Source organism: Drosophila mojavensis, unplaced genomic scaffold, assembly GCF_018153725.1.
Source record: "Drosophila mojavensis isolate 15081-1352.22 unplaced genomic scaffold, ASM1815372v1 contig_136, whole genome shotgun sequence".
NCBI classification, from domain to species: domain Eukaryota; kingdom Metazoa; phylum Arthropoda; class Insecta; order Diptera; family Drosophilidae; genus Drosophila; species Drosophila mojavensis.
In genome coordinates, this window is record NW_025318667.1 from 25,017,951 (window position 1) to 25,465,000 (window position 447,050).

At 40.7% G+C, this 447,050-nt stretch overlaps 25 protein-coding genes and 3 long non-coding RNA genes across 45 annotated transcripts in view; 10 read left to right on the forward strand and 18 right to left on the reverse strand.

The window, feature by feature from the left end:
* Window positions 1-1,122: 1,122 nt before the first annotated feature.
* On the reverse strand, window positions 1,123-3,824 carry LOC6584652 (titin). The gene is made up of 6 exons (XM_002010260.4): window positions 3,578-3,824; window positions 3,409-3,512; window positions 3,272-3,343; window positions 2,568-3,207; window positions 1,719-2,497; window positions 1,123-1,638 (listed from the first exon to the last, which is right to left on the reverse strand). The coding sequence occupies exons 1-6, from the start codon at window positions 3,666-3,668 to the stop codon at window positions 1,240-1,242; spliced, it is 2,085 nt and encodes a 694-aa protein (XP_002010296.1). The 5' UTR covers window positions 3,669-3,824; the 3' UTR covers window positions 1,123-1,239.
* A 3,128-nt stretch (window positions 3,825-6,952) lies between these two features.
* On the reverse strand, window positions 6,953-20,340 carry LOC6584653 (sushi, von Willebrand factor type A, EGF and pentraxin domain-containing protein 1). The gene is made up of 14 exons (XM_002010261.4): window positions 19,961-20,340; window positions 12,803-13,065; window positions 12,249-12,723; window positions 12,022-12,174; window positions 11,800-11,949; window positions 11,563-11,739; window positions 11,198-11,493; window positions 10,562-10,970; window positions 10,316-10,495; window positions 10,116-10,242; window positions 8,941-9,053; window positions 8,509-8,862; window positions 7,910-8,425; window positions 6,953-7,854 (listed from the first exon to the last, which is right to left on the reverse strand). Exons 1-14 carry the CDS (start codon window positions 20,097-20,099, stop codon window positions 7,721-7,723), a joined length of 3,486 nt encoding a protein of 1,161 aa, XP_002010297.2. The 5' UTR covers window positions 20,100-20,340; the 3' UTR covers window positions 6,953-7,720.
* A 10,816-nt stretch (window positions 20,341-31,156) lies between these two features.
* LOC6584654 (E1A-binding protein p400) lies at window positions 31,157-34,729 on the forward strand. 2 transcript variants are annotated; one of them, XM_002010262.4, is made up of 6 exons: window positions 31,157-31,232; window positions 32,334-32,959; window positions 33,031-33,154; window positions 33,836-34,002; window positions 34,088-34,407; window positions 34,475-34,729. In XM_002010262.4, exons 2-6 carry the CDS (start codon window positions 32,429-32,431, stop codon window positions 34,635-34,637), a joined length of 1,305 nt encoding a protein of 434 aa, XP_002010298.2. In that variant the 5' UTR covers window positions 31,157-31,232; window positions 32,334-32,428; the 3' UTR covers window positions 34,638-34,729. The 2 variants fall into 2 exon arrangements, with proteins under 2 accessions (XP_002010298.2, XP_043863705.1); XM_044007770.1 differs by lacking the exons at window positions 31,157-31,232; window positions 34,475-34,729 and having other exon boundaries at window positions 32,071-32,959; window positions 34,074-34,213.
* A 1,146-nt stretch (window positions 34,730-35,875) lies between these two features.
* On the reverse strand, window positions 35,876-47,172 carry LOC6584655 (rapamycin-insensitive companion of mTOR). 2 transcript variants are annotated; one of them, XM_002010263.4, is made up of 12 exons: window positions 46,685-47,172; window positions 45,126-45,336; window positions 44,515-45,060; window positions 44,303-44,456; window positions 42,305-43,189; window positions 42,053-42,241; window positions 41,779-41,987; window positions 40,916-41,707; window positions 40,729-40,853; window positions 40,411-40,649; window positions 39,716-40,353; window positions 35,876-39,064 (listed from the first exon to the last, which is right to left on the reverse strand). In XM_002010263.4, the coding sequence occupies exons 1-12, from the start codon at window positions 46,749-46,751 to the stop codon at window positions 36,934-36,936; spliced, it is 6,186 nt and encodes a 2,061-aa protein (XP_002010299.1). In that variant the 5' UTR covers window positions 46,752-47,172; the 3' UTR covers window positions 35,876-36,933. The 2 variants fall into 2 exon arrangements, with proteins under 2 accessions (XP_002010299.1, XP_015016745.1); XM_015161259.3 differs by having other exon boundaries at window positions 39,716-40,359.
* A 962-nt stretch (window positions 47,173-48,134) lies between these two features.
* On the reverse strand, window positions 48,135-50,080 carry LOC6584656 (pickpocket protein 28). Its single transcript, XM_015161258.3, has one exon. The coding sequence runs from the start codon at window positions 49,965-49,967 to the stop codon at window positions 48,213-48,215; it is 1,755 nt and encodes a 584-aa protein (XP_015016744.1). The 5' UTR covers window positions 49,968-50,080; the 3' UTR covers window positions 48,135-48,212.
* Window positions 50,081-50,598: 518 nt separating this feature from the next.
* Window positions 50,599-71,545, forward strand: LOC6584660 (E3 ubiquitin-protein ligase HECW2). Of its 3 annotated transcripts, XM_032732232.2 has the most exons (5): window positions 50,599-51,316; window positions 51,380-54,177; window positions 54,671-54,837; window positions 68,856-69,044; window positions 69,114-71,545. In XM_032732232.2, the coding sequence occupies exons 1-5, from the start codon at window positions 50,869-50,871 to the stop codon at window positions 70,186-70,188; spliced, it is 4,677 nt and encodes a 1,558-aa protein (XP_032588123.2). In that variant the 5' UTR covers window positions 50,599-50,868; the 3' UTR covers window positions 70,189-71,545. The 3 variants fall into 3 exon arrangements, with proteins under 3 accessions (XP_032588123.2, XP_002010304.1, XP_043865089.1); XM_002010268.4 differs by lacking the exons at window positions 50,599-51,316; window positions 51,380-54,177; window positions 54,671-54,837 and adding an exon at window positions 61,203-61,340; XM_044009154.1 differs by lacking the exons at window positions 50,599-51,316; window positions 51,380-54,177; window positions 54,671-54,837 and adding an exon at window positions 64,054-64,171.
* A 2,227-nt stretch (window positions 71,546-73,772) lies between these two features.
* LOC6584661 (tyrosine-protein phosphatase non-receptor type 9) lies at window positions 73,773-123,344 on the reverse strand. Of its 3 annotated transcripts, none has more exons than XM_015161257.3 (8): window positions 123,243-123,344; window positions 95,613-96,107; window positions 95,303-95,533; window positions 78,304-79,259; window positions 78,056-78,216; window positions 77,686-77,915; window positions 77,409-77,616; window positions 73,773-77,326 (listed from the first exon to the last, which is right to left on the reverse strand). In XM_015161257.3, the coding sequence occupies exons 1-8, from the start codon at window positions 123,282-123,284 to the stop codon at window positions 77,100-77,102; spliced, it is 2,550 nt and encodes an 849-aa protein (XP_015016743.1). In that variant the 5' UTR covers window positions 123,285-123,344; the 3' UTR covers window positions 73,773-77,099. The 3 variants fall into 3 exon arrangements, with proteins under 3 accessions (XP_015016743.1, XP_043862917.1, XP_002010305.2); XM_044006982.1 differs by lacking the exon at window positions 123,243-123,344 and adding an exon at window positions 109,033-109,152; XM_002010269.4 differs by lacking the exon at window positions 123,243-123,344 and adding an exon at window positions 99,350-99,436.
* LOC6584663 (pre-mRNA-splicing factor RBM22) lies at window positions 106,164-109,015 on the reverse strand. The gene has a single exon (XM_002010271.4). The coding sequence runs from the start codon at window positions 107,247-107,249 to the stop codon at window positions 106,272-106,274; it is 978 nt and encodes a 325-aa protein (XP_002010307.1). The 5' UTR covers window positions 107,250-109,015; the 3' UTR covers window positions 106,164-106,271.
* Window positions 116,555-117,186, forward strand: LOC122756721. Its single transcript, XM_044006988.1, has 2 exons — window positions 116,555-116,665; window positions 116,747-117,186. Exon 2 carries the CDS (start codon window positions 116,751-116,753, stop codon window positions 117,078-117,080), a length of 330 nt encoding a protein of 109 aa, XP_043862923.1. The 5' UTR covers window positions 116,555-116,665; window positions 116,747-116,750; the 3' UTR covers window positions 117,081-117,186.
* Window positions 123,345-123,820: 476 nt separating the features above from the next.
* Window positions 123,821-133,584, forward strand: LOC6584666 (inositol polyphosphate-4-phosphatase type I A). 2 transcript variants are annotated; one of them, XM_015161582.3, is made up of 9 exons: window positions 123,821-124,279; window positions 124,760-124,951; window positions 125,324-125,482; window positions 125,547-125,822; window positions 126,926-127,462; window positions 127,531-128,080; window positions 129,824-131,162; window positions 132,070-132,818; window positions 132,884-133,584. In XM_015161582.3, the coding sequence occupies exons 2-9, from the start codon at window positions 124,837-124,839 to the stop codon at window positions 133,014-133,016; spliced, it is 3,858 nt and encodes a 1,285-aa protein (XP_015017068.1). In that variant the 5' UTR covers window positions 123,821-124,279; window positions 124,760-124,836; the 3' UTR covers window positions 133,017-133,584. The 2 variants fall into 2 exon arrangements, with proteins under 2 accessions (XP_015017068.1, XP_002010310.2); XM_002010274.4 differs by lacking the exon at window positions 123,821-124,279 and adding an exon at window positions 124,516-124,614.
* On the reverse strand, window positions 133,581-135,334 carry LOC6584667 (39S ribosomal protein L38, mitochondrial). Its single transcript, XM_032732039.1, has 5 exons — window positions 134,983-135,334; window positions 134,757-134,912; window positions 134,329-134,686; window positions 133,971-134,269; window positions 133,581-133,907 (listed from the first exon to the last, which is right to left on the reverse strand). Exons 1-5 carry the CDS (start codon window positions 135,140-135,142, stop codon window positions 133,621-133,623), a joined length of 1,260 nt encoding a protein of 419 aa, XP_032587930.1. The 5' UTR covers window positions 135,143-135,334; the 3' UTR covers window positions 133,581-133,620.
* Window positions 135,335-153,082: 17,748 nt separating this feature from the next.
* On the reverse strand, window positions 153,083-155,692 carry LOC6584668 (hexokinase type 2). Its single transcript, XM_002010276.4, has one exon. The coding sequence runs from the start codon at window positions 155,233-155,235 to the stop codon at window positions 153,592-153,594; it is 1,644 nt and encodes a 547-aa protein (XP_002010312.1). The 5' UTR covers window positions 155,236-155,692; the 3' UTR covers window positions 153,083-153,591.
* Window positions 155,693-160,273: 4,581 nt separating this feature from the next.
* Window positions 160,274-167,737, forward strand: LOC6584669 (lysophosphatidylcholine acyltransferase). The gene is made up of 8 exons (XM_002010277.4): window positions 160,274-160,704; window positions 164,712-164,857; window positions 164,928-165,413; window positions 165,484-165,621; window positions 165,698-165,974; window positions 166,157-166,258; window positions 166,331-166,472; window positions 166,540-167,737. Exons 1-8 carry the CDS (start codon window positions 160,441-160,443, stop codon window positions 166,647-166,649), a joined length of 1,665 nt encoding a protein of 554 aa, XP_002010313.1. The 5' UTR covers window positions 160,274-160,440; the 3' UTR covers window positions 166,650-167,737.
* A 730-nt stretch (window positions 167,738-168,467) lies between these two features.
* On the forward strand, window positions 168,468-183,353 carry LOC6584670 (cubilin homolog). The gene is made up of 11 exons (XM_002010278.4): window positions 168,468-168,632; window positions 168,709-169,008; window positions 169,635-169,818; window positions 169,919-170,704; window positions 171,544-172,311; window positions 172,376-174,865; window positions 174,937-175,099; window positions 175,771-176,865; window positions 176,937-181,546; window positions 182,314-182,992; window positions 183,052-183,353. The coding sequence occupies exons 1-11, from the start codon at window positions 168,550-168,552 to the stop codon at window positions 183,297-183,299; spliced, it is 11,406 nt and encodes a 3,801-aa protein (XP_002010314.4). The 5' UTR covers window positions 168,468-168,549; the 3' UTR covers window positions 183,300-183,353.
* Window positions 183,354-184,964: 1,611 nt separating this feature from the next.
* Window positions 184,965-260,010, reverse strand: LOC6584673 (death-associated protein kinase related). 5 transcript variants are annotated; one of them, XM_032732075.2, is made up of 6 exons: window positions 259,912-260,010; window positions 258,473-258,862; window positions 189,739-189,951; window positions 187,516-187,691; window positions 187,125-187,443; window positions 184,965-187,041 (listed from the first exon to the last, which is right to left on the reverse strand). In XM_032732075.2, exons 2-6 carry the CDS (start codon window positions 258,601-258,603, stop codon window positions 185,754-185,756), a joined length of 2,127 nt encoding a protein of 708 aa, XP_032587966.1. In that variant the 5' UTR covers window positions 258,604-258,862; window positions 259,912-260,010; the 3' UTR covers window positions 184,965-185,753. The 5 variants fall into 5 exon arrangements, with proteins under 5 accessions (XP_032587966.1, XP_032587968.1, XP_043862877.1 ...); XM_032732077.2 differs by having other exon boundaries at window positions 259,965-260,005; XM_044006942.1 differs by having other exon boundaries at window positions 259,642-260,005.
* An 802-nt stretch (window positions 260,011-260,812) lies between these two features.
* LOC6584674 (probable tubulin beta chain CG32396) lies at window positions 260,813-263,214 on the reverse strand. Its single transcript, XM_002010282.4, has 2 exons — window positions 262,786-263,214; window positions 260,813-262,708 (listed from the first exon to the last, which is right to left on the reverse strand). The coding sequence occupies exons 1-2, from the start codon at window positions 262,840-262,842 to the stop codon at window positions 261,383-261,385; spliced, it is 1,383 nt and encodes a 460-aa protein (XP_002010318.1). The 5' UTR covers window positions 262,843-263,214; the 3' UTR covers window positions 260,813-261,382.
* A 5,614-nt stretch (window positions 263,215-268,828) lies between these two features.
* LOC6584676 (signal peptidase complex subunit 2) lies at window positions 268,829-269,743 on the reverse strand. The gene is made up of 2 exons (XM_002010284.4): window positions 269,563-269,743; window positions 268,829-269,462 (listed from the first exon to the last, which is right to left on the reverse strand). The coding sequence occupies exons 1-2, from the start codon at window positions 269,599-269,601 to the stop codon at window positions 268,920-268,922; spliced, it is 582 nt and encodes a 193-aa protein (XP_002010320.1). The 5' UTR covers window positions 269,602-269,743; the 3' UTR covers window positions 268,829-268,919.
* Window positions 269,744-270,005: 262 nt separating this feature from the next.
* On the reverse strand, window positions 270,006-271,374 carry LOC6584677 (ubiquitin-like modifier-activating enzyme 5). Its single transcript, XM_002010285.4, has 2 exons — window positions 271,115-271,374; window positions 270,006-271,053 (listed from the first exon to the last, which is right to left on the reverse strand). Exons 1-2 carry the CDS (start codon window positions 271,372-271,374, stop codon window positions 270,114-270,116), a joined length of 1,200 nt encoding a protein of 399 aa, XP_002010321.1. The 3' UTR covers window positions 270,006-270,113.
* On the forward strand, window positions 270,596-271,657 carry LOC122756821. Its single transcript, XR_006356669.1, has 2 exons — window positions 270,596-270,685; window positions 270,754-271,657. It is a non-coding gene; the product is annotated as an uncharacterized LOC122756821 (long non-coding RNA).
* A 568-nt stretch (window positions 271,658-272,225) lies between these two features.
* On the reverse strand, window positions 272,226-280,525 carry LOC6584678 (cytochrome P450 4g15). Its single transcript, XM_002010286.4, has 5 exons — window positions 279,853-280,525; window positions 279,577-279,774; window positions 278,687-278,869; window positions 272,604-273,569; window positions 272,226-272,531 (listed from the first exon to the last, which is right to left on the reverse strand). The coding sequence occupies exons 1-5, from the start codon at window positions 280,049-280,051 to the stop codon at window positions 272,332-272,334; spliced, it is 1,746 nt and encodes a 581-aa protein (XP_002010322.1). The 5' UTR covers window positions 280,052-280,525; the 3' UTR covers window positions 272,226-272,331.
* A 1,339-nt stretch (window positions 280,526-281,864) lies between these two features.
* On the reverse strand, window positions 281,865-319,150 carry LOC6584679 (TWiK family of potassium channels protein 9). Of its 2 annotated transcripts, none has more exons than XM_002010287.4 (8): window positions 318,614-319,150; window positions 286,664-286,825; window positions 285,649-285,772; window positions 283,930-284,079; window positions 283,679-283,870; window positions 283,462-283,577; window positions 283,310-283,402; window positions 281,865-283,231 (listed from the first exon to the last, which is right to left on the reverse strand). In XM_002010287.4, exons 1-8 carry the CDS (start codon window positions 318,839-318,841, stop codon window positions 283,070-283,072), a joined length of 1,227 nt encoding a protein of 408 aa, XP_002010323.2. In that variant the 5' UTR covers window positions 318,842-319,150; the 3' UTR covers window positions 281,865-283,069. The 2 variants fall into 2 exon arrangements, with proteins under 2 accessions (XP_002010323.2, XP_015016742.1); XM_015161256.3 differs by having other exon boundaries at window positions 281,866-283,228.
* Window positions 319,151-319,504: 354 nt separating this feature from the next.
* LOC6584684 (AT-rich interactive domain-containing protein 4B) lies at window positions 319,505-324,247 on the reverse strand. 4 transcript variants are annotated; one of them, XM_044007279.1, is made up of 7 exons: window positions 324,139-324,247; window positions 323,672-323,980; window positions 323,527-323,610; window positions 322,168-323,466; window positions 321,362-322,102; window positions 321,140-321,252; window positions 319,505-320,331 (listed from the first exon to the last, which is right to left on the reverse strand). In XM_044007279.1, exons 2-6 carry the CDS (start codon window positions 323,820-323,822, stop codon window positions 321,170-321,172), a joined length of 2,358 nt encoding a protein of 785 aa, XP_043863214.1. In that variant the 5' UTR covers window positions 323,823-323,980; window positions 324,139-324,247; the 3' UTR covers window positions 319,505-320,331; window positions 321,140-321,169. The 4 variants fall into 4 exon arrangements, with proteins under 4 accessions (XP_043863214.1, XP_002010328.4, XP_043863212.1 ...); XM_002010292.4 differs by having other exon boundaries at window positions 323,527-323,613; XM_044007277.1 differs by having other exon boundaries at window positions 321,136-321,252; window positions 323,527-323,613.
* A 417-nt stretch (window positions 324,248-324,664) lies between these two features.
* On the reverse strand, window positions 324,665-329,716 carry LOC6584685 (protein flightless-1). Its single transcript, XM_002010293.4, has 4 exons — window positions 329,502-329,716; window positions 325,965-329,110; window positions 325,720-325,870; window positions 324,665-325,643 (listed from the first exon to the last, which is right to left on the reverse strand). Exons 1-4 carry the CDS (start codon window positions 329,553-329,555, stop codon window positions 325,233-325,235), a joined length of 3,762 nt encoding a protein of 1,253 aa, XP_002010329.1. The 5' UTR covers window positions 329,556-329,716; the 3' UTR covers window positions 324,665-325,232.
* A 938-nt stretch (window positions 329,717-330,654) lies between these two features.
* Window positions 330,655-339,358, forward strand: LOC6584686 (protein tweety). 2 transcript variants are annotated; one of them, XM_015161586.3, is made up of 8 exons: window positions 330,655-331,016; window positions 333,167-333,534; window positions 334,393-334,878; window positions 334,997-335,760; window positions 335,824-335,993; window positions 337,075-337,086; window positions 337,159-338,110; window positions 338,181-339,358. In XM_015161586.3, the coding sequence occupies exons 2-8, from the start codon at window positions 333,397-333,399 to the stop codon at window positions 338,644-338,646; spliced, it is 2,988 nt and encodes a 995-aa protein (XP_015017072.1). In that variant the 5' UTR covers window positions 330,655-331,016; window positions 333,167-333,396; the 3' UTR covers window positions 338,647-339,358. The 2 variants fall into 2 exon arrangements, with proteins under 2 accessions (XP_015017072.1, XP_043864557.1); XM_044008622.1 differs by lacking the exon at window positions 337,075-337,086.
* Window positions 339,359-349,593: 10,235 nt separating this feature from the next.
* On the reverse strand, window positions 349,594-354,911 carry LOC6584687 (pyridoxal-dependent decarboxylase domain-containing protein 1). The gene is made up of 6 exons (XM_002010295.4): window positions 354,540-354,911; window positions 353,179-354,357; window positions 351,397-351,660; window positions 350,805-351,320; window positions 350,549-350,742; window positions 349,594-350,484 (listed from the first exon to the last, which is right to left on the reverse strand). The coding sequence occupies exons 1-6, from the start codon at window positions 354,777-354,779 to the stop codon at window positions 350,115-350,117; spliced, it is 2,763 nt and encodes a 920-aa protein (XP_002010331.3). The 5' UTR covers window positions 354,780-354,911; the 3' UTR covers window positions 349,594-350,114.
* Window positions 354,912-365,822: 10,911 nt separating this feature from the next.
* Window positions 365,823-371,858, reverse strand: LOC6584689 (putative uncharacterized protein DDB_G0271606). Its single transcript, XM_002010297.4, has 3 exons — window positions 371,284-371,858; window positions 367,531-370,084; window positions 365,823-366,012 (listed from the first exon to the last, which is right to left on the reverse strand). Exons 1-3 carry the CDS (start codon window positions 371,423-371,425, stop codon window positions 365,823-365,825), a joined length of 2,886 nt encoding a protein of 961 aa, XP_002010333.3. The 5' UTR covers window positions 371,426-371,858.
* Window positions 371,859-395,526: 23,668 nt separating this feature from the next.
* LOC122757657 lies at window positions 395,527-395,793 on the forward strand. The gene is made up of 2 exons (XR_006357763.1): window positions 395,527-395,567; window positions 395,732-395,793. It is a non-coding gene; the product is annotated as an uncharacterized LOC122757657 (long non-coding RNA).
* Window positions 395,794-402,231: 6,438 nt separating this feature from the next.
* Window positions 402,232-447,050, forward strand: part of LOC122757833 — a 62,546-nt gene continuing 17,727 nt past the window's right edge. Inside the window, exons 1-2 of one of the 2 annotated variants that reach the window (XR_006358007.1) lie at window positions 402,232-402,341; window positions 403,630-403,910. This is a non-coding gene — a long non-coding RNA (uncharacterized LOC122757833). The remainder of the gene's footprint in view (window positions 402,342-403,629; window positions 403,911-447,050) is intronic. The other variant, XR_006358006.1, reaches the window with a different exon arrangement.

Consider the following 447,050-nt stretch of genomic DNA (forward strand, 5'->3'; position numbering starts at 1 on the left):
AATAAGCTTGGAGTAGTAGTAGTAATAGTAGTAATAGCAGAGTAAGAGCTATGGTAGAGGCAGGAGTAACTACAGTAACAGTAAGAGTAAGAGTTGTGTAGAAGAGGAGTAGCAGAAGAGTAGCAATAAGACCACAAGTAGTAAAACAAAAGAAATGAAGTAACATTAATAGCAGAGAACAAAAATAGTAGCAAGGGAAGGGTAAAAAAGGAACAGAAATAGTAGTAGAATAAGAGAAGTGTTAAAAGAACAAAAGCTAGAAATAGAGTAAATCTTACGTAGAACGAAATCATGACAAAAGTAGTACAGCTCACTGCTCTAGTTTCTGCTCAGAAATAGTAGTAGAATTCGAGCAACAGTATAAAGAGGGCAGATGTGGACTAGAGTAGTAGTATATGTAGATGTAGAGTATGAATAGCAGTAGATTAATAATAGTAGTAACAGTAACAGTAGTAACAGTAGAGACCGAATAGTAATACACAGTAATGAATAATGGAGTAAGAAGAGTACATAGAGTAAAGCATGAATAGTAGGAGAGTACTAACAGCAATATAATTCTATAGAACGTATACAATAGAAAGTAATATAGTACTATAGAAAGAGTAGCAACTGAGTAGATGTTGAATAAGGGCAGAAGTAGTAAAATGAGAATAGTAGCAGATTACGAACAAGAGTAGTAATAGAGTAATAGCAGTAGAACATTCGAACGACATGAATAGTACTAGCAAAGTAGAGTCCGTTATGAAAAAGAGAAACACTAGTAGTAGAATAGAAAAGTAGAAATATAGTAGAGAGTACGAGAAGTATAGTAGAATATGTACTATAGAAAGAGTAGTAGTCGAGTAAGAGTCTTAGGCACGAGAGAGAGCCTTTAGTAGAATAAATGTAGTAGCTAAACGCACTAGTAGTAGACTAAAAGTAGCAGCAGTATAGAGAGTACGAGCAGTAGTGGAATTTCTAAGACAATGTAGAGAGTAGTAGTCGAGTAAGACTCCTAGGTAAGAGTCTGAGTCTTTCGTATAATAAGTGTAGTAGACTCTGCTGCTTCAAGTCTACTACTAATACGAGTAGCAGCGGAGTAGAAACGTGTCACCCGAATGGTGGAATAAAAGTAATAGCGTGTTCGTATATACACGGACTGAGTGCCCTGTAGTGTGTATTTAGCAGGGATTGCGAGACGAACGGCATGGTACAGCACTACAATATATATACATACATATATATGTATGACTTGGGGAACTATTCGGCTGGCGCAGGCTCCGGCGCTGCCTCTGCTGGTGGCGCCTCGGCGGGCGGTGCCTCGGCGGCTTCAGCAGGCGCAGCGGCTTCTTCCTTGGGCGGCTCTGGAGCGGGCGCAGCTTCGGCGGCCTCGGCGGGCTGTGGCGCCTCCTCTGCTGGTGGTGCAGCCGGTGGTGCGTCCGCGGCTGGTGGTGCCTCAGCTGGGGCGCCTTCGCCCGCCGGGGCCGCTGCCTCGCCGGCCGGAGCCTCGCCCTCTGGCGGCGCGGGTGCACCTTCTGCGGGAGCGGCAGCCGCAGCTTCCGCAGGCTCAGCGGGCTTAATTTTGGACGGGTCACGCGACTTGCGCGATTCACGCGGCTTGGTTGTTGTCTCTGGGGCCGCAGCGGTCTTCTTCTTTTGCTGCACGAGGAGAAGAGACACAGAGAGGGGTTAGTCGAGAGCCTAAGAGGGGAAGGGAACAAAATCAGAGTGAACTCTACCTTCTTCGGCTTGGGCTCCACGTCAGGCGGTATCTCCTCGTCGGTCTTGTAGTCCTCCGGGAAGAACTTGAGTGCGTCCAGGCGACCATTTTCCACATTGCTACTGCAATAGGTCGGCTCGAACTGCACCAGCGAGAGCATCGTGTAGGATTGCACTTTGTTGACCTTGAGCACGAAGCGATCGGTCTTCGCCGTCTCCTTCATGTCATCATAGCGGAATATCGAGTTCGAGATGAGCTTCGCTTCGCCGGGCGTGTCGCTGGTGAAGAAGCCGTAGAGTGGAACATCGTCTTTAATGGACTCCATCACCTCCAGAATGTCATCGCGCTTGGATGCCTCGAACGCCATGATGACGTGCGGCGGCTCTGGTGGCGGATCGGGTGGCAGGAATCCGGTCGTCTGGTTGCGGAAGAACACATAGATCAGGGCGGCGTGGGTGCGGCGATTGTTGGCCACCCATATGGGCGGTATTTTGACTCGCTTGGTGCGCGTTAGTGGCTTCGGTGCCTCCTCCTCTTCTTCCTCGGCCTCCTCTTCGGTGGCAACGATGTCGTCCAGTCCCAAGTCCAGGTCCAGCTGCATGCCCGGGAAGGCCGGCTGAATGGCTTGCACAACCTCCTCTTCCTCGCTGCCCTCTTCCTCGCCATCGTCTTCCACTTCCTCCTTGTGGGCGTCATCCGGCTGGGCGCCGGCCTTTGCCTTCTCGGCCGCCTTCTTCTCGGCCGCCTTCTGCCTGGCCTCTTCGGATGAGCTGATTTCCTCCACCCAAACTTCGCCCTCTGCAAAAGCAAACAAATATGAATAATCGAATGTCTCACCCCAATACCCCAATCCCAACATCCCACTTACCTTCCACTTCAACCTCGAACTTGACCTTCATCGGCGAGATGATCGGCGGAATTGGATGCGGCGCAGGATGGTCGTCGTCGGGCGGTGCAACACGTTCCTTGGTCAGCTCATGCGCGTAGGTCGCCAGCACGTGCGGTATGGGTCCAGAGGACTCGTCGATCTTCCAGAAGCATATGAGCAGCTCCTTGCCATCCAGTTGCTCGATGATGTCGGTCGACAGCGGATTCTTGCAGGCAAAGTTAACGACCTCAAAGTCCGCTGCGGACACTTCAAGGTACTTTCGATCCTTGCACTGCATTTTCAGATGATCGGCTGGCTCGGCGAGCTTCTTGAACATATCGCGCGAGACTTGTGGGCCAAATACTGTCACGCCAATATCTGGCAAGTTCTCCATGATAACGTCCGTGCAATGGGTGAGGTAGTCTATGCGCTTCTTGTGCTGCTTCTCCCGCTCGATGCGTTCCGCCTTCTCGATTGCATCTGTCTTGATTCTAAGCGCCTCCGCTTCGATGGGCTGCAGCGCGTCAATTGCGTAAGTCGGCCGCGGGGCTGAGGACTGCGACCTCTCGAACTCCTTCACAATGAGGGACACCAGTTTGGGTGCATCCGACCCATAGAACAGGTTCACAGCTCGGCCATTCTAGGGGCAACGGAAAAGCAGGGTGCTCAACGGACGGTAGCGAATGCCAGCTGCACGGACTTACCACGACAAACAGCCAGGTGGGCTCGCTCTTCTTGTAAAAGCGCCTCAGAGCTGTCACGGTGTCTGCTTTGCACTAGGTGGGGAAATTAGATCCAATCAGCTATCTTAGAGCGTCGACTGAGGAATGCAGCTACTCACAATTGCCAAGCTCATGGCCTCGCCACCCACTTCCAACTTGACTTTACGCAATGCGCCAAGCATTCCCAGGCATGGCCCACACCACTCGGTGTAAACTTCCAGAACTGCAAATCAATATAGATCATGATCAGAGAGATATATGTATATATACATATATATGTATGCATACTGAGCAATCCTGGACGGGCTATGAACTTCTCTAGATCCTCGTCCGTATTGATCTCGGCCTGCAACTGCTGTGCTCCTCCACGTCTTGCCATTGTCTGCGCAGCTCACTTCCAAAGTGATACATATGCAATTTTAGATCCAAGTAATTTCGAAGAATTTTGATAAAAGATCCAAATTGTTGTGCAAATCTAGCATAGTGTTAGTTGATGTGTGTGTTCTGAACAACTGCTCAATATTACGGACTCGTCTCTCCCAGCTCAACAACTCATTTTCCAATGAAATATTGATCAAACAATTTTGTTTAAAGTCCCAGCACCAGCCAGACGCAACAATTTACTAAATTGGGTCTGCCCATCGGCACGATGCTCGCTCGTGTATAAATTTCTCATTTGATGGGCCACAATGGAGGTGTATTTGTAGAGGAGCTCAACGAGAGATCCATCTCTGTCAAAAGTGGAAATGATTTCTATACAAATGCGTGCCCTTGTACTGCTGCTTACAAAGTCTGAAGTTGGAATACATACATAGGTTATACTACAGACATTCACAGTTACCAGACGAGCCGGAGCATAGCCCAACACTGGCAGACCATTCTCCCTACTCACTTTTCTGAGCTTAAGTGAAACCCTCCTCAGGTCCTCCACGTCAGCTCTACGCTTAAGCAAATGCAGTTGTCTCGTATTATCTCAGAACCGTAACTTGTCCAGGAGCTCCTTAGTCGCTTTCATGTCCATCTGGAGTTCTAGCCACAGAACTGAGAAAGAAAAATCATCTTTCGGCTTAACTCGTCCCCAGTATTACTAAGGGTAGGTCTATAGCAAGGACAATACCAACCCGAGCATGCGGGAATACCAGGTACTTACCCGAATTACTGTTCCTCAAATAGACGAGTATAAGAATTAAATTATTATTATTAATTTAAACAAGTAAGAAGGCTCCAGTCGAGACTGCTCGACTAGGAGATACCCTGAACCCTCCAAACTGATATTCTAATCATTCTGGACTTCTTTTATGCACACATACATACACATGCACGTATAAGCACGCGCTCTGCAAACTGCGCAGCTAGCAGCGGCTGCGCTTGGGCTGCACTGCAGTGTGGGCAATATTATGAGAATTTATTTGTTGAATAATTTCTTTTGTAGACTTACGATCCTAATGAAACTTTTAGAGCGTAATCATAAGGCTAAAATGTGTGTACATTCCAAAGCACAAGTCTCTAGTACTTAAAATTGGCGGCGAAGGGGGCGTGGTATCCAAAATCTGTAAATTACAAAATCTTTGTATCTATTAACTTTATATACAACGCAAATTTGAAGTCTCCAGGTCTAAAAGTGTTCAAATTAAGCTGAAAAAACAATGTCGATTTTTCGATTATTCTCGATAAAAAGTTATCGGACGAGTTATCGAAAAAATAAAGCAAACTTGTACTGCCTATGGTATACACGAGTATGCATGCCAAATTTCAGCTCTCTAGCTCTTATATCTTCTGAGATCCTTTTGCTCATACGGACGGACGGACGGACGGATGGACGGACGGACGGACGGACGGACGGACGAACAGACGGACAGGGCTATATCGACTCAGCTCGTCGCCCTGATCAAGAATATATACACTTTATGGGGTCTGAGATGATTCCTTCTGCCTGTTACATACTTTTCACAAAACCATTATACCCTGATTTCCCATTTTCAATGGGTTCAGGGTATAAAAATATTAAAAAACAAGTAGTATAGCAAGAACGGGAACTACCAACTGCAGAATACTCATAAACACTGACAGCATCAAAACAATGCAGGATATGGATTGATCCGGCTCTGCGCCGCTGATTTATATACATGGGTATATTGTATATATCTATATATATGTTTTTTGAATACTCAATAGAGCAAGCAAATAGTGATTTATTAGATGTTTTGGCTCTTTTGATCTCCGACGAGCAGATGATGTTGGGCAACCACCAATATACTCACTTGCAGTTCCATAATGAGATTGCATAAAATCAATATACTGAATAATAATAAATATCATATTAATATCTCTAGTCAAGACTCATAAAGATGAACAGTGAGACGGAGGGCCAGACGAATAATAGACATTTTAAAACAAGTAAGAAAGCTCTAGTCGAGACTGTTCGACTACGAGATCCCCTGAACCCTTCGAGCTGATATGTCAATAATAATACGGACAAGCGGACGGACGGACAGACAGTTGGACTGAGCCAAAAATCGTCGCCCTGATCAAGAATATATATACTTTGTGGGGTCTGCCACGCCTCCTTCTGCCTGTTACATATATTTCAATTGAACCATTATACCCTGATTTCCAATTTTTAATGGGTTCGGGGTATAAAAACTAATATACTCACTTTCAGTTTTGTGAATGACTTCAAATCTAATATCTCTAGTCAGGATTCGTACGGGTGAACAGAAAGTCGAACGGTTGACGTACATGCCACAAAAACCAATATACTCACATTCGCTTACGTGAATGAGCATAAATATATGTAATATGCCAACAAATAAGAATGCTCTCTCATTCACTGTCCATTAGCGACTTCTGGACCTTGGACCAATTCCTCGTCCATATCGATGTCATTAGACCGTTGGGTAATCCATGGAATAGAATGATGTTATTCTCCTTGGGGTACCCAGGGCAGGAAACGTTGCGGACGCAAAGTCAGCAAGTGGATGCAGCTCCTATGATCCAATGCTCTCAACGATACCATTTGAGTTTGTTTATCTTTATTTATCACTTAATCGGCCTTAATTCATACTCTTTATACAAAAAGCGCAGCTCAACCACCGACTGCCTAATACTGCCAAAAAGAGTTTTACTTGTTTTTTGTAATCCTCAAGAGAAGCTCAAAAGTTATGTAAAACAATGTATTTATATTGCAAGACTCTCTAAAGAATTCATAGAAAGTAATCTAAATTTGTATCGTAAATATCTTGAACTGAACGATTGTACTTTACAAATTTCAGCTCTCTAGGTAATAGCATTTCTATCAACTAAATATTACTATTTTCCGAACTGACACACCTCTTGTGGGCGTAATGGCAAATCTTGTTAATGCCTATGATTACAGTGTCCAAATTTCAAGTCTCCAGTTTCAGAATAGAGAGTAGCTGGAATACGGATAACAAGGCGAGAATTGCACAAAGCCAATATACCCGATTCATCTCGTAAATGAGCATAAGAATATATTCCATGATATTGAAAACGATGATCATTGCCAAACCAAACTAATACGATCGACTCAAGAAGGCTTCAAATGGTGAATACCAACATTGAGTATATACATATGTAAATGTGTATATAATAGAAACATAAATGATTGCTTACATACATCTGTTAGTTTATATGTACATTCGATTTCAATGATAATACATTAGTTAACCACATATTTATTTAAGTACAACATAGTTTCTTCTTCTTCTTCTTCTTCTCTTTCACTTAAGCTTTAGCGAGTACTTACACATTGCATAACAAAGTTGTACATTCCGATTATACATATTTTTACTTTATATATAGGTATATATATATATATGTATATAATACGTAATAATTTAAAAAAAAAAACAATTAAGAGTGCTCTAGTCGAGGGCGACCGACTAGCAGATACCCTGTACCCAGCCAGCGAGGAGCATTCTTGTTACACACATCCACACAATCAGAGTCTCTCGCATTCTGCTCTCAGTTTTCGTTTCAGTCCAGGCGAAATGAAGTTTTCAGGGCTTAAATATGGCACCCAGTGGTATAGAAAAGTATATGAAATGAGTCTCGATCTAATCAATTACTGGATATTGATACATCTCAAATGAATTAGCTAATGTTCCAGAGTCAGACAGACAGACAGAGAGACGGACTGGGCAGTCAGTGCTGATGTTACAGTCATGGGCCAGAGGAGCATTTTACTCACGATTGTGTTCTGGTCTTTAATTACAAAAGTTAAAACAGTATTTCGTGTTCAGTGTGTCTAGCGTGGGTAGTAGGCGTTGAATGGTCATTTGAATACTTCGATCTACTTTCACGTTCTCTCTCTAAAATTACTATATACATATATAAACACAAGTTAACATTAATGACGCAGGCGTGCGCATATTGGGGCTCGTTGGGAGCGAGCCAGCAGCCACATGCTCCTTATCGCACTGAAATGCCATTGATGGTGATCACATTGTTGGACACTGGCTCCGGCTCGTATACCTCATCGTTGGTGCGCATCTCGTAGGGCGCATCGTAGAACTGTTCATTTGGTATCTGGTCGTAGATGTTCTCTGCAAATGGATTTCAATTAGTTCATGATTATGCAATAATTATCTCAATGGGCACCTGAGCGATTGTTCACCCGTTCGCCGCCCACAGCGCTGTCATTATTGCGGGCTCCCCGATGCGCGGCTCCGCCTTGGAATGTGTTGAACGTCGCCGATGGATTGTTGTCCATGTGCATGCGGTTGTTTGCCTCCAGCGTGGAGTAGGACATGACCGCAGCGTTGCGTTCATCTTTCGTTTCGGCCGCCTGAATATTCTCCGTGTTCTTGACGGGCCGCGCCTTGTTGCGATACAGGAATATGAGCCCAAAGATGACCAGCAAGGCGACAATTACTGTGGCGCCGATTGCCACGCCCGTGCCCAGCTCCGAGCTCTCTTGGCCCTCGACGGTCGCCAGCTCGCAGCGCGGCTGCTTGCCGCTCCAAGCGCCCTCCTCGGTGCACTTTCGCAAGTACTGCCCGATGCGCTGGTAGTTGGGTATGCAGTGATACTCGGCGGAGCCGCCGTATAGCGTCGAGTCGTTGACCACAATCACGCGGCCGTTGTCAATGGCTAACGGTCGTCCACAGTCCACAGCTGTTGCAGTTCAAGCGTAGAGCACATTAATACAAATCAGAGATGCATGACATATATACATATATATATATAATGATACTTACGTCGGCACGTCGGATTCTTGCCCGACCACTTGCCATTCTTCTGGCAGATGCGCGTATCGTTGCCCATCAGAATGCGTCCCTTGGCGCACTTGAAGAGCGCCACCGAGCCGACAGCTCGCACCTCCGCCTCGACAATCAGGCCGTCGCTCACATTTGGCAAATCGCAGACAACCTCAACGCACTTGGGCGCCTCGTGGCTCCAGTTGCCATGCTCCGTGCACAATCGCCGCGAGACGCCGTTCAGCTTGTAGTTGACATTGCACTCGTACAGCACAGCGGCGCCATAGTAGGTGGCATTCGTGGCCAAGGTCACCTTGCCGTTCGTTATGTTCTCCGGTGCTCCACACTCCACATCTGCAAGAGTTCAATATTGTATTCCATACATGCACACACATACATACATATACTATGGTCTCTGATCGGTTTACTCACAGACACACTCTGGTATAATGCCGCTCCACTGGCCGTTATCCGTGCAGGTAGCCAGTGCCTCGCCCACCATTTTATACCCACGCTCACAACGGTATTTCGCCAACGCTCCAATTCTGAAATGCCAACAACTCGATTACATTTCAACAAACTGGTTTCCATGCAAGATTTCGTGCAAGATTCCATATTCAAAGTGAGCTAAATACTTGAATTTAACTAAGTGAAATACTCAAGTATAAACAAATAAATGTATATTATATTATAGATGATCTTTTTAAACAAATACTATTGCTCTCGCTGGCCCAACATTCGCTATACGCAGACACATGATGAGTAAGAAAGTCCAACATTTCTTCATAAGGCAGATAATTCGACTCTTGACTAAAACAAACTTTCTATTCATAAGAAATGGGTGAGCGGGACAGAGAGAGATGGAGAGAGAGAGAGAGAGAGACACTCAAGGCAATACATGTAAGTTTTTATCAAGACATCGAGCTAAGCCAAGCTAAGCCAGGTCCGTCTGTACGCCCATCTGTTGCTCCATATTCGTATCCCATCTTCTGAGCTATAGCTGAAGCTAAAGAGCTTAAGTCTTCACACACAAATTCTTACATTCCTCATTCAATCAACCTTTATATTATCGATAAGAATCGATATTTAGATATAAAGTTTTTCTATTCGACTTTAAATAATATATATGTATATTAACTAATTTCAAATAATTATATTTATATTTATATCCGGGTAATCTTCATTTGTCGATAAGAATCGATATCAAGAGATATCAAACTCAATATGCGAGTTTCTGTGATGAATGTGAATATTTAGTCAAAAATTAATATATGGACTTTGTATAAGCAGATAAGCACATACTAATTTAAAATACCTATATCTATATATAATTGCTTTATATTTCTATATTTCTCATTTAAATTCCTCATTATAGGAGAATCGATATTCAAATCTAAACCTAGAAGTTAGATATGTGAAAGCTACTCTACACAATCTCATGATAATCCTACTTCGTTTTTAGATACCAGATATAATATTTCACAATGAAACTCTGAGCTTTGCTCGTTCCATCTGGAGCCAGAGTTTTTTTGCTTATTTACTTGCTAACAGTGCATCTGGCAGTCGAGAGCACCCGACTGGAGCACTCTTGCTTTAGCACAACTCACTTGTATGTCTGCGCCGTGTTCTGTGTGGAATCGGCTGTCCGTATGAGAGTACGGCCGTACATGCGATCATTGCCGGTGACGGACAACAGGCTATGCGTGGGCAACAAAGGTTCGTGACAGCGGATTTCTAGAGTACAACAACAAATACAACATTAAATGGTAGATTACTTTCAAGTGAGTTCTTAGCGGAGTAGCTCTACCTTCGCATTTGGGCGAGGCATCGCTCCAGATGCCCGTCTCCAGGCATTTGCGCTTGAGCGGGCCGCTCAGCTTGTGGGACGGCGCGCAGCTGAAGATCACCTCGGAGCCGACGTGCGTGGTGTTGGACACATACTTGATGGTGCCATAGGGTATGGGCAATATGGTGCCACAGTCGATATCTGGGGAGGTTGACATGAAGTTAAATTAGATGGGATTCGCCTCAGGTTTTCATACAGACTGCTTACATTCACAGTAGGGCGCGTCGGAGCTCCAATCGCCTGTGTCCAGGCATTCGAGCACCGGATTTCCGTGCATTATGTAGCCCGGATCACAGTTGTACTGTATCTTGGAGTGGACGTTGTAGTCGTAGCCGATGACAAAGGCACCGGCTGGCACTTGCGGCGTCTCGCACGTGACCAGCTCGCAGACCGGCGCCTCGCCGGACCACTTGCCATCCCTGGTGCAATAGAGCTCCGACGGCCCGTCCAGCCAGTGATCCTCGTCGCACTCGTACCTCACCACCGAGTCGACGGTCGTGGTGCCGTTCACCAGTATCGATATGCCACGATCTGGACGCGCGGGTGCGCCGCAATCCACAAATCGGCACGAAGGCGTCTTGCTCGACCACTCGCCACCCAAGCCACAGGAAATAATCTGGAATGACATGAGGAATAAGTAAAAGATACTCAATATTGACATAGATATAGGATAGATAGATAAATGTGTGGCCAAGAGCTTTGATGAAAATGGCCTAGGCCGAGGCACAATTTCAGTCTCCCGACGAAGCGGACGAGCATTGCGCAATGCGACTATACGCGTCTTCACGTCGGGAACGTGCATAGCTGTGACTTGATATGATATGATATCTGAGTTTGACTTACGGCCTCGCCGACGAGCACGTAGCCCGGCTCACACACATATGTGGCCGTGGAGCCGGCTCGCTTGTCATTGAACTTCACATGGCCGCCGGTTATCTGCTGGGGATCTGGACACCAGTCGACGAGGCACTCCGGCTGCTTGCCATTCCAGCCGTCCTGCAGGCAGGTGCGATTCTCGTTGCCAATCAGCGTGTAGTTCTCGTGGCAGCTGTATGTGGCCACCACGCCGTAGCTGGTGCGGTCCTCGGACAGGTGTATCGAGCCGAATTTCAGCTCTGGCAGTGGGCCGCAATCCACATCTGTCAATTGAGAGATATTTGTAGGAATTAATCGCATATATATATAGTTAGCTGAGTCCTTCTACGCACATTTGCAGCTGGGCGCTGAATGGCTCCAGGTGCCATCGGACTTGCACTCGCGCTCGGCGTGGCCCAGCAGCGAGTGGCCCTTGGGGCAATCGTATTGAATCTTTTCGCCCAGTGTGAACTTCTTGCCCGAGACCGTCGTGTTTTGCTGCGCATCCGGTGAGCCGCAGGACAAAGGCGCTAAATGGACAAGAGATTCATATAGACAGGTGTTGGCACTAGAGATGCAGCTGAACTCACTGTGTTGGCATATGAAATGCAAGTAGTCCAGATTGCACCCAACATCGTTCCAGAGCCAATTGCGCCCGCCGTCGAAGACAACGCAGTTTTGCTCGCCATTGTAGTTATTCGGCTGATCCTTGCCCCATGCCGGCTTCTGCACCACTTCGCCTGCAATCAGCATAGCCATTTGCCGTTGTATATATTGCATAGACAAGAGTTGGCGATTATCGAAGGTCTTACCATTCACCCATTTCCAGGTGCGTGACGTTATGCCCGGCTCCTTTTGTGCGCCGATCCAGACCAATTGCGGTTTCAGCTCTGACTTTCGGCGCTCCAATTCCGATAAAATGTATTGACTGGTCGCGCCGCGAAACTCGTGCACGAGGTTGCCACCTGGTTGAGGGCAGAAAGGATGGCGCTATCGTTTAAATGTGTCATCGATAGTTTGACGTGAGCTGTGTACTTGCCTGTTTGCTTGCAGATGGCTTGAGCTTTTTCGAAGCTTTCTCCTTTCGTTATATGAAAGTCGTAGCATGTCTTGGAGAATGTCGTCACAACGGTATCAACGCCAATTTTGGGACTGAGACAGCGATCGACCGAAAATTCATCATTTGTAAAAGTCTCCACCTCACACAAACTCAAACTGCCCTCGACACCGACCAGCTGTATGGCCACATATTGGCCAACGAGCGGCCGGGCGCAAGTGAAAGTCTTCACAATGCCCTCGTCGAGTGTGCCCGGATACCAGGCGCACAGTGGATTCCGTTGCAAGTCCGCACTGCTATTGCCCACACGTATCTCCAGGTCCTGCAGCGGCTGGTGGCCGCAGCAGCCGCGCGTCGTAATCCGCACCACATGCACCGCCTGCGGTGCCAAGAGATCAACACGCCACCATGGCGATGGCTCCTTTTGCGTTTCGGAGCACTCCTGCCCATCTGGGTTCTATGAGAGACAACATTGTAGATGATGCCTCGACATATCGTATATGTATACTATATGTATGTATGTATGTATATGTTACCTTGTTGCCTGGCTTGCCATCGTTTGCATAGCTGGCCGGTCCACTGCGCGTATAGGAGCTCTGATTAACTGGCTTCCGGTAGGCGACATTGACACCACAGAAGGGCAGCTCTCGCTCCCAACCGGTCCGCGCATCACATTTCACTGTTGGCGATCCAAATAGCTCGTAGCCGGCATCGCATGTGTAATGCGCCTCCGATATGCCCGTCTCACCGGACACTGTGCGAACTTTGGCATTTAGCGGCACTGCCGGCGGACCACATACTGGAAAGAAACACGAAAAGGGCTTTATTTACTGTTATGTACATACATGCATATGTACATGTGTGTATGTAGGTATGTGTGTTCAAGCTTGGATGTGACAACTAGAACGCGCTTTTTTTTAAACATAACTGAAGTTTGTATTTTCTGACCCCTTACACTCCTGCGCTCTCATCTAAACTGGCTCACTCATAAGGTGTAGTGTGATCGAGCGAGAGATCCGATGTTCTCATTTGGTCGCCTTACAATGCACCATTTTCTTTTTCATACTCTCACTTCTTTCTCAACTGTATGTTTGTGTACATACACACATACTTATACACAAGCAGCTGTGCACAAATACATACATATGTCTTCTTCCCATTTCTTCCCTTTGGGGAGAGCAGTATTGCCACGCTCTAAATTAGCGTCAGCTTTTGCATAGTTGTTTTTGGAAAAGAGTATCGAAACGTTGACGCGTTTAATAAACCGTTTCGAGTCAGGGAGCATGCACATGTATGCACATGTGTATCCATTTACAACGGTATATAATGTATGTATAAGTAAGCGTAAGCCTTGCCCTGCTGCCTGATAAAATTGCAAGAACAACATTGGTGTTCTTGTTTTACTCATTTCAATAATATTGTTAAAAGTGAATGGAAACGTCTTGAGGCTAGGGCTGGGTGTAAGTGCTATAGATGTACATATGTGTATATACAACATACATATGTATGTACATATGTATATCAATAAATACTTATGCATGTATGTAGGTCCTGTTAATATGAATGACTTCAAGTTGATTTCAATATACAGTGACGAACTAAATTATTGGCACAGCAAGCTTTTTAAACTTTAAAGCAATTTTTATACCCTGAACCCATTTTCAATGGGAAATCAGGGTATAATGGTTTTGTTGAAATGTATGTAACAGGGAGAAGGAGGCGTGGCAGACCCCACAAAGTATATATATTCTTGATCAGGGTGACGAGCTGAGTTGATTTGGCCCTGTCCGTCTGTCTGTCCGTCTGTCCGTCTGTCCGTCTGTCCGTATGTATGAACGCGTCGATTTCAGAAGATATAAGAGCTAGAGACTTCAAATTTTTTTTTAAATGTCCGTAATTACAGCGCGCATATCAAGTTTATCATTAAAAATCGATAACTCATCTCGATCTTTTTTTATCGATAAAAAACCTTATCGAAACCCAGTTATAAAATTATATCTTCTACACCTTTATTGCTAGAGTCTCCAAATTTTTAATGTATGCTTATATGCAATTTATACAATTTCGGTTTTTGTTAAAATTTACCCCCCACCTCTAAATTCACCCCCTCACCCTCACTTTTGTAAAAAGCGTATTTCAAATACTAGAGACTTGTGCTTTGGCAATTACATGCATATTCATGTTATAATCATAATCTAAAAGTTTCATGAAGATCGTACGTCCATAAAAAAAGTTATTAAACAATTAAGTTCTCATAGTAAGCGCACACTGCAGCCCATGCGTGTTTATGCGTGGGTGCTTGTGTGTGTATGTGTGTGTGTATGTGTGTGTGTGTATGCGTTTGTGTCTGTATGCGTGTGTGTGTGTATATGTGTCTGTATGCGTGTGTGTATGTATACCTGTGTGTGCGTACGTGCGTGTGTGTGTGTGTGTGTGCGTGTTTCTTGTGTAAGCTGAAAGTCGCGAAAAAGTATTGAAATATCTATTGCTCCAAGGGTTCAGGGGATCTCGTAGTCGAGCAGTCTCGACTAGAGCTTTCTTACTTGTTTTTTACTGTTTTTTGACTATTTTTTAGTAAAAGAAAACATTTACTAAATAGAATAGGGTATTTATTAAATTATACTACAAAAATATTGCGAAAAACTTCAAGTAAATTTTTGTAGTTCAATAATCAAAAATAAATGTACGTATTGAAATATTTTTTATTGATATAAGTTAAATAATCCATAGATAAATTAAAATACTTTGTAAAAAAGAAATGAAGAGAAAGAAAAGTTATTTTTTAAGCACTTTACTACATCCATATACATACATACTTTAATATATGGCAAATGGCTAATTTATGCAAAAACGAATGTCTAGAAATTTATTAAGTTGTCTACTTAATTTTCTTCTTCTTGACTTTCCTTTGTTAGAACTCAAGATCCCAATTAATTTGCATATAATATATAATCGTTTATGTTTTAGGCTTTTTTCCCAGAGACCATAATTTGTAAACGAACAATTTAAAATCTGTTTTTTTTTTTTTTTTTTTTTTGCTGTTTCTTTTTTCGTTTTACAATTTTCCCATAATGCTGAAATATTCACATGTTTATGCCTAGAAATTCCAACCGAAAATTTGTTATTCAAATTTTGTAACAATTTTAGAATAAAAACTCTCATTATTGTTATCTGCCTATCTATGTACATCATACATCTATATATATAATATATACTATATACTATGTGAGCTTTACTTTACTATTGGCATAGATATTATTATTATTACATTACGCAGGCAATTGCAGTCAACTGTAACATGATTTTCGCCTCTTCTTTAGCTTTAGACTTTAGTGTTGTTTGTATGCCCATTAAGACATTAAAACATTCCCATACCATCTGGAATCGGCACTTACGCACACACTCACACACATTTCATGTTGCGATCGACATTTTCCTAAAAGAGCTGAAAACAAGTTTTGAATTGGATTTGATTGAAAACAAATTGAAATTTCTCCCACACAGACAAAACGAGTTGGACTCTAGCAAATATTCGCAAATATATAAATATATATTGTATGTATGTATATAAAAATGGATATCTATATACATATGTATAGATAAGAATCAGCGATGTTCTCCATTCAAGCTCTTCTCTGACTATTCAATTTGGGCCATCTTTGTCTGCCTTTGACAGTATAGAAACCCTACAGCAAGTCGAAGATCAAACTCTAGATTGAGATGATAAGATTGTAATGTTAAGCAAATTAATCTAGGAAGAGATATCACTAGATTTTCTCAAATATCTTTCAGCTATTCTAAGCCCCTGAGCGACAAGTTTTGAAACAGGCCGAGATGAAAAGGTCAAGAGTTAAGGCCAATTTGAACCATGCGCTCGCTCGGCCCAGAATAGAGTATTTGATCATCAATTGCTAGACGTATTTAAATTTGATATGCATATGCTCCTTGCTTGGGTTTGGCATCGTTTCATTTCGTTTGCTGCTGCAGCTGTTGATGTCAGGTTTCTCCCTTCTCGGCGTTGCAATTGTGCAAAGTGTTGCTAACTTCAATGATTTTGTTATTTTGTTTCTCTCTTATGCCCAAGAGCCGTATAAAAAGCAGTTATTGTTATGAGACAACAATCGCCTTTATCCGGTTTTACCAGTGCTTATGATATCCACACTTGTACGAGGGTTGCCATTTGCATTGTGCGGCCAATCGAAATGAAAAACATGATATATATCAAACGAAATTAACTCTGTTTCCACCTCAAGCAATTATTCATTGAGCTGAGCGGATCTACCATGAGACCTGAGCAACTTAGAAATAGAGCGATTCGTGTTTTGTAATTAATGTATGATATATATTGATCTTACTTTTTATATAAATAAATACTTCTTTCCCAAGCTTTATAGATTTACAATAGTCATTTAAGATCTTGATCAAGCCGGAATTCTATATGGCCATATTGTACTAGAAATTTTGGAAAACATTTCTCAACATCTAAGGAAGACCTCGCTTAAATCTAGATTAAACCATTATGCATGCACATACGTAATAACTTCAATGGATCTTTCGGCTTTGTGTGGGTATATGCTAGATGTACATACATACATAGATTCATGTATATAATATGATATGATAGTAATAAAAGTTATTTCCTTGTCTGATTAATTTCCTACTTATGACTGGAACAAAGTGTTAAGTTTATATCATTAACTTGGCCTAAGAATAATATGTTCAAACCAGCAATTCAAGCAATTCTCTATTTATAAATTGAATTCCAAGCAAGCATTAATGTTTTTACCATTTTCTTTTTTCATAAGGTAATAGACCGCAACTTCCATTTCAAACAATATTTCCAAGTAATTCTACTAATGAAATCCGAATTTTTTCAGATTAATAAAACGATTGCAAATTTATGAAAGTAAAGAAAAATATTATGCAAAATACTATCTTATGAAAGATTTACATATTCGTCGACATATGGCAGAGTCAGAGCGCAACAGAGATCAGATCGTGTAATAATAATTACTATAATTATTCGTATTCAGTCCACAGTCTTGAGATATACTACGCGCAGACATCAAAAATTGTCGGCACATTCAACCATTTTTATTGGCTTCAGCTGTTTTCTTTTGATACTCATTCACGAAATTAAACTGAGCATATTGGTTGCGTGCAATGTTGGTCTTGCTGTCCATCCGTCCGCAGATGCGCCTGTTCGTATGAATGGAAACCGAAATGGCTATTGAAGCTAAGGGACTGAAATTTGGTACATATAATCTTGTATATCCTTAATCCTAATCTTATATTTCTGCTGATTTCCACATATAATATTATATTGGGAGACTGGCAAATCGGAAAATCAAAATTGTTTTCGGATAGAGCAATACTAGAGTAATACTCGCTCAGATACAACATGTTGATCAAAAGAAAAAACAAATTTTCCTCACTTTTGGTTCAAGCAACTTCCTATAACATGACGTGATAGATCTTATCTGGTTGCAAATTGCGATTCAAGTGATCGAGAGCCATAAAAAATTACAAGTTTTAATTACCAATTCCTGTTGGCATGTGTTATTGGTCAATAAGTTTGTGGCTATGCCAATATGGCTATGAGTTGAAGCTAAAGTTTTTTTTTTTTCATATGAAATGTGTGGGGAGTTTTGCGTATATGCATACAAAGGTCGCTATACCTATAAATAGCTATGCAAATATACAACATTTGGAATGATCTGTTGAGCAAGTTGTTAATTATCTATAATTATCAAACTCTCTCAGAGACTTTGGTGGATTTCCGAATGCGCATGATGCGAAGTGTTTGAAGAGTCAAGCAGCTGATATACTCATTTTGCACATTTCTGATGAGCGAGTGTGAAAGAAAGAAAGACAGATGAACTACCTTCACATTTGCGCTAACTGGGCCAGCCAGCTCAGGTAGAGTTAGGTAGTTGGGTAGCTTGAATCTAAATTCCGTTACGACGCAAAAGCGACATTTATAAACATATCACATACATAGGTGTATGCAATGTTTGAAAGTCGTTAACAAAATTCGAAATGCGTTTGCCTCCGGCAATTATAAGCGTTAAATAAAAATTATTTAAATAATGTCGACCAATTGGAAAAAGTCGAACACCCAAATGGGTCAAGAAAAATCCAATTTGTATTTGAAGCTGAATAGCGATTATTATGCCAATTTGAATGTGGATGGATGAAGCAGGTGTATTTGAGTCTAGCTATAAGATCTAAATGGGTTGCATATAAAGTGGATCTTCTAGGCCTTCTGGCTGTAAGCCAACAACTGCAGACAATTCTTCGTCTTCCTTTCTTTCATTTCTTCTGTTGGCTTTCAAAATGTATACTAATTCGAATGATATATCTATATAGATGTACATGTATTCATTTTATAGTAATTCTTTTTGAAATTAATAGACACAAAAGTTTGACCAAAGAGAATGAAAATGTTTACATACTATGGAAATATACCAACTGTTTGTTTAGCATAGAATGCAAAGAGCTATGTGATCTGTAAATATGATATTAGCCCTTAGCATTAATCTGCGGTCTGCGGTTTGAGAACTGGATTCGATCAGTTTCATATTGAGTGAAAAAGTTTTTTAGTCCAAATGTTGCTAGAAGTATGCAAATGTAATTTAAACTATCACATATGTATATCAAATACGTCTACATGATCTGCTCTAGACTTGATTTTAGGTCAAACTTCTGCCAAAATTATTTGAAACTAAAAATAGCTCGACTAATAACTAGACGAGACTGCTTGATTAAGAGATTCCCTGAGGGGCTCAGAGGCAAAGAACTAATAATCCAATTGGGATTGCACTCGGGGTGTTCTATGAAAACTAATTCGTTGAATGAATCTTCTTGTAGATGGACTAGCTACATAAATAAATCTTTCAAAATATCACAACATGAAATATATGCCAAAGAATAAATCTTTAGTATTTGAAATACGTTTTATTCATATTTTGGACAAATGGGACGTGGTATCGAAAATTTAAACAATTAAGAAAGCTATTGTAGGGATTGCTCCACTGAACCTTTCGAAAATCTATAAAATACACAATCATCTATATTTTAAATATTGAGATTCTAGTTATAAAGATGTAGGAGACATAATTTGACAACCGACTTTTGATAAGGTGTTTAATCGATAACAAAAAATTGTGAGTAGTTATCGATTTTAGAAATATGTAACTCGATCTGCGCGTGCAGTAGACGGATCTACAAACATTTTTAAATTTCAAGTCTCTAGCTAGCTCTTATATCTTCAGAAATCGATAATCACACACACGGAGAGACAGCTAGACAGACGGACAGTATTCAATCGACTCAACTCTTCGCTCTGATCACAAATATATGGTTAATTTATGGGGTCTGCCACGCCTCCTTCTGCCTACTACATACATTTAAAAAAAAAAAGCATTACACCCTGATTTCGCACATTCAATGGATTCAGGGTATAAAAATTACGAAAACTTTATATGCATTACAGCTGCACTGTAGATCTGAAATCTCTTAAAATAATTGTATCTATGGTATAACTATAAATTACTTTTCAATATCTATAAGTAATTCGCTGCAATCTGCACTTTGCATTTCTTATAAAAGCATTTTCCCAAATCAACATTATCATCATCATCATCATCATCATCATCGACATCATCAACATAATATGGTGATAAGGAACTCACCGTGACAATTTCCGTGTGCTATTAGCGACATCATCATCATCATTACCAGGAGTGAGTGTTTCGTAAAGGCCATGGCTCTATGGAAAACGTTTTCCACCGATTCGAACAATAACCCCTGGCTCTGGCCAAAGCAAAACATGGCTGTTTGCTTTTCGCTGCTGCTGCTGCTGCTGCTGCTGCTGCTGCTGCTGGTGGTGGTATTAGCTGTTGATTAGCTTGGCGTCGCACTATGTACGGTTAGTTTTTAAGTAATTTATGTATTTAATTGCATGTGCCGCATGTATGTTTTAAGTGCACACAATATTCAATTAATATTCACAACAAACTAGCTGAGCCGGAGTCGTTGAGTTTTGATTGCTCTCACAAGATTTTCATTTTGCACACTGAAATTTTCACTTGATAGTCATGAATATGAATAATGTGTATGTGTGTGTGTGTGTGTGTGTATGTAATGGTGCATAAAAAATACAAAAAATAAAAACAACAACAGATGCATTTAAACATGAAGTAGAAGAAGAAAATCACAATAACCGGGCAATGACTTTGAAGCTCAAAACTATTTGAAACCGAAAATTCATTCAACATGTAAGACACTCACACACACACACACACATATATATACATATACATGTTGGCTTCCCAGTTGGTAGTAGATTGGCTTGGGAAGCACTTACATAGATAGAGTATTATGCATTATGCGATTGTTGTTGGGGTCGAAAAACCACTTTACTGGATTTACTTTATGCAGCGTCTGTGGTTTTGATTTCTGTATTTTTTTTTTTTTTTTTTTTTTTTTTGCCATGGGAATCACATTCTTGGATAAGTTGGCTGCTTATGGCCCGAACTGTTTGGTGTCTGTTTTGAAATCTTAACCTACGGCCTTCAAATGTTTCTTTGTATATATGGCCGAGCGGCAAGGCTATGCAAGCGAAATATTATTATTGTCTAACGGTCTATTCAAAAGAAATATTCATATATATATATATATATATATATATACTATATCTATACAGATATATGTATATTTAGAAATAGGTCAAAAGGTAATAAACAAAAGGAAATGCCCTGTCATATGCTGTCATAACTCAAATGCAATAGAGTTACAGGCTATTTAAATATATGTAGATATATGTATATATATTTATGTTTATGCATTTATATAAATGACTATTGAGTGGAGGATTTCGTTGACCGGTTTCTCCGACTTTCGTTACATCTGGCTAGTATCTTTCACTAATTATCAACGATGTGGCTTTTGTTGTGCGTCGATCGCTACTGGGCAAGAAACGAAAAGGAAAGAAAAAAGCCCCACAAAACTCCGTGGTTCATTAGTTTTTTGGTTAGTGTTTCATTAATTCGATATACGATGTGTTAATTGAATCCATATGAGAAAGTACAATGCGCTCAAACCGAATCCAAATCCGACTCGGAGTCCGACTCGGTATCGGAATCGTAGTCCAAATCCGAGCCAGGCAAACGCACACACTCACTAGTCGCAATTCACAATTCACTTCGAAACGTAATCCACATTTCAGTTGTTGATTTTTTTTTTTTATGTCACACACACACACTTATTTATGTATATGTATGCAGATATATTTATGATTATATACCATCTACAAACACGGCTATATTATTTATTGATTTCGCTTTCGTGAAATGTTCTACTTTTACTATTCACCAAGATATTGAGTGTGGGAGATCAACTCGTTTCAATTTAACAACAACAACAAATAACGAAAAAAAAAAAACAACATAAATAAATAAATAATAAGATACTTTTTGGACTGGCGAGCACCTTTTGAAATGAATGGTTATCTATGAGCGTGAATTTATTAAACATGTATGCATATACACATGCATGTGCATATTTACATATATATTTAAATATAAATATATATGTATATCTATATACATATATATATATATGTATATGTTTTTATTAACGGAGCTCGCTGTTGCCAAACACAACACACTGAAACGCGCACCGATCCGTACGCCTGGCACGTCCGCTTGGAATGAAAGTTGACTTATAACTGGTTTTCCATTCGCGCTTGCCTTACAGAAGCTCGCAGCAATGCGCGTGTGCAGCGGCCGAACGAGCGCCCGAACTGGCGACCGAACGAACGAACGAGCGAACGAGCGACCGAACGAGCGACCACCGTCACCATAAGGTTGATTGGTTTGCTGCTGGGCTGCTCGGTTTGATGGTTTGTTTGTTGGTTGGCCGACTGGTCGGTGGGTCGAGCGTTCGGTTGGCTGTTCGGACGGCCGTTCATGGGGTAGGGCGGGCGGTCGGGTGGTCGGTAGCTAGTTTGCTCGGTTGGTCGGTTAGCTGTTTGTCATTGTTGTGGCATTGTTGCAGACGTGAAATACAAGCAAGCTGCGCAATCGCAGAGCTTTACACAATTTGTTCGAGGGTGGATCGTAACGTCGTTTATTGCCAATTTGGGCCTAGATATGTATGTGGAACATGTGCATTGTTGTTGTTGTAATGCAATGCATTGCAATATTCAGAAAAGGACAACAAATGTCCTTCAATATTTATTTTTATCTATTTTAATATTTGCAATATGCTTACTTCAATTTAATTAAGCATTCACATTTATAGCGGCTTATCAATATTATTATTTTTATTTATTTTTTTATTATTATTATTCATTGATCCTATTTCGAAACAATGTCTTTAAAGTTTAGATTTGTGTATTTTTGCCATATTATTAAATTAAATTTTTTATTTTTACTAAATAAAAACTTAAAAATATTTTATTTTTATATTCTTCTTCTTCTTCCTAAATAAATTTCAATTTATACTTTTTCCAAATTGCCTTCAGTTCCATTCTTTGTCAACAACAAGAATTAAATCATCCAAAACTCGTTCTGATAATTATTGTTATTATTTAATTCATACATATGACGTTAGCCCACAAAATTTTTAAAAATATTATATTATATATTGCTCTTCTTGCAGCTCGCAATCAAATGTTAAATTTGGTATTTATGATTTGAGATTGAAAACGTCTATCGAGAGTTGTTGTAACTTCTGAAGCAACCGGTGCGTAAAAGTGCCGGCATTGCTGCCCCATTGTTAACGACGTAAAGTTGTATATACCCTGCGGAAATTGTATATGGGGTAGGAGTAAGTATAACGAGTACACAGATCAGATTATATATGTATAACAGATAGAGAACACTGCAAATTGTAGAATTTATACAATAAACTCTATGTAATGGATATCTTTACCGCATACTTAACAGATTTAATATTATATATTATATATGTATATCAGATTGAACTCAACAGTTAAAAAACATGTTAAATATAACAGATTGTGTATAACAGATTATAAATGAAAGATTGTACTGAACTCGTTTTATTCAAGAAATTGTATAAAAAAGATTATATATATTTGACTGAATACAACAGATTTAGTAAAAAATATATTTAATACCACACTGCATTTAACAGATTGTTTATAACATATTTGATATGTCACATTGAATACACAAATTTTCGCATTAAACATATTACATTTACATATATAATATAACAGATTATACAAATCAAATTGTATTCTACTATATTTATATTAACAAATTCTATATAAAAGAGATACAAGTTTTTATATGTCAGCCCTTTATAGCATGTTGTCTATAAAATGCGCCAAATTATTTATATACGAGATATTAGATGAAAAATTTTTCCTAACAATAATAATGCAATAATGCGAATACAGGGTATCTTTCGATCGAATACCAAATGTTTCTCTAATACCCTTTTATCATTTAAATGGGTCAGAATGGCTATATAGGTCGAATGTAAAGAATGCTAATTGGCAGAAGAGAAAAGTTTTTTACGTTGATAGAATATATCTTCCTACTCATATAAAATAACCCAGGGGATTCAATTTGATGATTAGCTTAACTATCCTTAACTCACTTTTTGTCGTTATCGATGCTTGTTCTTTATGATTTATTTTTAGTTCAAGTAAAGTTAATATACCGACTAATTCTTTCTACAGCGCATTGGCGGGTCGGTCACTTCATATATCCCAAAATTTATTAGTGGTTCTGTGCTAATACTCTGTACCCATTGAAAATGCGTGCAGCCGGGTGTATTAAAACTTTTGCAAATGTGCTAATTTGCACGAAGCCAAATGTGGAAGCTTCTCCTGACCTATTTAAATGATATATGAATGTAAGTATATATGTATGTATCTCTAAATTTTAGAAAATGTTGGTTCTACTATGACTAAAAAAAAAAAGAAATATAGGCCTCAAGACGTTCGATGAATACTTGACTGCAATAAAAAAAAATCGACGAATTAATTTATTCGTAATCCGTACTATCGTATCGTACGTATCGTAACTCTAGCATCTCTGCTTTTCTATGTTAAGTTATATCTTAAATGTCTCTAGCCTCTGCCCTAGAAAAGAGGAGTGATAATTTTCCATTTGCTACGGCTCAACCTTAATAAGAGAAATATATGTATTCATACATAGATAGATACTCCATACTTTCTTCATTCGTTGCAAAGCATCATATGCTATAAGAATTTTTTTAACCAATTATTAACCATTATACCATTATAATAATAAGGTAATAGGGAATCTCTTAGTCGCGCACGCCCGTTTCCCGTTCAGAGCCTACTTGGCGTCTTATGTTGCTGCCGTTCAGTTCACAGAGCAACTTGAAATAAGCTAAAGAAAATAAAACCGTACGGTGTATAGGAACTGGAGTACAGTAAGAGCCGTGTTCTGTTTAATTCTATTAATTGGCATGGTCAATAAAGGTAACCGCAGTCAACTGTGGCCAATACATTGTCACCCATATGTGTGTGTGTGTGTGTCTGTGTGTGTGTGTGTGTGTGTGTGTGTGTGTGTACTCACCTATAAGTAGTCCGCGCGTGAGCCCAAATGGCCAACGACTGTCCCCCAGTATTTACGGCGGAATGATGCAACCAACACCGCGCCAGCCCGAGAATGGACGGACAACAGATGTCAAAGACTCTAGCTCTAGCTCTAGTTTTGTATTTTTGTTGCTTTTGGTTTTTTTGTGCTTTTCATTTGGGTCGCTTTTTTATTTGGCTTATTTCTAACGGCGAGCACTAGAAATAACTCTTTTTTTATAGATTCGTCACTCCGTCTTGACCGCTTGCGAACCGCAGATACTTTGCACTCTAGTGTTATTAGAACGAATTAGGAAATGTTAAATAGACTAATTAAAAACTACACGTAGTGTACTTATGTTGTATTATAAACATGTGTTTTGATATGTCTTATTCAAGTATTTCGGACCACTTTAAAGTACTGTAGATACTTAACTATATAGAGTTATATATATACTCAGATAGTCATATACTAACTTGTTGTTGATGCAGATATTTACTTTAACAATTGGTCATGCTCACGCTTTAAACTCAACTTTAGTTCTCAGTAACACAATCTGTGCATGTTCAACAATTAACTTTGCATATTTACGGTGCTCAGAAGTTTCACAATGATCGGATATAGTATAAACACCAAAGAATGCATGTCCCATAGTTTGGGGCATAGGAAAGAGAAAGTACAATCGCTGCATAAAGTGGCGCAGCTTGTGTCGTGCGTGCCTTTGTGTGTGTGTGTGTGTGTGTGTGTGTGTGTGTGTGTGTGTGTGTGTGTGTGTGTGTGTGTGTGTGTGTGTGTTTGAGAAAGAATGTATGTACAGATGTCAGCGTGAGTGTGTAAAAGAAAGTTCGATTGTATGTTACGACAGCGCTGGGTGCAACTGGGTGCAGGGTATTATCGAGTCATAAACACTTAGCCTTAAAAATATTATGTAGTATATAAGTGGTGATGATATTAAATACATATAGATGATATTATGTACATATGTCCAAATCTATATCATCCAAATATCAATGTGACTTTCAAAGAGAGTCGATTCAACTATATAATACTATAACATTAGAATCCAAGATATATACACATATACATATATATATAGATATACATAATATGATATATGTATATGATGATGGATATGAATCCAACAGATGCCTGTATCATATACATCTTTTGGATATGTAAAATGTATGAAAGATACATAATATATATGTATCTTTCTCACATAATAAATGTGTATCTCTTGGATTCAAGTACATACATATATAAGAGGGTTCACCATATTTCTCTTTCGTTTTATATTGGTGAATCCAATCATAAATCATATACAAGAGATATACGTATATATATGATATATGATACATGTATCTTTCATGCATGATTCACATATGTAATACTATAATGCTATAACATTAGAATGAGATACATACATATATATCCTATATCTTTCATATCCATATCCAAGAGATATCTGATACATTAGCATCTTTTATGCATATAGATAATCAATGTGACAATCAATGAGATGCGTTTCGCCTATATAATACTATAATACTATAACACTAGAATCCAAGAGATACATATATATTCTAAATCTTTCATATCCACATCCAAGAGATACAATCAAAGAGATTCGATTTGCCTAAATAAAACAAAAGACCTGCAAGAAGTTATAGAGCTATGTGGCTAGTCAGTAGATCAATCATATATAAAATTGATACATACATACATATATGTCTATGCACAATCTTCATGTAGTTCGTGTCGATCGGCAGTCGTGCGTGAGCTCTGCTGGCTATTATGATGATGATGCAATGTATTAACAGCAAATGCAAAAAAACTAATACTACAATAAAACAAAAGAAATATAATAAATATATAAAGTAATAGTAATAAATACATATAAGAGCGTTCTAGGCGGGAGTGCGCAACTAATAGATACTCTTAGTCTTAATCTAAGGTCCCTGAGTATATTAGTTGAGAAATGATATTCAATGGTGCATCCTTGACTAAACTCTTCTAGTTATATTCACAGTTATCATCATCATCATTATTATTCTGATGATTATCGTAACGAAGCAAATTATCGTAATATACTATATCATTTTCATAATTGAAAAAATATCATTATCATTATCATCGTTCACATGGAAATCATTATCATCTGCATTATCGGCATCATAAATCTACTGACTGCTCTACTGTGTGCTCTCCCACTTTCTTCTACAGCGGAAGATGGCTAAAAGAGGAGACTGACCTGCTCGAAGCTCTGCTTGACGTCAAAGTGGAGGCAATAATAGAGCAAAAGATGAAGATGCTTGGGGAAGACTCTGCGACTTTGCTCAAAATGATTTGTGGCGAAAACAAGAGGAAACTGAAGGAAAATGAAAAACTGTGGACAGTGCGCCGTTGTTAAGACCCATAGAGGCGCTACACCTCGAAGACTAATGCGATTCGAAGATGGCAAGCAGCTCAAGACCAAGAAGATTTTTCGCGTGCTCATTTTGGCGTGTTCATTTTACCACACCTGTAAATATCTTACATACTGAGCATTATTATTATTATAGCTCGATACAAATAAGGCATCATCAGCTTATAATGGCAATTAACCTGTGCAAAGTATAAATATTATTTATTATTTCAATTCGGTAACTATTATTATCCTTTGACAGCTGCACATTAGCATTATTATGATTCATAACTAGCATGATCTTAACTGATTATCATTATTATTTTCGATGTTGCATTCTCATTATCCTTTTATAATTGTTAAAATCAATATGATTTCATATTATTATCATTATAAATTTGTAATCAGCAAATAATTTGTTGACTATTAATTCAGTTAATAATAATTACCAAAAAAAAAAAAAAAAAAAAATGAATAGATCAATCATAAAAGGTGAGCTAAGGATAGTAAAGGTAATAAGCTAAAATTGAATTCACTGGGTTATTGCATAAAAGCTGCAAATTACAATATACAATATATTCCTTGAACCTAAAAACCATCTCTCCTCTGCTACTCATCATTGTTTACATACGACTCTTATAGCCCTTGTGACCCATTTGAATGATAAGTGGGTATTAGCGAAACATACATCATCAATAAGCTGGTGTTAATGCTAATTGTGTAATGATAAATATTCATTAAGAGCATTAATTTTATATCATTTATCTTATCTTATCGTTACAGTAATTATTATAATTTATAATAAAGCAATTATGTCAACTTTTCGAACTTGGAGTATCAGAATAGTGTATGTATGTAATATATATTTGATAACTTGCAATATACATACATGTAATACACCAGAAGATCGAGTTGGTCACTGAAGAATTTTTATAGACTCCCTGCTGCTCTACACTTCAGATCTAGCTTAACTTTGGAGTTCTTCCCTGAGCTTGATCAAATTCTAGCTTACTTTTCTGTTTCAATATAAATATACCAAAAATATACTGATCTAAGCACACATAATTTTCTTCTTAAGCTTCTCTTCTCGCTCTTCTTCGCCAAATGTTTAATGCTTGGCTTAACTGTTATGTTAGAGTCTCGTTAGATTGTTTTAGATCAAATTGGTCTGCTTGTTACATACATTTGCACATAGCCAATATACCCTGTTGAGCCACTTCGAGTGGACCGAGGGTATAAAGCGAAAGACAGGTCGAGGTTTGTTTTTACTTTTCGTTTGTTCTTTGTTTGGCTTATTGCTAACGGCACGCATTAAGTCAAATTTTACTTTTTCTTTTATGCAAATTCTTTCATTCTCTTTTGACCACTTCCGATTTCATAAACATATCCACACAAATATAGAAAGACATATACATACATACACACATAATTATGCATATGAGTAGGTTTGATTTGTGGGCCAAGCTCAGATTTGATGATTATTAAATATGATGATTAGAAGGAAACTTTTAATTGATATTTGATAACCTAAGCTGCGATTGCCTCTGGTTGTATTTTTTGTATTTTGTAGTTCGAGCTATTCCCACGTTGCCGATCAGTAGATCTTATCTCTTATATTATAATTCCTCATGAAAGTTTGCACCCATCTAAAACTTTTTACTCTTCGAACCTATGCGATTCCTCAACTCTTCCAAAGTTGCGATGCCTATAAAAGTACTTGGGAATTTGAGGTAATGCGAAGATATAAGGGGATTAAAAAAAAAAACAACTATCAATCCCTGATTTTTCATTAACAAAGATGTAGATATACAACTGAAGTTGATGGAGGAAAAAAGTAAACATCGATGTACTATATAAGAACTTACTCGGATGTCTATATGTATATCATTAATCAAAAATGTCAGTCACCAGATTCTGCAAACAATGACCAAGAACCTAAACACCAGGAAGTCAAATCTATTATTGGCATAATTCATACAATCTTCAAACTCCTGTTTCCGAAACTCTAACCAGACTCAATGTACATAATACAAGTGTTTCTAAGTTCATAGAATGAAATGAAGCACTATTTACATACTGAAAACTATAAAATTTTATTTAAAAATGATTTATTTAAAAAAATTATTTTAGTCGCTTTAGCAGAAATATTTGGACGGCTCTACATCCCTAGAGAAGTGATTTTTCTTTTTGACGAAAACACATTCTTGCATCGATGTTTTCGCCTCTTGGGAAATGTTTTGAGCATGATCATGGAATTTGCGACATCGTACAAAATCAAGAAGCAAAAGGCACAAATGGTCTTCTTAGGTTTTATATTTGATCGTATCATGCATTGAGATTGGTGGTAAATTTAAGGATCATTCATTTTATATATCTATTACACACAATTTTGTATATTTATATATACTCTGGTAGGGGAGAACAGAGTGAAATTTGTATATATTTACATAGATCCATAGGGTTTTTTTTAGTAATTTAAAATCTCTATTGGCATATACTACCATACTTATGTATGTCCTAATGCTCGATAGCTATGGACGATAGAGATGGTCGTAGATTCATGTTCATGCTTGAATATATGCTCGTCATGTTGACAACTCACACTAAATGCATACAGAGAAAAAGTTTTGCAACGTTTCCAGCTCATGCGAAGAGTGCAATGGTCTGTGACTTCGTAATATCATATGCATCGTTAACGAAATAATTGATTATCTACCTAAAATACAAATAATAGATGAACGTATACTGGAGTATTTGGAGTATGAGACTCTTACAAATGATATCGAGCTTGAAAGTCTAAAACTTTACAGAACATGTTATACTATAGTGATACATATAATATACATATAGAGCGCATATATCTTGTTTACTGTCCAAAATTCGGTACGCCCCAATTAACTTTTATCCTGTAAATGAACTGTTTATCCTGGCTGTAAAACTGAGAAAGCTATAGGGCTTTCCATTTGAAATGTATCAGATTATATCTATGTATATAGTCGAGTCTATGTAAATATATCATGTGATTTTCTCAACCATTTTCCAGTCGTAGAAATTGAGATTTAGATTGTCCCAGCTCTTGCGCTTTTAACTCTGCGTTGATCAGCAATCAGTCATTCCTTACAAACACTATATATATACAGATGTATATATGTAGATGTAGATGTAAAAGATCTACTATTAAGATTTGGCCAAGTTGGTTTTCATTGTCAAAGAATTTGGTGAGAAAATGTAAAGGTAGAAAAAGTGAAAATTGACTATGCTGGCTTGGACATTAGCCGTTGCTCTGTGGCTCTCGCGCACTCTCTTTTGTGTTAATACCCTGTAAAATAATTAACAAAAGTTAGGGTATGCTCGGCGTTAGTAAATATTATAAAATTGATAAACTATATTAATAGGCCAGAAGTAGTAGAAGAAGAAGAAAAGTGAACTCTAAAACAACGTCAAGCCAGTTGTCATTTCGTATAGAATTACACGGTGTCCAACTGGCCTGGCATACTCTGTAACTGTTATTGTGCTCTCTTGCTGGTTCTGACTTGTTGTTTGTTAAGAAAATGCTGCTTAGCCTTGCCACGTCAACACAACAGCAACAAAAGTTGGCGCAACAGGCCTCAACGCGGCTCAAGCTGTGCAGAGAGCGAGTGAGAGCGAGAGAGGGCGAGAGCGAGCGTGGAAGTGGGGAGGAGAGAAGAGCGTAAAGCGTAAAGCGCATGAGTAGCTGTAGCTGTACTCTTGCTGCCAGTGCTGGCCGCTAAGAGAGCGGATTCCGTTGCGCTAGCTGCGCTCCCAACTGTTTTTTTTTTTTTTTTTTTTTTTTCGGTTAGGCCAAGCGGCGAGCGCACAAATGGAAATTTGGCTTGTTTAAAGCGCTCGATCGCAGTGAATTCGAGAGAATTATTTTTAGTTTGTTTTCACCTTTTGGTGCGTACAGTTGCAGGCGACTCTCTCTCTCTCCCACCACTCGCGTCTCTATATATATATGTATATATTCTTGTTGTGCTATTTTTTTTTTGCCGTTTCTGTTGTTGTTGTATGCGTGTGTCTTTTTTTTTTTTTTTTGTTCTTTAATATTGACTGTTGTTTTGTGTGGCTCAGTAGAAACTACAAACATTCATACACACACACACACTCTCACACACCTACCTGTACACATATCTAGAGTATATAACGTGTTTTTTTTTTTTACTGTCGTTACGTTAATTTTGTATGCATATTTTTTAATTTTTTTTCACTATTTTGTTTACTGTGACTTGAAATGAACTTAAAGTTGGCAAAGTTTCTGCATGCATATCTCTCTTTCTCTCTCTCTCTCTATCTCTTTCACTCTGCATGTCATTTACTTGAATCAGTTTATAAGACACAGATACATATCTATATATACCTGTATATATGTTAATTTGTTTGTAATGCGGAAGACACCTTTAAATAGATCGAACAAAACAAAACGTTTTGTAATCAATGAAAACTCCAATTGTTTTGTTTGTTTTGGCCTGAAAGCAACACCAAAATACATCTAGCAAACATTTAACAAGAGCAAACCCAACGGTCCATAACATTTCCCCCTTCAGTATAGAGACATATACACATGTGTATGTATGTATGTATGTATGTAGCTAGGCCAATTACACTGAATGTGCTGGCTGTTGCATGTCATGTGAATAGCCTACAAAAAAACCTATAAATTGAGACTGAAGCTGGAACTAAATTTACCTCACATAATAAATATATTTACATATATAAAGTATGTTAATATATATATATGAAAATACTGGGAAATTGGGATTTGAAATATTTAAAAGTTTCAAAGGTTCTTAAAGACTATGAATACCTCAGAAGTTGAATCAAATATACTACCTCATTATATATGTATATACATATGTACATACACATATGTTCTGTGAAATCGAGCTTTAAGCTTAATTTATGCCACATTAAAGCAGTCAAAAACCTAATCTCAGATATTTCCTAAAATTTTGAAACAGTTTCGTAACAAAAGCTCTTAAATGTTTCTTAAGGGCTCAAGAATGATCAAAGCGCAATTGGCCTAAAAGATGTTTGACCGTCTGATAAACAATATTTCAGCAATATATTTAACGATTCATGCTGAGGATACGCTATGCGTCTGGAGGCTCTAGCACTATTGGAACAACGCCCACAGCTCAAGGAAGCACACAACAATGCAATCACAAGCCGTACGTCCAATAAGCACCTATGACAACCTGACAGCAACAGCAGCGAGCACAGCCAAACCGAAGATGAAACAACAAGAACAACAACAACAACAGCAACAACAACAACAGCAGCAGCATCCACAGTTGCGAGATAGCCCAAGCATTGCCGTGAACGGCAACAGGAAGGCGTGGCCCGCCAATGGCCAGGAGCAGGCCCCAGAGCTGAATGAGACCAGCCACAGCATAGCCGCAGTCAAAGCCGCTTTGAGTGATGCCAAGTCCAAATTCTTTGGCATCCACAACTGTGACACGGCAGCGACTGCGGCAGCCTCGCCAGCCGGTGCGCGTGACTCACCTGCCGCAGCGATGCCGTCAGTGGTTATCAAGCCGGAGCCCAAATACCAAAATGTGCCACAGCCCACGCGAATTCCCGCTCAGCCGGAAGCCAGCAGCTCGCCCACAGTCGTCTCGCAGCGCTTCGGTGCCACATACGAGCAAATTCCGCTGAGCGATCTGGATGCGCTGCAGCCAACGCAGGTGCGTATCAGCTGTTCCGCATGATAGTCTCATCTACTTACTCTGCCCATTCCAATATGTGTTTCGCACAGGCTGTCTACATGAGCACCACGGTCCCCCAGAACATGAAGGGCATGAAGATCGCCGGACGACACACGCCGACTCGGAACAGTCTCAGGCACAGTCGGATGATAGTGGTCAACAAGAACCATGACAGTAAGTGATCAAAACAGAGAATGGGTAGATCCATAACAGGCGCAACTACCCTTTGCCCCTCTCATTCTCGGCTCTATTTATCGCTTCTCTTCTCATTTCTAGCCGAATCTCTTCTTCTTTTATATAAGTTCTTTGCACCTCTGATGGCTTCTCTTGTCTTGTTTCTTTCAACCCTTCGCCTTTTTGCATCTCCTCTCTTCTCTTATCTTGTCTCTTCAATTCTCATCTCCTTCCTACTCTCTTGTTCTTCTTTTTTATTTTCTATCCTCATCCTTTATCATCCCATCTATTGCGTTTTTCTGCTCCTGCCTCTCGCCCTGTATTTTCTCTCTCTACTTCAACATCCTCTTCTATTATTTACTTATCACTTATTGCTTCATCTTATTGTCCTTAATATTTTAATGCATATATTTGATTTCGCTTTTCTTTCGTTTCTTCTGTATTCTTCTCCTTTAACTTTTTGTTTCCTTTCGTAAATTTTTCCCTTGTTTTTGTTGCCTCTTTTCTCATCTTTCCTTTATCAATGCTTTTCATCGTCTGTCTTCAATTACTTTCACCCTTGTTTTTGTCTCCTCCTTTCTCTTCTTATCGTCCTCGTCATTCACTCACCTTTCCTTATAATTGCTTTTCCTCGTTGTTCTTCTCTTCTATCTAATCTTGTATTTTCCTACTTTATCCCAGGCATCCAGGAGACATATACTTCACACATTCGCAACTCGAACTTCTCACGCCAACTGTTGATCCTGCAACTGGCCGTCGGCCTCCTGATCGTGGGCTTGGCCATCTCGATACTTGTTTGGACACCGAGTGCATCCATATTGATAAACCCGTACCTAAGTGGCCTTTCAGTGAGTAGCAACTAGCCACCACCATGTCCTCCATGTTGGTGTGCCCAAGTGTTACTCATCCAGTAGTAAAGGAGCAATATTTTAGCTTTTACTTGCCAGTATTGCGGGCCTAATACTGCTTGGGAGGGATCGCGAGTCCGACTACAAGAGGTCGCACAACAGCTGCTACAAAGTGCTGCTGGTGGAGTCGTATGTCTTTTCCGCCCTGGCCCTGATCTTCTGCTGCCTGGCGCTGGTCTGTGCCGCCATCGAGTTCGCCGAGCTGCAGACCACGTCGACGCTGACCGATGGCAACTGTGGCCCGGCGACCAGCTCCCTGCTCAACTACAGCAACTGCACCTGCCTGACGGAGGAGCAGCAAGCTACGACCACTGCGGCGTTATCAGACGCTGACTCTGATGATAAGTGAGTATATCCGGAACGAACTTGACCCAACTTGTGGGACTAACCATTTCCGTTTACCCCATCCCAGCGACATTGGCGAGACTTGCGAAGCCATTCGAGGCAAGTGGAAATACTTTCTTGGCTTCTCGATGGCTCTCAACGCCTTGGGCATCTTCGCCACGTTCTTATATATTACGATATTTATTTGCTGCTACCATAGCAGTCGAACACATTTCAATATCTCTGTCTAAGCAACTTTGTACCTACTACGGATAGCACTAATTTGTAATACAAATCTAAATGTAACTATCACTAAATCAAATTAAAGTTAACATGAGCATTAGCTGAAAGAACCCGCATGAATTTAGGAACTCGTTTCGCACTTAAGTTTTCATATAAGACTAGAATACGCTAACACTTCTATAGAGGATGATTTCTTATAATATCTAGGAAGCATACACAATAAAGTCCATTTTGGGTCCAATCTAATGCATTATTCGGTCTATGAGCAACGACTGAGTATTTTCTATGTGTCAGATCAATTATCGATTGCGTAATACTCTTTAAAAAGTCACTTAAAAAAGTCTGATTTGGACTCAAGAATCTGATGACAGAAGAACCATTTTATAGAATGATTTTCTGTATTATCTAGCAAATAGAATGCAGGCCTGTTTGGGACTAATCCATGTTCTATAAGCAACGAACGACTATTTCCTATATGTAAGACCAATTACAGACCAACAATCAAACTTTCGATGGGAAAAATTAGTCCAGTATATTATTGATTCTAATAGAGATTTTATCCGAGGAAGAGAATAAAAATGTTTTTAAATAGATACAAATAAAGTAAGTATGGGCATTCAAAGTTGAGTAAATCGTCATTGTACCCTTATTTCTCGTTTTCAATGAGTTCAAAGAAATTGGGAAAATGTTTAGTTAACATTTTGTTATCGATGAGGTAGATATTCTTACTTTCAAGGAGTCTATTAAGACTTTTACTAAAATAATTTGGGTTGCATTCCACCAAAAATAAAACCCTTAAAATTGACAATGATATTATAAAAGATGTGTGTGTCGCCTGATTTGAGCTAGATAACAAAATGGATATGAACTGAGAACCATGAATTATGGAACAGTGCGAGGATTTTGCATTGGCAGATGTTCAATTTGGGATATTTAATATAAACTCAAAAAAATTAAACTCGATTATCCTCAAATTAATTTGGAACTCTTGAGGAATACATTCTCTATTGAGTGTGTATTTTGTCTATTCGCTTTAGCTGGCCGTATTTATCCAAATTCCAAAATTTAGACTCCGTCGATTTTACCAATTATATGAAGCTATCAGCAATTGCGATCAGCTTACAAGAAGATGCCTTTACAGATGAAGGCGCAAAGAACTCATCTCGACATTGAAATAAACCCATCCTTGTCTAAAAGTCTCGCCCTACATCAGTGTTTTAATGATCGTGAATTAATAAAAGCAGGGTTTACGTTTTAATTATTGTCTAAAAATATTTTAATTTCATTGAGGATGTATTTATTAGATTTAGGAGCTTTTCTTTGAATACAGTTCAGAATCATTGCATACAGTTTTGCAGTTGACGCAGTTGTTGGTGAACCTTTAATTTATATGGTTTTTCTTTTCTTTTTTTTGTTTTTAAGTACAATTGAATAAATAAATTGCGGTGGTTTTGCTGTTTCTTTTTTGGGTAACCTTTCTTTTGCGATATCCTTGCAGAGGACGATACAATCTCACTTACGAAATATATCTCTACATGTAGAACGTACTAGAAGTAGGCGAGTCCAAGAACCCATTTTATTTAATCATCGATCAGTCAGTCAGTTGTTGTTATTGTTTTTTATTAATATTATTATTAAAATTAAGTCTCTCAGTCAGGCAGGATCTGACGCAGAAACGGATCAGGAAATTACACGAGAATTATTATTAAAAAAAAGGAAGCAATAAAATATTATTTATCTGCAAGGATATTTCTCTTCGGCGAGCCGAAAACCTTTTGCTAGTTTTGTTTCGTGTTTTCTCTTTTAATTAATTACAAATAAAAATTATATATATAATGTATATATATATGTGTGTGTGTGTGTGTGTGTTTTTTTTTTTTTTTTTGGATTATTTGTGTCGCTTAACGGTAATGAATTTTATTTAAAGAAAATATTTATCAATAATATTAATTGTAATTGTAAAATCTACAGAAAATAGTTATTTTTCGTATAATATTAATATTAATTAATTATTATAATGGGTTTATGTATATTTAGATGTGTGTGTATTCTCTTCCTCTTCCTCTTCCTCTTCCTCTTTCTCGTCTCCTTGTGATCGTAACATATATATGTATATATTATATATGCACAACTTACATAAATCGCTCAGCGAATATTAAAAAAAAAAAATCGAATATAAACCATGGACAACTTATCGCGTTAAGCTAAAAGAACTTAATCCATTAGAGAAAAGTCTAGTTACTTGCAGGGCGGGCGTTGATGCTGTATGCTTGATCTGGATATGGATCGGGATCACTTTGTCTTCTAGCTCCGTTTGGGTGGCGTCCAATTGATAGTATCATTGGAAACATTCCCAACACCGTCACCGTCTCCGTCTCCACCACCGCCATCGCCACTGCCACCGCCCTTATCCAGCAGCGCCTCCGACTTGGAGCTCTGCAGGCGCTTCTCGCAGTAGAGACTGCCCAAGGGGTTCGCTGCGGACGCAGTCAGGCTCTTGGTCATTCTGGTGTAGTAGAGCTTATCCCGGCTTATTTGTCGAGCAATCATTGAGCCCAGCATCGATCCCTGGTCCGACTTTGTGGCCGTCGTTCGATTCCGATTCGTGATCGGGAATTTATTCTTCGTGCAGCTCAAATCCAGCTCCAGCGTACAGGAACGTCCGCGTATATACTGACGATTCTCGTTCTGAAGATTAGCACACGCCGTGCTCTCTATCGGAGTTGTTGCGGCTGATGATGATAAAGTCGCCGTCGTCGTTGTCGTCGCAGTTGCAGTTGCAGTTGCAGTTGCAGTCGCAGTCGCAGTCGCCGTTGTCATTGTCAGCGTCGGCGGTGGTGATTCCTGCATTTGACTAATCGCACCGCCGCTGCAGCGCTTGTTATTCTGGAGGGCAGGGAGGGCGGGATTTGCAGCGCTCACACTGCTGGCCTGTGTTTGGTCAAGGCTGCCATCACAGACATCTTCGCCAGCATCCTCGTCGCTGTTCATTGCATCCTCAGTCGCATCGTCAATGTGCAGCTCATTGCGGTTGGCCGGAGTCTGCACTGGAGTCTTGTTGGCACCGATGCGCGGCGATCGACTCCGAACTAACTTCATTAAATCATTAATTCTCGCCTCGTCGATGGGCGGCTCACTGTGGGTGTCCGCCGCAGTCTTCCGACGTGGCAGTCCAGAATATGCCTGCACCGTAGACTCGTTGGCGCCGATGTGCTCGCCAACGCGCGGCGACTGATCCATGAGTAGGTTCTCCCAGCTGGTCTCGTACACGCTCGCTAGTTGCGCCGTCTGCTTTGGCTTCAGCTGTGCCTTATGAGATAATAGTGTTGGATTCGAAGGACTTCCTGCTACCTGTGCTGCTCCTGCTGCTGCTGCTGCTGATGATGATGATGATGTTGGCGTTGTGGCTGTTGCTGCTGCCGTTGGGGTCGCTGCTGCTGATGCTGACGTTGGCGTTGCCGCTGTTGAATTCGTTGATGTTGAAGCCCCAGCAGAGCTTAGGGATCCAGCTGACTCATCGGCTGGCTGCCTGCGGGCATTGATAATCAGCTGCGGCTCCACGTAGAACGCGTCAAAGTTTAGGTCCAGGAAGAGCTCCTGCAGGAAGCGTCGCGCACTCATGCGATAGCTACTGCGGCCGAGCGTCTTGCAGGACTCCGAATACAGGCAAATGTCCTGAAAGGCATGCGGATGCTTCTGCTTCAGCTCGAGCAGGGACATCTTCGACTGCTTCGCACTGACCGGATTGGCCATGCGTTGCACATTGTAGAGTATGGAAGCGGTCACCTTGCCCGGCAGACCCTCTTCGCTCAGTATGCTCTCGGGCGAGTGAAAGCTCATGTCCGCTAGCTGTATCGCAGCCCCGCTCGACTTTCCCGTGCTCTTGCGGGCCAGCGCCGGGCCAGCCTGCATGCCAGCGGCGACGAGCGTTGCCGATGCACTGCTGTACAGTTCGCAGGGCGCGACTGCGCTATTGCTGTTGCTATTACTACTACTATTGATGTTGCTGTTGCCATCCTGTGCCGGCACCTGGGCCTGCACGCGTTGACGACGCGAGCGCGTGCAGTAGAGGCATTGACTGCGCGCATGCTTCGAGCCCTGTTGCCACTTGCATGGCCGGCGACTGGCCGATGATGAGACATCGGAGAGCGAGGATATGACCGAGGATTCATCGCCGCCCTCATTGTTGATCGAGTCGTTGAGGAACGTCAGAAACTGCGGCCGCACGCTCAGCAGATTCACGCCCGTCAGATCCTGATCAATGATATCACATGAGACATACGTACGGCTCAGATTGCGCGACGGAAACAAATCGAGCGCGTTCTTCGGTAAACAGATTCCCGTGTAGCACGGTCCTTGTAGATCGTTCTGCGGCAGAAACTTCGGCGTGTTCAGTGTGGGCAATGGCACCTGCAGTTCCTCCGACGAGAGACGTCTGCCAAAGGATAATACAAAGTTATAATAACGATCAAAACAATCTGAACAAACAGACCGTAACTATATCGAGATTCTCTCAATCTATATAAATATACATATAATACAAATCGCACAAAACTAATTGCATATAACAGGCTTGACAATTTGCGAACGCTTTACCCTCTCCCTTCTGAGTGAATAGCAAATTTTGAAAATAATTAAAGGCTCCGACGCATTAATTATCTAATTTTGGATCTGAAATATTTATAGCTTGGAGCAGCTAAACGTTAGACGTTTCTATATTTACCATATTCATAATTTCTATGCTAGCGAACCAATTTTATAATGGCTGAATCTATCCAACTCGCTCTGTTGCATCAAACATGTAGCTTTCTCGCTCTCTCTCTCAAGCGTTGCCCGCAAACACTTGCACATGTATATGGGCCATAGAGAGAGAATGAGAGAGAGAGAGAGAGAGAGAGAGAAAGAGACAAGACAGCAGGCAGATAAACAAACTAATGTTTGTTCTATATACATTGTGACCTCAAATATATACATATATGCATATATATGTATATGTATATATTTTGTTTTTATGAGCAAGCTATATAACTATAATTTTAATATTTAATAATATGTATTGAGTAATAAACTTGTTAACACTACTTACGTGAATACATTCAGCATCGTCTGACGATCCAAGCTGCGCACCTTCATCCGGCGATGGGATTCGCCCCAGGAGTACTTGCGCGGCTGCACCTCGCCCCTATCCACAATGTCGATAAAGTCGTAGAGCTCCGCCGCCGATTCTGAGAACACCGGACGGCTGCGAGCGCGCAGCGAGCGCAGTTTCGCATAGCCTTCCATAGCCAGCGGACTGAGCACTGGCTGCATAAAAGTGGTGCCCAGCAGGGAAATGCGGCGCCGCAGCTTGTCGGCGTGATGCGGCGGCATCTCTTGCAGATTGGACATGCTCTGGATGGGACTGAGCGGAAACTGCTGAAAGTCACTGACGTTGATAACACCAGCAGCAGCGGCTGCGGCCGCCGTTCGCCCCGTCACCGACTCACAGCTGCTGACGCCCGACGTATTCGAGTCTGTGCAGGAATTGTAGCGTATTCGATGCTGATAGTGCATGGGACAGAAGCCAACGCCTGGCGCACTGGAGACACCGCCTATCAGACTAAATACGTCCGTTGTCTTTGATTCGGACAGCGAGCGTTGGTGTTTGCCCTGGCGCACATTGCTTCCCTCCGGCAGAGTCTTCGATTTGGCGGCGACTCCGCTAATGTTGAGCGATCGACCGAACTGCAACTGAAGGCATATTAGGCTATTAGAGATTAGGATTGTTCAGTCATAGCACACCTCCTCAGCCGTGGTCCGGGCGCTGTCTGTGGTCGTTGTAGTTGTGGTATTGGCATCCTGCAGATTCCAACAGCTGCCAGCATCGTAGGAAGCATCGATTTGATCCTCAATACCCATATAGTTGTACGGCGGCATGTCCTCATAGTGATGACGCACCGGTGTGAACTGGCTGGACATCCAGTCCTCCGGCTGATGAACGGGCCACATCGTGTTCCGATCGTGTCGCACGCTGAGCCAATCTATAGACATCAAATATCCATTAGCAATCTTCCAGTGATTAAACGGACTTTCCTATGCTGACACAGTTAAATAACTTACTTAGCTTGAATAGCAAATTGGCGCCCGCCTGTGTTCCAGCGATTAGACCCAATGCGCTAAAGCAAGTCGCCCGCACCGAGTACACCTCACACTGGGTTACCAGCAGTATGAGCTTCTCATAGAGCCTGCAGATGTAAGATATTGGTATTATTGCTAGTTGGACAGTTGGAGCTGTCGCTTGACCCACCTGGCGCCTATTTCCACAAAGTAATCGATGCCATTCGAATGCGTTGAGGCATGACTTAGAGCCCAAATGGCCGCCTTCAGCTCCAGGCATTCGGCATCGTCGTTGCACTTGCCTCGCGTCAGCACCTCGAGCACTTGGGGCAAGTCGGCGTACTTGCGCAGCGCTGTCATGCCCTGGGTGGTCTGCACCATCTGGCCATAGAGATGCGGCGCTATATTGGGCGGGACTAGCTGCGCTCTCTGGTTGCAGTTGCGCCTGGAGTAGTAGCCATCCTCGTTGCGCACATGCAGCGTGAGACAAGAGTGGGTCTCGGCCTCGACGATCAGGACGTAGCGCTTGTTGTAGCCAGTGCGCCAATACTTGATCTCCTCCTCGATGTGAGCCTTGCTGCTGTTCAGGCCGCGCGATAGCGAATAGAAGCGGGCCATCAGCAGGCGGCCCACGTCGCCCAATTTCTTTAGATTGGGCCAGAGACTGACGATCTCCTCCAGATAGTATTTGTCATGGCATGCCTCCTCGAGCACATCCATTGCGGCCAGCATAACACTGCCATCCGCATCCTTGGTTTGCTGTATGATCAGTGGTAAGCCCCAAACTTCAAAGTTGGGCAAGCGTGCGCGCAGCAGCACGGCCAGAAACTGCGTGGCATACAATCGTCCACTGCGCGTCTTGGCCTGCGTCAGCGCCTTTTCCAGCACCTGTCGCGGCAGCTTCTCATGGCTGTAGTTTAGCCCCGAGACAATCAGCTTCACATAGCAGACATGATCTGTTTGCTGAACCAGTATAAACAGACTAATGAAGAGAACGAGAGAGCAATTAGATAGACGAAGACCACAAAACGGGAGCCATGATATAGCACTCACTATTCGAATACGGTTGTGTTCTTAAGCACTTCAATTCCCTTGGCGGAGCGACACATGCGCCCAATGTACAGAAAGTATTGCTGGCACATGGTGTTGTTCATATGCTGCGGACTGAACAGACAGTCGTGGGCCCGACTGGAGGTGGTCACTGCCAGCAGATGTTGGCTGACGTCTGAGAAGTAGTCCGTTATGTAGCGCATGCACTCCAGCTGATGGACATAATTGAAGATTGTAGATTAGAAGAGGAGCGCTTATTGCGATGGGGAATAATTACCTCACTGCTGTCGAGCAGCACATCAATTAGGTCGAGGCCGGCACTCACGTACGACGGCATTGAGTAGCCTGGCACCAGATCTTGATGTGAGAAGCGATTGTTGCTCGGCTTGTAAAAGTCCACCAAGCGCTTCAGGAATTTATTTAGGAATTTGCCCGGCGTGTAGTCCAGCTTGCGTATAAAACTCGACTGGGACAAGAAGAGGAAAGTTAGGCGGCGGCACATGCGCATTATTATATAGGGAATGCTTACTCTCAGTATGGTGATGATCACCTCCCAGTCCCAGGCATTCGCATCCGCCTGGACGAGCACATGGGACTCGTGCAAAAGTCGATTTAAGGCACGCAAATTGTCGAGGTTGAACACCTGCGGCAGAAACTTACGCTTCAGTCTAAAGCTCGAGCGCAGGGAGCTCGATGCCTGCGAATTGGACTCGTCGCTGGACGACACCGAGTCCAGTCGCTGTCGGTCCAGCGTTGCCGTGCCTCTGTAGCCAGGTGAAAAGGACGAGGATGCCATGGCCACGGCCGCTGCCGCCGCCCCAGCCGTATCCTGCAGCTGCAAGGCACTGCCTTGGTCCTGTGCACTGATATTGCGCCGGAAGAGACGCGTCTGTATGAGCGCACCGCCCTGTATAATGCTATCAAGGAACAGGCTGCACGACGCCGGCCTTTGCCGCAGAATCTTCTGATAATTTTGCAACGCAGCGACAGCTGCATTCGCCTGCTGATTGCCTTGCGTGGCGTGCCCAACCAGCGTGGGCAGCGCCGGACTTGTGCTGAATATATCCGCCGGCAAATGCGTGTGCATCAGCTGCAGGATCTTCGCGATTAGCACCGTGGCGCGCACCGATACAAATTGATCGGGCGCGACGGCCACCTCGACCAGCGCATTGAGCAGTCCCGTCTCCAGGAAGCAGTAGAGCAACAGCGCCAAGTGCTGCTCAACCACATTGGGCGCACGCGCTGCCAAGCTGGGCAATATCGAACGCCCCTCAGCGGACACAAAGCCGTTGCTCAACAGCCAAGAGTCCTGGAAGTCGGACGGATCCACCGTCTGCAGCGCAACGTCATAGTCATCCGTCCAGCCGGGCTGCGGCACCGACAGCAGCTCGTAAAGCAAATCCAATATTGCTTTCTGTTGACATACAAATGGAATTCATAGTAATTAGTATATCGTACTTAGTGTTATCTAATGTACCTCTATGTATTGCTAACAAGTTTATGTTTAAGTGCGAATGCATATATAATCTACAAGGTAAGAATTCCTTATATAGACAAATATGTGTAACCATCACCAGCTGAGTCAATCTGAGACTCTGGACAACAAAATCCCATCCATCATGCCTTCTGCTTTAAACCACGAATTAAACCCTTTGACTATGAGCTAATAGATAACAAATATCTTACTTTTTATCATTATACTATATACATCATTATATTGTTTACTAAAGCTTTTAAAGAAAATTATTGGTTAACAGTGAATTTCAACCCAATATTTATATTAAAATAAAATTGATATGCTAGCTGGTTCCGGAATTGACGTTTAAATTTATATTAAATTTTCTAGATTTAACATGTGATCATGATCATCATGTTATTACGTAATATGTATATTCAGAGAAGAAATAATTTTTATACATATATATATATATATATATATATATATATATATATATATATATATATATATATTGAAATTATTGTTATATATACAATTCGGCATTGGTTTTTGACATATATATGAAAGTCTCAGCTAATTAATAAACATGAACTGCAAATGATCTATCCCTAGGAGTTTAGCTTCGAATCTACAAGACCATTATGCAACCAATGTGGACCTCTAAGATTCCAATCTGGGTCACTGCCAGCCATGTCAAGTCTGACATCATATAGAAATTGCATATCAAAGTTTTGAGCACGATCGCTTACATCTACTTCACTCGAGCAAACGAATTCACGAAGAGCTGGAAGTTCCTTGGATCAATCAGAAGATTTCTAGATAAACCAAAGCCCATATGGACCATATAGTTACACAGACCCACTAAATTTCTTGCCAACAACTTAATTACCACGATGGCGGTTGATGACCCGCCACCTAAACAGATACCACCCACTAGATCTACTACATTGAACCTTTAACCCCCAAAGCTAACATAATTGGCTGATTAACCTATACGACATATATCAATGACCGAATTTACATAAAGAAACTCTTCCTAATAAACTGGAAAATCTGTTGCATACTTACTCGAACTTCAATTTGATTTAAATATAAAGCATCAACTATTGCTTTCAAGCCTGAAGGTTTGCTTGGATCACAGAATTCGAGCGTGCCCGTCCAGCTGCGTAACACAGAAAGTAACGCCAGTCGACAGCTGGTATAGCGCAGCTCGCGCGCATCTCTGCAAGATTGTTACATTAATATCGTAGTTAGGGAGCTGTAATCGCTGGGCAACCAACTTGTTTTTATCCATGATGCCTAGTCCATAGGTGAAATCACAATAAGGTGCCGCCAGGCAGTCGAGTCGAACGCCGCAAATGTTGCGCGTCTGCGGCCATTCGAGCAGATAGAGCAGCACACCGCACAGGCTTTCGGCGATGCGTGGATTGTGGCACTCCAGCACATTCCGCGTTATGGATGAGACTCCACCGCAAACGATCAGCAGGGCCGGGTTGAGCACGGCGAACTCCGCTAGGGTCGCCAGGCAGGCACGCAGCAGATTGTCGCTCTCCTCGATGCCGCTGTCGGCCAAGGAAACCAGGCATCTGACCACCACCGGGCTAATGTCTTCTGGTGCTATCGCCAGCATTTTGCGCACCAGCTTCAGTGCCTGGACACGCTCATCGTCGTTCTTTAGCATCAGATCGATGGAGCGGCATAGCAGATGCTGCAACTGCAGCGAATTGAACGTCTTGATGTCCTTTGGTGTGCTCAGCGTATATCGTATGGTGCGCAGCGCTGCCGCACGCACCTGCGTAAAGGTGTGCACCAGCGAGGCGCTTAGACTGCAAATACCAATAAATTAGCATGGATTTGATTCTCAATTCCCAAAGTTGCAAACGCCACTCACCAATAGAGAAGCTCCTCCGTGCTAAAGCGTATGTTGTTGTGCGGCGATCCTGAGGTGGCCGCCAGGCATAGGGAGGCCAGAGCATTGAGCAGAAACAGACGCTTCGTATCCCGCGTCTCCTCCACGCAGAGCATGGCATAGATGTCATACGCATTTTCAGCTGCCGATTTCGTGGGATCCAACCGGTAAAAGTCCTCGGGATCTTGTGAGACTGAAATGAGAATAAATGTGCACTAAATATGAATACAATGGTCTTCAGCTTAAAGAGTTCTCATTTACAATTCTAATTCTGGTATATAAGTACTATATATATGAAGGAATGTGGAATATAAAATCATGAGAAACAGTTTTAATAGATTGGATCTATCAATAATAGTCATAAGAGCAGAGCTGTCTTCTTGAAATTAAATATATCCATTAAAATAAATCATTGCTTGAAGAAGATAGCATTTATGGCTGTCTATTCTTATTATTTGGGAATTTCAAACAGAATTATGTTCTAGTAAAATATGATATGATATTCCTATATCAATAAGTTTGCTAATAAATACTAATTATATAATACACAAAAACATAATGTACATATGTCGTTATATGGTGTAAATAATTCTGTAGAAAATGTTTACATTACAGTAAAGGGTTCTTCGATTTCAATTAGCTTCCGGCATGTATATTATTTATGTTAGTTATCAATAATTAGCTTTATTGACAAGAATTGTTTATAATATATATATGTATATATTTATATATGGGTGGTGAATATGTGTGTCAGGCATACAGTGACAGCTGTTAAATGCCAAGACTGGCTATTTATCAGAGTGAAATTGTTTCACGAGCGCAGCTAATCAGAGACCAATGCTGCCGGTGCACGTGAAATTCAAGTGAGTGTCATAGCACATAACCGTTGTTGTTGTTGTTGTTTTTTTTTCTCTCCAAGTTGCAGCGAGGCAACGGCACAGAACCAACTGTACTTGGGAAGCAAATTAACAACAAATGTATATTGTTACTGTTAGTTGTTGTTTTTGTTGCTGCCGTTGGTCTTTTTTTTATTAGCTTGCTGCGTCATCGTTGGGGCTATATGTTAGCGACGTGACGTCTATTAATAGAAATCAAACATGTAGTAAAAATTTGGTCAAACAAAACATAAATATATATGTTTATTTATATATATAATACAATATATATGCATATGTATTTATATAAACATCCACATATATTTTTATAAATAACAGGCCATTTTTGGCCGCAACACTATCATCGAGAAAGTTATGAAAATCGAAAAGAATATTGCCAAGCGACTGTTGTTGCTGCTGCAACATTCTTCCCGTTATGCGCAATCAAATTTGCCTGCATATTTATTGGGTAAGGCCTGTTGGAATCTATTGTGTCAGACAGAGCCAAGCAATGGCTAGAAATAACAACAATAACAGAATCTAGATCTATGTGTGTGCGTGTGTGTGTCTGTGTGTGCAGCTGTATGATTGTTATGCATGTAATAAAAGTTGTGGCATATGTTGATTAACGGTTATCATTTGCCACACACATAACAACCAACGTACCATTAATGCGTAATTGTAGTTTGCTTCTTTTTTTGCCAAAACGCCAACTGGAATGTAGAGAGGCCATATCTCAGTGCAACGGCGAAGATGGCGGCGGCGGCGGCGACGGTGGCAGCGACGGCGGTGACGGCGCCCATTCACCAACACAAAACCAAAATAATAAGTGCACGCGATTAAATGAAAAAATATATTGCTTTTAATGTTAGTTGCGTTGCCTCTGTTTACTTTCTACATTTTATGGCACTCTTGTTTGCACTGTTGTTGATATTGATAGCGATGTTAACCTACAGCTGGTCAACATTAGCATTTTATTGCGTTAAATCACGTTTCAATCACTTATATTTGTTTTGTTTTTGGCATGCACACTTTTATTTTGTTGTTAAGCACTTCGGTTATATTGTTTATATCAATATTATATTTGCACAGAAACCAAACGCGAAATTGACTAGCGAATGCGTTTTTTTTTTTTTTTTTTTTTTTTTTTTTGTTGAAATAAGCAGGACAATCGATAGCTATCAGGGCTACCGGAAATATCGAAGCGCTGGGCAACTTAAGCAGCATGATACGATTTATTAATTAATTGACAAAAGTTATAATGTTAAATAAATAAATAATAAACAAAAATTGGAAAATCATATTTTTTAATAATTTATATTACTTCTATTCAGTTGAATTGTATGAATAATAAATATATATGTCTTTTAAAAATTATTTAATTCAGCCAAACTATCGATATATTTTTTGTTAGGGATGTTATTGTACTGTAAATTCATGTGTGGCATTTGGGACGCTCATGCGAACAAATCGTTATTGACCAAATAACATTTCATCAGTCAAACCACAAGCCCTACAGACCATAAATGGGACATCTTAAGTTCCCAAAATCTTAGTCGGGCCATTACTTTTCAGTTTGGGCGATAAAAATTCCGCGATGAGATTCCTCTCTTAAGAGGGTCTGCATAGCTTCCTTCGGCCTGTTAAATTTTCACAAAACCATCAATAGGTGCAGTGAATACGAAATAAATGTGCATATTATGTATAGTTGAAGTTAGCATAATATATCCATTAATTAATTCACTACTTTCCAGATAATTATTTGAAAAGACAAGAGCATTAATACTAAGTCCGCCAAAGAATTGCAAACAATTTAAATAGTTTTTATCGATTGTGCTCAATGAGTGAGCTAAATTGCTCATCTCTCAATAAAGAGTAAGCAATAGTTCCGATTCATTTAGCCAAGGGGCAAATGAAGAAAAGCTGATGCTTATCGATATTTGATCGGCGCGAAAAATATATATGGAAATCGTATTTATTTAAAAATTTATTTACAAATTGATATATAATATAAACAAATTTTAAGATATTACAAATATTTAAAAAAAAAAAAAAAACAAACAAAAGATTCTTACATGAGATAGATTAACAAATAACATAAAAAACCTAAAACGAAAAATAAAATAAACAGTTTTCAATATACAGAAATTTGGATCTGTTTGCATGCGCAGCATAAAATCTGCGAATGAAAAGGTCAAATTTTACATTCGGCTGTTGCTTTTGAATCCACTTTGTACATTTGTTTCAGATTGACACCGAAACGCAATGTAAAGTAGTATACCACCTCAACGAGGCTTAGGATTGAGAAGCCCATGAAAAGACCAAAGATGCCACCGCAATTGGCCAAAAAGTCGGTTACGCCGTACAGTTCGGAACGCTTCGATGTGATGAATTGATTCTGCTTGAAGTAAATGGATAGCCTAGACATCTGAGAGCCGGGATAGTCGCGCAAGAAATCGGTGTCTCCTTCGGCCGCCAGCATTTCATGCAAATCGAAGTTGGCCTGCGAAGTCTCCGCATTATAGACGAGCGAAGTGCAGGCGGGCATGCAGTTGCATGCCGTCTCCATGGGTCTGCCGTCCGATGACGCGCCTTTTGCATTCAGCTTGCGAACGCGGTGGAACTCGCGCACCAACAGCTCGCGCTCGGCCATGTGGTAGCAATGGATCTTGTTCTCGCTGCAGACCGGCATGTCCAGGCTGCGGGGCATCGAGAACTTGACACAGCCGCACTTGGCCAGCGTAAAGTTGGCCAGGCACTCCAGTTCGCAGTTGGACTCGGAATAGACCTTGAAGAAGCGCAGCGGACGCTCGTGGCCGAGGAAGCACTGTCGCCGCTGCGGATCATACTCGGCAATGCCCTCGGACATGGTTATCATGTTTGGCTTCACGGCTATCAACACTTCTCGACCCATGGGGATGCGGACGAACTGCTTGGACACTTGCGGCACGTCGTCCGGTGCGTGCAGCAGCACCTTGAAGCCCTGCACGGGTCCGCGGCAGGCGTAGTCCACCTCCTGCTCAAAGCTCTGCAATGTCATAAAGATGCCCGAGCGTGCGCCAGCGCTGAGCACACGAGCTGGATATGTCTCCACGTCGCATGATGCATCGTAGCCCTTGTCCAGACTCCACTTCGACTTAGACACGTTCTCGGCGGATTGGTGATACTGGTAAGTGCCCTTCCGATAGATATCCGTGGGTCGCAGGCCATTGAATGTGTAGCAGATTCCCTCCTCGGTAAGCGTTGGCCGGAAGTACTTGTCGCACTCGTTGAAGCGGCTCAGCCAGCGGCAGTAGAAGAAGTAACGGTCGAACGGCGGCAACATGCGCTCCAGCACTTTGGGGTAGTCCAGATTGTCACCGGGAATCAGTGGCATGTCCTGCTGGATGCTGTGCGTGTTGCACACGTGGAGCATCGTACGAAACTCTTCCAATTCTTTGGACGTGACATTTGGTGGCTGGAAAACGTGTGAGTTATGCCTCTCCGCCGTATACTGACTGTAGAGATTCGCAAACGTATTGTTGCTCTGCGATTGAAGCACGCGCTTCGTCTCCGAGCAAATGGTGACGGCGGGGAAGGGTATATTCCACACGGGTGTCGATCTCTCTGCAAAGCTCACGATCACCGGCGTCTCGTTCCACTTGTTGTAGGCGCTCAGGATCAGCGTGGCACAGCAGCAGATGGACAGCAGGAATGCGAATAGCCAAAAAATACGATCTTTCTTCGGCCGCGTCTCCTCCCCCAGGTACTGCACGCCGTGCAACGAGCTGTGCTGGAAGTAATCTTTGTACGTCAGCATAAAACATTGGCAGATCGTTCTCCCAGCTGCTCGCTTCGGCGTTTTCTTAGTTTTGTTTCTTGTATTCACGTCGAAGTCGTTGCCTTCCATGTCGCATTCAAATAAAGTTGCGGGTGATTTGGTTTCAAAGCCTTTAGTCCGTACAAACATTGTTTAAACAAAAATTAACGCAACTAATCTTGTTCAACAAAACTATACACTTGTACGTACATACATAAATTTAGGCGAATGCCGTTACGAGCCAAGTGCCGTTACTTTTAACTAACATGTGCTCTTTCCCATTATTCGTCGCTTTAGGACCAGTACGTTGATCGTAAAAACGATATAAAGACATATTGATTAAGAGAGAGAGAGAGAGAGAGAGAGAGAAAGAAAGAGAGAGAGAGAGAGAGTGAAAGCAGAAGGCGAACTTCATGTGGCTAATTCATAAATTTATATTTATTATTCTCGTTTTGCGAAATAAATGAACGTTTTACATTGATTTAAGAGTTTGCATTTTTTTTATTATAATATAATCGTTTCGAGTATTACACTCGAATTATACTAACGATAGCAATTAATATCTGTATAAATATTAAGCACATTTAGTTTGTAAATCTGTTGGCGGCAAAAGTAATATAAGTTTAAATTAAAACCCTTTCTTTGTTATTATTAAGTATATTTCCAACAGGCACAATAATACCAGCATGCCAGCATAGGCAGCAGCGAAAATACTAAAACAAGCTGGCCACTCTTGTTTGCATGCGGTCATACTTTTGTTTACGTTTTGTTATCTTATTTCTGTTACAGTGTTGTTACAATTGAGGGCAATGTTGTTGTAGTCTGCGCGCATACAGTGGTGGTAAGATGAAGGTCCACTGAACAGCTGATTTGCAAGCATTTAAAATTATCGATAGCAAGAACACAACGACGCAGCAGCAGCACGAACCAGCAGCGCAGCGCAGTGACTGTAGCAGCAAATATTATGCGAAACAAGAAATCTATAAAAAAGTAGAGCAGCAGCAGCAGGAGCAGCAGCCGTTGGGGCGGGGTAAGCAGCGGGAACAGCAGCATGGAACCTCCAGCGCACGTTACCGCAGCGGCGGGCATTGCAACTGGCGAAATCTCGGCGGATGCTGAGCAAGACAGCCAAGTGACAACGGCGCATAATAATGATGAGCAAGCGGATAATGGGGAAGGCGATGATGATGACGATGACGATGATGATGATGATGACAATGACAATGACAATGATGTCGACGATGACGATGATGATGATGATGCCAAGGATGCTTATTATGAGGCGCGCAATGGCAATGAAAGCGACGAACTTGAAACGGCATTCGAAAGTGCATTGACTCTGGCCAGTGACGTCAGAGTGAGCGTCAGTGACGCAGATGCCGAAATCATAGACGAGAGCAATGGACCGAGCACGGATCAACAGCCGGACACTGAGCAAGTGCAGCAGCTGGAACAAGATGCGGGCGGCGATGTTGTGATGCGCAAAAAGCTCAACCAGAGTAAGCAAATCACTCAATCTATCTCACTTTTGGCTAAGTTCTTTGGTTTCTCTCTCTAAACAGCTCCAGAGATTAACAACGAAAACAACGATCCACCAGTGGAAGCAGCGACAGCCTCAACGGCTGCTGCCAACGATGAATTGGCCAGGCCACGTAACCAACACCAGGCGCTGCTCTCGACCAAATCCTGTGAAACGCCTGGCAGCACTGCATTGGGATCGGCATCGGCAACTGGAGCGGCGCTGTCGCCCAGCAGCTCTTGCAACGGCAGCATCGGCAGCGATGGCAGCTGCAGCGTGGGCGGCGGTGCCCGTCGCAAATCCTGGACGCTCTCGCCCCAGAACGGTGTCTGCAAGAAGAAGAGCAAGCCGATTGCCATGTCCACCGCGACGACAGCGAATGGGGACAGCTTCAACTTGTGGGTGGCGCGCGAGTGCTTCGAAACGGTGCCCGCCGAGATGGTGGACACGTTGAGTGTGGCGGAGCTGCGCGAGCAGCAGAACGAAGAGTCGCTCGGGCAGGAGGAGGACGAGGATGACGACGATGTGGACGAAGAAGCAGCCGCTGTCGAGAGCCTACTAGGCGCCGCAGCAGCGCTGCAGGCCAGCGCCTACTTGGGCAGCGGAGCGCACAGCCGGCAGAAGCATTTGCGACAGCCGCCGGCGCAGCATCGTCCGCTGGAGCGCTCGTGGCCGCCACGTGCCGTTGGGCGGGAGCTGAAGCTGCAGGGCGATGTCTTCAAGTTCGACATACTGGACACGGATGAGCGCATGCCTGGCGAGGATGTGCCCAGCTACAGTGGTGCCAGCAACTCGCCGCTGCGCCTCCTCGGCCAGCCGGAGGCCAGTCCGCCGCCGATGCGCTTCAAGCCGCTGATCCAGAAGAAGATCGGGCCCGACAGCTACATCAACACGATCAGCACGCAGAAGGTGCCCGCCCACATGACCTACGAGTTTCCCACATTCCCCCTGCAGGAGCAGCACAGCAGCAGCGCCAGTGGCAGCGCCAGCTGCAGCTCGAATTCCAATTCCAACTCGAACTCGAATGGCCTCGGCGCTCATCACTTTCCCTATCTGCGTCAGCACCGTCCCTTGACCCGCGCCCTGTCCAATGGTAAGGCTGCCGGCTCAGGATCAGCGGCGGGCAGCGATGAGTCGTACCACTTGGCCAGCAGCAGCAGCAACAACTCGCCTCGACTGCTGCTCTCGCCCAAGCGGCAGCGCAGCCCGCCCTCGGGCTGCTCCACGCGCAGCGTTTCGCCGCTGGATCTCAGCCTCAGTCCCGAGTCGCAGCATTCGCCCACGCGCGGGCGGGGCGTGGGCGGCCTGGAGGCCATCTTACCACTGCCTTTGGCGCCGCCGCCGCCCCTCGGCACGCCCACTTTCCATGCACAACGGCCGCAGCAGCGGTTGCTGAAGCGTGTGGGCGGCGGCGGAGGAGCGGCTGCAGCCTCTGGTGCTTCTGGTGGATTGGTCTGCCCGCCCACGCCCACACATCATGCGCGCCGGCATGCGCGTCTGCAGGCCGTCACTGCCAACTCCGCTTCAGCCGCAGCATCGGGAGCAGCGGAGCCCAACTCTAGTCAATTGCAGACGCCGCCCGGGTCGCCGGCCGGCGCTGGCGGAGCACACGGAGCAGATGTGGACGACACCTCTGAGGTGCTGCACATTAGCAGCACTCGCCTGCCCTCCATACCGGAGCGCAGTGCGGCAGCAGCGGCGGCGGCGGCAGCAGCAGCGGCTGCCGCTGGCGCCGGCATCATGGAGAGCGCGGGCGGCGGTGGCTGTGGCGCCATGGCGGAGGCACCGCTGCCGCCTGCCTGGGAGGCACGCATGGACAGCCACGGGCGCATATTCTACATTGACCACACGACACGGACCACATCCTGGCAGCGGCCAGGTCCGAGCACGGGCCCCGGCGGCCGCGAGCAGCACCACCGGCAGCAGCTGGACAGACGCTATCAGTCCATACGGCGCACTATCACCAATGAGAATCGCCTGTCCATGCACTCGGCCGATCCGTCAACGATCCACGCGGCTCCCAATCAGCTCTACGGTCTTCCACATGGCAGTGGCCAGACTGCTGGGTCAACGGCATCTGCCGCCGCCGGGGCAGCGGTGCCGCCCGCCTCGCTCAACCTGGCCATACATCCGGCGGTGCTGATGCTGTGCCGTCCGGACTTCTACTCGCTGCTGCACACCAACGAGGCGGCGCTGGCCATTTACAACCGGAACGCGGCGTTGAAGCACATGGTTATGCGCATTCGCCGCGATCCACAGTGCTTCCAGCGCTACCAGTACAACAAGGATCTGGTGGCGCTGGTCAACACCTTTGCGCAGCTCAGCCGCGACCTGCCGTCCTGCTGGGAGACCAAGATCGATCAGTCCGGCAAACAGTTCTTCATCGACCACCAGCACCGCAAGACCTCCTTCATGGATCCTCGCCTGCCAGTCGAGTGTCCGCGCGTTGTCCGTCATCGCCAGCAGCAGCAGCAACAGCAGCATCCGCATCCGCATCCACATCCGCACCAATATATGCAGCGAGAAGGGCAACCGGATCTCGTTGATGGCAATTGCCTGTCGGCCACCGCCGGCCACATCAACTCGAGCAGCTCCAGCAGCGCGTCGGCTTCGGTGTCGGGCGCGCCGCCGCTGCCGCCACCTCGTCCATGTCGTGGCAGCGGCAATCAAGCAGCCGGCGCCAGCCAGCACAACTGCACCACGGCGGCGGCCATTGCCTGCGCACTGAGCCTCAGCGGCGCCGTCGGCGGCCCCAGCACCAGCGCCAGCGCCAGCTCCAGCTCCACCGGCATCCCTGCAGCCGCGGGCCACGAAGATGTGCCCATAGCCTACAACGAAAAGGCAAGTTATATCGACTTGATTGAACTGAATAGACTTCACCTTGTAGTTATCCAGTTTCCCCATAACTCCATCCCCAATCTAGCTATATGATCCATATATCTCGCTCGTAGTAATCCAAGTTAGAAATTACGCTCAGAGAGTTCTATTGGTATAGATCTATTTACAATTTTAGTCTCATTCCCATTCCATTCCATTTAATCAGAGCTTCAGTTGAGACAAATTTCCATTTGTCGTATATCCAGATAGATCTAACTATCAAATCCCACTCTTTGCATAAGTCTTAGTGCTATATGGATATATGTATATGGTATATGTATACTCATCATCTAAGTTCATTCTTATCTATCAATGAAATCTAATTTTTCATCAGTTTCAATTCGAGTTAAGATATACATATTCAGATAAATTATATTTATAGAGTTAAGATATATATAGATTTACTCGTCGTTGAAATATTTGCAATTTACCTAACGATATTCCTTTTCAATTGCAGGTTATTGCCTTTTTGCGACAGCCCAATATTTTGGAAATACTACGCGAACGCCAAGGCCAACACACAGTATCTCGATCGCTGCGCGAAAAAATAAACATCTTGAGAGTTGAGGGCGTGCCCGCTCTGGAGCGTCTGGGCCACGATCTACAATTGACCATATTGCTGAGGTAAGTAACCGTTATAAGAGTATATTGAATAATACGGCGTACTGACAATACGGAGCTAAGAAAAACGTCATCTAATACCTACAATACAACAAACTAAAGAGAACTATTTTATTGAGTGTCCTCTTTCGCTCTCCATTTCAAAATCTTTAATATATGTTCTCTACTCTAAAATCGCCCGCTTTTTACTCTCCCATATTTCTCTACACTTGACTCACCACATTTCATTCTTCACATTTCACATTCCACTCTTCACTCTCCAGAGTTTCCTTTTCACTCTTCGGCTATCTAATATCTAATATTTAGTTGTTACTCGTACGCTGATCACTCTAACTCTGAGTTCTCTATGCTGCATTCTTCATTGTCCCCAGTCCACTCTACTCTTTAAACTCTTTTCACTCCACATTCTCTACTCTCCAATCCCAATTCGGGTGTCTTCAATTCCTTACTTTTATGAAACTTAGTTGGGTACACTTTCATATTGTAAGTACATATATAACATATATACAAATATTTATATGCTTGAACAATCTATATAAATGTTTAACACAATGAGATAGTGTTTAGAGAACCGATGCTCTAAAAACTCTTTTAAGATGTGTTCGGCACGTGTCTGTAGATCCCTTTCGACAATACTTTACGACATTCTCTTTTATTATCTCATTCCTTTCTATCGTTCGTTAATTATTAGATCGTAGATATAATTGACTTGATTGAATTGATGTTGGATCTATCTATGATACGCAGATCACAACTAATTCATAGGTGTATGACTTCAGCTACAGTTAATGGATTAATTGATGGGAACTTGTGCATCTGGTTCCACTGTGCAGCAGTTGGAGTCGCAGTCAGTGGCCGAGTCAAAGAGCCAACGGCTGCACTTGGCAAAGGCTTTGGCACCAATTCCATGGCTGCGTCATAGGCTGCATTGATCGCTGCTGCACTGGTGGTCAATGCTGATGGTGGTGTTGGTGGTGTCGGTGGTGTTGGTCGTCCTGCTTCAGTGCGTTTGCCATCATCATCATCGTCGTCGTCGTCGTCGTCGTCGTCGATGTAGACGACTGCATGTGTGTTAATTGCATTTGAAAATCGCCGCGAAGGTTATTCACTCATTTTCCAAAACACTTTTAATAGCAATTACAACAACAACAACAACAATAACAATAACTTTAGTATTAACAACAAGGTTAACAAACTATTTCCAAAGCAACAAATTGAGCGTATTTCCCTCGACAGCACCGACTCCTTAGGCATTAGCCAGCAGTTCACATTTATTGACTAATTGCCAATATTTCTTTCTTCAAATTGTTGAGTCAACCACAAGTATTGAGGAACTATTCACATGCATTTCGCATGACCTTAATATTAACAACTTGTTAAGAGATTAAGCCACAGATTATCCGGCATTAGCCACGACAGCTTCAAGCGGCTGTCCCACTAATCGGAGCTGTGCGAGAGATAATTGCATTCAATTAGACAAATTAACCCGCTCCATTGCATCCAAATAACTAGGTGACCGAATCCATGCTGGCATTGCCATGGCGTGGGAGGGGGTAGGCCAACAACTCACTCGACTATATATCTGTATATATATGCTATATGATAAGCTGATCTGTCATCCCACATGGGACGGCTCTACACACTCAGAAAATGATTCGCAGCGACTGTGATCGCGTAATAAATAAATTCAGGAAACCAACTCTAACAAGATCTAACCTAGCTGAATTAGTTATCGATTAATTTTGGAAGTACCAGGGTGTTTCATAGTCTATAATACAAATTACCTTTCACTGAAGCATTTCAGAGCTATAAACTCTGTATTTACAATTCTAAAGAGTAGTTATCCCATCTGAATAAATGACTCTGACAGAAGATGAGTTCGTTTGTGAAAAAGAGACAGAAATAAAGATAGAGAGAGAGATAGTTTATAAACATTTTTCTCATCTATTGGCATTGATTCTATCAAAGTATTATCGAAATTTCTTTCATTTCTTATACAATATCAAGTCTCTTTCAAAGAAATACTCATATATGGTATATTTAGAAAATCATTATTCATACTTTATATACATGTTTTGGATTTCAAAACCAAGCTAAATTGAAATGAGTAACAGAAAGAAAGAAGAGACAAACTAAAGTGCTCAACTTACTCTGATTCCATATATATGTATACTCCTCGAGAATCTCAACTGAAAATATTTCATATTATTGGAGTAACAAATAAACAATTTTAAATTGTTTTGCATCCGGCATTGTTAATAGAAATTTTAGAAAATTCGACTCTTGATATTTGGTTACTGTCAAGATCGATGCGCTTATTCAGGCGAATCTTGGACATTTAGCTATTTCAATTAGTGGTTGAATTTGAAGCCTCAGCTAATTCTTAAAAATTGTTTATAGTCCACTCAGGCTCCCTCCGTCTCTCTCTTTATCTTTTTATCTGCCCATGTGAGTTTCTATTTCTATTTCTCTAGGTCTACTGTTATTTCTCACTTTGTATTTCAATCTCTTTCTATTTCAATTTCTCTACTTTCTCTTTTTCATTTCTCTTTATATTCATTCTTTTTATCATTTTTTCTGACTCTGTGTCTTTCTCTCTCTCTCTCTCATAGGAGTCTGTCGTTTTCTCTCCTATCCATATAAGTTTATATTTCTCCTTCTTTATCTTCCTCTATGTCTTTGTGCATATAACTTTTTCACCATTTTTATACCCTGAACCCATTTTCAATGGGAAATCAGGGTATAATGGTTTTGTTAAATGTATGTAACAGGCAGAAGGAGGCGTGGCAGATCCCATAAAGTATATATATTCTTGATCAGGGCGACGAGCTGAGTTGATTTAGCCCTGTCCGTCTGTCCGTCCGTCCGTATGTTTGAACGCGTCGATCTCAAAAGATATAAGAGCTAGAGACTTGAAACTTTTTTCCTAAGTCCGTGTATAGCACGCGCATAACGAGTTTTGCTTTAAATATCGATAAATTGCCCCGTTATTTTGTTATCGATTAAAAACGTTATCGAAAACCAGTAAAAAATTTATATCTCCTACATCTTTTAAGCTAGAGTCTCCAAATTTTTTATGTATACTTATATGCATTTTATACAATTTCGATTTTTGTCAAAATTCACCCCCTCACCCTTACATTTGTAAAAAGCGTATTTCAAATACTAGAAACTTTGTGCTTTGGCAATTACATGCATATTCATGTTATAATCATAATATAAAAGTTTCATGAAGAAACTACATCCACAAGAAAAGTTATTGAACAATTAAGTTCCCTTAGTAAGCCATCACTGCAGCCAATGCGTGTTTATGCGTGCCTCCGTATCTCTGTGTGTGTGCGTGTGTGTGTGTGTGTGTGTGCGTATGATGTGTGTGTATATGCCTGTGTGTGTAAGCGTGTGTGTGTGTGTGTGTGTGTGTGTGTGTGTGTCTTGTGTAAGCAGAAAGACGCGAAAAATTATTGAAACAGCTATTGCTCGAAGGGTTCAGGGGATCTCCTAGTCGGGCACTCTCGACTAGAGCTTTCTTACTTGTTATTTATTCACCATTTATTTCTCTACTCACTCCTGCGATCTTTCTCTATGGGTATGTGCGTCTTCATCTCTCTCTCTCTCTCTCTCTCTCTTTCACTATTCCTCTCTCTCTCTCTCTCTTTCCCACTATTTCTCTCTCTCTCTCTGTCACTTTTTTTCTCTCTCTCTCACACTTTTTTTGTCTCTCTCTCTCTCTCTCTCTCTCTCTCTTTCGCTCTGTCTCTTTGTCTCTTTTATGGTATCACTCCCTATCTCCATCCTAATCTTTCGCTTTATCTCTCTTGATCTGCTACACATTTCTGACGCTAGAGTCACCCTGTCCGGGAATCTTACTAGATCCATAGCGGTGCTCCATTAGATATCAGTTATATATTTATTTATAGTTTGTTAAATTTTGAACCGCTCCCTTTTAAGAGAGAGAGAGATGCGCTTAATTTCCAACTTTTAGCATCCACATTGATACTCGTGCTAATCCCTTGACGAGGAGACGCGCCGCGACGCAGTTTAACCCAGTTTCGATTTTTGTTTGTGCTTTTTTTTTTGGTGTTGCGACAAATGAGCGTTGCCAATAAACCATAATTTATTGGCTAGGCAGGGTTTCGGTGTCGGCGACGGCGACGGCGACATCGACGGCTCCAGCTGCAACTCTCTGGCTCTCGGATATTAAGTTTTGACCGGGGGGTGTGGCAGCAGCGTCATCTTCATTAGTGGCAACGATCATCATGATCATGTTCATGATCGTCATGATGATCATTGGGGCAGCGTTGAAGCGTTGACAAGCTTTCAGTTCCCGGTTGTTGTTGCTGCACGAGGGTCTATTCATATACCCTTGCCTATAGCAAATGTATAAAAAGGGTATGATGACGTTATTCACAAATTTGTTTTTATACCCATTGAAAGTGGGAGATTAGGGTATAATAATTTTGTTAAATGTATGTAAGAGGCAGAAGGAGGCGTGGCAGACCACATAAATGATCAGGGCGACGAGTTGAGTCCATTTAGTCGTGTTCGTCTGTCCATATGTGGGAACATTGGATCTCGAAAGAAATGAGATTTCGACAATTGAAACAACAACGAGTAGATCCAGTTTCTTTGCTATATTCAATATCTACCCATTTTTTATCGGTTAAGAACCTTATCGAAAATTATTTATAAAATTATATATCCTACAATTTTAGAACTTAAAAATTTTATATATAGATTCATGTTTCGATTTTTGTTATAATTCTCCTCCCACCCTCAAAACAACACTTCCTCTCCCTCTTTTTTTTTTTTTTTTTTTTTTTGTTCTTTGCCTTTTGATTTATAAGAAATAGTGTTTATTGATAATGAGCTTTGCTGTATGTGTGAAATGATATACAAAAAGTGAAGAGTGTGATGACAAGCTTACGCAGTTCGCTTCGAATCCAATTCTATATGGATATACATATGTTTATATGAAGCTCTAGAATAAATTTGGAAAATAAAACTTGAGAATGTTTCAGAGCGGAGTATGCGACTTGAAGCCAATTCTATTCATTCCTTTGTTATGAATGTTGCTTTAGGTGAGGGTATTCACTAGTCGAGTCTGCCCTGCTATATCACTCCCACTTGTGTGTGTGTGTGTGTGTTTTTTTTTTTTTATTTGACCCATTAAAGGCGAATCTTGCCAGTTAGTCGTTGTAGTTGTCGTCGTGCCGCACGCTTTACAGTTCATTGGGTTTGTTGGGCTTTGAGCGCACACAGTTGCAGCCATTATGAGGCGTGCTAAAAGCATGACGCGCCTTTTGGCTGAATCTACCCAGCCCCCACTGCCAGCCAGTCAGCCAGTCAGCTAGACCCGGCCCAATAACAGCCGGCGATCGGCTGATCAGCCACAGCAATAACCATGACCAATGCCACAGTCGTCATCAATGCACACATGCTTAGCCCCAGCCCCAGCCCCAGCTCAGCCCCCAACCCTTGTCCCTGTCCCTGTGCCTATGCCAACCCCAACTGTAGCGTAATCAAAGTGCACCAGCAGCAACTCGGGCGCAGCCCTTCGCAAGTCAAAGCCAAAGCCAAAGCCGCAGTCGCAGCTGACAGCGCGGTCGGCGTTGGCGTCGACGGCGGCGGCCTCTATTGGGGCTTCTTGAAGCGGCTGTTGACGCCGGCGCAGCAGAATTTAAAGTTCGGCAATTGCTCGGCTGCGCTTCGGTTGCACTTCGGCACACACAAAAAAAAAATATATATATATATCAATTAAATAATTTTCTTTGCTGTTGGTTTATAGAGTTGTGTGCTGTTGCTGTTGTTGTTGTTCTTATTCTCGTTGCTGTTGTTGTTGTTGTTGTTGTATATTTTGTGCGCTCGCTTAATTCCATTTTCAATTTCATATTTATGAGTTGGGCGCTAGACAAACACGTCCATTCTGCGTTTGCTATTCGACATTACAAATACGCCGGGCACTCAGAACAGAACAGCTCTGATTCTCTGACTCCGATTCCGACTCCAACTCCAACTCCGACTCCGACTCCGACTCCGACACCGATTACGATTCTAATTTCCCAGTTTGTGTTCGCTTAATTTCGCGCGCCTCTTTCAACTGTGAAAAAAGCACAAAATAAACAGAAGCATTTCAACTGTCAGCGCGTGCAAAAGTCGCGGCGGTGTCAGAGGCAAAACTTAAATAACTGAAATAACATATACATAAATAAATAAATACATAAATAAATAAATAAAATCATAAATAAATCATTCATAAAAACGTAAAAAAAACTAGCTAAATTCAAAATTCAAAATTGAAAATTGCGTGTGCTTGTTTCTTTGTTTTTGTTGTTGTTGTTGTTTTTTTTTTTTTTTAATATTATATGCTGTCATTTTAATTGGCGCTGCGATCAGTGCTGAAAGAATCCCAAGCATCCAACGGCATGTTCAGCCACTCCGTGCTCAAGGCTCTGGGCGCACTACAAAATGGGCTTTCTATCAAAGGCCGCCTACATCGTGTGGGCCGTGTAAGTAGCTAAACCTGGAAGCTGGAGATGTTTCCTATAGATCTCTTCTTCTTCCGACCTGGCTAACGCCTCAACAATGGCTGTGTGTCAATAAATTATATTAAATCATGACTACAAAAAAAAAGAAAGAAAAAATTAATGAGAATTACTTGCAATTTGTAAAATATGTTCGAGTGGAGAGTAAAGATGAATAGTTAATGCATTACTCATAGACTTGTCCCATTTGAATATCTAACTGAAAGCCGATTCCAATTATTAGATTTCTCTGGAACAAAGTTGACGGAGCCTCTAATCTTACTTTATATATATATATATAGATGTATTAACAAATGTTAGTGCTACACTCTACAAAGCTTCAAATGAATCGGTATTTGTTTTCTTGGAAAATAAAAAGATGTCAACATTTTGTTAGAATGCAATAAAGAGACTTGCGAGAAAAATGCAGTCAGAATTGATGAGTTTTTCGCCATTTTAGAGAAATGCATGGAGAATCGGGTGTGCACAAAATTTGAAAACTTCAAATGAAAATGTAATTTATAATGTTATATGTATTTTAGTCATTAATATTGATTGCATTGTCAGGGTATAATGTTTGTGGCATTTTCAGAGCGACCTGATGAGTTGTATGTAGGACATAGCTCCGTCTGTCTGAACGTCTTACCGTCCGTCCGTACAATGTACAGCCTGAGTAAGAACAGAAAGCTGTTTCAATAATATCTTGACCATATATGATATATGATAGAATTCGTATAGTAACTGCTATATAAGCAATGAAGTTTATAAAAAGAATAAAATTAATAAGAGAAAGCTGAATATAGTTAACAACAACAAAAATAGAATAAGAAATAGAGAGAGAGAGAGAGACAGAGGGCGAGAGGGTCAGAGAGAGGTAGAGGTAAAGAAAGGGAGATAGACGCTTAAACAGAGGTAGAGAGGGAGACAGAGAGATAGAGGATCAGAGAGAAGTTGAGGTAGGGAGATAGAGATAGAGAGTAAGAGTCAGAGAAAGAGCGACAAAGAGACAGATAGAGAGAGAGAGAGAGAGAGAGAGAGATAGGAAAGAAAAGAATTTATGTCCGAATCCCAAACTACAAAAGGTTATTCAAGTGATCATAATATTATGCTCCTGCTCCATTGGGAATTGTGTCTAATTTTCCTAAGACGACCTAAAAGCAAGGATTTACTAACGGAATAATTAACGCAGACATAAAGACGCATATAGACATGATAGAAGTAATTAATGAATGGCAGAAGAGACTTTGTTAGATGTATATCTCATAATGATAAAAGACTTACCGAAGGGACAAAGAAGGTCTTAGAGTACATCTTATAGAGTACATCTTGTAGACTCTTCGTCTTTTACTTTGTATCGCGTTTGAGAGAGATTAAATTTTGTATATATTTCTTTGCTATGCTGGAATTCGGAAACTGGCTGAACGAAAAAACAATAAAAGCACGCGAAAACCATGCAGTGTCCGTCGTGTTCGAGCGGTACGGACGAGTACGTCAACATCCTGAGTTCTCATATTACATGGCCGCATTCCATTTGTTTACTATATATGAGTATCGCATGAATCATATCCCATTGAGTGAATAGCCACGAATTGCGCGTGCAAAGCAGTTTTCAGTCCGCGGCAGACACTGCGTCATTAGCCACTGTGCAGAAGATCGTCAGATCGACTTGCACGCTTCCTTGCCACATGTTGCAGTTCCCACGGTTCGGCTGCAGATTTGCCACCCAATGCAGATCCGAACCTGACATAGTCCATCTATCAAGTGACTCTCTCAGTTTCTAGCTAAAGGAATGCAACGCAGGCAAATCGGGCGATTCCTTATCAACGCGATCGTCTTCTGCGCAAGCACTGAGCGGTCCGGCTGCGGGATACCCTGTAAGCATAACTGAATATATACATATGTATGTGTGGAGATTCTCTTCTAGTTGAGTTGAGTTGTTCATTGGATATGGCGAGGTCAAGTGTTTGCCTGTGCAGCCAATATACCCCTGCTGCGACGATTACAGGGTATGTGTCGCTAAGAATGTAGTCTTGTTTATGCCCCTCATGTTGATCTTGATCTTATCTTAGCTCCGATTACTTAGACTAATTGAGACCTGGAATGGGCTTAGTCTGAAGTGCCTTCGCCTTCTTTCGCTCGTATTTCACGCAGGCCAACGCAATTCAATTGAGAAACAATACGAAATATGTTGAGCGCTTATCGTGTCGCTCTTCGAATGCGAGTTCGAGTTCCAATTGGGGCTGCCCAGTTGTAAATTGATGAGAATCGTTTAGCTGTTGCAACTGCCAGTGGTCGCATCGTGTTGCTCGTCTGGATTACCAGCCCAAACAAACGCACTACCAACCCAACCAACCCAACCCACCCAAATACCCCCCTCTTCCCTCTCTCTCTCCCTGCTCCGCTCTCAGCAAGTGCCCACGATTCTGCCTATTGATGTTGGGGCTTAGTTGCGACATCGTTTTGTTATTAAATTCGTAATACTCGTGCAGCCGACAATGGTTTTATCGTACCGTATGCTTATCAGCACAGCTATCGGGCCTCGCTCCCTCCCACTGCGTCTGGCCTCTCGCTCTAGCTGCACGGCGCTAGCTGCAACGCCTACGCACCTCCAGAACCTGCGCCGTCCAGTCCAGTTACCAAAAAACACTCGCATCGTCTTCGTTAAGAGGTTTTTGTTTTGGTTTCGTCGGGCGTTGAAAAGTCGGTTAACCCAGTTTCTGTGACTATATTAAATATTGTTCATTTACCTATCCACTGGGGCATCAAATGGGAATATTTTCCAAGTTCAACTTCACCTATAATACCATGTGGGCCAAGTAAGTTGTTGCTGTTGTTGTTGTTGTTGTTGCGGAAATGAGACCAGCATAAGATATCTCATATTTATACATATGTATGTACATATATATGATATACTCTCTGTGTACATCGGATATATGTTTACAAATTTATGGAATTTCCTTTTGTTGCGATATCAGAATGTGTTTGCGTCCCTGAAAAGCTGAAACTGAAGCTGATGGCATGGGAATATATTTGAATAGTGTCAAAGTATAGCTATAGAGAAAGAGAGGGAGAGAGAGAAAGGGAGATGGGGAGAGGGATAAGTTGTTAAGGAATTTGAAAAACTTGATCTGCAATTAGAGAATTGAAACAACTTAAAAACTTACAATAAATATTTGATATATGCACACATTTCTCTCTAGATGTGGTACATATATGTCCATAAAAATATGGTCAGTCGGTAAAGCCCTAGACTTACCAACATTTAGTATAGCAGTTACAAGACATACTAAATAGTTGTTATACAATTTTTTTTTAGCGCGATATGATTACATCTTATCAATTTATATACGAAATGAAAATAATATTTACATAAATAAATTATAAGAAATGGTTGAATTACAAATTTGTTAGATTGAAAAGGTTTTCTTTGATTTGTGTGTTTTTTTTAATAATTAGTTTATATACTTATATATCAATATATTTATATACTGATCAGAAACCAAGCAGAAAGAACACTTCATTCTAGCAAAGTGGTTTATTGTTTATATTGCATGTTGTATTCAAATACAATTATTTTGATATCGAACAATAATAATAACAGTTATTCGAAATCAGAACTCAAGAGTGATGAGCAGTGATAAGGGTGCAGCTAGCTAGAGCTTTACTTTCATATGACACTCGTATCTGAAGTGATGTTTATCGTATTTATGTATGTGTGAGTGTGCGCAGCCATCATCTAGTGGGTGCTTAGTCAAGTAGTTCACTAGCCCTTCGAGTTGATCAAAAGTATTATAGATGATATTACACTATGTTATACTATAAGTAGGTACATCTCAAGAGCTTTTCAGCAGTTGCTCTGCATGTGTGTGTTCGTGTTTCTATACGGGCTGTCTGCATGTATGTTTTGGTCGGAGCTCTGCATGTTCGAAGAACGGAAGCTCGTAAAGCTCGTAATTCAATTAAAATGGACCGCACCCAACATTTTCGGTTGACCCATTGTGTCATCAGTTCGCAATGCACTTCGAGCTGCCGCTAACCGGAATTCTCGATTCTCAACTGCGCACTGCGAACTGCGATGGCTGCGTGGCTGATAGCTGATGGCTGGTGGCAAACCCAACGCAACGCGAGGCACGCACGCGCATCATTGTGGGCGATGGCCGACGCACCCGCATCTGTTACAAGCGGTGAAAAACGCGAGCGCGTTTAAAGTCGCGCGCGCGCGTTTTGCGCCGCATTTAATTTAAGTTAATTGCAAATTTCCTGGGTTGCTTTTTTGTTTTTTTTTTTTTTCGTTAATAATTTGTTAAGTTCAGTCAATTTTGAAAGTAATTTGACACGGCTCAAATTATATTTGCCGATCAGTTACCATTTCAAAAACAAGACAGAAAACAAAACTGTTTTGTTGTTTTTTTTTTATGCCCTGAACCAATTTAGGGAACTTGGGGGATATTGCTTATGTTAAAGTGTGTGCTACAGGTACAATAAGGCGTGGCAAAAGGACATTTATCTGTAAGAGTTTGCTCTATAAATTCAATAGAATCGATAAATAGAATCATGATAAGCAGAATCGATATATAGAATCATGATTGGAATTGAAGTCTCAGCTGCTGCTTAGCTGGGAAGCTGGAGGTGCGATGCATGTGAGATGATGCGCGCAGAGAGATTCAGTTTGGGGTTTGGCTTAAGTCTATTTACTAGAACGAAAGGGAAGGAGATCCTGGTTCGAATCCAGGCGTAGACGAATTTTTAACAGTTTGGCCTAAGTGCACTTACTGGAAGCGCAGAGTAGAGGCAATGCATGTGAAATGAGATGGTGCGCGCGTAGATCCAGTTTCAAACCTTTGGGGTAGATGAATTTCTAGAGTAGAGGCGATGCATGTGAGCATCGCACGGTAATCCAGGTTCGAACTCAGGCGTTGACGAATTCCAAATAGTTTTGCTTAGGTCAATCCTACATACTATATGTGAGCCTATATATAAATATACATATAACTGAGCAATCAGTGTTATCTATATTAATAGATACACACATTAGGTATACTAAGCTATGCAGCGTATGATTGATTGACCCGGGGCTCAGGGTATCTGCTAGTCGAACATTTCCATCAGTCTAAAACTTTCTTACATGATTATTTCTGTTTTATTTATTTTTATTTTGCTCTTTATTATTAATTTTTTGTTGTTGCTGGAAATTAGTCATTTCCGTGCCACGCAAAAGAGGCGTTAATTGCATTCAAACTGTTGTCACTAGTGCACGGCCACGCCTACCCCTGTGCCCTCGGCCCCCCTCGCTGTCGAACTATTGATCGCTGGCAGTCACCGATCGTCATAATTTGTATTATTAATTGGCCAATTTTCGAAATTCAAGTTGAAGGTCAGAAGTAAGCGAAACAAAAAACATAAATAAAATAAAAGAAACACAAAAAAAAAAAGTAAAACGCAACACAAATTATGAATCAGCAATTAGAATATTCGTATTTCCCGATATTATTGAAGCCTACGATTGCCGACCAAACACCGTCATCGCCCATTGGAAAAAGCTTCGACAAGGTCTGCGCTGCGGTTACTTTTCATTCTTCCGGCTGCGTTTAACCCCCTTTTTTGTGCTTTTAGTTTTTCGCAATCATTGATACAAATGTTTGAACAAAATAGAACTTCAAGTGGAAATTCTTGAACAGGTTTTATGCTGACTTCCAATTTATTGCTTGTGCCAATGGCATCGAATGGCAATAGATCTTTTCAGCTGCGACAGATGCACCATAGCACGATAGCAGCAAAAAGACGTCTAGTAAGAGTGCATCAGTCGGACATGCTCGACTATGTAGATATCCTAAACACTGCTCAGAGTTACGCAGGTTTCTGTACATGAAAGTTTCTATATGATTAACTCACACCGGCTCTAAATTTACAATCTGAGTGAAATTATGACATCTAAATAGGAGTATACCAATGCCCAATGAAATCCCAGATGTTTCAAATAGTTTTATTTGGGATATATAACATCGAATGGTTTATGTATTTACTACAAGAAAGCAAACATCCTCTATCCTCTAGTCTAAAGTCTCAAATCTCTATCATCTATACACTCTTCTGTATCCTTCTAGCACCTAGTGTATGCCTGTGCTTTATCCTCTATTCTCTATTCTCTACTCTAGTCTCAATTCTTTAATCTCCTCCTCCTCCTCCTCCTCTATTCTCTAGTCTCTAGTCTCTAGTCTCTAGTCTCTAGTCTCTAGTCTCTAGTCTCTACTCTCGAGTCTCTAGTCTCTAGTCTCTAGTCTCTAGTCTCTAGTCTCTAGTCTCTAGTCTCTAGTCTCTAGTCTCTAGTCTCTAGTCTCTAGTCTCTAGTCTCTAGTCTCTATTCTATATTCTTTAGTCTCTAGATCCTAGTCTCTAGTCTCTATTCTCCAGTCTTTAGTCTCTAGTCTTTACTCTTTAGTTCCCAGTCCCTAGTTATACATAAAGTTAACGTCTATTTTTGAAATGTCTATTTTAACTAGAAACTGACATTCATGGCCAAAATTATCAAGCTGTATAGTACAGTGGAGTCTCTAGACTTTCACCATAAATGTTTCCTCTTTGATCTCTCGTGAATTATTTGATTCGACGTTGTATCCGTGTTTCCATCTTTGTGATCGCTTTGCGGCTTACAACACGCTCTCTGACGAGCTAATCTAATCGGAGGTGTTTGGGCAATTCATTAAAAATGAAATTTCTTATCAATAAAATAAAATTTGTGCAATAATTGAAAATTATTATCATTATGAACTCTATTCGCCTTTCGATATGTATTCACAATCGATGAGAGTTCTTATTCTTAGTTCAATTATTTCATAACTTTTATTAATGCCAAAACATTCCTTTCGAACATGTTTTTGATAAACGATAAATGCTTAACGATCCAAAAATTATTTGACTATATAAATTATGAAACATAATATTATTTATATTAATCATGTTAATTTTTAAGATTAAAAATCTATTTAAAAGGAAAAAGGAAGTCGATTAAAATAATCGATCACTAATTTGCATTTCGATATATTGATGCGCTTTCAGGAATATTTCAACTACGATTAAAATTATTTTCGATTTCTTGATATACCCTACTCTTAAGTAAACTGAAAGCGAGTATATTGGCTTCATATGCATTTTATTATATACTTTTATATAAATACTCTTACATAGATTATATGGAAGACTATATAATCTTTAGCGGTAAACGCTTTTGATCAAGTTGACTCAAATCGAGCGAGTATGCGACAGTCGATAGCACCCGATCGCTGCGGAGTTGTTTGTTAATGCGTCTCATTACGAAAGTGTCAGCTTAGCCACATGGCTTAGAAAACTTGGGGCCAATCGATTACGGGCAAGTGAATAATTTGTCTGACGTAACGCCATCAGCTCCGATTCGCCTCACTTAATAAATTTATTAACTATGCCTGTATACATAAGTAACTAACAATCTCTCTCTCTCTCTCTCTCTCTCTTTGTCTCTCGCAGCCTGTTCGAGCAGGAGATCATGAGCTATGTTCCTATTGAAGAGCGGAGTCCGCAGGGCTCGCCGGTGCTCAGCACGCGTATGCCGCAACGTGCTCCGCCGCCATTCCGCCGTGACTTTGAGGCCAAGCTGCGCAGCTTCTATCGCAAGCTGGAGTCCAAGGGCTACGGCCAGGGTCCGCATAAGCTGAAGTACGTGAACAGCCAGAGAGCAACTGAAGGCGAATGATTCGATCTGATTGACTTGTTTTCCTTTCACAGATTGCACATCCGACGCAGTCACCTGCTGGAGGATGCGTTCCGCCGCATCATGTCGGCCAACAAGAAGGACCTGCAGCGCGGCCGCCTCGCCGTGCTGTGGGACACCGAGGAGGGCCTGGACTACGGCGGGCCATCGCGCGAGTTCTTCTTTCTGCTGTCGCGCGAGCTGTTCAATCCCTACTACGGCCTGTTCGAGTACTCCGCCAACGACACGTACACTGTGCAGGTGTCGCCGCTGTCGGCCTTCGTGGACAACTGCCACGACTGGTTTCGGTTCAGCGGGCGCGTGCTGGGCCTGGCGCTGGTCCATCAATACCTGCTGGACGCGTTCTTTACGCGGCCCTTCTACAAGGCGCTGCTGCGCCTGCCGGTGGCCCTCAGCGATCTGGAGTCGCTGGACAATGAGTTCCACCAGTCGCTGCAGTGGATACGCGACAACGACATTGGCACTGGCGTCGACCTGGGCCTGACCTTCTGTGTGACCGAGGAGCTGCTGGGGCGTGTGGTCGAGCGCGAACTGAAGCCGGGCGGCAAGAATCTGATTGTGAATGAGAAGAACAAGAAGGAGTATCTGGAGCGCATGATCAAGTGGCGCCTGGAGCGCGGCGTGCAGGAGCAAACGGAGTCGCTGGTGCGCGGCTTCTATGAGGTGGTCGACTCGCGGCTCGTCTCCGTCTTCGATGCACGCGAGCTGGAGCTGGTCATAGCGGGCACGGCCGAGATCGATACGAACGACTGGCGCCTGAACACCGAATATCGGTCCGGCTACCATGACAACCACCAGGTGATCATCTGGTTCTGGCAAGTGATCGAGCGCTTCAGCAACGAGCAGCGCCTGCGTCTGCTGCAGTTCGTCACCGGCACCTCGAGCATCCCCTACGAGGGCTTCTCAGCGCTGCGCGGCTCCACCGGACCGCGACGCTTCTGCATCGAGAAGTGGGGCAAGCCGAATGCGCTGCCTCGCGCCCACACCTGCTTCAATCGGCTCGACCTGCCGCCCTACCCCACGCCCGAGTTGCTCTACGAGAAGCTGCTGCTGGCCGTCGAGGAGACGAACACCTTTGGCATCGAGTGAGGTCCATCCCCAGTCTGGATGCGGATGATGTGGCTATGACTTGCACTTTGCTGCTGATGCGTGATATTTGCAGAGGAGTTTCTCTTTCTTTTTTTTTTTTTTTTTTTTGTAATATAATTATTATTAGTTTTTTTTTTTTTTCATTATATTTATTGTATGTATTTAGTGGCTTCGCGGGCTGGCGACATATTGTTGTTGCCGGCGCATTCGATTAGCTGAACAGACTGTATTTTTTCTTTCTCTCTCTCTCTCTCGCTCTGCTTACCCGACAGCAAATCGTGGCTTACATAACATATATACTAATATATAGAGAATGTGGTTAGCTGGCGAATCTTGTTGCTTGCGAATTTGAAACTTAATTTGAATTGCCGCTATAATTTTTGCCGTTTACCGTTACTGTTACCGTTACCTCAAAAACTTTTTGCCAGCGCCCTGAAAAAAAGGTGCCGCACATTGCAGTCATTAGAGTTAAGATTAAACTAAATAGTACATATACATACATATATAACTATACACACACACACACATATACACACCTCTGGAACCAATGACAAACTGCAGTCCCTAGACTTGGAACGAATGAACTGCAAATGCAACTAGTTCGTTCAATTGAACCTGTTTACTTAAAGCTGCCTAAAGGAACTTTTGCAACTTAAGCAAAACTTAAAGCTCTCGTCCCGAAAGCTAAACGAGAAAGCAACTCTCTTAGCACTTGAAAAAATGAAACCAAAAAAAAAAAAAAAAAAAAAAAAAAAAATATTAAGAAAATGAAGAAAAATAAGAAACAACTAATGTAGGTCCATGAAGAAGGCCTATGAACAAATTCTACGCCAATACTTAAATAGCTTGTAATTTTTTAGCCTTAACAAGAAGCAAATCTCTTTAGATGTGTGCGTTATTAGCTATGCATTCCATTTAGGAATTGAAAGATTGAAGATTAAAGATTGAAGATACATACGTATGTTAGTTATATGATAATATTTCAAACTACAACTTATACTAAATTCATATTTAAGTAAAACTGTTTTTAAATTTACAAAAACAAACAAGACCGATCGAGATATACGTATATGTATTTACATTGAGCCAGGCACACATATACCTAGATATACATATATGTACATATATGGGTATATGAATACCGGTTGACCCCGAATACAAATTGGTCCAATGCGTTGCTTTGGCTTTATTGGTTTACTCGGCGCATAATATGTAATATGTAATATTAACTATTAACTATTAACAACAAATCAAAATATTAACAATTTATTAGCTAACATTTATTGCGAAAGGTGACAAATTTTGATGAATCGTATTGAAAACTGAATAAACTGATATGAGAATACGAGAAACACAATTAATGAATCGTGATTTGTTTACATGTATTTATTGGCATTAGTTAAACACTTTAAGACGCCAGACAGACAGAGACAGAGACAGACATAGACACAGACTCTGATAGAATGAGATAGAGAACGGATGAGTATTAAACAAAGATAGAAACGCTTTTTTGAACTATCTACGAGTATATTGATAAATTGAGAACGTTTTATTGTATTATTAATGTGCGTGTATTTATTAAATAAATTAACTATATTTAACGAATTAATAAATGTGTGAGCCTTTTACTTCAAAAGCTAAATGTTGTCTTTCAATTGAGACCTACGAACTCAAAATTCTGTTGTAAAATTATATCTCGTACAGCTTAAGAGCTTAGCGAATTTTCGAGTCTTAGAGATAATACCTTAACATTTGATACTGTTATGGTCCTTGAATGAATACACTTGACTGTGACGGTCTTCATTTTAGAATTATCGCTATGCATGTTCACATATTTATCTCTGTTTCTACGTTCATGCATCTCCAGAAACAGTGGATAATTTATACGTAAACTTTTAGCTTTTAAGATTTTAATATTTGATTTCATATATTCTAGAATTTTTCATTTAATATCAATAATAATAATTCAGAAGCTGTAAGCAACTGTTATGCAGTCTGTAGCCCCGCATTTATTCTTATCAGTGCTGCCAACTTTTCCGGGCAGCAATTGACAGTTGAAAAAGGGCAGATCTGGCCGGTAAAAGGCTAAGTTGGCAGCCCTGATTCTTATCTTCATTTTTGGACCCGATTGTTTCTAGTTCATCCTGAAAATATGCAGCATATAAATTGAGGACGCGGATCTGTTCCCATAAAAGTATGCACTGTATTTGTATACCCTGTAAAAATTGTTAATATTGGAACTAAAACAGCAACGGAAATTCTTTCGTTTTCTATATATTTTTTTGTTTTATTTAATTTTTTTTTACAATTTCAGTTTTGGTTTTTGATAATTTTTTTTTCTTCATCTTCAGTATTCAGCAAATGAAATTCACTTTACAAATACCGAAATTATTTTTCAATTTTTTATTTATTCTATTTTTTTTATTCAATGAAAATGATAGCGTATGTACTTAATATATATATTTATATATATATTATATTTTTAAATATTTCGATCGTTTTTTGTAGGCTTCGGTTTTAGTCATTTTTGGATTAATTTTTAAGCAGTTGGACTTGGGCTCGGTTCGTTCTTATTTTATGTACAGAGTTTTCTTATTCTTCTTCTTTTATTTTTTGAGCTGAACAATGGAAGTACTTATGTAAATGTCTAGGATAATGAAAGGAGAGTGATTACGATATCCACTTAGGCGATAAGAGAACAAGAGACGCATTCCTCGGATATTCTTTTATTAATTTAAAGCTAAAGTTTAGTTAGGTTTGGGTTAATGTTATGGGTTAAAGGTTAAAGGTTAAGATGCGCTGAATTGGGTGGGCTGGATAACGATCTCTGTTCGCTATTATGTGAGTGTGTGTGTGTGTGTGTGTGTGTCGGTGTTTTTATAGAGCCAAAGACTGAATGCAGCATCAAATGCAGAGCTTCTCAAACAGTCTGGCCATCATGTGTATGTGTGTATGTGTATGTATGTGTGTAACACTAACTAATTGTACATTAGATTAGAAGAAATTTCGCTAAATCATTTAGTTACATACATATAATATACATTCATATCTTTAGCCAAATATTTGCTATACAATTAAATAAATTCTCTTTGTTCAGACTAAGAAAAAAATATGAAAAATAATACGGAATATTTTTGACACAGACTGTACATACATTATAATTATATATGTGTGAGTGTGTGTATGGATATATATAGTGTGTATTACTTTGTATTCGATTTTAAGCATTACAAAAATAGAGCCATTTTTTTGAATTTTGAAATAGAGTATTACTTCCAGATCATTTTTTTGTTTTTATTTTTGCTTTTATTTAATTTTTGTTTCGCGTTTTCGAAAAGGCCTTTGACAGAATTGAAAATCGTTATATTCGCATGTGTGTGTGTGTATGTGTGTGTATGCATCTCTATATATAGTTGGTGCACTAGTTTGTGTTTTCCTCTTCTTTAATTTCGTATGATATTTATAAGCATTGACCAGCATTTGTCATTGAGCTATGCAATTGCCATGGGATTATCTAACTTCTTTCTATATATTTTCAAAAAATTTCCTTTAATGTTTGTTGTAAATCTGGGCTAGTGTATGTGGGTGTGTCGTAAGCAGGATGTGATTAGATTAGCTTTTTTTTTTTTAAACTTGTTTACGTTTTTCTTTTCTACATCTTTGTTTCCAACATGTTGATCACAGCTTTTACAATTCTAATGATATACAAATGCGAGTGTGTGTGTGTGTGAGTGTGTGTGAGTGACTGTCCGGCTGTGTGTGTGTATCTGAGCGTGTGTTTGTGGCCAACAAAGTGTTCTCTTTTGACATCTTCAATTTGATTCTCCTACTAAATTCGCACCAGAAATACTGTTAACTATATATGCGCAGGTGTGGGTATGTTTGCATGTGTGTGTGTGTGTGTGTGTTTTTGTATGCATAATATACTCGAAAGCCCCGCCTATAATTTGCATATACAGCTGTGTTCATAAAAATAGAAGAGCTGCACGGCATAAAAATTAAATGAAATTCAGAACCGAATTCAAAGCAGAGAATTTGCGAATAGAATTCATTTTTTATAGAAATAGTAGTGAGACGTTTATAGTATTATTATGTGATTTATCACTAAGTGTTGTTGTCCAACACCCAGCACTTGATTGCGCAACTTTTCTCATGAACACATCTGTATCTGCACATAGCTATTCCATACATACTTAGAATTAGTAATACTTTTTTAGTTCTATTTGCTTTTACAAATTTTACACAAAATTTTCAGTTTTTTATTTTATGTTTTTATTGTTGTTTTTTTTTTTTTAATAATCTATTTGTATGTAAAAAGCTGCCCGATTAGTTCAAATTTCGTCTTCTTTTTTCACGCACAACTACATATACCTAAATATTATTTCATTTTAAATTTCCTCATCTGCAATTTTTGTCTTTTTGTTTTGGTTTCTTAGCATTTAAAAAGGTAATACAAAATATGTTGATTTTAGTTGCTTTCACTTTATCTTCGCTTTCGCTGACTGTCTGAATGTATCTAGAAAAGAAGGCGTTGCATACACATGCATATATATCTACATATATGCATGGGTGTATGTGTTTTTGTTTTTTATCTTCTTTGTTTCTTCTCCCTCGCATAGCTCCATCTTTTACTTCGTAAAATTGTTTATTAAAAATTCCACTACAAATACAATAAATTTACTGCTACACGTTGATAAAGCAAAGAAAAAGAATTGAAAAAAATTTTTTAAAAATAAAAATAAAAAAAAACACATTTTATGTTATAACAATTAAACAGCTAGTAAGACGGTTTTCTTTTTCCATTTCTCTATTTTAATATATATGTATGTATATATATAATTTATTATAATTTATTTTGCATCCTTATATTTAACGTGTTTCTTACAAAGCGCTTGAAATTTTGGTACAGACGAGTTTACTTCTTCCTCTTCTTCACGACGTGGCCTGGTGGGTTCAACAGTTCAGACAGTTTTGTGTGGGGGAGGGAGGGAGCGGGGTGGTTCAGATAATGCTGTTGCGTAACTGTTAATCAGTGTGTATGGGAAACAAGGTTGAACAATTCTTAGAAATTTCAGATATCTCCAAGATATATATATCTAGGTATATATATATATATATGTATGCTTGCCTATGTAACTAGGTTTATTTATTTATTTATATTTATTTTTAGTTGATTGTAGGAAATTTTGCAGCAATCTGCTTAGACATTCTATTTGTTGTTTTATAAAATTAAAAAATGATTTATTTGAATTACATTATAAACAAAAATTACACAAAAACAAAAAAAAAACAAAAAAAACATTCGTGGTCAATCCAGCTGCACTTTCTAATTATTCTTATATAATGCAATATTTTAACATTTATTGACTTTGATATTTTACTCCGATTTACCGCCGGACGGTATCAACTTGTTATTCGTTTCTGTGAATTTGTTTTTGTTTCGGATTGGGGCTCCATTTCCGTTTCCGCATCCATTACCCTTATCATTTGCGGTTCCGTTTCCGTTTCCCTTCCACTTCCGCTTCCGTTTCCGTTCGTATGTTGCGCCCTGCCCGCGCTCCGTTCCTTTCGTTGTACTTTGCCACATTTCTATCTAAGCGTCATTTGAATGAATTATCTTAATTATCTTTCATGCAGCTTTTGCTTATAGTTAACTTTAGTCGGCCTGTTAAATAAATGTTTGTTGTTGCTCTTTTGTTTTGTTGTTGTTTCTCTTTTGTTTGTTTGTTTTTCATGTTATTAGCAATGTTAAATTTTATTTGATTTTTCTCGTTTTAGTTTTTTTTTTATTTTTTAGTTTTTTATCCTTTTAATTTTATTTTTATCTAGTTTTTGCGTATTTTGTTTAAGTTTTGTTGTTGTTTTCAGTTTTTAATTTAATTTAATTTAAGTAAATGTACATTACAATTAGAATTCATGTTTATTAGAGGCGTTGCCAAGGCTAGGGAAGGGGCGGGGCGTTGTTAGAGTGGGCTAGGGCAGGGCAATTGTTAGGTTTCTGTTTGTGTTTGTTGCTTTAAAAAAAAAAATAATAATAATAATAATAATAATGTAAGCTTCATTTTCACGAATCATGTAATGATGCTATCAAATAATGCATTTTAAATATTAATTACGTACATTACATAAAACTTGGTATAAATACAAATACATATACATATACATACTACGTAGGTATGCCAGTGTCTCTGTGTGTGTTTGGGTGTGTATATCAATATATGCCTTCAAGTAGTATGCACTAAGCATTTACGATTATATGATATACGCATATATATATATATAGAGCTTTCGATAAATTACAGCTACAACACACAAATGTACAGAATGTATGCGTGTGTGTGTGTGTGTGTCATAAATGGTTTAGCACTAAGTTTGTTTGCACAGTTGCAGCTACACATTCATTTTCCTTTGCATTTTCATTTTTACAATTCACATTTCACATTTAAATTTAAACAATATTATATAATTATCAGAAACACACACAGAAATAGTCTCAATTTTACAATTATCAATGAACTCGCATCATTCGATCTCGCTCTTGCTCTTGCTCTATCCTTTTCATATACATCAACTCGATCTCTCTATCTCTCTCTCTCTTTCTCTCTATATATATATTGTGTATAATAGGTATGTTAAAAAAAAAAAGATTATTATTACAAAATAAACATAGATCGTTTGTCTAATGTAGCAGCTAATACAAAATTACATTTGCAATTTATCATAATAATAATAATAATAATAATAATATAATATTATATATTTATAAAATAATAGTTATCAAAAAAAAAAAAGCTGATCATAATATATAAGTAATCTGTATACAATATGTATTCCTTGTGGCTACAATTTGGATTGTGTCTGTGTGTCTATATATACGTATGTGTGTGTGTGTGTGTGTGTGTGTTAAAGCCCTACTCGGAATCCTGTTCCCGCTCATCGAATCCCGCCAGATCGACCGTCTGCAGCATGCCCCGCGAATAGGCGTACTCGATCAGCGCCAGATGGCAGAACACATATTGATCCGGCATTTGTATGGAGTAGGCGCGCTGCGAACGGATCTTCTCCACTGTGCCGCGTATGTCCGCCGTGCCCACATCCTCCAGACGTGATATGCAGATGTCCAGCGTAATGAAGGTGCCTGCGATTGAGGACAATGCGAATTAGCGATTGCAAATTGAATTTGATTTATCGATATAAATAATATCGGCTATGGCACTCACCGGTGCGTCCAATGCCAGCGCTGCAGTGCACCACAATGGGCGGGCCGCGCGGATGACCGGCCCAGGTATCGCCGAGGGCGCGCACCAGCTGCGCCTGCTTGTCCCGCACCTTCTGCAGGAAGTTCAGCATCGCCATCGCAGAGCTGGGCACACCATAGTCCGGCCAGCTGGTGAACTGCCAATGTGACACATTGCGAATTTCGTCAGTCTAGACAGGGACAGAGACAGAGATAGAGAGTGTGTGAGTGAGTTGTAATAGGCCATCGACTTGACTTACCTTTAGGTTTCTCAATTCTAGGGATGCAACGGTATAGTCCTCATTGCTCTCGACGCTAATGGTTCGCACATGGTAATTGCCAAAGTCCAAGGAACTATCTTCAGTCGGCTCCCAGTATTGGCCGCACTTAACACGTCCGCGCTCCATCACGCGCGTTGTCATAACTATAACTAAGCAATGTTGTTCCCAGATCATGCGCCAAAAGTCCTGGGATGTCTTTGGTAATGGACCTACAAATGCGAAGCAGAACAATATATTAGTGCACTGTGTGTGGTTGTGGGCGTGGGTGTGGGCGTGGGTGTGGGCGTGGGTGTGGGATTATCTCTGCCCGGGAAGCCATAGCGGGCGCATCGATTCGTTCTTGCCTTACCTTGAGTTGAAATATAGGCATTCTTCTGCTTGTAGCCATCAACGAAATTGGCATTGATGTAATCGGACAGGTCGTCCTCATCCTCGTGCGCCAGCACCACGCGACTGTGATCGTAGCAGAGGACGTCTGTGTAACGGTTTTTGGTCAGATTGTTGCGCATGCTGCAAATGAAGAAATTAATTAATTTGGATTCGAATTCGAAATAGGATTCGGTTTCGGTTTCGGTTTCGGTTTCACTTGAGACTTACCGCGCATGCAGGAAGGTGCCCTCGGGCGCCCGATTCCTTATTTCCGTATACTCCTTGATCAGGCCCTGGCGTCCTCGCTCCCGCACCATTTGCACGATCTGTTCGATCGTCTTCGGATCACCCTCCTGTCCGGCCAGGCTGTCATCGTCGCTGAAGCCGGATGAGGCGCTGCTCGGCGGATTTTCCGACCAGAATTCGCCGTTGCTGGCAACGCCAGCGGCGCTGCCATTGACAGCGCTGTCAGCTGCCGTTGCTGCTGCTGCTGCTGCCGTTGTTGTTGTGGTTCCTCCTGCTGCCGCTGCTGCTGCTGCTGCTGCTGTCGGAGCAATGTTACCTGCAGCAGTACCGTTACTCTGCTGAATGCCGCTAGTATTTAGCTTGAGCAGAGAGCCGGCCGCCGTCCGATGGCTGGGACTCAGTCCGTTGATTGTGATGTTCTCGTTGGGCTCCGATTCCTCGCTGCTGCCGCTGCCGGCGCCCGTTCTGCCGTGCTCCCCGCTGACGGTGACAACGGTTGTGTTGCTTTCGGCCAACTGGTGCACGGCGCTGATGATTGTGGCTGCTACGGCGCTGGCAGCGCTGCTGCCGTTCGTTAACGGCGACGCTGTGGCCGAAGCTGTCGTTGCTGTTGCTGTTGTTGCTGTTGTTGCTGGTGCCACGCCCACGCCCACGCCCACGCCCACGCCGACAATATTGGCAAGCAGTTCGTCTTCACGATTCGTCATCGATTTGCGGCAATTCAGCAACCATGTGGCGTGATCGATTTCCAGCGTGCCGCCAAGATGCACAGGCAGCGCCTTGCGCGGCACGTGCAGGCTCAGCTGCGGCACCGATACAGTGAACACCCGCTCGCGCAGCTTCTCGCGCACAAACAGGCGAAGTATCTTGAATGGCGCCTTGAACCACAGCGGCGCCGTCACAATCAACACTTTCTTCAGCCGTGCCGGATAGCCGCCCTAAAGCGAGACAGATAGAGCGAGCGAGAGAGAGAGAGAGAGAGAGACAGAAAGTGAGCAAAGAAATTGCAAATAATTCCATTAAAAATATTGTTTTTTATTATTATAAAATCTTAATTAGAAGAGTTTTATTTCCAAATTTATATGTTACATATATAAGTTTATATATAGTCCGTGTGTGTGTGTCTGTGTGTGTGTGTGTGCTTATTAAATTTGTATTGCCTCGGCACACAAAAAGGTCATTCTAGTCGACATTCGAATCGGTCCGCATACACCCGCATAAATAATGAATATGACAGGGTATATACACTATATATATATAGATATAGATATACATACATACATACACTCATACACATACATACATATATCAACGATTGCAACGTTTTCACTTGTATTTGGCTAAATCTAACTTTTATATATATATATAAATTTAGAATTTCTTCTCTGATTTTATTTATCGATTTTTTTATATCGATTTTCATTTAAATTTGGAATAGAATTGAATCAAAGACATTCAAATGAGCATATAGCAGAGCTTACACGAAATTTAAACTTCGGTATTATATGAATTGCTGGCTTACTGGAATCTAAAGTTTTTGCCCATCAAGGATTTGCTTTCTTCCGTCTTTGGAGTTTGCTCTCTGATTTATGAGAGTTTTTTGAAAACGAAATGATTCAATTGGAACTTCGTATAATATCGTTGGGAAGTAGAAAATTTTCGAATGGCTTAGTTTGCTAGGCTTGTTGAGATTACATAAAACAACTAAGAAGGCTCCAGTCGAGACTGCTCGACTACGAGATTCCCTGAACCCTTCGAACAACTTATAATTTATCGCATCTTTTCTGCATTTACGCACACACACATGCACGCATAAACACGCATGGGCTTACTATGGGAATTTAATTGCTTAATAACTTTTCCTGAGGATTGACTTTCTTCATGAAACTTTTAGATTGTCATAATAACATTTAAATGCGTCTAGTCTCTAGTACTTGAAATACGCCTTTTACAAATTTAGACTTGTAAAGATTTCATCTGATACCTTGATATGAATTATATGGAAATTGAAGCACCGTTAGAATAGTGTCAAAAATTAAAACTTGCATCAGATCTCTGGCAAATAAATCTTATTTTTATATTTCTATAGAGCTTTGATCTGGTTGTGCATCAGAATTGTTTAGGCAATTCATTTGCATTTAAATATATATGCAAGAAGCAAGAAATGAGCAAATGAAATTTACCTGCAGAGGTATATATGTATATTACACATATACATACATGCATACATACATACACATATGCATATTATGATTATGATTTCTTCAGATATATAGATATATATAATATGTACAGGTAAATTTCAATTGCTCGTTTTCTTCTTCATCTTCTTCTTCTCCTTCATCTTTATTTTCGTCTTTCATCTCGCTTTTTTCCTAGTTATTAGCGCGTTGGCGTTCGCGCGACTTTGACGCACCCACGCACAATGCGTATAACGTGTGTGTGTGTGTGTGTTCGTGTTCGTGTGTGTGTGGGCCTTTTTTCTGCTCTTTAATTAAATGTGCTGTTAACTGAAGCAAAATCATCCAGTCGAGCAATTTTTAAATGAAATTGCTGCTGCTGCTACTATTTTTTGTTGCTGTTGTTGTTGTTGTTGTTGTTGTTGTTGCTGCTGCTGCTGATGCTGTCTACTGCGGCACAACCTTCACCCAGTTGGAAATCTCATTGCGGCCATTTCTCAATTGCCACAAATACATAAAAGAAACAAGTAAAAGTGCTCGAACCGGGCATGTTCGACGCGCAGATACCCAGTTAAGTGCAGCTGAGTAAAGTCTGAATAGCTTGGCTAATGCAGCTACTTTAGCCACAAGCCCATTCGACCTTGTCTGCTGCTCTTGCAGGGTATTTAGAGCAGTGCCAGCCAGCCAAGCACCACCCCAAATGACGCCCAGTTGGCCGAGCCATTTCCAGTTTGCGTCGGCTTTTATCCGTGTCAACACCATTTATACGTAGCTTATTGGCCAAACTCTCTCTCTCTCTCTCTCTCTCTCTCTCACACTCACACTCACACTCACACTCGCACTCGCACTCACTCTCACTTTCTCTCTCCCTTCCTCGTTGCATACACAAAGTTATATAGCATTTATTTGCGGTTGCATAGGTAAAGCGCAAGCAGCAAAGATATTAAGGTCAGCTGCAGCAGCAGCAGCAGCAGCAGGAGCAGCAACAGCAATTGAAACACCTACAGCAAGTGCATTGAAACATTTATGAACAGCAACAACAACAGCAACATCAGCAACAGATTCAACTTTCAATTTAATTGAAATAACTGTGGAGCTCGGCCATTGCATTGGCGGGTGCCGTGCGCTTCTTTGGAAACCTCGTGTAATTGCATTTTGATTGCATTTCCCATATTGGAAAACTGAATTCAAATTAAGAATTCTTATCGGAACGGCGCTGCCAGGAATGGCCAACAGGCAACACAAATGCTGCCGCATTTTCTATTTTCTATTTTCAATGCTAATTGCCAGTAATTTGAGCAGGGCGCAGCGACAAAAAGGTTTCCAGCTTTTTCTTTTTTTTTTTTTTTACTGCTTTTCAGCTTTCCACTGACATTTCGAATTCCACGCATGATTTCCAGCATTTTACGACTGCTTGCCGGAGGTTTCTTAGCATTGCATCATCAGCAGCAGATAGCAACAGCAGCAACAACAACAGCAACAGATGCAAGACCAACTGCAACTGCAACATTCTTGCAATCCCCCTTTCATGTGACATGTTTATGCTTGTTCATGAGTTGAAAAAGGGTGTATTGTTTTTATGATTAATTATGAGAGACTAAGAGGGACTTGAAATAACGAAAGATATACAGTCCAGTCTCGAGAATTTGTACCCAGCTAAATCGAAAGTCGAGATAAATCGAAAAGAAAAATATACCCCCTTGAACAAATTTGTTCTCGATAATTTGAATTTTTGTGTAAATCGAAAAAGAACTGATCCCCTTGCCATTTCGAACTATCGGGATTCGATTGTATATATTTAGAGGGAGAAAGGGAAGAATGAGAAATAGAGAGAAAAAGAGGAAGAAAGCAATGAAATTGAATAAGCGAGACACAGACAGAGAGAGGAGAGAGAGAGAGAGAGAGAGAGAGAGAGAGAAAGAGAGAAAGAAAAAAAGGATATGATAGAAAGAATTTGGAGGAGAGAGAGAGAGAGTGAAAGGGAAAGACAGATAGAGAAAGAGTGAGTGATACAGGGAGCGAAAGTGAAAGAGATAAGGAGAATGAGAGGGACAAAGAGAGAATGAGAGATAGAGAGAGTGAAAGCAGAAAAGGATAAGTATTTTTGTTCTATTAGTCATTTAGTTTTAGCTCTATTCGAATTACCTTGCCCCAAACAATAGGCGTAGCTATTATAAACTCTATATAATTTTACTTCAAAATTCTTGATTTGAATCATCAGAGGTATAACAAAGCATATACCTCATATTAATATAATTATATGTATCTATTTACCATAAATCCCATATTCACTACATAGTCTAACCAAATTTATCAGTTAGGAACGTGGTCAATCCGAATGTCAAATGAATAGTTTGATGGAATCCGGCTATAACGAATTCGCCCATATGGTTATTGCGACGAAAATTCTGGTCCCCCGATAAACTTATATGAGCTACATTATACGGTTATAGCATCTTCCGGGTATAATTATGGTCCCTTGAGCGTCGCTATAACCGGATTCTGCTGTATATCTAGCACAGCTTTACAGTTACAGTTGATTTTCTTTGTTCTAGCTACTGGAACTTATCAAGTCGATGTCGAGAATACCTATAGCTCTGTCGATCACTCCCGACTACTTCTCTTTGCAGTTACAATGTGTTGCAGTAGCAGTTGCAGTTGCAGTTGGCGCGCTAAAGTAGGCAACACATTTGGCTAAGTCCCCCCTCCTCTCTCGCCTTACCCTAGAAAAGCGCTCGAGTGGAATACGAGTGTGTGTGTGTGTGTGTGTGTTGCTCGTGCTCTCAATGTCACAACTGTTGCAGCTGTTTGACCCACACGGAAACCGTGTAAAATCGAAGCCAATTTGCATAGCAACAAGAAAAGCCAACAGAAATGCTACAAATGCTACAAATGCTTGTTGCCTTTTGCTAACGAATCAAAACAGAACAACAACAACAACAACAACAGCAACAAAAGGAAAGCAGGAGGAGGGCAAAGAAGTGCTTGCGGTATTTTTGTATAATTTGTGGTCCTTGCTGCTATGATTAATATTATTTATTATTATTAGTATTATTATTATTATTTCTATTGCGTGCGCCGTACAATAAATGTCGGAATTTATTACGGCTTTGATTGTACATACGTTTTATAATATACATTTATGTATATATAAGTTGCGCATTGTGTTGTTGTTTACCTTTAAGGTGACCCAGAGTGCTATGGCTCTACTTTTTCTCTATACAGAATAAGCAAGACGGAATGCAATGAGAAAATTCTTGAATAACTTTGAATAGAACTGAAAAGCAGCTTCATTACTATTTGGGACTATTTGCAGAGAGTGAGAGAGGAAGAGAGAGCTAGAGAAGGAAGTTAGAGGAAGACAGCGAGAGAGAGAGAGATAATAGGATAGGGGCAAGAGGGAATGAGAGATAGCGCGAGGGACAGAAAGAGAGAGAGAGAGAGAGAGAGGCACAGAAACAGAAAAAGAGAAAGGAGACAGAAAAGGAGAGAGGGAGAGGGAGAGAGAGAGACCGACAGGGAGAGAAGGACAGACAGAGAAAAAGAGAGAGAGAAAGGAATAGAGGGAGAATGAGGACAGAGAGAGGAACAGAAAAAAGAGACACATAGAGAGAAAGAGAAGAGGGACCGAAATGGAGAGAGAAACAAGAAATGATAGAACGAGAGAAAGGAAGAATGAAAACAAAAGAGTGAGAGAGAGAGAGAGGGCTGTGATGTCCGGCTAATTTATAATATTCGCTTTTGGAAACATCGTTTATTTCCTTCATAAGTTTGTTAAAAGCATATGTGAAAATATACCGATATGCAAAATCAATCAATTTCAGCTTTAACTATGCAATATTGTGGGTCATATATACATACATACATACATACATATAAGTATAGCCTAACACACGTATATATACGGACTTATTATGGGCTATTTATGAAAATCGAAATCGAACGCAAGGCCAATAATTCTAATTAAAGCGACTTATTAGCCTGTTATGCGAGCTGTGTGTGTGTGTGTGTTGGTGTGTGAGTGTGCCTATGTGTGTGGGCGCATAATCAGACAAAATTAAACACGTAATAAGATACAAATATTGTTGTGATAGCGGCATAATGGCACACCTGTCCCTAATAAACAGCAACAGCAACAATGCCATCAAATAAACCTGAAAATAATAGGCACACAGACACACGCACGCACACACATACATACACACACGTGCGCAACTTGTGAAGCTGTTGGCCAATTGCAATTGAAATTGAAAAAGAAAGCCAAGTGAAGCCACAGTTTACCCTTGAGCGTACGGCCACGCCCACACGCCTTCACCTGCCGTGTGGCAGGCAATCGAGGGAGCCAAATGGAGACAGATGGAGACAAAGAGAGAGTGGGAGTGGGAGTGGGAGTGGGAGAGAGAATGCCTCAAAGTTGAAGTGGCCACGTTATGCACTCAATGCCCAACATCACTCGCTCATTACGTGCCCCGGCATGCGACTCGACTTATGATTCTTGTTGCCACACTGGCACGGGGCACGCCGAGGCAAGAAGCAAGTGCTCAAAGGCCACTAGAAATAGAAACAACAACAACAACAGCCGCAGCAGCAGCAGCAGCAACAACACCACCACCACCAGCAGCTCTATTTGAAACCCCCTCTCATCCATGAGCCACTTTCCCATTAAAGCAAGCCACAAGAAGCTCTGCTTGACGCAAACAACTCAAGTTTCGATTACTGCGAAAATATGAATATACTTATATAGAAATCTAAATTTATACATGTATTCCCAATTAGAATCGCCCAAACAACAATACAACTTTTTTTTTCTATGAATCTTTTTCAAGGCATTTTGACTTACTTCAGTCTTTGAGTACTAGCAAAGATTAAGCTAGAATTTATATATTTATATGTAGTATTAAATTACATATATATTACACTTCTTTGGTGTTAAATATAACAAAAATTGTAAAATGATTTTCTATAAGGCCGATAACACTAAAACAAAAGCAGTTATCAATTTTTCGGAAAAACACTCGATCTGCGCAAGGTACTTCTGGATCAACAACAAATTTTCAGATCTCTAGCTCTTATAGGTTCTGAGATTGACACATTCAAAACATACGGGCAGACAGACTGACAGAGCTAAACCCACTCAGCTTGTCATCCGGATCAAGCATACATATACTTTATAGCGTCTGCTATGCCTCCTGCTGAATTTCCATTATCAATGGGTGTAAATGTAATGCCTATACATATTATAAATAAATTAATGATTATATCGTTAATAGAATTTTCAACAATTGAATATTATACTATACTCATATAAAAACACTTTTGATACACAGATCTCATTTTGTCATTATATCCATTCGACAGGTAAGCTTTGACTTGCAGTTCATGATGCAGCCAACTTAATGCTCTACTGAACTCTGGCAACGTCGCATTCTTATAGCCTTTAATGCATTTGCTATAAAATTCAGAATCCTATTTTCTGTATTGAAATCAATCTATTATTGAGTAATACCCGCAAAGTTAGTAATATGTATGCATATATAAAGCATATATAGAGCTAGCTGATTCTTTATAAACCATAGCTGATTAGCTTCTATCTATAAGTCAACCACAATCAGATATACTAAAATTAATATTAATTTTTCTTTTCTTAAGTATCTTTTATCGCATATACCCGCTCTGCCAACCGGCGACATCATTTACAGGGTATTCAAAAGCTAATGTCTAATGTGAGAGAATTTGTCGTTTGGCCACGAGCTAAGCTACGGATGTCTCTGCAGTTTTCAACTGACAATCGCGGCTTTTGCATGCTGTCAATATTGTAGATGGCCCGAAACATGGGCCAAAACAATGAGCTGGCCAAATGGCACATGGGCGTGCTATATAAAAAAGTAAAAAAAAAATAAAAATAAAAATAAAAAAAAACGAAAATTGTAAAGAAAAAATTTTAGCTAGGCAAAAATACATACAGAAAACATATGTATGTATATGTTAAATATATATTTATAAATATTTATGTGTGCATGTACGTAGCCATGGCCAAAATTGGTAATGCGGTTTAAGCTTGTCGCCGGCTTTGGGCATGAAACGAATTTTGTTGTCGTCGGCGTTTCGTAGGCCCCCCAAAAGGCAAACGCAACACGCAGCGAAACAGCAACAGCAACAGCGACAGCGAACAGATGACCAGAAAGACAGACAGACAGTTAACCAGATGGATAAATAGATGAGATATGACAGATAGTACGAGCAAATGGAGAGAGCGAACAGTAGAATCGAAGAATACAAAATAAAAATTTGCTAGCGCACGCCGGATATCGGCAAATTGACGCCAAGATATATATAAATATATAAATGTAAATTATAAACAAGTTATAGAGCTCATAGCAAGGACTATCCGACTTGTGGATGCGCTGAAACTGACAAAAAGTTCAATGTTCATAGTTCACACAGAAGGAAACTCAATGTGTCAGTATATCTATATCAATCATGGTGTAGTTGAATCTATACTAATCTATATATCATTTGATGATAGTTTTATGAAAGTTCAATATCGATATTGATCGATTTTTATCGATTTCACGGCGATAAAAAAATTATTGTTGGGGCTTGAATAAGGGATTGCCTCAAGTTCTTAAAAGAATTGCCAACAAATGGACGCACCGAGCTAGATCGACTCGCTTCTATATGTGTATAACACATTAGGTTCCCAGAATTTGCACTTTCATTGCGCTCGTCTAGCTAGACTATATCCCAGTTCGCAGTTTCTTCATTATTCACTCAACACAACTGTTTATTCATTTAATTGATTGCTTAATTATAATTATTTTTGAATGCTGGAAAATGTTATGTGGTTTTCCGAGTAAGTTCAAAAAGAGAATCAAAGTCGAGGCCAAGTGAATCACTGAATTTGCGTAGTAAATCCAAATTTAAAGGGAACTAAGGCTCGCGCATAGAATCTTTTTCAAGTCTCGAACTCTACTATATTTTATTTTGAAGAAAACAAAAGCAAACAAATGTTACAAATTGCTTATGAATGCAAAGCACGCACATCCTGCTTATCAGTTCAACTGTGGAACTTAGATAAAGCACGCATAGATATCTCATATTTCAGCTGAGTGTGTCTCATATTTTACTAAAGCTTTGGCGATTGCCGAGCTTGCGGGCTCTTGCTGACCAATTATGAATGAAACACAACAGCCGTCAGTCAATCAATCACTCAATCGGATTGCTCTTTAGCAGAAACTCTTTTGCATACATGTGTCTAGGTACAGGGTATTTGCTAAAGTCTATTTATTTGCCAGTTAATCAATTATCTCATTACTTCGTCAATCAGTCGTCTTTCAATCAGTCAATTAATCCGTTCATCATTCATCAAATATTTTTGGCATTTTGAGATAAAGCTTTCGCATATATTTCAATTTTAGTACAGGTTAACAGCACGTAAAACCATATTCACTGCATAACGTCAATAAATCAATCAGTCAATCAATTGAATAGACCATCAATCACTTGGTTGGTTAGAGATAAAGCGCATATATGAGTTTTTATACAGGCTATATGTTAGTTAGTCAAAGACTCTTAAAGAAGATCTTTCACTAATCAATCAATCAACAATACATCATTCTCGCAATCATTTATTTAGTATGCGTACATATTTTATTTAGTATATATATATTTATAATTGTACAGGTTATGTGCTAACTATGCATTCTTGAATTCATCTCTGGCCAGTCAATCAATCAGCTCGTCAGTCTATCAATCAGTTAGATCGTTTTTGATTAAAATCATAAGCTTATCAATGTATTTATACAAGGTATGTACTACCAATACATTCTTAGATTTATCTCAATCAGCTCATCAATCTAACCATCATCATCTAGTTAGTATTTCATTAAACTCATAACTATTCATATCTTTGAATTTGTACAGGGTATGTATTTCTCTGCCAGTCAATAACTCAAACCTCATTATTTTTATAGGGCATTTATCTAGCCGAGCACTTTTAATTCAGTTCACAGTAAGTTTGAACACATTTCAATTGCCCACCTACAGGGTATCTGGCAGTTAAGCTTTCTTGTTTGAACTGAATCATTCTATTGTTGGTCTGTCCATTTACTAAAGCTCCCACATAAGCACATGTGTATGTGTGTGTGTGTGTGTGTGTGTGTGTGTCTGTATGAGTTAGCAACCGAAGCGAATGGCCAAGAACGCAAGAGCAACGTGCGGACAGACATAAATCAAAAGCGTCAAAATGTACGCGCCAAAGCGCAAACAGCTGTGATTTCATTGACTCTTTCATCAACGGCTTCTTTTAGCCGTTTAGTAGTCGTTGCTGTGCAGCCATTTGGCTTTATCATACTCATACTTTGGCCAACTGGCAGCTGCTTTTGCTCTTGCCTTGGCTAAATACCAATAAAAGCCATAGAACAATTAGAGAACGACTGGCCAAATATCCATTATGGGCAAGGAATCGATTATTTTAACATACCATATGAATATTTATACTATCTAAATAGGCTTCATAAGCATTTGTATAAATAATATTGTCATGTATAGAAATGTTTTCTTTAAGTTATTCTCGAAAAAGTCAACAAAAAGCTCATTAAAAAACTATTCACAAAAGTATGTTGATAAAACTGAAGTATATAAATTTTGAATGTAATTTTACTACATATAATAACTATGTGCCAGAAATAGATCAGTTCATTTCTAAACTCAATGTGAATTAGCACTGTTCAAGATTGTATATGTATATTTTATATTTTTATGTATATATTTTACTTGAGTGCTCAAATATATTTTGGAAAATATATACAAATTTTCATTTCATTTTCATTTTGTTTATTTATGTTTGCTCATCATATATAATTTATATACATATATCATTTTTTAATGATTCAACTTGCTTTTAGTACGTTTCAAGCCCTACTAAACTCAATGATTAATTAGTTTGTGTTGACTGAGTCAACGAAATATATTTATATATATATATTTATATACCCATTGGGGCCGTGAATGAGTATTCAGCAGTCGGCAAGGCCTGATTGCAACGTTCTTACTTGCTTAACAACAAATGAATAGCCTCTTTGAAGACATTCAATAAGATAAGAATGTTAAAAAAAAAACTCGAATTATATTCTGCTTGAGTTTTGGTCGAAATTTATGCTGGCACCTGCTTTTAGCTAGTTTTATGTGTTCCATATTTCCATTATAGACTATAGTATATATGTTTATATCTAACTCTTTCTATTAAGTCAATAAAGTTTCTTAAACAAAATCTGGTTCGATTACTTTACTTTTAAATCATAAATAAAGATCTTTAGAGGATATACGGAAAACTGACTAGATATAAAAGTAGTATTTGATTTCCATTCCTGTAGATGGAACATAGGTAAAACACGTTAAACAAACGTCTAACGTCTGGCTATAAAAACAATAAATTAAAACTGACTTAAAAATTTGCAAATGCAATCAAAAATCAATTAACAATATCTAAACGCAATAAATAGAAATGAATATATATATATATATATATATATATATATATATATATATAACATGTATTTTGTTTGAATGTTTCTGCTTTGGGTACCTGAGCATCCGCTTTGCCGTGTGTTTTCTATCTTTTAGACACTCGGTTTAATTACAGTTGTCTATTTCTATATATGTATATTATAATTCATATATATATATATATTCACGCTGTTGTTGTTGTTGTATTGTATTTTGCGTGCGTGTGTGTGTGATTTGGAATATATTAACACAATTAAATGAGTTGACCGAGCAGCTGAAATGCACGACGCGAAATTTAATTTTTATACAATTTCAATTGGCAATTTGATTTGTTAGTTTTTCAGATTTGATTATTGTTGTTGTTCATTTTTACTTTTTTATTATTTATATAATGCGCTTCAATGTTGTTTATTTATTGTTGTTGTTGTTGTTTTTTTCGGTTACACAATTGCTGCATCCAAAATAATGTAAAAAATAATGAAAACATTTGCAAATTGTAGCAAAAAAATTGCAAAAAAAAAAGGAAAAAATACAAAAACACAAACAAAACAAAACAATTCACAATGCACACGCTGCTCACAGTTACAATTACAGTTAGACAGCAGCCGATGGGGGAGGGAGGCACACGAGAGAAAGAGAGGGAGAGAGTGCGAGTGGGAGGGCAGGCGTCTGTCTTCCCTTTTGCACTTGTAGATACTTTTCTCGCTTATCAAATGTTGTTGTTGCAGCTCTTATTGGATTTGGAACGTATATTTAAGCAACAAATCGTGGCACTTGCAGCAGTATATAGATACACACACACACACACACACACTAACACACAGACAGAGGCAGAGACACAGAGACAGAGTGACGGACGCACACAAGTGCGTTTCGTTTATGCTTACAATTTTCTTTAGGCCGTTGCTCACTTTTTGCAGTCACAGTAAAATATTATTGAAAAAAAATAAAGAAAGCACAAAAGTCTTCGATTTATATAAATATTTGAATTCAGTTGAACACAAATATCAAGTGCCGTTTCTAGTGAATAGTATTTATGCTTGTTTTTCTTTTTATTGAATGCATTAACTGTTTAACGCTCAGCTTTTGCTTCCTGCGCGTCGCCGTGGAGAGCTGAACTACGTCTATTTGCCTGCTGCTGGCGCTGTCGACGTCGTTGCTGCTGCTGCTGCTGCTGTTGGCGGCAGCGGTTAACATTATAACGGCAACACGCGACGCCAACGTCAACGTTTGGTTCTTGACGCAGGCGCGCTCTCCCACCACCGTCAACAAACAACAACAGCAAAGGAAAGTGACGCGAGCGAGCGAAAGAGTGTGAGAGCGAGAGCGCGTCACCAAAGGTACATGTGTGTGTGTTTGCGGGAGAGCACTTGCTAAGAGAGAGAGCACGCTTTGCCAATGCTTTGCGCTCACCACCCTGCTCGAAAATAAACCGCTAACAGCTTTCGATACTAGGGTTGCTTTCGACACAGGCCGTGCCACCTGAGGGTTGTTTTCGTTGCTCGCTTCTTATTTTTGCACGCTGCACGGTTGCATTTCTTGCAGCTGTCCCGTTGGTTGTTTTCATTTGTCTTGTGGGTGGTTATTCCAGGCCAGGGCTGCAAGCACAATCTGCGCATACTAGCTCCAGGGATAAATGCAAGGAATACGAGAACCGTTTGTAAGGGCTGCACACACATGATCTTGAGGCAGTGTGACCACAACTTTGGCCAATTTGATTTATGTAAATTGTGTACAGTTATTTTAGCCTTGGCAGCCAGCTTTGAACGCCCACATGGTTAACGTTTGTCTTCGAGACTGTCAAGGCGGAAGCGTCAAAAGCCAAAAATTGTTTGGATTCAATTAAGCTGCACGGAATACGTACACACAGGCACATGCACACATACACAGGTGTGTATATGCATGTATTTATGTAAGTAATACAACAATTTGAGGCAGATTATAGCGTTGACTTTGAATTTGCATTTTAAGTTCACAAGCAAATCACACGCTCACTCTCACACACACACACGTACATTTGTAGACGTGCACATATAACTTGAACATTTGCGTCAATGTCAGACAGTAAAAGCAACAACAGCATCAACAAACAACAACAAAAGAGCACGTTGTAAAAATAACACAAAATATCGACGCAATATGCTTATTTAAGCCAACTGAGCAATGAATGAACACAACACGTCTGTATGTGCATGCATATATCTTTATATGTAGGTATGTATGTATGCACGTAAGTGTGAGAGCCTAAAAATTATAATATCAGTTCTATATAAGTAGTAGATAATTAAGTTGAGTTGAGTTGAGTGCAGCTAACTAATGGCATATGTACATAGATATACGTACGACAAAAGCTTTTCTCTGCTTTTTGTTTTTGTTTTTGTAATCTCGTTTGTGTTTAAAAAATTGAAGTTGAACACGAACAACACTGAAGACAACAAACACAAAGCTTTTGCTACCGAGCTACGCGCGCTGCTTTCAATTGCCGTTAACGACAACGACAAATACGTAAGAATAAGAATGAGAGGGTGTAACGGAAACGGTGGTTGACGAGCCGGCACGACGCACTCACTTAATTCTTTCGTCAATTTCGTAACTTTCTTTGCCTTACGTCGCGACGGCAGCGTCAGTAGTTGCTGTTGCTTATAATCAATCTATTACGTTCGAATAGAACTCGTCAACTGAATTAGTTAATCAAGCGAAAGATAGCCACAAGCGTCGGCGCGCGCTAACCACGAGAGCAGCGCCGAGAGACGAGCTGAGAGTGCGAGTGCGAGTGTATTGGAATGCGATTGCGAGTGGGAGTGCGCGAGTGAATGAATGTGTGTGTGTGTGTGTGTGTGCGTGTGAGTATGCGCAAGCAAAACTTTTGCTGAGAGAAGCCGCGCGGCGCGCTAAAAACGAGAGTGAAAATGTGTCAATGCGACTAGGCGTGCGTGAGTGTGTCTCTGCGTGTGCGTGTGCGTGTCTGTCTGTGTGAATGTTTACTGTTTAGCAGCTGTTGCAATGTGCCACGCATCAAGCTCTTTACGATCGCTTTCCAATATGCAAGCAATCTTTACGTATCTACCTTTCAACACACACGCACACACATATATTGATATTTGTCTTTAGTTTATGGCATAAACAAGCGCTTTTACTTAGCATTGACCACATGCCCATAAATTCGAGCCACATGCTGCGTATGCGTAATGTGAGAGACGGCAAGTGTTGCGCATACGCAACTGCTACAAAGTTGTACGATGAGTGTGCGAGAGTCTCAGAGGTTAGCTCTAAGCCATAGGTACACTGGTCAGTAATTGATCTAATTTAAGATAAACAATAATATAAATATAATTAAAATACTTTTTAATTGTCTAAAAATCCGACAAACACATATTTAACATTTTTCATGACTCTTCTTCTTGTTCTCCTTTTTTGTTTTTGCTCCACTGTGCAGTGGCTACTAATGCACTTCAACATTAAGTATAATTAATTGTCAACTACTGTGGCATAAATACACTTGCCATCTTTAATGACTCTTCTTGTTCTTCTCCTTTTTCTGTTTTTGTCTCACTGTACAGTTAATTAACTACAATTTAATTGTCAACAAATATTCTTCATCTTTGTGTTTTTGTCCCACTGTGTGGCTACTAATGAATAGTACGGCAACAATGGACATTTCACACGCATTGCTTTACCTTCCAATCTGACACTCTGTCCCTCTCTCGCACGCGCTCTCTCACGCAAACACATTAAGCACAAGCACGCACCTATGAGAGAGAGCAAAGCGTTGCGTGCTCTCAATTTGTTTAGGCTCTCTCGGCCGCTACCGCTGTCGCTGCTGCGGTCGTCGCGACAACGCGTCGCTGCTTGTTGCCCACGCAAATTATTTGATTGCTGAGCTTTTTATTTTCTGTTGTTTTTCTTTTTTTCTCTCTCGTTTTTAACACATTTGTGGGATGTTCGCATATACAAGCGGTTTTATACAGACATGTAAATTTTTTTTTTTTAATTTTCTGTTTTTTTTTTTCGGATATTATCCTGAATGAATTCACCTGCTCCTGGCTGGAGCCAACGTCTTGATTGACAACCAGCCGGCATTTGTAACAGTTTAGTTTGGGTACTTAATTTTAGCATATGTTAAGCTGCATATCTTTGTCACATTTACATAAACATTTACATTTATATTTACATGTGTGTGAGTGTGTGTGTATATCTTTTTATCTACGTCCGTTTTGTCTCTATCCCATTGTCTGCATAATAATCCCGCGAATTCTCCAAAGTTTAAGTGCCACTAAAACGCGCACAGCGTGTCTCTACTTTACATACATAGTTTATGAGTGTGCGTGTGTGTCTCTCTGTCTCTGTGTGTGTGTGTGCGTGTGTGTGCTGTCTTTGTCATAGCTGGCTCAGCTCAGCCTCGTATATGCAAATAGCAAATAAAACTGAATGAAATGGAAAACAGGCAAACGTGCTGCATTACGAGCTACCTGTTGTTGTTGTTGTTGCTTGTTTTGTTGTTGTAGGTATAGCCACAGCAGCTGCCCGGCCATGCCTGTCCTCCCTCCCCCCTCTCTTAGCTGTTCCATTCATGGTTTGCCCTTACCCACAGCTACGTTACAAGAAAGAATGTGACGTCTTATTTGCGGATTCCAGCATTTGGCGTAGGCGCACAAAAGGCAACGTTATGACCGACACATTGTTGTCTAATATATATATATATATATACATATACATGTGTATTCATATATGATATACGTATATACACATTGGTATATAGAAATGTCGAGCTGACATTTTTGTTACGCTGATTATGAGGCTCGACTACTTCCGTTGTTCATGCTGCTTGGCAAGAGAGCAAAAAGGATTTCCGAGCTATTCTTTTGTTAGCTCATCCAGCAAGGCAACCGAATACCTGAAGCAGTTGGCAACTGGAATTGCAGCAACAATGGAGCACACAAAAACAAACTTTTTGTGCTCTCAAACTCCGACTCGATTACAATCAGATGTAAGAGAAATAACTGCAAATTTTCTACTCAACTTTTGTGAGCTACGGACCCAGTTCAGTTAGCTTGGCACAAAATGCCCCAAACGAAACTTTGACATCAATAGGCATATGAATTATATAGGTGCATATGCATATGTATATGTGTGTATATCTAACAAGCTACAGCACATTTCGACCCACTGACCCACATTGACGAGCGCCAAAAAGTGTGTCGAGCCGAGCCAAACAAAGCAAACATTAGCTCAGGGCGCAGGGGAATTTCCCGTGCAGCCGCAAAGTATGCAACGAAATACAAAAGAAAACTCACCTTGAGCAGCGTGAGAATCTTCTGGGATAGATCATAATCGAAATTCGAGTATTTGGAGCCGCTCATATCGTAGATGAAAACAAGCCCCGCACGCTGCGTTTCCGTGTCCTGCAGCGCACAGTCCAGCTGATAGACGATACCCTGTAATGTGGTCGTATGCGAGGCATTCAACGGGCTGTGCCGATTGGCCGTGAAGAGCGCAATGGCCGCGCCACTCGATGTGCGGGCGGGCTAGAGGGGAGAGAGAGAGAGAAAGAGATAAAGAGATAAAGAGAGAATGGGCTAGTGAGTTAGAGTCTTTGATGCTTACCAATATTGTGAATTTGCCCGTTTGCAGCTCGGAGCGCAACGGCTCCACATTGGCATCAATGTTGTAAAGGTATTCCCGCTGGCGTATCTGCTCGTGCTGCTCGTAGAGAGATACGGCTCGTGGTATATCAAATTTACGGGCATACAGAAACTTGACGGCTGTCGTGTGCGAAATGTGACGCCTAATGGGCAATGATGACGACGACGATGATGATGATGATGCTGCTGCTGCTGCTGCTGCTGCTTCTGATGATGATGATGATGTGGCTGAAGTTGCTGTTGGTATTGTTGTTGTTGTTGTTGGCTGCTGTGTATTGATGTTCACATGAAAATTTGATTTGCTGGCATTCGAGGAGTGATTGGAGTTGGAGTTGGAGTTGGCTGCTGCTGAAGCTGTTGTTGTTGCTGCTGTTGTTGTTGGTCCTGCTGCTGCTGCGGCTGTGTTGTTGCAGTTGATGCTTAAATTGTTGCAGAGATCAATGAATTGTTTGATAGCCTGCGAAACAGATTTCGACAATTAAGCATTGAAATGTCACGTTTGTATGTATGTATGTAGGTATGTATGTATGCATGGTATGTAGTATATCTCTAATGGATCGATCGATGTTTGTATGCAAAAGCAATGTGCGGCACGAGAATTGTAAGAGAAACATTTAAGAGACAAATACTTCTTAATAGAGAGAGAAAAGACACTTATATAAAATAGATAATATAGAATTTTATTCTTTGAGAGATCCATTCATATTAGATTCAGTGTTTAGCTCTATAAAGGTGATACATATATGTATGTATGTATGTGATTAAAGAGATTAGATTAAGTTATGAACGCTTTGAAGACTCCATTCATAATACACAGGGTCATAATTCAGACTTTTGCGCTATAAACAATTTTTGTTTGTTATATGTGTAGATATGAAAGAGTTTTTTTCTATTATACATATTATAAATGTTGTTTCCTATGAGACTCAAATTTCGGCAGAGCTTTTCTCATTTCAACCCATTGAAAATTTTACATTGTTTAAATGTATGTATGGCGGGAGGCGTGGCCGAGCCCATACGGCATACATATTCTTGATCAACACGGCAACTGTCCATTTGCCTGTTTACTCGTCCCTTTGTATGTATAAACGCCTCGCTCTCAGAGCATCTCAGAGCTAGAGGCCTAATGTTTTTGTATAGGTCGCTAAATAACAGGCGCAAATTACGTGTGATTTACAAAAAATCGATAACCAATTCCATTTAAATAATATCGATCAATAATATGATGGAAATTCAGTTCTTAAATTGAATCCAGAGCTAGAGTCTCTAAATTATAAAGGAACTTTTCCCATTCTTTTATCAAATTTAGGGCACACCCCGACTAGAGTTTTCTTACTCATTTGAGCTAAACTCTTAAGCTGCATATCACTAAAGTTATTTCAGTTCAGGTAAATGTAATTTAAGTCAGTTATCAGTTAACAGTTCATTGATCAGCCACAGACTATAATTTAAGGATTCTCAGCTAGCTATAGCTAGGCAATTACAGCAGAGCAAATACGAAATCAACAGATGACAGATAGAGTCGAAAGTCTGTATACAGACAAACCTTCCACTTGTTGACTAGATCAGCACTGCTAATAGCTAAACTTATATCAAATGGGATTTCCATTAATAGATATATGTACATATGTGATATATAGAACAATATAACAGTCCTACATCTCTGTTCGGTAATTCATTATCTTTGTAGACATTTCCCAACATTAGTCGTTACAATTTACTTAAATTAATTGAGACATTCACATTAAATATGACTAATTGATTTTAGACAGTCTCCAATTGACGTTAATGGCGACATTACTTTCTCAATGAATAGCTTTGGATGATTGACTGATTGATGACTCTGGCTGAGAAATGATGCCATTATTCACAATTAGCATTAAAAATACATTTGCCTAATGAGTCTTTAGCCAGATAGGCAAAAGCCCCACAACAAACATATGTTGCCTAGTTACTCGGCATTGTGAAGCCGTTCAAAGAGGTCAATGGAGCTGCGATAACGTCTGAGTTCCAAAGTTTACAGATGTTGAGGTTAGAGAAATCTCAATTGGCTGTCAATTCCAGAGAGGAATTATTAAACTAGTAAGAGTCTGCTCTTGTGGGACTCTTGACTACGGAATACCCGAAAAACTGACACGTACATACAAAGGATCCAGGGATCAAGTTTACGTATCGATTTTTATCGATATTTCAAAAGGACATACTATCGACATATTAAAGGAATATTAATATATTGCAAATTTCAAGTCCTTGACTTCTATAGCAAGCCTTTGTGAATATACCAACAGCTTGAGGACTATATCTACTTGAATCCTCCTCCTGATCATACTTTATGGGATTACACACAATGTTGCCATAATTTTACACTGATCTGTTCTATAAATAGACTTATACATAACATTGCCTGCCCATTGTGATGAAATGAATCCGGAAATATTGGCATACATACATACATGTGTATATGTATTCATTCATATATTCTACACTACAAATTTATGAAATGCATTTCTGACAAGACTTTGCTCACGTGCTATCGAGGGCTTGGCTAGTATCAGTTATCAATGAAAATAAATAAGAGGAAGAAAATTGGATTGACAAAGAAAGTATTGAGAGTCGCAGCGCAATCATAATATTATAGACATATATGTATGTACGTGTGCATGTCTGTATGTAGATTTATCTGAATTATACTCCATTTCCGAGTAAAAGATAACTGTTATTGATAGAGTTTCGTATATGTTAGCTTGCTTCCCGTTTATTGATTTGGTTTAATCTTAGCACACACTCAATTCTACGGCTCATTACTTATCAATCACGAGTATTGCCCATACGGCACACACACACACACACACATATATATATATATATACACATACATATGTATAAATTTGGACTTATAGAACAACCCCAAGCAATAACTTTTATAGCACTTGAGCACAGGTATATGTATATACATACACTTATACATACATACATTTACCTAGACTATATACACATTGAGAGCGCAAAGGTAAATACGAGTGGAAGTAAAGCAACCTAATGGGCAGCTGTCTAGATTTTCTGAAAATATCATATACGCAAAAACCGCATAGATTTCTGCGAATCGCCTCGAGTACCCCAAATGTGAAAGGGAATACCAAACTGTGGGGTAAAAAAAAAAAAAAAAAAAGAAAAGAAAAGGCTTGTATGCTAATGTGATTCCAATTGGATATTTGTTAGTTCGCTCCGATGGGCAAACAATTCTCGGAATTCGAGTGGCAAAGCAAACCCAATTTCGTAGCTCGTTCACTCTATCAAGGTTTCCAAATGTTCTCTAGCCACACTGTCCCACTGTCCCCCGCTCTCAGCCCGTTCCAGTTTCAATTGCGCCACTGTCGTCACTTCCACTTCCACTTCCCATACCCATACCCATTCCAATTCCATTTCCCTATTTCTATTTGTATTGCCCTCTCGCTGCTCTTCTCTTCCTCGACTTTGTTCATTCATGCGTTCGGGCTGCTGTTGCTGTTGCCGCCGCTGCTGCTGCTGCTGCTGCTGCTGCTTCTGCTGCCTGCTTGCTAATTAGATACTTGGCATGCGTTACACGTTGGCGGCGACGGCTAATTCGATTCGATTCGCTACTTGGCGTATGTATTACACATGTATATAGTAATGGCAGCGGAGCCAAAGGTGTGTGATCTAATCGCTGACGCCACCCACCTGTTCGCGATTGCGTCGACGCTGATAGAGATGCACCATTCTGCCAAGCTTTTACCACGCACAGCACAAAACAGAAACAAACAAAAAAATAAGGACACTGTGGTATATTATAGATGTTTATATGTATATATATATATATATCTATATGTGTAAAGGCGCTATATGTAACGGTATAGCATGCAGTTGGCTCTGCAGCACTGACACTGAATTTCGCGACACGACGCTTTCAAAGTTTCTTTCATTACTGAAACGGAAAAAAGCAGCGCGCGCGCTCTTCGCAGCGAATTGAACGAGCGAAGCGCGCACCGCACAGAACCACAGAGAACAATAACAATAACAACACAAAGGGAACAGCAACAGCAACAACAGCAACACAAAGGCAACTGCTGATAGCAGCAAACGCTCCAAGCTGTTAACGTCGCTGCCGACGATGACGACGATGACGACGATGTCGATGACGACGACGTCGACGTCGCGACGCTACTTTGATGACTAGCCTCTGCTGGCGAGCCGAGTCGTGCCATGCTAACGAACTTTATTGAACTGCATTGCTATTGGTTGCTAGGCAGGGCGACGGGGTGCTGAGGTGGGGTGGGTAGGTCGGCTGCAGACCCGAAGCCAAAAAAAAAAATAAAAGAGAAGGAGCCGAAAAGACAGAGAAACGTTTGAAAGGCTTGGGACATTCGATCGCTGGGACAGGTACAATTCCGAGAAGCAAAACTAACAGCGCATGCGCCGCCTCAACTGGTCAAAAGTGTCGAAGTCGTCGTCGCCGTCGACGTCGACGTCGCTGTCGCTGCCCTAGCATGCCAACGATTTGAGTCATCCCGTTTTAAATGCTCATATGTCACCGACAGCGGCTCTGCTGCTGCTGCTGCTGCATCGAGCGTCGTCGCAGGAGTTTAAAACACACAGAAATTCCGTCATCATATGCGATATCAGCTGCAGCAATGCACTGAGAGAAATTAGTTGCAACTGTTGAATATCTATGGTTAAATAATGAGGTTCTTAAAAGAGATGCTCATCTATTTTGTTAACTGCTAACTGTTAACATTTTTTAAAGTTTACTCATAGTAAATCGATAAAATTCGATTGAATCTAAAAGTATAATTTTAAGACCTAAGAAATCTAAGCCTTAGAATTTGCATTTGCAATGCATACATAAACATTTTTATTCTTATAACATATAAAGATTTAATATATCTCCAATATCTTCTGTTACTTTTCAAATCTATTATATCGATTTGGTTTCTTATGCGATTTTAAGTTTGTATTGTATTGTTTTTGTATATTGTATTATATTGTATTTGTATTTACTCTATTGTTTCGATATATTCAAATTCAAATATGTTATCGATAGATGGAAAAGTTAATACAGTCGAGTCTCGATAATTCGTACCCCACTAAAACAAAAATCGCTATAAATCGAAAAAAATTCGATCTATTTGAATGAAATTCGTTCTTAATAATTCTGGATAATTTAAATTTCTGTGTAAATCGAAAAAAAAAACTGATCCCCTACTATTTCGAATTATCGGGATTGCACTGTGTATATACATATGTATATTATGTAGTATGTTTATCCACGTCTTAAGAGATATAGAAATCATTTTTTTTTTTTTTTTTTTTTTTGCTTTATTTCTTGCAATTCATATTTTTATCCATTTCGATAAAAAATTTCGAAAAATCAAATAAATAAATATAATCTGATATATATATATGTATATTTATTTTTTTTTTTTTTGACTGCTGCAGTCAGTGTACGTGAGCATCTTACGTGTCCGAGTTTCATTGAGAACGGCACAGACACGAACATGAGGTCTGGCGCAAGAAGAAAAAGTTAAGAACGTATCTCTCGGCCTGATGAGATGTTTTTCCACGTATTTTGTGTGATAAATAGCCGTTTTAAATAAAACTGCTGACTTATAGGAATATTACGTAACTCTTCGAGCGAAATCGTGAATACAGAATTTAAATTGAACGAATTGCGCATACCCTACCATACCATACCATACCATATTACGAAACTGGTTATCCCCCCCCAATTTCCCCCAGTGTATGACAGCGATAATTTGAATGGTGAGCGAGTGCGTCACCTTTTTCAATTTAATTGTTTTTTTTTCGGATTGTTTTTTGTGTATGTTTGCATATTCTTTCCACGAATTATCAGCGCAGCCTCAGATGTGGGCGTGGCAGATAAAACAATGATGCATATATGTATATACTTGTAAATATATGTATGTACGTATGCTCGACTGAAAGCCAAGCTTAAGCATGAAGATAAAAGAGGAAAAGAAGAAGGGGTTAACATCGAACATATAATACCGTACCTAGATATAGGTCGAACAAATGTTTATATATAAAAGTATACTTTATAAGGCAACAGTTATAAAGACTATTGAATATGGCTATATTTAAATGTGTGCACGTCTAAGGAATTTCAGGGGACAAAAACAAAAAGTTATCAAGAGATTTCTATTAAAATATATAGTTATTAGATATACATTAATCAAATATATTTTTGGGTGAGTCATAGATAAGAATTTTGATCAGAATTGCCTTGAAAAGTATTACAAGTATATGTATTAAAGAGAAGCGAATGACAGAAAGGACGAGGCGAGTTGAATAGAGAACAACAGAAAATTAAAGTGCTCTTTAAATATATATAGTATTTATCATATCTAGAACTATACATATATTCAAATAAATAGTTAATGTTCAACAACTCAATCAATTTACAATACCAACTCGTCTGACGAGGAAAACTAAATTATATAAGCCACAATACCCTATAATAGGTTAAAGAAATTCACAGAAATGGGAATACCCTTGATTCAAGCAACCGCACCGGCATTGGCTAAGGTCAGAATCTATAATGGAAATCAATTTCATCATCAAATTTGATATTAACGTGTCTATGACGTCACACCCACACAGATTAGCAGTGAGGTGTGTGCGTGTGTGTGTGTGTGTATCTGTGTGTATGCAATCGATGACTATTTCGATTTCGTAGCGAGCCCAGTGAAACGACATTTTTTTTTTTTTTGGTCGACTTTCACTTTTGCACTTTTGCTTTACTAGAGCGAGAACGAGCGACACATTTTGACTAATTGAGGAGGGTCACGCCCACATATGAAGCAACGCCCACGCAAGAGACCATAATGTATTTATTGTCTAGCTGATGTTTAAGAGAGAGTAATATGTTGCTCTAAACTGAATCAAATTTCTTTGGCCTTTGGCTTGATTGCATTTCGCCTTAGACGATTCAGGTTCCTCAGCAAAATCTGATCTGATTCTTGGTTATTTAATTCCATTAGATTGTGGTAGAGCATACATCTGTCGGTGTTTATCTGTGCATGTGTATGCATATGTGTGTGTGTGTGTGTGTGTGTGTTGAACAGCATTTCCGGTTGCGACGCGTAGCAGGCGGAACGTGCTTGTGCCATGGCTGAAATTATTGGCCATTAGCAGAGCTGTGCGAGCCAAGTTAATAGAGCAACAAGTGAAACGTTTTTCCAGCTCTTTCCGATTTTCCAGGGCACAAATAACTGCGCATGCAAAGTAAGAACACAGCAGAAGAAACACCAACCAGAAGCAGAAACAATCTGAAACTGTAAATCGCAATATGCAGCGCACACGACGAACAATAAATGGGATACTCTGCATTTCGATATTTGCATTAAAAGTTCTCGATATATATGATTACCATTTATATAATGATCGCATTACGAAAATCTAGGGCATACTTATACTATATATTTAGTTTTAATTTTTTATGTACTCATATTGATCGAAAATTATTGATGTTATCGATAAAATAAATTATGTGCGATATGCGAATTGTTTACTCATTCAATGAAAAAATAAAACATTCAATGAAAATACTTCAATGTGGTATACCCACTCGCTCGCATTTCTAAACAGGGTATACCGAGAACGAAGAACTGATTCTTAAAGTCGAAGACACTGTTGCATGACAGTTTTGTTGTTAGTCTATAATACTCTTTGATGGAGGCGCTTCTAGCTCAGGCACACACGGAATTACGGTTAGGTCTTCGCTTAATGGAACGAGTGTGTTACATTTAGCGGTACACAGAAACAGGCCCAGGTGTGGATAGACACGTTTTTAGCATCGATCATCCAATGATCACACAACTTATTTTCAAAAGAGTGACTAATGTTGTGACTAATGTTATCTGTGATTGCGATCAGAGTATTAGTCGTGATCGCTGTAGGAGAATCAAGTAGACGACTGTTAATGTATGACTAGCAAACACCCTGTAAATTCGGATATGAGAAAGGGAACAGAGAAAACGAGAAAAACAGATGGGAGTGTAAGGGAAAGAGATTGAGAAAATAAAAGAGAGCTAAGGAAAAAACGAGAAGGAGGCAGAATGGGAGATAAAGAGAAACAAATGAAACGCAGAATGAGAGATAAAGCGAGAGAGACTAAGAAGAAAAAGAAAGAAAATAGGATAGTGTGAATGAGGGAGGACAATGCAAAACTCAGAGAGAGAGAGAGAGAGAGAGAGAGAGAGAGAGAAAGGCAGAGAGAGAGAGAGAGAAAAGGAAGAGAGAGAGAGATAGAGAGAAAGAGAGAGAAAAAGATTACAGGAGAAAAAGGAAACTAAGTCAGAGCTAGAGAAAAAGAGAAATTGCCAGAATGATTTAGAGAAAGCGAAAGATAACAAAGTATAATGAGGTGAGCGAAAGAATATAAGAACGAAAGAGATAAAGAATAGAAGAAAAACCAAGAGAAACAGAGCAAAGGGCTCAGAGATGTATAAAGTGAATTATATACGATTTCATATTATATCTAAGAATAATAAACTCTGAGTGTAGAAAATATAGGCAAGGATGATCTATCTCATATATGAACTGGCGTTCTGCCAATTGGATACACTGATCAAGATCGACCTCTTCAGCTATCGCTTGGCTGTTGCAGCTCTAAAAGTTAACAATAGACTTGGACGAGTGGGCAGAAATGATCGTGATTGGAGGAGCAGTAACTTCCGTTTCATGTGTCGCTGGCTCAACAGATAATAATAATAATGAATAATTATATAAGGGTTCCAACTGAATGGATCGACAGTCAGTTGGGTTAGGGCTAAGCTTGCGTGATCATGCGCTCGCTCTTCTACACTGAAGGATTGGGTTCGAATGTGTATTTAGTAGACAATTATCATAATTGAGGCAAGAGTTGGACAATCGGCTTCAAGCTCTATAATTTACTGATAAATAGCATATCAAATCCAATTGGAGGGCAAGAGTGCCAATCGGAAATACAATATATATATATATATAGGTTCCAATTAGCAAAGTCTCAACTATGTTTCGTTAATTAAAAACAAACACCTTTGCATCTCAACATTATTTGTTTTCCAATTTCCCGGCAGCGAATCTAAATGGCAATCTTCTACTGGACACACACACACACACGCAATCTTATTGGATTCCCATTGATTGAACTGCGTTCCTATTGGGTTCCTATTTGCTTGGAGCACAATTTGTCTGGCATGAGCCAGGATGCAGGATATTACTGGCAGATTGCCGAAACTTCCGCTGCGAGAGGCGGCGGCCATTTGCCAGACACTTTCCACTGTGTTTTTCCAGCAAACGGAAATGGATGCCGGCTGCCGCATTATGCGTGACCAAAGCGGTGGTGCGATGGTGCGATGCTGCGATGGGGACGATACGGAGGCAAGGGGCATATAAACTCTTTAGCATAGCTTTCAAAAATATGCGACTGAAAGCACATTTAATGTGCTTCCGCTCGGTGCGCAATCGCGTGCAGATTGAGCGCGAGCAGAGCGCGGAGGGGAGTACCCCAAAATGGGGCACTCTTGGTCGGAGTGAAGGCCCAGCCGCAGTCGCAGTCGCAGTCGCAGTCGCTTCGCTCATTTGCATATCAAAGGCAATAAAGAATTAAATAATGTAGAAATTTGAAGAAACACAGTTTGATTGATGAACCCGAATTGAGCAAACTTTACTTCACTTCAAAATTTAAATATGCCAACGAAAGTGAGCGACTAGAAAATACCCGAAGTTAACCACAAGCCAGAGCTGTAGCTGCTCTATCAATCTATATGGAGAATGATTTAATTGAAGAATCTATTCCTATCGAAGCTTATATTAATCGCTTCCTTTAGGTGCGCCTAATCTATGCACTATATACATATATATGTCGTAGCATTAGTTTTATTGCTCTCGCCTCCATTATAAATCTGCACGAGTTTCTGGTTGGCTCTATCGACAATCTTGAGCCAATGCTTATTTTGGTCAAACTAATTATTTCTGGCTGCATTCTTTTTGATTATCGAAACCATTGCAGCCCTATGCTCGAGTGAGTAACTACAAACGGAACAGCCATGCTCTGCAATAGCTATAGTTGTCTTTGTCTACTCTCTCTCACTCTCTGACTCTAAGTGACAATGGTTTTTTTAACTGTCAATAAAATGCTAACTCATTCACGCTAATACCAATGCAAGACAAAATCATAAACTCACACCGATGCAACTGAGCATATGTGTATATGTATGTGTATACTGAAGCCTTTTGAAGCCCTAATTCAACTTTATGCCTGCTACCCCAACTTTTACTTGTTTAGCCAATTTGATTACAGGGTATGCCTAGCTGTTAGCTCTTTAAAGGTTTCTCCAAAGCCCTCATCTTGTGTAGTTATTCACCTCAGCAATAATCTACAAATTCCATTTATCAATTTGTTGTCAATCAGCAACAGAGCAAGCGAATATTAGACTTGTCTACCAATTCTCTATCAAGAACTATGGCAAGAAGTAAACATAAGTCGAAGCAGTCGAAGCAGCGAAAATTGAATTGTTGTTAATTTATTTGGTTAATATTTACTGGAGTTTCTCTCGGTGTGTTGAGAGATGTGTAAAGTGTTATAGTTTGGCAGCAAGATTTATCTCTGCACGATTTGCTTGTAGACTGAGGTCGGGATTAGGCTGGGTGGCAAGTCGCGCAGCTTCAGGCCGGGCGGCATGATGTAGATCTCGCCATTGCCAAAACTGAGGTCCTCCCCGGCAAAGCGGCGATTCTTGTTGAAGTTGAGCGGGAAGGGCCTCTGCTGCGTGCGGGCCCACTTGATGATGAGCCTGCGGCCCTTCAGCGACAGCTTGCTGAAGGTGCGCTCGGCGGCCAGTTCGGCGTCGCTGCGTTTGAAGTACTGGACGAAGGCGTAGCTCTGGCGCGGCACCAGCGTGACGGAGCGAATCTCGCCATACGGATAGAACACATTGAGCAGCTCCGCCTCAGAGATCTGCTCGGACAGGTTGCCCACGTAGAGGGTGGAAATGGTCTTATCCAGTGGCACGTCCAGCTTGGGCATTAGGCCGACGCGATGCAGCATCTTCTCGGCAATGAGATCGTTGTTGCCATAGTAGCGGTCCCTGATATTCTGACTGTAGAGCACTTCATTCGGATCGTGGGGCTTCTCGTGACGATAGGGGCACCCCTCGGCGCGCCTGCACTTGCCCCGCAGCCAAAACGAGCAGATGCGCGACCTGTAGGGCGCCATGCGCGACAACTTGATCAGCGTTTTATTTTTCGCAGCCCGCGCAGCACTCTTGTTGGCATTCATGATGGCCACATCGCGCACCTGCGTGGGCAGCCCGTACACCAGGTCCAGCACGCATGTCTGGCACACGTTCTTCATACGTGCGCATGCCTGACATATTTCCGTCCTTTTGAAGCGCATCTGCATGCCCGGACACCAGCGAAAACAAGTGAAGGGCCGAGTGCAAATCTTGCAATTCTTGTCGTAGCGCTCCTTAATCATGCGCACGTTCGGATTCTCGCCCAAGCACGACGGGCATAGAATTGGAGAACTCGAATCTTCCCAATTATGGCGATTATAAGTAATTGCTTTGGATAAAGACATGGTTAGTTCGCGTCAAACAGACTTCCGTTCTCTTTCCTCACAGAATGTCGAAAAATGACCGCCGGAAGCTCTCAAGCATCGATTGGTACTTGACAGATTGAAATTGCACTTGCTTGCACGAGGACTCGATATAAGTATCGATATGCCATTTCTTGCTGCTAACCAAGGCATTACGATACTTTGACTAATGTAAATACCAATTGCCAATTTGTCATTCTTCGTCACTCTCCTGCATTAAAGCTTGAAGAGCAAAGTCTACCAGACTCTAATGAAATTCTGAGAAACAGACCAGACGAGTCTACATTTTCGACCTTTTCTGACCTGTTGAATTCATATCTGAAACTAGAAGTCTTATCGCACTATGTAGGTTATACAAATATGTTGACCTATAAATTATATATACTAAAAAATGCGTTTTCCGTCCGTTATTATTATTTTTTTTTTCTTTCTACTATCTAAAAGCAAACAGGCGATATCTTGACAAGGCAAGGGAAATTTTATTCTAAATTTAAGCATATTAGTAGAGACGCACAAATAATCTAGCTGACAAGAAATTTAGACCTATTAGTAAAGCTGATTTTTTGTATTCAAATTAAGAACAAGATAAGTCATAGATCTTCTGTTACTGTGAATTACTCAGCCTGTCTAATATATATCAAAATAATTATTCTAAGCCAACGCATTCATCGCATGCATCAAAAACAGTTAGCTGGCAAAGCTTTGTTTGCATTTCTATAACAACTAAACACAACTTTAATTATGTCTCGCCGACATCTCTATTAAAAGATGTCTATGCCAAGTATCTAATCTACATCAAGCTAAAAATAATAATGTCCCAGAGCCCAAATCTGGCATTAAACAAATACACTCACATATTCTCAAAAAGAGTGAACAAAGTATTCAGATGAAGATATCCATGTATACATACATTCATATATATCTATATGAATAAACTTGCTTCCAAGCATAGAACACAGCTTTCTCAGGCATTGGAGCTATTAGTTATTGCGTTACTGCGCCATTTGCCTAACACACACACACATATATATATACACATACATACATAGATATACACCAGTATACGCATGAACATCATTCTAAAGAAGAATAGATAAAGGTAGACGCGGCAGCAACTGGAAATCAAACTGAAAGTCTGCGTCAGGTTCGCATCTGACAGCTGAGCTAAAGAGTAAAGAGTACACACGCAAAGCTAAAGCTAAAGGCAAAGGCAAAGGCAAAGCCAACAAAAACTAATGAAGCGCGTCTATAAATAGCGCAACAACAGCAAGCAAAAAACGAAAAGGCAACAACAACAACAACAACAACAGCAAGAACAACAGAAACATGCCTGGCAACTGCAACTGCAAGTGATGGGAGCGAGCAGAGCACAAGACTAGCTCTGAAGTCAAAGTCAAAGAGACTGACAAAGACAAGCGCAAGGCATGTCCAGTCGTATAGCGGGGCGAACGAAGGAAGGGCCATAAAGGGGTGGGCAAAGCAGACAAAAAAAAAAAAAAAAGGATGAGTTTAATAGCCTGTCAAGCGCAGAATAGTGCGTAATGTCCAGCTAAGACAACGCTTTGATTTATGTAATTATATAACATTAAAGAATAGCTTAAAATATTTACATCCTTTAAAGTATGAACTTAGAATCTCAATTTAACAAAATGAAGAGTGTGAAAGTAAGAGAGCCAAGAACAAATATTTTCATATTCTAAAAGTGTAAGAGCCAAAGCTTGTATTTTACAGTTAGTTAAACTAAAGAGAGAGTGGGATTAGGCACCTTGGCTATGCAGACAAAGAGACGACGATGACAGCTGCTCTCTTTGGCGTAGGCATAGTCGCAGTCGACTCCATGCTTATCCTTGTTCTGCTGCGACTGAGGCATTTTGCAGAAAGCGATCTCATTTAATGCACACTTTTCACATGAAACAATATCAAATCACATTTATCAATGCCAATAAACATATGCAAATTATTGATTAACCGTAAATGCACAGTAAATGCTGATTTATATTTATGGCCTGGCCGTTTTTTTCATCCAGTACACGAATAAAAGGAAGAAACAATAACAACAACAAAAAAATGAAAACAAACGCACGCGCGCTTTTAGCAACAGCAAAGAGACAAGATGAACAACGCGACGCGGCCGCGACGACTACGACGACTGATGTGGCCAGCAGCAACAGGCAGCAATAAAGTTGTCCGCCAGCAAGCAGCAACAAACAATGGAACGGGCAACAGGCAGCAGGCAGGCAGAGCTAACAACGCAGCACAGCACACGGGCAGAGCCAACGCAAACAGAGCGCACCGCGCAGAAGCAGCAGCAGCAGAACCCCAGCGCGCACCGACGCAGCAGCCCGCCCCATTACACGCTGCTGTTGTTGCTGTTGCTGCCGCTGTTGTTGCTGTTGCTGCCGCTGTTGTTGCTGTTGCTGCTGCTGTTACTGCTGCCACTGACACAGTTCAATGTCAGCCACCGACAGCGTAGTTGAGAGAGAATGAGAAAAGTGAACAAATGTTAAGCTAAGGATCAGCAATTCCCCTGTTAGCTAACAGCACACTGTTATTAGCTAAAATGCTGCAGTATTTATTCTCTCACACGAACACTAAGGAAATTCGCCATAAAGCAAAATAAAAGCTCATTTGCGCGAAATGAAGTGCGCATTTGACAAGTCAAAAGTCAAGCGCACGGCTCGCTGAGCAGCTTTTGTGCTTAAGTTAATTTATGAAGCTCGCCCGCTCTCTCGCTCTTTCGCTTTACTTTATGACTTCTTATGAAAGTGTTAAGAAATTTCGCCGGAGAAAAATTTCACTCGTCTCTAGCAGCTGGCTGTTACTGTTGTTGTTGCTGTTGCTGCCGTTGTTATCGTTGTTGTCGTCTGGTCTGGTCTGGTTCGTTGCGGTGATTCGGATTTGTTTTCTACCATTTGCGCATGATTTTTGTTATTATTATTACGCTTTCTTATGGTCGCATCGATTATTTAAACAAAACGCCAGCTTAGAGCGCACAAAGGGGAGGGCGTGACATTGACACTAGACAAAACCAGCGGCATCATGCGTCGCGACGCCGCTATCACTGCCTCTGCCTCGACTTCTGCCTCTGTCTCTGCTTCTGCTGCTGCTGTTTCTGCATGCATATATCAAGTTAAAAACTTTCTTTTTAATGTTTATTTTTTTATTGTTGCTGAGGCCAGCATGAATATACATACATATGCATATTTTCATATATATTTAAGAAATTTAATATTTACATACATGTGTTTGTATGTATGTGCGTATAAGCAGAAATCCGCATTAAAAAGAAATCACAAAATTTATGTGTGTCTTTTAGCCCTTGGAACTAAAGCCCCGAAAACAAGTTCGATCAACAAAGACAACACCACCTGGGAGCGAGGGGCGTGATTTGTTTGTTTGTGTTTTTTTTTTTTTTTTTTTTTTTTTTTTTTTGAAGGGGCAACAGCATCCTCTTTTGCAGCCCACATAGAAAGTTATCCGAATGGGATTAGTTCAAACTGACACTGTTGCGCAATCGGAGGGGCTACTGTAACCGCATGATGATGCGACATTTTATGGCCAAAATGTCACCGTTGCGCTAAAACGTGACTAGCAAAGCTTCGGCTTTCTCGACCCCACTTGGACTGGACTAAATCTGCTTAAGAGTGTTATGCAAGTGCTTACGCGCTGCAAACGCACTCTCTCACACAAACGCATACATACATATCTGTACAGGAATTCACATTAACAGAAAACGCGAGAGGGAGCGAATTAGCTGCAGCTAATTACGGATCAGGGCGGCTAAAGCTTTATCCATTTGACCGAATTCACCGTTGTCCTTATAACCGTTGCAGCTTTAATTAACTTCAGCACACAAAAAGCTCAGCTAATGGCATTGTGTGTGCATAGCAATAACAGTTATTTGTAAGCTTTGGGCAAACTGCCAGCTTACAGGCTAAAGCTGAGACCCAATAATAGTAATAATAGCAGCAGCAGCGACGTCAGCAGCAGCTGCAGCAGTGAAGTCAGCAGCAGCAAAGCAGCAGTAAAGGCAAATGTTGCTTTTTAATTATCAGAAATGGCAAAAAATAGACACACTGAATGCTGGCCAGACGGACCAAATCTAGGGCGAAAGACAAAAATAAAAGCTCTTCTCTATATGCCCACACACACATACACATATATACAGATATATGTTTGTATGTATTTGAAGTTAGACGAGCAGCAAATGAGAAAAAAATAATAAAAATAAAAACTCATTTCTTTTCACAATGTAAATCGGTCAAACCAATCAAAAAGACAGAGTAAAAACCTTAGCGACAACAACAACAAGAGTAGCAGCATCTACGCAAACAACAACAACAATGACAACCAGCAAGGCCTGTCCGGCGATATTATCAACGCTCTATTAGAGTTCTTTCAACTTGGTTTTAACAACGTTTTTTGCAACAATTTTTTTGAAAGCCCGCCCCTAGGGCATTTGGAAAGCGCTACACATATGTATGTACACACATACATACGCACATGACAAAGAAGATACGATGAGAAAGATGGCAGGAAACACGTGTTTGTCTTAACGCCCGTGGATGAACCCAAAGTAATCACAAACCAAATGCAATTGAAAAATATTGCAACAAGGACTTGAGCACGACTCATTGGATAAGAGATGCCAGATGACAACAGCAGCAGCAGCAGCAGCGGCAGCGGAAATCAGCCGCTGTTAGAAATAACATAACAGCAGTTACAAGAACCACAGCAGCATTAACAGCGAGCCATTCGAAGAAGAAGAAGAAGCGGAAATAAGAGATTAGGCAATGGCGATTGCTGTCAGCAATTGCAGCAACTAGAGCGTTTAACAGTGAGCGTTAACAGCAAGCCCTAAGCATGCAGGGGAGCTGAACTTTAGCTACGCAAACGAATCTCGGCAAAAAAAAAAAAAAAACACATTTTCTTTTTAATTGAGAAAATAACTATGTAAAACAATCTTTTAAATACTCTATATTATAAAGCCTTTTAAACTGGAAAACAAAGCTTTAAAAAAAAAATAAAATAAAAATAAAAAAATAAAAAAAAAATTAACAGAAAAGAATAAAAAATATTAAACTATTCAAATATGCATATTTTTAATTATTGCATTTGTAATTAATATTGAACAATCTTTAATTTTTAATTTTTAATAAGAATATTTCAAACATTTAATTAAACTCAATTTTGAGAATAATAAATTTAATTTTAGGGAAATTTAAGTTTTAATCAATTTTAAGCAGTATTAAATTAATACACATACTTTTTATTTTAATTTAAAAACATCTAAAATAAAAAACATTTAATTTATATAAAAGAATTAAGTAAATACATTAAATAGAGTCAAGTAAATTCAAACAAAACAGCAATTTATTTAAAATGAATGTATAATTCATTAATAATTACAATGAATAACATATAATACATATACAAATATATATAAATGAAAAGACATTCAACTCATGGCTAAATCGTATTCCAAATATAGAGAATATACAGAAGGCGTTCAGGGATTCCATATTTTTTTGACAATATATGAATAATAAATGTAAGAGTATAAACAGCAGCAAAAGCAACAGCGATAAAGCGCTCATGCAGAAGAAAAAGAAGTAGAAGTAGAAGTAGGAGAAGAAAGCGTTGCGGAAGCAGCAGCAGCAGCAGCAACAGCAGCAGCAGCAGCGCAGCGGCAGCCTATGAGGGGCTCGAAGTCTTGAGGGCCTCGAGCCACTCGGGCGGTCGGTCACATATGGAGTTCAACAACCTGCGATTGGAATAAATACGCAAGCAACAACAGCAACAACACAACAACAACGACAATAACAACAAATGCAAATATATTATGCTAGAAATTCAGTTGCTCTCAATTGTTGTGTATAAGCGAAATGGCATGGAACAGCTGCCATATAAATGCATAAATAAAATTAAATGGAATGAAATAGAATGGAACAAGAGCTGAGACAAATCAATGCCAGTGACCCAATTACCATTTGCATTTCATATTTCATATTTTAAATGAAATATGAGTCAAAATAAATAAGTATATCAATTATATTAAACAACTTTAAGAGTTTTTGGAATTAAAAACAATGTAGCTATACATTTATATCTCTGTAAATACCTATTTATTTTATTTTTTTATTTTATTTTATTTTTTTTTTTGTTCCATCTGGAAACGTTCTCAAAATTATATTTTATATATTTTAAACACACTAGTCTCGACCGACTTTTATACCCTATATAACCAGGTCTAGTCTATGATGCAAAAATTTAAGTTAAATTTCCATAATTTGTATATATTTTGAACTTATATTCTATGCATACGAATTATAAAGTATATAGATTATCTAGAATCGGCAAATGCAAATAATTTGTATTAACCAGAAGTTAAATACTATTTTCATTCATTTTTCACAGTTGCTGTTGAAATAATACCATCTTTCTTGAGCTCCTTTATAAAAAGTAAAGCATAATCATCTTAAAGTTCACTCTGAGCCTGCAATGAAAATCACTTCCAGTGCTCAAATATGTATGTTTATAGAGCAGCAACGTATTTACTTTGCTACCCAAATAATCGAATTCCATTTCTTATGACAACAAAAATATTAAAAAAAAAAAATTATATATTTATTGTACATGTATAATATTTGTTCACAAACAACAAAAATATTTCGACTCCGATAGGAAAGTACAACGCAATAGCTCATGAATATATATTAATATATACATATATATAAATCTGAGTGTTCTATAAATATAGAGGTCTATAGTAGGCATGCATTGTGCAATTCGGCGATAGATGAACAATTTTTTACAATATTTGAAAAGGGTTCGTCGTTTCCATTTAATGAGATACTCTGAGAAATGAGAGTCCATTCGCTATATCCATCTAAGATATTCTAATTGCAAGAAATACTTTGCAAGAATTACATTTGGTATCAAATACTAAATACCAAAAATATAATTTGAATAAATTCTAGTTAGACTCATTTTTAATCCAATCTGAGTACAAATAGTTGACATATAATACTATATATGTACATATGTATATACCTTATTAACAATATCAAACCAATATAGAGAATATATCATTAAACGACATACATTAGAGTATTGGGGCAGTCCTTGTTGTTATTACTTTATTTTGCAAATTATATACATACATACATATGTATATATTTGTGTTGTTATTTTTCCTTGTTTATTTTTGAATACTTTGCCTAGGTGGAATGACGAAGCATTTAGGCTCTGGGCAATCGAAGCGGAGCGTTGAGCGCATCGTCTCAAAAATCCCACAGCCCACAACCACCCGCCTTTCCCTCTTTACCCCACAGCCCCCTGTCTCTCTTTTTGTAATGACTGAAAAAAATCCCGGAATAAGGTTTCGTTTGGGTTGTTTTTTTTTTTTTGGTTTGGGTCTGGGGTTTTTAGGCACCGAATCGCAATGAGAGCTCTTTGTCGGGTGGTTGTTGCTCTATTTTGTTGCCTACTGTGTACTTATATATGTGAGTGTATGTGTGTGTGTGTGTGGTATTGTTGCTACGATTGTATATTTGTGTGCCTGATTGCTAGTGATAGCAACAGACCGACCGCAGCGCGCTGACCTATTTTTCAACAGACATACAGACATGCACACGCATATATGTACATATAAGCATACATACATATGCATTCACAATATATGTGAGTGCGAGCTTTTGTTGCATATCGCATTCTCTTGCTCACAACAACAACAACAACAACATCAAGAACATATGCAGTCCATACACAATTCGTTTCAAATTTCATTTCAGTCTTTAGTTGAATTTGGTGCACAAATTGAAGATTCAGTTCAATTCACATTCATGATATTAGCGATTCAATTCAGTTATTATGGTTCACGCAATATATTTGTTCACCAATAAGTGAACTGGTTCGCTAATGGATTTAATATTCCGAATTTCGAATAGCTCTTTAGATCGCTTGAATAGAAGAATAGGCTGCGACGAAATTATAGTCAATCAATAAATCAAGAGATCAGTCAGTCAATCTATTAAGAACTCGGTCAGCTGTCAATCAGTGAGTCCATCTTTCAGTCCCTTAATCAATCATACGAACAATCATTCGACTTTTCAATCAGTTACCAGCCTCTCAATCAGTGTCAATCAGCTCGTTAGTCAACTTATCAATCACTCACTTAGCCAGTCAATCTCACTCTCACTTAGTCAGTCAATCAAACAATATGTCTGTCAGATAAGCTTTTGGTTTGCCAATCAACCAATCAATCAGCCAGTCAATCAGTCAATTTGAGATTGATTTACCATCTATCAGCCAGTAGCTCAGTCAGTCGCTCATCAGTTAATCCATTAATCAGCCCCACTGGCTGGTTAGTCAAACAATCAATCAATTAACCACTCAATCACTGAGCCAGCCCGTAAGTCAATCAAGTCAATGAGTAAGTCACTCAGTAAGTCAGTCAATCGGTCAGAAAACACAGCAAATGGAAAGCGAACAAGTAAGATTGCTTTAGTCGAGACTGCTCGACTAGGAGATGCCCTGAACCCTCCAAGCTGATATTCTAATCATTCTGCACTTCTTTTATGCACACATGCATACATACACATCCATCCACACGTACGTATAAGCACGCGCTCTGCTAACTGCGCAGTAAGCAGCGACTGCGCTTGGGCTGCGCTGCAGTGTGGGCGAAATTGTGGGAATTTATTAGTTAGATGGACTATATGAAACTTTTAGATCATGATTATATGGTTAGAATATGTGTACATTCCGAAGCACAAGTCTGTAGTACTTCAAATACGTTTTTTACAATTCGGGGGCGAAGGGGGCGTGGTATCCAAAATTTGTAAATTACAAAATGTTTGTATTCATCATATGTCTGAAGTCTTCAGGTCTAAAAGTGCTCAAATTTGGCTTCAAAAATAAAATTAAATTTTCGATTATTCTCGATAAAAAAGTTATCGGGTGAGTTATCGAAAAAATATGATTAACTTGTTCTGCGTATGGTATACACGAGTATGCATGTCATATCCGTCCAACATCTCAGAAGTTATAAGAGCTACAGACTAAATATTTTTTGCTAGGTCTGTGCATTACTCGCGCAGATCGAATTTGTTTCCAAAAATAGATAGCAGCTCCCGTTATTTTATTATCGATTGAAAATCTAAGCGAAAATCAGTAATAAGAATATATGGCCTAGAACTAGAATCTCAACATTTTAAATATATATTCGTGTTTATTTAACAGCTTCGATTTTTATATACCCAACTTTTACAAAATCTGTTGTTCTCTCTATTTAATACTGGAAGCCAATGAAAATACTGTTTCATCAAATCATATATGTGAAGCACAGAAGGCATAGCAAATCTGAGCACGTCGACAGTTCACATACATCGTAGATGGTGTGGAAAAATTACTTTGAAACTTTCATAACCATTGTATGAATGAGTATAAAATTAATAATTTGAAAGAATTATTCATAGAATCATGGAAAACAGCGATGGAAATAACGGAACCAATGGCAGCGACGGTGGCAGCAACGGTGGATATCAGCGCAAGTCCTTGAGAGCCGATCAAATCCTAACTCAGGACGAATTGAAGTATATAAATGAATTGTTGGATCAACGTCTTAGCGAATTAGGCTGGCAAGAGGGGATTCGTAAAAAGAGAGAAGAAATTGTGGCAGCACGAGGTGAATCGGATGATGTCGACCTCGAGGTCCTAGCATTTGCAAACATATCGATGCCCCGAATCGTGCACATGGAGCTGGCGGAACTCATACGTGATATCTTGCTCTCGCGCAATTACTTTGGTTAAGAGCAATTCTGAGTTATGAGATGTATTAAGTATTGCAGAATACTGAAGCAAATAAAACAAATAAGAAAGCTCTAGTCGAAACTGGTCGACTACGAGATCCCTTGAACCCTTCGAGCAACTGATATTTCAATAATTATTCGCACATGCACACGCACACACACAGGCATACGCACGCACGCATAAACACGCATTGGCTGCAGTGTCGGCTTACTATGCAAATTTAATTGTTTAATAACTTTTCTTGTCGATGGACTATATTCATGAACATGGATATGAATGCATTTGCCAAAGCACAAGTCTCTAGTATTAGAAATACGCCTTTTACAAAGGTGAGGGTGAGCGGTGGATATAGGGGTGGGGGGTCAATTTTAACAAAAACTGAAATTGTATAAAATACATCTAAATATACATTTAAAATTTGGTAGCTCTAGCTTTAAAGATGTAGGAGATAGCTGATTTTCGATAATGTTTTTAATCGATAGCAAAATAACGGGATGAATTATCGGTTTTTGGAGATAAACTCGCGCACCATATATACGGACATTTTAAAAAATCATTGAAGTGTCTAGCATTTATATCTATATAAGGACAGACGGACAGGGTCAAATCGACTCAGCTCGTCGCCCTGATCAAGAATATATATACTTTATGGGGTCTGTCACGCCTCCTTCTGCATGTCACATACATTTCAACAAAACCATTATACCCAGATTTCCCATTTTCAATGGGTTCAGGGTATAAAATCGAGTTGCATGAGAGAAGAGCTAAAGCGAATATTGATCGAACAGGAAATACTCTTTACAGTGTTGGCTCTATGAGGAGTTCATAAGAAACTAAAATCAATATGAAAAATGATTTTGGAATTCAAACCACATAATAGAATTTTTCTAAATCTTCGATATTTATCGGTTCTCAGTATAATAAAAGAATATAGAAAGTTTCTTTTGAGATATATTATAAATATCTCGACAATCACTCTAAATTTTAAAGCATTTATTCTTTGCCAAACCAACTAATATAACCTTAACATAGGCCCGTTCAATGGTTATACATAAAATAGAAATAAAAGAGCACTACGACCCAAACTACCCCCACCCGCAGCCCAGCTAGCACCCTTGGTGGCGCACACCCTCACGGTGGGTGCCAAAAAGGTTATTGTACTTTTTCTGGCTGCCCCATTGTGTGGCTGCATTTGGGGTTCAGAGTCCGTGCACAAGGATAAAACAACAAGCGAATGCAAGTCAACTGCAATGGCAAACTAATATTCCATAACTACACACACACGCACACTTGTAAATAGAGGTATATGTGTATATATGTACATATGTATATCGTGTGCTGTTGTCTGGCCTTTTTATGAACGAGCACAGCGAGCAAAACGATATGCAATTGCGATTCAAGCGAAATCAATTATGAACACAAAATAGACACAAATTGTGAAATCGAAAAACATGTCCATAAATATTAATGAATATGCATGTGGATATGGATAGGAAAATGTTTGCAAATATTTCATTATAAAGTTGCAGCGATTGAAAGCTTTCAATACAACGATAGATGTCTAGGCAAAGAATTTTCATTATTATCATAATAATTCTGATGAAATGATTATAATTATAATTCTATCATTATTATTACAGTATAGTCATTTTATTATCTTTATCATTATCGGATATATACAGCCGAAAGTGAATAGAAGAGGTTCCCAAATCAGTGAAACAAAATCATTTTTATAATCATTATCATTAATAAATTATATACAGAAGGCAGAGCTAGATGTTTTGATATAGGCCAAACGGCCTAAGACCACAAGGAAATAGCTTAGGCATCTGCCTTATATGTCTAGATGTCACAAGATAAAAAAAACTCTTCCAAATACTGCATCTTCATTTATTGATATAGGCATCCTAGTTTATCTCTTGCCTATCTCTGAAGCATAAATGCCCAGTCTCGACACGCCTTCACAAAATAATAATAAAGATCAGCCTAGACAATCTAATATAATTCTACATCGTAGTAGATCCGTTCATAGATCTTTGCGGAAGACTCGCAGGTCATCGATGAACCATAAATAGAATAGAATCTGCCCAGAGAATGGGACTTGGAGCACGGAAAAGTGGATGATGAATCCGTAGTGGCAGGGCAATACTTGTTATTATATTTTTCATTATTATTATTAAATTAGTATCATTGTTAAAATTCATCATTATAATAATGATTATAAAGTTCATTATCATTCCTTATCCATGGTCTTCTTTGAAAGATTACTAATGATGAAGTTAGTTGCAATGTATACGATTTTTTAGAAAAACACATCTATATATTATAAGTAGATGTATCCATGTTTTACTTTTGCGAAATTAGATCCAAAATAATATAAAAAGCCAAAAAAGGTTTTATATAGAAGAGCTCTAATTACCATATAACTTGCTTAGCATCTTATGCTGATCAAGAATATACAGTCGAGTCTCGATAATTTGGACCCCGCTCAATCGAAAATCGCGAAAAATCGAAAGAAGTTCTATCCCCTTGAAAGAAATTAGATCTCAATAATTCTCGATAATATGAATTTCTGTGATCCCCTTGCCATCTTTAAAAACAAATTTCTTGAAGAACCTTTATAGTTCAAGGCTATGAAAATCGCATTGTAGAAGAGATTATGAAGCATTATAGAGACTTTGACATAGAGTAATTACATCGACTAACAATTTCATGCGATTTCCAGAAACACTGACATTTATGTCAGCAATAGAGAAACAACAAATGGACAACAATGGCACAATGTTTGGACGTATTGGAAATATCAAAAGTAAGCCATCCATTTGCATACGCTGTTCATTTTGCTAATTGCTCCAATTGGTTTTATATAAATAAAAAAAAATCGAAGATATGTACATGTGTTGGCGATATGAGTGTTTGTGTTTAATAAACACAAACAAAACCAAAGAAATATATATACAGTACCGAGCAAAAATGAGTGAATGTTACAGAACTTTGACTTTCATCACGCATAAAAATTAAACCATACCAGCAAATCAACAAATTTTTTTGTGTGTTTGTTTATTAGTGTATTCTTAACAAATACAAAAAAGTTGCAAGGCTAAATTAGCAAAATTCAAAAAATTAAAAATAAAAAACCGAAAAAATCCACATAAACTCAATTTTGCACGTTTAAAAAAAAACTACTAAAAACTAAAAAAACTAAACATTTTTAATATTTAGTCCAAAACCCTTATTAGCAATAATTTTGTTGACTATTTTTGGCATGCTCTCAGCCAAACTTTGAATCATTTCTTTCGGAAATTGGCTCCACTCCGCTTCTACGCGCTCCCATAAGCTGTCAATGTTCGTTGGGGCTGCATCATACTGTCCCAGCCGTCTTTTCACTATTGAACACAGATTTTCAATAGGATTGAAGTCGGGATAGGATTTATATATAGACTCTATATGTATGGAGCGAAAATTAGCTTAAAATTCTGCTTTCCTATCCATTCCTAAATAATCTTTACAGTATGTTTTGGATCGCCATCTTGTTGAAAACCCTTTCTCTGTGGGGACACGCACATTTATTAGTGAATTTGGGAAGATGGGTTTGAAGAATATTCATATAATCCTTCCTCTATGTAGAGGATCAACGTTCTACCAAGAGAAGCATCCCCAAACCATAATGCTGCCGCAGCCATGTTTGACGATTTCCTTTACATGATGTCGTTGAATGCGTTCCCCAGGTTTGCACCAGCAATATTGCTTTCCATATGATTGGAAACGGTTAAATTTTAATTCATCTGACCAAACAACTCGTTTCCAATCATAAATGCTCCAGTTTTTGTGATCCCTTGCAAATTTCAAACGCGCCTTCATATTCTTTTCGGACAATGCAGGTTTGTTTTTTAACGAATGATACATATCCGAAGCCACGAATTTCTCTTCTAGCAGTCCATTTGCTAACATTTTTATTAATTGCTAGAGAAACACCCTTTGGTGCTAGCAGCTTGTTTTTCTTAATTTTCGACATCATTAGGCGAGCATCAGAGCCCGAGAACAGTTTTTTGCAACCTTTGACTTGAGTTTTCGGAGTCAAATTTCGGCTGATTCAAAGCTTTTCGGCAATAATAAACGAAGGAAATCCCTTCCCGGTCAGGCACACACCACTATTTTCAATGTCGACTGAAATTTTCCACATTTTAAAATTATATTTCACCAATTATTTTAAATTTGTTGCGAAAAGAAAATGTGCTTCAAATCGCTTTACAAATAAGAATATTAAAAGGACTAAGATAACGGTAAATCTACATGCTCAATCTACGACTAAGAAGAATACCCAAGGAGTTAAGTTATGGGGAAATCTGGATGATTTCGGCTGAGAAGAGAAGTAGAAGAGCCAAAGTATTGGCAATTATGAAACGTGCAAAATTGAGTTTATGTGGATTTTTTTGGTTTTTTATTTTTCATTAATTGAGTTTAGCTGATTTAGCGTTGCAACTTTTTCTATTTGTTAAGAACAAACTAATAAACAAGTATAAAAAACAAAATCTTAATTTGCTTGTATGGTTTAATTTTTATGCGTGATGAAAGTCAAAGTTGTGAAACATTCACTCATTTTTGCTCGGTACTGTATATATATAATTGTATGTATATCAAATCAAGATTGAAGATTGATTTGGGAGGGAAAACAGTTCTTAGGCGAATGTATATACACAACTTGATGTAGGGTAGGGTATGCAGGCGAGTGGATAAACAAATTGGATAGCGAATAAATGAATGAATGAGCAAATGAATGAGATGCGCTCTAAACAAATCTACCAAATAAGTGGGGGAATTGCGTAGCGAAATGCAAAGATTTTACTTTGAAATTGGGCAGATTTACAGACAGAACAACAGAATTCTAACGAAATGGATTCAATTTGAAGGCACTTCAATGGAAGTGAACCTAAATGGACGCGCTGGCGCCTCCACAAGATGAGTATATAATAAATAAACAAATGCGCATCAATAATACACAAAAATTTTGTCTGCCGCTGGACCAGGCAGGTAAGATAGAGCGCGTGTGAGTATGAAATGGGAAAAAGAGAGAGAGGGAGAGAGTGATTGTGCATTCATATGCTTGTGTGTGGTGTGAATATCGTGTGCGCATTGGAATTTCAAGCAGCTCCGTGCAAGGTCAGCAACACTGGCCATTTCAGCTACAATATCTGGCGCTCGTCGCGGCTGCGATTAAGCAAACAATGAACTTTACATCAGCTGGAGGAAGTTTAATTTGAGCGCACCGAATTGGCACAGTTGAGAGAACGAGGAAAGGAGAGAGAAAGAGAGAGAGAGAGAGAAAGATGGGCAGAGCCAGGCAAAGATCTTTCGAAAATGTTTCTAAATGCTGCTTATTTTCCCCCACTGTAAACAGGTTTTGCAATCACTTTTAGCTTAACAGCCCACTGTAAAATGCAGCAGCGACAACAACAACAACAAGAGCTGCGAGCGGAAATCACTTTCCCTACTAAATGCAGCGCGAGCGAGAAATTAAACAGTAATTGTCTATGTAGTGGTACCAGCGTGTGAGAGCAAGAGCGACGGCATGAGCTTGTGGCGTTGTTGTTATTGTTGTTGCAACCACTTGCTACACAACGCAAAGCAATACAACACACACACACTGACACACACACACATTCAAGCATACACATTAGCTTCCACTTCCCCATGCCCGTTGTTTTTGTTTCTCTTTTGTTGTTGCTTGTGTTGTTATTGTCTGATAGCACCATTAGCACATTGGGCAAGTGTATAGGAATTTATTTAATTTGCGTTGTAATGTTGTTGGGTCTGTTGTTATGATTTATATGGGGAAATAGCACGTGTTAGCATACAGTTTACAGAATGATCGCATTAAATTTGCAATTGATAAATACCGCAACAGATATTTGTGAAACACATTGCAACACACTTACACACACTCAAGTCGCTCTTCTCACTCACTCACGACACACATTCACACAAGTGCACGCACACCCACCCGCACGCACTGTTAAAAACACGCACGCAACTTCTAAGTTTATTGTTGTGCTGTTGCATTTACACAGAGCATTTTGCACAATATTAGGGCGTGTGTGTCATTTAGTTGTTAGCGTATATGTATGTATCCAATTGGTTCAACAATTCTGTTTGTACACTTACAAATTCTTGGTCTTGTTGTTCAACCGCTACCTCCGACGCCATTTTACGAATGTGAAACAGTATTGCCGATTCGTATTCACCACTCAAACAGCTGTTTTGCGCGCAAAGTTGGCTGCGAACACATACGACTGTTGAATTAAGTTGGCTGCGAAGTTACTTCAATATCGATTAGATTATCGATGTTAGTCATCTGGTCTCACTGACGTTGTTTTGTTTGTTTGTTTTTTTTTTTTAATTCAAAACCTAAACATCAAGATGACTCTGGCATACTTACTCGAATATGTCATATAAAATTAAATACCTTTTGCTAGCTTATCATTTCTTGTTAATTTTATATTGAGCTATCGCTTTGTCAATATATCGTTTAGCCAGGTTTTAAATAAAAATAAATATTTTCTGTGAAATGCAATGCAAAAGAAAGAATATTTTTAAGCATATTTCTAAAAACGATCGTAATACATAAATATTATTAGTTTTAATATGAAAATTAAATCCGGTAATCGTGAGCTAATATAACCCGATATTAGGTTTTCCAGCCCTGTAAGCTAACATCTGTAATGACAGTGGCTTTACAGAAACAGTAACATCAACATTTCAGCCATTCAACGTAGAGAATGAATGTAAAGAACAACAAAGTGCCGAACTAAAATGTCAAGGAATAACTTGTCAATACAGCAATAATGTGAATATTTGCTGTCGAAATTCATAAGTAGGCGATTGCGAGAACTAAAACGATAGCAGTAAGCCGACTGTCAATGCTTACGCCAGTTGATAACTGTGCAGTCAATAAAATACATTGTGGAATTGTAAAAAAAAAAAAAAAAAGTAATAATAATAAAAATAAAAAGGAAATTCAAAATTGTTTTGTTCTTGTGAAGAGGTGCGCAGTTTTAGGTCAACGTGCTAAATATTCAATTGCGGAATCTCTGTTTGGTCCACAAGCGCCGCTTAGCCAGGGATGCTGTTGTCAACGTCAGCTGTGCTAATTTGAGTGTGTGTTAGAGAAAGAGCGTAGAACGCGCGGTGAGCGAAGAGAGGTATGTAGTACATATGTATGTGTTTATGTGTATGTTGTACATCGGGCATACAACATGAACGTGCGGCGGCACCTGCTTGCCCCCATGCAACGCCCTCGCCTCGGCCCTAGCTTTGCCCTCAGCTATCTTCTTTTACATTTTCGCCTTTGCCTTCGACGTTAGCTTCTTCTCTCTATACTTTTCTTATTTATTTATTGAATTATTAATCGCGCAGCTACGGTTACTCCAAGGTGTGCCCGCCCGCCCATTAGGTGCCCGCATTTGGTTGCGGCTTAACGCGACTCATTTTTATAATTAAATCAAACTCTCAGTGCGAATTTCACCGTAAATGTAATGTGAGTGTGCGTGTGTGTGTGCATGTGTGTTTATGCTCGTGTTGCGTAGCCAGCCTTGAGTTTTTTTTTCCAACGAATAGAACACTTAATAGCCGCAGTTCGATATAAACAAACGCATAATATCTCAATTACAATTCGCCAACAGCTGTCGCAGCCAGAAACCTAAAGCAAGCGTCGCCAGTTACCCGCAATCGTCGCCTGTCGCCCAGTTTGGCTAGAAGCATGCGCTTTAATACATCGGAGCTGGCTAGCTTGGCAACCAATTCTTTAACCAGATTCGACAAAGAGGGTCTGCTGATTCTAACCGAGCGCCAGACAATCTTCTGGCGCACCGATGGTGAGTAGTTGAAGCGCGTCTTAATTATTCATTGCCCCAGCACACAAAACACACACACACACACAGTCACAGTCGCACGTACAAGTTTTGTTTTTTGGCTATAGTTGCGGGTTCTTTGCTTAACTTCGTTTACCCATTCATTTCATTTCTGATTATTTTCTTTTTCGCTTATGACCCATACAAACAAACACACACACACACACACATACATATGCATATTTATATATATGTAGTGGAAGCCCACCCCACCATAGATCAGTAGATAATCCAACACACGCTTCAATTCACCATTCACCATTGCTTATGCACTTTTGCCATCTCTCTCTCTCTCTCTCTCTCTCCCGCTGTGCCTTGTCCGTCATCCAAATACAGTTAAGCTGGAATGCTGGTGCAAGCTGCGTGGAAACTTACTTTTTTATCTGAAGGACAAGAATCCAAAATCTTCAGTTGCCGGCGTCTTGGTGCTGGAGAACTGTCGTCCCAGCATACACAATGAGGAGCCCGAGGCGGATGGCTATGTGTTCGATCTAGGTGAGCTCCAGACACTCTCAGCATGTGCAGTTATCCAACTAATAATCCACCCCATCCATTGCAGAGTTCAAGGACAGCCCATCGCAACGCATCGTCACGCACAGTGCGGCGGAACGGCTCGATTGGGTGCGCTGCATTCAGGCGAGCTCCAATCAGCAAATCGATTTGCAAATCAAACAGCTGGAGGATCAGATAGCTGCTGCCACCGCAGCCAAGCGCGCCGAGTCTGCCGCCATGGGCAATCGCATCGATCAGGGCCTGCCGCTGCCAGCAACAGTTTGCCACGATTCGTGGCCGGCGTCGACATCGGCTGCCGCCGCAGTCGAGGCGCCCTTTGAAGGTGATCTAATACAGTTCTAGGCCGAACTGGCCCAAGTTGTTGGAAATTGTTTTGTTTGTTTCTTACATAGCGTCTATTTGATTTAGTTTCAACTAACCTGGATTAATCCCCAGACATTGGCCATGATCTATGTTAAATTCCTAGTTTGTAATCCATTCTGAATTTATATAGTACTATCTCATTTCGATGACCAATGCACAATTTGCACATGCTTAATCTACACACACTTATACACACACCTACACACCCACGTGCTATAACTAAATGTTGTGTCTAGTTAACTGATAATCTCTATCGTACTCCACATTGCCTTCGCCTTTTCTAGTTATATTTAATCCATAAAGAGACTCTCGTAGAAACGAAACCAAAGAATACATCAAATGTGCTACAATGACACTTGCTTAACTACATGCCCTAGAGCTTTTTGAGCTTTAAGCTTTTCTTTGAATATTCTACACGCACCTTGAATAACTTTTTGGCTAAACTAAAGAAAATATCGATTTTAAAAACAGTTTACGGTGTGCTAAAAACTTGTTAATCAAATCTAAAGCTCATTAATATATAAAGCAAGTGAAATCAGTGAATAAATACGATGTGAATATAAAGATGCGAGCTTTTAAGTTTTGCTAGAGTCGGAAAGATTGCATGAGAAAACTTTTGTACAAAAAGATCTTCAAATGTTAACTGTAAATCTAAAGTTTTACTCTATCAAATTTGAAACATTTCTGAGCAGCTTTAAGCTTAAAATTTGATTGATTGTAAAGCGTCATTTTAGCATACTTTTTGATTTAGATTGCAATCTACTCCAATTCTGTAATTGTAATATGAAAACTACGAATTTAAATAACCTATATAAATGTATATAGACAGCGAAAGAGATAGTCAGAGAGGAAGAAACAGTAGAAAGCGAGGAAGAGAGGGAGAGCGAGTAAGAAATGGAATTTATTCAAAGAATAAACTTTATTTTGCTTATGAAAAATGTAACAAATTGATTTGTTGTTCTTATTTGATCGTAGAGCTCTAGAGAACATATTCCCTATTGGCATAATCTCATAATTGTTGCACGCATATCATTCTCTGTTCCCTCCTTCTTCGCCTTGTAGATCCGGAGCTCTCGGAGCTGCCCATCTGCGAGACGGCAATCTCCTGTGATAGCCTGCCCCTGGACAGCTTCGGGCGCGCACCGAATCCGCGCGTCGTCTGCTCGGTGCTGCAGCCGGGCGAGGATTGCCTGTGGACACAGCATGCGCGCACCGAGCTGCTGGAGCGTACGCGTGCCCCAAGCTTTCTCTGCACGATGCGCTTCCTGCGCAGCGCCGGCTTCCAGGCCTCGAGCCGGCTGCGTTTCACGGTCTACGACGTGCGGGAGCGCGTCTCGCTGACATCGCTGCCGCTGGGCCACGCGGAGGTGGCGCTGGGCGTTATACAGGACACGACGCGGCTGCGCTTGCCGCTCAGCTCGCCCAGCGGCGAGTGCGGCTCCATAACGCTGACCTCCTGGGCACCGGAAGCGGCCACGGAACTGGCCTCAGCCAGCGGCCTGGACAGAGCCGTCAATGGGCTGACGCAGCCGACGCAGCCGCCACGCTCGAGCACACAGTTCTTCCAGCAGGCCACAGAGGGCAGCGCCCGGCCAAAGGGTGAGTGTCCACTGTCAACCATTGGCCACTGGCCATTCCTTCATTCAATCTTCCACTTCCGTTTCCAGGCCACCGGCGCACCCAGTCGCTGCCGCCGAAGCTGGGCGTGCGCCTGTTCGTGCCGCAGCAGTGTGGCGTGGGTCACGTGTGCATCAATCCCATCCAGCACTCGTATCGGCTGCAGTCGTCGCTGGGCGCCGACATCAGTGTGCTGGAGACGCTGCTGGAGTCGCGTCTGTGCTGCGCCGTGCCGCAGCAGCTGCTCTCGATTTGGATACAGCGCGAGAAGGAGCTGCTGCAGGAGATCTCCGGCATGGGCGAGCTGAATGGCGAGTGGCGCTGGCGCCAAATGAACCTGCTCGAGGAGCACTTGCGCCTGCTCAAGGATTACTCCCAGGCCAAGCAGAACATCCAGCAGCTGATGCGCGACGGCGTCTACTACAAGCGCTCGGCGGTCAAGACGGACGAGGCGCTCGAGTTTCTGCCCGTCAATCTGCACGTGCAGCGCATGTGGGCCCAGAACGATGCACTGCACCGTCGCGGCGTACTCGACATTGTTACCGTGGGCGCCTTCACCCGTCACGATGCCAAAGGTCGCAAGTGCGGCGGCCTCATCAAGTGAGTCCCAAATCTCCCTAATCTTCATCTATAAAGCTAACGAGAATTTTGCTCAAATTATTCAATCTCAATAACTATATATTTATATGTATAGATAGATATAGATAGATCTATACATTATCCTTAAAGATATCTTCACTTTATTAACGGTGTAAACTAAGCAACCCTACATATATTTTAGCCACGATCTTAGTTTGATTATCTATATGCAAAATTTAAACTTTATATACTTGCATATGTATCTACCCAATATTCCCAAACAAATAGTGCTACATAGTATATAGTGCGCATATCGAGTTTATGTCCAAAAATCGATAATTCATCCCGTTATTTTGTTATCGATTAAAAACCTTGTCGAAAATCAGCTATAATATTATATCTCCTACATCGTTAAAGCTAGAGTCTCCAAAGTTTAAATGTATATTTCGATATATTTTACACAATTTTGGTTTTTGTTAAAGTTGACCCCACACCCCATGTGCGAATAATTATTGAAATATCAGTTGCTCGAAGGGTTCAAGGGATCTCGTAGTCGACCAGTTTCGACTAGAGCTTTCTTATTTGTTTTATTTGCTTCAGTATTCTGCAATACTTAATACATCTCATAACTCAGAATTGCTCTTAACCAAAGTAATTGCGCGAGAGCAAGATATCACGTATGAGTTCCGCCAGCTCCATGTGCACGATTCGGGGCATCGATATGTTTGCAAATGCTAGGACCTCGAGGTCGACATCATCCGATTCACCTCGTGCTGCCACAATTTCTTCTCTCTTTTTACGAATCCCCTCTTGCCAGCCTAATTCGCTAAGACGTTGATCCAACAAATCATTTATATACTTCAATTCGTCCTGAGTTAGGATTTGATCGGCTCTCAAGAACTTGCGCTGATATCCACCGTTGCTGCCACCGTCGCTGCCATTGGTTCCGTTATTTCCATCGCTGTTTTCCATGATTCTATGAATAATTTTTTCAAATTATTAATTTTATACTCATTCATACAATGGATATGAAAGTTTCAAAGTAATTTTTCCACACCATCTACGATGTATGTGAACTGTCGACGTGCTCAGATTTGCTATGCCTTCTGTGCTTCACAATTATGATTTGATGAAACATTATTTTCGTTGGCTTCTAGTATTGAATAGAGCTACAACAGATTTTGTAAAAGTTGGGTATATAAAAAATTGAAACTATTAAACACACACGAATATATATTTAAAATGTTGAGACTCTAGTTCTAGGCCATATATTCTTATTACTGATTTTCGCTTAGATTTTCAATCGATAATAAAATAACGGGAGCTGCTATCTATTTTTGGAAACAAACTCGATCTGCGCGAGTAATGCACAGACTTAGCAAAGAATATTTCAAGTCTCTAGCTCTTATATCTTCTGAGATCGACGCGTTCAAACATACGGACGGACAGATGCATGCATATTTGTGTATACCATACGCAGTACAAGTTTATCCCATTTTTTACATTGAGAAGATCCGCTGTCTGTTAAATACGCTTGGTCGTAACTAATATACCCTGTTGATATATAATGGATAGTAAGAGTTTCAGTAAGAATTTCATTGATTAAGATAGAAAATATGTGGGCAAAAACAAATATTTGATTTCCTTGAGAGTCTATATGAAATACTGGAAGAGGAGGAGAGAGAAGGGATTGTGATTATAGATTCGATATGCACACATCTGTATAAGGTATATAATGCTTCCTCTTTCCCTTCTGTTCGATAGGCTGCTGCAGGAGAGCAAGGCCTGGAAGCTGGAGCAGAGCAACGCGTGCAAGGTGCAGGCGGCCAACGATGCCGTCCAGGCGACCAAGCAGCTGCGCAAGGAGATTGTTGAGCTGATGTCGCAGCTGCTGCAGCTGGCGACGCAGCGCAGTGCCCGGGACATGATGCCGCTGTGCAACGAGATGATAAACAAGACGCAGACGCTGCTCAACATCTGGGAGCCGAGCATTGTGGAGGAGGCTGTGACGTTCATCGAGCGCCATCGCATCATCGAGGAGCCGGACAACGAGCCGATGTCGCCGTTCCGCAAAATAACGCAGCAGCTGAGCGCATTGGAGCTGAAGTCGCCGGAGCTGGAGGATTTCGCGACGCCAGTTGTGGCGCCCCCGGATCTGTGGCCACGTGGCGGCCAGCCGCTGATGCGCTCCAACAGCTGGCATCCGAGCAACACGTCGCCCTCCAGCTCGCTGGACATCAATGCGATCGACTCGCTCCAGCATGTGGTCAAGTGCTACAATGCGCATCTGCGCAACCTTGAGCAGCAGCAGCAGCAGCAGGAGGAGGAGGTGAAGGAGCAGCAGCTCCAGCCCCAGCATCTGGCGGCGGGCGCGGCGGCAGTTCCTCTACAGCCTCAGTGTGAGCTGTCGGAGGAGGCCACATATCAATCTCTGCCGCCCAGCTGGGAGGGCGTGGCGGCCGCATCGTCAACGGCGCCGGTGCAACTGATCGACCTGGACGAGATGGTGAAGGCCGTGCGCAAGCGTCCGCAGACCGCCAGCTTCCTGGACACGAAGCTGATGAGCTCGTCGCCCTCGGCGAACTACTATCGGCCCACAGAGGAGCCGGAGCCACTGGATCTCACCCAGCTGAACATCGAGGCCAGTGTGATGTGCCTGGTCAGCAAGCTGAAGTTCTTCTGTGGCCGCAGCGACAGTCCCGCCATCCGGCTGCGCCATCCCAAGGTGCCGCTGAAGCGCGAGGGCTTCGCCGTGGCACCGCAGCAGACGCCCGATGTGATAGCGGCGCCCGATGTGATCGTGGAGCCGACCCAACAGCTCAAGCTCGATCTGGCGCCTGGCCCACTGCCGGCACCACCAACGGCCCCGGCGCCAGCCCCGCCCAAAAAGGGCAACAAGTTCACCGACGGCCTCGATCTCTCGCTAACCACCGACTGGGTGGGCGAGCTGCGTCCCAGCATGCGCAAGCTGCGCCACGCCATGGACCGCCTGCTGAAGACGGCGCGCCTGATGCACTCCGTGCAGCGGCTGCAGCAGGACGTGCGCTGCAATCGCCTCCAGGCGAGCATCATGTACCGCCGCGACGTTTGCTTCTCGCAGGCGGTAAGACTCGTCGTTAAGCTGATCTATAAATGGTTCCGAAACTTAGAGAGACGTAGAGCGGCTTATGTGGAGAATGATGTGTTCTAGCAGAAAAGGATTCTGCACATTCCATTCTCAATTAATTGCTTCGGTATAGTTAGCTATACGGAATAGATGTGAATATATAGGAATCGGAATCTGGAGCAAAAATATTCTACAAATTACAATTTTAATCTGCTAGGTATAATAAGCTATCTAGCTTAAAGATATAGGAAAAGGATGCTTCAATTTTCAGTTGATTTTCTAGGTAAATCTAACCGGATGTCGATATAGGAATCGAGTTCTAGAGCAATCGGTTTCTATATTAAATGGGCTCTTGGGGGAAAAAGATTCTACAAATTGACTATTTGAAGATATAGAAAATGGATTCTGCAAAACAAGATTCTACAGATTCAATTTGAAATTAATTTTGTATTGAAACGTAACTAGATGTAGATATATAAATCGGATTCTTCAGCAAAAGGATTCCACAATTTAAATTCCCAATTAATTTTTCTATATATATAGATATGACAATTTAAAAACTTTTGCCGTAGGACAGCTAGAGGTATTTGATACCTAAGCTAAGCTAAAGGGATTTTCAGTTTCCGAATTCTTTTTTTATATCGGAGCACAATATGAATATAATTGTGATCTATCTATCTAGATGATAGATCTTTAGAGGGGTCTTTGGGAGTATTCTTAGTGCTGTTTAGAGATTGACATTTATTTAGGTGTAGTACTTTATGACTATAGAGATCTAGTGCAGTAGAGTGCGCTATGAACGGATATTTACTCTCTCTCTCTCTCTTTCTAGTATCTGGTTATATCTATATTAATGCTTGCTTTCTCTCTCTCTCTCTCTCTCTGTCCATCTCTCTCTATGCAGTTGACGGCTTTGGTTAGCGCTCTGATGGTGCGGCTGTGGGGCAGGGAGGTGGATGTGGCGTACATCTCGCTGCTGCGTGAGCTGGGGCCGCTGGCGTACTTCGAGGGGCTGCTGTCGCTGTACGGCTCCGAGACGGACATGTGGAGTGACATGTGCATCGCCATCGAGGATCTGTCGGCGGTCAGCTTTACGCTGGTGTCGGCCGCCCAGGACGAGGTGCAGCCCATGCCGCGCATAACGGGCTCGCGGCAGGCGCTGGAGGTGCTGCTGCCGGTGCCGGAGCACGCGCTGCCCGCGACCGGGCGCAGCTCGCTCAGCTTCAAAATCACGCCCGTCTTCTTCAACATCGGCATCAACGAGAAGGCCACGCTGGGGCAGACGCGCGAGCAGCAGCGCTCCAACCTGGACAACTATTTGCGGCTGAGCCAGTACTTCAGTCGCTATCGCAAGCTGGGCCTGAACGCGACCTGCGCGGCCGACGCGGATGCCAGCGTCTCGGAGTGGGATGCCCTGCAGTCGCTGCTCGGCTATATGGAGCAGCAGCTGCGCTCCACCGTCTCCAAGAATGTGAAGGTGCTGCACCTGGCCGAGGATGCGTGCCGTCTGATGGGCGGACTGCGGTTCACGTCCTGCAAGAGTGCCAAGGATCGCACCGGCATGGCCGTCACCCTGGAGCAGTGTCGCGTCCTGGTGCGCGAATTCCAGCTGCCGGCCAAGCAAGTGCCCTACGTGCTCAGCACCATGCGCAGGTTCGTATTCCCCCCTTATCCAGCATCCATCATCCAGCATCCACTATCTCTTGTCTCTCTTGCAGTGAGGGCACGCGCATGGACAACGTCTTCAAGAATATCGGCAAGCACAAATACGCTTTTAATCTGCCTCAGGTGATCATGCTGCCGGCCATGTACAGGCCCCCGGTGGGCGCCTACGGCAAGGCCCAGACCTAAGGCACCCACAAATCACTTCCAAGTTACAAAATTGTTTTAGTCGTAAGTCGTCGAAGCGAGTGACACGAGTACTTATGAGCACACACACACACACACACACACACACACACACAACCACACATACATACATACATATTTATAACACTTAAACTGTGCCAAAAATCAAACAAGTTAATCAGCTAAAAAACTAATTAAATTAGAGCATCACAAGGCCGAAAGGTGGTTAGAGAGAGAGAGAGAGAAAGAGAGAGAGGGAGAGAGTGGGAGAGAGGAGAAGGAGGAGGAGGAAGTTGCCTTCGCCTGCAGGCGAAATGTTTGTTAAACACATTAATCTATTCCATAGAAGAATGAATATATATATGCATATATATATATAGATATATATGTGTGGAGTTAGCTTTTCTCTATTTATGTACGTATTTATTTAAACTATTATGTAATTCATACACACGATATACTCGTCAGCGTGTACTTCATCGAATCAATTCCATGTACTTCCAGCGATTGAGCATGAAAGCAACTTGTTAACCAAAATACAAAATAAAACCAAAAATCAGACAACGATTAACAGAGGTGTGTGTAATTTATTTGGATTGATGTGGGCTTAGTAGTCCTGAACGCGTCCAGTGCCCAGTCGGCGCTTGCGTATCTCCGTTTTCAGCCAGGATGGCACGTCGCGCAGCGGATGGGCGTTGGGGAAGCGCAGCGGTTTCTCTGGGCCCTCGAAGGGATGAGTCTTGGCCAGCTTGCGCTGCAGGTACTCCTTGTTGATCTCCTTGATGTCACGGTGCTTGTCCATGTACAGATTGAACGCCTGCTTGAGCGGAAAGAATTTCTGATCGGCCAGATATGGCTTGGGGAAATCGTACTCGTAGATCGGTTCCTTAAGTTCTGCAAATGGCATTCGAGAATGAGAATATATATGGAATATCAGTTTTAGCTCGACAAGCTTACGCAAGACATTGTGATAGAAACTAGTCAGGGATTCGTCCCAGTTGGTCTGGTAGAAGGCGAGCCCCGCTGGCGTCAGCTCGTCCTGGTGCTGGCGATAAAAGTCCAATGTGCTAAAGGTGCGTTTCTCCAGATTGTTATAATCCTTGGCATCCAGCTTGTGTGAGCTCAGATCTAGGCGGGATTCCTGCTTGTAGAGCACAAAGACCATGCGCTGGTAACCCAAGCCCCTAGGAGGGAACGGCGGCAGATAGTCGGCCAATACCTCGCCCTCAACAATCTTGCCATTGGGTATATTGGCACTAAAAGAAGAATGTATAAATATTTAACAAAACGAAGGAAGACATGTTTGGTAACCCACATAAACCAGTGCAGACACTCGGCTGCGGGATTGGTGTAGTGTGCATCTGGATTGGTGGCCAGCAGGGTCCAGTAGCTGTCACCCTGCGCTGCCTTGCCCGTAACAGGATCCAACTGGCCATCGAAACTAACCAAGGGCGCTTTGCTCGCCTCCGAGGGCTTGATCACATTGCCATTGTAGACGGGGCTGAGGGTATCGGCGTTCAGCTCGTAGCGTATGGTCAGTGGCACGCGCGGCACAAAGTAGGCACTGCCAAACAGATGCTCAAAGATGCCATAGTGATCCGCCAACAGCCGCAGATCATGCTGGCCCGTTCTCTGCACGTAGGACTCTTGCACCTTGTCCAAATCGATGAGCACTGCGAGTGGGGCAAATTTAAGTTGAAGTTAGTTGGCTATGTGTGAGTGGAAGGAATTACAGTTACTTGCATTTATTCACGCGTGCCAGTTGCTCCAGCTCCTTGCTGGCGCGCTGAGCCTTCAGGTGCTCGAGGCGCTCCTTTAACTGTGCCGAACGCGATGGCTTCAGCTGCGGAAAGCCAATGTTAATGCGTGCCACAATCTCCGGATCGGTGACGTTCTCATCTATGCAAAACAGGAGTCAAAAGCCAGTAAATTGCTGGAGCCAAAACTAGATTACATCAACAGAAATTACCTTGCAGTCGCTGCTCCAGCGTGCGTGCCACACCGGGCGGCTTGCCGCGCAGCGTGTGCCCCTGGCGGGTGCTCACGTTTAGCAGCAGCAGCGCTGCTGACTGTGTGCTGCGCAAGCTGCCATTTATGCTGTTTTTCATTAATAAATTACTAAAAGACATTGTGTTTTATAAGAGGGCGGCCCTCGCGTTTCTCAACTCTCAACTGCACAGCTGATGACCGGCCGATATGCGATAGTTCGATAGCTGCACGACGACAGTGTTGATCAATCTCAGTTAATTATTATACCATTTCGAATGGTCTGGCAGCCTCATTCAGCGTATTGTGTTCGTTATAATTTGAATGTTAACAAACTGTTAAAAGAAAACATGCATTTATTATTATTATTATTTTATTATTATTATATTATTATTATTATTATTATTTTGTATTTATATATGTTATTTTTAGTTTCACCTTTCCATCTAAGATAGAAATGACATTGAATTAGGTGACCGTGAACCTTGTTTTGTATTCTATTTCCATTCTCTCCCTCTTCTTAATTTCCGGTTTGGCTATAATTTGTTGCTTGTACACTTGTAACCCTAGCCCAGGCGTAATTCCATTAATTGATTGCAATTATTGAATCCAACTCTATATGTATACAGAGTCTGTACTACATACATACATACATACATAGCTCTAATAACGCTTCGAATTGGTGAGAACAACTCCATTTACGTCATAAAACTGCGTCGCATTAATCGATTGTATATAAAAATATATACTAGCTAGCGCTTTACATCAAAGTCAAGCCAGCTGGATAAAAAACTGCGCATCACTGGCTTCGAATGCCGGTGACGAGCCTCCTACACACACGCCTACACGTGGCGCACGCTCACATGCATACATGCAAACACACATACATTGCTATATAGTAGGCGTAGTGTTATACGTACGAGCATTCACAGGCATACGCCAAGCAAACCAGTTTGCATGCGCGCCGTATAACAGTTTCGCTGCCGGCGTCGCTGCCGCCCAAGCAGCGGCGGTCGAAAAGGACAAACTCAAGGGCAATCCATTGCTCGGGCCGCACAACGGAACAAAGGCCCGTCATCAGGAGTGCGGCGGCGGCACTAGGTGAATATAACATTCAAGCAAATATACCAAAATACGCACACACACAGATCCTAAGCAGACACAAATACATGTGCCTTTATAAATATATGTATTTGCCGCTATTGTGCGTATATTTTGTAAAACTAACTGCTCCGATTACACAATCCCAATCCGACATTACCTCATACGTCATGGTGCTAACCAAATGTCCTTTCTACTAAACTTGAGAATTTGACATTTGTGAGCTGCCCACGCCGTCAAAACGCCCACACACACACATACAGAAGCACGCTACTTACTCACGCTACTTACTCTCTCTCACTTGCTCCCGTTCTCGCTCTCTTTTGCTATGCTTTTTGAGGTTAAACTCGAACTGACATTTAGCATTTAATCTATTTGGAAAAAAGGCAGAATCAATGTCAATTGTCTTATCTTTCGTTGCTGGTGATGTTGTTGTCGTTCGACTCGTCTCGTGCCCAGCAGCCTCTGTTTACTACAATTTTCTACGAATCGAAAAAGAAGAGACAAAAAAACTTTCCACTGCGCACGCACTAGAACCGGAATCAGTTCTAGCCGGTTAGCTTCAGTTCGGTCCTCAGTCGCTGTCCCACCCTCTGTCCCCCTTCCGGTGGCAGCAGACGACATTCATTAGCCGGGCGAGGCAGCCGGAAATGTGTATTGATTGGATCGTTGGGCATCCTTTGTCAAATAGCCCTTCTACCATTAGCTGCCATTGCAATTTTCCAATTCTCACAAGTTCAGCGCATTTGCCCGACTAAGAGAGATGGTGGTAAATGATATGTGTATGCACACACACACACACACACACACACACACACACACATGTGTATATATAAAGGTATGGAATACCTTTGCCTTTGCCATTCCCAGTCCCATTGCCATCCAGAGTCCATTTTGCTTGCTGCTGATAATTGATAAGCAACACGTCCGGGATACTTGAACATATGCCCGTTTGGGCAATCAGGCAGGGCATACACAGAATTATAGATATAATACGTATTGTATATAGATCGCACTCGTCATGTGCCTTAGATATATACACCTATATGTATATGTATTGTGTGTAGGTATGTACTCAGGTAACCACAGCTATTTATATGATATCATCTGATAAAGATCTGGGTTCGGTATTTCGTATACCCACATCGGCTCTACCCTCATTTGAGTGTCGTTTGAAGTGTTGATTATCGCTTAATGAGTCTGTTTTTTATTTGCTTATTTTTGTTTGCTTATAGAAAGAAACATGTATTCACTTGGCTGGCAATGCCAAAGTCAGTTGAAAAGGTCCCTGACCGTCCTTATCAATAGACACCGCAGCGAACTCGCATTTTTTGCACTTTCCCTTTCGTCCAGTGCGCGGTAATTGACTGCGATTGCATCAAAGTGTCTCGAATGCATTTGCTTTTGATTGCCCGACCCCCATTCTCCCTATACGCCTTTCCCCTGGCAGAATCTGAATAAAAATACAAATTACTAGCGAGCACTTTCTTTACATATAAATACATCTGATCTGATTACTTGACGTTACTTAATAGTCTCTCATTTCGAGCTGGCATTGAGTCGTCTCTCGTTGCGTCTCTGTCGACTTTGTCAACTCTCTAATAAGCCTTGGCCTTGTCTATACTCTAGATATTTTCTTCTACTCATTATTTGATCTAGTTAGTTTCAGTCATTCATTCAGTGACTACTTAAGCTTTACTCATGATTTACTCAATATTTAAATCATATTTGCTTCGTTATTCTTTAACCACGCCACCTTTACTTCTTACTCATTGAGTAAGTCAATAAGACACTCGATATATTTATTTGATACTCTTTGGTAAACTAGCTCTTTGTCCTCACTGGTAACTAGACTATAGATATGTATATATACATATATAAATATTTCTAGTTGTCATTCTGCACTGAGCACTCGTCAGTCGCCACTCCACTCGCCCCTAATCGCTCGATTCTTCCAACTCGCTAGTAATTCGCTAGATTTAATAGTTTATCCACATTCGGCATTCATCAGTCGCCAATACTTGTTATTTTGTATACCTCTTTTTCATTCGATGTTCCTTAAATTTCACTCGTCAATCCTCAGAATTTAATCGTCATTCGTTTTTCTTCATTATTCATTCATCGATAAAATAGTCTCGCCATTCGTCAATCTCCCGTCTTCATACATTATTCTTCCCATTCTCATGCTTCATCAGTCTTAAGTCTTAATTCTTAATTCTTTATACTTCATACTTCATACTTCATACTTCATACTTCATACTTCATACTTCATACTTCATACTTCATACTTCATACTTCATACTTCATACTTCATACTTCATACTTCATACTTCATACTTCATACTTCATACTTCATACTTCATACTTCATACTTCATACTTCATACTTCATACTTCATACTTCATACTTCATACTTCATACTTCATACTTCATACTTCATACTTCATACTTCATACTTCATACTTCATACTTCATACTTCATACTTTATACTTTATACTTCATAATTCATAATTCATACTTCATACCTCATACCTCATACCTCATACCTCATACCTCATACCTCATACCTCATACCTCATTCTGCATTCGTTATTCATAAATCTTCCTTCCTTATTTTCCCTTGACTCGTAATGATCTTTGTCTACATCAAATGTTGTTCGGTTACTCACCGAAAGGAGTTACCTCACACATACATACATTCATATGTATGTACCCCAATTCCAAAGGTGCTTTTAAGAGCTGCCTTTGGGACTAAATATTTGTTTGGCCATTAACTTATCGCCCACAACAACAACAACAACAACCACAATAATAACAAAAATAGCGACAACATTGTTGATAGCCCACCTAGCTGACCCGCTGGCCTCTCGTAAATCGTACGTAACACTCGCTCCGAAATTCGCAAGCCACATTGCCCGATCGCATTATATACTATATGACCGCGCTATAAATGTGTTTTATTGTTTATAATCATAAATAAGATTGTGCCACGAGCTGTTTACGTTTATATCTCTCTGTCTCTATAAATGGATGTGTGTAAATGAGATTATGAATTGTTGGGGATTTGGCATACATATGCATATATACATATATATATATATATATATATATACTATGCATACATACATATATAATTACCCACTCGCTACTATGAATGTAATACAGACGACGCTACCTTGACTCGAGCTCAGTCCCAAACTGAGATCGAGCTCGTCTTGACCCTTGTACCCAGCCACCGGCAGATGCCCCTTATCAGCTCTTGGCAGCCCCATCTTGCCCCATCTGCGACAGCCCTGGCCATCGCGCGGCACACTTTGCCTGTGGCCATCGGCCCACCAGTTGCGATCAGTTAAGCCCCGCACATTCATGAACTTTGGCTATGCGAGCAGCGACATATTGCGCAGTTCTCAGTCTCTGTCTCAGTTCTCAGAGCCAGTCTCAGTCTCAGTCTCAGTACGCATACCAATACCAGCCAGTTGCCGGCTCCCGTTGCATTCTCAATGAGACGTAACGCGAAGCCAACAGCAACAGCAACAACAACGACAACAATGCGGGCATACTAATGCATCGCTGCGCCGTAGATGCGATCCAGTACGTAATCATTACGTCGTAATGTAATACACGAATTACTGCAATACACAAATGCATGCACTCGTAAATATCTGGAGGTGGGTCTTGTCGCTCTATAAGAGGCATCTACCATTCCATTAAGTATAAAAGTATAATGTGTATGTGTGTATATATGTATAATTGTCTAAAGCTATGCATTTTTGATTAGTAAAGTCGGCAGATCTTACTATTTGATGCATCTCTCTCTGTCTTTCTCTCTCTCTCTTACGATTATTCTATAGTTGTTCTTTCAGCACGATCTTTATGTCGCGTTCTCTCTCTCTCTCTCTCTCTCTCTCTCTCTCTCTCTGTATCACTCTATCTTTCTCCCTATCTATCTATCTCTCTTTATCTTCATATTTGCTCTCACTCTCTCTTTCTTGCTATTTCTGTGTTTGATTGTCTGTCCCTCTCTCTCTCCCTCTTTCTCCCTCTCTCTCTCCCTTACTCTCCCTCTTCTTCGTTCTCTCTCTCTCTCTCTCTCTCTCTCTCTCTGCGTCTCTCTCTTTGTTACTCTCCCTCTTTCTCTATCTCGATCTCATACTCTATTCGTCTCTCTTTCTGCCTATCCTGCCTCTCTTTCTCTAGCACACATATGTTGTTTGTACATCTCATTTTCTCTCTTTCTATCTTTTCTTTTCTTCTCTTTCTTTGTATTTTACCTTGTTTCTCTGTTTCCCTCTTTATCTGTCTCTCTCTCTCTCTCCCTTACTCTTTCTCTCTCCGTTTGTCTTCTTCTATATTTTTGCCTGTCTTTTTCATTCGTTTAATCTCTATTTTGCTTTCTTCACCTCACTCTCTTTCTCTCTATATATATCCCACTTTCTATAAGAATTTGTCACTTCGAGAACTGTTTTAGTTTCAACTCATTCCCGAAATGAGTTATCAAAATCGAGCAATAAAAGCTGACACAATTGGACTTTGTGACTTTTAGTATGCATTCTGGTTTGGCTTACAAATATTTCTTGGACTTTTACCAATACGAATGGCTTTCATAGATTCTTATTTCACAGCTGAAATTCGATCTCAAGTTTCCCTTGCTCGAATCATATAACAAAATTCTAGCTTCCATTGAAATACTATTAGACGGTATTTCGATTCTTTGGGATAATTTCTATGAATATATTTATATTTTTTTTTTTTTACTCCAGCAATAAAATAAATAAATAAATTGTTCGGCACTGAATCTATATACATACATATGTATGTTAATTATTACATTCACTCAAAAAGGGGAATTTTTCTAAATTATTTCTAACTATTATAAGATACACACATACATATATCAAGATCTTTACTGCATGCTCAACGCTTCGTGACTTTATCTCTAAAGCTGATAACTATACATGTTTATATTATACATCTTTTTCGAAGCAATTCTGTTAATATTTTCGCTAACGTTCTTTATACTTATATATGTATACGAGTAGCTTAAGAGACTTTAGATTTTATAGCTTCGCTGATAATAATGGTATTTACTCCATTAAGTCTATTGATTTACTCTGCTGTCACACCCCTTGTGGGCGTGTTCATATAATTATTGTATATTTAATTGCAGAAAGAGTAACTATTCTAGATTCTGGATTCACTCCGAAAGTCAATTACCATCCATAAATCGAACAAAGCCTTGTCTATTCGACTTTGCTCGGCTAGTATTACTCATAGCTGAAACTAATTATTATTTAGAGGCAATTCACTATGTACTATATAGTATATGTTATATAAATGTATATACAGTAAAGTATTTAGTAATTAGATGATCTGGTTCAGAAATTGTATTTGGACAAACGTCAGTTGCATGCATTCCGACTATATACCTATAGCTTATCAGCCAGACTAATTGCTGGCCCAAACACCTGAACAACTGTTTGAGTAAACCTGAAGGCAGATGAATAGCTGTATCGAACTGTTGTTGTTGCGATATCCCTAGTTAAGAAAACAAATAATCGCATACCGAAACTGAGTTGTATAACACGCTATACGAATATCAGATGGATCGTAAAATTTAGAGGTCTATCTGGAAACTATATAACAATTTCAATCGATTAGCCATGCCCCCGAGAGATTTACATACATATTGAATTGTTGATCAATGGATTTGGAAGCTCTAATCTATAATACTGTGGAAGATAGAATTTCCGCTTGATATTGCTAGGCGCTATAAATTTTTAGTTTGTACCACTAATACTAATACAAAGCTCAAAGTGTATTGGGATCTATACTATGTAAACACTTTATGGTAATACTTAATTTGTCAGATATTTTATGGGCACTTCACCATATAAACTATAGATTTTTATATGATGATGATATGGCCGAGTAAAAATTGCAAATTCCATTTCTCTAGCTGGAATTACGTGCCAAATAATAGAGTTTAAGCTGTAAAGTTGTAGAAGATAACTGTAATAAATAAATAAATCATAATACTTTGTCAGACGGGTGCCCAAATGATGTATATAGTACGTGAAAATTAAAAATCTCCAGAAGCAATTTCTTACAATTAGGCATACAACCAATATGCTCAATTAACTCATGAACGGGTATTAAAATATTGTTAGTTTTAATAAGAGAAAAGTTTGTCTTGACAAATTTAATGCAAATAGATCGTCATGTAGTGGAGCAGGTAAAATTCCACATGTTACTTTTGACAAGAACTTTTAAAGCTCTGTTTGTAACCATGAAGTTATTGAACTTGTTAAATTCCTCTTGTTAATTTTGACAAAAGCTTTCAAAGCTAAATCAACTTTGTCATAAAGTCATGATCATGTTAAATTCCTTACGTTAATTTTGACAGTAACTTTTAAAGCTCTATTTATAGCCAAGATTGTCATAAAGCTATTTAGCTTATTAAATTCCTCTTGTTAATTTTGACAAGAGCTTTCAAAGCTAAACTAAGTTTGTCCTAAAACTATTGAACATGTTCAATTCCGCCTGTCACTTTTGACAATAACTTTTAAAGTTCTTTTTTTAACCAAGTTTGCCATGAAGTCATTGAACATGTTAAGTTCCTCATGTTCATTTTGACATTCCTCATGGTAATTTTGACAAGAGCTTTCTAAACTAAATCAAGTTTTTCATGAAGTTATTTAACATGTAAAGTTCTGGGTGCTATCTTTGGCATTGGATCTTATATCTAAACCAAGTTTATCATAAAACTATTGAACATGTTCAATTCCGCCTGTTACTTTTGACAATAACTTTTAAAGTTCTTTTTTTAACCAAGTTTGTCATGAAGTCATTGAACATGTTAAGTTCCGGATGTTATCATCGATATGGAATCTTAAATCGAATTCCTCATGTTCATTTTGACATTCCTCATGGTAATTTTGACAAGAGCTTTCTAAACTAAATCAAGTTTTTTATGAAGTTATTTAACATGTAAAGTTCTGGGTGCTATCTTTGGCATTGGATCTTATATCTAAACCAAGTTTATCATAAAACTATTGAACATGTTCAATTCCGCCTGTTACTTTTGACAATAACTTTTAAAGCTCTTTTTGTAAACAAGTTTGTCATGAAGTCATTGAACATGTTCTTCATGTTAATTTTCACAAGAGCTTTCAAAGCTAAATACAGTATATAGTTGGATATGCAACGAATAGCGCTGTAACGCAATTAGCTGCAGTCGATATCATTGCAGTTGTTCTTTGATCCAGTTCAAATGAGCGCGCAGTGCATAGTTGCTAAATGACAAAGCCAAAGCGATTTCGCTGAATGAATGGGCGATTGTTTATAAACAATGATTATGCATAAACAACAAGCTCGACTGCGAGCTGACTGCGAGCGGACGTCGCAACGGGCATATTAGCTGCTTGAATGACCTACAATTGAAATGCATTGCTAAAGGCGCATTTCCGCACATTTGCTCAATGCGAATTGAGTCTATGAACAAATATGCCTAGGTAATATATATATATATATACATATATTATATACATATGAACGTCTTGAATGTAATGAGCATATATGTATATACATATATAATTGTTTATATTGCTTATATGAGAAATGCAGAAACGTGATCTATTTCATGTGAGTCTCAGCGACGCTTTTCGTGGTTATCAGGCGAATGTATTTGTTGTTCCAATTATTGCTATGGCTCGTCATTGTCATTGTTTATTGTTATTATACATATAGGTTGTTGTTTACGTTCTTTCATCTATCGGCTCCCATGTCGATAGGTGTATAATTGCAAAGAGAGAGGGAGAGGGAGAGAGAGAGAGATACAGAGAGTTAGACAGATCTAGACGATTTGCGGTTTAAGCTATTGGTTCTTCCATCAGCCGGATCTAGATTACAATGCCAATGGATATTGTTATTAGATGGCCGACAATCGTAGCAAATCAGTCATATATACAGCTCGCCATATATGCACACATACATATATATAACTAAATTTGTAAAACCTCTATTATTTGCCTGTCCGATTCGGGCTCTTCGCAGGCAGCTCAAATTGCTTCAAGTGCTTCGTTGATATAATAAAATTGTATCCCATGCATTTCTCTAGCCACATCTTTCAAAAACAATTAATTCAATGAATATGTTTACACATACATACATATGTATATATACATATAGATGATATATATTCACATTTGTGTCTACATAGATTGTAGTATGTAGTTCAAGGCGGTTCCCTCCGGGAACTCTCGGGCTGGCGTCGCTCAATTGTTTTGTATTGGTGGCCAACCAATTGGCCGCTTAAGTGTTTAGCGAGCGTCCGTTCCGCCGCCCAATCAGCGGCTGGGCATGGCCCTGATCTTGTAAGATCTGGAAACAACCGTATTCTCGCTGACTTTATCGGTTATCGATTAGCATTGTTCGTGCTTTGGCCTTTCTCAGTGACAAATACTTTGCATCGCTTTTGCTTCCGCTCTTCCTGTCTCCCCCCTAAATCAATCAATTTGAGAATTTGTGTTGATTTCAAGTGATCAGCAATCGATTTCATCGAAAAACAACATTTACATTGTATTGGTACATTAATTGTTGCATATAATAATATGTAAGTAAATTTTCTTATTTCTTAAATATTTTGTATATCCTGATCCTATTTCAATTTTTCATTCTCCCTATTTTCTTTTTCTGTTTATTTGTTCTCTATCTAACTTTTTTTGTCTTTTCTTCATTTTTTGCTATCCTTGAATTGCCTGTCGTAATTTTATACCTTCTGTACTTCCTTCTCTCTTTTGACTCCCTCTCTGTATCGCTCTCTTTTTAGTTTTTTCTTTCTCTATCAATATTGTTGCCTTTTTGCAACTATTCTTTTTTGCCTCTCTATTTCTCTGTTTTACTGCTCTTGTCTTGTTCTCGCTCTCTTTGTCTTCTGTTCCCTTTCCATCTCCATCTTTATTTCTCTCTCTCACTCTTACTCTCTCTGTCTCTTTCACTCTCTCTCCATATACGTATATACCGCTCTCCTCTTTCTCTGTATATATCTCTATCTTTATCTATCTATTTCTCTCTCTTTCTCTCTCTCCATCTCTCTCTCTCTCTCTCTCTCTCTCTCTCTGTTTCTTTTTCTATATCTATCTCTTCCTCGTCTGCTGTCTCATTCCCACACCCTTTCCTCCGTCTTTATGCCCCAAGCATTATCTATAATCAGCTTACCTTGCCCAACACCTGCCCTTTGGACTCGCTGAGTTTTCACTTTCCCGTGCTAATTGCTAAATATAATTAAAATCAGTTAGTGCTCATGTAATTTGCAATAAAACACAGAAAAGATTAAAAAATATTCGTTGGAAAAAAAAAACGAAAACAAAATAAAATAAAACAACAAAAACAATCATCCGTAAACATTTGTGCAATATTTTTTAATTATAAAATATTGCAATGAGCAAACAATGACAGCGCCGGCAGCGACGCTGACGCCAGCAGCGCACCGCAGCGCAACAGAAGAAACAGTGAGAGTGAGCAAGAGAGAGAGAGATAGAGATAGAGATAGAGAGAGACGGGCGAAGTCGGAGACGATGCCAGCGCCTTTCAATTAAACATTAAAAACAGCTCACAATCTAATTTGACAATAAAAATGTTTCCATAATAAACCAAAAAATAAAACAAAACACATAACGGAAAAAAAGTACACTAAAATAATTTGCAGTTGTGTGTAATAAAATAATAACGGCAATCATTCAAAGAAAAAAAGCACAACAACAACAACAACAACAATGAGGAAATTGCGTCGCGACTTAATATTTGGTTGTTGTTGCTGAAAATGCATACACTACCAAAGAGTATATGCATTCTGTGGCAAATGATGTAACGCCTAGGCAAAGGCGAGAGATATTAACAAATATAACAATTAATTCAAGTAACTGATATAGCATATTGATTCAGCACATAAATATATGTACGTATATATATTAAATGTTCAATGCAATTACTTTTAATTACTTTCCAACGAAGAGTATCCAAAGCAAAACTGAGAGTATTCAAAGTGCGGCTTGTCGTCCAGTCAATTTTCTTCTTTGCTTTGTTTTGCTTCTCTCTTTTTTTTTTGTTTTTTTGGCAAGCTAGTATTGCGACCCAGTAGCCAATTTGAAGCATCATAATTACCTTTTTATTTAGCGAACTTTATCTTTTTGCGAATTATCTATCTACATGACTGCTGTCTATCTGTAATTAGGCTCCCTCGTTATTATTGCTGTTGTTGCTTGGTTTGTTTTTATTTTTAGCTCGTCATGCACCGATTATAACCGTTTTAGCGGTTTTCTTCTGCTAGATCTCTCTTCAAACTCATTATCTCGCTAGTATCTAGCATATTTGCATTTCACTCTGAGGAAGAATACAAAAGTTGCAAAATTTGTATGCACTATCCAAGTATATATGTATATGTTTCATTTGTGAGATGAATATGACTTGAAACCTATAGAAATCGCCATGATTGCCTTTGCGTGCTGCAGCTGACCTTACGGCTCCTCTTCCTGAAAGTATGCAGTAGATTGCTTTGTTCTTATAAAATGAATCCTATATAAAATGAAGAATATTATAGCTATGATAGATCAAGGAAAAATCTGAGCAAAGCTGGGTATTATGTCCATAAGAATTTACATTTGGTGCAAATGCAATTAGATACCTTATATTACTGTCGATGTTATCAATTGTTGTTGCGCGCTATTAGTTAGGGCTCACGAATATTAATAAATTATTAGTTAGTGTTTATGGATATTATTAGTGATATATACCAGTTAAGAGTAAACGCAAATAGAGCTAATATAATATTTTCAATTATTAATGATTGAGCTAGAAATCTGTTTGATTTTATTACTTTGCAATGTACAAGAAACAAGTTAACATTCAGCCGAATTCATCATGCAAATTGTCTACTGGGCACTCACACTTGCTTCGTCCTCTGCTACCGCCCTCTTTCCCACTCATGCACTTTGCTACATTTTAGTTTGACTGCAACAGGTGAAAAAAAGGCTTAAAAATCATTTTTGTCGTGCTAAATACAAGTTTTATGTGTGCATATTTGTAAACATTGAATTGTGCACACATGCATATACACACATGTATGTACATACATGCATACATATGTATGTTTGTATGTATTTACAAACATGTTCGAATAATAGTTTCCAATTACTCTCTCGGCTAACTGTTTACTAATTTATCAACTCAAATCTCAATTTGCGTTGTCTGCATCCGTCGAATGGTTGACAGCAACAACAATAACAACAACAATAAAAACAACAACTCTCTTTTCGTCTCTCCCTCGCTCTTTGCCATATGATTAAATGCAATGTTTTCAATATTGTTGGCACTCACATGATTCGCTTACGTTTACGTTTTCACACTTTCAAGAACTGCACTTGGCATTTGCATAACCAGCACGAAAAGGAAGATAAACAGAGAGCACAAGAATGAGAGAGAATGAGCGCAAGAAGAGATCAGCGCAGCTGCCAACGCTAACGTCTAACAGAGTTGCCAACTAATCCAAACAGCATGCGTTAGCAATCGTCAAAAATTTCGTCAAATTCTATTCGCATGTGTCAAATGCGATAAAAAAAATATGTGTAAATTTATGCAATTCATGCGATTTGGGCAATAAACATATTTGATGGAATTTGCAGATATTTCTATATGTGAGTATCCAATAGAACGTGGGGCAGGGTATTTGCAAAGTGGGCATCGTACTAGACGGCCAGGCGTTACTGCAAGTGGGCGTGCCTGTCGCTTTGTCTGCCCTTCACAATATCTCAGCCGCTTGCTCTTCGCTCTGCCCGCTCCGCACTAACCGTTAGCTTAATTGCGTATTTTGTTTTCATTCTATGCTCGATAATGAAAAATAAAAAAACAAGAATGAAAACTACAATATTATTGCTCTTTAAATTTAGACATTTATTTTTACACTGTTTGTTTTCTCTTTTCCCTCATTTTATTGCCGCACAAAAACAACAAGTAAAGTGCGAAACCACACAGAAAACAAATTTGCTAAATCGGCGCTAAATTAACTCAAGATCGCGACATAACGAAATAACAAAATGTCAAAGTATTTGCTGATAAATAGTTTCTGCGGCCTGTCTATTGGCTGTTGCTGGCTGCCCACTGACGCAGACGATCGGGCAAGGATTATATAGATGTCTATATCTACATAAATACATACATTATAAAAGCATATGCGTATACATACATATGCGTATGTATGCATACATAGCCCATAAACATTTTATGCTCGTGTCGAGATTTGTAGGGATTTTTTAGGCACACATGTACAATGTCGTCTTCTTTCGTATCTTAAATGCCCTATGCTCATAAAAATGGTTTAAAAAAGAAAACAAGGAAATGCAAAGTGTGAATTAAAAAGTCTTAAATCAGTTCTGCATTGTATATTGCGTGTTTTTCGAATGCAAATTATTTACTGAATATATATACTTACATACATACGTACATAGCTAGGGCGATACTTTTTACAGGGTATGCGCTAGTCGAAGGTTGACATCAGGCATTAAGCATTTGAAATTCCGTAGCCCAGAGGCATTATCAATATCTCATTAGCAGTAGCATCATCAAGTAAACGCTTTTGTCTAGTATTTTGTCCGTCAATCTGTGCACAGTTTGCAAATAATTAGTCACATATTTGCTTATATGGCATCCACATAAGTTTAGACCTAATCTATTTATACAAATATATAAATATGAATATATATACATAAATGTACATATATGAACCAAAAAATTAAATTAGTAAATGGAAAAACCCCAAGAATCGCGTCAAAAGTCTCGCACAAAAGTAAAGCTACTTGAACTTCCACAATCGACATTTCCACTGAAAAAATCTCGAACTCAGTATCCAGAATTAAAATTAAAAACGAAACACTATGTACAGCAACTTCCACAAAACTAAAATTCACAATCGACTTCACAATCCCCACAATATGCCATATCCTTCCACAATCTGCAGTTAGAGTTCACATAATTGTAATCCACGAAGCCACATCCTTAATCCTTAATCAAGTGTCGCATCCAGAATCCACAAGTCGCAATCCACATTCTACATTGCGAAACAGCGCGCAGTCGCACTCACAATCCACATTCATAGTCAAATTACGATTTGCATTTGAATTTTTTATTGCGCTCCCACTGAAATGATTCGCCAGCCTTTTAAACGTGATCTGTGCAATGCATTCTATATATAAGTCTGTACGTGTGGTCTCTATGTACATACATACATATATTTATACCAGTGCAGTCCAGAGCCGTAGATAGGTGATCGTGGATTGTGGATCGGGTATCGGGGATCGGAGATCGGGGACTGGTGACTGGGTCAGGGAATTTACATGTGGCTGGCAATTTTAATAAAAACAACTTTCGCGGAACTTGCGAAAGTTCCCAGCTTGCGGTCGCAAAAGTATCGATACGACTGCAATAAATCTAGCTAAGATTTCGAATAGAGATACAAATGCTAATAGTATAACGAAGTTTAAATGCTAATAATACACATGCATATACATATACATATGTACAAAAACTGATTAAATTCGATTTCTGATATTGAAACCATATGATTACCTCCTATATATGTATATGTACGTATGTGTATGTATGCATGAAAATGCATATAATTCTTTGTGACAAACTTACAACGCCCACTGTACATATAGATACATACATGTACAAATATAACAAATATTTATGAACAACAAATCAAACAACAGTAAATCAATCTATTTGATCAGTGTCTGGCAATAAATGTTCCGGCCTCTACACAAGAGTGGGCGGTGAGGGGTGCGGCGCTGCGGAGCAGGAGGCTGCGACCGGAATTTGTTTGAGCACTCAAACTTCCCGCCCGCTGGAACAATTCGCCACAAAGGCAACTCGCGCTCGATCGATTGTCTGCGACGCGTCGATCGGATCGATCGGGTGCAATTCAAATGCGTCAATCGAAACGAAACGTAACGAATTGAAATCATTTTTAATTGGGCCAGTCGAGTTCGGCTTGTGACTAAGGCGACAGTCATTGCAATTGTTGGTGTTTAATTTCCTATATGTAGGCTGCATTAATAGCCATAACAACAGTTGCTATTCTCGTCAATGTTTCATCAATTAGTATCGATGCGGCGGCTTCGCCCAGAGAGCCGGCGTTCAACAACTGGCAGACGTAACAAAACAAGTAAGAAGGCTCCAGTCGAGACTGCTCGACTAGGAGATACCCTGAACCCTCTAAGCTGATATTCTAATCATTCTGCACTTCTTTTATGCACATGCATCCACACGCATGCATAAGCCCGTGCTCTGCTAACTGCGCAGTAAGCAGCGACTGCGCTTGGGCTGCGCTGCAGTGTGGGCAATATTATGAGAATTTCTTTGTTGAATAATTTCTTTTGTAGACATACGATCTTAATGAAACTTTTAGAACGTAATCATATGGTGAATATGTGTGTACATTCCAAAGCACAAGTCTCTAGTACTTGAAATGCGTTTTTTACAAATTGGGAGGAAAGGGGGCGTGGTATCCAAAATCTGTAAATGACAAAATCTTTGTATCGATTAACTTTATATACAACGCAAATTTGAAGACTCCAGGTCTAAAAATGTTCAAATTAGGCTGAAAAAACAATGCCGATTTTTCGATTATTCGCGATAAAAAAGTTATCGGATGAATTATCGAAAAAATAAAGCAAACTCGTACTGCGTATGGTACACACGAGTATGCATGCCAAATTTCAGCTCTCTAGCTCTTATAACTTCTGAGATCGACGCACTCATACGGACGGACGGACGGACGGACGGACGGACGGACGGACAGACGGACAGGGCTATATCAACTCAGCTCGTCGCGCTGATCAAGAATATATATACTTTATGGGGTCTGCCACGCCTCCTTCTGCCCGTTACATACTTTTTCACAAAACCATTATACCCTGATTTCCCATTTTCAATGGGTTCAGGGTATAAAAATAAGAACAAAAGCAAAAATAAAATTGATACAATTGCGTCATGTGATCTTCCAGCGATGGCACGTGACAATTTCGCTTTCTCTCTCTCTCTCTCTCTCTCTTCCCTCTCCCACCAGTCTTTCCTTGACAGCTAGGCAAAGAGCTAACTCTCCTGTTGAGTTCAAGCTCTTGCACTTGCATGTGTGTGTGTGTTAGTGGCTCTCCTTTTATACCCTGTTGCAACTTGCAAGACGTGCCTGCGAGAAAGAGACAAATGGTTTCGTTTTCGCTTGTTTCTCAGCTTGTTTTTTAAATCATTTTTATTATTGTTTTTAGTTTCGAAATCATTTTGTCATATCTGTTTCACTTGTTCTTTGCCTGCTAAATTCTGTTCAGCTGTTAAAATATTACTCTTACACTGTGGCTGTGTATGTGTATATATGTATACATATATATATATGTGTGTGTGTGTGTTTATGTGAGTTTCTCTCTGTTTGTGTGTAGCTTAACAATAAAATTTCTTCAACTTGGGTCATTGTCGCACTCATCTTGCGCCGCACTTGTATCGATCCTGTATCCATTAATCGATTAGTTAGTCATTCATTATCATTATCAGGGCTAACTTCAATTTTGTAACATTTTCATGAAAAATATAAACACGATTTTTGCTTAATTTTCGTTTTTTCTCTCAACAGTGAGTTGTGTTTTTGTAGTTTTGCTTTTCTTGGCTAAATTTATTAAAAATACATGGCAAAAAAAAGTTGATTATATTCTTTGATTTTTTGTTTTTCTTCTCTTATTCATTTCTTTTTCATTTGTAATTATTTTTAACATGCAATGCGTCGCCTGCGCGCAGTTGCCAAAATACGCCTTAAAATACCAACAAACATGTGGAGAAAAATTGCAACAAATATAAAAAAAAGAAAAAATACCACTGAAAAGATTGCAGAAAAAAGAAACCAAAATAAAATTTACGCTTGCAGCTAGCAGAAAAATGATCAATTGTGTTTATATTTTATTTATGTGGGTGTATGCGTGTGTGTGTGGTTTTTTTTTTCTTTCTCATTTTTTCGTAAATGTATATAAGGTTGTCTCGTATATATTTAGGACTCTTTAAGGTACCTTTTTCTCATCGTTTATAACATTTAAAACTACATAATAATAAAGCACTAAACTAGACATATGTATATATATATATATATATATATATATATATATATATATATATATATATATATATATGCATATATATATATAACTCTCAGCTGCATATACACATATATATAAATTTATATACACATATATATGTAGCAACAGTTTGCTTATATATTGAAACAATATAAAAAGAATTGTTTAGCTGCTTATAAGATAGTCAAAAAAAAAAATAATAATAATAATAATAACGAACTAAAGAAAGACAAAAAATACATCGAAATAGTGGCTAAATAAGCTGTATGTTTTATCATATAACGCTTCACAATATATATATTTACTAGTTATAAACATTTACAATTACAAAACACATTCCTTTCTGTGTTTATGTTTTTCATTTTCCATATTTTTTTACGTTTTTGTTTTTTTTTTTTTTAGTGTTTAATTAGTAGTTTTCATAAACAACGTGCGATTTTCTAGTTTCCATTTTGTCTTGTCCTGGTTTAGGATATGATGATGCTTGTAGCACAGTATAACACTTTTTGGCGGCGCATGAAAGTGCGCTACACGTTTTTTTTTTCTTTCTTTTTTTTTTTGCCTATTCTCTTCATTCTTAGCATTCGCTTAAATTTTGTTTAGGGATTTGCCAATTCGTAATCGAAAAAATGTTTGATTTTTTTGTTTTTGTTTTATAAATTTGTTTTGCCATTTTAATAAGAAATTGCCCGATATATTAAATTATATATCTTATAAGTGTATAAATATGCGTATGTGTATGTGGGTGTATTGTAAAATATATAACAATTGTTGTTAATTTTTTATACAAAATCGAGAATCGATTATTCAACCAAATAAATTAGACATACAAATAATTTATTTAATTAATAGAGATATATGGGTAGAAAGAGATAGAGCAAAACTATAGTTACTAAAACAAAGTAACAAAAAAGAAAAAACAAAAATAATGAATAAACAGAATTTAAGAACCATTGCTAAAGCATACACATTCCATTATTTTAGCGTTTTTTTCTCTCTTTTGTTTGCTTTTTTTTTTGTTTTTTTGTCTAAGAACTTGCCTAATTTAAATACTAAGAAGCGCCCCGCGTTGGCGCTATCTGGCGGCAGCGAGTGGCGCCTCCGCAGCGGCGGCAAAAGGAAACTAACTCATTTTTCGCCTTAAGAATTTGCAATTCGAAATTCGAAAATTCGAAAATTGATCGAATTCGAACTCAATTGATTGGTTTTGCTTAGTTTAGCAACTGCGACGCCGATTCCGATTACGATAACGATAACGATTACAATTACAATTACAATAACGATTGCGATTGCGATTGCGACTGCGATTGCCAACCGTTTACTTGCTATTGAGTATGTCCTCTCGACAGGCAACCGCCGCCACCAGCGCCGCACCGCGTCCAGATCCATCCTCGGAGAGCATCAGATCGAAGGTGATGCCCGGCTTGATCAGCTGCGATATCTTCTCCACCATCAGATTGTGGAACTTAGGATGGAAACGGTAGACGCTGCCATCGACGCCGACCGTCACGTGGGGCTCGTCCATTTTGTTGATCAGCGTGGCGATGCCCGCGGAGACGAGGTGGGCCGCTCGCTTCGAGACGCACTCGCAGATGTAGCGGACGTTGGCGCAGTCACCATCGGTGGCATTGGAGAGGCCCAGCTCCTCCAGCACCAGGCGGCAGTTGGTGTATGTTCCGGGCTCATCGGCCTCAATTTCGCTCACGTATTTGGTGAAGAAGAGGCCGCGCGTGAACAGCACCTCCGATCCTTGGCCATTGAAGAGCACGCCATTCTGTGTCATCTTGACCAGCACCAGGCGCACCAGCTCGCCCATGTACATGCCCGAGATCATCTTCTCGAACGTCTGCTTGCCGGGATTGATGCTGTGGCTGTCGATGTCGTTGTCGAATTCGGTGCGCACAAAGTCGAGTGCTCCGTTGTCACCGAACGCGCCCCACTCCGTGTTGATGAGAACGTGCGGCTTGTTATTGTCGGCCATGTCGAAGAGCTCGGCCTCCTCGACCTTCTCCACGTAGCAGGCATTGGAGCCGGTGCCGACAATGAGCCCTATCTTGCAGTTGTGGTTCTTCCAGGCGCAGCTCATCAGGGTGCCCGTCGTGTCGTTGAGTATGGCACAGACATCGATTTGTACGTCGCCGCGGCGCGCGATCGCATCCTTGAGCAGCTGGACGACATCCTCGTTGACAACGCCGGCACAGTCGAAGCCCTTTGTCCAGGTCTCGAGCAGGCCCTTGGTCAGGCCCAGCTGGCGCAGCGGGAACGAAAACGTGAATCCCAGAGGTAGGCGCTCCGAGTACACATTATGCTCGGCCATAAAATTGGACAAACATTCGGCAATATGATCGAACAGCTGACGGCCGGAGCCGATCATGATGTGCTGCGGTATCGCATAGATGCGCGACTCCATCTGGAAGTCGTTGTTCTCCTGCAGGTGGATGAGAAGCACACGGAAATTGGTGCCGCCCAGATCGAGGGCCAGGAACTTGCCGCGCTCATTGCCATTGGGCAGATCCTGGACGTAGGTAACGAAACATTTGACATTCGCCTTGGCGTGCGTGTCCTTGGCCAGGCCGCGCCTCACCTCGTGCAGTATGCGATAGCACAGCTCCTGCACCTGCTCATCGGTTAGCAACAGCTGCTGACATAACTCGTGCACCATTTTCTTTTTTTCCGCTGCACTCGCACCAGCTGCTGATGTTTGTATTTGAATTGCATTTGCATTTGCGTTCGCTGTCGCCGCGGTCGCCGCAGTCGCCGAATTCGCTGCATTTGTCGCTTTACTCGTTTCGCTGCCGATAGTGAAGCTGACGCCGCTCGCCGCCGCGGGCTGCACTCTTACATTGTCCGTTTCGTCGGTGCCTTTGCAGCCGTTGTGGCCATTCAGTTTTGTGGCTAGTCCGTTGCTATTTATAGAAACGCTGCGCATCGCGCCATTCAGCTGCTGCTGCTCTTGGTCCATGTCGTTGTAATTGCTGTTCCTTTTGATTTCGCTTTCGCTTTAGCTCTTGGCTTTAGTTTTGGCAGTCGCCTAACGGCAGTCACAGGCACTGGCACCAAAAAAAAAATTATATATATATATATATACTATATATATTTATTACAGAAACTTGTATTTTTGTGCACGCGCGTTAAGTTCGCGTTTTTTTATTTTCGCTTGATTTTCGTATTTCGTTTTTCTGTTTTCTTTATTTTTTGTTGGCCGCCTTGTTTTTTGCTAGTTTTGTGCGAGATTATTGTCTTTGTTTGCTTGAATTTTTATTTAAATTTTGTTTCTTTTTATTTGTTTGCGATTTTCGCTTTTAGTTGACTTTGCGTTGCTTTTTTGAAATACTTTTTTCTTTTGTCTCGGCCGCTTTATTTTCGTCCGCTGCACGCGTCCACTGCTGTGAAACGTTTGTTACGGAATTATTCTCCGTGAAGCTCTGCCAGTTGCTTTACGCTGCTGCTACCGACGTCGAGCGTGCGCTGTCGCCGTCAACGTCAGCGTCGTTTGTGTTTGCCTGTGTGTGTGTGTCCATATATATGGTGTGTGTACGTAGTGTACTTTGAAGGAACCTTGAAGGTCAAAATTGACAATTCGTATTGGAGAGGGCAGCATTTTCTGCTGGGCCTGCGTTCAAGATACAATATCGTGTACGTTAGTGTGCACATTGAGGGAGAGCGCGAGAGAATGAGCGCACACAAACATACATACAAACACACATGCATACATACACATATAGAGAGCAAGAGAGCACATGTTGTGCCTAGCCGCTTCATGAATGGCTGTTGTACGTATTAGGGGCGGCCAACGTTGCGGGCAGAGGCAGCAGCAGCGACACCACTGCTCTCACTGAGAAACGAAGCGGGAGAGCGGTCAGGTGTGTGTCGCAGACATTTTGCCATCGTCAGCAAGCCATTGCACACTATACGCTCGCTCGGCTTATTGGTAAGCCCTGAATAGCTTATGCATATCATATCTATCATTTCATTGATATTTGTGAAGTCGTTAAATTAAAAGTTAATGAATGCACATACCTGTCTATGTGTGTGTAATAATAATAATAATATAATGCTTTAGAATTTGAATATAGCTTAAAGTTTTGCTTGGAAAGCAGGTTATTCAAACGTCGGTATAGACTGAAAATTTCTCAAATCTTTCTGCGACTCTTTTTTGTATTTTCTGTTCGCTTTGTTACTACTGCCGTTGCCGCGTATAACAGTTTATGCTCAGTTTACAAGAACAAGTTTGCATAGCTGGTTCGCTGCCATCCAGAGCAGGCTCTCTTTGTCTTCTCCTTGACTGTATGTGTATATGTATGCATAATCATACTTACATACATACATATAAGCACACGGCATGGAATTTTTTGTTGATGGTCGTTGCCTGCTTTTGGCGTTCGTGGGGCTCGTCTCGCACTTTCCGTTGTTGTTGTTAGCCTCCACTGCCATTGCATGTACAGATGGTTGTATGCACAGGCATGTATGTGTATGTATGTCTTGCTGGTATGCATGTGTATAGCAATGTATGTACATACATACATATGTGCGTGTGTTTGCACACACGCATACGTACATACACATGTTTGCATGTGTACATGCTTCTATATCTTACGTGCCGTCGTTGACGTTCGCACGTTCCAACAACTCTGAAACGCATTGCCCGACCGACCGACTGTGCTTTTGTATTGGCAACTTCAGGCAGCAGCCTTCTTACCCCTCTCTCTCTCTTGCTCTGGAGCGCAACAAACATTTCCCTAACCTCTCGCCACCGCTCACTTGACTTTTGCGCTCACCTAGTTCCAAGGAACTTACTTTTCTGCTGGTTTTGTTTTTGTAATGCTCGTTACTCTTATTATTTCTTGCTCTTTGATTATTAGACTTAGGGTATGACACATTTCTGCTTACCGAGACCACTTAACATGTGCTATACATGTGTGTGTACATGCAGTCGTGCTTATCACAAATGTCTATGTTTAAGTATGTGTGTATGTATGTAGTGTAATTTGCATGTTGTTGTTATTGTTGAAAGAGGCTCGGCTGTCGCAATGTGGTTTTTGCTATTGCAACGACTGCTAGCATTATGTCTCGCATGAATTGCAACAACAGTAATGACGTGATCATGTGAGCTGAGCCTTCGGCTGTGTGAGTGATGGTAGGCGTAATTGACACGCATACATGCGAGCATACGCGGATGCATGCGCCTATGTATGTACATACATACATATGTATGCATATGCCCATATGCTATGCACTTACATATACATATATGCTCATACACACATATGTTTGTATATATGTATGTATGTACATATATTTGCGCAGCAGACACACGCCCACATATTTGTGTGAATGCGTGTGTGTGTGTCATGCATGTAATCAAATTCACACACTAAGCGCGACAGGCTCGCACGTGTCTTTTTTCAACTAGTTTCTTGGCAAAACTAAACAACAACTAAAAACATGATATATGAATACATATGTATGTATAAATTGAAAACAAATGGCTTGGAACAATAACAAAACAGCATACATACAAACATACATACATATGTACAAATGTATGTGTGTGCGTGTGTTTAGGGTCCACATTATTGTTATGAACCACCAGCAAAATTCTAAAATTTTTTATCTTTTCAAATACAACTACATATTGTACATATACGTACATTACCAAGTGGTTTCTTATCTGGCTAACGGAAATTGCTTAGAAAAAATGAAATACAAAATTCAAACGACGACAAAATTTAGTGGGCGTCGTCTGTGCCTAGTCTCAGGGGCTGGACGGGTCTACTGCGTCGGTCATAGTCAAGCAGAAATGTACATGCATGTATGTACATATGTACATACATATGTATGTATATATGTTCATACGTATGAACGTAATAGGAATTAGACGATAACATGCATGCATACATATGCACATGCAAATGTATGTAGCATGCACCCGTACTATGCCAACTTGTGTGTTTGTATGTAAGAAGGCGAGAGCAGTTCCACTGCAAGACACTTGACTGCATTAACTGTAATTTTTAAAAAATGTGACGAAATCCTGTTTGTGTTTATTGAAACCGGTTCGCAACGCATGAGGCTGTAAAGGCAAAGACTCGAACTCTTTGCGAACCAGCTGAACTGAACCGAGCTCAATTATTCAAGAGTTCCGCGAACCACTTAATAACCGCCACAGACAACTAAAATTGGAGTTGTTTATCTTTGCTCTCTCCTTGTGGCGTCCGTTTGCTGTTGGTTTACAAAGCAATGCATTCGTTGCCGCTGCTGTTGCGTCTGCCTCTGCCTCTGCCGCTGGCCGCCGTTGCCATTGCCGTTGCTGTTGCTGGTGCTCAGTAAAGTTATTTGTTGTCCGCAATTGGGATCCAGATTTGGGGGCTCGCCCCGTTGTATACACACATACAGACATACACATGCGCCTCCATATACACATTCGCTGCGTGCATGTGTTTGTGTGTGGAGGTTGGTCGCGCCGTTTTGCGCTTGCTCATCGTCTCTGCCGCCTACGTGCGTGTGTGTGTGTGCGTGTAAAAATAATACACATGCATATGCACATATATATTGGTGGGCGTGTGTGTGTGTTGTACATACAGAATAATTGATTTTTATCGTGCTCTCTTATATTACAATTTGTTGTTGTATTTGCTGCCACGCGCAGAGCCTGCTGTGACGTCAATGATGATGACGTCGTAAATGGTAAGCATTGTGAAACTCGCCCAAGCCCAGGGGTCAATGCAGCGGCACCTAACGGAATATTTTTGAATGTCGAGTAGACGAAAGAAGAAGATGAATAACGAAAGGCCTTCGATCTTTCTATCTCTTTGCCTCTGACTGAACAAAGTCATTAATTATAATATTCAGATTTTTGGCAACTTAAAGCGATTTCACGTGACGCTGCTGAGACTGTCTCCCACGCAGTCAGCGCTGGTTCGCGCAAAAAATGGCTAATATAAAAACCTGGCAGGCCACAAATCATTAGCAAATAAAATACAAAAAGAAAACAAGCTAAATACCACAACTCAAATACAAAACTATCAAAAATAAATATGTATAAAAAAACTATAAAAATATACATACATATACTATATGTACATATGAATATGCGTGCAGCATGCCAGTGCCTGTAATATCATTTTATCAAGCTGATAATTTTAATTTGGTTTTAATTACTTATAATTTGGCCAGGCCAGTTGCCGGGAAGTAGCGCCAATTTCACAGCGCATGAATTCGTCGGCGATTCGCCCCAAACTCCGATTGCATCAGCCTTTAAACTTCGGCAAGGTCAAACGCCCGCTCGCGTATAACAGTAAGAGTTCTGCGATGAGCCACACACCACCTGTGCCCTTCAGCCCCCTGCAGCGTAGCTGTCATAACAATGGTTTGGGTTTAGTGCCCAAAATAGAGCGAGTACGGCAAAGAGAGTGAGAGAGGAAACCTGTTTTGCATGTGGTATGTGTGATATTTGTCCAAGTACTACTTATGCATGTATAACAGAAACAGGTTGGCTTACATTTTTTAAAAGCCAGCTCTAAAGCACACAAATTTAAAGGCTTATCATCGCCCAAATAATCGTCAGAGTCAACGGTAAACAGTCACCTTGAGCAAGTTTGGATTTCAACAGCACGTTTTAGACACATGTGCCACGAGTTAGTCGCGAGATTAGGCAAGGCCATGAACTGCCGGGTGATACATGTAATTAAAAAGCCGGACAGACGAAGGGCGCTCAATCCTATATCAACATTAATATATATGTACATACGTATGTATATGTATATGTATAAGATTGGTATTAATCGTAAATGGCTTATCTCAAACTTGAATGCTGTGCACAGCAACGGACATTTTGAATTTGAAAACGAATCCGAATTAATGTGTGGCAACGGCTCGAGTGCTGCCAGACATGCATGTTTTTGAAGTTGTGGCAATATGGTGGCTTGCCCACGCGATAGGTATCGAGCTATCGAATAGCGTATCGATACAGTCCAGGTTGCCAAACACTGTTTTGCCCAGTTGACCAGCACTTCAGTTAGCTGGCAACGCAAAAAGAAACGGAAGAGCGGGAGGTGCTGATTGTTGTTTTTTTTTTGCGCCACACACTAAACACACCAGTCCGTGAAAAGTCAAACAACAATATTTTGCAAAAGTGCGATTAGCAAGTGAAGTGCAAGTGCGAACAATGACAACGTCCTCAATTAAACGACGCCGTTCCCCCCACGCTGCTCCCGCATCGAATGATGGGGAAAGCCTGGAGAATGACAACGACAACAACAGCAGCAGAACCGACAGCAGCAACAGCAGGGCATTGCCCAACAATCGTATCAGCATCAGCAACATGTCCAAGCGCGATTCCGAGGAGGACAGCTGGGCATCCAAGGGCTATAGCTATATCAATCCGTTTGTGCATCGCATACAAATCGACGATCATATTGAAGTAGCCAAGGTGAGATTTCCGCTTTACGTTCACTCGCACTCGCACTCGCACCCGCACGCCTTACCTTACCTTGTTCAAGAAAAAGAAGAAAGAAACAAAAAAATGAAAAAAAAAAAGAAAAAAAAAAACAGTATTAGCTTAAACACAGCTGACGTCGGGCTGTGTGGAATTAGAGGGGAGTGACTACAAAATGTGAAATGTTATTTGAATTGTTGTAGTATGTGTTATAGTTGTTGTTATTGTTATTGTTGTAGTTGTAGTTGTTGTCGTTGACTAATGGCCGACCCACACATGTACACAAACATGCATATATATATTTCAAATGCAATGTTCTATATATGTATATACACCCACACAAACACACACACATACATAATAAATACACAAATACATAAGCACGTATGAATTAGTATATGTGAGCATAATTGCACTTGACCAAGTTGAGCCATCGAGGATGTCGATAGTCACACGTTTCATATTATCGATATATGTACTTTCTTTTGCTGGGGCCTCTTTTATCTGTCATAGTTTCGCACGATGCCCCGGCGCCAACGTCGCTGTTAACGTCAGCGACGAAGGCGTCGCTGCCAACTTAGCTGTGAAGACAAAAGCAGCGAAAATCGTACGATTTTTCATGTTGTCGTCTTATGGTTGCTGTTGTAGCTGTAGTTGTAGTTGTAGCTGTTGTTGGTGTTGCTTTTGCTTTCGTTTTTTGCCGGTTCCTTGGGGCGTTTCGTTGCCATGTAGTTGTTGTAGTTGTTGTATGGTAGCAACCGTTACTTATTTTTATTTTTGTTGCTGTAAGAGCACGCCTTCTGCTTTTTGCAGCTATTCTAGAGATGGGCTTGTGCCAAGTTTAGCCGACACGAACCGCAAGTCGAAAGCACGCACGATCAAACGATAAGCAAGCAATTCTTTAATATTTATGAAAATACTTTTTGTATGTTATATTAATAAAAGTGCTTTTTTTTTATTATTTATTTAAATAAAATAAAAACGAAATGAAATCGAACAAATATGTTTTATTCAGAATATCTCATTAGCAGTGTCAACTATATGTATGCATGTGTGTATCATCTCTAAGTTGGTATGTCAGAAGTGTTCCCGTTGCTAGTTCTGTTATTGCCTGCCTAAACACACCCCCACCCCCATCCACACCTGCTTATCTACGTAGTCTAGTCTAGTTGCTATTCGCAACACGTTATTTAAGCAGCAAACGGAATTTCGCTGTAAATCTGTTTGTTTATCTTACAGTTAAGTTTTTGCATATTGCATGGGAAGGTGGAGGCGGCAGTCGGGGGCTGGCTGAGAGTATTGGTGGCGGATTACTCACTCTAAAATTTGTATACATACATATATAAATATGCATGTGTTGCTAGATGTGAGGTTTCTATGATTAAATCGGCTCATTTGGCATAGCTAATCGTTCAGTGTCGTTAAACACATGATATATGATATATAGGTTTATATATGTACATATCATATATCATGGCTGAATCATATATGTATAAGATTGTAGACCAGGAAAATGTGGCTCTAAATATAAATATTGGTATTTTTTGTTATTTTTTTTATTTTCAGATATATTAAAATTATATACATATAAACTTATACTAAGAATTTATAGTTATATGTGTACATAAGTATGTGTCTATACCCTGATCAGTTTTACCTTATCTCTGAACATGTCATAGGCTAATGTGCGCTTTCGTTGGGTCCATTTTTCATTTCAGTATGACGCATCAAAGTTTTTATTGATTCAAAATAAATACAGTTGAAATCGGAAATACTAGAATGACCTTTAGCCTGGCCCACATATGTATGTATATACATGCATATACATATACATATATATTCATGTACAATTATGCATATTAGTGAATAAAGCTCGTCTTCAGGTCGAAACTAGTTTCAGCTTGCTCTAGTTGCCTTGATCACCGAATCAAGGTCGAGGCAGGCACTCGCATTGGCCGTCTCAAGATCTCTTAATGATATGCTTAGATAAACATAAAGCACAAAAATATATGAATATTCATATGTGTACGTGCATACATATCCACACAAACATACACATACTATTGTCTACATATATGTTTTTATTTTTCATATATACTTTGCCTATTAACTTTGGCACACTGCGCCAAATATGTCTATGTACATATGGGTCTATGCATCCAAGTTCTCCGTTAGTTAAAAATAAATAAAATAAAATAAAGTTTACAATGGTTTTACTTTTAGTTATTTAATTTTAAATTTAAATGAAATTTAAAATTCACATTTCCATTTTTAAAACTGTCAACATATTCTTTATGAGCTTATGCATTTTTTATAAAAATTGATAGCAAGGAATTTTAAACTATTTATTTATTTATTTATTTATTTATTTCTTAAAATATATTTTTGTGTATGTGTAAATATGTATTTTTTTTATTCAAATAAAACTAATTTATTTAATTATGTATGAACATATATAAACATACAACAAAAAAGATTTTTTAGCTGACACTGCTCGACTTCGAAATATCTTGTACCCTGCAAGGAGCTGATATTCCAATTAATCTACGCTTTACTTATTTTATATAATATATCTATTAATCTATATCAAAATTTCAGAATATGATATAGATAGATAGTCTCAAGATTCATAAAGTTAAGTTTCCAAGTCTCTAGCAGTATTCAACTTAGACTTAAGAAACGAAATTGAGATTTTTGATAATTGTCGATAAAAACAAAATGGTATAAATTATCGAAAACAAATAACTATAAACCCTTACTTCGTATGGTATTTAAATGAATTCCGGGTATACAAATAAAGAGAGCGCAATATTTATGTATTTGTAATATTTATTGTATACGTATAGTTATATTTTTATGCAGTTAGATTTTTATGGAGCGAACTTTACGAAATACAAAAATATGGATTTTTAAGTAAAAAACTTAATTGAATCAAGATTTTGCAATTTATGTTTGTATTGTTCATACTTAAGTATTATCAACATTAATAACATTGTAAGCCCATTTTCATTTGTTTCTGTCAACAGCGTGTTTCATTCCCATGCGTTTCTGTTGTCGCTTTTGTATCTTGATATTGGCAGTTCTGGCCAGTCAGAAAGAAGAAGACGTGCTCGATGATCAAGATGTATTTAATCAAGACAATGGTGTAACAGGTGCTCATGAATGAATGCAGAGATTGTAAACAATTTTATTATTTTCATTATGTTTGCCCATTATTTTTTCTTATTTTTCAGTTAAAGTATTAGGATTAAACCTATACGGATATATACATATATGAAGATCTGACAAAAAAAATTGAGAAAATATGTGAAACAACAGTTATCTTTTAGGTTATCTTCTAGTCGTGCACTGCCGACTAAAGAACAACTATATAGTTCATATACATAGTTCATAGTTCAGTATTTTAAAGCTGATAGCTGAACCTCTGTCCTAATGACTCGCTGCTCTACTAAGCCGATTTAAAGTGATAAAAAATAGTGACATTTGGCTTTGAGAAACAAAATATATACATATAAATATAAATATTGTATATGGATTTAGTAATATAGCTATAAATATTCAAGTCATGTAAATTAGTTTCTGATATTGAAGTCCAAAGTTTCTAATATTCACGGTAAATCGACGTCTAGAACTTTCCCTTTCCAGCGCGATGTAGTCGCGCAACGAATATGATTTGGAAATACAACAGGAAAATGCAGATAGCGTAATACTAGAGACAAAGCTGAATACTAAATGCTATAAGGAATGTTGAACTTTAGCGCACACGTCAATTAGTTGACTTAGGCGATCGAGTTTCGCAGTTCCACATTGTATTTGTATTTTCTGTTTGTTTTATAAACTTTCATTGGTCATTTGTCGTCTGTCGTTTGTCGTCTGTCGGCTGGGAGATATCAAAGTTCAGTTTGAAAACGGTTTGCCTTATCGTATGGGGGGGCCACGATAAGCGCGCTTTGAATTTGTGTTTTGTCTGCAGAGGCGCTAATCACCGTTATCTATTGCAGATCTATGTGCTGACCGTCCTGTTGCTGCCCATACGCGTGGTGGGATGCGTCCTGTCGCTGCTATCGGCATGGATGTTCGCCTGCATCGGCCTCTATGGCATGTCCATGGAGGAGTTGCAGGCCAAGCCGCTCAGCGGCTGGCGCAAGTATGTTGGAGCTTAACTGATGGGCAGTCCATTCACTCAGAGATTAATATGTCTTCTATGCTCTCGGCAGGCTCATGCAGTATTGGACGGCACGTGCCATGCGCATGGTATACACGTCCGGATCGTTCCACTACATCAAGATGAAGGGCACACCGGCCACCTCGAAGGAGGCGCCCATATTGGTCGTGGCGCCGCATTCGTCGTATGTGGATTCCATTGTGGTCGTCTCTGGCCATCCGCCGTCGATTGTGGCCAAGCGTGAGACGGCGGACATTCCGCTGCTGGGTCGCATCATCAACTACGCCCAGCCCATTTATGTACAGCGCGAGGATCCCAACTCCAGGCAGAACACCATTAAGAATATTGTGGATCGTGCCCGCTCGCCCGAAGACTGGCCGCAGGTGGTCATCTTTGCCGAGGGCACGTGCACCAATCGCACGGCGCTAATCAAATTCAAGCCCGGCGCCTTCTATCCGGGCGTGCCCGTGCAGCCAGTGCTGCTCCGATACCCCAACAAGTTCGACACCTTCACCTGGACCTGGGATGGTCCCGGCGTGTAAGTGTAGTCAATTCAGATAATTTAGACATCCTTATCGAGCTCCTAACCTTTATTCCTCAACAAACAGGCTGCGCTTGCTATGGCTGACCATGACACAGTTCTATAACCGTTGCGAAATCGAATACCTGCCCGTATACACACCGTCGCCCGCCGAAATGGCCGATGCCAATCTCTATGCCAACAACGTACGCCAAGTGATGGCCGCGTAAGTTTTCAATCTGGAATCGAGAGACACTTATCGTATATATATATTTATCGCATATCGTATTATGTATTTGTAGCGCATTGGATGTGCCCACGTCGGACTATTCGTTCGAGGATGTGATCGTGATGAGCCGGGCGCGTGAAATGAAAATACCATTTCCCGGCGACATTGTTGAGATCGAGCATACGCTCGATGCCCTAGACCTCCTCGACTCGAAGCGCGACATGGAACTGTGCGAAAAGTATCTGACGCTGGCCAACCCAGAGAACCTGGACATAATCACATTCGCCGAGCTGCTCCAAGTGGACCTCAAGAACCCCGATTTGCACAAGCTCTTTGCTCTGCTCAATCATGTAGGTGGCTATAAATATAGAGGGGAATCCGGTTAATGCGACGAGAAAACAAGCTTATATGGGTATAGACTTTTCAACGGACTGTCGTTATACCCGGTTTCTACAGATCTATATTTGCATATCTATATATACTTATTCACTGACTAATATCTCTTCATCGACCTTTCCTTTCATATCTCTAGCGGCACAAGGGCACAGTGAGTCTGAAGAGTTTCTTGGTCTGTTCGCTGTTTTGCAAATTGAAAAATGACGAAATCATAGAGTTTCTGCGAGCACTAATCAAGGTAGGAGTAGCCCTGGATGGATGACCATAAGGGAATCGCTAATCTCATATTATTGCTTATATTCCTTAACAGCTGTATAGTGAGTCGAGTGAAAAGATTAGCAGGGAGAATTTCACGCGTTTAATGAAGCATGGCGGCAGCAAGATGACCGAGCAGAAAACACAGACGCTTTTCTATGCCCTGGACCCCGACAATGTTGGCTACGTATCCTTCGGTGAGTCCTGGATCCCAATTAGCTGTATAATGTGTGAAAACTAACGAGAAATTCCTTTGATTCACAGATAAGTTTGTACAGTATACGGAGCAACAGCCCAGCTATAAGTTTCTCTATCACAAGTCGGAGCACATAAGGCGGACGAAGAGTAGCAAGGCCACGCCCACAACCAACTGAACAATCCAAAAGAATGCATTTGGAGGCTGCAATAAAACTCAAGCTGGTTTTACAGATATTCGGAGATGTGCTATAGGCAAGCGGCAACCGGCAACATGCAACACGACACAGAGCGGAGGAGAAATAGAGATGAGAGCGAGAGAGAGAGAGAGAGCGAGATGGGGATAGATAGAAGGATATAGAGTGGGTGAGAGGGTGAAAGGGAAGGCGAATGACAGAGAAAGTGTAGCATAATGCAAAGTCAACCTAAGCAAAAAGTTCAATTGTAATCTAAATGTGTATGTGTATACAGATATATACATATGTATATCTATATGTGTTTGTATTAATTAATTTATTTATTGTGTACGTGTTTGTTGCCTACTGTAATTAGATTTGTATAGCTTGAGAAAATGAGAGGGCTGTGTAGACAGGTCCAGAGAGAAAGAGAGAGAGAGAGAGAGAGAGAGCGAGAGAGTTTTGCTGGCATAGCATAAATCTAGATATATATGTATATGTGATCTATGGACCTGTCTGCCGCTTCAACCAATTACCTTTATGTGTACTTTTACTTTTAACGCAAGTCATTTCATTATTGTGATTCTAATTATATATATATATATATACATATATTTTGCGAATTATACACTGTATATGTATGCATGCGGACTTTTCACTCATATTCCATGCGGACAGACTTTTGTTTTTGTTTTTGCTTACCTCTCTAGAATAGAACATGTTAAAATTAAATGTGAAATGCCAAAACCCCAAAAACACAATATGAACTGTAAATGTCTAAAAAAAAAAAAAAACAAAAAAACAATATATTAACTTATCTTTACTTTAGTTTTACTTTCTCTTTGTAATTCAGATCTTTAGTTCCTCCTCTACCATATATACATATATATATATATATACTCATGAATAGATTTTTTGTGCATTTGTAAAACTTATACACACACACACACACAAAACCGAAAAGACTTCTGGGCACATCCTCAGCACCCGAGTTAAACTAGAGTCTAGCTGTACTTAACCAAACATTGCATCTATTGCAAAATGACAAGCAACTATTGTAATACACACACACACTTACACATATACACTGATGAGTCTGCTCTGCTATATTTTAGAAATTGACTTTTGTAAAAATAATCAAACAACAACGTTATTATCGGCACACATCGTCGCTTCTATGCTCTTTCCAATATTGCTTTTAGTGACCAAATAAATACTCAAAACAGGAAACGAAAAAACAGAATTTATTTTCGCCTTTTAAGCTACGAAAATTGTTGTAATTGAATAAACATGATATTGGAAATTGAAGAACTTGAAGATAAATGTATTTTTGTATAAGCATTTAACTCGATTATCTGAAATGGAATTTAATTAAGCCTAACATGAATATTATTTTCGGGTAAAGAGCATACGATAGAAGTCGACATCAAGCACTTTTAGCCAGGCAAAACGTATATTATAATATCCAAATATATATATATATATAACTAGTGTGTATATCCACGAACCAACAATGTGCATATATATATAAATATGTACCTATCTGTATGTCTATATGTCTATGTCTGTGTCCCTCCTCCAGATATTATTAGCTTCCGCAGAGAGTTGCTCTGAAATAAATGTGTACCTTTTAAGCAAAGAAAAAAATAATGAAGGGTGTTCACTCTAGTCGTATTACTTGACCATTGGCGGACTATCGGAATGCGGCAAGTGGTGGGCGTATACCGTTCAATCGTGCAGCATGTGGCGTCGCGGTAACGCCCCGCAGTTGACGTCGCGGACGGCGTGCGGCGACACCGACAGAGCTCGATCGAGAGCTGAGCCAAGTGAACGTCTGCGAAACTGTTTCAATTCCTATTCATAATAGATTTTTGTTTCGAAACTGCATTTCGGAATATGAACCATGTGTAGCCGTAGAGCACGCAACCGGTTGCGGCCCCTACTCATCCTCCTGCTGATCTGCTGCGTGGAAGGCTTTGTCAATTCGTAAGTAGAGGCAATTCGTACGCGTTCGGCTGACGGCTGACGGCTTACGGCTTTCAATTTTGGGTCCATTTTGTAGGCCCAAGATCATCAGCAAGGATGGCAATCTGATATTCGAGTCGGGCGCCAATCGCAACATCAGCTTCCGACTGAGCGGCAGCTCCCGCCTGGTGATCAATGAGGAATACGATGTGCTCGATCTCCTGATGCCCATCGGCGGCAGCAAGAAGCGACCCACAAGCGGCGCTGCCAAGGACGAGTGGAACGGCGTCGATGACATTGTCGATCTGCGCGATCTTGCCGATCAGCTAACGGGGTTCAGAGCCCAAGCCCTTGGTCCCAATGGGCTCAACGCCCGGTTGAGTCAGGTTCAAAATAGGTAAGCTCAATGGTTAAATGTGGAGTGTATGTGGAACCATCAAAGGAATTTTTTTTGTGATGTAAGTGGGAAGCTCTAACTCAGATGTGGGCAGTATCCCATCGTTAATCCGCTCTTTATGTAAATTATTTATTGTATTACTTCTGATAATTGCCATGTAAATTATTAAATAATGGCATAACACATTGAGGGAAGTTTTATGAATGTTTACACACGTGATAATTGGTATGTAAATTATTAGATTATAGAAGATTAGCAAGAAAAGGTAGGGACATTGATGTAATGATTACTGTAGAACGGATTTGCATTGGATGTACGAAACATGGTGCGATCGATGTATGAATGATGCATCTGGGATACCCCAGATACCTATGAAGATTTATAAAATATATGAGCGATATATATATGTAGATCGAGATAGTATCTATGTAATATGATTATGTAGGTGGGTAATAGATATATACTAGCCCTTCGATCGATATCATCGTGCCTATTGTGTATAGATCTCTCTTACGTTCGATCTGCATAGCCCGTACCAGGGATGTTCCATGATGATAATCGAATGATGTAGGTCGACTTGATAAGCTCCAGATGGATTGATTGGCTCTTCTATGTATTATATGCAGGACCCGGGCTAGCAATCTGCTGTTGCGACGTCTGCACTCGCGACTGCGCGTCGTGGAGAACAAGGTGCAGCGGCTGAAGACGAAGGTCGAGCTGGACAGCTGCCACAGCAATCCGTGCGAGAACGGCGGCTCCTGCTTCAATACCTACAATGGATACCGTTGCCTGTGCGTGGCCGCCTTCGAGGTAATTCACCCGGGGGCGTATTTGGGGGGCGTGTGTGTCGATAGCCTTACACTATCACTCCCTCTCTCTCTCTCTCTCTCTGTCTCTCTATCCATCACAGGGCAGCCGGTGCGAGCGGGATGTAAACGAGTGCGCGTTGCTGGAGGGCACCGACCTGGGCTGCCAGAACGGAGGGCAGTGCGTGAATCAGTTTGGCTCGTTCAGCTGCATGTGCGCGCCCGGCTGGCACGGGATGCACTGCAGCCAGCGGAAGACGGACTGCTCGGCGGCGAGCAGCTGGGAGCTGTGCGGGCATGGCAGCTGCGTGCCCAGCAGCGATGCGACGGGCTATCGCTGTCTGTGCGAGGCTGGCTGGCGCAGCAACGGACTGACGCCCACGTGCACCGAGGACATTGACGAGTGTACGGCGGCCGCGCATACGCCCTGCTCCACCAAGTGCATCAATTTGCCCGGCAGCTTCACCTGTGCCCCGTGCGCGCCCGGCCTGACCGGCAACGGCGTCAGCTGCCGCGACATCAACGAGTGCGAGACGAACAACGGCGGCTGCAGCCTCAGCCCGCGTGTCGAGTGCATCAACAGCTACGGCTCCAGCCACTGCGGCGAGTGTCCCGTCGGCTGGACGGGCGACGGACGCACCTGCCAGCGCAACAGCAACAGCAACAGCAACGGGAACGGGAACGGAAACGGGAATGGCAACGGGAATGGCAACATCATTGTCTACACCAGCTGCTCGCAGCGCAACTCGCTCTGCCATCCGGCGGCCATCTGCTCCGAGATCTCAAATACCATCATGTGCAGCTGTCCCGCCGGCATGGTGGGCAGCGGCTACGGCGAGACGGGCTGCATCCGCGGCACCAACAAAAACTGCAATGATTTGCCCTGCATGGTAAGCGTTCAGCTCTCTACTTTATCCAATCCAATCACTCTGATTCGGAAAGGAACTAGCTTTATTTCATATTAAGCGAAAGGGGTATATTGGTTTGGGTTAAGCGTCTCTCCGTCTGGCTGATCGATTGTCAATTACTCGTCCGGCTAGATATTGTCAGCTTGGAATATTCATATTCGACTTAACCCTCGCCGTAGAGCTCTGAATGATATAGTGGAGTACAGCACACCGTCACTCAAAAATTATACAATCGAGTGAGGCACTTGACACTCGACGACCGTATCTGTCTCACTCTTGTAGGAAGATCATTTCCAGATCAACATCCAAGCAGCTTAAATGTCTGGTGTATTTCTTGGTAGAGTTTAATATAGGTAGGTCTGTTTTTCGTTTTACTTGGAGCTAGAATCCTGGAGCTGCTATATATTGGTATATATGGAACCGTGGCAAATAGGAAAAGGGTATATAAACTGTCTCATTGATAGGATTTGCCATATTTGTAGGAAAGTCCAACACTGATAAAAGGGGTAACCATATAACAGTTGCAGAGGTAGGATCAACAACGCTTCGGTAGGATCAATAGCCCCTCGGTATTAACAATCAATATAGGGCGTCAACTCTGCACTACACGTTTTATTTTTATGTAATGGTAAAACACTAGTCTTTTTTTTCCACGGCCCGTAGATATATCCGATATATCTTATAGCCTGGGCCTGGAGTGCTAGGGGCAACCCCTGCTGATGACTTGCTGTCCGACTGATTGAGGGACCAGAAGGGTCCCTTGCAATCGGGGAGGGCTAATCCAGCTAAGCGATAATTGAGTTATTTCTTGTGTATTGCAGAATGGAGGCGTTTGCATGGATGCTGGCCCCTCGAACTATACGTGCATTTGCCCGCGCGGCTTCCATGGGCCGCGCTGTGATCCGCTGCCCGATGCGTGCACTTCGCAACCCTGCAAGAACAACGGACGCTGCAGCTCAACGCCCTCGACGGGAGGAGGCGGCGGCGGCGGCTTTGTTTGCCAGTGCCAGCCGGGCTATCGGGGTCGACTATGCGATGTGCGGTTCAGCAGCTGCAATGCGATGCTGACCGGAATGACGGGACGGCTCCGTTATCCGCCGGGAGGCGACAGCTACGAGCACAACTCGCAATGCGCCTGGGTGATTCGGACGAACGAGTCGCTGGTGCTGAACGTGACATTCCAGAGCTTTGACATAGAGGACTCGACGGAATGCCGCTTCGATTGGCTGCAGATCAACGATGGCCGCTCTGCGGCAGCCCAGGTCATCGGACGCTATTGCGGCAATCACAAGCCGCACGGCGGCAACATCATCTCGTCCAGCAACCAGCTCTACTTGTGGTTCCGCTCCGACAACTCGACGGCTCGCGCCGGCTTCGATCTCACCTGGCAGTCCATGGAGCCGCGGTGTGGCGGCCTGTTTGAGTTCGAGACGCACGGTACCCTCGCCTCGCCGGGCTCGCCCGGCAACTACCCACGCAATCGCGACTGCCAGTGGCATCTGGTGGCGCCGAGCAACAAACGAATCAAGCTGACGTTCTTCAGCCTGCAGCTGGAGGATCACGACACCTGCAACTTTGACTTTGTCTCGGTAGGCATCGATTGGGAGGGAGCCTTGAGCCTTGACCATGTTCCTTAATGGCTTTGTTTTTCAGATAAGCGACGCCATCTCTGGCCAGGAGCTGTACAAGTTTTGCAGTCGTGAGCGACCGGCTCCGCTGTTGCTGCCCACCCATGAGGCCATCATTCGCTTCCATTCGGATGAGATTGGCACCGACTTGGGATTTCAGCTGCACTACTCCGCCGAAGAGCGGCTGCCGGGCTGCGGTGGGGTCTATACCAGCAAGCAGGGCACCATACAGTCGCCCAACTATGAGCTCGGTACGGGCGCCATCTCGTGCGACTACGACATTCGCCTGGCACTGGGTGAGTCCATCAGCTTGGACTTCAACATCTTTCAGCTAGCAGTGGACTCATGCATTGAGCTGTATGACGTCACGCCTAGCTCGAGTGAGGGGACGACTGCCGTAACCGTACTTCAAAGCAAACATTGTGGCGGTGCTGCTGCGCTGCCGCCCAGCTTCCACTCGCTCTACAATCGCATACGCATCAAGTTCTACACAGCCAACACGGCCAGCACAACTGTCGATCGTTTCGAGCTGCACTACCACATGGACTGCTCACGCACCTACGATGCGGCCAGCGGGACGATCACATCGCCGGGCTACCCCAACTTGACTAGTAGCACACGCTTCTGCACATACAAGATACTGACTGAGCCCAATACGGTTATTACGCTCAAGCGTGTGGACTTTCAGCTGTCGGACAGAATGACTGAAATGTCCCCAGAGGGCGACTCGGACGAGGCCGTTGAGACTGGCGAATGCATTGGCGGCACATCCTTGACCATCAACGACGGCCTCAATCGCGCCATCCTGGGGCCCTACTGTGGCCAGGGGTTGCCCGCCGAGGACTACGTCAGTCAGACCAATATGCTGATACTGCATCTCCAGACGCAGCCCAGCAGCATGGGTCGCGGCTTCCGCTTCGACTATCGCGCCGTGCCCGTGGAGAGCGACCGGTGCGGGGGCGTGCACACCAAGGAGGGCCAGAACATACGTTTGCCGGTAGATGCGCTTGGCAACTATAGAAATGAGTTGACCTGCTACTGGATCATCATGGCGCCACCGAACAAGGCCATACTGCTGCACTGGCTCAGCTTTCAGCTGGAGGGCACGCCGGACTGCAATTACGACTACGTGGAGATCTACGATGGCCTAAGTGCTGGCGAGGGGAAGGCAACAAATGCGATAGCTCGCTATTGTGATACGAAAGTGCCGCAGGATCTCTTAAGCCACGCTCGCCTCCTCACGATCAAGTTTGTGTCGGACTTTAGCGATGTGGCCAATGGCTTCGAGCTGTCGTACCGGTTCGTCGAGCGCAACAGCTGCGGCGGTCACATACACGCCTCCAATGGCATGCTCAATTCCCCGGAGTATCCGCTCAACTACACCAACGGACTCGACTGCATCTGGCAGCTGACCTCGCCCATCGGCAGCCAGATGGAGCTGCAGTTCGACATGTTCGAGCTGACGGCCACGCGCAACTGCAGCGGCGATTGGCTGGAGGTGCGCAACGGTCGCAGCAACAGCTCCGCCCTCATCGGACGTTACTGCGGCACGAGCATACCGCGCCGCATACCCAGCTTTACGCATGACCTCTATTTGCATTTCCACACGGATGACGTGGACAGCGCCCGTGGATTCCGGCTCTCGTGGCACGTCTTTGCCAACGGCTGTGGCGGCCGGCTGATTGGCAATGAAGGTGTCATCACCTCGCCCAATTACCCCAGCACGTATCCGCACAACGCTCAGTGCGAGTGGCAGCTGCGCGTTCATTCCGGCTCCAGCTTGCAGATAGTGATTGAGGACCTGGAGATGGAGACTCTCGATGATTGCGGCTACGACTATTTGCGCATCTACAGCGGCGGCAGCAACAGTCGGCTCTTGGATCACCCGCACTTTGTGCTGTGCAGCAGCCCGGATGAAAATAGCCGCGTGCTGCATGTCGATGATAATGAGGCGGTTATCGTCTTCCACTCGGACATCAGTAATGCAGATCGGGGCTTTCGGCTGTCCTACAGCACCGTCTGCCAGAATATTGTGAACACTACCCAGGGCGTCATCGAGAGCATCAACTATGGCGAGGCCTTCTTCGAGGGCGCCATCAACTGCAGCTGGCAGCTGCGACCGCCTCGGGGCAATCAGATACGGCTGGAATTCTCACACTTCGATCATCGCGAGAACCGGCTGCCCACCGACGCCGACGGTGGCGTCTATCTGATCGATGGCGCCAGCGTGGTGCCTGTGCTGGGTCTGATCGCGTACAGCGCCAAGGCCGACAACCTGACAATTGTCCACAACACGAGCAGCATCAACTTTCGGCTGGAGTATCGCGTCGACGGCTGTGTCCAGGAGCTGCGTGGCGAGAAGGGAACATTCCGGTCGCCCAAGCATCCGCAGGTGTACCCCAATGATGTCGAATGCTATTGGCTGATACACGCAACTCCCGGCCAGGTCATCGAGCTGACTATCCTGGACATGGACATTGAGGAGAGCGTCAACTGTACCAAGGATGCCCTAGTGGTCTGTCACCTACATATCTCAGCATCATCTACATGATTTGTCATTGATCAACTTCTGTCCCTTTCCCATAGATATCGAATAGCTTCCGTGATGTCAACGTCCATAACAAACACTGTGGCCGTAAGCCCAAACTGATCTACACCAGTGCCGGACACAAGCTGCACGTCCGCCTCATCACCGACAGTTCCCACAACGGAATCGGCTTCAAGGCAGACTATAAAGTTATAAAGAGTCGTAAGTCAAGATGCTGCCTGGATTTGGCATCAACTGATCTCATTTAAACTGATGTTTGTCTGTCTGATTGAATGATTGATTGATTGTTATTTAATGCTCGGCTAGTACAAGCCGCAATATGTTCAAAATTTATTTATATCCTAGCTCATGCTAGGACCAGGACATTGGGTTTTGGTGGAATCCATTCGTTTGTCTGTCTGCCTGTATGAATGTTAGCCATAAGCATGTTGGACCTCATATGATTGTGGTAAGATTTTCCCGCTAGGGCTGTGGTAAATAGGATTATTTACTCCTCGGCTTGTCAGCAAGTTTCGATAAATCGCTTGTGACTATATGGTGATTCCTACTTATTCAAAAGACTTGAAATTCGGAATACACACAGCCCAAGATCAAAGATATACATAAGACGACTATATCTACTATATCGGGAAAAACTGAATGCGTTTTATAGTTATGACCGCAGGACTCTCTCTTGATTTGCCACAAGACTGTGTAGTATATATACCACTTGGGGTAGTGGCAAATCGAAAAATGGAGCTGGTAAATGTTTTGACTGTGAATGAGTATCAGGAATCACTTTTGAGTCACTAGCTAGACTAGGCTAGACTATACCTATGAATGAACTAGAGTCAGATCAGTTATCTAATGTGTGATCCAATTCACTTTTTCAGCCTGCGGTGGCAGACTGTCGACTAAGAGCGGCATCATTCAGTCGCCGAACTATCCGAAGCCTTATCCGCGGAACAGCGAATGCGAGTGGCAGGTGGAGGTGACGCCGCATCACACGATCCAGTTCACCATCGACAATATTGACCTAGAGTCGGGCTTCGAGTGCGGCTGGGACTATGTGGTTGCTTACGATATGAGCGGGACCAGTGTGATTTCCAACATTGATATGGACAGCGATACTCTCGACGAAAGCGAGGCCAATCAGATATTTAAGCTCTGTGGCCGAGCAGGCGACGTGGTGAATCCGAAGCGAAACGAGTCCGCCACGAATCGAGCCACCGTGCGCTTCGTCACAGACGACTCAGTGCAGAGCGGAGGCTTTCAGATAACCTATCGCGAATCCTGCGGCCAGAAGCTGGTCATCGATGAGTCAGACTTTCAGTACATGACCTTGACGCACCAGGTGGCACGCAACGAGACCTGCGTCTGGGTGCTGCAGGCAGCCGATCCCAGCAGGCACATCATGTTCACGCCCACCCACATCCAGCTGCACAGCGACGCCTCGGCCCTCTATCCGAAGGAGGGCGACTGTCAGGCGGACGGTGTCAAGATCTATGAGGGCACCGCGGCTACAGGCCGGCCGCGCCAGCAGTTCTGTCGCTCCCATCCGCCGGCGATCATCTCGCGGGGCCATGCTCTCACAATAAGTGTGCCCCTGGCCCTGGTCGCCGAGTTCGAGGGCCACTACATGAACATGGACACCACGTGCGGAAGTATCTACAATGGACTCTCTGGGCGCTTCACCTCGCCCTATTACCCCGACAGCTATCCGGTGAACATTGAGTGCGAATGGGTAGTGGAGGCCAGTGCTGGCAACTCGCAGACTCTGACAATTGAGTCGCTCGATCTGGAGCAGTCCGAGGGCTGCAACAACGACTACCTGGAACTGCGTGAAGAGTCGCCGCGCGGTGCTCTCATTGGTGTCTACTGTGGCAACCAGGTGCCGCCGACGGTTCACTCCAAGGGCAGCATTTGGATCAAGTTCAAGAGCAACGACGATGTTGTCGGCGAGGGTTTCATGGCCAGCTATAACTATGGTAAGTCGTTAGACCCTACACCCCGCTCTCTGTGCCTCTCTTTCTCTAACGGCCGTGAACCACCTTTGCAGAGCAACACAATGAACTCAATGGTACAGAGGGTGAAGTGGAATCCCCCCACTATCCAGACAAGTTCGAGAGCAATGAGCCGTACAGCTGGCGCATCACCGTTGACACGGACTACGTGGTCTTGGTCAATCTGAAGCACTTGCGCGATGTGGACCAGCAGCACGTTCGCTTCTACGACGGCTACACGGACATCGGTGCCCAGCTGGCGGTGCCGGCATATAAGCCACTAATCTCTAGCACCAACGTGCTCTACGTGACGGCCACACGGGGCCCGTTCCAGTTCAGCTGGGAGCGCCTGTCCAAGGAGGCACTGGCCTCGAATCGCACCGCCGAGCTGCAGGCTCGCCAGTGTGGCCAGCAGTTGGTCTCGCTCAATCGGTCGGTCATTGCGTTCAACTCGCCCGGCTATCCGTTCGGCTATGCCCACAACTTGCATTGCGTGTGGACCCTGGTGCCCAGCAATCCGGCCACACATGCGGCCGTGCAGCTGATGGTCGTTGACTTTGAGCAGTTCTCGAACGATTGCTATGCCGACTATTTGATTGTGTCCAGCAGCAGCGACATGCAGGACTGGACGGAGCTGACGAAGATATGCAAACAGCCGAACATTACGGAGAAGCTAGTGTTTCACGGCCAGCCGTACTTGCGCCTGGAGTTTGTCACCGATGCGAGCGTGAATAGGACGGGTTTTGCGAGCGTGCTTCGCACCATGTGCGGCTCGGAGCTGACTGCCCCACAGGGCACGGTCAACATCACGGAGCTGGTGTCCAACATTCTGGTGTATCCCCTGGAGTGCGTCTGGACGATACGCGTGCGTCAGGGCAAACGCATCCGGATCACCTTCCTCGAGTCGCAGCTGAGAACCCGGAACAGCGTCGTTGAGCTGGACAGCTGTGCCAATTTCATTGTGGTGCGCAATGGCTATGCGGAGGACTCGCCGTTCCTCGGCCGTGGCAAGTACTGTGAGAGCAATATTACCGATGTGCTGGAGACCAGCTCCAACCGGGCATACATCAAGTTCCAGAAGAAGCTATCGCCGTATTTCCGTGCCGCCTTCCGGTACGAGGAGCTGGGCCACGCCTGCTCCGGCCACATTCTCCTCGAGGAGGGTCCCGGCAACAATAGCGAACGCCTCATCAGCTCACCCAACTATCCCAATTTGCCGAACCCGCACTCGGAGTGCGTGTGGCGCATCAGTGCACCGTCTCACCATCGCATCGCTGTGCAGTTCGTTGGCAACTTTGATCTGACGCCGAGCAGCAATGGGAATGGGAATGGGAACGGGAACAGCAGTGAGGAGGATGACGGGTGCGACCGGGAGTTTGTGCAGCTGAACGATGGCAGCACCGAGCTAATGCCTCAGCTCGGCCGGTACTGCGGCAACCGTAAGCCGGATATTGTCTACTCATCGGGCAGCGAGCTGCGCATAAAGTTCTATACGAGCGTGCTGGAGCCGCGGCCGGGCTTCCAAGCGCTGATCAAGCTGGCCGACTGCGGCGGCAGCTACTACAGCGCCAGTGGGCTGATTCACTCGCCCAGTGCGGAGCAGCTGCAGCTGCATCTGCAGCCGAAGAAGCTCAAGGAATGCGTCTACACCATCGAAGTGGAAAAGGGCAGCACAATCGATCTGCGGTTCGAGATGATGCATCTGCCGCTGGCAATAGACTCCGGCAACTGCACGGATGACACGCATTTGGAGCTGGAGGAGATCGAGCCGTTCGGCGATACCATTAGCGATCGACTGACGATTTGCGGCACTACCAGTCGACACTTCCTGGTCGAGACGAACAAAATTGTGATACGCCTGCGCATGCCCAGCGGCCAATTGGGCAGCGATCAGAGCTTCCAGCTGCGCTATAGCGCGATCGGGGCTCGCTGCGGTGAGACCATCCACGCGGTGCAGGGTGTGCTGCAGACGCCGAACTATCCGTCCGGTGTCCGGGTGCCAACGCATTGCGCCTGGCGCATCCAGGTGCCGAAGGGGCGGCGCGTCAAGGTGGAAGTACTGGACTTTGACAATGGCGCCACCGCGAACAACACGCACAGCACCTTCCGTGGCCGCATCACCTTCTCCAACGATCACAGAATACAGTCGATCATCGGACGGTACTCCAACAATCCGCCCGCCGAGGTCATCTCCACGGACAACACGATGGGCATCGACAGCTTCCTGCTGCCCTTTAGTCAGCATCGCGGCTTCAAGCTGCGTTTCAGCGCCTTCGGCCAGAGCGAATGCCACTCCCGCTTCGACTTCTCCGTCAGCAGCGTCCTGCTCTTCAGCAGGGAGAACGACAGCAGCGTGGTCTACTGCAGCTACGAGCTGCGACCGCCCGAGAACAGCACGCTGCTGCTGCAGGTGCAGCGCTTCAACAGCACCTTCATGCCCAACACCCACATATGCCGCGTCATGACGCCCCTCAAGCTGACACGGCCCGACGAGGCTGAGCCGCTGCTGCCGCTGCTGCTCTGTCCGAGCGGCCAGGCCAGCCAGGCCAATGAGACGGTGCCCAGCGTACGCCTGCCCTTTCCGGTTGTGATGACCGTCTCCGGCAATCGACGCAACAACATGAAGCTGCTCGAGCTGGCTTACAGCCTGCAGCGCTGCGGTGGCATTGTGCCCCTAGAGCTGAGCGACAATGTGACCATCAGCCAGCCCAGCCATCTGGCCGGCGAGCAGACTATCAACTGTGCCTGGGCCGTCGGGCCGGATCAGACGATCGAGGAGCCGCTTTCGCCCCAGGACGTCCAGCTGGAGGTGTTCGTGAGCGTCAATCTCGAGGGCGATTGCAAGCTGCACTACCTCATCCTGTACAGTGGACCCGATCAGAACTCGCCCGTTATGGGCCGCTACTGCAATCAGGCGACGGCCGTCAATTTGGTGGTGGAACGTGGCCTATTCATCGAATACCATCTTGAGCCGCCGGCCAATGCCAATCGCAACTCCAGCTTCAATGTGACCGTCAAATACGGCAGCGGCTGCGGTGGCCGCTTGACCTATCCGTATCGCATTATCGACTTCAGCGAGCAGTACAAGAACAATGTGGAGTGCATCTGGGAAATCGAGGCCGATCCGGGCTTCCATATTGCGCTCTCGTTCCAGGGACGCTTCTACATCGAGGACAGCGCCAACTGCGCCAAGGACTATTTGCGTGTCCAGGAGCGCAACAGCAGCCAACCATCGTCGACTGGCAACTGGACGGATTTGGCCAACCTATGCGGTCGCGATCCGCCCAAGATCATTGAGTCGACGGGCCCAGCGATGCGGCTAATCTTTCGCTCCGATGGCGACATAACGGGCGATGGCTTCAGTGCGCTATTTGAGCGCATCTGCGGCGGCGACCTCCTCGCCGGCCCCGAGCCGCAGGAGATCATCAGTCCCGGCTATCCGAAGGGCTATGCCAAGAATCTCTATTGCAACTACACAATCAAGCCACGCGACTCGAATGCAGTCGGCGTGCTGGTGAGCCTGCTGGACTTCGACCTGGAGCGCTCGCCCATGAGTGTTTGCATGTTCGACAATGTGACGGTGACGACGCGCGACGCTGCGGATCGGCAGCAGGAGGTGGTCATCTGCGGGCACAAGAATCAGTATGCGTATCGGGCGGCGAGGTCCATTAGCTTCGTGTTTCGCTCGGACAGCTCGTTCAGCGGGCGTGGCTTCAAGCTGGAGTACTCGACGAATCTGTGCGGCGGCGTTGTAAGCTCAACGCAAATGGTGGAGTCCGTGCGACAGCATCAGGACAACATGATGCCGCACAACAGCGACTGCTACTGGAATCTGACGGCGCCGGAGGGCCACAAGTTCACCGTCAAATTCGAGCTGCTCGACTTTGAGGACGGCAATCAGCTGTGCAGCTACGATGGCGTCGAGGTCTTCTCCAGCCCCGTGCCGGACGAGAAGCAGCGCATGGCGCGCTTCTGCGGACGCCTGACCGACGAGCTGCCCATCCTGCATATACCCACCAGCCGGGCGCTCATACACAGCTACTCCGATGATCGGGATCCGTCGGTCGGCTTCCGGGCGCTGGTGCGCGTCATGCCCAACTGTGATGAGAGCATCTATCTGGGCGAGAGCAATGCGAGCTACACGTTCAACAAGTTTGTCGGCTCCTATGCAAACGATCTGGACTGCAGCTTTAAGTTCCGGGCGGATTCCGGCTTTCAGATCAGCGTCGAGTTCCGCAGCTTTCACGTGGAGGAGACTAAGGACTGTACCGGTGACTTTTTGGAGTTGCGCGATGGCGCCGGACCGTTCGCCGATGAGATCGGCAAATTCTGTGGCCAGAACTTGCCACCGACGCTAACCTCATCGCGCCACGTGCTCTTCATGCGGTTCGTCACCGACTCAAAGGTCACAGACACCGGCTTCGAGGTGATTGTTACGGCCAAGCCGCTGCAGTGCGGCAGCTCACTGATTAAGCTTGATGGCAAGCAGCCCTACGATCTGCGATCCCCGGTGAATGATCACGGCAACTACGACAACAACGTCTTCTGTCTTTGGAAGATCGAGAGCGAGACATCGCTGCATCTCAAGTTCATCAGTCTCGATCTGGAGGCGCCCAATGCGACCGGCAGCTGCGATGCGGACTTTATCAAAATCTACAGCTCGGAGGTAAGCACTTAAGTTTCCCAGCAGCTCAAGCAGAAGTCGCAGAGTTGTTTCAAGAGTAACTACTAGAGTCGTATATGGATTGAAGAGCAATCTGTACTCTATTTGATATCCTCTTAAGTATTTTGCCAAAGACTTACAGCCTAAAGTTCCTGTCAACAGTTATAGATAGCGATATGTGCATTTTCTTTTTATACCCTGAACCCATTGAAAATGGGAAATCAGGGTATAATGGTTTTGTTAAAAGTATGTAACAGGCAGAAGGAGGCGTGGCAGACCCCACAAAGTATATTTATTCTTGATCAGGGAGACGAGATGAGTCGATTTGGCCCTGTCCCCGTCTGTCTGTCCGTCCGTCCGTCTGTCCGTATGTATGAACGCGTCGATCTCAGAAGATATAAGAGTTAGAGACATTGAAATTTTTTTCCTAGGTCCGTGTGTATCACGCGCATATAAAGTTTTTCTTTTTATATCGATAACTACTCCCGATATTTTATTATCGATTAAAAACCTTATCGAAAGCTAGTTATTTAATTATATCTCCTACACCTATAGAGCTAGAGCTTGCAAATGTCCGAATTTTATCGATTTCCACTAGGCTACGAGGATCCACTAGGATTGACCCATATATGTATATGTATATACATTTACATCTTTTAGTGACGTAATAGTGTTTGATCCTTAATTGGTTGTTCAATTGATCTTATTGAAAGTGCATTAGATTTCATAATGAGAATTGAATTAATTTCCTCTACCTCAATTCCATACAGGATGCGCAACTTGTGGAGCAGGGCTATGGCGATATGGTGATCTTCAACGGACGAAAATCGTCCCGTTTGTATAACGAATTTAGCTTGGAGCACGTCTATTGCGGCAATGGCTTGCCGGATGATTACTATCCAAATTCCAAGCAAGTGTACGTGAAGTTCCGTAGCAATGGATCCGTTACCCGGCCCGGCTTTCACATTCGCATTGTGCCGGACGCCACCTGCAAATTCAGCTATGGCGGCCTGCAGGGCCGTGTCAAGATATCGGAGAGCTTGGACTGCGATGCTGAAATCTTGGCACCGGCTAATTACACACTTAGCCTTTACTACGCCGAGGTGGGGTTCGGCTCGTCCGACTGCAATGTGGAGAATATCGAAATCTTTGACAAGGTCAGCAACAAGTCGCTGCAGCGCGTGTGCTCCTACATGAATCCAGGCAAGAGCCTGTTCACGTCGACAAATGAGCTGCGGCTACACTTCAAGACGGGCAGCTACTTCAACAGCTTCGACTTGACATACATTGCGTCACCCGTCGCCGACGGACCCGGCTGCGGTGGCCAGCTGTACAACACCGAGGGCATCTTCGCCAATCCCTTCTACCCGCAGAATGTGCGCAACAACTCCGACTGCCGCTGGAGTGTTCGTGTGCCGAGCAACACGCGAGTCCTGCTCCACTTTGAATGTAAATGAAATTGTCAACCGTATATATCTGGTATATATCTAACACATCTATACTTTCAGTTTTCAACCTTGGCTCGAAGGCCACCTGCCATACGGACTACCTTGTGATCCAGGAGCAGAACGAGCGCAACGAATTGCAGGAGATGCGACGCTTCTGCGGCGAGGACCAGCCCCGCATCTACTTGAGCAAGCGCAGCCAGCTCTTTGTGCGCTTCCACAAGTCGGTCAACTACGACGGCATCGGCTGGGTGATCAAATTCTCGGGCGTCTACGATAATTACGAGATACCCAGCTATATGCTTGAATAGGGGATATATAAATCCATACTGAAACCAATTACAATTATACACATTTATATCCAATAACATTTCGCCAACTTATTTTGTTTTTTAAATTTTATTGAATACATTTTAAATTAGTTATCTATAAAATAATTACTATGTATAATATATAATAATAGAATTTTCATCTTTGCTTGGGTTTTTTTTTTTTTTTTTTTTTTTTTGTTATTGTTTCTTCTTTTCATCTTCTTCTTTTATCTAAACACAAAAAAAAAAAATATGAAATTATAAAATATTACTATAAAATAAAACGCACAGTTCACGGAAATTGTTTCTTTCTCTTTCATTACTTCTCAGTTTCTCTTCCATTTTTTTCTGCGCTCTTTGCATTTATTTAACTATCAATACACAGTAAACGAAGAAGAAGAAGGAGGAAAAGTAATATGTTGTAAGATTGTTTAAATAAGAAATTATCGTTTAATTGTAATCAAAATTAAGAAAAGGGCGCTCAGTTACTCGCAAATATTATAAATTATTTATTCAGCTTAACAATCAACTGACCACTCACAAAGACTTTGCCTAATAAATACAATGCATACTTAACGCTTGCTCGACTTTATGCGAAATGAAATTTAAAAAAAAAAAAAAAATTATTAATAATAGAAATTTTTGCCTAAATATTTTATGTACAAAGAAGAAAAAACCGATTGGGTTCAAAGTTTGCAACTAAAAACACGATAAATATCATATCATATCAAGAAAAAAAAAAAACTTGCAGAGAAGCTATAGGTGGGAGCGAGAGAGGGTAGCAAAATTATTGAAATCGATCAAAAAAATCAAAACTTAATTTTAAATACTTTTCATCATATATAAAGAACAAATTTGCATATTTAAGCATAAGTGTGTTTCTTTGTTTTCTTTTGTTTTGTTTTGGGGCATATCGACGACATTTATGTAATGAACACGCACATAGATAACAATTCGAATCGATTCGCATCTCTTCTCCCTTTTTTTTTTTTTAGCTGATAACATGTATGTATGTATAATGTATATTTTATGTATATGCATAACTCTTGAACAATCAATTCATCAATTTTGTTTTGTTTTTCTTTTTCACTACCAAATGCGAACAACTCCAATTGTAACTCTAACTTCAACTTCAACTTCAATTTCAACTGCAACTCCAACTCCAACTACATATTCATATTCCTATATTCATATATGCATGTGCTTAATGCAAAAATCTGTTTAATGTATACATTTGGTTACAATGTAATATGTATATGTACGTATGTATTATGCTGAACTATGTAACAAACAATTGCCAAATGGCGCTCAACATTGTATATATGTATGTATGTATGTATGTATAGACGATTTGCAACTCCAAAGATAAACAGACATTTAGATAATTTTTGTTGTTCACAAACCAACAAATATTGTTGCGTTTCTTTTTCTTTTTCTTTTTATTTTCCTTTTATGGAATTTGTATAATTGATGCTATGCAGACGTTTCCAAAATTGACAGAATTGAATTCGTTGAAACATGTTAAACGTGGCCTAACGATCTTAACACACACACAGACGCCCGCATACGCACAAACGCTCACACTCACACTCACACACTCACACGCACAACACAACGATTGATATGTCTCAAATAAATTTTTTATTTCCTTTTTATATATATATATATATATATATATATATGTATGTATACATATTTCTTTTAGATAACTGCAATTCGCAATTTGGCCAATACGTTGCAGCCTTTACCCTAGCTCCCTCTCGCTCTGGCTCCCATTTCCTATTCACCTCTCGTTCGCTATCGCCGTCTCGCTCCACATTCATCTGCGCCCCGACACAATGCCAAAGACAACGGCCACTCATCTTACGAAATACTCGATATTCATCTACATACGCATGTGAACTTATCTATCTAGATCTTTATATATGTTTGTATATATATATATATATATATGTATATATTATTCTTATTATCATTATGTAGATTTATGTTTATATAATTCCAGATCAACTTAACAATATATTGGGAGTTAACTTGGGAAATCGGCTGGGTTAGTGGGGGGTGGCGGGGGCATGGTGAGTTGAGTGTATGTGTGTGTAGGTGTATATGTGTGTGTGTGTGTATGTGTGTGTGGCTTATTCTTCTTTTATTTAGATCAACTAGAGGCTAATAACATTAACTAAGAAACTCAAAATCAAACAAAACTTCCCGCAAGACACGCGTAGACGTCGACAATTTTGGCAATTGGCAGGCAACTGCTCCCTTGGGTCAGTTTGGATCCCTTGGCTCCCTGAACTCCCCTGGCCCCCGTCCGTCTCCTGATTGATCTGCTCGGAGGCGGGCATGCGGCAGCTAGGGCGCCGACCACGCCTACACGTTCAGGCACTGCTACATGCAGCAAAGGAAGCGGTGAAAGAAACTTTTGGCATTGCGGCGCACACGTTCGGCCCTTAGCTAACAGATGATGCCCTGGTCCAAGCTCAGGTTGTTGGTGGCGGCAGCAGCGGCATTCTTGGCGGCGATCACCGCATGATGATGATGATGATGATGGTGCATATGATGGCGATGCAAATGATGTGCCGCCGCAGTCGCTGTCGTTGGCATCCGTCCATTCAACAGCAGCGTCGAGCTGCTGCCACCTGCGCTGCCGCTGCTGCTGCTGTTGCCACTGGGATTGTTGCTGCTGCTGCTGCTGCTGTTGCTGCTGTTGGTATTACTGTTGCTGTTGGAAATTGAGTTGGGGCTGCTACAGCTGCTGCTACTGCTGCTGCTGCTGTGTTGCTTCTTGTGCACAGCGGTCAGTGGCTCTGAGGCACGTCGCACATTGTTGCAGATGACTGGGCCGTTGCAACTGTTGCTGCTGCTGCTGCCGCTAACACTGCGACGCATATTGCTGCTGCTGCTGTTGGTATTGCTGTTGCTGTTGCTGGTCGGTGGCATCGCAATGCTGGGCACTGAGCACTTGCGGGGCTGCTGCAGCTGCAGCTGCGTTACTGTGGACGCCAGATTGCCATTGGAGCTGCTGTTGTTGTGCGCCTCGAGCTCGTCCAGCTGAAACTTCTTGACCAAGGCCTTGACCGACGTCGCCGAGCTGGCCTCCGTGGCGGGTGTCTTGCGTATGACTTTGGGCGTGGTCGGCGCATCCGGGAACAGCGCCAGCGTGGCAATCACTGTCGTCTCCTCCAGTCCATTGCTGCCGATCTGTATGGTGGCCGTGCTGGCCATCGGCTTCTTCACAAACGTCGCCGTGTAGGTGTTCTCCTTGTCCGAGTCCGAGGCGCGTCGCGTCGGTGTCACAATCTGTGTGGGCTTCGTTGCATTTGTTGTCGCCAGCGACATGGTCAGCGCCTGGGGCAGTGTGTGTATGGCCGTTGTAGTCTCTGTGCTGGGGCTCAGCTTGTGGCTGGTGGCGATTGGTATCTTCGAGCTGCCGTGTGCTCTGTGCCCATTGTGCGTCGCCTTGTTGCTTCCTGTTGCAGTGCCAACAGTTGTTGCTGCTGCTGTTGCTGCTGCTGTTGTGCCGTTTTGTTGCTGTTGCTGTTGCTGCTGTTGCTGTGAAACATTTTCAACGCCTTCATCATCCTCCTCCTCCTCGTCCTCATCATCATCGTCCTCATCCTCATCCTCATCATCCTGCACAAAGTCGGCATCGTGCTGTGCCTGCAAGTAGATTTGCCTATTCAAGGAGCATTCGTCCTTTAGCCAGACGTGCTCCAGGCAGCCAGCGGCATTCATGCGATCGCTACAAAACGAAAGAGAGGGAAAGAGAGAGAGAGAGAGAGAGAGTAAGTTCAGCACAAAGAATTAAACTCAAATCGTACTCACTTTGGCTTAATTCGCAATGCGCGACGTATGAAATCAATTGCCGCCTGGGAGACGCCGCCGAAGAGATTGTCGGGAAAGGTCAGGGCGCACTGTGAGATATTGAGGAAGGTCTCCTGCTTGGTATCGCCGCCAAAGGGCGAGAAGCCCGAGAGCAGCACGTAGGCCAACACGCCCACCGACCAGATGTCCGTCAGCAGCGACAATGGCTCGTACTGCAGCACCTCCGGTGCTACATAGTCCGGAGTGCCGGCCATCTCGCGCACATTGATGCCCTCGCAGACGACGCGCGAGATGCCGAAGTCGCACAGCTTGAGGCCGTCTGTAAGAGAGTTGAGCGAGTTAATCAATCCAAGCTCAAGGCATTACGGCAATTCGCTATGCTCCAACTCACCCTCAATACGCTCGCCAGTCAGCAGAATATTCTGCGGCTTCAGATCCAAGTGGGCTATGGAGCGATCATGCAAGAACTTCAAAGCCTTGAGCGTTTCGCGCATGCAATGGCGCGCCTGCGCCTCGCTGAGGCACTCCTCGTTGTCCAATATCGTTTGCAGCTCGCCGCCAGTGGCCCTGGAACGAAATCAAAGTAGATAAATATATATATCAGATATTCGCTATATATATAGTAAAAGATTATGAATTGCTTACAATATTTAGTACTATTTATTACAAATATTTAAAAAGTACAATAAAAATAAGGTTATAAGGTGTCTGCTTATTGCGTTAGTCCAGTTTTGCCATACTCCCCATACCAATGGATATGAAAGGCCTCTTCTGGGTATAACGACGTAAAGTCGTTTTTTTCTTGGGCTTTGTTAGCGTAAGTGGATTGTAATTCTATAAAAGGCTTCTAAGCTAATCTAGGCAAAATTGCTACGCCCTGAATCCTACGCAATTGCAATCCTGTTCAAGTCTTCCCATTACGAATAACTTTGATTCCAGACACATGTGTTTATACAATATTATTATATTCCCTTTGGGTTGATTCTACAAAGAATTTAAACAATCAATGACGGATGCATATATTTTGATTAAATTATAAATTACAATTTTTGTAAGTGTAAATCAGTTCAGATCATTTTTTTGTCTACAAAATAAAATCGTCACTTTCTTGCCCCCTATGGGACAAATCTATTCATGTAGAGGTTGAACTCCGACTGATCTGATAAACTTGTCTTGAAAACTTAACAATCTGAAGTCTTAGCACTTTATAGGTTGTTCTAAGCTCTGGTGGGGTCTTAATGTAAGCACTTCCAGGTGGGCAATGCATGAATCCAATATACTCTCTCTTTAAACACTCTGAATGAAACGATGCCTTGGCCCCAGTTGTGATCTTTGTGCATTTCCATTGCATGTGATTTCCCCACATGATTTTTCTAGAGTTTTCGAATTTAACTAGCAAATCAACTGTGTTTGACAGTTTCCATATTTGTTTCTCTTTGTCTGCAATGTTCGTCTGTATTTCTGTCTACTCTCTCCTCTCTAAATACCAAATGAATTGTTGCAACACTTAAGCTCGTAACATTAGTATTTCAAACTAAAATTGATATATTATTTTACTTTTATTATTTTTTATTTTTTCAATTGAATTAATTTAAAAAAAAATTATTTTCTCAAAATTATTATTCTTATTCTCTTCACCTAAATAAAGAATTATTAAATAAATAATAAAAATATAATAATAAAAAAAAATGTCATTTCATAATAACAAATTGAATGTCGAAGCTGGTGCTTTAATTTGCTCAATCAATCAATCAATCAATCAGTTTAAGCTAGTTAATATGAGCTCTGCTGTGACTCTAACATTCAGAAGCATTCAGTAGTAGTAATAGTAGTAGTAAAAGCAGTAGCAGTAGTAATAGTAGTAGTAACAGCAGTAGCAGTAGCAATAGTGGTAACACTACTAATAGTAGTAGTAGCATTACGAATAGTAGTAGTAGTACTAGCAGTTAATAGTAGTAGTAGCAGTAGTACTAGCAGTTAATAGTAGTAGTAGTACTAGCAGTTAATAGTAGTAGTAGCAGTAGTAATAGCAGTAGCCGTAGCAGTAGCAATAGTAGTAACACTACTTATATAATACTACCAATAGTAGTAGTAGCATTACTAATAGTAGTAGTAATAGTAGTAATAGTACTATCAGTTAATAGCAGTAGTAATATTAGTAGCAATAGCAATAGTAGTAACACTACTAATAGTAGTAGTAGCATTATTAATAGTAGCAGTAGTGATAGTTACTAATAGTAGTAGTAACACTACTAATAGTAGTAGTAGTAGTACTAGCAATAGTAAAAGTAGTAGTAGCAGTAGCAATGGTAATAATACTACCAATAGTAGTAGTAGCATTACTAATAGTAGTAGTAGTAGTAGTAGTACTATCAGTTAATAGCAGTAATAGCAGTAGTAATATTAGTAGCAATAGCAATAGTAGTAACACTACTAGTAGTAGTAATAGCATTATTAATAGTAGTAGCAGTAGCAGTAGTACTAGCAGTTAATAGTAGTAGTAGCAGTAGTAATAGTAGCAGTAACCCCCAAAGGGTATTTCATTAGAGTTTCAGATTTATTTAGTTAGTCTGTTTTTAGTCAGTCTGTACTTGGTTAGTCATGGGATACTTACAGCTCCAGCAGCAGCGCCGTGTCGGAGCGCGTCTCGTGCACAGCGTTCAGGTTGACGATGTTGTCCTCGCCCTTGCAGAGCATCAGGACGGCGATCTCGTGCTTGATCTCCTTGTCGCTGCTTTGGGCGCGTCGGCGTCGCTTTAGGAATTTGGCAGCGAATTGCGAACCGGAATTCTTGTGTATCGCCCGACGAACTGCCGCAAATTTGCCCCTGCAATGAAACGAGAGAAACGAGAACGGATTAGTTTCAGTTTTTGTTTTTATTTTTTTTCTCAATTAGATTTTGGCTAGCAAACCGGATCAGTTGCAATCTGCAGCCCACATGCGCCCATAGTTTCATTCATAAAGACTGCCCAATTGTTGGCCAACTGCAACGACAACAACAACAACAACAGCCATGAGACATCCCAACATGAGTCAACCACTCAGCCAAGAGCGGAATGACAAGCCAACGCTGGATGCGAGCAGAGCTTGGCTGGCCACGAGGAGGCTCTGACGACGTCAAAGTCGCGTCAACGAAACGCCTTTGACAAAGTACGTGCCATAATGAAGCAATTGCGCTTCCGGTAAATACTAACAACAACAACAGCAGCAGCAGCAGCAGCGACAAATCTGGCATACCAAATAAGTCAGTAAGTAGTTGGCTCAGCCCCAGCTCCAGCTGCAGTTGCAGTTGCATCACGCAACCGTCCATCCACTCCAACTAGACTTGAGCATCAGCAAATTCCAATAAGACTCTGTCACAACTTCACTACAACAAACTTTCGACAATGTTTGGTGAGAAGTTCTCAAGTTCGTTAAATGCAAGTTTTCTATTCTAAATGAATCGCTTTAGCTTTACGTTTTGGCATAGCTCAGTTTTCCAATCAACTGATAAGCCCGGCTAGAGGTGAGGGTATTGCCAGAGTGCTGCTGTCGTCGCCTTAACGCGGACTGGTTTCTAATTGTTGCATGCACCGCTCCTCACAGAGAGACAGGGAGAGAGACAGAGAGAGAGAGAGGGAGGGAGAGAGAGAGTGTCACATTGATAGCTGACTTCTGACGGCTGCTCTGCCTTCTGTCTTCTACCTTCCCCTTTCCCCTTTCCCCTTTCCCCCTTCTGTCCTCTGCCTGCTGCTAGCCACATTCACAAATTGTCAAATGTGTCGCCGCTTGAGGACAACGTGCAACGGGCTGTGTTGTGGTCATTAAAGTGAAATATATTTCGTGCTTGCCACGCAACGCAGATGTGCATGCAACATGCAACAAGGAACTGCAACTGCAACAGGCCCAACTCCTCATCATCTATTCAATTAGCGCCAGCAACATTTTGCATCTGCCTTTGGCAACATGTTGCCAAGGCCTTGTCAACATTGCCCCGCCACTTGCAGGTGCATTCACAAATCTCCTGCTCCTGCTACGTTCTGTGTGCTTCCTCTGTCTTTCTTTGCAACTTATTTAATTACAATATTTTTCATGCGGCTAATTGGGCAAGGTCTTTCGGGCTGCGTGGCTGTTGCTGCTGCTGTTGCTGTTACATAAGGCCCAGGTCGATGCTGTTGGCAGATGACGCAGCTGAACTGCGTTAACTGAAGATGTGGCGTAGGCGCAAGACAGTTCTTAACAGCAACAACAACAACAGCAGCAACAACAACAACAGCAACTGTCCAGCGACTGCTGGCCAGTGAACTTTAAAGGTTAGTCTAGAAAACCTTGTCGCAGGGCGCAATCGGGCTAATGGGCTAGCATAGATGTGTACACACATATGTGTGTTTGTGTGCGTTCATCTGCATGTGTGTGTGTGTGTGTGTGTGTGAGAGAGTTCATGGTTGGTCATTGTCGTTGCTGTCGTAGCCGGCCACTCCCACGCGTATTGCCCTTTTTTCTCTTTTGAATGCTTCATTAAATCTGGCAATAAGCTACAGTTGCACCGTGGAACGCATATAAAATATACTGCATAAATTTATATACACTAGTGGGCATAATTATTTTGACAAACAAATTTTCCTGTATTTTGAGCATAACTTTGTACCCTGAATCATTTTTTTTTTGTTTTCTTTGGATATATGTATATATCCCACCGAGTTGGTGATAATATTCTAATAATATTCTGTACTTTTGTAAGCAATACAATTAAATTTGTAGTTTAGCTAAATTTGACTCTAGTTTTTGTCATTGTATCTTTAAATAAGTAAATATATATAAGGATTACAGACCCAAGATAAGCCTTTATAAAGCTTGCTCGTTATCAACTTTTGTATCTTTAAGTTTTAAAGTTTCTTATTGAAATGAAACCCAAAAAATGTTTAATTAAAATATCACCGAAAAGCAATAAATAAGAGGAATTAAGGTTTTTTCTCTTCAATAGTTGATCTAATTGTGAGAAGAAGCAAAGTACATAGCTATGACAGTTAAAATTTAATTATATATAATTATATTATAATTCATATAGTTCATTTCTGTTTAGTCTCTCAATTTCGTGCAATATTTTTTGCTCATATATTTTGCAGTCGATTCCACGGTGCCGCGCGTGTGTTTGCTGGGGCTTTTGGTCAAGTGTGAATTTGTATAACGAGCTGCTTCTAATATGGTCAGCTTTGGCAGCGGCAGCGATCGATCCGGGCGAGATTCGCGATTAGAGATTTGCGAGCCATCAGCTCTAAATCGATCCATGTCTGTTTCTGTTTCTGTCCCTCTGTCGGCTTCTGCTTCTGTAGCTGTTGCTTTTTTTTGGCATTTAGTGGCTCTGGCAGGCACATACAAGGCATGGTTTGGCCCGATCTTAGTGACGCACAATTCGACAGCTTCAAACACCAAACCGAGACGACGACCAAATAAGGTGGCGTTTAAAACCGCGCACAAAACGCGCGGCGCGTGCACGTGTCATTGATTTTGTGGGCAATTGTTCGGAGGCGCAGGCAAAGGCAGAGCAGGGCAGGGAATGGGACGAGGTAGTAACTTAACTATCAGCTGAGATGCCAAGAGTGCAGCGATCTTTGGACTTCTAAAAGTTTGTGAGAAGCTGATACAGGAATATTAAAATTTACCTAAGTCGTTGAGTCAGCAATGATTACAGCAGGAGAGGGAGAGGATAAAAGGAAATAGGTTGCTAGATTGAGAGTGAGGATTAATAAAATAGAATGATGGTGAGAGAGATGGAGTAGGAGAAAGAGAAATACAAAGAGAAAGAGCGATAAAGAGGGAGAGAAATTGATAGTGATAGGTGGGGAAGAAAGGCACGAGAAAATGAGGTAAAGAGAGAGGGAGAGTGAGAAGGGTGAATAGAGGGAAAGAAAGGTGGAGACAAAAAACGCGAGAAAACATATAGAGAGCAGAGAGAGGAAAGAAAAGGAAGGGACAAATAGTGTTAGTTTGAAAGAGAGAGAGAGAGAGAGAGAGTTTGATAGGGATACCGAAACATAGATAGCGCTCTTAACATGTTCAATTAATTAATTGTGTATCGATACATATCGATAGACCTTATACGTAAAAGAAATCTTGCGCTCAACGAAATTATAATAATTAAGCTTGAGAGGCTCATTTGGTGAGTCGATCCCACAAGCCCCATTAAATCTTGATATCTTATTGAGTCCATGCATTGGCCATTTCTAGAGTTTTCGTCTCTCTTTGCATTTACTATTTCAATGGAGCTCCAACTGCTTCCAGCTGACCCACAAATCTCAAGCTTTTATGTCATTCCTCTTGCTTTAGGACATTTTATTTGCAATTTGAATTGGGAAACGATTTCAGATTGCGATTTGTTCATTGGATGCATTTGATTTCAACTCGGTTTTGGGCTTGGCTAAAAAACGCACACACAAAAACCAAAAGCAAAGCCAAAAGCAATGATTCGTTGGCACCCACCCAATCCCCACAACAATTGAGCAAAATTTGTATTGCAAATGAGCAAAAAATAAAAAAAATAAAAAAATAAAATAAATAAAATGAAAAGAAAAAAAAAATCGAAAATTGAAATTGAAAAACAAAACAGAAAAATAGTTTGTTAACAAGGTGTAAATTGCTAGGCAGCAACAGCAGCGGCAGTAGCAAAAGGTTAGCCAGTTGCAGCTCCAATTGCCCAAAAGCGGCAGACGAAACGAGGTGAGACAAAGCTGGAGCGAAGGTGAGAGACGCGGCGAGAGCGTGAGAGATGCAGGTGGAAGCGGAGTGAAAGAGGCGGCATCAATTCCGTTTCTGACTGGCTGACTGTGTGCCGTGTGGGTGAAATGCATTTGCCTAGTTGCAAAGTGCACTCAGTAGCTATGCACGCCCCGCTCGCCCGCTCGCCCGCTCGCCCGCTGCCGCCTCTTGCAGTACTCTTCAGCTCTTGCAGCACTTCTGGCTAACAATAACATTTTGCAGGCTTTGACGCATTTGAACAAACAGCTGAAGAATCTTTTTGCCTTTGACAGACGACGATGACGATGACGACGTTGATGACAAGGATGCGGATGACGACAAAGTGCGGCTGAAGTGCTTGCTGCACGTTGCTGCACGTTGCTGCTGCTGCTGCTGCCGCTGCTTTTAGTGCAACCGGGTGCATTGAACCGAAGAATGCCCGCGAGTTGCCTCAACTCTGTGTATGCATGTGCATGTGTGTGTGTGTGTGTGTGCGTGTGTGTGTGTGGAGTGCAGTCGAGTAAAATCATCTGGCGGTGCTGTCAGCCAAGCAAATAGTTGCCCTTTAGGTGACTAACTAAGCATGGGCCACAGTCGCCGCCTGAAGACGCACAAGTGTCCTCCCCTTGATGCCAGCCCATTAATGTGACAATTAAATTGGCCAGTCACACAAATGACGCACATTGAACTCAATTCCCTTGAAGCGCAAACTATGTGCAACATTTGCAATCGGACGTCAGGCACTTCTCTGCTCGAACTTTAACTCATGTCAAGCAGCACGAATTGCACAAGAAATACATCTATACATAAATATACTATAAAAGTGTTCTAGCATCTATAAATTGCAAAATATATGTATTCATCTACATGAATCTACACAGTAAGTCGGAAAACTCTAACTCTAACTCTCTCTAACAGCAATGAATTTACGCCTAAGAAACGAAATCAATTTATCGATTATTATCGATAAAAGCTAATGGGATAAATGATCTATAAAGCAAGGTGACTAGTATTGCGTATGGTATGCTATCACCAAGTAAAATTGTCGATAAAAAGAAAATGCGATTCATTATCGATAATGTGATAAGTTCGTACGACGTGTAATGTCCCGAATCCCGAATATACGATATTTCCCCCTCCTACCTATGTTACTTTCATACAAATTAATTTCCAGTGTATATTTATGAATATGTTTGAGTAGAAAAGCACTAGGGTGTCCTGTACACTTAAATGAAATATGTATATAAAACACAACAGTTTTGGATATCCAAATTTTTATTAATAATACAAATATTTTGATTTCTGCCTTCAAACTCATAATTTATGGGATCTACCACGCCTCTATTTGCTAGTCACTAAACCTTTATACCCTCTAACATCCAATTTTTGATTTTCAACGAAACTAAGTGATTTATCAACTATTAAAATAATTAGTTTATTTTCAATTATTTAAATTCAATTTTATTATTTATTATTTTATGAAATTTAGGTTTTGTGGCTCTACTCAAAAATATTTGTTTAACCTTTTTTTCCACATGAAATAAGAAAATTGAGCAAAATGTTTCAGTTGACTTATAACGCATTTTAAATTAGAATTAACAATTATTATTTTTAATGTTTAAAGCATTGTAATTATATAATTCGAGTTCACTTGAATTCAAATAATTTTTCTTGAAATCCATTTCTCATTTATTTTTATTTCAGTCCTAAATTCAATTTTGATTGTTTTACTATTTATTAATTAGTTATACTATTATTTAAGTTAGCCCGTGGCTCTATTCAGGCATTATATAGCAGTTGCTAATATTTTTGCATATGTATATGTGTCTATCCACATTTTATTGTTTTATGATTTTTTTCCGCATGTCATTTTAGCGAAGCTTTCCCTATTTTACAAATTGACATCAATAACTTCCGTTAAATGTGCCAATTGTTAATGCGTCTTAGCAAACACGAACAAAAACTTTGAAGCTTGTTGCCTTTTTTGGCAAGCTCAAAAAAACAAAAAACAAAAAAAAAAATAATAAATACACACACACACATGCATACATACACATAGATATCGCTCTCAAATCGCGTGGGCGTCGCGCGCTTTTTGTTTTAATTTCTGAACAAATTTGGTCAACGCTTAACGCAACAGCAGCAGCAGCAACAATCGCTTAATGTATTTAATTAATTTAATAATATTGCGTTTTTTTTTTTTTTTTTTTTCATTTACTTTTTGCTTTCACAAAAACACGCAAAATAATTACGCATACGCCGCTTGAGCCAAGGATTTCGCTGTGAGTTTTATTTATTTTTTGGGGTGTTTGCCTCAAATCAAGTTTTTGTTTTATTTATGATTTTTTTGTGTCTCCTTTAATTGCAATATGCAAAAGCCCAGTTACGGCAACAACAGCAACAACCACATCGAGAGTTTTAAATGTTTTTTCATCTTCTTCTTCTTCCCCTTTTTTTTTTTTTTTGTAATTAAGCACATGTCAAAGCACTCGAATGGGGTTTGTCGGCGCCATGAGTCGTGGACGTGGAAAGTGTCAACGACATCCACACTTAGTCCACACACAATTCACAATCCCATTCAGAATCCACCTATTCACAGTTGTACACATATTCAGTGGAGCATTCCGTATGTCCCGTGTCCTGCTGAACCAGCGGGATGCACAAGCCGCTTTTAGCCAGGCCAGGCCGACTCTTTCAGCACTTGACATCATTTCCATTATGCACAGAGGCAGGAAGCTAGCGCCCCCCGTTGAGTTACATTGGCTACCAGCAGTATGCTTACACAACATGCATTTCCAGTTCTGGGCAATTAACTGGTATGCATGCGCCACCAGTGTTGCAAAATTCATAAATTTATGTTTAAGCTGTGCTAACTTCAGCTCCTTCAGCAATCTAAATAATCATTATTATTGCTTTTTAAATATTTGCTCATTGACTAATTTTAATATGGAAGTTATAAGTTCATTTACTTCTCTGATGCTTCTTAAGACTGGTTTATACGAGTACTTCTATTGAATAATAATAATATACAGAGCTATTGTATAAGAAGTTTTGCTGCAGCTTTTCGCAGTTGACTTTATTTGCCCAACAAAATTAAAATGTTTTGTTTTATTATTAAATTTTATTTTATTCTGAGTTTATTATGAGTTGATTTTGTAAATATTTACTTTTGTGTGTTTGCTTTGTTTGTTTATTTCTTGTTTATTTGTTTATTTATTTTATTATTTTATTTCGCTATTTGCTTTTTTTATGTATATTTACTGTAAAATATATTTCTATTTGCTTTTAGCGTGTTTTATACTATTTTATTTTTCATTAATATTATTTATTTTTATTTTTTTTTGCATATATATTTTATTTATTTATAATTTATTTTTTCAATATTATGATTTTTTTTTGCATATTGTATATATTTCATTTATTTTTGTTTTATTTTGATTTTTGTTTATTGTATTCATTTAAAAAAATAATTTTTGGCTGTATTTATTTTTAATCTATTTAAGCGCATATAAATATTTTATTTTTAACTCTTTCTATTTTTTTTTGTGCTTAATATATTTTTTATTATATAAATATTTCCTTTCTTTGCATGAAATATATTATTTTACAATATTTTCTGTCTGTTTCTGTTGGCGAACTGTTCTGTGGCACTGTGTGTGTGTTGCACGATGGGTTTTGCTGTGTCAATCCGTAGGGCTTTGCTCATCTCCACGGAGACACACACACATACAGCGAAAGGTGTTGCCGACACTCACTTGAAATTGTGTCAGGCTCGTTAGTTAACTCGAGTTACTAAGCCATTCCTTTAGCCTTCCTTCCTTCCTTCCTTTCGTTGGGGCCTGCCACGCTGCCACGTTGCCACATTGCTACAGCCCCAGCCCCTTCCCGCCGCTGCTCGCTGCAAATGCAGCAATTGCTTTAGGCGCTTGTGTAAAGCCGCTTTAATTATGATAAATTAGCTGGGAATTGGCAGGCAGCTGCTACGACTTCAATTTTAGCGGCTGCTGCTGCTGCTGCTGCTGCTGCTGTTATCCTTGAGCTGTCAGCCAGCTGTGCTGTTGGGTCTGCTGCTGCTGCTGCTGTTGCTGAGATTGTCTGGCTATTGATAAGACGCATTCCTTGAGCTTTGTGGCGTCGGCAGATAGAGCACACACAGCCCCACAGAGCTGGCACAGCGCTGGCCCCCGCATACGCCAATGGCTGCCACATGCCACATATCCATAACTTGCCGCACATGCTGCCAGCACATTGCAATACGAATTTATTGGCCATTGGCAGCTGTTGCTGCCATAGCTGAGATTTGCCAAAAGCTGTTCTTTCAGGCCGACCTTCACAGCGAGTCCATTAAAAGCAGGAGTGGGAGTGGCAGTGGGAGTAGGAGTGGGAGTAGGAGCCGGAGTCGGAGCCGGAGCAGGAGTAGCAGAGTTTCGAGTCTAATAGAAGCGGGTGTCTGATCAATTGATAGCCATGCCACATGCCACATGCCACATGCGACATGCGACTTGCGACAACTTGCTGTTGCTGCTGCTGATGCCGTCGCCGCCAGATCGTAAAAATGTTTACTGCCCTCATCCCCAACTTTCTCCCCGATCCCCCCCACCCCGCTCCCACCTAATGAACGCCCCCGCTGCAGACCGTAAAAATAACGTGTCCGAACGATTTGAGGACAGACTCGAACATGTTGTACGTGTCATCAGCACATAATCAAGGTCTCGCAGTCAAGCGAACCAAGAAACAACACAAGCGCAATGAAAAACTTGTTGCCTGATAGCAGAAATACCCTGTAAAAAGTGCTAGATATGATATGAATATCGACTCTATATTCATATAGAGTTTATCAGTTGGATAAAACTTGACTCATTTTATATCTTTTCGTGCCCTCTGTATACTCTTTTATTGATTGCGTACTGGGTATGTGCATATAACATAAATAACAACATAAGTCTTCACAATTTTATGCGCACAATGTAAAAAAAATATATGTACTTAGATGTCTATGTTGTTGTTGTTGTTGCTGTTGTTGTTGTCGACACATTATATGCTGATAGTGCGGATATACAGAGAGCGGGCTGAGCGGCAGCTGCTGCTTGGGGGTGGGGGAAGGGCAGGGGTAGGGGCACAGGAAGAGCTGCTACGGCTGCTTTGCATGCAGAGTGAATGCAGTCTTCGAGACGTTGTCAGGATTGTTGAGTTTCTTTGGAAATTCACACAACACCAACAAATTGTTGTTGCTGGAGTTGGAGTTGGAGCTGAAGTTGCAGCTGGTTTATGTGGCGTATGTGTATCAGAGTAGAGAGACCCCCCCCCCCCTTCGGCGCTCCATCGACTGCAGCGACTGCAAGTGAAGGTCATCCAAAGCATCGTGTCCAGCTGGCGATACAGCTGGGCTCCATCCAACGAGCTGAGTTGGATGTTTCGTTTGGAGCATTCATAAGCCGCTTACGCATTGCATAAGCTGCCCCAGTCAGTCGACAGTTCAAACCAAATACAACGATATGTGCCCGGGACTTAACCGTGTTTATGTTTAAGCTCTTGTGACTGGGGGAAGGGGGAGGGAGTGGGGGCTGGTGGCTGGAGGTATGTCTAAGCATTTAGCTAACTAACTAACTGGTAATATTCTTGTCTATAGATATAGCATTAAGATCAATATGACATGCCCCTTCTATGGGGTGAAGCAATCAATCAATTTTATAACCCAATGATTTAGCTAGATGTATATACATATATATATATATAGTATTATTAGTATTATTATCACACACTTATTATGTAATACTGTCATATGCCAAAATTGTAAAGATCATTGATATATAGTATATAATATAATAAATGTACATTAAATATTAAAATTTTTGAATATAACCAAATGTGAATTGTGTTGATTATATAAAAACAACGGAGTATAGATGTTCTCTAGAAAATTCTACATTTGTGGCGTGCAAGTCCCTAGGGTTTCTTGTAATTATTTCGATAACGCACCAAATATAGGATAAATCAATAGTTAGTAGTCCAAATAAAACACTGTTTTGGGCATTTGTTTAGCACTATAAAAAATCGAAAAGTCGACTTTTCTGTAAAAATGTCCATGTGAATATAAAGTTTCCTTACTATGATATGAAATCTCTAATTTTTCACAAGATCTTAAAGAACACTAACCATTTTTGAGCTGAATGAAATTGATATATATATATATATATATATATATATATATATATATATATATATATATATATATATATACATATATCAGTGTAATATATGTATTATGTAATATTAAGATTATAGTAATATATGAATATCTAGACATATATCCTTTACGATTTATAAGATTTTCGCATTCATATATAATAGACCAATAGGAATTAAAGAGGATAGCACTACAGTTAACTATCGATACTACAGTGTTGTCGATACTTATCAGTAATGCCATCGATATGGAAGGAGAATGTTTTTGATGATATTAATTTAGAAACGGCAAATCGAATCGTCTACACTTAGTTAGTTTGAATAAGATTAAATGAAGTTATTCATAGTAAAACTTTGAATAAGATGAAATGATATCATTCAAAGTAACACTCGACTTTGTTTAAGCTTATAGAAAAATCTGAAAACGAAATTACATAATTGGAAATCCAACTAAACCTCAGCTTCACTTGATGAGAAATAATTGCAATTATATAAGCTGAGATCAAGTTAGTTTTAAAATGCTGTAGATCTTAAGATATATACATACATATATGCATAATAGACGCATAAAACTTTACTCTAATTGCTGAAAATCTTGCATCTAATTCAAATTAGGCAAGTGAATCACACAGCAAAGGCCAAATCGAAATGAAGCTTAAATACCCTACAAAAAACACACACATTTCGATTCGACTACATATTTCGAGAAGTTTGATGATGATGATTTGTCATAAATATACATATGTTAATTAATTGTTGAATAACTAATGTTGCTAAGCCAAGTCTGTTTAAAGATTTTCATTGGGAGCCACAGCAACTTTATAATACTCTATATAAAGAAGGGCATATGCAAAGCTAATCAGGCGCGCGCAAAATTCCATGACAACTCACACAATCACAATCACAACAACAACAACAACAGCAACAACTTCTGATCATTGCTGTGCGCTGAGTCATCAGCGCAGGTGACGCAGTGCCAAGCAGATGAATTTTTATTTGGTGCAAGCATTTGAGGCTGTTATGGCCGGAGGGCAGCAGGAGGCGGCGGAGCGCGGGGAAGGTGGATAAGAGCGATGCGATGCGCTGGGCTGCCTCTGCCTGCGTCTCTCACAGCAGCAGCAGCAGCAACAGCAGCAGCCAAGAAGCGTTCCCATTGCATGACTCATGCTCCAAGATGTCTGCTGCTGCCGTTAACTGTTCATTTCAGCCAGTCAGCCAGCCGGCCAGCCTGTGGCATCATCGAACAGCTGCCGCTGGCGCTGCTGCTGCTGCTGCTGCTGCTGCTGGTGAATTGCCAAAGAAGTCGCTGCGGTTAGACGCTTCTGACCTTATGATATAATCGCGCTGGCAACTGGAAAGGGTCGCCCAAGGCCGTAGCGCGATGTTGCATGCGGGTTGATGCTGGCTAAACTGGCGGCCAAAGTCAAAACCAAGGCTTTGCCTAACCATAGGCCAACCCCTCGCCCAAAAATAATGTTAATAATAATAATAATAGTAAAATAAACAATTGCAAAACAAACAGCGTTCAGTTTGTTCGTCATGTAATTTAACGCTCTGAACTTTAACGCTTCGTTAAGTTTCACGCATGCAGATTTCAAATGTGTTAGTGTCAAAGTGTGTGTGTGTGTGTGTGTGTGTGCGTATCTAAGCGTCCCAATTCTGTCAATCAACTGCGTTTTGTGGGTGCCAAGCGTTTTGTTTGGATAATGTTAACCACAAAAGGCCAAAGTCAAAGTATTATTATTAACAACAACAACAACAAGAACAACTGAAGGGAAAGGAAAGGCCTGCATAGCGAGTGCATCAAATTGCAGTCGAGTGTCCAAGAGCCAAGGCTGACTTCAACAACAAAAGCAGCCAACGAAATTGAGTTCAAGCGGATTTCCAACTCTTGAGCAAATAAATTTTCGGTTTTTTGGTCAGAAAGTGAATCAGAGCTGCAGATGACAGCGGGCGGGCAAGCGCGAGAGACAGAGAGAGAGAGAGAGAGAGAGAGGGAGAGTGAGAGAGTAACAACACTATTCAAAACAGTCATCAAAAATATATTAAACATTCAAAATATGCCATGACTAAACTGGTTTTGTTGTTGTTTTTTGGGCTCAGCCACCCCCATAGGCCCAAGGCAAGAACTGGAGCTGGAACTGGAATTGGAACTGGAGCTGGCGATGCAACAATTGAACACGACCAACCACGACAGGTCAAGAGTGCAACGTGTGTGTGTGTTGGCTTCGGTTTCATTGTTGCAATTATGTTAATTTTGTGCGCGAGGCCTGGGAAACGTGAAACATGAAACATGAAACAAGCAACAAGCAAAAACACACAAAAGCAAAACAAAATAAAGCGGAAAAATGGAGAAAAGTGGAAATGAAATGTTTTTCACACATGAATGCGAATGCAGTGCCCGAGCCCGAGCCCGAGACGCAGACGGAGTCCAAGACGGAGCTGGAGCCCGAGGGTAGCCAGCAATAGACATTGAAAGCAATTTCTCTCTCTCTCTCTCTCTAGCTCTCTACTTCTTCTGCTTTGATGGAAACATGTTTGCTGCTGCTGCTGCTGCTGCTGCTGCCGTTGTTGTTGCGGAAAATGTGGGAAATTCATGGAAGCAATTTTTCGTTGTTAAAAGTCTTTAAAACGCGCCAGCGCAGGCAGCGCAGCTCACAATGAAATACAATGCGCGATTTATAGAGTGAAGAGGAAGACGATGGGGCAGCAGCAGCAGCAGCACCAGCAGAAGAAGAAGTCGAAGGCAATGTAGTTATAGAAAAGAAAATGCAGCTAATGCAGTCGCATGACCATGCCTACCCCGCCCCCAAAACGCCGACTTTGTTGTCGCTGCTCGTTAATTGCCCTGGCCATTGGCCTCGGCCAAGAAAGGTTCTCACGTCTCGACGGCTCGACGGCTCGACGACTTAGTTGAGCCATTAGTGCGCGCTCTCTTTGGCTTCAGCCGAGCCCTTTAGCCACCCTGGCTTGATAAGCAGCCCAAGCGAAGCAGACTTCAGCTGACCCAAGCAATGGCTTCGTGGAATCAGGAGTGCAATTCCACATCAGCTGCATCCCTGGGTCACAACGAATCCTCACCAGATACGCTCGCACTGTGTAGGGGAGCGTATTGGTTTGAAGTCTTCAAATGAGAAATACTTTTTCGCATGCTATATCGGCTCGACTTAATTTGCATAGCGCCCACTTGGGGCGTGGCAGTGTGGAAAGCTAGAAACTTTACGACATAGCCTTATCAAATACAGATTACTAAACTATGATATAACTTCTATAAACTGAATAAATACAATAATTCTCTCATTCTTGGATGAATAAAAAATTCCAGAGATACTCCCACTGTAGGCGTGTTCACTCGCACTTTTAGAGCTGATATCACTTAATCTACATATATACACATCCAAATAAAAACCATTTCTAAATGAGTTGACTCACATTTGATAAGTGAGCGAGTATTGTGCAGTCGAACAGTTTTTTTAAATGCGCTTTTCACGCTTTTAACACTTTTTACTAAGCTGTTTTCTACTACATGAAGTTTGCTGCCACAAACAGCTGCACTTGGCACTACTGGCCCGTCATGAAGGAATGAATAATACGAAATAACATACATACATATACATATATATATATATATATATATATATATATAAATATGTATGTATATAGATATATTTGTACATGTATAAAATGGTAAAGAGTAGACGCGACACGGCATACGTATAAATTGTGTGCATATTAGAAAAATCAATGCAAATAATTAATGCATACAATAATAAAAGTAATATAATAATAAAATGGAAAAGGAAAAACTGCAAAGAAAACAATAAATAAATGCGAAAACACGACAGCAACAGGCACGCAAACCCAAAGTCCACGTCCATGTGGAGAGGAGAGCCTGTCTGGCAGCTGGCTGGCTGACTCTGCAGGCCACGTCTAACTGACTCATTGACTGCCTGCCTGCCTGACTGACTGACTGACTGACTGACTGACTGACTGCCTGCCTGGCTGAGTTGCCTTGGCCAAGTGAAAGAAAGAGTTGAGATTTAGGAGCTGCCTTTCTACTTATGCCTGACTGTTCGCTTGGTCGTGCGTTGCATGCGATCAAAGTGGCCAGTGGCAGGGGCAGATAGCGACAATCGAAATGCACCATTATAATTATTAAACGCTGCCATTTATGGTTTATCGATAATTGATCGATAATTGGTATAATTCATGTCTGCGCAAATTAGCATTCAATTGGTATTTCATATTAGCGGCATGCTAACAAAAATGCAAGCTGTTAATATTAATGATGCGACTGTTATCGATAAGTTATCGATAATGTTCAGTTGCTGTTAAATGGACTCATGAGCTAGTACTTGCAGCTGCGTTTATCGATCAGCGACCATTGTTCCTCAAACGTACAATTATTAAATCGACTGTTATCGATAATTGATCGATTCTCGGCATTGATCGAAGTGTTTTTTTTTTTCATGGCAAGCAAATATCGAGTAATCTATAGTGATTATCGACATACACTAGTATAAATGGTATATTCCGTGATATCGATAACTTATCGTTAATCGGCATAATGTATGTCCGCATATTGGCATATTATCTTAACATTATCCATGTATTATCCATCTATAACACGTTTACGTATGTGTATAATTCCGTGTATGTGAGATATGTTATCGATTATTTTTCACAGCTATCATATTTGAAATGTTCAGTTTACTCAATAAATCATAAACTCCAAAGAAATCGATAACTACAATTACAGTGCCCATCGAACTGTTATACTGGGCTTAGAATGATGCCATTTTGTATTCTGACTAGCTATCGATATTTTATCGACTACCCGGAACAACCGGCTTAACCTTGGCTCATGAATCAAGCGGTCGTAGAACTCGCACTGCAACTTTTGTTTCGTTGTAATTTTATATACATATGCTTCAATGCTTACTACAGTTATCATGCGCCACGCCCCGTCCGAGCATATTAATTGTTTATTAATTATTTACTTTTTTATGTGCTTTTTATTTTTATAGCTGGGAAGGGTCAACGCCTAAAGACACTGGCCAATATCATGGTCAACTGATGAGACTGACGATCAAGATAACAATGGTGATGACAATGACAATGACAATGCTGATGCTGATGATGATGATGATGATGACGATGATGATTTCAGGATTTGTATAGCTTGAAAATGGGTCAGCTGAGCAGCTGGACAAAACCAGATTGAACAACAACAGCAACAATAATTGAGAAGATTTTCGTTCACTGCTGTTGCAACGTGCCGCATTTGGTGGCATCGATGTTAGTGAACTTTAACTTGGTGCTGCCACATATCAGCCGCTGGCTAATTACGGCCAGCCACCAAACTCTAGCTGGGCCCACAGCTTGCCACAAAGCGCTGCCATTTCAATTGCCGCCTGGCATTGGACTCATTACGCGCAGACGCAAGGGCGAGCTATACACTGTGTGCGTGTGCGTGTGTGTGTGCGTGTGTGTGTGTAGCTAAGGGAGCTGCCGCTTGGCTGTTGCATTTAATGCACATCACGTAGCATCCATGTTCCGCTGCTTCCATGCGTGCTGCGCTATGAAACCAATCAATGCAACAACAGCAGCGGATGCAGGCGGTGTGGGGGTGTCGATGGTTCACTTAGCGTGACGCCGCCGTTGTTATGCTGCAGCAGCAGGAGTTGGGGCAGTTGGGGCAGCAACAACAAAATGAGGCAAAATCATGCGTAAAGATTTTTCTACATATGCTTGTTCTCTGAATGAGTTGAGTTGGTGTATATGCATATGTGTGTGTGTGTGTGTGTGTGTGTGTGTGTGTGTGTGTGTGTGTCTTTTTGTGTGCGTGGAACACGCGTTGCTATTTCCGTTCTGGAAGCAGCCACAGCACAACACAACACAACACAACACAACAGGCACGATCACTGCCAACTGGCAAATGGGTCAATCGATTGCGTAGGCCCGCCAGCCGTTGTCCAATGCTGTTGTGGCTCCATGGACAACAATGAGCCAAGAAGTGTTCAGCGATTCTGTTTAGTTGTTGAGTTGATATATATACATATGTGCCACGCCCCGCTCGAACATATTAATTGCTTAGCAATTATTTATTTATATTTATACATATTTTTAATGTGCCTTTTGAGGGACTGGGAAGGGTCAACGCTGGCCAATATCATGGCCAGCAACGATAATGTTCATAATGATGATAATGTTGACAATGATGATGTCAGGAGTCGGCAGTCTTATCGATCTTTAGCGCTCAAAGTGGAAATCGATTTGCTTTGTTTAACAATTCAATCCACAAATTCGAAACGAATGCCAACAAAATGACATGAAAATCGATTAGGATTGACAATCATGAATAATACATATATTCATATATATAGTATATAGTATATAGTATATAGTATATAGTATATAGTATATAGTATATAGTATATAGTATATAGTATATAATATATAGTATATAGTATATAGTATATATTATATAGTATATAGTATATAGTAATAATAATAAATAGTATATTTTTATTTTATAATTTCTATAGTTTTAGTTATAGTTTTGAATCTAAGGAAAAACTAGTTCAAGTGAAATCGGATGACTAAAACATCACAAACATAAATATTCATTATTCATTATTCATTATTCATTGCACAATAAATCTACTTTTATTATGCATCAATTTCAATTTCTAATTTAATTTTTCATTTAAATAATTAAATTAATTAAATATAAGCATTTTTTTTTATAAATACTTCACAGCACAGATTAAACTTAGTTATTTGATTTAGGTTTGATTTATTATCTTCATATTGATTTCCATAGAATTGCCAAGGAGAAAATTGACTCAATTCGATTCGATTCATCAATTGTAAGAGCTTGCCTATTGCTGCTGTTTAATCAAGCAGCTCATTGATCATTGATCATTCATTGATCATTCATTGATGATCATTCATCGATCATTTTTCATTCACAAACATATGAAACTGTATACTATATGCATGTGTGTGTGTGTCTGTGTGTAATTCTATGTAATTGCAATTGCAGTTTCAATTGTGTTTATAATTCATTCACACACACACACACACACGCACACACACATACAGTTGTAGCAAATTAACAACAGTTTTGTTGTCTTCCACTCCTTCTAGCTACGCTCATGTGCTCCCATGTGCTGCTACAATGTTCCCGTTTGCGCTTCCCATTCGGCCACTGCCACTGCCAGCGTCGCTCCCTCCCCCTCTCACAGTCGCTCTCTTGCTCCCTCCCACTCCTGTATTTCCACCTCTTCTCTCCTGTGGCATGGCTCGCTTCAGTCTTCTCGTATTCCATGTTCCATGCTCATTCATGCGCACGATCATTTCATTCATATGCACAATTTAAGCGACGCATACACACACACACACACACATGCATACTCACTCACACTCACACATGCACAGTTGGCATTTTGTAGTAAAAATTTGTATTCGCGCAGCACGAATTAATGTTTATTTATTCTTGGCTCGCTTTTCTTTGCATCTCTTTGTTGTTTCCCCTCGTTCTGTTTCTCTTTCTACTCATCCTCCTGCTCCCCTGCTCCGACTTCTTCTTCGTTTGTCGTCGCCATTTTTTCAATTAAATTTCAATTTAAGTTTCTTCCTGAGCCACCCTCGCCACCAATTGCTCGTCTCCTCCCCTACTCGCCCCTATCGCTCTCTCTCTCTCTCTCTCTCTCTCTGTCACTCTCTCTTTCCCGCTGTCCCCCATTCTTCGATTTCTATCTGCGTCTTGTTGATCTTATCGCCCCGCCGAGAGCCAAGCAAAATAACAAACAGCAACTTCTTAAGCATTTTTGTTGTCATTCCTCTTCTTCTGCTCCTGCTTCTGCCTCTGCCACTTCTTCTCCTTCTCGTTCTCCTGCTTCTTTGAAGTAATTAAAATTCATTCAAATATTCGCTTAACGCATATTTTGTTGCCTGCTTTATGCATCGCAGTTCGATCTTTAGCCAGATCGCATCTGTGGGCTGAGGGAGGGTGGCCGAGGTGGGATAGGGGGGACCTGCTCTCCAATCGCTACCCATTGCTGACTTTTGCAACATTTTGCAGTGCATTTCACACAGCCAGGAAAATGTTTTATACAACATTGTTACATATTAGCCACGTTGCACGTTGCACGTTGCACGTTGCAGGTGTGGGTGGGCGGGGTGGCCTGGGCAAAGGGCAGGCAGTAGACGGGGAGGGGTCGGTGGGGTGGGGAGCGTAGTGTGGGAGCTAGGGAGCTGCCTGATTGGCTGACTGCTTAGTTAGGGCAAGCTGACGGCACCGCTGGGGCCTCAGACAAAGCGCAATACAAAATAGACAATGGAATGTTGTGGCCCAAAATGGAGTTGGCCAACAGCAGCGGCAGCAACAATTGGCAACACTTTTGCTTTAGCCGTGGCGCTCACCGCTTGCAATTGTGTTTGCGGTTGCGACTTTCGCAGCAATGTCCGCATTTTTTCATCATCATCATCATCATCTTTGTTGCTGCTTCTCTTCTTCTTCTTCTCTGCTTGTTGCTGCTGCCTCTGTGGCATCCATCCGCTTGTGGTTAGCCGGCTGCTGTCGCCGTTGCAGGGCTCTCGCTGTGACGCCTCTAACAAAAAGAAAACTTAAATACAAAATAGAAAAAACTGTTCAACAGCTCTGGCTATGCAACAACAGCAACAGCAACATTAATAGCTCCCGTTGCAAGTAGGAAATGTTGCATAATTTATGAGGGGAAAATTGTAACAGTTTTCATCGTCGACTTCATTTTCTTTGTCATTTGTGTCTAGGTTTCATTCATTATTTTCTTTTTTTTTATTATTATTTTTCAACGCAGCAGCAGCAGCAGCAGCAACAGCAACTGGAGGCGGCCTTGAAGTGGGTGGGTTAGCAACACAATAGCAACAGAAAGAATGGGACAATGCGAGAGGAGGTGAGAACATCAACTGAAGATGGAGGAGGAGAAGAGAAAGATGAAGAGATGTAGAAAGGCTACAGAAGAGAGCGAGAGTGAGAGAGAGAGATAGGGGATTTAGAAATTGAAAGATAGAAGAGGGCAGAAGGCAGATAAGCAAAGGAGCAAGAGAGATAGGAGAAATGAGAGAGCGAGAGATCGAGAGAGACAAAAAGAGAATTGATAGTGAGAAGGTAGTTGGTGAGAAGAAGAGTGAAGAGAAAGGAGGGAAACAATAAAAGAGAGAGAGAGAGAGAGAGAGAGAGAGAGAGAGAGAGAGAGAGTCATAGAGATAGAAAGAGAATGAGAAAAAGAGAATGAAATTAAAAAGGATGAAATACAAGAGTAGAGTTCGGAGAGCGGCTTACAAGAGAAACATAGACAAATAGGGCGATAGCGAGAATGAGAGGAATTGAGAGACAGAGAGTCTTAGACAGAAGAAAATTGGAAAAGAAAATTCAATAAAGCGAGCGGAATGACAGATACGTAGATACAGAGTTAGACATTATCTCCCAGAAGACAGAGTCGAATGGCATAAATAAATAAGAGTGAGAAGAAAGGGACAAAGATAGAGAAATAAAGAGAGGGACAGCATATTATGATATACGTATTATAATAATAATATAAAATATTAAAATAAATAATTCTCCATTAAGATCCTAATCAATGACACCTAGTATAACTAAGCCCCAATTAGATTTAGTTGAAACAAATGAAATTTCTTCAATTCGGATTGAAGATCAACGAAAGTTCATTGAACCGCAACGCTTTGAGCGCTGAACGAATACATGTTTAGTTCTATGAGCTGAATCCGAGTCATTAACACAAAAACAATGAAAAATACAAATTGAAATTCATGAAGTCAAGCTTAAGGCAGGAAGTTGAATGGCATGGACATTGGGGGGTCGGCGGCGGCGGGGGCGGGCACAGGTCAATCGGTGGCTTATTGCCAAAATTTTGTTGCCATTCTAATTGCACAAATATCCACACCAGTTGCACAGCCATCAGCCGAGAGTCGCACAGTTGAGGCTGTGTGTAACTACGAGCTGAAATATAATAACTATTGGAGAACAACCACAGCAACAACAACAGCAACAACAACAACAACAAAAGCAAGCGACAAGGCAAATGATTCGCTTGTCCTTCAGGTGCCGCACCGAATGCCTTTCCCAGACAGCGCCTTCAACCCGCCCCCTGCTACACCACTACCACCACTACCCCCTCCTCCACCTCCTCATTCCCCCTCGCCCACCCGCGCCAGCTGCAACAGTTCGGCCAGACGTCAGATTAATTATTTTGCATCGTAAATAAATTGTGCATGCGGCAATTTAGTTAACAAATTATAGTTGTGTGCTGAGTGTTATGCTGTGTGTGTCTGTATGTGTGTGTGTGTGTGTGTCGGATTGCGGCTTGCAAGCGTAGCGCCATTGCCCAAGTGGCGCCAGCGACAAAATAGCGACGCCAACGCGTTTTCTCCGCGATTTTTATCGCTCGCTTTACAACTTTTGCTGCTTCTTCTTCTTCTTATTACTCTTTACGCTTGAGGATTGAAGATTATCACATCAATCAGTGACAGCAACTGAATGAATGCTACGCTCCCAGCATTCAGCAAATCAATAGTTTCTGATTGAACGGACAAAAGTTTGAATTTAGTTTGATCTATTTTTGTTTTTGTTTTCTATAACACCTATATGAAATCAGATATCAGAATGAATAAGATTGCTGGTTGACTATGTGACCGACTATGAGATACCTTGCACTCAACTCAATCTCAATCGACTAGTTGTAACTAGTGCTTAAGAGACTGGATTATCTATACATCTGACAAATATACGAGGGCAATAGGTCTAACGTGAATAGGGGACAATAAATTGAGGTATATGACATTGGGTTAACCCTATAAAACATATACATATGTATATAGAGTCGGCGGTAGATAGTTATCTATGCAATGACCTGGTCAGTTCTTAGTATAACATTTATCGAAGCATTTATCGATGTTGATCGATAACAAGAACAATCAGATATCGAAAAGAACGATAAGACAACATATTTCAAATGTCGGCGGGCGTGAAAAAGATGGGCATGGCTATATCGACTCAGTCTGATATGCCTTTTCTCCGTCTGTCCATTGCATAAATGTTCACAAAACAATTATGCCAAGACATTCGATTTTCTTGGGGTACAGGGCATATGCAAAGAATAAATATTTTATGGAAATTCATATAAATTTTCCCATTTTCATTTAGTTCCATTTGACTTGCCACCGTTCTGCCTTGGGCAGCTAATCATCCGAGTTTGTAACTTGAGTGAACTCTATTCTAAATAATGAGCTATTATATAAGCTTAAGTAGTTATTCTCCTCTTTTCTATTTGCTGTCCTCTTTTTTTTTTTTGTGGCAACGTGACAATGCGATTAAAAGAAAGGAGAATTGTTGTTTATATATATATATATATATTTTTTTTTTTTTTTTTAATTTTTCTTTATTAAAAAAAAGTAGTTTTTCCCCACGTTGCTAGACGACAATTGCTGTATGCAAATGCATTGGATTCGCTTTTATTATTGATTCTTGGCGGCTGTTTTCGCCCCGGCGGCTGGCTGCGCGCTGCTGCGAACGCAGCCCACTATCCGGCTTCGTGTTCCGTATGCAAATCAAAGCTAATTGCGAATGCCGCTGGCGTCGTCGATCAACCGATCAACTGATCAGCCGGTGTCCACTTTGTCAGTTAGCCAAACGGCGTCTCAGAGAGCTTTGACCAAACGCTGACATAATAATTACCACACAATCTAAGCGACAAACGTTTCGTATGAAGCGAATCGTATCGAATCGAATCGAAACCACCCTGTCTCACTTCCCACCTCTCCGCCCCGCCGCCTGCTGCCGTTACTGCCTCACGCTCTATTCAGCATTTGCCAGCGTCTTGACAGGTTGCCCAACCGTTGTCAGCTAATCGTCAGCTATGCGCCACCTACCAAGACCCACTAAGACAATCAACCAACTACAACAACAACAACAACAACAACCAACCAGCCAGCGAATCAACCAACCAACCTAAGCTGTAACTTGAAATGTTTCCTTTTGGGTTTGGCCGATGTCTGGCATTGAACCATGAAATGTTTTTGCACGTTATACATATACCCTGTATATTTTCAATTGCCATAAATAGGCATGCATAGCGGGTTTATAAATAAAACAGCTCAAGTTATCTTTTGAATGAACTCGGAGATAGACCATAAATGATTTAAATGAAATATAAAAGTTTTTACATTTTTTTTTTCTTTTTATATTACATTTGCCTATGATAAAAAATGTATATTTTATTCATTTCTTCGTAGTGCTATCTATATTCTATCTATCTATATATTAACATTGCTAAAAATACAGCACTCATTCATATTACTATGTTGTATTCAATTTACTTTAGACCTAAATCTTCTTTTCTGATCTTTATATATATATATGGATCTTTCTTTAATTAAAAACTTGGTTCAATGTCATCTATCTAAGCTTATATCTTATAGCTGATCTTCCACTTAAAAATCTAAATTGACAGCAAATTTGTAATTTCAATTTTTCTATTTCAAAAACTCAAATGGCATTAAATATTGATTGACAATTTGTTTAAAATAATCATGAGCTGCAATTCCTAACTTGATATGACAATATGGCTGGGAATTTGGTCTCGTTATTTGGTGAGCTTTCCCTAACTTGACGCTGACTCTGAGAAAACTTAGAAATCCTGAAATATCCATTGAAAATATAGGAAACAAATATTCAGTTGCTGATCAGACTCAATAGAGGGATCAATATAATTCTCTAGTCGTTTCACATTTTTGTTAATTTACAGGGTATACAGCTGATGGTGCATTTTTATACAGAGCGCTACAGCAGCAGTTGGCGCTGTAAATAATTGTAGATGTTGTTTTTCTTTCATAGTTATTGTGCGTTTTTTTCTTCAAATTTTTTTTTTTTTTTTTTTTTAATTTTTTGCTTTGGACTCAAAAGCCACTTACGAGAGTTAACGCTGACGTCGCGACGTATGTGTTGCGCCCCCCAAATGCCGCCGTCCGGTCACGCCTTTTCGCCGATTAGATAATAGAGACAAATACAGCGCCCAAAGCTCGAAAAAAAAAATCATTGTAAATATTATTTATGCAATTTTGTGTTGGGCAAGAGGCATTAATCAAATTGATGAACTATTAACAATTTGACAGCACAAAATTGCGAAAAACAAAATTGTTAACAAACGTTTGTTAACATCTGAATTAGAACTGATACCAAATAATATTTCCCAAATGGTTTGATATCGATTATTATCGATTTACTATAGAACCATATATAAGCGCACATATGAAACGAGATCGATGGCTGACAAATTTAGATCGATAGTGTTTAGATACATAGTGTTTAGCCACGCCTCCTTTTTACAAATGTTCGAATCTTCCCATTTTCGATAGGTAATTTGTGTGCATCAGAAATTGCACAAAAAAGTGAAATTTTATAGATCAAACTGTCAGCTGTGATATTAGCTGAAAAAAACTGATTGCCTATAAAATTTATGTGGAGAGCTCTGCAGCCTCTGCTACTGCTGCTGCCTTTGCCTCTGCTACTGCTGCTGCTGCTGCTAAAGTCTCGCCGTCTGTCTGGCTGCAGTCTACAGTTAACAGCACATTCTGCACACAGGCCTGCAGTCTGATTAGCTGCTGCTCGCTGCAAACAGAAAGTTTCTACGCGAGTTTTTTCTTACATTTTCCTTCTTCTTCTGCTTCTTTTTCATCTTCTACTTTTTTGTTGTCCATGCTGCATACTTTCTTTTTTCAAGCCATGCGACTTCTGCTTGCAGTTGATGCTTACCTTTTGCCTGCTCGCCCGCTCACTCGCCGCTGCTCTGCAAAATTTCCCTCTCCACTGCTGCTTAATTTGTGCTCTCTTTATTTCCCCTTGCCTATGCCTACATTGGCTGCTGCTGCACTGCAAAATTTCCTCTTTTCAGCATATTCTCTCTCTCTCTCTGTTCTTCGTTAGCATGCCAGCCATGCCATGCCGTGTAGAATTCCCTCTCTCCGGCTTATGCTCCGCTCTCCGAATTCCCCTCAAGCCTGACTTTTGCATTTCTCCACCCCTTGCTCCATGCATGCATATGTCCTTCCCTTTCGCTCTTTTGCTTCGCAACCGCAAAGTTCTTTTAAGTGTGTGTGTTTTTTCTTTGCTTTTAGTTTTGCTGCTGCTTTTGCTTTTGCCTTTGTTGTTGTTGTTTCGCTTTTACTTGATGACTTTTTGTTGCTCTCATTGTTGTCGGGCCATAAAAGCGCACAAGTTGTCAATTATTTTATAATAAAAAGCGCGACCGGCCACACATTAGCCGAGAAAGGTAGGCAACAGCAGAGGCAAGAGGCGGCGCAGCCAGACGCCGAATGGCCCAAAACATTTAGGCCAAGAACTGACAAAGACCACGACGAGTTGCCAGCTCTCTATGCATGTGTGTGTGTGTGTGAGTTAAGGTTTTTGTTAAGCAACAACAACAATAACAACAGCCACACCGACAATTATTGGCCATTGGCAAAAATGTTTGCGGTCAGCGCGAGTGAAAAGCAACTCAGTGACAACAAACCCTAAGCCCCCCGCCTGTCTGCCCCCTCCACACCCTTTTACCCTTACCACACGAGCCAGCAACGGTGACTTGTTAATTGGTTAACTGCAATTGGCAAACTTTTCAATTGCCGTTGACCCACAAAAAAGAAAGAAAGAAAAAACACAGAATAAAAACGAAAAGTAAATGCAGGAAAAAAGAGAGAAACCAAAACAAAAATTTGCCCAAATTGTGTTAAATAGTTTGCGCAACAGTTTAACTGGAGATCTACAGAGCGAAAGAGAGAGTGAGAGAGAGAGAGAGAGAGAGGGAGGCTGGCAAGGCGGAAGAGCGGGAGCGGGCGTGGGCGGTGGTCGTTTGAGCCACCTCTGTGGTGGGCGTGTCGAGTATAGACAGCCGAAACGTGACCACAAAAGGCTGGCAAATTCAATTAACACACAATTCAAACGATACGATTTACGGCCAGTTACACGCTAGCTAGGGGGCGTGGCAGCTAAAGTATATACATATATATAAATATAAAAATATACAAATGTGTATGTGCAGTTATGGCATATAGAGAGAATCAATTATAGTTAATGCCAGTAGTCAAAACTTTTTTTTCTTTTGTAAGTACAGTTATCCTAATATAGTTATTACATCTGCTTCAATTGGTATAATATGCTTATAAGAGTCATATATATATATATATATATATATATATATATATATATATATATATATATATATATATAGACATACAAATGTATAGAGGTATAATGTACATTTCACTCACAATCTCTGTACTTCAAGAACCCCAAAAAGTATATTGACTTTGGATGCTTACCTGCAAAGAGAAGAATTGAGGAATAGGATTAAATAAATATGTAGGAAAAATATAATGAATAAAATGTAAATATAAATATTGATAAATGTGTAATATTATTATAATAAAATATTAACAAAAACTATATTATTTATTAAAAATTGAATATTGTGTTCAGTCAGTCACAGTCACAGTTACAACAACTCTGACAAGTGAAGTCACATTCACGTTCACTGTCACTATCACACACATTCACAGTCGCAGCGATAGTTACTGTCACTGTTACGGGCACAGCAACAGTCACGCACACAATCACAGTTCCAGATACAGATCACACTCAAATCAAGAGTCGCAGTTGCAGGAAGACTCAAAGTCGCCGTTATAATCAGTCACAGTTATGGGTGGTTTTGTACCCACAGTCACTGTCACTGTCACTGTCACTGTTATAGGAACAGCTATAGTCAGAGTCAAAGCCAGTGTCAGTCACACTCACAGCTCACATTTGCAGTCACTGTTACAGTTGGGAGACAGTCACAGGGTCACAGTTACAATATATCATTTATATATATATCCCCCCTAAACCATAGCTAGAACAGTGAACAGTCACATTCGCTGTCACGGCTAGAGTCACGGGTTCAGTTTCTTTTGCAGTTACGCCCATTGTCATAGTCATAGTCACAGTTTTAAGTTAGTTTTAGTTAAGACTCACAAGTCACAGTCACTGTTAGAGGTAGAACTGCAGTCCCAGACACAGTCACATGCACAGTCACAGTCACAGTCACACAATCACACTTACAGTCATAGGCCTAGTCACTTTATTGCCTGCCGCCTTTTGCTGTCGCTTGTAATCAAGGCAAATGACAATTTCTTATCAAAGAACAAGAACTACAGCTACAACAAATAATGAACGCCCGCATTTGCGGTACTTGTTGTTCTTATTGTTGTTGTCGTTGCTGTTGTTGTTGCTGTTGTTGTTGCTGTCCTCAATTTGCGTAAAATGGCACAACGAAATAAATTAAAATGCAGCAGCCGTCGCCAGAGTCGCCGCAAGACTCGCTTAAGATTCCCCCCCACACACACATACACCAAGTAAGTGTGTGTGTGTGTAAGAGAGAGAAATAGATGGGGGTAGCGGAGGATCGTGTCATGGCATGACTGCAACGATAACAAAGTCACATTGTTATCGACGTCGCAACGCAGCAAACGGGCCACGGAATAGAAACCAAAATGGGAGCAACGAATAGTAGATGCACTATATATAATATATACATACATACATACATAACTACTCTAAAGTTTATTCACAGTGCTTGCAACTAAATGCAGTTTCAAGTGATCGATAACAGTTGCTGCTGTTATATTTCATATTAAAGAGATCACAGTGATCGATAAGTTATCGAATTGGTATTTAATATGGTTATGTAAAGTTGCTCAGCTATTCTGGCAATCTGCCCGTTCGAGCTGATCGACCCCAGCGGCGCAGCGCTTTGGCCCAAGAAGCTTTTAGCTTGCTGCGAATCGACGCATATTTGATAGAGTCGCTTCCATGTTGGGTGTGATAACATGTCCATATAGTAGTGCCTAGAGAGCACACACAGCCTCTGGCTGCCAGCTAGCTACGTCTTGTGGGTGACTTGTTGTTGTTGTTGCTGTTGTCGTTTAATTTGCATTAAGCAAGTGTTGCTGGCAGCAACAGCATCAGAAATGTCCGCTCGTTATGGCAGCGGCGCAACATCAAAGCGTAAATTATATATATATACATATATACATATGTATATATCGATGTATTTAGTTTTATTTAATTTAAGTGGCAATTGAATTCAAATGCGCAACTAGCCAAGAAACAAGTCGCATTGAGCCAAAGAAAATGGCATGAAAATCTTTTTAGCGGCTTTTTTCTTTGCCTCTTTTTATATTATTAACAACAAATTCAAATTACGTTTATGGACAGCAACAAAATGTGGCACGACTTTGAGCTGGCATATATAGACACATATAGAGCGACATAGAGGGAGTGAGAGTGAGAGAGACAGAGACAGCGAGAACTTTTGCCACGCCCTCAAATGACCAGCACACGTGCACAGCGGCAACTGTTGCTTCAACCGCATTGACCACCCGCTATGTCTGGCTAATGAGCCCCTCTGCCCCTAGTCCCCACACCCCCTTCGATCAGCGCTTAAAATGCGGCCAAAGCACAGCGGGCGCTGAGCCATAGCTGGGACAGCAACCCGAAACAAACAAGCCGAACTTAGCAGAGACAACAACCAGGCGGCTCAACTAATGCGTGGGCGTTCAGGAGGGCCCTGCATTATAAACTGTAGCGTGGCAAACAAAATACTGTAGTAATATAATTAATGGCACCACTTTAATGCAATTATTGCATAAATATATTGCCAAGACAATAAATATTGCCTCGAGTTGTTGTTGTTGCTGTTGTTGTCGGCAAATTAACAAAGGCCGCTTGTTAGACGCCCCAGCGACCCCAGACTGCCACGCCCCGCTGACCAGCGAGCAGCGCTCAGTTAGGCCCTCATCTGAGTCCAGCCTGAACTTAACGGACTGTAAAGCCAAGTGTCGTTAGAGAAAAAGGCAAGCTACAAAAATTAGAGCAGCAAATCGACTACACAGATACCCTGTAGCAAGAGCAGCAGCTTGATGTTGGCTTTTTGTGTGAAGCGATAATACTAGAATATAATGGAATATCATATATGCATATACATATATAGGGTCTGGCATATCAAATAGGCGAACAAAAATAATGCCCTATAAAATAATAATTAAGCAAATTCTATGTGCAATTAACTAACAATTGTTTTCTTTCAAATTAGAATAATGACTCGACTATGCATATGACCTGTAAAACATTTCAACTATGCTACTATATTAGCATACGCAACATGTGAGCGACTTACAAATACCCTGTAGTTACCTTATTTCATTATAAATATTCTGTAAAAAAGCTAAAAGAGATTTTAAAATACCCTATAATTACATTATACTATAAATACTCTGTATAAAGCTAATAAAGTGATTTTAAAATACCCTTTAATTACATTATATTATAAATACTCTGTATAGAGCCAATAAAGTGATTTTAAAATACCCTGTAATTACATTATATTATAAATACTCTGTAATAATCTAGTTTCACTTTTAGTTTGATCTCGTATATGAATATTACTATTATTCGACTGTATGTATACCCTGTATAATATTGTAAAAAATATTTTGCATATAATTATATAGACATATTATTCTTTACAGGGTATATAGCCGTGATATCAAGAGCATGTTTGGCTCTAACCAATTCCGAGTTTCATTGCAATTTTATTTCATTGCAGTCTTAAACCATTTTGTACAGAATTAGTTGCTCGCTTTGCAATTCATTGGAATTAATTTATGACCATTTTCTAGCATTTTATTGAGGTGGCTGCCCAGCTGATTGCTGGCCATAATGTTCGCTTGCTAACTTTGGCTAATAAAAGCTTTGCTAATCAGTTGTTCGAGTGAGTTTCCTACATTAACCAGCTGTTCAAAGTTACCTGCATTTGAATATAAACGGAATGCTGTGTAAGCAAACAACAACAACAACAACAACAACAACAATCAAAAGTTGACAGCGAACTGTATGCACTTTGACATTAAGTTAAAGTTGCTGTCAAATTATGTTCAACTTTAATCTTAATAGTTAGGAGCTGTAGCTTAAATTCCGAATTCTTATAATAATTCTAATCATATGCTAATAATTTGTAAGTGGAATGTCAAATATTTAACAGGAAGTTACTCGCCCTAGAAAGTTCAGTGTTATTTCAGGTATTTTATTCACCAGTTAACTTCCTTATAATCAGAACAATGTAGCACTTTGCTGAGTATACGACAATTGGTTAAACTTGCAGTCAATTAGTCAGGAACCGTTGGGAACTTTAGCATAAATTCTGAACTAAGTCAATAGTTTGTAAGAGGAATGTTAAACATTTAACAGGAACTTAGCGTAGTTCAATGCTATTTCAGATAATTTTTACTCACTAATTAACTTACTTCAACAACAACAAACGCAGCCTATTTAGCTTAGAATGGTTAATCGTAATGCTATTAGCATTAGGTTAAAGTTGCTGTCAAAAACAATATATCGCAGCGTGAATTCAAAACTCAATCGACAAATATTTGACAGCAACTAAGGTTTAGTTAAGCTAATTAGCAAACTCGAGTTCAAATTAGTTTCTTCTATTTATTTTTTATTTTTTCAGCTTAAGTTTATTAATAAAAAAAGTTTTGCTCAGCTGTTGGCTATGTGAAAACAATTTACAATAGTAATCTACAAAAAATTTGCATTTTCAAATGAGGTCAACTTCCAACAACAACAACAACAACAATTCGCGCCGCTGCTGATCGCGACTGCGGGTCAGCTGATGGCCAGCGGTGCAGCAGCAGCGCGTGCGAAATTTCAATTTGCCAACGCTGTTGACCCGCTCACGAGCCGTCAGTCAGTCAGTGAGTCAGTCAGTCAATCAGTCAATCAATCAAATCCGCCAAGCGCGCTGACGGCCTTTTAAAGTGAAACTCTCTATTTGCCACACACTAAAGAGGAATAAAAAAAAAATGAAGGCGTGAAAAGCTGCGCAAGTTCCGCCTGAAAATGTGAAAATTGTGTGTGTGTGTGTGTGTGTGTGTGTGTGGGAGGGAGGCAGATAGGCAGATAGCTGATGAGGGGTGTCAGGCGGTAGCGGGGCAGCCTTTACGTTTTCCGTTTTCGCCAAGCTGCTTGGCTTGGGGTCACTCGTTGGCTGTAATCCAGTTGATCAGCTGTTGAGTTAGTGGCTCAGTCGGTTTCCTCGTGCTTGTTAAGTCGCATGCATAAATCACACAAAGAGACACTGCGAAACAAACACACCGCCCTCCCCCACCCACAAATACCGCTGGCACGCCCCCTCCCCGCATCCCGCTCGCAACGCTGTAAACGTGTTTTGCGACGTTTTGTGGAATTCAGCTAGCGTGAGTTGTGGCTGGCATTTGCTTGCCTCAGGAGGCAGCACGGTCCGGTCGGGGGAGTGGGAGAGAGGAGATTTCAATTTATTGAACGTTTAAGTTTATAAGTTAAGAGCTAATTGAAGTTTGACGTGGCAGCTCGGCGACAACAGCAACGAAATGCAAGCAAAGCAAAACAACAAAAACAAAGCCTGCAACTGCAATTGGCATAGCGCGTTTTTTGTCGCGCTCAATGCAAATGTCGCGCGCGTTTTAAGTCGCGCGCTTGCACTGCGTGTGCGGTGCCAAGTCGCCAGCGACTTTGGCTTTGCCCGCTTTTGGTGCTGAGCTGCAACACATACACACACACACACACGCACACATGCATAGAGCCACACGGAAAAGGCATTGAGAACGGCTTGACAATTGGCAACGTATCTCCATTTTGGATCTGGAGAGACGCCGTCTTTGATCGCGTTTTGTTCTGCGGGTGGTTGGGTGGCTGTGCGCGATCGATACGTGCCCAAGTCGAGCCAAAAAGGCAAGCGCTCTTAATACCCTGTACCAAACGCAAGTGGGTGTATCGAAATACATTACTTAGACGATTCGAATGAGTCATGAGTTGCTCTTTCTATATTGATATCAATAAATATCGCTGATGAGATTAGAATTAATTGGTACATATACATATATCGAAAAGTATCGAATTTAAGATATGATTGCACTCAATCACATGTGAGCTAACATTCACCTATCGATAAATATCGATTTACAGTTCGATTGAATAGCACTCTCTAAGCAAATTATCATATATTGGTAAACAGAAATTTGGAGATAAACTTTCGTATCTTTCGAGCTAAGCAAAAGAGAGTTCTGTTCATCTTTCTATATCAATAAATATCGAATATCTGTTAAACTTAAATGATACATTGTGAAAGTCAAGTATTTCAGACGATTTTAAGGCAAAGTATTATCATCATATATCGATGTATTTGTATTAAGAGTTAGCCCTGTAGGGTATGTTGCAGTCGAGTTATGGCCGTTCGCCATGGGCTTACTATGATTATTTCTGTTGTTGTGCGCTTGCATTGCAATTACAATTAAATACGTTGTAGTTGTAATGAAAAGCGTTTATTGTTTATGATTTATCATCGCCATTATTATTATTATTGTTATTACCCACGTTTCTCTCTCTCTCTCTCCCTCTCTCCGCGAAACGAGAATGCAGTGCCGACTCTTTAGCCTCGTCGCGTCTCGTCCTCCTACTGAACCACCTTCGTTCTTCGTAATGGCGGCTAATTTGACACTGGAACACGCCTGAGATCGTCGCAATTGTCGCTGTCTCAGCTGTCAAATCAAACTTCGATGCCACTCGACACATTTCACAATGAGTGACGCCCCCCAAACCACCTGCCTGCCGGCCACCTTCTCCTCTCTTCGCCCAGTCATTAGCCCCTCCACCCACTCCCCGCGCACACTCTCGGTCGACCTACCCCTGTGCTCCACACAATGTCGCCGTCATCATCGTCGTCGTCGTCTCATTCTATTTAGCATTTGCATGTAAATTATGCTAATTAAAACTATACAAAAACACGTTAATAATATTGGCATAGGTGTTGGCCCGCCGTTCATTTAGCTTTGCCTCGATTGGCTTCGCTTCGACAAGCTGCTGGAAGATTTCTTTTCCAACAGCATGTGCCCATATTAAGTTGGGTCACAGCCATCCAAGTTGTCTCGCCTCGCCCCGTCTCGTCTCGTCTCGACTCGACTCTTAGCGGTTTTTGTTGCTCGGAGGTTTCAATCCATCAAGCAATGGGATTATACGTATAATATAATATATATGTATACGAGTGACACTATAATATTATCGATAGTAGCAAATATCATATTTTTTTTATATTTAATACTTCTTATATAAATTGACAGGCTATATAGATACACAAAGCTATCGCTAATCCTATCGAAAGCTGTTATATTTGGGAAAGCATTGAAATGAACGACTCTTGATACTTTAAATACTATATATCTAGGCACAATTATCGATAAGTTATATATCGGCAAAACTATCGATAAGCATTCTTTGATATTGTTAGCTCTATTCGCATCAGTTGAGCAAATCGATGCATAATTTTTTTTTTCTATTATCTTTAGTCTTATATCATTTATGAGAGATAATTCATTTGATATATAGTATTATCGTTAAGATTTCTTCAATACAATATTGGCAATGGCTCCCATGTTTAAAAGTCAAAGACTATTGGTTAGTTAAGCAAAACTATCACGCTGAGAACTTATATCATCACTGTTGCATATATCGTATAGAATAATATTAGAGAAAGCCAAGTTAGTTGGATGCTTTCTTATAAGAGACTACATCTTGTAAGAGACTGTATCAGTAAAGCACACCCATCGCTCAGATTGCCTGACTATCGTTAGTTTTTACTGCTCCATATTAGCAATTGTCAGAGATGAATGATTATCGATTGTTATAACTATCGATCAGCTCTCTTTGCCTTTAACTGCTTCTTAGGCTTTTCTAGTGCAAAATCCATCTAAATCGTCGTGCATGGCATATCAAAAATCTGTCAGTCAGTTGATGTTTAATTATTGGTATTTTGTTACTCTTTTTCTTACCCTATTTAGGGGTTTCTGTTATTTCTGTCGAAATGCTCGCAATTTGTCAAAACTGTTTGGCATTTGGCAAATATTTTGTCACGATTCTTCGTGCCAAAATCGCGCAATCGTAATTAAATTCCAAATGCATGTCGGCCGCTTCGCAAAGCTGAAGTTCAAGGCCAAAACGCTGAAGGCTGCCGCCTGTCTGCCGCCCAAAATCCAATTGGAATCCAGTTACGAGCACAATATCCAATTGACAGCCCATTTGAGCGTGTTTGGAATTTATTTGTATTTTTTGTTAATTTTCTTGTTGTTATGTTTTGTAAATCATAGAAATTGTAACGGTTTCCAAATTATGTGTTTTTTTTTCTTGGCATTGATTTCTTATTGTTGTCGCCGTTTTTTTGATTTTTTGATTTGGTTTTTTATTGACAGCGAAAGTTAGCTAATATAATATGTATAGGCCAATATAATGGCAAATGATTAACACAATTCCATTCTGTTCCAGAGACCGTTAAGAGGTTACAACAATGGAGACTAACAAACAAATAGACGGCAGGGAATCAAACAAATAACTTGGCTTTAATTGCAAGCTCTATTTGGCCTAAAAACAAATTTGGGCTGAGAAACTTGGAGAATTGCCAATCAGCGACGAAATTGCTTTGTTTGCTCATAAAAATATCGTTTTTATTTGTTCTTTCAGAACTCGTTCTCAATTCATTACAAAAAAGCAAAAGAATTTTAAATTCTGATTTTTGTTTTTGTTTCTTTTCTTTTGTATTATGTTTAAACGCGTTTCCTTGCATGGAAAATCAAGTATACGGTTTTGTGGTCTTCATCTACAAATAATTTGATGATCACTAATGAAACGAAATGAGAGGAATAACTGCAAAGTATTTGGAACTTTTATGGTATATTTATTCATCTGCGGCTCTTGCAATAAAGTAACAACAGAATAAATTGCTTTTGACCAAGAATTTGCAGCTATGTTTGGAAACGTAAAAATATATACGTGTATATATATATATATATATATATATATATAAATTTTTTTTTAAGAACATTACAATATCTTAAAGAAATCTTTGACCTAAGTATCGAAAAGTATCGAAATTTATAATATTAATGTTATAAACAAGAATAGAATCTGCCCTAAGTATGCATTTTCCCTCTCCCTTAGATTATCTTCTGATTTTTGTTAACTAATATCAATATCTACAATCAGACTAAGAACTTATAGATGTAAGCCAATCTAATAATACGCAGATAGGAAGCATTGACAAAGATCTACATTTATTTCTTCTTTAGCTTTCTTTTGCATTTGATTCAAATCATCATTGAAGCATTAAAGATATGTAAATAGAAATATATTTATATAAATTATATATACTTTATTTGACTTGACAGCTGCTCAGTAACATGATCTATAGGAACGCCCACTGGTACAATTGTATTTCGATTGATATCGGCGAGAAAGTTGCGGCTCACAGTTGAGATTCAATTTGATTTTTCGTTTTTAAATATAATTTTGTTTCTTTCTTTCATTTTTCTTCTTATATTTTGTGACAGCAAGGACGGGTGTAGGCTTCAAAGACTTTACAAGAAACAAGACGCCAGCTGAAGACAATGCACGCGCTGGTCAGCAATGGGCAGCAGCACTTTATAATCACACAATATAGACGTATATGTGCACGCATATTGGGGCAGATCGTGTGGGCGACTGCGGCTCTATGCCTGGTGTCAATGATGACACCATCAGCTGCGCACTCTGCCTTCATTTCCATATGCAAGCCCAAAATGCCTGGCGCCCAGAAGCGTCCCACACGAAGCGAAGCGAAACGCAGCTCGAATCAACATCGAAACCAAAACGAAAACCGAAACCAAAAACCAAAAGCAGCGATAAAAGCAACAACGACGATCAACAATTCAACAGCAGGTGCTCGGATAAGGCTGAGCAATCAAAATCGAAAAAAAAAAAAAAAAAAAAAACAACAACAACAGCAACAACGAAAACCAAAACAAAAACATGTTAAATGTGATTTTATTTTAAATGCATTTTGACCAAGTTTGACCAAAAGTTGCCGCCAGCTAAGCGGGCGCCTTAATGGCGCCAAGGTCGTTCAAGGTAGTCCACAAATGTTTTACGTTCAACAGCAACAACAAAATAAGAGATACAACAACAACAAAACACATGCGAAAGCATCAAAAAGCGTCGCACGCTGCGTATGCGCAATTTTTAGCTAATCAATCAGCCGAGCGGGTGACCAATCGAGGTACGCGGCCGCACCGCAGAGTGGGAGGGGCCGTGTTGGGCAGAGCCTAATGTCACTGTGCGCTCAATTGCGCATGCTGCTCAGGTTTTTAGTGCAACAATTCGAAATGCCATGGATATTGCTGTATATGTACATTAACGAAATGTTAACTGAATTTCCAATTCAACAATTTCTATTGGCTGGCGACCCAATTGGAATTCCAATTGGATATTATTTAAACAAATTACATTACGCATTACATACGCAGTTATCTCAACTGAACTGCTGTGCGTATATGAGTTCATACTGATAAATGTGAGTATAATATATATAAACAATACATATACATACATACGTATATATATGTATGTATATCTGCAGTCCGCTTGAAGTCGGAGACATCTCCAGCTACTGTTCATATAGATTAACAACAATATATACTATATTTTATGGCCTCGCATAGATCTTCCTCAAGCACAATGCACAATTCATATAATAGAAGAGAGAAGAAATGAGATTTCCGGTCAAGGAAATATAGGTCAAGGTATTTATTTTCGTTTCTTTACATATGATGACGATCAACGATTCAACAATCTGTCTCTGCCTCAGTTTTCTCTCTACTCTCTATCCGGCTAAGCCTTAGATTGTCTTTTAAATACATTTTATATACTTCAGCTTCATGTTTCTCTCATTTTCTCTTCATTTTTCTCCATATATCTCAAGGATTGAATTTTTATAATTTTGTTTTCTCTTTGCTTCATCAGTTTATCTTTCGCTTCTCTCTGTCTCTTTCTTCATCCATATCTACTTCTTCTGCGTCAAATTATATTTCTGTCTTGCGATTTATCTCTCTTTCTTTCTAATCTGTATTTCCTTCTTTATTTTAATATTTACATCTCAATATATCCTATCGACTCCTTTCATATCCTTTGTTTTTTTTTTTTTTTTTGGCTCATCTCAGCTCTCTCTCTTTCTGTTCCTCTATCCTATCTTAGTTTTGCTCTGTCTCTCACTGTCTCAGCGATGCACATTGTGATTCATCTTTCTACCTCTATCCATTTTTCCATTTTCCATTTCAATAGATCTCTCTACTTTTTGTAGCCCTCTCGAATTTTTGCATATCTGCTCTTTCTATATCTCTCTTTTTCTCTTTATCTCTCCCTCACTCTCTCTATACTCTTGTGATTCTGTGTTCCACCCACCGAGTTGCTTTCCTTTCCATTCTGTTGCATTCCACGTAACCTTTTCGTTCTTCTATTGTCTTCTTATCCACTTGAGAAGTTCTATCCATAATGAAGTTTGGCAATCAATTTGCACAGTGCAAACATTTCACTGGCTCTTGATTGACTCAACATTAACACCTCAACAGCTAATCGTGTGTGTGTGTGTGTTTGCATTTGGCTGACGGCCTGCGGCATGGCTCATGCGAGATTGCGTTATGGATCTCTCACCTTGGCCCGTCTCAGTGAAGTCTGTGGTCGTTGTGTGTTTTTTTATTGTTGACCAAGTATTTTTGGCACTGCATGTGTGTGTGTGTGTTGTGTGTTATGTGATTGCGATTGCTTTCTGGCTTTCCTTCCTGCTGCTTTTGGCCTTGGCCCGACTGAGTCCCCGAACCGCTGATGTTGCCTAGTTTTGGGCCTCCCTTTGAGTGATTGGCGTTTCTTTATTTTATTTTGTATATTTCTTTTTGCTTATTGTTTGCTTAATGATTTTGCATGCTGGGGCTTCATAGACAAATTTTTGTTGCCATTTGATGTTGGTTTGTAGTTAGCATTGTTGTTGCTATTTTGTTGTTGTTGTTGTTTTGTTTTTATTTTGGGTCAATAGAGCGGAATTCCGTACAGTTTATTGAACTGTAACCGAGGCGACTTCATATGCCACCAACAGCAGCAAGAGGCAGTTCCAGTTCCAGTTCCAGTTCCAGTTCCAACTCCAGCATCCCCGCTGGCTGGTTTTGAATCTTTTGGTACCTTTCACAAAACTTTATGATTATGCAATAATAATATTGCCTGGGTTTGTGGGAGCTCTCATTAAATTCAACTATTATTCATTAATAATTGCATAATTTTGCAATAAAAATACTTTGCATATTGTATGTGTATTTATTTATTTATTTGCATATACATATATATATATATATATATTTGTACACACGCGACGCATATTGACAGCCGATTTAATTAATTATTGTTATTGGGTCACAGCAGTTGCAGTGGAGTAGCAGCCACGCCCACAATCACAGCAACGCCAACGTCAGAGACTGAGCAACGAAATTCCGGGAATAAATCGCATTTGGCTGAGTAATCATCTGATATATATATATATATATATATATATATATATATATATATATATATATTCTTTTGTAAATTTGCATGTGTGGAACGATACAAGATTTATTAATATTATTATCATTATCAATATCGTTATCATTATTATTATTATTGCTATTGTTGTTCTTGCTGTTGTTGTCAACCTTGAATCACAGCACTTTGATTGCATTTGTTTTTTTGTTTTTATTTTATTTTATTTTTTTAATGATGATATGCAAGCGCATTTTGAATTGTCGCATAATTTCCTAGTTCGATAAAAAATAATCATATTTATTTTATTTTTATTTTCTTATTTGCTTTGCTTTTTTTAATTTTTGTTTTTATAACTGCCACACCCTCTGACTAGCTTCTAAGCGCTATTAATTTCAGCATATATTTAATTATTATGTTTTTTTTTTTTTTAAATTTTACTTTATGGTTTAAACAAATTGCTATTTTAGCCAAAGGTCAGCAGAACTTGTTGTTGATTCATTCGCATCTTTCTGGTTTCACGCTCTCTCTCTCTCTACTTTCTATCTCTTTCTTTCCTTGACAACTGTTGATTGTTTATTTACTCCCTGCACTTATATAGACGTAGTAATCGCGCCTTATTATATATATGATAAAAGCGAAACAAAAATTGCTTGCTTTATTTGCTTTTGCTTTTGACGCCTAATTAGTCATAATTAACTGTTCAATCATATACATATGTGCATATATATATATGTATTTGTCTATGTACTTTATTTATAGTATTTACTTTATATGCAACTAAATTATTTGATTTATGGTTTATTACTAATGAACTTTGTTTATTGAATAACTATCGCAAAAGAATTTATACAATAATGTTCAATATTTTATATAGCTTTTCCTCTTACTATATATATTATATATATATATAATTTTATATACATATTTGTTATGTATTTGATTTTCTATTTTACATTTATATACATCATTTGATTTACTCTGGTTGACTTTTTCCATGAACACAGCTTTATATTCAAGTTGTAATTGCCAAATGGAATGTTAAGTTTTGGATGGATGATAAGTCCATTAGATATACATGACATATAGTCGAAGACCTATTATTATTATTATCAAGTTCCTTGGCCCACCTGTTGTGGCATGCAATCAGTTACATATTTCGTTGTATTTTTGTTTTTTTTTTTTTGTTTTGGGTTTTTCTTTGGTGTCTTCCAAGTTCGTTGCTCACATAAATTTGGGTCGATTTGTATGTTAAAATTGTGTGTCGATTCGTATTCATGCAGGTTGTCAAAAAAACAACAACAGCAAACTACAATATATTTAGGGCAACCTGAATGAGCTGGGGCCTAACACAGCTCCCTCGCCCACCCACTGTCTGTCTGTCTGTCCCATCGGGCTGTCAGTTCAAGGGGCTATTGAACTGAACAACGCTAGGCAAGGGCCGGGGGTCAGGGGCAAGTTGTATTTTGTTTAATTCGTGTGTATGTGTGTGTGTGTGTGTGCTTGGACTTCTTTTGTTTTTCAAGCAAAAAGAAATTATGCAGGTATATGACCGCTTGCCAGCTGAGCACATTATGGAAATTATATATTCGGCAGCAGCAAAACAAGAGACCAGTGGAGAGAAGTGTGGAGGGCAGAGGAGAGGGGAAGAGAGTTCAGTCCAGTCTAGTCAGTCAACATTATGTTGGGTGCGCGCGTGTGTCACACACATGCAACGAACGACAGCAAGAATAACTACAACAATGCGAGAACTTTAAATTCTATGTCAATTAACGGTCTTTTGTTTACTCTTAACAAGAACAAGAAAATGAAGAAGAAGCAACAGCAGCGGCAGCAGCAACCATGACAGACCCACACACACTCACACACACACGAACACAAAAGCGGGTAACAAGCAAGCAAGCATTGTGCAAACTTCGCTCAGCTGTCCATTTTGCCTGCTTGATCCCTGCTCTCTTCCTCTGCTACTCAGCCTGTCTCGCTCTAACTTTGATCAGTGAGACGCTGTTAATGTTGTTGCTGCTGTTAATGTTGCTGCCGTTGCTGCTCTCGTGTATGTTAAGAGCTAAGGTCACTCGCTGCTTGGGTGTGTGTGTGCGTGTGTGAGTCTGAGTACGCGTGTGTGTGTGTGAATGAAGCTGTTGCTCTTGTCAAAGAGCGCAATTCTTGCAACAGCTTACTCTCGCTCAATCTAGCTCCCCCTATCTCTCTCTCACTCTGGCAATAATGCATTCGTATTGAAAAATTGGATGACACCTTGAAGGCAAATGCAAAAACAAAACAAAAGAGAAATCTCAGCGTGTGCTAATAATTGGAGCTGCTGTCGCCCGGCCATTAGCAAAGCGTGCGTCCGCCAAGCTGGGCAAAGGGTCGGGGCGGCGGGGCAAAGTTCATTGCCACATTGCCACATTGGCAGCAGCACGCTCTCTGATTCGCACAGATTCGGTTTCGCACTAGGTTTTCATTTGCATGTGGATGCGCGTGGTGCAAGATTACAGCGAACAGCGAAGCCAGTTGGGGCAGTGCGGCAGTGGGAGCGGCGGACGCAAGCCGTGCGAGAGCCATTCACTTGCTACACAAATTTCATCGTTCTTTATGCGACATCATTGCGTCTGTCTGTCTGCCTGTCTGTCTGTGTGTGCGTCAGTCGCACAACTCATATCGATATATTTTACCGCTATCATTTGCCGATACCAATTCCAATCATGTTTTTGATGACTTCTAATGCGCATTTGGCTGTCGCGTTTTGCTAGCGTTTTTTAGCCGCCGGCTTTTGCCGCTGCGCTGCTGCGGTGAAAGTTAATTTCTTCTTTCGATTTTCGCCAGCCACACACACACACACACACATGAGTGTGCGTGTGTGTTTTTTTTTTTTTTTGCACTTTTCAAACGAACGCCTCTCAAGTTTCCAGCGATTACTTTCGGTTGGCGCTCTTACTTGCCGATCTCATATCTCTGGGATCGCAGCTCATCAAAGTTAATGTGACAGTTGTAGTTTTAAATGTGGCCTCAAGGCAGCCGGATACACGCATATAGCACACACGATACACACAACAAACAACAAACAGGCAACACACAACACATACCGTTCGATTAACTGACCTTACGGCAACTCAACTCATGTCACACACACATTCACAATAAATATTGCAATCATATTGGGTTTTTCTTTTCTTTTAGTGCTTCTCAATTTCCAATTTGCCTGTCTCATAGGACAGACTTCATTCTTCTCTTCTGCAATCCTGATTCGATTTCATTTCTAACTTTACAAGTCTTTTAGAGGTCTTCAATCTCTTCTCCCTCAATCCTGATTCCATTCCAATTCTAATTTAATAAGTCTCTTTTGAAGAATTTCAAACTCTTCTCCCTCAATCCTAAAGTTCGACTTCTGAAGGCTTTGTCTGGCTTATTTGACAGTCTCGAATCTCTTTCTTTTCAATCCGAATTCCATTAGAATTCTATCTTTACTATATTTTAAGGTTCTCTTTTAAAGGTAATGCCTAATTTATTTAACAGACTTCAATCTCTACTTCTTCAATCCTGGTTCCATTTCAATTCCAAGTCTCTTTCCATATGAAAACTATCTGGAAATATTTGCAGAGTTTGCTAAACGTTTTCAGCTCTTTTCCCAGAAGAGGAGCTTCAGCTCGATGCGGTTTCGTTTTTGGGGCTTTTTTATAGTTTCTTTCAAAAATGATTTCAAATGCTGCATGACTAACAAGCAACAAATGCCAAGCGCGTTCAGCAGAAGTATCTTTGGCTGTGGCTATTGAAGCTGTTATATTCTGTATTCTGTATCTATATATCAGTGTGTGCGCATGTATGTGTGTGTCTGTGTGTGCGCGTTGTCTCTTGGCTCTGTGCACATATTTGCCTTTTATGTTCGCCTTTTAAAACTCGTTCATAGTTTGCTTTAATTACGTTCTCAGCGCTGACAACGCTTTGCCTGCCTTGGCTGAACATATTTTTATTTTCTCTTATTTTTGTGTTTCAATTGTTGTTGTCATGTAGGAGGTGCGATCGATCGCCAACACAGAGAGACAGAGAGAGAGAGAGAGAGAGAGAGAGAGAGAGAAAGAGAGAGAGAGAGACCGTAAAGAGATCAGAGATCAGTGGAGCTTAGAGTATAATTCTGACGTTTTCGATCAACAAATATATAAATTTATATATACATATATATTTATGTATATGTATGTCTGTTCGAGCTTTAGATCTAGCTTTATTGATAAGCCAGACACTGACGCAGACATTTGGGGAAGTATATCTATTTATCTATAGTATTTCTGTACAAATTTCTACGTTGGTGTCTCTTTCCGTGTGCCCGCTTAATCAGTATTGAAATTGTGTTCTTGTCAACGTTTATAAGCTGCTTAAATTAATTAGTAATTAATAATATAAATCATATTTTGTCAGCTTTCTACAAAGTCAATTTTCAATAGACAGTAATACAGAAAATATTGAGTTCTATCACGTGATATCGATTTTGTGCTTAACGAATGAACGAATAAGCTACTGATTAGCATATATCATGTGTTATCGATTAACTATTTTCCGCATTTCAGCTTAACTCGTTGCGTTATATATAGCTTATAATTCACAAATAATTTAGCTGTCGATGAGCCTTATGCACAATCAATTAACATATAGCATAGGTTATCGCTCCTGAAACTATCGATAAATTGCTTAGATTAAGCATAACATTGCAACTGTTTTATAGTGGCTGCCATATACATACAATACATTCATCTACCGATATATTAATATATCGATGAAATGACTATCGATGTTTTTATATAACTTGTACAATTCAACTACCTTCAATATTTGTTGTGTGTTAGAAAATAAAACATTCGATGAGGTTTATACACGATCGATAGTAATGTAACATGACTTTTGCATTTATCGATAACATGCCGACTCTTTACTTTGTTTCACTTCATTGGCAATTCAATATTAACGAACATCAACTGCATTATGCCTTGCATTATGACAGCTACTTTTGAGAAGCACATAGAAGAGCTGACAGATAAAACGTATGGCAAAATATCTACCATAGATATATGTATGCATGCACGTAGAGTTGTGCTCGATTCTACTATAAAAAATTGCTTACTGAAACTATCGTGGCGAGTGCCATGGAATCATATTTTTTGATTGATGACGAGAACTTTTATTGCAGATTTCGTTTGTAATAGCCGAATGACGTTTGGCCTATGCAACGAGGCCAGCTTTGACCAAGTTAAGAGTACATTTGAGTGAACTCAACTGACATCAAGGGTCTTGCATAATGCAGCCAGGCAGCTGATTGACTAACTGACTGACTGCTTGACTAACCAACTGACAAACTGACTGCCTGACTGACTGACGGAGCCAAAGATCAGCAAAGCGGCGGCAAATGTATAAAAGATGATGTTACAAGTTCTAAAGAACAGCGACCAGAAGAGCCAGCCCCAAAACATGAAAGTCAGCCAAAGCTGGAAAGTCAGCTGGAAGAACAAGCTGAAGCAAGAATTGTGGAAATGACTGTGGGAAGTCAAAGTACTTTAAAGCACTTTGAACTCCACACACACACACACACAGGCTGATATTATCTATGTGTGTGTGTGTGTGTGTGTGTGTGTTTGTGTGCAAGACAAATTGTGAGCACTTTCTACAAACAGCAACAGCAGTTATAATAATAATAATAATAACAACAACCCAGTTAGTTAGTGAATAGGAAAATTCTAAACAAAACAAAACAGCACAGAAAAAGAGACAAGCCAGTATTGCTGCTCTTGTTGGGAGTGCACGACTTAGAGATACACTACAACTTTCAAAATCTTCAAATGATCTAGTTTTATGATAATTTCAATTTCATCCAAAAATTTCACCAAAATGAGAGTGCTGATCGCAAGATTTAAGCTCTAGATCAATAGAAACTGATATATAGAATATATTATCCCTCACACTCTCTGTTGTCTCTTACATACATCTTCACTAAAGCAACGTACCCTTCAATTTTCAGTACATATAAAAGGAGAGAGAGAAACAGAGAAAGGGAGATAAAATGCAAACAGAAAAGTCGTAAAGAAAAGGTAGAAGAACTTACAAGCTGACAAAGCTGACAAGCTGACAGCCAAGTAGAAATAAATAAATAGCCAAGTAAACGGTAAATTATTTAGCCTCCAATTATTGCACAATTGAAGTTTGACTTGAGAGTTTGGATGTTAGCCAAGCAGCTACAGCTGAGACCCTTCGCATCGGTAAAGAGTACAACAGTTAGAACTCTAGAGAATTCCACCAGATGGAAATCTGCTAAAAGTCGATATGAAGGCATATACGAGCATACAAGATGAGAAATAGAAATTAAGCTATGGAAATTGATCTACTTATTGATTTATTAAGCTTATATCAGCATATATCTCTTATATTGTATATAAGAAATATAACCAAATATGTGTGCTATGACTTCTCTACAAACAGAATTAACTTCTAGACTGCTAAGGCAGCATTTGAAGTAGTTATTTTCGATGCCTAATATTACAGCGAAAACAGTTAAAACAGCTAAATTTTCAAGCGTTTTTAAATGAAAAAAGCGGTTCTATTTGAACTCTAACATGTAATAAAATAATATATATAGTACTATACTATACCAATGTACTTTATTATAGTACAATATCATAGTATTTATAAAGTAAAGTATAGTATAATATAGTTAGTATATTGTAGTATATTTTATCATAGTACATTATATTATGGTATATTACAGTATAATATAGTATTGTATAGTATGGTATACTTTATTATATGACATATAGCACATCGGCTGGAGACATTGCGATTGGTCATTTGAAATCGATTGATTGAGTCTCTCTCTCTCTATATATAGAGTTAAGCGACTACTTTCATAAACGCGCCGAGAATTTCAATTCCAATATCAATTCGATACAACTCGAGGAAATTATACGCAAGGGTTGTATGTATATTCCGCTTCCGGTTCGAGCGCTGTGCGCTGATCATCCATAAGTCAATTAGGCAGTCAAACAAATTATATATATGTATATGTATGTATGTATGTATGTATTTACATATGGATAGATAGTGTCTAAGTGCTTTGCCATTGTGGGTGCATACAGAAATAGCAGAAGAAGAAGCAGCAGAAGCAGAATGACTTAGTATTGTAACTGTTCTTCTGTCGTTATTCTGCGTTTGGCTTTTCTTTGACTGGTTGGGGGTGGTGGTAGGAAGCTTCTAGTTCTCTGGCTAACAACGCGTGACACATGTCATTAGTTTTTGTCTTTTTCTTCTGTTTCTTCTTCTTCTTCTTCTGCTTCCTTTTTACGCACTATCAGAAGTTCAATGTCAAGATTATCAGTTTGTTGAACCGCAGCGCGTTGTAAAAAAAATCAACAAACTTGACTTTGGCCAACATGTTGGCGACACAACAACAACAACGATTCAATTGAAATTCGATCGGCGACTTGCCCATTAAGAGATTTGTGTGTTTTGGATTTCATAGCATTATTTCGTTGATCGACTCAGCCTAAACGGCCTACCCTCCCAAAAGGAAAAAAACAAAAAACAAAAACAAACTGAAACAATTAAAGCCAAAAAAAACAAGTAAGAAAGCTCTAGTCGAGACTGCTCGACTACGAGATCCCCTGAACCCTTGGAGCAATAGATATTTCAATCATTTTTCGCAACTTTCAGCTTACACAAGTAATACGCACACACACACACACACGCACGTACGCACACACAGGCATATATACACACACACGCATACAGACACACTTACACACACACACGCATATATACACAAACGCATACACACACACACATAAACACACGCATACACAAACACATACACACACAAGCAACCACGCATAAACACGCATGGGCGGCAGTGAGCGCTTACTATGAGAAGTTAATTGTTTAATAACTTTTTTTATGGACGTACGATCTTTATGAAACTTTCAGAATATGATTATAACATGAATATGCATGTAATTGCCAAAGCACAAGTCTCTAGTATTTGAAATACGCTTTTTACAAAAGTGAGGGTGAGGGGGCGAATTTAGAGGTGGGGGTAAATTTTAACAAAAACCGAAATTGTATAAATTGCATATAAGCATACATTAAAAATTTGGAGACCCTAGCAATAAAGGTGTAGAAGATATAATTTTATAATGGGGTTTCGATAAGGTTTTTTATCGATAAAAAAAGATCGAGATGAGTTATCGATTTTTAATGATAAACTTGATATGCGCGCTGTAATTACGGACATTTTAAAAAAAATTTGAAGTCTCTAGCTCTTATATCTTCTGAAATCGACGCGTTCATACATACGGACAGACGGACAGACGGACAGACAGACGGACAGGGCCAAATCAACTCAGCTCGTCACCCTGATCAAGAATATATATACTTTGTGGGGTCTGCCACGCCTCCTTCTCCCTGTTACATACATTTCAACAAAACCATTATACCCTGATTTCCCATTGAAAATGGGTTCAGGGTATAAAAACAAAACAATAAAGACCAAATATAGAATCGTAGCGCGCTGACGCTGTTTTCGCTGGCTTGAGAATCGTATATAAATAAGCATTGCTAATCGAAATACTGTGAAGTGCAAAGCTAAAAATAACAAATATACCCCATAGACAAGCTGAGCCACGCCGCATCGAGTGCTAAGTCAGAATCCAAAAGAAAACAAATGCCCAATTCAAATATCGAATCAAGTTTTGACTTGATGCCAAAAGGTAAATATGCTGCAGACACGCCCCCCGCATTCCTCCCTATACCACTAAGCTGCCACCCACCAGCATTGTGTGTGTGTCGCTATAAATATACACCAAAGCCGTCCATGTGGTTATTTTTGTTGTTGTAAATATTTCTATTTTGCTCAATGCTTATTAATTTTCTTCTTTTTCTTTCTGTTTGGCGCTCGCTCGAAAAAACACTCAAAATATCCAACTGAGACGGAGCTTCGAGACTACAGCGCAATATTCTGCTTGGCCTTGCGCCAGGGCCTAAGCAAATCCTCCCTGCGAAGATTGTGAATAGCTTAAGCAGAAGAAGAACGAGAACGAGAGCAAAGAAGTTGAAAACTGCTATCGATAAGTTTTTGTTTCCATATAATTTCATAAATATTATATATAATATAAATATTTGGAAACAATCATTTAGAATCACAACAAGCATCAGCATATATATTTTATTACAGTATATATTACTTTTAATGTGTTATCGATAAGAATTTGTTGTTGTATAAATCAATTAATATCAGAAATTTTATTTAATTTAATTCAAATAATTGAGAACATTTGTTTTTATTATACAATGATTTATAGATATATTAAAACATTCTATTAGTGCATGTTTAATTTCTAGCATGTTATCGATTAGTGTTTGTTCTCTACAAGTAATTGTTCGCCCTCTATAGAAATAATTTATAAATTTATATTTTCAACCGATAAATCAATCAATATATAAAATTCCCAATACGTTCTTATCTAGTTTACTTTATAAATAACTATAGATGACCAATTATAAATCCGTTATTTGTTTGCATTTAAAATGAGCTCGTATCTTTCAATATTCAATCCATATGCAACTTCTCGCACTCTCTTTACAGAGTATTCCAAGTGTTTGATGCATATTCTGGTTAATGGCTCACATTATTTGAATGAAAAGCGTTGGCAAACTTTTCATTTGCCTTGCTTGAGTTGGCTAGTTCAAGAGTTCAAGGCATTCGCTTTGTTCCGCTTAAGCTTCGCACACAAATTAAAAATCAATAAATTTTAATAATTAAAAACCAATTAGCTTGTATGCCTATTATTGTTTTTGTTGCTGTTGCCGCTGCTGCTGCTGTAGTTGTTGTTGTTGTTGTTGTTGTTGTTGCTGTTGTGGCTGTTAAATTAATTAGCTTTTAAAGCGCTTCCACAAAAATAAAATCGCTCAACAAAAGCAAAAGCCACAGCAGCAGCAGCAGCAGCCGCAGCAGCAGCAGCAGCAGCGGCCTTCAGAGCGTAACTAATGCAACTAAGGATAATAATTATTGAATGCCATTTAATGACTTGCGACTGAACAATGAGACAGCCTCCAACAGATCAACAAAAACAATCAACAATTCATTTGTTCTTTTCGCACTTGAAAACTCTTAATCTGCGCACAATTGACCAGAACTGAAATGAAATATGCCTAACTCAATTGGCATTTGTGTATTTGTTCCGTTTGAAGGATCTTTCCCCAATTAGTAGATCTGCACGGTATATAATGGATTACTAATGATAATGTTCTACTAATGAGCATTGTTCATGAGCAATGCGTCTGTCAATTGAATCTTATTATTGAAGCTCAGTTCGTGTAGATGCATTAATAACGAATACGATTGCTAATGAGTAATGCGAGCTGATCTAACTATATATAATGCTAATGAGATCTATCTGATTGTAAGCAGGTTAAGCTTATAGAATTTATATTAGTTGTGACATCACGTTTTCATTGCTCATAAGCCATCGGTAGATCGAAATATACATTGACACTAATGAGATTTATGATGGGTAATGAAATCTTAATCATACTAACGATTGCATGCGAACTACATTAAGCTAATAATCATTGGATTAGACAATTTTATAATATATAGGCAATTTCAATATACCTAAATATATAGATCCATACTCTAAAGTATATTTGATATTGTTTTCTCTAACAATTCTATCGATAACTGAGTTAAGCGATATATTATATGAAAGCCTCAACTACAGATAGCATGTGCAACTTTAAGCTAGTCTTTTCGGTTCTTTCGGTCTGTGTGATATCATGGTTTGTCAAACTCATCACAAGCTCATTATACTGAACCCATGCTCCGTACACACACACACACACATACACTTACACACATATGCGACACAATGGGACATCAGTGGAGGTTATTGAACTGATGCCACTCACTGATCGTCCGCGCGTCCGACTGTCAAAGGTTTTTTGTTAGATGTCTTAATGCAGGTAAACAAAAGTGTTATTGAAGAGTACAAAACATTATGCGGCCCGCCTCGAAGGGTTCACGAACCTCCTGTAAGTCTGTGAAGCGTGTGCAAATTATGCAAGAAGCAGAGGAAGACAAAAAAAGCCCCAAAGAGACAAAACAACAGGAAAATAAAAGCGACGCAGAAATTGAAGCAAGTGATTTAAGAAGATGGATCACAGCATATTTCGAGACGCATACAAGGTATTTGTAAGCTCTTTGTTTTTAATACCCTGTGACCAAACTAGAGTGGGTATATATACTCAAAGGAAGAACATTTAGAAATAGCAAAAGATGGAAGAACGAGGCGTGAAAACTACAAATTTGTCGACAAACTTTGCCCTCAATCTGAATCGATAAACATCAATGTTCAGTTACAACAAGCATAAAGTTCGATAACGATAAATCTAGAAGAATCGAACTCTAAGCTTAGCAGGCCTGGGGTATTTGCCAGTTGAGCAGGCTTCTCAGCTGCTAGTTTTAGCAATTTTTTTTTTTTTTTTGCTAATTACTTAGACTTTGGCCATGGGATAAAGAGCGATGAGCTGAGCGAGATAGTGAGAGAACTCTGGCCTGGGCTAGTTCAGCTTGGCTGCATACGCAGAGCAACTGCAGCATCTTTCGCAGCATCTGCGCAGACTCTAAGACGAGAGTTCCAGTCGCTTGGCTCAAGGCAGCGCTCAAGCAACGACCTTGACAGCAATGTCGACCTCGTTGCCAGATCGCTGTAACACGGCATTGATCGTTGGCTTGTTTCATTTTTTTTTTAGTATGTATATTTTTTTTTTTTTTTTTTTTTTTTGTTGTGGTTTCTTGTGTTCGTTCTGGTTTTGGTTTTGATTCTGATTTGAGTCTGATTGGATTTATTTTTGGTTTCAGCAATGGGCTTCATTTTCGCTCAAACCGCATTCCTGCTGCTGGCGCCCATTCGATTGTTCATTGACTCGCACTTCTTTCTTTGACTACATTCCTGATCTCACTCTCCCTCTCACTCGTTGGCTCTCCCTCATATGCCACTCTTTTGCTTCTTCTCATATTTTTGCATCGCAGCATCTACATATATTATGCCGTGCCGTGCATACGAGTACTTGAAATGCCGCAGAGTTTATAGTGCGGAACGTGCGTGCTTACGGCAATGGACGCCAAGCCAAATACGCAACACACACGTCCGTCGTGCAGCATTTTGTGGCATTGTGGATTTGTCACATGGCAACCAGAACATTGCCTCCACGTCATTTTATGACTATATACATATACAATATAAGTATGTATGTATTTCAACGATTTATATGGCATATGCCAACAAATTGCATATAATTTTCCTTAAATATTTTAAATCTTTCTCAAATTCTGATGATTTCATATCTGAATTGTGCATTGCACACATCTAGTTTTGGCATATATACAGGGTATTCTGCTGCATTTACTCTTTACAGGGTATCTATGGAGTCGTGGCATTGTGTACAAAACAAGAGCTCGACTCATTTCACGACTGTCGACAAGTCGTCGTTAAACTTTTGATATGCAAAGCGACATATGGTAAAATTGCATTTTGCATTTCGCAGTTTGCGCTGAGTCAATTAGCTAATATAACAAATAGAAGAAGCAGAAATGTAATCAGCACGACTAGCAGACACCCTGTGTAGACCATGAGTATATATCCAGTTATATGACTCATGATCTAGATCAGCTTATCAATTTTGTACAATTAGTTATCGCTTTTAATCAAACTTTTAATTTGTTATCGATTTTGATCGATTTATCAATATTGTGCCAGTTTGATATCGATTTTCATCAATGTATCGAATTGTTACAATTTGTTATCGTATTTAATCCATTTGATATTTTGATTAATGTTTGTTATCGATTTCAATCACAACGGATAAATGGATTATCGATGTTTTGAAATAAGTTTACCGATTCTGCATGTAGAATTTTTTCAGTTCATATAGATTTCAAGAAGACGAGACCGACTCTCAACTCTGTTAAGCCTGATTAGATATATATATACCTCGCTTCAGCCACTGCGCACAGGGTATACAGAAATAAGCAATTAATTGTATCTGTGCTGGTGGCCAAGCGTTTGAGCGAGAAATGCAAGGCGCTTGTCGTCGCATTTCTTAAATAAAAAATACGAATAAACAAAAGCAGCAACTATGTAAAAGCATTTTTTTATACATTATTAATGTAAAGCGCTTGAAAAAAAAAAAAATAAAAATAAAAAAAAAGAGAGTAAATAAAGAAAAAAATTCCATGCACGCGCGCAGTTTTTTTTTTGTTATTTGCTCGGGTTTTTGTTTTAAATGGATTTTCCACGGAAAGAATTCAATTGAGCACATATAGAGTTTATAATATATATATATATATATATATATATATATATATATATATATATATATATATATATATATATATATATATATATATATATATATATATATATATATATATATATATATATATATATATATATATGAGAGAGAGAGAGATGTTTACGTGTTGGTAGAAGTGCATTAAATGTGGCAAATTATTGACTAAGTGCTATTTGACTTTAAAGCTGCGTCAGTTAATCAACAATTGTTGTAAAGCAACTCAGAAGTGACACAAAAGTTGTTAACCGAGATTATTCAAATGATTTCAATAAAGACTAGCGCAATTCAAGTGTTATGCTAAGTGGTTTAAAGACGGCTCAGACTCGGACAGCAAACGAAGAAGAAATAGCGGCTAAAAACGAGGGTCGTAGTAAAAGTTTTTTAGTGTCTTCAACTTATATCGGTAAATATTATATAAGGAACTTTTCGTAGAACCCTCGTTTGAGCTACTATTACTTCTTCTTCTTCCTGAACCATTTTTCATATTTATTTACTGTTTTGTTTACTATTGTATTACTATGTTTATTATTATTAATATTCATTCATTCTAACAGTCGACTCACGTGTTTAATTTCATGGTATTTATATTTGATTTACAAATTGTTTAATTTGAATTTATACTATTTAAACAAAGGTCATATTCACATACAGTTCTTGAATTCACATATTTTCAAGATAACAGAGTTGTTGACTTTTCAAAATTTAGAGTATTACACACAAGCGCATAAGATCAGTTGGCATATTTGCCTACTCCAATCAGAGCCATTCAATATGCAATTGAGGTCCTATAAGACTAGACTATATCTAGTTGAATAAAACAGTTAAGAGTTTAGCCGAGGTGTAGGTATTGTGTGGGCAGAAGAAGGTGTGGCAGACCTCAGTAAAAGACATATATATTCCAGATCACGACAATAAGCTGAGTTGATATAGCCATGTCTGTCCGTCCGTATATATGAACGGTTCGATCTTAGAATCTACAACAGCTAAAGGCTTAAAATTTCGGTCACTGTTCAAGAAAATCGATAACTATTCCTGTTTTAGTGTTATCGATTAAAAACTTTTTTAAAAATCAATAAGAAAGTCATATCCTATTCATCTTTAGAGCTAGAACCACCAAATTTTACATATGGAGTTAGATGATATTGAATCAATTTTTATTTTTGTTTGCTTGTGTGTGTGTGTGTATTTCTTACTTTTTCTGTATGCAGAAAAGGCGCTTAAAATGGGTTGCTTGGATCTCTTAATCGAGCAGTCTCAACTTGAGCTTTTTTATTTGTTTGGCTTTTACTCCACTCAGCATTGGCCAACTTCAGTCGACCTTGTTGCACTTTCATTTCAGATGCTGCAACATAATTCTTAGAATCGAAGTGCACAAGGCTGCTTCGGCTGCTTGTTTGTAAAATAGAAATCAAAGTGTTGTATTGTTGTTGTTGTTGTTGTTGTTGCTTTGTTTGTTTCATGTTGCCATTGTCTGTCTGTCGTTGGGTGTCGTAGTTAACCCTCGTAGAAAGTGTTAGACAGCAATAAGCTGGATCGTAATTCGCAGCAACTTTCGCAACGTCAAGGCCGCTGAGGCACGCCCACTCGCTGTGATTTCTTCTTGTTGTTGTTGTTGTTGTTGTTACTGCTGTTGTTGTTGTCTGGTTTCTTTGTGCAACATACACGTTTTGCTCTCAATGACAATGTCAAATGAAATTGGCATTGCAAGCGGCTCAGTTTGATTCTCGGCTTTGTAACTTAACGTTTGATGTTGTTTAGTCATAGCAACAACAACAACAACAACAACAACAACAACAAAAACAACAGCAAATGCTTTGGTAATTAATTCAACGGAAATAATGTTCTCAAAAAGCGAACAGCAACAACAGCTTAATTATTATTATTATTATTGTTGTTGTTTCTGTATTTGCTTTTGTTTTTATTTTTTATTTTATTTTATTTTATTTTTTTTTAATGCGTCAGTCAGCTGCTGTCCCGTTTTGTCACCTTTTGCCGTGTGTTTTGGCCATTTTTGGTTGTAATTTTGCGTTAAGTGCGAAGTTCAGCTTTCACAGCTATAGCCAGCGCACCGCTGGATTGCCCGACTAGCAGTTACCCTGTACATGCGCAACATATTGCAATCTGTTGCCTTCTGTCTCGTTGTCATGCTCATATTCAATGTGTTTGTTTTTTTTTTCTTTTTTTCTAGGGTATTATCAATATGATTTTCGCTCATTAGGCTCGACCGAATGCTTTTGTCAAAGTCAGTTGATTGATCGATTAATGGCTTGATTAAGTTGACCCGTACAATTTGTTAATTGCGTTGTAACAGGTCGCTGTTGTTGCTGACGCTACTATTACGTTATGTTACGTGACGCTACGTGACAGTGCGTTACGTTACGTTAGCCTACGTTCAAGGCAATGCCGAATATCTGGACGCTCTTATCTCGTCGCGCTGATTAGAAACGTAGCAAGTGCAAAGTTCAGGCGTTGTGTGACAGCAAAACTTTTTCAGATTTCATGCGATTATATATGTATGTATATATACAAGTGTATATATATTTGATTGCAGCGAAACTGCGAGACTTGTTGAAGCCGAAGTACAACAACAACAAAATTCCAAAACATTTACGTGAATTGCATGAAAAATTGCGAAAAAAAAGTCTAACGAAATTACTATTAACAACTACGAAAATCAAACTGTAAATAGAACAAGTAAGAAAGCTCTAGTCGAGACTGCTCGACTACGAGATCCCCTGAACCCTTGGAGCAATAGATATTTCAATACTTTTTCGCGACTTTCAGCTTACACAAGAAACACACACACACACACACACACGCACGTACGCACACACAGGTATACATACACACACACGCATACAGACACACATACACACACACACGCATACAGACACAAACGCATACACACACACACATACACATACAAGCAACCACGCATAAACCCGCATGGGCTGCAGTGTGCGCTTACTATGAGAACTTAATTGTTTAATAACTTTTTTTATGGACGTACGATCTTCATGAAACTTTTAGATTATGATTATAACATGAATATGCATGTAATTGCCAAAGCACAAGTCTCTAGTATTTGAAATACGCTTTTTACAAAAGTGAGGGTGAGGGGGTGAATTTAGGGGTGGGGGGTAAATTTTAACAAAAACCGAAATTGTATAAATTGCATATAAGCATACATTAAAAATTTGGAGACTCTAGCTATAAAGGTGTAGAAGATATAATTTTATAACTGGTTTTCGATAAGGTTTTTTATCGATAAAAAAGATCGAGATGAGTTATCGATTTTTAATGATAAACTTGATATGCGCGCTGTAATTACGGACATTTTAAAAAAAATTTGAAGTCTCTAGCTCTTATATCTTCTGAAATCGACGCGTTCATACATACGGACAGACGGACAGACGGACAGACAGACGGACAGGGCCAAATCAACTCAGCTCGTCACCCTGATCAAGAATATATATACTTTGTGGGGTCTGCCACGCCTCCTTCTCCCTGTTACATACATTTCAACAAAACCATTATACCCTGATTTCCCATTGAAAATGGGTTCAGGGTATAAAAAGAGCAAGAGAGGGAAAACAGAACATAAAATATAAAATAAAATAAATATAAATTAAAGAGAGAGACAGAGAGAGAGAGAGGAACGGAGAAAGAGGTAAAATATGTTTTCGAAAGCATAAAATATAAAAAAAAAAATGCATAGAATATAATATATAATAATATAATATAATAATAACAATAATAATACATACATAATAATAAATATAAAATGGTTAAATATGGTTAATATAAATATGGTTAAATCGTATAGCCCTCTTATACCTTATGAATGATATTTATTATATAGTTTGTTTTTTTTTTTTATCATATTTTACATAGATATTTATATAATTAATAATTACCAACTATTTACGCACTTTGCAAGAATATGAAAAGATTACTTATGAATGTGAAAGAGCACGTCTAACATATGCCCGAACCGAGTTGTGTAAGCAGCACAACTCAGATATACCCACACCACGTCCACTCTCACAATCATTCTACGTCTCTAAAAGACATTTTTCATTCAGCTTGAGTTTGAAATAGGTCTTTGATTTGAAATTGAAATTAAATTGAAGTAAAGTCTGCATAAATCTAAATAAATATATATACTCTATATATCTGTACGTATATATATATATATGTATATGTATACTGAGAATGTAAACTCTCTAATATCAGTCTAGTTTAGCATCTCTCTCTTTTTTTTTTTATTCATTAGCCATGCCTTCTTTTGGCTGTTACAGCACATTTGAATTTACACATGAAACCCTTTTAATGCTCTTTCAATTGGAGCAGTTAAAACCGAATTGAATCTGAAATCAGAAATTCGTGGCGTGTAACGTGAATCGTTTGACGTTTTTGGTCACTTGTTTGCCGAATGGGCACTGGGCGGGGCCTTTGGGGCGGCATGCAAGACAAGAGACTTTGCTTGGGAGGCATTTTCTTCCTTCTCCTCTTCGTCGTCTTCTTATTTTTCTGTGGGAGGTGCGGCTGCTCATATTGGTGGACAACAACAACAACAACAACAACAACAACAACAACAACAACAACAACAACAATAGCAGTCAAGAGCCGCCACGAGGTAAATAAACTTCTTATTGCTGCATCGTGTGCTCGCCCCATCTCTTTCGCTCATTCTTATGACTTGTTTTTGTTATAATTTTCGTATGTTTATGTTAATTTGCCTCACGAGGAGCAGCAAGCGGCGGCAAGCAGTGGGGCTAGCCAGGTAGCTCTTGCTGCCAAAAAAAAAAAAAAAAAAAAAAATGAAGGAAAAACAACAAAACAAAACGTGACAACGTTTGTCGAGCCAAAAGAGGGGAGCAGAAGACATGTTGTTGTTGTTGCTTTTGTTGTCATTATCCAGGCGGCTTTAACCCATGTTGACCCGGCGACTAACTGTTGTCGTTGTCGCTGCTGTTGTCTCTTGCAGTTATTTCCACATTTTCACACACACACACACACACATGGAACATTCGTTGCTTATTTTGGCTTTTGACTTTTTTTTTTTTTTTTTTTTTGGGAGTGCGCAATTACTTGTCGCAAATATTTTGCTCTCTTCTCATTTTTGTTTTGTTGCTTTGGACAACTGACGACAATTTGAAATTTTAATTTTAACGGTTCTCGGTGGCTGTTTCTTTTTTTTTCTTTTTTGCGGCCATTGCATAAGAAATGAGTGGGCGACCTATTTACGTGGCTCAACTTGTTGCTGCACCTCGTCCCGTCGCCCGTCTCCCTCTTTCTCTGGCTCTGACTCTTTCTCTCTCGCTCTCTTCCTACCAAATTCATTCGCGAACTTTCATGTTGAGTTGTGAATGAAAAAATCACTCGTTGCTTTACATGATTTAACTTTGGCATTTGCTACTCGTCCAACATCCAAATTTACCAGCTACTTTAGGCTAAACAAGCTTACGCCAAGAGGCAATCGCTTTTAGCTGTTTGCTTGGCGAGTTTTCCACTCGTTATTCGTTACCAAAATTACTCGTTACTTTATGGCCTTAAGCATTGGGTATTATGTGAATAGATAGTTAGAGAACAGCTTTAACTACTTTCGCTTCTCATTATTTAAATAGACTCCTTAGTTCTTGGCATAGAGAACAAGATCAACAGCTTAGCGAATTCTCCCCTCTCTAATCAATTGCTCAATTCACTCGCTACTTTATGCCCATATTCAATAGATTACTCGCTGAGCCTCTAGCCACTCGTTACGAAATTAATACGATACTTTACAGTTAGAGTGAGACCTAAACATTAAGCCATTAATACGAAATTCTATTGAACGTGTAGCTGCTAATAAGGTCAAGAATATGAGCCGCTTGGAATCGGCTTATGCAGAGAGTAAGTCAGCTGATTGTATAGTGATTTTTGTGCATATGCGTCACATGTAACACAAAGCGGAACGCGATGGAATCGAAACACGAGCGTTCTACGTGTCAAATGCGCACGCAAAGCAAAATGAATGAAACTAGGCAAAGGAGAACATAATTCGCTTTCTATGTTTTAGTCGGAACTCGCGGCAGAGAGGTGACTGCGGACTCGGCAAATAAAACCAATCTCGTTTATCTTATCAGAGTGAGGGACAGAGAGAGAGAGAGACAGACAGGGCGAGTTGGTGAAGCACCCAATGAGTTAGTAACTGCGAGGGCGACACCCTTAGCCTCATTTCGTCTGCCAAGATAAAATTCCACGCAGCAAAAGTTGATATTAAAAACATGAACGAGCACAGACAGACAGACAGACAGACAGTCGACCTTAAGATGCGCCTTAACAGAGATATCATGCCACGCCCTCAGCCTCTCGCGTGTGTCTGCTTAAACTTCTTTTATTGTTTTCCTTTACTCTCGCTCTCTCTCTCCCACTCCTCCCCCTTTTGGCCAAATCAAATGCTGTTTCATTCGAAAACATCTGGCCAGATGGCTGCAAAAATACAGAAGCAAAAAAAGCAAATGCATCCCAAAATAGATTATTAACTCCAGCTGCAGTCGCGGCAGCTTCCGCTTTGCAACTAATTGCAATATTTACATCCTGGATTGTGTTAAATGCGTTCGTTAGCACTCAATGCAGACATTGACGAATGCCAGTGCACGAATTTCAAGGCTAATGCTTTAACACTTTATCCAGCATCCAACCAACCATCCAACCATCCATCCATCCATCCAGAGGCCAAACAATGCTTAACGAGAAGTTTGCTTTGTTCAAGTGAAGTCGACCTGAATCGGCCTTCCACTAACAAAGCGAAACACACAAAACACACACACACACACACACACACACATACACACCCACAAAGGTTAAGGGTGTTTGCGTCGGTCACATCAAGCACAACATTTTGAAATGAAAATACCAAATTGACATAAAAAATAAATATACAAAAAATGCTGCCAAGCAAAATGATAATACAAAAAATTGGATGATAAAAAAATATATATGCTTTTCGAGGTTTATATGCTTTATACGATATTATATACGAATGCAACCTTGGCCTTTAATGTTGAACAAAGCCAACTTTGACGATCAAAATTATATAACCAAAATAATTGTTTTATTTTTTATTATAATTTATTTTTAATTAAATTTAATTCAATGATTAGCTCTATTTTTGTTACTTCTATATGAATACTTTTGAATATTAAGAAATTTACAGTATTCATGAATATATTTTTTAAGTTTACATAGTTATAAAATATGGAAAAATTTAATGCTCTTTAAACTATTTATGCAATGGGATCTATGTCGCATAGATCAACCACAATGCGAGAGGAATATTGATAGAGGTAAGAGGTATATGATAAGAGGTAATAAGTTGTTAAAGTTCAAATCATGTTGACCATTAGAAAATTCTCAATACTCTCTTTGATTCCATTAATATTTTGTTAATTACATTCAACACAAAAGTATATAAACCATAATTGTTACAATATAAACATTTTGTTATGAATTGCTGCTGTAACATTCACCGTTATAGCCTTTATAAACCTATGAATGACCACAGGGCAGCAGATATGTAGATTATATACATATATTGAATACATACATACATACATACATACATATGTATGTACATATGTACATATGCATATGTATAACTATTAACACAGACTAAGGCTATAATTAGTCAACAAATTAGCGAAATTAAATGATTGAATTTCATTAAATATTATGGTTTTCGATGCGCATATTAGTTGTCGTTGTAAGGTGGCGTTGCCAGACTGTTAGCATAAAATATATTTATATAAATTCATATATGACAATTGACAATTCATAGCTCTAAATTCTTAATAAATTAAAACTTATTTATATACTTTAATTACAGAAAAAAAAAAATGTATATATATATACATTACTAAGAATATATAAAGAAACAAGTAAGAAAGCTCTAGTCGAGACTGCTCGACTACGAGATCCCCTGAACCCTTGGAGCAATAGATATTTCAATACTTTTTCGCGACTTTCAGCTTACACAAGAAACACGCACACACACACACGCACGCACGCACGCACGCACACACAGATAAACATACACACACACGCATATAGACACACATACACACACACACGCATACAGACACAAACGCATACACACACACACATACACACACACATACACATACAAGCAACCACGCATAAACACGCATGGGCTGCAGTGTGCGCTTACTATGAGAACTTAATTGTTTAATAACTTTTTTTATGGACGTACGATCTTCATGAAACTTTTAGATAATGATTATAACATGAATATGCATGTACTTGCCAAAGCACAAGTCTCTAGTATTTGAAATACGCTTTTTACAAAAGTGAGGGTGAGGGGGTGAATTTAGAGGTGGGGGGTAAATTTTAACAAAAACCGAAATTGTATAAATTGCATATAAGCATACATTAAAAATTTGGAGACTCTAGCAATAAAGGTGTAGAAGATATAATTTTATAACTGGGTTTCGATAAGGTTTTTTATCGATAAAAAAGATCGGGATGAGTTATCGATTTTTAATGATAAACTTGATATGCGCGCTGTAATTACGGACATTTAAAAAAAAATTTGAAGTCTCTAGCTCTTATATCTTCTGAAATCGACGCGTTCATACATACGGACAGACGGACAGACGGACAGACGGACAGACAGACGGACAGGGCCAAATCAACTCAGCTCGTCACCCTGATCAAGAATATATATACTTTGTGGGGTCTGCCACGCCTCCTTCTCCCTGTTACATACATTTCAACAAAACCATTATACCCTGATTTCCCATTGAAAATGGGTTCAGGGTATAAATACAAAATGGATTCTAATGGATCGAAATTAATATATTCAGTATATTAGCAGTAAGTTGGTAAATCCCCATGAACAATCAATCAATATATATTCAAAATTATATATTACAGATCGATCGATTTATAGTTATTGAAAAACTGCTCTTCAGTGAAACGAATTTGTAGTATATAATCGATAAATTAAATAGCAACTAAGTAATCGATAAATCGGTATACAATTCTAAACTTGCAACAATTTGCATATTCAGCATATATTTCAAGTTCGATCGATTTATCGATAAATCAAAGATGTACAAAAGTTGTTCTTTAATGGGAACCAGTTCTCATTACTTTCTCAACTTGTCTTCGGTTTACGTGTCATTTGGCCATAGTTCAAATGAAGCTGTCAGCTGTCAGTGCTGTGGCCCAGTGTTTGTATCCCTGCGGGGTCATTAAGCGCAGCTGCATTTATTACAGCGGACGACAGGCAAAGGCAAAGGGCAAAGGGGGAGACAGCGGCCCATTGGAAGGGTATCGCAGACGTTTTTCAACATATTTCCTTCATTCTGCTTTCGTTTTTTTTTTTTGGGCATTTTACGAGCGCAATTAAAGTTCAATGGACAACGAGAAAAGCAGGAGAAACCACAAATAAATAATTTATTAGTTAGGGGAAGACATACGTATATAGGAACAGCAGCTGAACTGGGGAACTGAGCTCTCACACACAGAGTTGGGGGTTGCATGCTGCAAATTTTTGGGCAGAGGGGGTTGCTGAACTCTAGCCAGAACAATTGGGCAAAGGGGGCGAACACCCTCCCTCATTGCTAGAGGGGACGCCAGCAGCTGTTCTGGTTAAACAAATTGAGGAGTCGCATAGATAGAGTAGAATACAATTGGGATTTAGCCAAATTGAACTTCTAATCGAACAGCAGAGCTGTGGCGAATAACATACAACACTAAAGATAAAGAAGAGATCTACTTGAATAGATGCTCGACTAAAGTATACTCTGTATTCGATAATGAAATCTAACTTACTTAATCTAATGATCTACGAATAGAAATTTATCGATACTATTACTGTTGTTTTTCAGCCACCTGAAAGTAAGCTCGATTAGCGGATACTCTGTATTTGCTGATTAAATAGAATTTGAATAATCTAATATTCTAGATATCTATAAATCGATTTTTATCGATACTATTACTGCATTTCTTCATTCGCGTGAAAGTAAGCTCGATTAGCGAATGCTCTGCATTCAATGATAAAATTGAGTCGATATTCTACAAGAATTTGCTATCTATAATATTCGTTTTATACTGCAAATCGATATTTATCGAGTTTATTGCGGCTTCATTCACCTGAAAGTAAACTAGATCAAAGGATACTCTGCATTGAATGATAAAACAGAGTTTAGTTGAATTTGATTTATGCTTCAAATCTATATTTATCGATATTATTACTGTAATGCATCCTAAATCAATTGTTATCTTATATCTTATCTTATCATGCTAGCTCCCATTTGTCACATCTTCATCTATTCCTCTTTGGCGAAATGCGGCTTAGAACCAAACATCATTCCCCTCTTTCTACAGATAGCTACAGGGTATAAAGAGCAAATACATGCGCTGCACAAGCGCAAAACAAGAAACAAAAAAAAACAAAAAAAAACAATAAGGAAATGTTTACATTTTGATAAGTCTCGAGCAAGCGAGATTTTCAACCTCAAATGCTGACGATGCGCCTGATGCTGCTGCTATTATTATTATTATTGTTGCTGTTGTTGTTATTACTGTTGTTGGTGCTGCACTTGTTGTGTTGCTGTTGTCTGATATCTCTGCATGCCATTTGATATGCTGCTGTTGCGTCTACAACGACAGCAGCAACAGCAATTGTTGATTACACTTTCTTCTGCTGCTCATGCGGCGCGTCGCGCAACATTGTTATATATATGTATATATATATATATATGCATGTATTATTGTTTGTTGTTGCTGTTGGTGTTGTTGTCGACGCGTTAATTAGTTAACAAAGATTTTTCCTTTTCTTTTCATACATATATAATTATATACTATCTACCCACATCCACACCCACACCCACACCCACTCTCACGCCCTCTCTGTCTCTTTCATTAAAATAATGAACCAAATATTATCAGCATATGAAAAGAAGAATACAATTTTTAAATCGATAACAGCAAATAATCAAAAACCAAAATAGGGTAAAACAGCCTGTTTTCATATTGCCAAGTTGTTAATTAGCCAAATGGCAATTTGAAAATTGATTTGGCTAAAAAACGCGCATTCGTCATGCAAACATTTGGCGCGGGAGTGGCTGGATGGGGGCGGCGGGGTCCGCCCCATCAAATGAGGCAGTTAAAAACGAAAAATGGCCAGAAGAGGCGAGCATAGTGTAAACACATAAATTCACCAAATGTGCTCATCAAATTTGCCACAAACAACAACAGCAACAACCACAAGAGCCCGAGCAACGGCCACAGCAGCAGTCGCGCACAAAACGCGCCAAAAAGACGCGTGCGCGTTTTTAAACGCGCCCATCGTTGGCCCCTAACAAATAAACAAATTGCGAATGTGAATGTGAATGTAAATGTGAACGTGAATGGAGATCGTGGGGAATGCGTATTATAGGAAGCCAAAGGGGGGCGTGCCAACTGGAGGAGGGCGCGTATAAATGTGGAATGTGGATTGGAGTTTATATTCATTTTTTCCATTCCATTTTCAAATTTTTGGTTTTGTTTTGTTTTGTTTCTTAGTTTTAGTTTCTACTCGTTTCAACAAAAGCAAATAGCAAACGCGAAACAGCTGTAAATAAATATTTATATATTGACTGGGAGAAGATCAAAGCGAGTTATAGCAAAATCAATTAAACAATTAAGGAATGCCCCTAATCTGATGGCTGGCTAATTGAAATGTTGATAAACACACGCAGAGAGTTTCGACACATCACAAATGGAGCTATAGTTGATAAGATTTAGTTTTTGGTTTTCGTTTTCGTTTTTTCCCAACGATCCTATCTAAAAACAGTTATATAAATGCTATATAGAGATTCGATTTACTAACTGTGAGAGAGGGAGATTTAGATGGGGTAATAAGAAGAAATAAGCAGAGTGAGAGAGATCTATTCAAGATTCTTTGTATGTATATATGTAATATGTACATATGTAATACCCTATAATACCCTTGTTATAATCTGCATCGAATGCTAGTTATGAAATTATTACGAGTCAAGCTGGGCTTTTGGTACTGGCCCAATTCATGGAATGCATAACACTAACAATACACACACACACACATACATACACACTCACACTCATACACGCACACACACATGCGTACAACTTTTGCAAATGAAACACATTTGACAATTGCTCACGTCAATCAATTGGATTGGAATAACAAAATAAAGTCCAATTGGAATTGAAGCAAGTCTTCCACAAATTATGGAATAAATGATGTATTGAAGTCGTCAACGTTCGCTGCTGCTGCTGCTGCGGCTGCAACTGCGGCTGCTGTTAGCCCAAATTTATTTATACAGAAAAAAAATAACAAAACAAAACAAAACAACAACAAAATGGCAACGGTGAATAAAGCTGTTTCGCAGGTAATACTTTTTTCTTACTTATTTTTCTTTTGAGCCCACTTCGAGCACGACTTTGTTTTGGACTTGGCATAATGTCCAGTTGTGGCTAGTTACTTTGGACTTTATTTGATTTTATTTCTTGTTGCCTTTGTTCGAACTGAGTATCTGAGTATATATGTATATATATAAGGCTTGCATAATGCTCACCCCGAACCCATTGAAAATGGAAAATCTGGGTACAATGGTATTGCTGAAATGTTTGTAACAGACAGAAGGAGCGAGAGAGAAAAGAAGTATATACATATATATAAGTCCGTTATTTTGAACCCGTCAATTTCAGAACCTATAAGAGTTTCAGACTTGTACGTGGCTGTATAGCGCTTGCAAAAATCGATAACTATTCCCATTCTAGTCTTATCGATTAACAATTTTATTACATATCATTCATCTTTATAACTTAAGTTTTCAAATTATACATATATTCAGTATATTTTATATTGATTTTTGTTTCTTTTTGCATACCAGGTCCAAATCTATCCACTCTTACACTATATATGTATGTATTCCTCCCTTGATGCAATTGTTGATCCGAACAGGAATTATAATTCAATTAGGTCGGTCGGGACACACGTTTCTCTATGCCTGCTGCAACTGCAGCTTATGCACGTGTCTGTGCATGTTTATGTCATTTACATTGGACATAACCTCAAAGCCAACTATGCCATTTGGGAAGGTAGCTTAACCCAGTCAATCAACCCCCAAAATATGCAAACAGCTGATGCCACCCAAAATTGTTCTGTGACGCACTCGATTTTCTGTTGCTGTTGCTGTCGCTGGAGTCGCTGGAGTCGCGTGGGTGGTGCTTGTCGAATGTGTTTGCTGTTGTTGTTTGTGTTTATTCACCAACATCTTCTGCTGCTTCTTCTTGCTCTTCGGCTACAGCTATGTTGTGGCTGCGTGGCAAACAAATTTGTGCGTGGGCGAGGTTCACAGGCTGAGCCCACGCCCTGGGCTAACGACGTCATTCAACCCTCGTTTTATGGCTCGGCAAGCGAAAGTGGATTCGTTGAATAATCTTTGACGCCCGGCTCGGGTGCTCCAACTTTTGTTCAAGTATCCCCTTGCACACACAGACACACACACACAACCACAAACACGTATACATGCACCTTCGCCTGCTCCCCCGTCCGGCAAATGATTTTGGAAAGTGTCATAGCTCCTATGGCCCTCAAACGTCCGTCCTCAAGAGCCTCTTCAGTAGCCAAAGCGTCAACGAAACTAGTTTTTGGCTACCTCAACTCTCCGCCGCCCCTTTGTCAACTCTACCTTCCCCTATATTTCTCTCTCTCTCTCTGTGTCTGTATTCGATTCGATGTGTATATTGATTTCAGTTGAACATTGTGGCTCGCTGAGTGAGCTCTTTAATGTGTCAAGGAATATTGACTGTGGCACTGTCAAGAGCTCATTTAACTGATTATCGATTAGTAAAGGAAAGCTTATCGATAAACTGATAAATCAAGAATTATTCCAGAATTTATCCCTTTCATAGAGACAAACTAAAATCAATCAGTATGAACAACTGGCTTTATTTATTTCAAGCGAATATCGATTAATTATCGATACTTTTATAGGTAAAAAATCTGCTATCGAGCTCTAAATGATAAGATAAAGCAGCAGTCTATTAACATGCAGAAAATCGAAAGGCTTTAGTTCACCATGTTTTAAACATTTAACTTTTAATTAATTATTAAGTATCTCTTGTCAATCGATAGTCCAATGAGATGTTATCCGAAAATTAATCAATTATCAATTGTATTTGCATACATCGTTAAGCTAAAATGGGCATTATTACCCACTTGACTTTCCCAACACTAATTATGATTCACTTATCGATCACGCCCTGCTTCGCTGCTTCATCGTGCTAAAAAAATGATCTTATCTATGAGTTTTCCCCTTAATTTCGCCTGTTTTCGTCCCCAAAAAAATGCAAATACCAGACGCATATCACAAATCATTAGAGTAATCTTTCTTTTTGCGAAATTCCCCCCTTCAAGAACGAACAAATTATTTATATATTTATATAACAATAAGAGCATTATAAGAAGAAACACTTCCGCTTATGGCACAATCGCATTCAGAGGTAATTATCGTATTCACATTTTCGCTGATATTTCATCATCAACGTCTTCTTCTGCTTCAGCTACTTCTTTAGTATTTGTTAATCGTGCTTTATCTGGGCCATTTACGATCTATTTGGCTACGCATCGGCCGTTTCGACGTAAAAAGTTTAAGCCAAAGCTCGTAAATAAACTTGACTAAACAAATTCAACGAATACAAAAAAACAGAAGAACGAAAAAACCTTTTGCCTGCTTATCTACAAAAAATGATAAAAAAAAAAAAAAAAAAAACAACAACAAAGAAAATGAAAAAACTGCGATAAAAACTGACACAAAAAGCTGTCCCAGAAGTTTGGACTAAACGAAAAAAAAAAAAACAATACCCAAAACTTAACAAACGCAACTTTTTAGCCAAGAAAAATCGAAGGCCCAAACGAAAATTCTGTTTGCATGGAAGAAACGCTCCAAAAATGTGTTGATAAGCAACGACCCAAAAAAAAGTAAGAAAGAAAGGTAGAACTATAGAAGTCTGATCAAGTTGGGAATGCCCGACTAGCAGATACTCTCAGACATTAGTAAGGGCCTGAGACTTATCTATATATCATATATAGCAGCCATCCAGACCAGATCTGGGAATTTGAAGATATTCCTCGACTTCCAGGCATGATTTTATAGACCAATTTCAAATTGAGTTGACTTTAGTATAGCAATTGTAGTTGACAAGAACAAAGAATATATACATATATTTTCGAGCCCAGCTAAAAAGTGTTTTCCGTTCATTCTGAAGTAGTTAAACTTAAAGCATATCTGTTTATCAGCCAGCAATGTGAGTCGGGAAACGGGAAAAGGTGTAAATATTGTTTGTATCCATTCAGCATTTAGCGTAATTAACAATTAACGCACAGCTGTTTAATATAATTAACAAATGTTAAGTGCGCGAACGAGACACAGTTGTTTCGAAAATGTTTCATTTCAGTTATAAAGCCAAATACAAATCGAATGCGCTCTAAAAATTGTGTAAATTTTTTAGATTTCGGTCGTTAGCATTGCTACTTACGAATCAAAATTTATAGTTGTAGAGGTATTCGAAATTCAAGAAGTTTTTCGGAGTCAATAATATGGCAATAATATTCTCTGACAAATTTGCGACCGGGACACTTTTTACGGTAATGATGGGGAGTTCGCTACTTAGGAGAAATATTTCTTGCATTGGAAAATGTCTACAAATATCACATATGTATGTATTATCTCTAGAAATGGCATACACATACTAAATATACATATACATATATATACAACTTTATATAACTTTGTATGTATATACATACATTTTCGCACCTGTAGAATGTGTTTAAAGAAATAACGATCGATATGATATGATATGATAAGCCTTGCAGTTCAAGTTAAATAAGACCAAAAAAGAAAAAAAAAAAAAAAAAAGCTGATACGAGTCTCTATATGTATTGGTATCGATGTATATGTGCGTGTGTGTGCTTTATTGCGTTTCGTGATTCCGTTGCGCGTTTACGAAATCAGCCCATCGATAGCTGATAAAATTGTTTGCCTACGCTGATGCGTGGAGAGCGCTTATCAGCAGCTTTAAAGCCGCCCGAGCTGCCGATAAAGCGGCTCGGCTCTTCGTCTATTGTCTCTGAGCTGCTCTTCTAAGCAAGAGAAGGAAGAGCAAGAGAGATAGCGTGCGAGCGCTTAATGCAACTGAGGCGAAGCGAACGACCTTCACAGTCACTCTTCTTCTTCTGCTGTTATTTTCTAGTGTACTTAGAAAGAACAACGGGAGCTGAGGCAAGCAGACTGGCATGGGGAAAGGCGTCGTCTCAAGTGGCAATGTCGCGCTCCTTTAGCACGCTCTACGCCCCCTCCCTCTCTTTGTCTGTCTTTTGCTCTAATTGCCGCTGTCAGAATAGTTAAAAATAGGCAGCGAGCGAGAGAGAAGGTCAGGAGCAGCGCATCTAGGAAGTTGCTGCGGAAACATAACTAAATGAAGAGCAAAAAACAAAAGCAAAAGCAGGCGAAATGCTTATGCAAATTGGAGTTGGGCAGACGCGACGAGACGATTTTGAATAAAAACCAAATAAAACAAAACTAATGAGCGAACTGCTGCCGCTGCCACTGCCACTGCCACTGTCGATGATGGAACGGAAAGCGGAAAAGGCATAAAGCGAAATGCAAAACAAATTATAATGAAAAACACAAAGAAAAAAAAATGCAAATCTAGCAGAAAAGGTTGTCCGACTGCGACGGCGACGGCGATAGGGACAGCAACGGCTGTCGCAGACTAAGGGCGAAAAGGCGAATCAAGCAACAATCGTACAAAATGCACGGCAACGGCGAAATTAATGCAAAATGAAGCGAGGGGTCAGTCGGCGAAGGCGAAGGCGGCAAACGGGAACAGCTGCTTTGTGGTATTGGTGTTGCTATAGCTGTTGCTGTTGTTGTTGATGTTATTTTTGTTTGTATGCGCAAAAGCAAATGCCACAAAGGGCAGGCAAAGACAGGAACAATAATAATAACAACAACAGCAACAACAACAACAACAACAACAACATGAACAACAGTAATAGCGGCGCAAAAGAGTGCCCAGTGCAAGTTTTTCAGCGCTTGTGTTTTGTTTGTGCATGTGTGCAGTAGTGCATGAGTGTGTGTGTGTGCATGTATATGTGTGCAAGCTTCTACTTCACACACACACGCATACAGATATCCGACTGCGCACAGAAAAATACAGAAACAAGTTTTTTAGCTCGCTACTGCTGCTGCTGCTGCGGCGCCTGCGCAGAAGATTTCAGTTTTCAAGCAACACACACACACACACAAAAAGGAAAAAGACAAAAAAAAAACAAAAATAACCAACTGACTGTTGACTGACTTTCTTTAAGCATTTTTGTGTGCTTGTCGCTCGCTGGACATGTTGCAGACGCAGTTTTCGCTTTTTTGGCAACTTTTTGAGCCGCAGCCGCAGCAAACAGCAAATGACGAAGAAGAAGCAAAGAAAAATAAAAACACGTTTCGTGCTCCGGTTTCTCACTCACCTGGCAAACGGCGTCTGTTCCACCTCGTAGATCTCGTTGATGTCATGCGACACAAGTAATCCCTTCAAGCGTTCGGCATCAACGTCCAGCAGGCCATCGCCTATGGGAAAGATGCCCTCCTCGGTAAACATGTTTCAAGCTGCAGCTGCTCTCTGCTCTCTCCTCTCACTCTCTCTCTCTCGCTCTCACTGAACTGCACACAAACACTTCTCTTTTTGCTTTTATTTAGATCTTGCGTCTTTTTTTCGTTTGGGGTTTTTGTTTTTGTTTTTTTTTGTTTTTGCTGTTTAAGTTTTAATATGTTTCTCTTTGGGGTGGGTGGGTGTTAGGGGCGGAGAGAGGCTGTACTGTAGTTGCGGATGCGTTGAGACGACGGCACGAAATTTTAAACTGTGGCACATATATGGAACAACAACAACATATACAATAAATAAATGTGTTTACTGACAAAACAAAACAAAACAAAAAGGAAAATAACAAAGCGCAAATTCGTTCATAATATCAGATCCGCGGCGCGCGCGCTCTTTTCGCAAGGTTTTGGTCACACTGTACGCAGCAGCAGCAACAGAGGCAGAGGACGCAGCAAAACAGAAGCCGAGAAATTCCAGCGCCCTTTTGAGCTGCGCTGCCGACGTCGCAAATGCAACAGCCTGTGAGTTGAAACGTGACAGCACTAGGGATGCTATGCACTAACAACAACACTAAAAGCAACAACAACAGCGACGACAACAGTCACGGAAATTTCTTGGCTCTGCGTTTGCCGTTTTAGTACTTTTCGATTTGCGTGTTTTTTTTTTGTCGTCTTGTGTTTTATTTTCGTTTTCTTGAAATGTTAAGACCATTTAAATTTGAATTGAACGCGCAAACACGCACAACAAATTTCATACACACACACACGCACACATAAACACACGCACAACACGTTTCACGTTACTTTGTCAATGCTGCTCTGGCTGCTGGCTGCTGTATCTGCATCTGTGTCAGTGTCCACATCTAGGTGTGTATACGTATACGCTCAATGCTGGTTGTGTTGGTGTATACCGTCGCGTTCTGCCAACTTCGGCAGTGGCAGCGCAGCTCACAGCAACTTCTTGTTTGCTGCTCTTTGCTTATGTGTGTGTGTTCAACTTTGCACAAAAAAAAAAAAATTTATAAAATAACTCACATACACAAAAAAATAAACGAAGTAATTAGTTGAAATGCTATTGCATTTAACTAATTTAATTCGCAGGCGAAATATTTAAAATTATCTTTGAAGTCGAAGCGCGGCATTAACGATAGAAAAATGAAATTGTTGTGTTGCAAGGCACATTAGATTTGTTAAATTATTTGAATTTGTGCCATAGACAAACATGCACGCACACACACATAAACAAAAAAATACACGCGTGGTAATCGGTAGAGTCAGCTAGTAAACGACAGATAACAAAGTCACAAACCCAGCGCACATATAAACCAAGCGACAACGAATTCAATTCACAATTAAGCGCACCGAGCGTCACACGTCCGCCTCGTTCGGCTTTGTTATTGCTTCTGAATTATCGATGACATATGAGTTTTAATGGCGCGTATTATCGATAGAGCTAGTTAGTTAACAGCTGTTAGACCGCTGCTATCTGGATATTTTATTATCGATTTAAATAAATTTATTGCAGTATGTAAAGACCGATGCTTTGTTTGTTTAATAATTTTAAGCTATACTTTGATATTTTGCAAATAAATGATTAATATGATAAATTATCGGTTTAACAGCAAACTGTTGCGCTCGAAGTGGCACTGTTATTAATTATTCAGCTTACATTGCGATAACGATACATTTGACGACGACTGAACGAACGCATGCGTGCCAACCTGCTGCACTTTAACCGTTCGACTTCCATTTATCAACTCTGCGCTTTCAAAACAGTTGCGCGGGCCCGGCTTGAAATTCAAAAATTTTTTAATTTAAAGTCGCAATGTGAAAATTGAAAAGAAAAAAATGAGAAAAAATAAATAAGGGAGAACAAGCTGCGAACGCGCTCTACACTTGACGGAATCTTAACACGCAATGGACATTGGGCGCTAATCTAAACATAGCAGCCGCCACTTCAGTGCTTAGGCGCCGCCTATAAATTCTTAATTTAGACATTTGCATTCGCATTATGTTTATATATACGCACAGATATCTGTGTATATCTATATTCATGTTTTATGCTGCATGCGTCTGTGTCTGCGTGCTCCACTTGCGCTGCATTTTCATGAGCAACCCCGCCCCCTAAACGCCACCGTCGCCGCCGCTGCCTCCACCCCCTCCTCCTCCTCCGCCTCCTCCGCCTCCTGTGACTAAACGATGCAAAGCAATCGTATTTGTTTTTATTTTTATTTATTTATTTTTTGTCATCTTTGCCATCGCTGCGAGGAGCGACGACGCTGGCATCCCAGGAATGCATGTGGACCAAAAATAGCCAACCGCAAGTGCAAAAACCTTTTCAGTCAGCCGGATTAGCCGGGCACATCAGTTAGCGTCGCCACGCACACACACGCACATACACATATATATGCATATATACATATTTATATATACATATATATAGATACATATGTGCATGTACACATGTATGTAATTATGCATTTTATTAATAGAGAGTCGCACAATTTGCTGCACCTTTGCCCGTTAGCCGGCATGTGGACACATCAATATATAAATATATAACATATATTATATATAATACACATCAGCACTGGCTGGTGCGCTGAACTCTAAACGCATCGAACTTTGGCCGGCTATAAATAGGATGCAGTGCATCATTTGAATTGGATTGAGTCGGATTGAATTGAAATGTCGAGTCAACGGCCAATTGCCAAGTGTTAGCCAAGAGATTCGACCCAAGCACAGCGGAATGCCACACAACAACAACAATGGATTACGGCTCATTCCGCACAGTAGGTGCATTGGGGTCCATTGGCAGCGGCCTCGTCCATGCTATCGTTATCATTGGAGCCGCCGCCTCCGCCACCGCCGCCGCCCTCGCCGCTGTCGCCACTGCCGCGATAGTCCTCGATAATGTTCTGCAGCTCCTCCTGGGCATCGGTGAACTCGCGCTCCTCCATGCCCTCGCCGGTGTACCAATGCAGATGGGCCTTGCGGCGCAGCATCGCTATGGAGCCATCGAGCAGGCGCTGGAACAGCGTCTGAATGGCCGTCGTGTTGCCAATGAAGGTGGCGGACATTTTCAGTCCACGCGGCGGAATGTCACAGATGGCCGTCTTGATGTTGTTCGGTATCCAGTCGACGAAGTTGTTGATATTCTTGTTGCGCACGCCGGTCATCAGCTGGTCGACCTCGCGGGGCGACATGCGGCCGCGGAAGATGCCGGCGGCCGTCAGCAGCTTGCCCTTGCGCAGATCGATGGCGCAGAGCAGATTGTTGCTGGAGAAGATCTGCTGCACCAGCTCGGCGACGGTGCCCTTGCTGAACTGCTGCTGCTTGCAGGTGACCAGCGGCGCGAAGCCCGGTATGAGGAAGTGTAGACGGGGAAAGGGCACCATATTCACATAGATCTTACGCAGGCCGGCGTTCAGCTGGCCGGGAAAACGCAAACAGGTGGTTATGCCCGACATGGTGAGGGCGACAATGTGATTGATGTGCTCATGGCCGGACATCTGGATCTTCAGATTGCGATTGCAGATCTGGAAGAGCGCCTCGTTGTCCAGACAGAACGTCAGATGTGAGTTGTTCACCAGCGCCGGAATGCTGAGCAGCGCATTGTACGGCTCGACCACCACCTGGGACATGTTCGGCGAGGGAATGGTCACATAGTTGCAGAGCAGATTGTCCGGGTACTGCTGCACCAGGGCCTCCATGATGAGCGACGTCAGGCCGGAGCCGGTACCGCCGCCAATCGAGTGCAGCAGCTGGAAGCCCTGCAGCGAGTCCACGGACTCCACCTCGCGTCGCGTATTGTCCAGCACCTGGTCGAGGATGGCCGCTCCGTCCGTGTGATAGCCGCGCGCGAAGTTGTTGCCGGCGCTCTCGCTGCCGGCCACAAAATTCTCCGGCCGGTACAGCTGGCTGCTGGAGCTGAGGCGCTGTACGGTGCTCGCCTCCGTGTCGATGAGTATGGATCGGGCATAGAATCGCTTGCTGGCCGTTGCATTGAAGAACACATTGATCCGCTCCAGTTGCAGTTGGCTGGTGCCGCCAAAGCGACCCGACGCATAGTCCACGCCGTGCTCATGCGAGATCACATGCCAGAACTACGGTGTACGGGTACGGATACGGATACGGCTATCACTCGTGATGGATCAGTCAGCTAGGAGCAATCGGTACTCACCGCATCGCCAATGGCATTGCCAGCGCCCCCAATCTGCAGCGTCACAATTTCGCGCATCCCTCTGCCCTCTGCCCTCTGCCCTCTGCCCTCTGCCCTTCACCCTCTGCTGAGCTGCTCGCCTCGCCGGTCCTGCCCTGCCCTGTCCTGTCCTGTCCTGTCCTGCCTCAACTTAACGCTTACCTTGAGCAATTGAATTTTGTATTTGATTTGGCCGAAAGTGCTTGTAGTTTTGTTTACTGCCTAATTTAACTCTGTCATCTGCATGCTGTGGCTGCTTCGCGGTTCATTCCACAGTCTCTCAGTGCTTCGAAAAAGGAAAACAATCAATTTCAAGCAAAATGAAAAAAAAAAAAAACAAAACAAATTTTCTATCAAATGACGCCAACTGCGATCGGTGCACACCCAGACAGGACACACACCAGACTCCTGATCAACATCAGCCAAAGGCCACACCATCTGCCCATCTGGTCTGCAGCAATGGGTGCCTCATCTCTTGGCTGAGCTCAGTTCAGGACAATTTCGGTTAACTGGGTAACCCAGCGGGTTGATTGGGCTCATTCAGTCACTGTTTAATAAAACTGGCCTAGAGCTGTGTAGGGGCGAAAACAGGCGGTAGAGGCACCAAATACAGTGAGAGTGGATGGAGTAGCTCTACTAAGCTCAGTTCAGTTCAGTTCACGATAGTCTCAGTTTACTTGGTAGCTTAGCGGGTTGACTGGTTCATTCAGAAAGACTGGTCTAGAGCTGTGTAGGGGCGAAAACAGGCGGTAGAGGCACCAAATATAGTGAGAGTGGATGGAGTAGCTCTACTAAGCTCAGTTCAGTTCAGTTCAGGATAGTCTCAGTTTACTTGGTAGCCCATCGGTTTGACTGGTTCATTCAGAAAGACTGGTCTAGAGCTGTGTAGGGGCGACAACAGGTGGTGGAGTAGCTCTATTGAGCTCAGTTCAGGACAGTCTTGGTTAACTTGGTAGCCCAGCGGGTTGATTGGGCTCATTCAGTAACTGTTTAATAAAACTGGCCTAGAGCTGTGTAGGGGCGAATACAGTGAGAGTGGATGGAGTAGCTCTACTAAGCTCAGTTCAGTTCAGTTCAGGATAGTCTCAGTTTACTTGGTAGCCCAGCGGGTTGACTGGTTCATTCAGAAAGACTGGTCTAGAGCTGTGTAGGGGCGACAACAGGTGGTGGAGTAGCTCTATTGAGCTCAGTTCAAGACAGTCTCGGTTAACTTGGTAGCCCAGCGGGTTGACAGATTCATTCAGGAGCGGTTTAGTAAGACTGGTCTAGGCTGTGTAGAGGCGATAGCAGGCGGTAGAGGCACCAAATACAGTGAGAGTGAATGGAGTAGCTCTACTAAGCTCAGTTCAGTTCAGTTCAGGATAGTCTCAGTTTACTTGGTAGCCCAGCGGGTTGACTGGTTCATTCAGAAAGACTGGTCTAGAGCTGTGTAGGGGCGACAACAGGTGGTGGAGTAGCTCTATTGAGCTCAGTTCAAGACAGTCTCGGTTAACTTGGTAACCCAGCGGGTTGATTGGGCTCATTCAGTAACTGTTTAATAAAACTGGCCTAGAGCTGTGTAGGGGCGAATACAGTGAGAGTGGATGGAGTAGCTCTACTAAGCTCAGTTCAGTTCAGTTCAGGATAGTCTAAGTTCACTTGGTAGCCCAGCGGGTTGACTGGTTCATTCAGAAAGACTGGTCTAGAGCTGTGTAGGGGCGACAACAGGTGGTGGAGTAGCTCTATTGAGCTCAGTTCAAGACAGTCTCGGTTAACTTGGTAGCCCAGCGGGTTGACAGATTCATTCAGGAGCGGTTTAGTAAGACTGGTCTAGGCTGTGTAGAGGCGATAGCAGGCGGTAGAGGCACCAAATACAGTGAGAGTGAATGGAGTAGCTCTACTAAGCTCAGTTCAGTTCAGTTCAGGATAGTCTCAGTTTACTTGGTAGCCCATCGGTTTGACTGGTTCATTCAGAAAGACTGGTCTAGAGCTGTGTAGGGGCGACAACAGGTGGTGGAGTAGCTCTATTGAGCTCAGTTCAGGACAGTCGAAGTTCACTTGGTAGCCCAGCGGGTTGACTGGTTCATTCAGAAAGACTGGTCTAGAGCTGTGTAGGGGCGAAAACAGGCGGTAGAGGCACCAAATACAGTGAGAGTGGATGGAGTAGCTCTACTAAGCTCAGTTCAGTTCAGTTCAGTTCACGATAGTCTCAGTTTACTTGGTAGCCCAGCGGGTTGACTGGTTCATTCAGAAAGACTGGCCTAGAGCTGTGTAGAGGCGACAGCAGGCGGTAGAGGCACCAAAGGCAGTGAGAGTGGATGGAGTAGCTCTACTAAGCTCAGTTCAGTTCAGTTCAGGATAGTCTCAGTTTACTTGGTAGCCCATCGGTTTGACTGGTTCATTCAGAAAGACTGGTCTAGAGCTGTGTAGGGGCGATAACAGGTGGTGGAGTAGCTCTATTGAGCTCAGTTCAAGACAGTCTCGGTTAACTTGGTAACCCAGCGGGTTGATTGGGCTCATTCAGTAACTGTTTAATAAAACTGGCCTAGAGCTGTGTAGGGGCGAATACAGTGAGAGTGGATGGAGTAGCTCTACTAAGCTCAGTTCAGTTCAGTTCCGGATAGTCTAAGTTCACTTGGTAGCCCAGCGGGTTGACTGATTCATTCAGAAAGACTGGTCTAGAGCTGTGTAGGGGCGACAGCAGGTGGTAGAGTAGCTCTATTGAGCTCAGTTCAAGACAGTCTTGGTTAACTTGGTAGCCCAGCGGGTTGATTGGGCTCATTCAGTAACTGTTTAATAAAACTGGCCTAGAGCTGTGTAGGGGCGAATACAGTGAGAGTGGATGGAGTAGCTCTACTAAGCTCAGTTCAGTTCAGTTCAGGATAGTCTCAGTTTACTTGGTAGCCCAGCGGGTTGACTGGTTCATTCAGAAAGACTGGTCTAGAGCTGTGTAGGGGCGACAACAGGTGGTGGAGTAGCTCTATTGAGCTCAGTTCAAGACAGTCTCGGTTAACTTGGTAGCCCAGCGGGTTGACAGATTCATTCAGGAGCGGTTTAGTAAGACTGGTCTAGGCTGTGTAGAGGCGATAGCAGGCGGTAGAGGCACCAAATACAGTGAGAGTGAATGGAGTAGCTCTACTAAGCTCAGTTCAGTTCAGTTCAGGATAGTCTCAGTTTACTTGGTAGCCCAGCGGGTTGACTGGTTCATTCAGAAAGACTGGTCTAGAGCTGTGTAGGGGCGACAACAGGTGGTGGAGTAGCTCTATTGAGCTCAGTTCAAGACAGTCTCGGTTAACTTGGTAACCCAGCGGGTTGATTGGGCTCATTCAGTAACTGTTTAATAAAACTGGCCTAGAGCTGTGTAGGGGCGAATACAGTGAGAGTGGATGGAGTAGCTCTACTAAGCTCAGTTCAGTTCAGTTCAGGATAGTCTAAGTTCACTTGGTAGCCCAGCGGGTTGACTGGTTCATTCAGAAAGACTGGTCTAAAGCTGTTTAGGGGCGACAACAGGCGGTAGAGGCACCAAAGACAGTGAGAGTGGGTGAAGTAGCTCAACGAAAGGACACTAGACAAAGAGACCAAAGTGGAAAATGGCATCATTAAATATTACAAACTAGTTCTTATTCTTATAGCTGAGCCCCTCTTGCCCGAAATGCTGGCGAAGCTATTTGGTGCCTCTACTGGCATTTTCATTGGCAATAACTGGTATATCGAGCAAGCTATACGAGCTATACGACAATGTAGACGTTAGTCACGAAAATATATGGGGCAGTATCTGTGAATCATATATAATATTGATCAGAATGCCACGCTGATCTGATTTAGCCATGTCCCTCTATCCGTCTATCCTTCCATATGAACGCAGAGATCTAAGCTAAATATCCTACAGACTTGAAATACTATATTTATGCTCGTATATCGCATACCACTAGCCATACAACACATAGACTGGACAAATAGAGCAAATATTTCGCATTTGCTCGGCTCGATCACTTTGGATTCGAGCAGCGAAAGTGTGGCACGACAAAGGGCAATGTACGAAATGGACACATCCCCAAATGAAGCAGACATATGTGCTATGAGAACAGTTCTCTTCATGCTCTCCCCCTCTCTCTATGTACGCACCAGATTTCCCAGCATTTCCCCCTGGACCCTGCAAGGAACTGATATAGACGTACATGGGTAAATCAAGTCAACTCATCAACATGATCAAGAATATATATAGTTCTTATCCTTAAGTATAATTTTCAATTTGCATTATTTCAAACTCATATTTTATTTGCTTTAGTTTTTTTTAACTCAGTATTGCTCTTAAGCAAATTAAGTATTGCTCTTAACCAAAGTAATTGCGCGAGAGCAAGATATTACGTATGAGTTCCGCCAGCTCCATGTGCACGATTCGGGGCATCGATATGTTTGCAAATGCTAAGACCTCGAGGTCGACATCATCCGAATCACCTCGTGCTGCCACAATTTCTTCTCTCTTTTTACGAATCCCCTCTTGCCAGCCTAATTCCCTAAGACGTTGATCCAACAAATCATTTATATACTTCAATTCGTCCTGAGTTAGGATTTGATCGGCTCTCAAGAACTTGCGCTGATATCCACTGTTGCTGCCACCGTCGCTGCCATAGGTTCCGTAATTTCCATCGCTGTTTTCCATGATTCTATGAATAATTTTTTTCAAATTATTAATTTTGTACTCGTTCATACAATGGATATGCAAGCTTCAAAGTAAATTTTCCACATCATCTACGATGTATGTGAACTGTCGACGTGATCAGATTTGCTATGCCATCTGTGCTTCACATATATATATGATGAGATGAAAGAACATTTTCATTGGCTTCCAGTATTAAATAGCTAAAAGTTGGGTATATAAAAAATCGATGCTATTAAATGCACACGAATATATATTTTAAATTTGAAGACTCTAGTTCTATAGATGTAGGAGATATATTCCTATTGCTGATTTTCGCTTAGGGTTTTAAACGATAATAAAATAACGGGAGCAGCTATCTATATTTGGAAACAAACTGGATCTGCGCGAGTAATGCACAGACCTAGCAAAAAATATTTCAAGTCTCTAGTTCTTATATCTTCTGAGATCGACGCGCTGAAACATACGGGCGCACAGACGAAGAGGGGTAAATCGACTCAAACCGTAACCATAATATCCTGATTTCCATTTTCAATGGGTACAGGGTATAAAAATAAAATGACGTCTACGACATGCAAACAATATTTAAATGAAGGATATATTGATATAGTACATATATAGAGCAATACCTATATCATTGACCTTTACACAGAAATGACTTAAACATCTTTCCTACAAGCGCGATATATATCCGCAGTATGATAACTACTCTGCTCCTCTCTCTTTCTTACCTATGCTATTTTGTAACAACAGACAATTTATAGGTAATAGGTATAAAAGGGCATTGAAGAATAAGCCCAATCTATTACAACAGTATTCTTAAAGTTTGTAGATCCTTCTGCTTCTTTTCCATGTTACGAAGGTCAAAGATAACTCGGTTTGTGTACATATGATATGGGCAAATTAGTCAGAACTTCGAAATGAGTTCAAATAATTTTGCAGTGCAGCAAGGGCTGAACAATGGCACGAGTTATATAAATGATTTATCAATATTATTAACATATTGAAAAAGTTTGCTTCCCTCTTATCACACTTCACTAAATTTGGAACGCCCGTCCTTTCTTTTCCATAGAATCAATACTTTCACACTGATGTAAACTATAGATGAATGAACTTTCATTTTTGGATATCCTAATGTCTATCATTTTGGTCTCAGTCTGATTAAACAACAACTTTTCTCATAGCTTTGTCCATTTGCCGAACTTTCTCACTTCCCTATCATAGCACATAATAGTAATACGATTAATTCACAGCTATACATAAGACTCCGATCCCATAGAACAACTCTATAGTAACTACAAAGAAATATGTATATGTATTAAGATTAGTGTATTTACTAAAATTAATTTAATGAGAATTAAAAAAAAAAAAAAAAACACATTAAAGTCGTTGGAAAGCAGAAAATATTTTAGACAATCAGCGATTGGGTGGATGACGGCGGCATCGACGGCGGCGTCGTCGGCGGCGACTCTAGAAGCTACTTGTCCTTCTTCTCGGCTGCGAGCGAGTTGTATAGTCGATTCACCTCGTTGGCCACCAGATTCTCGAGAATGATGCCGTTGGTGTCGATGAAGGCGGCACACGACTTGGTGCTCGTCTGTTCACGCTGGCCACGCCCATCTCGCACACACAGCGTCAGTATGTATTTGTCGTCATATTTCTTCATATCGGAGCTCGCCTCCCAGGTTCGTGATGTCTTGTTGCCGGCATCCTTCTGGATGGCCACAACAAAGGTGCCCTTCTCTCGGAACGTGGTATGGAGCGTTAGGACGCCCATGAGCGCAAAATAGGCCAGCACGCTGAATAGGAGCACCGGCTTCGACTGCGGAAACGGATGGGTGAAATCCCAGGCGTGAGCCATTATGGCAACGCCAACGGCCAGAGCGCAGAGCACTAGCCGAGTGTTGACCAAGCCGAACTGTTCCTTTAGGTGGGGACGATCACCAAGCAGGCAGGTCTTCACGGCATCATCCAGAGCATGTTTCACTGCAGAGCCGTCCCACTTGTTCACCTTAACCAGCTGCAAATAATTTATATTTTGCTTTAGACACGGCTGGCGACTGACGTGTTCAATAGCTTGAGGCCCAGATGCGAGCCGGTAAACGCTGTTCTTAACTTACCTCCTCAGCGGGCTGTGCTTTATCGTCCTTCTTGGTCATGGTGCTTGCCTTATTTAAATCAATTCCTATTTAACTTGCCTGGCAAGAATGAAATAAATAATAAAAAACAAATTGTTTTAACAATTTGACAACGCGACAGATATTCTATGTTTTCTGCAGCGTGACCGTATAACCGAATGTATTTTTTATGGGTGGCTTTTTCATATTTAGTATTTTATTTAATGTGAATACAAATTTTCTTATCGATAATTGCTAACAGTTTGTTTTGGAAGTTATATTTTAAAAATAGTTTTAAATTAAAACATTTAATTTAACTATTTATACCTGTTCAAAGACAAGAAAGTAACATACTTTTTAAAGATTTTATGTACGTTTTTAGTATTTTATACTGCTGATGTTAAACTGTTCGGTTAACTAACACTTATTATCGATAACAATGACCATTCGTTTCGAATTTTTATTTTTCAAGCTTTAAATTTCGTCGGTTGTTGTAAAAAAAAGTGTAAATATATGTATATATTTATAAATAACAGAGTATGGAATTAGTTTTGTTACATCGACTTCATTTGCGCCATTAAATCGTCCAAGCTCGTCTCTGGCAGACCCGCGTTCACAACAGCTGCACTTTCCGACTGGTTGACGTCCACTTTGTCGGGCGCTTCGTAAGCCAACCGCAAACCGGACGCTACATTTGTTGTGTTTGTGGTCTGTTGTTCCACTGGCGCATCCTCGGCCACAAGCTCAATGCCCCAATCGTTGCTGGCGTGCAACGGTTCATTGGACACCACCTCATCTATCTGCTGCTCCTTTGGCTGAGGACGTGCCTGGAACTCCTTCTGGCGCTGCAAACAGTACCGATCGTCGCACTCAGCGTTTGGCTTTAGCGTCATCTTGGGAAAGAAGTCGTTCAGGGCATTGTAGCCCAAGTAATCGGAGACCTCGCCGAAATTGAGCAAATATTTGAGCGCATTCTGGACCAGCAATCCCGCCGTAATGCCCATCGTTGTGGGCAGCGAGGCGGCACAGACGCCCTCGCGCTTCAGGGTACGCTCATCAATGTTCTCGGCGACCACCAATGGAGGGGCGCACGCAAAACAGGCTGTTTCGCCGGGACGTATGAACTGTATGTGCCCGGAGACGGCATTTTCCGATACTCCAGACTCAAACCAATTCAAATTGTTCTCATTGCAGGCAGCATTGATGGCCATGCGAGCCTCAAAGTTGTCGACGCAACTGAGCACCAGATCGACAGGCTGGCCCTTCTGGAGCCCGGACTCTGAGATTGTGGTCAGGAACTTATCAAAGTTTTCGACAGTGGTAATATTATAGTTGTGCGTCTCAATGACAACGTCTGGATTGATGAAGCTCAGTGTGCGCGCTGCTGCCTCCACCTTGGACAGGCCGGCCTGGTCGGGCGTGAAGAACAGTCGATTCATATTGGCCAGTTCCACCTTGTCGTAGTCGAAGAGAATTAGCTTGCCAATGCCACAGCTGTCAACGAAAATGTTACTTCTTGTTGCCTTAATTAAATTTGCATTTCCATTTGGCTTACCGTGTCAACATATCGGCTGTCACGCTGCCCACGCCTCCGACGCCCACAATCGCCACCGCCTTATCACGTATGCGCTCATAGTCTTTGACAATGTTCATGCGCTGCAGCGCCATGAGACGGCTGTAGGGATTGGAGTCAACAACTTCGGCGGACATACGCTCGATGCGTTCGCGTGCAATGCGCGTTGAAGTCTTTTGCTCTTCAAGCTCTGTTTTCAGCTCGGCAATGATTGCCTGCAGTTCATCAATGGCGGTGGACATCTTCGAAACGGAATGGAATGGACTCCACAAAAGAAGAAAACAAAACCAACGCTAGCCCCAAAATCCTAATAACAATTGAGGGCTGTCGTCGTGTCACTTTCGCTGGAACAGCTGTGCGGCGTTGCCAGATGTCTTGCACATCTAACAATTACTATCGATAACGCTAACGCTTTAGAGCTGGGCTTCAGCCGTGAAGCACGAAATATGTAAAAATATAATTTTGGAGCATGAGATTCTTAATTAAAAAATTTTGTGAGTGCAATTATAAGACTTATTTGCAATATTTGAAAGTTTTCTAATTTATTATCTCTCTTACTTTGGCCAAGCAACGGTAAAATCTATCTCTCTGCCTCTGCTAGTCTCTTGATTGCCTCTGATTATTTCGCCTCTACCTCAATTGAATATTTCTCTATTTTTAATGAATACTGTATCTCATTTATGTGGAGCTGTAATTCATATCTCTCCACTCTTACTTTGCTATGTTTCTGTTATTATTAACAGAAACCACGCATTAATGTTTAGCTTGTTCCCATCTCTAGAACGAAGTGTTGCCCATGCCCACAAATAAAACTCCCGCAAAATTCGAAAATATTACACCAAATATATTGTCAAAACATTACACATATTATTATTAAATACACAAAAAAAAGGATATAATTAATAATTGTTGCTGCTTGAGTGTGTCGTGTGTCTGTCTGTGTATGTGTGTGTATGGTTCTTTGTTAAATGTTAAATGCAGCGCTTGAAAATTGCCACGATAAACAAATTGTTATCAAATATCCATAAAAATACATAATCCATTCGTTGTGTGTTTTTGTTTGTGTCTGTCTGTCTGTGTGTGTGTGTGTGTGTGTGTGTGTGTATTGTTATTTATATTCTGCCTGTATTATGTATGTATGTATGTAGTATTACTGTATAGACCGGGACTATCACTTGCAAGAAAATATAAGCATAAGTTTATGATGCTGCCGTGCTGCCAGCTGTGGTCGCCTGTCCCGGCTGTCGGGGCTGTAGGCGGACTCGGAAGCCCTCCTCCCGCTTCAGTATGATGTCCGCCTGCAGCCTGAAGTCCGATTCGCTGAGGTCCGAATAGACACGATAGTTGCGCATGATGGTCGACAGCAGAATCTTCAGCTTCAGCATGGCATATTTCCGACCTGAGCACATATATATGGAGGGGGGAAGAATCAGTAAATGAAAATCGATACAAGGACTCGTTTAGCACTCACCCACACAGCTGCGGGGTCCTGCTGAGAAGGGCACAAAGGCATAATAGTGTCGATTCGCCTGGCGTTCGGGCAGAAAGTTGTCCGGATCGAAAACATTGGGATTGGCGTAGACCTTGGGATTACGGTGCAACAGAATGGTAGCCACGGTCACTGTAGCGCCACGCGGTATAACATAGGGTCCAGAGTTCAGCTGCAGATCCTCCTGAAGCTCGCGAGCGATGAGCGGCACTGGCGGAAACATGCGCAGCGTTTCCATCAGACAGCGTTCCAGATATTTCATTTCCAGCGTATCCTGAAACGTGGCCGGTCGCTGCGAGTCCCCAAAAATGCCGTCCAGTTCGGCGATCACTCGATCCTGTATGTTCTGATGTATACCCATTAGCGATAGGAAGAACGAAGATCCGGCTGCCGTAGTGTCATGCCCCTCAAACATAATCGTGTCCACTTGCTCCTTGATCTCGGTGTCCGTAATGAGTGCTCCATTCTGGGCACTCTCCAGCATTAGGTCGAGGAAGGCCAAGCGCTTCTTCTCGCCAATATCGTTGTCCTCCACATCCAGGTCGTCTTTGAGGCCCGCCGACTGGCCGTAGGAGAGGCCAGCAACAGGAGCGCTCTGCTCCTGCTTGGGCTGGGTCCCCGTCGCCATCTGTTTCTCCCGCTGTTCGCGCAGCTCGCGCTCCTCCTGCTCGAGGGCGGCGGCCTTCAGCTCGCTTTGGGCCAGTGAGCCGCGTGTGCCCTGCTCGAAGGCCGCCTTCTTGCTGCGTATGACCTTTGTGGTGAGGCCGTGAATGATGTTCAGCAATCGGCCCTGCTCCTTGTAGTAGCGCGTCAGCGTGAAGATGAACTCGTTGCGCAAAAAGATGCTGCGATGCCGGGCATGGAGTATATCGCACATCCTCATCACGGCCATGGCATACTCAAATCCGGACTTGTCTTGCGTCTTCTTCGATACGCCCATAGCGGTCTCTGTGCGCCGGTGGAAGAGAGACGGAAGAGGATTGCATGAGATGAGTTCGAGATTGAGCATCAGATTGGAAGTGGAATGCACTCGACTGACCCAAGCGCCAATTGAACTTAACAAACATACAACGGACCACTCTGCCGCCTGACTAATTGTAGATACAATGCATAAATAGCAATCGTTTTAGATGTGCAACATATGTACACACACACATACATACATACATACATTCTATGTGTCTATATATGCGATAGCGTTGATAGCTGGCCAACAGGTCGTATGAAAATTAATTTCTTCATATGCTCAACTATATTCAATAGATAAACCATTCTTAACACAGTGAAATTATTATAATAATTATAATAAATAAATAAATAATAATATAAAATACTTCATATATTTCAGATAGAAAATTAAATATTCGCATAAATTGAACTTTGTACTTTACTCTTAATCAAATCGCAAAGGTGTCTTTCTACAGGTTTGAATATATTTACATGCACCGATAAGGTGTTTTAATTTACTGTAATTATTCCTACGACTGGAAAATGGGTAGGTAGCACTGATAATAATAGGACAATAAGGGTAGGTTCATTAATATTACAAAACCTATGTCTAGACTGAAAACGGAGTGAGAAGAAGATATTATAAATTTCTATTCTGTGAGCTGAATATTTTATAAAACAATCGCTCGTGTCGATTTACACATAATATCATATATCATATAAATATGGAGATTTTTCTGTCTAATGAATCCCTTGCATTTCTCACATTTTAATGAATCGCGTACACATTATATAATAATACATGTGTATATATATTTGAATATATCTGCTTTTGAATCGTCTCACATGAATTATACAGATATCAGGTAAATGGATTGGAGATATATGGAATTTTTAAAAAGCGTAAGGCGAATCAATATTAATTATATGGAGCTTGCGTCACTTAGTCCGTTTATCCATATGAATGCCAATCTGGTTATATAAGCTCGGGTCTCCTACAATCTGAAGACAGTGAAACTGCAACTTTTCCAGTTATAGAGTTAGGATCAGCTAGGTTTTATAAAGGCTATCATTTTTGTGGATTGCCAGTTAGGATTGTCATTTGGCTATGGTATAAATGCAATATGCTCTTTAACTATTGAGAACGATTGAATTCATTGAGATGTGTGCCCAGAAATTCCAAATATTATCTACAATTCTAACAAAGTATCGATACTCTTGGTATATGATATATGAAATGATATATATGATATGATATGATATATAATTTTTGCATAAATCGTTAAAGTATGTCAATAGAAATGCCCAATGGCCGTTGATATCTTATTGATTTTGACTTTCGGCACAAGTATAAATCTTAAATTTCAGTTCTCTAGCACAGGTTTCTCAGATTGCAAAAAATCTATTTTCCGATTATCCATGCGATTTTTTACCGCGAAATGGTTTACGGATAGACTGTCAGACGGATAGCTAGACGGACATTGCACTAATCCAATATACCCGATTCACAATGAGTATAAATATTTATAATATATATTCTTTGCAAATTAATTTTAATTAACATATTTAGAAAATATATATTTTATCGATAAATCAAGAAGAAAATAAACAATATTTACACATACTTCTGAGTATTTAAATCAATGAATTATTCAATACATTTTTTTATTAAAAGCAAGAATACCAAACATATTTGCATATATTTATTAGCATTTGACAATTGACTAATTAATTAATTTACTCAAATTAATATACAAACATGTTAGTCGTAAACTAAGTTAGATAGAGACTATTTATTTATGTGGTTTGTATAAACAGTATGCAGTCAATTGCGTTATTCTGAGATATTGATAATATTGATTGAATAATTGCATTTCTTTTAAATGTGTTTAAAAATTGGAGAATCTAAGCTCATGAGTTAAAAAAAAAAATAAAAAAAATAAAAATAAAAAATAAAAAATAATATATATATATATATATGAATCGCTCGAAAATTATAGATCTATGGCTTCTTGGAACCTGCAACAATTTTGAAATATTTTTACATCTATATTAAAAATTCTTCATTTCTTGTGCATATAAATGAATTTCAATTGAATCAGCATGATATTTAAAATTCTTAAAAATTTCAGCTATATTTCAATTGATCTCAAACTGTCAACGGACATCAGGCCAGTCCGATTGCCTTCTAGCCATTAGCAGCTTAGTTTTTTCTAGTCTTGTCAAGAGGGACTGGCTAATTCAGTTTTGGACGAATTACGTATTGGCGTGATCGAAATTTTTTACGCCAAAATTGTTGCGTGTGGAAATTTGAAAACGACATTGCGCAAGCGCCAGTGGAAATGCTGGTTTTCCACTTGCCATTTTCAGCATTTCACTTGCTGGCCCACTGGCCAGCTGGTCAGCTGGCCAGCTTGCAGGCAGGCAGGTAAAAACGAGTTGCACCTGTTGCAGCTCCTTGTGATTATGATGCCTTGTGGCGGTTATGCAATCATAAAAATGACATTTGAATTCGGTTTTGCTTTCGATCTGCTGTTCGCCTGATGCATCATATAATATAGTATATATGTATATATGTATATGCTATGTGAAGCATGCGAATGGAAAGAAAACAGATAGAAGAGGCAGAAAACAAAAACAAAACAAAAAATGATTTGCACACTTTATCAATTTTTTCTAATTTTTATTTTCACTCTTAATTGCTAATTGCTTGTTTGCGTCAGCCCAGGCCTAGGTCTAAGCCTGGGTCTGTGGCTGGTGTCTGGTGTCTGGTGTCTGGGGTCTGGGACTGGGGCCTGGGCTCGTTTGCGATCTGCAGTTGCATTCAAATTTTCCTGATTAAGCGCTTAATGGGAATGCGACGTGATTTTAATTGTTGCTGGCAATTTGCAGTACGCTGCGCACTTTTGGCAGCACTTCAATTATGGGCGAAGGTAAGCGCGTCTGCGTTATGCAACGGCCTAGAAATCAATCGGCCTGGCATTACTAGCAGACCGACATAGATAAAGGCGATTAAACATATATGCACATCTTGATATATCGATATCTATATCTATCTATATATATATGTATATATTGTAGTATATGGGCGGCAATGTCATTAACATGTTTACGCTCCAGCCTGGCCAAGTGCCAGAGCCAGAGTGGACGCAAAACGATCAGCGGATTCAGCTGTTTTCACTTTTAGGCCAAAACGTGTTTGGCCTTAAATAAACGACTGGCACTTTGGGGTGGCACAGTTAGTTAGCCATTGGCTAAAATTGCATTTATGATATAATCTCACTGTCGCTTCGAGAAGCCTTCGAGCAGCATTAAGTGAAAGTCGCCATGCAAACAAGATTTTACTAGTTGCAAAATCAAATCAGAAATCGAATCTCTCAATAGATGGAAATTACATTCAGGATAACATAAAGCGAATACCTGAATGTTTGAGCAAAACATCTAAAAAAGTTCAATTTGGAAAATACATTTAATTATTATAAATATACAATTTGATAAATTAAATAAAATTTGATTTAATATTCTTTTTGATAAAATAAATTTTTTTAAAAGATATACATATAAAAAAAGTCAAGTAAGAAAACTCTAGCAGAGAGTGATCCACTCAACCTTAAACTCGCGCTCTGCTGACTGCGCAGTTGACGCAGCGACTGCGCTTGGACTGCATTTTGGGCTATGTCTGGGACTTATTTGTTGAATAACTTTTCTTGTAGAACGAGCTTTGTAAGCCAACTTTCGGAGTGGTATAATGACTTTATATATGTGTATGTTATTTGCCAAGCCACAAATCTCCATTTCTTGAAATACGTTATTTTTATACCCTGAACCCATTGAAAATGGGAAATCAGGGATAATGGTTTTGTTGGCAGAAGGAGGCGTGGCAGACCGCACAAAGTATATATATATTTGATCAGGGCGACGAGCTGAGTCGATTTAGACCTATCCGTCTGTCTGTCTGTCCGTCCGTCCGTATGTTTGAACGCGTCGATTTCAGAAGATATAACAGCTAGAAACTTGTTTTTTTCAGGTTTGGAGGTTAGGCCGGATTCGGGACCCGCAACATGACTCTAATTGCATAACTTCGTGTCTATAGCTTCAAAGATGATGATGATATAATTTTATAGCCGATTTTTGAAGAGGTTCTTAATGGACACCACTAAAACAGTAAAAGTTATCGATTTTTTTTTTAAATAAACACTATATGCGCGTACTATGCAGAAACCTACCAAAAAAATGTAAGTCTCTAGCTCGTATAGATTCCGAAACGGACGCATTTCGACATATGGACAGACGGACTTACGGCCGACAGGGATAAGCCGACTCAGCTCGTCGCCCTGATCACGCTTTCTTCTGCCTGTTATATACCCAATTTATAAGTCGTCAAATTGTTAAAAATCGTTTTGCATATTTAAAAATTTTACTTATTTTTTAATTTTTTTTATATTTATATTTTTATGTTTTTAAATTTTTATTTTTTACTTTATAGATGATTTATGTATGATTAGTCCTGGTATGAACATACGGATATATATGTACATATGTATGTCTATAGATTGCGGGGCTTGTGGAAATCGGTGTACGCCAGTTTGCGGCGGCTCATTATTTTAACTATACGATTTAGCAGTAGCCGTTGGGGTATATATGTATGTATATATGGTATGTATGCATATGTAGTTGTGTTTGATATAATTCGGTCCCGGGTCATCTCTCTCTATCTCTCTCTGCTTCTATGCTGTGTCTACACAGACAAAAGCGGCAAATGGATAACAGCGACAAAGAAAGCAAAATTTGGATTTGTGCGAGTATATGGGGAAATAGGTCTGTGCTCAATTGTAGCATATATACATACATATGTGCGTGTATGTGTGTTTGTAGACGGTAATCTCATGTAGCTGGCAGATACATACATAGGTACCTATATGTAGTATGTGCACGTACTGTATGTCTCTGTGTGTGTACGCACAAGAAAAAAAAAGCGAATCGGAATTTGAATGTGAAACTGTAGACAAATCCATGGAATGCGTGCGTGTGAGTGGACTGTACCGTTTAACTAAGTATATGAGTGTATCTCAGTGTGAGTGTGTGCGTGTGTGCGTGTGTGTGTGTGTGTCACTTACCCAATAGAATCTCCACAGTTGCCTCACTCATGTAATCATGACAATCAAACGTGCGTCCATCCTCCGCACGCAGCTTCCGCACCACATTGCGCGAGTTCTCGTTAAACAATTCAATGAAACTCTTTAAGACATTCAAATGGAATGTGGGTGCGATAAGTTTGCGATGAGCCCGCCATTTTTGACCTGATCGAAAGGAGATATAGAAAAACGAGTAAGATGAGTAGAAAGGAAGAGCTCAAAGGATACATACTTATATCTATGATATAATCTAAGAGACCTTGATATATACAAATATTGAATGCTCAACTTTTATATCTGATATGCATTGACATACCTACTGAACTATACCTTTAATCTTTAAGTGTAATGAGAAGGGACAAAGCTTAGCTAAAATGATTATAAACAGAAAATTCGAAAATTCGAGATAACTGATTCAGATTGATGTCGGGGTATCGTCATAAGGCACATATTAAATTTGATCACTATATGGATGTATATGACAGACATCAAAAAGTGAAAGGTCGTGGGAAAGAGAAGGCGAGCGAGAGAGAAAGAGAGTGGTTGCAGAAGCCAGTTAGTTAGAGTTAGATAGGGATGACAATTGCACATGAGATCTTTCATCTCTCACACGCTCCCTCTCCCTCTCCGTTTCTCACTGTGCTGTTCTTTGTTTGGTTTATTTATAGCCGCCATTTGTGCGGCGTTGTTGTGCCAACTGTCAGGCTTACAAATCGTTTTATTAATTTATGATTCCATAAACGCAATTTAAATTGCATTAGCTAGTCGAGAAAGAGTGTGAGAGAGAGAGAGAGAGAGAGAGAGTGGCAGCATATCAAGCAAGCCCCTTCCTCTTAGCACACACACACACACACACACACACTTGGACTCACCTGTGCTGATTAGGAGGCCATCGCCCAGCCAAGGCTTGAAGAACTTGTACTCGGATGCCTTGTCGATGTACACGTGGCTGCTCAGGAGCAGCTCGACGTCGCGCGGATCGTAGATGAAGACGACCAGCTTGGGCCCGATCCACATTTTGGCAATGTGCTCGAAGGGGGTGCTCTTGCGTATGACTGTTTTGAAAACAGCTGTAAATACAGGACACAGGAAACAGGATACAGGCTACAGAATCGAGGCTGCTGCTCAGCGAATTGCATTGAACCTACACGAAGCGGGCCCAATCACATCGAACAGATGCCCCACAATGGGCAGGCCGCGCGGTCCCGGCAGCCGGGCCGCCAGCTTGTAGAGATGGGCGCGAGAGAGTCGCCAGTAGATGTACCAGAGCACCAGGGTGGGCAGCAGCAGCAAGTAGAAGACGCTGCTGGGCGAGCCCACAGCGGCATCTTTCTTCAGCACCTCCATTGAGGTGGAGCACACACTCTCAACTAGCTAGCTGGCCGATACGGGCAAACGCAAAAAAATAAATCACACACAGAAAAAAAAAATAAAATAAAATAAAATAAAAATAAATAAATGAAGAAGAAGCACAAGTGTACGGACGCACACACACACACACACAGACAGACACACAGGCACGCACACCCGGGATGCGAGACGCCACTGCGGGCACACGGAGCACTGAGCACTGAGCGTAGGCGGAGACGAACTCAAGCGCGGAGCTTAAAACATTTTTTTATTGCGCGCGAATTATTATTTTTTTTTTACTATTATTTTTTGATTTTTGGCTCGTTTTTTTTTTCTGTTATTTATTTTGTATCTCTTGTTTTGTTCCGGATGCTGCGGATGCTCGTCGCTGTCTGTCCGCCGCGATACTGATACAATTGCCAGCCAGGCGTCGGGCGATGCGCTTCGGCAGCAGCACAACAAATAATAATAACAGTGGCCACAATAATAATAATAATAATAATAATAATAATAGCAGTAATAATAACTCAACTAATATTATTTACAGAAAGCAAAGCAACAACAAAATTCGTAATCAGAGATAAAAAAAAAAGTTGAAATGAAATGGAATGGGAAATGCTCGCCCGACGTTGCACGCTCCACGCTCCGCGCTGTGACTAGTGGCTGGTGACTAGCCGGCGGCGGCAGTGCGCCCGACTTTTATAGCCAACAATGTGGCAAGCGGCAAGCGAATTGGCGAATTGGCGAACTGGCCGCTTGGCAGCTGGCCGCATTGACGAATTGCCGAACTGACTGAGTGACCAACTGGCGCCGATCGACAGCCAAGCAGCCAAGCAGCCAGGCAGCCAAGCAGCCGGACGTGCAGTCTTTATCAATTTCATTCATTCAAATTGTGGCGCGCATTGCCCCGTCTCACTCACACACAAGTAAAAACCTTGCAGTCGGGTCTTACCGACTGCTGAATACCCATTCACAGGTCAAAGAGCGCGGCAGCCTTTACCCAATTGGTATATATATTAAACCTATATATATACTATTTGAGTGAAAATCAAAAGAAAAGTTGCCAAATTCAAAAATTTTCTAGCTTCAGAACTTACTTCGCAATGACCGTACGGACGCTATAAGCGGAGTCATTATAACCAGATTCTACTATAGTTTTACCTAATTATCCAGGCGTAGCTTTATATATATATATCCGCCTAATCTTTTTGAACTACGTTTATCAACTCGAGTATATATTCCCAATTTAAACTCTCTAAAACTTCATCTACTATGGTTTTTGAGCTATCGTATTTTCAAGACTTTAAGGATTTTCCAACCTGACACTCCAGGGAATTATCTTGATAGTTTATAATTCAAATATTCCACTATTTATAATGGAAGTATTCTATCGGGAATGTCTTAGCCATTTATAATTCGAGTATATCTTTTCAATTTCCATCTCTCTAGCTTCAATGTATGCAAACAGACAGAAGAACAAGACTTAGGGACAAGCAGACAAACGGACGTAGAGCAACATGTATATTACACAAAGCCAATATACTCATTTCGGCTGCGTGAATGAGCATAGTAAAAGCTCGGCTACCCATTTCCCAAAAGCTTCATTCAAAGTGAGTCTCATTCGCAGTCTCAGTCGTAGTCACAGTCTCTGTCTCAGTCGCTCTCTCTGTCCCTGTCTCAGTAGCTCTCCCTGTCTCAGTCTCAGTTTCAGCTGCAGTTGCTCAGAGTTGATTTGCGCTTAGTTTAAGTCTTTTTTATTTTGTTTATTTTGATTTGGACATTTATGCATGATTATTTTTAGTATTTGTTACCTAAAGCTAAAAAAAAAAAAAAAATTATTTATATATGTATATGTATATATCTATATATAGATATTCCATCACTTTTTGCCATAATAAGTAAAAGCGAGGCGCGATCAATAAGTTGTCATTTACCGAGACTAGAAAGCGCTCTATTCTGATGACCCTATGCTTGCAATTCGAGTTATATTTATGTATGTCGATCAACAGTAATAGTCAATAAAAAAGTCACATGATATGTGAGCTAGTTGAATTTATATGAAATAGTGAAAAAGTAATTTAGTTGGGCTTGTCTGGCTAGAAAATAGCCTGACATAAATATGTCTAATTGTGTAGTGTTCAATATTTTCGATAATCATTTAAGCTATCCAAAATAAGCAAAATTCATATAATACATTGTGCTTTGCTTCTTTATGGTCCCTGATTTAAGCATAAGGAACCCTGTGAAACTATCGATTTTTATCGATAATAAGAAAACTAGAAGAGCAATCGCAATCGACCTTGACACAGGAACGCAGATGGCAGTGTCCAGCTATGAGCATATGTAAGGGTTCCATCTTTAGGGCTTATGAGAGAGATAGCTCCTGAGCGACCAAGATGGGGACAGACCAGATAGTATGAGGTTTTTCTTGTTAAAGCGAACAGATGACGCTCAGCTCATTTTGATTAAGCAGATATATATTCCCTAAGTACCCAGTTTACAAGTCTATAAAATCTATTGCAAATTTCACAATTCTCTAGGGAAGCAATGAAGTATATTTTTAGCTACCATCGGAAGTTTCGCCTGACATTATCATAACTACTTATTGATCGGCCCTCGTTTATAGATGTGACCACAGTGCGTATGAGCAATATTATTGCCCAGACATTTACAATTAATTAGATTAAGAAATTAGCTTATGGAAGTCGTTGGCTGGACATCACTGGACCACAGGGTCACAGAGCTCACTGATTGCTGCCCATTGATAGAGATACAACTAAACACACATACACACACGCACAGTCGTACACATACAAGCTCACTCACTTACACACACACACACACAGATACATGAACAGTAAATGGAAGCATAACAACAACTATATAGAAACATTATGCAAAGCCTAACTAAATACAAAGATCTCTCTCTCTAACATATGATATTTCTTGGGTTGTGATGTGCCTAGGTCTAAAAGTATGCTATAGTACTAGGTGTTATCGATGTTGATGATGCGCTTAGACGGACGACTCGTAGATGACGATTTGCAGCACCTTCGGCTTGCTGTTCTGCGCCTCCTTCACCTCCTTCAGTATGGCATTCGTGATGGCCTCCAGTGCAGCGATGTCCGAATTGTGCTCGCTCTTCTTGTTGCTATTCCACTTGGGCATGGAGACCTGCTGGCACACGATGGAATTTATTATTCAACACTGTCACAGTGTGCATTAGCAGTGGCTGTAGCTGCTCACTTCACTTACAGTTAAAACTTTTTGCAAAGTGGTGTAGTCCAGGCCCGTGCCCGCCGTTTCGCCCAGGCGTCGCAGTGTCTCCGCCATTGGACCCGATAGCTCCTGTAAGGCAAGGTAAGGCTTGAGTTGAGAGGGTGGGGGAGGGGGAGAAGCACACTTACCTGCAGCTTGGCCCAGCTGGTCGCATACTGGCGACGCACCAGCTCAATGATGGTCGAGGTGAGCGCCAATCCAATCAGTATATAGAGTGTGCACAGCAGCATATAGTTTGGTTTCTCTGTGCAAAGAGAACGAGAGAGAGAGAGATAGAGAGAGAGAGAGAGAGAGAGAGAGATAGCTCGATTGGCTGTGGTAATGTTTTGATTGCGACTAACGTACTGGGCACCAGATCACCGAATCCTATCGTTGTCATTGTAATGAAGCAAAAGTAGAAGCCATCGAAGAACGTCCAGTCGTCCTCCCAGAGCAGCAAGAGCCCGGCGCCAGCTGCCAGATAAACACCCAGAAATCCAACTGCCAGAATGGCATAGAACCAGGTCTTGCCGATGAAGTTTGTGAACTTTGGTTTCGCTGCAATCGATAATAATCGTTATCGTAATCGTAATCATACTTTGCGGTACTCCACTCACTTGGCATGTGCTTGCCAAAGACGGACACAGCGCTGGCAAAGAGTCGACCCCAGTCGGCGATGACGGTCAGCGTGAAGGGTATTCCGATGAGTGCGAAACAAATGCAAAAGACACGACCGCTCGTCGTTACGGGCACTATATTACCATAGCCTGTAAGAGAAAGAGAGAGAGACAGAGAGGGATGAGTAACGTATTTTTATATTTTGTATTTTTATATTAATATATTTTAATTAATTAATTAATGATGACATATTCCAGACTTAAATAAAATGAAGGAAAAAAAAAAAAAAAAAAAAAAAAAAGACAAACAAATTAAGTCAAGAAAGCTGCTGCTGATTTATTTTAAACAAATTGCCGACTCTAGCGAGGTGACAGCCCAGTTAATTTTAATTAAAATAATAATTGAATTATTTGAATAATAATATTAAATTGCAATTATACAATGGTTATAGTTTATACATTATACTTTTAGACGCAGTGTCACTGCGAAATACCATAGATTCTATGGTTCATGAATTGCTTTCTAATTTTTAAAGAGGAGTGTTATATACCTTGAAATTAAATTAACGTAATCGTATATATATAATCTTTTAATATATCACGTAGTACAAGTTTCTTCGATAAATTATTCTGTCCTCGTAGTATCGATTAAAATTGACTATGTTACTTGGTCTACATAATTTAAAGACTACAGATTTTACTGATATCAAATTATACATCGATTTTTAATATAACAAGTAAGAAGGCTCTAGTCGAGACTGCTCGACTAGGAGATACCCTGAACCCTGATATTCTAATCATTCTGGACTTCTTTTATGCACATATACATACATATATACATGCACTTATAAGCACGCGCTCTGCTAACTGCGCAGTAAGCAGCGGCTGCGCTTGGGCTGCGCTGCAATGTGGGCAATATTATGAGAATTTATTTGTTGAATAATTTCTTTTGTAGACATACAATCTTAATGAAACTTTCAGAGCGTAATGATATGGTTAAAATGTGTGTACATTCCAAAGCACAAGTTTTTAGTACTTGAAATGCGTTTTTTACAAATTGGGGACGAATGGCGCGTGGTATCCGAAATCTGTAAATTACAAAATCTTTGTATTCATTAACTTTATATACAACGCGAATTTGAAGTCTCCAGGTTGTTCAAATTAGGCTGAAAAAATTATGTCGATTTTTCGATTATTCTTGATAAAAAAAGTTCTCGGATGAGTTATCGAAAAAATATGATAAACTTGTACTGCCAAATTTCAGCTCTCTAGCTCTTATATCTTCTGAGATCCTTTTGCTCATACGGACGGACGGACGGACGGACGGACGGACAGACAGACAGACGGACAGGGCCAAATCGACTTAGCTCGTCGCCCTGATCAAGAATATATATACTTTGTGGGGTCTGCCACGCCTCCTTCTGCCTGTTACATACTTTTCACAAAACCATTATACCCTGATTTCCCATTTTCAATGGGTTCAGGGTATAAAAAGTATATAAACCATCTAAAATCTACATTTTATTCTTATAAATAAGACTATGTATAATTTATAATTTAGATGCTACTTAGATCTAATTTAAATTTCAGATAATTTGATTCATTTGCACATTCTTAAGTTAAATTCATATATAGAACGTAGACTAAGGCAGGGTACCTTCTAGTCAGGCACTACCGTCTAAAACTTGCCTTTCGTTCGACTCACAGTTGATGACTTACCTATAGTGGTTAACACAGTTGATGAGAAGAACACAGCTTGCAGTATGCTCCAGCGCTCATAGGGCTCTGGAAAGTCTTTATCGGCTACGATAAGCAGCCCGCCCTCTGCCGCCTGTTGTACGGCCTATTGAAAAGAAGAAAAGAAATCAATTAATGGTGTGTTCATGACTTTGTCTAATCCAAATACAATGAAAAAAGTTCAAAATAGTTAAAATTTTTATTGTATTGCTGTAATTTAAAATAAATCATAAAATAGTAAGGAAACAAATAATTGGCCAAAGTGCTTCTCCACGTATGTCTGACGTCAAGTGTGTCATAGGTATAAAGTTGTCTTTACTGATTACAGTTATATACTACTAGCACTACCATGACTATAAAGACTTCGTCAAGACTGTCCGGACTAGCCCTTCGATAATCGGATATTCTAAGCCTACTACGCTTCATCATCATTCCAGTCATCAATAGAACGTGTGTACAGTAATATAGTCGTTGAATTTTGAGTTGCTGACTCTAAAACTGTAGGAGATATAGTTTTATCCGATTTGCCACGCCGTCAATGGCCTTAGATATATCCGCCATATCTTATTGATTTTGTGCCACCAATACAAATATACATTCCAAATTTCAACTCTATAGCACTTCAACTACAGTGATTTCTACCATATGCCACGCCCCTATTGGGTGGATGAGGAACATTTTGATATGGTATAATTCTAGGGTATATCGAGTCTTTCATATGGATAAACGATCACCGACGGACGGACGGCGCGAAGAAGATTCCGCAAAATCAATATACTCATTTTACTTGCGTGAATGAGTATAAAAATATTAGGTATGAAAATGTAGTCCAAGCTTCTCTGAACCATATAATAATACTTATGCAACACAATATTTTCGTTAAGATATTATTAAATAATAACAATACTAATACATACAAATCGCATTTTATTGAATCGCTAAAATATGCCAAAAAGTATGCAACGAATTTTGCATATTGTGTTTCCATTGCACTTACCGCTTCATATTTGGCCAGTTCAAAGGAGAGCAGCTCATTGAGATTGTTCACTTCGGTGTTGTTCAATATGGTGCTCATGAAGCGCTCCCGCTGCGTCTTGACCACGTCCTTCAGCTGGGTGAGGCGCGCCACCTCCGCGGGCCGCTCCAGATGGCGAAAGATCTGCGTCAACAATGTGAAAAATGGGTACTATTGCAAATTGAAAGGCTACGCTGCATTAGCATTTAATTAAAGTGCGCCGCATAATAAATGGCTGGCACCAGCAGACCGGGGACAGAGGGCCACCGAGATGAACGCCATGGCGGCCCTGGCCGGCATGCAGACCATGGGAGAGGGGCGGGTCTACAGAAGTAGAGGGCTTTGATGGCATCACCAGGGCTATGACTGTGTGCTAAGGCAGCTATGTGCAATTTATTGGCATTTGATTGATGGCCAAGGCGATTCCACTCAGCGCTCTCTTTGCTGTTGCTGTTGCTGTTGCTGCTGTTGTTGTAATTATACCCTGTAACCATTTAATAAGCTCTAAACAGATCGAAATGTTCTTCTCTCTTTATGGTTTCATATGCTTAGTCTGGTGATTGATATAATTAATAAGAATGTAGATATCTGTCGAACCCAACCAATCAGCAGTAATTCAATAAATTCAATTTTGAAATTTTAAGTGTTAATGCTCCGTCATCTTGTAGAGAAGCGTTACAGGTATTTCTAAGACTATGAAGCAGAATCGAAGACATTTTTATAGTATACAATTTGTGGTCTATCTATAGTTGTTGTCAGCTATCGACAGTATAGATAATAAATATAGTTATGTATATAATATTTTATCCCAAATGGAAGCAAATACAATTTGTTTATTATGAAGGGCATTTTAACAGAAGAAATCATACAACAATCTAAGCTACACTCATAAGATTGAGGTACAGCTATCTATGCTACACTGACTGTCACTTCTGAAGCCAAGGTATTTAATTTAAAATTCCCATCAGCTAGGAACATTCCTTTGAACAACATCTTTTCTCCTCTTATAATATATAAACTGACTCTGTTGCCATTGCATCCCATGACGTATAATTGGAGCAAAGGCTACAAGTTGTTGGTTAGTTTTGTGGGCCTCGATCGGGAATAAATGTAAATTCCATGTTCCTTCCAATACATATAAAAATTAATTCTACCAGAAAAAAAAACAAGCGAGAGTGCTTTAGACCAGACTGCTCGGCTGCGAGATCCCTTGAACTTTTCGAGGATATGATATTCCAAAAATTATTTTTTTCTTTCATTCTGCATTCACAAAAAAAAAACAGCACTTACACCCACACATGTGAGAGCACGACCTCTCAGGTACCAAAAATAAAATAGAAACTAAAATTGTATAAAATAACAAGAGTCTCTCATTCTTATGTACGAGATATGATTTTATAGCTAATTATACCTGAAACCATTGAAAATGAGAGATCAGGTTCTAACGTTTTTTAGTCTTATAATCGATAACACTAAAGTTAGAAAAGTTATCGATTTTTTATATGATACTACATCTGCGCCTGCTATATAGGAAGCCACAAAACAAATTTCAGGTTTCTAGCTCTTCTAAGTGCTGAGATTGACGCGCTCATACAAACGGACAGATATAATGACAGTGCTAAATCGATTCAGCTCATGGCCCTGATCAAGAATATATATATATATATAATATATATATATATATACTTAATGGGATCTGACCCGCCTCCTTGAGCATAGTACATGCATTTTAAGATAACCTATAATCCTGATTTCATGTAAGCAATGTGTTCAGGATATAAAAAGATGATAAAATCATGTTTACTCATAAACCTCAAAGATTTCGAAATACAAATGTCATAAAGTATTTCTTCAAAAAATCTTTTAACATTTTGCAAATTTTTCCACATGTGATATATTGCTATGACTAGGCTGAATCAATTCAAACAAATCTTAATGTTATCCGTCCCAACTTTGCTACAAATATTTAAAAGTTGATATATGAAATACAATTATAGGGTATTTCGTAGCCGGCAATGAAAGTTCAATGGCATTGGCGTTGCAAGCGAGCATCATTAAGTGAAGTAAGTGGCATTTGCAATGGGTTCATTAACTCTCTTGAGTGGAGGGAATCTAATTTTAATGCCAGCTGAGTGAATTAACATGAATAAAACTGTTTATGTGTAACTATAATAATGCTTAAATTATACTGTATATATACTCTATATAACATATAGTATACACTGCAATACAAACTACATATATATACATAGTAATTTGAACAATTCAAGTAAATACTTAGAAATTTTTCGTAATTGCTGCGAACATAAAATATGAATATTTGATGGAGGTTTTTACCTTTATTTGCCAAACAAACAAAGCAAACAAGAAACGAACAACAACAACAAATACAAAACAAAACAAAACAAAATAAAACAAAACATAAAATAAAAAATATGCTTTCAATTTTTTTCGCACATCTTGGCAATAAATTTGTTGAAATGTAGTGCGGGCTCTGCTTGTTTCTTGTTATAAAAATAGTTTTACAAATTGATTTGTGTTTAACTTTCAACAACACCAAAAACAAACAACAGCAACTATTCATATGTGTTTATATGTATTTACGATATGTCTGCCAGTTGTACACACACACACACACACACACACACACATGCATATACATACATACATATAGAAACTAGCTCGCATTTGAAATTCAATTGAAATGTGTCAGCAATTTCTCTTATTCGCGCCGCGCGACTTATATTAAGTGTGCTAAACCCACACCCACTTCCCTTTCAAACTGCCCATGCCCTCCCTCCATCGAGCATCCCCTCTTTGGGGCACTTTGACAGCAGCTGCATCTTTGCATTTTTTTTTCCTTAAGTCAATAGCACTGCACAACAAAATTATGCAAGTCGCACTTTGAAGACTCGCAGACTCCACGTATTTTCGACTTGGCCTTTTTCCATATCACATGAAATTTGTTGAGAAATACAGCTGCTCTATTGATAGGAAAGCCTTAACCAGACCCAAAATATTTGTTTCCATATAGATTTTTATGGAATCGATCGAAATATTATTAACAAAGGTGTTTGGTGGAATGGGTACTACATATATATTATTTATAAAGACTATTTTTTCCAAATTTTATTTATAAAATTATTGCTTTTTTCTCTAAGAAATAATAAAGATTTGTATATACATATGTGGGGAACATAAAAAGTATTCTGTGAATAATTTATAGATGATATCGTTTTCAGTTCTTAATAAGTATATATATAGTATAATATATAGTATATAATAAGTATATACAACTTAAAAAAATTTTTGTTTATTGATTCAACAGCTCAAATAATAATGTTAAAGTTAATCTTGATCAGGAGAACGCCTGAAGAGTTAGAATCTGTATGCAGAAAAGAAGCAAAGTTAATGAAAGTTGAGTTCTTTAAAGAATTCAGGGTATCTCGTAGTCGAGCAGCCTCGAATAGAGTCCACTTAAAGTCACTTATAGAAATCGAAACGTTTGCCAAAATGAAAAGCAGAAAAGTAATTTACCGATTTGAAATGCCATAAGAACTGGTCAAATTTCTAGCTTTGAGAGTCATCTTAAAATGAAAATTAATAAAATTTCATACCGGATTAGAGAGGGAGAAGAGATAGCTTCGAGTTCTGCTATGACATTAGCAATTAAACTTGTCTGTTGCTGCGGATGTCCTTGCCTTCTGGCTTATGATAATATGTGTCACATTTTGCTAGCAGAAATACACATTTGCGTAATTAGCTATGGTTCGCTCGCCCAAATGACGGCGACAACTTGTCCAAGTTTCGAAAAGTTATTCGCACAGATCTATGTTTCTTAAGTGCCAGTCATGGACAAGGAAGGACATGGACACAAGCATGAATATGGACATGAACATGGACAGCAGCACGCAGCGGACAAGGCGTTAAATCAATTTTAGAGCTGCTGACCGGTGCCCGTACCGGCGTATGCGCCATATTTATAACAATTTCTCTGTTGTCACAGAGTTCGGGGCTATTTCTGTGCTTGCGCATAAATTATAATTATTCGAGATTTGTTTTCTTTATGCCCTGCAGTGCATTGAAATGTGAGTCTGTTGTGGACAGGAGCTGTGATTAATTCTACCAAGTGTATATACATATATTTACATATGTATATATTCTTAATCAGGTGATATAACCAAGTCGAACTGAAGTTTTTCATTCATATAGCTTACATCTTTCCAGCTGGAGTCTTCACATTTTGCATTAATTTCTATGTACAAAGTATTTCCTTTGAGTACGACATCTAACACGGTCATTAATCAAGTAAATTATAAAGTTTAGTGCAAATTAGCGCCAATCGTAGGCATTTTCTTCAATAATAAATTCCACAGAGCGTATTCCATTCGAATTTAATAAGAACAATAGAAGAGTTGGACATGTATTTGTCACTTCAAAAGTGGGTATTGTAGTGCTGAGGGTGTTGGAGACGGTGCTGACTATGTTTCATAAAGAATAGGGTATCATGAATTATCAGAGATTATTTTTGCCTAGTAGACATATTTCTACAAGAAAACTCAAGTCGAGACTGCTCGTCTACGAGATCTTCTGAGCGCTGAGCTGAAATTTCTTCGCTTATTTTCTACATACATAAGAGCCAAGAGAGCCATCAGCACTCATGGGCTACAGTGTGGGTTCACTATGGACACTTAATTGTTTAATAACCTTTTATATATTGAGCCCATTGAAAATGGGAAATCAGGCTATCTTGGTTTTGACTATAAGTATGTACGTATGCAGTAGGCAGTTAGAAACACAATGTCCACTCAGAGATGCAGAGTATCTGCTGGCCGTGCACATCCTAATAGAACACTCATAATTGTATTTGTGTCCTCTTTAGATCAGTGTCGCTATGCAAGTTATGTGCGAACGTCTCCATGTTATAGATAAATATATACGCGAGTATATAAACATACATAAATATATAATACATATATACATACATATCTACATATAATCCTTCGCATGCATGTACTTTGCTTATACAAGACTTATCATACCCAGTTGAGGTGAAGCAAATGGCAAATTTATGAGCTCCAAGCAGGGACACGTCGACAGTCCATAATAGCGGCAGTGTCCTTCTTCTTTCTGAATGGACTTAAAGCACTTGTCAGGGCAAGTGTCAGGCCATTTGCACAACATAAATCACAAGCCGCACGCAGTGCTTCGCTATGCGCCACAATTGCCAACAACAGCAAAGTGCTCGGCTGTCTCACCTGGCTATTTACAGCTACTTAGTGGCTTAGCGAACAGGTGGGTTGACTGGCGACTGGCATGTTTAACTGGGCACACACAGTTACCCACCCGTCTACCTGCTTCACTTATGTTGACGAGCTGACGGGGCGTATACTTCATATTGTGTTGTTATTAATTTTCATTTGGCCAAATGAACCGAATGGCTTGTTTTTAATCATAAGCGACAGCAACAACAACAACAACAACAACAGTAACAACAATTATCTGCAAACGCAATTTTTCTTCATTTTCCTTCATTTGGAAAAACCTAAATAGAATCCTGTAAATGCTTTCGCAGCTCTTACTCTTCTAATGATGTGCCGCCCATTTAGCATGCGATTATTCATTTCCGCGGGGCTCAAAGCGCCCAAAAGCGGGCAACACCCAAAATCCGTGTGAGTGTGTATACATGTGTATATGTACATATATGTGTGTGTGCGTGTGTGTGAGATGTTTGCATATTGCTGAAGAGCCACAATTTAGCAGCCACTGATATACACTTCCAATAAAATAATTCATATAGATGAATGCATGTACATATAATACCAACATATATTGGAGCAATATGAAAATGCAGGCGATGGATGGAATTTATTATATGATGTATATGATAAGATGTACTAAATACAGTAGAATCCGGTGATAACGGAGCTCAGGAGACCGTCGTTATACCCGGAAGAAGCTAGAACCGTAAAGTTTCCTCATCAAACTTTTTCTGCGGACCAGAATTTTTGTCATAATAGCCGTACGGACGCTATGATTATACCGTATTATGCAATAAGCAAAACTTATACTTCCTGCACTAATTAACTATTAGAAAAAGCGTAAGAATCTTCTACATTCGCCAGTGCTCGACTAGAAGATCCCCTGAACCATGCAAGGAACTGATATTCCAATCCCTCTGTATCTCTTTTATACACACATACAGAGTCACATACATCCACATACATGCATAAGCATGCGCTAACTGCGCAGCGACTGCGGTTAGGCGGCATTGTGGACCAAATTATGAGAACTTATTTGATGAATAAATCCACTTGTAGTGGACCTATTTTCATTAAACTTTCAAAGCGTGCAGCATATGAAAGCCATATTTACTCCAAATTTGCATTTTATTTGCTATATCTATTACATTTCCTTAATGTGTATTGCTGTCTAGCAAATTTTTTCTAAAGGTCAAAGCGGGAACGTAAGATATTACGTATCTGTTCCTCCAGCTCCGTTTGCACACTTTGTGGCAACGACTCGTTCGCTAATGGTAAGATCTCGCGAAACACATCATACACATCAGTGTGTTCATCTCGCCTTTCCCAGATTTCTCGTGCCTTCTTACGAATCACGTCTTCCCAGCCACATTCCCTAAGAAGCTTAGCCATCAGATCATTTATGTACTTCAATTCGTCGCATTGTAGGATTTCATCGACCTCCCAGGAAATGTTCTTATATCCACAGTCGCAGCCATAAGTTCCGTTATTTCCAACGCTGCTGTCTCCATCGGCGATGCTTCCATCCATGCTGCTTCCATCAGTGGTGCTTCCATTGATTTCGCTTCCATCGGTTGTGCCTATGTCGATGCTGCTTCCATCGGTGTTGCTTTCATCTATGCTGTTATTGTTTTCCATGATTTTATGAATAATTATTTCAAATGATTTATTTTGTACTCATTCACACAATGATACGAAATCTTCGAAGTAATTTTTCCACATCATCTATGATGTATGTGAAATGTCGACGTGATTAGATTTGCTATGTCTTCTGTGCTTCACATATATTTGTTGAAACATTTAAAAACATTAAAACATTTAAAAACATTAAAAAATTGGCTTCTAGTATTAAGTAGGAGTAACAGAAGTTATAAAACATGGATTATATATATAGCAATAATCAAAATATAAAAAATAAGCTAGATTTTATAATTTTATATGTGATTTTTAAAACAGGAATAGCTATCGATTTTTTTAAACAAACTCGATCTGCGCGTGTAACACACGGACTTAGCCAAAATAATTTACAGTCTTCAACTCTTATATGTTCTGAGATCGACGCGTGCAAACATACAGACTCGACTAAGATATCATCTGAACCCTTGAAGAACAAACATTGAAAATTTTGCTTCGCTTATTTTCTGCATACGCAACAAACAGCATACATATGCACACACATACATACGCAAGCATGCATAAGCACCCGCTCTGCTAACTGTGCACTTGGCGCAGTGACTGCGCTTGGGTTGCCATTTGGAAATTGATAGCTTCTCTTGTAGATGGTCATTCGTAGTCAAACATTCAAAATGGAATAATGACATTGCTATGTCTATATTCGCTAAGCCACTAGTTTATAATATTTGAGCTACGTGATACGCGAATTCGGAGGCACAAAGAATAATATTTTGTAAAACAAAATTTTTTTTAACTGTAACAGTAGACACTATCTTAATATTGTTTTCACTTCGGGGCATTCGCACAAGTAGTTTGTGTATTTCGATACATTTAATGCTAAGGAAAGTGAATAGTTGCCTCGCAGCTAGAAATCTGTATAAAGTTATATAATGATAATATATTCAAAAGTCATTGGAAAGGAGACTTACGGTTATAATACCCTACGAATAGATGCCTATGAAGAATATATGTATATGGAACGAGAGCAGCAAGAACATTTAAGCTTATGAGTCACAAAAGGGCAAATGAACCGTTTAGGGTATGTGCTAGTCGAGCACATGCGATTCGAGCATTTTTGTTGTTTATTACAAATTAGTTCCGGGTGTTGTTGACCTTCTGGGCGAGCTAGTGCCGTTGTCAATAGTTGAGCGGTCCTTGGCCGCAAGACATAACAAATCGCGACCTTCGCTGGTCGCAAACTGAGATGAGTTTTTGGGCCTGGGTGGAGCTTTTGGCCCACTGTAGGTCTGAGTCTGGATCTCGGTCCCTGGCCGAGTGAAACTTTATCGGGTCGCCTGCCAAAACGGAAGCGCGGTGAAAATGCGAAAATTATTAGCTCCGTCCGGAGGGCGCCACGAAATGGCTTCGCTTTAATCATGCCTATAGAAATATTTGTTCATGGCTTTTACTTTTTTTTACTTTTGTATTCCTTAGCCTTTTCGGCTGGTTGCTAATAGCTCTTGCCTTTGCTTTATAAAAATTATTTTTTATTGAATTTAATGATTCTATATCAATCATTCGCTAGTTTGCTCTGGATACTCTGTTTTATCAATATCTATTGATATTTTCCACTATATTTTTGAATATTCAGGAAGAGTAAAGTTTGAAGATTTTATTACTATTTTTGTGTATAGTTATTATTTATTTTATTATTTTTCTCAATATCTATTGATATTTTCCACAATATTTGTGAATATTCAACAGGAGTAAAATTTGGAGATAATCTGATTATCATTATTAATTTGCCTTAATTTTGTATTCTAGATTTAGAGTACACTTTACTATTATTATATACTATAATGTTTATTCTATATGGAAATGCATTAAAATCCAGGGTATCTTTAAGTTGCGCAGTTTTGTCTCGAGTAAAACTCATATTATAATCTTCAACAGAAAATCCAGAAATTACATAAGATTTATTCCACTGAACTGACTTTGGACAAGACAGAGTATTTGGTAGTCGGATACTCCTAATTAGAGCACAATTCTCAATCAATACTTCAATGGAAAATCCTTAAAGTACACAAGATTTTCTCTATCAAATTGACTCCATGCAAGAAAGGAGCATTTTCTATAAAAAATTCCACTCTTAAATAGAGTATATTCTATTCGATCATACCTATTAATATCAGAATTATGTACCTGATTGATAATTTGATCACTTCAATTAAATCACATAATATCTACTAATGAATTGATTTGACAACAACATTAAATTCAAGTATAGGGCATAATCTAGTCGATCAGTTTGTGCATTGCAAATGTCTAGTGCAATAAAACATAAAACTTGAAGTTGAATGTTAATTACATTTGAGTGAGAGCTGTGCATATATTGCTTTTGTTGTCGTTGTTGTTAGTCAGTCAGCTTTGTTTATACAGAATACAAGCATTTTCATTTTCATTTTCATTTTAAATTCACCCCATTTTCCCATTCTCCGATTTTCCATTTGCCATATTGATGCGCTTTTCACGAGGCGTCGGGTCGTGCGCCCGTCTAGCAGCGGGGCGTTTTTATTATATGGCTACAAATTTTCATGTACTTGAACTTTGTTGTTCTTGCATTGGCCGTTGTTGAATTTATGATTTCATAAGCTTATGATTTGATACCAAATTAGATATAAATTTATTATTATGGCTGTTGCTGCCTTTGCCGCTGCCTCTGCCATTGCCTCTGCCGCTTGTTGTGGTTGTTGATGCTGCTATACATAAATCGCTGCCAGCTCATTAAATCTAAGAGGTGCTTTGTCTTATTTATTAACAATTAGAGAATCGTGCGATTTTGCCAAGCTTTCCACTGCAAAATATGCAAAGATGTTCGCCTTGAACACCCAAAAGCCCAGCCAAAGCGTCCAGACTGCGATGCTCTTTGGCATGTTCACCAAGTGGAACAGTATATTGGCCTTTGGTGTAATACTCGTTGGACTTTAGCTGGAGAGATTTATGAATTAGCATCTCAAATATAATATCTAAACTTATTAGGGTACTAAATTCGAATCAAAAACATGTAAGGGTGCTCCAATCGAGACTGCTCGACTAGAAAATCCCCTAAATTATAGGAATATATGTTGCTGGGCTTAGAGAAAATGAATTTATCGATTTGTAAGTATAATAAGGACTTAGGACAAGCAGTCGGCAATAAATGATAAACTCGTACTGCTTATACATTAATGCAGTGGCAAATATTTACAATATTTTCAGTCTCCATCTTTTGCGGTTTACAAGATCAGCGAGATCACCTGGACAGTCGTACGACTTTGTACGATTTGTCGTCCCCATTCAGAGATTTCATGAAGGCTGTTATTTATTTCCCACATTTTGTTTGCTATATCTATTACATCTCGTTAATCTGTATTGCTGTCTAGCAAAACGTTAAAGCGCGAGCGCAAGATATTACGTATCTGTTCCTCCAGCTCTGTTTGCACACTTTGTGGCAACGACTCGTTCGCTAATGGTAAGATCTCGCGAAACACATCATACACATCAGTGTCTTCATCTCGCCTTTCCCAAATTTCTCGTGCCTTCTTACGAATCACGTCTTCCCAGCCACATTCCCTAAGAAGCTTAGCCATCAGATCATTTATGTACTTCAATTCGTCGCATTGTAGGATTTCATCGACCTCCCAGGAAATATTCTTATATCCACAGTCGCAGCCATAAGTTCCGTTATTTCCAACGCTGCTGTCTCCATCGGCGATGCTTCCATCCATGCTGCTTCCATCAGTGGTGCTTCCATCGATTTCGCTTCCATCGGTGTTGCTTTCATCTATGCTGTTATTGTTTTCCATGATTTTATGAATAATTATTTCAAATGATTTATTTTGTACTCATTCACACAATGATACGAAAGCATCGAAGTAATTTTTCCACATCATCTATGATGTATGTGAAATGTCGACGTGATTAGATTTGCTATGCCTTCTGTGTTTCACTTCCATCTTTAATAAAATGTTCAGCTTGTATCATGTTGTACCCAGCTAACAAACTTGCTCAATAAATACGTGGAACAATCTAATACAATAGACTTAATTATTAAACTAAAAACAATCTATTTATGTATTACGAGTGGGGATGATCGATTACATTTGTTTATATTTTGCATATTGCATAGACTTTAATTAGATTAACCCAATAGAAAACCACCTTCTGATTCCTCCACATAGATTGCGAAAGGTAAACTGAGGTATCTACGATCATCCTCAAAGAACAAAAGAAATACTTTTGAGCTGTGAGAAGTGGAATCTCAATCAGCAATATCTTATCCAATGTCACCTCCTTCATATATTTCTATGTACATATATATAAATGTATATCCGCAGACTCATAATCGCATTTCATTTGCACACAATTTGGGACACTTTCCAGTCAAGTTCTGTTTGTGGGCCACCTCCTGCTACAGTTGAAGTGTTGCCAAAGCCCATTAAATTATAAATAAACGAGTTTATCTCTCATTTTTATGGCCACTCGCAGCAGCAGCATCAACGGCGCAGCACATTTTCCATATATTCGCACTTGGCACAGATATATAGGGCTGCACACATGTATTTATGCACCAACCTGGCCAAGGCCTCACAGAAGGAAGGTGCCCCATATCTGAGGGCGAAACCCCAAAATAATAAACATAATTATAATGGGCGCGCCCCACCTGCAACCTTACTAATTAACAGATCTATACAGCTATTGTTCTTGTTGTTGTTGTTGTTGTTGTTGTTGTTGATTCGCCTTTTTTTTGTCAGCGCAAGTGATGCCCCCATTAGCCCCACTCCAAAGTGCCATTGTATGTATATTTTATGCAAATACCACGCATAGCCCAAAAAACAATCCCCGAGTCTGGCCTCACTTACCCAACCTAAAGAACATTTAGGTGAGTTTAATACCCTAGGAGTATCCTTACATATGTATATGCTGTGGATTAGTTCGAGTTGTTCATATATCATATAGAATCTATGTATACAGTATACAAATCTGTGTAATTCATTGAAATTTGTCTTGATATGATTTGTCCATATTTTCGTCGATTCAATTTATTTATAATCCACTTTTCTTACTCATTAAACCACTTTGCAATATGTTTCAACAAATATATGTGCAACACAGGAGGCGTAGCAAATCTAATCACGTTGACATTTCACATACATCATAGATGACGTGGAAAAATTACTTTAAAGCTTTCATATCATTGTGTGAATGAGTACAAAATAAATCATTTAAAAAAATAAAAAAAATTATTTATAAAATCATGGAAAAAAATAATAGCATCTATGGAAGCACCACCGATGAAAGCACCACCGATGGCAGCAGCATCAATGGAAGCAACACCGATGGAAGCAGCATCGATGGAAGCAGCATCGGTGAAAGCACCACCGATGGCAGCAGCACCACTGATGGAAGCACCACCGGTGGAAGTACCACCGATGGAAGCACCACCGATGTAAGCAGCTTCGCTGATAGCAGCATCGATGGAAGCAGCACCACTGATGGAAGCAGCACCACTGATGGAAGCAGCATCGATAAAAGCACCACCGATGAAAGCAGCATCGATGGAAGCAGCACCACTGATGGACGCTCTTCCGATGGAAGCAGCAGCGATGGAAATAGCGGAACCAATGGCAGCAACAGTGGATATCAGCCCATGTCCTGGCGAATCGATCAAATCCTACATCGTGACGAATTGAAGTTCATAAACGATCTGTTGGCTAAACTTCTTAGGGATTGTGGCTGGGAAGACGAGGTTCGTAGGAAGGCACAAGAAATTTGGGCAAGGCGCAATCGAAACACTGATGAGTTGGATGTCTTCCTCGAGGTCATACCATTCGCAAACGAATCTGTGCCCCAAAGCGTATACACGGAGCTGCAGGAACACTTGCAAAAGTATTTGCTCTTACGCCTTAGCCTTTAGAAACAAGTTGCTGTCTTTTACTATTGCAAATAAAATTCAATTTTGGTAAATATAGTTTTTATGCACTGCATATGGAAAATTGGATTTAAGGGTATACAGTCGAGTCTCGATAATCCGTAGCCCTCTAAATCGAAAATCGCGATAAATCGAAAAAGTTCTATTCCCTTAAAAGAAATTCGTCCTCAATCATTTTTGAATAATTTGAGTTTCTGTGTAAATCGAGTAAAAAACTGATCCCCTTGCCATTTCGAATCATCGGGATTCTACTATACAAGTTTTTGGAGAATGTATGCTAAAGTTACCATCAAATATTCTGAATTAGGACGACAAATTGAGTCGTTCATCGCGCTAATCTTCTAAATCACATAAGATGGATTGCAACTGTGCTTATCGGAGAATATTTGAAATATCAGTTCGTCGAGGGGTTCAGGGGGTCTCGTAGTCGAGCATTCTCCACTCGAGGTTTTTACTTGTTGTTGTTAAATTAGCTTCAGAATAATTGTCATAAAAATTTGAATAAATGCTTAGGTTTTTACATTAAAAATATTCAAACTTTCCAATCGCAGGTCGCTTCTCATGTTTGTTGATCCTGAGTGCAATATGTAAATAAATACTAATGGCAACTCTTTAATGAAATATGTCTAAAAAGTCTTTGTTTTTGTTTTACTTAGATATACAAAACGTAGATGCACATTTGACATGAATAATGCAAAGATTTGATTCAAAATAGATTATGTATGTGTATTTTAAATCCGATTCCAACGTAATGAGTTGAAAATCAAATAATCTGACAATTTCTAATTCGAGTTAATCAGCAATGGTCTTTACGCATATATTTCGAACAAAAAAAAAAAAATAATAGTAATAATAAAATAAAAATCATTCCCGACTGTGGCTTGGATTTCACAGACAAACTAAATCAAACAAAAACTGTCATTTGCCTGGTCAAATTGAAGACTCAGCAACTGATGCGGGCCCAAAATAAATATAAACACATACTATAATATGGATAATGGAATACACACACTGTAATATCTATTCATAGGGTATGCAAATGGCCAATTTAAGCGATAGAAAGTGTCGAAAATAAAGGACCGGCACTCGACAGAGATCAGGCATGAGACGGCAGCTGTCAAAGGTTGACATTCGCCCATGATGAGCCTCGGATAATGAGCGCAGCGTCCGATAATAAGCAGCTGGACAAACACAGTGAAAGTGTGTCGTTAAATACCCTGTATACAAGAGTTTTCAAATGCGGTACCATAGAAAGGGAGCGTCAAGTTATCATACTGTAATCTTTCTCAATTCATTTAACTAAAAGTACAAAATATTATAGTGAGAGCCAGAGAGACTTCGATTAGTATTAGAGAGCCGCATGAATGCAAAAAAAAAAACAAGAAAGATGTTTGCATTAACAATGCGCAAAATATATTGAGTGACATTGAGGTTAAGTCGAAAAGGACTCATGTGAAAGAGTTCGCTCGTATATAACTCAGTCGAGCAAGAAAGAATTGAAGCAGTATGTTTTATGCTTCCCACTCACTCACTCGAATATCGAATTTTGAATGGACTCTATGTGAGTGAAGGCTAATTAAATATTGACATATACATAGACATTATATATGGTTTTTATTTTTTTATTTTTCAATTTCAAATGCAAAAAAAACGTATAGTATTAATTTTAATATAAAAATTGTAAATGGTAAGTTATAGATTGATAAAATGCCATGATATATGATATATGTAGTATGCACTATTCGACTATTTAGCTAAGTTGTAAAATAAAATACTGCAGCAACTTACTATTTACATACATTTTCTATTTTAATTAATTTATTATTTTGAGATTCGAATCAATATAAAATAAAAGTAAACATAGTAACATTTACTATAATATATTTATTTATTATTTATTTATTTATTAACAAGTTACAATTAATAGAAAATTAAATCTAACTAAAGGCTAAGCACTGGCTCGATATTTATTTATTATAGATTAGAATTAATATAAAATCAAAGTTCAGTTAAAAATTAAGCAATGGCATCCGGAGCCATTTAAATTTATATATTTTATTTTAGTTTGAAGTTGGAAAATAAACGAATACTAATGGGACTCACTGTCTGTGGTATATCATACATATACATATATAGCATCAAACCACATAGATGCAGTTGCAGCGCAAACCAATCACATAAAACTTTTTTTAACAGGGTATCTTCTAGTTGAAGTTAATTCTTTGCGCTGATTTACTCATCTCGCATGTGCTGATGATTTCCCCATAGACTGCGGCTGTCGCCAAGGGAGCTGTTCGCGTTGCTTAGGCTGTCTTTGCGCCCCCTTCTTGTGGTCGATGATGGAAGCCAGCCAGAAGGCAGCTCAATTAAAATGCGTCTTCAATATTGAAATTGAAGCGAATCCCGGTCACAGCTTAGCTTTCACTTTCACTTTCACTTTCATTCTCACTCTTGCTCTCACTCATACTCACTCACTAGTCCCGTTGACCCGTGTCGCGTGTCCTGTCGCACGTGATAGCCATTTGGCCGTGTCACGAAGACATTAAATAAACTCAACTACGATTAAGCGCGATTTGCATGCAACAACAAATAAGTTGCGCGAATCAGGTCAGCCGCATAAAGAACCCAACTAATGAGAGTTTATTTTGACCGATTTAGTCTACATAACTTATAAAGTATGTGTATATGTATATATAAATTTCTTATACAAAATATGTTTGTGTTATTATATGCGAGTACATACATACATATGTACATACATACATATATGCTACGTTTTTACATTTTTATGCGGTAGAAGAAGTTTTTTGTAAAATGTGTAAATGTCTGCGATATTTTACGGGGATATACAATATATATACGCATATTCTATATACCCTAAATACAGTAAAAGGAGGCGTGGCGGGCCACACTTCTACTTCTACTTCTACTTCTACTTCTACTTCTACTTCTACTTCTACTTCTACTTCTACTCTCTCTACTTCTACTTCTACTTCTACTTCTGCTTCTACTTCTCACTTCTACTTCTACTTCTGCTTCTGCTCCACTTCTGCTTCCACTTCTGCTTCTGCTTCCACTCCACTCTGCTTCTACTTCTACTTCTACTTCTGCTTCTACTTCCACTTCTGCTTCCACTTCTACTTCTACTTCCTACTTCCTCACTTCTGCTTCCTACTTCACTTCTACTTCTGCTTCCACTTCTACTTCTACTTCTACTTCTACTTCTACTTCTACTTCTACTTCTACTTCTACTTCTACTTCTACTTCTACTTCTACTTCTACTTCTACTTCTACTTCTACTTCTACTTCTACTTCTCCTTCTACTTCTACTTCTACTTCTACTTCTACTTCTACTTCTACTTCTACTTCTCCTTCTCCTTCTACTTCTACTTCTACTTCTCGCGAGATGCAGAGTATTACTTAGTCTGGTACTCCCGCCTATGCTTTCTAGTCTATGCAAACATTTATATAGTTTTGAGCTGCTTTGCGTTTTTCACAATTTGACGCGTGCAAGCCAAACATGGCAGGTGCCGGAAGGGAGCGGGAGGGGTTAGGGGGCATGCGTAACGGTAGCCAGAGATTGGAGCTGCCAAAAGGATTTCCGCTGGCTTGCGTGCCACATGACATGGCCAAAGAGAAATACGAGTCGACTCAATGTCCAGCTGTTTCGACTCAACGATTTTAATGAGCCGAGCAAATTGAATTATTAAACTGCCAGAAACCAAATAAATAAATAAATTTTTAACAAAAATCACTAAATTACGAATGGGAAAACAACAACAGCAGCAACAAGCCATTTTTGACGCGTATTTATTTCTAACAACAATTTCGGACAGCTAACATATTTGGTTTTAATTATGTGCGCGTGTTTCACAGCTCTTGAGCAGCCCTCGACCCAATGCCAGCGGATGGAGGGGCAGCGGCCGGGGCGTGGCAACATGATAGACAGACTGATTGACATTGTATTGTGAGCAGCTGCCGGATGAGTCTGCCATATCTCATATGGCCAAAGGTGATGCCATCGCATCTACAGCCCCAATGAGAAGCACAAAAATTACAATAGCTTAGCTCATTATTTGGCTAATAGGTAAATTTGGCTGTATTCATATGTTGCTAGCGTGAAGATCATTTCGAATATATATCATCAAATTATTATAATTTTGTCTGCTATACATATGTTAAGATCTAATACCATTTCAAAGAACAAATTCTAGTCAAAAGTTTAGAGAACGTGTTTCGGACTATTTATACTACAGTGTTAGAGTTAGAGAGCGAAAGAGGGGGAGAAAAAGATGAAGAGCGAGCGAGAGAAACAGGGAGAGAAAGGAGGAGAAGAGGGACAGAGAGAAAAAGAGATAGAAAGTAAATAGTTTAAATGAGTTGATCACTTATAAAATAAATAAATATAGCTTCAAAATGGAGTAGGAAAATTCAGATAAATATTTTTACTGTTAAGTACTTCTTTTGAGAAGCATTTCTCATGATTAGAATGTTTGTAATAACCTGATGTAATTCAGATTTTGATTCAATAATATTCATGTGAGTCATTAAGCATAAAGATGCATTGTTATGCAGCATTACAGTAGAATCCGGTTATAACGACTCCGCTTATAACGTTCGTACGGTTTTGGTCCCCAGACAAGCTTATATGAGCAAACTTATACGGCTAGAGAGTCATCCGGGTATACCGACGTCGTTATAACCAGACTCTACTGTAGTTTATTTAGCAATAGGTTTGAAACTAAGATGTATAGATTTATGCGATACGGCTTTGGTCGTAAGGATACACACTATATATAAGCCAATATACTCCATGGCCATTGTTAACAGGAAATGAAATATGCGCGCACATATATCGTAAATATAAAAAACTTGTACACATTTATAATATTTTCAAAATAAATTAATAAATATACATACATATACATATGTATATATTTGAATTGACAGTTTAATCTTTCGTCGTGCTGTTGTTTGATTTATTGCTTTGCTAGTTGAAATCAATCAACGACTTTCATGATTCACGATGTTGCAATGCAAGTCACAGCAGTTTTTACGCTAAGAGTATGTGTATGTGTATGTGTGCGTGTGTGTGTGCGTGTGTGTGTGTGACCTGTGATGAAGTCAAGCGTTGCAGTCATTGCAATGATTGGCATTGGCGTGGTGCCACGTTGCGTATGCGCATTATGCGCATTTAAGTAAGACACTCACACACATTCACACTCACCCACACATTCACTCACACTCACTCACACACTCACTCATGCATGTATATGTATATGTACGCGTATCATCAATCAGCGCGATTTTGACATGCAAAATTCTGCACGCAACTCAACATGGCCAGGACTTTAAGGAACTCAACTAAATGTCCTGCCAACTCCAAATTGAATTGCCAAAGTTGTTTGCGTGTCGAGCAAAACATGAGCCACAGCGAAACCCAACATTCTGCACTAGATCGAATAATGTATATGCTTAGGCATCTATGTATCTGTATGTGGAATCTCAATTGATTCATTGGAAGCTATCAGATTTAGTTCCTAGTTCAATCTGATCGATTGCCATATAGGATGTATGGACTGTTCCTCTACTCTGCACTCATTAGCCGCACTCCACAGCAGATTCGAGTGACCCTGGGCGAGGGTAGTGAAACGCTGAAAACTAACGATTGGTTACTGCAAACAATCAGAGGAACGCCAAGACATGCGAATGGCCTGGCATGTGGCTAAACTGCTGCCCTGTCGCTTTGTGCAAGTCAATCCAGCCAGCCACTCGCCACTCGCCACCAGCTCAACCTCCTGCTCCTGCTACGGCTCCTGCTGGCATATGCATTGCACGCAAACGTTGTTTTCGGTCAAAGCGGTCGTCGTGTTGCCCCATTGCCCCCAAATTGTGGTTCACGTTGTTATTCTGCTTTCCATTTTTTTTTTTTTTTTTTTTTTGCGACTTTTTTGCCACAATTTTCGTAATTGCAGCGCATTTCGGAAAGGTATTTATTTTACAGCATTTTAATTGGACCTTAGCTGAAAGCATTTCTTTGAACAATGTAGAGCACCATTGCTGAATTTAGCTTCACTTGCTATTATCCTTATAGAGCACCATTGTTCCATTTGAAACACGTATAGAGTCTTCACATTTGTTAAAGAAAATCACGTAGGTAAATTCTATTATTATTTATTACTGAGCATATATGTTATTATATAATTATTATGAGAAAATAAAGTAAACATTTGGAAAAATATCTGCATTAACTTATTGTTAATGTCGATAAGTCAAGCACAGTCAATTGTCTGCTTGTATGCCCGTCCACGCGCGACGATCTCAAATGATATATGAGCTAGGGAAATGTTGAAATGTTTTTCTAGTTCCGAGCATTGCACTTTTAGATAGAGTTTGTTTCAAACAACCGATAACTATTCCCGTTTTTTTATTATTATCGATTGAAACCTTTATCGAAAATCAGTAATGAACATATATCTCCTACATCTTTAGAGTTAGCGTTAAGTGAAGATGCATGCATTTTTTATTGAATTTTGAATGCAAATGTTTCAACAAATAAATGTGAAACACAGAAGGCATAGCAAATCTAATCAAACGTCAAAATTTCACATACATCACAGATGATGTGGAAAAATTACTTTTAAACTTGCATAACCTTGTGTGAATGAGTACAAAATAAATCATTTGAAATAATTATTCATAAAAAGAAATCATGGAAAACAGCAACAGCATCAATGAAAGCTACACCGATGGAAGTAGCGACTGTGGATATCAGAGCATTTCCTCGGAAGTCGATGAAATCCCACAACGCGACGAATTGAAGTACATAAATGATCTAATGGCTAAGCTTCTAGGGAATGTGGCTGGGAAGACGTGATTCGTAAGAAGGCACGAGAAATTTGGGAAAGGCGAGATGAAGACACTGATGTGTATGATGTGTTTCGCGAGATCTTACCATTAGCGAACGAGTCATTGCCGCAAAGTGTGCAAACGGAGCTGGAGGAACAGATACGTAATATCCTGCTCTCACGCTTTAACCCTTTGCTAGACAGCAATACAGATTAAGGAGTTGTAATAGATACAGCAGGAGCAGCATACAGGGTTAAATAAATATTTAAATCTGGAATAAACATAGTTTTTATACACTGTACATACATATGTATATTCCGTGTATACCATGAGAAGTACGAGCTTATAGTTCTTGTTCGCATTATCGATAATGATCGATAATTTTATTTCGTTTTTTAAGCGTAACGAGATCTCAGATTTGCTGTGTAGAGCCAAAGAATTTGTAGATTTTCAATAGCACGCCTTTTTCGCACCTAAAAATCTATTTCAAAGACTTGTGGCTTGGCAAATACATATTTGATTCATAGTTGAATTTTACTATTACGTTTTGAAAGGATGCATTCGTATGTATATTTCGTATATTTGTGACTAAAATGATATCAGTTCTCTGCAGGGTACAGGGTACCTGCTAGTCGACTAGAGCACGCTTACCTATTTTTCTATCAATTTCGAATAAATTTAACTGGTTTTGAAAGACTGATCTAACTTGTTTCATATCCATTTAATTTATCTTATTTTGCACATATTTTGTGTATTTTATTATTATTATTATTATTAATGTGGACTTTAATGTTTGTTATAAATTACCAATTCAAATTTCAATTATGCTAATACTAAGTGCCAACAATTGCTAAGTGCCAACAATTGCTCGTACTACAGCGGCTAACAACAGTAGCATTAATACAAAAAAAAAAAATAATAATAATAATATATATATAAATATATATATACATATATATATATAAACGACGACCTTGACACGCCAACTCTCCATAAACTTTTGTGCTTTGGCTTTGAATTTACTCGAATCTGGATTTTAGTTTCTCTTGAAAGAAGCGTGTATGCGTGCGTGTAAGTGTGAATGTCTATGTGTGTGTGTGGGTGTAATACGTTCGATAAATAAATAAATCATATAAACAAATTGCGAGCACACATTTCGTAGTTTATTATTTTATAATAAATTGCGAGAATTATTAATGCGAGTTTTGAATAGATCGTTTATTTTGACCCGCGCATCGCAAATAGCAACAACAACTACAAAAGTTTACAAATTATTTTTGATTTCGCTTTATTCGCTGAGGGAACAGAAAGTACAAATTAAATCGAAAAGCCAGCCAAAAATCGAATGGAACAAAGCAAACATCTGCAGAATTCTTCCAAAATTTATTTGCTCGCTGGCTAAAGAGAACAACAACAACAACAACAACAACAGCAACAATAATAACAACAACAATAATGACAACAACAACTACCTAGACGTAAAATATGTTAAATAATTTTACGATATTTGGTTTTTTTTTTTTTTTTTGGTTTGCCGTGAGCTGCGTTAAAAATTACTCATACGCCGCATTGGACAAGCGACGGCTGCCGTAAACTGAAACATTGCGGCCAACAACAAAGTGCGGCGAGCCACAAAAGCAGAGCAACACAAAAAATATAAGGAAGAAGGAGAACAACCAACGGTAAAACAGCAAACAGAGCAAAGAGTAAAGAGTAGAGAGAACGGCTGTTGCTATTGTTGCATCGTCCGTTTCATCTGTTCGCGGTTTTTATTTTTATTTTTTTTTTTTCTCTTTATTTTGCATATGAGCCTTGGCTAAAAGATCTGCCATGGCCTTTATCTTGCCATGGACAATGACAGCTGGCAAAAGGTAGGAAAGCAAACAACACCGCAAGGTAAATACACACACACACACAGACACACATACAGACAGTCTGTGTATGTGTGCTTGTGCAAATGGAAGTCGTTCAATTTGCATTGGAATTGTTGGAGCTGCCACAAATTGTGGCACGAACACTTACGCTTCAAGCGCAAGTTTTCGATTTGCCAACTCCATCACAATGAAGCCATTTACAGTTAGCTCTCCAAGACGAATTTCTAGTGCTAAGTAACAAATAGATGTATATCAAAATAATCGATATATGCATACATTTATTATTAACAGGCAGCAGGAGGCGTGGCAAACCCCATAAAATACATATATATATTCTTAATCAGGGCGACGAATTGACGCGTCTATCTGTCCGTCCATCCGTCGATATTCATGAGTATTCCCGTATTTGTATTATTTATCAAAAAGCTTATCGGAAACCAGCTGTAAAATTAGATCTCCTACATCGGTAGAGCTAAAATATTTAATAAAGATTCAAGCTAATTTTATTGAGTTTCGATAATCGTTATAACCCAACTTTTACAACTTTTGTTGCTTCTATTTCAATACTGGAAACTAGTTTGAAAAAAAGATGTTTCATCAAATATGTGTAAAACAGAGAAAGCATAGCAAAACTAATCACGTAAACATTTCACATTTATCGTAAATAATGTTGAAACATTACTCTGAAACTTTCATAATACAAAATAAATAATATAAAAAATAAAAAAAAAATGTAATATATATTATATTATATTATATATTGTATTAAAGTCGTGGAAAACACCAACAGCACCAATGAAAATAAGAGCAGCAATGCAAATAGCTACAATGAAACCAGCAGCATGATCTGCATCGAATCCTAAAGCCCGACGATTTAAGTATGCATGATCTGTTGAGTGAACTACTTATTTAATACGGCTGAAATGCAGATTCGTAAAATAGTAATAATAATAATAATAGAAAATTTAAAAAACGAGACATCGACTTTGATTTAGATGATTTCATCAGCGAGATCTTGCCATTAGTTTTTATGCACTGCATACTGAAAGTTTGGTTGACTTTTACAGATCTTGTAAATCACAAAAGATGGAGACTGGAAACTGTAAGTATTTCTTACGATATTGCCGATAGCTTATCCTATGTCGGCATTATCCTTACAAATTGGTAAGTTGATTTCTTTTTAAGCGTAGGTATAGTTCTATAATACGTAGGTATAGTTCTATAATACCAATTCATAACGGTAAAGCAATTAAGTGTGAAGTTGGCTGCGACAAAATTTAATAAGATCAGCTGATTTTATTAAACGAAATTACTTAGGGAACGACTTAATAGATAACTAAGTACGATATCCTACAATATGCTCCATTCATATCTTGTTAAGCATGTTTATAGGTCAAGCATAGAGAGAACTTCATGCTCTATACTATTTGGCACAAAGAGATCAATGCAAGACTTAAGAAGGGCAAAGCAATTAGTGCAGCAAGTGAAGAGCGGCTGATTGTCGAATGCCATATTCTGATTCTCATTACAGGCGAGAAATGTGCACAGTTAAGAGGCCAATGATCCGTATAATTTCGCAGACATCTCATGAAATTTTCTGGGCCGACGCGAGGCGAGAGGCAAAAGATTTCATTTCGTCTATTTATAGGAAATGGCACGCGATGAAAATCTCGGCGAATGTTTCGAGTAGTTTCATTTGTTGTATTGTTGTTGTTGTCTTTAATTTTAATGGCGCCTGCTGCATAAATCTGTCAAATTTTGTCACCTGGCTGTCGTCGGGTAATTTGTTAAATCATATTGTCGTAATAAACACACACACACACACGCATACAAGGAAAGAGTCGAGGCGCCAGTTGCTGGCCAAAAGCCAATGGGCGTCATCGACTCTACGGCGTCTGCAAAATGTTCATCACCAGCCGAAAAGTCTATGTGTGTGTGTGAGTGAGCGTGTGTGTGTGTGTGTGAGAAGGAGTGTGTGGCATATGTAGAAATTGATAAAGTTTTTTGTTGCGTGTAAAATGCGTAAATAAATCGCTCGACGGCTCTTGGCCGACCCCTAGAAACCGTCAGCATCAAAAAACAAAAACAAAGGAATAATAAAATAGCCAAAAGTCATTTTGCTTGAATACGCTGCCGGAGGAGTATACACGTTCTGTGATGCAGCTTGTAACACTTAGAGAAAAGTTTGAATTTGAATTCGTTTAGATTCTCATTGCTATGTCCAATAGGAATTGGAGGGGAAAGCACTACAGTTGACTAGTAATACCTAACTATAGTGCCACCGATACTCAGCTGGACTATCATTGGGCAGAAGAGAAAGAGAAGAGTATAGCAATTCATTAAGCGAAGAAAATAAAATTGAAGAAAAGCCTTTTACATATTGAAGCTTGACTTTTAGCTAAAGAAATTACTATAATATCTGGAGTAGAGATTTTTCTAAAAGAAGAAGTATAAACAACAAAAAAATTTAGAAATATTTTGTTTCAAATGTGGAGTATGAGTTTCTCTAGGAGAAGAAGAAGAATTATACAAAAAGTTAAATAAAATCGATACATTGAAGAGAGATATTTTGCTCGATTTAGAATTTGATAACTATTAAAAAATTCCTTTTTTATATTTTAAGAGGCTTTCACATATTCAAACTTAAATTTTAGCTAAAGGATTACCCTAGAAGAAGCAGAATCGTGCAGCAAAAGAGTTCAATAGATTCGATAAATTGAAGAAAGACATTTTGTTTGATTTATAATTTCATAAATTTCGAATCATTTAGCGAAACAACTTGGAGCTGGAACACTATTCGTAGAAGTCTCTCTCAGTAGATTCTCGAGTTTTCATATCATGCGCATGACCAGTTATGTATGTACATATATCACATCTTCTTATAGATAATGGTCTAAATACAGCTAATCTGAATAATAATTGCAGGCTCTACAACACTACATATCAGCTCCTACACAGCTGTTTTAGGGTTCGTTTTAATTTGATAAAGCCTTTGGGCTTCAGTTTCCCATCTGCAGTAAGCGTATACTATCAAATAAAGCATCGCCATCATCGACATCATTACATTAATTCATTTAATTTCATTCAAATCATTTAACAGAAATGTTAACGTCTTAGTGCGCTGCTAGACGTGCTGAACAGATGTTAACTTAACAGCCAGGCTAAAAAGTTCATATTGTGGCGACACCTAGCGGTTAAACGATGCACGATGCCACGTAGCAAACTCACGATGATCGCCAAGAACGTAAGCTCAATGTGCATAACGTAGAGCGCATAACGTAAATAAATCGCATAATAAATGTAAAGATTTAATGCAAGTAGAGCAAGTAGAGGCTTAACTGTAATAAATTACTATGATATTTCTTTCAATATCAAAATATGTATGCGAATATATCAAATCAACAATCAATCGAATATACTAGTATATTGATATATAATTTTTTCATAATCAACTTGAAGGGTATTCAGTAGTCGGCATGCACTCGGCTAGTTGCGTGTTGTTGTTGTTTTTGCTCTTGTTGTGGCCAAGTGATTTTATGACTTACACTTTATGCACACACACACACACACACATATACATATATGTATGTATATACATATAAATACATTGATATGTGTTGGCTTTTGTTTTTTGTTGTAAATAAATTGAAAATAAGCAAACCGACAGCTCGACACTCGATTTGTATGCCTTATGCGTACTGCGAGCTGACCCACAAAAATCAAATGGAAAAGCTAGAAAAGAGACGAACTTTGCGTCACGGCCATCATCTGACCCACACTGTAACCTGTAGCCACCACACACACACACACACACAGAGAGAGAGATACTTCTCATGGCCCCCCTCCCACACTAATACACTTAAACACTTTGCAAACTATTCGCGCTGATGCGTCGGGCATCGATGGATGCGATTGTCATTCGCAATTTCGGCCATGTCTCGTGTTTCGCATGTCATTCTTGAGTCATTTGCACGCATCACAATCGCAATATTGTTGTTGGTGTGTGTGTACGTGTGTGTGTGTGTGGGAGGGGCCTGGGGAGCTATTGGGCTTGTCGACATGATTGGAATTTGCAAAGAGCACAAAGTGTTGCATAGTGCCAGGCGTCACAGCCGAATCGTTTCATTAAATCTCATGCAGAAGCAATTGTCAGGCAACAAATGGAATACCGCCCATTAGATTAGGGTTACGCCCACGGGAATTTATTTGAATTCAATAAGAACTCAAATAATAACTGAGCTCTATATGCATTCGCACCATAAGTGCGTAATTCATTATAATTATAGAAATAACTCTTATTCCTTATGAAGTACAGCTGTAGCCCAAACACGAAGAGCATCTAAAGAGGAATAGAAGCTGCTCTAGTAAAAATAAAAACAGAGCTAAGTCGTTGAGAATGAAACCAAAATTTTATATAAATCTCCTAGTTATATGCGGAGTCTGTGTGAAATTTAAATTATCTCTGGTGACGCATTTTCGACATCCGATTTTATTCACTTGTCAAGGAAGGGATTTACAAGACCTCGTCCTCTTGAAACTGAGAAAGCGTCTGGCATAGACCCTCGCACAGTGGGGCTTTATGATAGCAGAAAGTGGCAAAAAATCCAGAAAGTGATGAAAAAAGGATTTTTTATTTTTACTTTTTTGCTGTAAAGCCACAGGTTATTAATTAACCAAAGGCATAGAACCAGGGGGATTTTTGTAAATATATGAATTTTAAGGGTACTCATGGACTATTAAAGTTGGGAATTTTTTATGTAATATATGCAAGTTGTATTTATATGTCAAGAATTATTAATGCTTTGACTTTGTTTTAAATATTGGCTTTATTGCAACAAAATAAAGAGAAAAAAAACGTTATGATATATCATATTAATTTAGCAGCTAACTTTATTCTAATTAGTTGACTTCAAAATTTGATAGTCTTTATTAATTTTGATACATTGCATCGCGAGTCGCTTAAGCTAAAATGGCAAAAACAAATTTCAAAGTTGATCCAAGCTTGAATGCATATATACAACATCTATATACCATTTTTTTTTAATATCAATTTGGTACACTCCTATGGAGCTTAGATACATTTTATTTGGTTCAAGTAGATTTGTTGACATTTTGAATATGATATCTTTCATATGGCCGCCTTGAGCCTCGAGATATAGAGTTACCAACTGGGACCGTCGAGTATGGACAGCTCCGTCTACATATGTATGTATATATTAGAAATAAATGTATATCTATATATGTTACTTTATGTTATGTTTACCATTTAAATCTAGCAAGTTTTAATTAAATTCAACATTTTTTGCTACACTTTAAAGCATTTCAGGATTTCGACTCAACGAATATTTCTAATATAGCCATTTGTGGCTTCATTCGTCGTTGAGCCGGCGACTTATTCAACATAATTTGGCCATTTAAAGTCAGCTTGCGGATGTATTTCAATTTCGAGACGCGCCTCGCCAGAAAGCAGGCAGCAGAAATTGGCCAGGAAGGCAAAATTAAGGCTCAAACAAAGCGACAGGGCAAAATCAAATGTCCGCTTGTCACACGCTTAATGCGCGTCTGGCGTGATTTCCTGTGTGTGTGTGTGTGTGTGTGAGTGGGTGTGAGTGTGTTCAAGTCTGTGTGTGCGTGTGTCTTTTAGCGAGTTGACTTTTGGTCAAAATCAAAACGTAAACATCCGAAGCATGGCCGTGCCTAGTTCCTGCTCTCATTTATGGCCAAGAAATTGGCTTAATATAAAATCATGTATGTCTGCGCCTGGATGGCCCAGTTAATCAGATAACAAACGCGCGCCCGCACACACACACACACACGTCTGTCTAATTGCCTTCTTTTTTTTTTTTTTTTTTGTGGCCAACAACTTAATTTATTTGGCCTCGCTTTTGGCAGCGGCTGCTAAGGTGACTCGAGCATTTTTGATAAAGCGAAATTTCCTTTTTTTTGCCTTCTTTTTTACGTGATGTGAATCGATAAACTGCGCGATTTACAATAGCAACGCCTCAGTCTATATATGTATATATATGCTAATTAAAATGATTTATAGGCAGATCCCCCAAGCATAGTGACAGACTTCGAGCACCCACTCCACTGGCCATATGGCCAGGTGTGTCCGGGATCGGGGACTTCCACTTGAATTGGCGAACACACTTCGTAGGCAATCCTTTTGGGTTGAGATTAATTAATAAATCAACTTGCGGCTCACCGTTGACAGCCACTAAAAAGTGCGAGCATTAAACATTCAGATAAATTCGACTGTCCCAGCACTCAAAAGGCAATCGAGAGCTCAGTCAGCGTGTTCCGTGCAACGATTGCCACAGTAATGCACTCGAATCAATTCGAATCTGTAAGGAACTTAACTGAGCTGTTAAGCGATTATGGCTGGATTTGAAGCGAAGCCATTAAACGAAACACTTTTGTGTTTCAGCAACACATTCAAGCACGACATTTGACCTACTTCAATGCTCTTCCTTGAAAAGGGAGTATCAGCTTTACAGATGACTACAATACATAAGTGACATAGAAGAATATTACCGCAGATGATGTAAAGCGTGTCATTTCAGACGTTCAACCAATACACTAGTTGCTCAGATAGTTCTACGATCAGTCAATCAATCCATTAATCAATCAGCAACCAAGTAGCTCACTCAGCCAATCATTTAAGCAGTCAATCAGTGAACCAATTGGGCAGTAAGTCAGTTCTTTAATCAACCGATCAATCCGTCACCAAATAACTTACTCAGTCAACCCATCAAACAGTCATCAATCAGTCAGTCAATCAACCAGTTTTTAAGGGAGTCAGACGATATGTTGCTCAGTCAGTCAATCATTTAATCAGTAAGTCTATTGCAGGCTAAAAACAATGTGGTGGATCTGCTAATCAGTCAGTCAATCAGTCAATCTATAAATCCGTCAGTCAATTAATCAGTCAGTTTGTGAGGACATCAGACGCAATTTGGCACAGTGAGCTAGTTACTCAATCAAACAATCATATCATTTGGAAGTCTGTTGTTAGCTGGGAACAATATGATAACTATTCAGTCAATCAGCTGGTAGATTAGTAGATCTCGTTCTTCAATTAGTCACAAATTAAGTGTTGCACTTAGCCTCCAGTTTGTTTAGCAGGTGTCAGTCAATCATTCGATCATAACCTCAAGGTATTCAATCAGTCAATCAATTGCCAGTCAATTTATCAATGAGTAAAACAAATCAGTCACTATGTATTTCATTCTCTCAATTAATCAGCCATTCTGAAAACCTTCAAAACTCTATCAATCAGTCATCTGTCAATGATTGATCGCTAGATTAATCACTCAGTCAGTCAATGGATAAGCTAGTCTGTCAATCAAATCCAAACATCAAAGATACTATCTATCAATCAATACAGCATCCCACTCAACTATCAATGACTCAATCAATCAATCCATCAATAAGTAGTTAATCAATCCTTTATCTAATGCAAGTCCATCTATCAATCAGTTATTCAATCTGTCTGAGTTTGCCATAATCGAAAAGGCAATAAGTAGAAACAGCTTTATATAGCTATATATAGGCATGTGTATAGGATATGTATACATCTAATAATATGTATGTCATAGTATAAATAAAAACCTTTTACTATTCTCCACCTCTGTGTATGTAAAAGGATATTTCATTTCATATACCAGGAGAAAAAGTTTGTCCAGCTTGGATTCTTTGAAAATTCCACAACTTCACAAATGTTGAAAATTCGAAACCAATGTCAACTACAGTCATATCATGATGTGATGATGATGTGTGTGTGTGTGTGTGTGCATCTCTATGTGAGACTCAGTTCCGTTTCATTTGGTGCATTCGACGAGTGAATGCAAAAATTTATACCAAACGTACAAAGTGCCACAGCTGCAGGATTAACCTTAAGCGAATGCATCAAAGGACAAGAAGGGGAAGGAGTGAGGCAGAAGAAGTGAAGGAGCAGGACGCTGCAAGTGTTAGCAAACGAGCAGCACAGCTGGAGCCCAGTGAATGGAGCGTTTATGGCTTTTGCCTCGATGGTTTACCAAATACTACGTATACGCACCCGAACAACAGCAGCAGCAACAACAGCAACAATAACAGCAACAGCAACAGCAACAACAGCAACAGTTGCTGCCGCCGCCTTTGGCTGTTGATGATGAGGCCACATTTTATTTTTGGTACTTGGCTTGTCTCAGCCAGTTCATTATATGGACTCGATTGAGGATAGCTCGAGCGAGAAAAAAGGCCAGCTAAACATAAAACAAATGCTCACAATACCGTAATTCATATTGAAATTCAAATTTCAATTGAAATTTTCAACAATTTGACGATCAATTTGGCATCAAAGTGCGCGTAATTGGCTAGCATATGCTGTGGGTGGTGCGACGGCCTCTTCCACTCTCCCACTCCCTCCCGGTCTCCCTCTCTACCCCTCTCCCCCTCTCTGTCTCTGTCTGTGTGTGCGTATTTTGATTAATTCACGGCAATTGCTCACCGGACAACATGTATGTAGAAGAGGCCCTGAGGTGTTGTCTATGCTCGCCACTTGGCCAAATTGAAACCTGGCCAAAGTTTCAGTTTAATTATCTGGCCATGAATCAGGCGTTAAGTACTCTCTATTTGCAAACAAATGAAAAGTCAAATGATAAATGAATCATGTTCGAGTGCTCAGCACTCAATGATTTCTTGTTAGCCAAAAGAAAGAAACGAAAAAAGAGCAAAGGTCAAATAAACAATCAAATCTGACGTAAATCCTAACCAACTAGAGGTACCAAAACCCAATTAATAACTATTTCTTTTTAAATTTATTAAATCAAGCTGAAGGTGGAGACAGAATTTCTTAGGAATTCAGTGCTGAATAAACCTCAAATTGAATTTGAAACTTCAATTTGAATAAATCAGTTGGGAATTACAATAATTCATACAAACGGACGGACGGACTGACTGATAGACGGACACACACGGATAGGGCTTAATAGGCTCATCTCGTCGCACTGATTGAGAATATATATAATTTATGCGGTTGCCAGGCCTCCTTCTGCTTGATTCTTACATAAAAACAATATAAATAAATAAAAAATAAATAAAATTAAATATAAATAAATTCAATATATTTCATATGCATTTTCAAAATTATGAAGCTACCGAGTTCAAGTAGTTTCAAAATTGGATTCGAATTCAGACGTTCAATGAACTCTAAAAATCTATAATTCAAAGTCGGTATAAATCTGTAGTTATCTATATCCCAATGAAAATATTATATGTTATAAAACTATATAGATTATATATTTTATATAAACAATCCCATTTAGAATTTATAGTAAAAGTTCGGCTACTTATTCAATTTATTGAATGAAAAATTGAAATTGGAATTGAATGAATATACGTAAGATTTATGCCTTGGATACATATCTCTAACTACACACACATAACAGTATACATATATACATATATCTGATAGATGCGTATCTATATGCCCATATATCTGCAATGGATTATCGAGCAGGAGAGGAAACGACAAATTGCCAAGAGCCAAAACATAAACAAGAAATCAAGCAGGCCAGCCCACTCTCAGGGGCTAACGGTATTATTATGGACTGTGGCTCGGGCCTAAGTATTGATGGGCATTGGGAAATGTGACAGGAGCACGACAATTGGCCATATGTCAACTGGGCCCAGAGTGTGCGCTGCGGAAGCTAACAATTAGTGAGGCCAATGCGAGTGGCTGCACTTGCGGGCGATGCAGTCATGAATGGATATTTGGCTATGTTACGGGCCAATAAATGGCGACGTCATTGGCGAAAATGTAAATGTTTAGACAACAAGTATTTAAACTTGTCTAAATGTCCACACACACACATACACACATGGATGTGGCTGTGGCTGTGGCTGTGGCTGTGGCGGCGGTCAACGAAGCAGCGCATCCAGACTGGCGTCTGGAGATGAATACGATTTGCATGGCAATTGGGCGCGTTTTCAGAGCGTGGGCGGCTACAGTATACGTGTGGGCGTGGCAGTAACGCTAGGCACTTAAATAATGTATATGAAATAGTTTAATGCCTTAATTATGAGCTGATTTTCGGCAGCTATTCATGCAGTAAATCTCTCTCGCTCGCTCTTCCTCTACCTCCCTCTCGCTCTCCCTCTCACCATCTTGCCATGATCTCGACGCACAAAAATATTTATGTCTTGTTGTTGTTACATTAAAATTATTTCACTTTTTTTTTTAAATCTTTTTTTTTTTTTTTTTTGCAAAATATGCAAATGATTTGTTTGTTTGGCTGTTTTGCTTGTTTGTTTGCTCGCCTGTCTGCCTGACTGGCTGTCTGCGAGGCGCGTTTCATGTGTTGTCGTAATTGTTGCTTACCAATCCGCCCACGCCACAGTAGATGGACAGGGAGACGAGCAGTCCGATATGATTTAGAGCTGATTTCAATTTGAGCGATTGCCAGCAGGCGGAGCTGCGACTGCAAATGCCATTGCCGCTCTCGACGGCCTCGGCGCGACGATCCAAATGCTTAAGCTTCTCCAGCAGCTCAGCGTTGGCCTCATCCTGCGAGTCGTAGTCGACTGGCGAGCGTACCTTGGCTGGCATCGCTTAGCAGTTGCGTCTTGTTCAAATTCACGATTAGCACTGTCTGATTTGTCTGGCTGCGGTCCTGCCATCAATTAGCCGGCGCCCAGCGCCCGCCACTTAAACTGCCTCTCACCATTGCAGTCAATCCCAATTTCTGTTCTCTATTGCTTTCTTTTTATTTTCGGCTTTTAAGTTAATTTCAATTAATTGCACTGGGCAACAATGCTATTCAAATACGCGCCAACTGAAACGTCGCGACAGCAACCGAAGCGAACAACGAACAGCGAGCAGCCAAAGGGAATCAAAACCAACCGCACTCGACGACGGCCAACGAGGCGTATGAGCAACGGCCACAACAGCTTTGCCAGCTTAACAGCACTGCTTGCCGTAACCGTGCCATTTTGAGTCTAACAGAATGTTGGCAAAATATTTATGGGCGCACTGTTAAGCGTAACAGTGGCCTAGTTAACTGTAAATTGAGCCACCCGCAAAAATTGTTGCAAGCAATACAAAAACGTTTAATTGAAATTGATATTTCTTTTAATATTGATTATTTAAAATTCCAATTAAATTGTTGTTTAAATACTTAATAGCTAATGCTGAACATTCTAAGAAATCAACAGCAAACTACGACTCCAACAATTCATTGGGTTAGTCTAAAAATGTTTGAGAATTAAGTCATATGTATTTGTATACATATACATGCACATAAATGTATATATTTATATTTTTACACATATATATTGTTTCTTAGACTACCCTCATATATCATGTATGTTCATAATTTTCTCTAATATTTGGATAGCTATTCTACGATCAAGATCTTTTACATTTATAGACATACATATATCAAATATAGATATATATTAATATTACAACGAAAGCAACTGCATTTGCCTTTTACACGTAGACTTTATTCTGATTTAAAATAATACATCCATTTGTTTTACATCTACTTAAAAAAAAAATATTTAAAAAAGTTTTCAATGGAGCAATTCAAGCACGTCTGCGCTTGATCCACTTAACTAGCTAACATAACAAAGTTTAGGTCGCCTAAACTTAAATGTAAAACTTAGTGTTCCAGTTAATTTTAATTTCAGATTATTATAGAGTATGTCAACTAAGAGCTCGTATGACTAGAGCTATATATATATATATTTCTAAAATAGCTCTATACAAATTTAAAAAAACAATAAAATTAAGTTAAAAAAAAAAAAAAAAAAAAAAAATTCAATTTTATTATACTTATTTTTGTGGTTAAGCAAACCCATAGTATATGTGATGCACATATATAAAAGTTGTTGAAGTTTTGAGTATATTACCCAACGGGTAACGAAGGATATTCATAGTTATTCAAATTAGCACTCCACTTGTTTTAGATGTGAGACTAACAAAAAAATGATAACTCAAGTAAATAAAAAAGAGTTGTCAGGTTGCTTCATTGCTTCAACTTCTCCATTTAGATTTCACAACATCCACAGTTGGGAGGCTTCACAAATTGTATCTGTCTAAAGAAAGAAAGAGACCAATTAGTTATCGTTAGAAATGAAATAAGTCTAGAATAAAATGGCAGAATTTAAATGAAATTTTAAGGAAAATCTCTAATTTAAATGATATTTATTTATAATGAATATTGGTTCGAGACTTTAAACGATTCAATATGAAATGCAATGAAAACTAGTGCGTGAAAGCTGTAAATCTGTTTTCCTTCAAACTGATTAAATTAAAGTCATTGAAAATAGTATATCACGATTGCCTTGATTATTGATCCAAGAAACATAAAACTATATATCAAAAGTTATTGACATGCTCAAATCGGTATATCGAGAACACTTTGTTTTATATAAATATATAAGGTATAAGAGTATATTTATATATTTAGGCCAAAGATAACGAAACTATTTTTAAAGAAAACTCTAATGTAGCTATACTACAGAAAATTATAAATCTACAAAATAGAAGCATAACTCGCCTCCTGCTACTATTAAGTGTAAAATAACTGTAAAATAGTTTGATTTGAGCAGATCATAAAATGGAATTCCTATTCAGGCATGTGAAAATCACTCACTATTGCGAAATGTTATTAAAAGTTATGTTAACTAGAAACATAACAGCAACGGCAACAGTAACAGCGAAGGCAATGAAAAACTGAAACATTTCGTGCAGTAACAGAGATGGCAAACTATGCGCATGCAAGATGGAACATACACGCTACACACACACACACATATGCACACGCGAACGAAGTGCACGCATAAATATGTACAGATAAGCATTTAGAGCGAGACAGAAAATAGTGTGCTATCAATAACCTACTACGCGACGCGTTCATCTCGTTGGGTTTGCCTAAGTCTCGAACACTGTCAAAATATCCTCCATTGTAAGTCTAGAATTTGAATTGAGGCTGTTGGCCATTTGAAAATTGGGCTCTACAATACATGAAAGACCAATACAAGATTAAAGCCCAAACAATTGGAGAAATTATCAATTGAAAATTTAAAAAATATGTAATTAGAAAGGGAAATGCATAATACGCACCTATAATAGGACCGAGATCATCATCTAGATTCGGCATATCGATAATCGGCGCGTACATCGACTGCTGATTCTCACCGCGCGTGCTGGGTGTACCAGCCGGTGATGTCGACTGATCGTCGACAAACGAGTCGGATGTATTGGCCTGGCGCTGGCCTGGCGATGCTGACTGCACTGATGATGTCTGTTCGATGGCAACGCTGCTCTCTAGATCATCGGCCGATTTGAAGCTGCTCTCTGACTCCGGCGACTCGGAGCGCTGGTCACGATTGTTAGTAGCTGTCGACGGCAGCGACAGCAGCGGCGTATCCTGTCTAGATGGCGGTGTGTGCAGCTCACGCACATCCTCCATAGATGCTTGAATCTCCAATATGTCATCTGTGGTAACATCATCCGTTAGCACTGTCAGCAGAGGCGAGCTATTTGATGAATCGCTCTGCTCGGGCTGCTTCGCCTTCTGTGGCTTCTCTGGGCTTGGTTGTTCCGATTCCCGTTCCGTATCTGTTTCATCCGAATCTTTAGTTTCATCCGCTTGCTTTTGCTCGTCCTCTGACTCAGCTTTCTCCTCATTCTTATTCTTATTTTCCGATGCAGCCGTCTTCTTCATTTTACACTGTGGCTGCGACTCATCCGCATCCTCCACATCACTAACTGTGGTTGTCACCACCGCCACTCTCTTCTGCGGCGTCGGGGTGTAAGAGCGATGCACACCCGATGTTTTACAAGCGGGCATATCGTTGGGCACTGCAACAGGATAAATCGTTTAGTCCAATTGATCAAGCACTGCGTCAACAAGGACCCCAACTTACCAATATATTCCTCGCCAGCATCGTTTTCTAACGGCTCCTCCTCATCTTGACTGTCATCGATGCGCAAGCTAGCCAAATCAGTGACTGGCACACGCACAGCTGGACGCTTCAGTTTGTTACCGTTACGCTTCCCGCCATTGCAAGCGGGCTGACGACCGCGCTTCCTTTGGCCCCCGGAGCTATTCGACGATTTCAATACCGTATCCGGCTTCAGTTCGATGTCCTCAAGCACATTGCCAGTGGCATCGACTCGCTGCAAGCGCGTTGGCACCGAACTATTCAGATTTGTGGTCTGCTTGAGCGCACCCGCAATGGACGAAGACTTGCGCGGCTTGCTGCCCAGTATTTCGACGGCCTCACTAAATGAGACGGATAGGTTCGATTTTGATTTGCGCTTAGCCCGCTTGGATGTGCTGCTCACGCCCGGATCCTTCAAACGTTTCATCTTTACATAGCAATTAAAAAAGCGCGATCCATACTTTTTGATCATCGCTTTGCTAGCTTTCAATGGCTTGAGTCTTTTGGGTGATTTCTTCAGGCTTGGCGGCGGTGTGTGCACGCGTGATGTATTGAGCGAAGACCGCGGCTTCGAGCCGTTCTGCTGAAAGGGCACCTTGACGTGCACCTTGGCCTTGCTGGACTTTGGCTTTTTGGCCGACGATGGAGATGATTCCACAGATGAGCAATCCGAAATGCTCGCTAGGCGCTTGCGAGGCTTCTTGTGCTTGATGTCTTTGCCTTTACCTTTCTTTTCTGTGGCTTTGGGCTTAGCTTTGGCCTTGGCTTTGGCTTTGCCCTTGCCCTTGCCTTTGGCATTGGTATGATAGTCAATCTGCGACTGTGTCAAGCGCTTAATGCGCACCATGCAACGTCTGACGCCAGTAGTGCTGGCTTTTTTGCCTGTCTGCTTCTTTGAGGCCGCTGTAGCATCTGTGAACATTTTTTGTTCACCCTTTGTTTTGCGCGGCTGTATTTGCAGTAGATCTTCCTGATCCTCTTCTTCTTCCTCGTCCTCCTCCTTCTGCTTCTGATACTTTTGCTTCTGATTCTTCTTCTTCTTTTCATCCTCCTCGTCATCACTGATGCCACTGCTACTGTCACTGTAATTGTCACTGTCGATGTCTTTCACATTGTTCTTCTTCTTGACTTCGTCTTCGGAGTCGTCGGAGTCAGAGTCATCGGTCTTGTCGGAGTCTTCGTCAGAGTCTTTAAAGGTCTTCTTGAGTGATGTACGTTTAGATGCCTGTATCTTGGTTTTATTTTTAGCTCTGATCCCACCATCTTCAGTGTTTTCGTCGTCTGTTGTGGAAAGAATACTCTTAATAATTGTAGTACAATTGAACTTTAGTTCTAACTAGCCTATATCGAGAGATATGATAAGTGGTGGTGGCGTTGTGGCGTCTTCTACCAGCGGCGAACGTGGGATCGTCTCAGTGTCCGAATCTTCTGTAAGAAATTTATATGTATTCAATTGCATCGAACTGGGTTTCTATGCAATATGTACCTAAATTGAATAATGGCGTCATTGGCATTGGCGACGACGATGGCGAGAAGGCTTTTACTTTAGGGCTAGCATCCGAGTCCACCTCAGCTTCATCCTTCCCATCTTCTGCGGGTGGTGGTGGTGCAGCGCGCACCATGTCGAACAGATCCATTCTGAATGTATGTGTCTGTGAATGTGCGTGTGCGTTTGTGTGCGTGTATGTGTGTTGAATGTATCCAATTGTTGCTTCTTAGATACTTGACAGAGTCCTCAACCACAAGCACAAGCACGGACACAAGCACATCCACACTTTTGCTCGAGCCGCCTCAACTTTTGGCACAAAAACGAACGAAGCGCGAAAACCACACGCAAAAGAAAAAAATTAAATAACAAGCACACAAAATAGTGCAGCAACAAATGAAATGATTCCCCAGCTAGTTTAAACCCGATACATTCTGTCTATGGATGCAAATTTATAATTCACTTACCGCAGCAGCAACAATTTTCTTTTACAAAAATTGAGAGGCAAAACGAATAAACGCGGATTCCGACTCTGTTGCAAAATGACAGCGACGCCGTTGTGCAGTGATGTAAAATCAACCATCGATGTATCGATATGCGCTGATTTGTATCGGAATAAGCGCGATAATACAAATACCAATGGCGGTTGGTAAATCAAATGCAAAACCAACCAAATGTAACAAGACCTAAATTCTGAGAAATTTCTAGTTCTGATAATTCACAGCAGCAATTTATAACCTGAACTTGTTCCACAATAGACCATATTATGCTTGAGTAGACTCCCATAGAATTTGAATATGTTGTTCTGGAATTTTCTGCTACATAATTGCTAAAATTGTGAACTGAGTGCATATCTATCGACTGCAGACAATTCAATTATTTACACACTTTGGATGCTATCTCGACAGATGAAATGCGTGACTTGATTGATCTGGCACCGCCAGCTGTGGAATGCATTGCGCGCGACTCAAAATGAATGCGAGAATTGTTTAGTTAATTTTTCAATTGGCATTTTTATTCACTTTCATTTTTGTATAATTGGTTAATTGCAATAAATATGATTTTGTACAATTAGTTGGCGAATTTTTGCAGGCAGCAAGACATTGTGCAAATTAGCAATTGTTTGGATTTCGTTTCGTTAACACTTCGATTTCTGAGGATAACACCTTCAAAGACTAGCACAAAAAGTTCGCCGGCTCAGCATATAAATATGTATAATATATATATATATATATATATATATGTATAAGTAGTACATACAAAAGCTATTTATACATATCTCAAGATAAAAAGAATACTTTGCGTAGACAGGGGCGAGTGGTAAGTTAATTAATTAATTGGGCGGCGAAATATATATAAAAAAAAATTAAAATAAAATAAACAACGGCTCTAAATAAAAAATAATAATAAACAATTAAATACATTATAAAAGTACAAACATTTGCTGGCGATTATTTGTCGTGTATGCATGTGTGGGTGTGTGTGTTTGTGTGTGTATATTGCAGTCGAAAATTGTCATGTCCGGCGGCTACTCTGTCACGGCACCGCACGTCCGCGTCCCTTAAATGTACACCTTGAAAGCGCTCCAGCCGTGGAAGCACTTCGTGAAGCGTCTTGACTCCTTGTTCTTCATGGTAAGGAACAGCTTGCGCGGCCGTTCCGGCTGCTTGATGCGCATGTGCTGTATGTAGACCTGGGCCGATTTATAGGCCAGCTTCACCTCGACCTCGCTGCAGCGCGGCCCCATCCAGAGGAAGACATGCTCCCCATTGTCGAGTATCATAATATCGTCGTCGGCCAGATCGTCCTGGCAGAAGTCCGCACACTTCTCGGCCACCGTGTAGTAGCCTCGCTCGTTGGAGCACCGGAACAGGCGCGTATAGTTCATGTAATCCGCATTCGTGTCGTACGGCTTCCGGCCGCCGAGCGCCACCCAGAAGAAGTTCTCCGGCTCGTCGCCCTCGTTGAGTATCTGTGAATGCATTGCGGAGTCAGGATCACCAATGATCAGCAAATGGCAAATGATTCAGCATTGATGGACAACTCACCTGCAGGCTCACCCAGGGACTGTTGAACATCTGCTCGGCAATTTCCTGCACCAGCTTTGTCTCCTCGGGGCACGCCTTGCTGCCCAGCCAAACGTACACGATGCCCGACTGGGACGCGTCCTCCGTTTCGAATGGCACATGTAGAATATAGCTGAGGGAAGGGAGAGAGGGAGGGAGGAATCAGATCATTGAGAGCCTCTCGAATTGGAATACTCATTATGGTCTTAGGCTATCTATCTACTAACCAGAATGCCGAGTTGAGGTGCACTGCATCCGGCTGGATTTGTATGAGTCGTGTGGTCAGAGCACCGCCATTGGAACGCAAGTGGAAGAACTCAACGGCTGGCTTGCCGTCGGGCGTGAGCGCCTTGTCCTTGCGCTTGCCCGTGTGGATGATGAACTTGCGCTTGAAATGCGACATGAACTTGAGGTTCTCCTGCTGCTGGAAGATGCGCATCACCTCCAGCTCCTCGCCGAACATCGCCTTGAACTTCTTCTGCAGGGTGAACGTGAAGGTCAGCCAGCCCATGTTGCCGGCGTTGCGTCCCTGCCAGAAGTACACGACGCACTCGATCTCGTCCTCCGGCGGCGCCGACTTGCTGTCGTCCCCGTTGGCCTCAGCGCCGCCCTCACCCGCATCGACATCATCCACAGGTATGCAGTAGCGACACAAAAAGACATAGCACTCGGCCGTATAGAAGTGGCCGAGCTCCTCCTCGGGCAGCCGGACGAACTTCTTGTTCTCGAGCACGAAGGCCTCCATCATCTCGAGATCGTAGTTCCACTCCTCCTCCAGCTGCTCAGCCTCGGCCAGCGGCATGGCGCTCTGTCGCGGCATGAACAGCGCCGCCAGATCCGTGCGCGTCTCCTGCTGCCGCGCCCACTGCGTCAGGTTGGCGCCCGTCTTGGCCACCGACTTGGCGGTGCGCGTGAAATCAACAGCCATCACCTCGTCCCAGCCGGGGAATTTGGTGCGGAAGATTTGCATCTCATTGCCCTCCGGGACGCGCATGACCAGCGCACAGTCCGGCCGCTCCAGCATATTGAACAGCTCCCGGCTCAGCTTGACGGCGGCGGCGCGCACCAGCCGAGTGGACTTCTTGCCAAACCAGACGAAGAGGTCCGAGTAGCAGTCGAGGATGTAGACGTGCTTGCTGTTGAGCAGCGTATGGCTGAGCTTCTGTTCGGGCAGCTCCACCTGCGGCAGCTCCAGGTAGCCCATGCCCAGCTGCACCTGGTAGAGGCGCGGCTGCACTGGCGTATAGTCCTCGGCGATGTGCTCCTTGGGCGGCGGCAGCTTGGCCACCTCCTCGGGCGGCACATCGAGCGCCTCCCAGAACTCTGGACTCTCCGCGCCCTGCATGTCCACCACGATCTCACACTTGTTCTTCCGCTCCGTCTTGTTGATCTTCTCGGCCATGAGGCGAGCCTTGGAGTTGAGCGTGTTCTTGGAGCGCTTGCCCAGCCAGATATGTATGCGTGTGCCCACGTCCAGGAGGAAGGCGTGCCGCGGGTCCAGAGACTGCGCCGCCACGGCCATCGGCTCCAGGTGTATGCTGGCCCCATACGCATACACCAGATACAGCCGCGTTATGTGGATCATCTCCTCGATGGTGTAGAAGCCGGTCGCAGTGCGTCCGCCCTCAATGTAGATCACCTCCGTGTCGAACAGCGCCAGGAACTCATCGGACTCGTCGCCCTGCTCCTCGCGTATCGTGCGACACCGCGCGCCCAGATAGTTGCGCAAGTTGACCGCATGGATGGCGGCGCAGGCGCGCTTGTCCAGCGTCGCCTCGTTGCCGATCCAGAAGTAGATCTCCCAGTTGAGCGTGTGCAGCTCATCGTACTTGGTCTTGAGCACGATGTAGCAGTCGCCCTCGTAGAATTTGCCGTGCACCACTTCGTCGATTTTGTTGGGCAGAAAGTTCTCGATCTCCCAGATGGTCAGGCCCGGCTGCTGGCCGTCCTCCTTCTCAAAGAATTTGGAGTAGTCCAGCTGGGGCTTCTCCAGCGACTCGTCCCAGCGCTTGGGCTTCAGCGACTCGCTGGCCATCATATCACTGTCGTCCTTATCCTTATCCTTGGCCACATCCTTCATGCCCTTCAGCACCTTGGCCGCATCCTGGCCCCCATCCTGACCGCTATCGACGCGCGGCCCTCGACGCAGCCGTATCTTCCGCGCCGTCGCATCCTTCGGCGTCGGCGCCGCCGGTATGGAGGGCGGCACTGCGGCACCGGCCAGACGCAGCTGCGTCTGCAGCGAGAAGTCAATGTTGTAGAACTCCAGGCTGGTCGCGTTGCTGGCCTCACTGGGTTTGGGTGGCATCACCAGCTCCGGATTGTCGCGCAAGTCCAGCTGATCGAGGCCCTCCAGCAGGTGAATGGCATCGGGCAGCGTGATCAGCCGATTGCTGCTCAGATTGAGCTGCTTGAGAGCACCGCAGCGGCACAGACCCTCGGGCACCATCTCGAGCAGGTTGTTGGCCGCCGAGAAGTATTCGAGGGCGCTCAGCTTGCCGATGCCCGACGGGATGCCCTCGAAGTTGAGCTTGTTGTCGTTGACGAACAGGCGACGCAGCCGCGACAGCTTGCAGAGGGCGGCGGGCAGGACGGTCAGCTGGTTGCGGGACAGATTCAGTGACTCGAGCCGCTGCCACTGGTCCAGGCTGGAGCTGAGCTCTGTGATCTCGTTGTCGCTGAGATTGAGCCGCACCAGCGTGGCCACATTGTAGACGCAGTCGGGCAGCTTGGGCAGTGCATTGTGCGATATATCCAGCTCGACCAGATTGGCCAGACTGTCGATGCTGGTGGGAAAATTGAGCAGCGTCCGTTGCGTGTTGCTCATGTTGAGCACCTCGAGGCTCTGGAGCGAGGGCAGTTGGCGCAGCTGAAACAGCTCCAGCGGATTGTGGGACAAATCCAGCGTTTTCAGATTGATCAGCCGGCGCGTCTGCGGCGGCAGCGTCTCCAGGCGATTGTGCGATAGGTCGAGGAAGAGCAAATCCGTCAAGTGGATGAACAGCGCTGGGGGTATGCTCTCGATTTGATTGGCGCTCAGGTTGAGCACAATCAAACTCTTGGCGCGCTCCAGGCCCTCGGGCACCTCCTTGAGGCGATTGTGCGATAGATCCAATGTGGTCAGCTCCTCCAATTGGAACAGCTCCGGCGGTATGCCGCTGTTCTTTAGCTGATTGTGGCGCAGATCTAGCGACCGCAGGCATGGCAGCTCCGTCAGCTCGCCGAAGAGCTTCTCCAGCTTATTGTGGTTGAGTGAGAGGTGCTCGAGTTTCTGTAAGTGGCCCAGCTCCTCGGGTACTTGCTGTAGGTGTGTGTGGTCCAGTGTCAGCCACTGGACGCGCGACATTTGCCGCATGGAGCTGGGGAATGTTTTCTGCAAGGTGTAATGTAATAACAGTCAATAATTGTAAGGGTAACTAACTGTCAATGTCAACAAAAACCAAATTGTGCAGTTAACGTTGGCGTTGCCGTTGCCGTTAGCTTCAGCTTCAGCGGCGACGTCGGCGTCGACGTCAACGTCAGCAGCTGCAGCAGCTGTGCGCTGTCCGATGACAAATTCGCCGTGAATGGTAATAAATTTTTTCTTTCTTATTTTGGAGCAATGACTGAACTATTAATCTAGGACTGGCGCTGACCCGCTTGCGCAGGTGAAACAGTCATCAGCTAGCAGCTAGCGATCAGCACTTAATTTAGCATTTGCATTTACATTCCGCATTTAGCTCCACAGCAACAACAACAACAACAACAGCACACACAATACTTACGCTGAAATCATTTTTAGTAAAATCAACGCCGCGCACAAACGGTAAAACACTCATACTGAATATGCTACGCACTCTGCTGCTGCTTCTTGTGTGGGAGCGGAGAGTAGCATAAAACTAATAATTTTGCGTCACGGACACGGAGACGGACGGCGAAAACGGCTGTGAGCCCGTTCTTGTTATTGCTATTTCAATGAATATGTGCCTGTGCTTATTCTAGCGATGGCAGTTTAATCGATGTGTGCACTCAATCGATTACTCAAATACGATATTTAAAAAAAAAAGAAAAATAAATCGATAAAAACAGCACGACCTATGCGATAGCGCCATATCGATATTCAATATTTGTATTCAAATGTGCGCATTTAACATCTTCGGCTTAGTTATTTCTGTTTTTGACTTAAAATGTGTGAATTTCTATAAATAAAACACAAGTTTAATATGATAATAACAAGTATATTAATATAAATAATTGTTCAAAATACAAGAAAACTTATTGTTGACGTGAAATCTAATTATTTTATGCAGTATTTGAATTTTGAAAGTGTTCATAAGAAAAATACATACACACAATTATACATATGTACATACATATGTAGATGTAAATATGTACATACATATATCATATTGACATCCGTCCGGAATTTATTTACATGTACGTATGTGCAGGATGATATTGTTGATTAAGATATAGTGTCTTAGCCCGGACTGACGTCAACGGTTCATACTTATTCTTATCAAGCGCGGGTCAAATACGGTTGTGTATGCACATCGATGACATTGAAAAGATCGAACTAACAGTGAGCTAAGCTTTTATCAAGATCATCAAGTGAGAGAAAGAGAGAGAGAGAGAGAATATAATATTAGAGAGAACTTTAAATTTGTAACTGAATGATGGGTCATTCATTCCTCAAAGGCTAGCCGTAGTTTTATAGGCTGCGGCATTTTTCGTTCTGATTGAATTTTTTGGAATCTCTTATGTTTTTGAATCATCTTATTAGTTTCTAATTTTACCAATGTGTACATGCACTCGTCATGTAACAATATCCATGCGCATTCGTTGGTACACACTGGTAATGTTCTGAGGGGGTGGGAAATTGCGCACGGAGCGTAAGAGCGCCGAAAGGACTTTAGTCTCCTGTTATCCTGTAACTGTTACGCGTGTAGCCTATGGCACATCAACATCGTATGCGTAGTGTAGAGGGTGTGACCAAGTTGGACGAGAAAAACTTTTCATACTTTGCTCAGTCTTCGGAATGTAAAGTTCCTGCAGGACGTTTGCCTCAACGACGTTGCAATAAAAACTAAAGAAAAAAAGTAGAAAAACAAAAAAAATTAAAAGAAAAATCTAAAAAAAAAAAACAAAAGAGTTAAATAAAAACGAACGCAACTGATTCGAATACAAATCAAATAAAAACAACAGCAGTGAAAATGCTAAAAACTTGTCCAGTTAAGTGCTCCGTTGCCGTATAAATATACGTTTCGTGGTCTTGTGCCTGGCGAATATCAAATTTAAAAGTAAGCAGAACGCGAATGCGGCGTACGTCGAGGCTCCCAGCTAAGCTCCCAGTGTTCCCCAGCTTTGTTTGTTGTGAAAAATTGTGTACCCATTTGGCAAAAGAAAAAAAAAATGAGAAAAAGGGAGTGTTTGTTGTAATATCCTGTGCCGCACTCTGCACGAAATGCGAACATGCCAACTATGCAAATGCAGTTAGAAATGTAAAAATCTCTACATTCTTACATACATACATATAGATTTATGTATGTATGTGTGAGTGTGTATAGCAGCCAGTTTCTGTTCGTTGTTATTGGAAGCTTGCAGTGTCCAGAGATAGAGTGGGTGTGCTCCTGATTATGCGTGTCCCAAAAAGCGAGCAATATAAATATGTATGTATGTATGTATGTGTGTATGTAAATTGTATACATATACATATGTATTTGTATATACATGCACGCACACATGCGCTCGTGCTGCTGCCTCCGTGTGCAGTGGGCGTGTAAGTTGTGGGCTGTGGGCAGCGGGCTGCTGTGGTCGCATTTGTAACGGCAGCTGTCAAATGTTGCAGTGCCCAATTGGCTAAAAGCACAAAGCCGTAACAAGAACAACAACGACAGCGACAACAACTAACTAAGCGTAAGATGCTGCGCTGCATTTGGCATGTGGGCGGGTGGGGCCGTGGAAGGAAGGTGGACGACAAGCGCAGCAATTACGAGTGCGTGGCACGAGCACAGCGCGAGACCGAACATAAGGAATAAGGAATAAGGAAACAGTGCGAACTTTTAATCAATATATATACAAACACATACATATGCACACACCCATACGAACGACGACGACGACGTCGACAACGACAGGAGCAGGACAAAAGCAACAATAACGGGAATACCACCAGCAGCAGCAACAACAACAAAGAAAAGTATAACAGCGTGAGCGCGCAAGTAGCTGAAAGAGCATGCCAAAAAAGAGCGAGCAAGAGCGAGAGAGAGAGATAGATAGATGGAGAGAGGCAGACCGACACTTCAAGAGAGTAAGCGCGAGTCAATGAGTGAGCGCCTGGTTGATACCTTTTTACCGCTATTCGTATTCGCACTCGGCTGGCAGAGCAGGAGCAGAGCAAGAGGAAGACAAGTGAACAAAATTGCTATTGCGCTGGGCAGCCGCAGCGTCAATAACAGAGCGCTCGAGCGGAGTGTGCGGGCTTTCGACAAAGCAGAGATTTAAGGGTGTGCGTGTGCGTTTCTCTTTCAGTGTACGTGTGTGGATGTCACTATGCCTGTGCTTGTGCCTGTGGCTGTGGCTCTGCCTGGTGTCTGTGTCCGTGTGTGCGTGTGTGTGTGTGCGAGTTTGTGTCAGTCAGTTCGCATAGGGAAGTAGCACTGGGCAAAAAAAATGGGAGCAAGAACGCGTTGCACAGACAATTTTTAATTAAAGTGCTGCAACATGGCTCATTTTGGGCGGCCAGCATTCGCCCACATGCTTATTAAATAATAAAGGCCATGCCCACACAACAAACACGCACACACAGATGTATACACCCCATGGCAAACACACACACACACTCCCACACACAGCGTCTCACATTCTGCCCAGCCGGATAATCGTCTGTGTTTTGTTTAAATTGCAAAATGTGTACAAGATCTTCTTCCTCTGTGCGAGATGAAAAATACCTAAAATTTAAATGAGTTCGGAGCGGAATTTGTGATTCACTCAAAATAATAAAAAAGATAACGGCTCGTGTTGAAAAGTATGTTTCATAGTAGAGCAAAAGGCAACTGGACAATACTAGATCCACATTTCTTTTCCTGTCATTACTTATGTATATTCATCTGATACTTTTACAGACCTGAAAAAGTGATTCAGATAAAAAGTTGTAAAGTTCGTCTTTTTTAACGTCGGTATAGCATACATATAGACTCTACCTAGTATTGCATACATAGCATACACACGTCGGTACGCTCCATATTCCACATACATACATCTGTTCGAGATTGTATGTGTGTACCCACTTATACATATACTTACCACACTATAGATATCTGAACAGCGTTTGGAACGTGCCAAACCACGCCTAACACTCTTTTCCCTTTGAATGAATAAATGAATGAGCTACATCCTTGAAGAGTCTTGTGAACTAATTGTGTTACCATGTTGCTTCTTTCCCTCACAGTGTGCGACAGTTTGATGTCAAGAGTTTAAAACTCTGCACCGACAGCACGAAGCACAGTGACGAAGTAGAGGACGAGGACGAGGACGCGGACGAGGACGGGTCGACACCTGCAGGAGCTTTTGCACGCCCCCTTAGCGCCTTCATTACCATTTCCAAACTCCATAGCCTTACGAACCGGGCCATTTTGGTAAACGCGGTCCGAGCACTTGACGGCCAGTCCCGCATCCAGGATGGGCGACTATCATGAGTTTACGGATCAATACAAAGTGCCGGTGATAGCCAAGCTGCTGCACGCACTGCCCCACTACAACATCACGTTCCACAAGATCAACAGCACGTTCCGGCCCAACGATGAGATCTACCTGGAGGTAAGCCCTATCTGCGCTCATCCCTCACGTTCCATGCACTAATGCCAATAGAATAAACGGTATATCTACTACTTTGAACACAAATTATATGAGCAGTACGAATTTTAGTTAGCTGCAACTTTATCTAAACTAAGAGCTATTATAGCTATATGGTTTAAGCATATTTAAATCCTTGATCTAATAGACTTAGATAGAAATAGACTTTGATTATAACTCTGATTTTATGTCAGCATTTCATCATTTTATAATTATATTAATTATAATGATAAAAGCAAACATTCAAATGCCTATATAGTGCTTGTAACTGAGTCTATATTTCGACTGAGTTCTGCAGTAATCTAGAATGAAATCAGAGGGAAACACATATAATAATAATAATATACCTTTGCTTGACATGGGATGATAAGATTCAAATTTTTTTTTTTTATTTCGTGTAATAAATGTAGAAAAAAGTATTATTTTTAAATCCATTTCTGCTTATATGTAGATAAATTGCTTAAACTACTAAACAAAACAAGGATTCCATTTATATAGTTATTGTTAATAGAAGGACTGATAAATTGTCGGTTAGATACTGATCTATGATTGGCTACTTACCTTCAAGCTAGACACAAAATTGTATGTAAACTAAATTACCTAATATTGCATTATTAGAATTTGATTGTAAGACCGATAATTATCGATAACCTATAGCTGATTTGTCTCAAAGTGGCTCTTTAGCTTTAGCTCTATATTAAGAGGCAATGTCAGGCATCCACTAATGTTAGTGCCAGCTCGGCTCTTATCGAGCTGAACATCATAGCGAATGCGCACTGTACAACGAAATTGATTAATTGATTCTCTCTCGCCCACGATCAGAGCCTGGGCATACTGGGATCGGTGCCGGCAGCCCTGCTGATTGTCTCGCTGCTGGGACTGTTGTTTTATCTGATGACGCGCTGCTGCGACCGGAAGCCACGCCCAGCCCACTCGATAACCAGCCTGAAGGTGGCCCTCTCTATCGTCACGGTGATGTGCTGTGCGGCGATCGGACTGGGCCTCTACGGGAACGACGACTTGCACAACGGACTGCTGGAGGTGCTGACCGCCGGCCGGAAAGTGGACAATCTGGTGACGACCATACGCAATCAGACGCACATATTGGAGAATACGCTGACCAATCGCATACGGCCGCAGCTGGTGGAGCTGGCGGACATCTTCGATCAGCCGGTGTCCAATCAGACGGCGCTCTCCAAGCTCTTTGTCTCGCTCAATATTGTTCAGGGCAACGTGACGTTGGCCACCAATGCGGCCAGCGATATCCGGCGTCCATTGATGGGCATCTCGATGACGCACTTTCTGACCGTGAGTAGTACCGTTAGCTAGCTGTGCTTTAATCATTAGCTGCTCCCTCCCGACCCACCTCCCCATTCTCCCTGGCCTGATCCTTGACCCCTAAACCGTGTCTAATCTCATTGCACAGCGCGGCGATCAATGGGAGCTAATCCGCTGGCCCGGCACGGTGGCCACCCTGGCTCTGCTGCTTGTGCTCTGTGCTGTTTTGCTAGTGGGCGTGGCACGGCACTCGCGCTGCGCCCTAATACTGTTTAGCGTTTGCGGCCTGCTCGCCGTCACCGGCTCCTGGCTGATGTCCGGCCTGTATCTGTCGTCGTCGGTGGCCGTGGGCGACCTGTGCATCAGCCCAGCCGACTTCCTGGTCTCGACAGCGCCCAGGGACCTGCCCACCAATGTCCTGCTGCACTACACCCAATGCGAGCCGGGCCACACGAACCCGTTCACCCAGCGCCTGCGCGAGTCGCAGAACTCGCTGAACAACGCCCGCAGCGCCATGGCCACCGTCATGAAGATCTCACTGGTGCTCTTCAAGAGCTCGGGCCTGCAGCCGAAATTGGGTGCGGTCAATGCCGATTTGAACAGCAGCGAACGTCTGCTCACCCAGCTGACCGCCCTGGTCGACTGCAAGGCGGTGCATCACAATTTCCTGGCCGCGGCACGTGGCCTCTGCGAGGGCGGCCTGTTGGGCCTGGTGCTGATGCTCATCGCCAGCTTCATAGCGGCCATCTTGCTGACGATCATGGTGTGGGTCGATTCGCACACATGGATCTACATACGCAAGCGCAACGACTACGCCCAGGTGGACGAGCCATCCTATATATCGCATCCGGCGCCCCAAAACCATCAGCAGATGATGAATGCGGCACGCACGCTGCCACGCAACCATAACGGGTAGGTGTTTATTGATCCCTAGACTGATCCCATTGCAGCTCGGCAAAACCGCTCTCATTGCAGGCACTTCAGTCCGCCGGTGATCAGTGGCTCCCACACGCTCCAGCATCCCAATAAGCGACAGCAGCACGAGATGATGGCCCACGCGCACATCCAGCAGAACATGCGGGCAATGGGCACCCATACGCTGGGCAGACTGCCCTCGCACAACCACAGCCCCACCCACATGACTGGTAAGTGCAAGTGCCGTTACCTGAATACCACCAACACATCAATGGCAGCATCGAACACGAACATAAACCCGAACACCAACCCCAGCACCAACACCAAGCACCCACAACAACCCAAACACAACCATAGCAAATACCATCAGTAGCACTATTAGCATCACCTGCACTATCCCAACTCTCTCTCTCTCTCTCTCTCTCACCTCTCTTTCTGTCTCTGCCCATCTATCTTTCTTTTTACATCAGCGTCTCTCGCTTTATCATGATATCTATTGGGCATTATATTATCATAAGAGCTCGGCTTAATCAAAGTTCTTGGACTCAGCTAATGAACCAAAATGAAATTTTCATATTTCAATTTCGTCTTCTTCAGTTTTCATAGACAACTATAGATTATATCTAAAATGACTATAGATCAATACTTGAGAGCTAACTGGATGTTATATTTAGATGGGAATAATATCTTATATGCAGCTTATAAGTATAGGGATAGGAATAGTATCTTATGTATCTTAAATATTAATCCTATCTAAATATAAGCTGTACATAGCACTCAACCTATAGATTTATAGTAGACGCAGAAGCTAGCTCTAACCGAACCTTAATTTGAGATCCTAGGGGAGGAATGATGGAAGCAGATGAATACAAATTTTAATTCAAAGCTAATACAAATAGATATTCAATCTTATTGAATGGAATTCATTTAGTTTATCCTAAACATTGGATAATACTAGGAGTTCGATTCATTCATCATAAGCTCGCTTCAGCTTGATAGCTCCATTTAAGCATCTTAGGCTTTCAAAGTCTTAACTAAAGATAGGATCTATATCTCTATACTATCTTCATACATATATAAAATCTTACAGCTACATATATGTAAGAGTTTGAGTTGGCATCTCCAAAGTAGTTGACATTTCCTCTCTCGAACCGGCTGATGAACTTTCCGTTTCTAGTTTCCTGCCCATTTACTTACCTCATTCTCATATCATGCGTCTGACGTTCGTCCATCTCCATAAATCCGTCACATCCGCATCCGCATCCGCATTCCGTATCCTCATCCGCCTTGCTAATTGTGTGTACATTTTAGGTCCCAATAACGGTAAATATGCAACCCTAAGCAAACAATGCAAAACTTTGGAAGCCAATGACTTTTACTGAAAATCGTCGCCAGCCGCCGCCGTCGCCGCCGCCGCCGCCGCCGCTTCCTCCCTACCGCCCAGCACACAGGCCCAGGTGGCCCAGGCCCACGCGCACGCCCAGGCGCAGCAGCAGCAGCAGCAGCAACAACAACAGTTGGGTCCGCAGCCAATCTACTGCCATCATCCTCACCAGCATCCGCACGCTCATCCACACGCCCATCCCCATTCGCACTCGGCAGCCGTTGCGGCCGCCGTGCAACATCAGCATGCCATCTACCATCAGCAGCAGGCCCAGGCGCAGCAGTATGGCACCTATACGACAGCTGCGGCGGCACATCATGCGCAGCAGCATCATTTGCCGCCGCCGGGCCAGAGCCAAATCTATCAGCAGATCCCTGCCCATCTGGCCGGCCAGTTGGCGCCCAATGGCAATCCGCACTCCATTTATCAGCCGCTGGTGGCGGTCAGCCAGGGCTCCATTTACGTCTCCAACCTGGCGACAATGCGGCGCCAGAATAGCCAGGGTGGCCCGCAGATACCGGCCCATCATCACCAGCAGCCGGTGCAGGCGCAGCCCCCTCCAAATCCCCACCAGCAGCAGCAGCAGCAGCCCAATCCCCACGCCCACCCACAGCATGCCCAGCAGCAGCAGCAGCCGCCGCCGCCTTCGCAGCAGCAACAGCAGCAGATGCTACAGCATCAGCTGAAGTCGCCGCAGCAACAGCAGCAGCAGCAGCAGCAGGTGCCCGAAACGGAGGTGGTGCCCATCAGCACCGCCATGGACTCGGCTATATATGATCGGGATAAGCAGATATACAAGTGCTCGACGCTGCGGCAGGGCGGCAAGTTTGATCCCAAGTACAAGCCGTCGATACTCAATTGCCCCCTGCCTGAGATACCCAAGGATGCGGAGCAGCCCAAGGTGGAGTCCATCTATCAGCAGCAGCAACAGCAGCAGCAGCACCAGACGCAGAACTATTCCAAGTAAGTTGGTCGCTTGATGCGGACGCCGCTCTCAAACCTTCCGATTCTGTTCAATCTTGCCCTTGTTTAGGACCTTGCAACGGCCCCCGATGAAGCTGCCGCCGCAGATGAAGGCCATACCGCCGCCGCGCATTGGCACGCCCACCTCGCCGCCGCCGCCCACAGCGCAAGCGGATACAGTGCAGCAGAATGGCGGCGGCGGCGGGGGCGGGGGCAGTGGCGGCCCCAACAACGATGACGCCTCACTGCCACCGCCTCCGATGGAGGCACAGACGCATCTCGGCAACAGCGCGGACAACGCGCCGCCCAAGCCCCGTCTCCAAGCTGCCAACGGCAAGGCTGGCAATGGACTCGTCCTGCTCAACGGTGCAGGCGGCGGTGGTGGCGGAGCAGGAGCAGCAGGAGCAGGAGCAGCAGCAGCAGCAGCCGCTGGCGCCAATGTGGGCAACCCAGGTGTCCTGGACGACGACGACGATCTGCCGCCGCCACCGCCGGCGATAACCGACGAGAGCAATTATGCGGTCACCGAGCTGTAAGCGCAGCCCCGGCTCAGATCCACGAACTACGGATAGTGGCCAGAATCGGCATTTAGTAGCATATTTGAGTGTTCCTTGGTTCTTGAATTGCGCTTCGAATCCCAATCCTAAGCTCATTCTATTGATTTCCTAACGCGTTCCAACAATTAGGGCCAAATTAGCCAAACGAGAAATACTTGAAACTGAAATGGAAAAACTGAACCCACAACTGGACTTTTTGTATATATACAAACACACTTGATACAGATCCTAACTATCACAAACACACACACATTATATATACATACATACAGATATATACATACATACAGATATACACGATATTTGGTATATTCTTTTTGATAATAGGCATTTTTATTGCAACAATTTTTAGCCGAACAGCGAGAACAAGCAACACAAGGAAGGAAACAAAACAAACAAAATATATAGATGAAGATAATGCCAAGAACACAAAGCAAAAAATATGGGACAAAATATTGTATTATATAGGGTCATATGCAAAGTTATATGTAGGAGTACGTACGTAGGCCGGAACTACTTAAAACAGAAGGAAAGAAAAACAAAAATCAAGATATAGAAAAAAAAAAAAAGCGAACTTTTGAGCTTTGACAACACGAAGCTCCCTGACCCCCTCCAACTCTCCACAAATAAGAAGAAAAGGAAAGGCGCATTTAGAAATTAGAAACTTTCCAAAGAAAAGAAGAAAAAAATAGATATAGTTGCGATTTTAAAAGCCGTTAAACAAAAATTCACAATTTAGGAAAAAAAAAAAACGAAAACGAAAACGGGAAAACGGTTTTTATTAAAATTGCTTGAAATTCGAATTCGTCAAATTGGTCTTAAATAATTCAGAAATTCTAAAATCAAGTGCATGGTCACTTCAATTAGTTAGTAAGGAGAAACAACTGCAGAGGGGGAGCAAGAGCTCAACGGTTTTTTTTTTAAATGAATTTTGTCAAGTCAATTTTTTTTTTTTTTTTTTTTTTTTCGATAATAATACGGTCGAGTATGGGCGAGCATGTGTGTGTGTAGGTGTGCGTGAGCAAGTGTGTGTGTGTGTGTGTGTGGATGCGACCGGCATTGGTATAGGGACTCGTGGGTAATTGGGTTGTGCGCCAGGTTAGAGCCGATTAGAGCAGTTCGGACCTTGCGATTTTTATTGTAATGTAACCGTAAGCTTAACAAAAATGCATTTATTAACAAATTTAAACTAGAAACAAAACAAATACTTAGCACATTCCGAGTGCGCATATACATACATACATACATACATACATACATGCATACATACATACATACTATATACATATGTAGCTATACACAAGTAACTGTATATTTAATAGCAGTAGCTAAACGAAAGTCAACGCGTAGCCTAAACGAAAATACCAAAACCCCCAACTGGAATTCCAGATCGTGTGTGTTAACAGAATAGCAATATAAATAATGTAAACGTACTGCCCCCACATTCGGCTGAGCCGAAAGACACCAATTGACACCAGAAACAAGTACTACAGTTAAATAAATAAATCTACATACATATATATAAATATATATATATATATACATATATACATACATATATTTATGAACTACAGCAATATACAAATATAAACTAAAGGCATTATGCAGATATTAAAACTCGATACTTGTGTAGTTAGTTAGCGGAGTTGTTAGTGGAATTCTAAAGTGAGGACAAATATGAGGAAGAAAGTAAGCTAAACACAAATACAAAAACAAAACGATAGCAGTGTGACCAGAGGTCAGCCTAGCATCCAACAACTAAGAAATCGCTTAAGCACTGCCCGCAAAGCCAGTGAGTTTTTAATACACACACACAAACACTCACGTACACATACATACACATACATATATATATATATATATAAATGAACTACATTTACAGTACAGCTAAAGAAGGATTTATTATTAGACTAATACTGTACACTATATAGAGCACATCGGGAATGATCAATTGTATAATATAAACATACATACATATATTATATACAAAATATATATGTACGAAAAGCATATTCACGCAAACAAAGTGACAAAGGATGGTAAAAAAAAAAGGAAAGGTAAAAGAAAATACCAAAATCGAAAAACCAAACAAAAAACAAATTTCGAAAATTTATTCGATAAACTTAAGCTTTTAAGTATTAATACTTATGTATAGAAACTGTAAAGTAACTTCAAAACGAAAAACGACCTAATCAAGTTTTTTTTATTCGCTTATATACAATAATACATAATGTTATATATATACAATACATATATACAAATTATTGAACAACTATTATGGCACGTATATATGTAGCTAAACATCGACCCGCCCCTGCCGCGTGTCGCCCCCGCTCCGGGTCCATCAACCAGAAAGAAGCGAAGAAGAAGAATCATAGCAACTTATGTAGTTGGTTGATCGACTATCAAATACCCCTGCAGGCCTCAAGCTCAATTTTGATCAAGTATCTCAAATTCCATAATTGACTTTTTTAGTTTTTATTAAAAAATATATAAAATAAGTATATTTATCTTCTTTTTTTTTTTTAATTTATATTTAGATAAGTTGATATGTATTTATTTTTTCTGTAAAGCTTAACTAGAGAAAATTGGAAATTCATGCTGGAAAAAAGTCGATCTAAAAACTGAAAGCAATGCAAATAGATATAGATATTTTTTTGAACCACATTTAAAAGGATCTTGGGATAACGAAATCTTGTCGTTTAACCAATTTAAATGATATTTACCTATATCAGACACAGGGGGATACACTGCAGGGGTATCCATATGGGATTGGCTATACTTCGGGACGGGTAGATTTGACTTATGACACAAGCTGGACGCAGCGATATATATATATACATACAGATATATATATATGTATAACACATTAGCTCGTAAATATATTTCTGTGTTAAATGTTGTCATCGTACGCGTTGTAGTTATTAAAGGCAAAAATACAAATGGAATGAACAACTTTGGGTAATGGGGAAAAGAGATACATTTTCGAGGCTTGCTGAGTATGTGTGTGTGTGTGTATGTACGCATGCATACACACATACATATATAGTTAAAGACAATGTAAAGAGAAGCGCCAGATCAAGCTTAAATAAAAACAAAATTTTTAAAAGAAAACATTTAAAATAATTAAATTAAAAAAAAAAAAAAAAAAAAAAAAACATCCCGCATACCTAAGTATTCGGTTATATTGGGAATATCGCATAACTGCGTGAAGATGAAGTTGGATAAATTAGCTGATTTGAAGGGTTTATAATATTTTATGCGAAACAAAAGTAGAGTATACAAGAAACATACAAAAATTACAAATAAACAAACAAAAAACCCACAAACAAAACAAAAAAAGGCTCCAAAATCCGACATAAATTTCATTCAAGCAAAAAGCGGCAACCATAAAAAACGCTAAAAAAAAAGAAAATATTAATAAAAATAAAATAAAACAATACAAAAATCAATTACATAACGAGTTTTACTAGTCGATTTATGGAATATATGTTTTAGCCCAGGCAAATGGTAATTCCTAAATTGTTGTGCTCATAGTATCCATGTGCATACATCAGACATATGTATGTTTGTATATGAATTTGTATACACATATCATTAAACATCAAACATCGTGTGTTATACATCGGACATCATTTTACACCATGCATCGTACATCAAATACATATATTCAAACATCATACATCACACATCACTTATATGCATTCAAACATTCATTCAAATATCATACATCATAACATATGTACATGATACAATAAACATCATTACGCATCATACATCATATTTATATGCATTCCAATATCATGCATCAGGTATCATTCATCATATGCCAAACATAAAATATCATACATCTCACATACATATGTGTATACATATCTGAGAAGATCTAATTCATAACATATTCATTCATCATACATACGGACAAACCCATACTACATCCATAAGTGAATATACAAATATGTACTTAAATACCTACCTTCGTATTTATACAAACGCATCTATATATAATACATACATAGTATGTACATGTAAGCATCATATGTACATATGCACACCCATGATATTTACCTGCATATAAATTGTAAAGAAGTAAATTTCGCTGGGGCAGACTCAGTCCGCCCAGGGTACTTTCACAAGAAATTTATAATTGTGAGGCACGGGGCGAGGAGTGGGGAAGGGAGGTGTGGGATTATGAGGTGTCCGCCGCGTCCACGCGCGTGCCATCGGAGGGCGGCTCAAGCTGAGTGGCGCCGCGAGGCGCACTCAAGCTTCGCACGCGGACGGAGGAAAGGTTTAATTGACGATTTCCAGATGGGATGAGGCCAAACCCAGAAATCGCCCGCTTTTCAAATTCAAACTTAAGACTAACAATATTTAAACCTAATAATACTTACATTCTAATTATTAAAACTACGAAACTACACAGCTACAAACTTATCACTACGAGCTCATATACTACTTACAAAACTACATTACATGACTACAATTTAATTACTAAAAACTTATATATTACAAACCTACTACTACAAGCTTATGTACTACCAAAATGTTGGGCGGTGGGCTGGCGAGTCGCCTCACAGCCGTCGGGAGACGACCACGGCTCCTGTGGCCGCCACCGTGATGTTAAAGACGGCACCGTCAGCCGAAATCTTGAACCTAGTCCGTCGGTGCCGCCGGCCGCAAGCCTCGATCTCCCTCCTCAATAGCTTAATGGCGTCCGCGCTCAGGACGGTTCCGGCCGGATGCACCTTCCAGTTACAAGGCATCTGCCGCTCCGCCACGTCTTCGCTGTTGAACCAATCCGCCAAGTCTGAATCCCACCCGTCGAGAACGTCAGCCATGATCTCCGCATCCCACGACAGGCTCTTCGGGGATGACGCATCCGTAGCCTCTCGGCCTTCTCGGGTGGACTCTTGGACGCCCGCACGGGGAACGTCCGGCGTCCGCTGCCGCGGCCGAGCTGGCGGCTGTCCCACGCAGTCCATCCTCATCCTCCGTCTGGCGGGCTCGCCGGGAACCGGTTCTCCCACGGTGTTCGGGCGCTCGCGGCTTCTAGAGCGGCGGCGTCTGCGTCCCACTACCTGGGCCCGTTCGGCTGAATGTCCCGACCTGGGGATAGGGTCGGTTATCCACCGGCGATTCTTCACGGCCCCCGGTGTATATCGCACCGCCACCTGGGGAGAGTCGCCGTGGTGACCTCTTCTTGGCCTGGCATCTACGCGATGCTGCGGCATCGGCTCTGCCTTCCTGTTTCCGCGACTAGGCGCGGCCTCGTGATGCGCCGCCCTGGCGTCGCCTCTCCTTGTCCACAAACCTCCCGGCGATGTCGCTCGCCCTCCAGCCTCCGTATCCAGTACTCCTTGCGTCGACGGGTTACATCTGGATTTACCTTCGACTTCTAGTCCCATTGTCTTTACCTTCTTAGGGCCTTCCTCCAGATCATTTGTCCTTGCTGCAGGAGGACACTCGCTGAGTTCCCGCTTCTGCGTACTATGATATACTTTCTCCGCCCAGCCGGACGGCGCGCCCTCGTTTGGCATGTGCTGTCCGTCGACTGGCAATTCTCCATCCGTCACCACCGCGCTCTCCTTCTTCACTGGAAGCTGTGGCAGCGGCATTTCTTTAATTGGATCCTCTACCATCCTCATTATGAGCTTCGCGTTGCCACAACGCAACGTGGTACCCATGGCGCATAGGAAGTCCATCCCTAGGATGAGGTGGTCAAGCATGGTTGGCATGACGAGCATCGCCATCTGTACCACCTTCCCTGCGTGACCTACCTCTACCATTATCATCTTCGTTACATGTAGAGCAGACCCATCGGCCAGTGTAATCCGCGACTGCACATCTAGGAACTCCCCTCGAATCGTCAGCCGGCGCACGCAATCCTCGGTCATAAGGCTGCGTGTGGCCCCGGTGTCGATCGTGGCGGTCATCCTTTGACCCCCGATCAGAACCGAAGCGACGATCCTCCCATTTTCTACGATTAGAGGACATCTCTGAGAGCACATCCGCCGGGATCCAACTCCGGATGCGGCCTCCGGAGCCATTTTATATATTTTATTTTATTTTATTTTTTATTTTACTTTATTTTATATTTTATTTTTAAATTTATTTTTAATTTTATTTTTGTTTTATTTTATTTTTTTTTTTTTTTTTTATTTATTTTTTTTTTTATTTTATATTATTTTATTTTATTTTTTATTTTATATTATTTTACTTTTTATTTTATTTTTTATTTTATTATTTATTTTATTTTATTCCACACTCGGCCCACTGTGCATTCCAGTTTTATGGCCTCTAGTCCGTTACTTTATTTTGTTGTACCCTACCTAGGGCATATCCGACACGTCACATCAATTTATTCTTCATTCGGCATATAGAGACATAAAACCGCGATATTAATTCGTTTGCTTCTTCCTCTTCTCCGAATTTCGTCTGTTTTCTTCTCTCTCATACGCGAGATCGCTAGCAAAGCGACGCTAGATTTTAGCGCGCTTATAAACAGCATGCGCCAAAATGTCGCGCACCAGCAAGTTGGCGAGCTCGATGGCTCGTAAATGTACAATACTCACGTGCACATATGTAAATGCAACTGGCTCGCTCATCTCTTTTTCACCTCTTTGAGAGTACAAGAAACTTACAATTGTAGGGCACGGGGCGATGAGTGGGGAAGGGAAGTGCGGATTATGAGGTATACGTCGCGTTCACGCGCGTGTCCGCGGAGGGCGACCCAAGCCGAGTGGCGCCGCGAGGCGCACTCAAGCTTCGCACGCAGATGGAGGTTAGGTTTAACCGACGATTTCCCAGAAATCGCCGATCGGTTAGTGAAAGGAGAGAGGGGGAAAATAAAGGAACAACTTGTGAAATATTCGTTCTGTCTATATATTTATTTCACGCACTGTTATACTTCACTCTTGCACGATTTCAATTCTTATTTCATGCTTCTTGTGGATTTTTCGTTCTGTCTATATATTTATTTTACGCACTGTTATACTTCACTCTTGCACGATTTCAATTCCTTTTTCATGCTTTTTGTGGATTTTTCGTTCTGTCTATATATTTTACGCACTGTTATACTTCACTCTTGCACGATTTCAATCCTTGTTTCTCTTGTTGCTCTTTGTGTCGCTCTTGCTGCTATTTCACAAAATTCTATGCGTCCGATCTGCGCGACGCTTTATAAAAAATTAAATTCAACTCTCCACAGCGCGGTCTCTCCGCTCTCGCGGGCGGTCTCCATGCTGGGGCAGGGTTGCACTGCCGATCGCCGAAGCTCTGCGCGCGCTCACCCGCTTTTCAAATTCGAACTTAAGACTAACTAACTATTAAACCCAATAATACTAACATTCTACTAATTATTACTACGAAACTACAAACTTATCACTACGAGCTTATATATTACTTACAAAACTACATTACATGACTACAGCTTAATTAGTACAAATCTATATATTACAAACCTACTACTACTAATTTATATACAGTAGTAGTAGTATGTCTACAAAAAAAGATCCGCCTTACAAAATTAGAAATGAAGTTTTTGTAAAAAAAGCAACATTTTTTATAATAATAATTATAAGTATTACTATTATTATTATTGTTATTATTTTTATACCCTGAACCATTTTCAATGGGAAATCAGGGTATAATGGTTTTGTTAAAAGTATGTAACAGGCAGAAGGAGGCGTGGCAGACCCCACAAAGTATATATATACTTGTCTTCTGTCCGTCTGTCGGTCCGTCCGTCCGTCCCTATGTATGAACGCGTCGATCTCAGAAGATATAAGAGCTAGAGACTTGAAATTTTTTTTCTAGGTCCGTGTATATCACGCGCATATCAGGTTTTTCTTTATATATCGATAACTAATCCCGATATTTTATTATCGATCAAAAACCTTATCGAAAGCTAGTTATTTAATTAAATCTCCCACACCTTTAGAGCTAGAGCTTGCAAATTTTAAATGTAGACTTATATGTATTTTATATAATTTTGTTATAATTTACCCCCCACCCCTTTATCCACCCTCTCACCCACACTTTTGTAAATGGCGTATTTCAAGTACTAGAGACGTGTGCTTTGGAATGTATATACATTTTCATCATATGATTACGCCTTGAAAGTTTCATTAAGATTGTACGTCTAGAAATTAAATTATTCAACAAATAAATTCTTATAATGTTGCCCACACTGCAGCGCAGCCCAAGCGCAGTCGCTGCTTACTGCGCAGTTAGCAGAGCGCGTTCTAATACGTGCGTGTGTATGTATGTGTGTCGAAAAGAAGTCCAGACTGATTAGAATATCAGATTAGAATATCAGGGTATCTCCTAGTCGAGCAATCTCGACTAGAGTCTTCTTACTTGTTATTATTATTATTATTATAATTTTTATTTATTTTTTATTTTTATTAACTTTTAATATTCCTTGAATTGTATAGGAACAAACTTAATTATGTTTTATAATTCATATTTAAACGTATTTTGCCGGCGACGCGTCGCTACCGCTGCCGCTGCGCTGCTGCTGCTGCCTTGTTGCCATTGGTTGAAATTGCTATTGGTCTATGCTTCCACGGCACTGTTAAAAGACACAGTAGGTTGCGCAAAGAGCAGTCCCGTTACTTTTAATGTTAACTAACAGCTCTCTTGTGACGTCACATTATCAGATTTTGCTATGTTATCCCGGCTGAAGCTTGGAAGGCATTTCAGCAGAGATCGACTAAGTCGTTCAAAACAACCAAAACTAACTATATATAAAAAATTTCAATAGTAAATACCTTAAAAATGGTCAATCACTAATTTTATTGCCATACAATAAAGAAATTAAGTATATAATGGAATGAACTGGGAGGCCTCTCGAATGCAGCAAAAATGGCCAATAAGTCAGCAGGAATGGTTGATGGACATAGTTAACTGGGTTTTCGCCATCAGTATTGTTTATTTATGCCAATTTACCTACACATTTAAATATAGTACACGTTGAAGCTGCATCAAAAAAGGTGCTGCTCACCCCTGCTGTCATGTCAGAAACATCCGGTAGAATGAACTAATATTTGTGTATTAATTGCCAAGTCGTAAACTTGTATGATTATAAGTATTGAAACCTAAGGAAACACATAATCCTCCTGAATAAGCTCTTAAAACTTAGACAGAAGCTAACAATGCTGCGTATCGTCTATGGCCATCGGATTTGTAATATAAAGAATGAAATTAGTACGTATGATTATGCGGAGTGATGGGAAATGCATAATACTTAGTAGTAACTTTTTAGCTTTACAAATTCAAGCCTTAGATAGTAAGGTTAAGTCCATTATATGCAAGAGTAAAAGTGGTCAAGGGATTGCATGATCAATAACTGCTTAGAAAACAATTTAGAGTATAAAAATTAGCAAAAACCTTTATATTTTCCGATTCGTGAATCTATATAGAACATGTGATTAGCCGCCCAACTCGTTTTATTTAGTCTACTGGTTTTAAGACAAATAACAGTGTCAAAGTTGCTTGATTTTCATACAAATTCAAACGCGCGCCCACCATTTTCTGAAATAATGACGTCACGCTGTCAAATCAGCTGTTCGCTTTGCATAACCTACTATCACTCAATCGTGTTCCACGGCGAGATTTCCATGCAGCTGTGCAGTTATGCATTTCTACTCTTCACGAGGTGTTATCCTGCAGCGCGCCTCTGCACCCGCTGCGCTCTCTCCTCTCCGTTGGTGGCTTTTGGGTACTAGATCCTTTCGCCGGCTCCACAGTAAAGGACAGCGACTGGGCTTGGTCAGCATTTACATACATGCATATGCACATATATATAAGAGTACAAGCATACATACACACATATGTATGTATGTACGTGCAGACATCAATATACATCATTTACACAAAGTATTTTGTAAGCATAATTCATGAGAGCCTTTATACATACAAATGTATGTACATATGTACATACCCAGGCATATTCAAACATATGTACATACATGTATGTATACGCATGCACATATGTATGTACATATGCACATATATATACATACATCCAATATGAGTATGTTCATCTGGCATAAGGCATTGCATACAAACATCATGCATATGTATGTATGTACATTCACATAAACATGCAACGTACATTGTGCACATCATATGATGTACATACATCATATTGTACATACATAAATACAGAACTACATACATTATACATGCATGCTCACATACATATGTACATATATACATACATACCTGTGCATGTATCTACATAGTATGTACATACATACAGATGTACAGCCAATTAACTAGAGCTTTACATTACATCAAATAGTCATCAATTCATCAACCACTCAATAGTTCAGTTTGCAATTCTCATTAGACTTTCTTTCTATAATGGAAATGAAGAGTGCGGCCATATATAGTTATCTCTTTTTCAACTGAAAAACAACAGAAATTCAATGCAGTTTTTAAATTTATTTGGTTGTTTTTTTTTTTTATATATATATATATATATATAATTATACTAATATTTATTCTCATTATCATTGTGCACATTTTCAGCAGCATATTTCACGTCAATTTGTATAATAAATATATTTATCATTTTCATATAAATATATATGTATGTATGTATATAATTAGCATAGAATATTTATATATAAATGTTGTTGTTTTTGTTTTGTTTTTGTTTTTTGTTTGTTTGTTTTTGATTTCACTTAGCGCCTAAACAAATTACAAATTAAATTAGAATGTTGCTAAAAGCATAGGAGAGAATTAAAGAAAATATCAGAGCAAAAGAAAGATAAACAGAAAGAGCAAAATGGAATTGAAAATGCCCAATGCCCAGAAGAGCAACAACAACAACAACAATAGCAACAGAGCAACAACAACGATGCAAAAAGTAATAAGAAATCATAAAAATAATATGCATAAAATATGATTAATAAATTGGTTAAAAATATAGAGATATATATACTATATATATATGTGTGTGTGTGTGTGTATGTGTGTATACATATAAGAATCGATAAATGATAATACAATAGTTGATAATAGTTGAGGGATAGATTAGCTCTATCGATCTGAACTGAATTGCATAAAAGCATAAAACGTGCAATTGAATAGGGAACGTCATCATCGTCATCATCATCATCATCAGCATCATCATCGGGCTCTTTGGAATTAGAGAATTGCTTTCGAAGTTTGAAGGTTCCGTCCAGTTGGTTATGCTTAAGGTATTATTATTATTATTATTATTATCATTATTATTGTTATTATTTTGTCTGCTGGTTGAAAACATTTGTTTATGGGCGTGTTCATAAGTGGGCGCTGCTGCAAGCGTGTCGTTGTTCATCATTATTATTATTATTAGCATCATCATCACCATCATCATCAGCAGCAGCAGCAGCTGCAGCAGCAGCATCATCATCATCATAAGCTTGTGCCAAACGAGCCAGTGGATCACTTAGTTATTTATTGTTAATTGCATTAGTCGCAGCCACCAGCTCCGGCACGGACGACGATCCGGCGCTGCTCTGGCTGACGGTGCGCGCATGGTCCACGTGGTTGCCGATCGCTGCTGCGGCTGCTGCCGCTGAGGCGGCTGCCGATATGGGCAGAGATGTGGCAGCGACTGGCGTTGCCACGCCCACAGCCACCCCAGTTGCAGTTGCTGCTGGAGATTGGGACATTTCGTTCGCTTCCGTTGTCACCGGCTCCACGGTGGGAAAAACGGGCGGCGCGGCCGTGGACACCACTGGCGTCTGTATCATGGGCGTGGGCGGCGAGCGGTTGGCCGGCAGCTGATGCGCCGCCTCGCCCGACATTTGCATGTGATATCTGTGTGGGGAATGCAAGTGTGTGAGTGTGAGTGGCATCCACGTGAAATATGATCGTAGCTCACTTGTAAATGTTCTCGGTGCTCTCGACGACGCCCTGGGTCAGGTTGAGGCTGCGTCCCTTGATGCCCGACTCCTTGGCCGGCGGCGACCACCAGTTGAAGACGCGACCCACCACCGGCACGTGGCGCAGAATGCCCTCCTGCCAGAGCTTCTCCTCGGACTCGCGCTGCAAATCCGCCGTGGCCGCCTCGATGCCCTGCATTCAAATTGGCTCAGTTGATAAAGTCAAGGGATTTGGGATGTGCGTTTAGCTCTTACCTTCTTGACGATCTCCGACATGGTGTCGAGGACGCGCGAGTTCTCCTGCACGCTCTTGCCGACGGTGACAACCAGGTCGAGCAGCTCCTCCACCTCCGTCTCGTGCGTGACCATGCCGAAGCGCACACAGATGAGGCCGTCGGTGCCCTCGCCCAGCGAGAAGGCATTGTCCGTCGACTTGAGCGCCTCCACCAGGTCGATGTTCAGCTTGTTGAGCTCCGTTTTGGCCTGGTCCGTCAGCAGCGACTCCCAGCCCTCGGGCACGAACCGGACGCCGCCCATGCCCGCCCACTCGGGCAGCGGCACCAGCCGGAGCACCTCGCTGCGCTCCACCAAGTGCATGAAGCGCGCCTTGTGCTTGATCGTGGCCCGCAATATGTCCACGTGCGCCTCCAGGCTCTGGGCGAAGCTCTCCAGGTTCTCCGAGCTGGGCGGCTGCTCGCCCAGGCCCAGCTCCAGCGGGCAATACCGTATGCAGCTGCCATGCGTCGGATGCTCAATCACCTCGAAATCAAACTGAGCAAACGAGATTCAAATCAATTCATGTCAATTCAATCCAAGTGCTACAACCCATTCGGATGCAGTTACTCACATTAGGACAGTCGCGCTGCAGTATCTGGCCCAGCCAGGAGTTCAGCCGATCGAAGTACGAGGCGTTGTTCACCTTCTCCAGCGGCTTCAGGCCCGCCTCGGTCGCCGCTGCTGGCTCTGCGCTCGGCGTGATTGGAATGGTTGTGCTGCCGTCGAACTGGTAGACCACCACCGGAGCAGCTGCGTCGAACAAGGCGTTCACGTCGAAGGCGCTGTTAATGATGTCCGACAGAGCGGCGCCCGTCTGAGCACCGGGCGTGTGACTCTACGGAAAACAGATTCGGAACGGAAGATTAGTTGATGTATAAAGGGGAATCGGGTTGAGGTGGAAGACTAGATTAAGTTACTCGGATTGCCCAAGACTAGATTGGTTTGATAAGATTTTGGAGGGGGAAAATGGGGTTAGCTTGCTTCATCTAGGGTTTTCCAAGATAAGAGATAAGAGCTTAGCTAAGTTTTCATTAAAATCCTATCAATATCATACAATTATCATATCATATATATGATAGGAACTAAATCTATGGTAAGGGTAGAATTGCCTTTGATTAGATTGGCGCGATAAAAGTTGGAATAGGTTACTTCCATCAAATGTACTAAAAAGCCTTTATGAATATCCCACTACTACTATTATATCGTATGGATACAACGAGACAAGATAGTATATCTTTAAGTATGGGAAATTGGGGTAACCTATCTCATGGGTAATTGATATTGATAGATAGCAAAACAGTAAGCCCAGAAAGATACTAAAAACTATGCCAAGTCTCGGATTGCCTTAGATCGGGTTGGTTTGATAAGAGTTCACAATGGGAAAATAAATGGGATAACTTAAAAAAAAATCTAATTAGGATCGTATTAATATATTACTAATATTACATCCAAGGCCTTAGAGGTTATTATATTCACCTCTATGCTGAGTCTCGCATTAGCTTGATAAGAAAATGGAAAATGGGGGTGATTTCTACATATGCCTTAATATCATAAACTATTATATTGTATTGTACAGTATATCCAGATATGATGTAAAGCTAAGTTAAGTCACTTCGAACTAAAAAAGTTTTCAACGGTAAAGGGAGGTAATTCCTACATATGTCTTTGAAAGTCTAAGTCTAAATAGGAATTAAATTAATGCCTAGACTCAACTATTTCTGCAAGGGCTTAGAATGACAAATGGGGCTTCCTATTCTATGATTGAAATCGTATCAATATCGTATTGCTATTATATCATATAGATATAACAAGACTAGATAATAATCTATATAGGAACAAATCTCTGATTACATAAGACGACATTAGGTCTTAGTCAACTGCTAAAAGTACTATGTGGATAATGGAGAGCATAGATAGAGGGTAGTACGGCTATTTTATAAGATTGGTGAGGGAGGAAAATGAACAAAGTTAGAACAAATTGTTTCAGCTTGACAATGGAAAGATTAGATAGACTATTCACTCAATTTGTACAAGTTGCGAATGGGTAAATTCCTATATATAAATACACGATATATAATTGAAATCCTATCAATACAGTACTACTTTATAAAATATAGATAGACAAGGAACTAAATCTCTAAAAATATCTAAAATAACATTACAGCCAATTAATAATAGATAATGGGATTAAGATCCCATATATAGACACATATATACCATATACTATAGTCTGTTCTGTCGAGCTAACTGTGCTCTAATCAATCTCTATTGGTATATCAAGACCCAAGACTTGGCAGAGTTATGTGTGGTTAGGTTGATTCCTTATTGGTCTAGGGATTGGCTACTACGTTACCAGCACTCGGATGCCCTCGCACTTGGAGGCTATCTCGAAGAGAATACTGCATGTCTGGAATGCGACGTGGAGCCGCTCGGCGATGGCCTTGCGGCCGAGCGCCTGCAGGCTGGTCCACAGAGAGAGGGCGTTGAGGCGCCGGGAGAGGATCGGGTCCGATTCGAAGGCACTCAGCGCGCTGTTCTGGAGCGGCCGATGGAGCAGCACAATGGGCAGACTGGGCACGCCCAGCCAGCTGCCCAGGTTGAGGGCCATCGAGTGGAGCACGTCGTGCACGCTGCCCGGACTCTGGGCGCAGACGAGTGCGGCCAGGCCGTGGCCGCTGGCGTGCAGCCACATGTTGTGGGCCTTGCAGACGTCGCGCAGGCGCTGCAGGTTGTCCACGTAGCCGCAGAGCGAGGCGCCGATGTCGGCGACCACCAGGAGCGGCGTGCGGCTGGCGGCCAGGTCCAGCTGCACCTGCTTCTGGAGCTGGGCCAGATCCATGGTGCCGTACTTGCTGTCCTCCGGTATGATCTTGATGGCGTCCAGCGAGATGCCCAACTGGCGGCAGGCGTACTGCAGGCGCACCGGCGTCGTGTTCTCCGAGATGTAGAAGCACGGCTGGGCGAGGGCCGGAATGCCGCCCTCCAGGTAGCCCGGACAGCGGGCGACAATGGCCAGGCGCACGGTGCGCAGGACGGCGTCGGCGTTGTCCGCATGGAAGCTGCTCGCGGCGTTGCTGAAGTGGAACAGGCTACCCAGCCAGCGGGTGGCGTCGCCGGAGATGCTGTTCGTGACGCGCAGCAGATGCTGGCGGTCCAGGTGCGACAGGTAGGCCACAATGCTGTGCGAGATGAGCGCCAAGTGGGAGACGTCGTCGAGGGCGGGCAGCGGAAACTCCGGATCGTCCTCGCTGTCCGAGTAGGCGACCAGCTGCTCCAGCGACTTCAGTATGTCCGCCGGCACACGGTGCTCCTGGCGCAGCTGCGTGGCCAGCACCAGCTCGGCGGCGGATGTGCGTGGTGCGCGCTCCTGCTCCGACTGCTCCTGCAGCGACTGGCTGTCGCCGGAGCTCTGGTTGTCGCCGGACGCATCGCTGATCACCTTCGCCGGCGAGCCGGGCACAGCCTTCACGTTCTCCAGCCGCTGCAGCATCTGAGAGGAGCGCAGCTCCAACTCAGCCAGGCCGGAGCGTATCTAAAGTAAAACATTATTATTATTAACAACAGCAGCAATCAGTGAGAGAGAGAGAGAGAGAGAGAGAGAGCCGCAACAACAGAAACAACAACAACAATTGCCGCAACTCTAAACACTATCAAAACAACAAGACGTTGACGTTGACGTGTCTTCGTCGTCGTCATCAAATGCCAACAACTTACGCTGGATGCGGCGATTTCAGCCACTGCTGGTGTTGCCGCCGCCGCCGCCGCTGCTGCTGCTGCTGCTGCCGTTGTTGTTGTTGTAGTTGGTATCGTTGCCGCTGTCGTCGCTGACGTTGTCGTTGTTATTGCTTTTGTGCCCATTGATGACGGTGACGAAGGAGACGGCGGCTGCGGCTGCGGCTGTGTGTGTTGGGCAGCGGCAGCGTTTGGCGCGGCATCAACTCCAGCCGCTGACATATTTCTATTGTTTAGCTTGGCAAACTTTTCGTAGTTGCGCTTTTCCGTTCGTTCTGCCTGTTTTTCTGTTATTCTAGCTGATGTGGAGTTCTACCATGGAATTAGCTCAACTACAACTTTGAGGATTTCGAATGGTTGGCATGTGTGGTCACACTGCATACGCAGCTATCTTATCGATATGTGCTATCGATATGCGACACACATAATATCGTTTAACAACTGGCGCACTTGTAGCAAGTTGGCAGCGCTGTAGCCGTTACAGGGCGCCAACTATTTAAACGTGTCTGCTTACATAAGTTTATTTGACTTATATTGTTATTATTATTATTGTTTCTTTTATTTGATTTTTTCGGCACTGACCCAAATATCAGTTGGCTGTCACTAATGCATACTTGCAGCTTTGCATTTGTTTTGCGACATGTGTTTCGACGGCACTAAATAAAATGCAACTTTTGCAAAAGTCGAGCAACATTTGTATGCGACTGGATTATGCGAACATGGGGAACATGGAACATGGAGAGTTCCGACCATGTTGCCAGGCAATATGTGCATCAACACACACACACACACATACACATGTGTACGACATGTTAGCGTGTGTGTGCGCTTGTAGCTTTGCACTTTATTCATGCATAAACTTGCTGAGAAAGTTTCGCGTTCGCTGAGCTGAGCTGAGCTGGTTCGCCAGCTAAAAGTTGCCGGAGCATTGGGATTTGCGAGTCCGCCTGCCCACAACACATGCAAATAACATATCGATGCTGCTTTTTCAAATTGATGTATGTATATGTATGTGTGTATATGTGTATACATATGTATGTATATACCCCCCGGGCTCACCCATCGATCGAACCCACCATACTCAATTGGCTGCACTTGGTTACCCTTGTGGCTTTGGCGTCTGTTGTGCCGGGGATTTGCGACGGTGCCGCCGGAATTTGCCGTTGCACATGCATCAATTTGGCCAGGCAGCCGCAAGAGTCTGCCTGCCCCCCTCCATAAACTTTATTAAAAATAAGAAACCTCATAGAACCTTTCAATCAATGCCCCCGACCCTCTTCTCATCACACTCTTTCTCCCTCACACGCTCACCTAAGTAAATGGCATTTGCGTTCCTCGAAATGTGCAGCTGTTTAAAGTTTGAGTGTGTGTGTGTGTATGTGTGTATGTTTTTGCGTGGGTGTGATGTTAAAGAAGTTAGTTGAATCATTAGCATCCAATGCGGGCAAGGGGCGTGGCCAGAGATCTGAGACAGCTTCGCACACACACTCACACACACACGCAAATAATTACACATGCATACATACATACATATGTAAACACACAATCTTATATACATATGCATATGCATGTCTGTAAAGTAATACAGTTGTGAAATCTTAGTTCAATTAGCTGAATCAATTCATTTTTCACTAATTCATTTTGTAAGCAATCCATGAACAATAGATTTAGTTCATGATCAAGAGCTGAACAAATGAACAATACTGAACGGTTGAACGAAATGAAGCGTTTTAACGACTAAGCAAGCAATTGCAGTACTACCATACATACATACATTAATACATGTATACATGCATATGTATGTATGCACATATGTACATAAATCGTTCACTGATCACTGGACTAGTTGATTAGCTTACTTCGGCTTAAAACAAGAGTGCGTTACGCACTTTTTGCCGTGTGCTGTCGACTGTGTGGGCTGATTATATAAATTACGTATACGCCGCCTTGCATCAAATACTATACATATGTATGTACATATGTATGCATGTGCTTACAGAGCGAAAGTAGTGGAAGAAGTACGCACAGATGTGTGTATTTAGCTCTACCTCAAACATCTATGCCAAGGTGCTGCAAAAAGGCTCAAGGCCGCAAACAGCAGCATTTTAATTTCCACACAGTGCGACAAGGAGAGAGAGAGTGAGAGAGTATATGTGTGTGTGTGTGTGTCAGTGTGTGGGCGCGTGTGTGAATGGCAGAGGTGCAAAGTAGTTGGCACTTAAGAGGCTGAAAAAAAACTTCAAACAAACAAGCGGCAGGGAACAGGCTGCGTCAGGATTTTGAAGAGCTCAGCCCGTGAAATGTGCAAGAGAGGGCGAAGGAGGTGGAGCGTTGCTGCAGACAGACACTGAAAAAAAAAGAAAAACAGTTAAAGTGCTCGTGTCATGGGACAGGTTGTATATGATGTGTATGAGTGAGAGAGAGAGAGAGAGAGACAGAGAGAGAGCGATGGAGAGTGGGAAAGAGGCAGGTTTGGTATTGGAGTGATTCCGTTCCTCAGTTCAGTTCAGTTCAGTTCAGCTCTGTACGCCGCAGCTTGGTTCACTGGCAAATTGATGCGTTGCATATGAATATGAGAGGTTAAATGAGCAGAGCCACGCCCACCTGTCGCTTGGTGACATAGTTGTTCTAGAGCTGCTCTTGAGCTGCTATTTTTTGTGTCAGTTCGATAGCAAGCGTTGGTTCAGTCTGGCATTTAATTGGCAGTAAGAGTCAGCCAACTTGATGACATGGGCAGCTGGAATAAATCGAAAAATAAAAGACAAAAAAAATTATTAAAAAGAGGGGCGGGGTACTGCGAGTGGCCAGCAGCATTCAGTGTTGTGCAGCATGTGAATACATCAGCAGGAAAAAACAAACCATTTGTCAGGCGGACAAGCACACACATGATCACACACACAAACACACACATGCAATCATAGCGGACAGGCACACATTGTGAAATTGACAAAATACACAAGCGAGCGAGAGAGAGAGAGAAAGAGAATGTGCGGCACAGAAAGTCAAGATATGTATACAATCACACATGCACATTCATATAAAATACCAATATATGTAGATATATACATATGTATATGCATACATGTGTATTTGTGCACACAGTTAGGCAGGCATCAATAACAGACAAACAACAACAACAAAAAGTCAAAAGAAATGCGTCGCCGTAGCCAAAAGTCCGAAGGCAACAGCAAAAGGCAATGCAAAAACTACAAAAATAAGCAAAAAGTGCAGGCGGCAAAGAAATATACACATACATTCATAGACTCAAACATACATACAAATGTACATACGAATACCTTACGTGCACTATGGTTAACAAGTAGTCAAATACAAAAGAAAAATATTTGTATATTAGCGAAGCTACATACTTAACTTATGTCTAATATATGTAAATGTTTCTGTCTAACTTGTCAATATAAAGCTATTAGTAATTAAAAAGTTAAAAGTAATTTCTAATATCATCAGCTAATCTTATACATTTATGTAAGTCAGCGCTCGTCTTTTTAATCTCAAATATTTTAGCATTGCCCACAGTGCGAAGAATGCATAAGTGTAAGAGCGCGCCTGCTGGTAAGGCAACACAAAATTTCAACACACACACACACACACAGTCAAGTGCACAGCTGAAAAAATGTGTGTTTGTGTGCCATGTTTGTAAGCATGCAATACACCTACACACACACGCATGCACATAGCCACACAAATATTTAGCCAACCAAAGCCACAACCAAACGCTGTTCACGGCACCGAAAATTTCAATGAGCTACGCGCACAAATAACTATGCAAAGAAGTTAAGCTTGAGAAGCAGCTGCAACAACAACAACAACAACAACAACAAGAGCAACAACAATAATAAGAGAGTGAGTGAGGCTGGGCAAACAACTTGCCCAAAAGTCTTTGTTCCTAATGCAATTGAACGTAAAATTCCAAATGCTTGTAACAAAGTGAGAACGAGTAGGAGTGAGAGCAGAGCTAAGAGATGAGAAGAACCAATGGCGAGTAAGGGAGACAGAAAGAGAGATAGATGAAGATAGAGAGTGGAGCAGTAGCAACAACATGACAACAAATACTAGCACAGACATAAATAAAACAAGTGAAGAAAATTGATTTCAGCAGAGCCGCATATTAAATACCCTCTTAATACACTAGTTATTTGATTTTTCGGTTTATTCGGCTCAATTTTTAAAGAAATCTAACTGCATTGGACAGTTTGTCGCAAATAGATAGCAAACTAAAATATTAAACTACATATAATATACGATTAATAACAATATTAATTACAATGTAATATATTGTTTATATGTAACACATGAAATACATACATATGTACATATTTAGAAGTCTTTGGATGAGGCTGCACGATAATCGTTGGATGGATTTTCCTTGCTAACGGTATTGCAATAAAGGCGACCTCATAAGTTGCCAGTCATGTGTGGGCGTTGGGCGTGGCATGTGCATGTATTAGCGTACTAGGCAAACGTAACGGACCGAAAACGGGAATATTATGCATACTCGATGTCCCCGTATATTTGTGTTAGTGTGTGTGTGTGTGTGTGGGTTGCCTTTTGGCTTACTAATGCAAACACACATTTCTTTATTGCATACTTTACACAACATTCGCAAGTCCACACTTCTGCCAATTCGCCCATTCGCCAATTCGCCGCAGCCGCAAGCGAATTCGCTGCACGAGCGTTATTCGAGATGTTTTTTAATTGTTCTCTAATGCAAATATAAATTAATTCATTATTCATTCCGTGTACAGGATGTATGTGTGTCTGTGTCTGTATTTTCTATTTGTATCTGTGTCTCAGTCTGTGTCTGACTGTGGTTCCTGATTTCATGCTCTTGAATAATTTCCCAGCAGAGCGCATTATAATGCATCGAAGGCGACTTTTCCGCTGTGAATTTGTCTAGGCACTCGACTCGACAAGTGGATGCCATTCAAATGTAGTCAAGTGTCTACATATGTACATGTGTATGTACATATATACATATATCTTTATAGAGGTTTCTGCGAGTTTGTTATATGGCATATACAGTATAAAGTATATAAAGCCATATTTGATCAGTTAAAGTACATAGACATTACATTACATGTACAGACATACATATGTACATATGTATCTGTTTCAAAGTCGATCAAGTTTCTTCAATCATCGAAACACTTGGTCATAGCGTATACAAATGTTTATACATATTATTTTGATCGATTCCATAGAAAAATCAGAAGCTATCGATAATATCGATACGTTGGTGTGCATGTAAAATTGGCAGCAGACTCGTAAAAAACTGGATATCTTATCTTATCGATAACAGTCGATAGCTGAAACTTAAATTGGGCAGTCAAAAAGATCCAATTATTTTCAAATCTATATCGATTCGGCATATTCGATGAATATGTTCCTTCTTTTCTTTCCATATTGAATACAAATATATTTAACATGGATCTATGTAATATTGATTTAATTCTCTGGAACACAAACTGCTTAGTTGAAGCTAATTAGTATAGAAAATTTCATTAAGTTCAAATAGGTAGAGCCCGAATTTTACAATAGCTAAACAACCATAACTGTACGAAATATATGTATAATACATATTATATATGTATACACATACGTATACGTATTCTGTATTTATACACATAAGCAAATATGTACATACATATGTATATAAAATCTTTTTGTTTTTATCTACACACCTACATATTTACACTTTTGGCTTTTTTAAACTTTTAGGATCTTGCAAACAGAAAATATTTTATATATGGCTGAATGTAAAGCTATGCCTATTTACCTTTATTTCATTTTTTGGAGGGTGTATACCCTTTGCTTTATTTTTGTACTATTTTTTTTTTAATTTTATTTTTATTTTTTGGGAGTTTGAGTGTTGTGAATAATTTTTCATGCTGTGATTTATTTAAGGCATCGCAAGTTTTAATTGCGCCAACGCGAGTTTTTATTCAGCTGTCGGTGTTTCTCTCTCTGTGTGTGTAGGTGTGTATGTGTGTGTGTGTGGGCGAGCAGCAGCTAAATGTTTATTGCATAATTGCACTTGGAATGATGTTGGCCATTGTTGTTGTTGTTCTTGTTTCCGTTGTTGTTTTATATTTGGCGTTTTTCCATTTTGTTGTTGTTTTTGTTATTATTATTATTTTTTTTTATTTCACAGTTTTGGTTTTGTTTGTGCCCAAAGCCTTTGAACTAAATTTTCGCCGTGCGTCTCGCTAACTGTATGTGTCTGTGTGTGTGTGTATGTGTGCTTGTGCTGTATGCAGTTTGCATTTGCTGTTGTTTTTGTTGTTGTTGTTGCTGTTTTTGCTGCGGCTGTGGCTGCTTTCGCATTGCCATCATCGCGGCGCTCGGCAACCCTGACCTGAATTTAACTCTAAAAATTTTGCGCAGTTGTTTTTTTTTTGTTGTTTTTGTTTTCGTGCGGCAAATCAGAAAGTGAAACGCACACACACACGCAGAAGAGCGCACGCACACAGATAGATAGCGGCACACGCACAGTCGGTTTAACTGTCTGTGAGTGTTAATTTAATATACGTTTTTGTTTGTCTTCCTTTTACTATTTTGAGATATTTGCGGAAAGTAAGAAGTGCATTTAAAATTGCTCAAGTTAGCGGCGACACGAGAGAGCGACAGAAAGAGAGAGAGAGAGCGAGCTACATATATAGCTGCCAGCTATTTCTATACATACATTTATATGTATATGTATATGTATGCAGCTTATAAATCGTACGGTACATTGCTATAATGGGAACAGACAAAGCGAAGCAGGCAAAGGGAATGTGCAAAGACGAACGCTGTTTATGCTTTATGGCGCTGTTGCAGCTTATGCCAGCTATCCGAGGCCCGCTTCCCTCTCCCTCGCACCCGCAGAGGCACTGACCAGCGAGAATGTCTTGCCCCGGGCCGTCGGGCTGTCAATGTGCGCTCGAATGGGAGTCACAGACAAAGCCTTTAAATCGGGAACAATACAATTTCAAAGCTCTCTTGGCTGCAGGTAGCCATTTGGCAGCCGCCATGTTCATTGTGTATGTCTGTGTGTATGTGTATATGTGTGTATATGCATGTGCGTGTGTATTGGTGAGTTGGTGTGTCTTGGCTGAGCATGCAGTTAGTTAGGCAATGACAATCAACTTAAAGCAGTTGACTTCCCACCCCAGCGACAAGCGCAAAGCGAAGCCCAGCGAAGGCAGAGAAATGTGAAATGGAAATGCAGAGGCAAAGGCAACGGTAAAGGCAATGACAGAGGCAACTAGCATACGAAACCAATTTCCTTTTTATGGCAAATGAAATGAAAATTTGAAATGACCACAAAAACGAGTGACAAACACACACATAGACACACACACACACACACACACACACACACATAGACAGGAAATGGCAACAAGCGCACAACATGCGACAATGCGAAGTGGCTTCATCTTTGGCCATCTCTCTGCTGCCTCTGTCCCTCCTTTTTGACCCAACGCGCTGTCTGTCTGCCTGTCTGCCTGTCTGTCTGTCTGGTGGTGCATGTGGCAGGAGCCAGTGCAGCATAAATGGCAGCAATATTAACCAAAGCGAAGCCAACAACAAGCTTGTGAAGCAGCAGCCAAAACGCGAAATTAGCTGCTAAAAACTGACCAACTGACCAGCTGGAATGGCTGTCAGCAGGCGATTGGCAATTGTGCAGAGGGGGAGGGGAATGATGGCTGTTGAAGGGTTTCGGTCGAATTTTACGTTTGTGGGTTAGGTGCAGCCCAGTCTTCCAAAGAATTTTCGGGTCAACCGAGCAATCTACCCGCAGCGGCTTTGCGGTGGATTTATTTTATTGCCCAAGCCAACGCACAGATGAAGCGTAGCTTAAGGGACGGGCTGCACTGGGTGGGCAACGGGGGGCTACCCAAGCAACCCCACTGCTCTTTCTGTGCCCTCCATCTGCTGTCTGCTGACTGCTGTCTGCTGCACGCTGCCATCCTCAGCCTTTTGTATGTGGTTGTCTTTAATCCTTTTGTTTGTTGTCTTCCTTTAGCTAAAGTTGGCTCCATTCTCTGCCACACTCTGGCTCCCCTCGCTCCCCCCACTCTCTCGCTCGTCTGCCCGTGCCCCTCTCACCTCTTGGCAGAGCCAACGCGCATCTCATAAAACGCCATACATATGCGCATTTCATTTGATTTGATTTAATTTTATAGCCTTTTATGTGTGCTCCGCTTTCCCAATTGCTGCTTCGCTGCGCCCTCTGTCGGCCAGTAGCTGATGCACAAGAGCCGCTGGGGCGAGCACCGACGCGTCGCTGGCTGGAATTAATTTCATTTGATTTTTATTTATTTATGCTTATGCCAATGGAAATCGTTCGCTCTGTTCGGTACACACTCTCCATGCTTTGCCCTCTGTACTCCGCTTTGAAAAGTGTCAAATATGGATTTTCAGTTCCCATTTCAGCTGCCAGATTTACCTGTTCACCCGTCAGCCTCGCTAACCCCAAGAGCTGATTGAGTCCACAGCTAAAATGTAGAATTTTCGAATTCCATTTGAGACTCTGAAACTATGAGAATCGCATAGAAGCATTACGTAGTTACCATTTACAATGATAAAGTCCTTTATTAACGTTTGCAAACTTAGCAAACTCTTAACTCATCTAGCTGTTTTATCTGACTAGCCTTTTTTGGAGAAATCCCATGCCTTCAGTGTTTCATTCAAAGATTTTATACCCAGAACCCATTGAAGATGGGAAATCAGGGTATAGGCAGAAAGAGGCGTGACAGAACCCATAAAGTATATTTATTCTTCCCCGTGTATCTCAGATAATGTTTTAACTTTAATGTGAAACCCAGAAGGCATAGCAAATCTAATCACGTCGACATTTCAAATACATCGTAGCTAATGTTGAGAGATTAATTTGAAACTTTCATAGTTGAATGAGTACAAAGTAAACAATTTAAAAATTTTGATAATTCATCATAAAATCATGGATAAGAGCAGCGGCCCCTATCAAAAAAGCAGCTCCAATAAAAGCAGCAGCAGCAATGCATTTAGCAGCAATGAAAATAGTAGGACCATTGCAATCAGCAGGCGTGACTATAATTCCGTAGGCTGGAAGGCCCATCGAGTCATAGAGCGCAGGGAAATGAAGACCATCAATGTAGTGCTGAATAAACTACTTAAGGAATGCGGCTGGGAGGACGAGGTTCGTCAGAAGGTGCGAGCAGTTTGGGAGAGACGAGGCATCGACGCTAATATAAATGATGTCCTCCGCGAGATGTTGCCAATAGCAAACAGAGCGGTGCCCCCAATCGTGTACATGGAGCTGGAGCTGCACCTGCGCAATACCCTGCGCTCGCGCTATAAGCTTTAGATTAATTAGCTTAATGATTTCATTCATGTATCAGATATATGTAGCAGCATACACTTTACACTTCTGCATACACTGCACTACTTGCACACTAAATAAAAATGTGAGTTTAGGGTGAATATGGTTTTTATATATATTTAGGGAGCTAGGACGACATATTGAGTCGTACGTCCGACCGGGTGATCGCACTGATCTTCAAAACCACAAAAGATGGAGACTGTATAACATAAGCAGAACGAGCTTATCATTTTTAACCATTATCCTTACAAATCGGTAAATTGATTTCTGTTAAGTGTAGCTATAATTCGTAGATGCAACTAGTAAGAAAGCTCTAGTCGAGATTCCTCGGCTACGAGATCTCCTGAACCCTTTGAGCATCTCATATTTTCCTAATTCTTCGCTTATTTTTTGCTTAAACAAGTAACAACATGCATAAGCGCGCATGGACAGCAGTGTGGGCTTACAGTGAAAAAAAGGTACAATTGTTTATTAAAAATGTACTTAATGTATGGGGCGTGGCAGAGCCCAAAAAACATTTAAATGCCTTATTAAAAAAACTTTTAAGTCGATCTAGTCATAATCATCTTGCTGTCCCTTCATCCCTCTGTATTAACTCAGCGATCTCCTAAGCTAGATACTGGAAAATATTACAGAGAGATTTCCATTATGAGTCTCTCTTTTTTTTTTTCAAATCCCATTTACGATTTAATATCGATTACGATTCAATATCGATTATTATTTTGCTACAAAAGATGAATGTTTTCAATTTGAATAATGAATAGATAAACTTTGTATATTTTAGGTTAGGACTACCCATCCCATTATTTAATGCCAGGGCATTTCCTCTTTGTCTAATACTTATTCGAATGTCATTGTCCAGCTTTGATGAGTTATTAAGAATTTTCATCTAAAAGAAAGGTTTTTAGCAATGAAGTTTCTATGGCACAGTCCATGCTGCAGTCCAAGCGCAGTCGCTGCGCAGTTAGCAGAGCTCTGGGCCATGTGTGCATGTGCATGTGTGTGAATACATGTATTGTCTGTTATGTGTGGGGAAAAGTAGAGAAGTATGATTGGTATACACTCCCTACCACTCTCAATTGTTTCCTTATACATATAAATGTAGCACATCTTGGATAGGAAATACATATTAGAGCAAAGAACTGATTCCATTTACCGCCTTTTCGTTCCGTGGAAGTAGACTGAAATTAGAGATATATTATCTTGTCTATCTTATGTCAAGCGAATCGTGATTTTCGATAACTCATTCAATTTCACGGTTATCGATTAATATCGATTTCATATACAAGCAACACTAGCAGAGACAATATACATATTTCCTAGTCGGGCACTCCCGACCAGACAATTCCTGATGGCTATATCAGGTGTCCCTTCATTCTCGTACTTCGAATAGCAAAACGAAAACACATTTAAGTAACTGTAAGGCTTAATTAAATTTCATTTTCATTTACCGTTTCCGATTCATTTCAACATTCATTCACTCATTCATTCCGCCATTTAGTACAGCAGTTAAATTGTCTTCAGCTACGCTTTCACGGATACAGAAAAAGTTTGTTCTGGCTCTTTTTTTCTTGGGAGTTCTTCTATTAGTAAATATCAAAATATCCATCTATCTATATAATTTTGTTGTTGTTTTGTGTCTTTGCGTCGTCAATAGGTTCGTTTGTCAATCTGATAATCAGGCCAAGGCCCCCCACCGCCAGTCCAGGCATAGTTAGTCCACGTCAGTCAGGAAGTGAGTGAGCGCCTTGCTGTGCCTATGATGCCTATGATGTTGTTTCATCTGCTGTAGCTCCTCCATGGACCACTACTATATATACATATATACGTCTATATATATATATGTCTATATATATATATATGACGAGTCATGTACAACGCATCATCATTTATCAAAAGCGCGGCTAGAATTTGCAGGCTGACAAGCCAGCGGCAGTCCCAACACCCCGCAACCAGCAACCAGCATCCCCCCGCCGAACACCCTTCGCCCCCGCCCTCATAAGCTCCAGCTCCATGGCTGGAAACTGTGGAAAAGCCGTCGCCATTTTCTTGCGCAGCTTATCGTTAGTTGGTGCTGTCATGTAACGGTTAAATCTGCATGAAAAATTAATGCCGCTGTATATTTGCGTGTCTCTCTCTCTCTCTCTCTCTTTCTCTATGTATGTGTGTGTGTGTGTTTGGCTGTGGGCTATTGAAATTAGTATTGGCCTTTGGCAAACGAAACCACACTCCATCCACACACAGAGACACACCCACACACGCACGCACCGCAATCAACTATGCTGCAGTCAGGGTCAATCGACTGCCTAATACCTGACCATGATCCAAATACAAGCTGAACTCAGTTGAAAATCAAACAATTTTCCGATATAATTTAAAGATTTGCTTGTAGATTGGCGGAGAGAGTAGGAAGGAAGTAGAAAGGGAAGAAAAGAGAAGAGTAGACGGAAAGAGAGTCGGGGAGGGTGAGAGAAAAAGGTAGACAGAGAGAGAGGAAAAGATAGCAAGGGGAGATGGAAGAGTGTAGAATGAGAAGAGAAGAGGACAAGAAAAGAAATATAGAGAGATATATGTATAAATATCTTTGCTCTCTGTCTTTCACTGGCTCTTTCTCCCTCTCTCTCTCTCTTTCTGTCTGTCTGTCTTTCTCTCTCTCTCTCCCACTCTCTATAGCTCTCTCGCCATACCTCTATATCACTTCTCTTTCCCTTATATCAGCCTCATTGTGTTGATTCCTCTCGCTTCTCTTTCTTCGTGTTTCTTCTCTATTGCTCCTCTCTCTCTCTCACCTTTGCTTTTGCCTTCCTTCTGTATTATCTATTTTTCTTCACTCCCTTTCTATTATATCTTCTTCTTGTCTCCCCTTCTATTATCTCTTTTTTTCTTTCTCTATCCCTCTATCTCTTTCTTCCTCTATCTCTCTTTTCCTTTCTTTCTCTCTCTCTCTCTCTCTCTCTCTCTCTCTCTCCATCTTCCTCTGTTCTTTATACATATGCTTTTACAGTATTTTCCCATTTTGTCACATTTCCATTCTCTCTCTCTCTCTTCCCGATGTGGTCGGAGTCAATGGACTCTACCTGAAGCCAGACATAGGCATATCCAACCAAGCTAATACACCCGCTTGCCTGTTTGTCACGAACACTGGAGGAGTAGCAAAAGAGCAGCATTTCCAATCGCAGTTCACAATGTTTACATTTTGGGCTTATTTTTTATTATTGTCCAGAACGAGAGTCGCTTGGCTTTTATGTTATTTTTTTTGTTTGTTTCGTGTGGGACAGGTCAATGCAGTGCTTCGCAACTGGGTATTTGGGTCATTTGTGTGTGTGTGTGTGTGTGTGTCATCTTTGTGTGTGTGTGTTTAAATCTGTCGGGGTTCCCTCTGTGCGTGTGCGTGTGCGTGTGAGTCTGATAGTGTATCTGGCTATATCGTGCGTGTATGTGTGTGTATTTAGAGTGTTTACCATCTAGTTACTGCGTCGCCAAAAACTCTGGTACGGCTGTTGCCGCTGACGCTGATGCAGCTGCTGTTGCTGTTGCTGCTGTTGTTGAAGCCTTTGTTGCAGCAGCAGCTGTTGCTGCTGTTGTTGTTGCTGCTGCTGCAGTTGCTGCTGTTGCAGTTGCTGTTGTTGCAGTTGCTGCAGTTGCTGTTGTTGCTGCTGCTGCTGCTGCTGCTGCTGCTGTCGCTGTTGGCTGATGGTGGCAATGGACTGCTCCGAGGCGCTGGTCTGGCCAACTGTCTTGTAGCTGTACGCCAAGTGCGGCACCGCCTTTCGCTTCTGCTTGGTCGTCACCTCAATGGGCACAACTATTGATGAAGCCCGATGTTGGCGGCTTCCGTGCGGCTCCGGCCCGAGTAGCGGCAGCGATAATTGCTTTGGCATTGACCTGTTGCCCTCCGGCATTAATTGTCGCCCCGATCTAATCTTTGGTAGTGCCTGCCTAACGGATTGAGACGGCTTTTCCTGTTGCTGCTGCTGCTGCTGCTGCTGCTGCTGTTGCTGTTGCTGTTGTTGCTCTTGTTGCTGCAGCTGCTGCTGAAGCTGCTTCTTGAACTGAAGCTGCGACGTCGAACTTGACGGCATTCGCACGGGCAGCTTGGCCACGGCCTGCGGCTCTGGCTTCGCCTGAGGCATCGAACTCCTTTTGCTAACTGTGGGAAAGTAGCTGGGCTGCCGCACCGTTGCCTGCTCCTTGGCCAAGCGCAGCTGGTGCTGGTATTGCTGCTGCTGATGGAAGCGCTTGTTCCGCTGCTCCTGCTGCTCCTGCTTGTGCTGCTGCAGCTGCTGCTGCTGCTTCAGCTGCAGTTCCGTGGGCAGCTGCTGGGCCTGTAGGTGCAGCATTTCGGCCTGCTGTAGTTGCTGGCGGTTCTTGAAGGCGCGCTTGTGAGCCGACACCTGGGTGGCGCTGGAGGCCAGCAGATGGTGGGCGCCCTTCGATGCTGGCGGCTGTTTGGGCAGCTCCGAGTGCACTCGTCGGGTCGACTGCTTCAGGCTCTTCAGCTCCTGCAGCTGGGCGTCCAGGCGAGGGGGCGCCGCCGGGTCCGGTCGCCGGACCGTATCCTTGATAAAGGTCAAATGGCTGGTACGGCTGAGCTTGTTGGAGGCGGTCGCCTTAGGCGGCACGCTCTCAATGCTATCAGCATTGAATCGGGGCGTTGGCTTCAGCAGAGCTTCCTCGATGTCATCATCAGTGTCGCGGCCGAGCACGGCCGATTTCTGCATCTGATTGTCATTGGCGTCTATGACGAACTTTGCGTTGGCCTTGCGGCCGGTGCTCTGATTTAGGTTCCGTTTGCTGCTTGCTTGCTTGACGGACCACTTCGACTTGGTCTTCAAGATTTTGGACGGCGTGTTGGAACGCTTACGCCTCATTTTGGAATTGTCTGACAAAAGATTTTGCATGCCCGGAGGTTCTGATGGGATCTGTTGGGCCAGTACGTCCATGATGTGTTTCGGTCGTTGCGGGCGCTGCTGCTGCTGATGCTGCTGCTGCTGCTGGTGCTGCTCGTGCTGCTGCTGTGGTCGCCAGTTGGCCGTTCGCGATCCCAGCTGTCCCAGCGTCGGCGCACTGCGTTTGCTGTTTGCTTTCATGGCCAGCGGCGTCTGGTGCTTCTGTTTCTGCTTCGGCTTCGACTTTGACTTTGACTTTGACTTTTGCTTTAGCTCCTCCTCCAGCTCGGTGCTCATTTCGTGCGACTGCGATCGCGTCTGAAAGCTGAGGCTGCGCTGCCTGTGATTCGTGTGCAACACATTGTGGAAACTCAGGCAGGGCTGCTGCTTCGGCAGGTGCTTGCTGCCCGTCGACTGGTACCGTCCGCTGCCATAGCCCTGGCGTCGATTGAACGCCTGAAAGGTGACCGGCCCGTCAGCGAATTGAATGACCTCGAACTGTCGAATGCGTTCGCTGAGTGTGTGGAAGTGTGTGTGCTCGTTGCCGATGTCGTGGGGCGCGGACTTCTCGCTGCGCAGCTTATATGACTTTTGCGTCCCTGGCATATGTCGGCCATGGATCAGGCTGGCACTACCGTAGCCCACGCGAAAGCGCGCCGAGTTTGGCTCGTCCTCCGACTGCCGATCGAAGCGTACGGCAAGGCGCTGCTTCAGCGCCTCGTCGACAACCATCAGCTGCTCGGCATCGGAGTCATACTTGTTGCGCTTCCGTTGCTTTGCCATGGACGCCTGATTCGCGCTCATTGTCTTCTCGAGCGCAATGAAGTGATGCTTGCAGCTGGGCGGTCCCTTGCCCTTGCCAAGCGTGTAGCCCATGCCCAACTCGAGCGTGGTGCGCGGCGGCAGGCTCATCGATCGACCACTCAACGCACACAGGTCAAGATCGCGTTCTCTTAGCGGCTCATTAGCCGGCTGCTCAGCATCGTTGAGCATTGTACTGCTATTCTCCGGACTGATCCTCTCCTGCACCTCGTCGCTGTTGTCCAGCAGCTGGTTGCTGTACATGCGAAGACCGCCCGCTGTGAAGGACATCGATCGGCGACGGCTCGCCTGCATCACAGTGTTTAGCAATTGGCCGGAGCTGACCGAGGCTGCCTGGTCGGCCATTTGCTTATGATTGCGTGGGTATTCTGTGACCGAGTGGCGATCCCGCCGCACTGCCAACGTCCGAACCGGTGCTTGGTTCTCTTCTCGAGTCCTAACAGTTTGAGGTACCTCTTAGGATTGGAATAGACAGAGAAAGAGAGAGAGAGAGAGACATGTTAATATGAAATGTAAAGGCGACAAAGACTATTCCTGCTCTAGGCTTATCGAGCTGTTAGATTCTTCACTCCTCTACAACTCTCAGTCGTAACCCACTTACCAATGATAAAATTTGATAATCTATATATACGCATATCGAAACTTACAATTTACAATAAAACTCTGAGAAACAAGCGACTGTAGAATAATAACTCAACGAATTGAGAATCACGGAACTAACGACCAATTGATATTCATTCTCTCTCTTTCACTCGTTTACTTTCTTTCGCTCCCTCCCTCTCGCCCTTCCTATGACGCCCTGTATCATCTCTTTGACTGTCTTTCATTCTTCTTCCTCTTTCTCTCTTTTATGCCTCCTTATAGGCTTCTCTTACTGTACATATATCTCTCTTTTAGTCTCTCTTAGCTTTCCCTTTTGGTCTCTCTTTCTCTTTTAGTACATCTCTCTAGTTTGATTTCCCCCTTCCCCGTTTCTGCAGCTCTCCTTTTTCTATACATACGTATACAAGATAAACTTCTTATGTTTTTTCTCTCTCTCTCTCTCTCTCTTCATATTTATATATCTCTTTATCTATTTCAGCCCTTTTTCGTCTTTTTGACATCCTTCTCTATATCTCTCCTTTTTCTCTTTCGTTCTTTATATCACGCCTTTAATCTCTCTTTCTCACTATATATATATTTCTTTTCCTAGCCTCTTCTCTGCCCATTTTTCTCTCACTGTCTCTTTCATCCTTTCTCTCTCTCTGTCTATCTCTTTCTCTATGCCTTTTTTCTCTCTCATATAAATATATCTTTCCCTTCTCGCTCTATTCTTTTTAGTGCGTATCTCTGTTTTCCTTTCTCCCGTTTTGTCTATATACTTCTATCTCTTTTTCTTCCGATTTTTCCATGTATCACGCTACTCATCTACCTCGCTTATGATATCTGCTTCTCTCTTTTCCGTTCTTTATATCACTCTTTTTCTATATCAACTCGCTTATTCGATTTCTCTTCATCTATCCCAGTGTCTCTCTTTCTCCTGTTCTGATTTTCGTTTTTCTGCTCCTACCTTTCTCTTCCTCTCCTTCATCTGGATCTCAGGGATATACTAGCTCTCGCACAAACTTATCAAGAATTCAGTAGCTGCAGATGGCCTTCCGGCCTATAGACATACCCGGACTATAGGGTAGCAGTGAGGTGCTGCGTGAATAGTAGGTCTTAACCGCATTCTCGTATAGCTGATTGGTGTTGCGCAGTAGCCAAAGATTCTTGCCTCCATTAACTCGCATTAGCCGATTAAATTGCTCGGCCTTCATATTATCGGCAGTTAAACCTCGTCTTTAGCGGTGTCGACTGGGAGCGCGCAGTGACGGTGTTGTATCGAACCTACACAGCAGGTTCAGGCTCAGTTGCGTTATGGGGTTTGAGCGCTGTCGTTGGCTATTGATGTGTGCGTGTATTTAAGGTTAACCGAAACGACTGAGATGTTCTTATAGGCGCTGCTCCTCGGTAGAGGTGCGAGCGCAATAAACTCAACGAATTTTGGGGTTCTTTACAATTGTACCGAAAGTAGTTCAAATAATTTTTTTAGGTATGTTTGCCTCAAGTAGACCTTTGACCTCTTTTATACTGTTTGCAATTTAAAATCGGAAAAAATAGGCTAAAGAACTGACTATAAATACTAAAGGTGTCGAAGCGTAGTGAAATATGTAAACTAATGAAACATTACCCGAAAAAAAAAAAAATAAAAACGAATGAACAGCCTACTTTAGAGGAATAAAAACAAGTGAGAAAACTCTAGTCGAGAGTCGAGATTACTCGACTATAAGATCCCCTGGACCCTTTGAGCGATAGACATTTCAATAATTGTTCCAAAATTCATGTAATGTAATGTAAGTTCATGTCAGGTAATAATAATTATAATTTCTTAATAATATTCTTTTATAATAAAAATTATAATAATAATATTAATAATAATGATTAAGATTTCATTTAATTAAATAATACAGAAAATTATAAAATTTCATTATTAATGCCAGATAATAATAATGATCTAAATTTTAAGAAATTCGATGATACATATATGTATGTATGTATAGTTAGTCTTAAGAAGAATTGACTTTCAGAGTTTTACCAACTTACCTTATTAGAGCTTACCAGATGACTCAATGTATTATAGAAGTCACTTAAAAATAATATGCACAGATATTTCTCATTTCTAATGAATTCAGGGCACATTTTAATTGGGCAACCCCCCCTGGAGTACCCTTCAGTTATTCCAACATAGAATCTTATCTAATCTATGCAGTAAATTTGGCTTAATGATGTGATGAAGGCTTCTTAGGGTATTATTGTCTAAGACACCTATAGCCATTGCGAAGGCTACTTCAACTCCAGCTGAAGCATTTGGAGACACACAAAAATGTCCTTTGACTTTATTCAGGACAATTGCGAACTCTGGATGGGACATATTTTTTGGTTATCTTGTCTTGCCTCTGCCTTGACACTGATTAATGCGAATCTTCTTTTAAATGTTGAAGGCAGCTAGAAAAAAATAAGAAGTAGATGATGAAGAAGGAGAAGAGGTAATAAAGTTGCTTAAATAATATATAATAATTAGCCACAGGTAAAAGGCAACTCAGCGGGCAATATTCAATGCGAGGCAATTGTCGTCGGAGAGTTTTATGTGTTCTCTGTGTGGCAATTTGTCAACGCTGCCCCTGGAGCAGACAGCGCAGCTCATCCACTGCCCACTGATGACACTGATAATGATGATGAGCTTGTTAATGATGATAATGTTGCTGCTGATGTTGCTGATGCTGATAATGATGATGATGATGATGATGTGCCGTTGCTGTTGTATCAGTTGCCATTTTCACGCTCCTTCAGAAGAGAATATAGGGAGGGAATATAGTGTAGATTTTTGTAATGAATATACATATGTATAAATGAAAGTATATATATATATGTGTTTCGTATAGATCTGGGTTTGAAATGCAGTAGGATCCAGTTATAACGACGCTCAAGGGATGGTCGCTATACCCGGAAATCCAAATAAGTTTGCTTATATAAGTAGGTCTGGAGACCAGAAGCGGAGCCATTATAACCGTATTCTACTGTACTTATACAAATGCTTATAGACAATGTGAGTGCGCAAGTCGTTCGATTTTCATTAAAGTCAATATCTGTCGTTAAAGTTGCTACGTTTAACTCATGTAAATTCTATAGATTTTTCAACTATTAATGAGCATGAAGCAATCGCCTACGCCTGTCCGCAATGTGCTTAATTAAGCACGTTCACAATCAGAAAACAATTTTTTGTTTCTGTGTGAATTACGTGTAAATTTATGCTGCAGATTTTCAAATTTTTGGATGCCATACTCATAGATACCCTAGGGGCGTGTCATGTGCAGCAATACATTCCGAGATGAAAGCTAGATATAGACGGGTTGAATATAAATGGATGAATATAGATAGCATATCTGCAACTAGGTAAAACTATAAGATATAGCTTATAATATGTTAACAATAGATTATATTAAGGTCTCAGCTAAAAAATCCTATCATTAAACAAATTAAATTTTTTTTTTTTTTTTAAATTTTATTTTAAAATAAGCAAATTTATAAACATAACAATAACTAAAAATTGAAAGAAGATACAGAAATTTTCTATTGTTCTGTCCTATATCTTGAATCGTTAAATTTTGCAGCACTGCTAATATTCTCCTGATCTATGAAGGTTTTTCTCCAGATCTCACTATATACTTATGTATATCGTTCAGTACGACAGCCTGAGTGGATTCATCTGTGTAAGTCTGTCCATCATTACAGTGATATTGCTATAAAATTGAATTTAAATAATATAATACCGTTGGCACTACCATCACTATTCTATGCTTATCGATATATATCGATAATTTCCTATTGTTTTTCCCGTATAACCCAAATACCACAAAACCTGACAGCATTCAATTTACTTTGCTCGGATTTCCCAATGACCTTCACACAATTTGTATAATTTTGATTTAGAATACTTTGCGTCCTTTGCCCTAAATGCGCAAAAAACGTGTTTCAAATGCCAGAGACGTGTGCTCAGGCAAATGCACACATATGAATGTCATTATCACGCACTGGAAATTCGATTAGGAAAGTCCATCTTGACGGAAAGTTATTCAACAGTGCAGCAGCCCAGGGCACGTTCTCAGCACGAAGAATGCTTGGAATATGTAATAGCGGCTGTACGGGCTGAGTTCGGGGCATCTTTTAGTCGGGCACACCCGCCCGGACCACTGCCGCTTGTTTTTCGTAATTTTTTGTGCATATGTGTGTGTGTGTGTGTGTGTGTACGTGTTGGCCAAAAAGTGCTGACAACCAAACAAGTTGTCGATCCGGGATCTCTGCTGCTGCTGCTACTCCTACTCCTGCTCCTGTTCCTGCTCCTGCTGTTGCTCCTGCTGCGGCTGCTGCTGTTGGTTTATTGGAGCTGTGCGTGTGCACAAATTGGTTTTAATTGAATTACAGTGCGTAATTTATGCATTGCTTAGCCCATCACCCATTGACCATCAGCCATCGGCCATCGGGCATGGGCCAGCGCTCCAACTGAAAATGAAGCCACAGCAAACAAATCGATTGCAGCTGCAGTTGGGCTTAATCGAATCCTGAATTCTGAATCCTTTGCACCGTTGCCTGCATAAATGTGGCCTATTTATGAACAGAACCACAGTGGCCAACAAACACTGGCCACAGGCCGCAGCCCACACACACACACACACACACGCACACATGGACACACACACACACACATTCACACATGGATACATATGCATTGTGGAGTGTTGCATGTGCTGGCTGCTGTCCTTTTGGCTGCGCAAACAGCAAAACTTTTGCAATTCTTTTGCATGAAACTTTAAAAATTAACTTAATTAATTGGCACATCATTACGCTCCAGTGCCCCAGCTGCCACACGCCCCAACCATACGCCCCAGCCACACGCCCCGGCCACGCACTTTAGCTGTCCTTAGACCCTTTTTAATGCCTTGCGACTGTGTGTCGAATGAGTTTTAGTTTATAACCAAACAAAATGTGACTTTGCAGCGTCTCCTCTCGCTCAGTCCTGCTCAGCTCCGCCCTCTGTCGCCCTCCTCCTGTCCTGGCCTGCCCCAAAGCGTTGCTCTTGTTGCTGCTAAGCTGCCACATTAGCAAAGTGAGGTGCAAATTTTACGAGTGTCCTTTTTGGGCTTAGTTAATGTTCTGTTGCTGTTGTTGTTGCTGTTGCTGTTGTTGTTGTTGTTGTTGCTTGTTTTTGTTCGTTTGTTGTGATTTGAGTGAATGTTGAAAAGTTGTCTCGAGAAAAGCTTTCAGCTTTCTGCTTTTAACGTTCCACTAATTGGGGGCCGTGCCAGCCCAGCCCCAGCTCTGACCAGCTCTCGTCCATGTGCCTTGGCCCCATTCAAATCGACATTCATTGCATTTTGGCAATTAGCCTAATTGACTTTTATCCATGCACATGCTCCGGCTCAGGCACAGCACCTAAAGATGTCATCCGCACTGTTAACAGCATATTTTTAACCATTAACACGGCAAGACAAATGTCTTTACTTTGCCTTCAAAATGCGATCAATTTATCTGCATAGCTCACACATACACGTGTTAGGAAAGACATACGCGCATCAGATTTAATAGTGTAGCGTATATACTCATATTTCTCTTATTCGTTTATCTTCGGGTTGACTGCCCGACTGACTATGTCCGTCTCATTATCCGTCCATCCGTCCCATTACTATCGGTCTGACTGTCTATTCGTACGCTTGGCTGTCCGTCCGCACGTCTATCTGTCCGTTCGTCCGCTGGATTGTTTGAATGTTCGTCCGTCTGTCTGTTCGATCGTCCATATCTCTGTCCGCCCGTCTGACTGTCCGTCTGTCTGCACGTTTGTCTGTCCGCACGTCTTATTGTCCGTCTGTCTGATTATGCGTCCATCTGTCATTCTGATTATCCGTCCGTCTAGTTGTCTGTCCGCTCGTTTGTCTGTCTGTTCGTTCGTCTGTCTGTTCGCTTGATTGTCCAAATGTCCGTCTATGAGCTAGTCCGCTTGATTGCCAGTCCATCTGTCTGACTGTTCTTTCGTTTGCCCGTCTGAATATCCGTCAGGCTGTTCGTCTGACTGTCCGTCCGTCTATCTGCCTGATTGTCCGCAGTCCGTCTGTCCATACTATCTATTATCCATACTATCTATCTCTTTATTGGTCCATATGTCTGTCCGTTCGTCTATCTGTCTCTCTGTATCCAACCATTTATTTGCTCGTCTATTCGTCTGTACTGCAAAGGCTAGATACTCGATTTTGATACATATATGTATGCGATATATATCGATAAGCCATGGTGCATTATTAATATCGATAAAAATCGATAAGTTCCCATAGTTTTTGTCAAGTATGACTTGAAGACTAGTTAGAAAAAGATCAAGGCAAATCAAACTCTTCATTTCAGTTAAATGACAATACTTCTCTATGAGTGTGTGTGTGTGTGTGTGTATGTATATAATGCAGCCTGAAATGTTTCAAGTAACCACACTCAGGGTATCTTCTAGTCGTACATCTCCAGCTAACACACTCTGAATTGATGTTCACTTATGTATTTTCAATGAACGAGACAGCTTTTGCAGCTTCGATTCACATTATGCATCGAGAATTATCTGCATGCAATAAAAAATGAAGAAGCGTCACATAGGAAATAGAATTAGAAAAACATCTGCTAAGGGTATACAAATTGTATGACTATGGACAGCCACCAGCTACGAGTAGTTAGTGACACACACACAGAGATGAAGAGATGAAGAGAGAGAGAGAGAGAGAGAGGGATAGCTGACTTAACAGTGGCCACATAGCCATGGCTCGAGCTCACAGCTGCAACTGCATTGGCAGCGCGAACAGTCGAGAGGAGCAGCAGAAACTTAACTCTGTTTCCAGTTAAAACAAGCTGCAAACCCATCCAGCAGCTCGTAAATTTCAACCTCTGTGTGTGTGTGTGTGTGGGTGTGCTGGGGTTTTGCTCATTCATTCATTTGCTCAGTCAGGCATTCATTCATTTCCTTGATTATGTTTCTTATCAATGATAAATGAATATGTAGTACCAGCACTCAAAACTGCTGCTCTAAACTGCGGGCAAAGTGAAAGTAATACCCGAGCGAGCCAATGCCAAAGAAAATGCCAAAATTCAGCTACGGCAATGCCAACTGCTCGATTGCCCCTACAATTCACAGCTCATATTAACAATTTACCAACTGAGAGTAATGGAAGTGTAGAGCTATACTATATGAAATATCTGAAAGTTTTGGATTTGGAATTACGAGAATATATTTGTTCAATTTATAATATGGAACTGTAACTCCCAATAGATAGATCGATATATATGTATATTGTTATATAGATATTTATTTCTTGTTAGAGCTCAAATATATAATGTATTTATTTATAATATGTATATATAATGTAAAGTATTTAATTTATCTATAATATGTAATTATATTTTTTTCTTTATAATCTAAAATAATAATATATAATCTATAATTTATAGTATCTAACTTTTGATTGGTAGAGCTTTAAGTCTTTAAGTATTACAGTATTAATTATTATTCCAACTTTTATCGCTTGCTAGAACTGTAGTCTGAAGTATATGATTTATATATAGTAATGATTTATATATATCTGTAAATAATATAACTTTTCATTTGCTAAGTTTTAAGTCTTGAAGTATCTGATTTATGATATATATATTTATATTCATATCATATATTTAATATTATTCCAGGTTTTCTGAAGTATATATGTATATCATTTAACATTTGATTTAAGTCTTGAAGTATCTGATTTATGATATATATATTTATATTCATATCATATATTTAATATTATTCCAGGTTTTCTGAAGTATATATGTATAATATGTATATCATTTAACATTTGATTTAAGTTTTGAAGTATCTGATTTATAGTATATAGTCAAATTTTTGATTGGTCGAGCTTTAAGTTTGTAGGCATTAAAATAGTTTTTCAGCTTTCGTCACTTTTCTATTTCTCTTTCGTTTCTGATTTTTAGCGAAGCTCTTATGTAATATATATATTTAAAATCGATTGAATTCGAGATTTTTAAGTTATCTATTTAAATAAATTCAAGCACTTACTATACTTTTTAAGCTCTTAGCATGGGTAATCGCTAGATCAATCAACCTCAAGGGTTGTCTGCTTATAATAACTTTTTCCTTTTATTTATTAATTTCTTTTTTGTCTGCGGATCGAATATGCTGGGCCATAAAATCGATAAGCTCGACGCTGTGGAAGCAGCAGCGGTGAAATCAAGTGAAATCGTCAGTCGCGGGCTGAAACTAGGAGGAAAGTCAGGAGCAGTCAGTTGAAGTGCAGGCGAAACAGTTTCTGACATTTCGCACACCCGGACCCGGACCCGGACCCGGACCGGGACGTAGGACTCAGGGCACAGGACCCGAGAACACCCCTTTCGCCGCCCCATCTTGGCGAATCCGTTCGTCAAACTGCAGTCCGCGCGCTATATGGACGGAGCCATGGAGCGACCCCTCGTGGCAGTCGCCACTTGATTGCTACAACGACTTTTGGCCCGAAAAGTTCTTTGTGGTTAGGCGCTGGCGCGGTCGAACGATGGCCAGGGGATGAGCGGATTCTCGGCGGGCTAGTGCCACTGCCTTGGGTCTTCAGCTGCTGTTGCTGCTTTTGAAGTGGGCACTCGGCAATTTTCCAGCACTTTAGGAATAAAATTTTTAACAACTCGCCCAGGCGGCCGCTAAGTGCGTCGACGTTTAAACTCCCAGCGGTCGCCAGCGGGCGGACGTCCATCAACTTGCGGACGGAGTCCACGTCGTCGTCACTTTAGTCTTCCCCAAAAAAAGAATGAAAAAAAAAACCAAACTTTCTTTTCTCTACAAATTTATACATTATACAGATGTATATACATTTATAGTATATATAATATATGCAAGAGCGGCGGCAAGGTCTAATCTTAGCCAGAGTATGCGCAGCGACCCGCACATTTCTTGGCTGGACCTTGTCCCATAAGTGCGCCCCATTCACCTGTCATACTTATAAATAATCGACTGAGAGCCAATGCAGCTGCAGCTGCAGCTGGAGCAAGGGCGGGCGCTGCACGGTTCCTATCTAAGTTGCTGGACGTTGCATTATTAATGTCAATGACGTTGAATAATTAGCAGCGCTCGCTGCAATTTGTGTTATATATGGGCGAGCCAAGCCAATGGCTCCATCAATATTGGCAGGCTAATGGCGTCTACAGTGCAGCGTCATCCACCCAGCCAATCACCCGAATCCGTAATGCTCTATGCGACGGGGGCGGCTCGGCACGGCCGGCCGATGGCATTGGGATAATGAGTTACGCCGTCGAGCCAGGGGCACAGATTAAGTAGCCCGGCTAGCCAAATTAGGCGAAAAGTATACGATTAAATGATACCCTAGAGCTTTGACCTAATCGGCCATCAGACAGAAAATAGTTGGAATAAAAAGTTGGCTATCAATTTGTAGAAATGTTCATAAAATCTGTTGTCTCACTCAGGTCAAACAACCACAAAGAAGAAGAAGCAGATGAAGCTTAAAAGTAAAGCTAGCAAACTTTAATATCATCACGTGCGAGAACGAGTAAAAGTGACTGACTAGCAAATACCGTGACTTTTTAATGTCTCCTGAAATAGACAGCGGAGCATTTAGTAATAGAAATGGGGGTATATATCAACAAAGTATCTACTATATTAGACTTATATAAAATTCGGAATCAGAATAGCTTACAGAGTACTTAAGGCTCTCTAGTTGTGCTCTAATCAAATTTAAAAATATCGATTTTTATCGATTTTGAAAACTTGGAATCATATATAGAAAGATTGATTTACCATTCTGCTAAATACGTACTTAAAGTTGTCCAGCCAATCGCAGACGTACGGTCGGATGGGACGGACAGTATGAATTGCCTCATTAGGGATAGAGAAGAGAGGAATATGTATGTATATACTTTATGAAGTTAGCTTGGCTCTCTTGATGTTTGTTAAACTAAACAACTTAACCCCATTTAAATATCTAATCCAATATGAAAAGAGTTAAATGACTATAGCTTTGTACTTCTCTTCGTCATTCATCTTCACTAAGAACCTTTCTGCCTTATCCAACAGTTTCTTATCCGAAACATTGACTAACTGGAATAATAAAACTTAATGTGCTTTCCACTGAGACTTCTCTAGTTTATTAAGGACAATTGGGGACATAGGTCTCAAATGTAGCGAGTAACGAGCAGGCGAATAGAATTCCAATAAGCGAAAACTCTCGATAGATAATTGATTCGATTGTTGGCACAGTGAGAGCTGATGTCTCAGACTTAAATGGGGGAGTGGGGGAGGTAAGCGCGAAGGGAAATTGAGCAAACAATTGTGCAGGTAATACAAATACCGAAAGTTTGCATAGCCTCTGATGCTGACGCTGATGCTGATGCTGCTGCTAATGCTGATGGGAGGGTGTTCAAGAGTAACTGCATTATTTATGGGGTCGTTGGATAAATAAACAACCCAATAAAAATTAGTAGGAAATAAAATTTTAATTTTTAAGCAGTCGAAAAGCTGACCTAGAGAATACTTCGCCTGCCGTCCACTCAAGTCGGCGATGCAATCAAACGGAATGTGAAAAACTGTCGAGTATTTGCCACGGCCCACAGCAGCACCGTCCTGGTTCTCGCCCTCGCCCTACCGACAAATCAAATCGAAAGCAAAGTTGGCAGCAAAAGAAGAAGAAGAAGAAAAATGAAGAAAAGCGAGCGACTAGCATTGGGCGCAACCTACGTGTTTCCACACTCTTCACCCACAGCGGGCCCAATATCAAAAGGAAAACCAAAATAGCAGGCTGAGGAAAATGTAATGGCAACAGGAGCGAGACAAGTTTGGTGAAATTTTCGGCAACACACTTTTGGCCCAGGCATTTGTCAAGCCTATCAACTGGGCTAGCGCCCAGAGAGCAGAGTGAGTTAACTGGGCCGTGGAGCTGTCAAAAGTCAAAAGACATATACCACATACATTGATACATGTAATGATGCCCCTAGGCTCCCAGCTCCACGCCTCTCACACACTCCCACACTCCCACACACACACACACACACAGTCAGTCAGTCAAATAAACAGCTAACAAAAAGCCTTTCGATGGGCCTGCAAGATTGCCTATGCGTCTGTCGTGCAACGCAGACTAGGCGACCTCTTTACACATCAGGGAAGGAGCATATATATATATATATATATGTGTGTGTGTGTGTGTGTGTAAAAGTGGGCAAAACTTCCAATTGGCATTAACAAGCTGGTTATTGTACAAACATTTCTACAGTATTTTTGGCCATCTCTCGCGTTTGCCCTGGTCAAATTATGTATTAAATTCTGTTGAATGCACTTCAAAGTCCAAGAGATTCATCTTTGAATCGAACTATCCAAGAGAATAAATTACAAATATGACTTTTGACTGACAAATTGTGGCTGAGTAGGTATATTTGGTAGGAGAGTAGCTTAATCTAGATATCTAAAATCGCACACTCATTACAGAAATCACATTATCATCAATTTGATCGATTTTTATCGATTTTGAAACAAAGGATAAACTTATACTGAGCAGATATATACAGATATCGGAAAAAAATTTATCGACTTGAACTCATCGTGGTATGTATTTGAAATATAAAATCACTAGCTTTTCTTGCTAACGTAACCGATAACTATCGATAGTTTTAAAATGAGAGAAATTTTCTAGAGCTTTTATGAAATTGTGTTGAGGTATATAGGACACATATATCGAGTGCCTCGCTCTTGATCGAAAACAAAAAATGAAGATGAACATGTATTGTAAATGGTATATAAGAATAAATTTTTTGAATGCCAAATATTTACTTTTTATAGTCGATAAGACCGAATTTTATTACTAACATTTATAAGGACATATACATATTATGTGTTTGGCATTTCGTTGTTTTGTTTTGATCTTTGTTTTCTTCTTTAGTAAAAGTAGAGGAGTTAAGTAAATCGTCAAAGTGAACTTATATAGTATATGGTAGCTGGGAATTCCTGTTTAAAATGCCAAATCAAATCGAGATAGTGTTTTGTCGATAATCAACAATTTAGTAAAGTTATCGAAAAACTTGATGAATTTCTATTGGGGTTTGCTAAGGTATATAAGAATTCATGAATATTGCATGGCTTGTTTTTGGAACTACAAGAGTATCAACTGTAGATACAGATTTTTATTAAACTATTCGTAAATTTATCGAAATGAGGCTGTTTTACAATAATATATATTTAAAATAATCTAGCTCTAATAGTTGGCGATCATGGCTAATTAGATTTAGCTCGTTGATCAATAATACAGTAGAGTCCCGATAATTCGAAATGGCAAGGGGGTCAGTTTTTTTTTATTTACACAGAAGTTCAAATTATCGAGAATTATTTAGAACGAATTTCTTTCAAGGAGATCGATTTGTTCGATTTAATGCGATTTTTGATTTAGCGGAGAACGATCTATCGAGACTCGACTGTATATACCTATTAGGTACATGAGGCCTGGCTAGTCTGTTTGCTCCTTATATACCTTGATTTGGAAGATATTGAAATGAAAGAAGTTTAAAATGACTGAATGAACAAACGAGGTGTGAAAATTTATACAGGTTTGTCCATATTTGACAGGCTCATCTGGCAGCTCTATATGTTTTGACAGAGATGCCAGATCGCTTATTAACATAGCGTGCTGAGAGCTTCCGTCCCAGCAGATTTTTACCATGAGTCAGCATACGTCTCTCGAGCGCTCCAAGTTGTGTATCAAAAATTAAATAACGTGAGAAGTGCGCCTGCTAAAAACACAAGTAAACGCTTGTACGAAATATTTTCGGCTTAGCTTTTCTTAATCCAAAGAGACCAAGGCGATCAGATTATTGCTCTCGTGCGGTCTAGTATTAAGACGTCGGCCAGGGCATCCCAAAATCGATGTTCTCAGCAGTTGCGCATTGCTCGGACCACATTACAACGAATTATACGCGTTGACTGGCATTTGTTCCCGTATAAAATGCAATTGTTGCCTGTGAACAAGCCTCGTCGACTAGAATGGGCCCAAAAAAGCAATAAAATAAAACCATTGGTCAGTCGATTAAGGACAGCCCTGTAAATATTTCTAAGATTTCCCTACTGCTGAATTTCAGTATGCGTTCCTGAGAATCTTCTTCACACCGCAGATTCTCAAGAAATGAATTTGAAGAGCTGCGCTGATCAAGAACTATTGTATTACATTTTGTGGTTAGAGCTAAGCGCAAATATTGATTCCATGCTGAACTCTTTTGGGGAATCGATTGGAGTCTCGCTGCGTCTTCCTCTGCAGTTGCCACTGTTGCAGTCTGTTTGGTTTCATTTATCTTTTGGTGAAATCCCTGCAGTGTCACTTAGCCGGCATCTTTGCTGTCGTTTCTTCTTCTTCTTTTTTTTTTTTTTGGGAGGGGCCACTTTAATCAGAAGGGTAGCAGAAAAAAGTTTCGGCACGTTTCGTTTTTGTGTTTTTGTTGTTGTTGTTTTTGTTTTGCATTTCAAATGCAAACGGAGTTTAAATAAATTGCCACCTGATAGAAAAATCAACAGGGCGGCGAGTAGCTGCTTTTTCCAAAGTCCATTTGTAGACGCGGCACGTAAGCACTGATACACACAGACAGACTCATACACACACACACACACACACACACACACACACACACAAACACACATACATACACTCGCACTCACACACATACGAAGTTGAGCAAACATGTGGCAAAGTCTGTTCTTGACATTGTTGCAATCCCTGCTCAAAGTCGACAAAGGGCAATGCTAAACAAATTGACGGCAAAGTTAAGGTGCCACGCCCACTTCTCAGGCCCATCCAACTGAGCAGGATGGCTTTGCTCTTGACTCGTTCGCCTAATGGTGGCGCTGGCATTGCCAATAGTTCGCTTCAGTTCGCGCTTCAATCGCGACTGCCTCCGGCGCGCCGGTCCATTCCCTCTCCACCCGAATGTGATTACGCATACGCCGCGTATGTCAAGCGCCCAGCGCCGCGCCGCACCGCGCCGTGCCACGCCTGGTTGTGCCTGCGAAATAAAATTAAATGCCTTTGATTTATTTATGTTTCTTTTTTTTTTTTTTGTTTTATTTTATTTTTATTTTATTTATTTATTTTTTTTTTTTTTTTTGGCTGGTGTGCGTCGGCTGTGTCGAGCACAGAGGCGTGGCCTGCGAACCAAAGGGGCGCTCTCTAAAATGGAAAACACAAAAATCAACAGTAGCAGCTACGTGAGAGAAAAACAATATTTTCCTTTCTTTTTCTTTCCTTTTGTTTTTGTTGTTGCCCTTTCTCGTTGTCTGCCTGTCAATGAGTGCTTGTTGTTGTTGTTGTTGTTGTTGTAGTTGGTGGCGATGCTCCATGCGACACATCGTTGTTGGCTGCTCTTTTCGACCCCTTTCTATATACCCCGTAGTCATTGACACTAACCGAAAGCATAGGGTATACTGACTGCAATGACATGAAGGTGACATGCTCAGAGCTTATGTCAAACAATCTGTGTTCAGTCTGAGATCTTCGAAATCAAGAACTTGTCAAATCCTTTTGTTAATCGAAGTCAAGATTATCATCGACAGCTTGGGCTGTCTGAAAATTGAATTATTGATTAGCATTCAAGTTGAAGTCAAGCTGTCAATCTGTCTAGCGAGTCATCAATTTCTCCCAGCACGATCTGACAGGAGCCTCACAAGAGCCTCACAAAAATATATCGAAATGGGCAAGAGATCAGAGGCCAATTCAGCTAATTAAGCATCAAGGGGCAAGGATGTTTCAAGGCTTTCAAGTTTTATCTATAATAATATATAAAAAAATATAATATATCCAAATATTTCATGTAATCGATAAATATCGATAAATGTTTCTTGTTTAATTAATCCTATTGCTTGTAATGTATTGCTTATAGTTGTACAGATTTTGAATATCAAAAGATTTATTCGCCTGCACAACTGTCGCTTGCAGGGTATCTACTAGTCAGTCAAGCTCTGAGCACATTTTGCTTCTCTTTTTTTTCGGTACAGCTGGGCGCGAGATTTCTTGTCGCCTTTCGCTGCTGGTGCTGCTGCTGATGCTGCTTTGATTTCACTTTGCACACACTCGCCCTGCTGCTTTGCGCCGTATCTGAGTCCGTATGCTGTATCTGTAGCTGTATCTGTAGTTGTATCTGCGGCTGTAGCTGTGAATGTGTTGAGTGGCACTTGACAAAGTTATGACACGCCCGCAGGTGCGGCCAAGCGGCGACCATCATATGATGGCCATCATGACGATAGCGCTGCTGATGACGACGATGATGACGATGTTGGGGACGATGATGATGATGCTGCTGATGTGAATGGTGACAGTAAAAATATGAACAAAGCCACCTTTAGCCCTTTTCCTCTCTCTCCGCTTTTGTTTTTTTATTGCAATCGATCCACTTGCATGGCTTTCCGCTTGCTTGGCTCATCGCTTGACTTAAGAGCGGCACAACAAGTCCTGCAGAGCAGTTGCCAGTTGGCTGTTGGCTGTTAGCTGTTAGCTGTTTTCCTTGGGCATGCCCTGCTACAAATGCTGCAGAGATGCAGTGCTTTGCCTTTCACTTGGCGATATTCAATTTGCTTGAAAGCTAAACAAACAATTGATCGCGCTTGTCGATTAACTTTTCATTAGCTCTTCAGCCAAGTTGAGTACGAAAAAAAAGTCAATGGGAACTCAGGTAAGGCACAAAGGTGCACATTGGGTGGCAATAACCTAATGCGTCGTAATTAGTGAAAGAGCAAACAGCAGCCAGAGAAGTTTTTTCTTTGCATGCAAAGTAAGGCTCACCTGGTTAAAAGGAAACCTTCATTTGAGTTAATTATGTCATTTCTAATCAATCTGGACTTTGATGCTGCCAAGCGGAAAAGTATCAGAAGGAACGCCAGGAGAGCCAAATGAAACTCAAAGAGTCTTAAGCAGATGGAGTGAGTCAATAACTTATAGATCTGATAGCTATAGGGCCCTCAAAAGCATCGATGAAATATTTTGTATACTTATTTTAGGATAGATCTATGGAATATTTAATATATGTAATAAATGGAAAATAAAAGTGTATATTACTCATAAAAGTATATTCTTATGCAATGATCACAATCGATAACTACTCTCGGCTTATTATTATCGATTAAAAGCCTTAAAGGAAATCAGTTGTAAAACAATATCTCGTTCATCTTGAGAGCTAGAAGCTCCAAACTATGCATACACTTTTGATATATGTATATGTGTATGTGTTATTTTTTGTGTATGCTATCTTGTTTTTTAATTCACACTTTTATGAATTTAAATATATATTATATATAGTATTTGATGAAAAAACAAAATTTCCCTTATTAGATCTGAGAATCACCCGATAGAGCTATCGATAGAGTTGAGCCCTTATGGTACCATCGATGGGTATAAGCAGCAACTGAAGCATCTTTTGACTTGGCTAATCAGTGAATTTAGATAAGTATTATATTTTGAATTTTAATTTGATGTAAAAGCAGACAAACGATAGTATCGCACCAGCATCGATGGATGTAAGCAGGCATTTGTTTCCAGTTCTAGTCTATGTATCTTAAGTTAAGCAAGCCAATTACGTTTCCATTTCCAATGCCTTAATGCCATTTAGCTATAGTTCTCAGCATTCGTAAGGTTCCAAACGCTCCAATCCCAATTCCTGGTCCAATCCCGTGGGCTCCGCAGCTGTCTCAGAAATGTGTTTGCATATTTATCAGGTATCCAGTGATGCATATAATTCAGATACACGCACTATATTGTATTGTATTTGCATGGCCAAGTCAAACAGAATTTTATTTAACACATTTCAGCTCAGTTGTTGGTCTTTGGTCTGCTGTGAAAGTTTTGCTCCTTTGGCTATTTGCGGAGGGTGTCAACAGGTGTGCGGCACTCACCTTTCGGCACACCCCAGTCAATTCACTAACTTCAATCAGCCCTTGGCCTTCACGCGTACACAGCTCTGTGTGGTTGTTCGCAATGCTTGATTAACACGCCCGAATAAAACTTTCCTTGGCCCTCATCGTTCATTCGATTGTTGTTGTTGTTGTTGTTGTTGTAGTTGTTGTTGCTGGTGCTGTTGTTCAGATGCTTCTGTAATTTTTGTCACTTTTAATGGCAGTTTGCATGTTGTTGTTGTCGGCTCCATCCACTCAGAGTCCGCCTCCAGCGAGCTGCCTGGAGCGGAGTCAAAGAGAAACTTTCAGTTCGATTTGCCGCCAGGCTGACTTTTCACTCCTCAGCATTAAATGTTGCTTCAGTCGCCTGCCTGCCGCTGGGGCCATCCATCTCTCTTGTCTCCACCTCTCATGTGTATATTGTCTGTGTGTGTGTGTGTGTGTGTGTGTCTGTGCGTGTGTTTGTCATTTTATTGCTTTAGCATCAGAGACTTGTGCAAATAATTTGTGCAAAGTTTTTAACGTTGTTCGCAGTTAACGCTTTCCTCAACTTGCCATTGATCACAGTTGCTGAGTCATTGCACATAACTCCCATGCAGCTCCCACCCCTACTCACCTTGCTCTCCTTACTCCCCTCCAACACACACAGTTAATTACATAATATTCAACTTGAAAGACTCCAAGTTCAAGGTGCTATCGCTGCCATCCAGTGGCGCACATCATTTGCGACCTCATTACGCTTTCATTATATTTTGTTGGTAAAAAATTCCAATTTCGTGTGGTGTGTTGTGTTGAAATTTCACAGTTGCCTTGCTACGCTCCGCATTTATGGCCACTGATAAGCATAAGGATTGCGTGCGCCTCGGGTTTTGTTTATGACCATGTGATTTTTGTGCTCCAAATCGTTTTACGATTAAATTTTTATGCCCGCGTTAACGACACAAACGCAATGCAGCAGCACATCACACAACATGTTACAGTGGCTCCAATTGGACAAATCGCAGCCCATCAAAATCTGAAGTAAACGCTTCCATTATCATAATATCTATACTCCTATATATTTTGATGGTGATTTTTTAATTGAAATTGTTTGGATTTCGTAGGTTTTTCAATTGGTTATTATTATTATATGATATATACATATATTGTACATACATATTATTTTTTAAGTGTATATTTTGTCATACATAATGATCTTAGTCCGAATGTTTATTCCACGTAGTTTCATATCAAAATCAGGGTTTCTTCTCCTAATAGATTTTCGGTAGCTTTTTTGTAAATCGATATCCAATTGATCGATAATTCAAATACTGGCATATGTTAAATTTCTGCTGATTTTGTGTATAGGTAAATATATTTAGTCATATATTTATTTAATATCTATTTTTAAGTTCTCAAAAGTTGAATTCGCAAATAGATAAAATATAAGTTTAAGATCCATGTTGAGCAGACTCAGATATACAATAAATTTTCGACACATTTTAATATATATATGTTGTCTGATCTTAATGATATTGCTCTGATAATTTGTAATACTCATTTTCAATGCTAAAATGAGTTTATTGGTTTTGTGCAATGTTTGTCCATATAAATGCAAATCATATAGTCGTTATTTAAGCTAAAGACTTGACATTTGGGACACTTACCCTGGTATATCCACGTCTGATGAAGTGTCAGGATCCCACTAGGATCATGGCATGGATCCGGCACAGATCCGGCAGGGTCGGGGCCATGGATAAGTATTCTGCAGTCGGTAACGCCTGTCTTAAAAATTCAGTCTTATCTGTTTTTACTTAATATTTACATTGTTTCTTTAATCGTGCTTATTTGTATACTCTCAACCCATTGAACAGGGGGGCTTATAAACAAAATATACTCAATTTGTTTCTGAAAAATAAAAAATATTGTTTTTTAATAATTTATTAATTTTACATATATTGTATTTAATATAAACATGTACACATATATAAACATATTTTATTTACTTATTAACAAAGAGCTCTACCTTAATTGAAATGCAATTTAGTTTATATTTCATTTCTCGCATTTTGAGCGCAGTTCGTCCGGTGCACGTTCCACTGTATTTACGTTATCTTTAATGCGCTGTGATTAGCCATATTTATTAATGGAAAATTCCTTCCTGATGAAACCTTCTGCTGCTTCTGCAATGCTTTTTTTTAATTATCCTGCGCTGGTTTTAAAGCCCATTTGCGAATCTTTCAACTAGAAGATATTCTTTTCACTCTTTTTTTTTTTTTTTTAATTTTGTTTTTTTGTTTCGTCTTTTTTTTTTTTTTTTTTTTTTTGGTGAGCAAAACTCAATTAGGTTGCATGCATGCGCGTTGCCTTGTCAAACACGTGGCGGATGGTCTAGGTGGGGGCAATGGTGGCTGGGCGGCTATAGCGAATCCGACAATCCAAATCACAGCGACAACAGAAAGTACAAGCGAAGTACAGAAGTACAACAATTACAAGGGAGGGGCTGAGGCGGCTGCGCTGGGCGGGGCTGGGCCGGGCTGTGCTTGAACATACTAAATACCCAGCAAGTGGAAAGCGGAAACGGAAATGGCGCACACAGCACAGCATAGTACAGCATAGCACAGCATAGCATAGCGTAACAAGGCAGAGCGGAGAGAACGCTGAGCGCTGAGCGCTGAGCACCGAGAGCTGTGAACTGAGAACAGAGAACAGAGAACTGAGTGCTGAGAATGTGTGTCGCTTGTAATTCATACAAATAGCCAAGCTAGTGATATACAACCCACCCCAGCCCCCCAACCACTGCCCCCCTTCCCCCCTGCCGGCCGGCTCGCCTCGAAGTCAGGCGCGTCGTGTCCTGACCATGTCAGCATTTTTAGCTGTCGTGTGTTAAAAATGAAAACCGGACTGGACTAACGGACTGCTGGTTGCTCTGACAATGTTAGCACTCACTCACACACACACATACACACACACACACACACAGCAGCAGCAGTTCGAGCTACTCATCCGCCAAGCTCTTTCAATGGCACTCCACCTGCGTCCCGCTTCCCGCTCCCGTCCGCCTTCTGCCCCTTCTATGTCATCTCGACATCCTGCTTCGTTGAAGCTAGAGTTTCAATTCAATTCGCTGCGCCATGTTCATTGTTTATTTTTCATTTAATTTTATACTTTTTCATCTTCGAGCGAAGCCTTCGCTTTATCCATGCCCTGCCCTACCCTAACTTCTCGCGTCTCTTTAGCAATACCCTCGCCTTGCCTGGGACCACATGGGCTATATGACATCGTAAGCAAGGCAAAACTGTTTTCAATGGTTGAGCTCGAATTAACAATTAAGTCTGAGTGTTAAAATATTTTGAGACCATTTTTAATGCATTTACAACCGAGTTTGGACAATTTAAGCACATATTTGATACATTTACAGTGGATATACAGGACGTAACTATTTACCCAAATATATTTAGCAATGTTTTGATTGGCTCATTAGAGTTTCTATTTAGTTACTATCTTTAGGAAATTTACAAATTCAAATCTGACTGAGTTGTAGCTAAAATTTGGATTGATTTATCTCTTATGCTCAACACAATATTGACCAAATTATTTATTTCACTTCTATCTCATACATATATCAAGAGAGAGAGAGAGAGAGAAAGAGAGAGAGAGACCTATAGAGACAGACATAGATATATATAGATAAATTGATGTGATAGATATAGAAGTAGAGAGAAAGAGAGCTAAATAGATAGATAGATGGATAGATGATGGATAGTTAGAAAGAGAGGGAGGGAAAAAGAGAGATAGGTAGAAGATGGATAGATAGAAAGATAGATACGTAGATAGATAATTTTATAGATAAATAGATAGATAGACAGATAGATAGATAGATAGATAGATAGATAGATAGATAGATAGATAGATAGATCGATAGATTGATAGATAGATATATAGATAGATAGATAGATAGTTAGAGAGATGGATAGATAAATTGATAGATAGATAGATAGATAGATAGATAGATAGATAGATAGATACATAGATAGATAGATAGATAGATAGAGAGATGGAAAGATGGATAGATAGATAGATAGATAGATAGAAAGATAGATAGATAGATAGGTAGATAAATAGATAGATATATAGACAGATAGAATATATCTAGATAGACAGATAGAGAGAAATATGGAGAGAGATAGATAGAGAGAGGGAAAGCCCGTTTCGCGCTCTTCACAAATTCAATCGACTATTTTCATATATTCAAATTCGATTTGTGGATTTGCACTTTGTTTGTGGGCAAATTTATTGCTTGATCCCATAAACTTGGCAAATAACTTTGTGGGATCGTGATCCAGTGTTTGTTTTATTTATGCGATACGGAGCTCAGCCGTGACAAGCTACTCGTTATGCCCATAATCCTAGCGCTGTATGTAGGTATCCAGCGAGCTGCCGAACTTGGCATTTTATATATTTTGTTCGACAATGCGAAGCGTGGCGCTTGTTGTGAAAATTCAATTATGGGTCGACCCTGTCTATGTTACGCTGAAGCAGCTGCCATAGGGGCGTCTGAGCAGCGGCAGCAGCAGCAGCAGCGGCAGCGGCAACGGAGTCCGTAGTCCAGAGCCCGTCGTCCAGTTGCCAGCAAATTTGGCGCGTAAATGGCAAAAGTTTTCACTCGAGTGTTGATCTTTAGTTAGGTCTATCCACCATAGGCGTTGGCGGTGGTGGTGGTGATGGTGGCGGTGGCTGTGGCCCGGGTGCAGCAGTGGGCGGGGCTTGTGTTTTGGGGGCGTGCCAGCGCTGAACTTTAGGACGTTGGGCAACATCGTTAGCTGTCAGTGGCTGTAAGTGGCATCCTTGAAACTTGCGCCTGTGTCGCACGCAATTTGCTGCTAGCAACACCAACAACCAGCTGAGAACTGAACTGAACTGAACTGAGAGCTGAGCTGAGCTGCGCCGAGCCGAGCCCAGTCGAGTCAAGTCGAGCCGAGCTGACTTGCTGCCAGCCAGTTCTTTTATATTAAAACAAACACCCACACACGCACATTCACACCCACTCGTAGGTCATTAAAGTCAAGCCAGCAGCAATGAGTAGAAAATTGAAAAAAATTGCTGTTCCCAGCGAGAGCCAGAGAGCGCGAGAGAGAGGGAGAGAGAGAGAAAGAGAGAGAGGGAATAAAATAGAACAATCGAAATCGTTGGCTTCGCTATAATCTCTTTTATAGTGCATCAGCTGAGCGATTTATTACTCTGAAAGTGGTAAAACTTTTGCTCGTCGAGTGGCTAAAACTCGAGGTAGGTAAAGATCTTAGTTTTATCTATCTTAGTTGCACTTCGGTAATTATTGAAAATTACTTTTAATAATATTTTCATTTATTCTAAATTTATTGTAAATTATTTTTTAAATTTATTCAATAATTATTTGTTATTTATTGTAAAATTCAATAAATATGAACTCAGTACTTAAGGGGCTACATAACTAGGATCCAGATCTACCCAGATCTACTCGTAGTCTTCCAACTACTTTAGAGAGTTGATTGCACTCTTACTTGTTGTTTATAAGTAAGGGTGCTCTCAACTCTACAAAGAGCTAATATTCCAATCATTCTACGTTAATTGCTACATATAAAATATTTATCACATACTTACACACACACACATACGCATATAACTGCGCTCTTGATTCGGTTGCAATATGGGCTCTACTAAGAGTTTAATAATTGTTTCAAAATTTCAGAGAAATATAATATTTTAATATTTATATTTTAAAAATTATAAGGACCATAGAGGCATAGAGGTTACCTTCTTATTAGTACTGCTTATTAGTACATACTTTATACTCATTGAACAACTTGTGTCCAAAGGGCACCGTCAGTATGGCCGTGTCGTGTCAGTGCGATATTACACTGTTGAAGTTGCAATTCGATTTCTTGATGCAGTAGTGATGAGAAAGACTGTCAATTCGTGTTAATCGATTGATTAAGGATCGTAGTGCAATTATAGTATGTATTGTCACTAAGAGAGAGACAACAATAGCTGTTGCTGGACGTGGTCCCGGGTGTCGTTGGGTGAAAGCGAGACGGCTAGTTATGTCGTTCGCAGCAGGGTCGCTGTACTTTCGATGAAGAAGAAGATGCGACCATTATTAGAAGTTTCGAGAGTAAAGGAGAAAGGACACTTGGTCAAAGACGATTGAACGAGTAAGAGCATTTAACAGAGCTAAGCGACACACCGGGAATTCGTTGGTACGCGCAGCTAAGATGGAAAACCAGAATGAGAAACGCAACGCCCCGACATATTTAAGTGTTTGCATGTTTAGAAGATATCTATGTTGAAGGAAGTAGTTCTAGGTATATTCTAGTCCGTCCCTACCGACTAGAGCATAATTAATATGCAGATATGGGTTTATTATATATATATAGACACATTGGATTTCAAAGAGCGGTAAAGTAAGTAAGTAAGTCTTATGTGTAATGTGTTGGTCATTGGAATTGATCTGAAATTAGTATTCAGAGCCCAGTACTTCTAGGTATATTCCTGTCGGTTAGTCTCGGCTAGAGCAGTTTGATTTTGACAGTGGCAATATGTAGATATAGTTATTTTCTACCCACTTCTTTATTGTAGTTAAGAGAACGGTAAATAATCGTAGATGTAATGTGTTGATCATTAAAATTTATTAGAAATTAATATTGAGAGCCCAATAGTACCAGGAATTTTCTAGTCCCTCCCCTAGATCCCTCCGCCTCGACCAGTTATATAATTGATTTATACATCTATATATATAAAAGAAAGTTGTGTAAAAGTGAAGACTGCTTATAACTTGATTTGGGCTGAACCAATTTTCATGGTTTTTGATTTGTTGGATTTGTCTCCGCAACGAGTTTAGTATAGGGTCTTAAAAATACTGAAAAAATTTGCCGAATACTTGAAAAACGCGGTTTTTTCCCCAAATGTTCAAATTTTTTTTATACCCAGTAGGCTTGGTAACAGTGACAGTTTTGACAATAGTGTAGAAGTAAATAAACAAATGTAGTCAGTCAGTCTACGGCACAGCCTCAGGCGAACCTGACTATTCATAAAAAAGCACATTTGTTAAAAAAAAAAATTTTGAAAAACAATACGCATACGGACAAAAGCAAAATATCTCGAAAGTTCAGGTAGGTATTGTTGAATTTGTTTTTCTCAGACATTATTTTTGTAAATAATTTATATTTGTATTTCTCGACATTATTTTTGTAAATAATTTTTATTTATATTTCTCGATTTCTCGATATTTTATGTGGTTTTGTGCGATTGTGCATATTCAGTATTACTATTAATGAAAATGCCGCGTCCTAGAAGATCTAATCTTTCCCAGCGGACCCATAATGCAATTAGGCTACGGAATACCGCGAGTCAATTATCTGACGAAGAACGAGAAAGGCGCCGCGTTAGTACCCAGCAAAGAAGGGCCTTAATTCGTGCTTCTCAAAGAGAGGCAGCCCGTGAAACGGCAATAAGAAATGGTTCAAGGATTGATTTGAATCGAGCAGCGTTTCGATATGATTGTACCATTGACTACAGCTTGAATCGTTTAGTTTGCATTGGTCCAATGGACGTTGTTTGCCAGCATTGTGGCGCATTGAAGTTTGCTGGTGAAACGCCCGGTTTGTGCTGCCTTAGTGGTAAAGTGACATTGCCATTAGTGGTCTCGCCACCAGAGCCATTGCGTTCCCTGCTTTATGGCGAAACACTAGAATCACGACATTTTCTAGCGAACACTCAAAAATACAATGCCTGTTTCCAAATGACTTCATTTGGGGCGGAAATTATTGAAGAACACGGATATAATCCGACATTTAAGGTAATTTACGTTAAAAATTTTATTTTCTTATTTGGGATAATGTAGTTGGTTAGATTTCTGTAAAAAGTGTTTGTAAATCTAACTATAACTATGGCTTTGAATGTAAAGATTCAAGGCCAGATTTGCCATCGCATTGGATCATTGCAACCTATTGAAGATGAACAGCACAAATTCTTGCAAATATACTTCATGGGCAATATGGAAGAGCAACTTGATCGGCGCCAAGAAATCAACACTGCGATGAAAAGAGCAATTCTCCAAGATTTGCAGCAAATGCTTCATGAACATCATGCATTGGTCAAGTTGTTCAAGACCGCTTTAGAGCGCATGCCAAGAGATGACTATAAAATAGTAATCAGAGCAGATAAAAGACCAGCTGGAACACATGAACGCACATTTAATGCTCCAACAATCGATGAAGTGGCAATCCTGATTGTTGGTGAAAGCTTGGAAGCACGCGATATTGTGCTTACACGACGCAGTGCTGCGCAACTACAAAGAATATCTGAAACGCACCGTTCATATGACGCTTTACAATACCCGCTGATGTTTTGGCAAGGAGACGATGGATATCACTTTAATATCAAAATGATAAATCCATTGAATGGTAAGATCAATCATTGTTTTCATTTTAACTTTATATATACATTTTATTCTGTTTGCTTTTGGTACACAAAAAAAGTTATCACTCTTAATTTAGTAGAGAGTAGCTGTAAGAGTCGTAAACCTATTAGGGGCTCTAAAATACAATTTTTACTGCATTTGTTTCAGGTGAGGAAACTGGCAAGAAGGTTAGTTCTATGAATTATTACGCATATCGTTTGATGATTCGTGAAAATTCTGACAATTATTTGTTGCGATTTCGTCGACTGTTTCAACAATACTGCGTTGGGTAGGGCAATGCAACGCTTGCTGGGACTGCTAGTTTTTATTAATTGCAGTTACCAGAGCTATGGATATTCGTATGTATAGTTCCTTGATCATTGACATTGATCGGAGATCAGTATTTAGAAGCTGTGCTGCTGCCTGCATATACCCAGAATTATAGTACCATAGGAGGCATATTCTTAATGACTTTATCTTTTACGCCCTGCCGCATTCACAATTGCCTTATGGCTCAGCACAGACACACTTAGTATGCTACACTAAAATATTATGCTCTGTGCGTAATGTGGACCTTAAGTTCTTTATTGTAAATGTGATTTGGTCAAGTATTTAGAGAGACTCGTAGGCTCAGATACTCACACACTCACATGTACGTCAAACATCTTGTTGAGGCCATTAGGCGTGCAAAGCGTTGCAAGAATCGTTGCCATTCCATTTTGGCCACATCCCGAGCAAATGGCAAAGTGTCTCTGGCCCTATTTCAGGCAGCTGCGCCCAGTTAAGTTGACAGCATGCAACCGGCAAAGCCAAAGAGAAAGCCAAATCCAATGCCGACAAGGGCAACAAACGACGACAGCAACCAAATTTTCCGCCTCAATTAATTAAAATGTTTTGTTTTAGTGTCTCGGAGAAAATAGAAAATGGAGACGGGCCGAAAGATGAGACATGAAGTCTTTTCGTTAACATCCTTCCATTTCAGAAGCCACACGCCCTTCCTGTACACTCAAAAAAAACAATATATGTTATAATATATATACAATATATACATATATACAATAAATAGTATCAAGTTTCAGGTGTGACTTGATTTTACCTGGAATTTTGTTTTTGATTTTATTAAATATGTATAAATTTACTTGGAATTTAACATGACTTGAAAAAAGTTTCTTTCATTCGCGCCCCTTCTTTTTGTCAGTGTATCTCTGGTCTTTAAGGCATTCTAGTGTAAAATGCTGATTGATATTTCCCTTCCGGTTAATAATGTAGGCTCAACATTATTGTTGTTGTTGCTGCTGTTGCTGTTGTTGTTGCTGTTGTTGCTGGTTGGGTTTGTAAAGATTGTAGAGTGAAAAGACTTTGGCTTCTCAAGGTCGGACAATAAAAATTAAGTTCATCCATCATTAATGCCATGCAGCTGAGGGCCGCAAAGTAGCTCGCCCCTCCCCTTTTGGGGCCCTGGGGCTTTAGGGTAGCAGGAGCTTGAGAACAAGAACGAGACTGGGAATGGGCATGGGAACGGGAATGGGAATGAGAATGGGCATGGAAATGCGAATACGAACAATTGGACAAAGAGAGCCAATTTGAGAGCTTCGCTGACAGCGGGACAACTCAATTAGCTGCGCGACGTTGCATTTACATAACACATTTTGTAGCAAGTTATGCGAATTTAATTGTTGTCGAGTTTCGGACTTCGCTTTCGCCGAGTCTCCATATGGTGTCCTCACTGAGTGCTCTCTTTGTTGTCTCTGAAAACAATATGCCCGATAGCTCGTGGCTTGTAACTCGTGCCTCGTGGCGCTTTTGATAAACGGCAGACACAAAGCAGCCGCTCATAAATAATCATTTATAGTGCCAGCCAGCCAGCCAGCCAGCCAGACCTGAGCTGAGCTGAACTGAGCCGAGCTGAAGTGAACTGAACTGAAAGCCATCAGGCGGAGAAGTTGGACAACCTAATGATTGCTAATGGAACTGCTGCCTTTGGCACTCTTTTGGCTCAGTTTCACTTTACAGCTGATCAAATGGGAATGTGCTCATACAGCCTGAGAAATATTTTTAGCAAGTCTGTATAGTTGCAAAATGAGTTGAATTTATAGAGAATATTTAAAGTCTTGCATAGCTGGAGCGAGAGTTAGGATACAGCATTGAGAGCTGCACAAGAGTTAATTCCACATTCGAGGTCAAGTCTTGGCTACAGAAGAACTCTTAGGCGATTGGGAGTAAATAGTTCAGTTGTTAATCCATTCTGAATTTGAAGTTGGGGGCGAAAACCCTCACTTCCAACTCTGAACTCTCGGTCAAATTTATGGCGTAAAAGAGTTTTAAATTCCAAAGGAAATAAATAATATTGTCAAATCAACGCATAAAATAACGTTGCAGTCGGGCATTACCAACTGAAGTATACTCATTCACGGCCCAAACGAGGCGTATGACAGGTCGATTTTCGTATTGTCATATATAGTATATATATATTGAATTTTTGTGCAAATAGAGGATGTCAACTGTAATTAAATTATTATATTTTAAGCTTTAAAGCTCTAAAAAATATACATAGTTTTTCCCGATTCACAACTACCAAAATAAATGTGGATATATGCACCATATCTGATTCTGGACTCTTAACTCGAGTATACATATATTCAGAATTTCTGGCACATCAATACTATGGTTTCTTGTGATTCGCCACGCCCCTAGCGGGCGGATGGGATAAATTGTGTTAATTTATATACTGTATCATTCTAGTGTGTGTTCCAGGTTTCAAGTTTTTTCCAAGATGGACATTGCACCGAACCAATATACTCATTTCACTTTCTTGAATGGGTATAAATGGAAAATCATGCATAGCTAAATTAATTTGCTTCAACTATATTTCGAATAGAACCTCAGCTGAAAATCAATAAAACCAAATATGAGATTCTAGAAAATAATATTTTCTCATTTATTCTTTCTCTCTCTCTTTCTCTCTCTCTCTCTATTTTGCCTTATTGAGATTTTCATTTAATGAGGCTCAAATGTCGAATCAACGAAAATTTTACATTTATCGACATAAGGGTATTATGCTTGTTTCTCACATTTCACTTTACTGCATAACGACGTTTTTTTTTTTTTTTTTTTTCTTTTTGCTGTTTTGTCTCGTCAATGAAATTTGTTTGATTAATAATGGTTGAAATTATGACATTTTATTGTGCGATTGATTGTAGTACGATTATTTGACTTAACGTTTGCAAAAATTAATTAAACCCAGTATAAACAATGGGAAAGCCACAGAGTTCAGCTGGTAGAGCTACATAAATGAAGTCAAAGCTTGTTCAACTCGGTAATTTTCGATTTGTATCACGAATTGCCAAGGGGCTCGAAACAAATTTGCAATTGATAAGAGGTAAATTTGTATTTGCGCGGAAAAAATATTAATAAATTAATGAGAGGGCTCAAACGTTGTCAATTTTTACGAATTAATCAATTTTGTTCAAAGGGTAAATACTTCGGGCTATGTATATATCTATGTAAATATTGCCGTAGTCTGTAATAAAATGGTTAATTAAATAGAATTTAATAAAAAATAATTTAATAAATAATAATTACATTGTGAAATTCGATTGAAATCATTAATTCCAGCGAAAGCAATATCTAACGGTAGCTTAACACACTTCGCAATTGATAAGAGATTCAATTGTATTTATGTGGAAACAATTTGATGACTCAATGAGAGAACCGAAGTGCATTGAATTTTTAGAGGACAGCGCGTTTTACGAACTGTTCATTGTCCACTTAGCGAGGGGAAAATAATTGCTATATGTACACATATATAGTAATTGTATGGGTATCAGCATTTATATATTCGCCAAAGAACAAAATTGCAATTGATAAGAGGTAAATTTGTAATGAATTAATGAGAGGACCAAAGGGTTGCAATTCAATTTAAATGCCTTGCGCTTCTATGTGAATGTGAATGTGTGTGATATATATTTTGATGCAATACTTTGCTCCCAACGGGATAACCTTATACCCGGATTTCCCGTTTTCAATGGCTTCAGCGTATAAAAAGTATATTCGTTTATTGCAAAGTCCTTCTTGCCGTCCATCCGTCTGCCTGGCTGCTCATGTGTCCGTATGAATGCCAACTATTGCGATGCTGGAGACTGGAAATGTGGAGCACATACGCGTGTATACCCTCGCCAGACAGCACTGACAAAAATATGATGTGATGATATGATGTACGGTGAAATTATGATAAATAAATTGACAATAAAATTGTGCATGTACCACCTGAATTGATTCACTTTCAATGGATCCAGGGTATAAAGCAAAGCATCACGCAGTCGGTAGCGCCCAGCTGCACCGTTATTTCTTGTTACTATAAATTTGATTAATATTCTCACACTGAGTACAGAAAATCGGACTGCCCCTTTTTATTTATCGCTTGTCTTCTTATACGATAAACAGTTTTTTTTAGAGTCTCAGAAAGGAAGTCAAAAAATGTCGCAAAAAAACCTGTAGAAATTGTGCAAGCTAGTTAACAATTAATTAATTAAAATTAATGATTTCAAGCAGGATTATGCGCCAATGAAAGGCTGTAGAATTAGCTTTTTAACGCGCTCCGTTAATCCAAAAACAACAGGCGAAAAACAATGCGTTTCCATGGTAACTAGCAGAACACGTTAAGCTGCCTGCGCAATTAAAAATAGGATAGGTTAAAAAAAAAAAAAAAAACAAGTAAGAAGGCTCCAGTCGAGACTGCTCGACTAGGAGATACCCTGAACCCTCTAAGCTGATATTTTAATCATTCTGCATTTCTTTTATGTACACATGCATACACACACACGTATAATCACTAGGAGAATTTATTTGTCGAATAATTTTTTTTGAAGACATACAATCTTAATGAAACTTTCAGAGCGTAATCATATAGTAATAATGTGTGTACATTCCCAAGCACAAGTCTCTAGTACTTGAAATGCGTTTTTTACAAATTGGTGGCGAAGGGGGCGTGGTATCCAAAATCTGAAACCTATAGTCTACGGGTCTATGAGCGCTGGTAGTCCAGCTCCTGGAGATATTTCGGCGTAAAGCTAGGAAATATTCTATATAATCTACGGAAATATTAAAGCTGGTAATCTACCTGCTAAATCTGGAGATTTTCGGCATAAAATTGTAAAATATTCTAGCGTGTCCTGCACTCAAGTTTTGAGATCTTTTGGTATAAGAGTATATAAATTATAAAAATTCCCATATGCCACTTAACCACCAACAACAACCACATTTAACTGAATTGTCTATAAGGTCGAAAGTAAGCCAGAAATTTTCTCAATTTTGATGATCTACCTCTAAAATAGCATAAAATATGCTTAGTTTGTCAGATAATTAAAGATATAGTTTTGTATGCCGTTTATTGCATATAAAATTGAAGACTAAGCAGAGTGTTCGTATATCTATCAGGCTTAAAGTCTTAGCCTCAGTAGCTCTTGAAATAACCTAAAATATATGCGAATTCCGATTGGCTACGATCACATTGGATCCACCCAAAGTATCATAGCAGTTTCAGGAACAATACACGCATATCTTTGACAAATTTCAAAGTCCATTCATACGTCCAGCTGGACGGACCAGTATACCCAGTCCCGTGCGTGAACGTGAATAAAACCCCATCAATTTGTTGGGAGTGACCGAGGAGCTGTGTCCGTTAGTTGCCGCACCACATCCGCATCCGCATCCACATCCACATCCGCATCCACATCGCCCACATTGCCGTTTGGTACATCTATGTGCGGTTTTGTTGGTGCCAGCGCTGCCTGAGCTGCAATTCAGGCAAAGGACACTCGAGCCAAGGGCGAGGGCTGCCTGGGGCTGGGCGGGTGGTCTGAATTGGAGAGGTGAGGCAACAAGAGCCCTTTCATTAACCTTTTTTTTTTTTTATTTTATTTTATTTTATTTTTTTTTTTTTGGGTTTTTGGGTTTTTTTTCTGGCATGCAACATAATTCAATTTGGTGGCTGTTCGTTTTGTATTAATGCAGTGCACGCATCGTGTGTTGGCTAGCGTGGTGTCAGCTCGAATATCGTAAATTGGAATAGCTTAGCAGCTGCTATACTATTCACTTAATTAGAAAGTATTGGCATTAGCCTTTTGGGCCAGCGAAAGTCCAATTCGAATTGCATGCAATATTTTGTGGTGTTTTTTTTTTTTGTGAGTTGTTGTCTTCTGTTTCGTTTTTGGGAAATGTTTTGGCTGGCTGTAAACAACTTGTGGTCTATGGTCTAAATATTACGTATACGTCGCGTTGCCGGCTGCTGCTGCTCTGCTGCTGCTGTTAGCGCTGTTAACGCTTGCTGTTGTACACGGTGCGCATGCCAGGGAAATTTTAACAGAGCCCACAAGGGAAATTCTTGTGCCGCAGCAGCGACAGCAGCGACAGCATCAACATCATCAGCAGCAGCAGCGGCAGCATCGCCAGCAGCAGCAGCAACCATTGCAGGACAGTATGAAACAGGACTCAGCGCAGACGGCACGCGTTTCGCTTTGAGGAGAACCAAACGCGAGAGTCGCAGCAGTCGCAGCAATTGCTGTTGTCGTAGTCGCAGTCGCAGTTGTTGTCTCGTCTCCGTGGCCGTGTCTCTGTGTCTGCCTGTCTGCCTGCCTGCGTGCGTGTGTGTGTGTGTGTGTGTGTGTGCGGGAGTGCGTGTCTGTGTGTGCGTGTGTGCGTACCTCTCAATCTATGTGTGCGTGTGCCTGTGTGTGTGTGTGTGCTAGTCGCGCATGTGACTGCCAGCTGCGTTCGTTTAGTGAGTTTGAATGAATGAATGCTGCCGCCGTCATTGCTGCTGCTGCTGTCGCTGCGAAAGTAGCAACAGCAGCAACTGCAATGGCCAGCCAACCAGCTGATAACAATAATAATATTAATAACAAGAATCATAATAGTTAGCCAGAAAGAACAACCAGCTAAGGCTTGGACATTGACGGCGCTTAACGCCTGCCAAAAACGCACAAAAAACGCACGAAACGAAAAAAGAAAAACGCGCACAAAACGCTTACATAAGTTTTGTGTGTGTGTGCTGATGATGGTGATGTTATTGCTGCTGCTGCTCTGGCTATGTGCAGCAGCAATAATCAGCCTGCAAGTGCCGCCTAGAGAAACCAGCAACAACAACAACAACAACAACAACAGCAAAAACAACAATAAAGAAGAAGAAGAAGGAAACGCAACTTCATAAAAAAAATGAATTCTTAAAATTGTGAGGCGAAAAAAGGCGCGCAGCTTTTGGCAATTGTTATGGCAGTTGTTGTTTTTGTTGTTGTTGGCTTTGCGTTAAAGCATCGTCTGATTGCCACGAACATTTTCGTTGCCTACTTTGTGGCGCGCGCGCGTTTCTTGGCATTGTTTGTTGTTGTTGTTGCTGCTGCTGCTGCTGCTACTGCTGCTATTGCTGCTGCTTCTGCTGCTGAGCTGCAAAATTGTTACACGGTCATTGCGGAGGTCGCGCTAACAAAGCTGCCAAGGCAAAGATAAAGAGCAACAACAACAACAACAACAACAGTAGCAACAACAATTCATGGCGACAATTGCGAGTCAGTTAGGAAATTTAAGTTGCAAAAATTTCATAACCGAATTGCAGCTGCAGCTGCAACAACAGCACGCAGCAGCAGCAGCTGCAACAACAGCAACTGCATTTCAAGCCAATTAACTTTTGTTAATTATGAATATCAATTAATTCGATCAACTTGTTGCTATTTAAGTCGAATTGTGAAACATCTTTTCGGACGGCTATTTTAGTGTTTACCCATGTTTAATTCATTTCGATTTCGGTCTGTTTGTAGCAACAATAACAGCCAAATAGACAATAGACTGGGTGAGTGCGAGTGTGGGAGTGAGAGTGAGAGAGAAAGAGTGAGTGAGCAAGCGAAACGCATTACACAGAAAAGTTTCAAAGTGTTAAGAAGAAGAATCGACTTTTCAAATCTTCGAGTGAATTGTTTCTGTATTTTGTTGTTGTTTTTTTTTCGCCATCCGGGCAAAGTTTGTTGCTAATTTTTTTTTCGTTTTTTGTTCTGTTTGCAAACTATGATAAAAAGCAAATCAAGAAAAATATAAAAGAAATTGAAATAATCAAATTGTGCACAATAAATTTTTGAAGAATTCAACTAAAGGAATGAAAAACTAAATGCAAATAAGCAGGCGAGAAAAACGAGAACGTAAACGAGAACGAAAACGAAGACAAAAACAAAAACAAAAACAAGCAACAGCAAATGCAAACATAAAACGAACAGAGAAACAACAATTGAAGTTAAGGAAACGGAAGCGAGTTTTTCTTTTGGCGGCGTTGTTGTTGTTGTCTTCCGTGACAGCAGCCAAGGTAAGGCTCAAAATGCAAATTGAAGACGAACATGCATACATTGTATATTATTATATTATTGTAAGCAACATAAGCCATTTAATACTTTAAGTTTTGTTTTTATTCAACTCGGGCTGGTAAACATTTCGGAAATCTCAGGATTCGAATGGAGATTACGAATATACAAGTATTGTATTGGGTTTAGTCTAGTGCCAAAAATGGTTGATTGGCAGGCGAGCCTGAAGAAGTTCTTTCGAATTTCATTTAAGAGGCTGAAAGATTAAATAGGATTATCTATTCCAAAATGAATATCTGAAGTAAGACATTTTTCACTCTAGTAATTCCCTTTTAAAATGAAAATCAAGTTAAAACGTCGCAGCAGGGCGTTATCGACTGCAGAATACTCATTCATGGCACAATTTCTATCTATTTTTCGATTTGCCACGCCCCCGATTGGTACACGTATATTATAGATAGTTAACAGTAAGGTAGCCATTTTAAGTTTTCAGCTCTAAAACAAGCCGAAAAGTATAGATTTTCCCTATTTGCCACGCCCTCAATGGACTTAGGCATATAGTCGACATATCTATGTGATGTCGGGCTGTTAGTCCAAGGAAAAAATTTATTCTAAATTTAATGCATTTTATTTGTTGCCACGCCCATAGTGGGCATATTGGGGAAATCTTGTGACTTGATCAAACGATTGTATATGGGAGTATATGTTCCAAATTCCAAGTCTCTACTGTAGAATAGAATCGAAAAACATTGTGGACGAACCAACATTGCACAAAACCAATATACCCGTTTTACTTTCGAGAATGAGTATAAACAGAGATTTGCAGCTGATGAGCTGGCACAAGTCGGACCGAGCGATTTGGCGAGGCTGTGCAGAGCAGCGGTTTAGTTAATTAAAAAGTTTTACTTTATGTTTTTACAATGAATTTGGCTGAGCATAATTAGCATATTCAGTTAACTGACATAACTGAATTTTTGAATAATAAATAAGTTCTCTTAATATTTCAACACCTCCAGTATGTATGTATAAGGGAAGAGCAATTTCTGTATTATGATATGAATATCTCGAAGCTGCTGTAATAAGATCATTCCAAGTATTCTTGGGCCGTTTCTTAGAAATGGGTAATAACTGTAAATATAATTAACTTTTTTTACAAACTGATAAGATTTCAGAGAACTTTTGCAAAGTAAGTGGAATTAATAAATGAAGGCGTAAGGACATGAAAAATTTCAATATATTGCTTTATTATTATTATTTTTTTTTTTAAATTCTTTTCATTTCGACTTTCGACTGTATTTTTCATTCCGTATAAAATGAGTTTTAGTTCTTTTTTTTCGCACTTTTTCAATTAAAATACACCGAATATTATGAGCAATGATATGATTGGAATAATTTTTGTGACGTGCTTTGAATGAAATATAAATTATTTCAGTTCTTGCTCAGCGAGCTGAAAAACTCTTGAAATACAATTTCACTGCTATTGATATGGGTTGATATATTCGAGAATAGTAACTCAACAATAGCCATCGCCTTTATACTCATTCATGCATATGAAATGAGTAGTAGATTGCTTTTGTCTCGTCTATACTCTAGAATTATAAAGTGTGAAGATTTTCTCAATACGCCCAATAGGGGCATTACGAATTGGAAAATACATTTCCAGTACCGAAGAAAGTGCTAGAAGTGCTATATATATGTATATATACGCCCATTGGAGGCGTGGCAAATCGGTAAAAACTATATTTACCGACCTAGTTGAGAGCTAGAAACCACATACAAAATATCGTCTCTCACAAATAGGTGGCGTGGCAATTCTGAAAATGGATTTGACAGTGTTCGGACCGTGAATGAGTATTCTGTTGTTGGCAAGGCCCGACTGCAAAAAGAGGACTCATACTTAGTATGGATTCAACACTTAACTAAGAAAAAGAAAAAAAAAAAACAGTTAATAAACAATATATTTTTAATCAAAATCATTTATTTCCTTGTCTATTCGTATTGCCTCTAGCAGCTATAATATATAACATGACGTTCGTCTCTAGATCCACTTAGTCCACTTCACATAAACTTACCGATAGCTTTGATCGATTGTCTGTTATTGATTTGATATATATATAGCGATATATATCGCATCTTCTATCAGTTGTTCTTAAAAAACACTTTCAATAAATTTTAGATATGGATAGACATAGGCAGCTATACAACATAAAAATTTGGTTGGTCAAAATCGTCGACCCAAAAAATAGTTAGAGTAGCCGGGATTATCTAATGCTCATGGAACGACTGGACAAAGAAACTTGTGTGCAGTCTAATTAGGCTCAGAGCTAATAAATACATTAAGCCCTGGCGTAAGCCAGTTGCAGCTCTCAAAACAGTTCTCCGAATATAATTTCCGTATATTACGGACTATTTTCTTTTTGCTTTTAAAATAACTTTTTTCGAACGGACGAAATCATTTAAACTATTTTCCCAAAAAGCTGCTAAAATGTTTGCCCAACAATTTGAGCGATTACGAATTGAGAAAGAAGGAAAGAGACAGAAGAGAGAGAGAGAGAGAGAGAGAGAGAGAGAGAGAGAGTGAGAGACCGAGAGTCAGAAAAAGAACAAGGCAAAGGGAGTGTGTGTGTGTGTGGGAGTGAAAGGGATAAGTGAGTTGTTGTTGTTGGCTTTGCTGCTGATGCTGTTGGTTCTGGTCGTTGCTGTGGTTGCCAAAATGGCAACAGCTCCACATTTATTTATTTCGAATGTCCCCCAAAATGGCCCCGTCTTACCGCCCGCCCCCCTTTTCGCTCAACGGCAGCCTCTTTATCGAGCAACTGTAGCTACTGCAATCGTGTGCCTACATTTAAGGGTTTTAATTAAATGCAACAACAATGCCAGAAGCAAACAAAACCATTGCACAATGCGACTGTGCCTGTGTGTGTGTGTGTGTGTGTGTGTGTGTGTGTGTGTGTGTGTGTGTGTGTGTGTGTGTGTGTGTGTGTGTGTGTGTGTTTGTTTAGTAGCGGGCTGTTGTGGGATCAAGAACTGTGACCGTAATAGCAGCAGCAACAATGTCCATGGAAATTAAACGAACGGATTAAATCATGAATTGACCCAAAAGGTTGCGCTCTGGAAATAAACTTAAATTATCCAATGCCAACTGGAAATATCACATGGCCCCAATAGTAAATAGAATGTACTAGTTTCCAATTAATAGCTCATCTACTTAAGAGGATTGCATGGAGCTCAAGCAATTAGAGAAATACTCGAACATCGATTAATTATGTTCAAATATCGATATAATTGAAATTTAGCTGAACTGTAGAGCAGATCGATTATGATTACTCTCTTGGATTTGGATCCCTTCAGATTAGCTGGACCCTGTAGGTACAGAGAGTTAATCTATTTAAGTCGAGTACTTGGAGTAGATTTATTCAGATTAGCGAGACCCTATAGCTCATCATCTATAGTTTATCTATTTGAGTTTTGTATTATTCGTACTTGACTCATATATCTAATAATTTAGTTTAAAGATCATGTGTAGAGTAGATTGATAGGGATCTAGATAAAAGGATCTGGAACTTTCTAGTTGCATATTAAGTATATATGTTTGTACATTCAGATCAGCCATAGCTTAAAGCATTACGAAGTGAACACGATCAATATGGTCTATAAATAAATAAAGCAGATCAAGACTGTTTTACCTATCCAATCTAAATGTCTCTAATGGCATTCCGATATGCAGTGGGCATATAAAGAGCATTCAAGCTCTATGTGAGATAAGCATACACTCGTATATACATATGTGCATGTATTATATATTCTAAATTTCAAATAATATATATATTTTTTTAATCTGTTGTTTAACACTCAGTCTCTGTTTCTCACCTGCATTTTCAGCTGCGATTTTAGTCGACAGTTTTGCATATATTTCACATTAGCAAACTATTTACATTTGTTCCAATCTTTTGTTTGACATTGTTAGGGTATTGAGGGAATTTGTGTCGTTGACAGCAGCAGCAGCAGCAGCAGCCGCAGCAGCAGCAGCAGCAGATTTTTGCAGCCCATTGGCGTTGACTACTTTGCATTTTAATCGTTTTACTTAATTGTTGGACAGCCCCACCCTCCAGGGCAGCGTCCTGTACGACAACAACAACAACAACAACAAGAGCAGCTTATTGGGGACGGACGTGCACAGGCATAATATCCAACCAGAGAGACGGAGGGCGAGAGAGAGAGGGAGAGAAGGAGAGGAAGCATAAACGTGGGCTGTAGCTATAGCAATAGGAATAGGAATAGGGATAGGGATGGATGTTGGGGTAGCTGTAGGGGCTGGCGTAGGGGTGGTTGTTGTGTTTTCTGGCTGTCACATGGACCCTGTTCGCTTTATATGGCTCGAAAATGAATGGTTGAACTTAACATTAGAGACGCTGCACGTTCTGGTCAAACAAAAGGGCGGCTGCAGCTCCAAAAACTATAGACAATGGGGCGTATGAGCAACAACAACGATAGCGCAACTACAACAGGCCAAATAAATTGTAAACATGGGAGGCGGCACAACAACAACAACAACAACAACAACAACAACAATAATAACAACAACAAGGAAAAAACAGCATTGAGCAAAATGAAGAGATTAGTGAAATGACCAACAGAACACGGCAGGCGATGAGACTGGCCCATCCACATGGTTAGGTTAGTTGAATGGGTTACAAGTAGTTAGGATCTGTCGGCGTGTGTGTGGGTCTGTCTGTGGCTCTCACTGTGTGTGTGTGTGTGCCAATAGCAGCAGCAAAAGGCGAGAGGCGAAAGCAATGAAGACAAAACATTTAAGCAAAGCTCCTCTGATCTCTGAGCAGTCAGCTATATGCAGCTCACACTCACACTCACACTCATCGCATGGCACATTCGGCTCCTGCTGCCTTTTGGCCCTTTCGGTTTGGTCCACTTCCCGTTGCTTTTTATGGCCATGTCAAACACTGCAAATCAGTTTAAACTAACAACTGCCATGGGATGGAATTGGGGATTCGATGGGGATGGAGATGGGGATGGGAACGGGAATGGAGGCAGCAGGTGGACGTCGCTGTCCCAACCGTGTGTGAGTGCCCTTTTTTTGGGCGTGTCAATGCCTTTGTCTGCAGTGGCGCAGCTGACGCCTTAAACAGGAGACGCGGCGGCATCTGAATTAGCTACACGTAAATGGAAATGGCTTGATTTGGCCTGCTTTCTCAAGCAAATTCAAGTTTTTTTGTTCCTTGTTTGCTCTTGAGTTATGAGTCAATTAAACTAAACGAACGCCTGCATTACATATGTGGATGGGGAAATAAATTAGAAGGTAGTGGGACGGTGTTAAACGCTTCAAAAGTAGCTTTATTTAGTATGAAACGTTGGTATTGTGGTTGGTAACAGTTAATTTTATTCTAATACTTTTAAATTTTATTAATTAAAATAAAACAAAAAATATTTTTGTCAATCTTTTTAATGTTTTTTATTAGACATTAGTCTCTGTTCATTATAATATTGGTTATAATACTAACGACAGGAATAAATGCTATCGAAGCTATCGATATATCGATAAGCACTTTTTTCTCGCCCCACCTACCACCTTTGTTAATCAAGAGCATGTTGTAGTCCCCATAGTTTTTTTAGTCTTGCTTCCCCCATTCAAGTGCCTTGAACTGAGACCGTAATTCCTTATCTAGTTATAAGTTAGCGTTTTACCCTTAAGCCTGCTCCTAGCTATTTCTTTATACTCTTCCACGAAATGGAAATGAGTATATAGGCTTTTATCGCCCGCTCGCCAGTTATGATGGTTGAGGTGCTGTAGAGGTGAAATTTGAAATAAATAATCAGGTTAACAGTCCAAAGTCAATAAAATATGTAGGATATATCTAAGACGTGGCTAATTGGGTAAAACTTCCACAGTTTTTGGGGTAGAAACTCAAAATTTAACAACTAAATTTCAGCTAGCATTTGATTTGATGGGATTTTCACAAAAATTATATTTATACACCGATTGTAGGCGTGGCAAATCGGAAACTTGATCTGACAGTGTTTGCGTCCTGAATGAGTATTCTGCCATCGATAACGCCCGATTGCAACGCACTTGCTTGTCTCCTTGTTTTATCGAATTATTTAGAAATGATTACACATATACAATATTTATTTAATATATTTAATGATTTAAATACTAATATACATACAATAATTATAGCCAAAAGTTAGAAATTTCAATGATTTAATTTAAAGCAGCTTACATACTCACATCATCCTCTGCCTTTTTCTGCCCCTGTTTCTGTCGGTTTGCTCAATGAAATATTTATGCGGCAAATTGTAATCCTTGATAATATCCAAAGCTGATGAACTTAAATGCTGGAATTATTGCAAAATGATAGTTTTTGATAAATTAATTTTTGTAAATAATTTAGAAAGTAATTTTAATACATTTACACCTTTACAAATTCACAAATTGTAAATCGCATACAAACATATATACATATATACATATAGATATATATGTTTGTCTGTATGTATGTATTTATTGCTCTGTTCTGTTGGTGTGTTAATTCGTTGGCTTGCTACAGTTAATTCTCTTCATTTGTTGTTTTCATTTGCTGAATTATTGAGCAGGACACACACACACACTGACACTCACCCACACACATATATATACAGATTGTGACATGACTGTGTGCTGTAAGTTCTTTCACTTACCTGTACGCGCACAATTAACCAATTAGCACCTTTACAGCTTTACCTTTGCACGTGTATATGTTGGCTCGTTATTTTATTTATTTATTTATTTATTTTTTTTTTTTTTGGCGTTTGCCTTTGCTTTTTTATGATTATTATTTTTTATTGCAGTTTGTTGTTATTGTTGTAAACGAAAATTTGTTTGCTCATAAAAATTTTAATTGCTCCAACACAAAACAATGAAAAAGCCAAAAACAAAAGAAACAGCAAAAACACAACAGCAGCAACAACAACAACAACAACAACAAAAATCACGAAAAAAAATAAATAAATATAATATAAAAACGAAACTTTGAGTTGGGAAAATGAAAAATGTGTGAAAAGCGCGAGGGCCAATAAAAATAAATAAAAAACAAGAATATATAAATAAATAAAATAACAACGAAAACAAGCAGCCGAGGCCCGCAGATAAACTGCTAGGCAGCGAGTGCTATGAATGAAAAGCCTTTGCGAGCGAGCAGCCAGAAGGGCTGCAAATGGGGCTCGGGATAAGGAGTGGAGCTCGGAGCTCGGAGCTCGGGGCTTGACAAGCTCCACATAATTCTATGCAGGTAGCCGCAGCAGCAGCAGCAGCAAAAGTTAGAGACTGAGCTGAGCTGGCAGTTGGAGTGGAATATACATACATATATATATATGTATGTATATATATTATCTACCTAGCAGTCTGGCTGAGATGCAGCTGAGATCAATGTGGGCTTATTAAGAAGTCCAATTGAGGTTTCGATGCCATTTCGATGTGATTTGGATTTGCTTTGATATTGAAATCAATGCAATTCAATTTAAAATAATTGCCTGTTTTGATTGCAGATTAACTATTCATAGTCCTGGCCGGGCGGGTCAGTCATATGACATTCGAGCAAATCGCTCTGGCCTTAAAGAGCATAATCGAATTAGGTATTTATATGCTCTGACGGCGACTTTTGTATGCCTGTCTGTGCTGCTCGCTTGAATATTCTTTAGTGTTCTTAAGTGCACATTAAGTGGAAATTAATTAACTTTGTGAGCAGCCCTCGCTGCTGGCAGCGGCTCGTCCGCCTTTGTCTGCTGCGGTTTTTAATGTGTTTGCCCAGCAGCCGCACTCGTCGCACAAAATGCGTAAAAATCAACGGGCAAAATAAAGAAAATCATCATCATCATCATCAGCATAATAAAATACATAATTTTTTTTTTCCTTTTGACTTGCTTTCGGCTGCCGTTGCTGCTGTTGTTGCTGTTGCTTCAGTTGTTGTTCTTGTTGTTGTTGTTATGGGCGTTTTCCTGTTCGAGAAAGTTTTTAATAGCAATGAAAATGCGTCGGAAAAGGCCGCAGAAAATATTTTCAAATTTATAAAGCCTCTCTTGTCTTAGAGATGGACGCGTGTCCCGATTGCCTCGTGTCCATAACTATCGCATGACATATAAGATACATGAAAATAATTTCAATTTTACAAGTATCGGTGTTATATATAGGTTCCATGAGTCAGGGAATAGAGAATAAAAAGTTTTGGACTAGGTTTGTCCAGAGCAAATGTTGGCATCGTATCCGATTTTTTATACCCTGAACCCATTGAAAATGGGAAATCAGGGTATAATGGTTTTGTTAAAAGTATGTAACAGGCAGAAGGAGGCGTGGCAGACCCCACAAAGTATATATATTCTTGATCAGGGCGACGAGCTGAGTCGATTTGACCCTGTCCGTCTGTCTGTCCGTCCGTCCGTCCGTCCGTCCGTATGTATGAACGCGTCGATTTCAGAAGATATAAGAGCTACAGACTTGAAATTTTTTTTCCTAGGTCCGTGTATATCACGCGCATATCAAGTTTTTCTTTATATATCTATAACTACTCCCGATATTTTATTATCGATTAAAAACCTTATCGAAAGCTAGTTATTTAATTATATCTCCTACACCTTTAAAGCTAGAGCTTCCAAATTTTAAATATAGACTTATATGTATTTTATATAATTTCGATTTTTGTAATTTGTTGTTGTAATTTACCCCCCACCCCTATATCCACCCCCTCACCCTCACCTTTGTAAAAGACGTATTTCAAGTACTAGAGACGTGTGCTTTAGAATGTACACACATTTTCACCATATGATTACGCCCTGAAAGTTTCATTAAGATTGTGCGTCTAGAAATTAAATAATTTAACAAATAAATTCGTATAATATTGCCCACATTGCAGCGCAGCCCAAGCGCAGTCGCTGCTTACTGCGCTGTCAGCAGAGCGCGTTGTTATACGTGCGTCTGGATGCATGTGTATGTATGTGTGCATAGAAGAAGTGCAGAATGATTAGAATATCAGCTTGGAGGGTTCAGGGTATCTCCTAGTCGAGAAGTCTCGACTAGAGCCGTCTTACTTGTTAATTTTAAATGTGGTTACTTATAAGAGTTGATATATGGTATGCATGTAGAATATAAAAGAGCTTCATTTTAATATCTGCTTGACTGCAATCTTCCCTTGCGGAGGCCTCGCACTCATCCAGAGCTCATATCTCACTATCATTAAAATATCTCATTAAAAATATCGTTGCCACTCAAAATATTTCCGTTTAATTCTTATAAAAAAAAGAAAATAATAAAAAAAAAACTGTTTATTTATTTTTATTTTTATTTATTTTTTTTTAACATATCAATTGCATCTGGAAAGTATTCGATATATAATTTTTGTTCATCTCTTTCGAAAATAACTAAAATTTTCCTGAATGACTAAGATTTTTATCGTTCCTAAATTTGTTAGGATTGCAATCTAACTTAGTTTTCAAGTTATTAATTAATACCCGATAATTTGGATTTTCCCCCATAATGGATTGGTGTTATATCGCATATACGAGCTCTCTCGTCAATTATTTAAGTAAGAGGCTGGAAAATTAAAATAAGTACACCAGTAGAATAGAGTTTTAGAGTACAAGTTGATCATTTTTGATTATATAACATCAGCCTCCAATCGATAAAAATCGATGTTAGATACTCAGGACTTTAATCCCTTTTGCACTTTTACCAAAGAAAAAGCAGAAAAATTACGGCAATAGAAATATTTTATATAATTATGTTTATTATATTATTATGTATTATTATTATATATTAACATGTTATGTATTTATGTATATATTATGTATTTGAATAAAACGGTACAAAATTTGGCGTTAGCATGTTGTGTTCGATTTCCAAATAGCATAATATTTTTTATTTTGGAGACCGTAGAATTTTAAACGGGAAGGTCCTAAAAAAAAAAGGAAAGTTTTTCTAGTTCTATCATTCACGATGTTTTACGATATTATATTATGTAGTTACATGTGCATACACATCAATACATATAAGTCTGCCTGAGTAGGTCATACTGGTGTATGCTTAAGAATCTATTTCGTGCTGACTTGTGCGTATTTTGTGGCGCTCGAGAAATCACGATAAGCCTCAGCCCCTGCCTTGCACTGTATCCCACAGTTTACGCGTGTGTGTGTGTGTGTGTGTGTGTGCATGGCAACATTTTAAATAATAAGCATAATGTGTATTTTACTTGTTCCTGCAAAATGCAAACACAAATGCGAAACAGCCCCAGGAGTACAAAAAAAAAAAAAAGAGAGAAAAGAATGCAAAGAACCGCAAGAACCGACTCCTTTGCAAGCCAAGCGCTGCTACTGAGTTAACGGCATCGTTAGGCCACAGCAAATTCTGGCCAAATCAAATTTAAAGCCAACTTTTAGTATGCCACGCTCGCCTTTTGTGTAGGGTATTTGTGCGTCGTATGGATTGAGTCTGTAAGAGTCTTGTTATTATTGCGGTTATTGTTATTGTTATTTTTGTAGTTGTAGCTGCTGTCGATGTTGTTGTTGTTGTTGTTGTTGTTCTTGTTGTTGTTGTTGTTGTCGGTGGCTGCGTGTTAAGTGGCTCGTCCTTACGCCGCGGCTCGTCCAAACAGCCTTCTCGTGGGAGACAGCGGCAACTGCGCTTCCTTTGGGGAGCTGTCAGCCATGCGTTCATCTACATGCACATGTGTGTGTGCGTATATGTGTGTGTACGTATATGTGTGTGTGTGTGTGTGCGTGTGTGTGTGGCTTTCAACCAATTGCGCTGCCAGTCGATGCGGTTCGCCAGCTGGCAGGAGTCACTGTGTGTGTTGCGCCACCACAATGTGGCACAATTGAAACTGAGGCTTTTCCTACTTCAAGTGCGACTTGAATGGCGACTTCAATTGCTGCCCGGCACCCGAGCCATGTTTTAATAGCTCGCAACAAAGTTCCACTCACTTGCTGGCTGCCAATGGCCATTTGACTTTGTTGCCACTATCTAAATGCTCGGCTAAACACACACACACACACACACACACACAAACACTACTTGATTTCAATGCCTGCAGCAAACAAAAAAAGCCGCACACTAAAAAATGGCAACTAATTGAGTTTGGCCAAAAAGTGTTGCGTGCTTTTCAGCGTCGGCAACACAAAAACTCAACAGACTCCATGAATGTGTGTGTGTACGAGTGTGTGTGTGTGTGTGTGTGTGTGTTGGGGGCGTAACCACGCATTTGATTTACAAGCCAACGTTTTATTTTCAAAAGACGTCGCTGGGGACCTGCTGCTGCTGCTGCTGCTGCTGTTGCTGCGCCCCAAACGTTGGTTATACGCTGCGTATGCGCAACATTGAAATTGAAAAATAAAAACGCCAAGGCGAAATAACAAACAATACATATTACAATTACACTCGTTGGCTGCTGCTTGTCTGCAGCAGACATCTGACAATATATATAAATGTATATAGTATATATATATACAGCTATACATGAATATAACTGTATATAAATGTGCGTTATATACATTGAGAATAATTCGTTTTGGGTGCTACGAAATGTAAAATGGGCAATTTAAGAAAGATTTCAATTTTCATTGAAAAGACTTGCAGGAAGCTACGCACACACACACACACGCACACACACACACACATGTGCATGCTATATTTATATAAATTTGCATAATATTTGTATATCGATATCAGGTGTAAAGCTCTAGCTCTAGCTAATATGGTAGAGATTCAGCCATATACATGGCATCTGCCTTTGTCAGGCATTTCAATTCGATGCCATGGGAGACAACATTTAGAGCTCGATTGGGCTTCGGCGGACGGCGGACGGCGGGCAATTATACGAGCTGAGGCCCTAGCTGGGGCATATGCAAAGCGAGTCTTTGGGAGTCTCAGGATTGGGCTAGGCTTAGGATTAGAGAGCCAAGAGCCGAGCCGAGCAGCCGAGTGACTTTTCATTGCTCCAACTGGCTATAAGCAAATCGCCAAGCCGCAGGCACAGCGGGCGGTAGGCTGCCAGGCGGCAGTTGTTGTTGTTGTTGGCGGCCAAGAGCGAACAATGCGCTGCCGTTTGGCAGCATTAATCGAAAGCAAATGCTGAATCTGCTCGGATCTGTATCGGGACACGGGCCAGGAAGGAAGGCAGGAAGGAAGCACTGCAGACCCAAGCGGCGGCTTGTATTTTAGCCGAAATCAACAAACGGCAAACGAGGTCAACAACAACAGGAATCTGAGTCCTAGCCAAAAAGATGGCAACCGCAACGAGCTGCCCTCGTCCCAGGCCACTAGCCAGTCGCTCAGGTAGCACGGCCAGCCACTGAAATCCGAGGAAGGCGGGCGGCTGCTTCTAAAGGAAGTCGAATGATTTATTTGCCTAAACAATTGATATGACCAGAAACTTGTTACCAAGCGTATGGCATGGGGCGAGGGGCGAGGGGCGAGGGGCGAGGGGCAAGGGAGATGGAGGCATGGGGCGTGTCGGCGCCTTCTTGAACTCTTTGAGGCCGCCAAGGAGAAGCCGTGAATGCTATGAGATGAAGACGAAATATGTAAATAGGATTTATGGCAAACTTTTAACAGGATTTTAGCACACAATACACGCAGCAGGCGGCAGGAGCTCGCTCGTCCAGGATGCGAGTGTACAAACAGTTGAAAACATATTTATCCAAGTGAGTGGATTTCAAACTCACTCCCTGTGTGTGTGTGTGAGCTGTTGTTCGTGTGTGTGTGTGTATGTGAGCATGGCGCCGTTAAGCTCAAGCGAATGTAAATCTCACATCTTGCCTTGGTGACGAGCCGTCGAGTCGGAGATTGCAAAAGCAAAACTTTCGATACAGCATTGTTGTTTTTGGATACTCGAAGGCATCTTGAATCAGTATAACTGAAATTGACTTGCTGCCGAGTGCTGAGTGCCATAACTCGTTGGCTCGGTGTCTTTCGGCTGGAGCGTGTAGCATGTGTTCACTTGCCTGATTCGCTCAGCTCCAGCTGCAGACAGCCGAACACATGTTCAGCCTAATTACACATGCCCCATTGAGTGAGCTGCGCCTCCGTCAATGGGTCAACACTCTCCGAGGCAGCGCTAACAGCAGCCAAAGGGGATAACCAAATGTGATTAATTAAAATAATATTGAACCTATGCAGGTCGTCTCCTCCTAGGGCTTATATTGTGTGCCCCGCATTGTAGGGTATATTTACGCTGAGTACGCCTGGGGCTCGACTCGGCTGTCTCGTCTCTGTCTTGGCGTAGACAAAGTTTGGCCCGTCTACGCATTATTTTTGAGGCTGTCTGTCAGGGCTTGACTGCTCGGCTGGTTGCCCTGGCCCATGCTATATACCTTCATTCAAATGTCTTACAGTTTGTCTTTCGGTTTGTCATGTGCAAATTAAGCCGTTGTTTCCAACACGCGGCTCTGCCTTCCCTCTCTCTCTCTCTCTCTCTCCCATCTCTCTCGACAGCTACTACGCAGTTTTTGTTGCTGCTAGCTGTTGGCTGTTGGCATTCTGAAAGCAGCTCCTGCCATTGCCAAGTGTCGTCTCTGGCGGTATTTACGCTTTCAATAATTCATGCTTAAAGGATAATCAGGATATGCTTGTATGTAAATTTTGATAATGCCATTTGGCTGCCTGGCTGGCTGGCTGGAGGCAGGCAGCCTTAGCCTGTCTTTGGCTGTTTGTCGATATCTCCATCGCTCTCTCCTCTCTCCCCTCTCCCTCTCTCTCTCTCTCTCTCTCTCTCTCTCTCACGCTATCTATCTCCGCTTGCTGTTATTTGCTGCTGCTGGCATGTGAACCACATACGCATTAAAGTGATTCTCAGGCTGGCACTTTCACACCTCTTCGCTCGGCTCATTCCAATTGCCGAGCCACGTCCGATGCGTTAGCTTCTTCTGTTCAAGTTCATGTGATTTGCAAATCGAGGCTGAGTCGTCGTCGTCGTCGTCGTCGCCGGAGACGACTAAGCACCGCAGTTAGTCATTCCAGTTATTTACTCATTCATTTCATGCATTTATTCAGCAACGTCCCCCCCCCCCTTCCTCCCTTCTTCCCCGCCCACTCCATGCACGCCCTTTCGGCAGGTGCAACTCATTTGCTGTGTTAGGCGTTTTTCTTTAGCCATTTCGCTTGAATTTTTAAACATCTATCCGCCAATTGCTTGGGGAGCTGTCAGCGCCATCAATGAAATATGGGACGCTGTCTCCTGTGGCCCGCCCAACTGCTACTCCATCGCTCTCATCCTCTGCCCAGCCGACCTTCCCCAGTGACTCGCACACTTCGCCTTTGGCATATGGTTGCTTTAAATTGCTTTCAATCTCAGCAACTTTGCGGTTATTCAAACAGTGACCCACTGAACGGCAGCGTGGCGGGTAGGGGGTTGGCGGGGTGGAGGACGACACTCCCCACTAAATGTTTGCCGCGCCAAACTTCAGCTGACCAATAAAATTTGCATTCGGTCATCCAACAGCAGCAATCCGAGCTGTACAGCTGCAGATATATATAGATATTAGATATAGGTATACGAGTATATCGTATCACGAATGTAATATAACGCGATAAGGTAGTCTCAGTGTAGTCTCTGCCTGTCAACATAGCGTCTTATTGTTGGAGTAGTGCTGGAACTATTACTCGAGTTCTCTCAGTGTACGAGAGTGAGACAAATATATAGCTGCTGTTGAACGTGGTCTCAAATGTTGCTGAGAGCGAATGAGATGGCAGGTAGGCCTCCTGTCGAAGAGATCAGAGTAATAGCGACTAGCATTGCGAGACGATAATAAGAGAGAGAGAGAGAGAGAGAGAGAGAGAGAAAGAAAGAGAGATAGATAGATATATATGTACATATATACTTATGTATATTGAGAAAGAGAGAGAAAGCAAGTGTAACAAGTAAGAAGGCTCCAGTCGAGACTGCTCGACTGGGAGATACCCTGAACCCTCCAAGCTGATACTCTAATCACTCTGGACTTCTTTTATGCACACATACATACACATGCATTTATAAGTACGCGCTCTGCTGACTGCGCAGTTAGCAGCGACTGCGCTTGGGCTGCGCTGTAATATGGCCAATATTATGAGAATTTATTTGTTGAATAATTTCTTTTGTAGACGTACAATCTTAATGAAACTTTCAGAGCGTAATCATATAGTGAAAATTTGTGTACATTCCAAAGAACAAGTCTCTAGTACTTAAAATACGTTTTTTACAAATTGGGGGCGAAGGGGGCGTGGTATCCAAAATCTGTAAATTACAAAATCTTTGTATCTATTCACTTTATATACAACCCAAATTTGAAGTCTCCAGGTTTAAAAGTGTTAAAATTAGGCTGAAAAAACAATGTCGATTTTTCGATTATTCTCGATAAAAAAGTTATCGGATGAGTTATCTAAAAAATAAAGCAAACTTGTACTGCCTATGGTATACACGAGTATGCATGCCAAATTTCAGCTCTCTAGCTCTTATAACTTCTGAGATCCTTTTGCTCATACGGACGGACGGACGGACGGACGGACGGACGGACGGACGGACGGACAGACGGACAGGGCTATATCGACTCAGCTCGTCGTCCTGATCAAGAATATATATACTTTGTGGGGTCTGCCACGCCTCCTTCTGCCTGTTACATACTTTTAACAAAACCATTATACCCTGATTTCCCATTTTCAATGGGTTCAGGGTATAAAAACGAAATTGCTTATAGAGCTTAGCGATACATGCCTACATATACAGAGAGTTATCGATATCCGACGATTATAAATTCATTATTGCAGCTGATTGTGTGGAAGTCTACAGAGCATTTAGATCTACTGACTCTACTGAGTGGGATAGCATACATATCAGTAATAATTTATTAAAAATGAATTCTAAGCCTATCCATAGAATTTAAGAATCAGTTTATTCCTCGACGATCCAGAGAATTATACAACACTTCTCCAATCCATTTAAATTTTTAAAAATTTCAATTGTTATTATATGCTTTAGTTGCATTGTTGCTTCATAATTTGTATTTTATTTGTATTGATATTATTTATATTTATACTACTTTAAATCTATATATACTTCAAGTGCTTAAAACTTAACTTAACTTGCTAATAAAAATATTATAAATATACAAAATTTAGGAAACTATTGAATCTTAATGATTGAACTTGACCCGTCAAAAAAATCATGTAATTTATAATTCTCGGCCTTCATGCATCGCATTGGGAAATCAGAAATCCTTTCAAACGGCACATTAGCCTCGTAATACCCTATTCAAGCAGGCTGATTTATAGTAAAGGGTATACACACACTCGCACACTCACGCACATCACAAGAGGCAAATGTTGGAAATCGTGCGTCAGGTGTGGGCGTGGCCTTTGGCATATGCAAAGTTTTCGTGCGAAATGTGTTGCAAAATTCAATTTACTTTGGGCTTTTTTTCTGTATTCTTTTATTTTTTATACCCTGAACCCATTGAAAATGGGAAATCAGGGTATAATGGTTTTGTGAAAAGTATGTAACAGGCAGAAGGAATCATCGCAGACCCCATAAAGTATATATATTCTTGATCAGCACGACGAGCTGAGTCGATATAGCCCTGTCCGTCTGTCCGTCCGTCCGTCCGTCCGTCCGTCCGTCCGTCCGTATGAGCAAAAGGATCTCAGAAGATATAAGAGCTAGAGAGCTGAAATTTGGCATGCATACTCGTGTATACCATAGGCAGTACAAGTTTGCTTTATTTTTTCGATAACTCGTCCGATAACTTTTTTATCGAGAATAATCGAAAAATCGACATGGTTTTTTCAGCTTAATTTGAACATTTTTAGACCTGGAGACTTCAAATTTGCGTTGTATATAAAGTTAGTAGATACAAAGATTTTGTAATTTACAGATTTTGGATACCACGCCCCCTTCGCCCCCAATTTGTAAAAAACGCATTTCAAGTACTAGAGACTTGTGCTTTGAAATGTACACACATATTCATCATATGATTACACTCTGAAAGTTTCATTAAGATCTTTTGTCTACAAAAGAAATTATTCAACAAATAAATTCTCGTTATATTGCCCACACTGCAGTGCAGCCCAAGCGCAGCCGCTGCTAGCTGCGCAGTTTGCAGAGCGCGTGCTTATACGTGCATGTGTATGTATGTGTGCATAAAAGAAGTCCAGAATGATTAGAATATCAGTTTGGAGGGTTCAGGGTATCTCCTAGTCGAGCAGTCTCGACTGGAGCCTTCTTACTTGTTTATTTTTGTATATTTTTTTTTTTTTTGTATTTTGGTATTTGATATTTACTTGGTCAGCTAACGGCACTGAGCTAGCTCACCGTGCAGTTGGCTGACATGAACAGGTGCCTCACCTCGTATATCACTCACTTCCAAAGCAGCTGGCATGAGCTCTTCGCTCTTCGCTTTCCGCTTTCCCCCCTCCCCCTAAGAACCCTCCCTGGATTCACAACATACATATGTTTGGAGTTTTTTGGGTTGACCTGCGACCTTATCGCGTTCATTTCTTTTTCTCTCTTTTTTATCGATCAAATGTCATTTTGCAAACTGGTTTCGTTATTTTATAAATTCAACATTTTGTAGCCAGGAATCCGTTTCGTTTGCATCGAATTGAAATAATTGTGGCTCGACTAAAGAGATATATGTTTTTGTAGCATATGACACGTAATTATATTAGCTTGTCTATCTATATATAGATTTTATAATTTGTAAATGTATATTTTAATTGTATCGCATACCCTGCATACACCCCCAATGTGGGTATACCACGTGTGTGTGTGCCGGATATCACTTTATCTTCATTAATTTGCATTCATTTGCATGTCGAATACTCATTCAATATTTGAGAAAACTACGGGCATATTTGCTGCTGTGTAACATCAGAAAACCAGCTCAAATTTGTTGAAGGTTCATGATGGAATATATTATATTGATATTTATAATTATAATTGTTTATTTATTTATTTTATATTTATTTATTTATTTATTGATTTATTTATTTATTGATTTATTTTATTATATATTTATTTATTTATTTATTTATTTATTTACTTATTTAGTGATTTATTGATTTATTTAATTATTTATTTATCTATCTATTTATTTTTTTATTGCGACGTCATTCATCACTCACTCTTATATCGAATAAATCATCTTAAATGAATCGTAAAATAAAAGTAATATGAAAAGACATTACAATAGAACAATAACAATTTGTGATACTATCTGGAGGATTCTTCTTCTTCCCTTATGGCATTTTATATACTTACATATGACCTGACAAATTATGCAAATGGTTTCCTGGGTCTTTGCTGACTGAATTTCAGGCATAATATTCTTTATAGATGAATCAGATGAATTATTCCGGCAATAGAGTTTTCAATGTTCATGTGGAGTCTATTTCAATTCAATAAGATTTAAAAGAATTTTACTTTTACTTTTTACTTTTCTTAAGCTTCAATTTCATAAGTATTTTCATAGTCACAAGACATATATATTTTGGCACAGCTAAATATGATCAATAGCTTAAATATAGTTATTATAATATTATATATTTTTTATATAGATTACATATTTATAAAAAAGAAACATAGTAAATGGAAATAAGAAATATGTTAACATAAAAAAGTAAGAAGGCTCCAGTCGAGACTGCTCGAGTAGGAGATACCCTGAACCCTCTAAGCTGATATTCTAATCATTCTGCACTTTTATGCACACATACATACACATGCATCCACACGCACGCATAAGCCTGCGCTCTGCTAACTGTGCAGTAAGCAGCGACTGCGCTTGGGCTGCGCTGCAGCGTGGGCAATATTATGAGAATTTATTTGTTGAATAATTTCTTTTGTAAACATATGATCCTAATAAAACTTTCACAAGCACAAGTCTCTAGTTCTTGAAATGCGTTTTTTACAAATTGGGGGCGAATGGGGCGTGGTATCCAAAATCTGTAAATCACAAAATCTTTGTATCCATTAACTTTATATGCAACGCAAATTTGTCTCCAGGTCTCCAGGCCTAAAAGTGTTCAAATTAGGCTGAAAAAAGCAATGTCGATTTTCGATTATTCTCGATAAAAAAGTTATCGGATGAGTTATCGAAAAAAGATGATAAACTTGTGCTTTATGGGGTCTGCGATGATTCCTTCTGCCTGCTACATACTTTTCATAAAACCATTATACCTTGATTTCCCATTTTCAATGGGTTCATGGCATAAAAACTGCTTAAGTACGGTATTGGCTAGTCGGGCATACACACGAGCTTAGCGCATTTAAATATTTCTCTTGACCAATATTGCGTTGAATAATTATTGATAATTTAAAGTTTTAATGTTTGAGCTCTTAAACTTTCAAAATAGTTTTCGGGCGAAAATCGTTTAGGTTTATGAATGATTTAAATTGAGAATCGAATAAATAAAGTGTCCGCAGCATGCCCAGCTAACTGTGTGTGTGCGTGTGTGTGTTGTGCGTGTGTGTGTGTGTGTGTTATAGCATGGTGGATGAAAGTTTACGAAGACCATTTACTGTGGATTTAAGAAACTTTACATAAATGTTAACGCACACACACACAAGGCAGTAGCAAACAAACACAGATACACATAGATATTTACACACATTGAGATACACACACACACACACACATACATGGAGATACGCTCCAGCTGCGAGCTATTGAAGATAGTTTCACGAATAACTTTATTGTTTATTAAACGAATATTATAAAAGCATCCGCCAAGCTAGAAGATATACGTATGTATGTGTGTATGTATGTATGTATGTATGTATGTATGTATGTATGCATGTATATAAATGAAACAAATAGTTTGTTGTAGTTGCCTGCCCAGGAATAGACGAACACTATACATGTATGTATGTATGTATGTATGTATGAGTGCATGCATGTAAAACAACTCGTAAGACGATCTGAACAGAGTTCTTCTCACGTCTTTTACGAGGAGGACACATCCTAAGGTGCAGCACTTAAAAATTTATACTCGAAAGTTTATTTATTTATATTTCGTTTTCTTGTTTTTCATTTTTGGCTTTGACCCGATCAAGTTTAAAGCCAGTTCGGAAATAGCTTTATGAAGATTGCTTTGGCAGCAGCGAAGTCAAATTTGATTCTCGTCGCTGACCGAAACGAGGAAAGTTTAGATAAATCTCATGCGAAATGTGATTAATAAAATATGTGAGTTATGTGATTTAGCTATAATTGCAATATGAATTATTGCTCAGGATGAATACGTTCTAGTTACTGTGTTTCTGATCAAAAATGAGATTTCTAATAGAGCACTCCTTTCACTTGTAGCACAATCATAATTCTCAAGCTGTTATAGCTTAACAAGCATAGGACGACTGAAGTTAATAGAAATTAAGGACACGGTGCTTGAGTCACAGTCTGATCTATCGATCTAAACAGAAACTTGGTACTCTACCAATACCGTGAAATATATATATATATATATATATATATATTTTATTAAATTTTTTTTTCGATGAGGATTCATTTAAGAGACTTTGATATACTTATAGATATTAGTTTATTATATTATAAGTTTTTATTTTATTTTATTTATTTATTTTTAAATAATTTGTTCTTCATGTACCTTGTACACATTTACTTTTAACAGGGGATAGCTATGGTTTTTCAACTGAGATAATATTTATTTATGTTTACCGTATCACAAATACTGATTCTCCCTTCTCATCAAACTGTAAGCCACCAAAGCCAAATACCACGTACCAAGTACTTTAATATAAAGTTTCAAACGAAAAATATGTTGCACTTTTTGCTCTTTCTCTTCTGTTTCTCCGGTTTTTTTCATTCTTTCTTACTGCCTGCACTTCAACAAACGAATTTGCAGCATCAAATGGCAGCTTAAGAGTATTTGTGCTGCTGCAACATGGCCTTTGTCTGTGTGGGGTGTGTGTGTGTGTGTGTGTGTGTGTGTGTGGCGTGGCTGCAACTAGCAACGTTGTTGCCGCATTTTATGCGACAATAATTAAAATAGTTTCTGCCTATCGTCACATTACGCATACGCAACGTTGTCGCCCATGTCGCTCATGTATGTAATTCATAATGCGACAGCAATTTCCGCTTGCTGCTGTCGTTGTTGTTGTTGTTGCTGCTGCTGCTGCTGCTGGTGGTGGTTGTCTACCTGGCACTTATGAATATTTGTAGCGCTCCTCTTCAGCAGCGCAGCTCTGGGCTCGCTTTGTGCCAGCTAAAAGCGCGCAATTTGCATAGTTGTAAGTTGTGTGTCGCTCGCCGTGTTGTCTGTCATAAGTTTGCGGGCTTATGGTCTGAAGCATTGGGGCATTCGGGCGCATGTTTTATGCATGCGTTGACATCGTTCGCAAATGACTTGAACCCGTTCTGCAAGCGAGGGGCCGCAGCCGGGGCGTGGGAGTGGGAGGGCCGCCTGAAGCGGGACTCTCTGGATGCAGCTGCTCGGGTCGGGCCCGGCCCGTCATCAATCAAAAATAATTACTCTTCGGTGCCCGAGAGCTTAGCCTATTTATTTACTGTAAGTCACTTTTGCCAGCCTATTGACGGGCAATAAAACCAAAACCAAAACCGAAACCAAAGCCTAAACCAAAACCTTAAGCAAAACCCGAACCCGAACCCAAACCCGAACCCGAACCCAAACCCAACAACTGACTGCCTGCCATATTGTTAAGCGTCCAATTAGCCAAGCAGTCGACTTTCACGCCTCCATCGCCCCTCCCGGCCCCCCGTCTCTCTCTCTCTCTCGCTCTCTCTCACTCTCTCTCTTTGCCATGTCAGTTGGAAGGTGTCCTTGAGCACTTGGCAGCAGCTGTGCGCTCAGCGTGTCCTTGCAGCACTGAAATCAATCACAGTGCCATTGCCACGCCAACCAGTCCAGGCTCTCGTCTGACGACTCACAGACTGCGCATTTTTCAAAAGTTGTAAATTGTAAGATGCAACTCGTGTAACAGCATAAAGCACGGCATCCCACCTACCACCCTCTGCCAGTAATCGTTCTGCCTCGAGATGCTTATTAATAATTGCGCTCCGAACAATCGAGGCCTGAGCCCCAATGCGCCTCGATGCAGGTGCAATTGATTGCAATTATTACTAAGTACTTTCCATCAGCACTAGCGCATATTGGGAACACCCTTGCGAGCTATTTCGATTCGTGTGAGACTCGATATTTTTACACCATAAACCCATCGAAAATGGGAAGACTTAGACCTCTCCGGTGTCTGTCCATGTGTTTGAACGCCTCAATCTCAGAAGATATAAGAGCTAGAGACTCGAAATTTTGTTTGAAAGGTTCATATATACTGCGCACTTATCGAGTGCGTTTCCTAAAATCAGTAGCTACTTCCGTTATTTTGCTATCGACATGGGACAAACTATCGGTAATAAATGATAAGCTCCTTCTTATGTAATACAGAAACAAGTATTTACAATTTCCAGTCCCCACCTTTTGTGACCGTCCCAAAAATGCTTATGTAAGAGTCTATCCAAAAGGCCTTAGAGTGCATTTCAATTTAACAAACTTGATATATTTGTATACTTTATTTATTTTAAATAAACATACAGAAGTTGATGATTCGTGTATTCAATATTTATATTTTGTTCGCATTTGATTATTTCTTTTTTCTCATTTGATTACATTGTTTTGAGTTTTAAAATTTTTTAATTTTATTTTTTTTATTTTCAATTTCAAATTCAATTTGTCGCAACGTGAACAGGACGCCAGAGCTTAAAATAATGAAAATAAATACAATTATAGGACACACGAAAAAAATGAAATAAAGGGAATTAAGCGCTGTGGCATTTGCCAGTGCCAGTGCAGTGTCCTGGCTGTGCCTCGCCAGGATCGGGCACGTAGCCAGTGCGCGGCACCAAAGCCCACCCACACCCAAAGCCCAATTGAAAGCAGAAAAACAAAAACCAAAAACGAAATCCAAAAACAAACAAGTAAGAAAGCTCTAGTCGAGACTGCTCGACTACGAGATCCCCTGAGCCCTTCGAGCAATAGCTATTTCAATAATTTTTCGCGTCTTTCTGCTTACACAAAGCACAAGTCTCTAATATTTGAAATACGCCTTTTACAAATATGTGGGTGAGGGGTGGATATAGGGGTGGGGGGTAAATTTGAACAAAAACCGAAATTGTACAAAATGCATATAAGTATACATTTAAAATTTGGAAACTCTATCTTTTAAGATGTAGGAGATATAATTTTATAACTGAGCCGGACAGACGGACGGACGGACGGACAGATGGACGGACAGACGGACAGGGCCAAATCGACTCAGCTGGTCGCCCTGATCAAGAATATATATACTTTGTGGGGTCTGCCACGCCTCCTTCTGTCTGTTACATTTAACAAAACCATTCTACCCAGATTTCCCATTTTCAATGGGTTCAGGGTATAAAAAGAAGCTCAACTGAAGTGCGACCCCTGGCAATCAGGACGTCAGCCAAAGTTGAAGACAGTTTTTAAATAATTTAACGCCGCAGCAGGAGGCGCGAGGCGGGAGGCGCGCGTCACTGAGTGACTTTTGATGGGGCACGTAGGGCGCGTGGGTGGACCTGGTCAACGGCAGTTGGCAAGAGATAAGGAGGTGTTGCCGCATCCATCTCCCCCCACCTCAGCGAGGCTGCCGCATTGCCCGCCTTATCAGCAAATTGCAACGCCAAGGGGCATTTAAAGTTTGCAACTAGTTCGCACGCATTTCGGCTGCCATGGGCTGCCTGCGGGCCACGCCCACGTCGAGGCTTTCAACTTGGCTGGGAAATTCAATTTCCTAAGTGTTGCCAGTGCCGTCGGCCATTGGCTAATGCTAGTGCAGTCGCTGGGTCCCCCTGCCGGCTGTTGTGCCCGCACCTGTTGTTGTTCTTGTTGTTGTTGTTGTTATTGTTGTCCCCCCTGTCCGCTTCTGTCGCCGCACGTTGCAAGTGGTGACGGCTTTAGTTCGTGCAACACTAAGCTCTGACGGACTGCTCGCTGCTTGAGCAAACTTTAGGCTATCCGGATGCATACACCAAAGGCGCCAAGTCCGGCTGAACTAAAACAAAGCAAGGTAGAAGCATGCGGCGCCACATTGCGGTGGCTGAGGCCCTAAGTAGTGGGCGTGGCTGACAACTACAAGCAGTATTGCCTGCCGCACGACCATACGCTACGGCCACGGCTACGGCTACGGTTACGGTAACGGCTATGGCTACGGCTACGGCTGAGCCGCAGCTCAACTGCTGTTGCATTGTTTTGCGGCTGTGATTTTCCGCGAAACTTTCGCGAGTTCCGTTTGTCTTTTGGCGACATTATTTACACAAATTTCCCCTTAGTCTCCTTAGTCAGAGTCTTTCCATAATAGTTAACACAATAAGATTTACATTTTCATATATACACATATACCTGTACCCATAGAGAGGCGTGGCAGACACAGAAAAGTATATAAATTATTGATTTTTGCAACTAGCTAAGTTGATCTAGTTATGTACGGGCTGTCCATAATCGACAGACCCATCAGGCAACTTCTCAAGGTTAGCCATATTCGACGCACCCATCTCAGGAAGTATAAAAGCGAGAGAGATCAATTTCTAAATCTATATTCCTATATTCATACATAGGTCAGTACGAGTTTTATTTTCGATAACTTATCACATATCCATATTATCGATAATAATCGCTAATTATACTAGTAAAGCTTGTGACTTCACTGCGACATTTAAGTAGTATGGCATGTCTATCCCATCTTCTCCCAAATTGGAATAAACAAACTTTATTCAAATAGCTGAGATTTTTGCTTTGCAAATGCAAACATTCATATATATATATCATTCTTATGCTCTGAAATTAATTAAGAAAGTTCAACTAAAACTGCGCCTGTGTATGTGTCTTTGCATGTGTTGTTTGCTATATGAGAAGCGTACAACGATTGAAGTAGTAGTTCTCGACAGGGGTCAGGGTAGGTGCCAGGCGGGCACTCCAAAGTAGAGCACTCATGCTTATGCATTAATATAATAGTTATACATTCGCAAATAGTAAATAATATGTATGAAATGAACTCAAAAATTTAAGAAACCTTTTAGTGAAATATTTAAGAGAGATTCATTTAAGACATTTCAGAATTTGTATATTCTGAACCCATTTTCAATGGGAAATCAGGGTATAATGGTTTTTTTGAAATGGAGGCGTGGCAGACCCCACAAAGTATATATATTCTTGACCAGGGCGATTAGCTGAGTTGATTTAGCTCTACCTGTCTGTCCGTATGTTTAAACGCGTCTATTTCAGAGCTAGAGATTTGAATTTTTTTTGTTAAATGACTGTATATACAGCGCGGATGTCGAGTTTGCTTTTAAAATTCGATAAATCACCCCGTTATGTTTTTATCGAATAAAAACATTCAAGTTCAAGTCAGATGACACTCGATCGAGAAGTTTCGGATTCGAATCCTGTGCGCGCAACTGATGGTAGTTTTTTGAATTGTTTCAAAATATTTGTATATTTTATTAAATGAGTTTTGTATTACATTTATATTTTTAAATACACCGTAATTGAAATTATACCATACCAAATGGGCATTTTTATTAGTTTGGTTCAGGGTAGTATCTAGTCGAGCATTCTCGACTAGAGCCTTCTTACTTGTTTATATTGTTTTTACAAGAGACCAAAATGTATTATACTCAGTTTAGATAACTAAAATAAACAAGAAATTTATTCATTTTATTTTCTGTCTGCCTTTCTAGATTTCCCATGTCCGTCCGTCCGTCTGTATGTTTATTCTCTGATTGCGACTTGAACGTTTAAATACAATATATTAAATACACACTCTATTTCGATATTTATTTATAAAATTAACATTCAGATTGTGCATATGGAAGCTTTCGTCAAATATACGAAAACTTTGCTTTTTGGTCTTCCCAGAGGAAATAGGACTTTTCCACTCACTTGCACTAAATTCTTAAGTTCGAATCTCTTAAAGATCAAACAATAAACAACAAAATTCTTCGAATGGCGTGATTTCCTTAGAGAGAAGCGAAGATGCACAGCATATTCGCATTGGGTGATGAACTAGAATCGTTGAGCGCGCAGAGGTCACGGTATTTGGTAGTCGGGCACGTTCGGCATTTATTATTATTATTTTAGTGCTGGTAATGGATATTTGTGTTGCGAGGCTTAGCCGGAGGACAGGCTGGCATTACTCGACCGCCAGGCTCTGCTGCTTGCCAAAAAGCAGCAACAAGCGACGAGCTGCCAATGGCCACGCCCCAAGCTGCTATTTGCAGCAAATTGCATCAAAGTGGCACAAATCAAAGGCAACGCAAAGACAGACAGAAATAAAAGCACCAGAAGGCAACCGAGAGAGAGAGAGAGAGAGAGAGAGAGAGAGCGAGAGAGAGAGGGCTGAGTGATGTTATGGCTGCATTGGCTATGATTAAGCCATTTGGCGCTTATCGCAGATACAGAATATCTATGCTAAAATCTATGGCTATGGCTCGCTCTGTGGCACTGGATTTAGCCTGTTGGTTGTGGGTTTTGGGCTTTGGGCTGTGGGCTGTGGGCTGTGTTTGGGATTGCTGTCCGATGCAGCTGTCAGCAGGAAAAATGCGTACCAGCTGCGCTTGCTACCCGCGCACACACACATACACACACACACATATACACTGACAGACAGACATACAGATATACACAAACCTATATATATAATGATGCAGGCATTTTATCAGAGTGTTTAGTGAAAGTTTTGCGCTTGGCGTTTCATTAAAGTTGCTGGCGCACAAAAGTATGCTACAAAATTTGTGCGAGCGCTAGTAGTGTGTGCGTATGTGTGTGCATGTGTGTGTGTATGTGTGTGCGTGCCCTGGCAAAAGTTGCTGCCTGATATCAGTTACTTATACAATGAGCAAAAGAGACAGCAGCAGGGACAACGGCAGCGGCGACGTTCACATTATGAAGATAAGCCTTAGAAAACAAAAGGCCCCGCCCGCCTCCTCCTCCCACTCATGTGCGCCACCCACCCAAAACGCGTGTGTGTATGTGTCTCTCTCTGTGTGTGTGTGTGTGTGTGTGAGTAAAATGTTTTGACTTGTCCTATTCTCATTGCCGTTTGGTACTTTTTATACCCTTGTCAAACGAAATTGTTATGCGCTGCCTGGTTGACTCTGGCAGGCATCTGTTTGCACAGGCGGCACACAAAGGGGTTTAACAGGCTCTAAAGATCTTGGCTCAGGGCACTTGCACGTCGGCTGTGTTAGCCAGCCAGTGCTGCACTTGCCGCACAATATGCCACAGTATGTGCACAAGTATTTCGATTGAAGAGCATTGCAGCGTCGCCTTCTCTGGCGCTGCTTAATCTCGCGCTCTGCCCCTCATGCCTCTTGACTGTTGTCTCTTGCCTCTTGGCTCTTGGCTCTTGGCTCTCTTCTTACTTTAATTTGATACCCTGTACTTCGCAGTGTATTGAATGACATAACAGAATTATGCAAATATCTTAATATATGCTCATGTGTACACATACTTATGTGTACACATACTTATGTGTGTGCCTGTATATATCCATATATATGTACATACATACAACATCAAAAAGTCGCGCCAAATGTCGCTTTGTTGATTAAAGGCGCTGACTTTATTTACATATACATATATATATATATGTATATATTCGTGGGCTCACCATACTCCACACTGACAATCTGAAGGGTATCTGCCAGCCAAGCAAGTTCAATCGAAATGATTTTTTCTTTTCCCTTTTTGCATAATATATTTGTGGCTTTTAGTACCGCAGCAAAGTGGATCTGTTGCCCCCATCCAATGTTTCAAAAATTGAAATGAAAGTTGTTACTTTCACTGGGCATTAGTATGAGTGTGTGCATGTGTGTGTGTGTGTGTGTGTGTGTTTGTGTCTGTCTGTGTTAGTGCTCTACACACACAAATCAAAAACTTTTACTTAACCCCACCCAGCGACTGCTCTGGCTATTTTGACCGTCGACTATTAATGCTGGCACGCCTCGTTCAGCTTAGTCCCCGCCCACCGCCCATCGTCTATTGGGCAGAGCACACACACACACACACACACATCTATACAGTACGTTAAGTTCATTTATCTACCAGCTTTAAATGTTGTCGTTATAGTCATTGTTGTTGCTGTTGCCATTTCTGCTGCCTTTGTTGTTGTTGTTGCTGTTGTTGTATTTCAAGTTTGACTTTGTCCTTAACTACATTTTCGTTCTATTGCCCGGCCGTATACGAATTTTAAAACAATATTTACGCGTTGCATCAACAACAACATCAGCAAACAGCAACAGCAACAGCAACAGCAACAGCAACAGCAACTATAGCAGCATTTATTATATAAACAGCATTAGAAAGTGGCCCCGAAGAGTAGACAACAAAGACAATATCAAACTGGAAAAAAAATGGGAGCTCTAGCCTGGAGTGCCTGACCTAGCAGATAGCCTACAACTTATATATGTAATATTATATATATGCTATATCTTATATTTATTACAAGACCTCAATCAAGAGATAAGAAAATAGAGAGCTTAAACTTTACACCAAATGATGTATCATTAGCTTAACCTTGAAAAAAAATATATATATATATATATATTTTACTGCAATACAAATTTTATTCGTAAAAATTCCACTTAAAAGAGTCGAAATAACCCTTAGAAGATATTTGACTTTATTTGGTATTTTCCTTTGTCGTGATCAATACTTGTAGGGTATTCAATGGCCGTATACTAGTAGTACTTAGTATCAACTGTAAACGTTCGAAAACATTAAGGCCGACACCAGAGCAGAAGCAAAGACAAAAATTGAGAATGAGAAAAAGCAGATAGATGAAGACATATAGAGGAGCCAACTTGGGCAACAAGGGAGTGGGCAATGGCATTGGACTCTGGCTGCAGAGTAGGTAGGGTAGCTCGAGTAGGGTAGGGTAGGGTAGGGTAACGACCATGTTAGGTTGACAGAAAACGAGCCTCCAAAAGCGCCTTCAAATTTTCGTCATGATTCGCATAAAAAAAAAAAAAAAAAAAAAAAAAAAATACGAAAACAAAACCAACAAGAAGAAGAAGAAGAAGATGAGGGAAACTCTCGTTGATGCCACTCAGTGCTGTATGTTTGTTGTCAGTTGCTTTTTGCTTTGCTTTTATTTATTTCCTTTTGTTGTGCTCTTTTTTTTATCCCCTGCCCATTGGAAATAGCCAAGTGGGGTATATACGACCGGCAAGATTTGGCTGACTAGCTGATATTTGTTAACTAAAATATCAATGATAATTATCATGAAAATGAAAATGCTAGTGATAATGATAAGGTGAATAATAATGGTAATGATTATGTTGCTAATAATAATAATGAAAAACATAGTGGTATTTGTAAAAGTAATAATAAAATTAGTAAAAAAATAAATTAAAAAAGAAAAAATATATTAAGAAATAAATAAATAAGTAAGAAACAAGTAAGAAGGCTCCAGTCGAGACTGCTCGACTAGGAGATACCCTGAACCCTCTAAGCTGATATTCTAATCATTCTGCACTTCTTTTATGCACACATACATAACTGCGCAGTAAGCAGCGACTGCGCTTGGGCTGCGCTGCAGTGCACTATGGGGAATTTTGCCGTTTTTCGGGTATTTAGTCATTTTTGCGAAGTATGAAAATTTATAATTTTTTTATGTTAACATCTTAATAAAACTCCAAACTTTAAGGTACTGTACCCAAAATGTTGAATAACAGTCCACTGTTAAGCCTAACAGCTGTTAAAGTCAGCTGTTATCTTCGAAAAGCATTTGCCTTCAGCTTACAATTTGTGTTAGCCGATTTTCAAATCATCGTTATTCAATGACCAGACATTATTTTTGAGAAATTTAAAAAGGATATGAATTTTTAGGGCTTCTACTATGCGTTGGCTTAAAAACCAATTGATGTTTGAACTTATTTTAATCATTTATTGTATAATTAGCAAATGTTGTCAAATTTCATTTCTTGTAAATAAAATTAAACTTTGCAAAGACATATAAAACAGCCACCAGGGCGCACCAGTGTAATTCCAATTGCATGTTATAGAGTAATCAATTGGGATCTTAGTGCCTTTGTCTCAATGTGCACTTTTGCGCACAACCGGCGCAAATCAATTTTTAGCAGGTGACTATGAGCTGACCTGTGTGATATTTGGCTCAATGAAAAAGGCAACTCTAACCAAGAAATAGTAATTGTGATTTTGAAACTAAATAAGACTAATATTGATTCAACTTATAAATGATATTAAAAAAGCAAAAGCCGCTTTTTTTGCCAAAATATAAATTACAAATGGAAGAAATGCAGCAGGAACAAAAACTAGCTGACAACTATGAATGACTGCCTATGACAGCAAATGTTTATAAAAATAATTGTTCATTTGAGGCAGATTATGGAAAGTACTGTTCATCCTGTAGGCTTTTTTGGTAAGGAAGCGTCTGATTTGCCCAACCAGGTCTATAAATCAGACTAATTTCATCATGCATGAGAGCATGAGAGCAGAATCCATAATTTCGCTGATGGTTTTTAACAATGGATACATCTGATCAGATTATTTCTTCGGCAAATCTTTAGAAAAGAGTTTGAAAGCATAAAGGTCGCTGTCTAATGAAGTTGTACGTATTGTATTATGTAAAGTTGAAGGCACAATTAAATCAGTTGAAGAACCCGAATTTTTTTAGCGGATCAATATTTCTGGCTGATTTGGAACTCGAAACTGAAGAAAACTAATTTCGATTTTATGAAAGTTCGATTGTTTTCAATTAAAATTATTATTTTAAAGTATGAACAAGCAAAATTCTTAAAAAAAAAAAAAAATTTTTAATACAAAATTTTAATAAATTTTTTTTGGGTGGGCGGTGACACGCCCATTTTTCTAAAATATATTTCTGATGGTATACATATTAATAATACAAAAACCGGATCAAAAAATCTGGCTTAGTTTTTAAGTTATTAATTAATACCCGATAATTTGGATTTTTCCCCATAGTGCAGTGTGGGCAATATTAAGAGAATTTATTTGTTGAATAATTTCTCTTGTAGACACACAATCTTAATGAAACTTTCAGAGCATAATCATAGGCTGAAAAAAACAAAATCAATTTTTCGATTATTCTCCATAAAAAGTTATCGGATGAGTTATCGAGAAAATAAAGCAAACTTGTACTGCGTATGGTATACACGAGTATGTATGCCAAATTTCAGCTCTTTAGCTCTTATAACTTCTGAGATCGACGCACTCATACGGACGGACGGACGGGCAGGGCTATATCGACTCAGCTCTTCGTGCTGATCAAGAATATATACACTTTATGGGGTCTGCGATGACTCCTTCTGCCCGTTACATACACACATTCACAAAACCATTATACCCTGATTTTCCATTTTCAATGGGTTCAGGGTATAAAAATCTATAAAAAAAAAAAAATAATAAAAGAATATTTTTATATACATAGGCAATGTCGATAAAAATATCGATATATAAAAAACATATATATGCGCAATATCGGTAAAAAAGCAAATTATAATTTTTTTAGAAACATTTTTTTTTTTTTTTTAATTTTTTTATTTACTTTTGTTTAATAATACACTTTATTATGAACAGTAAAAATGAAATTAACCGGCTCTCTTAAATAATAATATTGTCAATATATAAAATGTGCTCACATTTGATAATGTAATTCGTCTTATAAGACATATGTAATGGCATTCCAATTGGACTGCTTATTCAAGGGCAAGGCTAGGGTATTTTATAGTCAGACTCATTTCACCATATCTGGATTTTTTTTATGTATTATCAGGCGCAGCTTTTGGCTGAGTGCTTCTTTGGGTGAGTGTGTGTGTGTGTATGTGTATGGGTGTGTGGCGCTTGAGTGTTGCTGTGTCTTTATTGCTTTAAGTAAGCAATTTGAAATTTGAGCGGCATCAACAATAACAACAACAACAACAAACAGCATGAGCAGCAACCAGCAGCAGCCATCAACCATCAAGCATCAACAACAACAACAACAACAACAGCAACAGCAGCAGGAGTAGGAAATGCGACAACTTCTTTAGCTGCCATTACAGTTCGGATTGTGCGCTGCGAGTTACTCAAAATGTGCTTGCAACATTGTTTGACAAACTCGCGACGCGAGTGGCGCAGTTCATGGGTTAATTTCGCATCTGCCCAAAAAGGACAGGTTGAAATTGAATGATGAAAAGAAAGAGTGGGAGACAGAGACAGACAGAGAGAGAGAGAGAGAGAGAGAGAGAAGGGAGAGTGCTGCTGCTGCTGTGAAAATTGAAAAGCGAAAGCATTTTGAATGCCAACTCAGGACACGATGCCGCAGAGCCTGAAAAATTTCTAATTACAATAATTAATGCTGACAGAGCGAGAGAGAAAGAGGGAGAGAGAGAGAGAGGGGCAGCGAGTTAGATAAATAGATAGAGGGTGCATTGCTGGCGTATTGCCAGCCAGCATAGCCTCCACATAGCTGAGCTATCTGCTGGCTGCTGGCTGTGGGGCGACGTCAAGCGACGACAATGCCGTACAACATGTCTTATACTTAATTTGCAGAGTGCGACGTGCGCTCACGTACCAGAAGCGGGCGAAACTACGCAAGCCAACTTATTCCACACAGCAGGGGACACTGGGTAGCTCTCGTTTCTCTCTCTTTTTTTTCTATTTGAGAGAGAGAGAGAGATAGAGAGAGAGTGGAGTGGTTGGGGGAGACAACTGAATAGATGAGACAGCTTCCTCTTTAGGTGCTCATCACATTTGTCATGCGCCGTCACACAAATAAAATTCATTTAAACCAGATAAAGAGCTGCAAATAATGCTGAGATAGCGACTCGTATAACCGCCAATGATTACAACCATACCTCAACACACATACGTGTGTCTGTGCATATGCGTGTGTGTAGGGGAATGTACGTACATGAACAGGTGAACAACATGAATCGATGAGCTCATAACGGATCCAAGTCTGGATTATTGTTTGAGGGCAGAGGCGGAAAATTGTGGGAATGCAATGAGAGCAAGAATGAAGAAGCCATGTTTGAGGCAGGCAACTTCAATTTGCCCTCTGCCTCTGGGGCATGCCATTAAAAATACTCAAAAATCATATATCTAGCAGCTGCAAGAAAAGTAAATCTCAAGTGCTGCTCCAGGGGTTGCATGAATTTGCCTTTGCTTGAAATATTCACAATTGCATTAAATAAAATAAATTTGTACCTAATAATACATTTTAAGCGACGCCCTTTCCCCCAATATATGTTAATCCCCACAAGAATGCAAATTCAACATATTTATCTTGAAAAGTAGACAATATAAGTAATCAGAGACTTAAGGCACTTACGGCCTTGCAATCTATGCGTGTGTGTGTGTGTGTGCGTGCATGTAAATAAAAACTTTCTCACAGAATTGCAATAATAATAACAATGTCTCTACTCTGCCAGCTCTTCATGCAACTTATGCAGCCGCAATATATGTGTGTGTGTATGTGCATATATGCATATATAGATATTAATAACTTGATATCTGCATGTGCAACGCGTCGTATGCGCAATGCGAGCTCGTTTCTTTTAGCCCCATATGCTTACGTGTCTGCATTTGAGTAAGTGAATAACAGAACTACCAAACGTATGTCTCCCCCTCTCTCTGTCCTCTCTCTCTCTCTCTCTCTGTGTGTGTGTGTGTGCGCTTAAATTAGCACATGTACGTGTCAGCATCAGACAGCGTCACGATAGCATCGCATTTGCACATGCCGAATGCAAATAGCGGCTAGCAGCAAAGCACTAAGTACTCGGTACCAAGTAACCGTTACCCGTTACCCGTTACCCGGTACCCAATACTGCGGATCCAGTACCAAATACCGAATACCAAATACCAACTGGCAGCAACTGCTTTTCCCTGTATCTCTCCCCCTCTTTTACTCTCTCCCCGTCTCTCTCTCTCTCTCTCGCATTTTTAGCAGTGTGCTCAACTATCTATTTGGCCTTTGGCATTTCCTTCCTTTTGTCAACAGCCTCCATCTCCGCTACGCTGCAGATTTGTATGCAGCACATGTTGTCGATGAGTGTATTCAGATTTTTCCGAACAATGTTAAAAAATATATGTATATGTATGTATATTTGAAAAATATAAAAAGCTAAACATATATGTGTCTCTAATTGATTCTGGGAGTGAGTTGCCTTCTCTTGAACGATTCTACGATCTACAGATCTTAGTCTCAGTTTGTTGGACTGCGCTTATTGCCTTGGGAACTCACTCTTAAATGATTGGTTCTTGTTCGTCTCTAAGCGATGGGGTGTTCCCTGCTTCTTCATTTCATTTTTTCCACTGACTCCTTCTCAAGTTGATAGCTTCTTAATGGTAGCATCTCTTTCTCCCCAATCTATTTGTCACTCCGCTCACGCTTATTCTCTCTCTCTCTATCTCACCATCCCTCATTTCGCTCTCTCTTTCTATTGCCTTCTCACCATCTCTCTCTCTTTCTATTATCTTCTCACTGACTATATCTCTTTATCGCTCCCATCGCTCATTCTCTCTCTCTCTCTCTCTCTTTGTTTCCTCCTTCTGTCTTTATTCCTCATATGATAATAGCTATCTATTATGTCATATTCAGTTGTTATTTATCTTATTATTAGCACTTTCTCTCCCGCCTTCCCACCCCCCTCGCTCACTTGTCTGCTCTCTGCCTCTGTTTCTCTATTCCTCATATTACAAAACTTTCACTCTTAGCTCTCATCTCTTCTTCTTCTTCAGCCAAAATCGACTTATTTGTAGCACTCTCTCTCTCTCTCCTTCTCTCTCTCTCTCTCTCTCTCTCTCTCTCTCTCTTTGTCTCTCTGTCTCTCTCACTCTGTTTTGCTTTGCCTATTTTGGTATTCAATGATACCAGTCAGCTTATTGATAACAGCATCAATGTAGCGACTGTCAATCTCTCGCTCTCTCTCTCTCTCTTTCTCTCTCTATCTGCAGGCACTTAATTCTCAATTACCATTGGGGGGAAAAATGTTTCGCAATGCGCAAAAGTTTTCCGGCCAATAGTCTGCACAAAAAACTGAAGCTCAAATATTGTGTACGAATGCCCTGAAGTGCAAATGAGGGCCACAGCGCACACACACACACACACTTGTACACGCACACCTACACACACCCACACACACACAGAGACAGAACGAGAGAGAGAGAGAAGGGAAGCAATTGCTTTCGGCACTTTTGCTTTTGTATTTTGTAAATTGTGTGAATTTTAACACTTGATATTCTTTTAATGAATTATTTGCCCCACAACGTTGTTGGAATTATTTAAATTTTTCAACTATTTTGCATGGCCAAGAAATGTCTTGGCCTCTGGTGGGGGAGTGCGCTGCGTGCGTGTGTGCGTGTGGGTGTGTATGAATAGGAAGCTGAAGCGTGCGGCATTGTCAATAGGCTGTAAAAGTCAGACACTCGCTCGGTCGCTCGTTGCTGCCCAGCTGGGTAAAAGTTTTCAAACAAATAGCTTGCAATTGAGTTATTTATTGTTCGTGTGTGTATGTGTGTGTGTGTGTGTCTGTTTGTGTGCGGCCCAGCACAAAAATGGCCAAATTACCGGTCAGACGAGCGCCCATCCTGCCCCCCACAGCTGCCCCACAGTTGCCCCAGCCTCTGGCCCAACGCTTTCAACTTCTGTTTATTTCTCCTCCTGCTCCCCCCTCAACCGCTAGCTGTGCCTCATTTTGAAGACGCTTTTGCCGCTGGCCAATGGCCGTTTTGTTCGGCTTTGTTTTGGTGTTTTTCTTCATTCTTTTTTTCTCTCTTTTTTTTTCCTTTTTATGGGGTTTGTGGTTGCCACTTTTGATTGTCCTGGCCATAATATTTGCGGCTGTTGTTGCTGTTGCTGCTGTTGCTGTGTGCGTCCATTGTTATTATGTATTTGTCTATATGGCTGAACGCAATTTGCTGGTGTTATCGGACAGCACCAAAAACGCACGCACACATACGCGCACACACACATACATATATGCATGTGTATATATACTTGTATATATAGAGTGAAATGAAACCGAAATGTAACGAAAATTAAAACAGTGAAATGTGGCCAGCGCCTGGGAAAGGCAAACAATGCGCACATGGCACACATCAGGCTCTGGCCAAAAACTGCCGCTCGATTGCCTCTTTATAACACTTGGCACAGCACTTGCTAGCCTACACACACACACACACACACACACACATACACACATCTGCGAGCCACAGGAGGCGCTTTAAAAGTTCATTGTTTAGTGCATGGTCTGAGTAGATGGCCACATGACGCTCTCTATCTGCCTCCCTCTCATCCTCTCACCCTTTCTCTCTCTCTCCCTCTCTCTGTGTCCCTTTCAGTGTAACTTATGGCAAATCCGTTTTAGCCTTCTTAGGCCACCTTAAGAAAACTTGGCTAAAAGTTTGGCAATCGTGCCGCAAGTCAAGCAACTCACGTTCAGTCAAATGTGGCCAACTGTATTGGGAAACATTTCGCAGGCGACTTCAAAAGGGATGCCAGCCTGGCCAGCCAAAGGGCCAGCTACAGTATACGACTTGTGTATTGTGTGTATTTAGCATAAATGCGAATTGGCGAATCGACTGAAACATTTAATATAGCAAAAAGTCATAAATATTTGCCAAATTTCGAATAGCTCGCAAATATTTACAATTCTCTTAAACAGGACTGAATAAATTCATAGCTGTTCATGGCTGCCTATTTGAGTCTATCTATGAATAAAATTATCAACGAACATGGATGGGATCGTACATATATTACTTCTGATTAAATCGCACTCATATATAGATCTAGTAATTAGAACAATAGAACTAGGCTCTGAGAATTCAAAGCTGATATTACTCTCAGTCCTGGCCATTCTAATTGTTCCAGATGAGTTTGTCAAATATCTACCTAAAAACTCCTTAAACTCAGCATCAGCATCAGCCAAATCTCTGATATCCAGAGATGCCAGATGTGAGCTTAAGTGTTAGTGTTATATGAAAGACCTCGCACTAATATAGAAAAATTGATTACCAAACTTAGGTAACTCGTGCCGCTGAGAAATTAAGAGAGAGAGAGAGAGCGAGAACGAAAAGGGAGAGAGAGAACAATGTCTCTTTCCTTCTTTTCTTGTATACTGCAGCTGAACCGGGCAGAATTCATATCCATGAGCGCATAGAAAATACCATGAAAATCAAAGAAAACTACGCTAGCCGAGCTTCAATCGTATCTGTTGCAGGTGAGAGGAGTTTGCTACGCATAGTTGCAGCTCTTCAATTTGTTTACTCAACTCAAAAAAAAAAAAAAAAACTTTATGCTGTACTTTGCCTGGGAGCTAAGATCAAAAATAATTTTTGGCGAATCAATTACAGAGTTTAGCTATCAGCTTTTATAATAATCCACCAATCTTTACCAATTATTCTTTTTTCTCTCTCCCTCTCTATCTCTCGCCCTCTCTCTCTGTCTCTCTCTCTCTCTCTCCCTCTCTCTCTATTTGCTTCTCACTCTGCTTTTGTTGATTTTAATAATATTTTCCTTTTACTGTCCTGGCTGTGATTTCGCAATAGTTTTTTTTTCCTTTTTCATGTTTAGTTCTCTTTCTTTCTTTCTCTGTCTCTTTCTTTCTCTACTTCTCTCTGCTATTGTTGACTTTCTTAAACAAAATGTCACCTCCTTTAATATATTTTAAATTGTATGCAATTTTCGTTTTGGTGAAGTTACCCAATTTTCTTCTCCATGTTTCTCCATATTTTAAATGAAATTACGAAAACATTTCCACCTGTTCAGAAATGTAATTAGTGAACGAGTATGAACCAGTCAGTAACAACATATAGGAAGTGAATTACCAATTAGAATTCAAACAATTCAGAGACGAGTTCTGCTTGATTATATTAGTTATACTACTACTACTATTATACTATAGAAGAGCTTATGGGTATTGTTGATGAATGTATGTGAATGTGGGGATTCCCATTTATGAAAATATTGTTTGTTGGTTTTTGTGGAGAATGTATGCGTCACTATTTATTTGTATTAAATTAGAACACAGCTATGATTTGCTAAAATTGTATTGATTAAGGTTGATGTAATATGCATATGTGATGTGTCGCGCTGAAGCTTAAGAAGTGTCTATATGTATTCTTATTACTAATGATGGTAATTGAGAGATCATGTTTTATCGATAGTATCGATCGAGAATTATTGTGATGCCAGATCGCCACAGTACTCCCTCCTAGACTTCAAGTTGTGAAGCGAACGGGAAGTCTAATTGTGCGGCGAGGTCTTCCAGTTGGTTGATTTGGCATATGTTGAGGAACTGGCTGTGGTGGAGGTGATGATGATGGCGTGATTGCGATGGTAGGTGTGAGTTGTCTTTCTGATTCAATGTAGGCAGGCTTGAGACGGTCGATAGAAACTTTAGTGTCTCGTCCCTTGATGATGATGTTGAAGAATTTTGGGTGCTTGCTTTTAACTTCAAATGGACCATCGTATGGTGGTTGCAATGACTCGCGTACCATATCATTGCGTAGAAAAACGTGTGTCGACTCTGCTAAATCCTTGAAAACGAATGGCTTAGTAGTGTCATGGTTGGCTGTTGGAATTGGTCGTAGATCACTCATGATCCTTGTTAGCTCTTGTGCGAACTCTGTTTGTGGTTGAAACTGTCTATTTATGTGGAAAAATTCTCCTGGCAGGCGTAGCGTTGTGCCATAGACAAGTTGTGAGGCTGTGGTTTGAATATCAGGCTTGTATGCTGATCGTAGTCCGAGCAATATGATTGGCAACTTGTTGGGCCACCCGCTCCTATTTTGGCACATAATTGAAGCTTTGAGAGTACGATGCCAACGTTCGATGATTCCGTTTGCTTGTGGGTGGTAGGCTGTTGTGCGTAGGTGGTTAATGCCAAGGAGTCGCGATAATTCGTTGAAAAGTTTAGATTCGAACTTTCTGCCCTGATCTGTAGTTATACGGGCTGGTACTCCAAAACGAGAGATCCAAGTGTTGATTCGATAGGTACGACTTCTGGCCACTTGGTGTAGCGATCGATGATAGTGAGGCAGGTATCTGTATTGTCCTGATTGGGGTAGTGGTCCAATCAGATCCAAGTTAATATGCTCGAATCGTTGAGATGTGAGTGCGTATTGTTGAAGTGGTGAGTGGACATGACGTGTAACTTTTGATTTTTGACATGGTATGCAATGTTTAACAAAGTTTTTGACATCGGTGTGCATGGAGGGCCAAACAAAACGTTGTTTGATAATGTGAAGTGTTGATTTAACGCCTCCATGAGCAATGTTGTGCATTTTGCTGATGATTGTACTTCTCAATGGCTGAGGGATGAATGGGCGTACAGTGTCAGTGGAGAAATCACATATGATTGGAGTTGAAGAGTGAGGTAAGCTTATTGACTTGAGTTGTAGAGTTGTAGTCTTATCTTTGAGAATCGTCTTCAGTTCAGAACAGTTGATTTGCGCTTGAGCGATTTTGTTGTAGTCGATTATATTTGAATCTACTGTTGATATGCGAGATAATGTATCTGCTGTAGTGTTCTCAGTTCCAGCTATGTGTTGAATTGATGTTGTGAATTGACTTATGAAGTCCAACTGACGAAGTTGACGAGGTGAAGCTTTTTCGGGCTTTTGCGTAAAAGCGAAAACTAGTGGCTTGTGATCTGTGCGCACATCGAATATTCGTCCTTCTAACATGTAGCGAAAGTGTTTAATGCTGAGATAGATGGCTAGCAATTCACGGTCGTACGTGCTGTATTTGCGTTGTGCATCAGTAAGTTTAATGCTGAAGAATCCCAATGGCTGGCGTTCTTCGTTGATGATTTGATGAAGGACAGCGCCAACTGCTGTGTCACTTGCGTCCGTGCTGAGTGAGAGACTAGCGTCTGGTGATGGATGTACCAGTAAAGTTGCAGTGGCTAATGACTGTTTGCACTCCTCAAAATGTTTGATGGTATCTTCGGTCCAGGATATAGGCGAAGAATCGTTCTTCTTATTTCCCGGGATGAGCTGTACCAGCGGTGCTTGATGTATGATGGCCTTGGGCAAGAATCTTCTGTAAAAGTTGATCATTGCCAGAAAGCGTCGAAGTTCCTTTGCTACTTTGGGCAACGGGAAATCGATGATGGTCTTGACTTTATCAGGCAGAGGTGCTATGCCATTGGAGTCAACGTTGTGTCCCAGAAATTTGATTGAGGTTTGACCAAAACTACATTTACCAGGATTGATTGTAAGGTGATAGCGTCGAAGTCGTTCGAAAACTTGTTTGAGATGAAGTTTGTGTTGTTCTTTGCTGGCGGATGCTACAGCAATGTCATCAATGTAGACGAAAACAAAATCCATGTCTCTGAATGCGGTGTCCATGTAACGTTGGAATGTTTGGGCAGCGTTGCATAATCCAAACGTCATATATGTAAATTCGAATAAACCGAAAGGTGTTGTGATAGCTGTTTTAGGGATGTCGCCAGGTTCTATTGGAATTTGATGAAAGGCACGGTTGAGATCTATTTTTGAGAATATTTTCTTGCCATAGAAAATATGGGTGCAGTCTTGTATATGAGGTAACGGGTACCGATCAGGAATTGTCTGTGCGTTTAAAGCTCTGTAGTCGCCACATGGTCGCCAATCGCCTGAGGGTTTGCGTACCATATGTAAGGGAGATGCATATGAACTTTTTGATGGTCGGCAAACGCCGATTTTGAGCAGATATTCGAATTCAGCTTTTGCTGCTTTAAACTTGTCTGGAGTTAGTCGACGTGGCTTTGCAAAAGTGGGAGGCCCTCGGGTGTCGATGCAGTGTGTGACATCCGATGTTGTGGGCTTGGGTGCTGCAAAGTTGAGTTGAGTGATGTCCTTGAATTCTTCCAAAAGCTTGGCGAATTGACATGATGTGTCAAACGTTTTGACAGAGGACGGCGATTGTAGACTGCAGATGCCGCTGCGTGCAAGTAGTGTTTGCGCGTCGATTAACTTTCCTTGCTTAATGTCGACGAGTAAGTTGAAGTGCTGCAAGAAATCTGATCCTAGGATTGGTATAGTGGTGTCTGCTATGATGAAGTTCCATGTGAACGGACGACGCAGGCCAAGGTCGAGTGTAAGGCGAGTTGTGCCGTATGTGTTGATTGTGGATCCGTTGGCTGCAAATAGTGGATTCTCCTTGCAGATATTTAATCGTCGGTTTATTGTTGAGGTGGGTATTACAGATATGTCTGCTCCTGTGTCGATGAGGAATTTTCGACCAGACTTAGCATCTGGAATAAACAAACGATTAGAAGTGGAAATGCTATGTACTTCAACCTTAAGTTTTGGGCTATTTTGAAAGGCGTGTTGGGGTTGCCCATCGACGCTGCCTTTTGAAACCTCGATGGGAGTGATTAGTTTTTTGTCCCGTTGTTGTTTGACTTGAAGTTGCATGGAGCTTGACAATGTTGAGCGCTGCTACCGTACTTGTTGTGGTACCAGCAATATTGATTCGCGTTGCTCTGTTGTGAAGTATTGCGTTGATTGCTTGATGAGCGGCTGCGAGATCGACAATTGTTGTTGTTGTTAAGGCTTTGTGAAAGCTTTTTGCTTATCTCCTGGAGACACTTATCTTGGTCGTCGATTCGTTTCTCTAAACGACTCATGCGAGTCGCCAGTGACGTGTCCTCAGAGTTGATAGACGTCACTGCTTGGATGTTGTCACCTGAGTAATTGAGCGAATCTATGACAGCATCAGCTGTGGTAGCAAGTTGGCTGAGTGGGGTGTTTGGTGCACTTTGAAGAATTCCAACGATGACAGCTCGAGCTGAAGGTGGTAATCGTTTGATCCAATAACGTCGAACAACAGATTCGTCATTAGTGGCATTAGTTTGCTGTAGTTGACTTAACAGGTGGCTAGGGCGTCCATCGCCGAGTTGAATACCAGTTGCGAGCTTATCAAGACGAACCATTTCAGACTCTGCGAATTTGGCGAGAATTGATTGTTTCAGCGTGGTGTATGGATTTGAAGTTGGCTCGTTCACTACTAGATCATGCACTTGCTCCAGATATTTTGGATCTGCGTAGGTTATAACGGCAGTGTACTTCTCGTGCTCTTTACGCGTACCGATGCCCTGCAGCTCAAACCAGCCTTCGAGTTTGGTGAAAAACATTTCGATAGATGTTGTTGAATTTAGTTGAGGGAATGGTAATTTGCTTAAAATGGCATTCATGTTGGAAGTATTCTCTGTAGGTAATTCCGCATCGGTTGAATTTTCTTCGTCGGCCATCTTGTTGCGCAGTTAGTTTTTTGCGCGTCGCTTCGTTGTGAAATAGCGCGTGTTGGCTATGTGTGTGTATGTCGAGACGGCTGCGACGAACTGTGAAATTGTTGCACTTCTTTGTTGATAAAGCTTTTTGAGATCACTGGTAATGTAAAAATAAGCAGCTAAAATGTTTGCTACCGAAGTGATCGTCAGCGTGTGTTGCTGATCAAGAAGCTTATTTAGTGAAAAACCAACGGCGCGTATTTGAACTCGGGGTCACCATTTATGGGTATTGTTGATGAATGTATGTGAATGTGGGGATTCCCATTTATGAAAATATTGTTTGTTGGTTTTTGTGGAGAATGTATGCGTCACTATTTATTTGTATTAAATTAGAACACAGCTATGATTTGCTAAAATTGTATTGATTAAGGTTGATGTAATATGCATATGTGATGTGTCGCGCTGAAGCTTAAGAAGTGTCTATATGTATTCTTATTACTAATGATGGTAATTGAGAGATCATGTTTTATCGATAGTATCGATCGAGAATTATTGTGATGCCAGATCGCCACAAGCTTATAGTTAATGATTTTTCTTTTGCTCAATTGAATTATCTAGGTTTTTTACACATATTCCCAAAAGTTACCCCAAACATATGTGGTATGTAACAGTATCTGGAGCCCCAGTTCGGCTTACCTCTTGATATTTAATGAATATCAATCAGAGATTGAAGAATTCGGTGTGAATATGCAAAATTATGAATAAAATTGATGCCAAATGACTTTAAATAAAAGCGGCGACGGATTGCCGGCATATATATATATATATATATATATATATATATATATATATGAATGTGTTTATATGTATATGTATATATGGTGATTGGGTCAGGGCTTGAGGGCAGGGGG

Bases quoted from the DNA above. Each gene is read 5' to 3' on its own strand.
- LOC6584652 (XM_002010260.4), bottom strand. From the start codon at position 3,668: ATGGCAAGACGTGGAGGAGCACAGCAGTTGCAGGCCGAGATCAATACG. The intron at 2,498-2,567 runs GTAAGTGGGATG...TTGCTTTTGCAG, and splicing joins GTTCGAGGTTGAAGTGGAAG to AGGGCGAAGTTTGGGTGGAG. The intron at 1,639-1,718 runs GTAGAGTTCACT...CTCCTCGTGCAG, and splicing joins TGGAGCCCAAGCCGAAGAAG to CAAAAGAAGAAGACCGCTGC.
- LOC6584653 (XM_002010261.4), bottom strand. From the start codon at position 20,099: ATGTTTTGCTTTGGCCAGAGCCAGGGGTTATTGTTCGAATCGGTGGAA. The intron at 10,496-10,561 runs GTAAGCAGTCTG...CAACCTCCCCAG, and splicing joins CGACGCGCCCTACTGTGAAT to ATATCGACTGTGGCACCATA. The intron at 10,243-10,315 runs GTAGAGCTACTC...GTTGTACTCTAG, and splicing joins TGCCTCGCCCAAATGCGAAG to AAATCCGCTGTCACGAACCT.
- LOC6584654 (XM_002010262.4), top strand. From the start codon at position 32,429: ATGCAATCACAAGCCGTACGTCCAATAAGCACCTATGACAACCTGACA. The intron at 32,960-33,030 runs GTGCGTATCAGC...TGTTTCGCACAG, and splicing joins ATGCGCTGCAGCCAACGCAG to GCTGTCTACATGAGCACCAC. The intron at 34,408-34,474 runs GTGAGTATATCC...ACCCCATCCCAG, and splicing joins GACGCTGACTCTGATGATAA to CGACATTGGCGAGACTTGCG.
- LOC6584655 (XM_015161259.3), bottom strand. From the start codon at position 46,751: ATGGCCTCTCTACATTCCAGTTGGCGTTTTGGCAAAAAAAGAAGCAAA. The intron at 45,337-46,684 runs GTACGTTGGTTG...TTCTCATTTCAG, and splicing joins ACTACAATTACGCATTAATG to TCTCACAAGATCCCGAGGAC. The intron at 44,457-44,514 runs GTTGGTTGCCCA...ACAATCTTGCAG, and splicing joins GGCATCATGGATAAAAACAA to AGATGCGCGCGAGCTGCGCT.
- LOC6584656 (XM_015161258.3), bottom strand. From the start codon at position 49,967: ATGTTTGTACGGACTAAAGGCTTTGAAACCAAATCACCCGCAACTTTA.
- LOC6584660 (XM_032732232.2), top strand. From the start codon at position 50,869: ATGGAACCTCCAGCGCACGTTACCGCAGCGGCGGGCATTGCAACTGGC. The intron at 54,178-54,670 runs GCAAGTTATATC...TTTCAATTGCAG, and splicing joins CCATAGCCTACAACGAAAAG to GTTATTGCCTTTTTGCGACA. The intron at 54,838-68,855 runs GTAAGTAACCGT...TGTCTCTCGCAG, and splicing joins CAATTGACCATATTGCTGAG to CCTGTTCGAGCAGGAGATCA.
- LOC6584663 (XM_002010271.4), bottom strand. From the start codon at position 107,249: ATGTCTTTATCCAAAGCAATTACTTATAATCGCCATAATTGGGAAGAT.
- LOC6584661 (XM_044006982.1), bottom strand. From the start codon at position 109,137: ATGCCTCAGTCGCAGCAGAACAAGGATAAGCATGGAGTCGACTGCGAC. The intron at 96,108-109,032 runs GTGCCTAATCCC...TCTGTTTCGCAG, and splicing joins TCTTTGTCTGCATAGCCAAG to GCTATCAAACAATTCATTGA. The intron at 78,217-78,303 runs GTAAGTCTCAAG...CTTCATTTGCAG, and splicing joins GGCACCTTCCTGCATGCGCG to CATGCGCAACAATCTGACCA.
- LOC122756721 (XM_044006988.1), top strand. From the start codon at position 116,751: ATGGAAAACAGCGATGGAAATAACGGAACCAATGGCAGCGACGGTGGC.
- LOC6584666 (XM_015161582.3), top strand. From the start codon at position 124,837: ATGCGCTTTAATACATCGGAGCTGGCTAGCTTGGCAACCAATTCTTTA. The intron at 125,483-125,546 runs GTGAGCTCCAGA...CATCCATTGCAG, and splicing joins TGGCTATGTGTTCGATCTAG to AGTTCAAGGACAGCCCATCG. The intron at 127,463-127,530 runs GTGAGTGTCCAC...TTCCGTTTCCAG, and splicing joins GGGCAGCGCCCGGCCAAAGG to GCCACCGGCGCACCCAGTCG.
- LOC6584667 (XM_032732039.1), bottom strand. From the start codon at position 135,142: ATGTCTTTTAGTAATTTATTAATGAAAAACAGCATAAATGGCAGCTTG. The intron at 134,270-134,328 runs GTGGGTTACCAA...TTCTTCTTTTAG, and splicing joins GAGTGTCTGCACTGGTTTAT to TGCCAATATACCCAATGGCA. The intron at 133,908-133,970 runs GTAAGCTTGTCG...TGCCATTTGCAG, and splicing joins TTTCTATCACAATGTCTTGC to AACTTAAGGAACCGATCTAC.
- LOC6584668 (XM_002010276.4), bottom strand. From the start codon at position 155,235: ATGGACCAAGAGCAGCAGCAGCTGAATGGCGCGATGCGCAGCGTTTCT.
- LOC6584669 (XM_002010277.4), top strand. From the start codon at position 160,441: ATGACAACGTCCTCAATTAAACGACGCCGTTCCCCCCACGCTGCTCCC. The intron at 165,414-165,483 runs GTAAGTGTAGTC...CTCAACAAACAG, and splicing joins ACCTGGGATGGTCCCGGCGT to GCTGCGCTTGCTATGGCTGA. The intron at 165,975-166,156 runs GTAGGTGGCTAT...TCATATCTCTAG, and splicing joins TCTTTGCTCTGCTCAATCAT to CGGCACAAGGGCACAGTGAG.
- LOC6584670 (XM_002010278.4), top strand. From the start codon at position 168,550: ATGTGTAGCCGTAGAGCACGCAACCGGTTGCGGCCCCTACTCATCCTC. The intron at 169,819-169,918 runs GTAATTCACCCG...TATCCATCACAG, and splicing joins TGTGCGTGGCCGCCTTCGAG to GGCAGCCGGTGCGAGCGGGA. The intron at 170,705-171,543 runs GTAAGCGTTCAG...TGTGTATTGCAG, and splicing joins GCAATGATTTGCCCTGCATG to AATGGAGGCGTTTGCATGGA.
- LOC6584673 (XM_032732075.2), bottom strand. From the start codon at position 258,603: ATGTTTACCGAGGAGGGCATCTTTCCCATAGGCGATGGCCTGCTGGAC. The intron at 187,444-187,515 runs GTGAGTTGGAGC...ACTCTCTTACAG, and splicing joins GACTGGCGAGCGTATTGAGG to ACGGCCTCAAGCTGTGCGAC. The intron at 187,042-187,124 runs GTGAGTACGATT...TTCGTTTTGTAG, and splicing joins GCATTGCGAATTAAGCCAAA to CGATCGCATGAATGCCGCTG.
- LOC6584674 (XM_002010282.4), bottom strand. From the start codon at position 262,842: ATGCGCGAAATTGTGACGCTGCAGATTGGGGGCGCTGGCAATGCCATT. The intron at 262,709-262,785 runs GTGAGTACCGAT...CGTACACCGTAG, and splicing joins GCAATGCCATTGGCGATGCG to TTCTGGCATGTGATCTCGCA.
- LOC6584676 (XM_002010284.4), bottom strand. From the start codon at position 269,601: ATGACCAAGAAGGACGATAAAGCACAGCCCGCTGAGGAG. The intron at 269,463-269,562 runs GTAAGTTAAGAA...AATTATTTGCAG, and splicing joins AAGCACAGCCCGCTGAGGAG to CTGGTTAAGGTGAACAAGTG.
- LOC6584677 (XM_002010285.4), bottom strand. From the start codon at position 271,374: ATGTCCACCGCCATTGATGAACTGCAGGCAATCATTGCCGAGCTGAAA. The intron at 271,054-271,114 runs GTAAGCCAAATG...TTTCGTTGACAG, and splicing joins ACAGCCGATATGTTGACACG to CTGTGGCATTGGCAAGCTAA.
- LOC6584678 (XM_002010286.4), bottom strand. From the start codon at position 280,051: ATGGAGGTGCTGAAGAAAGATGCCGCTGTGGGCTCGCCCAGCAGCGTC. The intron at 279,775-279,852 runs GTAGGTTCAATG...CTGTATTTACAG, and splicing joins TGTGATTGGGCCCGCTTCGT to CTGTTTTCAAAACAGTCATA. The intron at 272,532-272,603 runs GTGAGTGCTAAA...ATATGTGCTCAG, and splicing joins AGGACCCCGCAGCTGTGTGG to GTCGGAAATATGCCATGCTG.
- LOC6584679 (XM_002010287.4), bottom strand. From the start codon at position 318,841: ATGCCAGCCAAGGTACGCTCGCCAGTCGACTACGACTCGCAGGATGAG. The intron at 284,080-285,648 runs GTAAGTCATCAA...TTTCTCTTACAG, and splicing joins AACTGTGTTAACCACTATAG to GCTATGGTAATATAGTGCCC. The intron at 283,871-283,929 runs GTGAGTGGAGTA...TATCGATTGCAG, and splicing joins CTTTGGCAAGCACATGCCAA to CGAAACCAAAGTTCACAAAC.
- LOC6584684 (XM_002010292.4), bottom strand. From the start codon at position 323,822: ATGGATCTGTTCGACATGGTGCGCGCTGCACCACCACCACCCGCAGAA. The intron at 322,103-322,167 runs GTAAGTTGGGGT...ATCCTGTTGCAG, and splicing joins TGCTGGCGAGGAATATATTG to TGCCCAACGATATGCCCGCT. The intron at 321,253-321,361 runs GTGCGTATTATG...CATGTATTGTAG, and splicing joins TGATCTCGGTCCTATTATAG to AGCCCAATTTTCAAATGGCC.
- LOC6584685 (XM_002010293.4), bottom strand. From the start codon at position 329,555: ATGAGTGTTTTACCGTTTGTGCGCGGCGTTGATTTTACTAAAAATGAT. The intron at 329,111-329,501 runs GTAAGTATTGTG...TACACCTTGCAG, and splicing joins TTACTAAAAATGATTTCAGC to AAAACATTCCCCAGCTCCAT. The intron at 325,871-325,964 runs GTTAGTAGATAG...CCCTTCCCTCAG, and splicing joins CACCTCAACTCGGCATTCTG to CTATATTCTACATGTGCCAT.
- LOC6584686 (XM_015161586.3), top strand. From the start codon at position 333,397: ATGGGCGACTATCATGAGTTTACGGATCAATACAAAGTGCCGGTGATA. The intron at 334,879-334,996 runs GTGAGTAGTACC...CTCATTGCACAG, and splicing joins CGATGACGCACTTTCTGACC to CGCGGCGATCAATGGGAGCT. The intron at 335,761-335,823 runs GTAGGTGTTTAT...CTCTCATTGCAG, and splicing joins CTGCCACGCAACCATAACGG to GCACTTCAGTCCGCCGGTGA.
- LOC6584687 (XM_002010295.4), bottom strand. From the start codon at position 354,779: ATGTCAGCGGCTGGAGTTGATGCCGCGCCAAACGCTGCCGCTGCCCAA. The intron at 351,321-351,396 runs GTGAGTAACTGC...TCGTTTGCTCAG, and splicing joins TGCAGCGCGACTGTCCTAAT to TTTGATTTCGAGGTGATTGA. The intron at 350,485-350,548 runs GTGAGCTACGAT...TTCCCCACACAG, and splicing joins AGCACCGAGAACATTTACAA to ATATCACATGCAAATGTCGG.
- LOC6584689 (XM_002010297.4), bottom strand. From the start codon at position 371,425: ATGAAGGCCGAGCAATTTAATCGGCTAATGCGAGTTAATGGAGGCAAG. The intron at 370,085-371,283 runs GTATGTCTATAG...TCCAATCCTAAG, and splicing joins ACTGCTACCCTATAGTCCGG to AGGTACCTCAAACTGTTAGG. The intron at 366,013-367,530 runs ACAGCAGCAACT...TTTTTCATGCAG, and splicing joins CTGCAACAACAGCAACTGCA to ATTTAACCGTTACATGACAG.